General features: G+C 49.3%; 1 protein-coding gene and 1 pseudogene across 4 annotated transcripts; both read right to left on the bottom strand.

Annotated features, from left to right (window-relative positions):
• Positions 1-131,026: 131,026 nt before the first annotated feature.
• On the bottom strand, positions 131,027-536,670 carry hipk2 (homeodomain interacting protein kinase 2). 4 transcript variants are annotated; one of them, XM_072484274.1, is made up of 16 exons: positions 536,014-536,670; positions 468,611-469,697; positions 230,328-230,451; positions 214,374-214,493; positions 212,344-212,361; positions 210,621-210,707; positions 196,888-197,072; positions 195,584-195,746; positions 183,808-184,027; positions 181,789-181,910; positions 178,904-179,046; positions 177,492-177,671; positions 158,409-158,690; positions 156,797-157,044; positions 153,235-153,395; positions 131,027-133,875 (listed from the first exon to the last, which is right to left on the bottom strand). In XM_072484274.1, the coding sequence occupies exons 1-16, from the start codon at positions 536,030-536,032 to the stop codon at positions 133,414-133,416; spliced, it is 3,621 nt and encodes a 1,206-aa protein (XP_072340375.1). In that variant the 5' UTR covers positions 536,033-536,670; the 3' UTR covers positions 131,027-133,413. The 4 variants fall into 4 exon arrangements, with proteins under 4 accessions (XP_072340375.1, XP_072340377.1, XP_072340376.1 ...); XM_072484276.1 differs by having other exon boundaries at positions 210,663-210,707; XM_072484275.1 differs by lacking the exon at positions 212,344-212,361.
• On the bottom strand, positions 345,972-441,044 carry LOC140396599 (ferritin heavy chain, oocyte isoform-like; annotated as a pseudogene).
• Positions 536,671-536,969: the final 299 nt, after the last annotated feature.

Raw genomic sequence — 536,969 nt, 5'->3', positions numbered from 1 at the left:
GAGTGAGGAAGGCATAAGATAGTTCACCTGCCCTTGGGCCTATTAAAACCCTTAAGTGGCCAATAATGGCCACTTATGAGCCTCATTCTGTCCCCGCCACTATTTTACCCATGGTAGAGGAAGGCCCAGGTCAAGCAGGTAGCCCAGTGTCTTTCATTGAGAGGGGGAGGGGGAGGGATCTTCTTCAGGATGATCCACATGTGCCCATTGGAGGCACTTCCCTCACAAAATCGCAACTCCCTTTAATGCTCCCCCACACCCATCCCCAGCCTCTTAAAGCCACCTGTCCCCAAAAAGTCAGGCCTCATCGATACCAAGGATCGGGCTTCATAACCTCTTTTTGGTCGCTTACCTGACACTGCTGGGGTTACAAAGCGGACAGATTGGCCAGCAGCTCTTTAAGGTGGGGCTTGCTAGAGAGAGCAGGGAGAGGGAGAGGTTGGTGGGGGAGATCTTAAGGGTGGACAGGAGATATGTAGAGGCCCCCGAGGAGGGACTACTCAGGGAGCGGCGGAACCTCCAGACGGAGTTCGACCTGTTGACCACAGGGAAAGCAGAGGCACAGTGGAGGAAAGCGCAGGGGGTGACGTATGAGTATGGGGAGAAGGCAAGTCGGGTGCTGGCACACCAGCTTCGTAAGAGGGAGGCAGTGAGGGAGATAGGTGGAATTAAGGATAGCGGGGGGGAATACGGTGCGGAGTGCGGTGAGAATAAATGAGGTATGAAGCACTTGCTGAACAATCCTGAGTGCACTAATAGCCAGAAAAACAAACAATTGAAGAAAATCAGTTGATCTCAGTGGCTCATTTATCCTTGATGTGGAGATGCCAGCATTAGACTTGGGTGAGCACAGTAAGAGGTCTGACAGCACCAGGTTAAAGTCCACGAGGTTTGTTTCGAATCACTAGTTTTCGGAGCACTGCTCCTTCCTCAGGTGAATGAAGAGGTAGGTTCCAGAAACGTGTATATAGACAAAGCCAAAGATGCAACACAATGCTTTGAATGTGAGCATTTGCAGGTAATTACGTCTTTACAGATCCAGAGAGAGGGGTAATCCCAGGTTAAAGAGGTATGAATTGTCTCAAGCCTGGACAGTTGGAAAAGAGTGTGTCCAAGGATGCAACCAATTTTGGACCAAAATCGGTTGCATTCTTGGACACACTCTTTTCCATCCAGGACGGTCACCTCAGCACTTCGCTTTACCGCAAGTCCACGGATAACCTCACGATGCTCCACTTCTCCAGCTTCCACCCTAAACACATAAAAGAAAACATCCCCTAGAGACAAGCCCTCTGTATACACAGGATCTGCTCAGACGAGGAGGAGCGTAACAAACATCTACAGACGCTGAAAGATAGAACATAGAACATTACAGCGCAGTACAGGCCCTTCGGCCCTTGATGTGGCGTCGCCCTGTGAAACCACTCTAAAGCCCATCTACACTATTCCCTTATCATCCATATGTCTATCCAATGACCATTTGAATGTCCTTAGTGTTGGCGAGTCCACTACTGTTACAGGCGGAGCATTCCATGCCCTTACTACTCTCTGAGTAAAGTACCTACCTCTGACATCTGCCCGATATCTATCTCCCCTCAATTTAAAGCTATGTCCCTTCATGCTAGACATCACCATCCAAGGAAAAAGGCTCTCACTGTCCACCCTATCCAATCCTGTTATCATCTTATATGCCTCAATTAAGTCACCTCTTAATCTTCTCTCTAACGAAAACAGCCTCAAGTCCCTCAGCCTTCCCTCATAAGATCTTCCCTCCATACCAGGCAACATCCTGGTAAATCTCCTCTGCACCCTTTCCAATGCTTCCACATCCTATAATGCGGCGACCAGAATTGCACGCAATACTCCAAATGCGGCCGCACCAGAGTTTTGTACAGCTGCAACATGACCTCATGGCTCCGAAACTCAATCCCTCTACCAATAAAAGCGAACACACCGTACACCTTCTTAACAACCCTCTCAACCTGGGTGGCAACTTTCAGGGATCTATGTACATGGACACCGAGATCTCCCTGCTCATCCACACTGCCAATAATCTTACCATTAGCCCAGTTCTCTCTCTGTCTTCCTGTTATTCCTTCCAAAATGAATCACCTCACACTTTTCTGCATTAAACTCCATTTGCCACCTCTCAGCCCAGCGCTGCAGCTTATCTATGTGCCTCTGTAACTTGTAACATCCTTCCGCAATTCCACCGACTTTAGTGTCATCTGCAAATCCCCCATATCCCCCCGCATATCCCCCCTCCCCATATCCCCCTCCCCCATATCCCCCCTCCCCATATCCCCCCTCCCCCATATCCCCCCCTCCCCATATCCTCCATGTCCCCCCTCCCCCATATCCCCCCTCCCACATATCCCCCATATCCCCCTCCCCCATATCCCCCCTCCCCCATATCCCCCCTCCCCCATATCCCCCCTCCCCCATATCCCCCCTCCCCCATATCTCCCCTCCCCCATATCCCCCCTCCCCCATATCCCCCCTCCCCCATATCCCCCATATCCCCAAGTGAATCCAGCCCTAACCTTAACCTCTGCAATGCACGCGCAACCGATGGCGTACATTCATATACCTGCCTAACAGTGTTGCCTTTTACCCCTGCCACCCCCCCCCCCCCCCCCACTGGAGAAGCGCGCACACAACAATAGGGAGCATGTGAGGACTGGAGGAGGCCCCGCTGATGAGAGGCCACTGACCGAACACCAGGAAAGGGCCCTGGAACTGGCTGGCGGACCTGACGACCGGGAGGTTGCTGATGCAGAGGTCGGGGGCATACTAGCAAGTGAGCCACCGACAGCCCGTCCCCATATATCCCCCCTCCCCTATATCCCCCTCCCCCATATCACCTGATCACTGCCTGATGTCGAACCATGCATGCTTCATTGTGTATCGCAGGACCAAACGTCCAGGCACCCATCCCCGCAGATGCAGACCGCCCGCAGGATGCCCCTCGGAGGCCACGGGAGACGGAGAGACACGGACCCTCCAGCATGTGACGCCCGCAGGATGCCCCTCGCACACCACGGGACACGGAGAGACACGGACCCTCCAGCATGCGACGCCCGCAGGATGCCCCTCGCACACCACGGGACACGGAGAGGCACGGACCCTCCAGCATGCGACGCCCGCAGGATGCCCCTCGCACACCACGGGACACGGAAAGACACGGACCCTCCAGCATGCGATGCCCGCAGGATGCCCCTCGCACACCACGGGACACGGAGAGACACGGACCCTCCAGCATGCGACGCCCGCAGGATGCCCCTCGGAGGCCATAGGAGACGGAGAGACCCGGACCCTCCAGCATGCGACGCCCGCAGGATGCCCCTCGCACACCACGGGACACGGAGAGACCTGGAGCAACAGGGAGACGACACCCCCGTCACGTGCGGGAGCGACCACCCAGCGACGAGGGGGGCAGCCACAGGCCCCCGTCACATCCGAGCCAGGACCCCACTACCCAGGACACCACTACCCAGGACACCACTACCCAGGACACCACTACCCAGGACACCACTACCCGGGACACCACTACCCGGGACAGCACTGCCCAGGACACCCCTACCCGGGACAGCACTACCCAGGAAGACGAAATACCGGACAGTGACTCAGAGTGGATGGGCGGAGACGAACCCCCACCCCAAAGTGCCATTGACTCAGAGTGGGACGAAGAGCACGACACAACGCCACTGCTGTCACCAACACCCTCCACCATCGCAGAAACACTCACCTCGGTTGGGCACTTTAGTGATGAGGCGTCTGCTACACTCACTGGTGCGCACAACACAGCCGTCCCGGTACAGCAGGTGGAGGTAGGAGCAGGCGAGGGGCCGGGCGGTCGGAGGGCAGCCCAGCCCAAGCGAACATCTGCCGCCCAGATGGATCCCGGGTTCCTGGAGTTACCACACCCACACATAGATCCGATGCAACCACCGACCCGGAGACGAGGGAAGAGTGTGACGGCCGTCTTGCGGCGGCTGCATTCGCAGGTGGAGGAGTCCACCCGCGTCCAGGAGCTGGGAGTGGTGCCGGCCATGCGTGCCACCCAGGCCGACACCGCACGGGTGGCGTCCGCGGTGGAGGCAATGGGTGCGACGGTGTCAGACATGGGGAACGGTTTGCAAGGCCTGGGGCTTTCCGTGCAGGCGGCGTCTGTGGCCCAGGACATGGCTGCCCTCTCACAGGAGGCCATGAGCCAGCGCCAGATGGCAGAGGCGCTCAACGCCATAGCCCAGTCTCTGCAGGCCATGGCCCAGTCTCAGCAGGCCATGGCCCAGTCTCTGCAGGCCATCGCTGAGGGCATCGGCGCCAGTGGCCATGTGCGAGCCGGCGTCGCACTATCACAGACAGGGTTTGCCAACCCCCTGGGCTCCATGGCTGCAAACCTGCAGAACCCTGTCGATACCAGCACGGGCCTCCAGGACTGGCAGCGCCAGATGTCGGGGGGGCGTCGGATGGCCAGTCCGTTCGCACCCCCCACCCATGTAGAGGCCTGGGGGCCATCGGACACCCCGAGGGAGGAGGAGGTGGTGTGGTCCGTCCCGGCTCCCCCTGTAGGGGAGGTCCCGGTACACCGCGACACCTCGGACTCCCCCCTTCCGTCCCAGGTGCATCGGGTGGGCAATGGGCAGGACAGGCTGGCAGCTCCCCATCCCAGTCGCCCGGGCCGCAGCCTGGCCCATCTAGGCCAGGACGCCCCAGGAAACGGCCGCCAAAGGGATCCAGTGTCAGAGGGCAGGAATCACAGGAGTCCACCTCCAGTTCTGCTGTACCGTCTGGGGAACCACGTAGACGTAGTCAAAGGGCCCGTAAGGCCAAACAATTAGACACTGAGTAAGTTGGCACGGGTGCAGGGCACAGATGAGTTTTAGGGGCTAGGGCACGTGCATGAACTCGTTTGGTTATTAAAGTCAATGTTACACCTACAGAAGCTGCCTTTGTGCTCTGTCCAAAGCGTGCGGGGGTGTCATGTACGTTGAGCGCAAGTGTGTGTGTGAGGGGTGGTCTTACCTCAGCCCCAGGTGAGTCTGCCCCCTTCCCCCTGGGCCGCCATCAACATCCCCCGGGCAGAGGACGGGACCGTGCGCTGCAGTGTCACAGCCGCATGCAGGGATGGTCCGGGTGGATGGTGGTACTGTGGCCATGGGTCAGACATAGTCCAACGATGTGGAGCCAGGAGCTCACCGCAGGGCGGGTTGTCATCATCCTCCATGGCCTGCAATAGACACACGTCCAACCGCAACTGTGTGAGCCCGGCCCATTGTGCCGCAGGTGAATCGGCAATGGGGGGGGGGTGGTGTGCATGCGGGTGGGGTGGGTGGGGTTGGGGAGGGGGTGAGGGTGCTGGGTGGGTGGATGGGTGGGGGGTGTGGGTGGTCGGCTGTTGCCATGGTGTGCGGTCTGTGGCCATACTACCCGATTCCCACGCCCATCTAGTCAGTGAAGCGGGCGGCTATCAGTCTGTCCCGTGCCCGCTGGGCCAGCCGGTAACGGTGGACAGCCATCCGCCTGTGTCTACCCCGTCTGCCCTGACCATTACCCCCATCCCCCTCATCTGGGGAGGACTGCGTCTCTTCCTGCTGCTCCTCCACTCCGCCCTCCTCTGCCTGCAGGACATCGCCCCTCTGCTGGGCTATGTTGAGCAGGACGCAGCACACCTCAATGATGCGGCCGACCCTATCTGACCGATACTGGAGGGCGCCCCCAGAGAGGTCCAGGCACCTGAAACGCATCTTCAGCACGCCAAAGCACCTCTCTATCACTCCCCTTGTCGCTACATGGGCATCATTGTAGCGGTTCTCCGCCTCATTGCGTGGCCTCCGTATAGGCGTCATCAGCCACGATCGCAATGGGTAGCCCCTGTCGCCCAGCAACCAGCCCCTCAGCCGGGGATGGCGTCCCTCGTACATGCCGGGGATGGATGACCGCGACAACACGTATGAGTCATGTACACTGCCTGGGTAACGGGCGCAGACGTGCAGGATCATCATGCGGTGGTCGCAGACCACCTGTATGTTCATCGAATAGATCCCCTTCCTATTGGTGAACACGGCGCTGTTATCTGCAGGTGGCCGCACGCTGACGTGCATCCCATCGATCGCGCCCTGGACCATGGGGAACCCGGCCACGGCAGAGTAGCCCACGGCCTGGGCATCTTGGCTGGCCCGGTCCACGGGGAAGCGGATGTAGCAGTGCGCCATGGCATATAGGGCATCTGTCACTGCCCGGATGCACCGATGCACCGATGTCTGTGATATGCCGGACAGGTCCCCACTCGGTGCCTGGAATGACCCCGTTGCATAAAAGTTCAGGGCCACCGTAACCTTGACGGACACAGGGAGAGGGTGTCCACCCCCAGTGCCACGCGGTGACAGGTGTGCCAGCAGGTGGCAGATGTGTGCCACGGTTTCCCGCCTCATCCGGAGTCTCCTCCTGCATTCCCGGTCCGTGAGGTCCTGGTATGACTGCCGGGGCCGGTACACACGGGGCGCCCTCGGGTGCCTCCGTTGCCGTGGGGCCGCGACGTCCTCCTCCCCCTCCTCGTCCTGTCGGTCAGGTGTCCCTCCAGCCTGGGCGGCTGCCGCCTGTCCCTCTGCGGCAGCCTGCGCCGCCTCTCTGGCACGCTCCTCCTCCTCCTCATCCAGGGCAACATAGACATTAGCGGCTGCCGCCACGGCGGCCAACATCGCTGGATGATCGGAAAACATGACGGCCTGGTGGGGGGGAGGGGAACGACGACATGTCATCATTGCCCATATCCCCTCCTCCCCCCCAGCCAGGTGGCATGGACCGCATGGGTCCAACTGTTGGAGGCTGGCACCTGGCCAGGTGGACCAACTCACTTGCCCTCGCATCCCCCTCCCCGGCACGGACCCCCCCCCCCAACCACCTCCCCGGCACGGACCCCAACCTCCTCCCCGGCATGGACCCCCCATCCCCCTCCCCGGCACGGACCCCCCCCCAACCCGGACCCCAACCTCCTCCCCGGCACGGACCCCCCATCCCCCTCCCCGGCACGGACCCCCCCCCCCAATCTCCACCCCGGCACGGACCCCCCATCCCCCTCCCCGGCACGGACCCCCCCCAACCTCCTCCCCGGCACGGACCCCAACCTCCTCCCCGGCACGCACCCCCCCATCCCCCTCCCCGGCACGGACCCCCCCCAACCTCCACCCCGGCACGGGCCCCCCATCCCCCTGCCCGGCACGGACCCCCCCCACCCAACCTCCTCCCCGGCACGGACCCCAACCTCCACCCCGGCACGGACCCCCCTCCCGCACTCCCCCGGAGCCCAGCCCACTCTAACCCCCCCCCCCCCCGCCGCACACACACAACCCGAGACACACCTCTCCTCACACATTCAGACTGCGGCCACGCCATCGCCTGCCCAGAGCCAACCCCCCAGGCCGTTACTCACCTCCACGCTGGTCGGCGTGAACCTGGAGCACAGGCTCACGCCGATGAAAAGGAGGTTTAATTTACGTCGACGTGAATGGTCATCACGTCGACGGGACTTCGGCCCATCCGGAATGGAGAATATCGGCAGGCCGAAAATCGTCTGCCTTGCGCAGACCCGTGCCATTCTCCGACGGCAGCGGCGACATTAACGCCCCGCCGACTTTTCTCCCTTCGGAGACTTCGGCAACCGCGGGGGCGGGATTCACGGCGGCCAACGGCCATTCTCCGACCCTCTGGGGGGTCGGAGAATGACGCCCCATGTTTCTCTTTACAGCAATATTTCTGAAAATGTATTTCATTGAGGACCAACCTCAACTGCCAAAGAATTTTCAGGTGTTTAGCGTTGATGAATTTAAAGCATGTCTTTCGGACAGGAGTGCACAGGTTAAAACCGTCTAAAGACATTTCAGACTGATATTAAAAAACATATTATTATAACTGAAATAGCATTTTGCTCCAGCAATTGATCGACCATCCTGCTAACTCTAACTCTCATACAATAATAAAATGAGATTTGCCTCTTCTGCGGTTAGGTAAGTCCAGAATTAAAGTGAACAGGAAAACAGTTTATGCAATGAAAAGAAAGTGAAACACAAAATATTAAACTGAATTGGTAAAGCAAGAATATAAAAATATACAGGATCCAAAAAGTAGTCCTGATTTTGAGGCCCTCAGCTGAACCTGAAGAAAGTGAGAGTAGGTGGTAGATTTACACAAAATAGAACAGGGGAAAGGATGAAATAATGTTATACAATCAGTGACCAATACATTAACAGAAATAAAATTCATCTGGATATTATTTAATGAAGAAACAGGTTAATTTTCTCATTAAATAGCAGAGAAAGGTATTTCGTAAAAACGCATTAGAGGAAGTTAGTACAAACACATCAGAGCAATTTCAATTTACAAGTCTCAGGAAAGGCTTAAGAATTACAAATTAAGATATATAGTTGTCTTTGAATAAAAGTTATAGCATAGAATTCCCACAGTACAAAAGGAGGCCATTCTACCCATCAAGTTTGCACTGACCCTCTAAAGAGCACCCTACTCAGGCCCACCCTCTGCAACCCCATAACCCACCTAACCTTTGGATACTGAGGGGCAATTTATCATGGCCAATCCACCTACCTACACATCTTTGAACTGTGGGAGGAAACCGGAGCACTCAGAGGAAACCCATGCAGACATGGGGAGAAAGTGTAAACTCCACACAGACAGTCACCCAAGGACAGAATCAAACTCGGGTCCATGGCGCTGTGAGGCAGCAGTGCCACAAGAGTGTATGAAATATAGATCTTCTGAGCCTACAAAAGCCAAAATTGAAAGAATATATGTTGAGACAGCTCATAAAACATCACTCACATTATCCTGTGGCACATTTATTTAATTTTTTTTCTGTGTCTCAAACATTATGACATTTCTTTCTGTTTTTTGTGAACTATGTAATAATTTAACTGCTTCAAAAATGACAGGATGCAGTCACCAGCAGTCAAATTAATATTAGATTAAAGAAAGATAGTAACTTAAATAAGCCTGAAGGACTGATAACATTTTTTAAACCTATCGTGTTCAGACCAGAGAACAAGTTTAATCTAACTGGGAACAAGTTAACAATTTCCTAGTTTTTGACTCTTCATTAACCAGGATACTTTTGCAGATGTTGACTTGCCATCGTCCTGATGATCTTACTTTCAGTAAAAGTCTTACTTTTTCCCATTTTGAAAGTTTGCTTATTATGGCACCATGCTCATTCCGTCAAGTCTCAAACGTACAGTTGAGTGTATCAGGCATACAACTGGTTTTAACCATCCATCAGGAGATCCAGCTGGACTACATCAAGTGCTAGCAGGCCTCACTCTCCTCTGCCAAGAATACCAGGATCATCCTTGTAAAGTTTCTGGGTTGTGTAGGAATGATGACAAAGGGTTACAACTTAAATAATTTACTGTAAGATCTTCAGCTGCTATTCCACACTATGTGCCACAGACACATCATTTCCTGCGTACAGGTCATGGCAATCTATGCATGAATACACATTCCACAATCCTGAAGAGCAAAGATGAAGTCCAACTCTTTCCACAACCAACCATCTCCTTATACCCGCTTCTTTGCTCCTACCATCATTACTTCCAACAATATGTTTAAGTAGTTCATGAACTTCTCTTTCTCATTGACTGGGATTGAGAGCAGCTTTTCAGTTTTGAGCGATGCTTCCCTTCCTTCCCTTTAACTATTAAGCAAAAACTTATTCTCTGTTTCCACTGCCCTATTTCTGAAGCTATATCTTACTCAAGTTTCTCTCATATCTCCCCGCAATGCTCCCTATAAACTCATCATTCTAATGAGACCCACCTTATAAAAAAAATATTTTATTGAAGCATTTGTAATTTTCACAATTTAACACATTGACATTTCTAAAACAACCACACGGGTCGACGCACAAAACACCCGCTAAAATAACAACAAACAATAGACCATGTACCCCACTTCTCCTGCCCTATCTCGAATAACCCGTATACTAAATTCCATGTCCTTATTTAACATTACCATGCCTCCTATTTTCCTCGCCCCCCCCACCTTTTTCCCTTTCCCCCCTTCCTGCTGACGTTCAGTTTTTGTTAAAGAAATCGATGAACGGCTGCCAACTCCGGGCGAATCCCTGCATTGATCCTCTTAAAGCAAACTTGATTTTCTCCAGACTGAGAAACTCTGCCATATTGCTGACCCACAGCCCTGATTTTGGGGGCTCCGAGTCCCTCCACCTCAGCAAGATCCGTCTCCGGGCCACCAGGGAGGAGAAGGCCAGAATATCGGCCTCCCTTCCCCCTTTTGCCCCAGGATCTTCCGACACCCCAAATATTGCTAATTCTGGACTTGGAGTTACGAGACCCACCTTTTACTCTGTTGACTCCTGTTCCACTGAACAGGTGACTATCCAACTTCTTTTTCTGGCCCCTTCTTATACTAGCTGACATTGTCAACGGATCCTTCTCCTTAGGTCATCATCATTTTCAAAATAGCTGTCAGCATTCCTTTTCAAAAAGATCCTGGAGACCGGAATTCCCCAGTCTTGATCGGTCTAGAATGGACCTATAAAATAATTACCATGACTTTGCATGGTCAGAGGACCTGCTTCCTTTTCCACTGCCCTTGATATTGCCATGGGTAGGGGAGTTGCGGGCTTCAGACCATGCCCGCCCGTAATAAATCAACAATCATTGAATGTGCATTAAAAGCCCACCCCCTTGAAGGTTCTGAACTTTCCCAGTGGACACTGTTTGAATTAGACCAACTGCATGAAGGTAAAGACCCTGGGGTGGATTTTCCATTGCCTGATGCCACGATCTGGATTGACAGTTCCTCACCACATCAAAAGCAACAAAGTGCTCCTGTGAGTAAGTGGAAGTGAAACCACTTAGCTCCTTTTGATATGGTGAGGAATTAATCATATCAAGAGTGTTTATAAACATTGTGGTTAACAGCGGAGCTAGGACATGGGGCGTCATTCTCCGACCCCCCGCCGGGTTGGAGAATGGCCGTTGGCCGCCGTGAATCCCGCCCCCGCCCCCGCCGAAGTCTCCGCTCCCGGAGATTGGGCGGGGGCGGGAATCCGGCTGCGCCGGTTGGCGGGACCCCCCGCTGGATTCTCCAGCCCGGATGGGCCGAAGTCCCGCCCAGGAATTGCCTGTCCCGCCGGCGTAAATCAAACCTGGTATTTACTGGCGGGACCAGGCAGCGTGGGCGGGCTCCGGGGTCCTGCGGGGGGGCGCGGGGCGATCTGACCCCGGGGGGTGCCCCCGCGGTGGCCTGGCCCGCGATCGGGGCCCACCGATCCGCGGGCGGGCCTGTGCCGTGGGGGCACTCTTTCCCTTCCGCCTCCGCCACGGTCTCCACCATGGCGGAGGCGGAAGTGACTCTCCCCACTGCGCATGCGCGGGAAACTGACAGCGGCCGCTGACGCTCCCGCGCATGCGCTGGGAAACTGACAGCGGCCGCTGACGCTCCCGCGCATGCGCCGCATTTCCGCGCCAGCTGGCGGGGCAACAAACGCCATTTCCGCCAGCTGGCGGGGCGGAAATCCCTCCGGCGTCGGCCTAGCCCCTCAATGTTGGGGCTAGGCCGCCAAAGATGCGGAGACTTCCGCACCTTTTTGCCGGCGCGATGCCCGTCTGATTTGCGCCGGCTTTGGCGCCAGTCGGCGGGCATCCCGCCGTTGGGGGAGAATTTCGCCCATGAAGATGCATTCAAACATGAAGAGAAATATAGGTAAACAATCCACCAAGCACCTGTCTATGGATTAACAAAACTGTAACCACAGGCTAGTGTGAAATAGAATGGGAGTTTTGCATTTCAAAGGCTGTCAGGGGAAATGGCAGTCCAATACCGGGATTCTGACAATCCAGTGAGCTCTCCACCATGTGTATATTTGCATGGTGAAGGAGAAAGACTTGCACCTGGTCATGCTCCCATTGATGGCGGAGACCAGTCCCGATTCTTTGCTGGCGGGAGTACTTTGTCTCCAGAAAGGAGAATCCAAGCCCTTTCCTTTTGTAAAAATGGGAGTGGGCAATCAGCCAAGATAACTATAAGGGATTAAAGTCTGACCACCTCACAGGAGAATCTTTGTTTGAGGGAGTGGGCGGAGCTTAAAGAGAGAGAGAGAGAGAGAAATGCATGTACTCTGTTAGTGTTGGAATTGAAGTAAAAGTTTACATATTTTTTTCTTTACTTTTGTTTTAATAACGTTTGTCTGTAAAATAACCAAGCCTATTTCTTATATCATCACTCCTGGAACAAATCGATCTTTCCATACCACATTAAAACTTTAAAAAGTTATGGCATCTGGTCCAGCCTCTTAACCTCTGGTGGGAGCTGACAGGGTGTACATAACACCAGTCCCATCAAGATGCCCAGACAGCAGGATTCCCCACCAATAGATGGCACGCATGTCGCCTTGCGCGCATCGGGCAGCCTGGGAGCATCCTTCATTAACAGGATGGGGTTCCATTCCCTGAATGTTCAACTTGTGTGTGACCACCACCTCAGGATCATGCATGTCTGTGCAAGCTTCCCAGGGAGTGTGCAGGACAGTTACATCCTAGGTCAGTCGGCCAACCCCGGCACCTTCAGGGGACACCCCAGGATGGCCGATTGGATCTTGAGGGATAAGGGGTACCCACTCAAGTCCTGGCTAATGATGCTAGTACAGAGGCCGGAGAGCATTGCGGAGATCCGATAACGAGGCCGATGTGGCAACCCGGGCTTTCATTGAGCAGTGCATCAGACTGCTGAAAATGCGGTTCCGATGCCTTCACTGTTCTGGTAGTGCACTGCAGTACATCTCCCAAGGGTTATCTGCTTTGTGATAGTCTTCTGTGTCCTCCACAATGTTGCTCAGCAGCAGGGTGATGTATTGGAGATGGAGGAGGAAGAACAGGCGGCCCCATCTGAGGAGGAGGACGAAGAAGAGCCTGACCAGGAGGGGCTGGAGGACAACCCCGGGGAGGATCCAAAGGATGGAGGACCGGTGATGGTGAAGGACATGCCGTGAGGACTAGGGAGGCCCTCATCCTCGCCCACTTCTCATAGGACCTGGCTTCATCCGTCATCTCACCCCCTCACCCCGCCTGGTCCGCCCCTCCCTCCCCACACCCGAAAACCATTCCCCCCACTGTCCCACACAATCCCCATCCCAACCCCTTGCAATCCCCCAGGGTCTGTGTAACATCACTCCAGGGTGATGGGCTTGTGTCACCTCTGTTAGCGGGTCAATATACAAGCCAGGAGAGTCATGATAACCTGCTGTGAGCTGAGCTCTGGTGCTCTGCAATCTATGCCATATTCTGACTCCTGTCTGTCTGCTGACAGCAGTCACACCCATGGTATGCCTCGGGGAGGGGGGAAGCAGGGGACAGATCTGGGACCACTGGTCCTAGGGGCTTGGGGATGGGGGAGAGGAATGGAGGAGGGGGTGCAGCCCGGCCCGCAATGCTGAATAACATGACAGAGGCTTCACATGTGTCGGGCGAAATGTGTTTTAATGGTGAATAATCGTTAAGGACCCTAACTGTCCCTAGCTATCGATAGTGCCACCACCCCCCGCCCCCCCCCCCTCCTCCCTACTCCCCTCTCAGTGATCCTCAAACTGCTTAGCCCTATGTGCTCTGTTGCTATATCTAGGTGTGTCCCCAGGATGCACATCGGAGGTGGAGGCAGCCTGCTGCTTTCCGCGCCCTGTGGCTTTTGATGCCCCTGGTCCTCTGGAGGGCCTGGGGCCGGTTGGCCCCGGCCGACTTGCCAGTGGCACATACCTCACTATGCCACCCTGTTCCGTCCGCTGACCCTGAATCGTGGAGTGGGTCTGCACGGTGGCATGGCTGGTGATGTCTGGGGTTTTCTCTGCAGGATTGGTTTAAGAGATGCTCTCCCTCACCAGCAGAGAGCTGCTGGGCGGGGTCCAGGTAAATCAGCTTGCGGGACAGTCATTTCTGGCTTGAAGACTGTGGGGCATCATTACCAGTCCTAATTGGCATTAGATACCGGTGCCGGTCCCACTGGGTCAGATATTGGGCAGCACCAGGCAATTCATGCGCGCTACCATACTTAGAAACTTTTCCGTTAGATCGTGGCCAACATTCTTCATACTCAGGATATTCTAAATTAGTGGGAATTTCAGAAACTATTCCTTATCCTTTGAGTAAAAAGGAAGACACAATCCAAATTATATGTATCATTTGTCATCAATTCATAAGCCTACAGTTGTTAATAACTTCACTATAGATTATCAGTGTTACAGAAATCACTATTGCACAACTGAGTGGTCCATAATGATATTGTCCTTTCGGAAGACTGGGTTTAATCCAGTTTTGGTTAATGGGTGAAATCACTGACTGTAAGTTTCCAAAATCAAGAGCTGTGTCTTTCCAGTTCTTTGACTCTCAGTGCCCAATGATGTGGTACTTGAGCTACTTTAGTCTCTCCGAACCCTTTCTAATTTAAGCAGACAGGTAAGCAGAAGTTTTAATTATTGTTTGCTGCTTTATACTCACATTTACTTTGTTGCTTAAAATTAACAGAAAAAATATCATAATAATAATCTTTATTAGTGTCACAAATAGGCTTACATTAACACTACAATGAAGTTACTATGAAAATCCCCTAGTCCCCAAACTCTGGCGCCTGTTCGGTTACAAAGAGGGAGAATTCAGGGGCGTCATTCTCCGACCCCCCGCCGGGTCGGAGAATGGCCGTTGGCCGCCGTGAATCCCGCCCCCGCCCCCGCCGAAGTCTCCGAAGGGAGAAAAGTCGGCGGGGCGTTAATGGCGCCGCTGCCGCGGAGAATGTCACGGGTCTGCGCAAGGCAGCCGATTTTCGGCCTGCCGATATTCTCCCTTCCGGATGGGCCGAAGTCCCGTCAACGTGATGACCGTTCACGTCGACGTCAATCAAACCTCCTTTTCATCGGCGTGACCCGGTGCTCCAGGCTCACGCCGACCAGCGAGGAGGTGAGTGACGGCCTGGGGGGTTGGCTCTGGGCAGGAAATGGCGTGGCCGCAGACTGATTGCCTGAGGAGAGGTGTGTCTCGGCTTGTGTGTGTGTGCGGCGGGGGGTGGGGGGGTGGTTAGAGTAGGCTGGGCTCCGGGGGAGTGCCGGGAGGGGGTCCGTGCCGGGGTGGAGGTTGGGGGTTGGGGAGGGGGTCCGTGCCGGGGTGGAGGTTGGGGGTTGGGGAGGGGGTCCGTGCCGGGGTGGAGGTTGGGGGGGGGTCCGTGCCGGGGTGGAGGTTGGGGGGGGGTCCGTGCCGGGGTGGAGGTTGGGGAGGGGGTCCGTGCCGGGGTGGAGGTTGGGGAGGGGGTCCGTGCCGGGGTGGAGGTTGGGGGTTGTGGAGGGGGTCCGTGCCGGGGTGGAGGTTGGGGGTTGTGGAGGGGGTCCGTGCCGGGGTGGGTGATGGGAGGGCAAATGAGTTGGTCCACCTGGCCAGGTGCCAGCCTCCAACAGTTGGACCCATGCGGTCCATGCCACCTGGCTGGGGGGAGGAGGGGATATGGGCAATGATGACATGTCGTCGTTCCCCTCCCCCCCACCAGGTCGTCATGTTTTCAGATCATCCAGCGATGTTGGCCGCCGTGGTGGCAGCCGCTCATGTCTATGTTGCCCTGGATGAGGAGGAGGAGGAGGAGCGTGCCAGAGAGGCGGCGCAGGCTGCCGCAGAGGGGCAGGCGGCAGCCGCCCAGGCTGGAGGGACACCTGACCGACAGGACGAGGAGGGGGAGGAGGACGTCGCGGCCCCACGGCAACGGAGGCACCCGAGGGCGCCCCGTGTGTACCGGCCCCGGCAGTCATACCAGGACCTCACGGACCGGGAATGCAGGAGGAGACTCCGGATGAGCCGGGAAACCGTGGCACACATCTGCCACCTGCTGGCACACCTGTCACCGCGTGGCACTGGTGGGGGACACCCTCTCCCCGTGTCCGTCAAGGTTACGGTGGCCCTGAACTTTTATGCAACGGGGTCATTCCAGGCACCGAGTGGGGACCTGTCCGGCATATCGCAGACATCGGTGCATCCGGGCAGTGACAGATGCCCTTTATGCCATGGCGCACCGCTACATCCGCTTCCCCGTGGACCGGGCCAGCCAAGATGCCCGGGCCGTGGGCTTCTCTGCCATTGCCGGGTTCCCCATGGTCCAGGGCGCGATCGATGGGATGCACGTCGCCGTGCGGCCACCTGCAGATAACAGGGCCGTGTTCACTAATAGGAAGGGGACCTATTCGATGAACGTACAGGTGGTCTGCGACCACCGCATGATGATCCTGCACGTCTGCGCCCGTTACCCAGGCAGTGTACACGACTCATTCGTGTTGTCGCGGTCATCCATCCCCGGCATGTACGAGGGACGCCATCCCCGGCTGAGGGGCTGGTTGCTGGGCGACAGGGGCTACCCATTGCGATCGTGGCTGATGACGCCTATACGGAGGCCACGCAATGAGGCGGAGAACCGCTACAATGATGCCCATGTAGCGACAAGGGGAGTGATCGAGAGGTGCTTTGGCGTGCTGAAGATGCGTTTCAGGTGCCTGGACCTCTCTGGGGGCGCCCTCCAGTATCGGTCAGATAGGGTCGGCCGCATCATTGTGGTGTGCTGCGTCCTGCACAACATAGCCCAGCAGAGGGGCGATGTGCCGCAGGCAGAGGAGGGCGGAGTGGAGGAGCAGCAGGAAGAGGCCCAGTCCTCCCCAGATGAGGGGGATGGGGGCAATGGTCAGGGCAGACGGGGTAGACACAGGCGGGTGGCTGTCCACCGTGACCGGCTGGCCCAGCGGGCACGGGACAGACTGATAGACGCCCGCTTCACTGACTAGATGGGCGTGGGAATCGGGTAGTATGGCCACAGACCGCACACCATGACAACAGCCGACCACCCACACCCCCCACCCATCCATCCACCCAGCACCATCACCCCCCTCCCCAACCCCACACACCCCACCCGCATGCACACCACCCCCCCACTCCCAATTGCCGATCCACCGGCGGCACAACGGGCCGGGCTCACCCAGTTGCGGGTGGACGCGTGTCTATCGCAGGCCATGGAGAATGATGACAACCTGCCTCCGATGAGCTCCTGGCTCTACATCGTTGGACTATGTCTGACCCATGGCCACAGTACCACCATCCACCCGGACCATCCCTGCATGCGGCTGTGACACTGCAGCGCACGGTCCCGTCCTCTGCCCGGGGGATGTTGATGGCGGCCCAGGGGGAAGGGGGCAGACTCACCTGGGGCTGAGGTAAGACCACCCCTCACACACACACTTGCGCTCAACGTACATGACACCCCCGCACACTTTGGACAGAGCACAAAGGCAGCTTCGGTAGGTGTAACATTGACTTTAAGAACCAAAGGAGTTCATGCACGTGCCCTAGCGCCTAAAACTCATCTGTGCCCTGCACCCGTGCCAACTTACTCAGTGTCTAATTGTTTGGCCTTACGGGCCCTTTGACTACGTCTACGTGGTTCCCCAGACGGTACAGCAGAACTGGAGGTGGACTCCTGTGATTCCTGCCCTCTGACACTGGATCCCTTTGGCGGCCGTTTCCTGGGGCGTCCTGGCCTAGATGGGCCAGGCTGCGGCCCGGGCGACTGGGATGGCGAGCTGCCAGCCTGTCCTGCCCGTTGCCCACCCGATGCACCTGGGACGGAAGGGGGGGAGTCCGAGGTGTCGCGGTGTACCGGGACCTCCCTTACAGAGGGAGCCGGGACGGACCACACCACCTCCTCCTCCCTCGGGGTGCCCGATGGCCCCCAGGCCTCTACATGGGTGGGGGATGCGAACGGACTGGCCATCCGACGCGCCCCCGACATCTGGCGCTGCCAGTCCTGGAGGCCCGTGCTGGTATCGACAGGGGTCTGCAGGTTTGCAGCCATGGAGCCCAGAGGGTTGTCGAACCCTGTCTGCGACAGTGCGACGCCAGCTCGCACATGGCCACTGGCGCCGATGCCCTCAGCGATGGCCTGCTGAGACTGGGCTATGGCCTGCTGAGACTGGGCCATGGCCTGCTGAGACTGGGCTATGGCGTTGAGCGCCTCTGCCATCTGGCGCTGGCACTGGCTCATGGCCTCCTGTGAGAGGGCAGCCATTTCCTGGGCCACAGACGCCGCCTGCACGGAAGGCCCCAGGCCTCGCAAACCGTTCCCCATGTCTGACACCGTCGCACCCATTGCCTCCACCGCGGACGCCACCCGTGCGGTGTCAGCCTGGGTGGCACGCATGACCGGGACCACTCCCAGCTCCTGGACGCGGGTGGACTCCTCCACCTGCGACCGCAGCCGCCGCAAGCCACCCGTCACCCTATTCGCTCGTCTCCGTGTCGGTGGTTGCATCGGATCTATGTGTGGGTGTGATAACTGCAGGAACCCGGGATCCATCTGGGCGGCAGATGTTCGCTTGGCCTGGGCTGCCCTCCGACCGCCCGGTCCCTCTGCTGCTCCTACCTCCACCTGCTGTACCGGGACGGCTGTGTTGTGCGCACCAGTGAGTGTACCAGACGCCTCATCACTAAAGTGCCCAACCGTGGTGAGTGTTTCTGCGATGGTGGAGGGTGTTGGTGACAGCAGTGGCGTTGTGTCGTGCTCTTCGTCCCACTCTGAGTCCATGGCACTTTGGGGTGGGGGTTCGTCTCCACCCATCCACTCTGAGTCACTGTCCGGTATTTCGTCTTCCCGGGTAGGGGTGTCCTGGGTAGTGCTGTCCCGGGTAGTGCTGTCCCGGGTAGTGCTGTCCCGGGTAGGGGTGTCCTGGGTAGTGGTGTCCCGGGTAGGGGTGTCCTGGATAGTGGTGTCCTGGGTAGTGGTGTCCTGGCTCGGATGTGACGGGGGCCTGTGGCTGCCCCCCTCATCGCTGGGTGGTCGCTCCCGCACGTGACGGGGGTGTCGTCTCCCTGTTGCTCCAGGTCTCTCCGTCTCCCGTGGTCTCCGAGGGGCATCCTGCGGGCGTCGCATGCTGGAGGGTTCGGGTCTCTCCGTCTCCCGTGGTCTCCGAGGGGCATCCTGCGGGCGTCGCATGCTGGAGGGTTCGGGTCTCTCCGTCTCCCGTGGTCTCCGAGGGGCATCCTGCGGGCGGTCTGCATCTGCGGGGATGGGTGCCTGGACGTTTGGTCCTGCGATACACAATGAAACATGCATGGTTAGACATCAGGCAGTGATCAGGTGATACGGGAGAGGGGGATATAGGGGAGGGGGGATATGGGGACGGGCTGTTGGTGGCTCACTTGCTCGTGGGGCCCCGACCTCTGCATCAGCAACCTCCCGGTCCTCAGGTCCGCCAGCCAGTTCCAGGGCCCTTTCCTCGTGTACGGTCAGTGGCCTCTCATCAGCGGGCCCTCCTCCAGTCCTCACATGCTCCCTATTGTTGTGTGCGCGCTTCTCCTGGGGGGGGGGGGGGTGGCAGGGGTAAAAGGCAACAGTGTTAGGCAGGTATATGAATGCACGCCATCGGTTGCGCGTGCATTGCAGAGGTTAAGGTTAGGGCTGGATTCACTTGGGGATATGGGGGATATGGGGGAGGGGGGATATGGGGGATATGGAGGGGGGATATGGGGGATATGGGGGTGGGGGGATATGGGGGAGGGGGGATATGGGGGAGGGGGATATGGGGGAGGGGGGATATGGGGGAGGGGGGAATATGGGGGAGGGGGGAATATGGGGGAGGGGGGATATGGGGGAGGGGGGATATGGGGGAGGGGGGATATGGGGGAGGGGGGATATGGGGGAGGGGGGATATGGGGGAGGGGGGATATGGGGGAGGGGGGGATATGGGGGAGGGGGGATATGGGGGAGGGGGGGATATGGGGGAGGGGGGATATGGGGGAGGGGGGATATGGGGGAGGGGGGATATGGGGGAGGGGGGAATATGGGGGAGGGGGGATATGGGGGATATGGGCGAGGGGGGGATATGGGGAGGGGGGATATGGGGGAGGGGGGATATGGGGGAGGGGGGGATATGGGGGAGGGGGGATATGGGGGAGGGGGGATATGGGGGAGGGAGGGATATGGGGGAGGGGGGATATGGGGGAGGGGGGATATGGGGGAGGGGGGATATGGGGGATATGGGGGAGGGGGGATATGGGGAGGGGGGATATGGGGGAGGGGGGATATGGGGGAGGGGGGAATATGGGGGATATGGGGGAGGGGGGATATGGGGGAGGGGGGATATGGGGGAGGGGGGAATATGGGGGATATGGGGGAGGGGGGATATGGGGGAGGGGGGGATATGGGGGAGGGGGGATATGGGGGAGGGGGGGATATGGGGGAGGGGGGATATGGGGGACGCTCACCCTGCCTGCTCTGACGAGGTCGTTCACCTTCTTGTGGCACTGGGTGCCTGTCCGTGGTGTTAGGGCCACAGCGGTGACGGCCTCTGCCACCTCCCTCCACAGACGCCGGCTGTGGCGTGGGGCAACTCTGCGGCCGTGCCCGGGATACAGGGCGTCCCTCCTCTGCTCCACCGCATCCAGGAGCGCCTCCACATCGCGTGACTCGAACCTCGGGGCTGAGCGACGGCCAGCCATCAAGTCGGGTGTTGCGGTCGGCTGTTCCGGTCGGGTGGGGGGGAGCTGCGCGGCCTTATGAGCCGTCACGCCGTGCAGCGCGTATGACGCTGCACGGCGTGAACCACTGCGCAAGCGCGGATCCCGTTACGTCGCTGCTAGCCCATTTCGGGCCGCAGACTATCGGCCCATTTTTATGACGTGACGCAAGTGGGATTTGCGCCGATCGGCGGAGTTTCCGCCGATAACGGAGAATTTCGCCCCAAATTGCCCAATTCACCTAACAAGCACATCTTTCGGGACTTGTGGGAGGAAACCGGAGCACCCGGAGAAAACCCACGCAGAGAACGTGCAGACTCTGCACAGAGAGTGACCCAAGCCGGGAATCGAACCTGGGACCCTGGCGCTGTGAAGCAACAGTGGTAACCACTGTGCTACCGTGCTGCCCAGGGTGCCAGCCTGGCAGTGCCAAGGTGCCCGGGTGCCAGGGGGAGTACCACCCTGCCCCGTCCCTGACCTGGGGGTCTATAATGGCCTGCAAGACTCCCACCTGAGTGCGATCACGCTTGGTCTACGTTTGTGGAAACCAGTACTAAATGGCGCCATGGGGAGGTCGCGCAGGTGCCGCCATTGACTCCCGTGCACCGGATGCATAAAGTGCCCGGGTATTTAAATTAGCCTAGCTGGTCATTTGAATATGCTGTTCTAAATATGTCCATGACCAGCATGAATGAGGTCCAGATTGTGCCTGGTGGAACAAGTCAGCTGGCTCCCAATCGGCACAGCGTGGAGCCCGATTTGGGGCTCTCGCACAATTCACCTGTTGTTCCCGGATCCCGCCTAGTGCAAAACGTCGCTAAATTGAGCCCACAGACTTAAGTTGCAAATCTTTAGAAGAAAAGCTCAAGAGATGAAATAATGCACAGTGGGAAATTGGACACTGGTATAACAATGGATGTTCCTGGCAGTTTGGGACACAACAAAGATTATTTTTCTCTTTGTTAAGCTGTGCTTTACCTACCTATGCATTTCATGCAGGCTTCAGTGGAGAAGTGGAATGAATACCCAAGGCTAAGATCTCTTATCTTGACAAACAATGAATTCACAAAGCAAAATAAAATACACGGAAGCTTATCTGTGCAAGTTCTTGTTAAAATTCTAATCTAAAAGCTTTACAGAATTTCTGGGAAATGTTTCTCTAAAATGGGAACTCACTTCATAGAAAAACATTCCTTTCCACCCGCAGGAGGTCAGAGAAGAAAAAAATATATATGGGGCTCGATTCTCCGCTGTCGGGATTCTCCGTTACACCAGCAGCGCACCCCCGCCCAGGTTTCCTGAAGGTTTGGGGCTGCTCACAATGGGAAACCCCATTGGCCAGCTGACGGTATGGAGAACTCGCTGCCGGCGGGGGAGTGCCGCACCAGAAAACTGGTGTGGTGGGATGGAGAATCCTGCCCATGGTATATTCTCTTGGTGTGTTCTTATTATGAGGTAAGTACCATATTTTATTATTATTATTATTTTTTTTTAAATTTAATTTAGTTGTTAGCCAGATCTTGGTAGAAAGTTAGAGGGATGGCAGGGAAGGGAGTGCAATGTTCCTCCTGCAGGATGTTTGAGGTGAGGGATGCCGTTAGTGTCCCTGCTGATTTTACCTGCAGGAAGTGCTGCCATCTCCAGCTCCTCCAAGACCGAGTTAGGGAACTGGAGCTGGAGTTGGAAGAACTTTGGATTAGCAGCTTCAGGGAATTAGTTACACCAAAGATTGGAGATAGATGGGTAGCTGTAAGAGGGACTGGGAAAAAGCAGTCAGTGCAGGGATCCCCTGCGGTCGTTCCCCTGAGAAACAAGTATATCGCTTTGGATACTTATGGGCGGGGGGGGGGGGAACTTACCAGGGGTAAACCATGGGGTACGGGCCTCTGGCACGGAGTCTGTCCCTGTTGCTCAGAAGGGAAGGGGGGAGAGGAGCAGAGCATTAGTAATTGGGGACTCGATAGTCAGGGGCACAGATAGGAGATTTTGTGGGAGCGTGAGAGACTCACGTTTGGTATGTTGCCTCCCAGGTGCAAGGGTACGTGATGTCTCGGATCGTGTTTTCCGGGTCCTTAGGGGAGAGGGGGAGCAGCCCCAAGTCGTGGTCCACATTGGCACTAACGACATAGGTAGGAAAGGGGACAAGGATGTCAGGCAGGCTTTCAGGGAGCTAGGATGGAAGCTCAGAACTAGAACAAACAGAGTTGTTATCTCTGGGTTGTTGCCCGTGCCACGTGATAGTGAGATGAGGAATAGGGAGAGAGAGCAATTAAACACGTGGCTGCAGGGATGGTGCAGGCGGAAGGGATTCAGATTTCTGGATAACTGGGGCTCTTTCTGGGGAAGGTGGGACCTCTACAGACAGGATGGTCTACATCTGAACCTGAGGGGCACAAATATCCTGGGGGGGAGATTTGTTAGTGCTCTCTGGGGGGGGGTTTAAACTAATGCAGCAGGGGCATGGGAACCTGGATTGTAGTTTTAGGGTAAGGGAGAATGAGAGTATAGAGGTCAGGAGCACAGATTTGACGTCGCAGGAGGGGGCCAGTGTTCAGGTAGGTGGTTTGAAGTGTGTCTTCAATGCCAGGAGTATACGAAATAAGGTAGGGGAACTGGCAGCATGGGTTGGTACCTGGGACTTCGATGTTGTGGCCATTTCGGAGACACGGATAGAGCAGGGACAGGAATGGATGTTGCAGGTTCCGGGGTTTAGGTGTTTTAGTAAGCTCAGAGAAGGAGGCAAAAGAGGGGGAGGTGTGGCGCTGCTAGTCAAGAGCAGTATTACGGTGGCGGAGAGGATGCTAGATGGGGTCTCATCTTCCGAGGTAGTATGGGCTGAGGTTAGAAACATGAAAGGAGAGGTCACACTGTTGGGAGTCTTCTATAGGCCTCCAAATAGTTCTAGGAATGTAGAGGAAAGGATGGCGAGGATGATCCTGGATAAGAGCGAAAGTAACAGGGTAGTTATTATGGGAGACTTTAACTTTCCAAATATTGACTGGAAAAGACATAGTTCGAGTACATTAGATGGGTCGTTTTTTGTACTTGTGTGCAGGAGGGTTTCCTGACACAATATGTTGACAGGCCAACAAGAGGCGAGGCCACGTTGGATTTGGTTTTGGGTAATGAACCAGGCCAGGTGTTGGATTTGGAGGTAGGAGAGCACTTTGGGGACAGTGACCACAATTCGGTGACGTTTACGTTAATGATGGAAAGGGATAAGTATACACCGCAGGGCAAGAGTTATAGCTGGGGGAAGGGCAATTATGATGCCATTAGACGTGACTTGGGGGGGATAAGGTGGAGAAGTAGGCTGCAAGTGTTGGGCACACTGGATAAGTGGAGCTTGTTCAAGGATCAGCTACTGCGTGTTCTTGATAAGTATGTACCGGTCAGGCAGGGAGGAAGGCGTCGAGCGAGGGAACCGTGGTTTACCAAAGAAATGGAATCTCTTGTTAAGAGGAAGAAGGAGGCCTATGTGAAGATGAGGTGTGAAGTTTCAGTTGGGGCGATGGATAGTTACAAGGTAGCGAGGAAGGATCTAAAGAGAGAGCTAAGACGAGCAAGGAGGGGACATGAGAAGTATTTGGCAGGTAGGATCAAGGAAAACCCAAAAGCTTTCTATAGGTATGTCAGGAATAAGCGAATGACTAGGGAAAGAGTAGGACCAGTCAAGGATAGGGATGGGAAGTTGTGTGTGGAGTCTGAAGAGATAGGCGAGATACTAAATGAATATTTTTCATCAGTATTCACTCAGGAAAAATATAATGTTGTGGAGGAGAATGCTGAGACCCAGGCTAATAGAATAGATGGCATTGAGGTGCGTAAGGAAGAGGTGTTGGCAATTCTGGACAGGCTGAAAATAGATAAGTCCCCGGGTCCTGATGGGATTTATCCTAGGATTCTCTGGGAGGCCAGGGAAGAGATTGCTGGACCTTTGGCTTTGATTTTTATGTCATCATTGGCTACAGGAATAGTGCCAGAGGACTGGAGGATAGCAAATGTGGTCCCTTTGTTCAAAAAGGGGAGCAGAGACAACCCCGGCAACTATAGACCGGTGAGCCTCACGTCTGTAGTGGGTAAAGTCTTGGAGGGGATTATAAGAGACAAGATTTATAATCATCTAGATAGGAATAATATGATCAGGGATAGTCAGCATGGCTTTGTGAAGGGTAGGTCATGCCTCACAAACCTTATCGAGTTCTTTGAGAAGGTGACTGAACAGGTAGACGAGGGTAGAGCAGTTGATGTGGTGTATATGGATTTCAGCAAAGCGTTTGATAAGGTTCCCCACGGTAGGCTATTGCAGAAAATACGGAGGCTGGGGATTGAGGGTGATTTAGAGATGTGGATCAGAAATTGGCTAGCTGAAAGAAGACAGAGGGTGGTGGTTGATGGGAAATGTTCAGAATGGAGTTCAGTTACAAGTGGCGTACCACAAGGATCTGTTCTGGGGCCGTTGCTGTTTGTCATTTTTATCAATGACCTAGAGGAAGGTGCAGAAGGGTGGGTGAGTAAATTTGCAGACGATACTAAAGTCGGTGGTGTTGTCGATAGTGTGGAAGGATGTAGCAGGTTACAGAGGGATATAGATAAGCTGCAGAGCTGGGCTGAGAGGTGGCAAATGGAGTTTAATGTAGAGAAGTGTGAGGTGATTCACTTTGGAAGGAATAACAGGAATGCGGAATATTTGGCTAACGGTAAAGTTCTTGGAAGTGTGGATGAGCAGAGGGATCTAGGTGTCCATGTACATAGATCCCTGAAAGTTGCCACCCAGGTTGATAGGGTTGTGAAGAAGGCCTATGGAGTGTTGGCCTTTATTGGTAGAGGGATTGAGTTCCGGAGTCAGGAGGTCATGTTGCAGATGTACAAAACTCTGGTACGGCCGCATTTGGAGTATTGCGTACAGTTCTGGTCACCGCATTATAGGAAGGACGTGGAGGCTTTGGAGCGGGTGCAGAGGAGATTTACCAGGATGTTGCCTGGTATGGAGGGAAAATCTTATGAGAAAAGGCTGATGGACTTGAGGTTGTTTTCGTTGGAGAGAAGAAGGTTAAGAGGAGACTTAATAGAGGCATACAAAATGATCAGGGGGTTGGATAGGGTGGACAGTGAGAGCCTTCTCCCGCGGATGGAAATGGCTGGCACGAGGGGACATAGCTTTAAACTGAGGGGTAATAGATATAGGACAGAGGTCAGAGGTAGGTTCTTTACACAAAGAGTAGTGAGGCCGTGGAATGCCCTACCTGCTACAGTAGTGAACTCGCCAACATTGAGGGCATTCAAAAGTTTATTGGATAAACATATGGATGATAATGGCATAGTGTAGGTTAGATGGCTTTTGTTTCGGTGCAACATCGTGGGCCGAAGGGCCTGTACTGCGCTGTATCGTTCTATGTTCTATGTTCTCTTGGATGCAGCCTGCTAATATACATTGTAATGATAACGTGGGGCGAGATTCTCCGACCCCCCCCGCCGGGTCGGAGAATTTCCGGTGGCTGGCGTGAATCCCGCCCCCGCCGAATATCCGGTGCCGGAGAAATCGTGCCGCGCCGCTTCGCGGGCCCCCACCCCCCCGCGATTCTCCGGCCCGGATGGGCCGAAGTCCCGCTGCTAGGATGCCTGTCCCGCCGGCGTGGATTAAACCATCTCTCTTACCGGCAGGACAAGGCGGCGCGGGCGGGCTCCGGGGTCCTGGGGGGGGGGCGCGGGGCGATCTGGCCCCGGGGGTGGCCCCCATGGTGGCCTGGCCCGCGACCGGGGCCCACCGATCCGCGGGCGGGCCTGTGCCGTGGGGGCACGCTTTTCCTTCCGCCTTCGCCACGGTCTCCACCATGGCGGAGGTGGAAGAGACTCCCTCCACTGCGCATGCACGGGGTGCCGTGAGCAGCCGCTAACACTCCTGCGCATGCATTGATGCTGCTGTCGAGGCACTGGAGCATGCATTCTGTCGGGCACCCGATGTCAGTCATAATTCCTGCGTGGTTGGCCGGAAAATCCTGCCCAATGTCCTTTGTATGTGACCTGGGACGAGATTCTCCGAACCCCCGCCGGGTCGGAGAATCGCCGGGGGCTGGCGTAAATCCCGCCCCCGCTGGTTGCCGAATTCTCCACCACCGGATATTCGGCGGGGGCCGGAATCGCGCCGCGCCGGTTGGCGGGCCCCCCCCCGCACGATTCTCCGGCCCGGATGGGCCGAAGTCCCGCCGCTAAAATGCCTGTCCCGCCAGCGTAAATTAAACCACCTACCTTACCGGCGGGACAAGGCGGCGCGGGCGGGCTCCGGGGTCCTGGGGGGGGGCGCGTGGTGATCTGGCCCCGGGGGTGCCCCCACGGTGGCCTGGCCCGCGATCGGGGCCCACCGATCCGCGGGCGGGCCTGTGCCGTGGGGGCACTCTTTCCCTTCCGCCTTCGTCACGGTCTCCACCATGGCGGAGGCGGAAGAGACTCCCTCCACTGCGCATGCGTGGGAAGCTGTCAGCGGCCGCACACGCTCCTGCGCATGCGCCGCCCGGAGATGTCATTTCCGCGCCAGCTGGCGGGGCACCAAAGGCCTTTTCCGCCAGCTGGCGGGGCGGAAATTCGTCCGGCGCCCACCTAGCCCCTCAAGGTTTCGGCTCGGCCTTTGGGGCATTCCGCACCTTTGGGGCGGCGCGATGCCCGTCTGATTTGCGCCGTTTTGGGCGCCAGTCGGCGGACATCGCGCCGTTTCCGGAGAATTTCGCCCCTCATTCTAATCTTTATGAAAACAGACTGAAACTCTTTAATCAGACAAGGTAATTTATAAATCATCAATCTTTTTCCTGACAGGAAATAAATGTACAGAATAACATGTCATCAAATCTCACGTTTATTCATCTAAATACAGAGCCCTTCTTAAAAACAATGAAAATAATACCCTAACCATGTTACACAATCTATGTCAGCAAACATGATATTCACCTGAAAAATAAATTGGGCATGGTGCACCAATTCACTTTGAGCCTGTTCTGCACAACTGATGTGGACCAGTTTCATTTTTGTTAGCTGAGTGACTTGGATAGACATTGCTAAGACAGCCACAAAACATTAATAAGTTACTAAAATAAAAGCAAAATACTGCAGATGCTGGAATACTGAAATAAAAATAAAATGCTGGATAAACTCAGGTCAGGCTGAATCTGTGGAGAGAGAAAATAAAGTTAACCTTTTGAGTCCGTATGACTCTTCCTCAGCTAAAGAGAGGGAGAAATGTGATGGGTTTTATACTGTATAAGGGGAGTGGAGCAGGTGGAGCAGAGTAGATCAGTAATTGGTGGGAGCTGGGAGAGAGTGCAACAAAGATGTGTAGATCACGCGACAAAGGAAACATTAACAGCAGTAGAAGATGCTAGTGGTTGCATAAGGGCAAGATATTTTTATGAGGGCCACGAAGAGTCCAGCACGGTGTGGTATAATACTGTTGTATTATATTGTATATACTGCACTGCATATGAGGGTATTATGGTAAGGCCCCTGTACTACAGGTACGGGGGTAGATCCCTGCCTGCTGGCTCCGCCCAGTAGGCGGAGTATAAATGTGTGTGCTCTCTGAACTGCAGCCATTTCGGCAGCAGCTGTAGGAGGCCACACATCTCTGTGTAATAAAGCCTCGATTACTCTCTACTCTCGTCTCGTCGTAATTGATAATGCATCACATGGGTTTGTAGAATCAAACAGAAAGTAACTTTTATTCACAACAATATTTACGCAGGCACTGTAGTTCACTACTGGTTCTCTCTCTAACTGGTACCACACTAGCCAGCTCTATTTATACAGCTGAAAGTTAACGACTGCCACATCCACTTCATCAGCAGAGCTCATATTCCCCAAGAGTCATGAACGTACTCCTGGGCCTGGCAAAGCTTGCCATAAACAGGTCCAGGCAGCGGACAACCGAGGGGGTCGTCCGACCAGACTGTCTGCCTCTCTTCCGCGGCTTAATTCGCGGCCGGATGTCCCTAGAGAGGGAATATGCAGGGTCCACGGGCATACTTGAGGCCTTCCATGCTAGGTGGGCACCGCAGGGGTTGGGTTGCTTTTTGACCCCAGTTTTCACATTTTAATTTCATATTTTTAAGTTTCTGTTCCTCCTTGTTCTTTTTGGGCTGTGCTCCATTGGTTTTTAGGAGCAGCCCCTTTTAATTTATTCCTCAGTTAATTCCTGGGGCGAGATTCTCCGACCCCCTGCCGGGTCGGAGAATCGCCGGGGGCTGGCGTGAATTCCGCCCCCGCCGGTTGCCGAATTCTCCACCACCGGATATTCGGTGGGGGCGGGAATCACAGTGCGCCGGTTGGTGGGCCCCCCCGTGCGTTTCTCCGGCCCGGATGGGCCGAAGTCCCGCCGCTAAAATGCCTGTCCCGCCGGCGTAAATTAAACCACCTACCTTACCGGTGGGTCAAGGCGACGCGGGCGGGGTCCGGGGTCCTGGGGGGGGCGCGGGGCGATCTGGCCCCGGGGGGTGCCCCCACAGTGGCCTGGCCTGCGACCGGGGCCCACCAATCCGCGGGCGGGCCTGTGCCGTGGGGGCACTCTTTCCCTTCCGCCTTCGCCACGGTCTCCACCATGGCGGAGGCGGAAGAGACTCCCTCCACTGCGCATGCGCGGGAATGCTGTCAGCGGTCGCTATCGCTCCCGCGCATGCGCTGCCCGGAGATGTCATTTCCGCACCAGCTGGCGGGGCACCAAAGGCCTTTTCCGCCAGCTGGCGGGGCGGAAATGCGTCCGCCGCCGACCTAGCCCCTCAAGGTTGGGGCTCGGCTCCCAAAGATGCGGAGCCCGTCTGATTTGCGCCGTTTTGGGCGCCAGTCGGCGGACATCGCGCCGTTTCCGGAGAATTTCGCCCCTGTTCTTCTATTTAGTTGATTAGCCCTAAAAATACATCATGAGGTAACGAATTGCCCCCAGCCAATAGGATCCAGACAGGTTATAGCGGATATCAGAATGTGTTAATGGGAGTACCAAAGATCAGTGTTCAGTGAAAGTAAAACTTTTTAAAAAATGTTTTTTATTGGGTTTTTTGCACATGGTATATTTATAGGTGTACACAAAAAGAAACAAAAAAAAAGGATAATAAAAACAAAAACACTATATAGATTTTTAAAAACACATAAATTAAAAAAACAAGGGGTGGGAAAGTAAAGGCTGGGGAAATGTATATACATAGAAGCACTGGAGAGACCATTACATTATACATGTCTTCTTTTTTTTTTAACAAAGGGAGTACATACAACACAGGTAATACAAAATAAAACTAGGTGGGAGGGCGCCTGATGTTGCTTGCTTCTCCCGGGTGGTTTATGCTGTTGTTGTTGTGTACTTGCTTCCGCTACAGCCGTCCGTCATTCTTTCCTCCTGTACTTTCTTACTCTCTGTTGCCCTGCTGTGTTCGTTATGGTCGTTGTCATTTCTCGTGCTCTCCTCCTAGTTTGTGTTCCCTCGCCTTTCCCCCCCTCTGGCTCCCCTCTATTGTTCTTTGGTCCCCGTCCCCTTCCTTCTTCCTTGCCCCCTTCCCTGCCCCCCTTCCCACCCCCCTCCCTCTCTGCAACTCCCCTTTCTTTTCTGTTGTGTTTGGCTACCCCTTCTTACACTGTTCCCCCCCACCCCGCCTCCCACCCCTGCCCCTCCCCCTCCCCTGGGTCTCCCCCCCCCCCCCCCGACTTCTCTTTTCTCGTATTTTGGCTACTTTCCCCTAGCTCTTGGCTACTTGATTATTTATTTGTTTGTTCGTTGGCCAGAAACAGGTCCCGGAACAGTTGGGTGAATGACTCCCATGTTCTGAAGAAGCCATCTTCCGACCCCCGGATGACGAATTTCATTTTCGCCATTTGGAGAAATTCCGATAGGTTGGACAGCCAGTTTGCAGCTTTGGGTGGTGCTGCTGACCGCCAGCCGAGCAGGAGTCAAATGCGGGTGATCAGGAAGGCAAAGGCAAGGGCATCCGCCCTCCTCCCCATTAAGAGATCTGGCTGGTCTGATACACCGAAGACCACCACTTTCGGGCACAGCTCCACCTTCATCCCCACCAATTTGGACATTGCCTCAAAGAAGGCTGTCCAGTACCCCGCAAGTCTGGGGCAAGACCAGAACATGTGGGTGTGGTTGGCCAGACCTCCTTGGCACCATCCACATCTGTCCTCAACCTCCGGGAAGAACCTACTCATTTGGGTTCTTGTTAAGTGGGCTCCATGTACCACCTTTAGTTGAGTTTGGTTGAGTCTTGCGCACGTGGAGGTGGAGTTGACTATATATGGTGCTTCACTCCAGAGTCCCCACCCTATTTTGAGCCCCAGGTCTTCCTCCCATTTCTTCCTCGTCGCGTCCAGTATAGTGTCGGCCCTCTCTACCAGTCGTTCATTCATGTTGCGACAGTTTCCTTTCCCTAAAATGTTTGCGTCCAGTAATTCCTTGAGTAGTGTCTGTCGTGGTGGTTGTGGGTACACACTTCTCTCCTTCCGTAGGAAGTTTTTAAGCTGCAGGTCCCTGAGTTTGTTGACCTTAGCCAGCTGAAATCCTTCCGTCAGTTCGTCCAGTGTTGTGACCCTGCCATCAGTGTACAGGTCCCTGACTGTCAGTGTCCCCCCGTCCTGTCTCCACCTTTTAAAGGTGGCATCGGTGAGCGCTGGTACGAACCTATGGTTGTTGCTGATGGGGACTTTGTCGGACATTTCGGGCAGGCCGAATTGCTGCCGTAATTGGTTGCAGGTCTGGAGGGTGGCTACCACCACTGGTCTGCTGGAGTGTTTTTTGGGTGGGGATGGGAGTGCCTCCTTGTGAGGGCCGGGAGCGAGGGTCCCCCTGTAGGAGTCCTCCTCCGCGCACACCTACTCGGCTTCTGGCTCCTTAATCCATCCCATTACTCGTTCTGCTGTCGCCGCCCAGTGGTAGTAATGTAGGTTTGGGAGAGCTAGCCCTCCTCTGGACGTTGTTTTTTGTAGGATCTTCTTTGGGATCCTAGCTTTCTCTAACCCCCCCCCCCACCATCAATACAAACGCCGTGATTAATTTGTCCAGTGAGTTGAAAAATGCCTTGACGATATAGATCGGGATGGATATAAGCAGGAAGAGTTACCTGGGCAGCATGTTCATTTTGACCGTCTGCACTCTGCCCGCGAGGGAGAGTGGGAGTGTACTCCATCTTTGCAGGTCCTTTTTGACTTCCTCTGTCAGACTGGTCAGATTCCACTTGTGAACCCCCGCCCAGTCGTGTGCGATTTGGATCCCCAGATAGCGGAATTTGTGTTGAGCTTGTTTAAACGGCAGTGCCCTCAGTACTGCCCCTCCCCCTTGCAGGTTCACTGGGAAGATCTTGCTTTTGCTCATATTGAGTTTGAAGCCGGTGAAGGCACCAAACTCTTTCACGAGAGCGATGATTCCTTCCATGCTGCTTTGTGGGTCTGAGATGTAGAGGAGCAAGTCATCTGTACAGAGCGAGACTCTGTGCTCTCTGTCTCCCCTTTGGATCCCCCTCCAGTCTTTTGCTGTTCTGAGTGCGATCGCTAGTGGTTCGATCGCCGGGGCGAACTGCAGTGGGGACAACGGTGTTGTTTGTCCGTATGCTCGCCATGGAACGTTGTGCAGGAGCTTCACCCAGGAGGTGAACCCTGATCTGAGCCCGAACTGCTCCAGTTCCTCTATGACTCTCGAAGGCCTTTTTTGCGTCCAGGGAGACGATCACCTCTGGTGCTTTCTCCCTGGATGGGGTCATTATCACGTTCAGCAGGCGCCTGATGTTCGATGTCAGCTGTCTACCTTTGACAAAGTCCGCCTGGTCCTCTGCAACCACCTCTGGAATTCAGTTAGTGAAAGTAAAACTTAAGTACAAGCGACAGATAGTCTATTGAGGGAGGTATTTTGCGTTGGGCACAATATGTTTTGGATATTTTTTTAAATGGTCAAGATGGAAGAGAAAGGTCACAGTCTAAAGTTGTTGAACTCAATATTGAGTCCTGAGGAGGTAACGTGCCTAATCGGAAGATGAGATACCGCTCCTCCGGTTTGCATTGGCTTCACTGGAGCATTGCAGCAGGCCAAAGACTGCTCACGTGGCAATGAGAGCAAGATGCTGAGTTAAAATGACAAATGACAAGGAGGTTGGGCTGAGTAAAGATGTTCTGCAAAACAGTCACCCAGCCTACATTTAGTCTCCCCAAGTGTAGAGGAAACCCCATTGGGAGCAGCAAATACAGTTTCTTCACCGGAAAGGATTGTTTGCGGCTGTGGTAGCATGGTAGAACTCACAGAGCAGGTTGACTCGCAGAGCAGTGGAGTATGAGTTGCCGATTGACTTGCATAGTGGTGGAGCCCAAGTCCAAACTCACGGAGTGGCAGTTAAGTGCTGGCCAGTTGACGGCTGGGGAATCAAGGAGTAGGGTGGCACGCTTTGTCCTCCTTTGTATGTAGTTAAACTTCAAAAAAACAAATTTGTTAACTTTCACCTGCTGAGTAGTTGTTGAGTACAGCTATTACATGGGCGTTAAACGGAGGAGGGAGGAGATAAAGAAGCAGGTGTTGCATCTGAGATACAGGCCAGGTTTCTTCATTGCGAGTCTGCCCCGCTACCATTGCCAGCGAGAATAAAGAATTTAGTGCAGCGTGAACGCAGAATCCCGCCGGCGTAAATGAACGGAGACATGAAGAAGAAGACTAAACAGGTTTATTTTAATTCAAAAGATAAAACCATTGCCCCTGCTTACAACACAAATGTCCTAGCCCAGGGCTATCGGAATTCTCGGTCTAGGTCTGGGAGCAGCATTTAAAGGTCCTCTGCCTGCCACATGGGAACTCGTACTCTACGAGCCCCACAAGGAGAGAGTAGTCCTCATGAGGATTATCACATTCCTTTCCCCCCCTTCGCCCCCAGTTCAGATCATCAAGCAAGGGAGACCTGGTCAAGTGGGTTTTAACCGAGGTCAGAAAATTGGGGAATATAAAATGAACAAGATCTTTGCAAGTACATGTTCTTCTCTCCATAAATGGGAGTGATTTCAAGATATCTTACCTTAACTTCCTTTGTAATTGTAATCAGATTATTTTAAAAAACCTGCTTTGCTTTTGGATGTCCACTTTTCACTTTATAGCCCAGACAATACACTGAAAACTGCAGCAAGCACACAATACAACTAATTATGTTTCATTTAATATCTGGAATGTCTACTCATGCTCAGATACAGATTTAAAGATTGGGAATTGCTGTTGAAATTGGACAACTGCTGAATCAATCATTCATTGACAGGTTTGCTGAGGAGGAGGAAATGGAGATGAGCCAATTCTGATGGAGAAATTCTTCTCTCTATTGCCCAAATGACTGAAATGAAGGGATCGAATGAGTTGAAGCAATTTTTTAAAACATTTCTCACAATCACTTTTACCACAAACAGAATTTTGAAATGAACAGCTGCTTAATTTCTGAGGGGTTTTGATCCTCGTTAAGGTGATCAAATTTTTGAACTTATTCTTGGTATTTTCAGATGTTTGTTGGAACTCTTCCCTTCATTTCTGAAATGTGCATACGTGTGACACTAATAAAGATTATTATGATTATTATTATCATAAATTATCATAGAATTTACAGTGCAGAAGGAGGCCATTCGGCCCATCGAGTCTGCACCGGCTCTTAGAAAGAGCACCCTACCCAAGGTCAACACCTCCACCCTACCCCCATAACCCCACTCAACACTAAGGGCAATTTTGGACACCAAGGGCATTGATGTGTTTAGTAATGTATATAGTTTAACATACTCAGTTGGGGAAACTCATTAAGATTTAAGATGCATCAGTACAAAGTGCTGCATCTTTAGATTGACAGCACAAAATAAATAGAATTACAGAAGCACGTGGGTTTGATGCAAGAGGTTTATTGAATAGGTCTTCACTGTAGAAGGTTTGGCACTAGACATCCTAAAAGCCCACTAAGTAGTCGATAATGTCACACTTGAATCTTTCTTTTTATAAATCTTTTTATTCTTCTTATTTTCAACATTTTCATCATTAAACAACCAAAGAAAAAACAAACAAAAACAAATACAGTAACAATCCCCCTACACAAACCGCCCCCCCACTCAATATACAGACCAAACATCCACCCATACATTCCAGGTAAAAAAGAAAACACAAATTAACAATTTGTAAACAGTGTAACCAAAGACAACAATACTGCCAACCCCCCTTCCCCCCTCCCTAATGTTCAATGGCAAGCAATTCTCGGAAGTGTATAATAAACAGCCCCCATGAATTGTGAAACCCTTCCTTCATCCCCTTCAGCTGAGACTTCACCTTCCCAAGAGTTAAAGAAATTCAAGTAGGTCCCCCCCACATTGTCAGCTTTGACAAAGGGTCATCTGGACTCGAAAGGGTAGCTCGTTTCTCTCCCTACAGATGCTGCCAGACCTGCTGAGATTTTCCAGCATTTTCTCTTTGGTTTTTTTCAAGTAGGACCCCCCCCCCCCCCCCCCCCCACCTGCCAAGCCTTGTCACAGGATGGAGAAGCTAATCTCCACTCCAACAGGACCCGCCTCCGGGCAATCAGTGAGGTGAAGGTTAACAACCTCTGCTCCTGCCTGCCGCCCGAGGCCCAATCAGGGAACACATTTCTCTGTATATAACAGGGAGTGTCAGATCCTCTGCACTCCCAGTGTAGGCAGCAAGCTGAACGCACCTGGTTGTTTGGCTGTTGGTTTTGTAAATAAAAGGAATTCTGATGAAGGGACTTCTGCCTCCGTGAACTTATTACATTCGCAGACTCTTGTTGGCCTCCACGACCCTCTGCAGCTCCTCACCCATCGAGGTGAGTTAGTCATTGTGTTGTGACAAGGCCTCTTTCACTCCCTTCAGTTTCTCACCCTGCTCCCGCACCTATGCCGATGCCCTCAACACCGCCGCCTTCGCCGGGGCAATCACCTACTCCACTAGCACCTTCAGTACTGCCATCATCACCTTCTTCATCACCTCCATGAACTTTGCGAACTGTTTTTCAAGTTCCACAACCATCACCTCGGTCATCTTTTCTGCCGTGATCAGTGCGGCCCCATCCAGAGACCCAGCCTCCACCATCCTTCCAGTTGCTGAGGCGCCCTTCCAATCGACGGGGAACCTTCATTCGCCCCTTCTTCACAGCAGCTTTCCTTTGGGTTTTGGACATTTTTCTTTCTTATGATTTTCTGCATTTATTTAACCAAAAATTGCCCCTGGGACCGGGCATTAAATTTTTAAAAATCAAGCCTCAAGCCAATGTGCAATCTTCTCCTACATGCCACCACCGGACGTCCACTTGACTTGAATCTTAAAGAGACATTGCACACAACTACACTAACCCACAGACATAATGGGCAAAATTCTCCCCCAACGGCGCGATGTCTGCCGACTGGTGCCAAAGACGGCGCCAATCAGACGGGCATCGCGCCGGCCCAAAGGTGCGGAATGTTGGGGCTAGGCCGACGCCGGAGGGATTTCCGCCCCGCCAGCTGGCGGAAATGGCGTTTGTTGCCCCGCCAGCTGGCGCGGAAATGCGGCGCATGCGCGGGAGCGTCAGCGGCCGCTGACAGTTTCCCGGCGCATGCGCGGGAGCGTCAGTGGCCGCTGAAAGTTTTCCGCGCATGCACAGTGGGGAGAGTCTCTTCCGCCTCCGCCATGGTGGAGGCCGTAGCGGAGGCGGAAGGGAAAGAGTGCCCCCACGGCACAGGCCCGCCCGCGGATCGGTGGGCCCCGGTCGCGGGCCAGGAGGGGAGCACCCACCGTGGGGGCACCCCCCGGGGTCAGATCGCCCCGCGCCCCCCCCCGGGACCCCGGAGCCCGCTCACGCCGCCTGGTCCCGCCGGTAAATACCAGGTTTGATTTACGCCGGCGGGACAGGCAATTTCTGGGCGAGACTCCGGGCCGGAGAATTGAACGGGGGGTCCCGCCAACCGGCGCGGCCCGATTCCCGCCCCCGCCCAATCTCCGGTACCGGAGACTTCGGCGGGGGCGGGATTCACGGCGGCCAACGGCCATTCTCCGACCCGGCGGGGGGTCAGAGAATGACGCCCCAGATCCCTCCCCTTTACTTCTAAGGTCCAACAGAATTAACAATTGGATATTAACAAAGTTATTTACACCTATATCTTAGAATGATATGGTAAGAATACAGTCAATAAGATAGATGAGCAAGTGGCCATCTATTTCTCTCTGGTTGCCTATGCACTCTCGACCTTCGATATATTTTCAAGTTCTCTAGATGTCTCTATCCTGGAAGACAAGGGAAGACTAGTAGTAGAAGGTACTTCTGACACAATCTCTTCTTCTGTAGATAAATGAGAACTTGCATATTCAGATGGAACTGAAACCGTTACCCTTTGAGGTAGCTCTGGCACTGGCACACAAACGGTGTAACGCACCCTGGACTGCGAGAACGTTCAATTTTCCATTGGAATAAATCGCTTTAGTTTCATTGTGGTTGTTGTTCCTTTCTTCCACATAATGAATTTTCTTAGCTGAAATTGATGTGGTACTTCCTTTGAATGAGTTCTATGTCTCCCTTTGAGTGTCCTGTCATAACCCGACACGGAACTTACGGGGTGAGAATGATTATCTTCCCCGTGTCCCTTGTGGAGTATAAACTCCCCCCTTAAGGGGGATATTAGGTCGGCCAATTCGACACCGACCTGTTAAGACCTGGAGCTGTGTATTGTCTTGTAAATAGCCTTGCAAATAAACCTAAGTTTCTTTGATACAACCCAGTGTGGACTCTCGATGACATGTTAAAACCGACGACGAGGAGTAAACTGGTTTGCCGTAGCCTTGTTGGTTGAGCCACCTCCATAACTCGATAGATCCAGGTTGGAACCTATTTCTTTCGCCTTGCCTCTGTTTGGGCAGTGCATATGTTTAACACCCGAGTCGAGGACTGGAATCAATACGTAAAGCAGATGTGCTTTTCTTTTGTCAAATAACATCACGGATAACAATCACCAGACCGTGAATTTGCTAACCACTTGTGGGGCCCATACTTACAGGGTAATTTGGAGTTTTACGAACCCAGTGGTGCCTGACCCCCACACCTTCTACCAGATTGCATTCTCAGGAGTGCTGACTCACTATCATCTGGCCAAACCTTTGATCATCATGTGTGACTCGTCACTTTATGGAATTGGGGCTGCCCTGGCCCATTGGATGACAGATGGTCGGGAGAGGCCGATCGCTTTGGCCTCCCGAACCCTGGTTGCAGCCGAATGTAAATACGTGCAGGAGGGTATGCTGGTGGTCTTTGGGATGAAAAGGTTTCATCAATACATCTATGGCCGTTACTTCTTCATCGTTACCATTATCCCTTGCTCGTTCTTTTCCGCAAAGACAAGGCTGTCGTGTTATGTACTCTGGGATAACATAGGCTGCAACTGGATGCAGCTTTAACCAAAACATACTCCAGACCTTGAAGTTAGTTCAGTCTGATTTATTGAATGAGCAGCACAGTTAGCACAGTTCGCTATGAGTTCGACTCTCTGCTAACCGAAGTGTGGCTACTCTGTCTGACTGAACCAGACTAGCTCTTAGCCACGTGCTGGAGGTGTGATACTGTAAATACACCCTGACTCACTCTGTAGATGTTCATCAGTGGAAAGAGGCGGAGTGTGAGTGCCTCGTGCCTTTTATAATGAGATACCACCCCTGAGTGTCCTGCGTGCTCATCGGTCATGTCCTGTTCTCTGTGTTCATTAGCTGCCTGTCTGTGCCTGTCTGTATGTCATTATCTGCATGTCTGCATATCATGACATCTCCTTTTTTTGAATGTTTTGTTGGCACATGGGAACGTACTTACATGTGGTGGCATATATTAACACTTTTACAAGCGGTGGCATATGTGAACGTATTTACATATTCAAACAACGTTACAAGGTAAAGATGAATCTTTTAACTCCTTCTTAACTAACCTCCACTTGCTAGGGCTGTCCTGCAACTTTGGTAATATTGCTGACTCCATGATCAGAGACCAAATCGTTTTTGGAGTTCACTCTGATCCTCTGCGAGAGTAGCTACTGAAAATCAAGCATATGACCCTGCCATATTCAATCGCAACGATTGAAACATGCACAGTGCATGAGCACGGCAAAAATCGCTATGCCCAGTACAGATCGGCTGAAAATGAGAAACTTGCCTCCCACGAGGCAGAGAGTGTGCAGGCCATCTCCCGATGCAGCTCCTCAGCATTAATAAAAGCGGCCATTTTGCGCACTTTTCCCTGGGCCCCACGCATGCGCGATGCGAACGGGATAACGAAGCGGCCGACATCCACACTGCGCATGTGCGACGACACGCGGACCGTCAGGATGGCGACGTCATGACGTGCTCGAACTGCGGCAACGCCCACTGAAAGAAACACTGCCCTGCAAGGGGCAGGCAATGTTTAAACTGGGGGAAGCCTGGACACTATGCAGCCTTGTGCAGGTCTGCACCACCAGTCAGGGGCCAGTGCTCCCAATTCCGACGACGGCGCATTCAGAGTGTGCAACAACGATTACAGGATTCTGATCCTGGCAGCACAATGGATCCTGAGGAAGGATGCCTGGGCTCCGCCTACTGTGTGGGCATCATTACCAAATGTGAATATGCCACATCCAACTCATCACAAATTCAATCCATCCTCGCTGTGGATTCTGCGGACGAATGGCGTACGGCGATGCAGGTCAACCACTACTCCATCCAGTTTAAGCTGGACACAGGTGCTTCTGCCAACCTCCTCTCACAGGCAGGTTTCCTGCCTGGTGATTGTCGCGCGATGTCCGTTTATTTGTTGTCGCAGAGAGCATGGTCTCGCCAATGTACCACGCTTCGGGACATCCTTTCCTGCAGCGTATGAGGTGGACAACGTTGGCCGAGTCACACGAGTATGTACCGCGTACCTGGTGGGTGGTGCTCTCACGTGTAATGGTGGTATCTATGTTGATGATCTGGCACGTCTTGCAGAGATTGCCATGGCAGGGTTGTGTGGTGTCATGATCGCTGTTCTGAAGGCTAGGTAGTTTGCTGCAAACAATGGTTTGTTTGAGGTTGCGCGGTTGTTTGAAGGCAAGTAGTGGGGGTGTGGGGATGACCTTGGCAAGATGTTCATCTTCATCGATGACATGTTGAAGGCTGCGAAGAAGATGCCATAGTTTCTCCGCTCCGGGAAAGTACTGGACGACGAAGGGTACTCTGTTGGTTGTGTCCCGTGTTTGTCTTCTGAGGAGGTCGGTGCGGTTTATTGCTGTGGCGCATTGGAACTGTCGATCAATGGGTCAATCTTCAGGCTGGCATTGACGACATCCTCGCTCAGTATCCCGATGTGTTCGACGGGATGGGCACGCTGCCATATCGCTAAAAGATTCTGCTATGACTTGATACCAAGCCAGTGGTCCACACACCACGCCGGGTCCCGGCTCCGCTGAGGGAGCACCTGAAGGCACAGCTCAAGGATCTTCAGCAACAGGGCATCATTTCCAAGGTAACCGAACTGACAGACTGGGTCAGCTCGATAGTATGTGTTAGAAAGCCTTTGGGAGACCTGCGCATCAGCATTGATCTCAAGGATCTCAATAAGAATATATTGCGTGAACACTACCCCATCCCGAAGCGGAAGGAACTCACCAATGAGATGGCACACGCACGTTTTTTCACCAAGTTAGATGCGTCACATGGATTTTGGCAAATACAGCTGGATGAGTCCAGCAGAAGGCTCTGGACCTTTAACACACCGTTTGGCAGATACTGCTATAATCGCATGATTTTTGGCATTGTCTCGGCATCGGAGATCTTCCATCGCATCATGGAGCAAATGATGGAGGGCATTGAAGGGGTTCGTGTGTACGTGGACGACATCATCATATGGTCCACGACCCCGGAAGAGCATGTTTCCCGTCACCGGTAGGTATTCCGCCGTGTCGATGCCATTGGTCTGAAGCTGAACAAGTCCAAATGTTGCTTTGGCATGTCGACAGTCAAGTTCATCGGTGACCAGATCTCTCAGCAGGGCGTGCGCCCGGACACAGACAAGGTCAAGGCCATCAAAGCCATGAAGGTCCCTGAAGACAAGAAGGCGGTGTTGCGCTTGCTGGGCATGGTCAATTTTCTGGGCAAGTAAATCCCAAACCTGGCCTCACACACCACGGCCCTACGAAGCCTGGTAAAAAAGTCCACTGCCTTTGAGTGGAAGGCAGCACATCAGGCAGAGTGGTTGGAGCTGAAAGCCAAGCTCACCACTGCACCCGTCTTGGCATTTTTTGACCCAGACAGGGAGACGAAGATCTCGACAGATGTGAGCCAGGATGGCATCGGTGCGGTGCTGCTTCAACGCGATGACACTTCATCCTGGGCGCCGGTAGCCTACGCATCGAGGGCCATGACGCCCACCGAAACAAGATATGTGCAAATAGAGAAGGAATGCCTGGGTCTTCTCACTGGCATTCCCAAGTTTCACGACTATGTCTACGGCCTGCCGGCATTCATTGTCGAGACGGATCATAGGCATCTGGTCCACATTATCCACAAGGACCTGAACAACATGACGCCTCAGTTGCAGCGCATCCTCCTCAAACTCAGAAGGTACGACTTTGACTTAGTGTACATGCCTGGCACGGAGCTCACCATCGCTGATGCATTGTCCCGCACCATCACATTGCACATTGCCTAGTGAACCGCTGGAAATCATCCGGCAGACTGAATCATAGGTGCAGCTGTGTGCTAGCACCCTCCCGGCGTCTGATGAGAAGGTGGTTCGTATCCACGAGGAGATAGCCAAACACCCCCTCTTGCAGCGTGTCATGCACCATTTCACCAATGGCTGGCAGAAAGGGCAGTGCCCTCAATTTTACAATGTAAAGGATGACCTGACGGTGATTGATGGTATCCTCCTCAAGCTGGACCGGATTGTCATTCCACTCAGTCTCCAGAGCTTGGTGCTCCGCCAAATCCATGAGGGACACCTGGACGTCGAGAAGTGCAGACGCAGAGCCAGACAGGCTGTCTACTGGCCCGGTATTAGCCAGGATATCTCGAACATGGTCCTCAACTGTGCGACCTGTCAACGCTTCCAGCCAGCGCCGAGCAAGGAGACGCTCCAGCAGCATGAAATCAAGACCTCCCCGTGGTCCAAGGTTGGCGAATGGTCGTGACTACGTGTGATTATTGACTATTTCTCCAACCACCCACTCCTGGTACTATGTTGTGTTATGTACCCTGGGATAACACAGACTACAACTGGATGCAGCTTTAAACAAAAGATACTCCAACCTTGAAGTTAGCTCAATCTGATTTATTGAACCAATAGCACAGTTAGCATAGTGCTCTATGAATCTGACTCTCTGCTAACCTAAGTGTGGTTACTTTGTCTGACTGAACCAGACTAGATTTTAGCCACATGCTGGAGGTGTGGTACTGTACATACACCCTGACTCACTCTATAGATGTTCATCAGTGGAAAGAGGTGGAGTGTGAGTGCCTTGTGCCTTTTATAGTGAGATACCATCCCTGAGTGTCCTGCCTGCTCATTGGTCATGTCCTATTCTCTGTGTTCATTAGCTGCCTGTCTGTGCCTGTCTGTTAATCATTATCTGCATGTCTGCATATCATGACAAAGGCAATCCCACCCATTGCCTCTGCATGGATCCAACAGTGTGCCCTATTTCTGGCTGCTTATGAGTACTCCTTTGAGCATTGGCTGGATACCCACATTGCACATGCCGACGCATTGAGTCTTTTGCCTTTGCCGGCTGATGCTGCGGCCCCCCACCACCCGGCTGATGCTGCGGTCCCCCCCGACTGATGCTGCCCCCCCCCCACCCCCCCGCAAGATGGACAAAGTGGTCAACGCTTGAATTTCATGGAGTCCCTGCCGGTCACTGCATCGCATGCCTGTGATTGGACTCAGACAGATCCCGTTCTTGCCAAGGTGTGGCATTTTGTGTTATATGGCAGCCTGCATCGACAGCTGCCAGGTGAGTTTGCTTTGAAGTTGTCTGAACTGAGTGTGGAGGACGGCATTATGCTGTGGGACACGTGGTTTGTTGTCCCAGCGAAGAATCATAAGCTGTTCTTGAAGGACCTTCACAACAGACACCCTGGGGTGTTCAAAATGAAGATGTTGGCACAGAGCTATGTCTGATGGTCATCGAGAAGATAGCTCAGCCATGTTCTATTTGTCAGGAGCACCAAAACTCCCTTCGGACTCACGTCTTCACTCCTGGGAGTGTCCGGGTTGCCCTTGGGCTCAAGTGCACGCCGACTTTGCTGATCTATTTCTGGGCTTGATGTTTCTCCTTTTAGTAGACGCCCATTACAAGTGGTTGGAAGTCCACAAAATGACAGTGATTACCTCCCATGTGACCGTTGAGCTGTTGCGTACGCCTTTTCGATGCACTGCGTTGCTGAGGTCTTTGTCACAGACAGTGGTGCTTCTTTCATGAGTGAAGAGTTCTCGGCAATCCTGAAGGCCAACAGGATTCGCCATGTGCGTACTGCCCTGTTCCACCCAGCGTCGAACAGGTTAGCAGAGTGGGCCGTGCCGATGGTTAAAAGGGGACTCCGAAGGCAGGCTTCGGGTTCGATGGATACGAGACTGCTTTGTTTCCTGTTCTCCCATCAGACTACGCTTCACACAATGACTGGAGTAGCCCCGATGACTTTGCACCCGCATGAGCTTGTTCTTTCCCAATATCGGAGCGAAGGTGCGCCATAACCTGGAGCTGCAAGGATATTACCCTGTTCAATATCGACCGCCCTGGCATTTTGCAACTGTGGACATCGTATTTGTTGCAACGTCGCAGATTGCGCTCATTAGCTCTCTGGAACTGTCTTCCGCCAGCTGATGAAACAGCATCTGGATCACCTTTGGTCGCAGGGGCAGCTCCTTTGTAAGAACCTTGGATCGTCCAGACCCGGTACCGGACCAACTGGTACTCGACGCTGACATGTGGGACGCCGCCTCTTAGGATTCCGACATGGAAAGAAGGGCTTCTGAAGTCTTTGATGCGGATTCCACTGTGCTGCTGCCTCCACCTGACCATCCACCTCAACGATCCTGTAGGAAACAACGTTCACCTTTGCTGCCAGATATGGCGCCTCGGGTACACGATGGTCTGCCTGAGCCGGTGGGTTCAGCATCCTCCTTCTCTTCGTCCATGGCCATCGGGGGTTCCTTCTGACTTTGCGGGGGGCGGGAGTGGGGGGAGGGATCACATAACCCGTTTGAACTGTTCTTGATATGTCCTATCTCCGGGGATCCCTGGCTGAACTAAGTTTCTTAGCAAATTAAAAGTTTTGCTTCCGATGGTACTAAAGTATACTGGGAACTTATTCTCGTCCAAAATTTTGTTGGCTTGAATATAATAATGAAATCTTTCTGAATGTGACTTCCAGTTCGCTGAGTCCTCATCAAAAGAGCCCATGGTGCCATATTTCTTGCCATTTTTCACAGTATCAGAATGCACTCCCCCTTTGCTTAACTCAGTCCTCTAGTTCATTCAAGATGGGATTGCCAATTTGTAACAGCTTTAACTTTCATCAGATTTTACTCGCAACAGCTTTAACTCACATCCAAGTTATGATAATCTTTTATTCTCTGTCCTGCTCTCCCTCCATGTCTTACTGAACTGCATATGCCGAGCCCACAGCCTGATTCCTTACCGGTGCTGATGCCAACAACTTCTGACCTTCTGTCAATCCGCTGATTGATTGGTCTGTTGAAGCTGCTCACTCCAACTTTTTTGAAAAATATTTTTTTCTTCTGATCCCACTCTTGTCAGCCAAGGATATCCAGAGGTAGGACATATCAAGAACAGGTAAAAATATTAAAAGATCATTATTCACCAAAGACCTTGATTATTGCAGAGGGGTTTTGCTTTCATCAAAAGAATCAGTTAGAAGGTGAACATATTGTGCAGATCGTTTCAATCCTCAAGCAACTTGCAGAGTTTGTGAGTTTGGCAATTCATTAGATGACATTTAGTGTGTGGTTTGAAAAATTAGTCTATTCAAAGAAGGTTATTGACGGAATATAACCTAAGTTATTTGGTTGAGAGTACTGTTGATCTGTATAACAGCAAGACTCCAGAACCGTCGAGAGAGAGAGAAGACAACTGAAAGGAAATAATAACACTTAAGAAGCCTTACCGCATCCTGAGGTTTATCTACTGTGGGTTTCCTGAAGGTTTATGTGTTGCGGTGAGATTAGCTTTTTGATTTCCAAACTGAAACAGGCTGCAGTGTTTCTCATTGTGAAAAAATTACACTTGGCATGGACCATGATCTGAGCTGACTTTTTTTTCAATGTATTCTTTCATGGGGCGTGGGCATTGCTGACAGGGCCAGCATTTTTACTGCCCATTCCTAATTGCTCTCGAGAAGATGGTGGTGACCTACCTATTTGAATCTCTGAAGTCCATATGGTGTCTATGCACCCTCAGTGCTGTTAGGAAGGAAATTTCTGGGTTTTAACCCAATAACAGTGAAGGAGTGGTGATACATTTCGAAGTCAGGAGACTGTGTGGCTTGGAGGGTGTCATAATATACACACAAGTATATGATGGTGCACAGACAGACAGTGAGTGACACAAAGGATGACCAATAAACATACAGAACACAGCAGCCAATCACCAGACAGGACACGCCCACTATATAACCAGGGGGCACTAGTTTTCCCGCTCTCTCGGGATGCAGTATCTGAGACAGTCAGAGCCTGTGAGAAACAACTAGGCCATCCACCATGTGGTAATAAGATAGTCTGGTCAGGTTAGCCTCAGGTCTCCAGTCAACTCAGCATAGTGTCAACCCACAGTTCAAGCATGTTTAATAGTTGAGAGTTTAATAAAATAGAGTTGCATTTATTCAAGTGTTGGAAGCCTGTATCTCTCTGCTACAGTAAATGCAGTCCTCGCAGACCCAGCTTACCCAACACATCATGGTACCAGTGAGTTATGTTTGAGTTTGACGGACCCACCTTGAGATAGTCTACCTTTGACCTGCGATCAGCCATCCGGTAACATGGACAGCGTCCGCCCTCCCCCGCCACTGCGCATCGCCGGCAACCTCGGTGCGAACTGGAAGATTTTTAAGCAGAAGTATTAGCTGTATCTTGAAGCCATCGACCACGAGGCCGCATCGGATAGTAGAAAGATTGCCCTCTTCCTCTCTACAGCCGGGGACCACGCTATCCACATTTTTAACTCCCTCACCTTTGCTGAAGGTGAGGACAAGACAAAGTTCAAAACAGTCCTGCTGAAGTTCGACAGCCACTGTGACATCGAAGTCAAAGAGAGCTTTGAACGCTATGTGTTCCAGCAGAGGCTTCAGGGTAAGGATGAACCTTTTCAGTCCTTCTTAACCCATCTCCGTATCCTCGCACAATTCTGCAACTACGGCTCCACTTCCGACTCCTTGATCCGCGACCAGATCATTTTCGGGGTCCATTCCGATCCCCTTCGCTAGCAACTCCTCAAAGTTAAGCAGCTCACTCTCACCATCGCCATCAAAACCTGCGTCCTACATGAGCACGCTAATGACCGGCACTCCCATATCAAGGTGGCAGAGACGGCGCGGCAAGGCCCCCACGATGCGGAGCGGGTGCAGGCCGTAAAACAACTCCAAGGCCTGAGTCTGGATGAGGGCAGCCATTTTGCGTGCTTTTCCCGGGCTCCTGCGCATGCGTACAACGACCGAGGGGACGGCGAGGCTGAGGATCGAACTGCGCATGTGCGCACATCTTTCGACCGCACCGCGCATGCACGGTCGCGCACGGAACGTCCTGACGTCGGCGTCATGACGTGCAACAACTGTGGCTCCGCCCACTTAAAGCAGCAAAGTCCTGTGAAATCTCGACACTGTCTCCAGTGTGGCAAGCTTGGCCACTACGTAGCCCTGTGCAGATCTACTCAACTGCCCACCACACAGCGATCCCAGCCGCAGCGCAGGAACGTCTGGTCAGTGCGGCAACCCGTTGCAGACTCCGACTCCGACATGGTTCTAGATCCCGACACCGAGGATCTCACATCCCCATTCCCGGTGGGCATCATCACCAAGCATACAACGCTTTCCAAAACAAAGGCTAATCCACTCCCACTGCTGAGCATTGATCCGGACGATGAGTGGTGTGCCACCCGTACGGTCAACGAATCTTGCATACGCTTCAGGCTGGACACCGGCGCTTCAGCGAACCACTTTTCGAAGTCTGACCTGGATACCATCCACGTCAAGCCGAGCATTCTTCCATCGGCCTGCCAGCTCATCGACTACAATGGCAATGCCATTGATGCCAGTGGCTCATGCCAGCTTGTGGTTTCTCATCGTTCCTCAAGAGCCACCCTGTGTTTTGAAATAGTAGCGTCCAACAAAGCTTCCTTGCCCGGTGCTCAGGCCTGCAAAATCCTGAATCTTGTGCAGCGGGTTCACTCCATGTCGCCCGCTGAGGCATCAGCCTCGCCAGATGCCAACTTTCAAACCCAATTAAATGACATCGTAGCACGATACCACAGCGTCTTTGAGGGTATGGGCACACTCCCCCACACATACAAGATACTTCTGAAATCGAATGTCTCACCCGTGGTTCATGCACCGCGTTGGGTGCCGGCACCCCTTAAGGACTGCCTCAAGCAGCAGCTGCAAGACCTCCAGGACCAGGGCGTCATTTCTAAGGTCACGGAACCCAAGGACTGTGTTAGCTCCATGGTTTGTGTCAAAAAACCGTCAGGAGAACTTCGCATTTGCATCGACCCCAAAGATTTGAATCGTAACATCGTGAGGGAACACTACCCCATCCCTAAGCGAGAAGAGCTCACTAGTGAAATGGCTTACACCAAGTTATTTACGAAACTGGATGCGTCCAAGGGGGTTTTGGCAGATACAGCTGGACACATCCAGTCGAAAGCTCTGCACTTTTAACATCCAATTTGGTAGTTACTGTTACAACCGGATGCCCTTTGGCATCATCTCCGCCTCGGAGGTGTTCCGCCGAATAATGGAGCAAATTGAGGGGGAGCGAGTCTACATCGATGACATCATTGTCTGGTCCACAACTCCTCAGGAACACATCGATCGCCTCAAGCGAATGTTCCAGAGGATCCACGAGCATGGCGTCCGACTCAACAGAGCCAAGTGCTCGTTCGGTCAACCAGAATTCGTCGCCCGCCACAGAGACTGAACTTATAGACTGAATGTTGCATTGCCTTGTGCTTCGTTTACACATCTGTACATATTGTTTCTTCCTAATTTGTTGTATGCACTCCATCTGCACTAGACACCTTCCCATGTAAATACATTCACGTATTTTGTATATAGGTCAGCTCCTACTCATGTAAATACGCTCACATACTTTGTACATCGTCAGGCTCATACACACACACACTATTTATTGACACATACATACATTTTTTTGAAAGGGGGGAGATGTCATAATATACACACAAGTATATGATGGTGCACAGACAGACAGTGAGTGACACAAAGGATGACCAAGGAACATACAGAACACAGCAGCCAATCACCAGACAGGACACGGCCACTATATAACCAGGGGGCACTAGTTTTCCTGCTCTCTTTGGATGCAGCCTCTGAGACAGTCAGACCCGTGAGTAGCAACTAGAACATCCACCATGTGGTAGTAAGATAGTCTGGTTAGGTTAGCCTCAGGTCTCCAGTCAACTCAGCATAGTGTCAACCCACAGTTCAAGCATGTTTAATAGTTGAGAGTTTAATAAAATAGAGTTGCATTTCTTCAAGTGTTGGAAGCCTGTCTCTCTCTCTCAGCTACAGTAAATGCAGTCCTCGCAGATCCGACTTACCCAACACATCAGAGGGGACGTCACTAGCTCCGAAAGCTAGTGATTGAAACAAACCTGTTGGACTTTAACCTGGTGTTGTGAGACTTCTTACTGTGCTCACCCCAGTCCAATGGCGCCAACAGCCTCCATGTACAGGCGCCGGAATGTGGCGACTAGGGGCTTTTCACAGTAACTTCATTTGAAGCCTATTAGTGACAATAAGCGATTTTCATTTCATTTCATTTCATCTCCACATTATGGAGGGGAGGTGGTAGTGTTCCCATACATCTGCTGTGTTTATCCTTTGAGATGGTAGAGGTTGCGAATTTGGAAAATGCTATTGAAGGAGCCTTAGTGAGTTGCTGCAGTGCATCTTCTGAATGGTATACATTTCTGTCGCTGTGTGTTATTGGTGGAGGGAGTGAATGTTAAGATGGTGGCTGGGCTGCCAGTCAAGCTGTCTGCTTTGTCCTGGCTGGTGTCAAGCTACTTGAGATTGGTTTGAGCTGCACTTATCCAGACAAGTGGAGAGTATTTCATCACACACCTGACTTGTGTCTTGTAGATGGAGGGCAGGCTTTGTGGAATCATAAGGTGACATACTCCCCGGAGAATTCTCAGCCACTTCCTAACCAACTAACTGGCAATCTTCATAATTCCAAATATATTCCCCGGGAGTGCGAGTGGTTTCTCTCAACTAGTGTAGAAACCTTGGGCGGATTCGCCGTTTGCTGACACTGAAATGCGAAACGCTTCGGCGGAGAATTGCTTCTGACGCCGAAATCGAGCTAGGCGCTGATTTGACGCCAAATCGGGATGCTTCGGCATCCCGAAAATGGTGTAAATGTGTCACTCGCCACGCGGGCTAAAGGTACACGAGGCATACCATTAACGGGCCTGACACCCAATGCTCCGGGGCCTCCCCAATTCACCGCCTCCAATGGGCCAATTTCCTGATGGCGTGGTTCACTTGTGGTTATAAAAATCGTGAACCTGGCGTCCTGGCTGCTGAGCAAGAGAGAGAAGATAGGGGGCGGAATTCTCCTCCCCCACGCCGGGTGGGAAAATCGCCCGGGCGCCGCGCGAGTCCCGCCACGGTCTTGACGCGATTCTCCCAACCCCCCCAAACCGGCGCGACGCGAATCACGGCTGGCCGCTGGGAGAATCGGCGCATGCCGTTGGTAATGGGCGAGCGGCGATTCTCCGGCCCGGGTGGGCCGCGAGGCCTGCCCAACACGACAAGTTCCCCCCGGCGCCATCCACACCTGGTCGCTGCCAGCGGGGACAGCGCGAGAACGCTGGGGGGGCGGGGGTGGTGGCCTGTGGGGGGTCCGAGGGGGGTTCCTGCACCGGGGGGGGGCTCAGAAGGGGTCTGGCCCGCGATCGGTGCCCACCAATCGGTAGGCCGGCCTCTCTGAAGGAGGACCTCCTTTCCTCCGCTGCCCCGCAAGATCGATCTGCCATCTACTTGCGGGGCGGCCGCGGGGAGGACAGCAACCGCGCATGCGCGGGTGATGTCATTTATGCGGCGCCGGTCGTGTCATTTACGCGGCGCCAAGGCCCGGCGCGCGTAAATGACACGGCGCCACTCCTAGCCCCCCGGGGGCGGGAGAATAGGGGGCTGGGAACGGCCTCCGACGCCGGAGTGAAACACTCCGGTTTTCACTCTGGCATTGGGACTTAGTCTCCCGATGGGAGAATTGCGCCTAGGAAATTTCGTGGAGTGACTGCGGACTGCTGGCCCAGACACCGGTCGTGCTATCTGTGGTGGGGGGGGGGGGCCCTGCCAGGACCGGTCGGGGGGAGGGGGAGGGGTGGGGAAAACAGGCCGAGCAGCCGTGGTGAACCTCCCCCCTCCGGGGTGAACCCCCCCCCAACAGGACTGGAGCCATTACAGCGGCCATCTTGATGACCATCAGCCCCTTGTTCTACACAGTGACACCCACCCTGGCGCCCTACCGCTCACAACAGCGCGCGCCCCACCCTCCACCCCCGAACACCCCACCCAACCGGCTACCACACACTGGGGGACCACCCAGGGCAGCGCCCAGTGAGGGCAATGCCAACCAACGTTATCAATGGCAGCAGGGATGGGCGCCAGAACCGGGGGCACTGATGGGGCTGGGAAGCGGGGGTGAAGGGGGGGGGGCATGCTCGCTGCCACACTTAGAAATCTTTCTGGATAATTGCGCCCTTAATCTTTTCCAACCGGAGAAACTTGTACAGCTTTCCCAGCAAGCTGTAACCCCCGGTGGTGTATCCGACCTCCAATTCAAAAGAATCCATTGCCGGGCAATCAACAAGGTGAATGCTGGCCCCTTCCCCTCCAGCAGCTCCGGCACCACTGAAACCCCAAAGCTCGCTACCATGGGGTCCGGCCTCACCTTGGCCCCCTGCTATCCTCGATAAGGTCCCAAACACCGCCTTCCAGAAGCTCTCCAACTTCTCGCAACCCCAAAACATGTGAAAATGATTCGCTGACCCCCGCCCACACTTCTCACGTCCAACCGTTACCCCTGGGAAGGACCCACTCATCCGAGCCTGGGTCATGTATACCCTGTGCCCCACTTTAAACTGAATCAAACTCATTCTAGCACAAGAGAAAGTTGAGTTCCCATTGCCTCACACCACTTGGCACCCATTGGTTCATAAGATATAGGAGCAGAATTGGGCCATTCGGCCAATCGAGTTGCCCCGCCATTCTATCATTGCTGATAGCATCTGCTACCTACAATGTTACAGGCCAAGAGCTGGATTGCAAAATCAGTCAGAGCATCTCCTGCCTAGAACATGACCTGGGAACGGAAGTAGGCAATTTAGCCTCTCGAGCCTAACACCCTCAATGTGATCATGGCTGATCCCATCCTGGCCTCAACTCCACCGTCCTGCCCGTTCTCCATAATCCTTCAACCCATTACCAATTAAAAATCTGTCTAACTCCCCCTTAAATTTACTCACTGAGCCTGCACCAACCGCACTCTGGGGTAGTGAATTTCACAGATTCACAACTCTTTGGGAGAAGTACTTTTTCCTCAAATGTGTTTTAAATTTGCTCCCTCTTATTCTAAGATTATGACCTCTTGTTTTAGAATGCCCCTCAAGAGGAAACACCAGCTCCACGTCTATTTTATCCATACCTTTTAGCATCTTGTATACCTCAATTAGATCTCCCATCATTCTTCCCATGGAGGAGGACCTTAGTATGGGATAACCTTGTCCAGAGGCTCGGCATCTGGCTGGGACCCAGTCTTGGGATCCAACTGCTGCCTCCCTTGGATGTTCCTGCCTCCAACTGATGTGCATCAGCAACTGTGTGGTGCTCATCAGATTGTGTCCCAGAAGCCTGCCCACTAATGTCGCCCATCGAGGTACGGTATCTCTGTGCTAGTGGAAGGTTGAGGTGACAACTGTGATGCCTCGAGGGTGGTATCCTCCGAGGTGGTTTCTTGGGTGGTAAAATTGGGGGGGAAATGACTCCTGATCGGCCTATCCAAAGAGATCCTGCAAGAGAAAGGCCATATTGACAGTGAGAGGGAAGGATCATTTTGTCTACATGAACAACTCACTTGAAACGGGTCATCTGGGTGAAGGGGCAATGAATCATCACCTCTGTGGCGCAAGCCAACCTTGCTGTTGGTGACTAACTTTGCTCGGTCAACCCTGCAATCGCCAGGGCCTGTACCTCATGGGAGTGAGGACTGGTTTCTGCGGTGATATGTGTATAGGCATATTTATGTATAATTGTACATAGTTGTACCAATGTATATATTTGTTTAGAATAGCACCACTGTACATAGCCACTGCCCAATACATGTAGGGACAGTTATGACCTCCGCCAGCAGGTGGAACCAGACATCCATACAGACATATATAGCGGGGGACAGACGGGAGGCAGGCACTTGGTACTAGGATGGACAAGAGGATGGCGATCGCCCTCCTTAGTTTTACAGTAAAGTAAGCGGAATTGCTTGTACATAGAAATGCACGGTTACCATCAAGAATAAATAATTGTAGCAATCATGGGCGTCATCCTCCGACCCCCCAGCTGGTCGGAGAATGGCCGTTGGCCGCCGTGAATTCCGCGCCCGCCAAAGTCTCCGAAGGGAGAAAAGTCGGCGGGGCGTTAATGGCGCCGCAGACGTCGGAGAATGGCACGGGTGGGCGCAAGGCAGCCGATTTTGGGCCTGCCGATATTCTCCCGTCCGGATGGGCCGAAGTCCCGTCGACGTGATGACTGGTCACGTCGACGTAAATCAAACCTCCTTTTCATCGGCGTCAACCTGTGCTCCAGGTTTACGCCGACCAGCGTGGAAGTGGGTGACGGCCTGGGGGGGTTGGCCGCTGGGCAGGCGATGGTGTGGCCGCAGTCTGAATGTGTGGGAAGAGGAGTGTGTAGGGTTGTGTGTGTGTGTGTGTGCGGCGGGGGGATTGGTTAGAGTGGGCTGGGCTCCGGGGGAGTGCCGGGAGGGGGGGTCATTGCCGGGGAATGGGGATGGGGGGTCCGTGCCGGGGAGGAGGATGGGGTCCGTGCCGGGGAGGGGTTGGGGTCCGTGCCGGGGAGGGGGATGGGGGGTCCGTGCCGGGGAGGGGGATGGGGGGACGGGGTCCGTGCCGGGGAGGAGGATGGGGGGGTCCGTGCCGGGGAGGGGGATGGGGGGACGTGGTCCGTGCCGGGGAGGGGGGATGGGGGGACGGGGTCCGTACCGGGGAGGGGGATGGGGTCCGTGCCGGGGAGGGGGATGGGGGGACAGACCCGTGCCGGGGAGGAGGATGGGGTCCATGCCGGGGAGGAGGATGGGGAGACGGGGTCCGTGCCGGGGAGGAGGATGGGGTTCGTGCCGGGGAGGGGGGATGGGGGGGTCTATGCCGGGGAGGAGGATGGGGTCCGTGCCGGGGAGGAGGATGGGGGGACGGGATCCATGCCGGGGAGGAGGATGGGGTCCGTGCCGGGGAGGGGGATGGGGGTGTCCGTGCCGGGGAGGAGAATGGGGTCCGTGCCGAGGAGGAGGATGGGGTCCGTGCCGGGGAGGGGGGATGGGGGGGTCCGTGCTGGGGAGGAGGAGCATGGTGTCCGTGCCGGGGAGGAGGATGGGGGGGGTCCGTGCCGGGGAGGGGGATGGGAGGACGGGGTCCGTGCCGGGGAGGAGGATGGGGAGGTCCGTGCCGGGGAGGGGGATGGGGGGGGTCCGTGCCGGGGAGGAGGATGGGGTCCGTGCCGGGGAGGGGGGATGGGGGGGGTCCGTGCCAGGGAGGAGGAGGATGGGGTCTGTGCCGGGGAGGGGGATGGGGGGGGACGGGGGCCATGCCGGGGAGGAGGATGGGGGGGTCCGTGTCGGGGAGGGGGATGGAGGGGTCCGTGCCGGGGAGGAGGATGGGGTCCGTGCCAGGGAGGAGGATGGGGGGACGGGGTCCGTGCCGGGGAGGAGGATGGGGTCCGTGCCAGGGAGGGGGGATGGGGGGGGTCCGTGCCGGGGAGGAGGAGGATGGGGTCCGTGCCGGGGAGGGGGATGGGGGGGTCCGTGCTGGGGAGGAGGATGGGGTCCGTGCCGGGGAGGGGGATGGGGTGGTCCGTGCCAGGTAGGGGGGGTGCGAGGGCAAGTGAGTTGGTCCACCTGGCCAGGTGCCATCCTCCAACAGTTGGACCCATGCAGTCCATGCCACCTGGCTGGGGGGACGAGGGGGTATGGGCAATGATGACATGTCGTCGTTCCCCGCCCCCCACCCCCCCCCCCACCCCCCCACCAGGTCGTCATGTTTTCCGATCAGCCAGCGATGTTGGCCGTCGTGGCGGCAGCCGCTAATGTCTATGTTGCCCTGGATGAGGAGGAGGAGGAGCGTGCCAGAGAGGCGGCGCAGGCTTCCGCAGAGGGGCAGGCGGCAGCCGCCCAGGCTGCAGGGACACCTGACCGACAGGACGAGGAGGGGGAGGAGGACGTCACGGCCCCACGGCAACGGAGGCACCCGAGGGCGCCCCGTGTGTACCGGCCCCGGCAGTCATACCAGGACCTCACGGACCGGGAATGCAGGAGGAGGCTCCGGATGAGGCGGGAAACCGTGGCACACATCTGCCACCGCGTGACACTGGCGGGGGACACCCTCTCCCTGTGTCCGTCAAGGTTACGGTGGCCCTGAACTTTTATGCAACGGGTCATTCCAGGCATCGAGTGGGGACCTGTCCGGCATATCGCAGATATCGGTGCATCCGGGCAGTGACAGACGCCCTATATGCCATGGCGCACCGCTACATCCGCTTCCCTGTGGACCGGGCCCGCCAAGATGCCCGGGCCGTGGGCTTCTCTGCCGTGGCCGGGTTCCCCATGGTCCAGGGCGCGATTAATGGGATGCACGTCGCCGTGCGGCCACCTGCAGATAACAGGGCCGTGTTCACCAATAGGAAGGGGACCTATTCGATGAACATACAGGTGGTCTGCGACCACCGCATGATGATCCTGCATGTCTGCGCCCGTTACCCGGGCAGTGTACATGACTCATACGTGTTGTCGCGGTCATCCATCACCGGCATGTACGAGGGACGCCATCCCCGGCTGAGGGGCTGGTTGCTGGGCGACAGGTGCTACCCATTGCGATCGTGGCTGATGATGCCTGTACGGAGGCCACGCAATGAGGCGGAGAACCGCTACAATGATGCCCATGTAGCGACAAGGGGAGTGATAGAGAGGTGCTTTGGCGAGCTGAAGATGCGTTTCAGGTGCCTAGACCTCTCTGGGGGCACCCTCCAGTATCGGTCAGATAGGGTCGGCCGCATCATTGTGGTGTGCTGCGTCCTGCACAACATAGCCCAGCAGAGGGGCGATGTGCCGCAGGCAGAGGAGGGCGGAGTGGAGGAGAAGCAGGAAGAGGCGCAGTCCTCCCCAGATGAGGGGGATGGGGGCAATGGTCAGGGCAGACGGGCTAGACACAGGCGGGTGGCTGTCCACCGTTACCGGCTGGCCCTGTGGGCACGGGACAGGCTGATAGCCGCCCGCTTCACTGACTAGATGGGCGTGGGAATCGGGTAGTATGGCCACAGACCGCACACCATGGCAACAGCCGACCACCCACAGCCCCCACCCATCCACCCACCCAGCACCCTCACCCCCCTCCCCAACCCCACTCACCCCACCTGCATGCACCCCCCCCCCCCCCCATTTCCGATCCACCTGCAGCACAACGGCCGGGCTTACACAGTTGATGGTGGACGCGTGTCTATTGCAGGCCATGGAGGATGATGACAACCCGCCCTGTGATGAGCTCCTGGCTCCACATCGTTGGACTATGTCTAACCCATGGCCACAGTACCACCATCCACCCGGACCATCCCTGCATGCGGCTGTGACACTGCAGCGCACGGTCCCGTCCTCTGCCCGGGGGGATGTTGATGGCGGCCCAGGGGGAAGGGGGCAGACTCACCTGGGGCTGAGGTAAGACCACCCCTCACGCACACACACTTGCGCTCAACGTACATGACACCCCTGCACGCTTTGGACAGAGCACACAGGCAGCTTCTGTAGGTGTAACATTGACTTTAATAACCAAAGGAGTTCATGCACGTGCCCTAGCCCCTAAAACTCATCTGTGCCCTGCACCCGTGCCAACTTACTCAGTGTCTAATTGTTTGGCCTTACGGGCCCTTTGACTACGTCTACGTGGTTCCCCAGACGGTACAGCAGAACTGGAGGTGGACTCCTGTGATTCCTGCCCTCTGACACGGGATCCCTTTGGCGGCCGTTTCCTGGGGCGTCCTGGCCTAGATGGGCCAGGCTGCGGCTTGGGCGACTGGGATGGCGAGCTGCCAGCCTGTTCTGCCCGTTGCCCACCCGATGCACCTGGGACGGAAGGGGGGGAATCCGAGGTGTCGCGGTGTTCCGGGACCTCCCCTACAGGGGGACCCGGGACGGACCACAGCACCTCCTCCTCCTTCGGGGTGCCCGATGGCCCCGAGGCCTCTACATGGGTGTGGGATGTGAACGGACTGGCCATCCGACGCCCCCCCCGACATCTGGCGCTGCCAGTCCTGGAGGCCCGTGCTGGTATCGACAGGGGTCTGCAGGTTTGCAGCCATGGAGCTCAGGGGATTGGCAAACCCTGTCTGTGACTGTGCGACGCCGGCTCACACATGACCAATGGCGCCGATGCCCTCAGCGATGGCCTGCAGAGACTGGGCTATGGCCTGCTGAGACTGGGCTATGGCCTGCTGAGACTGGGCTATGGCCTGCTGAGACTGGGCCATGGCCTGCAGAGACTGGGCTATGGACTGCTGAGACTGGGCCATGGCGTTGAGCGCCTCTGCCATCTGGCGCTGGCACTGGCTCATGGCCTCCTGTGAGAGGGCAGCCATGTCCTGGGCCACAGACGCCGCCTGCACGGAAAGCCCCAGGCCTCGCAAACCGTTCCCCATGTCTGACACCGTCGCACCCATTGCCTCCACCGCGTACGCCACCCGTGCGGTGTCGGCCTGGGTGGCACGCAAGACCGGCACCACTCCCAGCTCCTGGATGCGGGTGGACTCCTCCACCTGCGACTGCAGTCGCCGCAAGCCGGCCGTCACCCTCTTCGCTCGTCTCCGGTTCGGTGGTTGCATCGGATCTGTGGGTGGGTGTGGTAACTCCAGGAACCCGGGATCCATCTGGGCGGCAGATGTTCGCTTGGGCTGGGCTGCCCTCCGACCGCCCGGCCCCTCTGCTGCTCCTAACTCCACCTGCTGTACCGGGACGGCTGTGTTGTGCGCACCAGTGAGTGTACCAGACGCCTCATTACTAAAGTGCCCAACCGAGGTGAGTGTTTCTGTGATGGTGGAGGGTGTTGGTGACAGCAGTGGCGTTGTGTCGTGCTCTTCGTCCCACTCTGAGTCCATGGCACTTTGGGGTGGGGGTTCGTCTCCACCCATCCACTCTGTGTCACTGTCCGGTATTTCGTCTTCCTGGGTAGTGCTGTCCCGGGTAGGGGTGTCCTGGGTAGTGGTGTCCTGGGTAGTGGTGTCCTGGGTAGTGGTGTCCTGGCTCGGCTGTGACGGGGGCCTGTGGCTGCCCCTCTCGCCGCTGGGTGGCACACGCCTTCGTCGTCGCACCCCCACGAGATGGGGGCGTCGTCTCCCTGTTGCTCCAGGTCTCTCCGTCTCCCGTGGTCTCCAAGGGACATTCTGCGGGCGTCGCATGCCGGAGGGTCCGGGTCTCTCCGTCTCCCGTGGTGTGCGAGGGGCATCATGCGGGCGTCGCATGCCGGAGGGTCCGGGTCTCTCCGTCTCCCGTGGTGTGCGAGGGGCATCCTGCGGGCGTCACATGCTGGAGGGTCCGGGTCTCTCCGTCTCGCGTGGTGTGCGAGGGGCATCCTGCGGTCGTCGCATGCCGGAGGGTCCGGGTCTCTCCGTCTCCCGTGGCCTCTGAGGGGCATCCTGCGGGCGGTCTGCATCTGCGGGGATGGGTGCCTCGACATTTGCTCCTGCGATACACAATGAAGCATGCATGGTTAGACACGCAGGCAGTGATCAGGTGATATGGGGGAGGGGGATATAGGGGAGGGGGGATATGGGGACGGGCTGTCGGTGGCTCACTTGCTAGTACGCCCCCGACCTCTGCATCAGCAACCTCAGGTCCGCCAGCCAGTTCCAGGGCCCTTTCCTGGTGTTCGGTCAGTGGCCTCTCATCAGCGGGGCCTCCTCCAGTCCTCACATGCTCCCTATTGTTGTGTGCGTGCTTCTCCTGTGGGGGGTGGTGGCAGGGGTAAAAGGCAACAGTGTTAGACAGGTATATGAATGCACACCATCGGTTGCGCGTGTATTGCAGAGGTTAAGGTTAGGGCTGGATTCACTTGGGGATATGGGGGAGGGTGGATATGGGGGAGGGGGGATATGTGGGATATGGGGGAGGGGGGATATGGGGAGGGGGAATATGGGGGATATGGGGAGGGGGAATATGGGGGAGGGGGGATATGGGGGATATGGTGGAGGGGGGATATGGGGGAGGGGTGATATGGGGGAGGGGGGATATGGGGATGGGGGATATGGGGGATGGGGGCTATGGGGGAGGGGGGATAGGGGAGGGGGGATATGGGGGAGGGGGGATATGGATATCGGGCAGGCTGCTCTGACAAGGTCGTTCACCTTCTTGTGGCACTGGGTGCCTGTCCGTGGTGTCAGGGCCACAGCGGTGACGGCCTCTGCCACCTCCCTCCACAGACGCCGGCTGTGGCGTGGGGCAACTCTGCGGCCGTGCCCGGGATACAGGGCCTCCCTCCTCTGCTCCACTGCGTCCAGGAGCGCCTCCACATCCCGTGACTGGAACCTTGGGGCTGAGTGGCGGCCGGCCATCCGGTCGGGTGTTCCGGTCGGGTGTTCCGGTCGGGTGGGGGGGAGCAGCGCGTCCTTATGAGCCGTCACGCCGTGCGGCGTGTATGACGCTGCATGGCGTGAACCACGTGAGCAAGCGCGGATCCCGTCACGTCGCTGCTCGCCCATTTCAGGCCGGAGACTTCTCGACGTTTTTGGCGGCGTGATGCAGGTCGGATTTGCGCCGTTTTTTGCGCCGATCGGCGGACTTTGCGCCGCTAACGGAGAATTTCGCCCCTGATCTTTGTGTTCTATGTGTACCTTCATGATCAAGGAAGCAACCGAACACAACAGTTTCCACCCCCACTGTGTTGACCATTTCCTCTCCTGCGGGGAACAAAGAGAGGGAATTGTGAGCCGCACACTTGATGGGCCATTGGGGTCTGTAGCAGGTCACATATGTTGGCACTGAACCTGGATATGAAGGGGTTGTGCCAATGGGTTCTGCGGAACAAGCACGAAGATTTGTGTGGGGAGGGTGCAAGGTTTTATTTTCTTTATTCGTCCATGGGATGTGGGTGTCGCTGCCAGGCCGGCATTTGTTGCCCATCCCTGAGAGCATTTAAGAGTCACCACATCGCTATGGGTCTGGAGTCACATGAAGGCCAGACCAGGTAAGGACAACAGATTTCCTCCCCTAAAGGACATTAATGAACCAGATGGAGTTTTACAACAATCAACAATGGTTTCATGGTCGTCATTTGACTTTTAATTCCAGATTGTTATTGAATTCAAAATCCACCATCTGCCCTGGTGAGATTCAAACCCATATCCCCGGAGCATTACCCTGGGCCTCTGGATTACTAGTCCAGTGCCACTATACCACTGCCTCCCTATAGGTGTCAGCCAGTGACCTGTGGGCAGGTTGGGGGTCCGTTTGGGAATTTGAGGGGCGGCAGGCGGAACTGATGCCGGGCGAGGGATGGTAGCTTACCCTTGCAGCTTGGTGGAGGTCCTTCTGTTCATGCTGCCAGCACTGACAGCCACTGCCACTGCCTCATAGGTGGTATTGGTGGCCCTGCTGCTGGTCTTCCGGTCCCCTCGGGGAACAGGGTATCTCGTCTCGCGTCCACAGTCTCCAGAAGCCTGACCAGGTCGGCATTGCCAAAGCAAGGAGCGTGGTCCCATGCTTCCATGTGACTGGGAATGAGTGGTGAGGGAGCTTTTGTGAGGGCCATGAAGAACCCAGCACGTGTTGTTGGATAGAAAGAAATAACATTTATTTACAATAACATATATATAATATATACAACAGCAGCAGTAACTCCCTTGTTGCTCACTCCTGTCTAGCTGGTTCCAAACTGGCCAGCTCTATTTATGCAGGGACTCTGGTAATGATTTCTCCTCCCCCCTCATTGGGGAAGCTCATACTCCCTAAGGATTGTGGGATTGCCATTAGTCCCCAGCCAGTGGTAAGCAGGCAGGTTATAACAGGAGCATTCAAAAGAAGCTCCCCCTTGTTAGCGACCAGCTTCCAAGATGCAAATCTGGCGAATCCGATGCTGAGAAGCTCATGGAATCTGATTTCTGGTACTAAGTGCCGTTAAATATGGGCTGCAATCTTGCCAATGTGGCCATCGAGATGTGCCCCATCAATTGCGTGCAAAATTACACTTTGAAATTCTTTTCTTAAATCGCACCCAGAGCAATGGGATGCACCCGGTTTGCTGAGTGAAGTAAGGATGGAAATATTGGTGGCTTTGGCCAAAATCTTTCAATCTTCGTTGGATATGTGGGTGGTGTCAGAGAACTGGAGATTATGGGGCGAGATTCTCCGACCCCCCGCCGGGTCGGAGAATCGCCGGGGGCTGGCGTGAATCCCTCCGGCACCTGAGATTCGGCGGGGGCGGGAATCGCGCCGCGCTGGTTGGCGGGCCCCCCCGCGCGATTCTCCGGCCTGGCTGGGCCGAAGTCCCGCCGCTAAAATGCCTGTCCCGCCGGCGTAAATTAAACCACCTACCTTACCGGCGAGACAAGGCGGCGCGAGCTGGCTCCGGGGTCCTGGGGGGGGGCGCGGGGCGATCTGGCCCCGGGGGTGCCCCCACGGTGGCCTGGCCCGCGATCGGGGCCCACCGATCCGCGGGCGGGCCTGTGCCGTGGGGGCACTCTTTCCCTTCCGCCTTCGCCACGGTCTCCACCATGGCGGAGGCGGAAGAGACTCCCTCCACTGCGCATGCGTGGGAAGCTGTCAGCAGCCACACACGCTCCTGCGCATGCGCCGCCCGGAGATGTCATTTCCGCGCCAGCTGGCGGGGCACCAAAGGCCTTTTCCGCCAGCTGGCGGGGCGGAAATTCGTCCGCCGCCAACCTAGCCTCTCAAGGTTGGGGCTCGGCCCCCAAAGATGCGGAGCATTCCGCACCTTTGGGACGGCGCAATGCCCGTCTGATTTGCGCCGTTTTGGCGCCAGTCGCCGGACATCGCGCAGTTTCCGGAGAATTTTGCCCATGTTATCCAGTTATTGGAAATAGGGATACGGGATAACCCCAGTAATTACAGACTAGTCAGCCTAATGTTATGGAAGAGAAATGTCTGGAGACCATAACCCAGAAAAAAATTGTCATTTGGATAAAAATGGGTTAATAAGTGACAGCTGATAAGGATTTGTTGGAGGCAAATCTTTTCTGAAAAACCTGATTCAGTTCTTTGATGCGATGACAGAGAGGGTTGATGACATGAAGTTAATATTGTGGATATGGGCTTTCAAAAGGCTTTTGATAAACCTTGCCACACAATAGACATGTTGGCAAATCTGAAGCCCATGGGTTTGGAGGGGCAGAGATCCAAATGCTCTGTGAGTGCCAGACAAGCAGACTTTATTTCCCTAACGACAGTCAGTACAAAGACTGACCTACTAACACAACTTCTACCTGGTGAGAGCTGACATTCATTGGAAGATACTGTTTCAATCAAAGAAGCTCATATTAGCTCTTATCTCAAAATAGCTTTTCCAAATTGATAGACAAGTGTTTCTTTGAGGCATCAAGTAATAGCAAACTTCTCCACTTGTCAAAGCAAATTCAATTACTGAGCCGTGTTTTTGAAAAGAAACTTTGGAAAATCTCCCTTTTATGTGAGCATCTTTGTGAAGTTTGGGAATTGCTCTGTAGCATGTTGTTAGTTTCTCATAAATGTTACATGCACAGTTTGACTGACTGCCAAACCTTCCCCACTGGTTGGTCGCAGTCAGTACTTACCAGCAATTGAGAAATCACTGCCCTGGTAAGTTTGGGTATTTAAGCCAAGCGCAGGCCAACAAAAACAAATGGTTGGCAGCATAGACAGTGACAGCACTTATATTACTCCTCGGGTGCTACTGCCTCCAAATTTTTCAATGATAATGACCTCATTTTATGGTTGACTGCAGTGGTACTATGGTCAACATTCACATATCAGAGGCAGCCATGAAGAAAAGATTGGAGACTGGTAAATATTATTTAATACGGGACAAACAAGGGCAAAAAGCTCCTACAGTCAGCGATTCAGTTGACAAAGCCAGACGATACAGACAAGTGACCTCAGTCTTTGATGCACAGTCTGCATTGAACCAGGGATAGCAGCTGAAGCACCTACAGCAATATTTAATTTGGACTCAAAGTATATGGGTCAGTGAACAGAAAATCACATTGAGTTCCTGCTCCTGGTCATGATATCCTCCCGATGTGTGAATGAAATAGGAATTAAGTTGGTTAGTGGAGGGGTTTGATGCCAGGGCATACGCAGGCACGAATCTCGAGGCGATGATGGGCACGAAGGCCGCTGGAGTTGGACGGGGCACATCGGGTGCTGGCGAAGAAGCCCCAGGCAAATGAGCCGCCAAGGGCGATGGTGGTGAGGTTCCACCGGCTCACGGACAGAGAGTGGGTCCTGAGATGGGCCAAGAAGGAGCGGAGCAGTAAGTGGGACAATGCAGAGATCCGAATATACCCGGACTGGAGCACGGAGGTTGCAAAGCGGAGAGCGGGTTTCAACCGGGCCAAAGCGGCGTTGTACCGGAAAGAAGTGAAATTTGGAATGCTGCAGCCAGCGCGACTGTGGGTCACATACAAGGACCAACACTATTACTTCGAAACGCCTAATACAAGCCGAAAAGTTGGACTCTAACTGAGGGTTTGTGAGGGTGGGGGGGATGTTTTGGGGTTTGATGTGTGATGGTTGTTGTATATAGGGGGTCAATCACGCGGGAAATGTTACATGGGCTGGGGGAGAGAGACAAGGCCGCGACAGGAGCTGCGCCAGAGGGGGCGGAGCGGGCTTTGGAAAGGCGGGAAGAGGAACGAAGGAATGCATATGGATTGGGAGACTCCCACGCGGTGAGGTCAATGGGACGACGGGGGAAGCCGGGGTCAGCAGGCGTCAGCTGACTTACGGGAGTGACATGGGGGGGAGCAAAAAAGCTAGACAGGGGTCTAGCGGGGGGGAGGGGAGGGGGAAGGGGGGGGGGAAGGGTTGCTGCTGCACTGGTCGAAAGGGAATGGGACACAGAAGAGGTGGTCGGGACGGGGGTCCCCCCTCTGGGGGACTGGAGGGTGAGGGAGGCGTGGACACGGGACTGGCCCAGAAAAGGAGATGGCTAAGGAGATGGGGCGTGGGGGGGGGGGGGGGGGGGGGGGCTGGTGAGAGCCCCTCCAATCCGGTTAATAACGTGGAATGTGAGTGGCCTGAATGGGCCGGTGAAGAGGGCTCGAGTGTTCGGGCACTTAAAGGGACTGAAGGCGGACGTGGCCATGCTCCAAGAGACACACCTGAAGGTGGCGGACCAGGTCGGGCTAAGAAAGGGATGGTTAGGGCAGGTATTCCACTCGGGACTGGACGCAAAGACAAAGAATAGAGGGGTGGCAATATTGGTGGGAAAGCGGGTGTCATTTGTAGCGGACAATGTAGGGCGATATGTAATGGTGAGCGGTAGGCTGCAAGGGACGTGGGTGGTGTTGGTAAACGTATACGCCCCGAACTGGGATGATGCAGGATTCATGAAGCGCATGTTGGGGCGCATTCCGGACCTGGAGATAGGAGGCCTGATAATGGGAGGGGACTTCAATACAGTGTTGGATCCAGCACTGGACCGCTCCAAATCAAGGACTGGAAAGAGGCCGGCGGCGGCCAAGGTACTTAGGGGGTGTAGCGCACAAAGACTCACGAGAGACGAATAGAGATGAAGTCGATGAGGCTTTATTAAGCGTGACTTGTTCCCCGCAGTTCAGTAACAGACTGGCCTGCGGGGGAGAACTCCTGGTTCTTATACTCCGCCTTCAGGGCTGAGCTAGAGGTCAACAGCCAACCAGGACCCGGGATCTGTCAGCCAATGACATCACGGCTTCACAGTCCCACATGACCCCTAATGCATACTACCACATTCACCCCCTTGTTAAAAATGAACCCGGCGGGGTGGTGCTTCGCGTGGTGGTAGAGGTTTACAAGGCTGGTCCTGGGAGGAAAAACTTTTGCATGTCATCACAGTATGTACAGGGTTTTTTTTTTGTTTTGAACTATTTACAGTATTCGTAAGAGGGAAAAAGGGAAAAAATTCTCGTTAAAGTCCACAACATTCTAGTGTTACACCGATGCCACAAGTCGGTCGGGCGGTCTGGTCGTCCTTGTCGATCGCCTCAGCCCCGGTGGTGGTGGTGCTTGTTCCAGTGTTGTCGCCTCCGGGAGCTTTACGGTTTCTGCTTCAGCTTCACTTCTGGTCGGACCTGGGAGGAGGACCGATCCTCCCGGGAAGGGGGCTGTCGCGGGGTGCGCCGGTGGCAGGGAGGGGGTGATTGGTATCGGGGGGGTGTGCGTGTTGCCGGCGGGCGCCAGATCTCGCAGGGAGACCGCGTCCTGTCGGCCGTCGGGGTACTCCACGTAGGCGTACTGCGGGTTCGCGTGGAGGAGGTGAACCCTCTCGACCAACGGGTCCGACTTGTGCGCCCGCACATGTTTCCGGAGCAAGATGGGTCCTGGGGCTGCCAGCCAGGTCGGCAGCGACGTTCCAGAGGAGGACTTCCTGGGGAAGACAAGGAGGCCGCTCATGAGGCGTTTGGTTAGTAGTGGTACACAGTAGCGACCGGATGGAGTGGAGGGCGTCCGGGAGGACCTCCTGCCACCGTGAAACTGGGAGATCCTGGACCGTAGGGCCAGTAGGACGGTCTTCCAGACCGTGCCGTTCTCCCTCTCTACTTGCCCGTTCCCCCGGGGGTTGTAGCTGGTCGTCCTGCTCGAGGCTATACCCTTGCTGAGCAGGAACTGGCGCAGCTCGTCACTCATGAAGGAGGACCCCCTGTCGCTATGGACGTATGCGGGGCAACCGAACAGTGTGAATATGGTGTTAAGGGCTTTAATGACTGTGCCGCTGTCATGTCAGGGCAGGGGATGGCGAAGGGGAAACAGGAGTACTCGTCCACCACATTCAGGAAGTACGTGTTGCGGTCGGTGGAGGGGAGGGGCCCTTTGAAATCCAGACTGAGGCGTTCAAAGGGACGGGAGGCCTTGATCAGGTGCGCACTATCCGGCCTGAAAAAATGCGGTTTGCACTCTGCGCAGATGTGACAGTTCCTTGTGACTGTACGGACCTCCTCCACGGAGTAGGGGAGGTTGCGGGACTTTATAAAATGGTAGAACCGAGTGACCCCCGGGTGGCAGAGGTCCTTGTGGAGGGTTTGGAGACGGTTAATTTGTGCGTTGGCACATGTGCCGCGGGATAGGGCATCGGACGGCTCGTTCAGCTTTCCGGGACGGTACAAGATCTCATAGTTGAAGGTGGAGAGTTCGATCCTCCACCTTAAGATCTTGTCATTTTTAATTTTGCCCCGCTGTGCATTATCGAACATGAAAGCTACTAACCGTTGGTCAGTGAGGAGAGTGAATCTCCTGCCGGCCAGATAATGCCTCCAATGTCGCACAGCTTCCACTATGGCTTGGCTTCCTTTTCCACTGAGGAGTGGCGGATTTCTGAGGCGTGGAGGGTTCGGGAGAAAAAGGCCACGGGTCTGCCCGCTTGGTTAAGGGTGGCCGCTAGAGCTACATCGGAGGCATCGCTCTCGACCTGGAAGGGGAGGGACTCGTCGATGGCGCGCATCGTGGCCTTTGCGATATCCGCTTTGATGCGGCTGAAGGCCTGGCAGGCCTCTGTCGACAGAGGGAAGGTCGTGGTCTGTATTAGGGGCGGGCCTTGTCTGCGTACTGGGGGGACCCACTGGGCGTAATATGAAAAGAACCCCAGGCAGCGTTTTAGGGCTTTTGAGCAGTGAGGGAGGGGAAATTCCATGAGGGGGCGCATACGTTCGGGTTCGGGGGCCTATTATCCCATTGCGCACTACATATCCCAAGATGGCTAGCCGGTTTGTGCTAAAAACGCACTTGTCCTCGTTGTATGTGAGGTTCAAGGCTTTAGCGGTCTGGAGGAATTTTTGGAGGTTGGCGTCGTGGTCCTGCTGATCGTGGCCGCAGATGGTTACATTGTCGAGATACGGGAACGTGGCCTGCAACCCGTGTTGATCAACCATTCGGTCCATCTCTCGTTGGAAGACCGAGACCCCGTTTGTGACGCCAAATGGGACCCTTAGGAAGTGGTATAATCGCCTGACTGCCTCGAAGGCTGTGTACTTGTGGTCACTTGGGCGGATGGGGAGCTGATGGTAGGCGGACTTGAGGTCCACGGTGGAGAAGACCTTATATTGGGCAATCCGATTGACCATATCGGATATGCGGGGGAGAGGGTACGCATCTAGCTGTGTGTACCTGTTGATGGTCTGGCTATAGTCTATGACCATCCTTTGCTTCTCCCCTGTCTTTACTACTACCACCTGTGCTCTCCAGGGACTATTGCTGGCCTGGATTATGCTTCCTTCAGTAGCCGCTGGACTACGGACCGAATGAATGTCCGGTCCTGGGCGCTGTACCGTCTGCTCCTAGTGGCGACGGGTTTGCAATCCGGGGTGAGGTTTGTCAACAAGGATGGGGGCTCAACCTTGAGGGTTGCGAGGCCGCAGATAGTGAGTGGGGGTATTGGGCCGCCGAATTTGAAAGTTAGGCTCTGCAGGTTGCACTGGAAGTCTAATCCCAGTAATGTGGGCGCGCAGAGTTGGGGAAGGACGTAGAGCCTGTAGTTTTTAAACTCCCTCCCTTGCACCGTTAGGGTCACTATGCAGAAGCCTTTGATCTGTACGGAGTGGGATCCTGCAGCTAGGGAAATCTTTTGCGCACTGGGACGGATGGTCAAAAAACAGCGTCTTACCGTGTCGGGGTGGATGAAGCTTTCTGTGCTCCCGGAGTCGACCAGGCATGGTGTCTCGTGCCCGTTGATCAGCACCGTTGTTGTCGGCGTCTGGAGCGTCCGGGGCCATGCTTGGTCCAGCGTCATTGAGGCCAGACGTGGTCGTAGTGCTTCAGCGTCTTCTTCGAACCCCGTGGAGCCGTTGATGCTGGGGTCCATTGTTGCCGTCCAAGATGGCGGTGGGGGTGAACAAAATGCCGCCCCCATGCATCGCACATGGCTGGGGGGTCACAAGATGGCGGCGGGGGTGGACAAAATGGCCGCCCCCATGCGTCGCACAGGGCTGAGGGGTCCCAAGGTGGCGGCGCCCCTTCTCCCCTCGTGGTGGCCGGGGACCCAAAATGGCGGCGCCTGCGGGTCGCACATGGGGCGCTGGGGGGGTTGGGGAGCGTTAGAAACGCGCAGGACCCCTTGTTCTCCGGGGACAGCGGTGGCCGGGACCCAAAAGGGCTGCGCCTGCGGGTCGTACATGGGGCGCTGGGGGGGGGGGGGGGGTTGGGCAGCGTTAGAAACGCGAAGGACTCCTTCTTCTCCGGGGACAGCGGCGATCTCCCGGGACCGGCACACAGCCGCGAAATGGCCCTTTTTCCCGCAGCTCTTGCAAATCGCTGCGTGGGCCGCGCAGCGCTGCCGGGGGTGTTTCGCCTGGCCGCAGAAATAGCAGCGGGCTCCCCCGGGACGACTTGGCGTCTGAACCGCGCAAGCCTGTGGGGTGGGGGGGGGGTTTGTCGCGACGGGGGTCCACGGAGCCCAAGGGGCTGCCGCGCGGACGGGGCCGTACGCGCGGGCGTTTCGGGTGGCCACATCTAGTGAGGCTGCAAGGGCCCGTGCCTCTGAGAGTCCTAGCGACTCTTTTTCGAAAGTCTTTGGCGGATTTGGGGAGAGTTCATACCAGCCACAAACGCATCGCGAATTAACATGTCCGTGTGTTCAATCGCGTTTACCGGCGGGCAGCTGCAGGCCCGTCCCAAAATTAGCAGCGTGGCGTAGAATTCGTCTAGCGATTCTCCGGGACTTTGCCGTCTCGTTGCGAGTTGGTAGCGTGCGTAGATCTGGTTCACTGGGCGAACATAGATGCTTTTTAGTGCTGCGAACGCCGTCTGGAAATCCTCTGCGTCTTCTATGAGAGGGAAAATTTCCGGGCTTACCCTCGAGTGCAGGACCTGTAATTTCTTGTCTTCTGTGACCCGGCCGGGGGCCGTTCGGAGGTATGCTTCGAAACAAGTCTGCCAGTGTTTAAAAACTGCTGCTGAGTTCACTGCGTGGGGGCTGATCCTCAGGCATTCCGTCCGGGATGATCCTGAGCTCCATAGTCCTTTAAGCACGCTTAATAAATTGTAGCGCACAAAGACTCACGAGAGAGAATAGAGATGAAGTCGATGAGGCTTTATTAAGCGTGACTTGTTCCCCGCAGTTCAGTAACAGACTGGCCTGCGGGGGAGAACTCCTGGTTCTTATACTCCGCCTTCAGGGCGGAGCTAGAGGTCAACAGCCAACCAGGACCCGGGATCTGTCAGCCAATGACATCACGGATTCACAGTCCCACATGACCCCTAATGCATACTACCACAGGTGGTTTATGGATCAGATGGGGGGAGTGGACCCATGGCGGATGCAAGGCCACAGGCCAGGGAATTTTCTTTCTATCTCCCATGTACACAAAGCTACTCCCAGATAGGGGGCGAAATTCTCCGTTATCAGCGCAAAATCCGCCGATCAGCGCAAAAAACGGCGCAAATCCAACCTGCATCATGCCGCCAAAAACGCCGCGAAGTCTCCGGCCCGAAATGGGCTAGCAGCGACGTGACGGGATCCGCGCTTGCCCACGTGGTTCATGCCGTGCAGCGTCATACACGCCGCACGGCGTGACGGCTCATAAGGACGCGCTGCTCCCCCCCCACCCGACCGGAACACCCAACCGGATGGCCGGCCGCCGCTCAGCCCCGAGGTTTCAGTCACGGGATGTGGAGGCGCTCCTGGATGCAGTGGAGCAGAGGAGGGAGGCCCTGTATCCCGGGCACGGCCGCAGAGATGCCCCACGCCACAACCGGCGTCTGTGGAGGTAGGTGGCAGAGGCCGTCACCGCTGTGGCCCTGACACCACGGACAGGCACCCAGTGCCACAAGAAGGTGAACAACCTCGTCAGAGCAGCCAGGGTGAGCCTCCCCACCCCCCCGCTGCCCGATATCCATATCCCCCTCCCCCATATCCCCCATATCCCCCCCTCCCCCATATCCCCCCTCCCCCATATCCCCCCTCCCCCATATCCCCCCTCCCCCATATCCCCCCTCCCCATAACCCCCATATCCCACCTCCCCCATATCCCCTATCCCCCATATCCCCCTCCCCCATATCCCCCCTCCCCCATATCCCCCCTTCCCCATATCCCCCCTCCCCCATAACCCCCATATCCCCCCTCCCCATATCCCCCCTCCCCCATATCCCCGACCCCCATATCCCCCTCCCCATATCCCCCATATCCCCCTCCCCCATATCCCCCCTCACCCATATCACCCAAGGGCCGACTTGATAGAGGTTTATAAGATGATCAGGGGAATAGATAGAGTAGACAGTCAGAGACTTTTTCCCCGGGTGGAACACACCATTACAAGGGGACATAAATTTAAGGTGAAAGGTGGAAGATATAGGAGGGATATCAGAGGTAGTTTCTTTACCCAGAGAGTAGTGGGGGCATGGAATGCACTGCCTGTGGAAGTAGTTGAGTCGGAAACATTAGGGACCTTCAAGCAGCTATTGGATAGGTACATGGATTACGGTAAAATTATATAGTGTAGATTTATTTGTTCTTAAGGGCAGCACGGTAGCATTGTGGATAGCACAATTGCTTCACAGCTCCATGGTCCCAGGTTCGATTCCGGCTTGGGTCATTGTCTGTGCGGAGTCTGCACGTCCTCCCCGTGTCTGCGTGGGTTTCCTCCGGGTGCTCCGGTTTCCTCCCACAGTCCAAAGATGTGCGGGTTAGGTGAATTGGCCAATGATAACATAGAACATAGAACATAGAACATACAGTGCAGAAGGAGGCCATTCGGCCCATCGAGTCTGCACCGAACCACTTAAGCCCTCACTTCCACCCTATCCCCGTAACCCAATAACCCATCCTAACCTTTTTGGTCACTAAGGGCAATTTATCATGGCCAATCCACCTAACCTGCACATCTTTGGACTGTGGGAGGAAACCGGAGCACCCGGAGGAAACCCACGCACACACGGGGAGGACGTGCAGACTCCGCACAGACAGTGACCCAAGCCGGAATCGAACCTGGGACCCTGGAGCTGTGAAGCAATTGTGCTATCCACAAGGCTACCGTGCTAAATTGCCCTTAATGTCCAAATTGCCCTTGGCGTTGGGTGGAGTTGTTGAGTTTGGGTGTGGTGCTCTTTCCAAGAGCTGGTGCAGACTCGGGGGGCCGAATGGCCTCCTTCTGCACTGTGAATTCAATGATAATCTATGATTAATCTAGGACAAAGGTTCGGCACAACATCGTGGGCCGAAGGGCCTGTTCTGTGCTGTATTTTCTATGAAATATCCCCCTCCTCATATCACCCATATCCCCCCTCCCCCATATCCCCCCTCCCCATATCCCCCCTATCCCCCCTCCCCCTATCCCCCCTCCCCCCTATCCCCCCTATCCCCCCTCCCCCTATCCCCCCTCCCCCCTATCCCCCCATGTCCCCCATGTCCCCCTCCCCCATGTCCCCCTCCCCCATGTCCCCCTCCCCCATGTCCCCCATTTCCCCCCTCCCCCATTTCCCCCCTCCCCCATTTCCCCCCTCCCCCATTTCCCCCCTCCCCCATTTCCCCCTCCCCATATCCCCCATATCCCCCACCCCCATATCCCCTATCCCCCATATCCCCAAGTGAATCCAGCCCTAACCTTAACCTCTGCAATACACGCGCAACCGATGGCGTGCATTCATATACCTGTCTAACACTGTTGCCTTTTACCCCTGCCACCACCCCCCACAGGAGAAGCGCGCACACAACAATAGGGAGCATGTGAGGACTGGAGGAGGCCCCGCTGATGAGAGGCCACTGACCGAACACCAGGAAAGGGCCCTGGAACTGGCTGGCGGAACTGAGGACCGGGAGGTTGCTGATGCAGAGGTCGGGGGCGTACTAGCAAGTGAGCCACCGACAGCCTGTCCCCATATCCCCCCTCCCCTATATCCCCCTCCCCCATATCACCTGATCACTGCCTGCGTGTATAACCATGCATGCTTCATTGTGTATCGCAGGAGCAAACGTCGAGGCACCCATCCCCGCAGATGCAGACCGCCCGCAGGATGCCCCTCGGAGGCCACGGGAGACGGAGAGACCCGGACCCTCCGTCATGCGACACCCGCAGGATGCCCCTCGGAGGCCACGGGAGACGGAGAGACCCGGACCCTCCGGCATGCGACGCCCGCAGGATGCCCCTCGCACACCACGGGAGACGGAGAGACCCGGACCCTCCGGCATGCGACGCCCGCAGGATGTCCCTTGGAGACCACGGGAGACGGAGAGACCTGGAGCAACCGGGAGACGACGCCCCTGTCTCGTGCGGGTGCGACGACGCAGGCGTGTGCCACCCAGCGACGAGAGGGGCAGCCACAGGCCCCCGTCACAGCCGAGCCAGGACACCCCTACCCAGGACACCACTACCCAGGACACCACTACCCAGGACACCCCTACCCGGGACAGCACTACCCATGAAGACGAAATACCGGACAGTGACACAGAGTGGATGGGTGGAGACGAACCCCCACCCCAAAGTGCCATGGACTCAGAGTGGGACGAAGAGCACGACACAACGCCACTGCTGTCACCAACACCCTCCACCATCGCAGAAACACTCACCTCGGTTGGGCACTTTAGTGATGAGGCGTCTGGTACACTCACTGGTGCGCACAACACAGCCGTCCCGGTACAGCAGGTGGAGGTAGGAGCAGCAGAGGGGCCGGGCGGTCGGAGGGCAGCCCAGCCCAAGCGAACATCTGCCGCCCAGATGGATCCCGGGTTCCTGGAGTTACCACACCCACCCATAGATCCGATGCAACCACCGAACCGGAGACGATCGAAGAGGGTGACGGCCGGCTTGCGGCGACTGCAGTCGCAGGTGGAGGAGTCCACCCGCGTCCAGGAGCTGGGAGTGGTGCCGGTCATGCGTGCCACCCAGGCCGACACCGCACGGGTGGCGACCGCGTTGGAGGCAATGGGTGCGACGGTGTCAGACATGGGGAACGGTTTGCGAGGCCTGGGGCTTTCCGTGCAGGCGGTGTCTGTGGCCAGGACATGGCTGCCCTCACAGGAGGCCATGAGCCAGTGCCAGCGCCAGATGGCAGAGGCGCTCAACGCCATGGCCCAGTCTCAGCAGTCCATAGCCCAGTCTCTGCAGGCCATAGCCCACTCTCTGCAGACCATCGCTGAGGGCATCGGCGCCATTGGCCATGTGCGAGCCGGCGCCGCACAGTCACAGGCAGGGTTTGCCAATCCCCTGAGCTCCATGGCTGCAAACCTGCAGACCCCTGTCGATACCAGCACGGGCCTCCAGGACTGGCAGCGCCAGATGTCGGGGGGGCGTCGGATGGCCAGTCCGTTCGCATCCCCCACCCATGTAGAGGCCTCGGGGCCATCGGGCACCCCGAGGGAGGAGGAGGTGCTGTGGTCCGTCCCGGGTCCCCCTGTAGGGGAGGTCCCGGAACACCGCGACACCTCGGACTCCCCCCCCTTACGTCCCAGGTGCATCGGGTGGGCAACGGGCAGGACAGGCTGGCAGCTCGCCATCCCAGTCGCCCGGGCCGGAGCCTGGCCCATCTAGGCCAGGACGCCCCAGGAAACGGCCGCCAAAGGGATCCCGTGTCAGAGGGCAGGAATCACCAGTCGACCTCCAGTTCTGCTGTACCGTCTGGGGATCCATGTAGACATAGTCAAAGGGCCCATAAGGCCAAACAATTAGACACTGAGTAAGTTGGCACGGGTGCAGGGCACAGATGAGTTTTAGGGGCTAGGGCACGTGCATGAACTCCTTTGGTTATTAAAGTCAATGTTACACCTACAGAAGCTGCCTTTGTGCTCTGTCCAAAGCGTGCGGGGGTGTCATGTACGTTGAGCGCAAGTGTGTGTGCGTGAGGGGTGGTCTTACCTCAGCCCCAGGTGAGTCTGCCCCCTTCCCCCTGGGCCGCCATCAACATCCCCCCGGGCAGAGGACGGGACCGTACGCTGCAGTGTCACAGCCGCATGCAGGGATGGTCCGGGTGGATGGTGGTACTGTGGCCGTGGGTCAGACATAGTCCAACGATGTGGAGCCAGGAGCTCATCGCAGGGCGGGTTGTCATCATCCTCCATGGCCTGCAATAGACACGCGTTCACCGGCAACTGTGTGAGCCCGGCCGTTGTGCCGCAGGTGGATCGGCAATGGGGGGGGTGGTGTGCTTGCGGGTGGGGTGGGCGGGGTTGGGGAGGGGGGTGAGGGTGCTGGGTGGGTGGATGGGTGGGGGGTGTGGGTGGTCGGCTGTTGCCATGGTGTGCGGTCTGTGGCCATACTACCCAATTCCCACGCCCATCTAGTCAGTGAAGCGGGTGGCTATCAGCCTGTCCCGTGCCCGCTGGGCCAGCCGGTAACGGTGGACAGCCACCCGCCTGTGTCTAGCCCGTCTGCCCTGACCATTGCCCCCATCCCCCTCATCTGGGAGGACTGCACCTCTTCCCTCTGCTCCTCCACTCCGCCCTCCTCTGCCTGCGGCACATCGCCCCTCTGCTGGGCTACGTTGTGCAGGACGCAGCACACCACAATGATGCGGCCGACCCTATCTGACCGCTACTGGAGGGCGCCCCCAGAGAGGTCCAGGCACCTGAAACGCATCTTCAGCACGCCAAAGCACCTCTCTATCACTCCCCTTGTCGCTACATGGGCATCATTGTAGCGGTTCTCCGCCTCATTGCGTGGCCTCCGTACAGGCGTCATCAGCCACGATCGCAATGGGTAGCCCCTGTCGCCCAGCAACCAGCCCCTCAGCCGGGGATGGCATCCCTCGTACATGCCGGTGATGGATGACCGCGACAACACGTATGAGTCGTGTACACTGCCCGGGTAATGGGCGCAGACGTGCAGGATCATCATGTGGTGGTCGCAGACCACCTGTATGTTCATTGAATAGGTCCCCTTCTGGTGAACACGGCCCTGTTATCTGCAGGTGGCCGCACGGCGACATGCATCCCATCAATCGCGCCCTGGACCATGGGGAACCCGGCCACGGCAGAGAAGCCCACGGCCCGGGCATCATGGCTGGCCCGGTCCACAGGGAAGCGGGTGTAGCGGTGCGCCATGGCATATAGGGCGTCTGTCACTGCCCAGATGCACCGGTGCACCGATGTCTGCGATATGCCGGACAGGTCCCCACTCGGTGCCTGGAATGATCCCGTTGCATAAAAGTTCAGGGCCACCGTAACCTTGACGGTCACGGGGAGATGGTGTCCCCCGCCAGTGCCACACGGTGACAGGTGTGCCAGCAGATGGCAGATGTGTGCCACGGTTTCCCGCCTCATCTGGAGTCTCCTCCTGCATTCCCGGTAAGTGAGGTCCTGGTATGACTGCCGGGGCCGGTACACACGGGACGCCCTCAGGTGCCTCCGATGCTGTGGGGCCGCGACCTCCTCCTCCCCCTCCTCGTCCTGTCGGTCAGGTGTCCCTCCAGCCTGGGTGGCTGCCGCCTGCCCCTCTGCGGCAGCCTGCGCCGCCTCTCTAGCACGCTCCTCCTCCTCCTCCTCATCCAGGGCAACATCGACATTAGCGGCTGCCGCCACGGCGGCCAACATCGCTGGCTGATCAGAAAACATGACGGCCTGGTTGTGGGGGTGGGGGTGGGGGGGGGGGAACGACGACATGTCATCATTGCCCATACCCCCTCCTCCCCCAGCCAAGTGGCATGGACCGCATGGGTCCAACTGTTGGAGGCTGGCACCTGGCCAGGTGCACCAACGCACTTGCCCTTGCACCACCCCTCCCCGGCACGGACCCCTCATCCCCCTCCCTGGCACGGACCCCATCCTCCTCCCCGGCACGGACCCCCCCATCCTCCTCCCCGACACGGACTCCGTCCCCCCATCCCCCTCCCCGGCACGGACCCCGTCCCCTCATCCCCCTCCCCAGGACGGACCCCCCCATCCGCCTCCTCGGCACGGACCCCATCCCCCTCCCCGGCACGGACCCCGTCCCCCCATCCCCGGCACAGACCCCATCCTACTCCCCGGCATGGACCCCGTCCCCCCATCCCCCTCCCCAGCACGGACCCCATCCTCCTCCCCGGCATGGACACCCCCATCCTCCTCCCCGGCACGGACCCCGTCCCCCTCCCCGGCACGGACCCCCCCCATCCTCCTCCCCGGCACGGACCCCGTCCCCCCAAGCCCCTCCCCGGCACGGACCCCCCATCCCCCTCCCCGGCACGGACCCCATCCCTCTCCCCGGCACAGATCCCCCCCATCCCCCTCCCAGGCACGGACCCCCCCATCCCCCTCCCCGGCACGGACCCCATCCCCCTCCCCGGCACGGACCCCGTCCCCCCATCCCCGGCACGGACCCCATCCTCCTCCCCGGCATGGACCCCACCATCCTCCTCCCCGGCACGGACCCCCCCATCCCCCTCCCCGGCACGGACCCCATCCCCCTCCCCGGCACGGACCCCGTCCCCCTATCCCCGGCACGGACCCCATCCTCCTCCCCGGCATGGACACCGTCCCCCCATCCTCCTCCCGGCACGGACCCCCCCATCCTCCTCCCCGGCACGGACCCCCCCATCCTCCTCCCCGGCACGGACCCCCCCATCCTCCTCCCCGGCACGGACCCCGTCCCCCCATCCCCCTCCCCGGCACGGACCCCATCCTCCTCCCCGGCACGGACCCCCCCATCCCCCTCCCCGGCACGGACCCCATCCCCCTCCCCGGCACGGACCCCGTCCCCCCATCCCCCTCCCCGGCACTGACCCCCCCTTCCGGCACTCCCCCGGAGCCCAGCCCACTCTAACCACTCCCCCGCCGCACACACACGCACACAACCCCACACACACCTCTCCCCACACATTCAGACTGTGGCCACGCCATCGCCTGCCCAGCGGCCAACCCCCCAGGCCGTCACCCACCTCCACGCTGGTCGGCGTAAACCTGGAGCACAGGTTGACGCCGATTATAAGGAGGTTTGATTTACGTCGACGTGACCAGTCATCACGTCGACGGGACTTCGGCCCATCCGGACGGGAGAATATCGGCAGGCCCAAAATCGGCTGCCTTGCGCCCACCCGTGCCATTCTCTGACGTCTGCGGCGCCATTAACGCCCCACCGACTTTTCTCCCTTCGGAGACTTTGGCGGGCGGCGGGGGCGGAATTCACGGCGGCCAACGGCCATTCTCCGACCTGCTGGGGGGTCGGAGAATGACGCCCAGAATTCTTTGTTCTGGGTAGGGCGCTCATCCCGAGAGTGGAGGGGACGGAGTATTCGGCTATAGCCGTTTCGGACCATGCCCCGCTCTGGGTGGAACTGGAGCTGGGAGAGGAGAGGGACCAACACCCGTTGTGGCGGCTGGATGTGGGACTGCTGGCGGAGGAGGTGGTGTGTGGGAAGGTGAGGGGGTGTATCATATAGAACATAGAACATAGAAAATACAGCACAGAACAGGACTTTCGGCCCACGATGTTATGCCGAACGTTTGTCCTAGATTAAGAACAAATTAATCTACACCCCATCATTCTACCGTAATCCATGTACCTATCCAATAGCCGCTTGAAGGTCCCTAATGTTTCCGACTCAACTACTTCCACAGGCAGTGCATTCCATGCCCCCACTACTCTCTGGGTAAAGAACCTACCTCTGAAAGGGTGCCAATTTAGCCCCTTCAATTCTTCTATGATACAGAGCCAGGGAATATTTTACATTCACTTGAGAGGGCAGGTGGCATCTCGGTTTAACATCTCATTAGGAATACAGCACCAATGGCAGTGCGGCTCTTCCTCAGTACTGCACTGTAGCATCAGATTCTGTGCTCGAATATTTGAAGTGAGACCAGAACACGCACGCTATTGACTCGGGGACAGTGCGACCCAAAGGTACTTGGAGGCCAACGACAACGGGGAGGTGCGGGTGGGGGTGGTATGGGAGGCGTTGAAGGTGGTGATCAGGGGAGAGCTCATTTCCATTAGGGCTCATAGGGAGAAGACAGAGGGTATGGAAAGGGAGAGGTTAGTGGGGGAGATTTTGAGAGTGGACAGGAGATACGCAGAGGCCCCGGAGGAAAGATTACTTGGGGAAAGACGATGGCTCCAGACGGAGTTTGACCTGTTGACCACAGGGAAGGCGGAGGCACAGTGGAGGAAAGCGCAGGGGGCGACCTACGAGTATGGGGAAAAGGCTAGTCGGATGCTGGCACACCAGCTCCGTAAGAGGATGGCAGCGAGGGAAATAGGGGGAGTCAAAGATGGAAGGGGAGCCACGGTTCGGAGTGCGACGAAAATAAACGAGGTTTTCAAGGCCTTTTATGAAGAGCTGTACAGATCCCAGCCCCCAGCGGGGGAAGAGGGGATGAGACGATTCCTAGATCAGCTGGGATTCCCGAGGGTGGAGGAGCAAGAGGTGGCTGGTTTGGGTGCACCAATTGGGTTGGAGGAGCTGAGCAAGAGTTTGGGGAGCATGCAGGCGGGGAAGGCCCCGGGACCGGACGGATTCCCGGTGGAGTTCTACAGGAAGTACGCAGACCTGTTGGCCCCACTACTGGTGATGACCTTTAATGAGGCAAGAGAGGAGGGGACCCTGCCCCCGACAATGTCGGAAGCGACAATTTCTTTGATCCTAAAGCGGGACAAGGACCCACTGCAATGTGGATCGTACAGGCCGATCTCGCTCCTCAATGTGGATGCAAAGTTGCTGGCAAAAGTGCTGGCCACGAGGATCGAGGACTGTGTCCTGGGGGTAATCCACGAGGACCAGACGGGATTTGTAAAGGGCAGGCAACTAAACACCAATGTGCGGCGGCTCTTAAACGTGATAATGGTGCCATCGGAGGGGGGAGAGGCGGAGATAGTGGCAGCTATGGACGCGGAGAAGGCCTTTGACCGAGTAGAGTGGGAGTACCCTCTGGGAGGTGCTGCGTAGGTTTGGGTTCGGGGTAGGGTTTATCAGTTGGGTTAAGCTCCTTTACAGAGCCCCGATGGCGAGTGTAGTGACGAACCGGCGGAGGTCGGAGTACTTTCGACTGTACCGAGGGATGAGGCAGGGGTGCCCCCTGTCCCCCCTGTTCGCATTGGCGATCGAACCATTGGCCATGTCATTGAGGGAGTCTAATAAATGGAGGGGGGTGGTCCGAGGGGGAGAAGAGCATCGGGTGTCGCTTTATGCGGATGACCTGTTGATGTACGTGGCGGATCTAATGGAAGGGATGGTGGAGGTCATGCTGTGACCGGGGTCTGGAGGGAGGTCCTCGTGCTGGAGCCCTCCTTCATTCGGCTTCTGGCATCATTATCCACCCCTTTACCCTCTCCACAGTTGCAAGCTAGTGGTAATATTGCAGGTTTGAGAGTGTTAGTCCCCATGGCTCTCGTTCTCTGCAGCACCTTTGTGAGGCGAGTGAAAGGGGGGGTGTATGAGTATGGGGAGAAGGCCAGCCATCTCTTGGCTCACCAACTAAGGTGGCAGTAGGCGGCCAGGGAAATTGTTCAGGTTAGGGATTTGGAGGGGAAGCTGGTCACCACCCCGGATAAGATGAATGGAATGTTTAGGGCCATTTATGAGAGATTGTATAGGTTGGAACCATCGGAGCACGAACAGGGAATGGCTGAGTTCCCAGGGGGTTTGGAGTTTCGCTAGGTGGAGGAGAAATTGCGGGAGGATCTGGACGTGCCTCTGGGCTTGGAGGAGATTCAGATAGCATTGAGGCACATGCAAATAAGGAAGGCACCGGGGCCGGATGGGTTCCCGATGGAATTTTATAAGAAGTTTGTGGATCAGTTGGATTCTTTGTTGCTGGGCATGTTTAGGGACTTTTTGGCAAGGGGCACCCCCCCCCCCCCCCCCCCACCCCCGCCCGGAGACACTAAGGCAGGCATCTATCTCTCCACTTCTGAAGGATAAGGACCCCACAGAGTGTGGGCGTTATCGTCCGATATCCCTGTTGAATGCAGAGGCCACGTTATTGACCAAAATGTAGGCATTAAGGCTGGAGCCTTGCTTTCTGGAGGATCTGGGGGAAGACCAGATGGGGTTTGTGAAGGGATGACAGTTGTCGTCCAATGTGAGGTGGTTGTTGAATGTCGTGCTTACCCCTGCAGCCGGGCCAGAATCCTGAGGTAATCGTATTATTGGACGCGGAGAAGGCATTTGACCGGGTGGAGTGCGGGTATCTCTTTGGGTGTTAGAAAAGTTTGGGTTTGGTCCTGGGTTTGTGTCGTGGGTGCAGCCTCATTTGCTCATGTCTGGAGCAACACCATGAGCTTGGGGTCTTTCCAGTTGCATCAGGGTGCAAGACAGGGGTGACCGATGTCTCCCTTGTTGTTTGCGTTGGCAATTGATCCTTTGGCCATTTCTTTGAGGGCCTCGAAATTGTGGAGTTGTATTGTTGGGGGAGGAATGGAACATAGGGTGTCATTATATGCAGATGTTTGCTGTTGTACGTGAGGGATCCGGGTCATCTATTGGGAATATTATGAGTATTTTGCAGAGCTTCGGTGTCTTCTCCGGATACAAGTTAAACATAGGGAAAAGCAAATATTTTGTGATCGGTGCATCGGGTGGAGGGAGGGCACAGGTGGGAGGGGACAGGTGGGAGTGGGGGGGGGCTTGTCAGGTTGGGGGAGTTTCCATTTCAGCTAGCAGGGACTAGTTTTTGATACTTGGGGGTCCAGGTGGCTGGAAATTGGGCTCGGCTCTGGAGGTTGAATTATAAAAGCCTGGTGAGTAGTGTTAAGACGGACCTGCAGAGGTGGGATATTCACCTGTTATTTTGATGTGCCGGGTTCAATCGGTAAGGATGAACACCTTGCCGAGATTTTTGTTTTATTTCAGTGTCTCCCAGTGTTCCTGCCCAAGTCTCGTTTTTGAAGGACCGAGCAGCTTATTTCCAGCTTTATTTGGGCGGGTAAGACCCCAAGGATACAGAGGAGGCTTCTTCTGAGGGGCAGGCAGGGGGTCTAGTGCAGCCAAACCTGCTGTTTTAATATTGGGCGGCCAATGCGGAGAAGGTGTTGGGGTGGTGCAGGGAGGTACAAATAGAGTCTGGTTCATGTAGAGGGTCAAGCTTGGGAGCATTGGTAATGGTGCCACTTCTGTTGGTGCCAGTAAGGTTCTCAACAAACCCAGTGGTGGTGTCCCCGTTAAAGATATGGAGGCAGCTCCGCCAGCATTTTAAATTGCGGGCAGCTTCAAGGCTGGCTTTCATTTGTGCTTACCATTTGTTTGAGCTGGCAATGCTGAATACCATATTTTGGGCATGGAAAGAGAAGGGCTGGAGAGAGTAAACAATTTATTCCTTGGAGGGGGAGGGGGGGCGGTTTGTCAGCCTGGAGAGCAAAAAAGAGAAATTTGGGTTGTCAGGCTCGGAGATATTTAGGTACCTCCAGATATGGAACTTTGTTAAGAGATTGTTCTCGGATTTCATCGTGGTTCTGCCATCATCGTTAATGGAGAGGATTTTCTCCTGTACAGGATTGGAGGAGGGCATTACGTCCGGCATGTATGAACAGATCGTGGGGGAAGAGTTGAGTTCGGTGGACGTAATAAAAGCTAATGGGTGGAGGAATTGGGGCCAATACTGGAGGACGAGGTATGGTAGGCACACTGGCCCAAAATAATAAAGACCAACAGAAACTTGTCAAACATCAAATCAAAATGTGATAAGAGGGATCGATAAAGCAATCCAACACCTGCGGTGCCCACCGGGCATAGAAGGCCTCGTGGTCACTGCATGCTCCCTCTCCAGGGACACCTGGCCGTGAATAAAGCTGTGGAAGAGGGGCAGGCAGTCCGACCCAGTTACCATATATTGAGTAACGTTACGTGCGGTCAATGCACCTGGAGATGGATCCCTGAGGGTGGGTTCCTGATGTCCTGCAGAGTTGTAATCAGCAACTCCATTGGATGTTGCGTCTCCTGCCCCGAGACCACATTGGCTGAGGGCCAGAGAACTTTCTGGAACACACAAAGAGGGATATAAAGATTGTACACCCGGGACCTTCCCCTGCGCAGAGGTAGCAAAGAAGATTGTACAGAAGGAAGCAGACCCAACTTCGCGGAAGAAGGCCCTGAGACAACCGAGACTCAGAATTGGCCCCACAGCTTGATTGAGTTCATCGCCACAGGTAGTCTTAAGAATCTTGGGATTATTATTAGAGATAATTAAGGGGTGACTGTTTTACAAAGTTTAATAATAAGTTTGGTTGAATCATAAACTTGTATTTGTCCTTTGTTCATCTTGCAAAGAAAGACACCTGGGTAAAACGCTTGATTAAGACACTGGTCGAAGTGTCTGAGGCTTTAGACAACAGAAGGGTTCCAACAATGTAGGTTTTAAGGAAGGTCTGAAAGGAAGAGGGTGCAGTAGAGAAAGTCTTATCGTAGGCATTCTGCACCATAGTCCTAGCTGAATTCACATGTAAATGCAGTGGAAAATAGATGTGGTATTTACAAAAAGCCAGGTTCAGAATGGAGAGTTTGGTGCTGCCAAAACTGGGGAAGATCCCAAAGATGACTTTGCAAGCTCTCAATTTGATTACTTATTATACTAATTTGGAAATATGACAATCCCGCAAATGCACATTTAAATAAGCCTTTTATAGCAGTGAGGACGAGATCCAGATTGCGACTTCTCATGAGACTCCATTAAATCTGGTGAGGCATTTCGAACGTCGCAAATTTCACGAGATTCAAAGGCCTCGTCTTAACACTAAGCGGGAGCTACCATGCTAGCTCGTTGGCTAGTTAACAGAAGTGAAGTGGGGGGGGTCAGTCTGTGGAGAGAGAGTGGGGAGGGGGGTAGTTGGCTTTTCTATTCCTTCATGTGGGGCAGGGGGGAACACTGATGTGGGTGGAGTTCGTGTGGCACAGTTGGTTAAGGGGACATCTTGGAGAGGGCCGTAAGGTGAGCGAGGCGTGGACCTGGAGGAGTTAGTTAAAGGGGGCTTTGCCTGATCGGTGAGGGGGAAGGGTGGAGGCGGGAGCCCTCGACCCAGTTGGTTACGTGGAACTTTTGAGGTTTGAATGGCCCGGTTAAAAGGGCTCGTATGTTTGTGCATTTAAGGGGTTGAAGGCGGACGTGATGTTTCTTCAGGAGACGCATCTGAGGGCAGCACGGTAGTGCAGTGATTAGCACTGCTGTCTCATTGCGCTCAGGATCCGGGTTCGATCACGGCCCCGGGTCACTGTCCGTCTGGAGTTTGCACATTCTCCCCATGTGTGTGGCTCTCACCCCCACAACCCAAAGATGGGCAGGGTAGGTGGATTGGCCATGTTAATTTAAAGAAAAAAGAGACACACCTGAAGCTGTGGGACCAGGCAAGGCTGAGGAAGGGTTGGGTGGGGCCAAGTATTCCATTCGGGATTGGATATGAATTGTAAATTACTCTGGACATGGTTTGTGATGATGAGTGGGAAGCTAGAGGGGACACCAGTAGTTCTAGTGACTGTATATGCCCAAATTGGGACGATGTGGATTTTCTGAGGTGGGGTTTTGCAAATATTCCAGACCTGGACACGCACTGGCAGATTATTTAATACGATGCTTGATCCTAGGTTGGACTGTCGTGCCCTAGGTCCCTGAAGGTTTCGACCATGGCAAAGGAGCTGCTGGGGTTTATGAAACATATGTGGTGGTGGGGTCGGACCAGTGGTGGTTTGAGAGGCCGACGACGAAAGAGTTTTCGTATTCCTCGCATGTGTACCGGGTGTACACCTGGATTGATTTCATTGTCTTAGATAAGGCGCTGTTGGCGGGGGTGGTTGGATCGGAATATTTGGCGATTGTGGTTTTTGGCCACGTGCCGCCTTGTGTAGACTTGCGAGAGAAGGGTGAGGTTCAGCGGCTGCAGTGGAGGTTGGACATGGGATTGCTGGTGGATAAGCGGGTTTGCGAAAGAATGAAGGTGGCCATCAGGAATTATGTGGAGCAGAATAAGACGGGCGAGGCTCTCGCCTCCACGTTGTGGGAGGCGCTGAAGGAGGTGGTAGTTTATATTGATTCCGGCACACAGGGAGAAGGTGGAGTGGGCTGTGAGGTTGAGGTTGATGGAGGACATTCTGAGAGTGGATCAGAGATATTTAATGATAATAATTGTAATCTTTATTCGTTTCTCCATCAAGGACGGTCACCTCAGCACTTCGCTTTACCGCAAGCCCACGGATATTCTCAGGATGCTCCACTTCTCCAGCTTCCATCCTAAACACATTAAAAAAGCCATCCCCTCTGGACAAGCCCTCCGTATACACAAGATCTGCTCAGACGAGGAATAGCATAACAGACATCTACAGACGCTGAAAGATATGCTTGTACGAACGGGATATGGTGCTCGACTCATCGATCGACAGTTCCAACGCACCACAGCAAAAAACCGTTCCCACCTCCTCAGAAGACAAACACGGGACACAACCGACAGAGTACCCTTCGCCGTCCGTACTTCCCCGGAGCGGAGAAACTACGACATTTTCTTCGCAGCCTTCAACACGTCATCGATGAAGATGAACATCTTGCCAAGGTCATCCCCACACCCCCACTACTTGCCTTCAAACAACCGCGCAACTTCAAACAAACCATTGTTTGCAGCAAACTACCCAGCCTTCAGAACAGCGACCACGACACCACACAACCCTGCCATGGCAATCTCTGCAAGACGTGCCAGATCATCGACATGGGTACCACCATTACATGTGAGAAAACCACCCACCAGGTACGCGGTACATACTCATGTGACTCGGCCAACGTCGTCTACCTCATATGCTGCAGGAAAGGATGTCCCGAAGCATGGTACATTGGCGAGACCATGCAGACGCTGCGACAACAGATGAACGGACATCGAGTGACAATTGCCAGGCAGGAATGTTCCCTTCCAGCCAGGGAACACTTCAGCAGTCAAGGGCATTCAGCCTTTGATCTCCGGGTAAGCGTTCTCCAAGGCGGCCTTAAGGATGCAGGCCAACGCAAAATCGCCGAGCAGAAACTTATAGCCAAGTTCCGCACATATGAGTACGGCCTCAAGCGGGACCTTGGATTCATGTTGCATTACATTCACCCCCCACCATCTGGCCTGGGCTTGCAAAATCCTACCAACTGTCCTGGCTTAAGACAATTCACACCTCTTTAACCTGGGGTTACCCCTATCTCTGGATCTGTAAAGATTTAATTACCTGCAAATGCTCGCAGTCAAAGCATTGTCTTGCAAGTTTGACTTTGTCTATATATATGATTCTGGAGCATACCTCCTCATTCACCTGAGGAAGGAGCAGTATCTCCGGCAGCACCCCTTCCCGATGAACTCAATGCAGTCTATGCTCGGTTCGAGCAGGTAACCAACAATCCGCTGTTGAGTGCCCCAGCAGCCCATAACTCACCATCTCAGCTTCCAAAGTCAGATTGGCCTTCCTGAAAGTGAACTCTCGGAAGGCGACGGGCCCGGACGGGATCCCTGGTTGTGCACTCAGAGCCTGCGTGGACCAGCTGGCAGAGGTGTTTGCGGACATCTTTAACCTGTCCCTACTCCATTCCAAGATCCTCACTTGCTGCAAGAAGACCACCATCATACCGGTGCCAAAGAAGAACCAGGCAACATGCCTCAATGACTACCGTCCGGTGGCCCTGACTTCAGTCGTAATGAAGTGCTTCGAGAGGTTGATCATGAAGCGCATCATCTCCATACTCCCAGAACGCCTTGATCCACTGCAATTCGCATACCGTCGCAACCGGTCCACAGAAGACGCCATTTCCCTGGCCCTACACTCATCCCGAGAGCATCTCGACAACAAGGACTCCTACATCAGACTCCTATTTATTGACTACAGCTCTGCCTTCAACACCATAATCCCAGCCAAGTTCATATCAAAGCTCCAAAACATAGGACTTGGCTCCCCACTCTGCAACTGGATCCTCGATTTTCTGACCAACAGACCACAATCAGTAAGAATGAACAAAAACACCTCCTCCACAATAGTCCTCAATACCGGAGCCCCGCAAGGCTGCGTACTTAGCCCCCTACTCTACTCCCTGTACACATACGACTGTGTGGCAAAATTTGGTTCCAACTCCATCTACAAGTTTGCTGACGATACAACCATAGTGGGCCGGATCTCGAATAGCGAAGAGTCAGAATACAGGAGGGAGATAGAGAACCTAGTGGAGTGGTGGAGCGACAATAATCTCTCCCTCAATGCCAGCAAAACTAAAGGCTGGTCATTGACTTCAGGAAGCAAAGTACTGTACACACCCCTGTCAGCATCAACGGGGCCAAGGTGGAGATGGTTAGCAAATTCCTAGGGGTGCACATCTCCAAAAATCTGTCCTGGTCCACCCACGCCGACGCTACCACCAAGAAAGCACAACAGCGCCTATACTTCCTCAGGAAACTAAGGAAATTCGCCATGTCCACATCAACACTTACCAATTTTTACAGATGCATCATAGAAAGCATCCTATCTGCCTGCATCAGAGCCTGGTATGGCAACTGCTCGGCCCAGGACCGCAAGAAACTTCAGAGAGTCGTGAACACCGCCCAGTCCATCACACGAGCCTGCCTCCCATCCATTGACCCCCATCTACACCTCCCGCTGCCAGGGGAAATCGGGCAGCATAATCAAAGATCTCTTCCACACGGCTTACTCACTCTTCCAACTTCTTCCATCGGGCATAAGATACAGAAGTCTGAGAACACGCACGAACAGACTCACAAACAGCTTCTTCCCCGCTGTTACCAGACTCCTAAATGACCCTCTTATGGACTGACCTCATTACCACGACTACCTGTATGCTTCATCTGATGCCAGTGCTTTTACATTGTATACCTTGTGTTGCCCTATTATGTATTTTCTTTAATCCCTTTTCTTCCCATGTACTTAATGATCTGTTGAGCTGCTCGCAGAAAAATACTTTTCACTGTACTTCGGTACACGTGACAATAAACAAATCCAATCCAATTCAATCCGCCCACACTGTCTTAGACTTCGATACTGCTCATTCTAAAGAAGGACAAGGATATGGAGCAGTGTGGATCGTACCGTCTGATCTCACTGTTGAATGTAGATGCAAAGTTGTTGGCGAAGGTGCCAGCGACGCAGATAGAGGATTGTTTGCTGAGGGTGATAGGTGAGGACCAGATGGGGTTTGTGAAGGTGTGGAAGTTGTCGGCGAACATATGGAGGTCGCTTAATGTTCTAATGATGCCCTCAGAGGCCGAGAAGTGGATGTGATTGTGGCAATGGATGTGGAGAAGGCGTTCGACCGGGTCGTGTGGGCATATTTGTTTGAAGTTTTGGGGCGATTCGGGTTTGTGGATTGTGTTCGGTTGTTGTATGAGGCACCTAAGGCAAGTGTTCAGGTGAAAAAATCAGTTTGGATTATTTTGGGTTCCATCGGGGGACAAAGCAGGGTGTCTGCTCTCTCTGCTGCTCTTTGCCCTGGCGATTGAGCCTCTGGCAATTGCGCTAAGGGGTTTGAGAAAGTGGAGGGATATTAAGTGGGGGGAGGGGGTCAAGCACCGGGTTTCTTTGTACACGGATGATCTCCTGTTGTATATTTCGGACCCAGTTGGTGGCTTGGATAGGAGATAGGATCTTGAGGATTTTGGGGGAGTTTGGCCGCCTTTTGGGGTGTAATCTTAATATGGGGAAAAGCACATTAAGTATTCCCAATTAATGCACGGGGGCAGATGAGGAGGTTGGGGGAACTGCCATTTCGGTTAGTAGGGGAGAGCTTTCGCTACCTAGGTACGGACATGGGCCCAGCTGCATATGTTGACGCGGATGGTGGAGGGAATGTGGGCAGACTTAAATAATAATAATCTTTAATAGTGCCACAAGTAGGCTTACATTAACAATATAACGACGTTACTGTGAAAATCCCCAAGAGTTGGGATGTCTTGCCCTTGTCATTGGTGGATTAGGTCCAGACAGTAAAGATGACGGTGTTGCTGAGGTTTTTGTTTGTGTTCCAAAACCTCCCAATTTTCATGCCCAAGTCCGTTATTATGAAGGTTAACGGGATGGTCTTGAGGTTTGTGTGGGCAGGGAAGGCTCTGCAGGTTTGGAGGGTGTTTTTGGAGAGTGATCGACAGGGTGGGGCGGGGGGGTTGCCGTTGCCGAGCCTGTCGAACTACTACTGGGCTAATTACTCCTACTAATATTGCAATGCTTAGGAAATGGGTGGTGGAGGAGCGGACAGTTTAGGGACAGATGGAGGTGGCCTCGTGTAAGGGGACCTGTTTGAGGGCACTTTTGTTGGTGGCCCTTTCGCTCTCCCAGTGGTGGTATCAGCACTGAGGGTTTGGAACCAGTGTTGGTCGTGCTTTGGATTGGAAGGCATGTCTCTGTGGGCACCAATTTGCGATAATTATAGGTTTGCTCTGGTGGGGTTGGATGCGAGGTTCTGGGGGTGGCGGCAGGTGGGGGGTAGAATATTTTCGTGATTTATTTGTGGGAGGGAGGTTTGCAGTACTGGAGGAGCTGGAGGGGACTGATCAGTTGCCGAAAGGGAATGTGTTCAGATATTTGCAGATGAGAGACTTCATGAGAGAGGTGCAGTTGTTTCCGATGCTGCCGCCCCCGGTTTTGCAGGATAAGCTTCTGTCTGAGGATGAGATGGGGAGGGCAAGGTTGCGGATATAAATGGGGAGTTGATGAAGAGGGAGAGTGCTCAGGAATTTAGGCATAAGTGGGAGGAGGAGTTGGATGGGGTGTTGCGGGCCAGAGAATGGAGTGAAGTGATCGTGTGGAGGATGAATGCATCCTCACCATGTACAAAAGTAGACCTTATCCAATTTAAGATGGTGCACAGGGCCCACCTGACGGTGTGCAGGATGAGTTGGTTCTTTCCATGGATGGAGGATAGGTGTGGGCGGTGTGCGGGGAGGTTGGTGAATTATGTGCATATATTTGGGTGTGTCGAGATTGAGGGAGTTTTGGATGGGATTTTCGGATGTAATGTCAAAGATTTTGGGGGTAGAGGTAGCTCCAAGTCTGGAGGTAGCGATATTTGGAGTGTCAGAGGACCCGGGAGTACAGGTGGGGAGAGAGGCCGACTTGGTGGCCTTTGCCTCCCTGATAGCCCGGAGACGGATTTCATTCTGCTGGCGGGACTCGGAGCCGCCAGCGAACGCAGAGTTCCTGCATTTGGAAAAGATCAAGTTTGCTGCCATTCGAGGTTCGGAGGAGGGGTTTACCTCGAGGTGGAAGCTGTTCATCGACTTCTTTAAGGACTATTGAGTCGTCAGTGGTGGGGGGTTTGTTTTAATTTTGTTTTGTCTGGGTGGGGGGTGAAAAATTGGAAATGGGGACAGATGCTGGGGTGAGTGGGGAGTGTTTGTTGGGGAGGGGGGGGTGCAGGGAGGGAGGGGTTTGTTTCCTGTTGCCACGGTTGGCTTTTGTACTTCTTGGTTATGTCTATATTGACAATGCCTTCAATAAAATGTTTTTTTAAAGAAATGTAGCAGATTCAGATTTCTGTAAGCATATTAGAGGTCACTGACCTGCTAAATTGGTGGGAAAGATTTTACTAGCTTTTTTGCCATGTTCATAATAATGTCTTGATTTCAGAAAAGGTTGCCTAATGTGGTTGGTGGATAAAAGATCAAATTCTGCCTGTAATCGGAATTTTACTTCATAAAGCTCAGGAGTCAAAGCAGAAGAGTACCAGCGGTCAATTTGGAATATACGGCCAACTAATTCAGATAAACGAATTGAGTGCTGCTTATCGACTTTGTAGTATATGAAATAATCTGACCATGATTATATGCTTTAAATGCTTCCCAAATAGTAGATACATTCGGGGTCATATTGATGTAATATTGATGTCTAAGAACAAATCAATCTGGGAGGAGATAAATTTAATTAATTCTTAATCAGTGAAAAGAACAAGATCAAAATGCCAGCTTTGTTGAGAGGACACATTCTCTGGAAAGCATAGTTTCATCATTAGGGGACATGTTCGGATATAACATTGCTATGATATCTACTGGAGTCTAAAAATGAAAGAGATTTACTATGCAAAAGAAAAAAAAATCTATTCTTCAGTAACAATTGTGAACTGGAGAGAAAAAGGAAAAATATTTTGCAGTAGGGAAAAAAAAGTCAAGGATTTCTAACCTTGTAGACTTGTAAAAATGAATTATTAACAGAAGCTAATCCAGCAAAAGAGTTTTAGAGCAGTCAAGAGAAGCATTTAAAACTCAATCGAAGTCCCCACCCAGAATCAGATGATATTTGTGCAAGTTAGGCATTTAGGAGAAAAAAATTGGTTTAAAAACATCTGAGCATCATCCCAATTAGGTGCCTATAGGTTGGCCAGAATTACTTGTTTACTAATAAACTACCAGATCAAATCACAGAGCGGCCATTAGGGTCTGCTATGATATGTGAAGAGACAAATGGGATATTTTTATGACTCAAAACTGCAGCATCCCGTGATTTAGATTGGAATTTGGAGTGGAAGTCTTGTCCCACCCATCCCATCCCAATTGTAAAATGATCCAAAGTGCACAAGTGAGTCTCCTGAAGAGAACACAACTTATATAGATGAGAAAATGCCACAATGTGATTCGCAGGGTTATTCAGCCCTTTTACATTCCAACAAACAAAATTTGTAGAAACTTTTGACATATCAGGTAAAACATTCTTCGGTGTCATTGCACAAAATATGAAAATGATCAACTGCCCAAATGAGGCAACCAAGTTGAAACAAATGACAAACTCACAACCTCTACTTAAAGAGGAATCAAAGAAAGAAAAAGATAGGAGAGAGAAGAGAAAAGGAACAAAAATAGTAAAAGTTCCCAATATCAGCCTTCCCCCAAACAAAATGCTGCACCCCCCCTTCCTAAAGCTAGATGCGAAAGTGTAAATATGTTGGGTTCCCGAATCGCTGACAGCAAGAATTTTCAACAAAGAGTAGTTGATTCACTAACTTACCAGCTACTTCTGCCCATGCTCCCAGGGATCACTCCCGTGCTCCTAACATGTGACCTCTTTTTTAGCCACGTCATCATGGTTCTCACATGACCACTCAGTCTACATTAAGGATAGCCCAAAATAATTTAGGTCTGTACCTACACTTCATGGACTGCAGCAGTTCAAGAAGGCAGACCGAACCAGTGACGTCCACATCCCATAAAATTAATTTAAAAAAGAATATAACTTAGACTCACTGCTGGGCTCTTGGCATTACCCACGCTTTGTGAAGGAGGCTGCCCAGGCTATCACGCAATGTGGATAACTTCTTCTCTGCACTCCGAGCTCAGGGCCCCTTCTTTTGCGATGGTTGCCCTTGGGGAATCCTGTCGCTGATGATGTTCCTTCTTTTATACAGGTGCTGCTAGAACGGAATCATGATACACAACTGGCCTGAGTTCTATTGACTCATTAAGACTTGGGACACCTTCTGAAGGGCAACTAGGGATGGGCAATAAATGCTGGCCTAACCTGACTTTAACCTGATGTGCTTCTGTTAAAGGTTTTGTTTTTAAGTTGTATGGATGTTAAAAGGAAAGCTTAAAGGATTACTTAGTGTTGTTGACTTTGGGGGTTGTATTTGAATTAATGGTTGCGAAGATGTTCACTGTATGTTTTAAAAAGGTTAACTTGAGTTCATAGAATAAACAATGTTTTGCTTTAACAAATACTTTTCCATTTCTGCTGTACCACAACTGTAGAGTGGGCCGAGTGCTCCCCATACCACAATCTATTAAAAGTTGCGGATCAGGTGAACTCCATGATACACTTTGGGGTTCTCTAAACCCTGGCCCATAACAAATGGTGGCTCGTCTGGGATAAAAGTCTATCTATTGGATTGGCTTAGTGAACTTAAAGACAGTGAGGGGTGAGCATATTGTGGTTGCTTTTCAGGTGTGGTATTCTAGTTTAAGTAGGGAGTGTGTTGTGGACAATGGCTCTTTCAGAGGCTCAGAAGTTTTTGGGGGTGGAGACGGTCACACGCAGTACCTTACGGACAGAGACTAAAAGCAGACTGTTAGATTTGGCAAAAAACATTGCAGTTAACATTACCTGACAAAATGCGAAAAGATGAGGTAATTGTGGCGGTGGCTAAGCATTTAAAGTTGCCTGAGATACAGTTTGACTCATTGGAAATGGCAAAAATTCAGTTACAAATTAAACAAATGGAACATGAGAAAGAATTGAAGCAGCTTGAATACGAAAGAGATAGAGAGGAAAAAGAAAGAGAAAGGGAGATACAGGGCAGGGAAAAAGATAAAGAGAGAGAGTTTGAACTTCAGAAAATGGCCATGAAACATGACAGTCAGTTAAGATTGGCAGGCATAAAGGGAAATGGATGTAAGTGATGAGAATAGTGAGAAAGAGCGTCATAGTCGAAGGCTTGGCGGGGATCTATTTAAATATGTCCAAGCATTGCCAAGGTTGATGAGTAGGAGGTAGAAGCCTTTTTCATTTCATTTGAGAAGGTAGCTAAACAAATGAAATGGCCACAGGACATGTGGGTATTACTGATTCAAACAAAGCTGATAGGTAGGGCTAGTGAAGTGTTTGCATCACTATCAGAGGAGGTATCTGAGACGTATGAGGAGGTAAAAAAATACATCTTAGGAGCATATGAACAAGTGCCTAAAGCCGTCAGACAAAGGTTTCGAAATTTAAGGAAAGAATTTGGTCAAACATACATGGAGTTTGAAAGAATCAAATAGAGTAATTTTGAGAGGTGGATAAGGGCTTTGAAAATAGACCAAACGTATGAAGCTCTCAGAGAAATTATACTTTTGGAGGAGTTTAAAAGTTCAATTCCTGATGTAGTGAGAACTCATGTGGAAGAGCAGAGGGTTAAAACTGCGAGATTAGCAGCAGAAATGGCAGATGATTATGAATTAGTTCATAAATCAAAGTTTGGTTTCCGACATCAGTTTCAGCCTGTGAGGGATAGAAACTGGGGACATGAGAAATACTCAAGCGGTAAATGTAAAGGTGATCTGATGGGAGATAATAAGGAGAGTGTACCTCAGATTTAAAAAGAAATCCAGGAGGGTGGAAAAGAAATGAAAAATTTCAAATGTTTTCGCTGTAATAAACTAGGCCATGTAAAGTCACAGTGTTGGTGGTTGAAGAAAAACACTGGGAAGGCTGATGTGGTAAAACAGGATAAGACAGTGGGGTTTGTTAAAGTGATAAAGGAAAGCCCAAGTGAAGCGAAGGAGGTGCAAAAGATTGTACAGCCTGATCAAGAGGTGATTGATAAGAAGGTGCCAGATCGCTTTAAAGAATTTACTTATGTGTGTAAAGTTTACTCCTGTGTATCAGGAGGAGCAGGTAAAGAAGTTACAATTTTAAGAGATACTGGAGCTAGTCAATCTTTAATGGTAAGAGATGAGGAGTTATGTAGTTTGGGAAGAATGTTGCCAGAAAAGGTGGTAATATGTGGAATTCAGGGTGAGAGGAGTAGTGTTCCATTATATAAGGTAAGGTTGGAAAGTCCAGTGAAGAGTGGTGAAGTGGTAGTAGGAGTAATAGAGAAACTATCTTGTCCAGGAATACAGTTTATCTTGGGTAATGATATAGCTGGATCGCAGGTGGGGGTGATGCTTACTGTGGTTGATAAGCCAGTGGAGAATCAGACAACTGAAGTGTTGAAGGACAAATATCCTGGGATTTCTCTGGATTGTGTAGTAACAAGGTCGCAAAGTCACAGGTTAAGACAAGAGGAGAAATCAAAGAGTGAAGATGAAGTTGAAGTGCAATTGTCAGAAACGCTTTTTTATCAGATGGTTGAAAACGAACAAGAACAGGTGGAGGATGAGGCGGATATTTTTAGTTCAGGAAAATTGGCGGAGTTACAACAGAAAGATGTAGAAATAAAACGGATGGATCAGAAAGCATATACGGAAGAGGAATCTGCGTGTATACCAGAGTGTTATTACCGTAAAAGTGATGTCTTGATGAGAAAATGGAGACCTTTACATGTGCAGGCGGATCAAAAGTGGGCAGAAGTTCATCAATTAGTATTGCCGGTAGGATATAGAAAGGAGGTGTTGCGAGTTGCACATGAGGTACCAGTGGGAGGTCATTTGGGAATGAGGAAAACGCAAGCTAAAATCCAGAAACATTTTTATTGGCCTGGACTACATAAAGATGTCGTTAAATTTTGTCAATCATGTCACACATGTCAAGTGATAGGGAAACCTCAAGCAGTGATAAAACCAGCGTCCTTGATACCCATTCCAGCATTTGAGGAACCTTTTACAAGGGTCCTAATTGATTGCGTAGGGCTGCTTCTTAAAACAAAAAGTGGGAATCAATATCTTTTGACTATAATGGATGTGTCTACTAGGTTTCCAGAGGCCATTCCTGTACGTAATATTACAGCTAAAAAGATTGTGGAGGAGTTACTTAAATTCTTTACTAGATATGGACTACCCACAGAAATACAATCAGATCAAGGGTCAAATTTTACCTCAAGGTTATTCAAAGCCTACTTGTGACAATAAGCAATTTTCATTTTCATTTTTCATTTTCATTTCAAAGAAGTTATGGATAGCTTAGGAGTAAAACAATTCAAATCAACTGCGTACCATCCAGAATCAGAGGGGGCATTAGAAAGGTGGTATCAGACGTTAAAGATAATGTGGAGGGCTTATTGTCAAGTTTATCCAGAGGATTGGGATAAAGGAATTCCATTCGTACTGTTTGCAATTAGGGATGCACCTAATGAGTCTACCAAATTCAGTCCTTTTGAACTAATTTTTGGTCATGAGGTAAGAGGACCACTTAAATTGATTAAGGAAATATTGGTGGAAAAATCTGAGAAATCAGAAATTACATTATTGGATTACGTGTCAAATTTTAGGGAACGATTAAATAGAGCAGGTGAATTGGCTAGACAACATTTAAAAGTTGCACAAAATGTGATGAAACGGATAGCGGACAAGAAATCCAAAGTTCGTAGTTTTGCCATTGGAAATAAAGTTTTCGTGTTGTTACCAGTGGTAGGTGAAGCTTTAAAAGCTAGGTTTTGTGGACCTTATCAGATTGAAAGGAAATTAAGTGAGGTGAATTACGTGGTAAAAACACCAGATAGAAGGAAGACTCACCGAGTGTGTCATGTGAATATGCTTAAAAGGTACTTTGAAAGGGAAGGAGAAAAAAAGGAGGAGGTTTCATTGATTCTAACTCAAAGTGACAAACCAAATCCAGATGACTGTGAATTTGACATACCTCAAATTAAATTGGAAAACCAGGATGTTCTTAAAAATTGGGATAAATTGTTGAGTTACCTTCCAGAAGAAAACAAACTGACCTGAAAGAGTTATTGATATCACATGGGCAGGTTTGTGGAGATAAATTGGGAAGTACTAAAATGGCTATACATGATGTAGATGTTGGAAATGCTGTTCCAATCAAACAACATCCATATAGACTTAACCATTTAAAATTGGCACAGGTTAACAAAGAGATTGACAGTTTGCTTAAAAATGGCATTTTTGAAGTGAGTTGCAGCCAATGGAGCTCACCCATAGTGATGGTACCTAAACCAGATGGTACCCAACGGTTGTGTGTGGATTATAGAAAGGTTAATGCAGTTACAAGAATGGTCTCTTATCCTATCCCACATTTGGTGGATCGCATTGAGAAAGTTGGACAATCAGCTTTTATTTCCAAATTGGATTCGCTTAAAGGTTACTGGCAGGTACCTTTATCTGAAAGGGTGAAGGACATTTCAGCTTTTGTGACTCCAGATGGTATATACCAATTCAAAGTTATGCCATTTGGTATGAAAACCGCCCCAGCCACATTTCAACAGTTAACTAACAAAGTTGTTTCAGGATTACCCAATTGTGCGGTATACATCGCCGATCTGGTAATTTTCAGCCAGACATGGAAAGAACATTTAAAACATCTGATGGAGTTATTTGATCGACTTCAGGGGCGGGTTTGGTGATAAACCTAGCCAAAAGTGAATTTGGAAAAGCCCAAGTCACTTTCCTTGAGGAGTTTCTGATTCCCTTGACACAACGAGAAATAATGAGATTGTGGTAGTAGAGGTATTACGGTACCTAATAATGCTGGAACACCATTGGTAGAAATTGTATGCTTCCTATTGGTCAAGCGGTATGGTAGCTCCACCCTGCTAGGAAACCAAAAAAACACAGACACGCCCAAGCTTTTCTCAAAGTGAAACTAAAAAGCAGAGCCAGAGCTCAGCTCCACCCACAGTCTGACATCCCTGCAGTAACATGAGCAGCCAAACATTTCTTAAAGTGACATTCTCATGACACCTCCCCCCAAGAAAAATAATAAACCATCAACTTCAAGATGGTTTCATTTTTCACCTTCTCACTATCCTTTAAAAAATGCACACAGTAAATATACTTTTTCATTTCAACAAACACCACATGCAAACAGGTATAATAATATAGTCCATTTTTTTTCATTCTTCCTCCAACTGAAATCCTTCCCCCAGCAGCCTTCATTCTGTACCTGAGCTGCTGGGGGAAACATCTAGCTTATTAAAGCCTTCAGTTGGACTACAACCTCGCTTTAGTGGTCAGTGATCGTGCATCAGCGATTTCTTGGCATGAGTGGATTTGATCGAACATTGGTGAAACATTTCTGTAGTGTGGTTGCTCCACTGATGGACTTGATCAAGAAACGTCAAAAATTGCAGTGGACAGCAGATTTTCAACAGGCATTTGACTGCCTGAAAGCTGTGAAAACCAATACTCATGTGTTGGAGAATTACAAGGGATTCTGTGATCAGATTGAACTAAAGTATCTGACTTTAAAGAGAAATGCCAAGGCATAGAGAAATGGACGGATCGTACAGAGACCTTCTTGTTCAAAGAGACTGTCAATTGAGAAGGATTTCAGTTGGAGGAAGAATGAAAAAAAATGGACTATATTATTATACCTGTTTGCATGTGGTGTTTGTTGAAATGAAAAAGTATATTTACTGTGTGCATTTTTTAAAGGATAGTGAGAAGGTGAAAAATGAAACCATCTTGAAGTTGATGGTTTATTATTTTTCTTGGGGGGAGGTGTCATGAGAATGTCACTTTAAGAAATGTTTGGCTGCTCATGTTACTGCAGGGATGTCAGACTGTGGGTGGAGCTGAGCTCTGGCTCTGCTTTTTAGTTTCACTTTGAGAAAAGCTTGGGCGTGTCTGTGTTTTTTTGGTTTCGTTTTCAGTGCTGGAGCTGGAGCCAGACAAAGCAGCTGTACTGCTGTTCTCTCTGCCATGAAAAAACTATCTCTTGATCATTTGGTGAATTCGGAATTATAAATGTTTTCAGTAGTGACTTTAACCTGGTGTGCTTCTGTTAAAGGTTTTGTTTTTAAGTCGTATGGATGTTAAAATGAAAGCTTAAAGGATTACTTAGTTGTACTCTTTGGGGGTTGTATTTGAATTAATGGTTGCTAAGATGTTCACTGTATGTTTTAAAAAGGTTAACTTGGGTTCATAGAATAAACATTGTTTTGCTTTAAAACATACTTTTCCATTTCTGCTGTACCACAACTGTAGTGTGGGCCGTGTGCTCCCCATACCACAATCTATTAAAAGTTGTGGGTCAGGTGAACTCCATAATACACTTTGGGGTTCTCTAATCCCTGGCCCATAACATGTGTAAACATGGTAACTACTGTAAGTGGGTAATCACAAAGTTCCACATGGCGATAATGAGCACCTGTGTTGACTTGAGTTCTCAAAATTGACTTGGACAATATCGATTCCGGCTGGGGCCTTATTTCGTAGTTCCTTTCTTTGGCCTATGTGTTTCTTTTCACTCTGTCAGCCTGTCCCCAGTACCACAGGTCCCAAACTTCACCCAGTGCAAAATAAAACATAAGTATTATTCCCAGCTACAAATAGCAAATAGTTAAAATTGCCATACTGAACTGTTATCACAACTACCTGAGCAGGTCAAAGGCTAGGAATCCTATTGCCCCTCCAAAGCCTGTCCACTATCTACAAGGGACAAGTCAGGAGATTAATGGAATATTCTCCACTTGCCTGGGTACATACGGCTCCAATCACACTCAAGAGGCTCAACACCATCCAGGACAAAGTAGCTCCTTGATTCATATCCCTTCCACAAACATTCAATCCTCCACCGCCAAGGAACAGTGGCAGTCGCCTACAAGACACATTCCAGTAACTCACTAAGGTTCCTTAGGCAGCACCTTCCAAACTCATGACCACTATCATCTTGAAGGACAAGAGCAGCAGATACCTGGGAACGCCACCACCTGGAGGTTTCCGTCCAAATCACTCACCATCCTGACTTGGAAATATATTGCCGTTCCATTGCTGATGCTGGGTCCCTCCCTAACAGCACTGTGGGTGGACCTACACCTCAGGCACTGCAGCGGTTCAAGAAGGCAACTCACCAGCACCTTCTGAAGGGCAACTGGGGATGGGCAATAAATGCTGGCCTAACCAGCGACACCCACATCCCGTAAATTAATTTTAAAACATCATAATCAAAGTCCTTCAACCTTGGCGGTCACTGTTAATATAGTTCTGCCATCAAGCGTCCAACATTAGTAATATGCCGTGAATGGCTGTAGAAGGGAAAACAAAATACTCAAAAAGAGAGAAGCTTCCCACAGCAGAAATCTGATGTAATATCAACAGCCTGTCAAACAGATCAGACCATCATCCAGGAGCTGTGTTTAATGTAATATAGGCTTTTGTTCGTTCTGGATCAAGGAATATTTTCTGAATGCTGGTGCTATTAATGATCCTTAATCTGGCAGGATAGAGCAGGTGACATTTTACTCCTCAACATTGACGTAAGAGACCTTTAACCTCCACAAAGGCAGCTCTTTTCTTGGCAACCACCGCAGTGAAATCTGGAAAAATAAAAATTCTGCAGCCTTTGGGAAACAGGGCACCTTTCTGTCTGGCCAGCTGCTGCAGAATCTCCTGCTTGACATGATAGCAATAGAATTTAATAGTGAAAGGCCTCGGCTCTATCCCAGTCTTGGTTTGTACTGCAGGCTGCAATGCGCTCCGTCTAGCAGCAGCATGTTAGGCAAATCCAGCAGGTCTTTTAGTAGTTGTGCCACAAATTCAGTACGGCGAGATCCCACACTGTTCTCACTCACCCCAAAAATCATCTGGTGCTGGATTCTCTGGTGCCCCGCCGCAAGCGAGAATCGCACAATCACGCTCCTGGTGGCTGTATGGTCATTGATGTACCGTGTTTCCGCGTCAGTCTGTGGCCTCCGGATAGGCATCATCAGCCACGACCGCAGTGGATAATCCAGCCGGGGGGGGGCATCTTGAACATGTCAGTTTGTTCAAGATGCCCCCCCCCCACCCCGGCTGGATTAGTTTTGGTCTGTGTTCAGTTTTGGTCTCCTTACCTGAGAAAGGACATATTGGCACTGGAGGGAGTGCAGAGGAGATTCACTCGGCTGATCCCAGAGTTGAGGGGATTAGATTATGATGAGAGGTTGAGTAGACTGGGACTGTACTCATTGGAGTTTAGAAGGATGCGGGGGGATCTTATTGAAACATATAAAATTATGAAGGGAATAGATAGGATAGATGCGGGCAGGTTGTTTCCACTAGTCGGGGAAAGCAGAACTAGGGGGCATAGCCTCAAAATAAGGGGAAGTAGATTTAGGACCGAGTTTAGGAGGAACTTCTTCACCCAAAGGGTTGTGAATCTCTGGAATTCCTTGCCCAGTGAAGCAGTTGAGGCTCCTTTAAACGTTTTTAAGAAAAAGATAGATACCTTTCTAAAGAATAAAGGGATTCGGGGATATGGTGTACGGGCCGGAGAGTGGAGCTGAGTCCACAAAGATCAGCCATGATCTCATTGAATGGCGGAGCAGGCGCGAGGGGCCAGATGGCCTACTCCTGTTCCTAGTTCTTATGTTCTTATATCAGAAATCGCCAAGTGTGCCAGGATCAAGGCGTCATGCATGCTGCCCGGGTATCGGGCACAGCTGTGCATGATGCGCAGCTGATGGTCACACATCGAGTGGAGCCCCTTTCAGTTTGTGTAGAGCGGCCTGTCATCTGAAGGTGCTCGTGGGGAGACATGCATCCCATCGATCACCACCTGGACCCGGAGCATGTCGGCAATGGTGGCAAACCCCGCTGCCTGGGCATCCTGGTTGGCTCGGTCCACATTGAAATGGATATATTACTGTTTGCTCTGCCCATAGAGACATTGGCCATGGCATTAAGAGCCTCTAGGAACTGGAAAGGGCTGGTTTGGGGTGGTGTGGGGGGGGGGGGGGGGGGAGCACCGGGTCTTGCTCTACGCAGATGACCTGCTCTTGTACATTGCGGACCCATTGGAGGGGATGGGGAAATAATGCAAATCTTGGGGCAATGTGGCAATTTTTCGGGGTATAAATTGAACGTGGGGAAAAGCGAGATGTTTGCGATCCAGGCAAGAGGACAGGAGAAGAGACTGGGACAGCTGCCGTTTAGAATGGAAGGGACGAGGTTTCGGTATCTGGGAATCCAGGTGGCCCAGAAATGGGAGGTACTACACAAGTTAAACCTATCCCGGTTGGTAGAACAAATGGAAGGGGACTTTAAGAGATGGGACATGCTCCCGCTGTCACTGGCGGGGAGGGTACAGACCATGAAAATGACGGTCCTCCCCAGATTTCTGTTTGTCGTTCAGTGCCTCCCCATCTTCACCCCAAAGCCTTTTTCAAGCGGATGAATAAGAATATTTTGGGCTTTGTGTGGGCGAGTAAAACCCCGCGAGTGAAGAAAGTGTTGCTGGAGCACAGTCGGGGGGAGGGTGGGTTGGCACTGCCGAACTTCTGCAATTACTACTGGGCGGCAAATATAGCCATGATTAGGAAGCGGGTAGTGGGGGAGGGGTCGGCATGGGAGCGGATGGAGGCAGCGTCATGTAAAGACACCAGTCTGGGAGCATTGGTTACGGCACCTCTGCCGTTCTCGCCGACCTGATACTCCACAAATCCGGTGGTAGTGGCGGCTCTGAGGATCTGGGGACAATGGAGGAGATATAAGAGAGTGGAGGGAGCATCGATTTGGACCCCGATTTATCATAACCACAGGTTTGTATCGGGTAGGCTAAATGGCGGGTTCCGGAGTTGGCAGAGGGCAGGAAATGGAAGGATGAGGGATCTATTTATAGACGGGAGCTTTCCCAGCTTGAAAGCTTTGGAGGATAAATTTAAATTGACAGCAGGGAATGGTTTTAGGTATTTGCAGGTGCGAAACTTCCTGAGAAAACAGATGCCGGCCTTTCCGCTGCTGCCGCCATGGGGTATACAGGATAGAGTAGTTTCCAGCACCTGGGTGGGAGAGGGGAAGGTATTGGATATTTACCAGGAGCTTTCAGAGGCGGAGGAAACTCCGGTGGAGGAGCTCAAGGGCAAGTGGGAGGACGAGCTAGGAGGAGAGATTGAGGCGGGGCTATGGGCGGATGCCCTAAGCAGAGTTAATACCTCCTCATCATGCGCCAGGCTTAACCTGATACAATTTAAGTTAGTCCACCGGGCACACAGGACAGCGGCTAGGACGAGTAAGTTCTTTGGGGTTGAGGATAGGTGTGCGAGGTGCGCGGGAAGCCCAGCAAATCATGTCCACATGTTTTGGGCAAGCTTAGAGGGTTTTGGCAGGATTTTGATGACACAATGTCCACAGTACTAAAAACACGGGTGGTGCAGAGTCCGGAGGTAGCGATCTTTGGAGTGTCGGAAGATCCGGGAGTTCAGGGGGCGATAAAGGCCGACATCTTGGCCTTTGCCTCCCTGGTAGCTTGGAGACGGATCTTGTTAATGTGGAGGGACTCGAAGCCCCGAGTGTAGAGACCTGGGTTAGTGACATGGCTGGGTTTCTCAGTCTTGAGAAAATAAAGTTTGCCTTAAGAGGGCGATTGTTGTTGTGTGGTTGAGGTGCGTGGAGATTGGGCTGGGAGTGGGGGAAATGTTTATTTTACCATGTTGATGTCATTGTTTATGTTACTGTTATAAACATTTTCAAATACCTTAATAAAATATTATTTTAAAAAAAAGAAATGGATATATTGTGCTGACTGGGCACATGGGGCTCCATGAAATTCCAGAAAGGGCCCCACTCGGCACCTGGTAGGAGCCTGTGGCGTAAAGGTTCAGGGAGACTGTCACCTTGACGGTTATTGGAAGCGGCTGTCCTCCCCCATACCCCCAGGGTGCCAGGTGTGCCATGATCTGGCAGATAAGTCACACAGTCTCCCTAGGTAGCCTGAGTCTTCGACGGCATGCCGGGTCCGGCAGGTCCTCGAATGACAAGCACTGCTGGTGCACGCGAGGCCTCACGCGGTGCCTTCTTGACACCTCCTCCGCCTCAGCCCGTTGGGCAGCTGGCTCTCCATCCTGGCCGGCTGCCTTCTGTCCCTTCGGGGTATTCTCCGCTGCTGCAACTTCCTAATCCTCGAGCAGCTCCAGCTCGTACAGCTGCAAGGCATCCACCAGGGCTGCAGCAACTAGCAAGAAGGCCAACATTGCTAGTTGTATTCCAATATCCATTGTCTGCAGGGAGTGAAAGGCCGGCATGTTAGTGATGCACGATCAATTGCACAAAGACTAAAGTTGGGTACAACTGTGGCTTTATTCCAGTCAGATGTGTGGCCTCCTGCTGCAGCTGGCGAAATGGCAGGGCACTGGAGGTCATGCATATTTATACAGTTCTCCCTGGGCGGAGCCAGCCGGCAGGAGCTACCGGCGAACCTGTAGTGCAGGTCCTACCTTACATCTCCTATTACAGGAGATCACCACATTCACCCCCTGTTAAAAATGAGTCTGGCGGGGGTGACGTGAAACTATATACAACTAGCGCAATTATGTACAGTGGCAGGGAAAGAAAAGTCCATGTTGACGGTCCGGAGTCCGTCAAAGGTTCAGCTGGTCCAGTGCTTTGATGTTTCGTTGGGAGCGGCGTAACGGTGGCGGCGAAGTCGGTGCTGACGGTGGTGGAGGTGGCAGCGATTGCGGTGCTGATGCTGGCCAGTCATCGGGGAACTCCGGGAGCGTGCAGAAGTCCTCTTCGTCCTCTTGTGCAGAAAAGGGGAGGGGGGGTGGTCTGGTGGGGTCAATATAGGCGGCGCGATGGGAGGTGGGGGGGGAGGCGCATTGGTGGGGAGGGTGTGTTGGGGTGGAATCTGACGGTGCCAGGTCCCTGAGTGAAACAGAATCTTTGCGGCCGTCGGGGAACTCAACGTAGGCATATTGAGGGTTGGCATGGAGCAGGTGAACCCTGTCCACCAAGGGGTCCGTCTTGTGGAGTCAGACGTGCCTACGGAGAAGGACCAGTCCTGGAGCAGCGAGCCAAGTCGGGAGCGACACCCTGGATGCGGACTTCCTGGGGAAGGTAAAAACACGTTCATGGGGTGTATTATTAGTGGCGGTGCACAATAGTGACTGGATGGAGTGTAGAGCGTCAGGGAGGACTTTCTGCCAGCGAGAAGCTGGGAGGTTCCTGGACCGTAGGGCCAGCTGGACGGCCCTCCAAACTGTCCCATTCTCCCGTTCTTCATGCCCGTTTCCCCGGGGGTTGTAGCTGGTCATCCTGCTGGAGGTTATACCCCTGCTGAGCAGGAACTGACGCAGCTCATGAATGAGGATACCCTGTCACTGTGGATGTAGGCGGGAAAACCGAACAGGGCTAAGATGGTGCTGAGAGTCTTGATGATGGTGGCAGACGTCATATCGGGGCATGGGATGGCGAAGGGGAACCTGGAGTACTCGTCGACCACACTGAGAATGTACGTGTTACGGTTGGTGGAGGGGAGGGGCCCTTGGAAATCCACGCTGAGGCGTTCAAAGGGGTGGGAAGCCTTCACCAGGCATGCACGGTCCAGCAGGTAGAAGTGCGGCTTGCACTCCGCACAGACCTGGCAGTCCCTGGTGACTGTCCTTACTTCCTCGACGGAGTAGGGCAGATTGCGAGCTTTGACCATATGGTACAATCGAGTGACCCCTGGGTGACAAAGGCTGTCGTGTAGGGCCCGGAGTTGGTCCACTTGTGCGCTGGCACATGTACCTCGGGAGAGACCGTCTGGAGGCTCGTTGAGTTTACCGGGGCGATACAAGATCTCGTAATTATAGGTGGAGAGCTCGATTCTCCACCGCAAGATTTTATCATTTTTGATCTTGCCCCGCTGTGTGTTATTGAACATGAAGTCTACCGACCGTTGGTCCGTAAGGAGAGTGAATCTCTTACCGGCCAGGTAATGCCTCCAATGCCGCACAGCTTCAACGATAGCTTGGGCCTCCTTTTCGACGGATGAGTGTCGAATTTCAGAGGCATGAAGGGTGCGGGGAAAGGAATGCCACGGGTCTGCCTGCCTGGTTTAGAGTGGCGGCAAAGGCGACGTCTGAAGCGTCGCTTTCTACTTGGAAAGGCAGTGACTTGTCCACTGCGCGCATCCTGGCCTTGGCGATGTCTGCTCTGATGCAGGCGAAAGCGTGTTGTGCCTCGGCCGCGAGGGGGAATTGGGTGGACTGGATGAGTGGACGGGCCTTGTCCGCATAGTTTGGGACCCACTCAGCGTAGTAGTAAAAGAACCCCAGGCAGCGTTTGAGGGCCTTGGGGCAGTGGGGGAGGGGAAGTTCCATGAAACGGCGCATGCGGTTGGGGTCGGGCCCGAGAAGTCCGTTTTGGACTATATAGCCGAGAATGGCTAACCGGGTCGTGCTGAACACACACTTCTCTTTGTTGTAGGTCAGGTTGAGAAGAGTGGCAGTGCGGAGGAATTTATCGAGGTTGGCATCGTGGTCCTGCTGGTCATTGCCGCAGATGGTGACATTATCTAAGTACGGAAAGATGGCCCGCAAACCGTACCTGGTCGACCATTAGGTCCATCTCTCTTTGGAAGACCAAGACCCCATTTGTGACACCGAAAGGGACCCTAAGGAAGTGGTAGAGGCGACTGTCTGCCTCGAAGGCAGTGTATGGTGTAGCCACCTAAAATGGCTGATTCCCTATTAATTTGGCCAAAACCCGATTTAAAATGGCTAACCGAAAAGGCTGATGGGAAAAGCAGCCAACAGGACACAAACGGACAGCTGCAGACAGAATAGTGTATTCGGCTCTGGGGAAGTTGGCCCAGATCGATACTCAAGACCATTAGCAGCACATCAACCCAGACATCTGCAGTTTAATCGGCTATCCCCGGGAACAATTGCAACATATTAGCAATTGAATGCCGGCCCAGACCTGTCGGCGCCTGCAGTGGCCGAAACAAAGACAGGTGAACGACCACCCCCCGATCGAGGAATCGCCCCGTTATTGGACATATCGAACCCAGTGATTGGGAACAAGTCCAATCACTTGGGACTCAGGGTCAAGGGCCGCCCCGAGAGGCGGGAAGCCCCTGGGCCCTATAAAGTGAGGGGCCAAGTTCAGATCTCTCTCTCTCTCCCTTCTTCTCCTGCTCGAGACCTTCGCAAGAACATCAACCAGAATCTGTAAGTTTGACTCCAGCGATCGCTACCCGATAAAGACTCCTAGCCATCGACCTGTATCAGCCTTTTGAATCCCGTGGGCCAGATCCGATTCGATAAGCCATTCGTTTCCCTGACCTGGTGGGCCCTTCCTAAAGTTAAGTATTGGCCAGTAGTGGTAGGTTTCTATATAGATAGCAGGATTATTGTGTAAGCATTACTTGCTGTATATAATAAATGACCGTTGATTTCAATCTTACTAAGTGGTGTGCTGACTTATTAATCATAACTCGAGCTTGAACCACGTGAGGGTATCAGAAAGATACCTGGCGACTCGTGAGCAAAGGTGACAGAATTAGAGCTAATAAAACTAAGGCTAAAAAGAGTAACAATGGCCTGTCCGACTTCCGGATGGGGAGCTGGTGGTAGGAGGATTTCAGGTCAATGGTTGAGAAGACCCGGTACTGCGCAATCTGATAGACCATATCCGATATGCATAGGAGTGGGTACGCATCGAGCTGCGTGTACCAATTGATGGTCTGGCTATAGTCCCCGACCATCCTGTGTTACTCCCCAGTTTTAACCACTACCACTTGGGGTCTCCAGGGGCTGTTACTGGCCTCGATAATACCCTCCTTAAGCAGCCGCTGGACTTCGGACCTGATGAAGGTCTTGTCCTGGGTGCTGTACCGCCTGCTCCTAGTGGCAACTGGCTTGCAATCCGCAGTTAGATTGGCAAAACGGGAGGGGATCGACCTTGAGGGTCGCGAGGCCGCAAACGGTAAGGGAGGGTAAGGTCCCGCCGAATTTGAGGGTGAGGCTCTGGAGGTTGCACTGGAAGTCCAGGCCCAACAGGAGTGCAGCGCAGAGATTAGGAAGGACATAGAGGCGGAAGTTACTAAATTCTACGCCCTGGACTGTGAGGGTGACTGTACAAAAGCCTCGGATCGGGACGGAGTGGGATCCGGAGACTAGGGAGATCCTTTGATTGGCAGGGTGGACGGCGACGGAGCAGCGCCTTACCATATCTGGGTGAACGCAGCTTTCAGTGCTCCCGGAGTCCAGCAGGGATGAGGTCGCGTGGCCGTTGATTTTAACCGTCGTCGATGCGGTGGCCAGGTTGTGTGGGCGAGATTGGTCCAGCGTCATCGAAGCGAACTGCGGGTAGCCATCGGATGCTTCGGGTGGCGAGCGTGTGCGGTTCCAATGTCGGGATGTCCGGGGACCCTGTGGGGAACAAGATGGCGGCGCCCATGGTGCACACATTGTGGGGTCGGGACAAAATGGCGGCGCCCATGGTGCGCACATTGCGGGGTCGGGACAAGATGGCGGCGCCCATGGCCGAAGAGGGACAAGATGGCGGCGCCCATTGGTCGCACATCGACCCGGGAGGAGACGATGGCGGCTCCCATTGTGCATCTGGCGTGGGGGAGGGGACGATAGCGGGCGCGATCGCAGCGACTGCGCGGGCCTGGCACACAGCCGCAAAGTGGTCCTTTTTACTGCAGGCTTTACAAACTGCAGTGCGGGCCAGGCAGTGTTGGCGGGGGGGCTTCTGCTGACCGCAGAAGTAGCAGCGGGGACCCCCGGGGTGCGCGGATCAGCGCAGGCGTATTGCGAAGGCAAGGCCCCAGCTGAGGAGGTCGTCGGCGGAGTCCAGGAGGCGTAGGAAGGGGTAGAAGGGTGGGCAGCGCGGCGGGAGAGGTACGATTGTACGTTACGGGATGCGACCGGCATGGAGAGCGCCAAGGTTTTCGTCTGTCAGTTCGAGCGTGGCCCCTTCCAGCAATCGTTCTCGGATGCGGTCCGACGCAATCCCAGTCACGAAGGCATCGCGCATCAGGAGATTCGCGTGTTCGGCGGCCATGACGGCCTGACAGTCACAGTCCCAGACGAGTGGAATTAGGGCCCGCCAGAAGTCTTCGATGGACTCACCAGATAGTTGCGAGCGGGTGGCAAGTACATGCCTGGCGAAGAGCATGTTTACCTTCTGTGCGTAGTGTTCTTTGAGGAGTTCCATTGCTTTTGTGTAATTCGTGGCGTCTTGGATCAACGGGAACACGCTGTAGCTCAGTCTGGAGTACAGGACGTTTATTTTCTGAGCCTCCGTTGACGCGGGGTCCGCCGCGTTGATGTAAGCCTCAAAATAAGCTAGCCAGTGAGTAAAGTCTTTCCTGGCGTCGGGCGAGTGAGGATCCAGCTGCAGGCGATCGGGCTTAATTTGGATATCCATTCTGTGGAAAATCTGACTGTAATAAGTTGATGCACAAAGACTAAAGTTGGGTACAACTGTGGCTTTATTACAGTCAGATGCGTGGCCTCCTGCTGCAGCTGGCGAAATGGCAGGGCACTGGAGGTCATGCATATTTATACAGTTCTCCCTGGGCAGAGCCAGCCGGCAGGAGCTACCGGCGAACCTGTAGTGCAGGTCCTACCTTACATCTCCTATTACACAGTTAGCATGGCACATACCCAACCAGCTCCAGTGGGCTAAATGGTGGCCCCTGTTGACACTGCGGGCACTGGCTTCACATATCCCATCCCCATATCCGCATTCCTGGCCTCTTCGGTGCCCGGCACAGTGAGGCCCCTGGTGCACGTCGCTGATACCTGGTGCTGCCCTTGCCAGCTGTACTCTCCGCGGCGATCATCCTGCGCCCCACAGAGCTACAGTAACCATTGCCATGGGAGGAGGGGCCACCTGGTGCCCCGCCGGCGGGTGAAGGCCAGGTTTGGGAAGGGGGTATGGTGTAGGGTGGGGTGCGGGGGGTGGGGGCACCCATATGATCGGTGTCACTCTGCACACCCAGGTACCAAGGTGGGCGGTCAGTGGAACACGCAGCAAGATGGCTGTCTTGCACGGCTTGGCAATGGAGGTCTATCCCTGGACAATGCCCCAGTCCTATGGGGGGCATCACCCCGACAATTTGGCCAGTGCCCTTTCACCCCCCAGCCCTGGCAGGGCCCTCCCCAACCCCAACCAATATCCAGCCCATCACCCACAGTTGTGCCTCTCCGTATCCTACTTCCTCTCCCTCATTAGCCACGAGGTGGTTTCATGATTTTTAACATGCCTTTGGGAACTCAGCCCATCGGAGGTGGAGAATCGCGGAGTCTCTGAAGAATACCGGGTCAGACCTGCTAATGATATGCAAATGGTCATTACTGAATGTGCGTTCCGGACTGTATTCACGCCGCTGTTGTGGTGACGGAGATTGCAATTTGGCATCAAATCACTGCCTGCTGCAATTTCAGCATCGGAACCTATTCTCCACCCAATCGCGTTTCCCGATTTCGGCATTAGTTGAAGGAGAATCCCGCCCATTGTGTTTAGACTTAGGTAAGCAAGTCAAGGGAGTCAGGGGATCTGAGTGGGATAAAGATGATGTAGTCAATATGAGGAGCCAGGTCTGTAGCAGACAGTTTACTTTTTAGTTTTATTGGGAGCTTTGAGCAAAGCAGCAGTTTTTGCCAAAGGCTGTCAGGTTAAGCAGTAGTGTGACACAGACACAAGGGGCGGCATTCTCAGAAAATGGGACTATGCTCCCACGCCGGCGGGAAAACCGGCACCAACGACTCCGGCATCAACGGCCCCCCCCAAGGTGAGGAATTCTCACGTTTCTAGGGTGTTAGGTTGCCGCTGAAGGGCCGCAGTAAGTTCGTACATGCGCAGAACGGCAGGCGTGATCTTGCACATGTGTGGGGGTTCTCTTCGCCGCGCCGGCCCCCGGGCAATATGGCGGAGCCCTACAGAGGGACGGTGTGGAGGAGGAAAGAAGTGCCCCCACCGAACAAGCCCGATCGCTGGCCAGGCGACCGTGGGGGTTCCCCCGAGGACCGCCCCCGCATACTCACCTGCCAGGTCCTGCTGTGCGTGAGGTGAGTAACTCACGCTGGCGGGACTGGACAAAAATGGACGGCCGCTCGGCCCATCGGGGCCTGGAGAATCGCCGGGGGGCCGCTGTCAATGGCCGCCGACCAGCGTGGCGGGAATCCTGTCCCCACCCGAAAAACGGCGCCGGATCGTAGGGCAGCCGGGGCAGGGTCGGAGAATCCCGGCCAAGAATTCTGCAGGCTGTTTCCTGACAGGATCTCTCTCTCTCTTCAAGCAGTCTTTCCAATAAATCTCTATTCAAGTGTACAGCCGAATCCCTGTGTTTGATAACTATACTTACAAGCGACTTTGACCTCTGATGCGTTTTGCTTGATTGGAGATAGGGAAGGTATCAGTTAGAAGTTAAAGTGTTTCCTTTGATTGTTATGATCTGGAGATGCCGGCGTTGGACTGAGGTGAGCACAGTAAGAAGTTTTACAACACCAGGTTAAGTCCAACTAGCTTTCGGAGCGCTGCTCCTTCCTCATTCACCTGAGGAAGGAGCAGCGCTCCAAAAGCTAGTGAAATCGAAACAAACCTGTTGGACTTTAACCTGGTGTTGTAAAACTTCTTACTTTGATTGTTAAGCATTGTTTAACAGTTAATTTTAAGCTATTGTCTGTGATGTTATTGTGTTTAACCCTGTGATAAGAATAAAATTTGTTCTAATATAAATTATCTCTATTTGAGAGTGGAATCAGTCCTGAAATGAAGTAGCCTTTCCTCACAGTTATACAAATTTTTAAAAAAGAATTGGGGTTCTTACCTGGTATCCTAACAAGTATTGGGGTCTGGTCCAGGATCTTAACAGTACCAAGATGTAGCTGTAGGGTTAGGACGATCAAGAAATAGGAACACAATGATTGCATTTGTGCTCACCAGCTGTACATAATTTCTAACAACGTAAATAGAATTGCAGCCATTCCACATTTCCACTTGTGTATGCCTTCTCTTTATGCTGAGCTGGGCGGTGGTCAATCATAATTCATACCATATACCCTTCCCTCACTTATCACAGCTTTGCGTCATGTGGCTCTGGCCAATGTTGTGTGCAGCCATCTCATAACAGTGAGTGTTGATTCTCAACTCCGACATCAGTGAAGTGTCACCCTCACCATAAAGTGTGCTTGTTCATCTCTTAGGCGTGCTTTGCAGGTCCAAGTGATGTTCATTCCTGGCTGTGTAAGATGGAGACCATGTAGTCCCCTGACTCATCTGCATTGTGGAAAGCTAAATGTGTAGCATCGAAGGAGAGCTGGGGGTGCCCATGAACAGATGGGCAATCTTTCCTTGATCTCCATGAACTCTCCATCAGCTGTAAGTGTTCAATCTATCAGCCTACAATCTGAGATCCTTTACATGCATGTCTGCCTTCGGCCTTGTTGACTTGATGAGTGAAAGTTTGCTCCCTGATATTAGTGCACACCTTTCCGCATCAATGTTCCTGAGCTCTGACCTCACCGACATGTTTGACGTGGTGTTCAAAGTTACAGCATTTACCGTTACTCACTTTGAAATTGTCTGCATCGTCTACATGCATGGACATGTAGCAACGCAATGCTGCCCATAATTTCTGGTATGTGGCCCCTCACCTAAACCTCAATTGAGGTTGTTAAAAAAACAATTAGCGTGAGGGGCCGCATACCAGAAATTTGCAAGCTCTACGGTGCAAATTTCATACGGTGATGTGTTGGGATCACTTGAACCTGATCTCGATGGGCATATGTTAGTTAGATCGGATGACAAAAGCTGAGTGTTGAAATGGGATAGGAGCGAGGATGGAAAGTTGCTGATGCAGCTCTTTATGTTGAACCTTGAGCTCTCCATAGCTTGTCTGTATTTTCAGACTAGCTCGGGTCACGGCTGGCCATCGGGGGAAAATAATTGTGTCGGAGAGGAGGCTGTTCCTTTGTAGCAGGCAGCTGTCTGAAGATGGATCTCCTGAGATACTCCATACCCAATGAAAGATCAGGCGAGCAGCAGCCCCACATCCCTCACTGAGAATGCTGAGGACTCCATACGATTAACAGGCATGAGCACTGAGAGAATACCCTCAGAGGGGTTGGCTCAAATGTCTCCTCACATTTTCACCAAAGTCACCGTAGCTGGAGGTTGCTTTTCTTGAGGACCTTTGTCAGACAGAAGGCCTACAGTCATGAGTGTGCTGAGCATTTTATTCCAGCTCCTGCCTATTGCAGGCTGTCGTAGAAACTGGGGTGCTGGAGGGATACTTGAAGAGGCTGTATTATCTGATTTGTGGCCCTCTTGCAGTTAGTATCATATGCGGCAAGGCAACAAACATGCTCCTGAGAGTTCACAGTCCTTCACAGGGTGAGGACATGGTGACTACAATGTGTAACTACCCATTCTCAGATTGAAGTGGATGGTTGAAATGAGAAAGATAGCAACGTAGGTGGCAATGTGGGCCTAGCATGGAGGCTAGTGACCTGAGAGCATAAGCACTGCATTCATCATCATCCTCCTGGAATCTGGTGGCTATTGGTGCCTCACAAGCACAACTGCCTTATCTGGTCCATGCTATGGCCACTTCCCCTGCAACCTGAGCTGCCTCTCCCTCATCACCCTGAATCTCTCAATGTTTTAATCTTCAAACTCCTCCATCCCGTAATCTGGCAAGCCCTTCCACCTTTGCTCTGTTAGTTGTGCAGGGTGCAGCAAGCTACAATGATCTGTGAGACCCTCTGGGGAGCATACTGTAGTGCGCCACCAGATCTGTCAAGGCATTAGAATCACACCCTCAATATGCCAGTGGTTTGCTCTAACAATGTTTATGTGGCAATATGAGCATCACTGTACCTTTCCTCAGATGGAGTTTGTGGTTGCCTGATGGATGTCAATAACCATGTCCTTTATGGGTTGCCTTTGTCACTGAGGAGCCAACCATGTATGTGGTGTGGTCCCTCATAAGTATCTGGAGTATGCGGTTTCCTCAAGATGTAGGAGTGATGGCAGCTTCCCGGGTATGCCCATACCCGCAAGATGTGTTTCTGGTGGCCACAGACCAGCTGGGAGTGAATGGAGCCCTGTTAATGCATTGCATTGGCTTCTGCCAGGGAGCTCTATTAGCCACGTGAGTGCAGCCCATGGCATCCTAAACCTGTGGGAATTCTGAAACAGCCGCAAATCCCAATGTTCAAGCTGACTGGTTAGAACATAGAACATAGAAAAATACAGCACAGAACAGGCCCTTCGGCCCACGATGTTGTGCCGAACCTTTGTCCTAGATTAATCATAGATTATCATTGAACCTACAGTGCAGAAGGAGGCCACCCCGCCCATCGAGTCGGCACCAGCCCCCGGAAAGAGCACCCCACCCAAAGCCAACATCTCCACCCAACAGTAAGGGCAATTTTGGACACCAAGGGCAATCCACCACGGCCAATCCACCCAACCTGCACATCCCCAGACCGTGGGAGGAAACCGGAGCACCCGGAGGAAACCCACGCAGACACGGGATGCGCAGACTCCACACAGACAGCGACCCAAGCCGGAACCGAACCCGGGACCCCGGAGCTGCGAAGCAACCGTGCCATCCACAATGCCACCGTGCTGCTCTTAAGAACAAATAAATCTACACTATATCATTTTACCGTAATCCATGTACCTATCCAATAGCTGCTTAAAGGTCCTTAATGTTTCCGACTCAACTACTTCCACAGGCAGTGCATTCCATGCCCCCACTACTCTCTGGGTAAAGAACCTACCTCTGACATCCCCCCTCTATCTTCCACCTTAAATTTATGGCTTGATCTTTCGTGAGGATCACGTAATTGTGCACCTGAGAAAAGAAGGCATCCATCACCTACAATTGCAAATGGAAGCTTGAGAGATGCCACTCAGGTAGAAATTAAGAGCTGCAATGACTTTGAGAGCCACTGGCAATGGGTGTCCTCACAGTCCCTGCGGCGTCAACTCCTGGATCATGTGGCAGATGTGACCTCCCAGATCTATGACCATGCGGAGATGTCAATGACATTGATTTTCACTCACCCGGAGAAATGATATGCGTCTTCTGTATATCCTCGATCTTGCGAGCTGCCTATGTTCAGCTGATCTGTGAGCTTCATCCTCTGGGTCCAGGGGGGCTTTGCTGCACTTTGCTCATTAAGGTGATGCACTCCCTTTTGCGGAATCTGCCACCAGTTTTGCACTTTTTCTCCACCTTTCCTCCTGCCTGCCTACGCTGTTGAAGGCTGCATTAAATGCACAATTAATTTCCTCACATTCTCATCTCTCATGGATTATTGAAAAAAAAAACATGAGTGAACATCATTGGCCAAAGATCCTCTTTTTATTGGTGACAAGTGAGCGATTGTGGTTTCAGGAATTTAGTTTCAGTCTAGACACCACAAAATTCCTTGGCTGCGCAATGACAATCTTCAGGAACATAATGTGCACCTCCCTCATCCCTTTCTATTTCCAAGACATAATACTACAAAATTGCTTTGCATGGGAGCTTGGATGTGCTGCAAGGTTCTGCAAACCTGATCCAGTACACTCTACGACTACATTCTTTGGAATATACATGAGGGAAAATGTTCAGATACGGAATGAAATTATCTTAGGAGGGGCTGTGGTTTTCTAGCTCTGACCCTATCAGCTGCAGGGATGCAGCTTCCAATGGCCTCCTGCAGTTTTTCCAGTAGTCCACTTGATTTGGGATTGTATTTTGTAAGGGGGAATTTCTATATTTGGGACAAGGGGTTATTGCAAGGAGATCGATTGGTGACATGGATTTTAATTAATCTTGCATCAAAGCACTTTACGAATTAAACCTCCTAATTGCATCTGTTGTTACTAAAATTCTTCTAACATGTCTCAGCCATGCAGTCCTCTACATTTGGGAATACAGATATGTCAGTTGGGTTCCCCTTAAATCGGCTCAACAGCACAGTGATCCACTCCTCACAGAAGCCCTAGGAGCCCTTTCTGCCAGAGGGTTTCCATAGTTTAATTTTTGACAGCACCATAGGTTCAGGTTGAAAGATGGTGGTGTTGAGGGTCTACTGCTAGAGCAGCTTTGACTCTTCCAGGGTGTCTGAAAATCCCTCCCATGATCCTGGAGAAGCATAATAATGTACAGGTTTCCCTCCCTCCAATAACTCTCAATCCTCCCCCTGTAATCTTTAATCGCATTGTCATTGTGGTGAATGTCCCTGTTTTATTCCCTGAATCATTTGAGTGGATGTGTCAATGCCCCATGAATCGTACGCCTTCCCATCTTGAGGCTAACTGCAGTGACATTTAGACACCCCCCATGAGATCATTGAATGCTCACCCTTACATGACCAGTTCCCAAGTTATAGGCTGTAGCTGCCACCCTTGAACATAGAACATTACAACGCAGTACAGGCCCTTCGGCCCTCGATGTTGCGCCGACCTGTGAAACCACTTTAAAGCCCATCTACACTATTCCCTTATCGTCCATATGTCTATCCAATCACCATTTGAATACCCTTAGTGTTGGCGAGTCCACTACTGTTGCAGGCAGGGCATTCCACACCCTTACTACTCTCTGAGTAAAGAACCTACCTCTGACATCTGTCTTATATCGATCTCCCCTCAATTTAAAGCTATGTCCCCTCGTGCTAGACATCACCATCTGAGGAAAAAGGCTCTCACTGTCCACCCTATCCAATCCTCTGATCATCTTGTATGCCTCAATTAATTCACCTCTTAACCTTCTTCTCTCTAACGAAAACAGCCTCAAGTCCCTCAGCCTTTCCTCATAAGATCTTCCCTCCATACCAGGCAACATTCTGGTAAATCTCCTCTGCACCCTTTCCAGTGCTTCCACATCCTTCCTATAATGCGGCGACCAGAATTGCACGCAATACTCCAAATGCGGCCGCACCAGAGTTTTGTACAGCTGCAACATGACCTCATGGCTCCGAAACTCAATCCCTCTACCAATAAAAGCTAACACACCGTACGCCTTCTTAACAATCCTCTCAACCTGAGTGGCAACTTTCAGGGATCTATCTACATGGACACCGAGATCTCTCTGCTCATCCACACTGCCAAGAATCTTACCATTAGCCCAGTACTCGGTCTTCCTGTTATTCCTTCCAAAATGAATCACCTCACACTTTTCTGCATTAAACTCCATTTGCCACCTCTCAGACCAGCGCTGCAGCTTATCTATGTGCCTCTGTAACTTGTAACATCCTTCCGCACTGTCCACAACTCCACCGACTTTAGTGTCATCTGCAAATTTACTCACCCATCCTTCTACGCCCTCCTCCAGGTCATTTATGAAAATGACAAACAGCAGTAGCCCCAAAACAGATCCTTGTGGTACACCACTAGTAACTGGACTCCAGTCTGAACTCTGACTCTGACTGTGCCACCTGCGACCCAGTACTATGCCCGAAACCCTTCAGACTGACATGCGGGAGATCTTGCTGATAATGGACTGACATACCCTCCCCCCCTCCCCCGTTCTCAGACTGGGACAAGGGCAGTCTTTGTAAACTTAACAATCTAAACTCAAGTGCTTCTAGACTTGGCTCTCGGCCTTTTCTGGCAGATTCAGTTTGCATTGTGGTCCTGAGGATGTTTCCTCCCCCACCCAATCGTATGTTGGAGCGCACGCTCTCCTAGTATTTCCCCGCCACCCCCCAACACCCACCCTAATAGCAAGACCTTTTCCCTCCGGTCACTTCCCTTGCCTCTACCATTTCTTAGGAAAAGTTATGTTTGGCAGAAATTGTGATAGTTCCTGCTCCTCCTGCAATTCTCAGAGGTGGTTGATCGCAACTTACCCAGCAACAGCGGGAATTCAACTCAGGTTGTTAAAAAAGCAATTAGTGGCACTTTCCAAGGACTATGGAATTTTTCCAGCAGCACAAGGAATGCCTGCAGCTTTTGCAGCTCATCAACTAACTAGAACGAAGTGTACAGCTGGAGTTTGGAGAAGCAGGCAAATAATATTCAAATCTACATGTTCAAGGTGCAAGTCACAGACCCTGAGGTAATCCAAAGGCAGAGACCTGCAATTGCATGATCATCTCCTCGAGACAGATGTCATGAACGTTGTCCGTGGTGTTGAAGTGACTGCCGTTTCCTCCATCCGTTTCATGCCTCCGAGCCCGCACCAGGTCGGAGAATCGCCGGGGGGGGGGGGGGGGTAGAAATTCCCGCCATGCCACTCTGCGCCGGGCTGCTGATTGTCTGGCGACCGGAGAATCAGTGCCAATCGCGCACGCACGGTTGCCGTGGCGCCGTACAGGGGCCGCTGAAATAGGTTTACATCTGGTACCACCTGGCGGGAGCTCGGAGTCGCGGTGGCAGTCCTGGTTGGGGGGGGGGGTGAATCTGACTCCGGGGGTGGGGCCTCAGCGGTGGCCAGGCCCATGATCGGGGGCCATCGATCGGCGGGCAATCGCAATCTAGGGGGTACCTACCTTCCTCCGCGCGGGCACGCTTGTGTGGCTCCGCCATCTCGGCGGTGCCCATGCCGAGGTGGGCCGCCACGCGTATGCACGGACCCGCTTGCAGCCACCTTGCACATGCGCGGCCCCGCGATCTGGACAGCAGGGCCTCGCCGGCAGCCAGAGCTGCGGGACGCACGCCGGGGCATTGCTAGCCCCCTGGAAAATGGAAAATCACCCTGGACTTGAGGAAAAAGTCCGGAGTGATTCTCACCCGTTTTCCGGTGGGCGTGGGGACTTAGTCCCCAAAAGGGAGAATCCCGGCCCTGGTCTCTTTCCATCCTCCTCACCTTAGCAGCACTCTCACTGCAGGCACTGTGAAAGTCTTCTATCTGCCCTTGCCATCACTGACTTGCACTAGCACCTCCCTTGCTTAAGATATCACCGGAGCGTGGCGACTCTCTGTGAGCTCTCCCTAACAGATTCCTCTTTTCACTTATCTTACAATCATTCTAATCTTTGATGCTTCACCCGAGGCCGGTGTTATGTAGTTCCATTGTGCACGCTGTGTTGCCCTATTATGTATTTTCCTTTATTTCGTTTTCTTTTCATATATTTAATGATCTGTTGAGCTGCTCGCAGAAAAATACTTTTCACTGTACCTCGGTACACGTGACAATAAACAAATCCAATCCTCAACCTGCCCGACCTCCCTGATTTGACAGTTTTCCCTGGTACGCCCTCTTAATTGAATGCCTCCAGAAGGTTTGAAACGCCAGTGCCACTGTTGGGCCAATCACGGTTTGCAACCTGGAAATATTCCGCCATCCAGAAAAATAACCAGGGTGAGAAAATTCAACCGAATTTGACCAAATCTCACCCTTTTCTCACCATACGTACACATGTACCATTTTCAAGTACTGCTCAGAGCAGTTCAGGCAAGGACAGAACTGTACAGATTTGGAGAAAAGTGCGCCGGAACCTTTGAACCATAGTCAAAGTTGTCATGTAGAAAAGGTGGCAGCAAACCTTCCTATTTCAAGGTCCCGCAAACAAACAATGCCAAAAACAGATGAACCGTTTCAGTTAAGATGATTCAGGGATTAATATTCTCCAGGATACTGGAGAAATTCAGCTGATATTCTTCAAAATAGCTCCGTTGGATCCTTAACATCGTCTGCAAAGAGCAAAGGGGGCCTCTGCCTCAGGTCTTTAGGGGGGGGGAGGCGTGACATAATGGCATTGTCATTGGATTAGTAATCCAGAGACCCAGGGTAACGCTCTGGGGACCCAGGTTCAAATCCCACCACTGCAGATGGTGAAATTTGAATTCAATAAAAATTCATAATTAAAAGTCTAATGATGACCATGAAACCATTGTCGATTGTCGTAAAAACCCATCTGGTTCACTAATGTCTTTTAGGGAGGTAAATCTACCATGCTTACCTTGTCTGGCCTATCTGTGACTCCAGATCCACAGCAATGTGATTGACTCTTAATAGCCCCTTCAAGGGCAATTAGAGATGGGCAATAAATGCTGGTTCAGCCAGCGACACCCGCATCCCATGAATGAATATTTTTAAAAAGATCCACGAGATGGCACCTTCACAGTGCAGCACTCCTTCAGTATTGCACTGGGCATGCCCAGTCTTTGTGCTCAACGTTGCAGAATGGGACTTGAACCCTCAACCTTCTGATCCAACTGAAGTCAATGGACTTTTGAATGGCTTGCCACATTTTCCGCTGTCACGGGGCTGTACAATTTGGTCTATGAAAGAGACTACGGGCAGAATCTTCCCTGTCATGCGGTGGCACTTTTGAAGGTGGGACTAGAAGGAAATGGTAAATGAGTGTGTTGGTTCAGTGGCCCTGTCCCCACCCTTGGTATTCTTTCGAGAGGCAGGACATCACTGCCAATTGCAAACTACAATAACGGGATAATTAGAAATTATTTAAGTGGGTTCAGATGGAGGAAATCTTCACAGCAGCAGATAGTTCTCTTGCTGAGGCTACAGCCAGACAGGTGCCTGGGGACCGGCGAGGCCTGCAGTGTTTATCAACCCCTATCAGGGCAGCAGGGATCAGGTGGAAAAAGCTGCGGCTGAAGGCCATGCTGTGGACAGGTTTCCTGACAGAAGTGACCTGTCAGCTGTGATTACAGCTTATCGTTAAAGAATTGAGATCTCTTCAGAGGAACCTGAAGATGAAGCCATCCTTACTCTTCCTCTCCTACAGGTGCAGCGCCCACCTCGGTCAATGGGGTTGCAGTCCAAAGCTGCAGACCATCTGACTAGGCCCACAGTCTCAGAAATGCAAGCGTATGGACCAATGCCACCAGCTTTCGCATTTCTATTAGAAATCTAGTGCTAGGAAACAGATAGTCAACAGTAACTTTGAAATTTAAAAAAAAAAAATTCAAAAAATTTAAAAAAAAAAAAAATTTAAATTTAAATTTTAATTAATTGACGCAATGTCAGTTAGAGGGGTGCTGTGCTCTGACTGTGAGATGTGGCAGGTCCGGGAGGCTTCCAGCGTCCCGGATGGCTTCATCTGCAGAAAGTGCACCCAACTGGAGCTCCTCACAGACCGCATGGTTCGGTTGGAGCGGCAATTGGATGCACTTAGGAGCATGCAGGTGGCGGAAAACGTCATAGATCGCAGTTATGTAGATGTGGTCACACCCAAGGTGCAGGCAGAGAAATGGGTGACCACCAGAAAGGGCAGGCAGTCAGTGCAGGAATCCCCTGTGGTTGTCCCCCTCTCGAACAGATATACCCCTTTGGATACTGTCGGGGGGGATAGCCTATCAGGGGAAAACAGCAGCAGCCAGAGCAGTGGCACCACGGCTGGCTCTGATGTTCAGAAGGGAGGGTCAAAGCGCAGAAGAGTAATAGTAATAGGGGACTCTATAGTCAGGGGCACAGATAGGCGCTTCTGTGGACGTGAAAGAGACTCCAGGATGGTATGTTGCCTCCCTGGTGCCAGGGTCCAAGATGTCTCCGAACGGGTAGAGGGCATCCTGAATGGGGAGGGCAAACAGGCAGAGGTCGTTGTACATATTGGTACTAACGACATAGGCAGGAAGGGGCATGAGGTCCTGCAGCAGGAGTTCAGGGAGCTAGGCAGAAAGTTAAAAGACAGGACCTCGAGGGTTGTAATCTCGGGATTAATCCCTGTGCCACGTGCCAGTGAGGCTAGAAATAGGAAGATAGAGCAGCTAAACACGTGGCTAAACAGCTGGTGTAGGAGGGAGGGTTTCCATTATCTGGACCACTGGGAGCTCTTCCGGGGCAGGTGTGACCTGTATAAGAAGGACGGGTTGTATCTAAACCGGAGGGGCATAAATATCCTGGCCGCGAAGTTTGCTAGTGTCACACGGGAGGGTTTAAACTAGTATGGCAGGGGGGTGGGCACGGGAGCAATAGGTCAGAAGGTGAGAGCATTGAGGGAGAACTAGGGAATAGGGACAGTGTGGCTCTGAGGCAGAGCAGACAGGGAGAAGTTGCTGAACACAGCGGGTCTGGTGGCCTGAAGTGCGTATGTTTTGATGCAAGAAGTATTACGGGTAAGGCAGATGAACTTAGAGCTTGGATTAGTACTTGGAACTATGATATTGTTGCCATTACAGAGACCTGGTTGAGGGAAGGGCAGGATTGGCAGCTAAACGTTCCAGGATTTAGATGTTTCAGGCGGGATAGAGGGGGATGTAAAAGGGGAGGCGGAGTTGCGCTACTGGTTCGGGAGAATATCACAGCTATACTGCGAGAGGACACCTCAGAGGGCAGTGAGGCTATATGGGTAGAGATCAGGAATAAGAAGGGTGCAGTCACAATGTTGGGGGTTTACTACAGGCCTCCCAACAGCCAGCGGGAGATAGAGGAGCAGATAGGTAGACAGATTTTGGAAAAGAGTAAAAACAACAGGGTTGTGGTGATGGGAGACTTCAACTTCCCCAATATTGACTGGGACTCACTTAGTACCAGGGGCTTAGACGGGACAGAGTTTGTAAGGAGCATCCAGGAGGGCTTCTTAAAACAATATGTAGACAGTCCAACTAGGGAAGGGGCGGTACTGGACCTGGTATTGGGGAATGAGCCCGGCCAGGTGGTCGATGTTTCAGTAGGGGAGCATTTCGGTAACAGTGACCACAATTCAGTAAGTTTTAAAGTACTGGTGGACAAGGATAAGAGTGGTCCTAGGATGAATGTGCTAAATTGGGGGAAGGCTAATTATAACAATATTAGGCGGGAACTGAAGAACATAGATTGGGGGTGGATGTTTGAGGGCAAATCAACATCTGACATGTGGGAGGCTTTCAAGTGGCAGTTGAAAGGAATTCAGGACCGGCATGTTCCTGTGAGGAAGAAGGATAAATACGGCAATTTTTGGGAACCTTGGATGACGAGAGATATTGTAGGCCTCGTCAAAAAGAAAAAGGAGGCATTTATCAGGGCTAAAAGGCTGGGAACAGACGAAGCCTGCGTGGAATATAAGGAAAGTAGGAAGGAACTTAAGCAAGGAGTCAGGAGGGCTAGAAGGGGTCACGAAAAGTCATTGGCAAATAGGGTTAAGGAAAATCCCAAGGCTTTTTACACGTACATAAAAAGCAAAAGGGTAGCCAGGGAAAGGGTTGGCCCACTGAAGGATAGGCAAGGGAATCTATGTGTGGAGCCAGAGGAAATGGGCGAGGTACTAAATGAATACTTTGCATCAGTATTCACCAAAGAGAAGGAATTGGTAGATGTTGAGTCTGGAGAAGGGTGTGTAGATAGCCTGGGTCACATTGAGATCCAAAAAGAAGAGGTGTTGGGTGTCTTAAAAAATATTAAGGTAGATAAGTCTCCAGGGCCTGATGGGATCTACCCCAGAATACTGAAGGAGGCGGGAGAGGAAATTGCTGAGGCCTTGACGGAAATCTTTGGATCCTCGCTGTCTTCGGGGAATGTCCCGGAGGACTGGAGAATAGCCAATGTTGTTCCTCTGTTTAAGAAGGGTAGCAAGGATAATCCCGGGAACTACAGGCCGGTGAGCCTTACTTCAGTGGTAGGGAAATTACTGGAGAGAATTCTTCGAGACAGGATCTACTCCCATTTGGAAGCAAATGGACGTATTAGTGAGAGGCAGCACGGTTTTGTGAAGGGGAGGTCGTGTCTCACTAACTTGATAGAGTTTTTCGAGGAGGTCACTAAGATGATTGATGCAGGTAGGGCAGTGGATGTTGTCTATATGGACTTCAGTAAGGCTATTGACAAGGTCCCTCATGGTAGACTAGTACAGAAGGTGAGGTCACACGGGATCAGGGGTGAGCTGGCAAGGTGGATACAGAACTGGCTAGGCCATAGAAGGCAGAGATTAGCAATGGAAGGATGCTTTTCTAATTGGAGGGCTGTGACCAGTGGTGTTCCACAGGGATCAGTGCTGGGGCCTTTGCTCTTTGTAGTATATATAAATGATTTGGAGGAAAATGTAACTGGTCTGATTAGTAAGTTTGCAGACGACACAAAGGTTGGTGGAATTGCGGATAGCGATGAGGACTGTCGGAAGATACAGCAGGATTTAGATTGTTTGGAGACTTGGGTGGAGAGATGGCAGATGGAGTTTAATCCAGACAAATGTGAGGTAATGCATTTTGGAAGGTCTAATGCAGGTAGGGAATATACGGTGAATGGTAGAACCCTCAAGAGTATTGAAAGTCAAAGAGATCTAGGAGTACAGTTCCACAGGTCACTGAAAGGGGCAACACAGGTGGAGAAGGTAGTCAAGAAGGCATACGGCATGCTTGCCTTCATTGGCCGGGGCATTGAGTATAAGAATTGGCAAGTCATGTTGCAGCTGTATAGAACCTTAGTTAGGCCACACTTGGAGTATAGTGTTCAATTCTGGTCGCCACTCCCAGAAGGATGTGGAGGCTTTAGAGAGGGTGTAGAAGAGATTTACCAGAATGTTGCCTGGTATGGAGGGCATTTGCTATGAGGAGCGGTTGAATAAACTCGGTTTGTTCTCACTGGAACGAAGGAGGTTGAGGGGAGACCTGATAGAGGTATACAAAATTATGAGGGGCATAGACAGTGGATAGTCAGAGGCTTTTCCCCAGGGTAGAGGGGTCAATTACTAGGGGGCATAGGTTTAAGGTGAGAGGGGCAAGGTTTAGAGTAGATGTACGAGGCAAGTTTTTTTACGCAGAGGGTAGTGGGTGCCTGGAACTCGCTACCGGAGGAGGTGGTGGAAGCAGGGACGATAGTGACATTTAAGGTGCATCTTGACAAATACATGAATAGGATGGGAATAGAGGGATACGGACCCAGGAAGTGTAGAAGATTGTAGTTTAGTCGGGCAGCATGGTCAGCACGGGCTTGGAGGGCCGAAGGGCCTGTTCCTGTGCTGTACATTTCTTTGTTCTTTGTTCTTTGAATACTTCCAGCTGCACAAAGGCACAAGGTAGGGATGTCCGCTCTCCCTGCTCTTTTTTCCCTGGCAATCGCCCTGAGAGCGCCGAGAAGCTGGAAGGGAATGCGAAGCGGAAGCAGAGAGCACAGAGTCTCGGTCTATGCAGATGACCTGCTCCTCTACATCTCGGACCCGCAAAACGGCATGAAAGGAATCATGAAGCTCCTGGGAGAGTTTAGAGCCCTCTCGGGCGACAAACCGAACCTTGGCAAAAGAGAAGCATTTCCGGTGAACTAGCGAGAGGGAGGGGCAGGGCTGGAGGGACTATTCAATAACCCCAAAAAATGTCCTACAAAAGGAGAAGAAACATGGAGGACCTGGCCCTCCCAAACCTACAATTCTACCACTGGGCAGACACAATGGAAAGAGTGAGGGGATGGATGAAAGAGCCAGACATGGAATGGGTAAGGATGGAGGAGATCTCCTGTACAGAAATTACCCTCTGGGGCCTTGCCATGGCAGCACGCCCATCCCCACCAACTCAACAAGTCCAGTGCCGGTAGTCACCCTGAGAACTTGGAACCAGATGAGGCAGCACATCGGTCTGACCAAAATTTCCATCATGGCCCTATCTGTGGCAACCATAGCTTCGCACCAGCCATGCTTGATGCCACCTTTAAGAGGTGGAGACAGGACAGGGGGGGACACTGACGGTAGAGACTTTTACACTGAGGGCAGTCTAGTGATCCTGGAGGAACTGAAGGAGAGACTGGAACTACCAAACGGAAACAAACTCCGACGTCTACAGGTCAAACTTTTTCTCCGCAAGATGACGGCAGCTTACCCATGATCCCGAGAAGCACAATGCTAGAGGAGTTACTGGTCGTGGACAGTCTGAGGAAGGGAAACAGTGGGGACCTTTACGGATGACTATGAGAAAGAACGCGCTCCCCACTGGGTGAGACACGGTAAAAATGGGAGGAAGAGCTAGGGATGGAAATAGGGTGGCAACTCTGGAGCGAAGCACTGAGCAGGGCCAACTCCACCTCCTGATGCACAAAGCTAAGCCTCATGCAGCTGAAAGAACTCAAATGAGCAGGTTCTTCCTGTGGTGGACGCCAAATGTGAATGGTGCCGGGGAGGCCTGACCAACCACATCCACATGTTCTGGGCATGCCCCAGATTTGTTGGGATTTGGATAGCCTTCTTTGAGGCAATATCCAAGGTGGTAAGGGTGAGGGTGGAGCTGTGCCCAACAGTGGCAGTCTTCAAGATATCGGACTAGCGAGAACCATTCATGGGGAAGAGGACTGACGCTCTGACCCTTGCTTCCATAATCGCCCGCCGGAGAATCCTGCTCGGCTGGTGATCAGCAGCACCACCCACAGCTACAGATTGGCTGGCAGACCTGTCGGAATTTCTCCACCTGGAAAAGATCAAGTTCACTATCCAAGGGTCAAAGGATGGCTTCCACAAAGGAGGGAGGCCATTCACCAACTTGCTCGAGGACCTGTTCGAGGCCAACAGCTAATAGAGCGAGCGGGAATACACACCGGATCCAACAGGACCACAGGGAAAGGAGAGTGAAGGGAGGGGAATGGGGGGGAGGAGGCCTGAGAAAAAGGAGAGGGAGGCTGGAAAACGGCCGACACAGAGTTCAAGGGGCCTAGAACAGGCACAAGAGACGGAACCCCCAAATAAATGCCAAAACCAGGATGGGGGGGGGGGGGGGGGGGAGAGAGGAGGAGAGAGAAAGAAGTGAGGTCAGTCGACAAAAGAGGGAGGAAGACACTGAACTCTTGTAAATAGCAGATAACTGCCCACAGTACAGTAAGTGAGACAGGAAAGGACCCTGAACCAACAAATGGAGAGGGCGGGACCAAGGAAGGGGAGGGAGGAGGAGCAGTACAGAGGAAAATGAATTGTATATTGTAACCAAAATATATATCTTTACCGAACGTACAGTGTTTAAAATGTAAAACTTCAATAAAAACATTTAAGAACATTTCTGAGTCTACCAAAGAAGAGATATTAAATGTATCAATAGATTTGGGGATAGTGCAAGAAAATGGAGTTGAGGTAGAATATCAGCCTTGATCTAGTCGAATGGCAGAGCAGGCTACGGGGGTTGAATGGTCAGCTCCTGCTCCTATTTCCTGTTATTATGACTTTCAGCTTTGACAAAGTCATCCAGATTGGAAACATTAGCTCCCTTCTCTCACCACAGATCCGTCAGACCTGCTGAGATTGTCCAGTATTTTCTGTTTTTGTTTCAGATTCCAGCATCCGCAGTAATTTGCTTTTATCTTATTATGACTACATTGGTTCTAACTTCCCAGTGTCATATTGGTGCTAATTTTTATTCAGTTACATAAAGAAACAGAAAGAGTGCATCTGTTTAGGGCGCAATTTAACTTAAAAAAAGTCCGTTCTGGTCAGGAATCGAGGGCCGTTCCAGGCGTTATCCTGCTTTCTAACAGCACTCTGTATTTTTCTTGTCCCCCGAGGTGAATAGCCCGCTGAGGCCGCACATTACCGTGTACCCTGCACTGAGAAGTTCAGACAAAGGGGATTGGGGTGCCATCGACCCCCTGATGTGACCCCCCTGGATCCTCCCAACTCATCAGTTTGGGGGGGTCCTTGAACCCCGCCCCCCCTGCACCCCACCACATAATGGCAGGGCACCCCTGGGTCCGATCCCAGAATGGTCAAAATGCCACCAGGGCACCACCAACTTGGCAGTGTCAACTGGCACCCTGGCACAAGGTGCCCGGGTGGAACCAGCAGTGCCAGGGTGACAGCCTGGCCAGAGATCAACTACCCGGAGACCTCAATCTCCTGGGAGAACCCCCCCCCCATGTGCCGTTCTGCTGGGTCCCCATTTGTGGAGACCAGTGCTAAACAGCGCCTCGGCAAGGTCGATAGATGATGGGTGGCCGTTCCATCTGGCGGCAGCATAGCTAAGTGAGCTTTTAGCAATGCGAGTCTGGGTCCTGCCCATTGTGGACGGGATCCAGATCGCAACATCTCGTGAAACCTAGCGAGATCTCGCGAGGCGCAGCGACTGTCAGAAATTTACCCACCGCATCCCGTCCCGATTGTGGCGGGGTGCGCCCGGTAAATCGTGTCCAAAGTCTTTGTCATTACCTCAAGATGGTCGAAAGTTCCCGTAACAGCCTCCCCAAACAGGTGCCAGAATGTGGCGACTCGGGGCTTTTCACAGTAACTTCATTTGAAGCCTACTTGTGACAATAAGCGATTTTCATTTTCATTTTTTTCAAGTGCTTCTGATTTCGGCGGGACTCGGCTGTTAAATCGCGCCCAAAGTTTTTTTCATTACCTCAAGATGGTCCAAAGTGCTTTAATGGCAATGAAGTGCATTGGAACTGTAGTCACTGTTGCAATATAGGAAACACAATAGCCAATTTGTGTAAAGCTGGGGCTGGTTTAGCACAATGGGCTAAATAGCTGGCTTGCAATGCCAGCAGCGCAGATTCAATTCCCGTACCGGCCTCCCCGAACAGGCGCCGGAATGTGGCGACTAGGGGCTTTTCACAGGAACTTCATTGAAGCCTACTTGTGACCATAAGCGATTATTATTATTAAAGGGCACTCAAACCAAAATGAGAAAAATAACCATGTCATCTGCTTTAGGTTAATCTGTTTTTGCAACTCATAAAGGCCGAGCTCCACCAGCTTATTATATAATCACCTAAGTGTGGGTTTGAGCCCTGATCAGGCAGACAGCAGATAGCAGTGAGTGTGGAAGGGGAGGGGGGGGGGGGGGGGGGGGGGGGCGGTTTCCATTGAATGGCAGAACTCATGTAAATAGTGTGTAGTGACAGAAGCTGGCAGGTAGACACACATACAGGCTGGTCCTGCAGTGACTTAAAACAGTTTAATGTAAATCCAATACAGTTTGTGATTACAATTCCACACATATACAATATGCATATGTGTGTGTATATATTCTGATTAGGAGATAAGCAGATTCACCTTGGAGACCGAAAAAATGATCAACAACCAGTGAACTACAAGCTGAACAGTTCACAACAATAGACCCCCTTTTCTCCCTACAGTTAGTAGTAACAGTTAAAATAACTATATACTCTATATTTTTTCATTAAAATCTTCTTTTAATTTACAATGCTTCTAATATTAGTTTCAAGATGAGACCATAAAATTTCCACTCATTCCTCCTACAACTGAAACAGTTAAGAGTGAGCTCACAACATCATTAGAAAAACACAAGCATTTAGTAGCTACGACTGAGTTTCTGGCTGAATTTTGCTTTTTTAAAAAACGCTCTACAATTCAGCAAAATAAACATTCTCGTAACCATACGTAGAATATGGGGCAAAGTTATAAGTTTCTACAATGTACATATATTCCTACAACATCTCAGTCCTCCCTCCCCCCTCCCCCAAAACCGCACCCCCACCTTTAAAAAGACAACAAATTACAAGGCAAAAAAGACAGTTCACAAAGAAAAACATAGTATAGCACGTTGAATCACAAACCTACAGAGAGTTTGATGCAGATTCCCAGGGCTTGACGTTGAACAAGGATGAGATTGAATTCTGAGTTAAAAAACACCCAAAGATATCTTGGAGAAGGAAAGTGAGATTGGCGTAGAGATTGTGTACTGGAGGTGGTTACTGTCCAAACGTTTGTGTAAATGCAATGAATGTGCCCCATACTGACTACTGACCCTTTCTCCTCCTTCTTTCTCATCCAAAGTGAGATTCCTGGAAAGTTAAATCATTGGGGATGTGTGTGTGTGTTGTGTTGGGGGTGGGGTTGGAGGTCTGTGTATGTTGGGGGTGTGGCGGTGGAGGTTGGCAGGAGTTTCTTCCCAGATGCCAAGACCTGAAGACTTTTAATTCCAAGCAGCTGTCAGTTAGGAAATTCAGAATGGGCTGACTCACATTTCACCAGGAACAACCCTAATCAAACTGGTGTACTAACTGGAGGTATGAATTGTTGCGTGTTCACCACATCATCTAGGATAACAAATAAAGGTTTTGTGTCGGGGAGCTTAATCTGTGCAGTGTAGCTTATTTAGAAGCCTTACTTTCATTTGTATCTTTTCATGACTCTATCTACCCTTGACTGATAAGTTGGCAAATTCCAGCCTACGTTTGGTATCTTCTCAGTTGCCTTGGGCATTGCTCCTCAGTCAAACTGTCAGCTGTGTTGTAGCAACATGAGTGAGGCAGAGCAGTGAAACTAAGATAGTATGAGCAGGGAAGGGCAGGCAGGATGGTATAGGCAAGGCAGTATGGCAAAGAGTGGTGTGAGCAGTGTAGGGTGAGGTGAGCAGCTCAGCGTGATATGTGGAGGGCAGTGTGGCATCATAATCGGGCAAGACAGTGTATCAGGGTATGGAGGTTTGGGATGGTCAGTTTGGCACAGCTTTGTGGGCAAAGCAATGCAATAGACAGTGCAGGGCATGGCGGGCAAGCCAGTGGGAAGGAATCCTTCTTTAATGCATATTCCCCTTTAATACATATTAAAATTATGAATTTTTAAAAAACTTTCTCCGAGAAGCATCTTAAATGCAACTATGATATATACCAACTACATTACAAATCATTGTAGCCCCCATTATTCCTTCTCATGAATTATGCACAATGCTATTATCCTGCTTCATTGATATAGCAACCTCAACCTTCTCTAGCCTCATCACCAGACTCCTTCCCACTGCTTCTTAAATCCCCCTCACCTGTCCCTCTTCACATCAGCTAAGTTTCAATTATGTAAGTTACCAATGTCAATTTCCTTCCAATTCATAGCTGGAGTTGGTATGTATTATAGAAAGCAGACAAGTGCCCCGAAGTGAGCTTGAAACATTTGTTAAATTTCTCCAGTGCCTTTCCCCAATTGTTGATTGCATTCACTCAGGAAACAGAACAGTGCAATATCTGTGCTCAGTGGGCTAATTTGAACCTGACCAATCTTAAGTACACTGAGGTTAGGTCTATTGGGTCCCTGTTGCTAACCATTATCCATCCCCTCGGGTGTCCTGTCCACCAGGTTCAGTTCAGATTGGCCACTTGAGCAAGGCATCACGTAAAACTCCATCAAGTATTCAGGAGCTGAAGGAAGAGGAGAATATACAACCGATAAATAAGTTCATGGTGTGAAAGCCTCACTATCATGCACCTGCATCCATCCACTGTGATGCATTTTAGGACAGCCTGTTTTCAAGACATTAAAAAAAACAGCTCAGTGTTAAATCAACCACCGTTTCCTTATTTTAAAATCTTGTTCAGGTTGGAATTAGTCTGTGTAACAGAAAATCCTCCTGTAGATTTAGCATCAGCCCTGAATATGTTCCAGCTCATCTGAAGAACCATAAAACTGCACAGCAATTTTTGCGACCTAGCACCTGAAATTAAAAATCTGAAATGTAATATGTAGAGGTGAAATGCACCCCCCAGAAAAGTTACAGACATGTTTCTGGCAGAAGCTTGATGTCTTTTTTAATCCATTCTACTATATTTGCCAACTTTCACAAAAACATGGGTGCAACTAATGGGGAGGGTGGTGGAATGAGGGGAGGATTTAACCCCCCAAATATTTGCTAGAACTTAATTTCCCCGCTCTTCAAATTCCCCATTTCCCCCAATGCTTTTCTTGGGTTGCCAACCCTGATTGAACATGTTCCTGGGGGTTTCATCAAATGACGTCTTATTTCAACGTTCTCGGCAAACAATCTTTATTCCCCCCATCTCTCAATGCTTTTGTAACTAAAAGATGTTATAAAATGACACAACTTTTAATGCCCCTATGAACTTTAGCCCTGGTAGCTCGCAGCAGCATTTGGGAGATTAATCTTTATTTAGTGGAAATACAGGATAATGCTGGAGGGTTGGCAACCCTTATGCTTCTCACCTCCACCTCACCTAACTCTGTACATGTGATAGCACCTCCAATATGGGCCCATTTCTGTTTAACACAGCAATGTTCCCAAAGTCACAGTTTATGTTGGGCATCAGTGAATTGTCACAGTTTTCTGCTGTCTGCTTGTAATCTGCCTTCTTTTTTAAGAGCCATGCACTCTATTGCCGATATACATTAAAGAGCTTCCAAGACAAAGGCACTTACAGCCAAATTGTTAAGATGCTCAGAGAAGCATCTTTGCTGTGGCATTTTATTTGATCGAGAACTTCATTTTAAACCTCCAAACTGCAACATGCATCAAAGTGCCTAAAGAAAGGAGCTAGCATGGAACAAATTGGACACCAGGTCGACGTCATGCTACCCAGAAACTCCAGCCACGCACAGGTCTCTGAAGAAATAATTGGGCATTCGTAAATAGTACATTCTCTATAAGTCGATGCTAACCCCCTACTTCAGCCCTGCATGCACCCAATGGTTTCCTGATCAGGATTGGAGGGGCGGGGAGGGGTGAGAGTGGGGAGAAGAGAGGCTTCTTGCTGACGCCGAGTTGAAAAATATTTGCATCTCCATATGTTGTTAAAAAGGTACAAGTATAAATGTATTAAGTAGAATAAAACATGATTCCTGTGTGAATTGGGAATTAAACTGTGCAGACGTTTACTGGTAATCAGTAGATTTTGTACCCCTTCCTGGATTTAATGATTAGGGGCATATTTTTTCTCCTTTTTTATATATAAATATATGTATATATATACACAGAACAGATACGGACTCACTTGAATGTTTAAATACATCAAAATAGCAGCAATGCCAGTAACCATTAAACCTTAAAGAAATTTCCACCTAATGAAAATAATAAAATCAAGAATTAAGAGTTAATTACACATGAATCGGAACAAGTTCCAGCTCTCATATCCTAACAGAGTAAAGAAATCTTCATGAAAGAGCCTGGCCAGTCAAGGGGCAGAAAAGCATAAATAATGCAATAAAACGTGGTTTCTTTGGTGACAAGAGCAACTTTGTTTTTGTGTATATGTGTGACTTATTCCTCCCTCCACATACTCACACTCACTCCTTGTCTGGATTGCTGCTGGTTTCTGCCAGGTCAACTACAAGGCCTGGCCTTCGCATTGTAAACGAACACGGGTGTCATTATATAGATATCGAGCCATAGGAACGGGTAATTATATAATTATTTTGGGAGCAGCACTACTCAATGGCACAACTGTATTCAATTTCAGGCAAGAAGGTAATCTCTTTGAAAATGCAATCAACACATCTTTGCCTTTCTACTAGTTACCTTCTTAGCTACCTCATTGCCCAATTCCATTAACCTTTAGCTACAGGTTGCTAATTGGGCCTCCAGATTTAGCTAATATGAAACACAGGTGCATTTTGGAATTTTGGATCAATAAATAAAAGATAATTGTCATTGGACATGTGATGTTGATCCTCATTCATATGACTTACATATGAGAATTCATTATTAGCATTTTCTGGTAAATGGTGACAAAAGCAGAGAGTGAAAGTATTTATTAATCATTGTGTTTTCCTTTTTTAGTTACTGAATGGTGGTAGATGTTTGTTCAGTAAATATATATTCATGAAATGTATTTACTTGCGAGTATGCGTAATTAAAACAGATGCATGTGGCTAAGACTGCGAGCCTCTGGCCAGACCTTGGTTAATCAGCAATTTCTATTGGGACAACTCTGCTCTAAAATAACTCAAACACAGCACAACATGAAATGAACAGACAGAAAAATAAATTAAACGCTTGCCACTGAGAAGTGCAGAGCTGGTCATCAACAGAAAGAAAATGAACAAAACCAACAGCAGCTAGTGAAGACGATTGTTAAAGTACCTCACTAAATGTTCTTATAATAAAAAGGCCAGTTACAAATTTGCACAGTGAGAAAGGAGATTCTGCTAATAATTCTTACTTTCCGCTTTTAATACATTAATTTTCCTAACAGAGAAAACTTTTAAGGAGCAGGAATCTAATCTGTGACATTTCACCAGTTCAAATTCTCAAGGTTCCTTTCTCTCCACAAACAAAATGCTTTTGACCAACAGATGGCAGTCAAATGCACAGTACAGAATTGCCATGGATCAGACCAGTCAGATTCTTAAAACTCCCGCCCTACTTACTTCGTGCCTCAGCTAGTCAGGTCAGTGAGTTGATAAACCACACTTGCCTGGGATGGTCCCAGCCTCGGTCAATGGCTTGCTCTGTGTGCCAGTAAGGAGGAGCTCTAGTAGGCCGCAGTTATCCCAAGTCAAAAAGGTGGGGGACAGATGAAAACTTGCTTCTACCCGGGTCTCTTTTTGGTCACCATTCAACACAACCTGTGATATATCTGCACATGTAGGCAGGATTGGGTTCGGCTGTGATCTCCTCTGGTTCACTCAAGCCTCCAGTAGGGTTCCAGAAGGCACCCATGGATAAGTATCTTCAGGAGAAGGACGAACATACAAACAGGAGGCAGCCATTTAGCCCCACAAGCCTGTTGCACCATTCAATTAGACCAGCGTTTAACTGTATCTCAATGGACTGAGAGGACAGGAGAAAATTGACAGAAAAAGAATGTGCCCTGGCAGGAAACAGTCCAATGTCAAGTCGTCTGAAGGAGCTAAATGGTAATCTTCTCTTTATTTAACTAGAAAAGGTGGGCAATATTAAAATTATATTTTGGTGCAATCAGAGAGAAAGCCTTTTCTTCTGTGAGAAAACAGAAGCAGAATGTTTTGGTGGACTAAAACAGACTTGTTCCAAAAAGTGACATCGGAATGTGTCAACAGCATGTAAGAAAGAGCACTGCACACCATGGGCGGGCTTCTCGTCCCGCCGCACCCGTTTTCTGGTGCGGTGCGCCGCCGGCAGTGGGATGTTCCGTCCTGCTAGTCAGCCAATGGGGTTTCCCATTGTGGAAACCCCCACATCGTCGGGAAATCCGCAGGCGTGAGTGATCTGTTGGCCAGGAGGATCCAGCCCCATGCGTTCAAATGAGTTTGGAATATTGTATTGTATGGCAGCTCTCATTTCCCTTATTTTTCTGCCATTTTTCCCCACCCCTAGTGCACACATTCTGTTAAGGACAGGATCAGTGGCACTGTAATGCCTTCCACGATTGAAATGCATGCCAACAGTGACTGTCTGGAGAAAGTCATTAATTTGATGGCAATTTGGACATTTAGGAGGGGACGGATGCTGATAGTTTAACAGCAAGATTAGATGTTGTTTTCAGCCGTCTGGGTGCTCCTTATATTGACGGATCAATGGGCGGAGCGGGGAGGGGGGATACGTCTATGTTACAATAATTAGACAGAGACTGTTGGTAGATGTGGGGACTTAATGGGTCAAATGGCACAAGACTTTGTGTTCTTCTGCCTACGCTGACTGGCTACCTGGGAGAGGTAATAGTGAGCTGCCAACATCTGCTGAGTTGTAAAGAGAAGGCAAGATCACATGTCTCCCTCTGCAACCCCACATTCCCGTACAGCTATTCCTTTTTCCACCTGCAATCGTCATGCCCAAGAGTTGCAACTGAAAGGACTGCCTCAGCATTAACTACAACTCCATTAGATCTGTTGTAAGTCTAGAGGAACTCTCACCCTTTTCTGTAAGGCACTACAAGGGAATATGTTCGCAATGACAGGAAGCTCTCTGCTGACGAAACCACAGACAGCAAGATCAGCACACACACAGACATTTACACACACACTCATACACTGTGGAGCTCAGAACAGTCACAACTAACATGCCTTAACAACAGAGCAAGGTTGGATCATGGTTGTGCAATCACAAGTAATATCTATTGGTATCGTATCATTTAATGAAGCTTTCCTCATCTCTCTACATTCTAAAAGGGTCCGTGTTAACCTCTACCTTCACAAGGAGGGTTTGATTTAGGAAAGGGAGAGCAGCTCTTTGTTTCCCCCGCAAAATTAAACGGAACGAAAATTGAGAAAATAACAACTATAGTTCATTTACTGAACTCCATCGATAAAAACTTCGACCAAACATCTCAAAGTAACTTCTAGGGTCTCAAGGTCGCAGGTCCTTAAAACATTTCAGAGATTAAATATCTCCCAAGCATCTGTTGCTTGACTCCCCGTTGAAGGTCTTCATCACTGGCCAGAGGTCAGTTGTCAGGCTTTCAAAATTTGGTGATTTTTTCTTTTAATAAACTTCCGTTAAAAAAGATTTGTATTTTTCACCCCACTCTTTCTTCCAGCTCATTTCCCAAGTACCTTCTCAAGTGTGAGATGCATTTTTGCTTGTTTTAATTCAATACAGTGTTTTGTTGATCTCGAGTCTTAAAGGTAGGGGTATTGGTTGACCTTCGTTGGGCTCAGTGGGTATCCGGTGTAGACAGCTGAAGCTGGCGAAGCGTTGATGTATGTCTGGTGGGCAAATTGGGCTTGGTACTGACTTGGGTGGATGGTGGGAGATGGCAGTACCCTTGGTCCAATGCCGACGGGCATTTGGTGGACAATCCCTCCAGGATGGGCGGCATAGGTGTGCCTAGTAGAACCCTGTGATGCCACGAGGTGAGCAACTGTGCCTGTGGGCCCCAGCGCAGGTGTGGCATAGGTGTACAGGTGAGGCTGCCCCGATAGATGGGCCGCTGTCAGGTGAGGATGCACACTAGTGTGTGAAGGACTACGGTGTGGGAATGAATAGGGGGCCTGAGCAATGGTCGGTGTGATGTATGCCTGCTGCCTTCGATGTCCATGGTTGCCACTCCGCTCCTGAATGCTTGTCACATGTGGCTGAGCCTAAAAGACAAACACATTGTTTACTGATGTAGAGAAAAATGACTGCACAATCAGCTCCAGAATAATTACTACTATATTTTCAATCACCACCCTTTTTCCCAATAACAGTGATAGGAGGTAACCCTGAGGAGCACTCAATCTCTTCCCCATGTCAGGAGGATCCCAACTACAATTTATACTCCCAACTGGAATGGACAGCGATCGGCAAAGAGCGGGCAGTGATCAGGAGAGAGCGGACAGAGATCAGGATAGAGTGAACAGAGATAAGGAGAGAATGGGAGAGATCAAGAGAGAGCAAACAGAGATCAGGAGAGAGCGGACAGTGATCAGGAGAGAGTGGGAGTGAGAGAGTGGACAGTGATCAGGAGAGAGTGGACAGAGATCAGGAGAGAGTGGACAGAGATCAGGAGAGAGTGGACAGAGATCAGGAGAGAGTGGACAGAGATCAGGAGAGTGAGACTGATAAATTGTGAGAGGGTCTTTGTTATAGAGTGTTATTATTATGCATCTTCTTATTTAAAACCATTCCTGATGTCATCAGTAAGTGTTGTGACATCATTATTTGTTTTTGTTGTACCTGTGTATATTCGTATTTAATTCTAGTTCTAATTCTATTCAGTAACTGTTGTTTTGATGTTTCACTCACGGCTCTTGTTTTTGAGTCCAGACTGTATTTAAATGTCATTATTTTTATATTTTCAAAGAAGATTAACTTTAAGATTAACGTGTTTTGACTACATTTTTGTGGTTGAGTTACCACATCTTTTTGGCAACGAGATTAAAAGAATCCAAATTTCAACACATTCAACACAAAGTTTTGTTCAGTTTACCAATGGAATACAAGTTAGCAGCACCATGGCTATATTTGGGTCTGTTAGTGAGTTTGTGGAAGAGAACGATGACTGGACTGAATATGTGGAAAAGTTAGAACATTTTTTCTTGGCAAATGGGATCACAGATGAAGCTAGAAAGCATTCAATTCTCCTGAGTGCATGTGTGGGGTGACGACTTATAAGCTAGTGAGAGATTTAGCTACACCACGGAAACCGGGGGACACTTAATTTGGATTAAATTACACTTGTTCAGAATTAACACAATATTAAGCCCTCAGTAATTATACCTCCTTTCAAATTCCATTGTCATTTTTACAGGATGGAACAGTTTGTTGCTGAATTACATCAGCTCCCTTGAACATTGCGACTTGGGGCCATTTGGAAGACATGCTGCGGGACAGATAAGTTTGTGGCATTAACGAGGAAAGCATTCAGCGGCGTTCGCCTGAAGGTACCATACTTGCTTTTAAGAAGGCTCTAGAAATTTCTCAGGGCATATAAATGACTGCCAATAATGCAAAAGGTAATGGCACACAGGCAGGTACACTGCATAAAGTAAAGAAAGAAGCTGTAAGTAAAAAGGTGAAGACAGTGGAGTATTTGAAATGTGGAGAGTCACACTATGCAAATAGTTGTAAGTGTATGGACACTGTTTGTCACCAGTGCACCAAGAAGGCGCATTTAGCGAAGTGCCGGGATGCTAAGAGAAAGTCGAAGGCTGAGAAGGGAACTTCAAATGCAAGGAAGCCTCAGTCGATGGCGCATCACTTGGAAAGCTCAAACCAGGCAGAGAAGCACTATTATGACATGTTTAATTTTTTTTTTCTTATCAATTTACAATGCCCAATTATTTTTTCCAATTAAGGGGCAATTTAGCATGGCCAATCCACTTATCCTGCACATTTTTGGGTTGTGGGGGTGAAACCCAAGCAGGCATGGGGAGAACGTGCAAACTCCACATGGACAGTGACCCGGCCAGGATTCGAACCTGGGTCCTCAGCGCTGTAGGCAGCAATGCTAACCACTGCACCACAGTGCTGCCCCTACGACATGTTTAATATGAGTGAGGGATATGCAGAGTCTATTTGTGCTAGATTGGAGGTTGATTGTCCGAAAATCAAGATAGTGGTGGACACAGAAGCCTCAGCATCAGTAATCAGTGAGGAGAACTTCAAGGTTTGAGGCTCTAAGCAGGAAACAGCTATTACTCAGGTAGGAATCAACCTTCGGATGTACACCAGTGAGAGTATTTTTTATTTTATTTTTATATAAATTCAGACTACCCAATTCATTTTTTCCAATTAAGGAGCAATTTACCATGGCCAATCCACCTACCATATAAAAAATACTCTCACTGGTGTACATCCGAAGGTTGATTCCTACCTGAGTAATAGCTGTTTCCTGCTTAGAGCCTCAAATCTTGAAGTTCTCCTCACTGATTACTGATGCTGAGGCTTCTGTGTCCACCACTATCTTGATTTTCTGACAATCAACCTCCAATCTAGCACAAATAGACTCTGCATGTCCCTCACTCATATTAAATATGTCGTACCCTGCACATCTTTGGGTTGTGGGGGCGAAACCCAAGCAGGCACGGGGAGAACGTGCAAACTCCACACGGACAGTGACCCAGAGCCAGGCTTGAACCTGGGACTTCGGCTCCGTGAGGCAGCAATGCGAACCACTGCGCCACCATGCTGCCAGTGAGAGTATACCATTGCTTGGAGTGGGGGCATTAGAGGTAGACATTACATATAACAGTCAGGAAGCAAGAGCACGGTTCCTGGTAATAAAAGGCATGGGCCTCGGTCACTAGGATGTGACTGGCTGAGGAAAATTCAGTTGAATTGGGATGAGATAAAGCACACAAAAGTGGCAGAGGATGTCATTTAGAAATATCTTGAGGTTTTCAAAGGTGAACTGGGTACATTGCGAAGTCGTATTATTTTTTTTTAAAATAATATTTTATTGAAAATTTTTGGTCAACCAACACAGTACATTGTGCATCCTTTACACAACATTGTAACAATACAGATAATAATGACCTTTTTAAATTTAAACAAAAACAACAACAAATAAATAAATATTAAATAACAAAAAATAAAAACTAGCCCTAATTGGCAACTGCCTTGTCTCAGGCCACCCCCCCCCCCCATCCCTCCCCCCCCCCCATCACCCCCCATCCCTCCCCCTCCCCCCCATCCCTCCCCCTCCCCCCCCCCCCCCCCCCAAGTCCTGGGCCGCTGCTGCTGCCTTCTTTGTTCTCCCCCATCTATCTTTCCGCAAGATATTCGACGAACGGTTGCCACCGCCTAGTAAACCCTTGAGCCGACCCCCTTAGGACGAACTTAATCCGCTCTAACTTTATGAACCCCGCCATATCATTTATCCAGGTCTCCACCCCCGGGGGCTTGGCTTCTTTCCACATTAGCAGTATTCTGCGCCGGGCTACTAGGGACGCAAAGGCCAAAACATCGGCCTCTTTCGCCTCCTGCACTCCCGGCTCTTGTGCAACCCCAAATATAGCCAACCCCCAGCTTGGTTCGACCCGGACTCCTACTACTTTCGAAAGCACCTTTGTCACCCCCATCCAAAACCCCTGTAGTGCCGGGCATGACCAAAACATATGGGTATGATTCGCTGGGCTTCTCGAGCACCTCGCACACCTATCCTCCACCCCAAAAAATTTACTGAGCCGTGTTCCAGTCATATGTGCCCTGTGTAATACCTTAAACTGAATCAGGCTTAGCCTGGCGCACGAGGACGACGAGTTTACCCTGTTTAGGGCATCTGCCCACATCCCCTCCTCAATCTCCTCCCCTAGCTCTTCTTCCCATTTCCCTTTTAGTTCGTCCATCATAGTCTCCCCTTCGTCTCTCATTTCCCTATATATATCCGACACCTTACCGTCCCCCACCCATTTCTTTGAGATGACTCTGTCCTGCACCTCTTGTGTCGGGAGCTGCGGGAATTCCCTCACCTGTTGCCTCGCAAAAGCCCTCAATTGCATGTACCTGAATGCATTCCCTTGGGGCAACCCATATTTCTCGGTCAGCGCTCCGAGACTCGCAAACTTCCCATCCACAAATAGATCTTTCAATTGCGTTATACCTGCTCTTTGCCACATTCCATATCCCCCATCCATTCCCCCCGGGGCAAACCTATGGTTGTTTCTTATCGGGGACCCCCCCAGTGCTCCGGTCTTTCCCCTATGTCGTCTCCACTGTCCCCAAATCTTCAGTGTAGCTACCACCACCGGACTCGTGGTATAGTTCCTTGGTGAGAACGGCAATGGGGCTGTCACCATAGCCTGCAGGCTGGTCCCCCTACAGGACGCCCTCTCTAATCTCTTCCACGCCGCTCCTTCCTCCTCTCCCATCCACTTACTCACCATTGAAATATTAGCGGCCCAATAATACTCACTTAGGCTCGGTAGTGCCAGCCCCCCCCTATCCCTACTACGCTGTAAGAATCCCTTCCTCACTCTCGGAGTCTTCCCGGCCCAAACAAAACCCATGATACTCTTTTCTATCCTTTTGAAAAAAGCCTTCGTGATCACCACCGGGAGACACTGAAACACAAAAAGGAATCTCGGGAGGACCACCATCTTAACCGCCTGCACCCTCCCTGCCATTGACAATGCTACCATATCCCATCTCTTGAAATCTTCCTCCATCTGTTCCACCAACCGCGTCAAATTTAGCCTGTGCAATGTGCCCCAATTCTTAGCTATCTGGATCCCCAGGTAACGAAAGTCTCTTGTTACCTTCCTCAACGGTAGGTCTTCTATTTCTCTACTCTGCTCCCCTGGATGCACCACAAACAGCTCACTCTTCCCCATGTTCAATTTATACCCTGAAAAATCCCCAAACTCCCCAAGTATCCGCATTATTTCTGGCATCCCCTCTGCTGGATCCGCCACATATAGTAGCAGATCATCCGCATATAAAGATACCCGGTGTTCTTCTCCTCTCCTAAGTATTCCCCTCCATCCCTTGGAACCTCTCAGCGCTATCGCCAGGGGCTCAATCGCCAGTGCAAACAGTAATGGGGACAGAGGACACCCCTGCCTTGTCCCTCTATGGAGCCGAAAATATGCCGATCCCCGTCCATTCGTGACCACACTCGCCACTGGGGCCCTATACAACAGCTGCACCCATCTAACATACCCCTCTCCGAACCCAAATCTCCTCAACACCTCCCACAGATAATCCCACTCCACTCTATCAAATGCTTTCTCGGCATCCATCGCCACTACTATCTCCGTTTCACCCTCTGGTGGGGCCATCATCATTACCCCTAACAACCTCCGTATGTTCGTGTTCAGCTGTCTCCCCTTCACAAACCCAGTTTGGTCCTCATGAACCACCCCCGGGACACATTCCTCTATTCTCATTGCCATTACCTTGGCCAAGACCTTGGCATCTACATTGAGGAGGGAGATTGGTCTGTAGGACCCGCATTGTAGCGGATCCTTTTCCTTCTTTAAAAGAAGCGATATCGTTGCTTCTGACATAGTCGGGGGCAGTTGTCCCCTTTCCTTTGCCTCGTTGAAGGTCCTCGTCAGTAGCGGGGCGAGCAAGTCCAAATATTTTCTGTAAAATTCAACTGGGAATCCGTCCGGTCCCGGGGCCTTTCCCGTCTGCATGTTCCTAATTCCTTTCACCACTTCTTCTACCGTGATCTGTGCTCCCAATCCCATCCTATCCTGCTCTTCCACCTTGGGAATTTCCAGCCGATCCAAAAACTCCATCATTCTCTCCCTCCCATCCGGGGGTTGAGCTTCATACAATTTTTTATAAAATGTCTTAAACACTTCATTCACTCTCTCCGCTCCCCGCTCCGTCTCTCCATCTTCGTCTCTCACCCCCCCTATTTCCCTCGCTGCTCCCCTTTTCCTCAATTGGTGTGCCAGCAATCTGCTCGCCTTCTCTCCATATTCATACTGTACACCCTGCGCCTTCCTCCATTGTGCCTCTGCAGTGCCTGTGGTCAGCAAGTCAAATTCCACATGCAGCCTTTGCCTTTCCCTATACAGTCCCTCCTCCGGTGCTTCCGCATACTGTCTGTCCACCCTCAAAAGTTCTTGCAACAACCGCTCCCGTTCCTTACTCTCCTGCTTCCCTTTATGTGTCCTTATTGATATCAGCTCCCCCCTAACCACCGCCTTCAACGCCTCCCAGACCACTCCCACCTGAACCTCCCCATTGTCATTGAGTTCCAAGTACTTTTCAATGCATCCCCTCACCCTTAAGCACACCCCCTCATCCGCCATTAGTCCCATGTCCATTCTCCAGTGTGGACGCCCTCTTGTTTCCTCCCCTATCTCCAAGTCTACCCAGTGTGGGGCATGATCCGAAATGGCTATAGCCGTATATTCCGTTCCCCTCACCCTCGGGATCAATGCCCTACCCAACACAAAAAAGTCTATGCGTGAATAGACTTTATGGACATAGGAGAAAAACGAGAACTCCTTACTCCTAGGTCTACTGAATCTCCACGGGTCCACCCCTCCCATCTGCTCCATAAAATCCTTGAGCACCTTGGCTGCTGCCGGCCTCCTACCAGTCCTGGACTTCGACCTATCCAGCCTTGGTTCCAACACCGTGTTAAAGTCTCCCCCCATTATCAGCTTTCCGGTCTCTAGGTCTGGGATGCGTCCTAGCATTCGCCTCATAAAATTGGCATCGTCCCAATTCGGGGCATACACGTTTACCAACACCACCATCTCTCCCTGTAATTTGCCACTCACCATCACGTATCTGCCCCCGTTATCCGCCACTATAGTCTTTGCCTCGAACATTACCCGCTTCCCCACTAATATAGCCACCCCCCTGTTTTTCGCATCCAGCCCCGAATGGAACACCTGCCCTACCCATCCTTTGCGCAACCTAACCTGATCTATCAGTTTCAGGTGCGTTTCCTGTAACATGACCACATCTGCTTTAAGTTTCTTAAGGTGTGCGAGTACTCGTGCCCTCTTTATCGGCCCGTTAAGCCCCCTCACGTTCCACGTGATCAGCCGAGTTGGGGGGCTTCCCACCCCCCCCCCCTTGCCGGTTAGCCATCATCTTTTTCCAGCTTCTCGCCCAGTTCCCACGCGGCTGTATTTCTCCCAGACGGTGCCCCCCCGCCCATCCTTTCCCGTACCCACTCCCCCCTTTCCCCAGCAGCAGCAACCCAGTAATTCCCCCCTCACCCCCCCCCCCCCCCCCCCCCCCCGCTAGCGTAATTACTCCCCCCATGTTGCTCCCAGAAGTCAGCAAACTCTGGCTGACCTCGGCTTCCCCCCGTGATCACGGCTCGCCCCGTGCGGCGCCCCCTCCTTCCTGCTTCTCTATTCCCGCCATAATTATCATAGCGCGGGAACCAAGCCCGCGCCTCTCCCTCGGCCCCGCCTCCCATGGCCAACGCCCCATCTCCTCTCCCTCCCCACCTCCCCCCATCACCACCTGTGGGAGAAAGAAAAGTTACCATACCGCAGGATTAATCATACAATCCCTCTTCGCCCCCCCCCCCACTCGTCCCACCACTTTGTCCAAACGTTCATTTTCGTAGTCCAATCATTCCAATTTTTCTTCTACAATAAAAGTCCACGCTTCATCCGCCGTCTCAAAGTAGTGGTGCCTCCCTTGATATGTGACCCACAGTCTTGCCGGTTGCAGCATTCCAAACTTTATCTTTTCTCGCCACCTCCGCACTCCAATCTTGATAGACGCGGATCACCGCGTTCTCCCATTTACTACACCGAGTTTTCTTCGCCCATCTAAGGACCATTTCTCTATCCTTAAAACGGAGAAATCTCACCACTATGGCTCTGGGAGCTTCTCCTGTTCTCGATCCTCGCACCATAACTCGGTATGCTCCCTCCACCTCCAACGGAGCCGTCGGGGCCTCCACTCCCATTAACGAGTGCAGCATCGTGCTCACATATGCCCCGACGTCCGCCCCCTCCACACCTTCAGGAAGGCCAAGAATCCTCAAGTTGTTCCTCCTTGCGTTATTTTCCAGTGCCTCCAACCTCTCCACAGATCGTTTCTGGTGTGTCTCCTGTATCTCCGACTTCACCACCAGGCCCTGTATGTCGTTTTCATTCTCTGCTGCTTTCGCCTTCACGACCCGAAGCTCCTGCTCCTGGGTCTTTTGTTCCTCTTTCAGCCCTTCAATCGCCTGTAATATCGGGGCCAACAACTCTTTCTTCATTTCCTTTTTTATCTCCTCCACGCAGCGTTTCAAAAACTCTTGTTGTTCAGGGCCCCATATGAAACTGCCACCTTCCGACGCCATCTTGGTTTCTGCTTGCCTTCCTTGCCGTTGTTCCAAAGGATCCGCTGCAATCCGGCCACTTTCCTCTCCTTTTTCCATCCGTGTCCAGGGGGAACACCCTTCTGGTTTACCGCACGGTGTTTTCAGCCGTTAAAATTGCCGTTGGGGCTCCTATCAAGAGCCCAAAAGTCCGTTTCACAGGGAGCTGCCGAAACGTGCGACTCAGCTGGTCATCGCCGCACCCGGAAGTCAAAGTCGTATAATTAAATTGTTTGCAGATCCTCAGGCTACTCCGGCAGTGCCAGGGTGGCAGTATCATGGTGCCTGGGTGGCAATGCCAAGGTGCCAGCAGGAGTGCCAGGATACCACCTTTCCCAGAACCTGAACACGTGGGGTCTCCAATGGCCTGTGTGGGATCCCCCAGGTGCTGTTACGCCTGGTCCACGTCTGTATGGAGCAGTACTAAACAGCGCCATAACGAGGTCTCCCAGGCACGGGCATTCGTTCCTGGACCTTGGGAGAATTGGGGGGCAGAGATATTTAAATGTCCCGGTTGGCTCATTTAAATATGTTAATCTGAATCTCGTCGAGTCACCGAGTCAGGAGCGATGAGGCCATTAAACCGAGCCCACCATCAGTACCTCTAAGGTCGTTTGTTCACCATATGAACCGACCTCAAGCAGTTGGTGAGCCTTTTCAGTGAGTCAAATTCCTCCCATGGCCTAAGGATACAGTGCTGGACGACAGTGGATCAGAACAGCATGGTGTACAGGGCAGGGAAGAACAGTGCTAACGCTGACGCGTTAAGTCATCGGCCTTTACTGGATTTGCCAACCCAGGTGTTGTGTCCTCCCGAGTTGATTTTCTTACTAGAGAGACTTGAACAAATTATGCAGTGGGCGGACAGAGAACCTATTCTGTCACAAGTTAAAAGATTTCTGATGCAAAGAGGGTTATCTATCTTAGAAGATGGTGAGTTGAAACCTTATGTGAGGCGCAAAGATGAGTTAAGTGTGCAGGATGGTTGATACTGCGGGAGTCGTTCCACTCCCTGGCCATTCGCAGGTAATGGATGAAATTCATGAGGCTCAACCAGGTGCCTCGAATGAAGAGTTTAGCCAGGTGGTATGTTTGTTGGCCTAATATGGACCAGGATTTGGAGAACAAAGTGAAATCCTGCTGTGTACATCAATCTAACCAAAAGATGGCACCACTAGCACCATTACATCCTTGAGAGTGGCCTGATCATTATTGGTCGAGAATGCATGTGGATTTTGAAGGTCCTTTCATGAGTCAAGGTTTTTAGTCATCGCGGTTGCACATTCTAATTGGTTGGAGGTATACATCATGAGCAACAGTGCAGCTCCCAGTACCATAGGTGTAATGACCTCCAATTGGCATTATTGGTTGGCAATTGGAGTATGAGCTCCCTCAATGATAGGGGGCCCATATAAGCACCTATGTAGGCTTTGTGAGGCAGTCTTAAGTTGACTGGGATGCTAACAGCACTGTTTGGAGCTGCTCGTGTACATAAGTTATTGCAAATGAATACTGGTATGGTGACGGAACCCCTGCCTCCTGTGGATTATTACAGTGGCGACGAGGTAAATAAAGAACTTTGCGGAGACCAGCTGCCGCACTCGGAGGGTAAGCCTTGCTCTTTCAAAAATGCCTGTTTTTGGGAAGTTGGATGCATTCGACCCGACTATTGAGGACTGGTCCCAGTATGTTGAGAGAATGTGTTACTTTTTCCAGGCCAATGAGATAACGGAGGATGGAAGGAAACGGGTTATACTGCTGTCGGCGTGCGGACCCTCAACCTTCGCCATTATACGTAGTCTAACTTATCCCGATACGCCGGACACGATACCTTTCCAAGAATTAGCAAAATTGGTGGAAGAGCACTATAACCCAAAACAACCCCTCATTTTGCGTAGGTACAGATTCTACACAACGAAGCAGGAAGCAGAGAGTCAGTCACGAATTTCTTGACCTGCCTGAGAAGGCTGGCGGGAAAATGTGAGTTTGGCCCAACGCTAAATGAAATGCTTCGGGACCGGTTAGTGTGTGGCATAAATGACCCCCAAATACAGAAGCGCCTGTTGGCGGAAACGCAGCTAGACTGCAGGCGGGCGTTACAGCTCGCACTGTCCCTCGAAAAGGCAGCAAGTGGGGCGCAGGAACTACAGGGCACGCCAATAGAGGTAGATACCTGGGAGAGGGACTACCACAATTGGTCCAGCTACCAGATAGCCGCCCTCAGGAAAAGCCTGAGGAACAGAGGGCCAAAGGAAAACCCCAGAACTGCCCCCAAGTCTGCTAGGACTAACTGGAGACAGAGGGAACTACCGGCTGAGGCTCCCCCAACAGAGAAGGACCGTTTCTGGCACCAGACAGAGTGTGGTAACAGCGACAGAAACCCTAGAAGGAGGTGGCAAAAGAGGAATAGCAGGTGGGGACGCAGGGAAGTACACAACCTAGATGCCCCATCCTCCTCCGAAGGGGAACAGTTATATAATATTGCGACGAAGAAAGCAGAACCTATTAAGATTACCCCACGGGTGAATGGTCGGCTGACCATAATGGAAAGAGACACGGGTGCGGCTGTATCAGTAATGGGAGTGGCAGCATTTTAAAAAATCAAAGATGGACTCCAGCCACTAACCCTAACAAAAATATCGACAAAACTTAAAACCGACACGGGGGAACCCCTGGAAGTTCTAGGCACAACTCATGTACCCGTGGAATATGACAAATAATTGCTCAGATTACCATTGACGATAGTAGAGGGCTCCGGACCAAACTTAATAGGATGGAACTGGCTGAAAGACCGAAACTTAGATTGGATGAAAATTTTCCAGAGTGGAAGCGGGCAGTTAAGTGGAGTACTCAAAAAATACCCGGAGGTCTTCCAAGAAGGTTTGGGGGAAATTATAGGCGCCAAAGCAACTTTGCACGTGGACCCAGAAGCCCTTCCGAAATTTTGTAAGGCCAGGCCGTTACCTTTTGCATTAAGGAAGAAAGTAGATGTCGAAATAGAAAGGTTACGGCGCGACGGCATTATCAGACCAGGACAGTTCTCGGAATGGGCAGCGCTGGTGGTACCAATTTTGAAGCCAGACGGCTCGATACGTCTCTGTGGAGATTTCAAACAGACGGTAAACAAATACGCACTGCTGGACAAATACCCGATCCCGAAAATAGACGACCTATATGCCAAATTAGCAGGTGGGCTTTTGTTCATGAAACTGGACATGAGCCATGCCTACCTGCAGTTAAAACTGGACAAGGACTCCCAGAAGTTCGCTACGATCAACACCCTGAAGGGACTTTTTCGTTATACTCGGCTACCTTCGGAGTGTCATCAGCATGCGCTATATTCCAGCGTACGATGGAAAATAGTCTGCAGGGACTACCTCAGGTGGCGATTTATTTGGACGATGTCTTAATCACGGGTAGGACAAACAGGGAACACTTAAGGAACCTGGAGGAAGTGCTCAGGCGTTTCGCAAAGGCAGGCGTACGGCTGAAAAGAGAAAAATATGTTTTTCTGGCCCCACAAGTGACGTACCTGGGATATAAAGTAGACGAGTCGGGCTTACACCCATTGCAAGACCGAATAAGGGCAATAAAAGAAGCCCCAACTCCCACCACGGTCCAGGAGCTACGATCATTTCTAGGATTGGTAACATTATGGCAAATTTATTGAAAATAGGGCGTCCATCCTAGAACCCCTCCACCAGCTACTAAAAAAGGAACAAGAATGGAAATGGTCCGTCCGCCAAAACCGAGCATTTAGGGACATTAAGGAACAGCTGTCATCCGAAAATGTCCTAGAGCATTATGACCCAAGGAAGGAGTTGGTGGTCACGTGTGACGCATCACCTTATGGGGTAGGAGCCATCTTCGCCCATAGAGGAAGGAATGGGGAAGAACGGCTAATAGCCTATGCTTCGAGGACCTTGGCGATAGCTGAGAGAAAGTACGCCCAAATCGAGAAGGAAGGACTGGCGGTGATATTTGCAGTAAAAAAATTTCACCAGTATCTGTATGGGCGGAAATTCACCATAGTGAAGGACCATAAGCCGTTATTAGGGTTATTAAAAGAAGACAAGTCAATACCCCCGATTGCATCAGCTAGAATCCGATGCTGGGCGTTGCTACTGGCGGCGTACAGATACGTTCTGGAGCACAGACAGGGAACGCGAGTAGCAAATGCAGATGCTTTGGCCAGACTTCCCCTCCCAGACACCCCGCCGCTAATACCGAAAGTAGAGGAGACAGTAATGATTCTAAATATTTTGGACACCCGACCAGTGGATGCACAACATATTCGGTTGTGGACGCAAAAAGACCCAGTTTTAGCCAAGATGAAGCATTTACTGCTAACAGGGGAACTGGAGAGACCAGTGGAGCCCCAGATGCACCCATACTGGAGCCGAAGGGACCAAATAACCGTAGAAGACGGTATCCTATTATGGGGAGCCCGGGTAATAGTCCCAGCTCAGGGCCGTCGGGCAATCTTAACCGAGTTACATCACGGACACCCAGGGGTGTCTAAAATGAAGATGCTAGCTCGAAGCTACGTTTGGTGGCCAGAATTGGACACAGACATAGCAGCCTTGGTACGTTGGTGCCAGGAATGCCAACAGGGGCAAAGAGTGCCACCAGCTGCGCCATTGCACCCGTGGGAATGGCCAGGCAGACCGTGGACCCACCTGCATATTGACCACGCCGGCCCTTTCATGGGCTCAATGTTTTGGAGATAGTGGACGCCCACTCCAAATGGTTGGAGGTCCACCGGGTAAACGTGGCAAGCACAGCATCGACAATTGAAAAGCTCAGGGCCTCGTTTGCAACACATGGACTTCCAGAGGTATTGGTGTCGGACAACGGAACGGCATTCACAAGTGGGGAATTTGGAAAATTCCTAAAGGGAAATGGAGTCCGCCACATCAAAACGGCCCCTTACCATCCAACGGCCCGGCAGAGAGAGCGGTCCAGACACTAAAAGCGGGACTCAAGAAGCAGCCGGCAGCGTCAATGGACACAAAGCTCTCCCGCTGGCTGTTTGATTACAGGCCCACACCGCATTCCACAACGGGCATACCACCAGCTGAACTCTTAATGGGAAGGCGGCTGCGAACGAGGCCGAGTCTCCTTTTCCCAAATTTAACGGGGAAAGTGGAGAAACAACAGGAGGTCCAATGCAGGGGGCATGATAATAGTCGGCAGCAGAGACATTTCCAGGTGGGGGCACCGGTTTGGGTCAAGAATTATGGGAATGGACCAACGTGGGGCAAAGGCATGGTAGAGTCCCAAACAGGGCCCATATCATATGAAGTTTCAGTAGGAGATAAGGTGCTGAAGAAACACCTAGACCAAATAAGGGCAGCGGAACCACACCTGGAGACAGTCGAAGCAGGACTGTCTCAAGCTGGGCTAGCTCAGACGGGAAAGATACCCCAGCCCAGAGCAATTTCTCCAGACTCCGTCATCCAGTTGTCAGAGCCGGAGATGGACACGTTCGATGAGGCCGCCGCGACACCTTCCCAGAGGAGGAAGTACAACGTCCAAGGAGGTCGTCAAGGAAAAGACGGGCACCTACAAGGTACACCCCACCCACGTCGGAGAACAGCCCAGCGGACGACACAGAGGTGACAGACCCGGACAGGAGGAGCAGGAAGAAGCTCAGAGGAATGCCAGCTGGCAGGAATTCCTCGGACCTTTGGGGGGGGGGGGGGGGGGGGGGGTGTAATGACCTCCAATTGGCATTATTGGTTGGCCAATTGGAGTATGAACTCCCTCAATGATAGCTCATTGAGGGGGCACATATAAGCACCTTTGTGAGGCAGTCTTAAGTTGACTGGGATGCTAGCAGCACTGTTTGGAGCTGCTCTTGTATATAAGTTATTGCAAATAAATACTGGTGTGGTGACGGAACCCCTGCCTCCTGTGGATTATTACAATAGGGAAGATACACCAAGTGTTTGCAACTCATGGGTTACTGGATTGTCCGGTTTCTGATAACAGTACAACATTTATGAATGAGCTGTTCCAAGCGTTTAAGCAAAGGAATGGAATCTGCCATGTGCGTACCACGCCTTTTTATCCAGCTTCAAATGGTTTGGTCGATTGAGCTGTTCAGATTGAAGGATTGAAAAGTAAAGAGAAAATGCTGGAAAATCTCAGCAGGTCTGGCAGCATCTGTAGGGAGAGAAATGAGCTAACGTTTCGAGTCCAATGACTCTTTGTCAAAGAAGGGATGGCAGGGAAGGGAGTGCAATGTTCCTCCTGCAGGATGTTTGAGGTGAGGGATGCCGTTAGTGTCCCTGCTGATTTTACCTGCAGGAAGTGCTGCCATCTCCAGCTCCTCCAAGACCGAGTTAGGGAATTGGAGCTGGAGTTGGAAGAACTTCGGATCATTCGGGAGGCAGAGGGGGTCATAGATAGCAGCTTCAGGGAATTAGTTACACCAAAGATTGGAGATAGATGGGCAACTGTAAGAGGGACTGGGAAGAAGCAGTCAGTGCAGGGATCCCCTGCGGTCGTTCCCCTGAGAAACATGTATACCGCTTTGGATACTTGTGGGGGGGGGGAAGACTTACCAGGGGTAAGCCATGGGGTACAGGCCTCTGGCACGGAGTCTGTCCCTGTTGCTCAGAAGGGAAGGGGGGAGAGGAGCAGAGCATTAGTAATTGGGGACTCGATAGTCAGGGGCACAGATAGGAGATTTTGTGGGATCGTGAGAGACTCACGTTTGGTATGTTGCCTCCCAGGTGCAAGGGTACGTGATGTCTCGGATCGTGTTTTCCGGGTCCTTAAGGGGGAGGGGGAGCAGCCCCAAGTCGTGGTCCACATTGGCACTAACGACATAGGTAGGAAAGGGGACAAGGATGTCAGGCAGGCTTTCAGGGAGCTAGGATGGAAGCTCAGAACTAGAACAAACAGAGTTGTTATCTCTGGGTTGGTGCCCGTGCCACGTGATAATGAGATGAGGAATAGGGAGAGAGAGCAATTAAACACGTGGCTACAGGGATGGTGCAGGCGGGAGGGATTCAGATTTCTGGATAACTGGGGCTCTTTCTGGGGAAGGTGGGACCTCTACAGACAGGATGGTCTACATCTGAACCTGAGGGGCACAAATATCCTGGGGGGGGGGGGGGCGGGGGAGAGATGTGTTAGTGCTCTTTGGGGGGGGTTTAAACTAATGCAGCAGGGGCATGGGAACCTGGATTGTAGTTTTAGGGTACGAGAGAATGAGAGTATAGAGGTCAGGAGCACAGATTTGACGTCGCAGGAGGGGGCCAGTGTTCAGGTAGGTGGTTTGAAGTGTGTCTACTTCAATGCCAGGAGTATACGAAATAAGGTAGGGGAACTGGCAGCATGGGTTGGTACCTGGGACTTCGATGTTGTGGCCATTTTGGAGACATGGATAGAGCAGGGACAGGAATGGATGTTGCAGGTTCCGGGGTTTAGGTGTTTTTGTAAGCTCAGAGAGGGAGGCAAAAGAGGGGGAGGTGTGGCGCTGCTAGTCAAGAGCAGTATTACGGTGGCGGAGAGGATGCTAGATGGGGACTCATCTTTCGAGGTAGTATGGGCTGAGGTTAGAAACAGGAAAGGAGAGGTCACCCTGTTGGGAGTTTTCTATAGGTCTCCAAATAGTTCTAGGGATGTAGAGGAAAGGATGGCGAGGATGATCCTGGATAAGAGCGAAAGTAACAGGGTAGTTATTATGGGAGACTTTAACTTTCCAAATATTGACTGGAAAATATATAGTTCGAGTACATTAGATGGGTCGTTTTTTGTACAGTGTGTGCAGGAGGGTTTACTGACACAATATGTTGACAGGCCAACAAGAGGCGAGGCCACGTTGGATTTGGTTTTGGGTAATGAACCTGGCCAGGTGTTGGATTTGGAAGTAGGAGAGCACTTTGGGGACAGTGACCACAATTCGGTGACGTTTACGTTAGTGATGGAAAGGGATAAGTATACACCGCAGGGCAAGAGTTATAGCTGGAGGAAGGGCAATTATGATGCCATTAGACGTGACTTGGGGGGGATAGGTTGGAGAAGTAGGCTGCAAGTGTTGGGCACACTGGATAAGTGGAGCTTGTTCAAGGATCAGCTACTGCGTGTTCTTGATAAGTACGTACCGGTCAGGCAGGGAGGAAGGCGTAGAGCGAGGGAACCGTGGTTTACCAAAGAAGTGGAATCTCTTGTTAAGAGGAAGAAGGAGGCCTATGTGAAGATGAGGTGTGAAGTTTCAGTTGGGGCGATGGATAGTTACAAGGTAGCGAGGAAGGATCTAAAGAGAGAGCTAAGACGAGCAAAGAGGGGACATGAGAAGTATTTGGCAGGTAGGATCAAGGAAAACCCAAAAGCTTTCTATAGGTATGTCAGGAATAAGCGAATGACTAGGGTAAGAGTAGGACCAGTCAAGGACAGGGATGGGAAGTTGTGTGTGGAGTCTGAAGAGATAGGCGAGATACTAAATGAATATTTTTCGTCAGTATTCACTCAGGAAAAAGATAATGTTGTGGAGGAGAATGCTGAGACCCAGGCTATTAGAATAGATGGCATTGAGGTACGTAGGGAAGAGGTGTTGGCAATTCTGGACAGGCTGAAAATAGATAAGTCCCCGGGGCCTGATGGGATTTATCCTAGGATTCTCTGGGAGGCCAGGGAAGAGATTGCTGGACCCTTGGCTTTGAATTTTATGTCATCATTGGCTACAGGAATAGTGCCAGAGGACTGGAGGATAGCAAATGTGGTCCCTTTGTTCAAAAAGGGGAGCAGAGTCAACCCCGGCAACTATAGACCGGTGAGCCTCACGTCTGTAGTGGGTAAAGTCTTGGAGGGGATTATAGGAGACAAGATTTATAATCATCTAGATAGGAATAATATGATCAGGGATAGTCAGCATGGCTTTGTGAAGGGTAGGTCATGCCTCACAAACCTTATCGAGTTCTTTGAGAAGGTGACTGAACAGGTAGACGAGGGTAGAGCAGTTGATGTGGTGTATATGGATTTCAGTAAAGTATTTGATAAGGTTCCCCACGGTAGGCTATTGCAGAAAATACGGAGGCTGGGGATTGAGGGTGATTTAGAGATGTGGATCAGAAATTGGCTAGCTGAAAGAAGACAGAGGGTGGTGGTTGATGGGAAATGTTCAGAATGGAGTTCAGTTACAAGTGGCGTACCACAAGGATCTGTTCTGGGGCCGTTGCTGTTTGTCATTTTTATCAATGACCTAGAGGAAGGCGCAGAAGGGTGGGTGAGTAAATTTTCAGACGACACTAAAGTCGGTGGTGTTGTCAACAGTGTGGAAGGATGTAGCAGGTTACAGAGGGACATAGATAAGCTGCAGAGCTGGGCTGAGAGGTGGCAAATGGAGTTTAATGTAGAGAAGTGTGAGGTGATTCACTTTGGAAGGAATAACAGGAATGTGGAATATTTGGCTAATGGTAAAGTTCTTGGAAGTGTGGATGAGCAGAGGGATCTAGGTGTCCATGTACATAGATCCCTGAAAGTTGCCACCCAGGTTGATAGGGTTGTGAAGAAGGCCTATGGAGTGTTGGCCTTTATTGGTAGAGGGATTGAGTTCCGGAGTCAGGAGGTCATGTTGCAGCTGTACAAAACTCTGGTACGGCCGCATTTGGAGTACTGCGTACAGTTCTGGTCACCGCATTATAGGAAGGACGTGGAGGCTTTGGAGCGGGTGCAGAGGAGATTTACCAGGATGTTGCCTGGTATGGAGGGAAAATCTTATGAGGAAAGGCTGATGGACTTGAGGTTGTTTTCGTTGGAGAGAAGAAGGTGAAGAGGAGACTTAATAGAGGCATACAAAATGATAAGGGGGTTAGATAGGGTGGACAGTGAGAGCCTTCTCCCGCGGATGGAAATGGCTGGCACGAGAGGACATAGCTTTAAACTGAGGGGTAATAGATATAGGACAGAGGTCAGAGGTAGGTTCTTTACGCAAAGAGTGGTGAGGCCGAGGAATGCCCTACCTGCAACAGTAGTGAACTCGCCAACATTGAGGGCATTTAAATGTTTATTGGATAAGCATATGGATGATAATGGCATAGTGTAGGTTAGATGGCTTTTGTTTCGGTGCAACATCGTGGGCCGAAGGGCCTGTACTGCGCTGTATCGTTCTATGTTCTATTAAGATTCCAGCATCCGCAGTAATTTGCTTTTATCCGAAGGATTGAAAAGGCTGGTAGGTAATACTTTAGGGACCAAGCTCTCAAGATTCTTACTTCATTATTATATCACATTATAAACACCTACGCAACTCTCACCAGCTGAATTATTGATTGGTAGAAGACCAAAGTCTCACCTGGATCTGCTCCATCCAGATGTCAAAGCAAGAACAGCAGGAGAGACATAATTATCATGCTAAGGAGAGACATTTTAACCCAAATTATTTTGTTTATAACAAGAATCTTGCAGTAATCAGCATTGGCCATCTAATGTTATTCTTAACCAAAGTGGTCCAGCATCTTTGGTGGTTAAATTGAACAATGGAAGAGTTGTTCGTAAGCACCAAGATCATATTCGTCTACACCATGACTCGGACGCAGCAAAAGCTCCAGATAACACAACAGAAGGAAATGTAGCTGTGGAAATTCAACAAGAAATGGTTCCTGTTGTACCAGGGCTTTCAGTGGACCTCAGGAAAGGGTCACAACTGCTCAGATACTCAACCTACTCCCCACAAGTTCAACTGAACTAAGTCAAACATCACCCGAGTTGACAGTCACCAGTGATACTGCAAAGATGACAGCATGGTTGCAAAGCTCCTGAAAGACTGATGTATAATTAAGGCATTAATTTCATTGTATTTTTGTCATTAAAGGGGATCAAAATTGAAGGGGGTAGAAGTGTTTTCGAGTGTTATTATTATGCATCTTCTTATCTAAATCCATTGCTAATGTCATCAGTAAGTAATGTGATGTCATTAGTTGGTGCTGTTACCTGCGTATATTTGTATTTATTGTCATTAGTTCTAATTCTATTCTCTTATTGTTATTTTGATGCTTAGCTAGCTGTTCCTGTTTTTGAGGCTATACTGTATTTTGAACTTCATTATTTTTATGTATTAAAGAGATTAACTTTAACTTTAAGATAAACGATTCTTAACTACTTTTTTGTGGTTAAGTTACCACAGTCTTGCTGAGAAGCGAGCTATCATGGATCAGCAACAAGTGCCCTGGTTGACTTTGAATGTGCAAACAGGTATATGTGTGATTACCTGACTGAGATTGAGGGGTTGTTGTTGAAAGGAATGGGCTGTAGACCTCTGTTGCCGGTAAGATGATATCCCCGAGTAACTTGCTGAAGAATGGGTTGTATTGGATGTCGTTGTGCTGGAGTTTTTGGTCTTGTGGCTCAACAAATGGTGCCCCTGTGTGCCTGAAAAGTAGAAAGAGCATTTAAACAGAAGGAATACCACAGCTGGACTGAGGCTCAATTTTCTGATTGCCATTAATCTGTTCATAACAAATTAATGAATGCTAACGGATGTGGCCTCCTACAGCAGCTGACAAAATGGCTGCGAGCTGAAGGCCACACATATTTATAACCCGGCTCCTGGGCGGAGCTAGCATGCAGGGGCCCAGGTGAACCTGTAGTGCAGGTTCTACCGTACAACCCTTAATATAAGAACACAGTGGTTTACCACACTGGAAAAACCTGTGCTCTAAAGTCTAACTAAATAAATAAGGCTGACCAGGTAAATTCTACAATGAGTCTTGGATTGACTGAGCTTTCATGAAGATTCAATCATTCAACCAAGTTATTAACTATAAAGGAAGAAGTGAAGGCCAACAGCCTAAGATGAACCCTTTTGAGTTTGGTTTATGAGCCTGATTTTTGCATCAAGCTCTTTGTGGCACTATTAATTGAACCTTCCCTGCCACTGCTCACCGACGTTACCCTGTTTATCATGACAAAGATTATGCAAAGGACAATGCTTCAATTAGCTGCTAAGGTCAGGTTGTGTCCTTTTAAGTCAAAAAATCTCTTCCCAGAATCATAGAATAGTTACAGAACACAAGGAGGCCATTCAACCGGTCATATCTGTGCCAGCTCCTTGCAACAGTAATTCACCTCGTGCAACTTCCCTGCCTTCCCCTCCCGCACCCCCCCCTTGGCCTTGCAAATTTTCTCCCCTTTGGCTAATTATCCAAATCTCTTTTGAAAGCCACAGTTGAATCTGCCTCCATCACAGTCTCATGCAGCGCATTCCAGATCCTAACCGTTCGCCGTGTAAAAACGTTCTTCCTCAAGTTGCCATTGCTTCGTTTGCCAATTACCTTAAATCTGTGCACAGTACGAAGTCTCACAACACCAGGTTAAAGTCCAACAGGTTTGTTTCGATGTCACTAGCTTTCGGAGCGCTGCTCCTTCCTCAGGTGAAGGAGCAGCGCTCCGAAAGCTAGTGACATCGAAACAAACCTGTTGGACTTTAACCTGGTGTTGTGAGACTTCGTACTGTGCTCACCCCAGTCCAACGCCGGCATCTCCACATCATGGCTTAAATCTGTGCTCTCTGCTTCTTGATCCTTCCACCAATGGGAGCAGTTTTTCTCTTTCTACTCTGTACAGGGCCGTCATGATTTTGTATACTTCCAGCAAATCTGCTCTCAGCCTTCTCTTCTAAAGAAAAACAGTTCCAGCCTCTTTATTATCTATATAACTGAAGTCCCTCATTCTGGGAACCATTCTCCTGAACCTTTTCTGCACCCTCACTGATGTCTTCACATCTTTTTTAAGGTATGGTGCCCAGAACTGGCATAATACTCCAGTTAAGACTGAACTAGTTTTTTGTACAGATTTAACATAAGATTCTTGCGTTTGCATTCTATGTCATATTTATTAAGCCCACAATCCTGCAAGCTTTTTTAAGTGCTCTCTCAACCTGCCTTAGCACCTTCAATGATTTGCACACAAAAACCACGAGGTCTCTCTGTTCCTGCACCCCCTTTAGAATTGTACACTTTATTTTATCTTGGCTTTCGCCGTTCTTCCAACAAAATGATTCATGTCTCTCTTGGCTCTGAACTGCAAAGGTTACTTGCAGTTGATAAGGGATGTGTCTAGATCAATATGTGTTGCTGAGTTCCCTGAGGCAGAAGAAATATCTACAAAACGACTCTCTTTACCTCTTATCAAGTATTGCTGTAAAGAGAGACAAGTTGCTTAAGCATTTTGTCTTGTACTCATCAGGTCAAATACAAGAGTACCAAATTTCAAACAATCACAACAATTTATACTCTAGGAGAAAAAAGTGTTTGATGATTGACAACTCAACTTTGATTGGCTGCATCTTTGCCATGGAGGGAACAGCAGGGAACTATTGGCTCCCCAAGCTCCCGGGTAATCAAGAAAGACGGAAAAGCCTCTTTGCATTCTCCATGGCCACGCCCCGGCCAATCAGAGCTGACTTATTAAACAAGCAGCATTCTTTTCTCCTGTAGTGCCAATTGTCGTGACATTCTTGCATTTGACCTGATGACTGCAAGATTAAAATCTTCGGCAACAGGCCTCTCTTTCCAGCAATATTCAAATTCCACACTACTAAACGTCTGTTTTTGTCAAATACTTTTCAGAGAGTCGCATTGTGCAGTTGGCCCACTGTGCCAGTTCTGCCTCTTTGAAGAGCTATTAGTCCCATGATCCATTCTTCCCTTATAGTCCTGAAAACATTCCTTTTTTGAGTATTGATCTAACTTTCTCGCCATTTAGAAAATACACTGATTTATCTATTTTGGGTCCAACATAGAACATAAACCATACAGTGCAGAAGGAGGCCATTTTGCCCATCGAGTCTGCACCGACCACTTAAGCCCTCACTTCCACCCTATCCCCGTAACCCAATAACCCCTCCTAACCTTTTTGGACACCAAGGGCAGTTTATATGGCCAAAGCACCTAACCTGCACATCTTTGGACTGTGGGAGGAAACCGGAGCACCTGGAGGAAACCCACGCAGACACGGGTAGAACGTGCAGGCTCCGCACATGCAGGGAATCGAACCTGGGACCCTGGCACTGTGAAGCCACAATGCTATTCACTGTGCTACTGTTGTGCCCTGTCGCATGTCCTTCAAGTTCACAACACTTACTTTAGCCATTAATAAAACTGTAAAAATGGATCAGGGAGGTCAGTAGGGGCAGGGGGAGGGGGGAGGGGGCGCAGGCAGTGTCTAACAATTTCAAATAATGCCCCCCACCTCCAAACAATATAAATGGCAAAGGTCAGTTTTTAATTCCTGGTCTGTGCTTATTTTGCAGATTTCAACAACAGCAAAGTAGATCTAAGCACAAGTTCTTATGTGAGGCAAGGGATAAGTTAGCGAGATGTTTTGCACCCAATTGCTATCTCATTCTCAGAAGTGAACCTGTGTAGACATTACGTTAGAACAGAAGTGACCTTGGTTGAGATGCCTGTTGATACTTCCTTGCTTTGACTTATCATGAAGAGTAAACACTGTGCAATGGAAATCAGAAGAATCAGTGCCCTGAAGCCAGGAAGCGACAAAATGATGAGAGGACTTGGACAAAAATGACTAATGATACAACCAATCCTGTGGACCAAATGTGATACCTAGGATATTCTAAAACTTTATTGCTTACTCGTGAAGTGTCATTTTCATTTCATTTCATTCAGTGTCAGCTCCTGACTGAACTACCCTAGTCATGGCAAAGATTTGGAAGACCTGTCTGTCAAACTAAAGGTTGTGATCTGGCACTGGTGATCTGAGTTAGCCTATGATGGACTAGGACACTCGCGAAGGATACAAGGAGGGCAAACCTGGCACAAGGCGGTCACACCCTGCCACGGTGTCACTCGACTGTGTCTTGAGCGGCGGGACAATGATGGTGCGTGGGTTGCCACAGTGGTGGCCATCTGACCTTCCTTTGGCCGGATTGTTTGCAGTGCTGCTGCTGACGGTGTGCTGCTGCCGCGCAGCATATGGGCTGTTGTTGTTGGAAGAGTCCGAGTCTGGCGAGTCATGAACCGTGACACAGCTAATGACGTTCTTCCTCTGCTTTGACATTCTGCAGGAAGGAAAGGAAACACCTTCAGTAACAGACTGGAAATTGATTCTTTTTAACCACACCACCCTTCAGCTTCACCTTCACCTGCCACCATTTCTCCCCTGAGAGTCCTCCCTCATCCTGAACTGGGCCTTAACTAGCAACAACCAATCTCCAGAAACTTGTCAACATTTGTTACTCTTTCTGGTGTGATCCTTGACTGAGTGGGTGGGCAATTCATCATGTTAGGCACAACAGCACAGCCTGATCTAGTTCTCTCACAACATTGATTTCAAACACACACACATAGACAGACACTCAATCTTCAACAGCGATGGGAACCCTGACTCCCATTTCCTTTGGGACAGGATTCTCCGACCCCCCGCCGGGTCGGAGAATCCCCGGGGGGCGGCGTGAGTCCTGCTCCAACGCTGGCTGCCGTATTCTCCGGCGACGGTTTTTGGGCAGGGGCGGGGTTTACGCCACGCCGGTCGGGGGCCGCTGGTAGCCCCTGGCAATTCTTCAGGCCCCGATGGGCCGAGCGGCCGTCAATTCCTGGCCAGAGCTGCCGGCGTGAAATGGACCTGGTCCCACACGGCGGGACCTGGCTAGTAGGCTGTCTAGTGGAATCCTTGGGAGGTGCGGCGGGGGGGGTCCGGCCCCAGGGGGGCACGGTGGCCTGGCTCGCGATCGGGGCCCACCTATCTGCGGGCGGGCCTGTACCGTAGGGTCACTCCTTCCTTCCGCGCCGGCCTCTGTAGGGCTCCACCATGGCCAGCGCAGAGAAGAACTCCCCTGCGCATGCACAGGAACAGGCCGGCCGGTCTGCGCATTAGCGAAACCACGCCGGCGGTCTGCGCATGCGCCAACTCGCGCCGGCCCTTCGCCGCCGGTTGGCGCGGCGCTAACCCCTTTGCCGCCGGCCTAGCCCCCGGAAGTGGTTCACGCCGTTCTTGGTGCCGGCGTCGGGCCATCCCGCCAATTGCGGGACAGTCCCGCCCATGGTCTCTGCTTCAAATTTGCTCAGTGTTGTTGATGAATTTCCAAAGTGGTCACGATCACAAGCTCCATTCAGAGTGTTTTCAATGAACAACATTGCTCGAGTTTAATGATACTATCATTAATAAATCCGATGAATGATTCAAGAGAAACCTCTTGACTAGATCGGGGTTGCTATGTGGAACTCATTATCACATGCTGAGGTGAATAGCTCAGATGGATTTAAAGTTAAACTATGTAAATATAAGAGTGAATGGAATAAGAGTGAATGGAATAAAAGGTATGTGTTCATGAGGTGAAATGAACAAGATTGGATGAGGCTCTTGTGGAGCATAAATATAGTTTGGTGATGTAGTTCTACATAACAGCACCTCCTGTCTCTTTACCTGTTGGGGACTCGTTTGCGTTCCTCCTCCTCATCCGTGTCGCTGCTGATGGTAATGACGCTGACTGCTGGGCTAGGCGTGTCGGGAATGACGATGGTCTGTCTCTGGTGCTCGTGTGTTGTGCTTGTGGCCTCCCCCCAGCCACACGTCAAGGTGCTGCATGCCGGACTGTCCTGCACCACAGCACACCTCGGCGGGGTGTTCTCCTTTACACGTTTCGAACGCTGTGGGGAATGGGAGTTGAAGCTTCGGGAGGAGGAGACTTCGTAGGTTGAAATATTCCTGTGCAAAAAGAGCAGAAACATGATGGCACAGATACAGAAGACAAGACCAAGATTGCTGAGAATTACTCACTGAGTCATGTTAAACAAAGCAGTTCTTAGCTTGAGGCTCTGAAACCATTTATTTCTGTAATTATGTCTGATTTGAATTTGATTTAGTTTCCTTTTTTTCCCCCCAGTATTCCCATCCTCATCCTGAAGGCATGACTCTGTTGGCAGATAGTACCAAAATATTGCTCAATCTTCATGTTTAAATCCAAATCCAACAAGCTACTCGATAATGAGGATCGTCATAATTGCTACTCGATAATGAGGATCGTCATAATTGACCGTAGACCTGATAATCACTTTACAGCGAGACGACAGTCGGGGTCACTGGACAATGCGCAGGAACAGGAACCATGGCTGATTTTTCTCTGCCCCCTTAATTCAGAAGTGTTGAGGCAAATTCTACCACATTTGTGTTCAGTTAACTCGGCCGACTGGAGAGAAACCTGACAATTCACATTGCTCTGTTTGATCTCCGTAGATTCCCGTTATTTTCTTAGCCCACCAACACGTGTCTCCCTTCCACCACTCCGAAAATCAGCACACCTTGTTGAAATAATTGCTAAGAATGTCACAATTTAAACATGCACTTAGATGTGGCATGAGTTCAATTAGTCTGATTAGTCTGATAACCAATCATCCTGCAGATGATCACAGAGTTTTAACTCTGTGAACTTGAAAATGAATCCAATCATCATCAGTTTATTTAAATATGGCAATCCGACCAGGTGCTCCCTCAGACTATTGTTTTCCAGCTGGGGAAAATCAGGGAATATCGCTGTACATTCGCAATTGCAGCAAAGTGCTCACTTAAAGTTGTGGTTGCGTTCCTGTAAATCACAGCTTTAAGTGAAATGACTTAAAGTGAAACATTAGTTGCCTCAGGGATCATTGTTAAAACTGCAGTTAGGTTCCACAGGCTCTTCCTTATCAGACAAAAAAAAACATTCTACGCTCTAAGTTTAAATATTTGATGTTGCTAAATTCCTATACTGGTAAATGAAATAACTTTTAAAATAAAGTAGACTTAAAAATATATGTGGATCCTGCCTCCCCTTCCCGAATCTCCTCGTTATTGCAGATCCTCCCCCTCGCCAACCCAACGCATTGCGGCCTCCTCTGCTGAACCTCCCACTCCCTGATTCACCTTTTCGCCACTTCGCTCTCCTGGACCTGAAGGTCCAGGTCCAATCCAAAGCTCCAATGTTGTGGAAGTCTGAGTCCTTATGGACAGCATGATTTCACAGTCGTTAGCACTCCTGTCTCACAGCACCAGGTACCAGTGTTCAATTATGGCATTGTGTGACTGTCTGTGTGGAGTTTGTATGTTCTCCCAGTGTCTGCATGAGCTTCCTCCAGGTGCTCGGGTTTCCTCCCACAATCCAAAGATGTGCAGGTTAGGTAAGGTTACGGGGACAGGCCGGGGATTGGGCTGAAGTAGGGTGTTCTTTCAGCGGAGGGTGCAGACTTGAGGGGCCGAATGTACTGTACTGTAGGAATCTTATAATTCTACAAGTGTTGAACTGGGGCTGTTACAATCAATGTTTTTTTAAGTGCTTCTGCCAGCAAGGGCTCAGGAGAAGAACTCCAGGCAGGAGCATTTTTTAAAAAGAGACATGGATTGCAGCAGCCACAGCCCAACACTTCTGCACCACAGAGATTCATACTTCCATAACTTTGGAACTTCAGATCAGAGGAGTGATTCAGCGGGCATGAGTTAAAGTCAGCTGAATGGGACTTATGGTGGCGGCAAGTAGGTGGAGGTCGCACGTTAGGTGGCTCCTGATAGAGTCTCTGGATTTTGGACTTTTATACACTGTTTCGGGTAGTTAGTGAATGAGCTGCTGTGGGAAGTTACAAGGAAGGTGCAAGATGTCGAAGACCCAGAAGAAGGGCACTGGAAAGAAGGGGGGGCAAGCCAAAGTCTGCCATTGAGTGAGTTGGTGAGTCCGGCAGGAAGAAAGATGACGGAGGCTGGGTCACTGGGTGGACGCTCCCCTCAGTGGAAACTCTGACCGAGATGATGGCGGGGGAGTTTGAGAGGCAGTCCACCAAGCACATGGAGGTGTTGCAGAGGGAGATGATGGCTGCGATGGAAGAGTAGTTGGAGGAGGCGATTGCCCCAGTAAAGGTGGCAGTGGTTGTTTAGCACAGGGCTAAATCGCTGGCTTTGAAAGCAGATCAAGGCAGGCCAGCAGCACGGTTCAATTCCCGTACCAGCCTCCCCGAACAGGCGCCGGAATGTGGCGACTAGGGGCTTTTCACAGTAACTTCATTTGAAGTCTACTTGTGACAATAAGCGATTTTCATTCATTTTCATTTCATTCATTCAGTGTTGAAGACGTTGGTCGAGGTGCGGGAGCAAGGAGAGAAGTTGAAGGGGGTGGAGGAGGCTCTATCGCAACACAGCGACCAGTTCACCTCGATGGGTGGGGACCTGCGGAGGGTGGTGGAGGCCAACAAAGAGCTCAGAGCTGAATTGGAGGACCTGGAGAACCGATCAAGGTGGCAGGATCTGTGGATCGTGGGCCTGCCTAAGGGGGTGGAGGGCCCGTGGCCGACTGAGCACTTTGCAAAGATGCTGGTGGAGTTGGTGGGGAGGGGGGAGAACCTTCCTGCTATGAGTTAGACAGGCCGAAGTCGAAAGCAAATGAGCCACCAAGGGTGGTCATAATCTGCTTTCATAAGTTCTACGTGAAGGAGAAACTCTTGAGTTGGATGAAGCAGTGGCGAGAAGTGAAGTGGGAAGGCGCTGGTATACGAATATACCAAGACTTGACGGCAGAGTTGGCGAGAAGGTGGGCGAGTGTAGGTGGCACTGTACAGCAACGGCGTGATGTTTGGAGTGGTCTACCCCGCGAAGTTGAGAATGACGAACAATTCAAGGAATTTCTATTTTGAGATAGTGGAGGCGGCGGAAGCGTTCGTGAAGGACGAAGGACTGGGACTGAAATGAGAGTTGGGACTTGGGTTGTGGAGATGGGGATTGTGCTTCGTCTTTTTCTTGTTTTGCATTTGATGGGGGGGGGGTTGTCTGATTTTTCTGTCTTTTGAATGGGGGAATGTAGTTTACCTTTGTTTATAGATGTTCACATGTTTTGGGGGATGCAGTTTTGCTGTTCTTTGTTATAAGAGAAGTGGGGGATTGTTGGGGTCTGGGGGCCGGGTTACTGAGGAGGGGGTTCGGAGGAGGAGGAGGGCTTAGGCAAGGGGCTCCGCACTAGCAAGCGAAGGTTAGCCAGTGAACGGGAGTGTGGTGGGGGAAGGGGCCACGGTCATTGGAACCTGGTCGAACAGGTTTTGATGGGCCTGGAACGTGTGAAAGGTTGGGGGAGCGAATCGATACTTGGGGACGTGTTTGCAAGAGGAAGTGGATGGCGGGATTCTGGGGAACAACAAAGCACAAAGAAAAAAGAAATGTACAGCACAGGAACAGGCCCTTCGGCCATCCAAGTCCGTGTCGACCATGCTGCCCGTCTAAACTAAAATCTTCTACACTTCCTGGGTCCGTATCCTTCTATTCCCATCCTATTCATGTATTTGTCAAGATGCCCCTTAAATGTCACTATCGTCCCTGCTTCCACCACCTCCTCCGGTAACGAGTTCCAGGCACCCACTACCCTCTGCGTAAAAAACTTGCCTCGTACATCTACTCTAAACCTTGCCCCTCTCACCTTAAACCTATGCCCCCTCTACCCTGGGGAAAAGCCTCTGACTATCCACTCTGTCTATGCCCCTCATAATTTTGTAGACATCTATCAGGTCACCCCTCAACCTCCTTTGTTCCAGTGAGAACAAACCAAGTTTATTGAACCTCTCCTCCATAGCTAATGCCCTCCATACCAGGCAACATTCTGGTAAATCTCTTCTGCACCCTCTCTAAAGCCTCCACATCCTTCTGGTAGTGTGGCGTCCAGAATTGAACACTATACTCCAAGTGTGGCCTAACTAAGGTTCTATACAGCTGCAACATGACTTGCCAATTCTTATACTCAATGCCCTGGCCAATGAAGGCAAGCATGCCGTATGCCTTCTTGACTACCTTCTCCACCTGTGTTGCCCTTTGTTTAGGTGAGGTGTTCAACGGTAACAAAAGGATGGGGTGAGCCAGGCCAGAGGGGCAGGGCACAGGGTTACTATGATGGCGACAGAAGGGTGGGGTCTGAGAGACCCCGGTCAGAATAGTGATGTGGAACATGAGGGGTGGATCGTTGAAGAGATCAAGAGTTTTCGCAAACTTGAAGAGTTTAAAGGCCGATGTGGTGATGCTGTAGGAGACCCATTTGAGGGTGAGGAATCAGGTGAGGTTTAGGAAGGGTTGGGTGAGTCAGGTGTTTCACTTGGAGTTTGACAGTAGGGCTCGGGAGGTAGCGATATTGTGGGCAAGAGGGTGAGGTTTCAAATGGAGAAGGTGGTGGTTGATCGGGGGGCAGGTACTTGGTACAGCAGGTGGAGAGGAAGGCAAATGGCATGCTGGGCTTCATTGCGAGAGAATTAGAGTACAGGAGCAGTGATGTCTTGCTGCAATTATACAGGGCCTAGGTGAAGCCACATCTGGAATATTGTGTGTGCAGTTTTGATCTTATCTGAAGAAGGATGTTCTTGTATAGAGTGCAGCGAAGGTTTACCAAACGGATTCCTGGGATGGCGGGACTGCCGTATGAGGAGAGATTAAATTGGTTCGGATTGTATTCGCTGGAGTTCAGAAGAATGTGGGAGGATCTCATAAATTCTAACAGGAAGCAGACAGGGTCGATGCTGGCAGGATGTTCCCGATGGTGGGGGTATCCAGAACCAAGGGTCACAGTCTGAGGACTGGGTAGACCATTTAGGACAGATGCGGAGAAATTTCTTCACCCAGACAGTGGTGAGCCTGTGGGATTTGTTACCACAGGAAGTAGTTGAGGCCAAAACATTGTGGGTAGGATGCTCAGTTTCTGAGACTAAGTGTTGACGCCAACGCAGAATTTGTGGACTTTCATAACAGAAAAACTGGTGCCACACCTGGACCAATTCCGCTATATTGAGGGGCTAGCACCGGCGCCACGTGGAACTCAATCGATTCCAATGGATACGGCTGCGGGGTTCATTGGTTCCGTCACTGACACTTGGGAGGCTGAGAAGCAACAGCCGCATATACGCATTACAATCTGCAGACACACTCATCCCAGCCAACAAGACGGTACTGGTTGCGCTGGAGTGCGCCCATACAGCTGATGGGTCGGCTGGGGACAGAGGGCACCTCCGGAGGGGCCCTGGAGGGACACATATACGACCCATGGCACTAAGTTCAAAGTGGGCTGTTCGCGGTCTGCACAGCTGCATGGCTGCCTTACCGGCTGCGGCAATAATGCTCCGTGCCCATCCACCTCGACCTCACAGCCCACCTTCTGGAATGCATTGACGCCGCCGTCGAGGTGCTGGAGCATTGTGATTTGACGTGAAGTCGGCACCTGCTGCGATTTCGGCAACGGAACCGATTCTCCACCCAATTACCTTTCCCGATTTTGGCGTCGGCCAACGGAGAATCCCGCCCTGCATGTTTTGAAAAATCGGTTACATATAGCACTTGGGGACGAAGGGGATCAAAGGATATGGGGGAGCGGGAGACAGGATTAGGCTATTCAGTTGGATGATCAGCCATGATCATAATGAATAGCACAGCAGTTTTGAAAACCGAATGGCTTCCTCCTGCTCCTACTTTCTATGTTGCTATGGACCAACTGCCGATTGCGTTCACTGTCTTCAATCTCTCCCGACTATGTTCCAAGGTTCCCACCTGCTTCAAGAAGACCACCATCATAGTGGTGCCAAAGAACCAGGCAATGTGCCTCAACGACTACTGTCCGGTGGTCCAGACATCTATCATTATGAAGTGCTTCGAGAGGTTGGTCATGAGACGCATCAACTCCATACTCCCAGAATGCCTTGATCCATTGCAATTCGCATACTGCCACAATAACAGACGCCATCTCCCTGGCCTTACACTCATCCCTGGAGCATCTCGACAACAGGGACCCCTATGTCAGACTCCTATTTATTAGGCTGCAGCTCTGCCTTCAACACCATAACTCCAGCCAAATGCATATCAAAGCTCCAAAACCTAGGATTTGGTTCCTGCCTCTGCAACTGAATCCTCGACTACCTGACCCATAGACCACAATCAGTAAGGATAAACAGCAACACCTCCTCCACGATAGTCCTCAATACCGGTGCCCCGCAAGGCTGCGTACTTAGCCCCCTATTATACTTCCTATACACACACGACTGCGTGCAAAATTTGGCTCCAACTCCATCTACAAGTTTGCTGATGACGCGACCGTAGTGGGTCGGATCTCGAACAACGATGAGTCAGAATACAGGAGGGAGATAGAGAACCTAGTGGAGTGGTGTAACGACAACAATTTCTCCCTCAATGTCAGCAAAAGGAACTGGTCATTGACTTCAGAAAGCAAAGTATCGTACATGCGCCTGTCAGCATCAGTGGTGCCGAGGTGGAGATGGTTGACAGCTTCAAATTCCTAGGTGTGCACATCACCAACAATCTGTCCTGGTCCACCCATGTCGACGCTACGACAAAGAAAGCACAACAGCGCCTATACTTCCTCAGGAAACAAAGGAAATTTGCATGTCCACATTGACTCACCACTTTTTATAGATACACCATAGAAAGCATCCTATATGGCTGTATCACAGCCTGGTATGGCAACTGCTTGGCCCAAGACCATAAGAAACTACTGTTATGGGCCAGGATTTAGAGAACCCCAAAGTGTATCATGGAGTTTACCTGACCCACAACTTTTAATAGATTGTGGTTGTGGGGAGCACAAGGGCCTACTTTACAGGTTTATGAATCCAGTTAACACTTTATAAACCCACAGTAAACATCTTAACAACTATCAACACCAATAATCCCCACAGATACAATATCCTATAAGTAACCCTTCATAACTTTCCTAACAACATCTATAAGACCAAAAGACCCTTTTTACAGAAAGACAGCAGGTTTAAATTCTCTACAGAAACATAAGACCATAAGACATAGGAGTGGAAGTAAGGCCATTCGGCCCATCGAGTCCACGCCACCATTCAATCATGGCTGATTTCAACTCCATTTACCCGCTCTCTCTCCATAGCCCTTAATTCCTCGAGAAATCAAGAATTTATCAACTTCTGTCTTAGAAGACACTCAACGTCCCGGCCTCCACCGCCCTCTGTGGCAATGAATTCCACAGACCCACCACTCTCTGGCTGAAGAAATTTCTCCTCATCTCTGTTCTAAAGTGACTCCCTTTTATTCTAAGGCTGTGCCCCCGGGTCCTAGTCTCCCCTGTTAATGGAAACAACTTCCCTACATCCACCCTATCTAAGCCATTCATTATCTTGTAAGTTTCTATTAGATCTCCCCTCAACCTCCTAAACTCCAATGAATATAATCCCACGATCCTCAGACGTTCATCGTATGTTAGGCCTACCATTCCTTGTATTACTTTGAAATCCTCAAATCAGCTGACGACAGTCTGTAGCTTGTAGAGAGATCATTATACAGCTGCTTGCTTTGCCTGCAGCTATCCAGCTCTGAAAACGAAACTAAAACACTGTAGCTGCCTGCTCAAAAACAAAAGTAAAGCAGACAGACAGCCCAGCTCCACCCACATTCTGACATCACTGCAGCTATTTGATAAACACTACAGAGAGTTGTGAACACAGCCCAGTCCATCACGTGAATCCACCTCCCATTCATTGACTCTGTCTACACCTCCCGCTGCCTTGGGAAAGTGGGCAACATAAACCCCTCCCACTCGGTTTGTTCTCTCTTCCAACCTCTTCCATCGGGCAGGAGATACAAAAGTCTGAGAACATGCAGACAGGTTCAAAAACAGCTTTTTCCCCGCTGTTACCAGACTCCTGAATAACCCTCTTGTGGACTGAACTGATCTCTTCATACATTTTCTCTACTGAGTAGTACTACGCTGTATACTTCACCCGATGCCGGGGTCTATATATTTACATCTATCGTCCGTCCTATGTTTTTTCATGTACGGAAAAATCTGTGTGGAATGTATACAGAACAATAATTTTCACTGTACCTCAGTACATGTGATAATAAACCAAAAAAAATAAAAAAATATTATAACCCAACATCCCCCCCCAGCCTAAACTAATCAGCTACTGACACCCTCATCCATGTCTTTGTGACTTCTAAAGTTGACTATTCCAATCCACTGGTTGGTCTTTTAGATTCTATCCTCCATAAACTTAAAGTATACCAAAACTCTGCTGCTCACACCAAGTCTCCTACACCCAATACCACTGTGCTCACTGACCTTCATGGCTCACGACTTAGCAATGCTTCAATTTTAAAATTTTTATCCTTGCTTCCAAATCCTTACATGGTTTCACTCCACTGCATTCCCTTTCAGCCACAGAACCTTTTACAATATCTGCGCTCCAATAATTATGATCTCATGAGCATCCCCAATATTAATTGCTCCACCACTGGTCGCCTTGCTTTCAGTTGCCAAGTCCCTCAGCTCTGACATATACTCCCTATACCTCTCTGCCTCGCTATTTCTCTTTCTCTTCTTAAACCTATATTTTTGACCAAACTTTTGGTTATCTGTCAAAATATAAAAGGACATAGGCATAGATAAGTGGCAGATGAAGTTCAATGCTGAGAAGCATGAGGTGATACATTTTGGTAGGAAGAAAATGGGGAGGCAATATAAAATAAGGGGTAAAATTCTTATAGAGATGCAGGAGCAGAGGTACCTCGGTGTAGATCTGCATAGATCATTGAAGGTGGCAGGATAGGTGGAGAGAGCAGTTAATAAAATATATTCTAGACTTTATTAATAGGAGCTGAGAGTACAAGTGCAAGGAGGTTATGCTGAACTTATACAAGACACTGATTAGACCTCAGCTGGAGTATTATGTACAGTTCTGGACACCACACTGCATGAAGAATGTAAAGAGATGCAGAAGAGGTTTACAAGAATGGTTCCAGGATGAGAACCTTCAGTTATGAGGATAGATTCGAGAGGTTAGGATGGCACGGTAGTATTGTTGTTTCACAGCGCCAGGGACCGGGTTTGATTCCTGGCTTGGGTCCCTGTCTGTGCGGAGTCTGCAAGTTCTCCCCATGTCTTTGTGGGTTTCCTCCGGGTGCTCCAGCTTAGAACATAGAACAGTACAGCACAGTACAGGCCCTGCAGCCTACGATGTTGTGCCAGCCATTTATCCTAACCTAAGATCAACCTAACCTACATCCCTTCAATTTACTGTTTTCCACGTGCCTGTCCAAGAGTCACTTAAATGTCCCTAATGACTCTGACTCCACCACCTCAGCTGGCAGTGCATTCCAGGCACTCACCACTCTCTGTGTAAAGAACCTACTTCTGATATCTCCCCTATACCTTCCTCCAATCACCTTAAAATGATGTCCCCTCGCGACAGCCATTTCCGCCTTGGGGAAAAGTCTCTGGCTATCCACGCCTCTCATCACCTAGGACACCTCTATGAAGTCATCTCTCTTCCTTCTTCACTCCAGTGAGAAAAGCCCTAGCTGCCTCAACCTTTCTTCATAAGACATGCCCTCCAGTCCAGCCTCCCACAGTCCAAAGATGTGCGGGTTAGGTGGATTGGTCACGCTAAATTTCCCCGTAGTGTCCAAAAGTTAGTGGGGCTGCTGGGTTACGAGGATAGGGTGGCGGTGTGGGCTTAGGTAGGGTGCTCTTTCAGGTATCGGTGCAGACTCGATAGGCCGAATGTCCTTCTTCTGCACTGTAAATTCTATGATTTTATGTTCTCCTTGGAGAGAAGAAGGCCAAGATAAGGTTTGCTGGAGATATTTAAAATCATGAGGGGGCTGGACGGAATAGATAGGGAGAAACTGTTCCCCTTTGTAAAAATGTCAAGGAGATCGCCCAAATTTAAAGCGATTTGCAAAAGAGGCAAATTTGATATGAGAAAAAATTTTGCACACATTGAATGGTTCGGGTCTGGAATGCATTGCCTGGAAGTGTGGGGGAGGCATTCAACCAAGACATTCAAGAGGGCATTAGATTATTATTTGAATAGGAACAATGCGGGGCAGCACGGTAGCACAAGTGGATAGCACTGTGGCTTCACAGCACCAGGGTCCCAGGTTCGATTCCCCGCTGGGTCACTGTCTGTGCGGAGTTTGCACGTTCTCCCAGTGTCTGCTTGGGTTTCCTCCGGCTGCTCCGGTTTCCTCCCACAGTCCAAAGACGTGCAGGTTAGGTGGATTAGCCATGACAAATTGCCCTTAGTAACCAAAAAGGTTAGGAGGGGTTATTGGGTTACGGGGATAGGGTGGAAGTGAGGGTTTAAGTGGGTTGGTGCAGACTCGATGGGCTGAATGGCCTCGTTCTGCACTGTATGCTCTATGTACAGGGATGTGGAGAAAAGGTAGGGTAATGGCACTAAGCCATGATGCTCTTTTGGAGAGCTGGTGCAAACATGACTGGCCAAATGGCCTCCTACTGCACTGTTACAATTGTGATTTGGCTGACTGTCACATTTTGTTTTATAATGCTCCTGTGGCGTTGTCAGCTGCTGCGGGGGGGTGGGGGGGGGGGGGGGGGGGGGTGGAGTTGGTTGGTAGAGTGGGGTGGGGGGGGTTGCTGTTCTTGCTGTTTTGCATTGTTTTGTTTGATGTACAAAATGTTAAAAACCGAATAAAAATATTTTCAAAGAAAGATAATGCTGCTGTGAAACGCCGCACAATGTTTTACTACATTAAAGGTGCTGTATAAATCTAAGTTGTTATTGTGCTTTCCAGACAGTGTTACGTAAGAATCCAGAGGATGTGTTTATGCTTTATTCAGACATGGTCTGATATGTTTAGCATTCATGGGAGCAACAGGTAAAATTTGGACCTTTGTTTCCAAAGCTCTCCACCACTGGGGTTGTTCTCGTCTCAGATCTGCTGTAGATTAATTGATATAGATCGATTGCGATAATTAGCCAACAACTCCATTATCATTGTACCGTACAACCACCAGAATGGAACGTTTTGATCAAGCAATTTCTACATTGCTAATAAACTAGGCAGATTGAACTTAATTTGTATATAATTTTGTTTGTCACATTCAAAAGGTAAAGTGTAATGCGAGTCAGACGGTTCTGAGTTCAAGCTCCACTCCTGGACAAGGATACCCAATCTAGGCCGAGACAAGGAAGGTGCTACCCTTGTTTCACCACATTAAAACAGTAATTACACTTCAGAAGTACTTTGTCGGCTGTCAAGCATATTCTGAAGTCATGACAGGCACTTTGTATGAATAAAAGCTTTTTCTTCCTTTCTTCGTTAATAGAAATTAACCTGCACCCATTGATTGAAATGGGAGGCTGCATGCCAACTTCTTCTTGTGTACTTTCTCATGAAGGTTTCTGCATTCTGCCAACACTAACTGCGCTTTTCATCAAGTGCATGCTTCTGCAAGGAGCCCAAAAATCATGGGCTGGATTCTCCGATTTTGAGGCTATGGCCCCATGCCGGCGTGGGAACGGTGACGTTTTACGACAGTTCTGCAGCAATGAGTTCCACAGATTTACCACCCTCTGGCTGAAGAAATTCTTTCTCGGTGTGGCTCCGTGGTCCGAGTCCGCGGTGTGGCCGCTGGAGGTCGTGAGCATGCACGGACTCCGAACCGGAAGTGCGGGGGCCCGTATACGCAGCTAAAGCTGTGAGATTTACTCCAGGTCCTTGCTAGCCCCCTGCAGGGCTCAGAATTAGTTCATCTTTTCTACAGGAATCTCAGGAGTAAATCTCCACTGTTTTTACGCTGGCATGGGGACATAGTCCCATTTTCGGAGAACCCAACCCCATGACTGCTGTCAGGATACTTAACTTTAATGATTTGCTCGTTGCCTGTGGTCACACACCATAAGACATAGGAGCAGAATTAGGCCGTTCGAGTATTCTGCGCCATTCAATCATGGCTGATATGTTTCCCATCCCCCTTCTCCCCATAACCCCTGATCCCCTTATTAACCAAGAACCTATCTATCTCTATCTTAAAGACATTCAGTGACTTGGCTTCCACAGCCTTCTGCGGCAATGAGTTCCACAGATTTACCACCCTCTGGCTGAAGAAATTCAACTGGATGCTGAGAAAGTGGAATGACTTTTGATTCTGGTTCACAAGTGGTAGTGATCCAGAGTTTTTAAAAAAAATAATTTTTATTAAAGGTTTTCATAAAATATCAATAACAAAATGAGAAAGAAAAAAGAACCCAACAGGGGTAAGTACAAACACAATCTAAAAAAGCAACCCCCCCAAACCCCTCCCCCCCGTACCTAAATAATAAATTAACATTAACACCCCGACTTAAGACAACAGGTGTATACACCCCCTCAGACCCTTCCAGTGTAAATAACATAAACAAAAATAAAGTAAACCCCCCCCCCCGAGCTGCTGCTGCCATTGACCAATGTCTAGCGTTCTGCCAGAAAGTCTAAGAACGGTTGCCATCGCCTAAAGAACCCTTGTACCGACCCTCTCAAGGCGAATTTCACCCTCTCCAATTTAATGAACCCTGCCATATCGCTGATCCAGGATTCCACACTTGGGGGCCTCGTATCTTTCCATTGAAGGAGAATCCTCCGCCGGGCTACCAGGGACACAAAGGCCAGAATTCCAGCCTCTTTTGCCTCCTGCACTCCCGGCTCCTCTGCCACCCCAAATATTGCGAGCCCCCAGCCCGATTTGACCCTGGATCCTACCACCCTCGACACCGTCCTCGCTACGCCCTTCCAAAATTCCTCCGGCGCTGGGCATGCCCAGAACATATGGGTGTGATTTGCTGGGCTCCCTGAGCACCTAACACACCTGTCCTCACCCCCAAAGAACCTGCTCATCCTTGTCCCTGTCATGTGTGCCCTGTGCAGCACCTTAAACTGTATGAGGCTGAGCCTCGCGCATGAAGAGGAAGAGTTCACCCTCCCTAGGGCATCTGCCCACGTCCCCTCTTCGATCTCCTCTCCCAACTCCTCCTCCCACTTACCTTTCAACTCCACCACTGAGGCCTCCTCCTCCTCCTGCATCACCTGGTAAGTTTCCGAGATCTTCCCCAATCCCACCCACCCCCCCGGGAGCACCCTGTCCTGTACTGTGTGTGGCAGTAGCCGTGGGAATTCCACCACCTGCCGTCTGGCAAACGCCCTTACCTGTAAGTACCTGAAGGTGTTCCCCGGGGGGAGCCCTTACTTCTCCTCCAGCTCACACAAGCTCGCGAACTTCCCGTCCACAAACAGGTCCCCCAACGTTCGTATGCCTGCCCTGTGCCACCCCGAAAACCCTCCACCTGTTCTTCCTGGGGCGAACCGGTGGTTCCCCCGTAATGGGGTCCACGCCGAGGCCCTAACTTACCCCCTATGCCGCTTCCACTGCCCCAAAATTTTGTGGGCCGCCACAACCACCGGGCTCGTGGTATACCTCCTTGGAGGGAGCGGCAGCGGCGCCGTTGCCAGCGCCCCCAGATTCGTACCCACACAGGACGCCGTCTCCAGCCTCTTCCATGCAGCCCCCTCCCCCTCCATCACCCACTTGCGCACCATTGTCGCAATGGCGGCCCAGTAGTACCCACAGAGGTTGGGCAGCGCCAGCCCCCCCCATCTCTACTCCGCTCCAGGAACACCCTTCTCACCCTCGGAGTCCCTCGCGCCCACACAAACCCCATTATACTCCTGTTAACCTGCCTGAAAAAAGCCTTCGGGATAAACACGGGGAGGCACTGGAACAGGAACAAAAACCTTGGGAGCACCGTCATTTTGATTGACTGCACCCTACCCGCCAGGGACAGCGGCAACGCGTCCCACCTCTTGAACTCCTCCTCCATTTGCTCCACCAGCCTTATAAAGTTAAGCCTATGCAGGGCTCCCCAGCTCCTGGCCACCTGGACCCCCAAATATCTGAAACTCCTCTCCGCCCTTTTTAGTGGGAGCTCGCCAATCCCCCTCTCCTGGTCCCCTAGCTGAACTACGAACAGCTCACTCTTCCCCATATTGAGCTTGTACCCCGAAAAGTCCCCGAATTCCCTAAGCATCCTCATTACCTCTGGCATTCCTCCCACCGGGTCCGCCACATACAGCAGCAGGTCGTCCGCATAAAGCGACACCCTGTGCTCCTCCCCACCCCGCACCAACCCCCTCCAGTTCCTCGACTTTCTCAGTGCCATAGCCAGGGGTTCAATCGCCAGTGCGAAGAGCAGGGGGGACAGGGGACACCCCTGTCTCGTCCCTCGGTGCAACCGAAAGTACTTGGACCTCCTCCTATTTGTGGCCACACTCGCCATCGGGACCTCGTACAACAGCCCAACCCACCTGACAAACCCCTCCCCAAACCCGAACCCCTTCAGCACCTCCCACAGGTACCCCCACTCTACCCTATCGAAGGCTTTCTCAGCGTCCATCGCCACCACTATCTCCGTCTACCCCTCCCTCGCCAGCATCATGATAACGTTCAAAATCCTCAATCCTCGTGGCTAAGACCTTCGCCAGCACCTTGGCATCTACATTTAGCAAGGAAATCGGTCTGTAAGACCCACATTGCAGGGGATCCTTGTCCCGCTTCAGGATCAAGGAGATCAGTGCCCGGGACATCGTCAGGGGTAAAGCCCCCCCCTCCCTTGCCTCATTAAAGGTCCTAACTAACAGCGGGACCAACAGGTCCATATAAAATTTTTATAGAACTCGACCGGGAAACCGGCCGGCCCCGGTGCCTTCCCCGCCTGCATGCTTCCTATCCCTTTGATCAGCTCCTCCAGCCCAATCGGGGCCCCAGTCCCGCCACCAGTCCCTCTTCCACCTTTGGAAACCTCAATTGGTCCAGGAAACGGCCCATCCCTCCCTCCTCCCGTGGGGGCTCGGAGCGGTACAATTCCTCGTAAAAGTCCCTGAAGACCCCATTGATGCCAACCCCACTCCGCACCACGCTCCCTACCCGGTCCTTAACTCCCCCGATCTCCCTAGCTGCGTCCCGCTTCCGAAGCTGATGCGCCAGCATCCGGCTTGCCTTTTCCCCATACTCGTAGACCGCCCCCTGGGCCTTCCTCCACTGCACCTCCGCCTTCCTGGTGGTTACCAGGTCGAATTCGGCCTGGAGGCTGCGCCTCTTCCTCAACAATCCTTCCTCAGGTTCTTCCGCATACCTCCTGTCTACCCTCACCATCTCCCCCACCAGCCTCTCCCTCTCCCCCCCGCTCCTTGTGGGCCCTACCACCGCCTTCAGTGCCTCCCATACCATCCCCACTCGGACCTCCCCGTTGTCGTTGGTCTCCAAGCACCTCTCTATACTTCCTCGGACCCGCTCGCTCACCTCCTCGTCCGCCAACAGCCCCACCTCCAAGCGCCACAGCGGGCGCTGGTCCCTCTCCTCCATCTCCAAGTCCACCCAATGCGGGGCGTGGTCCGAAATGGCTATTGCTGAATACTCGGTATCCTCTACTCTCGCTATCAGCGCCCTACTCAAAATGAAAAAGTTGATTTGAGAATAAGCCTTATGGACATGGGAGAAGAATGAAAATTCCCTAGCCCCCGGCCTTGCAAATCTCCAAGGGTCCACCCCTCCCATTTGGTGCATAAATCCCCTCAACACTCTAGCCGCCGCCGGCTTCCTACCCGTCCTAGACCTGCAGCGATCCAGTGCAGGATCCAACACCGTGTTAAAGTCTCACCCCATTATCAGGCCCCCCACTTCCAAGTCTGGGATCCGACCCAACATACGCCACATAAAACCCGCATCATCCCAGTTCGGAGCATACACATTGACCAGTACCACCCTCTCTCCCTGCAACTTACCACTTACCATTATGTACCAACCGCCATTATCTGCCGCAATGCTCGACGCCTCGAATCACACCTTCTTTCCCACCAAGATCGCCACCCCTCTATTTTTGGCATCTAGCCCCGAGTGAAACACCTGACCTACCCACCCTTTCCTCAGTCTTACCTGGTCTGCCACCTTCAGGTGTGTCTCCTGGAGCATAACCACATCCGCCTTGAGCCCCTTCAGGTGCGCGAACACACGGGCCCGCTTAACCGGCCCATTCAGTCCCCTTACATTCCAGGTTATCAGCCGGATTAGGGGGCTACCCGCCCCCCTCCCCCGCCGACTAGCCATGACCCTTCCTCAGCCAGCCACGCGCCCGCACCCCACACCCGGCCCGTTCCCCACAGCGGCATACCCCCGTCTTGACCCACCCCACTCGATCCAGCTCCTCCTTGATCTTAGCAGCAGCAACTCGATTCCCCCCCACCCACCCACCCACCCACCCCCGGCTAGGACCCATCCTAGCTGGTTTACTCCCCCCATTGCACTTCCTCAAGTCAGCTGACTCCTGCTGACCCCGGCCACTCCAGCCTCCCCTTCGACTCCTCCCATTGTGTGGCACACCCTCCTCTCCCGCTCCCCATTCACAGGCTCTCCCCCTCCGTTCTAAGCGCGGGAAACAATCCTCGCTTCCCCTCCCCGGTCCCGGTCCCCCCAGTCTTCGGCGCGGGAAGAAAATCCCGCGCTCTCCACCTACCAGGCCCCGCCACCAACCAAAACAGTGCCCAACCCGCCCCATCCACCCTCCCCAACCCGAAAGAGAAAAACACAGAGAAAAAGAAACCCAAAACAATGCAAAGCACCCCCCCCCCACAACCAAAAATAGGCATAACATATCCACCGCAGTCCCCAATCACCCATCCCGACCCTCAGTCTGTGTCCAGCTTCTCGGCCTGAACAAAGGCCCACGCCTCCTCCGGAGACTCAAAATAATGGTGCTGGTCCTTGTAGGTAACCCACAATCGCGCCGGCTGCAACATGCCAAACTTCACCCCCTTCCTGTGCAGCACCGCCTTCGCTCGATTGTACCCGACCCTCCTCTTCGCCACCTCCGCACTCCAGTCCTGATATATCCAAACCTCCGCATTCTCCCACCTGCTGCTCCTCTCCTTCTTGGCCCACCTGAGCACACACTCCCGATCGACAAACCGATGGAACTGCACCAGCACCGCCCGCGGAGGCTCGTTACCCTTGGGCCTCCTCGCCAACACTCTATGGGCCCCTTCCAGCTCCAGGGGCCCCTGGAAGGACCCCGCTCCCATCAGCGAGTTTAACATGGTGACCACATAGGCCCCCACGTCCGGCCCCTCCAGCCCCTCCAGAAGCCGCAGATTCTTCCGCCTCGACTGATTCTCCATCTCCTCGAACCGCTCCTGCCATTTCTTGTGGAGCGCCTCGTGCGCCTCCACCTTTACCGTCAGGACTAAGATCTCGTCCTCATTGACAGAGATCTTTTGTTGAGCCTCTCGGATCGCCACCCCCTGGGCCGTCTGTGTCTCCAGCAGCTTAATAGAAGCCTTCATCAGCTCTAGCAGGTCCGTTTTAATCTCTCTGAGGCAGCGCTGGATACCCTCCTGTTGCTCCTCCGCACGCTGCCTGGTCTCCGCCCGCCGTCATTTTGTCCTTCTTCGCTCCCTTCTTCTGGTCCACCACCACCTTTTTTGTCACCCCGCTCCTAGTTAAAGCCATATACTGACGGGGAACTATTATTAACTCCTTCCCACACCGGGAGACGTCGAAAAAGTGCCCTTGGAGGCCCTGAAAAGAGCCCAAAAGTCTCGAGAGGGAATCCTTTTGGCAGTGTTCTCTTCACCAATCTGCCCCAAAATGTCCGTGGAAACTCCTGAAAAAGGTCTAAGTGTCCGTTCCAGACGGGAGATGCCGAATGCATGACCTACTCCTCCATGGCCGCCACCGGAAGCCTCGTCCCCGCTTCTTCAGTGGCCCTGGTGAGATCTTTTCACAGTTGTTCCCTCTGCTGTTAGAATTCACTTTTGATAAAGGTCCTCAGGACTGTTTGCAGCTTTAAGCTTGCCCTTCCCCCGCTTGCATGCTGCAAACTGCTGCAAATGCTGTTTATCCTGTTGCAGCCAAATCTTCCACTGCTTCTGCCGGGCCTGGCAGCCAAAAGACACAACACTCCTGGGGGACACCGTCAGGGGAGTGTTGCAGTACTCTTGCCACACTGGGAAATGTCAAACAAATGCCGTGGGGGCCCTGCAAAAGAGCCCAAAAGTCCGTTCCAAGCGGAGCATAGCCACACCCGGAAGTCGTGATCCAGAGTTAACACGCGACACCTGCAAAATGATGTGCAGGGGAGTCAATGGCACTGCGCACCAGCCTGAAGTGCTGTCCTTACCCCGCTCTGTGGTTGCAGTCGTGGCCCCAGCAGGTGACAGATTTCAGTGAGAATGTCCAGAGTGAAATGCAGACATCTCTAACTGTTCCTTGCTGAGGTCCACATAGAATTGAATTGATGGATGTGACCATCGGCTGAGAGCTCTTCTCATGCTGTGCATGGCCGATCGAAAGCACCAGACATTGCAAAATCATAGCACGAGCCATAAGAAATCAAACAGGAGCTTACCTCTCAATAGTTGGTGATCTGTTAAAACAGAAGGAGGAATCCTTGCTGCTGCTTAACAAGGGTTCAGCTATTCAAGGTTACGAGAGGGCATCGACTGGAGGATTGAGCTAATGGTCTCACCAAGGTGGCATCCAGTGAAACTTGTGGCAAAGGTGTACGAGCACACATCAAACTCCATTTTGGTCCCTTCGTGGCACCCAAACAACCAGTCATCGTAAGCTCAATTTTGTGCCCTCACTTTCCAACATTGCCCTCTCCAAAGCTCTCAGAGAGGAATGATAGTAAATTTCAGATAACATATTCTACTCACCTGGCAGAGGATTGCTGTTGTTTGTTTTTCTTTGAGGTGGAGCTTGACGTGGGCTGTTGCCTCATTACGTGAGCGACACCAATATTCAACGGCTGGGCAGGTGGCAGGGTCACGTGACTTGCCAGCAGGGCCGGCTGCTGCATGATGGTATTGTAATGGCTGGTGTGTGGATGAGAGTTCCTGGGCCAACAAAAAGAGGTCAAAGGAGATCATTGTGCTCGATCAGCACATACCAACAACATATGTCAACCTTCTTCCAGAACCTGGTTTTTAGGTTAGAAATAATTTCAAGGAACAGGTTTTGTGTTTTATGTGGGCAGGACTTTCAATGACTTCTTTTATGTACTCAATTTCACAAATTTCAGGGTATTAAATATGCTGAGCAGAGTCACGATTGTCCTTTGGAGGAGTAGGACTGACAGCGGATCCATTTTCCTTCCAATTTTTACTCATGTGCTTAAATTGTGACCTCTGTGGACCATGTTGGCTCCACAATGATACCTCCTGTGATGGGAGGCCGAAGTGCATCAAACAATCCTGCTTGATGCGACTTGCAATCCTCTTTGAGTAGGAAAATGTGGACAGAGTGGCCTGTTCCCCTGCAGGGTCAAGTTAGCGCCATCAGGACATGCTTGGACAGTGGGATTTTGGAATTGAGTCAACCTCTCTAGACATTCTCAGTTATCCGGGGCATCAGGGGCATCAGTGATGATTGACTGGTCTGGGCCAGTGATGGCACCTGAAGGGATAACGCTTAGAATATGACGTTTAGAATATGAAAAAGATGCCGAAACACTCTGCATACCATTTACCCACCCTTTAGCATGTTATCTCCTTGGTGACATAGCATTGGGAGCTGGGATGCTTTCAAATTAGCTGCAAATAATCCTGTAGGTCAAATACCAGCAGCTTGAAGTTTAACAGTGCTCTGTACTAGTAAATGGTGTGGTTTGTGCTGTTTAAACTATATATGCTTAGGTGGAGACTCTTTAAACTACCTGTGCCTCAGGCCTTTGGATTAAGGCAATCGGGCTATGTCCTGCAGAGAGAATGCTGACTCTGTATTGACTAGTTCAATAGTGTGGTTAGGAGTTGGTTGTTCACACCCAACTAAGCAACACAGAAGCTGAGGAACCTACCGCTATAACAATGACATGTATTAGACCACAGTGTCACAAGTCCATTTAGCTTCAGGCACCTGGTATTTGTTGACCTCCAGGATTATTTGCAGCTAAGTCAAAAGCATCCCAGCTCCCAATGCTATGTCACCAAGGAGGTAACGTGCTACGGGTGGGTAAATGGTATGCAGAGTGTGTTGTGTCTTTGCTGAACCAAATGCTTTCTGATTCTGCTGACAGGATGACACAAAATTAAGTAATCTCATTTCAACTGACGAGACTGGTTGAACCTACCTCCAGTCCGCCAGTTGCTGGGTCCCTGCCATTGTCTCTGGAAGAACAGTAGCGTGCTGCATCGAGGTATGGGCTGCCACTCCAGTTAGCTGCTGCCAGGCTGGAGGCAAAAGAATCTGCTGGGTCCCACCAGGCCAAGCCTGCTGCAAGGAAGAGAAACAAAACAAGGAATGCTCATGAGGCTAAGGTGAGTGGGCAATCACAACAACAACTTCACCCCACCCCCGCAACGCTCGTGCTCAGTTTTTTCCAAGTTTTGATTGAATTAAGTGAACATCAACACATTGAAACTGTGACAACTTTGTTGATGAAAAATCTCCGCACAAAATGTTAGTGTTTACCATGGACTCATTTACTGTATGGTTCAAGTATGTCCATTACAACTTGTAACAGAATTAATTTTCATGAACTCCTGATATTTTCAATGCTTCCTCATCAGTCGCACAATTAAGTCCAATCCTGCTTCTCTTCCCTAAGATCTGAATGGAGAAGACTATCCTTGGATGAAAAGTGAAGCAGACACGTCTGCCAGTTTTAGTGAGCACAAACAAGACAAAACACATCAAATTGTTCCATTAGCCAGCACCACCAAAAAACAGATTATCTTCACGAGGAAGCCATTTTGTTCTGCCTGTTTCCTCGAGCTATCCAAACTAATTCTATTGCCATGCTCTCTCCCTGTAGCTCTGTTTGTTCCTCTGCTTCAAAATGTTTCTCTATTTTCTTTCAAGATGCAATGCTGTCGACTTCAATTACTCCTCATGGCAAAACATGCCATGCTCCAAAAACACTGCGGTTAGAGAAATTCTCTTGACCTCTGTCAATTTGCACAAATTGGCGTTTTAAATTGATGATCCCACATCACTGACTATCCTACCAAACAGTCTTTCCATATTCATGCTACCAATTCCATTGTTCATACCTCTTCTTATGGTTCCCTGGTCAAGTGGAGCAGGTTCCTATACACCAAGTCCCCTCACATAACTTGTTTCCCATTCCTGGCATCATCATAATGAATCTATCCTGGACGATCTCCATGGATTTACTGGAGAATGTAAAATAAATCCTTGGAATTTTTCAACAAAGAGCAGGCGAATTCTCCCCAGTGTTCTGGACAATATTTATCCTTCAACTAACTGGAGTCAAATAAAAAATGGAATATCAGATCAGCATCATATTATAGGAGCTTGCTTTGTGCAAATTGATTGGCCCATTCCTAAATTACAGGAGCGACGACCATCCAAAAGCACTTTTATTGAGATAAAGAACCTTGGAGTAGCCTGATGCCAGGCTCTATATAAATGCAAGTTTTTTTTCATTCTCACTCAACATCCAAAGACACTCACTTTCCAACAGAAGTCATTGGATAAAAGCAAAATACTGCAGATGCTGGAGATGTGACACAGAACTAATATGTGCTGGAAAGATGAATTTCTGTAAGCCATTGGGCGGGTGATAGGAGTGGCACCCCTTTCTAGTTTTCCGTCTTCCAAAGGCAGAGGTATTAAATCCAATTGAATCAGCCACTCAACCATTTGTTCATTCGGGATTAGTTGCCTCATTAAAGGCGAAGGGCCAGATTTTGGCTACCGAGGCAGCTAGCTTGAGTTGGGAAACTTTCCGACTCGCTGGTCCCACCTTGGAAAAAGTCAAAATCTGTGATCTTTGCTCGGGGGGGGGGGGGGGGGGGGGGGGGGGGGGGGGTAGTGATAGAGTTGACTACGCTGACCCCAGAAGCAAAGCATAGGCAGTCGCATTGGCGGGCAGATGCTGAGGGCCTGTCCCAGCTCTCTAGGACTTTGACACAGCTGTTTCTGAAATTATTAGGCTCTCTAGTCCTCACCACTCATCTCCACCTATCCCTTATACCTGCCATGCCAACTTAAGCCCTCCAGTCCACTCTCTATGGTCCCTCATAACTTACATGCAAACTCAATGTCAATTCACGTCCCCCACCCATGTCCCATGGCCCCTCATACCCTCCACCTCATACCCTCCATTGCCACTCAGTCATTATCCATCGCGGATAGACCACAGGAGCCACATGGAGATGAAAAACAAATGGTAAAAATACAGATTTTACAGTGATAATGAAAAAAAATCCCATTCTTAAAATCTATTCAAATCTTCTTATAAAAAGAAGCAAACTTCTATTCAGACCCAGCATCAAAAATTGCTAATCCTTTGATAGCCTATTTAAGGTCTCAATCAAACTGTGAGCTCAGAACCTACTGCTGAGATAATTTAAGCTTTTGAAATGTAGCCAAATATTCATAATGGCGTAATAATAGCTCTTGAATAAATGCCAACAAAGAACCTTATTGAAACAACAGGACCAGATGCTACCTTTGTTCCTAACTGACCCCTGCCAATCAAGACTGTCCCATAGAGGTTTTTTTTTTGAACTCTCACCAATAGCTTCAGCATTCTTTTTTTCGTTTAAAGTGTGGGGCATTTAAAAAACTTCAGATCATGACAGTTATATACAAATCTGTTCTTCAAGAGTGTTTATGTCTACCCCATCAATTTGCGACTGCCACACTGCAGGTTAAGGCCCTTGGACCTGCCAGAATTAGATTCGCTGAACTCGGCACGGAGTTCAAATGGCCCTGCTGAGTTTTGAGTTTGCAACCTTCATGAAGCATGCCCTGCCTCCTTTCCCCTACGAACAAAAATTAATCTGTTGGAAGTGGGGCGGGAGAGGGGAAGACTTCTACATCTGGGTACCGCTGCTACTTTAAAAAGTTTGTGGATTCTTCCTGTCAAGCCCTATAAATCATATATGAGATGTTCTGGTTTGCACATCCTATTGTCTATGTCTGTCTGCCATGAGGGGTTTGTTGAAACCTTCTGAAATGCAACACCTTCTTGATCATTCCAACTACCTGTGTCAATAGGCCAGGCTGGATCTGAAGAGGCTGAGCTCCTGGAGCCTGCGTGACAATAGGAAGAGCATTCTCCATTCGGACCGAGTACCCGGCATGCTTGGTCGGGGAAGCCTGCAACCCTATTGGCACCAATGAGAGAGCATTTAAAATGCAAGAAGAAAAACACACCGCGAATGATCTGTCTGAAGCAAGTAAGTTCAGTCAAGATTTGAGGCACACTATCTTCAAAAACTATTATGCCTCCAGGTTCCAATGGCAACAGACACTCTCCAGTGCGTCACCATTTTTCACGCGGAAATGACAAGACTTTTTGGCCTTTGAGGTCATCACAGTTGAGCCGGACCTTGGTCTCACCTGTCATGGGAGTGCCCCTTTGAAAAATGTTTTTGTCTTATCACATGGCTTCAGCGATGTCATTGTGTGGGTGGATCTGGGCTGTGGCTCTGAGTTTTTACTTTCGCTTTGAGTTTGGACTGGTTTGAACTGTACAGGTTGAAAGAAGTGTCTCGCTAGCTTCATTTTAAAAGTTGTTTCCAGACTGCTTGATAACTTAAAAGAGATAATTGCTTTCTGGAAGGAATTCAAACCTGCTGTTTGAAAAGGGGAACAGAGTATCACTAACAAGTCTTATACCAGTAAGAATGCCGTGTGCTGGGCCACGGCTTTTAAAAGGGGTTTCTGGTTTTACTTGGATTTTGTTATTGAATTGGAACAGTTAAGAGGGAATTCATCAAGGGTTATACATAGATTACTGTAGCTATGTGGGGTCTTTATGTTTGTAGTTGATAAAAATTCTTACTGTGTGTGTTTATACAAATGTTAAGTAAAGTGGTAGAATAAAGCTTGTTTATTGATTAAAAATGCCTAAGAACTCTGTTGAATAACACCTGAAAGACAGGCTCTTGGACTCACCGTAACCAAAATCAATAAACAGTTATAGGTCAGGTGAACTCCATAATATACTTTGGTGTTTTCTAAACCCTGGCCCATAACACACCCAACACCCCATGTGCTTTTCAGCAAATGGTCAGGAATGGGAATTCTATCTGTCCCCTCTCTTCCTCCTCAAAATTGAGTGTTGAGGACAAATGTATAAAATTTACAGCACTGAAAAAGGTTATCAACCCCATTACCATGAGTCTGATCCCATATTACTTCATCATCATATCCTGCTATTTTTTTCTCCCTTATATAGATGTGGAGTGGGCTTCCTCTTGTGGGGCATTCTGGAACAAGAGGTCGGATGCTCAGGATAAGGGGTAGCAAATTTAAAATGGAGTTGAGTAGAAACCACTTCTCCCAAAGGGTTATGAATCTGTGGAATTTCCTACCCCAGAGTGCGGTGGAGCTGGGACAGTGAGTAAATTTAAGGAGGAGTTAGACAGATTTTTAACTGGTAATGAGTTCAAGGGAGAACAGGCAAGACGGTGGAGTTAAGGCCAGGATGAGGTCAGCCATGGCGGAGCAGACGCGATGGGCCAAATGGCCTAATTCTGCTCCTATATCTTAGCTTGTAAGCATAACTAAGTTACTCTCTGTTCAGCATTCATGCTATTTGCCTCAGGTATTCCTTGCGGTAGTGAGTTCTGCATGCTAATCACTTTATTGGTTATTAAATTTATCCTGGGTTTCCCAGTGGATTTATTTGTGACTTTCTTATATTTATGGCCCCTACTTTTGAACTCCACCAGGAGTGGAGTTCTACATTTATCTCATCAAAGCCCTCCATTATTTTAAAGATGGTCACTCTTCATCCTTCTCTTCATCTCAAGAAAGGTTCCCCAAAGTCTTTATTGTAACACCTGCCTTCCCCTTTGATGCACAGGCCTGGTATCAATCCTAGTGCTCCCTTGGCCTGCTCAGTTGTTAGCTCAAAGTGTTGGGAGGGAGGGATGATGGTCGGATAAACTACTTTTAGCACAATAGGAAATTGTGTCGTACACACTGAGTTACAAAGATGTGAAAGTGCTTAAAACAACAAGGTAGAGAAATTGAGTCAAACAAAATACAACTCACCTTGAAATCCAGGTGGGCACACAATCAAGGCCTGTTGGAAGGGATCAGGCCGAGCACACAGCTGCGGGGCTCCTGGCTGCAGTGGCATGCTCCGTTGGGCAACAGCTGCCATGGATGCTGCTGAAGGCTGGTAAAGTGCAGATTGGTAGTTAAGTAAGGAGACATCGGGGTTGGCAAGGGAAAGGGTGGCACTTGTGGATGTGGCAGCCAGGCTGTTGGCCTAAAGGGAATGATGGGATTTAACACAAATAATAGGAGAAGGTAAGCATGGCTGTTTGGGAATGAGAGAGTAAAACACAAAGAGATCACAAAGTCTGGGTCGAAACAATTTGATTTCCTGCAACTTGGGACATGATAGGTCCAAAATGTGTACTTTACAAAAAAATGACGAATGGTGAAGAGTATACATAGCATTCACCAGATTACTTCATACATTATTTTTCAAAAAATTATTTGCTTTGAAATCAAATTGTTGGAGCCTTGTATTGGTAGAACAATGAATGCTCAGGAAATTCTCCGTATTATTGTCTGACAAACTTCACGTGACAAAATATTGATGTAGGGCCAAATTACTGTTTAAAATTGTTACTAACTATGGAATATATCTTTTCATATGAACCTAAACAAATATTTATCTCTAAATATAAAACATAAAAGGGCTAAATGTCCAGTAAATAAGTAATTTGCGCAATAATAACACTAACTTTTACAAATTGCTGAGGTCAACTTTTGAGATCATTGTAAATCCTGTTACATGAATCTAAACATTTAACACTGGAGTACATATGGGTGCAGGTTTGTCTCTGTATAATGCAGTGCTACAGCACTGGTGAGTACATGTCTGTCTCTGTATAACATTTGGCTACAGAGCTGGTGGGTACAGATCTGTCATTGTATAAGACTGGGGTACAGTACTGGTGGGGACAGGTCTGTCACTGTGGAACACGGAGGTACAGTACTGGTGGAGAAAGGTCTGTCATTGTGGAACTGGTGGAGACAGGTCTGCCTCTGATGGCTGTATGCCACTGAGAACAAACCCGCAGCCTTCTGGGGGGCTGTTGCGCCGGAGGTAAACAAGGGGAAAAAAATATGTTTGTGCTCTGCGAAGGATGACTATTCTACCTCCAGACTCACTCAAATAAAGCTCTGCCTCAGAAGAGACCCCTGGTGGGGGACTGTGATGAGACAAGAGCTTAAAAATAGGAGCAATTAACAGACTTGTCAACACACACTGACTGCCAGTCCAGCTGTATGACCCAAGTTTATTCTCGGGCTTATACTTAAAGCCACTTCTCTTACAGGGGAAGGATAGTTCCCAAAGGAGACACAAGTCATACTTTCCGAGAGCAACTGAGCTTTCGTTTTGTGAGTTATAACATGATGATTAATGTGCCGAAGAATTTTTTGCCAACACAGATGAAGCAGTGCCTCTTTAAGACTGAAAACCCCAGTGTGAGCTGTTTTAACATATGGAGTTCCTGTTTACCCAACAGTTAAGTGTTTATTCATCAAAGTGAGAGCTAAGTGACTAGTTTCCAATTGGCCTGTGAATGACCTCAGCAATTCATGATCACACATGTTAGCTTTCAGTTCAAACATTGTAGTTTTTGCAAGAAAGGCCACATTTTGGTTGTTGGGATCGTTAAATGTTAATTATCAATTCTGATGAATAACATGAATGGCAGATTAATTTCTTGCCTTTCATTTGGTCTCCTGAAGGTGCTGTCTTGACGAGTTAACATTTATACTGCTTCCAGCTGTCCTCCAGTACCCTAGCCGAATTGATATTCTGGACTCTCCAGTCTTGAGATTATTTTGCAGGCCATTCAACCATGGAAGGAATCCTAGTTCTCATGTCAACACTTCCAAACATAAAAGTGACATTGATCCCCTGTGTTATAACCTGCACGACACCTACGTGGTTGGAGCAATCAGTCTCCTTGTGAGTTCCACCGAATACGAGCTCCCCCGCTAAGGGGACCGAGCCCGAGGACATTCATGATAAAGTCAGCCAGGTATGGAACCAAAAGAGCCGACCCGACTGGGATCTGATGTATATTGCAATTATAATTGCTTTGCAATAAACCTAGTTTTCTTTATCCCAGCCACATTCAGACTTGTTTGTGGCCCACAGAACTGGCGACGAGGATCAATCTGGATTACTATCGATGCTGCATGCTACACCGTCGAATGAACAACCGCCTCCTTTCCATTGCTGGACTAAGGTTGGAGTAATTTTTTTTTGCAAAAATGCCTTTGTCTGGAAGATTGGACCTGTTCGATTCGAGTACCGTGGATTAGACACAGTAGGCAAAACGCATGATTTACTTTTTCTGGGCGAACTCTCTCACAGCTGATGATCAACAGTGATTTTGCAGACTACCTCTGGAGCTCATACTTATGAAGTGATAAAATGCCTTATCTATCCTGCAGCTTCGGAGACGATGGGCGTGATCTAAAGACAACATTTCTAAGTGTCATCTGTAGTGGGCTTTGCTGGGAGTTTCCCGCTGGCTCTGTCAGCAAGATCCCCAGTGCTATCTAAATACACTTAGTCACTTTATTGGGCCCTGGGGTGTTTCTCCCTGGTCAAGCCCACACTTGGAATTTTTTCCTTCACTGGGGAGCTGAACTCACTGTCCACACCAGCTCCTCAGAGATCGGGCCACCATTTAGGTTGCGGGCTCCACACACCCTATACCCATGGGCAATAACACCCCCACACACATGGGCATTACCCCCCATACCTTCAAGTGAGGACATCCAGCAGAGGGCAGCAGAGCAGAGCCACTGATTGGCTGTTGCGGGGATAATTTGCACCAGTGCATTGCGGTCACTGTATCCAGAAGGTGTACCTGAGCAAGACACCTTCCATGTTCAAGTGAAGGCAAGCATCCAACAGAGGACAGCAGGGCGGAGCCACTGATTGGCTGCTGCGGGGAAAATCTGCATCAATGCATTGCGGTCACTGTATCCAGAAGGTGTACCTGAGCAAGACACCCTCCGTGTTCAAGTGAAGGCAAGCATCCAGCAGAGGACAGCAGAGCGGAGCCGCTGATTGGCTGTTGCAGGGAAAATTTGCATCAGTGCATTGTGGTCACTGTATCCAGAAGGTGGTTTGTGGAGGAGCTGTTGTCAAGTTGTTCAATTGTAAGGGGAGTAGATAGGCGGTTCTGTGGTCGAAAACGAGACTCCCGAATGGTATGTTGCCTCCCAGGTGCATGGGTCAGGGATGTCTCAGATCGGCTGCAGAACATTCTGAAAGGGGAGGGTGAACAGCCAGTTGTCGTGGTGCATATAGGCACCAATGATACAGGTAAAAAACGGGATGAGGTGCTACAAGCAGAATTTAGGGAGTTAGGAGCCAAGTTAAAAAGTCGGACCTCAGTAATCTCAGGATTGCTATCAGTGCCACGTGGTAGTCAGAGTAGAAAAGAATAGGCAGGATGAATGCGTGGCTTGAGAGATGGTGCAGGAGGGAGGGGTTCAGATTTTTGGGACATTGGGACCGGTTCTGGAGGTGGTGGGACTACTACAAATTGGACGGTCTACACTTGGGCCGGACTGGAACCAATTTCCTTGGGGGTGCTTTTGCTAACGCTGTTGGGGAGGGTTTAAACTAATGTGGCAGGGGGATGGGAACCAAATGAGGAGGTTAGTGGACAGTAAGGAGTTGTAACTAAAGCCTGTAAGGAACTAGATCATGAAGTCAGCGTGACTAAGGGAAGAGCAGGAAGGGAGCAGATGACGAATGCAAAGGGACTGGTGGTCTGAGGTGCATTTGTTTTAATGCAAGAAGTGTAGTAGGTAAGGCAGATGAACTTCGGGCTTGGATTAGTACCTTGAAGTATGATGTTATTGCTATTACTGAGACTTGGTTGAGGGAAAGGCGTGATTGGCAACTAAATATCCAAGGATATCGATGCTTCAGGCGGGATAGAGAGGGAGGTAAAAGGGATGGAGGAGTTGCATATCTGGTCAGAGAGAATATCACAGCTGTGCTGAAGGAGGGCACTATGGAGGACTCGAGCAGTGAGGCGATATGGGCAGAGCTCAGAAATAGGAAGGGTGCGGTAACAATGTTGGGGCTGTACTACAGACCTCCCAACAGCGAGCGTGAGATAGAGGTACAAATATGTAAACAGATTAAGGAAAGATGTAGGAGCAACAGGGTGGTGGTGATAGGAGATTTTAATTTTCCCAACATTGACTGGGATACACTTAGTGGCAGAGGTCTAGATGGAGCAGAATTTGTAAGGAGCATCTAAGAGGGTTTTCTAGAGCAGTATGTAAATAGTCCAACTCGGGAAGGAGCCATACTGAACCTGGTGTTGGGGAATGATCCCGGCCAGGTGGTTGAAGTTTCAGTCGGGGATTAATTTGAGAATAGAGATCACAATTCTCTAAGTTTTAGAATACTCATGGACAAAGACGAGAGTGGTCCTAAAGGAAGAGTGCTAAATTGGGGGACGGCCAACTATACCAAAATTTGGCAGGATTGGATTGGATTGGATTTGTTTATTGTCCCGTGTACTGAGGTACAGTGAAAAGTATTTTTCTGCGAGCAGATCAACAGATCATGAAGTACATGGGAAGATAAGGGAATAAAAGAAAATACATAATACGGCAACACAACATATACAATGTAACTACATAAGCACTGGCATCAGATGAAGCATACAGGGTGTAGTGTTAATGAGGTCAGTCCATAAGAGGGTCATTTAGGAGTCTGGTGACAGTGAGGAAGAAGCTGTTTTTGAGTCTGTTCGTGCGTGTTCTCAGACTTCTGCATCTCCTGCTCGATGGAAGAAGTTGGAAGAGTGAGTAAGCCAGGTGGGAGCGGGCGTGATTATACGGCCCGCTTTCCCCAGGCAGCGGGAGGTGTAGATGGAGTCAATGGATGGGAGGCAGGTTCCTGTGATGGACTGGGCGGTGTTCACGACTCTCTGAAGTTTCTTGCGGTCCTGGGCCGAGCAGTTGACATACCAGGCTGTGATGCAGCCCGATAGGATGCTTTCTATGGGGCATCTGTAAAAGTTGGTAAGGGTTAATGTGGACATGCCGACTTTCCTTAGTTTCCTGAGGAAGTATAGGCACTGTTGTGCTTTCTTGGTGGTAGAGTCGACGTGGGTGGACCAGAACAGATTTTTGGAGATGTGCACCCGTAGGAATTTGAAACTGCTAACCATCTCCACCTCGGCCCCGTTGATGCTGTACAGTACTTTGCTTCCTGAAGTCAATGACCAGCTCTTTAGTTTTGCTGGCATTGAGGGAGCGATTGTTGTCGCTACACCACTCCACTAGGTTCTCTATCTCCCGCCTGTGTTCTGACTCGCCGTTATTCGAGATCCGGCCCACTACGGTCGTATCGTCAGCAAACTTGTAGATGGTGTTGGAACCAAGTTTTGCCACGTAGTCGTGTGTGTACAGGGAGTAGAGTAGGGGGCTAAGTACGCAGCCTTGCGAGGCCCCGGTGTTGATGACTATTGTGGAGGGGGTTTTGTTGTTCATTCTTACTGATTGTGGTCGGTTGGTCAGAAAATCGAGGATCCAGTTGCAGAGTGGGGAGCCAAGTCCTAAGTTTTGGAGCTTTGATATGAGCTTGGCTGGGATTATGGCGTTGAAGGCGGAGCTGTAGTCAATAAATAGGAGTCTGATGTAGGAGTCATTGTTTTCGAGATGCTCCAGGGATGAGTGTAGGGCCAGGGAAATGGCGCCTGATGTGGACCGGTTGCAGCGGCATGCGAATTGCAGTGGATCAAGGCATTCTGGGAGTATGGAGGTGATGCGCTTCATGATCAACCTCTCGGAGCACTTCATTACGACTGAAGTCAGGGCCACTGGACGGTAGTCATTGAGGCAAGTTGCCTGGTTCTTTGTTACCGGTTTGATGGTGGTCTTCTTGAAGCAGGTGGGGACCTCGGAGTGGAGTAGGGACAGGTTAAAGATGTCCGCGAATGGACATGTGGAATGTGGATTGGGAGCAGTTGTTTGAAGGTAAATCCACATTTGATATGTGGGAGGCTTTTAAAGAGAGGTTGATTAGAGTGCAGGACAGACATGTCCCTGTGAAAATTAGGGATAGAAATGGCAAGATGGATGACAGGTGAAATTGGGAGACTAGCTAAGAGGAAAAAGGAAGCATACATAAGGTCTAGGTGACTGAAGACAGATGAAGCTTTGGAAGAATATCGGGAATGTAGGGCCAATCTGAAACGAGGAATCAAGAGGGCTAAAAGGGGTCATAAAATATCTTTAGCAAACAGGGTTAAGGAAAATCCCAAAGCCATTTATTCATATATAAGGAGCAAGAGGGTAACTAGAGAAAGGGTTGGCCCACTCAAGGACAAAGGGGGAAAGTTAAGCGTGGAGTCAGAGAAAATGGGTGAGATTCTTAACGAGTACTTTGCATCGATATTCACTGAGGAGAGGGACATGACGGATGTTGAGGTTAGGGATAGATGTTTGATTACTCTAGGTCAAGTCGGCATAAGGAAGGAGGATGTGTTGGGTATTCTAAAAGGCATTAAGGTGGACAAGTCCCCAGGTCCGGATGGGATCTATTCCAGGTTACTGAGGGAAGTGAGAGAGGAAATTGCTGGGGCCTTAACAGATATCTTTACAGCATCCTCGAACACGGTGAGGTACCGGAGGACTGGAGAATTGCTAATGTTGTCCCCTTGTTTAAGAAGGGTAGCAGGGATAATCCAGGTAATTATAGACCGGTGAGCCTGACGTCAGTGGTAGGGAAGCTGCTAGAGAAGATACTGAGGGATAGGTTATTCCCATTTGGAAGAAAATGGGCTTATCAGTGATAGGCAACATGGTTTTGTGCAGGGAAGGTCATGTCTTACCAACTTAATAGAATTCTTTGAGGAAGTGACAAAGTTGATTGATGAGGGAAGGGCTGTAGATGTCATATACATGGACTTCAGTAAGGCATTTGATAAGGTTCCCCATGGTAGGCTGATGGAGAAAGTGAAGTCTCATGGGGTCCACGGTGTACTAGCTAGATGGATAAAGAACTGGCTGGGCAACGGGAGACAGAGAGTAGTAGTGGGAGTTTCTCAAAATGGAGAACTGTGACCAGTGGTGTTCCACAGGGATCCGTGCTGGGACCACCATTGTTTGTGATATACATAAATGATCTGGAGGAAGGTATAGGTGGTCTGATTTGCAAGTTTGCAGATGGCACTAAGATTGGTGGAGTAGCAGATAGTGAAGGGGACTGTCAGAGAATACAGCAGAATATAGATAGATTGGAGAGTTAGGCGGAGAAATGGCAGCTGGAGTTCAATCCGGGCAAATGTGAGGTGATGCATTTTGGAAGATCCAATTCAAGAGCAAACTATACGGTAAATGAAAAAGCCCTGGGGAAAATTGATGTACAGAGAGATCTGGGTGTTCAGGTCCATTGTATCCTGAAGGTGGCTGCGCAGGTCGATAGAGTGGTCAAGAAGGCATACGGCATGCTTACCTTCATCGGAAGGGGTATTGAGTACAAGAGTTGGCAGGTCATGTTACAGTTGTACAAGACTTTGGTTCGGCCACATTTGGAAGACTGCGTATAGTTCTGGTCGCCACATTACCAAAAGGATGTGGATGCTTTGGAGAAGGTGCAGAGGAGGTTCACCAGGATGTTGCCTGGTATGGAGGGTGCTAGCTATGAAGTGAGGTTGAGTAGATTAGGATTATTTTCATTAGAAAGACGGAGATTGAGAGGGGACCTCATTGAGGTCTACAAAATTATGAGAGGTATAGACAGGGTGGATAGCAAGAAGCTTTTTCCCCCAGAGTGGGGGACTCAATTACTAGGGGTCACGAGTTCAAGGTGAGAGGGGAAAAGTTTAAGGGAGATATGCGTGGAAAGTTCTTTACGCAGAGGGTGGTGGGTGCCTGGAACGCGTTTCCGGCGGAGTTGGTAGAGGCGGGCACGATAGCTTCATTTAAGATGTATCTAGACAGATACATGAATGGGCAGGGAGCAGAGGGATACAGATCCTTAGAAAATAGGCGACAGTTTTAGATAGAGGATCTGGATCGGCGCAGGCTTGGAGGGCCGAAGGGCCAGTTCCTGTGCTGTAATTTTTCTTTGTTCTTTGACACCACACTATGGGGTCGCTGAGGGCCCCCCTTTTCAGGCCTTCACATGTCCCCTTCAGCCCCTCAAACTTCCGGTGGCACCTTCATACCTGACCTTCACCCCCCCCCTCCCCCCACCCTTCATTACCCCTTCAACCATGCTTTCTTGGGCATGGCCCCCCCTCAGGCCCTGGCCCTTGGCAGTGACACCCTGGCACCCTGGTAGCGCCACCAGGACACCTTAAAAGTGCCAGGTGGCAGTGCCAAGATACCTGCATGCCTGAGAGAGAATCAGTGTGCCACCCTACCGGTCGCTGACCACCCAGGGATCACCCTGGGAGACCCCCCCAGGTGCCATGACGCCTGGTCAGTGTTTGTGTGGACCAGTAATAATCGGCGCTCGCATGATCTCTCACAATTCCGCCCATCGCCTCCACCAGGATACAGCATTGGGCCTTCCTGCTGGCTGCATATGAATACTCATTTGAGCATCGTCCAGGTACCCAGATCACAAACGGCAATGCATTAATCACAGGTTAAAGAGGTGTGAATTGTCTCGAGCCAGGACAGTTCATGTTGCATGAATTCACCCCCCACCATCTGGCCTGGGCTTACAAAATCCTACCAACTGTCCTGGATTGAGACAATTCACACCTCTTTAACCTGGGGTTACTCCTCTCTCCAGTTGCTCCATCTGAACCTGAAAAGACTTAATTACCTGCAAAGACTCATATTCAAAGTATTGTCTTGCATCTTTGACTTTGTCTGTATATATGTTTCTGGAACCTACTTCATTCACCTGGGGAAGGAGCAGTGCTCTGAAAGCTAGTGATTCGAAACAAACCTGTTGGACTTTGACCTGGTGTTATAAGACTTCTTACTGTGCTCACCCCAGTCCAACAGGGCAGCACGGTAGCCTTGTGGATAGCACAATTGCTTCACAGCTCCAGGGTCCCAGGTTCGATTCCAGCTTGGGTCACTGTCTGTGCGGAGTCTGCACATCCTCCCCGTGTGCGCGTGGGTTTCCTCCGGGTGCTCCGGTTTCCTCCCACAGTCCAAAGATGTGCAGGGTAGGTGGATTGGCCATGATAAATTGCCCTTAGTGTCCAAAATTGCCCTTAGTGTTGGGTGGGGTTACTGGGTTATGGGGATAGGGTGGCGGTGTTGACCTTGGGTAGGGTGCACTTTCCAAGAGCCGGTGCAGCCTCGATGGGCCGAATGGCCTCCTTCTGCACTGTAAATTCTATGATAATCTATGAAAAAAAACACCGGCACCTCCACATCATGACTTTTCCAGACTAGTACTAAATCTAACTGAATTGTGATTACTATACCCCATATGGTCACCCCATGTCACTTCACCCACTTATCCATCTTCATTTCCCAAGACTAAATCCAGAATTGTGTCTCCTCTCATTGGGTTTGTCATGTATTGTTTAAAAAAAAATCCTGGGCACATTACATGCATTTTTCACCCTTAATGCCCCTTACATTGTTTGAAATCCGGTTGCTATTGGGATAGTTAAAGGGCGGGATTCTCTGGCCACATGGCAGACGGGGCAGAGAATCCCGCCCGAGGTCAATGGAGTATGCGGCTCGCCCGTGAAGTTGTTGCGGCAGGAGAATCTAGCCCAAAATCTCTGACTGTTATTGACCTCTTATTCCTACGGGCAGAAGTTTGTCTACGTATAGCTTCCCATTCACTATTTGGGGGTTTGTAGTATACTCCTAGTAGTGTGACTGCCCCTTTTTTATTCCTAACCTCAACCCATAAAGCCTCATTTGTTAACCCATTTAATATATCATCCATTTTCAGAACTGTAATTGATTCTTTAACCAATAACGCTACCTCCCTCCCCCCTCCTTTTTTTGGTCACCCACTCTATCCTCCTCAAAATGCTATATCCGGCTATATTGAGCTGCCAATTTTGCCCCTTCTTGACACAGGTTTCCATTACAGCAATGACATCCTGCTGCCATGTGTCTATCTGTGCCCTTAGTTCATCTGCCTTGTGTGTAATACTCCTTGCATTGACGTATAAACAGTTCAACCCCGACAATTTGCTTTGCTGGATGCTTTTTAACCCTTGTTTCTTTTGTCTTTCCACGTTGGTTACTACATCACTAACTGATGTTCTATCTCCTGATTCCTGATCTGAATCTGACCCATCTAAGCCAATCCTTGGGTTCCCAGCCCCCTGCTGTACTAGTTTAAAACCTCCCTAAAATCCAAAGTCATCGATTTATTCCAAATCTGCTACACTTACCATGTGCCGCAACTCAAATTAATTGTGAATTCTGCCCCCAAATGTTATTTTGGAACTCACGCCCAAAAAGGCTAGGCATCATAATAATAATGATAATAATCTTTATAATTGTCACAAGTAGACTTGCATTAACACTGCAATGAAGTTACTGTGAAAAGCCCTTAGTCGCTACACTCCGGTGCCTGTTCGTATACACTGAGGGGGAACTCAATATGTCCAATTCACCTAACAACACGTCTTTCGGGACTTGTGGGAGGAAACCGGAGCACCCGGAGGAAACCCACACAGACACTGGGAGAACGTGCAGACTCCACACAGACAGTGACCCAAGCCAACAATCGAACCTGGGACCCTGGCACTGTGAAGCAACAGTGCAACCACTGTGCTAATGTGCCTCATGGAGGTCAATTGAAATTCCTTTTCCCTCTGCAGATGCTGTCAGACATGCTGAGATTATCCAGTATTTTCTGTTTTTGTTTGAGATTGATGGACCGTTATTAGGTGAGGGTATCAAAGGATACAGAGCAAAGGCAGGTAAATAGAGATGAGATACAGATCAGCCATGATCTAACGCAAGAGAGGAACAGGCTTGAAGGATTGAAAGGCTGAGTTCTGGTCCGGTTAAAATCCTTAGAGCTTTTCACTGGATTCCTATGGTAACTCAGGCTCAGACCGGTGCAACCCATAACAAACAAATGGAGACCCCATTATGTGGAGTGTCTTTTCCTGGAGTTTCCTGATTGCTATGAGCACCTCCTAGAAAGCAAACACCAGCAAGAGGGATGGGCCCAGAGTTGGGAGTCCCTAGTCCCTAAACTGGAGGACTGGAAGAAAGGGTATAGCAGTGGTGAGGCTCTGATTTCTCATAATAGATAGAACTTGACATACAAGTGGCAGTGGGATACCCAGTGTGCTGAGACAAGAGCCCTACTAATGAGGGACAAGCCAGAAAATGGCCTTGATTCCTCTGCCTGACACTACACAAAGACATATTTTTTTTCTGATTCTGTAGACATCGATCCCCCTCACTGGAGAGAAGCCAATGTTGATCAGTATCTCAACTCGGTTTACCTACATTTGTCCCACATTTGAGACTCCCCTATTCAATAAAAATGTATTGATCTCACGGCTGTGCCCGCGGCATCTACCCCATAGTAATCAGATGGCCTCCAAGGCATCCTGTAACTTTGGCAGTTTTAGCCCCATCATGATCATCTTCCCATGTTGAGTTGGTTTAAATCATTCTCTCGATAAATATCTGGTTGTGCTCTGTGCTGAACTGGCTTAAAAATTATTCATTCTAGTTAAATCATTCTCTCTACACATGCCTGTTTGTGATCTGTGCTAAACTGGTTTACATCACTCTTTCTCACATACTTGGTTGAGCACTGTGCTGGGCTGGTTTGAATCACTCGTTTTACATATACCTGGTTGTGCACGGTGCTGAGCTGGTTGCTGAAGGTCATTGTTAGATTGCTCGATGTGCTTGGAGCCACATGCGTGATGAAAGGTGTTTTACTCTGGTTCACCGTGTCATACATATTGACTCTTCGCTTGCAAATCTCCATATTTTGAAAGCAGGTCTTGACACTGAAAGAAAAATGAAGAACAGTTCATTCTTGAGAAGAGGGAATCTATGGTGATTCCACTCATCAGTTGGTCTTTCTGGCTCCAGAAATACCAACTCTTCTACTTCCAGTAACCCTCACCTCAATGAACACAATCTGGGAAAAGAAATAACTGAAGCAAAGGACTGACTGAGAGACATTGAGTCTCAGCTTCGAGTTTTCCTTTAATATTAATTCTGGGATAATAAGGCCACCCTTCTTTGTCTTTGTGAAGGCAGTACTGAGCAGCCTCCTTGAACTACTGCAGTCCATGGGATAAAGGGGTTCCCATAGTGTTGTTAGTTCGGGAGTTCCAGGATTTTGACATAGCGACAATGCAGGAACAGCGATGTATGCCAATTTGGGATAGTGTGTGACCAGCAAGGAACTTGGAGGTGATACTATTTTCATACACCTACTGTCCTTGTCCTTCTATATCATAATGAGCTGGGAGATGTCATTGAAGAAGATCTGATTCAGTGCATTCCATGGATATTACTCTCTGCAGCCACAGTGTGCAGGTGGAGGAGTTGGATGTTTATTCTAGTGGTTGGGCTAGTGATCAAATGGACTACTTTGTCTGGGATGGTGCTGAGCTTCCTAAGTGTTAGCATCAGCTGTACTCATAAAGGCAAGTGGAAACTATTCCATCACACTCCTGACTTGTGCACTTTCTGTTACAAATACTATTTTAATTGAAACCATTTGATTAGATTCTCGCCTTGTTAACTCTCAAGATTCTTCCAGAACAACTGAGCTAAAATGTGCAGAGAAAATACATAACTTGGACGGTATAAAGTTTTAGAAGTTAAAAGCAGTTGTAAAAAGAACTAAAGGTTGCATGAGGAAAATTGTTCATACACATTGATTGGGTAGGATCTGGAATTCGCTGCCTGAGAGAATGGTGGAGGAAGAGTCAATCATAGTTTTCAAAGAGAACTGGATAATCATCTGAAGAGAAAGGATTTGTAGGCATATACAGAAAGGCAGGCAAATTGGACTGCTTGAATTTCTCTGCAGAGAACTGGCAGCACAGACACTGACATCCTCCAAACACTTGACCCTTTGCAAGAGCTCAGATGAGGAAGAATTTAGGGAACCTGCCCTGGAAGGAGGGAACGTACTGTGTGCTATGAGGAAAATCCAGCAGGTGGGTCATCATTACAAAGGGATGACTCAGTGTCTCGATTGGCGTAATTCTCTTGTCTGCATCAATGGTCAACATCTTCTTCAGCAGATCGATGAACTCCCGCCTGTCTGCCTTCTCCGCTAACATCTCACTTCCCTCCAAATCTGTTGTCGTGTTCACCTGCAAGGGAAAAGCTGATGTTAAGTGGGAAGTTGTCTTTTCCATGGTGGAATGATGTTAGCCTGCAGTGGCAACAATCACAGCGATGTTCATGTTCCCTGGAGCAGAGCCACCCACAAGGCTCAGCACAGGTTGGAAATGGAAGGGGCTTCGCAACAACCATGCAGTCAGTAGTAAGCAAAAGAGAGTGAAAGGGAGAGGCTAACTTTCTGCTCAAGGTTTTCTGTCCCAGTTCTCGCCACAGTGCTTAAACGCTTGCTGAAGTACAGTTCCATGGATTGCCCTAGCAGAACAATAGGTTCCCCTTCGTCATTCTTTTGTCTACAGCTAGACAGTAGATGCTGCCATACATCTATAGTTTCCTATCATTTAACTATTACCTTTACAGAGCTATCATATATCTATTTTAACATTGCATCTGTTTTCTATCTACACATCTGTCCATATCTTTAAATTTACTGTATATAGATCTGTACACTTCTATTTGTGTATGTGTACACATAGAACACATAAAACCTGAATTTAAATCCATGTATGTGTAGGAATAACGGTCCACAATTTTCAGTTATAATAATGGCACTAGCTGATATTTATACGTAAATGGTACAAAAACATCAGGCGAGGGTTAAACATGGATATCGGAAACTTACGGTCTGAATTGCACTGATCTATCACTACCTTCACAACAATAGCATTTTGCTATCCACCTCACTATTGGCATGAATTGACTGGTGTGAAGTTACTGTATTTGCGAGCTAGATGTGAACTAGCCTGGTCACAGAAAGTTGTCAATACCATTTTAATGATAAGTGTTCATGACTGCCAATTTACTCCAGCAATTCATTATTACAAGTATGGTGTCTAATTCCTTCAGACATTAATTGTTGTTGGAGATTTCAAAATCGTAAAATTTAAAACGTTACGATTTTAAACTTCCCTTTTGTCTCTTTTTCTCTATCTAATCTTGCTTTTCTTTTTATTTCTCTCACCGTGTACATAATTTAGCATAGAATTCATCCACTCTGTTTTATTTTTCTCAGTCCTTGTATTGTTAATTTCACAGTCCGTTGAGCTGTTTGGTTAAGAATATAGACAGTGGCTTGTCCTTTTCACTCAGGTTATAGGCACTCTGTTGCACTGTTTCCCTAGCAGTGACATTGTCAGATCGCACCATCAGCAACTTGCCATGCAAAAAAATGTAAAATCTTCAACATGCAAGGAAAAGCACTAAGCCACCTACATAAAGTGTTTGCTTCAACACACATCATGAGGAACGTTTCACCAGTCACACTGCAGATACTCAATTTAACACAATGCATTCCAGCGGAGATAATTGAAGTGAAGTATTCCTTGAGTTAGATAAAAACTGAAGCATCTGACCACTGTTGTAACTCTGGGATAACACAGGCTGCAACTGGATGCAGCTTTAACCAAAAGATACTCCAGACCTTGAAGTTAGTTCATTCTGATTTATTGAATCAGTAGCACAGTTCTCTATGAGTTCGACTCTCTGCTAACCTAAGTGAGGTTACTCTGTCAAACTGAACCAGACTAGCTCTTAGCCACGTGCTGGAGGAGTGATACTGTACATACACCCTGCCACACCCTGCCTCACTCTGTAGATGTTCATCAGTGGAAAGAGGCGGAGTGTGAGTGCCTCGTGCCTTTTATAGTGAGATACCACCCCTGAGTGTCCTGCCTACTCATTGGTCATGTCCTGTTCTCTGTGCTCATTAGCTGCCTATCTGTGCCTGTCTGTATATCATTATCTGCATGTCTGCACATCATGACATCTCCCCTTTTTGTTTTATGTTTTGTTGGCACATGGGAATGTACTTACATGTGGTGGCATATATTAACATATTTACAAGCGGTGGCATATGTGAAGACAGCTGTCTAATGTGAGAAAACAGAACATAGCAAACAAAACAAATGTTCATAAGTCCAGTCTCTGGGGCTTGCATCTGATCCTTGTCGACCGCGGAGAGGTGGTAGTGGGGACGACTGCTCCTTGACAGGCGGGATGGAAGCTTGACTGGTGGCCTCGTAGTTCGAGATATCAGGAGGTGGCAAAACAACGGACGGAAACGGAGAAGAAAGCGGTTGCGGGCAGGCAACTTTGCGCAGTGCCCGTCTGTTTCGTCGCACAACAGGACCATCAGCCATACGTACAACATACGAGCTGTCGAACAACGACAGCTGGAGCAGACCAGCCACCATCTGGTATCTTGATCCTGACAGTGTCTGCTGGGGATAACACGGGCAAATCGGTGGCATGAGCATCATAGCCCTGCTTTTGCTGGTTTTGGAGCTGCTGCACCTTCTGCAGCACCGGGAGGTGATCCAGGTTGGGTAAGTGTATGGCTGGAAATGTCGTCCGCAGATCCGTGTTCATCAGGAGTAGAGCCGGCGACATGCCAGTGGACAGTGGGGTTGCCCTGTACGCAAGCAGCGTGAGGTAGATGTCAGAAGCAGAATCCGCAGCCTTGCAGATGAGCTGTTTCACAATGTGCACCCCTTTTTCAACCTTCCCATTGGACTGGGATAGTGTGGGCTGGAAGTGACATGTTTGAAATGGGGGACTTGGCAAACATAGACCACTCGTGGCTGTTGAAGCACAGGCCATTATCACTCATGACAGTGAGTGGGATACCATGCCTGGAGAACGTCTCCTTACAGGCCTTGATGACGGTCTGAGATTGAGATCTGAGAGCTTCACGACTTCAGGGTAATTGGAGTAATAGTCAATAATCAACACGTAGTCATGACCATTCGGACAAGAGAGGTCGATGCCAACCTTGGACCATGGGGGGGTCTCGATTTCATGTCTCCTTGCTCTGCGCTAGCTGGAAGCATTGAAAGATTGCACAGTTGAGGACCATGTTCGAGATGTCTTGGCTAATACTGGGCCAGTAGACAGCCTGCCTGGCTCTGTGTCTGCACTTCTCGACGCCCAGGTGTCCCTCATGGATTTGGCGGAGCACCAAGCTCTGGAGACTGAGTGGAATGACAATCCGGTCCAGATTGAGGAGGATACCAACAACCACCATCAGGTTGTGTTTTTATACTGTAAAATTGAGGGCACTGCTCTTTCTGCCAGCCATTGGCGAGGTGGTGCATGACACACTGCAAGAGGGGGTCTTTGGCTGTCTCCTCGCGGATACGAACCACCTCCTCATCAGACGCCGACACACAGCTGCACCTGTGATTCAATCTGCCGGATGGTTTCCAACGGTTCACTAGGCAATGTGATGGAGTGAGACAATGCATCAGCGATGATGAGCTCCTTGCCAGGCATGTGCACTAAGTCAAAGTCATACCTTCTGTGTTTGAGGAGGATGGCATGTCGTTCAGGTCCTTGTGGATAATGCGGACCAGAGGCCTATGATCCGTCTCGACAGTGAATGTCGGCAGGCCGTAGACATAGTCTTGATACTTGAGAATGCTATTGAGAAGACCCAGCCATTCCTTCTTTTTTCCGCATACCTTGTTTCGGTGGGCGTCATGATCCTTGATGCATAGGCTACCGGTGCCCAGGATGAAGTGTCATCGTGTTGAAGCAGCACCGCACCAATGCCACCCTGGCTCGCATCTGTCGAGATCTTAGTCTCCCTGTCTGGGTCGAAAAATGCCAAGACGGGTGCAGTGGTGAGCTTGGCTCTCAGCTCCAACCACTCTGCCTGATGTGCTGCCTTCCACTCAAAGGCAGTGGACTTTTTCACCAGGTTTCATAGGGCCGTGGCGTGTGAGGCCAGGTTTAGGATGAACTTGCCCAGAAAATTGACCATGCCCAGGAAGCGCAACACCGCCTTCTTGTCTTCAGGGACCTTCATGGCTTCGATGGCCTTGACCTTGTCTGTGTCCGGGCACACGCCCTGCTGAGAGATCTGGTCACCTAGAAACTTTTTTTTTTTTAATTAAATATTTTATTGAAAATTTTTGGTCAACCAACACAGTACATTGTGCATCCTTTACACAATATTATAACAACACAAATAACAATGACCTATTTTATAAACAAAAATAGAATAAATAATAAATAACAAAAATGAAAACTAGCCCTAATTGGCAACTGCCTTGTCACAAGGAACACTCTCCAAAAATATAATTTAACAGTCCAATATATAATTATCTGTAGCAACGACCTATACATACTATACAGTATATATTAACAACCCTGAGAGTCCTTCTGGTTCCTCCTCCCCCCCCCCCCGATCCTGGGCTGCTGCTGCTGCCTTCTTTTTCCCATTCCGTCTATCTTTCTGCGAGGTATTCGACGAACGGTTGCCACCGCCTGGTGAACCCTTGAGCCGACCCCCTCAGGACGAACCTAATCCGCTCTAGCTTTATAAACCCCGCCATGTCATTTATCCAGGTCTCCACCCCCGGGGGCTTGGCTTCTTTCCACATTAGCAATATCCTGCGCCGGGCTACTAGGGACGCAAAGGCCAAAACATCGGCCTCTCTCGCCTCCTGCACTCCCGGCTCTTGTGCAACCCCAAATATAGCCAACCCCCAGCTTGGTTCGACCCGGACTCCTACTACTTTTCAAAGCACCTTTGTCACCCCCATCCAAAACCCCTGTAGTGCCGGGCATGACCAAAACATATGGTTATGATTCGCTGGGCTTCTCGAGCACCTCGCACACCTATCCTCCACCCCAAAAAATGTACTGAGCCGTGCTCCAGTCATATGTGCCCTGTGTAATACCTTAAACTGAATCAGGCTTAGCCTGGCACACGAGGACGACGAGTTTACCCTGCTTAGGGCATCTGCCCACAGCCCCTCCTCGATCTCCTCCCCCAGCTCTTCTTCCCATTTCCCTTTTAGTTCATCTACCATAGTCTCCCCTTCGTCCCTCATTTCCCTATATATATCTGACACCTTACCATCCCCCACCCATGTCTTTGAGATCACTCTGTCCTGCACCTCTTGTGTCGGGAGCTGCGGGAATTCCCTCACCTGTTGCCTCGCAAAAGCCCTCAGTTGCATATACCTGAATGCATTCCCTTGGGGCAACCCATATTTCTCGGTCAGCGCTCCCAGACTCGCAAACTTCCCATCCACAAACAGATCTTTCAGTTGCGTTATTCCTGCTCTTTGCCACATTCCATATCCCCCATCCATTCCCCCCGGGGCAAACCTATGGTTGTTTCTTATCGGGGACCCCCCCCCAAGGCTCCAGTCTTTCCCCTATGCCGTCTCCACTGTCCCCAAATCTTCAGTGTAGCCACCACCACCGGGCTTGTGGTGTAGTTCCTCGGTGAGAACGGCAATGGGGCTGTCACCATAGCCTGTAGGCTAGTCCCCCTACAGGACGCCCTCTCTAATCTCTTCCACGCCGCTCCCTCCTCCTCTCCCATCCACTTACTCACCATTGAAATATTAGCGGCCCAATAATACTCACTTAGGCTCGGTAGTGCCAGCCCCCCCCTATCCCTGCTACGCTGTAAGAATCCCTTCCTCACTCTCGGGGTCTTCCCGGCCCACACAAAACCCATGATGCTCTTTTCAATCCTTTTTAAAAAAGCCTTCGTAATCACCACCGGGAGGCACTGAAACACAAAGAGGAATCTCGGGAGGACCACCATCTTAACCGCCTGCACCCTCCCTGCCATTGACAGGGATACCATATCCCATCTCTTGAAATCCTCCTCCATCTGTTCCACCAACCGCGTTAAATTTAACCTATGCAATGTGCCCCAATTCTTAGCTATCTGGATCCCCAGGTAACGAAAGTCCCTTGTTACCTTCCTCAACGGTAGGTCCTCTATTTCTCTACTCTGCTCCCCTGGATGCACCACAAACAACTCACTTTTCCCCATGTTCAATTTATACCCTGAAAAATCCCCAAACTCCCCAAGTATCCGCATTATTTCTGGCATCCCCTCCGCCGGGTCCGCCACGTATAGTAGCAAATCATCCGCATACAAAGATACCCGGTGCTCTTCTCCTCCCCTAAGTACTCCCCTCCACTTCTTGGAACCCCTCAACGTTATCGCCAGGGGCTCAATCGCCACTGCAAACAATAATGGGGACAGAGGGCATCCCTGCCTTGTCCCTCTATGGAGCCGAAAATATGCAGATCCCCGTCCATTCGTGACAACGCTCGCCACTGGGGCCCTATACAACAGCTGCACCCATCTAACATACCCCTCTCCAAAACCAAATCTCCTCAACACCTCCCACAAATAATCCCACTCCACTCTATCAAATGCTTTCTCAGCATCCATCGCCACTACTATCTCAGTTTCTCCCTCTGGTGGGGCCATCATCATTACCCCTAACAACCTCCGTATATTCGTGTTCAGCTGTCTCCCCTTCACAAACCCAGTTTGGTCCTCGTGGACCACCCCCGGGACACATTCCTCTATTCTCATTGCCATTACCTTGGCCAGGACCTTGGCATCTACATTTAGGAGGGAAATAGGTCTATAGGACCCGCATTGTAGCGGGTCCTTTTCCTTCTTTAAGAGAAGCGATATCGTTGCTTCAGACATAGTCGGGGGCAGTTGTCCCCTTTCCTTTGCCTCATTAATGGTCCTCGTCAGTACCGGGGCGAGCAAGTCCACATGTTTTCTATAGAATTCGACTGGGAATCCATCCGGTCCCGGGGCCTTTCCCGCCTGCATGCTCCTAATTCCTTTCACCACTTCTTCTACCTCGATCTGTGCTCCCAGTCCCACCCTTTCCTGCTCTTCCACCTTGGGAAATTCCAGCCGATCCAAGTAGCCCATCATTCTCTCCCTCCCATCCGGGGGTTGAGCTTCATATAATTTTTTATAAAATGTCTTGAACACTCCATTCACTCTCTCCGCTCCCCGCTCCATCTCTCCTTCCTCATCCCTCACTCCCCCTATTTCCCTCGCTGCTCCCCTTTTCCTCAATTGGTGTGCCAGCAACCTGCTCGCCTTCTCCCCATATTCGTACTGTACACCCTGTGCCTTCCTCCATTGTGCCTCTGCAGTGCCTGTAGTCAGCAAGTCAAATTCTACATGTAGCCTTTGCCTTTCCCTGTACAGTCCCTCCTCCGGTGCTTCCGCATATTGTCTGTCCACCCTCAAAAGTTCTTGCAGCAACCGCTCCCGTTCCTTACTCTCCTGCTTCCCTTTATGTGCCCTTATTGATATCAGCTCCCCTCTAACCACCGCCTTCAACGCCTCCCAGACCACTCCCACCTGGACCTCCCCATTATCATTGAGTTCCAAGTACTTTTCAATGCACCCCCTCACCCTTAGACACACCCCCTCATCTGCCATTAGTCCCATGTCCATTCTCCAGGGTGGGCGCCCTCCTGTTTCCTCCCCTATCTCCAAGTCCACCCAGTGTGGAGCGTGATCCGAAATGGCTATAGCCGTATACTCCGTTCCCCTCACCTTCGGGATCAATGCCCTACCCAGCACAAAAAAGTCTATTCGCGAGTAGACTTTATGGACATAGGAGAAAAACGAGAACTCCTTACTCCTAGGTCTGCTAAATCTCCACGGGTCTACACCTCCCATCTGCTCCATAAAATCTTTAAGTACCTTGGCTGCTGCCTGCCTCCTTCCAGTCCTGGACTTCGACCTATCCAGCCCTGGTTCCAACACCGTATTAAAATCTCCCCCCATTATCAGCTTTCCCATCTCTAGGTCCGGAATGCGTCCTAGCATCCGCCTCATAAAATTGGCATCATCCCAGTTCGGGGCATATACGTTTACCAAAACCACCGTCTCCCCCTGTAGTTTGCCACTCACCATCACGTATCTGCCCCCGTTATCCGCCACTATAGTCTTTGCCTCGAACATTACCCGCTTCCCCACTAATATAGCCACCCCCCTGTTTTTCGCATCTAGCCCCGAATGGAACACCTGCCCCACCCATCCTTTGCGTAGCCTAACCTGGTCTATCAGTTTCAGGTGCGTTTCCTGTAACATAACCACATCTGCCTTAAGTTTCTTAAGGTGTGCGAGTACCCGTGCCCTCTTTATCGGCCCGTTCAGCCCTCTCACGTTCCACGTGATCAGCCGAGTTGGGGGGCTTCCTACCCCCCCCCCCCCCCCCCCTTGTCGATTAGCCATCACCTTTTTCCAGCTCCTCACCCGGTTCCCACGCAGCTGTATCTCCCCCAGGCGGTGCCCCCCCGCCCATCCTCTCCCATACCAGCTCCCCCCTCTCCCCAGCAGCAGCAACCCAGTAATTCCCCCATCCCACCCCCCCCCGCTAGATCCCCCGCTAGCGTAATTACTCCCCCCATGTTGCTCCCAGAAGTCAGCAAACTCTGGCTGACCTCGGCTTCCCCCCGTGACCTCGGCTCGCACCGTGCGACGCCCCCTCCTTCCTGCTTCTCTATTCCCGCCATGATTATCATAGCGCGGGAACCAAGCCCGCGCTTCTCCCTTGGCCTCGCCCCCAATGGCCAACGCCCCATCTCCTCCATCTCCTCTCCTCCCCCCATCACCACCTGTGGGAGAGAGAAAAGTTACCACATCGCAGGATTAGTACATAAAACCCCTCTTTCCCCCCACATTCGCCCCATCACTTTGTTCGAACGTTCTTTTTAATAACCCGCTCATTCCAGTTTTTCTTCCACAATAAAAGTCCACGCTTCATCCGCCGTCTCAAAGTAGTGGTGCCTCCCTCGATATGTGACCCACAGTCTTGCCGGTTGCAGCATTCCAAATTGTATCTTCTTTTTATGAAGCACCGCCTTGGCCCGATTAAAGCTCGCCCTCCTTCTCGCCACCTCCGCACTCCAGTCTTGATAAACGCGGATCACCGCGTTCTCCCATTTACTGCTCCGAGTTTTCTTCGCCCATCTAAGGACCATTTCTCTATCCTTAAAATGGAGGAATCTCACCACTATGGCTCTGGGAATTTCTCTTGCTCTCGGTCCTCGCGCCATCACTCGGTATGCTCCCTCCACCTCCAACGGACCCGCCGGGGCCTCCGCTCCCATTAACGAGTGCAGCATCGTGCTCACATATGCCCCGACGTCCGCTCCCTCCACACCTTCAGGAAGGCCAAGAATCCTCAGGTTGTTCCTCCTTGCGTTGTTTTCCAGTGCCTCCAACCTTTCCACACATCGTTTCTGATGTGCCTCCTGCGTCTCCGTCTTCACCACCAGGCCCTGTATATCGTCCTCATTCTCGGCTGCCTTTGCCTTCACGACCCGAAGCTCCCGCTCCTGGGTCTTTTGTTCCTCCTTTAGCCCTTTGATCGCCTGTAGTATCGGGGCCAACAGCTCTTTCTTCATTTCCTTTTTGATCTCTTCCACACAGCATTTCAAGAACTCTTGTTGTTCAGGGCCCCATGTTAAACTGCCACCTTCCGACGCCATCTTGATTTTTGCTTGCCTTCCTTGCCGCTGTTCTAAAGGATCCACTGCAATCTGGCCACTCTCTCCTCCTTTTTCCATCCGTATCCAGGGGGGGATTCCCTTCTGGTTTACCGCACAGTGTTTTTAGCCGTCAAAATTGCCGTTGGGGCTCCTATCAAGAGCCCAAAAGTCCGTTTCACAGGGAGCTGCCGAAACGTGCGACTCAGCTGGTCATCGCCGCACCCGGAAGTCCGGTCACCGAGAAACTTGAGTGTCGACATGCCAAAGCCCTAAAATTTGGACCTGTTCAGCTCCAGGCCATTGGCATGGACATGGCGTAATACCTGCTGGAGACGAGAAACATGCTTGTCAGGGGTCGTGGACCATATGATGATGTCATCCTCGCACACACAAACCCCTTCAATGCCCTCCATCATCTGCTCCATGATGCGATGGAAGATCTCGGATGCCGAGACAATGCCAAACGGCATGCGATTATAGCAGTATCTGCCAAATGGTGTCCAGCCTTCTGCTGGACTCATCCAGCTGGATTTGCCAAAATCCAGGTGACGCATCTAACTTGGTGAAATAACTTGGGTCTGCCACCTCGCTGGTGAGTTCCTCCCGCTTTGGGATGGGGTAGTGTTCACGCATTATATTCTTATTGAGATCCTTGGGATTAATGCAGATGCGCAGGTCTTCCGAAGGCTTTCTAACGCATACCATCGAGCTGACCAAGTCAGTCGGTTCGGTTACCTTGGAAATGTTGCTGAAGATCCTTGAGCTGTGCCTTCAGGCGCTCCCTCAGCGGAGCCGGGACCCGGCGTGGTGCGTGGGCCACTGGCTTGGCATCAGGTCGTAGCGGAATCTTGTATCGATATGGCCGCATGCCCATCCCGTCGAACACTACCGGATACTGAGCGAGGATGTCGTCAATGCCGGCCTGAAGATCCACATTGGAGGATGTCGTTGTGTAAATCCGCTGCACGAGGTTTAGCTGCTTGCAGGCATGCACGCCAAGTAGGAATGCCCTAACTGGCTGGACAATTTCAAAACGTAACCGTGCGTGGGTGCTCTGGTTGGAGACGAGTAGATGGCAGGATCCCAGTGCCGTGATAGCATTTCTGTTGTAGTCCAGGAGCCTGCAGGAAGGACCTTTGGGGGCTTCTTGATGCGTTTGAAATCTGCCTGTGAGAGGAGTTGGCAGAAGCCCGTGTCCAGCCTAAACTGGATGGAGCAGTGGTTGACCTGCATCACCGCACGCCATTCGTCCGCAAAATCCACATCGAGGATGGATTGAATTTGTGATGAGTTGGATGTGGCATATTCACATTTGGTAATGATGCCCACACAGTAGGCGGAGTCCAGGCATTCTTCCTCTGCATCCATTGTGCTGCCAGGATCAGAATCCTGTAATCGTTGTTGCACACTCTGAACGCGCCGTCGTCGGAATTGGGAGCGCTGGCCCCTGACTGGTGGTGCAGACCTGCACAAGGCTGCATAGTGTCCAGGCTTCCCCCAGTTTAAACATCGCCTGCCTCTTGCAGGGCAGTGTTTCTTCAAGTGGGCTTTGCCGCAGTTCGAGCACGTCATGATGTGGGCGTCCTGACGCTCCGCGTGTCGTCGCACATGCGCAGTGCGGGTGTCGGCTGCTTCGTTATCCCGTTTGCATCGCGCATGCGTAGGGCCCTGGGAAAAGCGTGCAAAATGGCCACTTTCATCAATGCTGAGGCGCTGCATCCGGGAGATGGCCTGCACTCTCTCTGCCTCGTGGGAGGCAAGTTTCTCATTTTCAGCCGATTTGTACTGGGCATAGCGATTTTTGGTGTGCTCATGCACTGTGCATGTTTCAATCGTGACTGGCAGGGTCATATGCTTGATTTTCAGTAGCTGCTCTCTTAGAGGATCAGAGTGAACACCAAAAACGATTTGGTCTCTGATCATGGAGTCAGCAATATCACCAAAGTTGCAGGACAGCGCTAGCAGGCGGAGGTTAGTTGTTTTTTAAAAAAGTATTTTTATTAAGGTTTTGCAGAATTTTTCATAATAAAACAGTAGTAACAATAATAACAAAACAAATTAGAGTGAACATTAACATAGTGCAAAAAGAGAGTATACAATAATAATTAAATAGACATTACCCCACGTGACTCAGTCTTCCCACACCATCCCAATGAAGCACTCACCCCTCCCCTATGGAATGCTGCAGCTGCTGACATTTTAATTTTCCCCGAGAAAGTCGACGAACGGCTACCACCTCGGAGAGAACCCTAGCGTAGACCCTCTTCAGGCAAACTTTATTTTCTCGAGGCTGAGAAGCCCAGCCATGTTGTTAACCCAAGTCTCTACACTCGGGGACTTCGAGTCCCTCCACATTAATAACATCCGTCTCCGAGCTACTGGGGAGGCAAAGGCCAAGATGTCAGCCTCTTTCGCCCCCTGAACTCCCGGGTCTTCTGACACTCCAAAGATCGCTATCTCTGGACTCGGCACCACCCGTGTGTTAAGCACCTTGGACATTGCCCTCGCGAACCCTTGTCAGAACTCTCTAAGCTCCGGGCATGCCCAAAACATGTGGACATGGTTTGCAGGGGTGCCCTTGCACCTCATACAACTGTCTTCTACCCCAAAAAACTTGCTCATTCTCGCCAGGCGGAGGTTAGTTAAGAAGGAGTTGAAAGATTCAGCTTTACCTTGTAGACGCTTTTTGAATATGTAGCGCTCGAAGATTTCATTGGTGTCCACTCCATAGTGACTGTCAAACTTGTCCAGGATGGTCTGAAACTTTGTCTTGTCCTGGCGTTCGGTGAAGTGAAAAGAGTTGAAGAGTTTGATGGGTTGATCACCCGCTGTTGAGAGGAGAAGCGCGATATTCCTTGCATCAGACGCACCCACAAGATCTGAAGCTTCGATGTACAGCAGAAACATTTGCTTGAATGTCCACTGAGGTTGCCAGAGGTCCTGAGCTGGTGAGGTGCCTGAATCTTCTCCATGGTGCTGGGATACATTCACTGGTCGTCACGGAACAGACTGAGGTAAACCACCTAGATTAAGCAGTCTCCAGGTAGCATGTTGTGTTATGTACTCTGGGATAACACAGGCTGCAACTGGATGCAGCTTTAACCAAAATATACTCCAGACCTTGAAGTTAGTTCAATCTGATTTATTGAACCAGTAGCACAGTTCTCTATGAGTTTGACTCTGTGCTAACCTAAGTGTGGTTACTCTGTCTGACTGAACCAGACTAGCTCTTAGCCACATGCATACACCCTGACTCACTCTGTAGATGTTCATCAGTGGAAAGAGGCAGAATGTGAGTGCCTTGTGACTTTTATAGTGAAATACCACCCGAATGTCCTGCCTGCTCATTGGTCATGTCCTGTTCTCTGTGTTCATTAGTTGCCTGTCTGTATATCATTATCTGCATGTCTGCATATCATGACAACCACCTCAGCACAGACTAGGTACAGACATTTTAAGAAGATCCTCCACAAATCCAAATGCCATCAGTCTTTCTGACATGTTTTTTCACTCTTTTAAGAGAAAAAAAATGTGCTGCAGTTGACAATTCTGTTTATGGCTCCCTTACTCTGGGTACTGGTTGCAGATTCTGTCTGTGCCTCGGTCACACTAGAATTTACTTCAGTCCCTTGGGGTTTGAGAGACGATGGGGGAAAAATTGTTCAGTGTTGTTCTGGAAATGTATGTCTGTTTGTGATTGTGCAAGTGCATTTGCATGCATGTTTATGTCTGGCTGCGTTTGTGTATGTGAACATGTTTTACATGTGACAGTGTACATTTATGTTTGTGTGTGCTAGTGTGCAATTTTGTGTTTTTGTCTGACTGCATGTGTGTTTGTGCATGTGTGTCTGAGTGCACGGCTGTGAGCGCACATGCATGAACATGAGCATGTGCCTGTATGAAGCTTTGTGCTTCTTTGTATTAGATTGTGACTGTGTGATTGTGTGTGAGTCTGTATGTTTCTATGTGTAAACGTGTGCACACAAGTGAATCTGTGTTTGTCCCCGTGTGAAAATGTGCGTATGTGTGCGTGTTGTCTGGAAGTTGGGCGAGTACAGTTTAGCTATAATGGTCTGGGTCCTTTGTGTTCAAAAACCCCGCCAGCACTCACCACCAGGGCTCTGATGTGGAAATGATCCCTTGGTGAGGCACCAGAAGGCAGCTGATGCCTGTAAAATTGTAGTCCAACAAGGAGACCAAAGGAAGCAGCACAGGAAAGACAATCATACCTGTGCCATATCATCCAAACAGTTAAAAATGTATTTTCTTGCCTCCTTCGATTTGATCCCCATCTCTGTCTCGTGATCTTCTGGTGCCTATAATTTCAACGAAAGCATTTTTTTTTTACTCCATGGTTACGTGATGCAAAGAGCACTGAAAACAATTTTGTTCCCACAAAGTTTAGTACTTTTCGCTAGAGTTGTGTTTCCGACACGAGACACAGCCTCAAAAGTACAACTGATTACTGACAGCTCTGGGCACGCTGACCTCTCCCCAGCTCCTCCCCGCACTTATAAGGCTGGCCTCACCTCTCCCTTGCTGTTTAAAAGTTGCAGCCTGTCCATTAATCTTGGACTTTCTCAGATGCAAATAAAGTGACAGCCACACGAGGGACTCAAGTTGTTGAATGTCAACTGCAAATTGCCTATTCTTCTATCAACCCCTGCCCCACGTTAATTAAGAACATAAGAACATAAGAACTAGGAGCAGGAGTAGGCTATCTGGCCCCTTGAGCCTGCTCCGCCATTCAATGAGATCATGGCTGATCTTTTGTGGACTCAGCTCCACTTTCCGGCCCGAACACCATTACCCTTAATCCCTTTATTCTTCAAAAAACTATCTATCTTTATCTTAAAACATTTCATGAAGGAGCCTCAACTGCTTCACTGGGCAAGGAATTCCATAGATTCACAACCCTTTGGGTGAAGAAGTTCCTCCTAAATTCAGTCCTAAATCTACTTCCCCTTATTTTGAGGCTATGCCCCCTAGTTCTGCTTTAACCCACCAGTGGAAACAACCTGTCCGCATCTATCCTATCTATTCCCTTCATAATTTTATATGTTTCTATAAGATCCCCCCCCCGCATCCTTCTAAATTCCAACGAGTACAGTCTCAGTCTACTCAACCTCTCCTCGTAATCCAACCCCCTCAACTCTGGGATTAACCTAGTGAATCTCCTCTGCACACCCTCCAGCGCCAGTACGTTCTTTCTCAGGTAAGGAGACCAAAACTGAACACAATACTCCAGGCACTAACACCTTATACAATTGCAGCATAACCTCCCTAGTCTTAAACTCCATGCCTCTAGCAATGAAGGACAAAACTCCATTTGCCTTCTTAATCCCCTGTTGCACCTGTAAACCAACTTTTTGCGACTCATGCACTAGCACACACAGGTCTCTTTGCACAGCAGCATGTTTAAATAATAATCCCTTTTGCTGTTATTCCTACCAAAATGGATAACCTCACTTTTGTCAACATTGTATTCCATCTTCCAGACCCTAGCCCATTCACTTAACCTATCCAAATCCCTCTGCAGACTTCCGGTATCCTCTGCACTTTTTGCTTTACCACTCATCTTAGTGTCGTCTGCAAACTTGGACACATTGCACTTGGTCCCCAACTCCAAATCATCAATGTGATTCTTGCTTGCCTAAGGGTTTGGACACGTTCTCTTTCAAAGCTTCCAAAGAATCGCACAGAAATGCCGACACATGCTGCCGTTCTAGAAGGTTCTTTTAGACACAAGGCCCTGAAGCAGTGAATGTTTGTTTAACGTGCTGGGATGTGCCAGCTGTTAAATAAAATATTATTGGGACAGCTGATTTTTATTTTCATCCTTTCCTGGAATTCTAAAGCAGAATAATGAATTTCCTGGCCTGGGAGGACAAGCATCACGACAAGTGAAAGAGTGAGATTTATGCCATCAAAAAGTTAGGATAGATCACAGACCTGTTTAATCGCACATTGCTGCATTTGAGAGAGAGATTCAGCAAGGTAATTCACATTGTTTAAACCGCAAAAATGAGTAATCAACTTGACAAGAGAAAGAAACAAAGATGGACTTTCATAACCACAGGATGTGTCGGAAAAACTTCACAGCCAATAAAGTACTTTTGAAGTGTAGTCCCTGTTATGATATAAGGAAATGTATCAGCTAATTTACGCACTGTAAATTCCCACATACAGCAATGTGATTATGACCAGAAAAATGTGATGTCGAATGAGAGATAATATCAGCCAGAAGACTGGAAGAGCTCCCCTCATTTCATTAAGTAGAGCAATGGGATCTTTTACATCAGCCTGACAGGGTAAACGGGGCCTCATCTTAACATCTCATCTGAAAGCTTGTCACCTCTGACAGCGCAGTGATCTCTTAAGAGTACCAGCCTAGATCTCTGAAGTTACACTTGAACACCTCACCATTGATTCAGAGATGTGAAGGACAAAGCATCTGCTGTAGCTTCAGCCCCCCGCTGCCTCACAACGCCAGGGACCTGGGTTCAATTATGGCCTTGGCTGCCTGTCTGTGTGTTCTCCCAGTGTCTGCGTGGGTTTCCTCAGGGTGCTCCGGTTTCCTCCCACAATCCCAAGATATGCAGATTAGGTGGATTGGCCATGCTAAATTGCCCGTTAGAGCCCAAAGGTCAGGTGGGGTTACAGGGACAGGATCAGGGAGTGGGCCTATGTAGGGTGCTCTTTCGGAGGGTTGGTGCAAACCCGGTGGGCCCAATGGCCTCCTTCTGCACTGTAAGGATTCTATGAATAAGCAGCCCCAGGTGCCCTCTTCTTAACTAGATCCTTTCTGGAGTTCAACCGTGTTCCAGCATTTAAAACACTGGTACATTGTTTGCTTGGGTATTTGAATCATGACGTATATGTGCACCAATATCAAAATGAAACTTGCGGACATTCTTAGCAGCCTTTCTGAAGTCAGTTACACCAAAACTGCCTGCCCACCAATCTGAAATGGTCAAGGTTACCCAGAGTGAATCATACACAAACTGAACCAAGTGCATGTGTGATAGAATTCATTCTTGTAAAAATTTTGAAGCTATACATCATTCCAATGCGCCCCCCCCCCCCCCCCCCCCCGAGTACCTGTTCCTGACCTACACAGATCTGAAATTCCCAGATTCAGTTCCTGATCTGCATGACCAAGTTTAGTTTTGCCCGGACAACAGTCAGATTGGTACAATAGGCTTTACCCAGGGATTGGAGGGAATGAGGACAGGGTGAGGATAGTGATTGCTTCTGATCATATGTTAGGTTAGGCTTTGAATATAGCCATACCCTGGTCGCCAAATAGCTCAGGCAGCACTTATCATCCAGGGCCACACAAGGGTAACTGGCACTTGACCCACTATAGCCTTGTGGGAATCAATGCTTTAAAGTGCTTTAAAGATGGATAGGCGCTGGAGAGAGATTAGTACATTAGAATGTTGCATGAGAAGGTAGGTTTAATTCTGATGTAGGAAGAGGGATGAGGGAAAAAGAGGAGCAGGGATAAAGGTAGTCACAGGTCTCATTAAGATCCCTGCTGTGCATCTGTTTAGTCAATTCCACTATCCATTTTAGGCTTGAGAGCATCAGTAGTAACAGTGGAATGTATAACACATAAAAAGCAGAATGGTTTCATCCAGTGCCAGGTTATGACTTTAGACCACAACTCATAAGGTGAGTCTATTCTCTCAGCATTTCCACCAGCAACGAGAGAAGAACAATTACATAAAGGGAAGGAGGGACAGAAATCCAGAGCGAGAAACTCATCCCAATGCCATTTGTGCTGCATACCCAGCTGAGGAATGACTGCCCAATGCTGAGAGAGGCCTAAGCAAGGCAGATCAAGCTGCTCCTTTACATCGTGCTAAGAGCGTATGATACAGCGAGATACAGTTGAAGGAAAAGTGAAATAGTGGTCATAAACAGAAACAAAATGCATACACATTGGTCCTCTTCACACACAACAAAGAGAAAATCACCTTAAGCCTCCATAATGGATACGATGAATCTGGATCTCTGTTGAAGAATCGTGTTGTCTTTGTCCCTGCGCTTAACAAATACTCCGCTGGCAACCCTTGTGTTTGCGAAATGTAACGAATCTGAAAGAGAAAAGTCCACAGTGGGATGGACATTAGCCCTTCCTGCATGTCTGGCAGGATTCTTACAAACCTTTCTTGCCTCAATGTTATACCTTGCTCTTGGAGAGGCACGATGCTTGTCGGGACACTGCCCTCTTTGTATCCAAGCCAAATGATTATTCTTCATGTTTCACCCCGAGTGAGGTTTGACACAGCAACTGATCATTGAGGGGATGAATTTGGTTATATTGCTGGGATTATTAGAGGCCTCATACTCTCATACAATCCTGTCCTTACCCAATTTCCATTCAATGTAGCTACCATCAAGGTTTACTGGATAGTAAAAAGGAAATCTATGTCAGTTGTCTTCTCCCTACATCCTCAAAAGTATTTTCAATTGCTCTGATATTAGGTAATATATTTTGTGATGTTCTGAGTAACTTAGAGAAGCTCTTTTTTGATTTGTTAGCTGTTGGTATTCAGGGCGAGATTTTCTGTCCATTCACACCAACGGTATGTCCGGTCCCGCTGCAGTGAATGGGAGTTCCGGCTGAGCGGCAAATTCTCCGTCTTCGCTAGCAGAGGTAATGGGGCAGACTAGGATCAGTGAATCCCGGCCTCTATTTCTCCATTGTGGACTTTAAAATGCAAACAATTCTGCTACACTGGGACTGGAGGCTTTAACTGCCAAACTAATTCATTAAACAATAATAGACCATGCATATAATAAGGAGCACAGGGGAATAGGAACAGGAGTAGGCTATCCAGCCCCTCAGGCCTGCTCTGTCATTTGATTAGATAATTGCTGATTTGTACCTCAACTGCACTTACCTACTGCTACATATTTATAATTGTGTTTACGCTGTGGCAAGATCCTTATAAGGTACAAAGTAGGAAATATTTAAAACTTCAATATTAAAATTACAACTATAATTGCTTGAATTGAGTAGTTGTTCTTTAACCATTTTTTTTACCAACACTGAGGATTGCCTGATTATTCTTATTCACTTTGCAATTTCCAATTGCGTAACCTTGCTTTGAAGGGCCCAGACCAAACTTAATAAAAAGCACAAGGTGATAACTACCTCCTACCTCCTTGGAAACAGGCAATTGTTTAAATAATTATTTTTTAATTCAAAGAGTCATCAACCAGACACACATCTGAACAAATCACAAAGCATGTCCAAAATTGAATCGAGTGGTCTGCCTCGACCTCAAGCAAACTGCCTGGCAACTAACTCATCACATCATTACAACAATCTATTGACTTAGGCAAGAATATGGCTTCTGTGCATTAAATTAATTTTTGTAATCCTTCTTCACCATGAAAGAATGAAGTCATAGTTTGAACAAGTTCCAACTAAGCGGCACATTTACAATGAGGTTACAAGTTAGACAAGGACTTGTGTTTTCTCAGTGAAGCACCAGTGCTTCTCTTACTTCAGCCAGACCGTTGGTGGTAGTGGGTACAGGCACTGAAATAATGGGAACTAATGTCCAATGTGGGTGGTGCACAAGTTAAACCAGATTTTTAAAAAAAGTTTTCATAGCTGGCATCAGAAAGCTTTTTTTCCCAATTATTCTCAGGATGTGGAAGTCGTTAGCAAATTGACGGCATTTATTGGCATCCTTTGTTGATAGTGGGCCTTCTTCTGGAGCTTCTGTGACAACTGAGAGGCTTTCCATGTGTCAGTCACAATTGTGTGAGCCTGGAGTTCCATAAAAACCACACCGTGGTGATTAGTGAACCTGTGGTTTACATTTGACAATCTGACAGTTTATGATCACTTTTACTGACACCCAACTTTTTATTACCAGAAATGTTATAAAACTGAACTTAAACCATTGAAATATGAACTCGCATCATCTGGATTACTTTACCAAACCCCTGGATTAGTTGTCCAGTGAGATACCCTCAATTACGACTCAGGAGAGAAGATTGATAATTCAAAGGCTTTAATTACCAGAGAACCAGACAGCTGCCGAGAAGTGTGGTTACTGCATGCTGCCCACTGAATGTAACCTTATATACAGTTCCCTGGGGGCGGAGCTGGAGGCGGAGTCCCCCAGGGTTCCAAACCTGGTCTGAAAGGGGCCTACCCATTAAAGGTACATGTTTCTTCAGATATCATTCATCGCATCCAGGTTTTTGGTTTACTACTCCCGGCCCCTGGATTACCTATCTAAGATTCTGGATTACTAGTCCAATAACATAATCTTTACACTACTGTAACCAATTAGCCAATGGTGTGTTGGATTGGTTTACCTGATGAAATAGATTGTTTTTGAGAGACAGGAGACTAAATGTAGAGTGTAGAATATACATTTTGATTTCTATTTATAGCATATTTTGTGAACAGTCTCTGAGGCACCCCAATGTTCTTCCCAAGCACCCAGGTCAGATCAATAACAGGATTTGTTAAAAGATGAATCTTATTTAATTAATTGGTTTGAATTTTTCAATCATGTAATGAGAGGGTTGCTGAAGTCAGCAAAGTTGACGTGGTCGATATGTTGCAGATTCTCCGTCGGCGGGATCCTCCACTTCACCGGCAGTGCACCCATGCCCACGGATTTCCCAACGGCGGGAGAGGCCAGATGGGAAACCCCATTGGCCAACTGCGGGAACGGAGAATGCGTCTCCGGTGGAGGCATGCTACACTGGAAAACTGGGCTGGCGGGACTGCGAATCCCACCCATGGGTTTCCAAAAGGTGTTTGGTGAAGTGCCTCAAAACCGGCCTCTCAGGAAAGCTAAAGCCCATGGACTAAATGTGATCGTGGCAGCTTGGATATGAAGTTGACAGGAAACAGAGAATATAGTTATCTTGTGTTCCTATTTCTTATGTTGTTATGATCCTAGTGGTGGTGAATGGTTGCGTTCGGACTGGGGGAAGGTATACGAGGAAGGTTCCCCGGGATTCGGAACAGGACCACAACTTTTCTTGCTATATATTAATGAACTGGTCTTGGGGGTATAGGCGCAATTTCAAAATTTGCAGATTAACACCAAACTTCGAAGCATTTGCAAATGTGAGGAACGTAGCAATAGACTACAAGAGGTATCGACTAGCTAATGGAATGGGTAGAAATGTAATGCTCTGAAATCATTTGGTTGGACAATCAAGGGGAGAAAATAAAGGGTGCAATTTTAAAAGGGATACAAGAACAGAAGAACCTGGGGCACATGTGCAAACCGTGTTGAAGGTGGCAGGACTGGTTGAGAAAATTGTTCAAAAGATATTATAAACACAGGCAGAGTACAAAAGCAAGGGCGTAAAGATGAACCTTTATAAAACATCGATTCAGCTTTGTCAGAAGTATAGTGTCTAAGTCTGTCCACTGCACTTCACAAAGGATGGGAAGCCTTTAAAGTGGGTGCAGAAAAAAATTCCAAGAATGGGTCCAGGGATGGGGGACTTCTGTTACACGGATAGATCGGAAAAGCTGGAGAAGGATATAGTGAGATTTGATAGAAGTATTCAATGCAGGAAGGGGTCCAGACAGAGTAGATTGAGCAAAACTGTTTCATTTGTTGCAAGGGCCAGAGGACACAAATGCAAAGTGAACTAATGGTGACATGAAAAAAAAGTTTTTTTTTTTTTTTTATAAATGTCAGCTGGAATTCTCCAGCCATCGGGATTCTCTTCTCTCGGTGGCAATGCACCCGCGCTCGTGGGTTTCCCGGCAGCCTGGGGTGGCTTCAATGGGAAATCCCATTGGCAAGTGGCGGAAAGAGAGAATCCCACCGCCAGCAAATGGCGCGCCGCTGAGAAACACACCGCTGGGGGACCGGAGTATCCCGCCCATGATGTGTGGTAAAGATCTGCAATGCACTGCCCAAGAGTGTAGTCAAGGTAGATTCAATCGTGGCTTTCCAAAGGGAATTGGTAAGCAGACGAAGATAAAAATAAAAATTGTCATTATGGGCAATGTCGGGAGAGCGGGACTAACTGAGTTGCTCTAGCAAAGAACCAGCATGGACACAATGATCTGAATGACTGCTTTCTGCGATGCAACTTTCTATGATTCCATCTCACCAGACACAAAGTAAAAATATTGTACTGCAGATGCCAGAAATATGAAACAAAAGCATTAATGGTATCTTCCTCTCTCTTTCATTCATTTCCACTTGTGTTGTCAGATCTACTACGTTTCCAACAGATTCTGTGTTTTATTGCAGAGTAAAGTTCGTTATATTCCAAAATGCTTCTCTCCCACCCTCAGCGGCAAGCCTCTTTCTGTAGCAGTATACCTTTTGATATTTCCCTTCACCCCACATCATCCTCTGATCTGCTTGAGTGACACTGCCAACCTAAACTCACAGCATCTCATAGCACAGAAGGAGATCATTTAGCCCATCATTCCTGTGCTGGCTTTTTGAAAGAGCTTTTCAACTAGTCCTCCTCCCCCAGTCTTTCCCCATGTAATAACCCCCACGAGGCCCACGGGAATACCCTGATTTATCTCCATGTGGGATATATGAAATAAAAACTTCCCCACTAGTGGGTGGAGCCCACTCAGTGAACTCATAAGAACTCAGTGTTAAGGGCGGCCTGGATAGAGACCGGCATATTGGTTGTCGCAATGGGACTGTGCTCTATAAATATATTCGCTGCCTTGGGCAGACTTTTTGTAATGGCAAATAATCAACATTCGCATTACCTCTCAGCTTCCTGGGTCTTAATACCCCACAGCATTGCTAATTTTTCCTTTGCAAGTCTCCCCTTAGGTCTATATTTCATTCCAAATTAAAGGAGCATTAGACTCCTGCTGCCATTAAGAACTGGACAAGCTCTTTTATAGTCTTTTGTTCTGGTTTTCATTCATTGTTAAAAAATGTAATAAACATTTTTAAAAAAAGAACTGGACAAGAACCATGTGACACATGGGGTGGAATTTTCCATTCTGGAAACTTAAGTGCAGTGGCAGGCGGGAAAGTCATTTTGATTCCCCCTGGGTAGCAGGTCGGATTAATCCATGTGATCTTTCGCTTTTCAGCTGATTAATTATACATCAACAAGGAGCCCGCCAAATTCCATGGTGGGGCCAGGAGGCGATTTGTCCACCTGCCGGTACATCAGGGGGTTGAAAGTCCAGGCACCTTTTTAAATGGCACATGCACAGACGGATTGTTACATTCCGCTTCTCAATGGCGTTCAAAAGAACTAAACTCTCCACTCCACAGTTCAACGGTGCCCTCCCTGGGGATTCTCCTCCAGTCCATCCAGGAAAAGTGTGAGGTCTTTATTCCTTAGGGTGGGAACAGGAGGTCTGCCCAGCTAACCACACTGGGATGGGAGGAGGTCACCAGGGAGGTCAGCACCCATGACCAACAAAAAACACTCCCCCTGCAATGCAGGAAAAGAATGAGTGATCTGATGTGGTCCGCCAGGGTGAGTGAAACTTCTACTCATTTCAAACTCATACTCTCATAAGACATCGGGTTGTCTAAGGGTTAGAGTCCACAGTAATGTCACACACTACCAGCAGATGGAATGAACAACAACACCTCCTCCACAATAGTCCTCAACACCGGGGCCCCGCAAGGCTGCGTACTTAGCCCCCTACTCTACTCCCTGTACACACACGACTGCGTAGCAAAACTTAGTTCCAACTCCATCTACATGTTTGCTGACAATACGACCATAGTGGGCTGGATCACGAATAATGACGAGTCCGAATACAGGCGGGAGATAGAGAACCTAGTGGAGTGGTGTAGCGACAACAATCTCTCCCTCAAGGCCAGCAAAACTAAAGAGCTGGTCATTGACTTCAGGAAGCAAAGTACTGTATCCAGTTTCAAATTCCTAGGGGTGCACATCTCCAAAAATCTGTCCTGGTCCACCCGCGTCGACGCTACCACCAAGAAAGCACAACAGCTCCTATACTTCCTCAGGAAACTAAGGAAATTCGGCATGTCCACATTAACCCTTACCAACTTTTACAGATGCACCATAGAAAGCATCCTATCGGGCTGCATCACAGCCTGGTATGGCAACTGCTCGGCCCAGGACCGCAAGAAACTTCAGAGAGTCGTGAACACCGCCCAGCCCATCACACGAACCTGCCTCCCATCCATTGACTCCATCTACACCTCCCGCTGCCTGGGGAAAGCGGGCAGCATAACCAAAGATCCCTCCCACCCACTCTTCCAACTTCTTCCATCGGGCAGGAGATACAGAAGTCTGAGAACACGCACGAACAGACTCAAAAACAGCTTCTTCCCCACAGTCACCAGACTTCTAAATGACCCTCTTATGGACTTACCTCATTAACACTACACCCTGTATGCTTCATCCGATGCCAGTGCTTATGTAGTTACATTGTATATCTTATGTTGCCCTATTATGTATTTTCTTTTATTCTTTTCTTCCCATGTACTTAATGATCTGTTGAGCTGCTCGCAGAAAAATACTTTTCACTGTACCTCGGTACACGTGACAATAAACAAATCCAATCCAATCCAAGTCCCTTACTGGGAGGGCTCAGCACACAACAGGCAGACATGCTCCTGAACTGCTTTTTCAGCATAGTCAAAACATCTGTCTTTATGCAGGACAAGATCGGCTACAACAAATGGAGACAGCCAATACCGGAGGGGTCCTCAGAGCTGAGGACACTCTCCTCCCACGATGAGTAGGTGGCAAAACTCACTGGAGCTGCACATTGTCCCTGTGCAGAAGGTGAGATCAGCCTCTCCCAGCAAGCTAGTGAGGGTCCATCCAGAATGCACTGGGCACATGTGAACAATGACTGTAATTAACCTGTAATGTTTGAGCCTGCCTAGTCAAAGACTAGGCAAGCGCCTCAGCCCAGCCCTCAGGCTAGCTCAAATGAGGAATCGTCAAATGAAGGAAGACCTCGCACTGCATTCACCTGAACGTTCTACCACTGCAGATACTCACACCTTGGTGGAATCCAAGCCTAGAGTCGGCTCAGGTTTGCAATCTGGTGATTATCTCACCAACAAGGGTCCACAGCAGTTAGAGGCATGACAGTCGACGTCTCTGATACTCGGAGGACAGCTGGAGACCAGGGGCAGGATTCTTTGTGCCGCCGGGATTCTCTGTCTCACTAACCGGCCAATGGGGTTTCCCATTGTGGGCAGCCCTACCCTGTCGGGAAATCCCCGGGCTGCCGGCGCAACGGAGAATCCCAACAGCTGAGAATCCAGCCCCAGGTTCCTGCTGGGTCTGAGCCCAGTGACGAGGCTCTGGAATCAGCATAGAGAGAAATGTTGGCGATTTAGAGACAGGCAGGGAAATATCAGGCAGAGTTGTCAGGGACTGTCGGCAGACCTGGACAAAGGGTGGAGGAATCTGTCCACGTTATGTCTGAAGTCGCAGCCCCTGCATGCGAGAAATCTTCATGGAAAGGGTGGCAGCCACCTTGGAGCCCCATGTCCAGCAGTTTCTGATAGATTTACTGTTGGATCTGCACACCATCGCCCTAGCCATATTTATGTTCTGTACTGACCTGCACGGGTCTCATGCAGCTGGGGATGATTGTTTCCCCGTGCTCACTGGAACTGTGAGCTCCTCTGCTGTAAGGGGCAGGGTAGCTTACCCAGCACTAGTATAAGCTTGGCCACTGTAGAGCTGATTAGAAAGGAGAGAGGATCTGGTGAGGTGTAACCGGGTCTCGTGTAGGTTATGTTGTTGCTGAATAAAAAGACTTTTAAGAAACTCGACGGACTCCCTACCAGCAGTGGCTAGACGAGAGAAGGTTGGGGTACATAGACCTCCCTCCAGGTTCCCCTTCTCAAGCTATCAGGGAAGAGCTATTCAGCATCAACAAGGAAGAGGAATGACATTCATACACAACCGAGGCTTCCACCTAGGACACTCCCAAGTGTGTCCTGCTGTTCCAAATCCCCTCTGCCAGTAACCCCATCAATTCCAGCACGTTAAGCCAAGGGGAATGCACCTGCCCCAGAACAAGAGGCCCTTTGGATGCCGGGGATATCCAGGCCTCATTCGACCTATCAGTGGATGCCCGCCAAAGTCATCTCAGAAAGCAAGGCATAGAATTCAGCAGGCTGCATCCACCTCTGCTGCACTAGACATAGAATCGTAGAATCATAGAATTTACAGTGCTGAATGAGGCCATTCGGCCCATCTAGTCTGCACCGGCCCTTGGAAAGAGCACCCTATCCAAGCCCACACCTCCACCCTATCCCCGTAACCCAGTCACCCCAGGTAACATTTTTGTCACTAAGGGCAATTTAGCATGGCCAATCCACCTAACCTGCACATCTTTGTACTGTGGGAGGAAACCGGAGCACCCGGAGGAAACCCACGCAGATACGAGGAGACCATGCAGAATCCGCACAGACAGTGACCCAAGCCAGGAATTGAACCTGCAACCTTGCTGCTGTGAAGCAACAGTGCTAACCACTGTGCTATCATGCCGCCCATAGCAGTGGGGTTAAAAAAATTAATAGGCGGGATTTACCGACCAACTCTCCACGTGTTTTTCTGCGGTGGAGGCAGGTTAGATGTGGTGTCCCCGACCATGATTCCCGCCACTGGTGCGAGTGACAAATTCTGCCCAGGATACTTGCAGCCTAGAACTAGAAGCTTTTGTGTTTGACAGAACAAGTCTCACAGAAATTGAAGGCAAGAACATGATTGATCACCAAACTAGATGGACAAAGAAACTGTTATATACATGGGTTATTGTAGTTGTGTGCAATGACTGTTTAAGAACCGAGTCATGTGACATGTGTGACATCATCGGCGACTTTGTGGGCTTTTGACCCGAGTCTAATACCCATTCAATAAACCTCTGCTAATGTTGCATTCAACCCGTGTGCATTAGCAATCTCTTTAATTTATACTATTCGTCCAAAGATACAACAGTTTACAAAAAGAAACTGCCGACGAGTAACGGGATCAGAAAAAATATATTTTCAGATGGAGGAGAAAAGACCGAACCTCAACAGTCAGAGATTTGACAGTCTATGTACAGGATTTGAGATGCTTCAATAGATCAATCAATCAAGCCGATTAACAGAAGGTCAGGAATCATACCTGGCATTGGAACTGGTAGGTTTTATGGGACAAAAATTCAAAGGAAGGGCCCATACCGATTTATACTAGCAATGAAGACTTATTTAAAAACTCTCTGTGAATGTTGCATTCAATCCATGCATATCTGCAATCTACTTCTTTTGTAGGCTAGTCTAGAGATACAACAGAAATTGAGTAAAATGAGCGAGTATTGAGCAATAGTCCAAGAATATTGTGCTTTATTCAGCGACAAAGCTGCACATTATCCTGGAATTGCGGTTTGTGCCTCCAAAATAGAAATTGCTTATTGGAAACTTTCAAGTCAAATGGGTTTCCAGTACTGGAATGGAAAAAAAGGGGAAAAAAAGGAATCTTGGCTTTTCAGCCAAAATTTCAATGCTCATGTTTCTCCTGGCTCCTGCTAACAGTTCCTCAGCTGTGTCCAATACCAGTTATCACAGTGAGGCGCTCTCACGTTTAGTAAGTATATTGCAGTGATATGGCCCGCCAATCAACCACGAAACAAATCAAATGAGTTCTGAAGAGGCATGAAAGGACTTGTGCCATGACAGCTCAGCACGTGCCACAGGTAGAGCACCATTCAGCACTGCAGCAAAGAGAAATTTAAGGCATTGGCCCACTCAGCAACAGGCAACCAGCTTGGAGAAGTGACTATACATTTAGCATCACACCATCTGTAGGAGGGACAACATTCGAGCTTTCTATTAAAAATCCTCATATGATCAAGTAGAATTGGCTCCAGGGCGTTCAAAGAATCTGCTGCTCTGTCAGTCATCTGTTTAAACCTTTGCTGTTTCCAAGTTGTCCCTCAGAAAGGAGATGGACATTATTCCTGTGGATTGTTCGTAGCAGTCATTTGTGGCTTCTGCTTTGGAGACTGGATGCATACCAGCAGAGTTCTTTCCCGCTGGGTGTTTGATATGATCTATTTGCATAGTGGTTTATTCACCGCGATTATCAGAGGTATAAGTCTGGATTTTGCATTGAGCAATTGTGCCAAAACGAACCCTGACTGAAATGCACAGGTCATGGTCACATTGCTGTTCGTGGAAGCTTGCTGTGTGCATATTGGCCAAGTTTCCTACGTTACAACACTTCAGAAGTACTTTATCGGCTGTAAAGCACTTTGGGACATCCTGAATTCTGAAAGATGCTGAAATGCAAGTGTTTCTTGGTTTTTGTAATTTTTTGTCTATTTCCCAGTTCTTGTCACACCTCTCCTAATGTTACTGGAATATAGTTCCTCTGATGCCATTCGTTTACTCCAACATAATTTGCAATGAACTGTAGGCCTGAAGTGCTTCAAGTGTGATATGGGCATACTGGTTACCTTCAGCTGAACATCAAGCATAATAACAAGTAGGTGAAGGCACTGTCACGGACATGGCACTGACATGGCACTGACTAGCAAGTGTCGGGTTCACTCCTGTGTCATCAGAATTCTGGCTCCTTGTATACCCCCCATTTTCATTTGCTTCAGTGCCTTGAATTAGTGAAGAGAAAAAGAGCAATGGTTTCAGCTTCTGATTCCTATCAATAGATCCCTGCTAGAAATGGGAATTTTCAGACACTGGTGTCTTACTCAGCTCCCCCAATTCCCTCGCCCCACCACTGACAGTTGTGCCTTCAGCTGACCAGACCCTAAGTTCAGGAATTTGTCTACTTCTCTCTCCTCCTTTAAGACACTCCCTGACGACCGATTTCTCTGACCAAACCTTTGGCCAACTGTCCTAAACTCTTCTTATGTGGCTGAAGGTCAAATTTGGTCTGATTGTGCTCCTGTGGAATGCTTTGGGGTGTTTTACATTGTCAGTTGAGCTGGTGAACTCAATGCTCTCTGAATTAGATGGGGCAGAAAATCAGCTAGAGTTCCTGCTCTTGACTACCGTCAAAACTTGTGGATGTTGGATGAGGGCAGGATTGTCCTCCAAGGGCGAACAACTTCACCCTGTTCACCATCTGGGCTCATACATGATGAACAGTCTCTTATTCTGATTCCCAGAACGACTGGAACTGCACTTCAGCAAAGGCTTCATCCTGGGGAACCAGTGAGAAGAAGAATTGAGAGAACAAAACTAAACAACAGCTCCCCAGGAACTGAAATGATTAAGGCAGCTGAGTGGGTGAACCATTGCAAGCAAGGACCGACTTCCATCCTTAGCATTCAGAGTTAGCTGTTCACAGTCGGAGTGCAACAATTTACACTGTGGATCCAGGGAGGAGAAAGCCAGTCAGCTTTCTGTTATCTCATCACTATGAGCCCTGCTGTAGGTAGACATCAGATGAGGACGGCTTTGGAATCTGGGGTACACAGGTTCAATTGCCAGTCCTTACTGAGGAAGCTTATCTCAGCCAAGCTGGGGCAGGATAATGCTGTGACAATGGGCTTTTATGATCCTGGGTTAGGCAGAGGAATATAACTAAAAATCAGTTCCAATCGGCAGATTTATCTGTGATGCTCCGTCTCATAAAAAAGCCCACCAACCCTGGGCTTATACAGGCAAAATAGGAGAAGACAGCAACCAGTGTTTCTGGTGACCGGGCAAGAGTCAATGCATCCAAGAAACAAAGGGAGGAGTCTAAAATGTGGAGCACAAAAACACTTGAATAAAATATTGTGCAGGAGTTGTAGACTATCACCTTTCTTTCTTTTTGCTAATACAACAATGCTTTTTCAAATCAAGTCAGAATAATCATCTCCCCTAACTGTCGAGTACAATGAAGCAATTCTGTTTTCTGAGTTACAGTTGCTCCTTTAGGTTTCCAGCTTCCCTGCCATTAAATTCAGCAGCAAGAAAACTTTGTAGAACTTGGTGGGGTTGGGCATTGACTTGCTGATGCTGATGCTCTGAGATACTTCTGACCTCCATGAATAGAGGGGGAGACTCCTCCAGGGTCCCATGAGTAACCGTTGTAAGGGGGGGGGGGGGGGGGGGGGGGGGAAAGTAGCAACAAAATTGAGAGATGCACACGGAGGTCAGATTTATTCACTTCAAAGTTCCTTTCACAGAACTCTGGCATCTATGCTGCAGTTTTCAATCACCAATTCCCTCGGTCTGCAATAATTAATGTGATTTTATTTCCCATTCGGTGCCCGGGGCTTTTACGGATCTTTAGATTACATTACCAATGCAAATACAGATTTGATCCCTTCTCAGGGAGCTGTATGTCCATGAAACTGGTTTCTTTTTGCTGAATAAGGCAAGTTTTTATTTTATCTTTTTCAGTGATGATAAGTTTGCATTTTAAACTGTCAACGAGATACTGTGGCCAGTGAATCAAATCCAACGTATTCACAAACCCAGGAATTTTTAAGACAAGGCCTGCTTGCTAGGTCTAATAAGACTGCCCCTTCTGACAGATTAGCTCATTGGATTGGATTTGGTAATTGTCACGTGTACCGAGATACAGTGAAAAGTAGTATTTTTCTGCGAGCAGCTCAACAGATCATTAAGTACATGGGAAGAAAAGAATAAAAGAAAATACATAATAGGGCAACATAAGATATACAATGTAACTACATAAGCACCGGCATCGGATGAAGCATACAGGGGTGTAGTGTTAATGAGGTAAGTCCATAAGAGGATCATTTAGGAGTCTGGTAACTGCGGGAAGAAGCTGTTTTTGAGTCTGTTTGTGCGTGTTCTCAGACTTCAATACCTCCTGCCCGATGGAAGAAGTTGGAAGGGTGAGTAAGCCGGGTGGGAGGGGTCTTTGATTGTGCTGCCCGCTTTCCCCAGGCAGTGGGAGGTGTAGATGGAGTCAATGGATGGGAGGCAGGTTCGTGTGATGGACTGGGCGGTGTTCACGACTCTCTGAAGTTTCTTGCGGTCCTGGGCCGAGCAGTTGCCATACTAGGCTGTGATGCAGCCAGATAGGATGCTCTCTATGGTGCATCTGTAAAAGCTGGTAAGAGTTAATGTGGACATGCCGAATTTCCTTAGTTTCCTGAGGAAGTATAGGCGCTGTTGTGCTTTCTTGGTGGTAGTGTCGACGTGGGTGGACCAGGACAGAGCTTTGGAGATGTGCACCCATAGGAATTTGAAACTGCTAACCATCTCCACCTCAGTCCTGTTGATGCTGACAGGGGTGTGTACAGTACTTTTCTTCCTGAAGTCAATGACCAGCTCTTTAGTTTTGCTGGCATTGAGGGAGAGATTGTTGTCGCTGCACCACTCCACTAGGTTCTCTATCTCCCTCCTATATTCTGACTCGTCATTATTCGAGATCCGGCCCACTATGGTCGTATCGTCAGCAAACTTGGAGATGGAGCTGGGGCCCTGGAGGAGTCTCCCCCCCCTCTATTCATGGAGGTCAGAAGTATCTCGGAGCATCAGCATCAGCAAGTCAATGCCCAACCCCACCAAGTTCTACAAAGTTTTCTTGCTGCTGAATTTAATGACGGGGGAGCTGGAAACCTAAAGGAGCAACTATAACTCAGAATTGCTTCATTGTACTCGACAGTTAGGGGAGATGATTATTCTGACTTAATTTGAAAAAGCATTGTTGAATTAGCAAAAAGAAAGAAAGAAAGGTGATAGCAGAGCACCACCATCACAGGTAAGTATCCCAAGGCACTCCAATAGAGGAGATGGAAAATGAAGCAGAAAATTGGTGAAGCTGAAGAGTCGATGGAAGCCGATATCCAACAGGTAAAACAAGAAACAACTTTCAACTGCTTGGAAAGGATGCATGTCAGGGTGGCTGAGTTTCATTTCAAGAGCAGTGAGATAGCATCATGGAGGGACAGTAGTGTTGACACTATGGGTGGCTAAGAATCAAATCTGAAGCTGGGCCTTTTTTCACCAGAATCTGTCAAGTGACTTGGTATGAAATGATCAAATTTCCGTTCTGTAACTTCTATGTTAACTGCCAAGTATAATTCTGAGCAACAAATTTCAATTTCAATGGAGTTATGGGGGATGGTCTCCCTCCCCATCCAACCGTCTCCTCACCCAACCCACTGCCTCCCAACCCCACCACCAACTTTATTGCCCTAGTTTCCTGCCTGACCACCATCAACCCACGCACCCAACCAAAAATGCCCCACACAGTCCCATTTTCTAACTGTCTCCCGATTCACTTGAACATCTCCCGCCCACCCTCAGTTCTCTCTGCCCACCCTACAGTCTATCCACTGGATAAAAGCAAATTACTGCTGATGCTGGAATCTGAAACAAAAGAGAAAACGCTGGAAAATCTCAGCAGGTTTGTTAGCTTTGACAAAGAGTCATCGGACCTGAAACGTTAGCTCTTTTCTCTCCCTACAGATGCTGCCAGACCTGCTGAGATTTTCCAGCATTTTCTTTCGCTACTGTCTATCCATCTCTCTACTGACTTCCGACTCGTCCAACACCCCCCCCCCCCCCCCCCCCCCCCACCCCCCACCAGCATCCTAACGTCCGTGGTACCCACCCAACCATTTTGACTTATACTATTGCTTCCACACCGACTGAACACTTTCCCCATCCACCTGACAGTCTCCCAATGCACCTCATCATCTCTAGATTGGGCTGTTGATATCTGGGTGGAAATTATGCAGAGACTCCAGGCTTATGAGGAACTGGTGCATACAATTCCTGTAGAGTGCAAGTCTGGCATTATTACATTTAGATCCTTCACTGGTACTGGAACAGTGGTTAACACTGCTGTCTCACAGTAACAGGGACCGGGTTTAATTCCCGCCTTGGGTGACTGTCTGTGTGGAGTTTACATCTTTTCCCCGTGTCTGCGTGGGTTTCCTCTGAATGCTCTGGTTTCCTACCAGAGTCCAAAGATGTGCAGATTAGTTGGATTGGACGTGTTAAATTGCCCCTTAGCGTCCACAAATGTGCGGGTTAAGTGGGATTTGGGGGATTGGAAGGGTGGGCCTGGGTAGAATGCTCTTTCAGAGAGTTGGTGGGCCGAGTGACCTCCTTTTGCATTGGAGAGATTCTATGAATCTTATGTACACCTTCAATACATATAGTACAATAACTACACATGAAATCCATCGAGTTGAGGCGAATACCATAGGTACGTTTAATGGGAAGCTAAATGAACACATAAGAGAGAAAATAATTGAATGTGTTAATAAGGTGAGAGGACGTTGAGGTTGGAGGCAGCTCACAGGGAGCATAGACACTGGCATATAACAGTTGAGTAGAATAGCCTATTGCTGTACTATACATTGTATGCAAATGTATGGCTTTTGAAGAACATGCACGAACCCCCTATCCTTTTTTTCTTATAAATGTTTTTTTTTACAAATTTAGAGTACCCAATTCATTTTTTCCAATTAAGAGTCAATTTAGCGTGCCCAATCCACCTAGCCTGCACATCTTTGGGTTGTGGGGGAGACCCACGCAAACACAGAGAGAATGTGCAAACTCCACATGGACAGTGACCCAGAGCCGGGATCGAACCTGGGACCTCGGCGCCGTGAGGCAGCAGGGCTAATCCACTGCGCCACCGTGCTGCCCTTATAAATGTTTTTTATTGGGTTTTTGAACAAAGTATGTTTACCGTTATGTACACAGAATAAAATATAATAGAAGAGAAGAGCACACACTAAAAAACAAAACAAAACAAACCTCCTATGCACCAATGAATCAGTCTAGGTTTTGTGCTCAAGTCTTTGGAATAGGACTTGAACCTGTAACCTTCTCAACTCCAGACCCACTGTTCCACAATTTATAAGCATTGGGTACACAAAGCCACAAATAATTGAGACGAGATGCCAAATGTGAATAATGAGGAAGAGGACAAAATCACTCAGCAACTATCTATCAATTAGGCCAGATATGGTATTGGACCCGAGATCCAATCCATTTAAAGCATACCTGATCATATTCCGAAGCTCCTGGATACAACGGCCAACCCAAGAATAGCTCTGCAATGACACAGCCTAGCGACCACATGTCGATAGCCTCGCAAAACAGCAGCCCCAGGATAATTTCTGGCGCTCTGGAGAAAGAGAAAGAAAATGTTAGGAGTTAGTTGCACAAACGTGCTTTCCTTTGCTCTGCCTCCTTTCCAAAATTGTTTCTGGTTTTTCAGGCATTGGCAGCTCTCCAGTGCTTTACACTATTCTTCTGCAAGCTCAGATAATAAGTGGTAACTGGACGGAATGAGCCATAAGATAGTTTCCAGGAATGAGAGCTCCCATTCCCCTCCTTGACGCACGCTCGGACCACTGAGAGCAAGTCTAACATCTTCTCCATCTCATCAACTGTTGAGACCAACCAGCTTAGCACAGAGCAGGAATTAGGTTTCTGGGGCTAGATTTGTGAGTGCTGAATTGAGTCAGAACACAGACTGGCAACAAAAGAAATGGCACCATCATTGTCCATGACTGTGTCACTCTTCTGTCACCACTTTGCTAATTTTCAGGAAGGCGGGAAGACAGCAGGGTTAGGGTGGGAAAGTGGGACTTCCGGTGGCAGCTATGAAGGAGTAAGTCGCACATTTGGTGGCTCCCGCTCTAGTCGGACTTTTGGACCTTTCCCCCATTTTTCTACCGGACTTGAATTGTAAAACGGATGTTAGTGGCAATTGTTTACTGAATTCCCACTTCTGTGCATGGAGAAAAGGACTAGAAGTGTTCCTAAGGGCAGAAACAAAAAGATAGAGAAGGCTTGGGCTGTAGCTGCAACAAAAGACAGTATGGCGGAGGTTCGACCCAGCAGTCTATGTAGCAGCTGATTCAAGTCATTCAGGAAAGCTTTGCTACGCAGAAACGGGACTGCTTGGACCCGATAAAAGAGTCGATTGAGCGGTTGGAACATAGATTGGATGCCCAGGATCGGGCGATCCAGAAGGTGGAGAAGGCGCTGGCTGAGCAGGAGGAACATCAGACTGCGGTGGAGCTGGAGATGCTGAGGGACCAGCAGAAGAAGCTCCTGGAGAAGGTGGAGGACCTAGAGAATAAGTCCCGCCGGCAGAACCTAAGAATCGTCGGGCTCCCGGAGGGGTCCGAAGGAACGGACGCTGGGGCACACATCGCAGACATGTTTGTGACGCTGCTGGGGGATGGGGCATTCTCCCGGACCTTGGAGATGGATAGGGCTCACAGAGCACTCGCGAGGAAGCCGCAAATGGGAGAAACCCCCCCCCCCCCCCGCCGAGGGCAATTGTGGTGAGATTCCATAGGTTCTCGGATAAGGAGTGCATTCTACAGTGGGCCAAGCAGATACGGAGCTGTAAATGGGACAACAGCATCCTGCGGGTTTACCAGGACCTGAGTGTAGAGGTGGCCAGGAGGAGAGCAGGCTTCAACCAGATCAGGTCGATCCTTATTAAGAAAAAGGTGAAGTTTGGACTGTTATAGCCAGCCTGTCTCAGGATCACACCTGAGGATCAGCACTTCTACTTCGAGTCGCCTGAGGACATGTTGGACTTTGCGAAAAAGAAAGGGCTGGTGATGGATTGAGAACTTTTAAATTTGGCTGCAACGTTCATGTTTTTGTTTTTTCTTTTTGTTTCTCTGTTTTTGTAAAATGTTTCTCGTTTTGCGTTTCATGGAAGATGTTTGTGATGCCGTTTGCATTGATTTGGAACCAGCGGTAGAGCTGAGTGAGTTAAGGTTTTCATTTGCACTGTTGGGGGATGGAGATGTGCTTGTTTTGATCTTGGTGTTTTTCTGTTGGGCAATTGTGTGGGGATTGTTTGATGTTGGAGTTTATTTGTATGAGTGGGGGGGATGGTGGGGAGGGAACAATAGGTGGGAGACTATCTGGTGCTGGGGATGGGGGGCACCAAGCTAGCTGGGTGGGCTAGCTCACGGAAGCGCAGTGGGGGGTTTGGTTTAGTAAAGGGGTTGGAGAAAAGGACTAGAAGGGTTTGTTGCTAGGGAGGAGAGGGGGGTGAATGTTCTGCTGACGAGGGAGGGACTTAGGCTGAGGGAAATAGAGGAGGTTGGGGGCAGGGGCTGCCTGGGGATGGACCAGTGGAGGCGCGGAGCACGGGCTGGAGGCGGGCCTAAAAAAGGGGATGGCTGATCGGCGGGGGGGGGGGGGCAATGAGCCCCCCAACTAGGCTGATCACCTGGAATGTTCGAGGGTTAAATGGGCCGGTCAAAAGGTCACGTGTGTTCGGGCATCTTAGGGGATTGAAGGCGGACGTGGTAATGTTGCAGGAGACGCACCTTAGAGTAACGGACCAGGTTAGACTGCGGAAAGGCTGGGTCACTCAGGACTAGCTTCAAAGACTAGAGGGGTCGCGATCCTGATCAATAAGCGGGTAGAATAGTCTCGGATGTGGGAGGTCGGTACATTATGGTCAGTGGGAAGCTAGAGGGGGTGCAGGTGGTATTAGTAAATGTGTATGCGCCAAATTGGGATGATGTGGAGTTTATAAAGAGGATTCTCGGGAAGATACCGGACCTGGACTCGCTCAGGTTGGTCACGGGAGGGGACTTCAACACAATTATGGACCCTGCTTGGACCGGTCAAGCTCGTAAATGGGCAGAGTGTCAGCAATGGCAAAGGGACTAAGTGGGTTCATGGAATTGATTTTGGGGGGGGGGGGGGGGGATCCATGGAGATTTGGGCTGCCGAAGGTGAAAGAGTTCTCCTTCTACTCACACATGCATAAAGTGTATTCCCGGATTTATTCCTGTATTTTGAGCAGAGCCTTGCTGGCTGGGGTGGTGGACACGGGGTACTCGGCGATTACAATCTCAGACCATGCACCGCACTGGGTTGACCTGCAGGTTAGTAAAGACAGTAACCAGCGCCCGCACTGCAGGTTGGATGTGGGACTTTTGGCAGATGAAGGGGTGTGCGAGCGGCTGAGGAAATGTATTCAGAGCTACCTGCAGTTCAGTGACATGGGGGAAATTTCAGCAGCGGTGGTGTGGGAAGCACTGAAGGCGGTGGTCAGAGGGGAGCTGATCTCGATCCGGGCCCATAGGGAGAAGGTGGACAGGACAGAGACGGACCGACTGCGAAAGGAGATATTACAGATTGATAGGAGGTATGCAGAGACCCCAGAGGCAGGGGTTTTAAGGGAACTGCGGAGGTTACAGGTGGAGTTTAGCTTGCTGACCACAGGGAGGGCGGTGGAGCAGCTGAGAAAGGTGAGGGGGGCGATCTATGAACATGAAGGGAAGGCCAGCAGAATGCTTGCACAGCAGCTTAGGAAGAGGGAGGCAGCTCGGGAGATAGGGAAAGCAAAGGACGGGGATGGGAACCTGGTTGATGATTCAGTCGGGGTGAATAAGGGGCCGGAGGGGATGAGGCACTTCTTGGAGGGCTGAATTTCCCAAAGGTGGACGGGGAGCGGGTAGAAGGGCTGGGGGCCCCAATCGGGCTGGAAGAGATAGTGTAGGGTTGAAGGCCATGCAGGCGGGTAAGGCCCGTGTCCGGACGGTACCCAGTGGAGTTTTATAAAATGTTCTCGGGGATATTGTTGCCGGTGTTGTTGAGGATGTTCAATGAGGCAAGGAAAGGAGGGGTGTTGCCCCCGACGATGTCACAGGCAACGATTTCGCCGACTCTTAAGCAGGACAAGAACTCGGAGCTGTGCGGGTCCTACAGGCCGATCTCCCTATTGAATGTAGATGCCAAGTTGCTGGCCAAAATCTTGTCCTCCGGGATCGAGGATTGTGTTCCGGACGTTATTGGGGAGGACCAGATGGGGTTTGTAAAGGGCAGGCAGTTGGTGGCCAATGTAAGAAGGCTGTTAAATGTGATCATGATGCTCCCGGAAGGTAAGGAGGTGGAGGTAGTGATCGCAATGGATGCAGAAAAGGCTTTTGATCGGGTAGAATGGGACTATCTGTGGGAGATACTGGGACTATTTGGATTTGGGCGGGGCTTTATTGACTAGGTCAGGTTACGATATCAGGTTCCTGTGGCAAGTGTACGGACGAATAGGACAACATCGGACTATTTTAGACTGCACCGGGGGACAAGACAGGGAAGCCCCCTCTCCCCACTATTGTTTGCGCTGGCTGTATAGCCGTTGGCAATTGCTCTGTGAGCCTCGAGGGGCTGGAGAAGACTGGTCCGGGGGAGGGGTGGTGGAGCACAGGGTTTTGCTCTATGCGGGTGACTTGCTTCTGTACGTTTCGGACCCAATAGAGGGGATGGAAAAAATCATGAGGATTAGGGGAATTTGGCCGGTTTTCGGGTTATAAGCTTAATATGGGAAAGAGTGAGATGTTTGTCGTCCAGGCGAGGGAACAGGAGAGGCGACTGGGAGAGCTGCCGTTTAGGTTAGTAGAGGGAAGCTTTAGGGACCTAGGCATCCAAGTGGCGTGGGAATGGAACCGGCTGCATAAATTGAATCTGGCCCGGCTGGTGGACTAAATGAAGGACGATGTTCGGAGATGGGACGCGCTTCCGTTGTCTCTGGCTGGGAGGGTGTAAACTGTGAAGATGACGGTCCTCCCGAGATTCCTTATTGTATTTCAGTGTCTCCCCATCTTTATTCCGCAGTCCTTTTTTAAGCGGGTCAACAGAGTGATCACGGGCTTCATCTGGGCAGGCAAGACCCCGCGAGTAAGGAAGGTAATGCTTGAGCAGAGGCGGGCTGGCGCTGCCAAATTTTAGCAACTATTACTGGGTGGCGAATATAGCCATGATCAGGAAGTGGGTGGTGGGGGACGGGTCGGCATGGGTGCGTATGTAGGCAGCTTCATGTAAGGACACCAGTTTGGAGGCACTCCACCAGTCCAGTGGTGGTGGCGGCCCTGAGAATTTGGGGCCAGTGGAGGCGGCATGTGGGAGCATCGGTCTGGGCCCCAATCTGTGATAATCTCCGGTTTGCCCTGGAGTATGGACAAGGGATTCCGGTTATGGCGAAGAGCGGGGATTGAGAGGATGGGGGATATGTTCATAGAGGGGAGCTTTCCGAGTATGAGGGCGTTGGAGGAAAAGTTTGGGTTGGCGAGGGGAAACAAATTCAGGTATCTGCAGGTGCGGGACTTCCTTCGTAAACAGGTCCCCTCCTACCGCTAAGGGGATTCAGGACAGAGTAGTTTCCAGTGGGTGGGTAGGAGAAGGGAGCCTCTCGGACATTTATAAGGAGCTTATGGGGTCGGAGGAGACGCAGACCGAGGAGCTGAAGCGCAAGTGGGAGGAGGAGCTGGGAGGTGAGATAGAGGATGGTCCATGGGCAGACGCGTTGAGTAGAGTCAACATGTCCGCAACATGTGCCAGGCTCAGCCTGATACAATATAAGGTTGTTCACCGGGCTCACATGACAGTGGTCCGGATGAGCAAATTCTTTGGGGTGGAGGATAGGTGCGCAAAATGTGCGGGAGGACCGGTGAACCATGTCCACATGTTTTGGACATGTCCAAAACTTAGGGGATTTTGGCAGCGGTTTGCGGACGTCATGTCCACGGTGTTAAAAACAAGGGTGGGACTGAGTCCAGAGGTGCCGATTTTCGGGGTGTCGGAAGATTTGGGAATCCAGGAGGAGAAAGAGGCAGACGTTCTGGCCTTTGCTTCCCTGGTAGCCCGAAGACGGATACGATTAGCATGGAGGGACTCAAAGCCCCTGAAGTCAGAGACCTGGCTATCGGACATGGCTAGCTTTCTCTGGTTGGCGGGAGGGGGGGGGGGGGGGGGGGGGGGGGGGAGGGGGGGGGGGGGGAGTAGTTTAGATTCGAATCGGGGGTCAATAAGGGTGGGACCTGTACGAGAGGTAAATGGCTTTTGCACTATGTTTATGGTTTCATGTATATTGTTTATTTTGTTGTTTTTACTATACCAAAAATACCTCAATAAAATGTTTATTAAAAAAAAGGGTGGGAAAATGAAGTCACCCACCCACATTGTTAATTAGGTGTACTTCAGTAATTAAGCAGCTCGGTAAGTTTTTGCCTCTAAGGTATTGATATGTTTGCTGGACCAGATGGCTATTGGGAGCTGTGTAACGGTCAACAGCTTCAGTCTGTTGTGACCAGGGTCAGGATCATCCTAGAATCATAGAATTTACAGTCCAGAGGGAGGCCATTCGGCCCATCGAGTCTGCCCTTTGAACGAGCACTCCACTTAAGTCCACACTTCCACCCTATCCCCATAACCCTGGAAAATGTTTTTGAATAAAATGGAAGTTTTAACGAAAATCTATGCTACAACAATGATATTTTAATAAGACTAATATTCCCCTATTCTGGGTTCCAGCTCACCATCCGCCCTGACGGACATAAAGATGCAGGTGCTTTCATTTGTTTTAAACCATGCGCAGGCAGCAGATGTACCAATGGTTACCGAGTCAGGCTACAATGTGGTCTACTTCCCCGGTGTCCCTCTTCCATTCCCACCCCTCGTCACTAATTGGGGCGCCCGCCCCTGACCCCTCACCAATTAAATGCTTGCTCCCAATGCAATCTGAAACTTGACGATCTGGAAACAAAATGTCCCACCTCTGGCCAAAATCCAACCTTCGACACCTTCAGTGATAATGCAGTTCTTTCAATTAGTCATAGGACCGTGCTATTTTTCCCTAACCCCCTCCATTCGCCTTCACACCCAGCTATCACAAACATTTTTCTTGGCAGCAGTGAACTGGGCAGAGAAGAATATAACTCAACAGGCCAATGTGACACAAGTACAGATTTACAGAAAGCAAAAATACCGCTGAACAAATAACCAGATACAGACAGATAATAACATTAATTTTACTTTTCAACGGTGACTACGCTTTAAAAGTATTTCATTGGCTGTAAAGTTCTTTTGAGCCTCTTGAGGTTGTGAAAGGTGCGATATAAATGCACATCTTCCTTCTTTAGACAGGTGGAAAGATAGAGCTGTACCTGTAGGTAAACAGATCAATGTATCTAGTAGAAATGGGCAGGGAGTTAGATTTTTAAATCGCTAAACATAGATCTTTGGTTGAGTGTGAACTGTTCAAATTGGAGTTGTACTTCCATGTGATCCAAGCCAGAAGTTCAAATTACAATCCCAGCAACCTCCAGGCAGCCCGAGATCCTCTGCATAAATCTGGTAATCAAGCAGCATTCCCACACCATGATTGCGTTTTATTTATTGTTATGTGCACACTGATGCGGGGTTGGCTATCAGAATGTTCTCTGATTCTATGAAGGTTGCTTATAATTTCTCCCAGCTCTTCTTTTTCCACACCATTCAGTGATAGGGAGTTGGACTGTGTATTGTTTCCCTGATCTAAGCCAGCACGGACACAAGAGAGGAATTTCAGCTGACCAAATAATTTCCTGCTCACTCTTATGACATAGAATCCGTGATCCGGTCATGACCTTTAGGGTTGCTTAATTCTGTTGTGTTCCTGATAAATCACATGACTACGGGTCACACAGTCAGTCTCCAGTTAAAAGGATCAGGTTTCTGCAACACAGGGCTTTACTTTCAATTTGGCTTCAGCAGCAGTTATTAAATAATGCGGCTCAGGTATTATATAATCTGTTAATAAAATGAAAGTTAAAAGTGGCCCCTGGAGACAGCTGGAGAGGTAGTGAGAAACTGAATGGCAGAGCATTAAATGCCTGAAGCCATTCCTGATTGTCTCTGATCTCAGCCAGGACAGCAGTTAGGCTAGCACAATCAACATTGTTACCCCTGGATTAAACAATGGAAAATCAAGCCGTTCCTCTTGCCTATTGGGTGATGGAGGAAGAATGTAGTTGGTTGGTTGAAGAAGATAGATCAAGGTTGGGCTATCTAATATTTTGTAACAAAAGAAAATGTCGAGCAAGGAAATGATGGTTTGCCAGGAGCAGGGCTTTTACCCTTTTCCTTGTCAAATCCATGGCCTTCAAGTTCCTGGATGATGTGCAGCCATCTGGGATGGCCACTTCCCGATTACAAAATGGACACACTGAGAAAACAAGCAGGTTCAGGGTTTGTCTGCATATTGGAGCCGCAGCTCCCAGACAAGACCAAAACTGCAAACACATTAGCATACTAATGGCCCATCTCCAGGAAGAAAAGAATAACATTTGAGTAACCGATACTAAGGCAGACACCCCGGCGCCAGAGAAGACCAGAACAAAGCAGGCCAACGGCCACCTAGGACACGCCCAGCCATCAGGGCACCCACCCCTTTATTGGAGGAAATCGAGAAACGGCCCAATTAATTGGGGCCAAGTTCAAGGCCCGCCCAAAAGTGCGCGAAGCCCCTTTTGGGTATAAGAAGGATCACCCAAGAAAGAATCATTCTCCTGGCTCTGGCTCTCACCGAGGAGAGACCTGCCCAACAGCTGCACCAGAACAAGTAAGTCCAAGGTCAACGCACGCTACCAGACAGACGATCTTAGCTGTTCCCCTTCACCACTTCGACCACAGCAGCCTCAGAACAACGGCCATTGTTCCTCTGACTGAGTGGGTGCCCGAAGCTAAGTGTAGGCTTTAGCAGCAGTGATAGTTTAGTCTGTAATATTTGTGCATGAATATATTTAACTGTGTGTGTAAATAAATAAGCATTTGACTTTGAACTAACTAACTGGTGTATCGAGTCTCTTACCAGTATTCGGTTCCAACTTTGTGGCGGTATCGAAAGATACCTGACGACTCGAGAGCAAAACATAATTAGAATTAATGGAAGGCGACCATATTGACCGCCATATTCAGAGTCAAATGAAGAGAACAAATATAGCAGATGAATAAGGCTATGTACCTCCCTGGGTCAATTTGCCTCCCCTCGTTCACTGTCTGGATACATGAACACTGGCTAATTGGGTATACTCCATCAAGGGCCAGCACCTTCAGGCTTTAGGGTGGAGAAAAACCTGGTCGGAGAAACTTCTGCAAGCAGTTTCCTAAAGCCCAGATCAGATCTGCCAACATCCTTTGCTGAACAAGTTGGGCGGCAAGTTAATCTTGTTCTGCAAGGCAACAAGCCAAGGTGTAGAATGGTCAGAATGTGAGGTTGGATGAATATCCTACCTTTCAGTGCAGCATTCTTGCTCAGGCATTGTATCATTAAAGACCAAGTCTCTTAAAGTTTAAAGATCTGATCTGTCCTGTGAGGCCTTTGGCCTGGATTTTCATCCTCGAGGCAGGGAATGAGTGTTGGGAAAATTTCTGGTTCTGCCTGCCTTGCTGCAAAGTGTCCGCAAAGGTGTTATCTTCATTTCCAGGGGTGGAGAAGGGTGGTTACAACCGGGCCAGCTGGCCCAGGAAAAGGTTTGGAGGCAGCCACAGGGGCTATAGAGTCTCAGTGCAATGGGACTGCACTTTCAAAATAAGAGCACAAAGGCTCTCCAGCCCCCATGCTCACACCCTTCAGACACTCCCCATGCCCCATCTATTCACCTTATGCCTCCCACCCACCCCCTATGGCTGCTCATGTCCCCATGCCAAGCTATGTCATTTCATGCTTATTCGTTTTATACAGTGCATTGTGGGTCAGTAGACTCTTTCGTGACATAAAGATGCTATAAAAGCTCTTCAAAAAATAATTCATACATAACTTTCTCCTATGTTTGAAAAATAGGTCATTTCGCTACAAGCTAAAATTGTCAATTATCAACATTATAAAATTGACAGCAGAGATCAGAGAGCCTGAGCTGTCAAACAAGCGACATTTCTTTTATGGGGTTCAGATGTTTTGACAAGCATAATAGATGTCTGGGCTCTCAACCAAACCTCATTATGAATAAATCATGACACTTTAGAAACCTTCCCAGATCCATAAAAATTGTCGAGAAGGACGCAATGGGAGCCAGCCAGGTTGGGAATGCTGGATGCGGTAATTTGACAGGAACAGCCCACCCACTTTAAAGGTACTTCTGAAAATCAAACAGCCTGGGAATGGGGTCAGAAATCCCAGACTATGGGTCCATCATTCATTTTCAATGGCTCCCGAGTCATCCGATTTGGAGAGAATTCAAACCTGTGTTTCCAGAAGTGAACAGATCATTTGCACTAATAGCAGATTGAAGGTGTGAGCGCATAGTCTGAAACAGATTGAAGCACTGAAGAGTACCAGAAAAGCGTATGGCTCTAACCTCTCTTCACAGGCTCAGTCACCTCCTCAGCATCTTGTTGCCTGAGTCTCACACAATCATCATCTCACCGTGTCCGAATCCAACATCCCACCTCATGGGCAATTTAATCAGAGCAGGCGGTGGGTTGCTTCATTATTTATTGCAAGAAGAACTGCCCAGAATGAGCCCTGAATTCTGACCACATCTCAGACCTGGGTTCTCTGATTAAAGAACTAACTCTAGATCAATAATGGAAAGACGCTCTAGCTCAACTGCCATTTCACTGCTTAACCTTTTCCTTTGGTACCCAACATGTTGCAATGCAAAGCAGAACTATCCTCCTCACCAAATGCTACACCAAATGTTGAGATTGTTTTTAGTCTCAATGCAAAAGATGTCTGCCATGTATGGATTGCACTGTGAAAGCAGCAAGGCATCTGGGACCAATCTGCATCTGCTTACTGTTTCCCTCAGCAGCACAGGATCACAAAGCCGGTGGTGCTGTAAATACAACGTTGCATCGGCTGCCAACATTTCAAACGTTAAATTTCATCTGTAAAATGTCTCAATAGATTTTGTTCATCCATTTGAGCTTAACCTGCAACAATCAAAATACATTGAGATCACGTGAACTGCCAAATAGAAAATGACTGCATCGAAAAAAATCAGAGTAGTATCTCCAGTCTAAATGGAGCATCAGTGGGCAATGACCCATCAGATCCACCAGTGTCCTGGGTAAACGTTCATCTCATATTGTTGGTTCCAAATCTTCGTTCTCTGTCAACCATGTGAAATGAGGTTGCAACATCTTTAATTGAGATCCCGCAGGCAAAGGTCCATTTAACAAGGCTGTCCCTAATTTGGTACAAAATGTACTCTAAATGTGGGACTTTACAGCACAGAATTGTTCAGTCGATGCCAAAGATTTAAGCGACACACAAACCTCCGGCTACCTTGCTTCATCTCAACATATTCTTCCATTTCTTTCATGTACTCATCTAGCTTCCCCTTATACACATCAGCAGAACCAATTGTTCATATTTGGATTGTGCCAGATATAATTGATGCCTTCAACGTCAAGAGGCTCACTCCACACACAAGCCCTCACATAGTGAATGAACATCTGACCATACACCAAGTCATTATGTACTTGTCTCATTCCCAAGACTGAAATAAGAATACCAATGGCACTGTAATTTGCTCTGAAATCTCTGGTGTCACCCTAGTCTTTCGATGGCTTACATACAACCATTATTACGATCCCAGACCAGACCTAACGGTGACTAGGATACTGGCCGCATCTCCAATATTTTAGTTGATTTTGTAAGACTATGAGGAAAGAATATTTTGCTTTAGGAGTGATTGCCCCAAAAAATAGGGATTTGGTCTTTTAAAACAAAATTTTATTTTTAACACAGTATTAAAATCTTTAACCTCACACCCAAAAATAGCTTACAATTAGCCCTTAAACAATACTACTCAATTCCCAATTATACAACAAGAATGAAAAAAAACCATACAGCCCTCCATCCATTCTATATCCCAATGGAACAGAACAATACTTGCTTTCCAGAGCAGATTTGGCTCCTGTTAGAACCCCTGCAGACTCTGGTTGGATATATTCAAAAAACTGTTTCATATGGAGGAATTCGAAGATGAAAGAAGAAACATGGAGGAGGTTTCTGCAAAACCTGAAAGAGGCAGGTTCAAGTTGCAGTGAGGTCCTTTGTCGGAAGAGGACAGGCAGTCTAAGGAGACCAATATGGTGTTGATGAGCCTTCAAACACGATCTCCTGTAGCTCCCACTCCCAAAATAATTCAACTCCCACAACTCCCATGTAACCACTGTCTGGCTCAAAGTAGGAATCTACACAAACGAACCTGGAGTTACAGAAGCATGTCCATGTAATCTTCCCAATGATGCCTCCTTTGGGAACAATGTGGAATTACTGAGAAGCCGTTCCAGTTCGTAAAAATGCTTAAGGGCAGTGCACAGCAGCTCAACCTCAGAAAATGAAAGCTGTTATATTAATTTACATTTTAAATGGGAATAAAGACACAGTTTTTGTAGGTCTGGTCTAATGAAAGGTCCAATTTGAAATGTTAATTCTCGGTTAAGTGAAAGGATCACCCAGCAGCCATTTTAAAAACTCAGGAACAGAACAGGCCGAGATCTTGTTAATGCAGTCTGATTGACATTTGTGATGGCTTCCTGCAAAGGTTAAATTTGATTTCTTGCTTTCAGTGTGTTCATCAGGCAAGGCAAAGTTAGTTCTTAAGATTGGATAGCATTTTTTGCTTTGAAATCCTGTGTCAAGACCGAGCATCCCACATTAGATACACAACGGAGCTGCCTCTATCCACCCCAGCTAGTTTCCTCAAAGCTGATTGCAAAGTTTTCAATTTCCTGGTTTCTATGAATAAGTTACCACATTAAATTTTATGCTTCTGATAAAAGATGAAATCTTTCTTGACTTTTGCTTTCAGGATGCAATCTAGATCAGGAATACAAAGTGGTGTTGTCTTAACTGTGCTCTTGTTGAATTGCCTGACAATGCTTGACAGCAATAACTGTTTTCGTACAGGTATGCTGCTGTGCTGGAAAGGTCAGGGTCAGGACAATATTCTAACTCGCACCAAGTCCCGATCGTCCAACATCCTGTGCTTGCTGACTGACACTGATGCTCACTTTGGCAACATTTCAATTTAAAATTTCTCATTCTGTTTCGCCTCCATCTCGGTGACCGCCTCTCGCCCCATAACCCACTGTGATTTCTGCACCCTTCCAATTCTAGCCTCTTCTCCATCACCCTCTTGCCAAGTTATGATTACGGCTGTTTATCGACCTAGTGTTCTGTAATTCCCTCTTAAAGTGCTCTTTCTCTCCTTCCTGAGGGCGGTACTGAAAACCAGTCTTTGACTAATATCTCCATAGTGACACGATATCAAATTGTGTTTGATAACACTGCTGTGAAGTGCCTTAGGATGTTTAACTGCATTAAAGGTGTTATATAAATACAAGCTGCTGTTGCATATTGTTAGAGAAGTGGGGTCTCACAGTTATCTGAAGGATAGGATTAGGAAGATATCAGGACAAAGCTGGTGGGGTGGTCGGAAAGTGAAAGTGGTGACTTTGAATTTGACAGAATAGCCATTCTCCAGAATAGCAGTGACTAGGAAAGTCTGGGTTGATTTGATCATCCCGAGAAGATAGAAATAGTATGGCACTGGGAAATAGAGAAATAGCACTGGAGAGGATCAGACTGGCAGCAATGTGCTTTATAAGGCAATGTGGTAATGAGATACATTTGGTGATAACACCTCTAAGAATACTGCTGTTTGCTTCTGCAAGGTCAGTTGTTTCTCTTACTAAGTTCTGTCTTTGAGCATTTCGCATTGTTGATTTATCAGTTTCAAAGTGCTGTTTAAAGACCTGTCCAACAAATAGTGCTTTTTGCAGGGTTCATGTTAAAACCCCATGGACCTACAAGGACCACCCATGGGGCTCGAGGAGTACAAGCTCCCTCGCTGAGGGGCGGAGGCCCAACAGCGGGCTCATTAATTCCCCGAGAGAAAAGCCAGCCCAGGAGGGAGCCGGACTCTCAGGATGGACCCGGATGGGACTTGGACTGTTGCTTAGTTGCTGTATTTCCTAACTGTGAGTAGGAAATAAACTATTTTTGTCTTACCTTTTCAGGACTCCTCATTGACTGCCAGGAAGTCAGTTGACAATTGCAGAGGAAAATACAAACTGCACTGCCCTGATGGCGTTGTGCACTGATCAAATGCAGCTAAGCCATACAAAGCAAGGAGAGGTTTGATCTCTGTTGGGTTAGCGGACTTGGTTCATTGAAGTGCTACAATTAGCCTTATACCTTCGCTGCCCTCTCCTTCCAGGGTTGAGTGTGGATGGGATGAAAATCACCCAGGGTTCACATTCCTGGTGCCCTGGTGCTCCACCTATTATTTATCCTGAACACCACTATTTCTGGGATGGGATCGGTTCGGATCCCGGATCCCCCCCCATATCCATGGTGTGTTTTGCATTGGTGGAGGCGGCCCACCATTGGCCGACGGCAGGATTGTCCGGTCCCGCGGCTGTTAATGGTGTTTCCCGTTGTTTGCACCCTCCACTGCCGGGGAACCCGTGGTCGGGGGGAGGGGTTGCCGTTAGCATGTCTGGAAGATCCCACTGGCGGAACGGCTAAGAAATCTCACGCCATCTTGCTATTTAGACCATCACGTGTGCAAATTGAATGTCATGTTTCCTACAAATGATTAAACTTAAAAAGTATTTCATTGTCTGTCGGACACTTTGATGTGTCGAGATCAGGAAAGCTGATTATGTAAGTACAGGTTTGCCTTTTTGGATAAATTATGGGCGCGATCGAAAGGCCTCGCGGGCCAGACTTGGTGACGCGACGAGGCTGTTGTTTGCGACATCTGGAACGCCTGGCGAGGCCTGGATCTCGCCGTCGCTGGGCATTGACACGTCTAAGTCTGGAATGCGCTCTTTTGAGACAGTGTGCCAGTTTTTGAATCCTATAAATAAAAGGCAGGCGACCCTCTCGTGCAGCCTAAGACAAGTCAGTTCCAGAAAATTCCATTTATGCGATTAAACTAATGAATATGATGTGCCTTTACTAGGCATGACCTAACTGTCAATGTGCCTGGTGATTAAGCAGGCACAATCCTTTGGCTAGCCCCACAGGGTGGGGAGGGCAGCAGACTGAAGTTTTTAAGAGCAGAATGAATTAGGACTCTTCAAGCGCCCCTGACCACTGACTTATAGATAACACTGGAACATCTGACAAGGCCAAGAAGGGCAGGTGAGAAGGTGTAGGCCAAACTCTACTTCAATTACAGTGGCGTCATTCTAGAGCAGTTCACTTGAAATGTTACAGGAGCAGTCGGTTGAATGTTCGAGGTAGAACTACCTTGGACTTTGAGAACCACACACTGGTCTGCGGTTGTCAACATAACAGTTAAGCTTTATTGGATTTGAGTGAGCAAAATAAAATCAGCTGCTCCAGATTGCTGCATCCTGTGACCCCTGTCATGATATGCAAACATGCAGCTAATGAACACATAGAATAGGACACGACCAATGAGCAGTCAGGACACGCAGGGGTGGTATCTCACTATAAAAGGGATGGGGCACTCACACCCCGCCTCTTTCCACAGACCAACATCTACAGAGTGAGACAGGGTGCATCCTCAGCATCACACCCCAGGACGTGGCTCAGAGCAACGATGGTTCAGTTAGACTGAGTTACTACATTCAGATTAGCAGAGAGTCGAACTCATTGAGAACTGTGCTAATAATTCAATAAAACACATTGAACTCACTTCAAAGTCTGGAGCATCTTTTACTCAAAACTGCATCAAGTGGCAGCTGGTGTTATTCCAAATTACATAACACAACATGATACCCGGAGTCTGTTCAATCTAGTTAGTTCAAATCAGCAAGATCCGTGACGACCAGCGAATGTACACCGGCACAATGGAAAAGATTCAGGTTCCTCACAAGCACGGACCTCCGGCAATCTCAGTGCCAACTGGCAGACATTCAAGCAGAAATTTCAGCTTTACGTCGAAGCATCAGACCTCAATGGTGCGTCTGATGCACAGAAGATAGCTCTTCTCCTCACCACAGCGGGTGATCATGCCTTGGAAATATTCAACTCCTTTCACTTCGCCGAAGACCAGGACAAGACAAAGTTTCAGACCATCCTGGACAAGTTTGACAGCCACTGTGAGGTGGACACCAACAAAATCTTCGAGCGCTACATATTCAAGCAGCGATTGCAAGGTAAAGACGAATCCTTCAACTCATATTTAACTAACCTTAGAGTGCTAGCACAATCCTGCAACTTCGGTGATCTCACTGACTCCATGGTCAGAGACCAAATCGTTTTTGGAGTTCACTCTGATCCTCTGAGAGAGCAGTTACTGAAGATCAAGCATATGACCCTGCCAGTCGCGACTGAAACATGCTGAAAATCGCTATTCGCAGTACAAAACGGCAGAAAATGATAAACTAGCCTCCCACGAGGCAGAGAGTGTGCAGGCCATCTCCCGGATGCAGCGCCTCAACATTGACGAAAGCGGCCATTTCAATGAGTTCGACTGTCTGCTAATCTAAATGTAGGAACTCAGTTGGACCAGCCTTGCTCTAAGCCACATGCTGGGGTGTGATGCAGAGGATACACCCTGTCTCACTCTGTAGATGATGGTCTGTGGAAAGAGGTGGGGTGTGAGTGCCTCATCCCTTTTATAGTGAGATACTACCCCTGAGTGCCTGACTGCTCATTGTCATGTCCTATTCTGTGTGTTCATTAGCTGCATGTTTGCATATCATGACATCTCCCCTTTTTAAAAATGTTTTGTTGGCGTATGTAAATGTATTTACATGTGAATGAGTCTGTCTAATGTGACTGACGGAGGACAACAGAACAGAGCAAACAAAACAAATGTTCACAAGTCCAGTCTCTGAGGCTTGCGTCTGATCCTGGTCGACTGCCAGAGAGGTGGCGGAGGGGACGACGGCGCCTTGACAGGCGGGATGGAAGCCTGGCTGGTAGCCTCGTGGTGCGAGGTATCAGGAGGTGGCAATTCAACATATGGAAATGGAGGAGAAAGTGGTTGCGGGCAGGCAACTTTGCGCAGTGCCCTTCGATTCCTTCGCACGATGGCGCCATCAGCCATACTTACAACATAAGAGCGGGGCGCGGCCTGTCGAACAACGACAGCCGGGGCAGACCACCCACCATCCGGTATCCTGATCCTGACAGTGTCTTCCGGGGATAGCACGGCCAGATCGGTAGCATAGGCATCATAGCCCTGCTTTTGACGGTCTCTGAGCTGCTGCATCTTCTGCAGCACCGGGAGGTGATCCAGGTTGGGCAGGTGTATGGCTGGAAGCGTCGTCCGCAGGTTCCTGTCATTCAGGAGTTGAGCCAGCGAAATGCCAGTGGACAATGGAGTCCCCCTGTACGCGAGCAGTGCAAGGTGTATGTCGGAAGCAGAGTTTGTGGCCTTGCAGATGAGCTGTTTCACAATGTGCACCCATTTGTCGACTTTTCCATTGGACTGCGGATAGTGTGGACTGGAGGTGACATGCTGGAAATTGTATGACCTGGCAAACTTGGACCATTCTCGACTGGTAAAGCACGGGCGATTGTCGCTCATGACGGTGATTTGGATGCCATGCCTTGAGAACGTCGCCTTACAGACTTTGACGATGGTCCGAGAGGTGAGGTCTGGGAGCATCAGCACCTCAGGGTAATTTGAGAAATAGTCGATGATCAATACGTAGTCGCGACCATTCGCATGAAAGAGGTCGATGCCAACCTTGGACCACGGCGAGGTCACTATGTCATGCTGTTGGAGCGTCTCCTCGCTCTGCGCTGGCTTGAACCGCTGACAGGTAGCACAGTTCAGGACCATGTTCGTGGTGTCGTGGCTGATGCCAGGCCAGTAGACAGCTTGCCGGGCTCTGCGTCTAAACTTCTTGACGCCCAGGTGTCCCTCATGAATCTGGCACAGCACCAAGCTCTGGAGACTGAGCGGAATGACAATCCTGTCCAGCTTGAGGACGATACCATCAATCACCGTCAGGTCGTCCTTCACATTGTAAAATTGTGGACACTGCCCTTTCTGCCAGCCATTGGTGAAGTTGTGGATGACGCTCCGCAAGAAGGGGTCCTTGGCTGTCTCATCACGGATGAGAACTACCTTCTCATCTGTCACCGGGAGAGGGCTGGCACACAGCTGCACCTGCGATTCGATGTGCTGGATGATCTCCAGCGGCTCACTGGGCAAGGTGACGGAGCGGGACAATGCATCAGCGATGGTGAGCTCCTTGCCAGGTGTGTACACCAAGCTGAAGTCATACCTCCTAAGTTTAAGCAGGATTCTCTGCAACCGAGGCGTCATGTCGTTCAGGTCCTTGTGGATGATGTGGATAAGAGGCCTACGATAAATCTCGACAGTGAACGTCAGCAGGCCGTTGACATAATCATGAAATTTGTGGATGCCGGTGAGAAGACCCAAGCATTCCTTCTCAATCTGTGCATATCTGGTTTCAGTGGGCGTCATCACCATTGATGCGTAGGCTACTGGTGCCCAGGATGATGTGTTCTCGTTGAAGCACCTATGCCATCCTGACTCGCCTCTGTGAATATCTTTGTCTCCGGGTCGAAGAATGCCAGGACTGGTGCAGTGGTGAGCTTGGCTTTCAGCTCCAGCCACTCTGTCTGGTGTGCCGCCTTCCACTCAAAGGCAGTTGACTTTTTTACCAGGTTGCGTAGGGCCGTGGTGTGTGTGGCCATGTTTGGAATGAACTTGTCCAGAAAATTGACCATACCCAAGAAGCGCAGCACCGCCTTTTTGTCCTCAGGACCTTCATCGCCTCATGGCCTTGATTTTGTCTGTGTCCGGGTGCACACCATGCTGTGAGATCTGGTCGCCTAGGAACTTGAGCGTCAATGTGCCAAAACAACATTTGGACCTGTTTTGTAGGCCGTTGGCATATACACGGCGGAATACCTTCTGAGACGGGACACATGTTCTTCAGGGGTCGTGGACCATATGATGATGTCGTTCACGTACACATGAACCCCTTCAATGCCTTCCATTGTCTGCTCCATGATGCAATGGAATATCTCCGATGCCGAGATGATGCCAAATGGCATGCGATTGTAGCAGTATCTGCCAAAAGGCGTGTTGAAGGTGCAGAGCCTTCTGCTGGACTCTTCCAGCTGGATTTGCCTAAATTCCTGTGATGCATCCAATTTGGTGAAGAACCGCGCGTGTGTCACCTCACTCGTGAGTTCCTCCCGCTTTGGAATGGGGTAGTGTTCCCGCATGATATTCTGATTGAGATCCTGGGGATCAATGCAGATGTGCAGGTCCCCCGAAGGCTTCTTTACGCAAACCATTGAGCTGACCCAGTCAGTCGGTGCGGTGACCTTGGATATGATGCCTTTTTGCTGAAGATCCTTGAGCTGTGCCTTCAGGCGCTCTCTCAATGGAGCAGGGACTCATCGTGGGGCGTGGCCCACTGGCTTGGCATCAGGCCGTAGCAGAATCTTGTATCGATACGGCAGCATGTCCATCTCGACGAACACATCTGGATACGGGGCGAGGATGTCGTTGATGCATGCCTGAAGATCCACATGGGAGGATGTTGTGATGTAAACCCTTTGAATGAAATTCAGCTGCTTGCAGGCGGACGCACCTAGTAGGGATGCCGTGTCCCGCTGAACAATTTTCAAAGCGTAACCATGCTTGTGTGTGTCGGTTGGATATGTGTAGATGGCAGGATCCCAGTGCCGTGATGGCATTCCCGTTGTAATCCAGGAGCTTGGAGGCAGCTGGAAGGACCGTGGGGGGCTTCTTAATGCGTCTGAAGTCTGCCTGTGAGAGGAGGTTGACAGAGGCACCAGTGTCCAGCTTGAACTGGATGGGGCAGTGGTTGACCTTCATCACTGCTTGCCATTCGTCCTCGGAATCCACAGCTAGGATTGACTGGACTTGCGATGTGTCTGGTGTGGCATATTCACACATTGTAATAATGCCCACACTGTAGGCGTTGTCCAGGCATTCATCATCTGGATCCGTTGCACTGCTAGGATCAGAATCCTGTAGACGTTGTTGCACACTCCGGATGCGGCTTCGTCGGAATTGGGAGCGCTGGCTCCTGACTGGTGGTGCAGATCTGCAGAGTCTAAACAGCGTCTGTCTCTTGCAGGGCAGTGTTTCTTTAAATGGGCGGTGCCACAGTTCGAACAAGTCATGACGTCGGCGTCCTGACGCCCCGTGCATCGTTGCACATGCGCAGTGCGGTTCTCAGACGTCTGCACCTGCGCAGTGTGGGTTTCGGCCGCTTCGTTATCCCTTTTGCATCGCGCATGCGTCGGGCCCCGGGAAGAGCGCACGAAATGGCCGCTTTCATCAATGTTCAGGCGCTGCATCTGGGAGATGGCCTGCACACTCTCTCCGCCTTGTGGGAGGCTAGTTTTCATTTTCTGCCGTTTTGTACTGGGAATAGCGATTTTCAGCGTGCTCATGCACTGTGCATGTTTCAGTCGCGACTGGCAGGGTCATATGCTTGATCTTCAGTAACTGCTCTCTCAGAGGATCAGAGTGAACACCAAAAATGATTTGGTCTCTGACCATGGAGTCAGTGATATCACCGAAATTGCAGGATTGCGCTAGCCATCTAAAGTTAGTTAAATATGAGTTGAAGGATTCGTCTTTACCTTGCAATCGCTGCTTAAATATGTAGCGCTCGAAGATTTTGTTGGTGTCCACCTCACAGTGGCTGTCAAACTTGTCCAGAATGGTCGGAAACTTTGTCTTGTCCTGGTCTTCGGCGAAGTGAAAGGAGTTGAGTATTTCCGTGATCACCCGCTGTGGTGAGGAAAAGAGCTATCTTCCGGCATCAGACGCACCATTGAGGTCTGATGCTTCAACGTAAAGCTGAAATTTCTGCTTGAATGTCCGCCAGTTGGCACTGAGACTGCCGGAAGTCCTGAGCTGGTGAGGAGCCGGAATCTTTTCCATTGTGCCGGTGTACATTCGCTGGTCGTCCTGGATCTTGCTGAGTTGAACTAACAAGATTGAACAGACTCCTGATATGTTCTGTTATGTAATTTGGAATAACACAAGCTGCCACTTGATGCAGTTTTGAGTAAAAGATGCTCCAGACTTTGAAGTGAGTTCAGTGCGTTTTATTGAACTATTAGCACAGTTCTCAATGAGTTCGACTCTCTGTTAATCTAAATGTAGTAACTCAGTCTAACTGAACAGCCTTGCTCTAAGCCACGTGCTGGGGTGTGATGCTGAGGATACATCCTGTCTCACTCTGTAGATGCTGGTCTGTAGATGTGGTAAGTGCCTCATCCCTTTTATAGTGAGATACCACCCCTGAGTGTCCTGATTGCTCATTGGTCGTGTGCTATTCTATGTGTTCATTAGCTGCATGTTTGCATATCATGACAAGTTCTACGAATCATAATTAATTGATCCAAAGGCCGACGCCAAAAGCAAAACATGTTTGAAGTTCATATGCTAGCACGAGTTTGGTGCTGTCTTTCCGCAGCCCGTCTTAAAGTGTAAATAAACAGGCCCCTGAGGACGTGTGGAAAATCACCACGGACTAATCTGATCAGTTATGTCCTTCAGTTAAAAATATCTTGTGTTGTGGAAACTCAGCAAAATAAATATGCTGGCTTCTGTGCTGAATCCCAAATGACAAGCAAGTTTGTGAAATGAAATCTGGCTGTTGCCACCTGCCATGGAACACTGACAGTGAATCATTCCAGATTGTTGCAATGTTTGTGTAAATGTTTTGTTGAAATCAGGTTGGGTGACGCAAGTTGTTCGTGTCCCCCACCTCTTGCTTGCCTGAGTCCAGGTTTAATTTCCATCTCCTCCCCCGTAAACAAGGGGCATGGTTCACCTGAAATATATCTACGTCCGGTTACAAGCGCGTTTGGCAGGGTGATTTTTGGTGGCTGCAGCGCCAAGAAACATCTCGCTATTCGACGGCACTTTGCCGATTTTCTGGCCTTGGGGAGATTTTCTCCGTCAAGGCTGCACTCGGAGGGATTTCCTGCTGGTGACCTTCAGAGAAGGGCTCCATTTTGTCTGGCTGCCCCAATTTCCCCTTCTTCCCCCTTTCAGGTCCCCCACCCCATTGTTTTCGACCCCCTCTCCCCATTACCAATCTTGGGGAGGCCCCCGGGAATGCCCCCCTCACTCCCCCTGTACCTGGTAAGGTCCCTCTTGGCCCAATCCCTGGCATTGCCAGCCTGCCACCCGAACACCCTGACACTGCCAGCCTGGCACACTTGCAGTGCCCCTGCCAGGGTGCTGGGTTGGCAATACCACCCTGCCCTGTTCCCCGACCACCCGGGTCTCTAATGGCCTGCAATTACACCGGAACCTGAACCTGGCAGGATCTCCTCCTTCTACAACCCAGGGGAATGCAGAGAGCATATGCAGAGACCTCAACCCCTTACCGAGTGGGATTTAAGGAGGTGGGGTGGGAAAGCTATCACTCTTTTTGCTCAATCTTTGAATGACACAGAATCAACCTCCACTGCTCCCTTGCTATTCACCTGGAATGTACCACAGAAGCAGGACACTTGGCCCAACAGACCCTTGCTTGTGAATGCACATGAGCCCCCTCCCTTCATCTAAGCATATTAACATAACATACTAGTCCTTTCTGTCTCATATACTTATCTATTATCCCTTTAAATTCAGAAGCATAGGAAATTTACAACACAGTAAGACACCATTTGGCCCATTTTATCAGCTGAAAAACAACGATCCAGCCTAATCCCACTTTCCAGTTCTGGGTCCATGACCTTGGAAGTTATGGCATTTCAAGGGCAAATCCAAGCATTTTTAAAATGTGAAGAGAGTTCATGGGCGAAATTCTCCGTTATCGGCGGAAACTCCGCCGATCGGCGCAAAAAACGGCGCAAATCCCACTTGCGTCACGTCATAAAAATGGGCCGATAGTCTGCGGCCCGAAATGGGCTAGCAGCGACGTAACGGGATCCGCGCTTGCGCAGTGGTTCACGCCATGCAGCGTCATACGCGCTGCACGGCGTGACGGCTCATAAGGCCGCGCAGCTCCCCCCCACCCGACCGGAACAGCCGGCCGCAACACCCGACTTGATGGCTGGCCGTCGCTCAGCCCCGAGGTTCGAGTCACGCGATGTGGAGGCGCTCCTGGATGCGGTGGACCAGAGGAGGGATGCCCTGTATCTCGGGCACGGCCGCAGAGTTGCCCCACGCCACAGCCGGCGTCTGTGGAGGGAGGTGGCTGAGGCCGTCACCGCTGTGGCCCTAACACCACGGACAGGCACCCAGTGCCACAAGAAGGTGAACGACCTCGTCAGAGCAGGCAGGGTGAGCCTCCCCATATCCCCCCTCCCCCATATCCCCCATATTCCCCCTCCCCCATATCCCCCCTCCCCCCATATCCCCCATATCCCCCCTCCCCCATATCCCCCATATTCCCCCCTCCCCCATATCCCCCCTCCCCATATCCCCCATATTCCTCCCTCCCCCATATCCCCCCTCCCCCATATCCCCCCTCCCCCATATCCCCCCTCCCCCATATCCCCCATATTCCCCCCTCCCCCATATCCCCCCTCCCCCATATCCCCCATATTCCCCCCTCCCCCATATCCCCCATAACCCCCATATCCCCCCTCCCCCATATTCCCCATATCCCCCCTCCCCCATATCCCCCCTCCCCATATCCCCCATATCCCCCCTACCCCATATCCCCCCTCCACCATATCCCCCATATCCCCCCTCCCCCATATCCCCCATATTCCCCCCTCCCCCATATCCCCCCTCCCCATATCCCCCCTCCCCATATCCCCCCTCCCCCATATCCCCCCTCCCCCATATCCCCCATATCCCCCCTCCCCCATATCCCCCCTCCCCCATATCCCCCATATTCCCCCCTCCCCCATATTCCCCCCTCCCCCATATTCCCCCTCCCCCATATCCCCCCTCCCCCATATCCCCCCTCCCCATATCCCCCATATTCCTCCCTCCCCCATATCCCCCCTCCCCATATCCCCCATATCCCCCTCCCCCATATCCCCCATATTCCCCCCTCCCCCATATCCCCCCTCCCCCATATCCCCCATATTCCCCCCTCCCCCATATCCCCCCTCCCCCATATTCCCCATATCCCCCCTCCCCCATATCCCCCCTCCCCCATATCCCCCCTCCCCATATCCCCCCTCCCCCATATCCCCCCTCCTCATATCCCCAAGTGAATCCAGCCCTAACCTTAACCTCTGCAATGCACGCGCAACCGATGGCGTGCATTCATATACCTGCCTAACACTGTTGCCTTTTACCCCTGCCACCACCCCCCCCCCCCCCCCCAGGAGAAGCGCGCACACAACAATAGGGAGCATGTGAGGACTGGAGGAGGGCCCGCTGATGAGAGGCCACTGACCGTACACGAGGAAAGGGCCCAGGAACTGGCTGGCGGACCTGAGGACCGGGAGGTTGCTGATGCAGAGGTCGGGGCCCCACGAGCAAGTGAGCCACCAACAGCCCGTCCCCATATCCCCCCCTCCCCTATATCCCCCTCTCCCGTATCACCTGATCACTGCCTGATGTCTAACCATGCATGCTTCATTGTGTATCGCAGGACCAAACGTCCAGGCACCTATCCCCGCAGATGCAGACCGCCCGCAGGATGCCCCTCGGAGACCACAGGAGATGGAGAGACCCGCACCCTCCAGCATGCGACGCCCGCAGGATGCCCCTCGGAGACCACGGGAGACGGAGAGACCCGCACCCTCCAGCATGCGACGCCCGCAGGATGCCCCTCGGAGACCACGGGAGACGGAGAGACCCGCACCCTCCAGCATGCGACGCCCGCAGGATGCCCCTCGCACACCACGGGAGACGGAGAGACCTGGAGCAACAGGGAGACGACACCCCCGTCACGTGCGGGAGCGACCACCCAGCGATGAGGGGGGCAGCCACAGGCCCCCGTCACACCCGAGCCAGGACACCACTACCCAGGACACCACTATCCAGGACACCCCTACCCGGGACACCACTACCCAGGACACCCCTACCCGGGACAGCACTACCCGGGACAGCACTACCCAGGACACCCCTACCCAGGACACCACTATCCGGGACACCCCTACCCGGGACACCACTACCCAGGACACCCCTACCCGGGACAGCACTACCCGGGACAGCACTACCCAGGACACCCCTACCCGGGAAGACGAAATACCGAACAGTGACTCAGAGTGGATGGGTGGAGACGAACCCCCACCCCAAAGTGCCATGGACTCAGAGTGGGACGAAGAGCACGACACAACGCCACTGCTGTCACCAACACCCTCCACCATCGCAGAAACACTCACCACGGTTGGGCACTTTAGTGATGAGGCGTCTGGTACACTCACTGGTGCGCACAACACAGCCGTCCCGGTACAGCAGGTGGAGGTAGGAGCAGCAGAGGGACCGGGCGGTCGGAGGGCAGCCCAGGCCAAGCGAACATCTGCCGCCCAGATGGATCCCGGGTTCCTGCAGTTACCACACCCACACATAGATCCGATGCAACCACTGACACGGAGACGAGCGAATAGGGTGACGGGTGGCTTGCGGCGGCTGCGGTCACAGGTGGAGGAGTCCACCCGCGTCCAGGAGCTGGGAGTGGTCCCGGTCATGCGTGCCACCCAGGCTGACACCGCACGGGTGGCGTCCGCGGTGGAGGCAATGGGTGCGACGGTGTCAGACATGGGGTACGGTTTGCGAGGCCTGGGGCCTTCCGTGCAGGCGGCGTCTGTGGCCCAGGAAATGGCTGCCCTCTCACAGGAGGCCATGAGCCAGTGCCAGCGCCAGATGGCAGAGGCGCTCAACGCCATAGTCTCAGCAGGCCATAGCCCAGTCTCTGCAGGCCATGGCCCAGTCTCTGCAGGCCATGGCCCAGTCTCAGCAGACCATCGCTGAGGGCATCGGCGCCAGTGGCCATGTGCGAGCTGGCGTCGCACTGTCGCAGACAGGGTTCGACAACCCCCTGGGCTCCATGGCTGCAAACCTGCAGACCCCTGTCGATACCAGCACGGGCCTCCAGGACTGGCAGCGCCAGATGTCGGGGGCGCGTCGGATGGCCAGTCCGTTCGCATCCCCCACCCATGTAGAGGCCTGGGGGCCATCGGGCACCCCGAGGGAGGAGGAGGTGGTGTGGTCCGTCCCGGCTCCCTCTGTAGGGGAGGTCCCGGTACACCGCGACACCTCGGACTCCCCCCCTTCCGTCCCAGGTGCATCGGGTGGGCAACGGGCAGGACAGGCTGGCAGCTCGCCATCCCAGTCGCCCGGGCCGCAGCCTGGCCCATCTAGGCCAGGACGCCCCAGGAAACGGCCGCCAAAGGGATCCAGTGTCAGAGGGCAGGAATCACAGGAGTCCACCTCCAGTTCTGCTGTACCGTCTGGGGAACCACGTAGACGTAGTCAAAGGGCCCGTAAGGCCAAACAATTAGACACTGAGTAAGTTGGCACGGGTGCAGGGCACAGATGAGTTTTAGGCGCTAGGGCACGTGCATGAACTCCTTTGGTTATTAAAGTCAATGTTACACCTACCGAAGCTGCCTTTGTGCTCTGTCCAAAGTGTGCGGGGGGTGTCATGTACGTTGAGCGCAAGTGTGTGTGTGAGGGGTGGTCTTACCTCAGCCCCAGGTGAGTCTGCCCCCTTCCCCCTGGGCCGCCATCAACATCCCCCGGGCAGAGGACGGGACCGTGCGCTGCAGTGTCACAGCCGCATGCAGGGATGGTCCGGGTGGATGGTGGTACTGTGGCCATGGGTCAGACATAGTCCAACGATGTAGAGCCAGGAGCTCATCGGAGGCGGGTTGTCATCATTCTCCATGGCCTGCGATAGACACGCGTCCACCCGCAACTGGGTGAGCCCGGCCCGTTGTGCCGCCGGTGGATCGGCAATTGGGGGTGGGGGGGTGGTGTGCATGCGGGTGGGGTGTGTGGGGTTGGGGAGGGGGGTGAGGGTGCTGGGTGGGTGGATGGGTGGGGGGTGTGGGTGGTCGGCTGTTGTCATGGTGTGCGGTCTGTGGCCATACTACCCGATTCCCACGCCCATCTAGTCAGTGAAGCGGGCGGCTATCAGTCTGTCCCGTGCCCGCTGGGCCAGCCGGTAACGGTGGACAGCCACCCGTCTGTGTCTACCCCGTCTGCCCTGACCATTGCCCCCATCCCCCTCATCTGGGGAGGACTGGGCCTCTTCCTGCTGCTCCTCCACTCCGCCCTCCTCTGCCTGCGGCACATCGCCCCTCTGCTGGGCTATGTTGTGCAGGACGCAGCACACCACAATGATGCGGCCGACCCTATCTGACCGATACTGGAGGGCGCCCCCAGAGAGGTCCAGGCACCTGAAACGCATCTTCAGCACGCCAAAGCACCTCTCGATCACTCCCCTTGTCGCTACATGGGCATCATTGTAGCGGTTCTCCGCCTCATTGCGTGGCCTCCGTATAGGCGTCATCAGCCACGATCGCAATGGGTAGCCCCTGTCGCCCAGCAACCAGCCCCTCAGCCGGGGATGGCGTCCCTCGTACATGCCGGGGATGGATGACCGCGACAACACGAATGAGTCGTGTACACTGCCTGGGTGACGGGCGCAGACGTGCAGGATCATCATGCGGTGGTCGCAGACCACCTGTACGTTCATCGAATAGGTCCCCTTCCTATTGGTGAACACGGCCCTGTTATCTGCAGGTGGCCGCACGGCGACGTGCATCCCATCGATCGCGCCCTGGACCATGGGGAACCCGGCAATGGCAGAGAAGCCCACGGCCCGGGCATCTTGGCTGGCCCGGTCCACGGGGAAGCGGATGTAGCGGTGCGCCATGGCATAAAGGGCATCTGTCACTGCCCGGATGCACCGATGTCTGCGATATGCCGGACAGGTCCCCACTCGGTGCCTGGAATGACCCCGTTGCATAAAAGTTCAGGGCCACCGTAACCTTGACGGACACGGGGAGAGGGTGTCCCCCGCCAGTGCCACGCGGTGACAGGTGTGCCAGCAGGTGGCAGATGTGTGCCACGGTTTCCCGGCTCATCCGGAGTCTCCTCCTGCATTCCCGGTCCGTGAGGTCCTGGTATGACTGCCGGGGCCGGTACACACGGGGCGCCCTCGGGTGCCTCCGTTGCCGTGGGGCCGCGACGTCCTCCTCCCCCTCCTCGTCCTGTCGGTCAGGTGTCCCTCCAGCCTGGGCGGCTGCCGCCTGCCCCTCTGCGGCAGCCTGCGCCGCCTCTCTGGCACGCTCCTCCTCCTCCTCCTCCTCATCCAGGGCAACATAGACATGAGCGGCTGCCACCACGGCGGCCAACATCGCTGGATGGTCTGAAAACATGACGGCCTGGTGGGGGGGAGGGGAACGACGACATGTCATCATTGCCCATATCCCCTCCTCCCCCCAGCCAGGTGGCATGGACCGCATGGGTCCAACTGTTGGAGGCTGGCACCTGGCCAGGTGGACCAACTCATTTGCCCTCCCATCACCCACCCCAGCACGGACCAACCCCCAACCTCCACCCCGGCACGGACCCCCTCCCCAACCTCCTCCCCCAGCACGGACCCCCCCAACCTCCATCCCGGCACGGACCCCCTCCCCAACCTCCACCCCGGCACGGACCCCCTCCCCAACCTCCACCCCAGCACGGACACCCCCCCCCCAACCCCCAACCTCCACCCCGGCACGGACCCCCCCCCCCCCAACCTCCACCCCGGCACGGACCCCCTCCCCAACCTCCACCCCGGCACGCCCCCCCAACCTCCACCCCGGCACGGACCCCCTCCCCAACCTCCACCCCGGCACGGACCCCCTCCCCAACCTCCACCCCAGCACGGACCCCCCCCAACCCCCAACCTCCATCCCGGCACGGACCCCCTCCCCAACCTCCACCCCAGCACGGACCCCCCCCCCCAACCCCCAACCTCCACCCCGGCACGGACCCCCTCCCCAACCTCCACCCCAGCACGGACCCCCCCCCCAACCCCCAACCTCCATCCCGGCACGGACCCCCTCCCCAACCTCCACCCCAGCACGGACCCCCCCCCCCCAACCTCCATCCCGGCACGGACCCCCTCCCCAACCTCCACCCCAGCACGGACCCCCCCCCCAACCCCCAACCTCCATCCCGGCACGGACCCCCTCCCCAACCTCCACCCCAGCACGGACCCCCCCAACCCCCAACCTCCACCCCGGCACGGACCCCCCCCCCCCAACCTCCACCCCGGCACGCACCCCCTCCCGGCACTCCCCCGGAGCCCAACCTACTCTAACCACCCCCCCCCCCCCTCCCCCCCCCCCCCCCCCACGGCCGCACACACACACACACAAGCCGAGACACACCTCTCCTCAGGCAATCAGTCTGCGGCCACGCCATTTCCTGCCCAGAGCCAACCCCCCAGGCCGTCACTCACCTCCTCGCTGGTCGGCGTGAGCCTGGAGCACCGGGTCACGCCGATGAAAAGGAGGTTTGATTCACGTCGACGTGAACGGTCATCACGTCGACGGGACTTCGGCCCATCCGGAAGGGAGAATATCGGCAGGCCGAAAATCGGCTGCCTTGCGCAGACCCGTGACATTCTCCGCGGCAGCGGCGCCATTAACGCCCCGTCGACTTTTCTCCCTTCGGAGACTTCGGCGGGGGCGGGGGCGGGATTCACGGCGGCCAACGGCCATTCTCCGACCCGGCGTGGGGTCGGAGAATGACGCCCCATATCTCTACGACCTTTTCAAATAGTGAGTTCTGGACCCTCAGCCCCCTCTGGTTAAAAGAAAATTCTCCTCAACTCCCCTCTAATCCTTCTGGCAATTACTCTAAATCTGACACCCTGGTTATTGACCTCTGCTCAGAGAAATAGTTTCTTTCTATTCACTTTATCTAGGCCCCTCATCATTTTATATATCTCAATTAAACCCCGTCAGCCTGCTCTGTTCCAAAGAAAACAAACACAGCCTATCCAATATTTCCTTATAGTTAACATTCTCCATTACAGGCAAAATGCTCGTAAATCTTTTTACCCTTACTCGTGCAATTACATTCTTCCTATAATGTGGTGACCAGAACTTTGCACAGCACTCTTAGCCTGGTGTTTTACACAGTGTTAGCACAGTGTTCCTCTACACTTCTCCTACTATTTATATCCAATTTGTTTTGCATTCCTCTTTCTAGTTTATCCTCCCCAAATGCATCACCTATTACTTTTCCAGATTAAATTCCATTTGTCATCTTTCTTCCCACCTGACCAATCGATTGATGTTTTTCTGCAGTCTGCGGCTTTCTTCGTCATTGTCAACCACACGGCCAATTTTCTTCTAAGTTGCAAACTTGTCAATCATCCCCCTATGTTCAATCATTGACATATATCATGAAAAGCACGGGCCTAGGACTGGCTCTCCAATTCCCCCTGGAAACAGCCTTTCAGTCACAAAAACACCCACTGACCATGACCTTTCACCTTTCCTCTACTCAGTCTATTTTGAATCCAACTTGCTGCTTACCCTTGTATCCCATGGGCTTTTACTTTCCTGGCCATGTTGGGCCTTATCAAAAATCTTCTTAAAATCTATGTATACTACATTAAACATGTTACTGTAAGAACAGAAAGATTCACCTGAGGAAGGAGCAATGCTCCGAAAGCTAGTGATTTGAAACAAACCTGTTGGACTTTAACCTGGTGTTGTAAGACTTCTTAACCAACAATCCGCTGTCGAGTGCCCCAGCAGCCCATAATTCACCCATACCCACCATCACAGCTTCCGAAGTCAGATTGGCCTTCCTGAAAGTGAACCCTCGGAAGGCGACGGGCCCGGATGGGATCCCTGGTCGTGCACTCAGAGCCTGCGCGGACCAGCTCGCAGAGGTATTCGCGGACATCTTCAACCTGTCCCTACTCCACTCCGAGGTCCCCACCTGCTTCAAAAAGACCACCATCATACCGGTACCAAAGAAGAACCAGGCAACGTGCCTCAATGACTACCGACCAGTGGCCCTGACTTCAGTCGTAATGAAGTTCTTCGAGCGGTTGATCATGAAGCGCATCACCTCCATACTCCCAGAACGCCTTGACGCAATTCGCATACCGCTGCAACCGGTCCACATCAGACACCATTTCCCTGGCCTTACACTCATCCCGAGAGCATCTCGAAAACAAGGACTCCTACATTAGACTCTAATAACCAACTCAGGGAACAATCATACCTAAGTGGATGTGTCCTGTGCAGGTTATTACAGACTCCTATTTATTGACTACAGCTCCGCCTTCAACACCATAATCCCAGCCAAGCTCATATCAAAGCTCCAAAACCTAGGACTTGGCTCCCCACTCTGCAACTGGATCCTCGATTTTCTAACCAACAGACCACAATCAGTAAGAATGAACAACAACACCTCCTCCACAATAGTCCTCAACACCGGCTCCCCGCAAGGCTGCGTACCTAGCCCCCTACTCTACTCCCTGTACACACGACTGCGTGACAAAACTTGGTTCCAACTCCATCTACAAGTTTGCTGACGATACGACCATAGTGGGCCGTATTTCGAATAACGACGAGTCCGAATACAGGGGGGAGATAGAGAATCTAGTGGAGTGGTGTAGCGACAACAATCTCTCCCTCAATGCCAGCAAAACTAAAGAGCTGGTCATTGACTTCAGGAAGCAAAGTACTGTACACACCCCTGTAAGCATCAACGGGGCCGAGGTGGAGATGGTTAGCAGTTTCAAATTCCTAGGGGTGCACAACTCCAAAAATCTGTCCTGGTCCACCCACGTCGACGCTACCACCAAGAAAGCACAACAGCACCTATACTTCCTCAGGAAACTTAGGAAATTCGGCATGTCCACATTAACCCTTACAAACTTTTACAGATGCACCATAGAAAGCATCCTATCGGGCTGCATCACAGCCTGGTATGGCAACTGCTCGGCCCAGGATGGCAAGAAACTTCAGAGATTCGTGAACACTGCCCACTCCATCACACGAACCTGCCTCCCATCCATTGACTCCATCTACACCTCCCGCTGCCTGGGGAAAGCGGGCAGCATAATCAAAGATCCCTCCCACCCGGCTTACTCACTCTTCCAACTTCTTCCATCGGGCAGGAGATACAGAAGTCTGAGAACACGCACGAACAGACTCAAAAACAGCTTCTTCCCCACTGTCACCAGACTCCTAAATGACCCTCTTATGGACTGACCTCATTAACACTACACCCTGTATGCTTCATCCGATGCCAGTGCTTATGTAGTTACATTGTATATGTTGTGTTGCTCTATTATGTATTTTCTTTTATTCCCTTTTCTTCTCATGTACTTAATGATCTGTTGAACTGCTCGCAGAAAAATAAACAAATCCAATTCAATACTATAAGAACATGAAGTAGGAGCGAGAGTAGGCCATATGCCTTGACAAAACTTAACCGCCATTCAATAAGCTCATGGTTGATCTGGTACTTGCCTCAAAATCAGAACCCTTGACTCCCCTATATTTCAAAAATCTGTCAATTTTTTGTCTCGAATATAATGGAACTGCATATAATGGAACGAATATAATTAGAAAATTCCAAAGATTCAGGATGCTAAGCATATATTTTTTTTATTCGTTCATGGGATGTGGGCATTGCAGGATATGCCAGCAATTATTGCCCGTCCCTAACTGCCCTTGAGCGGACAGTTAAGAGTCAACCACGTTGCTGTGGATCTGGAGTCACATGTAGGCCAGACCAGGTAAGGACGGCAGATTTCCTTCCTAAAGGACATTTGTGAACCAAATGGGTTTTTAATGACAATAAACAATGGTTTCATGGCCATCATTAGACTTTTAATTGCAGATCTTTGTTGAATTCAAATTTCACCATCTGCAGCGTCGGGATTTGAACCTGGGTCCCTTGACCGTTACTCTAGGCCCCTGGTTTGCTAGTCCAGTGACAAGGTCAATATGGCACCACCACCCCCTAATATCCTCATCAATCCTTCTTGTTACCTCCCAAAAATTTCAATCAAGCTCATCAGACACAACCTTTCCTTAACAAATCCATACCGACTACCCTTGAAAATCCGTACCTTTGTAAAGGATCATTAATGCGGGTCTCTTTCCAATAATCTGCCCACCACCAAAGTCAGGCTGACTGGCCAGTAATTATTTGACCTATCCCTTCCTCCCTTTTTAAACAACGGTGCAATGTTAGCTGCCCACCAGTCCTCTGGCACCGTATCTGTCACCAGAGATCATTGGGAAATGATGGTTAGAGCCTCTCCCTTGTTTTAGCCTGGGATATGTTTCTTCAAGTTTGGCGATATATCCACTTTCAAAGATGCTAAAATGCTTAATATTTCCTCTCACTGGGTATATCTCATCTGTAAACAGTGAGGCAAGTTAGAAAGGGGGAGGTTTGGAAATGGGTAGTAGATAGCCAGCTACATTTTCAGTCTGCTTCATGAAAGATACTGTTCATAATAAAAGGTTACTCATGTTGTAAAGTTACAAACCTGATGACTGTAGTTTATTGGACTCAACCAAAGACCTCAGATACTTAAATAAATTTAATTTCACATGTGTTGCGACGCCAGGTCAAGTGGGTCTGGAACTGACTGCACACTAGCCCAGGGTGTTGTAATGAATTTTGGAGTTTGTTCGGGTTACTTGAAATTTGGGGTACAATTTTGTAATAGCATAAGAGGATGGCTTTGGAAGCTGCTAAGTCCTTTCTTTAGGTGGAGGACCTGTCCTTGGTTTGTTTACAAAGGCTTTGAAATGACAAGTTTATTGAATTGGCAAGTGAATTAAAAGTAGAGGTGCCAGTAAAGCTAAGAAGGCAGAGAAATATGGGGCGGGATTCTCCACTCCCGCGCCGAAGTGGCCGCGCCGTCGTGAACGCCGTCGAGGTTCACGACGGCGCGAAACGGCCCCGATCCCAACCGATTCAGGCCCTGACAATGGGCTAGGATCGGGGCCGCGTCATCTACACGCGCCAGGCCTTGTCACCCGCGTAAAGGCGGCGCCGCATAGATGACGCGGCCGGCGCTGCATAACTGGCGTCATCCACGCATGCGCGGTTGCCGTCCTCTCTATGTCCGCCCCGCAAGAAGATGGCAGACGGATCTTGCGGGGCCGCGGAAGGAAGGAGATCCTCCTTCAGAGAGGACGGCCTGACGAGCGGTGGGCACTGATCGCGGGCCACCCCACATTTGAGGTACCCCCCGGTGCAGGATCCCCCCCTCGATTCCCCCGTAGGCCGCCCCCCCCAGCGTTCGCTCGCTGTTCCCGATGGCAGCGACCAGGTGTGGACGGCGCCAGGGGAAACCCGCCGTTTTGGCCTGGCTGCTCGGCCCAGCCAGGCCTGAGAATAGCGGGGGTGCCGGAGAATCGCCATTTTGGGTGTCTCCGCCGATTCTCCGGCCTGCGGCCCGCGGAACTCGACCGGGCCGTTCCTGCCGCTTGGGAGAATCGCGGGACGGTGTTGGACCGGCGTCCCGGGAAACTTTGGCGGCCCAGGCGATTCTCCCAACCGGCGCGGGTGTGGAGAATCTCGCCCATGATGTATTATAGAATTTCCAAGAATTTACAGTGCAGAAGTAGGCCATTCGGCCCATCGCATCTGCACCGGCCCTTGGAAGGAGCACCCTACCCAAACCCACACCTCCACCCTATCCCCGTAACCCCATCTAACCTTTTTTTGGACACTAAGGGCAATTTAGCACGGCCAATCCACCTAACCTGCACATCTTTGGACTGTGGGAGGAAACCGGAGCATCCGAAGGAAACCCACGTAGACACGGGGAGAACGTGCAGACTCCGCACAGACAGTGACCCAGCCGGGAATCCAACCTGGGAGCCTGGAGCTGTGAAGCAACTGTGCTAACCACTATGCTACCATGCTGCACCCCCCCCCCCCACCCCTCCCCATTAATTGGGTGCTTAGGTCTGTCAGAATCATAGGAAAACCCACAAGTAAATAGTCCAGGCTCTTTGGCATCAGAATCACTTCCTGGTGGAGAAACCGATCTGGAGAGAATTTGGTTGCAATTTGAGCATGAGAATTATTTTTTTAAAATGGAAATGCTAGAAAGAGAGTTGGAGATGCGGGAAAAAGATGAGGAAAAAGTACTTGAAATGAGGAAATTAGATTTCAAAGAAAAAGCAAAAGTGGGGAAGTTCCAGCTTAAAGATTTAATTAGAGATCTGCCAAGAGCTAGAGTGCTGCCAAACCCAAGAACAGTATCCAGTGGGGATATGATTAGGTTTATACAGGCCCTACAGAATTATCTTCCCTCGCACTCTCTGAAATTTTGGGTGAAACTATAACCTTAAATCCTGGCATATAATTTGTCAAAAGTAAGTCTACTCTGTCTACTGGTAATGTCTGAACCACTCCGACAACTACAGGACCTGACAAATCACACTCCAAGTGTACTGGGATATAATCTCTTATCCCATTCACTAACACCGTGGGCAGGATTCTCCGCTATCTGGCGGAGCGGGCTGTAGCGGCACCAAGGAGTGGCGTGAACCACTCCGGCGTCGGGCTGCCCGGAAGGTGCGACCTCCGCACCATCAGGGGCTAGGCCGGCGCTGGCAGGGTTGGCCCAGCGCCAACCGGCGCCATAGGGCCTCCGTCGGCTGGTGCGAGTTGGCGCATGTGCGGGAGCGCCAGTGTGTTCTGGCGTCATCCCAGCGCATGCGCAGTGGGGTTCTTCTCCGCGCCGGCCATGGCGGACCATTATACCTGCCGGTGCGGAGGGAAAGAGTGCCCCCATGGCACTGTGGGGGCCCACCCTGGGGCCAGATTCCCCTCCCCCTCCCCCCCCCCCACCCTCCCGAGGACTTCGCAGGCTGCCCACAGAGCCAGGTCCTACCGGTACGGGACAGGCCGGAAACGGGCGGCCACTTGGCCCATCGCGGAGCGGAGAATCGCCGGGGGGGGCAGCTGCCAATGGCCCCCGACCGCCACATCGGCGCCGGGTATTCCGGCAGCCGGCGGCGGGACAGGATTCACGCCACCCCCCACCCCCGCCGATTCTCCGGCCCGGCGGGGGGTCGAGAATCCCGTCCCGTATTTTTCATTGAACTCTCCAGTGGGAGAAACAAATCCCTCTCCAGTAAGAGAGTTTGAGTAACACTGGTGTCCCTTAAAATGGTTATGGGTTTGGCTACATCATTGGATGAAAATAGGGTGATCTTCCCCTTAGCTATTACGCTGCATATCTCCCATCTACCTCATTTGCCACACCTCCTACAGCAGTGTCTCCTAGTTCTAGTTGGAACTACAGTCTGCCCTGTGGTATTCTCCACATTTGTTCCCTTTTCAGAATCGCAGCACGGTAACACAATCGTTAGCACTGTGGTTTCACAGCGCCAGGGTCCCAGGTTCGATTCCCCGCTGGGTCAGTGTCTGTGGGAGTTTGCATGTTCTCCCCGTGTCAGCATGGGTTTCCTCCGGGTGCTCTGGTTTCCTTCCACAGTCCAATGACGTGCAGTTTAGGTGGATTGGCCATGCTAACTTGCCCTTAGTGTCCAAAAAAGGTTTGATGGGGTTATTGGGTTACGGGGATAGGGTGGAAGTGGGTCAGTCCAGACCCGATGGGCCAAATGGCCTGCTTCTGCTCTGTATGTTCTATGTATGTTCTAATCATTTTATGAACCCCAACAAGTCCCATGGGCTTTCTTTGCAACTTCCAACATGCTGAATGAATGTGTCCCACTTTATTGCAGTGATATAACTTAGGCCTTCGAATCTCACCTCCACCTTCAGTAACTGCCTTCCTGATGTCATATGAGAGTACCCTTAAGAAATGGGTGTTTATAAATGGGTGGGTATATAAATATCTGTAGTGAGAGTACCTTTCAGAAATGGGTATTTACGGGCAGCACTGTAGCACAGTGGGTTAGCCCTGCTGCCTCACGGCGCTGAGGTCCCAAGTTCGATCCCGGCTCTGGGTCACTGTCCGTGGTGGAGCTTGCACATTCTCCCGGTGTTTGCGTGGGTTTCACCCCCACAACCCCAAAAAAATGAGCAGGCTAGGTGGATTGGCGACACGAAATTGCTCCTTAATTGGAAAAAGAAAATGAATTGGGTACACTAAATTTATTTTTAAAAATAAAAAAAAAGAAATGGGTGTTTACTACTGCAGTGATGTTAGAGAGTGGGTGGAGCTGGGCTGTCTCTCAGCTTTTTACTTTAGTTTTTGAGTAGGCTGCAGGGTGTGTTTTAGTTTCGTTTTCAGAGCTGGATAGCTGCAGTCACAGCCAGAAGGTGTATGAATCTCTCTCTGTAATCTACAGACTGTAAATCGATCCTGGTGATTCAAAACTAATAACAGTAGTGACTTTAACTTGATGTGCTTCTGGTAGAAGGTGTTTTGCGTCTTATGGATGTTAAAATGAAAGCTTAAAGGATTACTTAGTGTTGTATTCTTTGGGGGTTGTATTTGAATTAATTGTTGCTAAGATGTTCACTGTATGTTTTAAAAATGTTAACTTGAGTTCATAGAATAAACATTGTTTTGTTTTTAAAAATACTTTTCCATTTCTGCTCTACCACACCTGTAGAGTGGGCCGTGTGCTCCCCATACCACAATCTATAAAAAGTTGTGGGTCAGGTGAACTTTGGGGTTCTCTAAACACTGGCCCATAACAAATTGGGGGCTCGTCCAGGATAAAAGTCTATCTATTGGTGAACTTAAAAACAGTGAGGGGTGAGCATATTGTGGTTGCTTTTCAGGTGTGGTATTCTAGTTTAAGTAGGGAGTGTGTTGTGGACAATGGCTCTTTCAGAGGCTCAGAGGTTTTTGGGGGTGGAGACGGTCACACGTAGTACCTTACGGACAGAGACTAAAGCAGACTGTTAGATTTGGCAAAAACATTGCAATTAGCACCACCTGACAAAATGCTAAAAGATGAGGTAATTATGATGATGGCTAAGCATTTAAAGTTGCCTGAGATACAGTTTGACTCATTGGAAATGGCGAAAATTCAGTTACAAATTAAACAAATGGAACATGAGAAAGAATTAAAGCAGCTTGGATACGAAAGAGATAGAGAGGAAAAAGAAAGAGAGAGAGAGAGAGAAGAAAGGAGAAAAGAAATAGCCCTAGCAGAACAAAAAGAAAGGGAAAGAACTTAGAACATAGAACTGTACAGCACAGTACAGGCCCTTCGGCCCACGATGTTGTGCCGAACTAGTCTGAAACTAAGATCAAATCAACCTACTCCCAATCATTCTAGTGCACTCCATATGCCTATCCAATAACCGCTTGAAGTGTCCGACTCCACTACCATAGCTGGGAGTGTGTTCCACGCTCAACCACTCTCTGGGTAAAGAACCTACCTCTGACATCCCTCCTATATCTTCCACCATGAACCTTATTGTTATGCCCCCTTGTAACAGCTACATCCATCCGAGGAAAAAGTCATTGAATGTCCACTCTATCTATCTCTCTCATCATCTTATACATCTCAATTAAGTCACCTCTCAACCTCCTTCGCTCCAATGCGAAAAGCCCTAGCTCCCTCAGCCTTTCCTCATAAGACCTACCCTCCAATCCAGGCAGCATCCTGGTAAATCTCCTTTGCACCCTTTCCAATGCAAAGGGAGATACAGATAATGGAAAAAGATAAAGAGAGAGAGTTTGAACTTCAGAAAATGGCCATGAAACATGGCAGTCAGTTAAAATTGGCAGACGTAAAGGGAAACGTACAGTTGGATGATAGTGATGAGGATAGTGAGAAAGAGCGTCAAAGTCGAAGGCTTGGTGGGGATCTATTTAAATATGTCCAAGCATTGCCAAGGTTTGACGAGAAGGAGGTAGAAGCCTTTTTCATTTCATTTGAGAAGGTGGTTAAACAAATGAAATGGCCACAGGATATTACTGATCAGCGGGTATTACTGATTCAAACAAAGCTGGTATGTAGGGCTAGTGAAGTGTTTGCATCACTATCGGAGGAGGTATCTGGGTCGTATGAGGAGGTGAAAAAATCCATCTTAGGTGCATATGAACTAGTGCCTGAAGCTTACAGACAAAGGTTTAGAAATTTAGGGAAAGAATTTGGTCAAACATACATGGAGTTTGAAAGGCTCAAACAGAGTAATTTTGATAGGTGGTTAAGGGCTTTGAAAATAGATCAAACGTATGAAGCTCTCAAAATTATGCTTTTGGAGGAGTTTAAAAATGCAATTCCTGAGGAAGAGCAGAGGGTTAAAACTGCGAGAGTAGCAGCAGAAATGGCAGATGATTATGAATTAGTTCATAAATCAAAGTTTGGTTTCCGACATCAGTTTCAGCCTGTGAGGGATAAAAACAGGGGATATGGGAAATACTCAAGTGGTAAAGATAAAGGTGATCTGATGGGAGATAATAAGGAGAGTGTACCTCAGATTAAAAAAGAAATCCAGGAGGGTGGAAAAGAAATGAAAAGTTTCAAATGTTTTCACTGTAATAAACTAGGCCATATAAAGTCACAGTGTTGGTGGTTGAAGAAAAGCACTGGGAAGGCTGATGTGGTAAAACAGGATTGTACAGCCTGATCAAGAGGTGATTGATAAGAAGGTGCCAGATCTCTTGAAAGAATTTTACTTGTGTGGGTAAAGTTTACTCATGTGTATCAGGAGGAGTAGGTAAAGAAGTCACAAATTTAAGAGATATGGGAGCTAGTCAATCTTTAATGGTAAGAGATGAGGAGTTATGTAGTTTGGGAAGAATGTTGCCAGAAAAGGTGGTAATATGTGGAATTCAGGGTGAGAGGAGTAGTGTTCAATTATATAAGGTAAGGTTGGAAAGTCCAGTTAAGAGTGGTGAAGTGGTAGTAGGAGTAATAGAGAAAGTATCTTGTCCAGGAATACAGTTTATCTTGGGTAATGATATAGCTGGATCACAGGTGGGAGGGATGCCTACTGTGGTTGATAAGCCAGTGGAAAATCAGACAACTGAAGTGTTGAAGGATAAATATCCTCGGATTTTTCCAGATTGTGTAGTAACTAGGTCGCAAAGTCACATGTTAAGACATGGTAGGCAGCACGGTAGCATAGTGGTTAGCATAATTGCTTCACAGCTCCAGGGTCCCAGGTTCGATTCCCGGCTGGGTTACTGTCTATGCGCAGTCTGCACGTTCTCCCCGTGTGTGCGTGGGTTTCCTCCGGGTGCTCCGGTTTCCTCCCACAGTCCAAAGATGTGCTGGTTAGGTGGATTGGCCATGCTAAATTGCCCCTAGTGTCCAAAATTGCCCTTTGTGTTGGTTGAGTGGGGTTACTGGGTTATGGGGATAGGGTGGTGTGGGCTTGGGTAGGGTGCTCTTTCCAAGAGCTGGTGCAGACTCGATGGTCCGAATGGCCTCCTTCTGCACTGTGAATTCTATGAAGACAAGAGGAGAAATCAAAGAGTGAAGTTGAAGTGCAATTATCAGAAACAATTTTTGATCAGATGGTTGGAAAAGAACGGGTGGAGTATGAGGCAGATATTTTTAGTTCAGGAAAATTGGCGGAGTTATAACAGAAAGATGGAGAAATAAACCGGATGTATCAGAAAGCAGACACGGAAGAGGAATCTGCGTGTATACCAGAGTGTTATTACTGTAAAAGTGATGTCTTGATGAGAAAATGGAGACCTTTACATATGCAGGCGGATGAAAAGTGGGCAGACATTCATCAAGTAGTATTGCCGGTAGGGTATAGAAAGAAGGTGTTGTGAGTTGCATGTGAGGTACCAGTGGGAGGTCATTTAGGAATAAGGGAAACTCAAGCTAAAATCCAGAAATGTTTTTATTGGCCTGGACTACATAAAGATGTAGTTAAATTTTGTCAATCATGTCACACATGTCAAGTGATAGGCAAACCTCAAGCAGTGATAAAACCAGCACCCTTAACACCCATTCCAGAATTTGAGGAACCTTTTACAAGGGTCCTAATTGATTGTTAAGGACCGCTTCCTAAAACAAAAAGTGGGAATCAATATCTTTTGACTATAATGGATGTGTCTACTAGGTTTCCAGAGGCCATTCCACAATGGAATATTATGGAAGGAGTTACAAGATTGTGGAGGAGTTACTTAAATTCATTACTAGATATGGACTGCCCACAGAAATACAATCGGATCAAGGATCAAATTTTACCTCAAGGTTATTCAAAGAAGTTATGGATAGCTTAGGAATAAAACAATTTAAATCAATTGCGGACCATCCAAAATCGCAGGGAGCGTTAGAAAGGTGGCATCAGACATTAAAGACAATGTTGAGGGCTTATTGTCAAGATTTTCCAGAGGATTGGGATAAAGGAATTCCATTCGTACTGTTTGCAAATAGAGATGAACCTAATGAATCAACCAAATTTTGTCCTTTTGAACTAATATTGGTCATGAGGTAAGAGGACCGCTTAAATTGATTAAGGAAAAATTGGTGACTGAGGAATCGGGCGAGATTCTCCGACCCCCCGCCAGGTTGGAGAATCGCCAGGGGCTGGCGTGAATCCCACCCCCGCCGGTTGCCGAATTCTCCGGCACCGGAGATTCGGTGGGGGCGGGAATCGCACCGCGCCGGTTGGCGGGCCCCACCCCGCGATTCTCCGGCCCGGATGGGCCGAAGTCCCCCTGCTAGGATGTCTGTCCCGCCGGCGTGGATTAAACCACCTCTCTTACCGGCGGGACAAGGCGGCGCGGGCGGGCTCCGGGTCCTGGGGGTGGTGCGGGGCGATCTGGCCCTGGGGGGTGCCCCCACGGTGGCCTGGCCCGCGATCGGGGCCCACCGATCCGCAGGCGGGCCTGTGCCGTGGGGGCACTCTTTTCCTTCCGCCTTCACCACGGTCTCCACCATGGCGGAGGCAGAAGAGACTCCCTCCACTGCGCATGCGCGGGAATGCCGTGAGCGGCTGCTAACGCTCCTGCGCATGCGCCGCCCGGAGATGTCATTTCCGTGCCAGCTGGCGGGGCACCAAAGGCCTTTTCCGCCAGCTGGTGGGGTGGAAACTAGTCTGGCGCGGGCCTAGCCCCTCAAGGTTAGGGCTGGGCCCCCCAAGATGCAGAGGATTCCGCACTTTTGGGGCGGCGCGTTTCCCGACTGATTTGCGCCGTTTTTGGTGCCGGTCGGCGGACATCGCGCCGATACCGGAGAATTTCGCCCCAGAAATTACATTATTGGATTACGTGTCAAATTTCAGGGAACGATTAAATAGAGCAAGTGAATTGGCTAGACAACATTTAAAAGTTGCACAAATGTGATGAAACGGGTAGCGGACAAGAAATCCAAAGTTCGTAGTTTTGCCAGTGGAGATAAAGTTTTAGTGTTGTTACCAGTGGTAGGTGAACCTTTAAAAGCAAGGTTTTGTGGACCTCATCAGATTGAAAGGAAATTAAGTGAGGTGAATTATCTGGTAAAAACACCAGATTAGAAGGAAGACTCGCCGAGTGTGTCATGTGAATAAGGTACTTTGAAAGGGAAGGAGAGAAAAAGGAGGTTTTAATGGTTCTAACTCAAAGTGACAAACCAAATCCAGATGACTATGAATTTGACATACCTCAAATTAAATTGGAAAAACGAGGATGTTCTTAAAAATTGGGATAAATTGTTGAGTTACCTTCCAGAGGAAAAATGAACTGACCTGAAAGAGTTATTGATATCACATGGGCAAGTTTGTAGAGATAAATTGGGAAGTACTAAAATGACTATACATGATGTAGATGTGGGAAATGCTGTTCCAATCAAACAACATCCATACAGACTTGACCCTTTAAAATTGGCACAGGTTAACAAAGAGATTGAGAGTATGCTTAAAAATGGCATAATTAGAGTGGGTTCAGCCAATGGAGCTCACCCATAGTGAGGGTACCAAAACCAGACGGTACCCAACGGTTGTGTGTGGACTATAGAAAGATAAATGCAGTTCCAAGAACGGACTCTTATCCTATCCCACGTTTGGAGGATTGCATTGAGAAAGTGGGATAATCGGCTTTTATTTACAAACTGATTTACTTAAAGGTTACTGGCAGGTTCCTTTATCCGAAACGGCGAAGAAGATCTCAGCTTTTGTGACTCCAATTCAAAGTTCTGCCATTTGGCATGAAAAACGCCCCAGCCACATTTCAACGGTTAACTAACAAAGTTGTTTCAGAATTACCCAATTGTGCGGAAGATATCGACGATCTGGTAATTTTCAGCCAGACATGGAAAGAACATTTAAAACATCTGATGGAGTTATTCAATCGACTTCAGAAGAAGGGTCTGGTGATAAACCTAGCCAAAAGTGAATTTGGAAAAGCCCAAATCACTTTCCTTGGCCATACAATCGGACAGGGTCGAATGGTCACACGGGATGTGAAACCAACAGTTATTGAGGTGTTTCCGATACCCTCAAGACGAAGGAAATAATGCGATTTCTTGGCATGAGTGGATTTGATCGAACATTTGTGCAAAAGTTTTGTATCGTGATTGCTCCACTGATGGATTTGCTGAAGAAACGTCAAAAATTTCAGTTGTCAGCAGACTTTCAACAGGCATTTGACAGCCTGAAAGCTGTGATAACCAATGCTCATGTGTTGGAGAATTACAAGGGACTCTGTGATCAGATTGAACTAAAGTATCTGACGTCAAAGAGAAATGCCGAGACATAGAGAAATGGACGGATCGTGCAGAGACCTTGTTGCTCAAAGAGACTGTCAATCAAGAAGGATTTCAGTTGGAGGAAGAAGAACAAAAAAAAATGGACTATATTATTTGCCTGTGGGTTTTTTTTAAACAAAGAGGTATATTTACTGTGTGCATATCTTAACGTGAAAAGGTGAAAAATGAAACCATCTTGAAGTTGATGGTTTCTTTTTTTTTCTTGGGGGTGGTGTCATGTGAAAGTACCCTTAAGAAATGGGTGTTTATAAATGGGTGTGTATATAAATATCTGAGTGAGAGTACCTTTAAGAAATGGTTGTTTACTACTGCAGTGATGTCAGAGAGTGGGTGGAGCTGGGCTGTCTGTCAGCTTTTTACTTTCATTTTTGAGCAGGCTGCAGGGTGTGTTTTAGTTTCGTTTTCAGAGCTGGATAGCTGCAGTCACATCCAGAAGGTGTATGAATCTCTCTCTGTAATCTAAAGACTGTAAATCGATCCGGGTGATTCAAAACTAATAACAGTAGCAACGTTAACCTGATGTGCTTCTGGTAGAAGGTGTTTTAAGTCTTATGGAAGTTAAAAGGAAAGCTTAAAGGATTACTTAGTGTTGTAATCTTTGGGGGTTGTATTTGAAGTAATGGTTGCTAAGATGTTCACTATGTTTTAAAGAGGTTAACTTGAATTCATAGAATAAACATTGTTTTGCTTTAAAAAATACATTTCCATTTCTGCTGTACCACACATTTCTGCTGTAGAGTGGACCATGTGCTCCCCATACCACAATCTATTAAAAGTTGTGAGTCAGGTGAACTCCTTGATACACTTTGGGGTTCTCTAAACCCTGGCCCATAACACTGATCTGAGAAGGAGATTGCAGAGCATTCCCAGCTGTCCATTCCTTATCTTGGCTATCTGCCTTCCTTTCATTCTCCAACTTCCTATCCTTTTCAAAATTATGGGGGTGACTAAACAAAGGTTTAAATTTATGGATCAGCTCATAATCGGCAGCCATTATTGCTGCCTGTCTAGAGATCATCACCCCTTGGCCTTCAGCATTGGTTCTTATCACAGAAGGTAGTGAATTTATAAATTCTTCCCAGAATAATTTCTCTCAGGGCCTCAAGTAGTTTCAACTCCCATTGCGCATACCAACCTATTAAAGCATTGCCTTTCAACTTCATTATAAGTCTGCCCCAGCAGTTTCCTTAAATTCCAAAACTTTTGCCGACATGCCTCTGGAACTTATTCATATGCACCCATAATAGTCTTTTTTACCTTGTCATAATCCTTAGACATCTGCTCTGACAGGAAAACATAAATTTTGCCAGCCCAGCCCAGTCAGTTTACATTGCATGGGGAATGTCCACTTTTCCTTTAGCCACTCCATTTGAGTTGCTATTTTCTCAAATGCCATGAAGAATACCTCACAGGAACAGTTTCCAGATATTTTTCTGTCATGTGTGGTGACCAGGAAGTGGCTGAACAAAGTTCACCATCGGAGATGGAAATCACACCACCACTGGATGTTAGACTAGCTGAGGCTATGCTTGAGAATGCGGATAATTCCGAGCAAGTGTTTGGTAGGACTTTATTAATTGATGCCCAGGAGGTAGACTTAGAGTTATATAGACGGGCACATTCAGCTCTCACAGATCTTGAGGCCGAGGAGGTTCCAGAGTGCTATTACATTCAGAATGGAGTACTGGTGAAGAAGTGGGGACATCCTTATAGCCCTGCGGATGAATAATGGAATTTGTTCATCAGATAGTGGTAGCGCCCAAATATTGTCGGGAAGTACTGCGGGTAGCACATGAGATACCAATGGCAGGACTTCTGCAATACTGCCTGTTTTGCATCATTGACCGTGTCTAATTTGATTCACCCATGTTCTTTATTGGGGTGACTTCCCCCAAGAGCCAGGGCTTTGGATGTGATTTGCATGTAGAAATTATTTAATGGTTGTGAACCCATATCTTTAAGACCCTATAACACTCCCAAGATGTCTGCACTTCTCCAATTCTGGTCTCTTGTGAAACTCTGATATTTATCACTCCACAATTGACAGCCGCACCTCCGGCCGACAAGTCTTTAGATGTCCCCCACCCCCACACCTCGCTTCCTCTATATTCTCTGTCTTCCTTTAAAGGCACTCCTTCGAACTTCTTGGCCAAGCTTGTGGTCACCTTCCTAATACCTCAGCAATTCGGTGCCAGATTTTGTCTGATAAAGCACAACATTGAAGGTGCTTTGGAAATACAGGTTATTGTTGTTCATGAAAAACCCAGAGAAATTATCACCCTTCTTTCTTGCCCAACTATATTACTGTACCTTGGGTCGGATTCTCCGTAGCCCGATGTGGAAATCGAGAACGGCTGTCGGGCGGAGAATGGCTCCCAAGGCCGAAATCGTGGCAGGTGCTGGTTTAACGCTGGTTTGCAATGCTCTGCCGCCTCCAAATCGGTGTCATTGGGATGCGCGCCTTACGCAGGCGCAACCCTGTATGCATGTAATTATCGGGCCCACCCCAATGTTCCGCCTCCAATGGGCCGTGTTCCCAGTGCCACGTGTGGTCTCAGCAGTCGGGAACATGGGGTGAAATTCTCCGGAAACGGCGCGATGTCCGCCGACTGGCGCCCAAAACGGTGCAAATCAGACGGACATCGCGCCGCCCCATAGGTGCGGAATGCTCCGCATCTTTGGGGGCCGAGCCCCAACATTGAGGGGCTAGGTCGGCGCCGGACGAATTTCCGCCCCGTCAGCTGGCGGAAAAGGCCTTTGGTGCCCCGCCAGCTGACGCGGAAATGACATCTCCGGGCGGCGCATGCGCGGGAGCGTTAGCGGCCGCTGACAGTTTCCCACGCATGCGCAGTGGAGGGAGTCTCTTCCGCCTACGCCATAGTGGAGACCGTAGCGGAGGTGGAAGGGAAAGAGTGCCCCCACGGCACAGGCCCGCCCGCGGATCGATGGGCCCCGATCGCGGGCCAGGCCACCATGGGGGCACCCCCCGGGGCCAGATCGCCCCGCGCCCCCCCCAGGACCCCGGAGCCCGCCCACGCCACCTTGTCCCGCCGGTAAGGTAGGTGATTTAATTTACGCCGGCGGGACAGGCATTTTAGCGGCGGGACTTCGGCCCATCTGGGCCGGAGAATCGAGCGGGGGGCCCGCCAACCGGCGCAGCGCGATTCCCGCCCCTGCCGAATCTCAAGTGCCGGAGACTTCGGCAACCGGCGGGGGCGGGATTCATGCTAGCCCCCGGCGATTCTCTGACCCGGTGGGGGGTCGGAGAATTTCGCCCCTGGTGTGCCAGCTGCGGACAGTATCCAGCGCCACCACGCTCAGCTGAGATCCGTGCTGCTGGCTGGGGGGAGCATTTGCCGGACTGGAGGGGAGTGGTGGGGGGTGGCCAGGGTGGTCAGGATGGATGGGCACGCAGTCCAGCACAGCCGGCGCTATTTTTTCTGGCACACGGTAGCATTGTGGATAGCACAATTGCTTCACAGCTCCAGGGTCCCAGGTTCGATTCCGGCTTGTGTCACTGACTGTGCTGAGTCTGCACATCCTCCCCGTGTGTGCGTGGGTTTCCTCCGGGTGCTCCGGTTTCCTCCCACAGTCCAAAGATGTGCAGGTTAGGTGGATTGGCAATGTAAATTGCCCTTACTGTCCAAAATTGCCCTTAGTGTTGGATGGGGTTACTGGGTTATGGGGATAGAGTGGAGGTGTTGACCTTGGGTAGGGTGCTCTTTCCAAGAGCCGGAGCAGACTTGATGGGCCGAATGGCACTGTAAATTCTATGATAATCTATGACCGGTGTGGGGGTTGGGGTGTAGGATTATTCAAGGCTGCAGCTTGTCGCATCTGCAGCCCGGGACCTAGCGATTTTCTGACCATTTTCCAAACGTACCTTCCTTGCCCAGTGAAGCAGTAGAGGCTCCTTCATTAAATGTTTTTAAGATAAAGATAGATAGTTTTTTGAAGAATAAAGGGATTAAGGGTCATGGTGTTCGGGCCGGAAGTGGAGCTGAGTCCACAAAAGATCAGCCATGATCTCATTGAATGGCGGAGCAGGCTCGAGGGGCCAGATGGCCTACTCCTGCTCCTAGCTCTTATGTTCTTATGTACCGTGGGTGTTTCACCCAGTGCTGGTGCTAGCCCCTCACCAGTACAGGAATCGGTGAGGGTTTCACGCTAATTTTCCCATCGTGAAACACCACGGATCCTCCACTGCCGCCGACACATCCTGCCCCTTGTTTCTGACCCACTGTCTCCAAAAGGTGCCAGACTACTTCGGCTAAAACAGCTGAGTGGTGATTTGAGTTGGTTGGAACTGGATACAGCTGGTGAGAAAGTTATGACCAGCTAAAGAGATGTGTAATTCCTGAAACCTCAAACAACCTTAGGAGGAGACAGCATCTTTGGAACTACAGAGGTTGTAATTGTACCCACAAGATAGAAAATTGCATCTCAACCTCATAAATTTGGCCTTTCCTCCAATTTAAGATTTTTAATCTTGGTCTATCTTTAGGTATTTCCATAACTTCACTAAATCTAACTAAATTATGATCACTACTACCAAAATGCTCTACCACGGATACTCCTTCCGCCGATCCAGCATCAATCCTAAAGCTAATTCCAAAACAACCTCTGCTCTTGTCGGGACTTGCTATGTACAGGCTAAAAAGAATGCTCCTGAATTTGATTCAAAAATTCTGTGCCCTCTCTGCCGTTATTCTGATTTGACCCCAGGTAATATTAGGGTCACTGGAATCCCCTATTACTACCCTGTTGTTTCTGTACTTCTCAGCAACTTGCCTACATATTTAGGGGGCCATGGTAGCACAGTTGCTTCACAGCTCCAAGGTCCCATGTTCGATACCCGGCTTGGGTCACTGTCTGGGCGGAGTCTGCACATTCTCCCTATGTCTGCGTGGGTTTCCTTCGGATACTTCGGTTTCCTCCCACAGTCCAAAGGTGTGCAGGTTAGGTGGATTGGCCATGCTATATTGCCCTTAGTGTCCAAAAAAGGTTGGGTAGGGTTACGGGGATAGCGTTTGGGTGTGGGCTTAGGTAGAGTGCTCTTTCCAAGGGCCGGTGCAGACTCGATGAGCCAAATGGCCTCCTTCTGCACTGTAAATTCTATGATTCAATATTCGCTCTAGCATCTATCTCCCTCTGACTGTATGGGAATCAATAGTATTCTCTCAATTGTCTCTTTAAGGTGGAGGTGCTGAACTTGGGTAGGGTGCTCTTTCCAAGAGCCGGTGCAGACTCGATGGGCCGAATGGCCTCCTTCTGCACTGTAACTTTTATGAAATCCTATGATCTATGATCTTTTCTGTTCCTCAGTTTAACTCGCACAGCCTCGTTGGATGATACTTCCAGCATATTACCCCAACACACAGCTGGAATGTTTCTATAAACAAATTATGACCCTTCTCCCCCCAATTTTGATCCCCCTCTCTCATAACCGAAAACATTGCAACCAGGAATGTTGAACTGAGGGCGGCACGGTGGCGTAGTGGTTAGCACTGCTGCCTCACGGCACCAAGGACCCGGGTTCAATCCCGGCCCTGGGTCACTGTCCATGTGGAGTTTACATATTCTCCCCGTGTCTGCGTGGGTCTCACCCCCACAACCCAAAGATGTGTAGGGTAGACAGATTGGCCATGCTAAATTGTCCCTTAATTGGAAAAAAAAATAATTGGGCACTTTAAGTTTTTTTTTTAAATTACAGGAACGTTGAGCTGCTATTCCTGCCCTTCATCATGCCAAGTTTCAGTGAGAGCTATGATATAATTCCAAGTGTCCAACTGTGCCCTCAGCATCTACCTTACTCACTATGCTCCTTGCATTGAAGTGTATACCACTAATCGCTGAAGAACTCAATTTTTCCCATTGCTGTCTGCTTTCATATTCGCTGATTTTCCTAGCCTTCTATTTATAACTTTGCTTCTCTCCATTCTCAATCTAGATACCGGTTCTCTATCCCCTGCCGAGTTACTTTAGACTGTCCCGAACAACATTTGCACTTCTTTCCACCAAGATATTTGTCCTGGCCTTAACACTATATCTATGGTTTCACCTCAATAGCTCAGGTAAACGAGATAAGGGAGGGGGAGGCCATGGAAGGATTTAAACATAAGGATGCTTATGCAGGACCACTGTAGGTCAGTGCGTAGATAGGACTTATTGCGGGTAAAGAGGGTAGAGCATGAGAAGCCAGACAGGAGTGTGTTGGAACAATCAAGTTTAGGGGAGCAAAGATATGGATGAGGGTTTGTTGAGGCAGTGTCAGTTAATGTCACAGAGGTAGAAATAGGCAGTCTTAGTAATACCATGGATATGTGATCAAAAACACCTCTCAGGGTCAACTAGGACATCAAGTTTGTGAACAATCAGGAGGCACGGTGATGCAGTGGTTAGCACTGCTGCCTACGGCGCTGAGGACCCGGGTTCGATCCCGACCCTGGGTCACTGTCCATGTGGAGTTTGCACATTCTCTCCATGTGTGCGTGAGTGTCAACCCACAACCCAAAGATGTGCAGCTTAGGTGGAATGGCCATGCTAAATTGCCCCTTAATTGGAAAAGAAAATTGGCTGCTCTAAATTCATTTTTTTTTAAAAAGCTTGTGAACAATCCTGTTCAGTCTGAGACACCTGCCAGTGAAAAGGATGGATGGCGTTGGTGGCTGGGGAACAGACTCGGTAGCAAGGCTCTAAGACAATGGGCGTGAACGGGCTGCTGGGAGTACCGATTCTGGCCTCTACAGGGGGCCACCATGGCGCTGGAGTGGTTCACCCCGTTCCAGCCTCCCATTCCGGCGCGAACTGTGCGCCGCGCCACCTCGTGCATGCGTGGTGGCCTCCCTCAACGTGCTGGCCCCGACGCAACATGGCGCGGGAGTTCAGGGGCCGGTACGTAAGATAATAGGCCCGGGGAGCGAGAGGCTGGCCCGCCGATCAGTGGGCCCCGATCACGGGCCAGGCCCCATCGGAGGCACCCCCTGGGTCGGAGCCCCCCTCCCCCTCCCAGGCCATCCCCCAACCCTGAGTGTACAGTTCTCGCCGGCTGCAACCAGGTGTGGATGGCGCCGGCGGGACTCTGCCTTTTTAGAGCGGTCGCTCGGCCTATCCGGGCCGGAGAATCGGCTGCCCGGCCGCGTAGAGCCAATGGTGCCGATTCTCCGCTCTGAGGAGAATCGCGTACCGGCGTCGGGGCGGCGTGGCGCGGTTGCGGGGATTCTCAGGCCCGGCGCGGGGCTAGGAGAATCCCGCCAATGACTTTGTTCTTCCCAGCATTTGGAGAAATTTCTGCTCATCCAGGACTGAGTGTTAAACAAGTAGACTGAGAATTTAGGGACAGTGAAGGGATGGAAATAGGTAGTAGCAAGGTAGATCTGAGTGTTGTCAGTGCACACATGAAAACGCACACTGGACAGAATTTATTGCCCTCCCCCATGGCAAGTGTGGCAGCGGGAGACATTTCATCAGGTCAGGATCCCACTACCTACCCGCCATTGCCCCAATTAAATGTGACAGGAAGGTGCATGGATGGCCACACCCTGCTGTCAAGTGAGCCCTTAAAAGAGCAATTAATGCCCACGTAAGGGCCTCAACCCACTACCACTAGTATTCACCACAGTGCAGGTGATTGGTGACATTAACAGCTTGTAAAGCAAACCCTGTGGGGTTCTTGCGATCTCCCAGGAGGGGGCTGGGAAGAGTTCCCTCGTTCATAGACATTCAGTGACTAATCTAGGGACCCATCACTGGGAAGAAGGGTGTGCGCTAAGAGTCATCTCCTGCCTTTGCGGCCAACTACCCTTCTACCCGCTGCCCCCCAGGGCTCCACCATCACTCATGTCCTTTGGTTCTTCTTGGGTGAGTGTAGTGCCAGCAACAGGCAGTCCCTCACCACCAAGTAATGGCGCCACCAAGTAATGAAGAACTGATGGCCTTGCTGTGAATAGGACTTTCTCCCATAGCCTTGATCCCAGGGAAGGCCCGCTGCTGCCCAGTTAAGCTCTGATTCGCACTTAATTTGCAAGGCCTTCGCAGAGTGAGGCAATGCAAGACTTTCACCAGCCAGTGCATGAAACCTCCATAGCCTCCATTAAGTACTGCCTTGTGTTTCAATTTTAACCTCGTCTTCTTATTCATCCATCATTACCGGCGAGTTAGTTCATTTTTTTTAGCAGGATGTATTTCCTTTGCACTCTTAATCATTGTTTTGAATATTTTTTACTGCTGTTCTGTATCTTGGCCTGTCAATTTATTTTCTATTTTCTATTCCCTACTTTCACCCTCACCCACTCAAAATTAGCATTTTTCCAATATATTATTTTGTTCTTTGTCTTACTTATGTCTTTTTCAATCTTTATCTTGAAAGTTATTATGTTGTGATCGTGACTGACTAGCTATCCCCTTGCCCACTTCTCCTGTCTCCTCCAGTTCAGTTCCCGTTACTCGATCCAGCAGTGAAGTTGTAAATCAGGCTGGTGTGCCAGGGATCCGTGTTAAATAACCACAAGGAGACTGGAGCTGGACGGAAAGGTGACATGGCCCAGCCTGACAGTTGCCCCAGAGCGGAGTGTGCAGCTATAGCTGCAGTTTGCAATAACAAAGCTCGAGTCAGTTCCATAAATGCTTCAAATCATGGTCGCTGATCCATGCAAAAAGGCGACTCCTCTTACGATCACCTATATAGTGATCTTGAGTCAAGGGAGTTCTATACTGAAGAGCTCATATCGAGGGAGTTCTATATCGGAGAGCTCGTATCGAGGGAGTTCTATATTGGAGAGCTCATATCGAGGGAGTTCTATATTGGAGAGCTCGTATCGAAGGAGTTCTACGTTGGAGAGCTCGTATCGAGGGAGTTCTATAACGGAGAGCTTGTGTCAAAGGAGTTCTATATTGGAGAGCTCATATCGAGGGAGTTCTATATTGGAGAGCTCGAATCAAGAGAGTTCTGTATTGGAGAGCTAGCATCGAGGGAATTCTATAACGTAGAGCTCATATCGAGGGAGTCCCATATTGGAGAGCCGTATCAAGGGAGTCCCATATTGGAGAGCTCACATCGAGGGAATTCTATATTGGAGAGCACATATTGAGGGAATTCTATATTGGAGAGCTCATATCAATGGAGTTCTATATCGGAGAGCTCGTATCAAGGGTGTCCTGTATTGGAGAGCTCATATCGAGCGAGTTCAATATTGGAGAGCTCGTATCGAGAGAGTTCTGTATTGGAGAGCTCATATCGAGGGAGTTTTATATATGAAAATCGCATCGAGTGAGTGCTACATTGGAGATGTCGCACTAACGGAGTTCTATGTTGGAAAGCTCATACCGAGGGAGTTCTAAATCGGAGAGCTTGTATCGAGGGAGTTCTATGTTGGAAAGCTTTCATCAAGGGAGTTCTATGTTGGAGATTTGTACCGAGGGAGTTCTATATTGGAGAGTTTGTATCAAGGGAGTTCTATATTGGAGAGCCTGTATCGAGGGAGTTCTACGTGGGAACGCTCACATCGAGGGAGTTCTATATTGAAGCTCATAGCGAGGGAGTTTTATGTTGAAGAGCTTGTATCGAGGGGGTTATACATCAGAGAACTTGTACCGAGGGAGTTATATATCAGAGAGCTTGTATCGAGGGAGTTCTATGTGGAAAAGCTCACATCGAGGGAGTTCCATATTGAAGCTCATATCGAGGGAGTTCTACATTGGAGAGGTCGCATCGAGAGTACTATGTTGGAGTGCTCGTATTATGGGAGTTTTGTACATGAAAGCGCGTATCAAGGGAGTTATATGTTCGAAAGCTCGAATCGAGGGAGTTCTATTTTGAAGCTCATATCGAGGGAGTTCTATATTGGAGAGCTCTTATCGAGGGAGTTATATATATGAAAGCTCGCTTCAAGCGCAAGTCCGCATTAAGGGAGTTCTATAATGAAACTCATATCGAGGGATTTCTACATTGGAGAGCTCATATTGAGGGAGTTCTGTTTTGGAGAGCTTGTATCGACGGAGTTCTGTATTGGAGAGCTCGTATTGAGGGTGTTCTTTGTTGGAAGCTCACAACGAGGGAGTTCTATATTGGAGAGCTCATATCAAGGAAGTTTTATGTTGGAGAGGTTATATCGACGGAGTTCAATGATGGAGAGCTCATATCGAAGGAGTTCCATATTGTAAAGCTTGTATCGAGGGAGTTCTATATTGGAGAGGTCACATTGAGGGAGTTTTATCTTGGAAAGCTGAAATCAAGGGACTTCTATATTGGATAGCTTGTATCGAAGGAGTTCTATGTTGGAGAGCTTGTATCGAGGGAGTTTTATGTTGGAGAGCTTGTATCACTGGAGTACTATATATGAAAACTTGCATTGATGTAGTACTATATTGATGAGGTTGCATCAAGAGCACTATGTTGGAGCGCTCCTATCATGGGAGTTCTATATATGAAAACTCGGATTGAGGGAGATCTATACTGGAAAACCCGTATCAAGGAAGTTCTATCATAGAGAGCTCGTATCGAAGGAGTTCTACATTGAAAGCTTGTATGTGGGAGGTCTGGATTGGAGAGGTTGCATCAAGCGAGTTCTATGTTAGAAACCGGCATTGAGGGCATTCTATATTCTAAAGCTTGTATCGAGGGAGTTCTATATTGGAGCATGTCGAGAGAGTTCTATCACGAAGCATATTGAGGGAGTTCTATATCGGAGCATATCGAGGGAGTTCTATATCGGAGCATATCGAGGGAGTTCTATATCGGAGCATATCGAGGGAGTTCTATAACTAAGCATATCGAGGCAGTTCTATATCGGAGCATATCGAGGCAGTTCTATAATGAAGCATATCGAGGCAGTTCTATATCGGAGCATATCGAGGCAGTTCTATAACGAAGCATATCGAGGCAGTTCTATATCAGAGCATATCGAGGCAGTTCTATATCGGAGCATATCGATTGAGTTCTATATCGGAGCATATCGAGGGAGTTCTATAATGAAGCATATCGAGGGAGTTCTATATCGGAGCATATCGAGAGAGTTCTATCACAAAGCATATTGAGGGAGTTCTATATCGGAGCATATCGAGGGAGTTCTATATCGGAGCATATCGAGGGAGTTCTATAATGAAGCATATCGAGGGAGTTCTATATCGGAGCATATCGAGGGAGTTCTATATCGGAGCATATCGAGGGAGTTCTATAATGAAGCATATCGCGGGAGTTCTATATCGGAGCATATCGAGGGAGTTCTATATCGGAGCATATCGATGGAGTTCTATATCGGAGCATATCGAGGGAGTTCTATCACGAAGCATATAGAGGGAGTTCTATATAGGAGCATATCGAGGGAGTTCTATATCGGAGCATATCGAGGGAGTTCTATAACAAAGCATATCGAGGGAGTTCTATATCGGAGCATATCGAGGGAGTTCTATATCGGAGCATATCGAGGCAGTTCTATAACAAAGCATATCGAGGGAGTTCTATATCGAAGCATGTTGAGGGAGTTCTATATCGAAGCATATCGAGGGAGTTCTATATCGGAGCATATCGAGGGAGTTCTATATTGGAGCATATCGAGGGAGTTCCATATCGGAGCATATCGAGGGGGTTCTACAACGAAGCATATCGAGGGAGTTCTATTTCAGAGCATATCGAGGGAGTTCTATATCGGAGCATATCGAGGGAGTTCTATAATGAAGCATATCGAGCAAGTTCTATAATGAAGCATATCGAGGGAGTTCTATATCGGAGCATATCGAGGCAGTTCCATAATGAAGCATATCGAGGGACTTCTATATCGGAGCATATCGAGGGAGTTCTATAACGAAGCATATCGAGGCAGTTCAAGAACGAAGCATATCGAGGCAGTTCTATATCGGAGCATATCGAGGCAGTTCTATATCGGAGCATATCGAGGGAGTTCTATATCGGAGCATATCGAGGGAGTTCTATAATGAAGCATATCGAGCAAGTTCTATAATGAAGCATATCGAGGGAGTTCTATATTGGAGCATATCGAGGGAGTTCTATAATGAAGCATATCGAGGGAGTTCTATAATGAAGCATATTGAGGCAGTTCTATAATGAAGCATATCGAGGGAGTTCTATAACAAAGCATATTGAGGGAGTTCTATATCGGAGCATATCGAGGGAGTTCTATATCGGAGTATATCGAGGGAGTTCTATATCGGAGCATATCGAGGGAGTTCTATATCAGAGCATATCAAGGGAGTTCTATAATGAAGCATATCGAGGGAGTTCTATATCGGAGCATATCGAGGGAGTTCTATATCGGAGCATATCGCGGGAGATCTATAATGAAGCATAGCGAGGGAGTTTTATATCGGAGCATATCGAGAGAGTTCTATCACGAAGCATATTGAAGGAGTTCTATATCGGAGCATATCGAGGGAGTTCTATATCGGAGCATATCAAGGGAGTTCTATATCGGAGCATATCGAGGGAGTTCTATCACGAAGCTTATTGAGGGAGTTCTATATCGGAGCATATCGAGGGAGTTCTATAATGAACCATATCGAGGGAGTTCTATATCGGAGCATATCGAGGGAGTTCTATAATGAAGCATATCGAGGGAGTTCTATATCGGAGCATGTCGACAGAGTTCTATCACGAAGCATATTGAGGGAGTTCTATATCGGAGCATATCGAGGGAGTTCTATATCGGAGCATATCGAGGGAGTTCTATATCGGAGCATATCGAGGGAGTTCTATAACTAAGCATATCGAGGCAGTTCTATATCGGAGCATATCGAGGCAGTTCCATAATGAAGCATATCGAGGCAGTTCTATATCGGAGCATATCGAGGCAGTTCTATAATGAAGCATATCGAGGCAGTTCTATAACGAAGCATATCGAGGCAGTTCTATAACGAAGCATATCGAGGCAGTTCTATATCAGAGCATATCGAGGCAGTTCTATATCGGAGCATATCGAGTGAGTTCTATATCGGAGCATATCGAGGGAGTTCTATAATGAAGCATATCGAGGGAGTTCTATATCAGAGCATATCGAGAGAGTTCTATCACAAAGCATATTGAGGGAATTCTATATCGGAGCATATCGAGGGAGTTCTATAATGAAGCATATCGAGGGAGTTCTATATCGGAGCATATCGAGGGAGTTCTATATCGGAGCATATCGAGGGAGTTCTATAATGAAGCATATCGCTGAGTTCTATATCGGAGCATATCGAGGGAGTTCTATATCGGAGCATATCGAGGGAGTTCTATATCGGAGCATATCGAGGGAGTTCTATCACGAAGCATATAGAGGGAGTTCTATATAGGAGCATATCGTGGGAGTTCTATATCGGAGCATATCGAGGGAGTTCTATAACAAAGCATATCGACGGAGTTCTATATCGGAGCATATCGAGGGAGTTCTATATCGGAGCATTTCGAAGCAGTTCTATAACAAAGCATATCGAGGGAGTTCTATATCGAAGCATGTTGAGGGAGTTCTATATCGAAGCATATCGAGGGAGTTCTGTATCGGAGCATATCGAGAGAGTTCTATATCGGAGCATATCGAGGGAGTTCTATATCGGAGCATATCGAGGGAGTTCTATATCGGAGCATATCGAGGGAGTTCTATATCGGAGCATTTCGAGGCAGTTCTATAACAAAGCATATCGAGGGAGTTCTATATCGGAGCATATCGAGGGAGTTCTATATCGGAGCATATCGAGGGAGTTCTATATCGGAGCATTTCGAGGCAGTTCTATAACAAAGCATATCGAGGGAGTTCTATATCGAAGCATATTGAGGGAGTTCTATATCGAAGCATATCGAGGGAGTTCTGTATCGGAGCATATCGAGAGAGTTCTATATCGGAGCATATCGATGGAGTTTTATCACAAAGCATATAGAGGGAGTTCTATATCGGAGCATATCGAGGGCGTTCTAAATCGGAGCATATCGAGGGCGTTCTATAACGAAGCATATCGAGGGAGTTCTATATCGGAGCATATCGAGGGAGTTCTATATCTGAGCATATCGAGGGAGTTCTATATCTGAGCATATCGAGGGAGTTCTATATCGGAGCATATCGAGGGAGTTCTATATCGGAGCATATCGAGGGAGTTCTATATCGGAACATATCGAGGCAGTTCTATAACAAAGCATATCGAAGGTGTTCTATATCGAAGCATATCGAGGGAGTTCTATATCGAAGCATATCGAGGGAGTTCTATATCGGAGCATATCGAGGGAGTTCTATATCGGAGCATATCGAGGGAGTTCTCTATCTGAGCATATCGAGGGAGTTCTATATCGGAGCATATCGAGGGAGTTCTATATCGGAGCATATTGAGGGAGTTCATTAACGAAGCATTTCGAGGGAGTTCTATAATGAAGCTTATCGAGGGAGTTCTATATCAGAGCATATTGAGGGAGTTCTATATCGAAAAGCGCGTTTTGAAGGAGTACTATATCGGAGAGTATCGAGGGAGTTCTATATTGGAGAGGTCACATTGAGGGTTTTCTATATATGAAAGCTCACATCAAGTAGTTCTATGTTGGAAAGCTCGTATCAAGGGAGTTCTATGTTGGAGAGCTTGTAGCGAGGGAGTTCTACCTTGGAGAGCTCCTATCGAGGGATTTCTATATTGGAGAGCTTGTATCAAGGGAGTTCTATATCGCAGAGCACATTTCAAGGGAGTTCTATATTGGAGAGCTCGTATCGAGGGAGATCTATGTTGGAAAGCTCACATCGATGGAGTTTTATGTTGTAGAGCTCGTGTCGAGGGAGTTCTATACTGGATAGCTCTACCCAAGGGAGTTCTATATTGGAGAGCTCGTACCAAGGGAGTTCTATGTTGGAAAGCTCACATCGAGGGAGTTTTATGTTGGAGAGGTTTTATCGAGCGAGTTCTATGTTGGAAAGCCCGCATTGAGGGAGTTCAATATTGGAGAGCTCGTATCGAGGGAGTTTTATGTTGTAGAGGTTTGACCGAGGGATATCTCTGTTGGAGAGGTGTTATTGAGGGAGTTCCATATCGGAGAGCTTGTATTGAGGGAGTTCTATATCAGAGAGCTTTTATCGAGGGAGTTCTATGTTGGAAAACCCGGTGGCGAGAGATCTATATTGGAAACCCATATTGAGGAAGTTCTATGTTGGAGAGCATGTATCGAAGGAATACTATATTGTAAAACTTGTATCAATGAAGTTCTATATGGGAGAGGTCATGTCGAGAGAGATTTATGTTGGAAAGCTCAAATCGAGGGAGTTCTATATTGGATAGCTTGTATCGAGGGAGTTCTATGTTGGAGAGCTCGTATCGAGGGAGTACTATATATGAAAACTTGCATTGAGGGAGTTCTGTATTGGAGAGGTCATATTGAGGGAGTTCTATGTTGGAGCGCTCGTATCGAGGGAGTTCTATAGATGAAAGCTCGTATCAAGGGAGTTCTATGTTGGAAAACTCGTATCGAGGAATTTCTATATTGGAAAGCTCTTATCAAGGGAGTTCTATATTGAAGCTCATGTCAAAGGAGTTCTATATTGGATAGCTTGTCTCGAGGGAGTTCTATGTTGGAGAGCTTGTATCGCTGGAGTACTATATATGAAAACTTGCATCGAGGGAGTTCTATATTGGAGAGGTCAAAGCGAGAGTTCTATGTTGGAGCGCTCGTATCAAGGGAGTTCTATATATGAAAGCTCGTATCGAGGGAGTTCTATGTTGGAAAGCTCGCATCGAGGGATTTCTATATTGGAGAACTCATATCTAGTGAGTTCTATATTGGAGAGCTAATATCAAGGGAGTTCCATAGTGGAAAGCCCGTATCGAGGGATTTCTATATTGGAGAGCTCGCATCAAGGGAGTTCTATGTTGGAGAGTTTGTATCGCTAGAGTACTATATATGAAAACTTGCATTGAGGGAGTTCCATATTGGAGAGGTCGCATCGAGAGTACTATGTTGGAGCGCTCCTTTCAAGGGAGTTCCGTAGTAGAAAGCTCATATCGAGGGATTTCTATATTGGAGAGCTCATATTGAGGGAGTTCTATGTCGGAGAGCTCATATCAAAGGAGTTCTCTACAGAGAGCTTCTATCGATGGAGTTCTATGTTGGAAAGCTCGCACCGAGTGAGTTCTATATTGAAGCTCATATCAAGGTAGTTCTATATAGAGCTTGTATCGAGGGAGTTCTATGTTGGAAAACGTGGATTGAGGGAGATCTATACTGGAAAACCCATATCGAGGAGGTTCTATGATAGAGAGCTCGTTTTGAAGGAGTTCTATATTGAAAGCTTGTATGTGGGAGTTCTGTATTGGAGAGGTCGCATCAAGCGAGTTCTATATAGGGGAGGCCACATCAAGGGTGTTCTATATATAAAAACTCGTATCGAGGGCATTCGATGTTGGAGATCTCGTATTGAAGGAGTTCGATATCTGAGCATATCGAGGGAGTTCTATATCAGAGCATATCGAGGGAATTCTATATCGGAGCATATCGGGGGAGTTCTATATCGGAGTATATCGAGGGAGTTCTATATCGGAGCATATCGAGGGAATTATATATCGGAGCATATCGAGGGAGTTCTATATCGGAGCATATCGAGGGAATTCTATATCGGAGCATATCGGGGAGTTCTATATCGGAGCATATCGAGGGAGTTCTATATCGGAGCATATCGAGGGAGTTCTATATTGGAGAGGTCAAAGCGAGAGTTCTATGTTGGAGCGCTCGTATCAAGGGAGTTCTATATATGAAAGCTCGTATCGAGTGAGTTCTATGTTGGAAAGCTCGCATCGAGGGATTTCTATATTGGAGAACTCATATCGAGTGAGTTCTATATTGGAGAGTTCATATCAAGGGAGTTCCATAGTGGAAAGCCCGTATCAAGGGATTTCTATATTGGAGAGCTCGCATCAAGGGAGTTCTATGTTGGAGAGCTTGTATCGCTAGAGTACTATATATGAAAACTTGCATTGAGGGAGTTCCATATTGGAGAGGTCGCATCGAGAGTACTATGTTGGAGTGCTCCTTTCAAGGGAGTTCCGTAGTGGAAAGCTCGTATCAAGGGATTTCTATATTGGAGAGCTCATATTGGGGGAGTTCTGTATTGGAGAGCTCGTATCGAGGGAGTCCTATATTGGAGAGCTCATATTGAGGGAGTTCTATGTCGGAGAGCTCATATCAAAGGAGTTCTCTACAGAGAGCTTCTATCGATGGAGTTCTATGTTGGAAAGCTCGCACCAAGTGAGTTCTATATTGAAGCTCATATCAAGGTAGTTCTATATAGAGCTTGTATCGAGGGAGTTCTATGTTGGAAAACGTGGATTGAGGGAGATCTATACTGGAAAACCCATATCGAGGAGGTTCTATGACAGAGAGCTCGTTTTGAAGGAGTTCTATATTGAAAGCTTGTATGTGGGAGTTCTGTATTGGAGAGGTCGCATCAAGCGAGTTCTATATAGGGGAGGTCACATCAAGGGTGTTCTATATATAAAAACTCGTATCGAGGGCATTCGATGTTGGAGATCTCGTATTGAGGGAGTTCGATATCGGAGCATATCGAGGGAGTTCTATATCAGAGCATATCGAGGGAGTTCTATATCAGAGCATATCGAGGGAGTTCTATATCAGAGCATATCGAGGGAATTCTATATCGGAGCATATCGAGGGAGTTCTATACCGGAGCATATCGAGGGAATTCTATATCGGAGCATATCGGGGAGTTCTATATCGGAGCATATCGAGGGAGTTCTATATCGGAGCATATCGAGGGAGTTCTATATCGGAGCATATCGAGGGAGTTCTATATCAGAGCATATCGAGGGAGTTCTCTTTTGAAAAGCGCGTATCAAGGGAGTTCTATATCGGAGAGTATCGAGGGAGTTTTATATTGGAAAGGTCACATTGAGGGTGTTCTATAAGTGAAAACTCATATCGAGGGGGTTTGATGCTGGAGAGCTCGTATCGAGGGAGTTCTATATAACAATAATAATAATCGCTTATTGTCATAAGTAGGCTTCAATGAAGTTACTGTGAAAAGCCCTTAGTCGCCACATTCCGGCGCCTGTTTCGGGAGGCCGGTACAGGAATTGAATCCGCGCTGCTGGCATTGTTCTGCGTTACAAGCCATCTATTTAGCCCACTGTGCTAATCCAGCACCTATATAGGGGCTATAGGGGCTGTTTAGCACAGGGCTAAATTGCTGGCTTTGACAGCAGACCAAGGCAGACCAGCAGCACGGTTCAATTCCCGTAACAGCCTCCCCGAACAGGCGCCGGAATGTGGCGACTAGGGTCTTTTCACAGTGACTTCATTTGAAGCCTACTTGTGAAAATAAGCGATTTTCATTTCATTTCATTTCATATTGTAAAGATTGTATCAAGGGAGTTCTATGTTGGAGAGCTCGTATTGAGGGTGTTCTATATTGGAGAGGTTGCAATGAGGGTGTTTTATTTATATGAAAACCTGTATCGAGGGAGTTCTATATTGTCAAGCTCGCATCGAGGGAGTTCGATGTTGGAGAGCTCATTTTGAGGGTGTTCTATATTGTAAAACTCGTATCGAGGGAGTTCTGTATTGGTAAGCTCACATCAAGGCAGTTCTATATTGGAAATTTTGTATCGAGGGAGTTCTATAGTGTCAAGCTTGCATCAAGAGAGGTCCACATAGGGGATCTCGATTCCAGGGACCTCTATATCGTAAAGCACGTATCGTGGGAGTTCTGTATCAGGGAGCACAGTTCGAGGAAGTTCTTTATTGGACAGATCGATTCCAGGGAGTTCTATATTGCAGAGCGTGTTTCAAGGGAGTTCTATAGCGGGGAGCTCAAATCCAGGGTGTTCTATATTAGAGAGCTCCCATCGCGAGAGTTATAGAGTGAAGAAATTGCCCCTCTGAGCCCTTCTAAATCTCTCCCCTCTCGCCTTAAACCTATGCCCTCTAGTTTTAGACTCCCCTACCTTTGGGAAAAGATGTTGACTATCTACCTTATCTATGCCCCTCATTATTTTATAGACCTCTATAAGATCACCCCTAAGCCTCCTACGCTCCAGGGAAAAAAGTCCCAGTCTATCCAGCCTCTCCTTATAACTCAAACCATCAAGTCCCGGCAACATCCTCGTAAATCTTTTCTGCACTCTTTCTAGTTTAATAATATCCTTTCTATAATAGGGTGACCAGAACTGCACACAGTATTCCAAGTGTGGCCGTACCAATGTCTTGTACAACTTCAACAAGACGTCCCAACTCCTGTATTCAATGTTCTGACCAATGAAACCAAGCATGCCGAATGCCTTCTTCACCACCCTGTCCACCTGCGACTCCACCTTCAAGGAGCTATGAACCTGTACTCCTAGATCTCTTTGTTCTATAACTCTCCCCAACGCCATACCATTAACTGAGTAGGTCCTGGCCCGATTCGATCTGCCAAAATGCATCACCTCACATTTATCTAAATTAAACTCCATCTGCCATTCGTCGGCCCAAAGGCCTAATTGATCAAGATCCCGTTGCAATCCTAGATAACCTTCTTCACTATCCACTGTGCCACCAATCTTGGTGTCATCTGCAAACTTACTAACCATGCCTCCTAAATTCTCATCCAAATCATTAATATAAATCACAAATAACAGTGGACCCAGCACCGATCCCTGAGGCACACCACTGGTCACAGGCCTCCAGTTTGAAAAACAACCCTCTACAACCACCCTCTGCCTTCTGTCGTCCAGCCAATTTTGAATCCAATTGGCAACCTCACCCTGGATCCCGTGAGCTTTAACCTTCTGCAACAACCTACCATGCGGTACCTTGTCAAAGGCTTTGCTAAAGTCCATGTAGACAACGTCTACTGCACTGCCCTCATCTACCTTCTTGGTCACCCCCTCAAAAAACTCAATCAAATTTGTGAGACATGATTTTCCACGCACAAAGCCATGCTGACTGCCCCGAATCAGTCCTTGCCTCTCTAAATGCTTGTAGATCCTGTCTCTCAGAATACCTTCTAGCAACTTACCTACTACAGACGTTAGGCTCACCGGTCTGTAGTTCCCAGGCTTTTCCCTGCTGCCCTTCTTAAACAAGGGCACAACATTCGCCACTCTCCAATCTTCAGGCACCTCACCTGTGGCTGCCGATGATTCAAATATCTCGGTTAGGGGACCCGCAATTTCCTCCCTAGCCTCCCACAACATCCTGGGATACATTTCATCAGGTCCCGGGGATTTATCTACCTTGATGCGCTTTAAGACTTCCAGCACCTCCTCCTCTGTAATATGCACACTTCTCAAGACATCACTATTTATTTCCCTTAGTTTCCTAACATCCATGCCTTTCTCCACCGTGAATACCGATGAGAAATATTCATTCAGGATCTCACCCAACTCTTGTGGCTCTGCACATAGATGTCCTTGTTGATCCTGAAGAGGCCCGACTCTGTCCCGAGTTACTCTTTTCCCCTTTATGTATCTGTAGAATCTCTTTGGATTCTCCCTTGCATTATTTGCCAAAGCAATTTCATGTCCCCTTTTTGCCCTCCTGATTTCCCTCTTAACTCTATTACGACAATCTCTATACTCTTCAAGGGATCTACTTGATCCCAGTTGCTTATGTACGTCATATGCCTCCTTCTTCTTTTTGACCAGAGTCTCAATATCTCGAGTCATCCAGGGTTCCCTACTTCTACCAGCCTTGCCCTTCACTCTAAAGGGAATGTGCTTACCCTGCACCCTGGTTAACACATTTTTAAAAGCCTCCCATTTACCAGCCGTCCCTGTGCCTGCCAATAGTCTCCCCCAATCTACCTCTGCAAGTTCCTGTCTGATACCATCAAAATTGGCCTTGCCCCAATTAAGAATTTTAACTCTTGGGCCAGACCTATCATTCTCCATAGCTATCTTAAAACTAATGGAATTATGGTCACTTGTCCCAAAGTGATCCCTCACTAGCACTTCTGTCACTTGCCCTTCCTTATTTCCCAAGACGAGGTCAAGTTTTGCCCCCTCTCTAGTCGGTCCATCCACATACTGAATGAGAAATTCCTCCTGAATACACTCAACAGATTTCCCTCCATCCAAGTCCCTAATGCTATGACTGTCCCAGTCAATGTTGGGAAAGTTAAAGTCCCCTACTACTACCACCCTATTATTCTTGCAGCTATCTGTAATCTCCTTACATATTTGCTCCTCAATTTCCCGCTGACTATTTGGGGGCATGTAGTACAGTCCTACCAAGGTGATCTCTCCCTTCTTATTTTTCAGTTCCACCCATATAGACTCAGTGGGCGAACCCTCGGATATATCCCCTCTAAGTACTGCCGTGATGTTCTCCCTAATCAAAAACGCCACTCCCCCTCCTCTCTTACCTCCTGTTCTATCCTTTCTATAGCATCTGTACCCCGGAACATTGAGCTGCCAGTCCTGCCCCTCCCTTAGCCATGTTTCAGTCATAGCTATAATATCCCAGTCCCATGTGCCCGTCCATGCCCTGAGTTAATCCGCTTTGCCCGTCAGGCCCCTTGCATTGAAATAAATGCAGTTTAATGTAGACCTTCCTTGCTCTCTGCCCTGCTTTCTCTGGTCATGCTTTACACACTCTCCCTTCCTGCCTTTTGTTTCTGTCCCCACTGACTTCCTACATCGGTTCCCATCCCCCTGGCACATTAGTTTAAACCCTCCCCAACTGCACTAGCAAACACACCCCCGAGAACATTGGTTCCGGTCCCACCCAGATGCAGACCGTCCGATTTGTACAGGTCCCACCTCCCCCAGAATCGGTCCCAATGTCCCAGGAATTTGAAACCCTCCCTCTTGCACCATCTCTCAAGCCACGTTCTATAATATAGAGGTCAATTCGAGGGAATTCTATATTAGAGAGCTCGATTCAAGATAGTTCTACATTGGAGAGCTCGATTCGAGGGAGTTCTATATTGGAAATATCACATCGATGAAGCTGTATATTGGAAAGCTTGTATCGAGGGAGTTCTGTACTGCAGAACTTGTATGTGGGGTGCTCCATATTGAAGAATGTATATCGAAGGAGCTTTGACATAGGGCATCAGGACTTTTAAAAAATAATCTTTACTGTCACATTGACACTACAATGAAGGTACTGTGAAAAGTCCCTATCGCCACATTCCGGTGCCTGTCCGGGTATACAGAGGGAGAATTCAGAATGTGCAAATTACCTAACAACACGTCTTTCGGGACTTGTGGGAGGAAAGCGGAGCACCCGGAGGAAACCCTCGCAGACATAGGGAGAACGTGCAGACTCCACACAGACAGTGACCCAAGCCGGGAATTGAACTTGGGACCCTGGAGCTGTGAAGCAACAGTGCTAACCACTGTGCCACCGCGCTGAAACGTTAGCTCTGTTCTCTCCTTACAGAAGCTGAGATTTTCCAAAATTCTCTCTTTTGGTTTCAGATTCCAGCATTCGCAGTAATTTGCTTTTTTTTATACCGAAGATGTTGTACATTACTAAATCTATGGCAACAATTCCTCAACAAATGGAAAAAACATATGTATGTTAAATGATTTTATGACTTGAAGAGTTTGAGGATTCTGAATACAGCTCACTCTCTATAAACCTCTCAACCCCTTTAATGCGGTAAAATAGATTAACACTAATGCTATGTTTTTTTCTAATAAACATTTTGTTGAGGTATTTCTTTGGCATTGTAACAGCAACAAAATCAATAATGTACATAACAAGGAAAATATTAACATAGTGCAAATGCCACCTCCCTCTCCCACAGGTCCCACCATTACTTCCCCCCCTAATCTATGCTAGCCTAAGCCGCCCCCCCCCCCCCCCCCCCTCCCTTCTGCTGACGATTAATTCTCTGCAAAGAAATTGACGAATGGTTGCCACCTCCGGGCGAACCCTAACAGAGACCTTCTCATGGCGAACTTCATTTTCTCCAGGCAGAGGAAGCTAGCCATGTCAGATAGCCAGGAGGACTCCGATTTCAGGGGCTTCGAGTCCCTCCATGCTAGTAATATCCGCCTCCAGGCTACCAGGGAAGCAAAAGCCAGAACATCTGCCTCTTTCTCCTCCTGGATTCCCAGATCATGCGACACCCCAAAAATCGCCACCTCTGGACTCATTGCCACCCTCGTCTTTAATACCTTGGACATGGCGTCGGCCAACCCCTGCCAAAATCCCCTCAGTTTTGGACATGCCCAGAACATGTGGACATGGTTGGCTGGCCCCCCCCCGAACACCTCGCACACTTGTCCTCCACCCCGAAGAATCTACTCATCCAGGCCACTGTCACGTGAGCCCGGTGAATGGCCTTAAACTGGATCAGGCTGAGCCTGGCACATGTTGCGGTCACATTGATCCTACTCAACGCGTCCACTAATGCTATGTTAATGTCAAAGATACTAGTCATTATTAAATCTAGACTCACAAAGCTGGATGTGGACCTTTTGTACTGTAAGCAGACTATTACACACTGATGTTAAGTCTAGATATGGGCCTACATTAATGCTATATACGGACTAACATTAAGACTGGATATAGATTGATATGTACAGGACTCAAATGGAGCACAGGCTGACGCCAGGGGCATATACAAATGATAGCTTTTGATTTATATTTCCTACGCACTGAAACAAGATTTCAGTTCTTTCCAAGGATGCAGACTGGTAAGGAGACGGCAGGGTGGAAAGAGGGCTGGGGGGTGGAAGGTTTTGAAAGCTCCCTTCACGACCAGCCGTCCATCTATCACTGAAGCGTCATTAGCAGAGGTAAGTGCAAACACAAGGCTGAGAAAGGTCAGATTTCATCTCTGCCTCATTTTTCAACACTATAATTATGCCATTACCTCGCGAGCGTGTTTCAGCAATCCTATCATTTATGGATTTCCCATGAGTCGTACAACAGTACACTCTTATAGACACCCTCATTAAAATCATACAAACTGCTGAAGAGATGCAATTGTTTTTGAAAAATTATTTAACACTTTTACCGTTGGGGACTTTTTAAAAAAAAAACAAGGACCCAGAATTACAAAAGATAAGCCTCCCATTCAGCCACATCTTTCACAGCTTGGACCCTATTGTACTTGCCTGTACGTGCCAGACTCTCACAGCTTGGACCCTATTGTATTGGTCCATTCAAACTAGTCTCTTACAGTTTGAACCCCATTGTAGTGGCCCATTCACACAAGTCCCATGGCTTCGACCCGATCGCACTAGCCCATTAACATTCGTCTCACGCAGCTTTGACCCCGTCACATTTGTCCTTTCACTCGAGTCTTTAACAGCTCAGGCCCGATTGCATAGGAACATGGGAGTGTTCACATCTTGGACCTTATCACAGAGAAATGTCAGGTTGATGAGGAAGTGCATTGTGGTTCTCCGTTAAGGACACGCAGTGGTTCGCCGATGCAAACGCTCGCTGTTTTTCTCTGATGAGGACTCACTTTTTTTTTCAGTCTTTTTTTTAAGGGGCAATTTAGCGTGGCCAATCCACCTACCCTGCACATCTTTGGGTTGTGGGACATAACCCACGCAAACACGGGGAGAATGTGCAAACTCCTCACGGTCAGTGACCCAGAGCCGAGATCGAACCTGGGACCTCGGTGCCGTGAGGCAGCAGGGCTAAGCCACTGCGCCACAGTGCTGCCCCGAGGAAACGCACAGTTGTTCTCTGCTGAGGGGCAGGAGGCACACGGTTGTTCTCCATTGAGGATGCGCACGGTTGTTCTCCGACGAGGATGCGCACTGTTGTTCTCGGACGAGGATGCGCACTGTTATTCTCCGACGAGGATGCGCACTGTTGTTCTCCGACGAGGATGCGCACTGTTGTTCTCCGACGAGGATGCGCACTGTTGTTCTCCGACGAGGATGCGCACTGTTGTTCTCTGACGAGGATGCGCACTGTTGTCCACCGACGAGGATGCTCACTGTTGTTCTCCGACGAGGATGCGCACTGTTGTTCTCCGACGAGGATGCGCACTGTTGTTCTCCGACGAGGATGCGCACTGTTGTTCTCCGACGAGGATGCGCACTGTTGTTCTCTGACGAGGATGCGCACTGTTGTTCTCCGACGAGGATGCTCACTGTTGTTCTCCGACAAGGATGCGCACTGTTGTTCTCCGACGAGGATGCGCACTGTTGTTCTCTGACGAGGATGCGCACTGTTGTCCACCGACGAGGATGCTCACTGTTGTTCTCCGACGAGGATGCGCACTGTTGTTCTCCGACGAGGATGCACACTGTTGTTCTCTGACGAGGATACGCACTGTTGTTCTCTGACGACGATACGCACTGTTGTTCTCTGACGCGGATGCGCACAGTTGTTCTCCGACGAGGATGCGCACAGTTGTTCTCCGACGAGAATACGCACTGTTGTTCTCCGACGAGGATGCGCACTGTTGTTCTCCGACGAGGATGCGCACTGTTGTTCTCCGACGAGGATGCGCACTGTTGTTCTTCGACGAGGATGCGCACTGTTGTTCTCCGACGAGGATGCGCACTGTTATTCTCCGACGAGGATGCGCACTGTTGTTCTCCGACGAGGATACGCACTGTTGTTCTCAGACGAGGATACGCACTGTTGTTCTCCGACGAGGATGCGCACTGTTGTTCTCCGACGAGGATGCGCACTGTTATTCTCCGACGAGGATGCACACTGTTGTTCTCTGACGAGGATGCGCACTGTTGTTCTCGGACGAGGATGCGCACTGTTGTTCTCTGACGAGGATGCGCACTGTTATTCTCCGACGAGGATGCGCACTGTTGTTCTCCGACGAGGATGCGCACTGTTGTTCTCCGACGAGGATGCGCACTGTTGTTCTCTGACGAGGATGCGCACTGTTGTCCACCGACGAGGATGCTCACTGTTGTTCTCCGACGAGGATGCGCACTGTTGTTCTCCGACGAGGATGCACACTGTTGTTCTCTGACAAGGATACGCACTGTTGTTCTCTGACGAGGATACGCACTGTTGTTCTCTGACGCGGATGCGCACAGTTGTTCTCCGACGAGGATGCGCACAGTTGTTCTCCGACGAGGATACGCACTGTTGTTCTCCGACGAGGATGCGCACTGTTGTTCTCCGACGAGGATGCGCACTGTTATTCTCCGACGAGGATGCGCACTGTTGTTCTCCGACGAGGATACGCACTGTTGTTCTCAGACGAGGATACGCACTGTTGTTCTCCGACGAGGATGCGCACTGTTGTTCTCCGACGAGGATGCGCACTGTTATTCTCCGACGAGGATGCACACTGTTGTTCTCTGACGAGGATGCGCACTGTTGTTCTCGGACGAGGATGCGCACTGTTGTTCTCTGACGAGGATGCGCACTGTTATTCTCCGACGAGGATGCGCACTGTTGTTCTCCGACGAGGATGCGCACTGTTGTTCTCCGACGAGGATGCGCACTGTTGTTCTCTGACGAGGATGCGCACTGTTGTTCTCCGACGAGGATGCACACTGTTGTTCTCTGACAAGGATACGCACTGTTGTTCTCTGACGAGGATACGCACTGTTGTTCTCTGACGCGGATGCGCACAGTTGTTCTCCGACGAGGATGCGCACAGTTGTTCTCCGACGAGGATACGCACTGTTGTTCTCCGACGAGGATGCGCACTGTTGTTCTCCGACGAGGATGCGCACTGTTGTTCTCCGACGAGGATGCGCACTGTTGTTCTTCGACGAGGATGCGCACTGTTGTTCTCCGACGAGGATGCGCACTGTTGTTCTCCGACGAGGATACGCACTGTTGTTCTCAGACGAGGATACGCACTGTTGTTCTCCGACGAGGATGCGCACTGTTATTCTCCGACGAGGATGCACACTGTTGTTCTCCGACGAGGATGCGCACTGTTGTTCTCCGACGAGGATGCGCACTGTTGTTCTCCGACGAGGATGCGCACTGTTGTTCTCCGACGAGGATGCGCACTGTTGTTCTTCGACGAGGATGCGCACTGTTGTTCTCCGACGAGGATGCGCACTGTTGTTCTCCGACGAGGATGCGCACTGTTGTTCTCCGACGAGGATACGCACTGTTGTTCTCAGACGAGGATACGCACTGTTGTTCTCCGACGAGGATGCGCACTGTTATTCTCCGACGAGGATGCACACTGTTGTTCTCTGACGAGGATGCGCACTGTTGTTCTCGGACGAGGATGCGCACTGTTGTTCTCTGACGAGGATGCGCACTGTTGTTCTCCGACGAGGATGTGCACTGTTATTCTCCGACGAGGATGCGCACTGTTATTCTCCGACGAGGATGCGCACTGTTGTTCTCCGACGAGGATGCGCACTGTTGTTCTCCAACAAGGATGCGCACTGTTGTTTTCCGATGTGGATGCGCACTGTTATTCTCCATTGAGCATCGCATTGTTATTCTCCGCCGAGGATGCGTACAGTTGTTCTCCATTGAGCATCGCATTGTTGTTCTCTGATGAGGATGTGCATGGTTGTTTTTTGTTGTGGACATGAACTATCTTCATAACTGAAGTTCATCATCCCTGGAACCATTCTTGTGAACCTTTTCTGCAGCCTCTCTAAGGCCTTCACACGATTGAGCAGGATATAGAGAAACAGTTCCAACTGGTGCAGAAAACTCTGGGGTTTCAGTGGACATGACACTCAATACTTCTAGCAAATCCAGAGCAAAAAACAAATGAATATGTATTGAACAACATAACTAAAACATGGGCACTTTGGCCTCATGGTCATTTGACTAACAACTCCAGGGGCGAGATTCTCCGACCCCCCCCGCCGGGTCAGAGAATCGGCGGGGGCTGGCATGAATCCCGCCCCCACCGGTTGCCGAATTCTCCGGCACCGGAGATTCGGCGGGGGCAGGAAACGTGCCGCGCCGGTTGGCGGGCCCCCCCCCGGCGATTCTCCGGCCCGGATGGGCTGAAGTCCAGCTGCTAGAATGCCTGTCCCGCCGGCGTGGATTAAACCATCTCTCTTACCGGCGGGACATGGCGGCGTGGGCGGGCTCCGGGGTCCTTGGGGGGGGGGGGGGGGAGGCGCGGGGCGATCTGGCCCCGGGGGGTGCCCCCACGGTGGCCTGGCCCACGATCGGGGCCCACCGATCCGCGGGCGGGCCTGTGCCGTGGGGGCACTCTTTTCCTTCCGCCTTCGCTACGGTCTCCACCATGGCAGAGGCAGAAGAGACTCCCTCCACTGTGCATGCGCAGGGATGCCGTGAGTGGCCGCTGACTCTCCCGCGCATGCGCCGCCCGGCAATGTCAAAGGCCTTTCCCGCCAGCTGGCGGGGTGGAAATCAGTCCGCCGTGGGCCTAGCCCCTCAAGGTTAGGACTCGGCCGGTCAAGATGCGGAGGATTCCGCACCTTTGGGGCGCCGCGATGCCCGACTGATTTGCGCCGTTTATGGAGAATTTCGTCCATGTTCCGAATTCAAACGCCACTTTGTCATGTTAAGAACTTGATTCAATTAAAAAAGGCTCTTTGAAAGGAAATTGTCAGCATTGACTCAGTGGCACTCTTGGCTTTGAATCAAAACGAAGAACAAAGAAATGTACAGTGAGGGGCAGCACGGTGGCGCAGTGGGTTAGCCCTGCAGCTCACGGCGCCGAGGTCCCAGGTTCAATCCTGGCTCTGGGTCACTGTCCGTGTGGAGTTTGCACATTCTCCCCGTGTTTGTGTGGGTTTCGCCCCCACAACCCAAAGATGTTCCGGGTAGGTGGATTGGCCAGGCTAAATTGCCCCTTAATTGGAAAAAAAATGAATCGGGTACACTAAATTTATATTAAAAAAAAAGAAATGTACAGTACAGCAACAGGCCCTTCAACCCTCCAAGGCTGCACTGACCATACTGCCCGTTTAACCTAAAACCTTCTACACCTTCGGGGTCCGCATCCCTCTATTCCCATCCTATTGATGTCTTTATCAAGACGCCCCTTAAATGTCACTATATTACCTGCTTCCACCACCTCCTCCAGCAGCGAGTTCCAGGCACGTAATACCCACTCTGTGTAAAAACTTCCCTCGCACATCTCCTTTAAACTTTGCCCCGTTCACCTTAAACCTATGTCCCCTAGAATTGACTCTTCGATGTGTGGCGTCTGTTGATGGTGGTGCTTTCTCTGGCGGGGGTGGGGGTGGAGGGGGGGGGGGGGGGAGGGGGGGGGGAGGGGGGAGAGAGTTTGAGGTAACGCTGGATGCGGAGAAGGAGTCTGATCGTGTGAAGTGGGGCTATTGGTTTGCGGTGTTGGAGAGGTTTGGGATTGGGCATTTGTTTGTGGCATTTGTTGTATAAGGATCCGACGGCATGTGCGCGCACAAATGAGGTGAGATCAGGGTGCATTCCGTTGCACAGGGGGATGAGGCTGGGGTGCCCTATGTCCCCCCCCTCTTCTGTTTGCGCCAGCAATAGAACCCTTGGCCATCGGCTGAAGAACTTGGATAAATGGAGGTGGTAGTGGGGGGGAGGGGGGGGCAGGTTTCGGGGATGGGCGAATGAGTGGTGATGGAAATGAAAGAAGTTGAGAATTCAAGTCCAACTACAGAGACGATAACACATAATCCAACACTTATGATGAAGGTCGGAAATTTCTCTCTCTCTCTCTCTATATATATATATATATATATATAGTATTATGTGTCTAATGCAGAAATGTTACTAAAAGATCTTAGATTTAGGGATCCAGATTACATGGGCGTCATTCTCCGACCCCCCGCCGGGTCGGAGAATCGCCGGGGGCTGGCGTGAATCCCGCCCCCGCTGGTTGCCGAAGTCTCTGGCACCGGATATTCGGCGGGGGCGGGAATCACGCCGCGCCGGTTGGCGGGCCCCCCCGCTCGATTCTCCGGCCCGGATGGGCCAAAGTCCCGCCGATAAATTTCCTGCCCCGCCGGCGTGGATTAAACCACCTTTTGAATGGCGGGACAAGGCAGCGTGGGCGGGCTCCGGGGTCCTGGGTGGGGCGCGGGGCAATCTGGCCCCAGGGGGTGCCCCCACGGTGGCCTGGCCCGCGATCGGGGCCCACCGATCCGCGGGCGGGCCTGTGCCGTGGGGGCACTCTTTCCCTTCCGTCTCCGCCACGGTCTCCACCATGGCGGAGGCGGAAGAGACTCCCTCCACTGCGCATGCGTGGGAAACTGTCAGCGGCCACTGACGCTCCCGCGCATGCGCCGCCCGGGGATGTCATTTCTGCGCCAGTTGGCGGGGCAACAAAGGCCGTTTCCGCCAGCTGGCGGGGTGGAAATTGCTCCGCCGCCGGCCTAGCCCCTCAATGTTGGGGCTCGGCCCCCAAAGATGCGGAGCATTCCGCACCTTTGGGGCGGCGCGATGCTCGTCTGATTGGCGCCGTTTTGGGCGCCAGTTGGCGGATATCGCGCCGTTTCGGGAGAATTTCGCCCCTTACTTCATTTTTTGTAAGGACTGTTTAACTGTTTAATTGAAAAGCTGTTTGTTCCCTTGGATGCTAATGGGGTTAATGGTGAATAAATAATAAAGTTAGTTTCAATACAAAAGATCCCTATTTGTCAGTGGAGTAACTCCTTGAGCGAAGTATCCTTTCCTCATAGTTTACGAATTGAAAAATTGTTGTGGTCTCATCTAGTTCCGAATATAAATTGGGTCTGGACGGGATACCATGGGCAGCAGGGTGGCACACAGTGGTTCAATTCTGGCCTTGGGTCACTGTCTGTGTGGTGTTTGCACGTTCTCCCCATTTCTGCGTGGGTTTTCTCCGGGTGCTTTGGTTTCCGGCCACAGTCCAAAGATGTGCATGTTAGGTAGATTGGCCGTGGAAAATTGCCCCCTAGTGTCCAGGGTTTTGTGGGTTAGGTGGGGTTATGGGGTTGCAAGGATAGGGTGAGGATAGGGTGCTCTTTCAGAGCATCGGTGCAGACTCGATGGACTGAATGGCCTCCTTCTACGCTGTGGGGATTCTATGATACCGTAATGCACTGCAGTACAGTTCTGCCACCTCTCAGATTGGCGCTATACAAAGGCTGCATTTGCTCTCTTAGATGGATGTAAAAGATCGCATAGCGCTATTTCGAAGAAGATCAGTGAAAAGTCTGCCCTGACAGACTTTGATGCCTTAACCAACACTTCAAACAAATTATCTGAATGTCATATTGTTTCTATTTGTGGGATCTTGCTGTTCACAAATTGGCTGGTATGTTTCCAATATTGCATAGTGACTACATTTTAAAAGTATTCCATGGGCTGTGAATTGCTTTAACAAAGTTGGGAAAGATGCGATTAAAGTGGGAGTCCTTTCTTTCTTTATGAAAACTGCAGAATCTCCGTAGTCTCAGCTTCTTAATTGATGTTCTTCAGAGTAGGGATCTTGCCACCCTTATCTAGCCTGGCTTCAAAGTGCCTCTGGTAATAAACAACCCTTAATTTCCCTCAAGGCGAACGGAGGTGGGCAATGGCAATTACCTCGCTGGTGTTGCTCATGTTCCAGAAAACAAATTAAAAGAAAACAGCAGAATACAAGTTGAAGACATTTAAGCCTTGGAGACGGTTCAGAGAAGAGTCACAATGTTAATCCCCGGTATCGGAGGTTTTGAGTTATGAGGAAAGGTTGCAGCTCTGAAGAGAAGTAGGTGAGGTTATAGAGGTATGGCAAGACTGTAAATTGAATAGAGAGCGCAAATCTGAAATATGGCTTTAAACCTAATTGGGGGAGTAAGGCTGAAAGGCTAGAGGACGAATTTAAAACTAATTAAAAGAAAATTGAGATTGCTGACAGGAAATCTTTCAGGCACAGAGTTATCCACACATGGAATTAAACAGTCCAATGATGTGCAGGTTAGGTCGATCGGCCATGCTAAAATGCCCCTAATGTCCAAAGCTGTGCAGGTTAGGTGGTGTTATGGGGATAGGGCGAGGGAACAGGCCGAGGTAGTGTTCTCTTTCGGAGGGCTGGTGCAAATTCGATGGGCCAAATGGCCACCTTCTGCACTGTAAGAATTCTATGGAATAGATTTCTGGGTAGTTTAGACCACACAACAAGCCCAGATTCATTAAAGATATAATGAGACTTCAAGGATCTTGCAGTTGTTAGAACTTCAAATTCAACCTATAGCCTCTCATCTCCCAGTTATAGTGATTGACACTTGCTGAGATACCTTCCTGTTTCTGGCAGAAACTTGTACGTCCAATGAGCAATCATTTCTCCACCCAATGAAGGTCAACAGACTATTGGATTCTGTGGAGTATCACAAACAATCCCCGGATATCCTTGATCTAACATCTCTACACACACACAGATTCCTGCCTTCTGGGTTACTTGTTCACTACCAGAAGCAGTTGGCTCAATGATGCCTCTTAATTAATAAATTCCTGATTGTTTGAATTAGGTGACTAGGGAGATTCTAACATTCAATTCTCGGGGGAGGAGAGAGAGAGAGAGAGACTGGTGGTGCTGTGGCCTCATTATAACTCAGATAGAGCAGTTTGCATGCTGAACATGTGAAACAATACAGACTAAGTGATCCGTGTTTACAGGAAGTAAAAAGCATTGACTTTGAAAGTTATTTGACTTTTGAGATAAAAGGGAACGAGTTCTGGGAACGAGATACCAAAGGAAGGCCCTTCAGCGCAAATTGTGTCACCCAGAGTTTCTTTGGATTCAGCACAGATTAGTCATGTGTGACTCAACAATTTCAATAGAATTATTTAATTTCCCGCATAGATCAGCAAATTACAGAAAAAATATTAAAGCTGAACTTTCACCTCTGCCAGCTAGCCAGGAATATCCCAGTTCTGATCGCAAATTAGCTTGATCTATGCTTGGGATAGCAGCATAAATGCAACAATTGGCTTCAGTGTTCATAGGTGAGGGGGAGGAGAATTAACATGTTATTGTAAGGTACTTCAAGAGGAACATTATCACAAACAAAAGGCACCAAGCTACAAAAGCCTATATGAGGTCAGGTGACCAAAAACATGACCGGAGGTGGATTTTAACAAACATCTTTTTTTTTAAAAGGAGAGCGAGGTGGAAGGGTTTGGGAAGAGAGCAGCTGAAGACAGGCCATAAATGTTGGTCTGGCTAAATTCAGGGAGGTGCAAGAGACCAAAATTGGCGGTGTGCTAATATCTCCGAGGACTGCAGGGTTTTGAAGGTATGAGACGATAGAGGAATTTGAAAATAACAACAAGAATTTTTCAAAGAGGCAGTTGCTGCCAATACCTGAAGGCAGGGGTGTGCTCAACATTCCCCATCCTTTGGGCAGCTGGTGTGTGGGCATGGTGTGAGGGAGGGATCTGCTTGACTGGGTATTAGGCAGAGTACGACAAACAGCCTTCAGACACTTCTAAATGTAAAAACGGTAAACTAACCAGAGTAGCCCGCAAAGATATATTGCTGCAAGAGCCCACACTTGGACAAGAGAATGACCATGGGTGCAAAGATGGTGCACTTTTCTGACAGGTAAAATCAGCTTATCCTTTTGTCAAAGGCCTAGAGAATAGGAATCTGTCATGTTATCTATTTTGCTTAATTCTCTATGGTCTCCTGAAGGCACTGCTTAAAACCAATGCAAGTCCAATCCATCCAATTGCAGGTTAGTACACAAAAGTGTGCATCAGCAAGTTATTCGGCTTTCAAAGGCATCACTGTTAAATCCAATTCTGTTCTCACACACACATTTTCCAGCAGGCTTCACTAGGTTGCAGTCAAGAACAGGAAGCCTGGCTCATTTCTCATGGACAATTGCAGCACCACAACTATTGTCCCCAACCAAAATTGGCAAACTTGGTATAGACCAGAGAGGTCTAAACTACCAACTTGTGGGTCCTTACAGTCATAGGTGTTTACATCATGGAAACAGGCCCATCTGCCCAGCTGGTCCATGCCGCCCAGATTCTATCACTAAGCTAGTCCCACTTGCCTGCCTTTGGCCCATATCCCTCTATACCCACCCTGCCCATGTAACTGTCTAACTGCTTTTTAAAGGACAAAAGTGCACCCGCCTCTACCACTGCCTCTGGCAGCTCATTCCAGATGCTCACCACTGTGTGAAGAAATTTCCCCTTTGGTCCCATCCCCTCTAGTTCTATACTCCTCCATCTTTGAGAAAAGATGTCGACTATTTACCTTATCGATGCTCCACATTATTTTATAGACCTCTATCAGCTCACACCTAAGCCTCTTACGCTCCATGGAAAAAGTCCCAGCCTATCCAGCCTCTCCTTATAACTCAGACCATCAAGTCCAGGTAGCATCCTTCTGCACTCCTGGTAAATCTCTTCTGCACTCTTTCTAGTTTAACAATATCCTTCCTATAATAGGGTGACCAGAACTGAACACAGTATTCCATGTGTGGTCTTACCAATGTCTTGTACAACTTCAAAAAGACGTCCCAACTCTTGTATTCAATATTCTGACCAATAAAACCTAGCATGCTGAATGCCTCCTTCACCACTCTGTCCACCTTCGACTCCACTTTCAAGGAGCTATGAACCTGTACTCCTAGATCGCTTTGTTCTGTAACTCTCCCCAACTCCCTACCTTTAACAAACAAAGAACAAACAACAAAGAAATGTACAGCACAGGAACAGGCCCTTCGGCCTACAGAGTAGGTCGTGCCCTGATTTGATCTACCAAAATGCACCACCTCACATTTATCCAAATTATACTCCATCTGCCATTCATTGGCCCACTGGCCCAATTGGTCAAGATCCTGTTTCAATTGTATATAACCTTCTTCACAATCCACTATGCCACCAATCTTGGTGTCATCTGAAAACTTACTAACCATGCCTCCTACATTCTGATCCAAATCATTTATATATATATATCACAAATAACAGTGGACCCAGCACCGATCCCTGAGGCACACCGCTGGTCACAGGCCTCCAGTTTGAAAAACAACCCTCCACAATCGCCCTTTGGATTCGGTCGCCAAGCCAATTTTGTATCCATTGGCTACCCCGCCCTGGATTCTGTGAGATTTAACCTTTTGCAACAACCTACCATGCGGTACCTTGTCAAAGGCCTTGCTAAAATTCATTTAGACAATGTCGACCACACTGTCCTCATCTACCTTCTTGGTTACCCCTTCAAAAAAAACTCAATCAAATACGTGAAACAACACTTTCTTCTTACAAAGTCATGCTGACTTTCTCTAATTAGCCCTTGCCTGTCGAAATGCCTATAGATCCTGTACCTCAGAATACCTTCTAACAATTTACCCACTACAGAAGTAAGGCTAACCGGTCAGTAGTTTCCAGGCTTATCAATACAGCCCTTCTTAAACAAGGGCACAACATTTGCTACCCTCCAATCTTCAGGCACCTCTCCTGTGGCTGTCGATGATTGAAATATCTCTGCTAGGATGGCGGCAATTTCCTCCCTAGCCTCCCACAACATCCTGGGATACATTTCATCAGGTCCCGGTGATTTGTCTATCTTGATACTCTTTAATACCTCCAGCACCTCCTTTTCTGTGACATGTACATTCCTCAAGACACCACTTTTTATTTCCCCAATTTCCCTAACATTCGTGCCTTTCTCAACAATAAATACCGACGAGAAATATTCATTTAGGACCTCTCCCATCCCTTATGGCTCATTAATACAGCAAAGGCATCTCCAGCAGACAATACATTTACTTCAGGCAGGACCAGTCAGGAACAGATCCTGATTTATTGTCAGGCATTCACATTACCAGTCAATATGTTGTAAATCAGGTCACAGAAACAGGCAGAGACACCAAGACCGAGACACTGAAAGACAGGCAGCTAGGCAGAGCATGAAAACAACAAAAACATGAAAACAGGCAGACACAGATATACAGCAAGAGATGGGGAAGATTAACACAGAGGAAAACAAACAGAATCTCAACGAGCGATGGAGGAAAATGTACAAAAAGAGGGACAGAGACACAGAGGAAAATAGTCAGAGAAAAAGATAGAGGGAGTAAAAAAAAAGAAATACAAAGGAGGAAAAGTAACGGCGGTGAGGGAGTGAAAAAGAGCGCAAGGTGCCTAGGGCTTTGGCCTTTGGAATATCTGTCTGATGATGCTTTACAAACAAACGATGGTCCCAGTTTTGATTTCCAGCAAGTGTTGGATTAAATGATGTTGGAACACTCATTGAGGTCAGACCTGGGTGAAGTAGCAGATAGAAATTTGCGTGGCCACTCTTCCCCCCACATAGGACCAGGGGCTTCAGGACACGGGGAGTGTAACTGGGTTGAGGAAAAAGCATGAGGTTGCCATGGATATACAGTCAGCCAGTCATGTTTATCCAGAAGCTCAGACAAAGCAACATCTGCCCCTGCCAACCACCTCGCCTAGCCTCATTTCATTCACGTGTTCAATGCAGAGAAAGGAAACTGCACGTCACCTGGTGGAACACACCGCCCCTCGCAGTCCATCACTTCCTTCCCCCTTCCCTTTCCGTCCTCAGTGTTAATCTCTGGTAATGAACATTAGCATCTTACACAACAGCAAAACCCAAACTCGCTCATAGCATCTCTAGTAGAATTATTGGTCATGCAGCAACTCAGAACTCAACTGGGTTCATTTAGAAGTGGGGCTGGCGTCAGATTTGGTTGGATATAAAGTGAAGAACGTTTAATTGGTCAGTTTCCCTCTTTCGATGTTCTAACTCAGCCCACTTGAGCACAGAAGAACCAGGACTGCAGGTATCAGTAGGATGATTGACAAGCTGAGTCTGACAATCATAGAATTTCCTCAAATTTACAGTGCAGAAGGAGGTCATTAGGCCCATCCAGTCTGCACCGACTCTTGGAAACAGCACCTCACTAAAGCCCACACCTCCAGCCTATCCCCGTAAACCAGTAACCCCACCCCAACATTCTTGTTCCTGAAGGGTTTAGCAACCAAAAAATCATACACAGGGATTTTCTGACCCATTGTGTGGGATCCTGCCGCAGGAGATTCAACAGCCTAGCCAATAGTCCATTAACCTCCGCCAGCGATTGTTATAACTTGCCTACTTATGATTGGCTGGGGACTAATGACTATCCCACAATCCTATGGGAGTATGAACTTCCCCAATGAGGGGGGTGGAGAAACTCCTAGTATAAATAAGCTGGCCAGTTCAGGAACCAGCAGGAAGGAGAAGGTAGCAAGGGAAGTTACTGCTACTGTTATGTATATATTGTTATAGTAAATAAACTTTATTATTTTGTATCCTTAAAACTCGTGCTGGATTCTTCGTGGCCCTTACAAAACTGGCGACGAAGGTAAAAGTGAATAGCTGTCTACACTGCTGAAGCCACCTCCCTGGATTTTTGTTGGATACAGGTTGGAAGTTGTTTTCTATTATATTGCCTCTGTACGGACGTTTGGATGTTTTTGATGCGGCGCTGGAAAGCTGGAACCAGTACACACAACGGATGCGTTACTATTTCCGGGCGAACAATATCACTGAAAACGAACGCCAGGTGGTCATATTGCTCACCGCCTGCGGGCCGCATACGTTTGGGGTGATTAGGAGCCTTACGTACCCAGCTGCGCCGGACACCAAAACGTTTGACGAACTTGTGAATATAGTGGGGCAACACTTTAACCCAACCCCGTCCACGATAGTCCAGCGTTACCGGTTTAATACCGCTGAGAGGACCCCTGGAGAATCCCTTGCCGATTTTTTTATCCAGGCTACGCGGGATTTCGGAATACTGTGACTATGGTGAGACCTTGTCAGAAATGTTACGCGACCGTTTGGTTTGCGGTATTAACAATGCAGCAACCCACAGAAAGTTATTAGCGGAGCCAACATTGACTTTTCAAATGGCAATACAAATAGTCTTGTCCTGAGAGAGCGCAGAGCGAGGAGTACAGGAGCTACAGGGAATGGAAGTGCATGCCTTGGGGCGCAACCCTTTCCGCCCAAAAACGTCCCCCCGCACTCCTGCGGTACCTTGGGCGAGGCAACGACCGGACCGACGCCAGTGGCCATCGGACATTCCTCCCCGAAGGGAGCCTTCTCCAGAGCCAATTGACGAGGAGCCATGTCCGTGTCAGACTTGTAGGCGCCGACCCCGTCGCAGACGGCGGTCCTGGGGACGCCAGAGGCGCCTTCGTTCCGACCGAAACTGGGACCAGCCCAGGGGCCGTAACTGGGACCAGCCCAGAGGCCGTACCTTCCATGTGGATGAACCTGCGGCGACCACTCCTGAGGACGTGGAGACGGAGGATGACTGCCTGCAGCTGCATTGTGTAGCAGCTCCCCGTGCGGCCCCCATTAAGGTGACAGTACGGGTCAATGGCCACCCGCTGGAGATGGAGTTGGATACTGGCGCAGCGGTCTCCGTGATCGCCCAGAGGACATTCGACCGCATCAAGCAGGGTATACAGACCCTTACATTAACTGACTCACAGGCCAGGTTGGCCACCTACACGGGGGAACCACTGGACATTGCAGGAACTACAATGACCCCTGTTGTCTATGGAGGCCAGGAGGGGCGTTTCCCACTTATCGTAGTGCGCGGCCATGGGCCCAGCCTGTTGGGTCGGGACTGGTTGCGACATTTGCGGTTGCAATGGCAGCACATCCTCCAAACAGTTTCTGGAGGGTTGACTGAGGTGCTAGGACGATACCCAGAGGTATTCCAGCCTGGTTTGGGGAAAATAAAAGGGGCCGTAGCCCGTATCCAAGTTGAACCAGGAGCCACGACGCGCTATTTCCGGGCGCGCCCAGTGCCTTACGCTTTGCTTGAGAAGGTAGAAGGGGAGCTCACTCGTTTGGAGAGTTTGGGTATTATCAGGCCCGTCCGTTTTGCTGACTGGGCAGCACCAATTGTACCAGTAATGAAGCCAGATGCCACAGTTCGCTTGTGTGGCGACTATAAACTTACAGTGAATAGTTTCCCGACTCGACCGATACCCAATGCCTCGCATAGAGGATCTCTACGCGAAACTTGCAGGTGGACTCTCATTCACAAAATTAGATATGAGTCACGCCTACCTGCAGCTGGAGCTGGACCCTGCCTCCCGACCATATGTAACAATTAACACACACCGGGGCCTGTATGAATATACACGGTTGCCCTTTGGAGTATCCTCTGCCTGCGCAATTTTTCAACGTGTTATGGAGGGCATTTTGAGAGGTTTACCACGTGTGGCTGTCTACCTAGATGACGTGTTGATTCCAGGGACGTCGGAGCAAGAGCATTTGGAAAATCTGGAGGCTGTCCTTAGACACCTTTCGGAGGCTGGAGTCCGTTTACGTCACACAAAGTGCGTATTTCAGGCAAAAGAAGTAGTCTACCTAGGTTATCGGGTGGACCGCGAGGGTCTGCACCCCGTCGCAGAGAAGGTGCGTGCAATTCAACATGCCCCCACCCCGACTGACACTTCGCATCTTCGTTCTTTTCTCGGTCTCGTAAACTATTACGGGAAGTTCCTCCCCAATCTGGCAACTACGCTGGCCCCCTTGCACCTGCTGCGAAAGAAAAATCACACCTGGGTTTGGGGTCAGCCGCAAGAAACCGCTTTCCGGCGGGTAAAGCAACAATTGTCGTCGTCTGGGTTACTAACCCACTATGATCCGGGAAAGCCTTTGCTCGTCACATGTGATGCATCCCCGTATGGTATTGGGGCTGTCCTGTCCCACAAGATGGAGAACGGGGCCGAGCGACCGATAGCTTTCGCCTCCCGCATATTGACTTTAGCGGAGAAAAAGTACGCGCAGATCGAGAAGGAGGGCCTGGCAGTGGTTTTCGCGGTGAAACGCTTCCACCAGTACGTGTATGGCCGCCATTTCACTATCGTGACTGATCATAAGCCCCTGCTGGGACTCTTCAGAGAGGATAAGCCAATACCGCCCATTGCTTCTGCACGGATCCAGCGCTTGGCTTTGTTGCTTGCTGCATATGAGTATTCTCTAGAGCACAAACCAGGTACGCAGATAGCAAATGCCGACGCACTGAGCCGATTGCCTTTATCGACCGGCCCCATGTCGACCCCCACGACCAGTGAGGTGGTTGCACCCCTAAATTTTATGGACACCTTGCCTGTCACGGCATCACAGATCCGTGAGTGGACCCAGACGGAGCCAGTCTTGTGAAAGGTTCGGCACATAGTCCTGTATGGTGGGCAGCATAGACAGCTCCCAGGCGAGTTGCGGGCATTTTCCTCCAAGCTGTCGGAGTTCAGCGTGGAAGACGGCATCCTCTTGTGGGGACGCGTGTGATTGTCCCAGAAAAAGGCCAGGAGCTGATATTATCAGACTTGCACAATGGGCATCCGGGCGTGACCAAGATGAAAATGTTGGCCCGGAGTTATGTCTGGTGGCCAGGCCTCGACACCGACATTGAGAAGGTGGCCCAAAACTGCTCCATTTGCCAGGAGCATCAGAAGCTTCCGCCGGCCGCGCCCCTACATCACTGGGAATGGCCAGGGCGGCCTTGGGCACGCTTACATGCAGATTTCGCAGGCCCTTTTCAGGGATCCATGTTCCTTCTACTAATTGACGCCCAGTCCAAATGGCTGGAGGTGCATAAGATGCAGGGGACAACATCCTGCGCAACAATTGAAAAGATGCGTTTATCATTTAGTACGCATGGGCTCCCCGAGGTGCTGGTCACGGATAAGGGCACTCCATTCACGAGTGAGGAGTTTGCTAGGTTTACAAAGATGAACAGCATCCGCCATATCCGCACTGCCCCTTACCACCCGGCTTCAAATGGGTTGGCAGAGCGTGCAGTGCAAACATTCAAAAGAGGCCTAAAGAAGCAGTCTTCCGGATCAATGGACACGAGACTGGCTCGCTTTTTGTTTATGTACAGGACCACCCCCCATGCAGTGACTGGGGTAGCTCCCGCAGAACTCCTAATGGGCCGAAGACTTCGCACCCGCCTTAGTATGGTCTTCCCGGACATTGGCGCAAAAGTACGCCGCACACAAGAACGGCAGGGTCAGGGATTGTCTCGGCATCGTCCGATTCGGCAGTTTGCGCCCGGTGACCCAGTATTCATGCGGAATTTTGCTGGTGGTGCCCAATGGGTTCCTGGTGTAATCTTTCGCCAAACGGGCCCTATATCTTACCAAGTGCAAGCCCAGGGTCGTCTCCAGCGAAAACATGTAGACCACGTCCGGTCCAGAAGATCATCCCCTCATAAGATTCCCCGCCCCCGGAGCTCATTTAAACAGCCGCAAAGACCAGAGACAAGGGAAGGTAGTCCTCAAAATCTTCCACTGGTGCCTCACTCGAAGCCTGCGCAGGTCGTTACGGGACCGAATGGAGATTGAGACGCTGACATGACGGAGGCAGCAGACTCTGACTCCGAGGTGGAGACACAGGATGAATCAGAGGGGGAATCCTCGGGTCCACAGGCCGTGGATGTACAACCGCGCTGTTCATCACGGAAGCGCCGGTTTCCGTCTCGTTACACGCCGCCTGATCCAGCGCCGCGTGCAAATGGCGTCCGGCCTGCGGCCAAACGAGTTCGACGCCTTCCTTCGCCAGGGTCTTCGGTGGATTCCTTGGACTTTGGGGGGGAGGGATGTTATAACCTGCTTGCTTATGATTGGCTGGGGACTAATGACTATCCCATAATCCTATGGGTGTATGAACTTCCCCAATGAGGGGGGCGGAGAAACTCCTAGTATAAATAAGCTGGCCAGTTCAGGAACCAGCAGGAAGGAGAAGGTAGCAAGGGAAGTTACTGCTACTGTTATGTATGTATTGTTATAGTAAATAAACGTTATTATTTTGTATCCTTAAAACTCGTGCTGGATTCTTCGTGGCCCTTACAAAAGCGATGAATGATCCAGACAGTGGGCGGGGCCAGAAAATCAACCTCCCCCATAGAATGGTTACAGTAAAGGAGGAGACCAAACTGCCTCTCCTCTCTGCTGGCACTTTGCAAGAGCAACCCTGCTGTCTCTCTAGTGCACTGCAAATATTGTCCAGATAATTATCCAAGACCATTTTGAAAGCCACCACTGGATTTGCCTCCACCACACTCTCAGGAGTGCAAATGCTGAAATTCTGTGGCATTTCTCCTGATCACCTACCATACTCCCCAAGAAACAGGCGGACAACAAATTCCAAGGCTGGTGCAGTAAAAAAGAAATGGAGGGAAACCATCTTTAGATTTGAATTTGGAGGTACTGGACATGACTCTTGTAAAAGATGGAATCTATTAGAATGGAAAACCCCAATGACCTTTTGTTTCTAAGCTGCACCAAAGGTCCTGTCAAGCAAAACAGTTCAGGTGAAGGTGATGACTTGTTTTTTTCCCCCGCAGTGAATGCTGATGAAGGCTTTTTATTTTGCTTTAAAAGGACTCCGCCCACCTAAATCACTTCAGATTATTTCACAAGAGAACCCAAGCAGTGTTTTCTTCGGTCTTGAATGCAATGGGTACTTTTCCAAATGGGAAAAGTACTCTAATGCATGTCATACTTACACAATGCTGATCACACACTGGTCAACTAATCTTTGCAGCACTGAGTCCCATAATCAATCACTTCAGTAAAACACATCTAACTTACAATACAGCATCTAACCATTGAAACTTAAAGAACAGAATTGTTTTGTTGTATGTCAAAGCAATGTCAATGAAAGAAATTCCAAGAGCAGGTGCCTGTTTATCTTTTTTCCCCACATGGGACTAGGATTGCCACCATTTCGAGCCTGACTCCTGAACATAGCAGGAGGTCTGAAATGACCACCCTGGCAATTGTTTAGACATACACCCTTGTCTAATGGCCATAAAACGTCTGCACAGTGGGAATGGGGATGGGAATCTTGTTCTGACATGGACAGAGGCACAGAAATCTGGGCAGCCATCTTTTAAATGAGACGATAAACCGAGGCCCCACCTGTTCCATCAGGTATACATACATTAAAGAAATAAGGGCACTATTATAATGACCAGCATAAGAGTTCTCTGTTATCTTATTTGCGGGGTCTTGCGATATGCACGATGGATGTCACCTTTCCCATAATACAACAGCAACTGCACATCAGAGGTATTTGAAGTGTGGCTGCAAAGCATGATGGGACATCATGAAGTCTTGAAAGGCACTATAAACAGGGGCTGTTTAGCACAGGGCAAAATCGCTGGCTTTGAAAGCAGGCCAGCAGCACGGTTCAATTCCCGTACCAGCCTCCCCGAACTGGCGCCGGAATGTGGCGACTAGGGGCTTTTGAAGCCTACTTGGGACAATAAACAATTTTCATATTCATAAATGCAAGCTCTTTAAAATATTTTTACATTGATTTTTCACTCACACGTGATGTGAAGACCTTGGTTGATACTGGTGTCAGATCTCTGAAACATCCGAAATTGTGACATGTACAGAGGATTACCATGAAATGTAGTTATTTTTGTTATGCAGGCAAATTTTAGTGACCCGAAGAGGGAGGGAAAAGTATCTGACTGAACACAATCACAGGCAAAGAATGAGCCTTTGAGTATAAATTAAGACCCCAGTACTTTCAGGGCGAAGGCAGACTAGAAACAAATAATGAAAAGAGGGTGAAAATTTAACTCTCTACCCCTGCAAAGCCCAGATTCCATCCTATGGATGCAGTCTATTGGGAAGTAAATGGTGCTGGATGTTGAAGCGGTTGATATAAAGCAGACCCTGGTAAGTCATACAGCTGACAGCTATCGTGAGAGACAATTGGGAGGAGTAATTATTCAGGAAGCAAGCCTGAAGCAGACTGTGGAACACACGATTAGTACCAGCGGTGGCCAACCCCAGTATCCACAGCCGCTGGATCGCAGTCAAGCTTCTTTTAAAACTGTTGGTTAAATTACTATAATGCTTTAAATTATATTTTTGTTTTGCCAATTTCCACACCCCTGCCCCTGGCCTGAAGGTGCTAACCCTTACCAGACTTTGGTTCGACAGGCAGTGGATTGGGCTCAATTCTCACACAATTTTCTCCATGTGTGCCTTGACAGTGACAGCTAGTAGGCTGTTCAGACATGGGGGCATTACAACCAGTGCTGTTCTCACCCAACAGGTTTAGAGACACAAACACACATTTGCACACTCATGTGCATGTAAACAAACATACCTATACATGCAAACAAACACCACACACAAACACACACTGAGACAAAATCTAGGCTGATCAGCTAACTTAAAACAGACTGGTAATAAAAACTAGGCATACTCTCCGTAGTAGTGTTTGTGGTGTTGGGTGTTCTGACACACAGATGAGCCAACACAGTTGTATATGGTACAACGCTTCTTTATTTAAACTCACTATTTACAGTTTGGTCTTTGCACTCTGCACGTGGGGGGCTCCCTGCTTGTGGTGTTTCAACAGCTCTTTCTTGTTCCCTTCTCCCCAGACCAACTGACCACCAGGTGTCGTGCTCGTGCTTTTTATGTGGTTGGTGTTCTTGTCTGTGATTGGTTGTGGTGTTGTGTACTCTGATTTGCCTGTTAGTGTGTCCATCATGATGTATGTGTTTGAATATCATGACAGTGTTATTCAAACTTTTTTTCCGGGGACCCATTTTTACCAACTGGCCAACCTTCCGGACCCATGCCGGCCGACCTTCGCGACCCACGCCGGCCGACCTTCGCGACCCACGTCGGCCGACCTTCGCGACCCACGCCGGCCAACCTTCGCGACCCACGCCGGCCGGCCTTCGCGACCCACGCCGGCCGACCTTCGCGACCCACGTCGGCCGACCTTTGCGACCCACGCCAGCCGACCTTTGCGACCCACCATTTTCTCTTACCTTGTTTGCTTCTGACAAAATGGAGTAATCGCAATCGCGCACAAAACACGTGATGGTGACGTTCGGGAGCCGTGACCTGCTCTCTGCCACCCTCAGGCAGGAAGATTACATAGAATTTTTTTAAAAATCTTCTGCCTCTCCGATTGCGCAAATTCGCGGTCTTCAGCTGCAGCAGCCGGCTTTTATATTCAATTTTTATTTATTTTTTTGTAAATTGTAACAATGTTGTTGCACGGCACGTTTAATCAATGACACCAAAGCCCATGTCATCGTCAGACTCTTCAGATTCTTCCTGTTTATCCTCTTCCTTTTTCTCTTCAGCAACAACAGGGGCAATGGTAGAAACAACTGCTGCAGTTGCTGGGGAACTGCTACCAGCAGCAACGTTGCAGATCAGACTATTGACGTCAATATTAGCCAATGCCTTGACAAACAGACTAGGCCAGAAAGGCTCAATGGTCACACCAGCTGTTTTAATCAAGGCATTGAGTTTGCCTTCGGTGACAGTGACCTCATCGTCGTGCAGGATGAGCACGCTGTCGATACAAGCAAGTTCCGAGGTGGAGGACATGGTGGTGGATGTCTGCGGGTGGGTCCGATGGTGCTAGTCGGTGGGGGGAAACTCAGCCCAGCTTTGTTCCCATACCAGCCTCCCTGAACAGGCGCCGGAATGTGGCGACTAGGGGCTTTTCACAGTAACTTCATTTGAAGCCTACTCGTGACAATAAGCGATTTTCATTTCATTTCATTTTCAGAAGAAGCGAGCACTTTCCAATCGGCAGAGCGAGCAGCAGCCGGCTTTTAACAATGCCGGCTGCGAGCGGCCTTTTTACCATGCGTGCCCGCTCATCGGTGCGCATGCGCAAAACTCTGTGCGGACCTATTTTTTTTATATGGTAAAAAGGTCGCTCGCAGCTGGCATAGTTAAAAGCTGGCTGCTGCGGCTGTTGCACAATTGGGAGCATTGCGCAACGGGAGCAGTGCGACGGACGGCTCCGTGGCCCTCCCGACACACGCCCACGACCCACCGCAGGTCGCGCTCCCGAGCTTTGAAGTTTTTGCTCATTGTATCCATAGAATCCCTACAGTGCAGAAGAAGGCCATTTGCCCTATTCCCATAACCCTGTAACCCCACCTAACATGCACATCTAAGGGTCAATTTTAATAGAACCATAGATTCCTGTAATGTAGGAGGACACTATCAGCCCATCGAGTTTGCACTGACCCTCCAAAAGAGCACCCCACCCAGGCTCATTGCCCCACCCCACCCCCATAACCCCATCTCTAACCTGTGCATCCCTGGACAATAAGGGACAATTTCTCATGGCCAATCCAGCTGAGCTGCACATCTTTGGACTGTGGGAGGAAACCGCAGCATCCGGAGGAAATCCACACAGACAGGGGGTGAAATTGCAAACTCCACACAGGCAGTCACCCAAGACCGGAATTGAACCCGGGTCCCTGGCCCTGTGGCACTGTGCCACCATGCCGCCCATGGCCAATTCACTTACCTGCACGTGTGGCATTACTATAAACTGACTGAGCCCAACTGAGGAACATATGTAGTACATCCCTTTACCTCCTGATCTTTTGTTCATTATTAGGGCAGTAAAATGATGGACATCCTCCACTCCCCCCATCGCAATTCTTTCCTAGCTCTGATGTAATTCAGACCAAGCTTCATGTTGCCTCTCTCCCCATCTGCTTTCAATCTTTTTTTAATGTTTTTATTCTCCATTTTCACATTTTCCTTCAAAATTGACACCCACCCACAAACAGTAAACGGTAACAAATACCAAATCAATCCCCTTAACAATACCAGCGATCCCATCCTCCCACCACCCCAAACAACGGCCCACCTGTCAATATATGCATCCCATAAAACAAACCCTCCCACAGTGGAAACAAAAAATAAAAGAGGAAAAGAAAAAGGAGTCCGGGACCGCCCATGGTCACCATTGACCTATAGAGTCCACTCCCCCTCCCCCCCTACACTTAACGCCATCCAACCTCTGAAAGAGTACCGTACATGATACCCAAGATTGTACACCGCCCCCCCGTCTCCAACTCCTCCTGTCCACTGCCTCTTGTAAAACTCCTCCCCCCAACCTCGGTTCCTTTCCCCCCAACTTTCCACCCCAGCTAGACCACTCGGACCCTGTTCTGCCAGGCTCCTATGGCCGTAGCCCCTCCCCCACCTCACTCCCGTTCACTGGCCGGCTTAAACTGGCCAATGTGGAGACCCCCACCCGGGTCCCTTTCCCCCTTGCCCGGCCTTAGGAAAGCCCAGAAATCCCCTTTTAGCACACAAACCCCGCATATCCACCTACACCGCAAAGAGCCCTCATTTCAAGTGAAAGTCCCATCACTTCCCTTGTCCAAATATATACAACATTGGCTCCTTTAGCCCATACACCCGCACACAGTGAAACAAAAAAAAAAGAAAATACAGTCATGAGGTCACATCGGCACATGGCCATTTCTCAATTTCTCAGTTCTGCCACAGTCCTTCTGCCTTCGCAAACTCCTCCGCTGCTTCCGCCGTTCCAAAATAAAAGTCCATGAGCTTGTAAGTCACCCTCAGCTTCGCTGGATATACAATGCCGCACTGCACCTTGCTAATGTACAGTGCCCTCTTCACCCGATTGAAGGCAGCCTGCCTCCTCGCCAGCTCCACCGTAAAGTCCTGGTATACACGTATACCAGCTCCAGCCCACTGCACCACCCGCTTCTGCTTGGCCCAGCTCAGGACCTTCTCCTTCACACTGTACCTAGGGAAGCACAGAGTCACTGCCCTTGGCGGCTCACCCGCCATTGGTACAGGCCTCCACGACCGATGAGCCCGATCCAGTTCATATCGGGAGGGATCCTCCCCCTCCCCCAATAGTTTTGCCAGCATCGCGGCAAAATACTCAATCGGCTTCGGTCCTTCAACTCCTTCGGGCAGCCCCACAATCCTCAAATTCTGTCGCCTGGATCTGTTTTCCACGTCTTCCATTTTTCCTCGCAGATCCTTGTTAATGTCCATCACCTTCCGCATCTCCTTCCCCATCGAGGCAAGTTGATCATCTTGCTGCAATAACGTCTCCTCCACTTCTTTCAGCTCCTCCGGCCAAAGACACTTCCCTTGCTCGCGCACCTCCGCCACTGCGCTCGCCATAGCTGTCATCACCGGGGAAATCGCCTCATCCACCAGTGCACACAAAACCTCTCTCATCTCCTTCCTCATTGCCTCCCTGTATCTTGCAAACTGCCTTTCGAATTCCGCAGCCATCACCTTAGTTATTTCTTCAGCCGTAAGCAATGCGGCCTCCCCTGGTGCACCAGCCTCCATTTTCCTTGGTGACCCCCGCGGTGACCTTTCCACTCCCCGACGGACCTTCAGCTGTTTTCTTTCCGGACGATTTTTTGCTTACCCTCAACATTTTTCTTCACTGTGCCTTCACTGTTTCTTCCTGCTTTTGCTGCCTCCGTGGACCCTGGGACTGGGCTTAAAGCCCCGAAAATGCCATTCCCGAACGGGGGCCCTCCATTGTGCGGCCGCCTCCCGCCCGCCGTCACCGGAAGTCTCCTATCCGCTTTCAATCTTAATGGTGCTCTGCACTGAACCTTGTCCCTTCACTTTAGATTCTCGGTGCCAACAGCCAAAAATAATGCTGAATCACAAATTATCTGGTTATTATCTCAGTGCCGTTTGCGGGAACTTTGCTGTATGACAAGTGGCGGCTGAATTTCCTACATTAGAACAGTGACTACATTTCAAAAAGAGTGTCTGGTGAAGATTTCCGTGCCATCCTAAGGCCATGGAAGGTGCGGTGCAAAGTAAAGTGTTTTCTTATTTTGCTGAACAATCTTCGGAGAAGCACTAAAGCGATGGAAATAAATTGGTTATCTCAAGAAACAGTCAACATGGGAGGAGAACTGTGAGAGCGTTCAACAGCTCTCTGCTTGCGAGTAGTTATTCACTTGAGGACCACGGGTGATAATGGTCACGGGTGATTATGGGCACTGAAAGCAAAAGGCCCGGGGGGGGGGGGGTAAAGAAGCAAAAGAGCATATGCCCCTGAAGAAAAACAAACAGGGTGAGACAAAATGGAGGATCTGGGACATGGGGAGCTAACAGAAGACTCGGCCACAAAGGCTACATGAAGGTGAGGAATTTACAGAACAGATAACATCTCAACATGTGGGAGCGTCAGACTGTGTCTGAATAGTTGAAATTACTCCACAATGCAGAGTACAACCTTGTTTCTTTGAATTGAAAGATATATATGGGTGCTGCCAGGCCCATGAACCAGGCCACTTCCCTGCTTCCCAAATTTGTGCAAGTTTTGCCATTTAATTATAAATAATGAATAAGAAAAATATTGTCTAAAAATAAAGGAAGATGTTTTTAAAATGATTATGTCAGTATTCTCTGGTCTAATGTACTCTATTCTTAATCCAGCTTGGGTTTCTTCCTCCAAAGAGGAGGTAAGAAAAGCGGTGTATCGCTTACCAGCTGCACTGCTGGCTTTTCCCACAATAATTTTAAACACTTTAAGAAAAATAAATGCTGGAGGTTTGGCCCTTGCCAACACACTAGCGGGCTGGGCAGGAAAATGGCAGCAACCGGGAATCGCAAAGTCAGGACACCTTTTTAAAGGGCGCCCTGATCGCTGATATTCAAAAAGGATTGGATTCCCCAGAGCTCCCACCCCGGGCACTGCCATGCTAGCAGTGTGGGGGTAGTGCCAGACGACTCCCCGGGCATGTCCCTTCCCCCCCCCCCCCCCCCCCCCCCAGGGCTATAATTACCTGTGTGCCCCCAGGAATTCCCTTCACCGTGCTCATGTCTGTGAAAAACAGTTGAAAACCTCGCCGATGTTACATCACGTTGCCGAGACGGGAATTCCAAAAAGTGGGGTGGTGGGAGGGAGGGGGGGGGGGGGGGGGGGGGCGCGATATGGCCAGGAAACCGACTAGTTACATTAAAATGTATCAAAACATGTGGCGATGAGGTTCCCACTCTTCCTGGGCGGGAACTTTATTACATCACCGGTGAGGGGCAGGGAAAAATCAGAAAACGGATCTTGCTGGTGGAAATCCCGTTTTCAGAGTCTTGTGGGATTTTGCACCCACGTTGCCATTCGTTTCTGTGGATGCGGATGCAAATTCCCGGCCAAAGACATTTTCTTCTGCTTCGGCGTTGGTCGTGTTGGCATCACAGACAAGCAATGTGCTAATGACCAGATACACTGATTGTTTTTCAATATATTGATTGAGGGACAACATTTGGACAGGACACCAGAGAACTTCCCTGCTCTTCTTTGAATAGTGCCTTTGAATCTTTAACATCCACCTAAACAGGCAGATGGGACCTTGGTTTAATGTTTCATCTGAAAGACGGCACTTCCAACTGTGCAGTACTCCCTCAGTATTACACTGGAATGTCAGCCTTGATGTTTATGCACACAAGCCCTGGAGTGGGAACTTAAGGCCAGAACCCTGTGGTTTAGAGAGGAGAGTACTACCAATTGCCTCAGCTGACTACAGGTAATCACTGAAATCCGCATGGTGGAGTGACTATTAGTCAACATAAATCAGATTTTATAGTTGATGTTCGATGACCTACAAATTGTTATAAAATGCATTTTACATGAAAGGCAAGAGGCCTCTCGGGACACTCAAAATGCCTCACGAGATTGAATGGAATCTCGCGAGATGTCGCAATCTGGATCTCTCCCTTGCTGGTAGGATCCAGATTGACATATTTAAGTGAGCAATTAGGCTCATTTAAAAATATCTAGGCCAGATTTTTCCAGGCCCGGGAGCTAACGGCCTCGCCTGGGACACCTCGCCATGGCACCATTTAGCACTGGTTTCCACAAACGTGGACCAGGTGTAATGGCGCCTGATTTGTTATGTTGTAGGTGTAACATAAGCGGCTTCCTTGTGGTGCACTTGACAAAGGAAGGTTCAGACGTGGAGATAACTTCAACACGTTTATTAAACTATTTACATTTCTATTACTCGGGTTCAACACTAGTGCTAATCCTACTATAGCTACCCAGACTGACTAACCAGTTGCTGCAATCCACGTGGTGGGTGTAATATTGAATCAACCCTGTGTCTGTACTCACTGACTGTCTCCACTGGAAAGAGGCAGATCATGTGTGTGGTGTCCTTTATATATGGGTTGGTGTAATGCCCCCCTGTGGTCGTGTCACCTCCTTGTGTATTGTGAATGTCTATTGGTCGTGTCCTATCTACTTGATCTATTGGTTGAGTGTGTGTGTGTGTGATGTCTCTTGTGCTCCCTCTAGTGTCTAGCTAGCCTACATGTATTTACATTGATGCACATCACCACATCCCTCCTTTTTTATATGTTCATATTTTCTGTACAATTTAAGAAAATTGAACAAAGAACAGGTTGATAAGGTAAGGTATATACAAGTCATGGGAACAGTGATTAAACAATAAGTCCAAATCATTTGTGTAAGTCCAAAAACCATCAATCATCACGGTCAAATGTCTCTCTTGGTTATGAATGCCATCAACGTCCCTGTGCTACAGGAACCAAGAAGTGGTCAAATCACTTCTGATTTGGAGTCCCTTTTTTTCGATGTTTGTGATGATGCTGTCGGATGGCATCTTGTAGCTGATAAGGTGTTGATGTTGAAGAGGTACCATCAACAGTATAATTCGCGGTCATGGATGTGCTATATGTTGAAGTTGGATAAAACTGTACATACTGGATCTGGCCACGTGCTGTGCAGGAAGGGTGATCCTGCTGAGAACCGTTGAAGCTTGTCGAATTGGAAACAGAATTGCTGCTCACATAAATACCTGGTGATGGTGTGAAACTAGAACCTTGCATCTGATAGGAATATGCCGTTTGGCCAGGCTGGGGTGCAGCAAATCCTGGGCTGTAACTAAGGCATCCAGTCTGTAGTGCAGATAGCGCTTGCGGTAGTCCTCCTTCGGTCATGACTCCATTAGTGGGCAATCCATAGTGCTGGCCTGTTGGAGAATATGCAGCATAGACTGCTGGCTGCTGCATGCCTGAATACTGGGTTCATCCAGCATGAGCTGTCATTGGCTGCACTGCTGGTGTGGAAAAAATGTGTGGGTATAGCTGTGATGAATATTGGTGTATTCCTCTTGGACTGTAGCCGCTGCTTGTTATTACTGACCCAGTGTAATTGTTAAGTGATCCATCTCCTGTCGTTGTTGGATCTGCTGTCACCCGAGCGTGCCATCACTGAGGTTGCGGCAATCCCTGTCTGGAGTAAAGTCCGGCTTACGTGAATCAGAGTCGGCATTTGGTTGCTCCCCTTCTGGAGTCTGGTCTGTTTTTACTGAGTCAGTGTTGGTCTGTTGATGCTCCCCATCCGGAGTCTGAGCAGGTTCACTGGAGTCAGCTGAGATTTCTTGAAGCTGCACGTCTGGAGTCGGAACATGCAGGAATGCATTGACTTGTGGAGAGGTTCGAGCGAATGAGGGTGGAAGTATCATGGTGTCACCAGAGTCACCAGTGGTCTCACAGTGATCGTCGAGTGCCTCTGTACACACTAGCTGAGGTCTGTCACTTTGCACATCTTGCATGGGAAGTGAGATGCTGTCGTCATTCGTCTCACATACCGTGGGTAGAGCCTCAGTAGCTGCTTGTTGTTCACTTGGGTTGGTTAATTTGTCAGAGTCTTCATCTGATGGTGCGAACAATGTGGGTGGACTGTCATTGTCTTGCTGTTGTCCTTCATTTGGGCTTGGACTGTCATCGTCGCTTTGTTTTTCACTGTAGCATGACAGGTCGTCCTGCTGTGCACTGGAGCAAGGTAGACTGTCATAGTCTCCTTGCTGTTTACTTGAGCATGGCAGTCTTGCATCGTCTGCCGCTAGTTGATCAGAGGAGGTTGCTAGACCCTCATGGTCTTGTTCCTGCAAGGACTGCGCGTCGGAGTCTTGCGTTGCTTCGATCGTGGATACTGTCCATGAGCTCGCTGCGGAGGCTTGTGACACTGGAGTCACGTCTTGTGTGCGCGAGGACTGCGCTCTGGAGTCTTGCGTTTCTTCTATCGTGGAGTCTGTCCACGAGCTCGCTGTGGAGGCTTGTGACACTGGAGTCACTTCTTGTTCGTGCAAGGACTCCGGTGTGGAGTCTTGCATGTCTACTTTCTTAGAGTCGGGAACCCTGAGCGGTACGTGGACAATGCTCTGTGTGGCAGCAGGCCGCTCTCTGTGGGCTTGTACCGCTCTCTGTCTCTTGGTTTCAGGCTGCAGCATCATCCTGCACTCACGAGTCGGGATGTCGTATCTGCTGGGCTGAAGATCCTCAAATCCGAAGAACGAATCCGCGTCTGCGTCGGATTCAGTACGTGGGTCGCCAATGTGCAACACGTCTAGTTGCGGTTCAGATTTGGTACTGGGGTAGCCACCCAAGGTGAAAGGTTCATCTGAGTCGTTGTCTTCTGGGACCATATCATCACTATTTGCGGCGGAGCTGGCATTGGGCTCGCGAGGTCCAGAGAAAATGTAAAGGTCAGTATCGAAGTATTCAAGGTCGGAATCATCGGTTTGGGCATAGGTGACTGCTTGTTGCAGGGTTCTTTGGAGGTTAATTTCATTTCCTGGTTCAATTTGAGGCATTGTGCTGTCATTCCAGGTGAAGGAAGGTTGTTTTACAGCTTTAAAAGATTTTTTCTTTGATTTGGGACGTTTCCCCTTTAAATGGGTGTGGTCCGTGGCCTGTGATGTCATGACGCGCATGACGTAGTGCATAGGAAGCGATTGTGCATGCGCAGATCGCTGTTTCTTTACTTTGGGCCTTGTTCTCATTTGCGCATGCGCTGCTTCGCGCAACTGCGCAAGTGCAGTACCTTCAGAAAGATGGCCGCCAATCAAAACTGTTCTCTGCTCCAGGATCTCGGCGTCGTGGTGAGTACTGGCGCTTCTCTTACCTTTTCTTGCTGGTTGGCGTGTGTTTTCCTCACAATATTTGCCGAATTTGTCCAGGACTGCCTGGATGTCGCTCCTGTTTTGCCCGTTGGAGAACTTGAATTTTTAAAAAGATTTCTTCTGCTCTGGCACCAGCGATGGTGAGGAGAAGCTCAGTTTTTTCAGCATCGGCCAGGTCTTCTAGTTCGGCTGGCACCAGGCAGATTTCAAACCTTTGCCGGAATGCACGCCAGTTTTCGCGGAGATCGCCGTGGCACTGGAGCTGCTGTGGAACCCGGATCTCGAACATCTTGCCTGGGTATCGTTGCTGGTTGTCACTGTACGCTGAGGTATGGCTATGTGGATTGAAACAGTTCACACCTGGGGCGTCATTCTCCGACCCCCCGCCGGGTTGGAGAATGGCCGTTGGCCGCCGTGAATCCCGCCCCCGCTGAAGTCTCCGGTACCGGAGATTGGGCAGGGGCGGGAATCAGGCCGCGCCGGTTGGCGGGACCCCCCGTTCAATTCTCCGGCCCGCATGGGCCGAAGTCCCGCCCAGAAATTGCCTGTCCCGCCGGCGTAAATCAAACCTGGTATTTACCGGCGGGACCAGGCGGCGTGGGCGGGCTCCGGGGTCCTGGGGGGGGGCGCGGGGCGATCTGACCCCGGGGGGTGCCCCCACGGTGGCCTGGCCCGCGACGGGGCCCAGTGATCCACGGGCGGGCCTGTGCCGTGGGGGCACTCTTTCTCTTCCGCCTCCGCCACGGCCTCCACCATGGCAGAGGTGGAAGAGACTCTCCCCACTGCGCATGCGCGGGAAACTGTCAGCGGCCGCTGACACACCCGCGCATGCTCCGGGAAACTGACAGCGGCCGCGACACTCCCGCGCATGCGCCGCATTTCCGCGCCAGCTGGCGGGACAACAATTACGCACCTTTGGGCCGGCGCGATGCCCGTCTGATTGGCGCCGTCTTTGGCGCCAGTCGGCGGACATCCCGCCGTTGGGGGAGAATTTTGCCCCTGGTATCATGATTTGTTATGTTGTAGGTGTAACATAAGCGGCTTCCTTGTGGTGCACTTGACAAAGGAAGGTTCAGACGTGGAGGTAACTTCAACACGTTTATTAAACTATTTACACTTCTATTACTCGGATTCGACACTACTGCTAATTCTACTATAGCTACCCAGACTGACTAGCCAGTTGCTGCAATCCATGTGGTGGGTGTAATATTGAATCAACCCTGTGTCTGTACTCACTGACTGTCTCCACTGGAAAGAGGCAGATCATGTGTGTGGTGTCCTTTATATATGGGTTGGTGTAATGCCCCCCTGTGGTCGTGTCACCTTCTTGTGTATCGTGAATGTCTATTGGGCGTGTCCTATCTACTTGTTCTATTGGTTGAGTGTATGTGTGTGATGTCTCTTGTGCTCCCTCTAGTATCTAGCTAGCCTACATGTATTTACATTGATGCACATCACCACAGCACCTGGGGTGTGTCCCAGGCCATTAGAGACCCCTAAGCGGTCAGGCTCTAGACAGAGTGATACCCTGGATCGAGGACCCTGTAAGACGTACGTTGGATGCAATGGGAGAGAGCGGGGGTGTCCAGAGGCTGCAGTGGGGATGCTGAGGGTGGTTGAAAGATTGGGGCAGCATTTTGAAATGCAGTAAATGATGCAAGTGCGGCCCCAGTGGAGCGTTCCTTGCTGAGGCCATAAAAAATGGCAAGGTGCCATTAAATAGCGGTGTTGTTTTCAGCGCTGCTGGTGCTGGGAAAACCAGGCTAAACACACCTAAAATGGGACTCTGTTTCTGTCCCATTAAATCTCGTTATATCAATGACTAAGATGAGGGGAATAAAGGCATGATAGCTAAATTTGCAGATGACACAAGAATAGGTAGGAAAGTATGTTATGAAGAGGGCATATGAAGTTTGCAGATGGATATGGATAGGTTTAGTGAATGGTCAACAATCAAGCAGATGGTGGATAATGTGGAAATATGTGAAGTTTGTTCACTTTGGCAGGAAAAGAAAAGCAGAGTATTACTCAAACATAGAATGACTCAGAATTCCAGGGTGCAGAGGGATCTAGGTGTTCTCACGATGAGTCACAAAAGGTCTGTACTCAGACAGCAAGTAATTAAGGAAGCTAATATAATGCTTTCCTTTATTATGAGAGGAATTGAACATAAAAATAAGGCTGTTATACTCAGGTATACAGGGCATTGGTGAGACCACATCTTGAATACTGTGGGCAATTTTGGTCTCCTTAGTTAAGAAAGGATATAAATGCATTGGAGATGGTTCAGAGGAGGTTGACTGGATTGATACCTGGATTGAGCAGGTTGTCTTATGAGGAAAGGGTGGCGAGGCGGGGCTGGTTTCCATTCAGGCGAGGTGATGGGTGACATGATTGAAAAATACAGGATACTGAATGATCTTGACCGGGATGGCTTATAAAGGATGTTTCCTCTTAGACTCAACTGTCCTTTTAGGACAGGTGGAAATAGATTGATTTCTTAAGTAATGGTGGGTAGATGGGTTTGTGGAATTCGAAACATAAACAGATGTCATGACCCTATCTAAAGACAGAACAGTTTTCAGGGGTCAAATGGCCACCTTCTGCTCCTATTTTGTCTGTCATTAAGTTGACCAAAGAGCAGCCATTATGTGAATGGTAAGATCTCATGGGCAGCAATGAGGTGAATAATCAGCAACATTGATTGGGCGCGATTTAATGGAAATGAAACAGAGTCCCGTGTCGAACGCGTTTAGCAGGGTGCCGAGAAAAACACCACTATTAAATGGGAGACTACTTCATTCCGGGGCTTCGGCGAGGAATGTCCTGCCGAGGCCACACTCAGTCTCATTTCCTGCACTAACAACCTCCGCTGGCGGCTTGACCTCTAGACCCCTCCACCAAGGCCTCCGGAATCCCCCCCTTGACCCCTGACCTATAAGGGGGTCATCGAGCCCCCCCCCCCGCATCCCCCCTCCCCCCCGCCCCCACCGCATCCCAACTCCTAGGGACAGAGTACCCTCAGGCCCAATCCCCAATGTGGGCAAAATGCCACCCAGGCACCTTGGCACTGTCAGCCTGGCACCCTGGAAGTGGTAACTGGGCATCGCCAGGGTATCAGGTGGACAGTGCCACGGTGCCCAGGTGGCATCAGGAGTGCCAGGGTACCAACCCGAGCAGAGGCTGGCCACCCAAGGGCCACCAATCGCTTGGGAGACTCCCAGGCGATTTCCCCCAGATTGCACCCCCCCCCCCCCCCAACCGGGAGAAATACTATTTCCTCTGGTGGGGGAGTTCTCATCAAGGATGCATAACTTTAAAATTAAAATTAAAGCCGGATCATTTGGAGTAGTGCCAGGAAGTACTCTTTCACGCAAAAAGTAGCGGAAATCTGGAACACTCTTCCCTATAAAAGCTGTTGAGATTGTGGATCAATTAAAAATTAACCGCCTGTAATTGATAGATTTTTGATTGGTATGGGTTGTAAGCAATGTGGAACCAAAGTGGCAGATACAGATCAGCCACGGTCTAATTAAATGGTGGAGTTAGCTCAAGTGTTTGAGTGCCGACTCCTGTTTCCATCAACCTGGGGGAAAAAAAGAAATGGGGCGTAGGTTTAAAGTTACATGTGAAGGATGGCACCGTTAACAGGGTTCTCTCAGTATTGCACTGCATCGCAAGCCTAACTAATGTGCCCACATTCATGCCCTTCTGATTCAGCTGTAATATCATCAGGCCAGCCAGATAAAATGAACAGGTTTCAAGATTGGATCGATCAACTGAACTCACCTCATAAAATCTATTTTAATGAAGCCCACTATCAAACAGGTTCTGGGCAGTTTTGTAAAATTCGGCATCCGATCCTCTCAAGCCCACTTAGGTTTAAATGAACTCATTATCCTGATGGGGAAGAGAAACCCAATGGTTTCATGACAGTGAAAGAAATCATTAACATTCACAATCAGACAAGACAAATGGGCTTCCATTATTTCACAACACATGCAGCTGGGCTACACAATTACTGCAGCAAATTAGCCTCAGCTAAATGCAAATAGTATTATCAGTTCACATTGGTTAGAGAACACCTTCATCCATCCTCCCCGGCTGAAAAAGATTAACATCACACGAACACTTAATGGCTATGGTAATAATGGATTCTCCCGTCACTTCAACTGATGAGCGTTCAGCAAAACCAAACATGTGTGACATTAGACCAAGCCTCAATTTCCATAACCGATTGCAAATGCTGCAGATGAAGTCAGTGTTGGAGGGATGGATGGAGACATTGGCTCTGTGACTCACTCGCTTATCCTGAAGACACTTGACTCTGTTCTCCTCAAATGTTGAAATCATTTGATGGCAGAGACGTCTCCATTTGGGTCTGTCCAAGATTGTTCCTCCCCGTGTATTGGGATAGAGTTTGCAAGTTCTGAGGTTGGCTTTCAGATTGCCTTTATGTCTATGTTTGGGACACCGTATGGCATGGGTTCCAGTGCTCACTTGGCTGCCTTTAGAATGCGGGAATTCTCCATGCGAACCACATGAGCTGAGCTCTGATAAGGATGTTCTCGATGCCGCGTACACAGCACCTTGCAAGAACCTCGAATTTGGGTAATTTGTCCTGCCACCTGATGTTGTAAATAGATCTCAGGTGGCAGGGGTGGAAATGTACCTGTCAAAAAGTGATATAAGAATCACTGCCTGGGAGCATTCATCTTTGTTCCGAGACAAACGCCATGCTCTTTCCAGCCTGTGCATGATCCCATCAAATACTGGGCTTGCTTTTGCCAGGTGATGGTGGATTTTGTCATCCAGCATCATGTTAGCGGAAAGCATACTCCTAAGTTAGCAATACACCTGTACTGAACAGAGTGGGGTGTTGTTAATAGCGACTTTAGGGTCTTGTAATATGTGGCCAGGGGCAGATTGATCACAGCGACTTAACGTAGAATCTCTAAGTGCAGAAGTATACACCAACCCTCTGGAAGAGCACCTTATTTAGGAGGACTCCCCCACCCCATCCCTGTAACACCAAAACCTCATCTATCCTTTGGACACTAAGGGACAACTCAGAATGGCCACTCTACCTAACCTGCACATCTTTGGACTGTGGGAGGAAGCTGGAGCACCCAGAGGAACTTACCAACATACAAACAACATTAAACGTCAAATAAATAATCTCCAGAGACATCAACGACCACAACTTTCACAGTTACTGAAAAGAGATACAGTTAAAGTGGAGTGTTCAGATGAATGATAGACTGATTGAGAACTACTTATACTGAGGTAAATGTTTTCCATGGAATCCCTACAGTGCAGAAGGGGGTCATTCAGCCCATCGAGTCTGCACCCACTCTCTGAAAGAGCACTCCACCTAGGCCTACTACTCCGCCCTATCCTTGTAACCTCACCTAATCTGCACATCTTTGGACTATGGGAGGAAACCGGAGCAGCCGGAGGAAATCCCCGCAGACACAGGGAGAACGTGCAAACTCCACACAGACAGTCACTCAAAGTCGGAATTGAACCCGGATCCCTGGCGCTGTGAGGTCACCGTGCCACCCTACTTCTACTTATACAGCATCTTATACATAGTAAAACATCCCCAAGTGAACGGGCAGCAGGCAATAGGGGCAGCACCAGTGTGCAGCTCATAATCCACCCGACTATGAAGGGATGATGAGTGGGGAGAGCCTGACTGCCACTTTCAAGGTGAGCGAGCAATTCAGCTACTCTCAGTGTAGGGAGTGTGCAGATCCATCATCAGCGGAGTGCGGGGAGTACACATTCACAGTGGCTGGTCAGCTGGGTTAGTTCTTTAACAACAGCCATTGTGAGCATTGCCGTCAACAGTAAGCAAACAAGGTCACACCAAAGGGACATCCTGGGCTCCACAATATCTTAAGTAACGATTGAACATTAAAGTCATAGAGCATTACGACAACAACATTGTTAAAGGAAGTGTCACTTGCTACAATTTAGTGGCCATCATTCATTACACAATGGTCAGATTTAATCTGACTTTACCGTTATCTTTTTTCCTTGTTCTTGGAAATTATTTATTTGACACCTAATTGTTCTTTGCATGCTTGTGGTCTGTGCAGTGTTTGAGTATTCGACTTTGTACCACTTTAGGGTGAAATTCTCTGTTTATTGGTTGTCACAAGGTTGCAGAGATTATAGATTAATAGCTGATTACAGTGAAATTTCAAAGAGTCAAACTTGGATAACATGAAATTCCCACTCGCAGAATAGCAAAAGAAATAGAACAATGCCCTTGTTTAGCCAAAGTTCCACAGTGGTTGCTCCTGGATAATCAAACTTCAGGCAAAGAGAGAATGCCAAAATCAGGCATCATGTGAACATGCTGATCAATGTCAGCGGAGTAGCTGGACCTCGAATGGACCTGGAATGTGAGCGTTTATTGCAAAAGGACTGGAGTATAAAAGTAGAGAAGCGTTGTTGTATTTGTATAGGGTGTTGGTGAGATCACATCTGGAGTATTGTGTCCAGTTTTGGTCTCCTTATTTGAGGAAGGATGTGGTAGCATTGGAGGCAGTTCAGAGGAGGTTCTTTGATTCCTGGGATGAAAGCGTTGACATGTGAGGAGAGATTAGACAGTTCGGGCTTATACTCGCTGGAGTTTAGAAGGATGAGAAGGGATCTGAGCGAGGTATATAAAATACTAAAAGGGATTTATCAAGTAAATGTAGACCAAATGTTCCCCCACGTGGGGCAATCTAGAAAGATAGGTCACAGATATAGGTTGAGAGGTGGTAGATTAAGAACTGAGACGAGGAGGAATTACTTCTTGCAGAGAGTGGTGAATTTATGGAAATAGCTGCTCCATAGTACAGTGGAATCTGAGTGATTAAATGATTCAAGAAGGAGATAGTTATGTTTCTGAATAAAAAAAACATGTTAAAGTGTTATGGGGAACAGGTGGGGAGGTGGATTTAAGATCAGGAAGAGATCAGCCATGATCTGATTGAATGGCGGAGCAGGCTTGAGAGCCTGAATTGCCTACTTCTGCCCTAATTCCTTTGTTCCTTAGAGCTTAGAACTCTCGGTGAAGCAACTTGCGCAAATGTGGCAAAACTTCCAAGAATGTTTAACACGCTGTCGAATGGAGATAAAGTAAATCTTACAGAGCAAGTGGAAAACTGTGCTGTAAAAGCAAGAGGTGGAAATGATGGAATCGTAGAATCTACAGTGCAGAAGGAGGCCATTCGGCCCATCAAGCCTGCACGGGCTCTTGGAAAGAGCACCCGACTGAAGCCCATGCCTCCACCCTATCCCCGTTATCCAGTAACCACACCTAACCTTTTTGAACACTAAGGGCAATTTATCATGGCCAATCCACCTAACCTGCACATCTTTGGACCGTGGGAGGAAACCGGAGCACCCGGAGGAAACCCACGCAGACACGGGAGAACGTGCAGACAGTGACACAAGCCGGGAATCGAACCTGGGACCCTGGAGCTGTGAAGCAACTATGCTAACCACTTTGCTACCATGCTGCCGGAAGAGTGGGAGATTCTGCCATCAACTCTATCTAACATCCTCAGCGGCTATGGCAGCAATTATAGATGATTGGCTCCAAAATGGTCTTGCCCATGTCTTGGATGCGTATGCAAAAAATCTTTTTTAACATGGATTGCTTTACCGTGTTTTGGCAGCTACGTTTAAAAGGGCCATTCATGATGATGAAAAGTGGAGCACGGAGCGGGTCACTACTATGGTCTGCATCAACATGGATGGCTCCAAAAAGCCGCTTCTCATGAAAGGGAATACCAAGAAACCACGGTGCTTTGCCAAAGGCACTACGCACAGTACGTGGCAAATAAACCCATCTGGATGACCTACAGTAATTTTGAGACATGGATCAGGAAAGTGGACAAAACATATCAACAAAAGAAAAAGAAAGATTGTCGTCATAACCCACAACCGCTATAGGTGGCACAGTGGTGCAGTGGTTAGCACTGCTGCCTCATGCGTCGAGGTCCCAGGTTTGATCCTGGCCTTGGGTCATTGTCCGTGTGGAGTTTGCACATTCTCCCATGTTTGCCTGGGTCTCACCCCCACAACCCAAAAAGATGTGCAGGATAGGTGGATTGGCCACGCTAAAATTGGAAAAACAATTATTGGATACTCTAAATTTATAAAAGAATAAAATAATTACCCGCAATTGCTCCACGCATCCCAACATCAATGGCCTGAAGAGCATCAAGCTGATCACCTCTTGGCACCATAGCCATCATGGGATGATTAGGAAGCTGAAAACTCACTGCTAATGGCAGCTGTTCTCTCAGGTTATGGAGGGTCATCAATAACTAGAACTGTACTAGAAGCCATTTCGATGCTGAAGAGGTAACAGTAGATAGTGAGGGAACCGCAAATTGCTTCCACCACACTGGGTTCAAACACATTATGACAAGAATGAGGAGGAGCAGGGTGATGCCAACCAACCTGATGATGAAGCATTTTCCCCTGGCTTTCAGGAGGGCTGTATGGAGATACTGGGAAAGACAGCAATGGAAACGAACATGGGGGTGGAAGATGTCCTGTGATGCACGACGGAACTAACAAATAATGTCATTGTAGCTAGCCGAGGAGGCCGATGACCCTGAAGCTTCTGATAAATGCCCATCCACTCCCCTGTCAGCTTTCCTGCTCAATGCCGTCAAGGCAGTGGAGATGCTCTGGGATTTCTGTACTGCGGCACCGAGAAACTTATTTGACAGCATTGACCAGTGTGGCAGGCTGTATCGCTCACATCCAAAAACAGCACAGCAAGCAGAAAAATATTATGGAGCTTTTCCAACGCTAAATCCCAGCCTTTCGCAAGGCCAAACCCTGGCCTTTTTCAAGACCAACGCAAACTGTGAACAAATGGACTAAAGATTTTTTTCGCTCTTTTACAGTGTGCACATATGCCAGATGCCTAATCCTGCGGTTTTCATTGTACTGAGCAGGGTTACCATTTTTTAAAAAATAATTTTTGTTAAAGGTTTTCATAAAATATCAATACCAAAATGAGAAAGAAAAAAGAACCCAACAGGGTTAAGTGCAAAACACAATCTAACAAAAGCAACCCCCCAAACCCCTCCCCTCCTGTACATAAATAATAAATTAACATTAACACCCCGACTTAACACAACAGGTGTATACACCCCCTCAGACCCTCCAGTGTAAATAACATAAACAAAAATAAAGTAAACCACCCCCCCCCCCCCCGCCCCCGAGCTGCTGCTGCCATTGACCAATGTCTAGCGTTCTGCCAGAAAGTCTAAGAACGGTTGCCACCGCTTAAAGAACCCTTGTACCGACCCTCTCAAGAATTTCACCCTCTCCAATTTAATGAACCCTGCCATATCGCTGATCCAGGATTCCATGCTTAGGGGCCTCGCATCTTTCCACTGAAGGAGAATCCTTCGCCGGGCTACCAGGGACGCAAAGGCCAGAATTCCGGCCTCTTTCGCCTCCTGCACTCCCGGCTCCTCTGCCACCCCAAATATTGCGAGCCCCCAGCTCGGCCTGACCCTGGATCCTACCACCCTCGACACCGTCCTCGCTACGGCCTTCCAAAATTTCTCCAGCGCTGGCCATGCCCAGAACATATAGGTGTGATTTGCTGGGCTCCCTGAGCACCTAACACACCTGTCCTCACCCCCAAAGAACCGGCTCATCCTTGTCCCGGTCATGTGTGACCTGTGCAGCACCTTAAACTGTATGAGACTGAGCCTCGCGCACAAAGAGGAAGAATTCACCCTCCCTAGGGCATCTGCCCACGTCCCCTCTTCGATCTCCTCTCCCAACTCCTCCTCCCACTTATCTTTCAACTCCACCACCGAGGCCTCTTCCTCCTCCTGCATCACCTGGTAAGTTTCCGAGATCTTCCCCACTCCCACCCACCCCCCCCCCGAGAGCACCCTGTCCTGTACTGTGTGTGGCAGTAGCCGTGGGAATTCCACCACCTGCAATCTGGCAAACGCCCTTACCTGTAAGTACCTGAAGGTGTTCCCCGGGGGGAGCCCGTACTTCTCCTCCAGCTCACCCAAGCTCGTGAACTTGGTCCCCCAACTTTCGCATCTCTGCCCTGTGCCACCCCGAAAACCCTCCACCTGTTCTACAGGGTTATTATTTTAATAACACTTTATCATCAGTGGGGTAAAACTAACCTGTCTCACAACGGTCTAATCCAGGCATTGTCAAACTCGAGGGCGGGACCTGTGGGGGGGTCGCAGGTGGGTGTCAAGGGTCGCAGAGCCGTCCGTCGCGGCGCTCTCGATCACGCAAATCTGCACGCAGCAGCCAGCTGTTAAGAACACTGGCTGCAAGTGGCCTTCAAAATGGCCGCGAACATGTAAAACAAATGCGGCCGCACTGCTCATGCGTGCCAGATCATCGGCGCGCATGCGCAGTGCGGCCGCTTTTTTTTTTAAACAGTCGCAGCTTTTTGTTTTACAAGTTCGAGGGGGAGGTTTATTCATTTTATTCATTTATTTTATTCATTTCATTTTTATTGTTTTTACAAGTTTGGGGGGGTTTATTTTGATAAAATGTTACAGGAAAAAAATGCAGAACTTTGGACAGTTGGAGACTCCATACTTTCCGACACCGGAAGGCTTCATCTTCATCCAACAGGTTCCATTGGAGAAGTGTGTACGAGGGCCAAAGGGACCCAAAACCATTTCCTCCATTTTTGTCAGCAGCAAACAAGGTAAGAGAAAATGGTGGGTCACGAAGGTCGGCCGGGTTGGGTCCCAAAGGTTGGCCGGTTGGTAAAAATGGGTTCCGGGAAAAAGAGTTTGAAGAACACTCGTCTAATCCCAGCTCACGTTCTTTATTAATTGGAGAACAATCCAAAGCTTGGTGAATTCTGCTTCACAATGCAGCAGTTTGAATAGATGTGGAGGCAGAAAATAGATGCGAAAACCTATTATAATGCAGTTATGCCAATTCCAAATCGGTTCTCTGACTGGTATGCGCAAACTACAATAAGTATTTGGCAACATCAGTTTGCTCCTACTGTTCAAACATTCTGTTTTAATTTCTCACCTTTTTATCTCTTAAATGTCTTCCAAGATTTTTGCCTGCACTGATCATTCATTCCACACATCAAATGACCTCGATGTGATGAAGTTCCTGACATTAGTCCAACAGTCACCACACTTATTATCAGCTACAATGAATAGGATTAACCACTCTCGTAGGATGTATTCCAGGGAGTTTCAACACATGACCTCAAGGCACATCACCCACCATTGGTCTCTCTCGTGGCTCATCCTCCCATGCCAATTTAATTTTGCATTTATGGGATTTGTGTGTCACTAACAAGGCCAAAATTTACTGCCCATCACAAATTTCCCTTGAGAAGGTGGTGGCGAGCCATCTTTTGTAACTCCTGCAGTCCACGTGCTGATGCCAGTGTGGAGGGAGTTCCAGGATTTTGACCCAGCAACAGTGAAAGAATGATGATAAGGGTGGTGAGTGGCTATAGAGGGTAATCTGCAGGTGGTGGTGTTTCCATGTGTTTGCAGTCTTTGTCCTTCTACGTGGTAGAGGTCACGGGTTTGGAAGCTGCTGTCGAAGGGGCCTTAGTGAGTCCCTGTAGTGCATCTTGTAGATAGTACACACTGCAGCTGCTGTGTGCCAATAGTGGAGCGAGTGAATGTTTAAGTTGGTGAATGGGGTGCCAAGCAAGCTAGCTGATTTTTCCTGGACAGCGTGGAATTCTTGAGTGTTTTTGGAGGTGCACTAATCCAGGCAAGTGGAGAGTACTCCATCACACTCCTGACTTGTGCCTTATATGTGGTGGACAGGCTGTGGGGAGTCAGGAGGTGAGTTACTCGCTACAGCATTCCCAGTCCCTGATTTACTCTTGGAGCCACAGTATTTATATGGCTGGTGCAGTTAATTTTCTGGTCAATGGTAACACCCAGGAGATTAAAGGTGGGGATTCACTGATAGCAATGCCTTTGAATGTCAAGGAGGTAGGCGTTCCCTTGTTGAAGATTGTCATTACCTGGCACTGGTGTGGCATGAATGTTACCTGCCACTTATCAGCTCAAGCTCGAGGTTTACCCAGGTTTAGCAACATGTGGGTACAAATCTGAGGAGTTGGCTGGTTTAGCACAGTGGGATAAACAGCTGGCTTTAATGCAGAACCAGGCCAGCAGCGCGGGTTCAATTCCCGTACCGGCCTCCCCGAACAGGCGCCGGAATGTGGCGACTAGGTGCTTTTCAAAGTAACTTCATTGAAGCCTATTTGTAACAATAAGCGATTATTATTATTATGAATGAAAATGAAGAATGCACAATCATCAGTGAACATCCCAACCTCTGATGGAGGGAAGGTCACTGATGAAGCAGCTGAAGCTGGTTGGGCCTTGAATGCTCCCCTGAGGAACTCCTACAGCAATGACTGAGATGATTAGCGTCGAACGAGCACAACCATTTTCTTTTGTGTCAGGTATGCCTACAGCCAGTGGAGAGTATCTTCCCCTGAATGCTATTGACTTTATTTTTGCTGGGGTTCCTTTATGCAACACTCAATCAAATGGGGCCTTGATGTCAGGGGGCAGTCATTCCCACCTCACCTCTGGAATTCAGCTCTTTTGCCCCTGTTTGGATCAAGGCTGTAATGGGGTCAGGAGCTGAGTGACCCTGCCGGAACCCAAACTGAGCATCAGTGAGCAAGTTACTGCTGTGTAAATGCAGCTTGATAGTACTGTCAACAACCTCTTCCTTCACTTTGCTGATGATTGAGAGTAGACTGATGGGGTAGACACTGTGGATTGGATTTGTCTTGCATTTTATGAGCAGGACATACCTCTGTAATTTTGCTAATGCGCACTAGAACAGGTTGGCTAAGTAGAGTTCTGGAGTATACGTATTCAGTACGACTGCCCAAATGTTGTCAGGGCCCTTAGCCTTTGTAGTAACGGCCTTCAGCCGTTTCTTGATACTACATGGGGTTAATGAAATTGGCAGGAGGCTGAGACACTGGGGACCTTAGGAGGAGGCTGAGATGGATAATCCACTGGTTGAAGATGGTAACAAATATATCAGACTTCTCTTCTGCACTGACAAAGGAACACAAGAGCTGGAAATAGGCCATTCACCCCATAAAGCCTGCTTGGCCATTCATTTCGATCATGTCTGATCAGGGGCGAAATTCTCCCCAAACGGGCATCGCGCCGCCCCAAAGGTGCGGAATGCTCCGTATCTTTGGGGGCCGAGCCCCAACATTGAGGGGCTAGGCCGACGCCGGAGGGATTTCCGCCCTGCCAGCTGGCGGAAACGGCCTTTGTTGCCCTGCCAGCTGGCGCGGAAATGACATATCGGGGCGGCGCATGCGCGGGAGCGTCAGCGGCCGCTGACAGTTTCCCGCGCATGCGCAGTGGAGGGAGTCTCTTCCGCCTCCGCCATGGTGGAGACCGTGGCGGAGGCGGAAGGGAAAGAGTGCCCCCACGGCACAGGCCCGCCCGCGGATCGGTGGGCCCCGATCGCAGGCCAGGCCATCGTGGGGGCACCCCCCAGGGCCAGATCGCCCCACGCCCCCCCCCCCCCCCCCAGGACCCCGGAGCCAGCTCACGCCGCCTTGTCCCGCCGTTCAAAAGGTGGTTTCAGCCACGCCGGCGGGACAGGCAATTTATCGGCGGGACTTCGGCCCATTCGGGCCGGAGAATCCGGGGGGGGCCCGTCAACCGGTGCAGCCCGATTCCCGCCCCCGCCGAATATCCGGTACCGGAGACTTCGGCAACCAGCGGGGGCGGGATTCACGGCAGCCCCCGGCGATTCTCCAACCCGGCGGGGGGTCGGAGAATGACCCCCCAGTTCTCCCAATGCCACTTTTTTGCCCAATCCCAACCATATCCCTTGGAATCCCTTGACATGAAAAGAAAACAGCTTTTCATTAGCCAATTGGGTGATTATTGACAGTCAGTCAGTCAAACAACCTTTTTGTCCCATCTCGAATATATTGTTCGAATAAATATTCAAAGAAAATGAATAAATAAATGGCTTATACTAACTCTCTGATTTTCTCCTCCACCAATATTTGGAAGCTTGATCTTTAATTCCTGAAAAATCCTCATTTACCAAATCAAACTATGAAGTTCATATAAACCACAGAGTAAATAAACTTAACTCCAGTACTGCCGAGTTGATTTCTCCTCCCCATCAGCAATTTCAGACTTTCTCCCATTTCTTTCTTGCCCTTCTGTTCATCTCCAGCCGGAAAGGAAGGCCGACGATTTACTCTCAGACCTCCATCAATACGCACAGAAGAGAGAGAATTGATCCCATGGCACTCAGTTAAGCACAGACAGGTCTTCAATACTGCAAGGCAGAGCTCCACCTCCCCAAGTCCCGACAGGGAGCCAACCAGCTGGTCTCACTGCCTACTCCCAAGGCCATCCCTAAAGTTTTGGGAAGCATATATTGCCCACATCTCAGGCAGTATCTGTAAACCTCAGCTGCTACCAGCCTTAATCCCACCATTTGCCATTTATTCATGAAACATAAGCAGAATATCATTTGCTTGGCCACAAAATAATTCACTTTTGGAGATAAAAATCAAAAATTATTTAACCTCAATTTCCCTTGTCTTGAACACATTGGACAGCGACCCCGTTGCACCCGGCACAGATCTGGACGCAACGGGTCTATCGCGAGCGAGACCAAATCTGGCTCTGCGCCGAGCCGACTCGCTCTGCCCAGAATGATCTGGATCTCGCCCTCGCCAGGCGGGATACATAGAAACATAAATAGGAATTAGGAGCAGGAGGAGGCCATTCGGCCTTTCAAGCCTGCTCTGCAATTCACTAAGATGATGGCTGATCATCAAGTTCAATACTCTGACCCCACCTTCCCCCCATATCCCTTGATTCCTTTAGCCCCAAGAGCTATTTCCTTCTTGAAATCATACAATGTTTTGGCCTCAACTACTTTCTGTAGCAGTGAATTCCACAGATTCACCACTCTCTGGGTGAAGAAATTTCTCCTCAACTCAGTCCTAACAAGTTTATCCTCAAACCATGAGTGCTAGGCTCCCCCATCATCGGAAACATTCTTTCTGAATCTCCCCTAAATAGAGTAGAATACGTATAATCCCAAAAGTTGCAGAAGGAGGCCATTTGGCCCATTGAGTCTGCACTGAACCTCTGAAATGGCACTCCACCCAAGCCCACTCCCCCACCCTATCCCTATCACCCCTTAACCTAACCTACACATCCCTGGACAGGAAGCGGCAATTTAGCATGGTCAATCCACCTAACCTGCACATCTTTGGACTGTGGGAGGACACCACCCTGTCTAATCCTGTTAGAATTATGTACGTTTCTATGAGATCCCCTCTCACTCTTCTAAACCCCAATAAATATAATCTTAACTGATTTAGTCTCCCCTCATATGACAATCCTGCCATCCTAAGAAACTGTTTGCTAAAGACTAGGTGTTGGACGTCTTGAAAAATATTACGGTAGATAAGTCCCCAGGGCCTGATGGGATCTACCCCAGAATACTGAAGGAGGCTAGAGAGTAAATTTCTGAGGCCTTGACAGAAATCTTTGGCTCCTCACTGTTTTTAGGTGATGTCCCGGAGGACTGGAGAATAGCCAATGTTGTTCCTTTGTTTGAGAACGATAGCAAGGATAATCTAGGGAGCTACAGGCCGGCGAGCCTTACGTCAGTGGTAGGGAAATTACTGGAGAGAATTCTTTGAGACAGGATCTACTCCCATTTGGAAGCAAATGGACGTATTAGCGAGAGGCAGCACTGTTTTGTGAAGGGGAGGTCGTGTCTCACTAACTTGATAGAGTTATTCGAGGAGGTCACAAAGATGATTGATGCAGGTAGGGCGGTGGATGTTGTCTATATGGACTTCAGTAAGGCCTTTGACAAGGTCCCTCATGGCAGACTGGTACAAAAGGTGAAGGCACACGGGATCAGAGGTGAGCTGGCAAGATGGATACAGAACTGGCTAGGTCATAGAAGGCAGAGGGTAGCAATGGAAAGAAGCTTTTCTGATTGGAGGCTGTAACTAGTGGTGTTCCGCAGGGATCAGTGCTGGGTCCTTTGCTGTTCGTAGTATATATAAATGATTTGGAGGAAAATGTAACTGGTCTGATTAGTAAGTTTGCGGACGACACAAAGGTTGGTGGAATTGCGGATAGCGATGAGGACTGTCAGAGGATACAGCAGGATTTAGATTGTTTGGAGACTTGGGTGGAGAAATGGCAGATGGAGTTTAATCCGGACAAATGTGAGGTAATGCATTTTGGAAGGTTTAATACAGGGAGGGAATATACCGTGAATAGTACAACCCTCAAGAGTATTGACAGTCAGAGAGATCTAGGTGTACAGGTCCACAGGTCACTGAAACAGGCAACACAGGTGGAGAAGGTAGTCAAGAAGGCATACGGCATGCTTGCCTTCATTGGCCGGGGCATTGAGTATAAGAATTGGCAAGTCATGTTGCAGCTGTATAGAACCTTAGTTAGGCCACACTTGGAGTATAGTGTTCAATTCTGGTCGCCACACTACCAGAAGGATGTGGAGGCTTTAGAGAGGGTGCAGAAGAGATTTACTATTAGCTATGAGGAGCGGTTGAATAAACTCGGTTTGTTCTCACTGGAACGAAGGAGGTTGAGGGGCGACCTGATAGAGGTCTACAAAATTATGAGGGGCATAGAGAGTGGATAGTCAGAGGCGTTTTCCCAGGGTAAAGGGGTCAAGTACTAGGGGCATAGGTTTAAGATGCGAGGGACAAGGTTTTGGAGGAGATGTACAAGGCAAGTGTTTGACACAGAGGGTAGTGGGTGCCTGGAACTTGCTGCAGGAGGAGGTGGTGGAAGCAGGGACAAAAGTGACGTTTAAGGGACATCTTGACAAATACATGAATAGGATGGGAATAGAGGGATACAGACCCCGGAAGTACAGAAGATTTTAGTTTAGACGGGCAGCATGGTCGGCACGGGCTTGGAGGGCCGAAGGGCCCGTTCCTGTGCTGTACTTTTCTTTGTTCTTTGTTAAACCTTCACTGCACTCCCTCCATAGAAAGAACATCCTTCCTCCGATAAGGACACCAAAACTGCACACAATACTCACCAATACTTTATACAATTGTAATAAAATATCCCTATTCATATATTCAATTCCTCGCGCTATGAAAGCCAACATATCATTTGCCTTTTTTACTGCCTCCTGTAACGGCGACTTTCAGCGACTGATGCACGAGGACACCAAGGTCTCGCTGAGTATCCACCTCACTCAATTTATACCCATTCAAATAATAATCTGCCTTCCTATTTTTGCTACCAGAGTGGATAACGTCCTCACATTTATCCACATTATCCTGCATCTGCCATGCACAGGCCCACTCACTCAGCCTGTCCAAATCCTGCTGAAGTATCTCTGCATCCTCCTCATAGCTCACGCTCCCACCCAACTTTGTACCATCTGCAAATTTGGAGATAATACGTTTAGTTCCCTCGTCCAAATCATGAATATATAATGTAAACAATTAGGGGCCCTGCGGTACTCCACTAGTTACTGCCTGCCAATCGAAAAAAGACCCATTTATCCAACTCTTTGCTTTCTGTCTGCTAACCAGCTTCCTATCCATCTCAAGACACTACCAGCAATCCCATGGGCTTTAACTTTACATAGTAATCTGCTGTGTGAGACCTTGGCGAAAGCCTTCTGGAAGTCTAAATAAACCACATCCACTGGTTCTCTCTGGTCAACTCTAATTTTAATTTTTTAAATAATCTCTATTGTCACAAGTAGGCTTACATTAACACTGCAATGAAGTTACTGTGAAAAGCCCCTAGTCGCCACATTCTGGCGCCTGTTCGAGTATACGGAGGCAGAATTCAGAACGTCCAAATTACCTAACAGCAAGTCTTTTGGGACTTGTGGGAGGAAACCCACGCAGACACAGGGCGAACGTGCAGACTCCGCAAAGGCAATGACCCAATCCGGGAATGGAACCTGGGACCCTGCCGCTGTGAAGCAACAGTGCTAACACTGTGCTATTGTGCCGCCCACTACAAGTTACATCTTCAAAGAATTCAAAGAATTCCAATAGACTTGTCAAACATATTTAAATTACCTTTATGGATCATTTAAATACTCAGGCCCCGGGGTTTACCCGGCTCACGGGACACACCGGCTCCGCCTGGGATACCTCGGCAGGTGCCGTTTAGTACTGGACAACACAAATGTGGCCCATGCATTATACCTGGGGGAATGGGGGTCTCCCAGACCATTGGAGACCGCTGGGTGGTCAGGGAACTCCCTCTGGCATCTGGGCACTTTGACATTGCCAGCCTGACACCCTGACAGTGCCACTCGAGCACCCTGGCAGTGTCATATGGTCACTGCCAGGGTACCAGAATGGCAGTGTCAGAGTGCCCAGATGCCAGAGGGAGTGCCCTGACCACCCAGGGGTTGGGACTACCAGGGTCAGACCTGGGGGGGGGCCTTACCGGCTAGAGACGGTACATGGGGGGGGGGTTCCTGAAGGTCCTTCCAAGATTAGGGGGGGGGTGAGGAGAGTCAAGAAAAGTGTGTTTGGGGGGGGCGGGGAAGTCAAGGCTGCTGGAAAAATGGCGCCCCGATCTGCGAGAAGCCTTTTCTGCTGGTGAGCTTCCTCTAAGTGCAGCCTCAACGGCAGCAAATTCCCAGAGTCCAAAAAAAGGCTAGGTGTCGCTGGATAGCGGGATGTTTTTCAGCGCTGCAGCCACTTAAATAACTTGAGTCCGCTGAATCACGCCCATTGGTTTTTTTAAAAAACAGTTTTGTCCCCCTCTCTGGTCCCTCACAATTGGTTAGATTCTGGAGAACTTTGGGGCACTTGGTGCTCGATTAATGTGATGGTCACAGCCATTGCTGTGTTCCCAGTGTGTGTACACAAACATATCTGCTCAACAGAACAATGTCAAATTTCAACAATAAAGGCATCCCCCCTCCCCGTTCTCCAACTCCCCCTAACAATTTGTCGCGAGCACTTTAAACCAAGTCCAGCAGACATAAAACAAACAATGGGTCAGTCACACCGAGGCACCCTGATGGCTTCTCATCGTTTCCTTGGAGATGTGTGATGGTATGTGAAGATTTGACCCAGATAGCATTCTCGCTGTACTTACTATGGCTCAGACACTGAGCAAGTGCAGTTGGTATGGCCATAGGGGTTGTGCTACAATACAAAGCAACTCTGAAGTGGATTGTCCCTGCTGTCAGATGGCTGCTCGCAGTGGCTATCCTGTGATTCACAGCTCAGACAGAGCAGCAGTATAGAGCAGCAGTCTACACTCTCAGTGCCGCAGTGCTCATGTTCCTAATCTATCAGATTGATTATCAATGACGCATGGCCATGCTTCATTTATCTACAACCATATGTTTAGTATTGTCAAGGGATGGGTAATAATTTCAGCATGTTAACAGGAGCTGTGTTACATACTGACCATATTGATAGATCCTGATGGGATAGTGCACACTGATCATATCGATAGTATCAGTGGGATATTATACACTGATAATATCCCACATATTTTTGGTGCTGGTGGTATATTATAGGCCAACCAGATCGATATATATTGATGGGATATTATATACTGACCATATCGACGGGCACCGATGGAACATCATACACTGCCAATATTGATACATACTGATTATGTAAGGAACCTCTTTCAAATCCTTGCCTGATCCTAGTTTTCCATTTTAAATTCCTGTCTTGCTGGCTGCTGTTAAACTACAGACTTTTGACCCCCTCCCCCCCTGCCCCCCACTGCAAACTGCTGTTTGAACTGGCCCGAGGGGATCTACTCTGTGCAGTGTGGCAGGGTCCCATGATATCATTTTTGATGGAGTTGGCTAACAGCCAATCAATTCTTCTGAAATTGCAGGACATATTCTGTTTACCATTGTGATTCGTAGATCGCTTCAGAAGATTCTGGAAGAAGGCAGCTTCCATTTTGGCTCTCAATTCTGCATAGACATCGAGAGCAGCCAGAAACAGGTTTAAAACACTATCTCTATCCAGTCAGGCTAGTGAAGTTTTAACCTCTGATTAAAAGGATGCAAGCAGTCTGCAACCAGTTCTGTGAAAATCTAGGAAGCAGCTCAGGCTGGTGATTAAAACCTTTTCAGCCGACTGTGAAAGTCTCACTTCTGATCAAAAGGCTGGGAAGCTGAATCTGATTTCTCTCAACTGATGGTCTGTATTTAAAGACCTTTCTCTCTGCAGTCAGGTCAACCTGCAGGGGGATCTAGTTCAACAACTGAAGGAAATGGGGGCTGTTTGAAAACCTATTTAAAATCCTCAGGTAAAGAAGTCTAATGTTATCTCAGTGAGGCTAAGAGCCAGTCTGGTGGAGGTCGTTCAAATGAAAGTGACTCCCCAGAGACAATTCTACAGCCTGCATGTTCTAGTTGGAGACAAACATTAAAAGATCCAATCCAACCAATGATTTCAACACTTCGCATCCTTGGGGATCGCTGACTACAAATATTATCACCTCAGCAGCAAAGATTCATCTCACGCCATTTTTACTTATTTATTTATTAAAACAAAAAAATTTAGAGAACCCAATTCATTTTTCCCAATTAAGGGGCAATGTAGCATGGCCAATCCACCTACCCTGCACATTCTTTTGGGTTGTGGGGACGAAACACACGCAAACACGGGGAGAATGTGCAACTCCACACGGACAGTGACCCAGAGCCGGGATCGAACCTGCGAGCTCGGCACTGTGATGCAGCAATGCTAACCACTGCGTCACCATGCTGCCCTGTCTCACGCCCTGTTAATCCCTCTTATTTTCACTCCTCTCCCTGCCCCCAGCGTGTGTCTGCCTGCGTGTGTCTGGGTGGAGGGTGGGATGGGGTTAGGGGAATAATTAGATTCACAGACCTTTGTTCTATTATTACCATTACATGTTTATCTCTTCTCTTATTATAGGGCAAGGGATATTGTCACAGGACTAGCAAACCAAAATCCCAGGGTAATGCTCTGAGGACCCAGGTTCAAATCCTGCCATTTCAGATGGTGACATTTGAATTCAATAAAAAATCTGGAATTAAAAATCTAATGATGACCATGAAATCATTGTCAATTGTTGTAAAAACCCATCTGGTTCACTAATGTCCTTTAGGGAAGGAAATCTGCTGTCCTTACCTGGTCTGACCTTCATGTGATTCCAGGTCCACAGCAACGTGGTTGACTCGTAACTGCCCCCTCAAGGGTAATTAGGGATGGACAGTAAATGCTGGCCCAGCCTGCAATGCCCATGTCCCATGAACAAATAAAATAAATAAATTAATTAAATAAACAGTTTTTAAAAAACATATACTTACAAATCTGGTTCCTATACGTCATTGGAACAGTCGAGGGTCAAAGATCTCAGGAAAAGATTAGAATTACAGGTTAATTCACTTATGTTGGGACCCCAGGGTCGGTGGGGCTGGAATTGACCGCACCTTCGCCTAGGGTGTCATAACAATGGGATATTATATACTGACTATATCACTGGTACTGATGGGATATCACATACTGACTATATCTGTATCAGGGCAGCACGGTAACACAGTGGTTAGCACAGTTGCTTCACAGCTCCTGGACCCTCCCAGGTTCGATTCCCGGCTTGGGTCACTGTCTGTGTGGAGTTTGCACGTTCTCCCCGTATGTGCGTGGGTTTCCTCCGGATTCTCCCGTTTCCTCCCACAGTCCAAAGATGTGCAGATTAGGTGGATTGGCCAAGCTAAATTGTCCTTAGTGTCCAAAAAGGTCAGGTGGGGTTACTGGGTTATGGGGATAGGGTGGATGCAAGGGTTTAAGTAGGGTGCTCTTTCCAAGGCTTGATGGGCCAAATGGCCTCCTTCTGCACTGTAAATTCTATAATTCTATGATATTGTTGGTACTGATGGGATATTATATACTGATCATATCAATAGGAATTGATCCATATTGACAGGTACTGAAGACAATATTGGATTTCCACACTTTGTGAGCTCTGTAAATATCAATTCTTTGAGAAGCCCCGTCATCCATTACTTTATGCACTTGGCCTTGGGTTTTTCATTTGTCCTTCCTCCTCTCTGGGGAGATTACCTGAATCCATTTGAGTCGGCAGTTCCTTAACCGTAAAAGTAGAAGACATCATAACTGTATTAGGCATGTTCAATGGATCACCTTTTCCTGTCCAGCAATTGTGTTTGAATGATACAATCCAAGATGAGATTTGGTTGATTCTGCTCTGTGCTCAGTTCGCTAGTGTAAACCGTGGGCCCTTTGTTACACTGAATAATCCGAGCATTATGGGATAGAAAGGACAAGAGGGCTGCAGGGGCAATGTAAGCCCTCATCACTCATTAGCATTCCTGCCAATCTAGAGGCCAGAAAATGCTGACCATTATGATTCTGTTTTTGAAGCTAAATATAAATTCACTGAGATCTGCCACAGTCCTGTTAAATTTGTAAAAAGGAGTTGCAGGGGACTTTAACCCCACTTTACAGATTCTAGGCTCTTTCATCAATTGAAGATGATAAACAATGGCCACAGGAACAGTACACATTTCTGTAGTGCGTTATAAAGGAAGAGAAGGCCACCCGTGGTAAGTAAGCAATGGGAAAGAGCAGAGAGGCTGGAATTAGGAAATGAAAATGTGGATGAGGGTGCCCTTGAAAGCAGGGAAGGGAATGGCAAGACGGGAGCGAGAACAAGATTTCAAAGGACAACAACATGGTGGCTGGGCAAGCAGCATGGAGCAAGAATCACAAAGAGCGAGAAACAGCCTGCTTAAAGTAGCAGTTCAAAATCACAGGCTGGGCACCAGCTGGAACATTGTGTTCAAATTTGGCACCAAACTTTAGGAAGGGTGTCAAAGAGGGTGCAGCAATGATTTACTGGTATAGCACCTGGGATGAATGACTTGAGTCAATTGGAGACATCAGAGAAGCTGGAGTTGTTCGGCTTAAATTAGAGAAGGTTAAATTAGAGAAGGTTAAATAGTGGTGTTCAAAATCATGAATAGTTTTGATTGAGTAAATAAGGAGAGACTGTTTCAAGCGGGTCAGTAACCGGAGGACACAGATTTAAAGTCATTGGCAAAAGAAGGAAATAACTTTTTTTATTCAGCAAGATGTTAAGATATTAACTGCATTGCATGCAAGGGGGTGATAGCAGATTAATTATAATAATAATAATCGCTTATTGTCACAGGTAGGCTTCAATTAAGTTACTGTGAAGAGCCCCTAGTCGCCACATTCCAGCGCCTTAATATCTTTCAAGAAGGAAGTTGGATAAATACTTGAAAATAGGAAACTGGCTGGGTTCTGAGGGAAGAACGCGGAGTGAGGCTAATTGGATGCCTCTTTCAAAGAGCCAACACCAGGCACGCTGGAACTTGCCAAGGTTCCTTAGACAGCACCTTCCAAACCCATGACCGCTACTACAAAGAACAAAGAACAAAGAAAAGTACAGCACAGGAACGGGCCCTTCGGCCCTCCAAGCCCGTGCCGACCATGCTGCCCGTCTAAACTAAAATCTTCTGTACTTCCGGGGTCTGTATCCCTCTATTCCCATCCTATTCATGTATTTGTCAAGATGTCCCTTAAACGTCACTATCGTCCCTGCTTCCACCACCTCCTCCGGTAGCGAGTTCCAGGCACCCACTACCCTCTGTGTAAAACACTTGCCTTGTACATCTCCTCCAAAACCTTGTCCCTCGCATCTTAAACCTATGCCCCTAGTACTTGACCCCTTTACCCTGGGAAAACGCCTCTGACTATCCACTGTGTCTATGCCCCTCATAATTTTGTAGACCTCTATCAGGTCGCCCCTCAACCTCCTTCGTTCCAGTGAGAACAAACCGAGTTTATTCAACCGCTCCTCATAGCTAATAGTAAATCTCTTCTGCACCCTCTCTAAAGCCTCCACATCCTTCTGGTAGTGTGGCGACCAGAATTGAACACTATACTCCAAGTGTGGCCTAACTAAGGTTCTATACAGCTGCAATATGACTTGCCAATTCTTATACTCAATGCCCCGGCCAATGAAGGCAAGCATGCCGTATGCCTTCTTGACTACCTTCTCCACCTGTGTTGCCTGTTTCAGTGACCTGTGGACCTGTACACCTAGATCTCTCTGACTGTCAATACACTTGAGGGTTGTACTATTCACGGTATATTCCCTCCCTGTATTAAACCTTCCAAAATGCATTACCTCACATTTGTCCGGATTAAACTCCATCTGCCATTTCTCCACCCAAGTCTCCAAACAATCTAAATCCTGCTGTATCCTCTGACAGTCCTCATTGCTATCCGCAATTCCACCAACCTTTGTGTCGTCCGCAAACTTACTAATCAGACCAGTTACATTTTCCTCCAAATCATTTATGTATACTACGAACAGCAAAGGACCCAGCACTGATCCCTGCGGAACACCACTAGTTACAGCCTCCAATCAGAAAAGCTGCTTTCCATTGCTACCCTCTGCCTTCTATGACCTAGCCAGTTCTGTATCCATCTTGCCAGCTCACCTCTGATCCCGTGTGCCTTCACCTTTTGTACCAGTCTGCCATGAGGGACCTTGTCAAAGGCCTTACTGAAGTCCATATAGACAACATCCACCGCCCTACCTGCATCAATCATCTTTGTGACCTCCTCGAATAACTCTATCAAGTTAGTGAGACACGACCTCCCCTTCACAAAACAGTGCTGCCTCTCGCTAATACGTCCATTTGCTTCCAAATGGGAGTAGATCCTGTCTCAAAGAATTCTCTCCAGTAATTTCCCTACCACTGACGTAAGGCTCACCGGCCTGTAGCTCCCTAGATTATCCTTGCTACCCTTCTTAAACAAAGGAACAACATTGGCTATTCTCCAGTCCTCTGGGACATCACCTAAAAACAGTGAGGAGCCAAAGATTTCTGTCAAGGCCTCAGCAATTTACTCTCTAGCCTCCTTCAGTATTCTGGGGTAGATCCCATCAGGCCCTGGGGACTTATCTACCGTAATATTTTTCAAGACGTCCAACACCTAGTCTTTTTGGATCTCAATGCGACCCAGGCTATCTACACACCCTTCTCCAGACTCAACATCCACCAATTTCTTCTCTTTGGTGAATACTGATGCAAAGGCAATTCCTTCTCTTTGGTGAATAGCTAGAAGGACAAGAGAAGTAGATACCTGGGAACCCCACCACCTGAAGGTTCCATCCAAGTCACTCACCACCCTGACTTGGAAATATATCGCCGTTCCTCCACTGTTGCTGGGTCAAAAGCCTGGAACTCCCTCTCTAACAGTACTGCAGGCGTACCTACACCTCAGGGACTGCAGCGATTCTGAAGGGCAACTAGCAATGGGCAATAAATGCTGGCCTAACCAGCGACGCCCACATCCCGTAAATGAATAAAGAAGTCTGGACTGATTGGCCTCCTGTGTTGATGCTATAATTCAGAGGTGTCATGCTAATGTACAAAATAGATGACTGCTGTGGGAATTCTCAAGTTGCAATGACTACTTTTCTTCACTTTCAAACAGTGTTGCAAATTTCAAACATTGTTCTGCTTTAAGAGAACAATTGCCCGCTGTAATAACATCCCTCTGTGTGCTCCTTTACTCAAGGCATTGACCCAATTAAAGACAACAGTTAAATTGTGGGCAAGGCAATCTCACAAGAGTATGTAAAATGTTTATTCACTAGTGTCTGACCTGCCACAACCATTTCTCTTTTTTTGTACGAAGAATAAAATTGTTTCACTGCAATCATCAACATTATATACAAGTGCATGAAAATATGGTTTTCAAGTTCTTGCAAGAGGAGTTCAATTATATTCTGATCTCGGGTATCCCCGAGTGACTGAGGTCTGCAATCTGTTACTCTTATGGATTATTCATATCCTTCTTCATATTTCCCTGTGGATGCAGAGCAGGCGAACAGGGAAATTGTGGGTCCTTCCCCCATGATTACTGTACAGTGCAAAAGGACTGCCATAAGGAACACTTAAACAAATGAAAACAATCTTCAAAGACACAGAACATTTCTGGCTGCTGAACTTCACCCAATGGTCCATACAGCAGGTACACACGAAGGAAGTGATCATATAAAAAAAAATCATAGTCCGTTCTGGGCGGAAATCGAGGGGCCTTTCCCGGCGTCTGTAGTGGCAGCAACGTCCCCACTATCTATTGCACTCTGTTTTTTGGGGAGACCCAGCGGGGAGCACCACTCTCCCCTCCCCCCCCCCCCGAGGCCACACTCTCGCATTTCCTGCACTGTGAAGCTCGCCGGAACTCCTCAGTTCAGGAGATCAGGATGCCATTTTTAAATGCCGCCTGATCTCTCACCCCACCCCCGACTCGACCACCCAATGCCCCAACTCATTTCTAAGTGGTTCCTCGCCCTGCCCCCCGGTACCCTACCTCACATGGGCAGGGCACCCCCAGGTCTGATTCTTGACACGGGCAAAATGCCAGTCTGGTACCTTGGCACTACCAGCCTGACACCCTAGCAGTGCCTCTGCCAGCCTGGCAGTGCCAGCCTGTGACCATGGCAGTGCCAGTCTGGCACCCAGATGGCTGTCAGTGCAAAGATGCCACCAGTAGTTCCAGGGTGCCACCCTGCCCAGAGGCCAACCACCCGAGGGCCTCTCATCCCCCAGGAGACCCCCCACCCCTCTCCCGGCATCGACCGGCTGTGTCGCATCCCCGATCGGGCGGGGCGCGGCTGGGTAGATCATGGCCCAAATAAATTACCGAGAATTTACCAGTACTCCAGTCCCACTGTATAATTGATCAACAAATTCCACCAATGCAGTGACAAGGAAGTTTAAATAAAGCCAGTTAGCATGTCCACTCCTATCTCTAAAACCTTTTTAAAAATTAATTCATACAATGTGGGCATCACTGGCTATTTCCCTTTCCTAATTGCCCTTCAGCTGAGTGGCTTGCTAAGTCATTTCAGAGAGCATTCACATCGTTGCATATCTGGAGTAACATGTAGGCCAGGACCAGGTAAGGATGGCAGATTTCCATCCCGAAAGGGCATTAATGAACCAAATTGGATTTTATGACAATTGATAGTGGTTTCATTTGACTTTTAATTACAGATTTATAATTAATTCAAATTTCACCATCCACCATGGTGGGATTTGAACCCAGGTCCCCAGAGCATTACCTGAGGTCTCTAGATTATTAGTCCAGTGACAATACCATTACGCCACTGCCTCCCCGGAAAAAGTCTTCAAGAAACCAAACACTCACATGAAACAACCAGGCATGTCATAGAAAATACCTACCAGAAAAGTTAAAATTTATTAAGAACAAAGAAAAGTACAGCACAGGAACAGGCCCTTCAGCCCTCCAAGCCCCTGCCGACCATGCTGCCCATCTAAACTAAAATCTTCTACACTTCCGCAGTCCGTATCCCTCTATTCCCATCCTAATCATGTATTTGTCAAGATGCCCCTTAAACGTCACTATCATCCCTGCTTCCACCACCTCCTCCGGGCACCCACTACCCTCTGTGTAAAACACTTGCCTCGTACATCACCTCTAAACCTTGCCCTTCGCACCTTAAACCTATGCCCCTTAATAATTGACCCCTCTACCCTGGGAAAAAGCCTCTGACTATCCCACTCTGTCTATGGCCCTCATAATTTTGTATCTTTGTGACCTCCTCGAAAAACTCAGAAACTTAGCAGCTTTTTTTTTCTTTAGTCTTTTCTGCCATCAAAGTTCACCATGCAAATAAAAGTAACTGAAAACAGCAACTGATTAATTCATTCCAATCGGCAGAACTTTACCTTCCAACATGAAATTGGTCAAGAGCTGAGGAAAAATTCTTGACAAATACATGAATAGGGATGGGAATAGAAGGATACGGACCCTGGAAGTGCAGAAGATTTTAGTTTAGACGGGCAGCATGGTCGGCGCAGGCCTGGGAGGGCCGAAGGGCCTGTTCCTGTGCTGTACTTTTCTTTGTTCTTTGATCTGATCAGTCAATTCTGACTACCTTCAATTACAGTGGAATGATCTCCACATCAGTGGAATAAGAGTGATTTTTTCCAGAGATATGAGAACAAGCAGATAAATAGATACACAATATAATCAGCCCAAAACACAAAGTATTGGAAGGCTTTTGAACTTTAACAACTGATAAGAATTGTGTGAATTTTGATGGTGGGTGAGTGTGATTCCATTGGCATGTATGTCTACTTTGTTGGCGCATGTCTGTAGTTTGCTGGTGTGTGCATGCGTGTAGTAGGTGCGTGTTCTGTTGGCTCGCAGGTGGGTCTTTTGTTTGTTGCATGGGCGCATTGTGCTGGTGCACGTGTGTGTTTTTTTGCCGAGTGCGTACGTTCTGCTGGCACACATACACATTTTTAAAAAAAAAAATTTAGAGTACCCAATTCATTTTTTCCAATTAAGGGGCAATCCACCTAACCTGCACATCTTTGGGTTGTTGGGGTGAAACCCACGCAAACACAGGGAGATTGTGCAAACTCCACACGGACAGTGATCAATTTATTTAGCAAGATGGATCGAACCTGGGACCTCGGCGCCGTGAGACAGCAATGCTAACCACTGCCCAACTTTGCTGCCCTGGCACACATGCACATTTTGTTGGTGTGCGTGTCTTGTTGGTGCACGCGTGTTTTGTCATCGCCTGTGTGTGCATTCCTTGTTGTGGGTCATGTGCTTCGCTGGTGCAGGTGTGTGTCTGTTATGTTAGTGTCTGTGGGGTTTTTTTTCTGGATGTTGCGCTGGTGTGTCTGTCACGCATCGAATATGCATAACAGTCACTATCAGTTTGAGTGTGCTCCAGCTTCCATGCACTAAACTGGTTTTGCTTCATTGAATAAAGGTTATCCCTTGTCAGCAATCTTGAATAAATCCCAGTGGCTCAGCAACATCAGACCAGGAAACATTTCACCTCTTTGTCTGTACTGGCTTTGCTGTTGGCAGTAGGAATGTTAAAGATAGAACCATAGAATAAAATTTCTACAGTCCAGAAGGAGGCCATTCAGCCCATCGGGTCTGCAATGACCCCCTGAAAGAGCACCCTACCTAGGTCCACTCCCCCACCACCCTATCCCCGTAACACCATTTAACTTGCACATTTTTTAAAAAATAATTTTATTTGTGGCATTTTCAATTATTTACCAAAAAAAAGCACTAATAACCGTCGCTCCAAAACTAAACATCACCTGCCCCTTTTTCTAACTAGAATACCGAACCAGAAATCCCCCACCACCCAACTCCACCTCCCGTGCTGACGTTTACCATTCCCTAAAGAAGTGGATGATTGAACAACCTCCATCTCAAGAAGAACCCCTCCTCTGAACTCCTGATAGCAAACGTTATCTTCTCCAGGTTCAGAAAATCCGCCAGATAACTCATTCACCCCGCCGCTTTAGGCGGCTCCAGGTCCCGCCACCCTAATACTATCTGCCTCCTGGCTATCAGGGAGGTAAAGGCCAACATGTCAGCCTCTTCCGCCGCCTGTACTCCCAGATCCTCCGACACCCCGAATATTGCCACCCATGGGCTCAGAGCCACCTTCACTCCTAGAATCTTCGACATGGTTCTCACCAAGGCCTCTCAGAACTCCTCAAACTTGGGACGTGTCCAGAACATGGAGACATGATTTGCCGGGCCACCTGCACCCCTCCCGCACCTTCCTCCATCCTTGTGAAGAATCGACTCTTCCTTGATGCTGTCAGATGTGACCTATGGACCGCCTTAGCCTGAATGAGACTTAGTCTCACACATGAGGAGGACGAGTTTTCCCTTTGTAAGGTGTCACTCCCCAGTCCAGCTTCTGATGCCCCTCCCAGCTCCTCTTCCCATTTCTGCTTTATTTCCTCCCCCGAGGACCCCCCGCTCTCTATCAGTTCCCTGTCTCAATCTGAGATCTTATCCTCCCCTATCCCGCCCTCGGACAGAATCTTATCTTGTAACACCGGAGGTGGTAGATTCGGAAATGTAGCCAGCTCCTTTCTGACAAAGTGCCTGACTTGAAGGTACCAAAATCCATTTAAACTCCACCTCCAGCTGCCTAGCTCCGCAAACGTCCCCTCCACGAAATATCTCTAAAGCACTCTGTTCCTGCCTGCTCCCATGTTCTGAACGTGGAATGTAAACTCGTCAGAACAAACCTATGATTGCCACATATCGGTGCCCACAGTAACATGCATTCCATCTTAAAATGCTGCCCCTGAGCGATGGGACCCACCACCGGGCTTGTGGAGTACCTGGCCGGCGACAACGGGAGAGGTGCCAATAGCAATGTCCTTAAACACGACCCCTCGCAAGAGGCCTCCTCCATCCGTTTCCACACCGATCCTTCCCCCACCGCCCACCTCCTGACCTTTTCAATGTTCGCCGCCCAGTAGTAATTCAACAAGCTTGGCAGCGTCAACACCCTTTTCACCTGCCCCTCTCCAAATACGTCCATATGAACTCCGAGATCATCTTATTTATCCTACCGAAAAAAGATTTGGGCACAAAATATCAGAAGACTTTGAAAAACAAACAGTAACTTCGACAGCACTGTCCTTTTCACTGTCTGGACCCTTCCAGCCAATGAGAACGGCAGGGCATCCCACCTGCTGACGACCTCCTTCACCTTATCCACCAAGTTCACCAAATTCACCTTGTGCAACTGGGCCCAACTATTCGCCGCCCTTATCCCCAGGTATTGGAAACTTGACCGAACCAGCCAAAATGGAAACTTCTCAAAGTCCTTCCTCTGCACTGGAGCATTAACCATGAACACCTCGCTCTTTCCCACATTGAGCTTGTAGCCCGAGAATGGCCCAAACTCCAACAATATCCCCGTAACCCTGTCAATGCTTTCCACTGGATTCGTAACATGCAGCAGCAGGTCGTCTGCGTATAGGGAGAGCCGGTGCTCCTTCCTCCCCCCCCCCCTTAACAAAATTCTTGCAACCCCCCCAGAAGCCCTATGCGCCATTGCTAAAGGTTCAATCGCCAGAATGAAAAGCAACGGAGATAGCAGACACCCCTGCCTTGTTCCTCAGTGCTGACCGAAATACCTCGAGCTAAAGTTATTCGTGCGAACACTCGTCTTCAGGGCCCTATACAACAACCTAATCCAATCTACGAACGCCTGCCCAAACCCAAATCATCCCAACACCTCAAAGAGGTACTAACACTTTCTCCACATCCATAGACACTATTACCTCAGTTTCTGGGCCCACCCAGCCTCCTCACCACCCTGAGCTCCTCCATCCCCACCCTCCTCTCTCCCCCACGCGCCATCCACCAACACTCCCACACTTTAATGTACATCGAACACTGCTCCCAACGCTGGGAGGGCAGAAAATACAAAAATAACCTTCACTTTAACACAAAAAAACTCGACAAAGTGGATAATATACACAGAGCCAAACATTATATCTCGACGCGCACATGTACAGCTCCCCCTCCTTCCTGAGTGCAGCACCTCCAGTCTGCTTCACGGTAAATCTCCCCAAAATCCAATGTTCTCACAAGTCCCCCAGTCCATGGTCTCTTAAGAACATACTCGCCTGCTCCAGCATATCAAAGTTGTGCTCTTGTTCCCCATACGTGATCCACAAACGAGCAGGTTATATCACCCCGAACCGCACCTTGTTACCAAATAGGGCCTTGATCCTAATGAAGCTATCCTGCCACTTAGCCAACTCCGTTTCCAAGTCCTGGTAGATGCGAACCTCATGTCCCTCCCAAGTACACACTCTCGCCTTCTTCGCCCACCGTAGGATCTTCTCTTTATTCCAAGTAAACCACCTTCTCCCAGTTTCTTCTGGCCCTCCGCCATCATGAGCATTTCTGCTTCCAACGAGGCCAGCCGATCTTCATGACTAGCTATCGACTCCTCCAATTTCTGGAGTGTCGCATTCTGCGCCTCCAGCCTGTGCTCCGCTCTCTCCAGGGCAGCCCCAATCGGATCTGGCACTCTCGTCAAATCCTCCGCGGTCGCCTTTATCTGCTGCTGAAATTCAGCCATCAGAAACTCCATCAGTTGCTCTGATTTTTAAAAAATAAATTTAGAGTACCCAATTCACTTTTCTTTCCAATTAAGGGGCAATTTAGTGTGGCCAATCCACCTAGCCTGCACATCTTTGGGTTGTGGTGGCGAAACCCACGCAAACACGGGGAGAATGTGCAAACTCCACACGGACAGTGACCCAGAGCCAGGATCGAACCTGGGACCTCAGCGCCGCGAGGTAACAGGGCTAGCCCACTGCGCCACCGTGCTGCCCAACAGTTGCTCTAATGACCATTGTGCAGGCAATGATGCCCCAGATCTTGCCGCCATCTTTCTCTCTGCTGTGCCACTCGAGTCCTCTTAGCCTAACTGTGGGCCTTTGCTCATTGCACTACTTGCTTGATCGGGCTGAGGCATTCCATGCTGAAGAAGAATCACTAGTTCTTCCTTATTCTCACATTTTCACCTACAAACACCCCTCAAAACAGGCAGAAAGGCCAACCCCAATCCAACCTCAAGCAGGAGCCCCCTTGTGTGCGACCAGTTACTCCATGGCTGCCACCGGACATCAACCTGCACATCTTTTGACACTAGGGCAATTTAGCATGGTCAATCCACACAACCTGCACATCAGGATTCTGCTGGAAGTGCAAATGTCAGAAAGCTCAAAGTTGGAATTATGTTTCCAAAACCATGAAGGGGGCAGTGGGATTTTCGATATTGGTGAGATGTTGCAGTTTGAGGTGGAGGTGGAGGTGGGGCGTTGTAGCCCAGCCCCCTTGATGTTGCGACACAGTACAAAATAATCACTTTCAGGAGCTGCAAGGTGGGTGAAGCTTCTTTAAGTATTACATTTTCATTTGGGTCGCTGAATCTGCAAGCACAGTTATGTGAATTTTTAATCGAGGTCTTTATCCCTTTCCCTTGTTTTGAGGAAAAGGAGTGGGGGCTGGAGGGCTTGTAAAGAAACAAACTCTTTGAAGGTCTCAAAGCTTGAAGGTTTATTTATGTTAGTGCATTACTCAACTATCTTCCACTGGATTACTGCACCCACAAGACAACTGGGGACAGATTACCCGATTTTAATACCCTATGCAACCAGTCCTAACTCTGGCACTCCCTAGGTGAAGTGCCCAGACTGCATGCAGTACTCTTAATGGGGTTTGGCCATAAAAAGTGCAGCATGGCTGCAGACGTCTGCATTCCATGGCTGCAACCTCTTGTTGTCAGGGGCCGTGACACATTCTGAAACTGGGCTGGACAATGATCAGCTGCCTCCGTCGGCTTTATTGCTCTGTTGATTCTTGGCTCTGTCCTTGTTGATGTGGGCACAGGTGAAAGAAAACTTGCCAGCTGAGAAACAAAAGGCAGTCAGCTCAAAAACAGGCCTGGGTATAAACCTCCAACATGTGAAAACAAGTGACTACATCGGATAAGCAGTGGGGCACGGCCTTAGGCCTCAGGCTGTGGGTATACTAAAGCTTACTGCACTAAAACTTGAGGAAACATGGAAATACAAAGAACATACAGCGCAGAAGAAAGCCATTCGGCCCATCGAGTCTGCACCGACCCTTTAAGCCCTCACTTCCCCCCTATCCCCGGAACCCAATAACCCCTCCTAACCTTTTTGGTCACTAAGGGCAATTTAGCATGGCCAATCGAACTAACCTGCACATCTTTGGACTGTGGGAGGAAACCGGAGCACCCGGAGGAAACCCACGCAGACACGGGGAGAACGTGCAGACTCTGCACAGACATTGACCCAGCGGGGGATCGAACCTGGGACCCTGGAGCTGTGAAGCCACAATATTATCCACTTGTGCGACCTTGCTGCCCCATACATGGAAGTATGAAGAGGACACAAGTGATGACGTTTCAAGATTTATTTCCTGAGGGCCCTAAAGCTATCACTCCTCACCCAACACATTTTGCTTCCACGTTTTGCACAGTCTCCAGTAGCTTCTTGGGAGTATTTTGATTGTTCCCTTTGAAAGCATTTGTTTAGCTTGGCAGAGAGTGGGTCCTCCAATCACCTATAACTCATTGGGGTCAGTGTGCAGAGGGCAGAGGTTCCAGGCTTGTAAACGGGGAATGTTGGCTGCAGTTCCTTCTTTGTTCGCTTGTGTAAACAGAAATAGAACCTGGGCTCTTGACAACTCCATCAGGCACAGAAAGAGCCCAATTCACTGCTGCCGTCTTTATTGACTGCGAGCTGGAGAATTTAAACAAGGAAGTTCTATGCGTCAGGCAAAACAGAAGATATGTCAACATCAACGGGCTACATTTGCATGGCCTCGGCTCATGATTGCAACTGCATTCATAAATTTCGAGCATAAGGCGTTAAAAAAAAACTGAATTTGCTGCTGCGGAGAATGGACCTCTGGTGGCCCCTGATTCATGTCATAGTCACATCCAGCACGACAGCTGAACAGCTCCAAGAGGCTTGAAACCAATCCGCTATCATAGGCCACAAACGGAGTAGCTACAGAAGGCCACAAATGGAAGATATCTGTTGTCGTGCCACTCAGTGACGGTGAAAAGCAAAAGGATACCATTCCGGACTCTAAACATCCTGGGCAGGATTCTCCGATCCTGAGGCTACGTGTTGGCGCCGTCGTAAACGCCGTCGCGTTTTACGACGGCGTCAACAGGCCCCTAGGAGCAGCGAACCTGCGCCCTACAGGGGGCCAGCACGGCACTGGAGCAACTCACGCAGCTCCAGCTGCTGATACCGGCATCAAACGTGTGCCACGGGTCTGTGCATGCGCACTACGGCCGGCACGAACTCGCGCATGCGCATTAGTTGCCTTCTCAGCGCCAGCCCCGACGCAACATGGCGGAGAGCTACAGGGGCCCGGCGCGGAGGAACATAGGCCCCCACCAGGAGAAGCCGGCCCGCTTATCGGTAGGCCCCGATCGCGGGCCAGGCCATGGTGGAGGGCCCCCGCCAACCCCCTGGGGTCGGAACCCCCCCCCAATCAGGCCGCCCCCCGCAGGATGAATGGCGAGGTCCCGCCGGGTAGGACCACACGTGAATGACGCCGGTGGGACTCGGCCTAACTCAGTGGCCACTTGGCCCATCGCACATGGAGAATCGCGCGGGGGAGGCTGTGTAGAGCGGCCCCCGACCGTCCCGCGCCGAGGCTAATGCGGTGACCGGAGAATCGGCGGACCAGCGTCGGAGCGGCGTCGCGGGAAACGCGTCCTCCCCGACCCCCCCCCCCCAGCGATTCTCCAACCCAGCCTGTGGTCGGAGAATTCCGGCCCTGACTCTACAACAACAACTTGTGTTTATATAGCGCCTTATCGATAGCACAGTGGTTAGCACTGTTGCTTCATAGCTCGAGGGTGCCAGGTTCAATTCCCGGCTTGGGTCACTATCTGTGCGGAGTCTGCACGTTCTTCCCGTGTCAGCGTGGGTTTCCTCCGGGTGCTCTGGTTTCCTCCCGATCCCGAAAGACGTGCTGTTAGGTAATTTGGACATTCTGAATTCTCCCTCTGTGTACCCGAACAGGCGCCGGAATGTGGCGACTCGGGGCTTTTCACAGAAACTTAATTGAAGTGTTTTTTTAAAATATTTTTTATTCTCCTTTTTCACATTTTCTCCCACATTTACACCCACCAACAATAAACAATAATCAGCAACAAATATGTCAATCCCCATTACAATAACAACGATCCCATCCTCCCACCAAACCCCAAACATTAGCCCACATGTTCACGTAAACAAATGACAAAAAGGAATCCGGAATCACCCACAGTCACCATTAACACATACCGCCCCCCCTCCCCCAACCTTCCCACCCACACCCCCCAACTAATGGTCGATGTTATCCAGTTCTTGAAAGTGCATAATGAATAATGCCCATGAATTGTAGAACCCCTCCGAGCTTCCCCTCAGTTCAAACTTAACCTTCTCAAGAGTCAAGAATTCAAACAGGTCCCCCCGCCATGCCAGGGCACTGGGTGGAGAGGTTGCTCTCCAACCCATCAGGATCCGCCTTCGGGCGATCAACGAGGCGAAGGCTACAAAATCTGCCTCCGCACCCGTTTCCAACCCTGGCTGGTCCGACACCCCGAATATGGCCACCTGGGGGCCGGGGTCCAGTTTCACTTGCAACACTTTAGAAATTACCCTAAAAACCTCCTTCCAGTAATCCTCTAGCTTTGGACAGGACCAAAACATATGAACGTGATTAGCAGCCCCCCCCTCGCCCTCGTGAGGTGTGCTCTGTATACCACCTTCAGCTGTATCAGCCCCAACCTCACACGTGAGGTGGAGGCCTTCACTCTCCGGTGTACCTCACACCAGAATCCCTCCTCCATATCCTCTCCCAAATCTCCCTCCCACTTTGCTTTGATCCCTTCCAGTGGTGCCTTCTCCTCTTCCAAAATAGTCCCGTAAACCGCTGACACTACCCCCTTCTCCAGTCCCCCTGTCGTCAACACCTCCTCCAGCAGTGTGGGGGCCGGCTACCCCGGAGGCCCTGTATCTCTTTTCTGGCAAAATCCCGAACCTGCATGTATCTGAACATTTCCCCCTGCTCTAGCCCATACTTCGCTTCCAGTGCTGCAAATCAACCCCTAAGAAACAAATCTTTTAGTGTCTTAATCCCCTTCTAACTTAATTGCAGTGTTAATGTAAGCCTACTTGGGACAGAAAGATTGTTAAAAAGCTTCACAGGAATGTAATCAAACATCACAGAGATAGGGAGGAGCAAGGCCATGGGGCACATGGATGAACATTTTCAAACGGAGATATTGCTTAGCCGGGAGCCAATGGAGGTCAGCAAGCACTGGGGTGGGGTGGGGTGGGTGATGGGGGCGTGGCAGGGGGTTGGTGAATGGGACCTGTGCAAGTTAGGGGACAGGCAGATTTAGATGAGTTCAAGCTTATGGAGGGTGGAAGAGAGATAGTGAGGAGAGCTTTGGAATAGGAAAGTCCAACGTCACAATAGCATGGATGAGGGTTTCAGCCTGATAGACTGAGTCTGGGGTACAGAAATACCATTCTCTACCTGCCAGGACAAGGACAGAACATATGAATATAAAATACAGAAGCAAGAATGGAACATGTTCTCTGTTGGCCTGTTCTGACATTCAATATGACCATGGGCGATCTTCTGCCTCAACTCCACTTTCCCACCCACTCCCCATATCCTTCCTTGATTCCTTGGAATATCAAACATTTGTCTATCTCGATCTTAGTTATACTTGTGGAGCATTCACAATCCTCTGCAATAGACAATTCCAAAGGTCCACAACCCTTTGCATGAAAAGGTTTTCCTCATCTCAGCTCTAAATGATTGACTCCTTGTTCTTAGAGTGGGTCACCCTGTTCTAGATTACCCAGCGTGGAGAAAGAACCACGGTGTCTACCCTATTAAGCCCTGGAGCCTGATGACTATTGTTAAAGACATCAGCAAAGTGAAGACACCTGCAAAGCCGATGACTAAAAGAACTAACTCTGTACTAGAAAAAGGATTGTGGGAACAGCAAGGCTATGGGGGTCTGCAGTGAAGAACACGGTGTGCAACCAGGGCATGAGCACAAGGGCTGATTGGACAATCGCTATTGCTATTCCTTGAACAAACAAATGATTGAAGACAGACAGACAGACCCCTGTGTGTCGCACTCCTGAGAGAATTACGACCCCAGAGAGAGTCAGGACTCTTTGAGCATTTGTCACTCAAGGGCCTTGCTTGATTAGTGCTGCCCTGTGAATAAATGACTGGAAGCATGCGATCAGGGTCAGCCAGTGTGTAAAAAGACACAGAGATTTCTGAAGTGATAACCTGCAAGAGTAACCATCAGAGCCCTGGGTCCGGGACTAAGGAGGACATCGGGATCCATCAAGAGGGAGTCTGATCACCTCGCCCCTTAACGGGTGATATTTAGGTCCAAGCCGTGAGTTTTGCTACCTTTTGTAGAATAGTGTTTTGATACTGTGTAACAGCACTTCTGATACTTTTATGGTAGTATTTTGATACTTTTGGGGTAACTTGGTGAGGTACAATAAAGGAGATTGTTGTACGATAATTTGAGAGTTTGAGTGTTTTGTCCGTAATGCTAGTTGACCCAAATTTGAGGTACAACCACCCCCTCAGACTCTTGCATGTTTCAATTTTATTATTTTAATCTCCAGATTTTATCAGCCCAATTCACTCAGCCTTTCATTATTTGACAATCCCCTCCATCCAGGGAGCCTTCTGTGTGCCACCTCTAATGCAAATATATCTTTCTTTAAAAATGGACACCAAAACTTCCACGCAGTTCCCCAGGTGAGGTCTCATCTGTGTCTTGTATAATTCTTACATGACTTCCTTTTCAGGAACCAATTGTGTCGTAGGTCCAAGGAATGCCTGTAGTTACACTTAGTTAATAAAGACTTGCTGTTAACATACTGAAGACTACAAGACACATCCTGTAACCATGGCTATCCTAGGACATATGCAGGTGTGGCGTTTGTTGTGGCTGGGACATTGCCTGTCAAGTATGATCCCGTGAGTGTGACTACGTCAGGCTGTTGCTTGGCTAGTCTGTGAGACAGCTCTCCCAATTTTGTCTCAAGCTCCCAAATATTAGTAAGAAGGGGTTTGGTGTATCATTGCCGTTTCCGTGCCTAGGTCAATGCTGGGTGATTCATTCCTTTTGGACTTGGGGTGTGATTCAACTGAGAGACTTGCCAGGCATTTTGGGGGGCATTTAAGAATCACCAAAATTGTTGTAGGTCTGCACACGCATAAAAGCCAAACCAGAAAACGATGGCAGATGTCCTTCCCAGACAATCAACAATAATTTTATGACGCCCGGTGGCGGCCATGGTGTGAGTGGTCGCACATTTGCTGGCTCCCGCTCCTGGTGGTTTTTTGGGACCTTTTCCCTGGTTAACGGGTGGATGTGAGGGGGCAAAAAGGTGCAGGAGAGTTAGTAGAGGAGATTGAGCCACTGGTGCATGGAGCTGAGAGCTAGAAGCGGCCGCAAAAGAGGGGAACAGACTGCAAAGGTTGGTGAGGTGTCTGTGACACATGTGGAGATGGCGGAGGGTCAGAGAGTGGGTAGTGGGGGAGGGGTCGGTGTGGGAGCGAGTGGAGGTGGCCTCATGTAAGGACACGGGTTTGGAGGTACGGTTAACGGCACCTCTGTCATTCCTGCTGGCCAGGTACTCCACACGCCCGGTAGTACTGGCAGCCCTGAGGGTATGGGGACAGTGGAGACAGCATATGGGGCTGGAGGGGGCGTCGGTATGGGCACCGATATGTGGTAATCACCGGTTTGTTCCGGGGGGCTGAATGGGGGGTTCCGGAGGTGGCAGTGGGCGGGGATCGAGAGATTTGGAGATCTTTTTATTGATGAGGGCTTCCCGAGCTTGGAGGAGCTGGAGGAGGAGTTTGAGTTGCCAGGTGGGAATGGATTCCAGTATTTGCAGGTGAGGAACTTTGTGCTGAGACCTTCCCGCACCTGCCGCAGGAACTACAGGATAAGGTGGTGTCGAGAACAGGAGTAGGAGAGGGGAAGGTTTCAGAGATCTACAGGGAACGGATGGAGTGGGAGAGAGCCCCGACAGGGTAGGTGAAGAGATAGTGGGAAGAAGAACTGGGTGGGGAGTTGGAAGCTGGATTATGGGAGGAGGCCCTGAAGCGAATAAATGCATCCTCGTTGTGTGCCAGGCTCAGCCTGATACAATTTAAGGTTGTCCACAGGGCACACAAGATCGTGGCCTGGATGAGCAGGTTCTTCGAGGGGGTGGAGGGCAGGTGTGGGGGGGGGAGGGGGGTCCTGCGAACCATGTCCAATATGTTTTGGGCATGTCCGAGGTTGAGGGGTTTCTGGCAGGGGTTTGTTGACGTCATGTCAGAAGTTTTGAAGGTGAGGGTGGTGCCGAGTCAAAAGGTGTGTCTTTGGTGTGTCGGCAGACCCGGGAGCCCGAGAGGTGAGAGGGTCCGAAGTCTTGGCCTTTGCCTTCCTGGTGGCCTGGAGACGGATCTTACTAGGTTGGAGGGACTCGGAACCCCTGAAGTCGAGGGTGTCGGTTAGTGGCATGGAGGGGTTTCTCAGACTCGAGAAAATTAAATTTGCCTTGATGGGATCGCTGCAGGGGTTTGCCTGGAGATGGCAGCCGTTCATCGACTTCTTCGAGAAAAATTAAGCTGTCAGCAGGTGAGGGGGAGAGGGAGGTGAAGAGAGGGGGAAAGGAGGCATGGGGGGTGAGTAAGGTCAGGCGAATCAGTGAAAAGGGGGCAGGGGAAAGTAGACCTGTTTGTGTAAGCCATGTTGGCTGGTGTTTGTTAATGGTTTGGTTATATTGTTTAGTTCCTGTTAAATCCTGGGCCGGGATTCTCCTTTCTGGGGACTAAGTCCCCGAGCCGGTGGGAAAATCGGCGGCAATGACTCCGGCGTCAACGGATCCCGAAGGTGAGGAATTCTCACCTGTCTCGGGGGCTAAGTGGACGCCGGAGGAGTTGGCGCCGCGCCATCTGGCACCGAAGGGCCGGCGTGATTTCGCGCATGCGCGGAACCGCTGCCATGTTTTGGCACATGCGCAGGGGGTTCTCTTCTCCGCGCCGGCCATGGCGGAGCCCAACAGGGGCCGGCGCGGAAGGAAGGAGTGCCCCCATGGCACAGGCCCGCCCGCAGATCTGTGGGCCCCGATCGCGGGCCAGACCATCGTGGGGGACCCCCTGAGGACCCCCCCGAGGACCGCCCCAGCCGACTTACCTGCCAGGTCCTGCCGGTACGTGCGTTGAGTGATTCACGCCGGCGGGACTGGCCAAAAACAGACAACCGCTCAGCCCATCGGGGCCCGGAGAATTGCCGGGGGTGCCGCTGCCAACGCCCCCAACCGGCGTGATGTGAACCCTGTCCCCGCCCAAGAAACGGCACCGGGGAATACGGCAGCCAGGGTTGGGGCAGCATTTGCGCTGCCCCCGGGAATTCTCCCACCTGGCGAGGGGGTCAGAAAATCCCGCTGCTGATGTTTCAAATTGTTAAAATTATAAATACCTCAATAAAATATTTTCTTAAAAAAATACAATAATTTCATGATCACCATTATTGAGACTAGCTTTTAATTGAATTCAAATTCACAAACTGCAGACAGTTGGGACTTGAACCTGTGCCCCAGAGCATCTGCTTGGGCCTCTGCATTACCCGCCCAACACATTTGCATTATGTCATCTTAGCTTGACGTATCTGCTAACTTTCTGTTTTCCTCATACGGGTACAGCACCATTTAGAAGTTTCAAGCCTTTTTAAAAAAACATTCAGAGCCTGGACCCCCTGCTTATACAGCAAGAGGTTAATAGACTTTTAGTGGTCAGGTTAAGGAGCTTCTACATTAACCATTCCCTATTTTATAGGACTGTGCATTGCCTCTCCACTGCTGTTTGTGGCAATAACTGGTTTCTCTTATTGACACAATTGCTGATCATCAAAAGCAGAGTCATTGGTCTGGTTTTAACTACAGTTCACCAATGAAAACAATGAGAAGAAGAGTTGATAGCCATTGTTTTCCTGCGCCAAACAGAAAAGCATGTTTGACACCCCTTCACAAACTGAGCGAATTACATTCACAGATTTTCTTGGATTTGTTATTTCTTTCTCCTTCAAGCGGTTCTGTCCACTGTACAGCTCCTCAGGCACCAACTACTCTCCTGTACATCACCTAAGTGGCGAGTGGTCATCTTTCAGATCAAGCAATGAGTTTCGACAAGATGTTCCACTGCAGGACATCAACACACAGATATACATGCACATTTTTCAGTGGGTGTCATTAAGGGGCATTCAGGAGCAAGAGCTTTGACTGCCTCTCCATCTTCCCCCAGTCCCCAATGGAGTTCCATTCATTCAATATCAGCCTTGGTCCATGGGTAGCACTTAGGTGTCTTAGTCAGAAGTTGTGAGTCCTATTACAGATGACTCCACATTCTAGGCTGTGCTCCAGTGCAGTGCTGAAGGAGAGCTGCCTTGTTGGAGATGCCACCTTTCAGACGTGAAGTTTGCCCTCTCGGGTATATTGTGATGAATAGCATGGGATTCTTCCACATATTCTGGCTCATATTTATCCCATCAACCAACATCCCTTAGTGCCTGTTAACAATCTCATTGCGGGATGTTGCTGTATCCATATTGGCTCCTGAGTTTCCTGCAGTACAACAATAAACTATGACATGAAAAAATACTGAATTGACCATAAAGCCTGAACGTGGAGAGGATGTTTCCATAAGCAGGAGAAACTAGAATCCAAGGGCACAGCCTCAGACTGAAGGGACGATCCTTTAAACTGAGATGAGGGGCAATTTCTTCAGCCAGAGGGTAGTGAATCTGTGGAACTCATTGCCGCAGAAGGCTGTGGGGGCCAAATCACTGAGTGTCTTTAAGACAGAGATAGATAGGTTCCTGATTAATAAGTGGAATTGGGGTTATGGGGAGAAGGAGGATGAGAAATGTATCAGCCATAATCAAATGGCGGAGCAAACTCAGTGGGCCAAATGGCCTAATTCCGCTCCTATGTCTTCTGGGCTTATGATTGTAACGGTGCTACAAGATTCAAAGATCTTTTTCTCTTCAGTGACGTTCAGCAGGTTTGACTCCAGAGTAAAGTAATAAGTTCCTGTCATTAAAATCATCTGGGGATGCAACCAAAATTGTTGTTAATTAAAGTTTTAACGTCCATTTCTGCCGATAGGCCCTACAGTGAAATGAAACTGGAGAAACACACAGGTGCATTAAGAATGAGTACATGAAAAGTATGATATAAATGCACGTTCTTTCTCTTCCTAAGCATTGAATGAGGTGAATTTTCAGATTTGTGTGCAGCTAGCCGCAGAGTAAATCCAAAAGTCCATGAGGGGAAAGCTTCCCATTTATTTTGCTGTCAGCCGTATGACAGTTTGCATTGGATTTATCACAAATAATAAAGTGCTATAGCTTCCAAGGGAAAATCAGCAGAACATAAAAAGATTATGACTGTACTGACCGTCCTCCTGGACTAAACAGGAGGAGAGCGGCTAATACAAGAGAAATCCTAGCTATCATCTCTGATTAATGAGCCAGGTATCCAGTTACATTCGCAGCAAAAACTGGTAAGTATGTTCGATGCATTCTTTGTTCCACTGTCTGATTCTTTCCCCATTTGCTTATCCTTCTTCTCGCCCTTCCTTCTCTTCAACGCAGGTTGAGGACCAAGCACAGTATTTAGTATCGAAGGGAGGCTCTTGCTAGCGATAGGCTGAATCCTGTATAGCCCACACATACAATTCTCGGCCAGGTCCTCAAATTCCCTTCTGGAAGGTTTTGATTGCTACCTCATGTCGGCCTCAGATCATGATCACCAAAAAAAACCATAGAAAATAGAAGGAGTAAGCCATTCGGCCCTTTGAGGCTGCTGTGCCATTCATTATGATCAGTGACTGACCATCCAACTGAATAACCTGTTCCCGCTTTCCCTCAAATCCTTTGATCGCTTTCGCCTGAAGAGCTAAATCTAACTCCTTCTTGAAAACACATTTTGACCTCAACTGCTTTGTGTGGTAGAGAATTCCACAGGCTCACCACTCTCCGGGTGAAGAAATTTCTCCTCATCTCAGTCATAAGTGGTTTACTCTGTGTCCTCAGACTGTGACCCCTGGTTCTGGACTACCCCACTATCGGGAAAATCCTTCCTGCATCTACCCTGTCTAGCCCTTATAGAATTTTATAGGTTTCTATGAGATTCTCTCCCTCATTCTTCTAAACTCCAGGGAAAAAAATCTTAATGGACTCAGTCTCTCATCAGTCCCATCATCACAGGAATCAATCTGGTTAAGCTTCACTGCACTCCCTCCATAACAAGAACATTCTTCCTCAGTTAAGGAGAAAACAGCACACAATATTCCAGGTGTGCCCTCACCAAAGTAGCTTTGAATTGAGGACTGTTGCTCCCAGGGGCTGCTTTAGCACAGGGCTAAATCGCTGGCTTTGAAAGCAGACCAAGGCAGGCCAGCAGCATTCCCGTACCAGCCTCCCCGAACAGGTGCCGGAATGTGGCGACTCGGGGCTTTTCACAGTAACTTCATTTGAAGCCTACTTGTGACAATAAGCGATTTTCATTTCATTTTAATTTCCTTGCAAGCCCTAGTATTCACCCTGCAGACAGACCTCTATCTTTGACCTCTCAAATTTAAAACAAAACATTCACCAGCCAAAGCCGCCCTGATCTCCCCATCCATAGGAACAGATAAGGGTGGGACAGTTACTGTCTGCCCGCTCATGTGCACATCTTAAACGCAGAGCCAACCTCCTCTACCTCTCTATCTCTCCTCCATCCTGCCCTGCTTCCCCACCTCTGTTGGTGGTCTTTCTTTCCCTCCACTCCATTCCTAATATTCTCTGTTCCTCTGTGGGATATCTCAGTTGACATCTCACCTCGACTGTTGCAAATTCCCCATTGAATTCCCACCTTGCTGACCTTCTACTGAAAGGCCTACATCTTCCTTTTGTCTAACCTTAGCCTCCTACTACTGTTGTACTGTATGTACTCTTATTGCCCACCCCCCGTCCTTAATTCCGCTTGGGATCATAGGCCATTCAGCCCATCAGGCCTGCTCCTATATTCGATACAAAACTGACTGATCATCCACTTCAATGTCTTTTTCCCCACACTATCCCCATATCCCTTCCTCTGTACTTAACCTGCTATCAGTGTTGAAGGTAACTATTGGGCCTGAAGCTATTACTGGCTCATGCAGATCTTCCACTGATGTCAGGGAGAAGCCCCAACCAAAAGGAATGTGTTCGAGCTATGCAAGAGCAAGAAGAAAGGGTGCACAACTGTTCTGGCGCAATTCATACGGGGTTTCAGCCATGGCTCGACTGGTGGCACTATTGCCTCTCAAGTTGGAAGATTAGTAGCGAGTGCTGCCCAGTATATATATCCCAGCATCAATTTTCTTTGCATTCAAGTCCATTTCTGAACACTTGAACTCAGAACCCAGGCTGACACTCCAGTGCAGTTTCAAAGAGAGCCGTCCGCAGATTGGGGCCACTGGCGTTAAGTATGTCAAGAGGGAGTACTGCAGTAGTGAGGGACTACTGCACTGTCAGAAGCCGCTTCTTTTGTTTGGGATATTAAACTGTGAACCTGCACGCTCTCTCAATTGATCTCTTGGGTCCTGCAGCACTATTCAAAGAAGAGCAGAGGAGATCTCCTGGTGTCCTGAAAATATTTAGCCCTCAACCAATAGCTAAGACAGATTATATTAGCATCATATTGCTGATGGTGGGAGATCAGCTGGCTTGTAATGCAGAACAAGACCAGCAGCGCAGGTTCAATTCCCATACCGGCCTCCCTGAACAGGCACCGGAATGTGGTGACTAGGGGCTTTTCACAGTAACTTCATTGAAGCCTACTTGTGACAATAAGCAATTATTATTATTATCACTGCGTGCAAATTGAGTGCCGTGCTTCCTACATTACAATGGTGACTACATTTCAACTGTACTTCGTTGACTGTGAAGCGCTAGATACTGTCTGATGAACGGAGCAGAGGTCGGACTCTGGGAGCAAAGTTATCTCACAAGCTGAACAGAATGAATACTGTGACACAAACATTGGGCAGCAGTCACTCTTGACATACTTAACACCAGTGGCCCCAATCTGCGGACGGCTCTCTTTGAAACTGACGTGAAGCAATTTCCAGGAAACGATTTTCATAATGAATGGAGATGACATCAGGACATCAAATTCTAATTTTGAACTCCTCTCCCTTTGAAAATTCAGAGGAACTGAGAGCTCAAGAGAATAAAACATCTCCTGGCGTGCTGTAAATGAGCTCCTTTGCAGCTGGCCTGCAACCCAATCACAAAGGAATTTATTATACCATCTTTTCTCTGTCTCCCTTTAACTTAATCTAATCATAATTATGCTAATTGCGTAATGTATAATATGACATGCAGTTAAGGGGGGGGGCAGCACGTCAAAACACTTGAGAAGCATTTCACAAAGTGAACTATTCTTCAAATGAAGTGACCATTAGTCACCTATTTTGGATAGATAATCTACTGGTCAGGGTTCTGGACAAGAGATTTGTGAGTCCCACCATAGGTAGTTATAAAATTGAACTCAATAAACATGATAATGTGTGAGCTAGCACCAAAGTAATGACCATACAGGCTGCTGAATATTCTTTTGTGAGAAACCAACTCATAGTCTTCAGGGAAGGAAAGCTGACAGCCCTCACCCAGCCTCGAGCACATGTAACCCCAGCCCCACACGACATGGATGACTCTTCGCATCCTCTGAACAACTAGGTGTGGGCAATAAATGTTGCCTCGCTGTTGCAAATGTTCCAAGAACAAATGTTTTAATTTAAATGATTCAGTAGGAAAATGAAAATTGCCTATCAATTCTGATCAACCTCCAGACCAACTTAAATTCACCCCAAATGATTTGCTCATTGGAGTTCAATTCAGTTAAGAGTAAACTATGTTGGTGCAGGACTAATAATAATAATAATCATCATCTTTATTGTCACAAGTAGGCTTACGTTAACACTGCAATGAAGTTCCTGTGAAAAGCCCCTAGTCGCCACACTCTGGTGCCTGTTCGGGTACACAGAGGGAGAATTCAGAATGTCCAAATTACCTAACAAGCACGTGGTTTGGGACTTGTGGGAGGAAACCGGAGCACCCGGAGGAAACCCACGCAGACACCGGGAGAATGTGCACACTCCGCACAGACAGTGACCCAAGCCGGGAATCGAACCTGGAACACTGGTGCTGTGAAGCCATAGTGCTAATCACTATGCTTCGTGCTGCCCACTGGCGTAACATATAGGCCAAACCAGATAAGGATGGCAGGTTTCCTTCCCTGAAGGACATGCAAAAGAACTAGTTGAGTCTTTCCGACAATCCAACAGCAACACAGTCACTTTAATTGACATCCATTTTTAAAATAAATAAAATTCAAGTTCTCCAACTGCCGCAACAGAATTTGGCCGGATGATCACTGGATTAATTACCCAGTAACATAGCTACTGTATCGCACCCGTCAAGTTACATTTATGTAAAGAAAGAACAAGTTACTGATGGAAATTTACTGATCCATGACTATTGCCAGTGAAAACCCATAAGCATTCAAGCCATCACGCTAACTTTTGTATCACATGATCCACTGGCTATGAGGGGCTGAGTGAGAAGAGAAAATAATTTTCTTCAGTGAAAAATGCAGGTCCCACTGACAATAACAAGCACCATGTGAGTTAGCACACAAGGGCCTCCTCCTGAACTCTCCCACTTTAATAAAACAGCCAGCTGTGGGCTGTTCCGAGGGCAGGCAGAGCACATTTCATCCTGAAAGCACTTTGAAAGCATTTCCTGAAAGACCCTTTGAAACCCAGCTGAACACAGAGGGCCTCCAGCTATATTGTCCAATCGAATCGAGTGGCTCAATCGGCAGGCACAATGTGCCTCGCATTAACCAACAAAGCAAACAAAAGAAAGGAAAGATATTCCAAGTGGAAATGTCTCCTTAGCTAGGTCAGACAACACTTACTGATCATGTTTTCTGTCCTGTTAGGAAATTCTATGAGAATGGTATGCGGGAGAAAAGAAAAATAGATGAGAGAAAGTACATCGAATGTAACTGCATTACTTTTTTTTTAGTTATTAATTCTCTGGATATAGGCATTGCTGGCAAGATTGACATTTATTGCTTTTTCTACATTACTCGTGACCCACCTTACTGAACTGCTGGGGGCCAAGCAGTGTAGATATATCCACAGTGCTGTCAGGAAGAGAGTTCCAGCGACAGTGAAGGAACGGCGATTTGGTGTGACTTGGAGTGAACCTGTAGTTTATTAACTTGCTGATCATAGAAAATACAGCACAGAACAGGCCCTTCGGCCCACGATGTTGTGCCAACCTTTGTCCTAGATTAAGAACAAATTAATCTACACCCCATCATTCTACCGTAATCCATGTACCTATCCAATAGCCGTTTGAAGATCCCTAATGTTTCCAACTCAACTACTTCCACAGGCAGTGCATTCCATGCCCCCACTACTCTCTGGGTAAAGAACCTACCTCTGAAAGGGTGCCAATTTAGCCCCTTCAATTCTTCTATGATACAAAGCCAGGGAATATTTTACATTCACTTGAGAGGGCAGGTGGCATCTCGGTTTAACATCTCATTGGGAATACAGCACCAATGGCAGTGCGGCACTTCCTCAGTACTGCACTGTAGCATCAGATTTTGTGCTTGAATATTTGAAGTGAGACCAGAACACGCACGCTATTGACTCGGGGACAGTGCAACCCACGGGCCACGGCCAATACCTCTGTGTGAAGACAGGGAGACACAGTAAGTCCCAAAAATCCACCTGGAGTCACGAGGCATTGAGCCAACCACAATTCAAAGCTCTGGATCCAATGTCTCTGGTCTGTCATGAGTCAATGGGACTCCAAATGCCCTCGGCAACTCTTGGCTGCATCAGAGCTGGGGTCGCCATGTCCGTTCACTACCCATTGGCTCCTGCTGCAAAGAAGAAATGTGGACATAGAGTGAGAGCAGAGATGTGCTTCCCAGCAAGCCGCTCAGTAATCAAATAACCTGCCTGCGTTCAAGTGCCCCAACCTGCATGAAGCAAGGCAACTGCAACATCGCCTCAGAAAGAATCAAAGTTTTAAACAAAATGAGGCTTGTGGTTTTTCTGGAAAGAACTTGAAGAATGGCAATGAATCAGTGTGAGGCTGTCACCAAGGTAACATTGTCAGGGGTTGGCTATATCTTGGTGTCAATCTGCACTCTTAAGGATTGGCACTTCATAGTACAATCTGTGTATTGCTGAAAAAGAGACATGCTGTAGAAGGTTTTCTTCTTGCACTCAGCAGGACAGACGTAGAATGAGAATTACACTAACAACAATATACATTCATACAGGGAACTGTCCTCTGCAGACAAAAGGAACATGTCCAGGTATTTAGCCCTTTTTGAATTAAACAAAAGCATGGGGCACAGTTTCCCTGGTACATTCCCCATGGCAACGCCTGCCCAGAGTCAATCTGCAACCAATCAGAATCCTTTCCTCATGCAGTATAAATTGCTTCTCCCTTTCAATTTTGGCATTCTTGTATCTGTCCTGATGAGTGCAAGATGAAAAGCTTCAACAGCATGTCCCTTTTTTCAGCAATACTTGGAGAATCGTGAAAACAATGAATGAAAGTATGAATGACACAACTATCCCTCAACATTGAATGACAAAAGTGCGGTGATCTTATAAATCAACACTTGGACTTCCGGGTGCGGCGATGACCAGCTGAGTCGCACGTTTCGGCAGCTCCCGGTGAAACGGACTTTTGGGCTCTTGATAGGAGCCCCAACGGCAATTTTGACGGCTAAAAACACTGTGCGGTAAACCAGAAGGGAATCCCCCCTGGATACGGATGAAAAAAGGAGGAGAAAGTGGCCGGATTGCAGTGGATCCTTTAGAACAGCGGCAAGGAAGGCAAGCAAAAACCAAGATGGCGTCGGAAGGTGGTAGTTTAACATGGGGCCCTGAACAACAAGAGTTCTTGAAATGCTGTGTGGAAGAGCTCAAAAAGGAAATGAAGAAAGAGCTGTTGGCCCCGATACTACAGGCGATCGAAGGGCTAAAGGAGGAACAAAAGACCCAGGAGCGGGAGCTTCGGGTCGTGAAGGCAAAGGCAGCCGAGAATGAGGATGACATACAGGGCCTGGTGGTGAAGACAGAGACGCATGAGGCACATCAGAAACGATGTGTGGAAAGGTTGGAGGCACTGGAGAACAACGCAAGGAGGAACAACCTGAGGATTCTTGGTCTTCCTGAAGGTGTGGAGGGAGCGGACGTCGGGGCATATGTGAGCACGATGCTGCACTCGTTAATGGGAGCGGAGGCCCCGGCGGGTCCGTTGGAGGTGGAGGGAGCATACCGAGTGATGGCGCGAGGGCCGAGAGCAGGAGAAATTCCCAGAGCCATAGTGGTGAGATTCCTCCGTTTTAAGGATAGAGAAATGGTCCTTAGATGGGCAAAGAAAACTCGGAGCAGTAAATGGGAGAACGCGGTGATCCGCGTTTATCAAGACTGGAGTGCGGAGGTGGCGAGAAGGAGGGCGAGCTTTAATCGGGCCAAGGCGGTGCTTCATAAAAAGAAGATAAAATTTGGAATGCTGCAACCGGCAAGACTGTGGGTCACATATCGAGGGAGGCACCACTACTTTGAGACGGCGGATGAAGCGTGGACTTTTATTGTGGAAGAAAAACTGGAATGAGCGGGTTATTAAAAAGAACGTTTGAACAAAGTGGTGGGGCGAATGTGGGGGGCAAAGAGGGGGGTTAAAAAGGGGGGAAAGAGGAGTTTTATGTACTAATCCTGCGATGTGGTAACTTTTCTCTCTTCCACAGGTGGTGATGGGGGGAGGAGGGGAGGTGGAGGAGATGGGGCGTTGGCCATTGGGGGCGGGGCCAAGGGAGAAGCACGGGCTTGGTTCCCGCGCTATGATAATCATGGCGGGAATAGAGAAGCAGGAAGGAGGGGGCGTCGCACGGTGCGAGCCGAGGTCACGGGGGGAAGCCGAGGTCGGCCAGAGTTTGCTGACTTCTGGGAGCAACATGGGGGGAGTAATTACGTTAGCGGGGGATCTAGCGGGGGGGGTGGGAGGGGGGAATTACTGGGTTGCTGCTGCTGGGGAGAGGGGCGAGCTGGTATGGGAGGGGATGGGCGGGTGGGCACCGCCTGGGGGAGATACAGCTGCGTGGGAACCGGGTGAGGAGCTGGAAAAAGGTGATGGCTAATCGACAAGGGGGGGGGGTAGGAAGCCCCCCAACCCGGCTGATCACGTGGAACGTGAGAGGGCTGAACGGGCCGATAAAGAGGGCACGGGTACTCGCACACCTTAAGAAACTTAAGGCAGATGTGGTTATGTTACAGGAAACGCACCTGAAACTGATAGACCAGGTTAGGCTACGCAAAGGATGGGTGGGGCAGGTGTTCCATTCGGGGCTAGATGCGAAAAACAGGGGGGTGGCTATATTAGTGGGGAAGCGGGTAATGTTCGAGGCAAAGACTATAGTGGCGGATAACGGGGGCAGATACGTGATGGTGAGTGGCAAACTACAGGGGGAGACGGTGGTTTTGGTAAACGTATATGCCCCGAACTGGGATGATGCCAATTTTATGAGGCGGATGCTAGGACGCATTCCGGACCTAGAGATGGGAAAGCTGATAATGGGGGGAGATTTTAATACGGTGTTGGAACCAGGGCTGGATAGGTCGAAGTCCAGGACTGGAAGGAGGCCGGCAGCAGCCAAGGTACTTAAAGATTTTATGGAGCAGATGGGAGGTGTAGACCCGTGGAGATTTAGCAGACCTAGGAGTAAGGAGTTCTCGTTTTTCTCCTATGTCCATAAAGTCTACTCGCGAATAGACTTTTTTGTGCTGAGAAGGGCGTTGATCCCGAAGGTGAGGGGAACGGAGTATACGGCTATAGCCATTTCGGATCACGCTCCACACTGGGTAGACTTGGAGATAGGGGAGGAAACAGGAGGGCGCCCACCCTGGAGAATGGACATGGGACTAATGGCAGATGAGGGGGTGTGTCTAAGGGTGAGGGGGTGCATTGAAAAGTACTTGGAACTCAATGATAATGGGGAGGTCCAGGTGGGAGTGGTCTGGGAGGCGTTGAAGGCGGTGGTTAGAGGGGAGCTGATATCAATAAGGGCACATAAAGGGAAGCAGGAGAGTAAGGAACGGGAGCGGTTGCTGCAAGAACTTTTGAGGATGGACAGACAATATGCGGAAGCACCGGAGGAGGGACTGTACAGGGATAGGCAAAGGCGACATGGAGAATTTGACTTGCTGACTACAGGCACTGCAGAGGCACAATGGAGGAAGGCACAGGGTGTACAGTACGAATATGGGGAGAAGGCGAGCAGGTTGCTGGCACACCAATTGAGGAAAAGGGGAGCAGCGAGCGAAATAGGGGGAGTGAGGGATGAGGAAGGAGAGATGGAGCGGGGAGCGGAGAGAGTGAATGGAGTGTTCAAGACATTTTATAAAAAATTATATGAAGCTCAACCCCCGGATGGGAGGGAGAGAATGATGGGCTTCTTGGATCGGCTGGAATTTCCCAAGGTGGAAGAGCAGGAAAGGGTGGGACTGGGAGCACAGATCGAGGTAGAAGAAGTGGTGAAAGGAATTAGGAGCATGCAGGCGGGAAAGGCCCCGGGACCGGATGGATTCCCAGTCGAATTCTATAGAAAATATGTGGACTTGCTCGCCCCGGTATTGACGAGGACCTTTAATGAGGCAAAGGAAAGGGGACAACTGCCCCCGACTATGTCTGAAGCAACGATATCGCTTCTCTTAAAGAAGGAAAAGGACCCGCTACAATGCGGGTCCTATAGACCTATTTCCCTCCTAAATGTAGATGCCAAGATCCTGGCCAAGGTAATGGCAATGAGAATAGAGGAATGTGTCCCGGGGGTGGTCCACGAGGACCAAACTGGGTTTGTGAAGGGGAGACAGCTGAACACGAATATACGGAGGCTGTTAGGGGTAATGATGATGGCCCCACCAGAGGGGGAAACGGAGATAGTAGTGGCGATGGATGCCGAGAAAGCATTTGATAGAGTGGAGTGGGATTATTTGTGGGAGGTGTTGAGGAGATTTGGTTTTGGAGAGGGGTATGTTAGATGGGTGCAGCTGTTGTATAGGGCCCCGATGGCGAGCGTGGTCACGAATGGACGGGGATCTGCATATTTTCGGCTCCATAGAGGGACAAGGCAGGGATGCCCTCTGTCCCCATTATTGTTTGCACTGGCGATTGAGCCCCTGGCGATAGCGTTGAGGGGTTCCAAGAAGTGGAGGGGAGTACTTAGAGGAGGAGAGGAACACCGGGTATCTTTGTATGCGGACGATTTGCTACTATACGTGGCAGACCCGGCGGAGGGGATGCCAGAAATAATGCGGATACTTGGGGAGTTTGGGGATTTTTCAGGGTATAAATTGAACATGGGGAAAAGTGAGTTGTTTGTGGTGCATCCAGGGGAGCAGAGTAGAGAAATAGAGGCCCTACCGTTGAGGAAGGGAACAGGGGACTTTCGTTACCTGGGGATCCAGATAGCTAAGAATTGGGGCACATTGCATAGGTTAAATTTAACGCGGTTGGTGGAACAAATGGAGGAGGATTTTAAGAGATGGGATATGGTATCCCTGTCATTGGCAGGGAGGGTGCAGGTGGTTAAGATGGTGGTCCTCCCGAGATTCCTCTTTGTGTTTCAGTGCCTCCCGGTGGTGATCACAAAGGCTTTTTTAAAAAGGATTGAAAAGAGCATCATGGGTTTTGTGTGGGCCGGGAAGACTCCGAGAGTGAGGAAGGGATTCTTACAGCGTAGCAGGGATAGGGGGGGGGCTGGCACTACCGAGCCTAAGTGAGTATTATTGGGCCGCTAATATTTCAATGGTGAGTAAGTGGATGGGAGAGGAGGAGGGAGCGGCGTGGAAGAGATTAGAGAGGGCGTCCTGTAGGGGGACTAGCCTGCAGGCTATGGTGACAGCCCCATTGCCGTTCTCACCGAGGAACTACACCACAAGCCCGGTGGTGGTGGCTACACTGAAGATTTGGGGACAGTGGAGACGGCATAGGGGAAAGACTGGAGCCTTGGGGGGGTCCCCGATAAGAAACAACCATAGGTTTGCCCCGGGGGGAATGGATGGGGGATATGGAATGTGGCAAAGAGCAGGAATAACGCAACTGAAAGATCTGTTTGTGGATGGGAAGTTCGCGAGTCTGGGAGCGCTGACCGAGAAATATGGGTTGCCCCAAGGGAATGCATTCAGGTATATGCAACTGAGGGCTTTTGCGAGGCAACAGGTGAGGGAATTCCCGCAGCTCCCGACACAAGAGGTGCAGGACAGAGTGATCTCAAAGACATGGGTGGGGGATGGTAAGGTGTCAGATATATATAGGGAAATGAGGGACGAAGGAGAGACTATGGTAGATGAACTAAAAGGGAAATGGGAAGAAGAGCTGGGGGAGGAGATCGAGGAGGGGCTGTGGGCAGATGCCCTAAGCAGGGTAAACTCGTCGTCCTCGTATGCCAGGCTAAGCCTGATTCAGTTTAAGGTATTACACAGGGCGCATATGACTGGAGCACGGCTCAGTAAATTTTTTGGGGTGGAGGATAGGTGTGCGAGGTGCTCGAGAAGCCCAGCGAATCATACCCATATGTTTTGGTCATGCCCGGCACTACAGGGGTTTTGGATGGGGGTGACAAAGGTGCTTTCAAAAGTAGTGGGGGTCCGGGTCGAACCAAGCTGGGGGTTGGCTATATTTGGGGTTGCACAAGAGCCGGAAGTGCAGGAGGCGAGAGAGGCCGATGTTTTGGCCTTTGCGTCCCTAGTAGCCCGGCGCAGGATATTGTTAATGTGGAAAGAAGCCAAGCCCCCGGGGGTGGAGACCTGGATAAATGACATGGCAGGGTTTATAAAGCTAGAGCGGATTAAGTTTGTTCTATGGGGGTCGGCTCAAGGGTTCACCAGGCGGTGGCAACCGTTCGTCGAATACCTCGCAGAAAGATAGATGGAATGGAAAAAAAAAGGCAGCAGCAGCAGCCCAGGATCGGGGGGGGGGGGGGGGGGGGGGGGGGAGGAGGAACCAGAAGAGCTCTCAGGGTTGTTAATATATACTGTATAATATGTATAGGTCGTTGCGACAGATAATTATATATTGGACTGTTAAATTATATTTTTGGAGAGTGTTACTTGTGATACGGCAGTTGCCAATTAGGGTTAGTTTTCATTTTTGTTATTTATTATTTATTCATTTTTTGTTTATAAAATAGGTTATTGTTATTTGTGTTGTTATAATATTGTGTAAAGGATGCACAATGTACTGTGTTGGTTGACCAAAAATTTTCAATAAAATATTTATAAAAAAATAAATAAATAAATCAACACTTCATTAACTTGACACAACAGTGGACTTCCGGTGGTATTCACGAGTTGAGCGGCCGCGTTGAGGAGAAGGTCCTGCCAGTCCGCGATATCGTGTTTTTTTTCGGGGAGGTTCCCCGCTGTTTTGAAAAAAAAATTAAACTTCTCCGGGGTCGGCCCTGCCTCCCTTGCCCAAGTGTTAAAGCTCCGTTTAACGGAGCCTATCCCGGTGGGTTTGGCAGAGTGGTTGCAGGTGGAGGAGGAGTAGGACAGCCTGAAAGCCGGACCTGAAAAGTTGAAAGGAATAGGGGGGGGGGTGGAGCCAAGCGGGGACTGAGGCGGCAGGCCCGAAGCCAGGGCATGATGTAGGAGAGATGTCCCACATCGGATGGCTCCCTCCTAGAATGTGATAAGAAGACTGAAGCCCAGTCCCAGGGAAATTCTGGAGGAATACAAAAAAGAAGAGAAAGAAGTTATAAAGAAATTTGGTGAAAGTTTTTTTTTGTCCCCCTTTTTATTTGAAGGAAGAATTTTTTTTTTCTGTTTTATTCAAAGAGAAAGAAAGGATCGAAGAAGGAAAGAAGGGTGAGAAAAAAATGAAAAATAATAAGCCGTTAAAGGATGCGAAATGCGTCCTTGAGGAAGGGAGGAAATGTGGGTTCGCCGTTGAATGAGAAAACGAGCAAAGGTGCTGACAAGATGGCGGATGCCGGACCGCATGGTGGGGCTGCACTACTTACGGCGGAGAAGATGACCGAGGTGATGGCAGTGGAAAAGCAGTTTGTGAGGCACATGGAGGCTTTGAGGAAGGAGACGGCGGTCGCATTGAAGTCATTGGTGGAGGAGGCAATCGCCCTGGTGAGGGTAGCTGTGGCAAAGACATCGGCCGAGGTGAGAGAGCAGGGCGAGAAGATGAAGGAAGTGGAGGAGGCTGTGTCGCAGCACAGCGACCAGTTCACCTCGATGGGGGACGAGCTGCGGAGGGTGGTGGAGGTCAACAGAGGACTCCGAGCAAAGCTCGAGGACCTGGAGAACCGCTCGAGGCAGCACAATCTGAGAATTGTGGACTTGCCCAAAGGGACAGAGGGTCCAAGGCCAACAGAGTACTTCGCTAAGAAGTTGGCGGAACTGATGGGGGAGGGTGAGGACCCCTCCCGGTACGAGTTGGACCGAGCTCATCGGTCATTAAGGCCTGAGCCCAAAGTGAATGAGCCTCCAAGAGCAGTAATTATCTGCTTCCATAAGTACTCCATGAAGGAGAAGGTGTTAAGCTGGGCGAAGCAGAAGCGCGAGGTGCAGTGGGATGGTGCTGGAGTTCGGATCTACCAGGACTTGACAATGGAGTTGGCAAAAAGACGAGCGGCGTTCGGGCGAGTGAAGGCGGCACTGTACAAAAGGTGGGTGCGATTTGGTATGGTATACCCGGCGAAGCTGAGGGTGACGTATGATGCCAAAGACTTTTATTTCGAGACGGCGGCGGTGGCTGAGGCGTTGGTGAGGGCAGAAGGCTTGGGACAGACGTGAGGAGCGGAGCTGGAAGAGAGACTGTGGACTGTGATGGGGAGCTGGAAAATGTATAAATGCTATAACTTTCTTTTTACTGACGTGTATTGTAATTTACTTCACTTCACATTGTTACAGAGTTCAAGTTATTGGTTGGGTTGATTGACATTCTGTGTTGCGACGGTTATATCTTAGTTTAGTGAATTGTATGGGTTGGATTGTTGTTTTTGTTTTTTCTTTCTCTGGGACTGGGTGGGAGGAGACGGTATATCTTGGCGGGGGGAGCCACCCGCGCTAGCTAACTAAAGTCAGCTAGTGAACGGAGGTGAGGGGAGAGGAGGCATGCGGACATTGGAGCCTGGGTAGCAGGTTTCGATGGGCCTAGGAGGCGAGTGAGGGGGGGGAAGGGATTGATGCTGGGAGATGTTTCATCGAGAGGAAATGTAGGGGGGTTTTTGGGAGGGGGGGGAAGGGGTTCGATGTTAATAATGGATAGGGGCAGGTCAGGCTCATAGGGCAGGGCCCAGTGGTACGATGATGGTGAATAAGAAGGGTGGGGGGGGTGAGAGACCCCCAGTTAGGATAGTCACGTGGAACGTGAGGGGGTTAGGAGGTCCGGTCAAGAGGTCAAGGGTGCTTGCGCATCTTAAAAGTTTGAAAGCCGATGTAGCAATGCTGCAGGAGACTCACTTGAGGGTGAAGGACCAGGTGAGACTTAAAAAAGGCTGGGTTAGTCAAGTGTTTCACTCTGGATTTGACGGAAGGGCTCGAGGGGTAACGGTAATGGTCAGCAAAAGAGTACGCTTCCAGATGGAGAAGGTGGTGGCAGATCAGGGGGGTAGATATGTGATTGTGACAGGGGTGCTGGAGGGGAGGTTAGTGTATATGGCCCCAATTGGGACTATGTGGGATTTGCAAAGAAGGTGTTTGGGGCCATCCCCGACTTGGACACACACAAACTGATAGTGGGGGGGGACTGGAACTTGGTGCCAAGGTGGGACAGGTCACGGCCGCACTCGCTGGTCCCATCAGCGAAGGCATTGGCTGGGCTAATGGTGGAAATGGGAGGGGTGGACCCTTGGAGGTTCCTGCATCCAAGGGAACGGGAGTATTTGTTTTTCTCTGCAGTCCATAAGGTGTACTCGCGGATCGACTTTTTCATGGTGGGGAAGGCTTTGCTGGCTGAGGTTAAGGGGTCGGAATACTCGGCAATTGCAGTGTCAGACCATGCTCCGCATTGGGTTGATATGGTGCTGGAGAAGGGGGCAGCACAGAGACCGGGGTGGAAACTGGATGTGGGACTTTTGGGGAACCAAGTGTTCTGTGAGAAAATTGAAAAGGTAATTAAGGAATATATAGGTTTCAACTGTACGGGTGAGGTGTCGAAGACAGTTGTCTGGGAGGCTCTAAAAGCAGTGGTGAGGGGGGAGGTGATTTTGTTTAAGGTCAGGGTGGACAAAGTGGAGAGGTTGGAGCGGCAAAGGGTAATAGATGAGATGTTGGAGGTAGATAGGAGTTATGCAGAAGATAGGGACCCAGCGAAGCTGGAAAAGAGGAAGGAACTACAGGCGGGCTTCGACCGACTGTCCACGAGGAAGGCGGTGCGCCAACTGAGACGAGCAAGGGGGTTTACGAACATGGAGATAAGGGTGTATGTTAGCAGGTCAGCTCCTGAGGGAGACAGCGGTAAGGGAAATTGTTCAGGTGCGGGATAGGGCAGGGAAGTTGGTGGTGGCTCCGGATCTGATTAACAAGGTTTTTGAGGAATTTTATGAGAGGTTGTACAGGTCAGAGCCACCTGGGGGAGACCGTGAGATGCAGGAATTTCTAGATGGGTTGGAGTACCTGAGGTTAGGGGAGGGGGACAGGGCTACATTAGAAGGAGCAGTAGTGGAGCAGGAGATAAAGGATGTGATTGGGAGGATGCAGTCGGGGAAGGTGGCAGGGCCGGATGGGTTTCCGGTGGAATATTATAAAAAATTCAAGGATAGGTTGGCACCCCTGATGGTGGGGATGTTTGAGGAGGCGATAGGGAAGGGGGTGTTGACACAAACTTTGGGACAGGTATGCTGTAAAATTCTATGACTCAAACCATTCTAATTGGAACATGCAAAACTTTGAACATGAACTGCTTGTTCATTTTATTACAGCAGAGGGGAAAAACGGATAGCTTTGAAAGTTAAACATCAAATTCTTTATTGGAGGGCCCTGCAGTAGTGTCCTATCTGGAAGTCAAAGACTTAGTCCTGCAGTTCATCTGCCGCCTGTCTGGTTTCCCCCATAGAGCGCTGTCTGTTCTCACACTGGCAACTTGATGGGGTGTGGAGTTGGTGCTGCTGAACAGATATTTTTCCCACAAGAAGGAAATAAAGAGTTGCTAATCTGCTAGCACTTTTCATGACCTCAAAACCAGTGGGTGCGATTCAGCAGACTGGAGTTAAAATCCGCTGAACGATGCATTTAGCGGGGTAATTCGCGACGCTGAGAAAACCCTGCTATTCAACGGCATTTCGCCTTTTTTTGGCCTCAGGCAGATTCCCTCCACCGAGGCCGCACTTAAAGGGATTTCCAAGGTTCCTCGTCGATCAGGGAGCCATTTTGACCACCTTCCCCAATCTTTCCCTTTCAGCCCCCCCTTTCCGTTTTTGGAACTCCCCCTCTTCACCCTTCCCCCCCCCCCTCCCAACCCCCCTTCCCCCCAGGATGCCAGGGTACCAGGCTAGCAGTGGCAAGGTGCTTGGATGCCAGGGGGAGTGTCAGGGTGCCACCCTGCCATGTCCGTCCACCCGGGGGTCTCCAATGGCTGGGAGACCCCCCCTAGCCCTCCTAACCCCAGGTGTCGTTACACCTGGTCCACGTTTCTGTAGACCAGTACGAAATGGCGCCCTGGTGAGCTCTCCCAGGCATGAGAACTGAATCCCAGAAGCCAGGTAATCTGACCAACGCATATTTGGATAACCCAAATGGATCAATTAAATATGCAGATCTAGATCTCGCCCAAAAAAGCGAGAACCCGATCGCGGCACCTTGCGAGATAAATGTTTCAAGCGCCATAAATGGCCTCCCAGGAGAGTCAGCGGCCTCGTCCCGACACCAAGTCGAATGCAACAAAGCCGCTGAACTGCGCTCAGTGTTTCAGTCAATGAGGTACTTCTGAAGTCTAGTCACTATTGTGATATAGCAATTGCACCAACCCATTTGCAGACAGCAAGATCCCCCAAACAGAATGGACAACCCCTTTCACTTCTTCGAAATAGTGCCATTGGACCATTCACATCACTGAGGGTGCAGAAGGATCCGTTGTTTAATTACTCATCTGAATGATAGCACCTCCAAAAATACAGTTCTCAAGTGCCAGCATGCAATATGTGCTCAAATATCAAGGGTGGGACTTGAACCTTCTGACCGAGTGACCCACAGCAAAACACCGAGGAATGGGCTGAACACCTAGACAATCAGCCTGGCCATTCTTGGATACCTTCTGTGCAGCCGAGAGCCCTGGACACGGCCAGGTGAAACTGCCACTTAGGTGGGTTTTTTTTTAGAATTTACAGTGCAGAAGGAGGCTATTCGACCCATCAAGTCTGCACCGGCCCTTGGAAAAAGCACTCTACTTAAGTCCTCATCACCCTATCCCCGTAACCCAGTAACCCCTCCTAACCTTTTTGGACACTAGGGGCAATTTATCATGGCCAATCCACCTAACCTGCACGTCTTTGGACTGTGGGAGGAAACCGGAGCACCCGGAGGAAACCCACACAGACACGGGGAGGACGTACAGACTCCACACAGACAGTAACCCAAGCAGGGAATCGAACCTGGAGCTGTGAAGCAACTTTGCTAACCACTATGCGACCATGTTATATGATAAAACGGTACAAGTTAAAACATAGGTGCCTTCACAGTCTAATGCTCTGCCGATGTTCATGAGCATTCAGAGTGGTCACTTGGGAAACTGGCCAAAGAATGCCAGTGCCTTTAAATGTTAAACCGAGGCCTTGTTTGTCCTTTTAAGGGCAGCACGGTGGCAGTGGTTAGCACTGCCGCCTACAGTGCTGAAGATCCGGGTTCGAATCCCAGCCCTGGGTCACTGTCTGTGTGGAGTTTGTACATTCTCCCCGTGTCTGAGTGGGTTTCGCCCCCACAACCCAAAAGATGTGCAGGCTAGGTGGATTGGCCACGCTAAATTGCCTCTTAATTGGAAAACAAATAATTGGGTACTTGTTTGGCCTTTCAGGTGGGGGTGAAAGATCCTACAGCCTTGTATCAAAAGTGGCCTGACCATTACCCATCTCTCAACTAACATCATTAAAGTAGGCTATTGTCACATTGTGTTTTATAGAACGTTGCTGTGCGCAGATTGACTGCCACATTACATTATAACAGTGACTACCCTTTCAAGAGATGTTACAGTTCTGACTAGAAATGATATGCTTGATGCGTCCAAAATTGAATCTATTTGGCTTGTTGAGGAAAAAAAGAGAGGGAGTTGTTCCACTTATGGACAGTTTTTTAACATCAAGTTATAAACAGTGAGAAAGAGGCAGATGAACAAATTACAAAGGCATATAACAGAATAGAGTGGAGACTTTAATTACCCCAATATAGTTTAAGGCAAAGCTTGTCCACCCTCTACAAGATATACGTTAGGAGTGCGATGGAATACTCTCCACTTTCCTGGATGATTGCAGCTCCAACAACACTCAAGAGGCTTGATACCATACAGGATAAAGCAGTACATTTGATTGGCCCTCCATCCATCACCTTCAGCATTCACTGCCACTGACATACAGTGGCAGCAGTGTGTACCATCTATAAGATGCATTGAGGCAAGTCACCAAGGCTCCTTCGACAGCACCTTCCAAACGTGTCCTCCCTGGCAGCAGAGATCACAAGATGCATGGGAACACCACCACCTGCAAGTTCCCTCCAAGCCGCACAACATCCTGACGGAAATATATCATTATTCCTTCATTGTCGGTGAGTCAAAATCCTGGAACTCCCTCCCTAACAGCACTGTGGGTGTACCTACACCACATGGACTGCAATGGCTCATGAAGGAGGCTCACCACCACCTTCTCGAGGTCCATGTGAGGTGGGCAATAAATGTTAGCCTGGCCACCCACATCCCATGAAAGAATATAAAAAGTACAGGAAGTTCTTTCTGACTCCACAGATGTTACCAGACCTTGGAGTATGTCCAGCATTTTCTCTCTTCATTTCATACGATGTGAGTATTATGATAAAAGAAGAGAAGAATGCGATGCACAAGATTACAATATAGGGGAGACAGATTTAAAATATTTGCATGACCTAAAGGACCTGGTCAGAATAGAGAGCATCCTCGGTCGCTCAAAGAAGCAAATGCAGAAATAGCACAGGCATTGGTGACAACCTTCTAATCAGAATCACAGAATAATACAGCGCAGAAGAGGCAATTGAAATTAAATGAAAATCGCTTATTGTCACAAGTAGGCTTCAATGAAGTTACTGTGAAAAGCCCCTAGTCACCATATTCCGGCGCCTGTTCGGGGAGGCTGTTACGGGAATTGAACCGTGCTGCTGGCCTGCCTTGGTTTGCTTTCAAAGCCAGCGATTTAGCCCTGTGCTAAACATGAAGAATACCTGACCTGCCTACCTAATCCATTTGCCAGCAATTGGCCCATAGCCTTGACTGTTATGATGGGTCAAGTGCTCATCCAGGTACTTCTTAAAGGATGTGAGGCAACCCGCCTCTACCACCCTCCCAGGCAGTGCATTCCAGACCATCACCATCCTCTGAGTAAATAAGGTTTCCCTCAAATCCCCCCTAAACCTCCTGCCCCTCACCTTGAACTTGCGTCCCCTCATAACTGTCCCTTCAACTAAGGGGAACAGCTGCTCCCTATCTTCCCTGTTCATGCCCTTCATAATCTTGTACACCTCGATCAGGTCACCCCTCAGTCTTCTCTCCTCAGGTGAAAACAACCCAAGCCTCCCCAACCTCTCTTCATTACTTAAATGTTCCATCCCAGGCACAATCCTGGTGAATCACTTCTGCACCCCCTCCAGTGCAATCACATCCTTCCTATAATGTGACCAGAATTTGACACAGCATTCCAACATGGCCTCCCTGCTTTTATAACCTATGCCTTGATTGATAAAGACAAGTGACCCATATGCCTTTTTCTCCACTCTATTAACCCACCCTTCTGCCTTCAGAGATCTATGGATAAGCACGCCAAGGTCCCTTTGTTCCTCAGAACTTCCCAGTGTTATGCCATTCATTGAATACTTCCTTGTCACGTTACTCCTTTCAAAGTGTATCACCTCACACTTTCCAGGCTTAAATTCCATCTGCCACTTTACTGCCCATTTTGACCATCCCGTCGAACCCGGATCTTCCCTGTATCCCAAGGCACTCAACTTCACTGTTAACCACCCGGCCAATCCTTGTGTCATCCTCAAACTTATTGATCCTACCCCCCACATAGTCATCTATGTAGTTTTTATAAGTGACGAATAATAGGAGACCCAACACAGATCCACGTGGTATGCCACTGGCTTTCAGACACTAAATACTCACTGGATACAGGGTTAGTGCCAGAGGATTGGAGAGTTGTTACTAATATACCACTTTTCAAGAAAGGGGAGAGATTAACCAGTAAACTATAGACCAAGAAGCCCAAATAATGCTCGTGTTGGGGAAATTACCAGAAACTATTATCACGGACAATGTAAGCTCTCATTTAGAAAGGCACATGGAGACCTGAATAGCACAATTGCTTCACAGCTCCCGAGTCCCAGGTTCGATTCTCGGCTTGGGTCACTGTCTGTGCGGAGTCTACACATCCTCCCCGTGTGTGCGTGGGTTTCCTCCGTGTGCTCCGGTTTCCTCCCACAATCCAAAGATGTGCAGGTCAGGTGGATTGGCCATGATAAATTGCCCTTAGTGTCCAAAATTGCCCTTAGTGTTGGGTGGGGTTACTGGGTTATGGGGATAGGGTGGAGGTGTTGACCTTGAGTAGGGTGCTCTTTCCAAGAGCCGGTGCAGACTCGATGGGCCGAATGGCCTCCTTCTGCACTGTAAATTCTATGATAATTTGTAAAGCATCTGAATAACTTAATTCAATTCTTTGAGACGGTAAGATAGAAGTTTAATAAGGGACATAAGAGTACAATGGCAAAGTTGGGGTATTGAGTCCAGTTTAGGAAAGTTGTGAAGGCATTGGAGAGATTGCAGAAAAATTCACGGGAATGGTTCCGGGGATGAGGAACTTCATTATGAAAACAGATTGGAAAAGCTGGGGCAGTTTTCCTTGGAAAAAAGGCTGAGAGGGGATTTGATAGAGGTATTCAAAATCATGGCAGGGGGGCAGGTTCTGGATAGAGTAGTTAGGGAGAAAAGTAATTGGCAAAAGAAGCTAAAGCAATATGAGAAAAACCTTTTCATGCAGCGAGTAGTTAAAGTCTGGAATGCACTGTCTGAGAGTGTGGTGGAGGCAGATTCAATTAAAGCAATCAAAAGGAAATCGGACTGTTTTCTGAAAAGTAAGAATGCCCGGGGTCACAGGAAGAAGACAGGAGAATAGCACTAAGCGAATTGCCCATATGGAGAGCCGGTGCAGACACAATGCGCCCTTCTCTGATGTCAGAAATTCTGTGATTCTGAAGTTGATGAAGGCAATACATTCAGCAGGTGATGTACACATGGACATTTGGAAGGCATTTGACGAGAATGCCACACAGAAGGCTTCCTAAGATGGAGTGTGCAGAATTAAGGGAAAAGTGATGCTGAAATTAGCTCGACTTCACAAAACAGAGGATGGTGGTGGATGCATGGTTTTGCATCTGGGAGGTGGCTGGCAGTCACATTCTCCCAGAGTCAGTTTTGGGTTCTCACCTCTTTTAACCGTCATCCAGAACCTGGACTTGGGTATAGGGAGCAGCATTATTAAACTTGTGGAGAATACTAAACTTGAAAAAATTATGGATATTGTCACTCATGAGCTTCAAGATGATATAGGATGGTGAGATGGGCAGAAGCCTGGCAGATGGGATTCGATGTGAAGAAGTGGGAGAACTAATATGAAAAGACAGTTTACATAAATAAAATTACACAATTTTGAGAAGTGTGCAAATCCCCAGAAACCTTGGTGCCTATATAGGCAAATTCATAATCATGGTCTGATAAGTTGATCCTTGAGTTTACGAATAAAGGAATAGACTTTAAAGCAAAGTGACCACTTGTTAGGCCTCTGCTGGGGAATTGTGCCAATTGTGAGCACCACACTTCAGCAGGATATAAAGGAAAGGTACAGATGCGATTTACTAAGATGTTACCAGGGATGAGGGACTTCAGTTACGATAAAAGGGTGGAAAAATTAGGACAGTTCGACTTGGAACAGTCACGGTTATGAGGTGATCGAACAAGAATTTTCAAGATAATGAGCATCTTTGATTGAGTAGATAGCGAAAAGCTATCCACTCTGGTAAACAACTGGAAGTCATATATTCAAAATCATTGACAAAAGATCTCAAGGGAAGATGAGGAGAATTCTTTTCCACATAAAAAGTGGTGAGGATGTGGAACACACCCTGAAAAGCCAGTACAATTTGATTCCATTAACACCTTTAAAAAGGACAGACACTTGAGGATGAAAGAGTTACAGAGTCACTGACAAAATACAGATGTGTGGAACTAAGGAAGGCTCTTTCTAAGAGCCGGTACTGGCTTGATGCACTGAATGGCCTCCGTCTGCATTGGAAGCTTCTATGAAAAATATTTTAGTGTTTGCAAAGTGTTATGGGGTGCCCCAAGGGTATTAAGCGAGTTATATAAATTGATATTCTTTCTTTGTGTAGCTCTGAATCATATTTGTAACCATAACTTTTTCTTTCATCTACCTTTCCTGGTGGTACTTGAAGACATCAAAGATCCCATGGTTCTATTTAAAAAGCAGGTCAACACTGCTCTCTATGCTGCTGAAAGGAGATCAAATAGTCATTCCTTTAAAGCTACTTGTAAGATATTGCACATTGCTGTGTACAAAATAATACCAAGAGCTTCTTGTATATAATAGAATCCCTACAGTGGAGAAGGAGTCCATTCGGCACATTGAGTCTTTACTGGCCCTCTGAAAGAGCACCAAGGCCCATTCCCCCGCCCTATCCCCATAACCCCACCTAACCTGCATGTCTTTGGACACCATGGAGCAATTTGCCTCTCTGGCTTACGTGCTCTCTCTCTCTCTCTTTTTCTCTCTCTCTAATCTATCTGCAGTGGGAGCCTGGGCTGGAGTCTGGAGTTGGGAAGCAGAGATAACCAACAGAAGTGTCACGGAGCATTCCTATCATTCACTAACAAGCCATTGCTTCAACAACTCCTTTAATCGGACTCTGCTCATTTTAAATCACAGACAAGAGATAACACGGAACCTTCTTCTCCCTGCTTTTAACCTCAAATTGGAATACTTAGGGGTAGTAGGTGGCACAGCGTTAATGTCACTGGACTAGTCATCCAGAGGCCCAGACTAATGTTCTGGGAACATGGGTTCAAACCCCACCACAGCAGTTGGTGGAATTTACATTCAATTAATAAATCTGGAATGTTAAGCTAGTCCACAGAATCCGTACAGAGCAGAGGGAGGTCATTCGGCCAATCGATGTGCACCGACCCTCTGAAAGTACACCCACTCTAGGCCCACTGCTCTGCCATATCCTCATAACCCCGTGCATTGATCATAGCCAATCCGCTTAGCCTGATCACCTTTGGATTGTGGGAAGACACCGGAGACCCGAAGGAAATCCACGCAGACAACTTGAAAACACCACACAGACAGTCACCCAAGGCCGGAATCGAACCCGGTCCCTGGCGCTGTGAGGCAACAGTGCTAACCACTGTGCCACCACGCCACCCTTCTATTAATTACTAACAGGAAACTCCACTTCAAAATACCTCAGTGAGTGTGAAGCGAATTCATCTCAGAGAAGGGGTTAAATAAACACACAACATTTTGGTTTCTATATTCTATCAACTTTTCCTGAGCTGTTGTTTTGAAGGGCAGACACCGAGCTAGTCCAGGTTGTCATTTGATAAGTGAGCTTTGTTTCAAAACAACATCCCCAAACTTGTGGCTGATTTCCAACAAAGAGGACCACTCCCCACACTCTCTCCACTCCCCTTTGTCCCACACAATAAATGGTGTTGCTTTGCACGTACTGGCTGACTGAATCCGCTGCACAACATCACAAGGCCTGCCTCTAAGGCTGCTGCTGATCACCTGCCTTAGAAACTTGCTTCAAAATGAGATAGGCTTGACAACCCACCAGGATTTCCTGTGGTCTGCAAGAATTAAACGTTATTCTGCTGCAAGCAAACGCATGAGAAAGAAAATCATAGGTTATTAAAAATGAATTGTGTGTTATTTTAATGTTCTTTGATCACAGTATTAGTTATTAGAATATTGCAGAAAATTCTGGGGAAAAGGCTGCGTACCAGTCAAGACTCATCCGACTAAGTCAGATAAAGTCTGCCTTTCAATTGATGTGGGGACAATAAGAATGGGTAGATCAGGCAGGCACGGGTTGGCAGAACATTCGGAACAGAAGATCATGCGATGTACCCTCCAGGACTATGTCCATTGGTGAAGCTGGACTGAATTCTGGTTTATCAGGTACATCTTTCCGATTCTGAAATAAATCACCAAAATATTTAATGCAAGTTTGAGGTTTCTGCGTGGGCAAGAAGAACTGACAAGCAGACATGTCTGATGTTGGATGAAGATAGGATGAGATTTGACTTTGGTGCTCTACAGTCAAATGCCAGTGGAAACAAGGTTAATAGATGAAGAATTTGTCACTTGGGCAAAATGACCAGTGCCACTCAAATATTACTTTCTTGATGAATTTGCTCTCGGAGGTGGGTGGCACTTGAAAGTCCACATTTATTGCTCATCCGTAAGTAGCAGAAACTAGAGCAAGTCAGAGTGGCAGGCTCCTTTCCCTCAAAGACATTTTTCAATCAGCTTCAGCTTTTGTGGTCACCTTCCTGAAAGATAATAGAACTTTTCAACTTGCTTTGGTGGGTTGAGAACTTTCAACCTCGGAGCTGTCACAGCACCAGAACCTCTCGGCTGTCGAATTCTATATCAACGATTTGAATGCGGGGACCAAATGTAATTTTTCCAAGTTTACTGATGACGCAATATTACGTGGGAGTTGTGAGGGGATGCAAAGAGGCTTCAAGGGGATTTAGACAGGTTATGTGACTTGGCAAGAATATGGCAGATGGATTTTTTTTTTTTTTTAATTTAGAGTATCCAATTCTCTTTTTTTTCCTAATTAAGGGGCAATTTAGCGTGGCCAATCCACCTACCTGCACATCTTTGCGTTGTCGGGGCGAAACCCACGCAGATGGGGAGAATGTTCAAACTCCACACGGACAGTGACTTGGGGCCGGGATTGAACCCGGGACCTCGGTGCCGTGAGGCAGCAGTGCTAACCACTGCACCACCAGATGGAATATAACGTGGGGAAAAAAGGTGAAGCTATCCACTTTGGTAGGAAAAACAGAAATGGAGAATATTTATTAAATGGTGAGCGATTGTCAAAAGGGACATGAATGTCACAAGTCACTGGAAGCTAACATACAGGTGCAACAAGCAATTAGAAAGGCAAATGGTACATTGGCCTTTATTGCAACAGGATTTGAGTGAGCACAGGAATAAAGAAGTCTTGCTGCGGTTGAAAAGAGTCATTGTGGACCATGTCAGGAGTAGTGATTGCCGGTTGGGTCTCCTTGCCTAAGGAAGGATGTATTTGCCATAGCAGGAGTCCCGTGGAGGTTCACCAGACTGATCCCTGGGATGGCAAGATTGTCCTTGGAGGAAAGATTGAGGAGGCTGGGCCTGTATTCTCCAGAGTTTAGAAGAGTGAAACATGACCTCATTGAAACTCACTAAATTATTGCAGGGCTCAACAGGGTAGATTAATGATAGATTGTTCCCCTGGATGGAGGGGTCGAGAACCAGGGGACACATTCTCAGATTAAGATGTAGGTCATTTGGGACTGAGATGAGAGGATGGGGGGATTTCAGAGGCTGATGAATCTTTGAAATTCTCTACTGCAGAGGGCTCTGGAGACTCAGGTATTAAGTATGTTTAATACAGATATTGATATATGTCTGGTTATTATTGATATCAAGGGATATGTTCCCGATGGTGGGGAAGTCCAGAACGAGGGGTCATAGTTTGAGGATAAGTGGTAAACCTTTTAGGACTGAGGTGAGGAGAAATTTCTTCACCCAGAGAGTGGTGAATCTGTGGAATTCACTACCACAGAAAATTGTTGAGACCAAAACATTGTGTGATTTCAAAAAGGAATTAGATATAGCTCTTGGGGCTGAAGGGATAAAGGGATATGGGGGGGAATCATGGTATTGAACTTGATGATCGGCCATTATGATAATGAATGGACCGAATGGCCTACTCCTGCTTCTATTTTCCATGTATGTTTCTATCTATTAGGGGCAGTGAAGGAAAATGTTGAGGTAGAAGATCAGCCCTGATATAATTAAATGATGGGGTGGGCTCGAGGGGCCACATGGCCGACTTGTTCTCCTATTTCCTATGTAATGGCACAGAATTTATCATTTTCAACAAAGTAAAAGGGGAGAGTTTTGGGAACGTTAAATTAGGAAACAAACATGTACCTTCAGGACATCCAGAGGTTGGAAAAGGACAAAAGAGAAAATGCGCTAATTTGGTAACACAATGCTTTTTAATTAATTCTTTATCTTTTTGTATGTTCCTAATTTGGTACCTGTTTTCTGTAAGGGAGGAATGTTGGCCTGGAGATGGGGAGAACTTCTTACCATTCAGCTAATGCCATATAACCTTCATCATCCCCCTGAAGCACAGGAAGCAGCAGACTGATCCTTGCCTTGTTCTTCTGGTCTTGCAGACAGCAGTTAAGCCTTGGATTGAACTTCAGGTCATGATAGTGGAGGCTACCATGTTGAATCATTTAAGGCCTAAATGGCGCCAGGGGTTTTGCCTTTTATCGGGTAGCCGGTTGGAAGGGACTGTAGCCTTTTCTAAATGGATGAAATAAAATGGCAATGACTTTTACCCATATTTATCCATGATGGGGCAGCACGGTGACACAGTGGTTAGCATTGCTACCTCACGGCGCCGAGGTCCCAGATTCGATTCCGGCTCTGGGTCACTGTCCGTGTGGCGTTTGCACATTCTTCCCGTGTTTGCATGGGTTTCGCCCCCACAACCTAAAGATGTGCCGGGTAGGTGGATTGGCCACATTAAATTGCCCCATAGTTGGAAAAAATAAATTGGCTACTCTAAATTTATTTAAAAAAAATATTTATCCATGATGTGGGTTCTAAACATGATATGGAAGTATATTTTGTCAAATGAATGTAGTTGGTGATGAAGCAATGGTCAGCCCCATATTGTACAGATCAGAGTTTTGGAAAATGCAAAAGATACTTATATATCAGAGATGATTTGGTTGAGGGGAATACTGGAAGTAACTCAGACTAGCGTCAAGAATGATCTAATTAGGGGTCAGCACGGAGGCACAGTGGGTTAGCCCTGATGCCTCACGGGGCCAAGGTCCCAGGTTCGATCCCGGCTCTGGGTCACTGTCCGTGTGGAGTTTGCACATTCTCCCCGTGCTTGCATGGGTTTTGCCCCACAATCCAAAGATGTGCAGGGTAGGTGGATTGGCCACGCTAAATTGCCCCTTAATTGGAAAAAATGAATTGGGTACTCTAAATTTAGATTTTAAAAAGAATGATCTAATCAGAACATGACTTCGACGAGAAGCAATGCTTATGCGATAGATCCAAGAAATTACACATTTCAAGAATGGAAACAGCTAGGATACCTACCATGGCCCTGCACATAGAGGCCCATGGAAGAGACTGAGGAAGAATAAGGAAGCATCGGATAGACAACGTCAGTCAAGTGTCACAGAAAGGGAATAAGCTGGCAGAAGTGGCCTTGCTGGTTCAGAACTGCCTGCAGTGGAATGAATGAACTGAGCTGCAGTGTCGCTGTTTAGCTGAATTCAGTTGAAGCTGTAGTACTGGTTCTACTGAACTCAACCCGAAATGTGACTTCCAGAGTTAATAAAGGAGTAAATCAAGACCTATACACTGCTTGTGAAGGTAACAGAAGTCCAGTGTGTTAGGTTGTCTCATTTAACAGAATATGGGCTAAAGGGACACTGAGAACGACACCCCCCCCCATTGGAAGATTAGCCCAGCTTATACTTGCCATATATTGTTTTCATTACCAGTATGAACGCTGCGATAACCCCACTGCCATAACTATCTATTACTTTCCCTGCACTCTCCACACTCTCCAGCAAAGGAAAGCACTTTAACCCACAGATCTGCCAGGCTCACACACCCAAGAATCGCCCCATGTTGACATCTATTCACCAATGCACAATCACACAATCACAAGGATGGCAACACACTTTGTATCACAATCCTTGTAACACACTATGTTGAACACTATATAAAACCACTGGGGGACCAATTAGCATTGCACTCCCGCAGTGGCAATCGTAACATTACTGGCAGCCGGTCAGGCCTCAATCTTCATCCTACCCTTAAGCATGTTGAAGAGAATCATCACAAAAGGTTTGACTGAGGAAAATTTGCCCATGCTTGAACTTACCAAATGTCAGTGATTTCCAAGTCAACCATCAGTTTAAAGACCCTAATGCTGTGCTCCTGCCAGGGGCGGCACGGTGGCACAGTGGTTAGCACTGCTGCCTCACAGTTCCAGGGACCCGGGTTCAATTCCGGCCGTGGGTGACTGTGCGGAGTCTGCACATTTTCCCCATGTCTGCATGGGTTTCCTCCGGGTGCTCCGGTTTCCTCCCAGTGCAAAGATGTGCAGGTTAGGTGGAATGGCCATGCTAAATTGCCCCTTAGTGTCAAAAAGGTTAGGTGGGGTTACGGCAATAGGGTGGAGGCGTGGGCTTAAATAGGGTGCTCTTTCCGAGGGCTGGTGCAGACTCGATGGACCGAATGGCCTCCTTCTGCAGTGTAAATTCTATGGTTCTATGAATTTAATGTTGCAATATGCCTTTAAATGGACTGCAGCGTGCCATCGCTTGAACAGCAGTGTGTCATGTTTCAGTTTGGCCTGGAACAGGACACATCCACACATCTCTGATGTCTTCAAGCTTTCTACCCATGTCAAGGTTTACACACACCATGACATGCTTGCACAATCCCTTATGAGTGATTGGCACTTTTATTCATCAATAGATACCCACAAGTAACATTGGTAAGGAGTAATAAGAACAGGGATTAATAAGAACAGTCAGCATGGTTTTGTTAAGGGAAGGTCATATCTGACCAACCTGATTTGAGTTTTTCAAAGAGGCGACCAGGTGTGTAGATGAGGGCAATGCATTTGACGTAGTCAGCTTAAGACTTCAGCAAGGCTTTTGATAAGGTCCCACATGGGAGACTGCTAGCAAAGGTAAGAGCCCATGGGATCCAAGGAAACTTGACAAACTGGATCCAGAATTGGCCGAGTGGCAGGAAGCAGAGGGTGATGGTAGAGCGGTGTTTTGCTGACTGGAAGCCTGTCCAGTAGGGCCTGCAGGGATCAATGTTGGGGCCCTTGCTGCTTGTGGTTTACATAAATGATTTAGACATGAATGTAGGAGGGTTAATGAGTAGGTTTGCTGATGATACAAAAATTTGTGGATTGGTAAATAGTGAGGAAGATCGGCTTCGATTACAGGAGGATATAGATGGGCCAGATGGACTGACCAGTGGCAAATGGAATTCAATGTGGATAAGTGTGAGGTGATGAACTTGGGCAAAGGGAGGACATGATAAATGGCAGGACCCTGGGAAGCACTGAGGATCAGAGGGACCTTGGTGTGCATGTACACTGGTCCATTAAGGTAGCAGGGCAGGTAGATACATACAATGGTTAAGAAGACATATGGTATACTTGTCTTTACTAGCCAAGGCATAGAGTTTAAGAGCAGGGAGGTGATACTGGAACTGTATAAAACAGCTAGAGTATTGTGTGCAGTCCTGGAATCCACATTATGGGGCGCGATTTAATGGAAAAGTTTTGAAGTGTCATTTGTGGCTGGTTTTCATGGGAGTCTCCCACCGGCTATGCCGGCATGTTCCCCACCACCATCTAACGACACTTAGTCAATTTGTTGAGCCCTGGGGAGTTTCTTACCGGTTCAGCCCACACTTAGATCGCGATCTTCCGGCCACGCTGCATCCAAAAGGCAGCATGGTACCGCGCGGCATGGCCGATAGAAGCAGAGAGACCCCGCTCCCAGGTTCTAACCGGCTCACAACGCCCCGCAAGATCTAACTTTAGATCTCGCAAAACGTTGCAATGTGATTCCCACCCATTGTGGGCGAGATCACTTTTAGACAAATCTGCACATTACGGCGAGACAGCTAGTCTCACTTTAATGTGCACATTCCCAAGGTGCCTGAGCCATTGGGATCTATCCTCTTCGCCTCGGACACCGTGGGCGAGCACCGTTCAGAACCGGGACGGGATTCTCCAACCCCCCGCCAGGTCGGAGAATAGCCGGGGGGCGGCGTGAATCCCGCCCCTGCTGGCCGCTGAATTCTCCGGCACCGAAGATTCGGCGGGGTGGGGTAATTATACCGCGCCGGTCTGCGGGCCCCCACCGGCGATTCTCCGGCCCGCGATGGGCCGAAGTCCCGCTGCTGTCATGCCAGTCCCGCGAGACTGGCGGTGCGGGTGGGCTCCGGGGTCCTGGGGGGGGGGGGCACGGGACGATCTGGCCCTGGGGGGTGCCCCCACGGTGGCCTGGCCCGCGATCGGGGCCCAACGATCTGCAGCCGGGCCAGTGTCGTGGGGGGCACTCTTTTCCTTCCGCCTCTACCATTGCCTCCACGATGGCCGATGCGTAAGTGACCCCCCACCCTGCGCATGCGCGGGGATGACGTCAGCAGCCGCCGACACTCCCGCGCATGCGTGGCCTTCCGCCGACCGCCGAGGTCCCTTCGGCCCCGACTGGCGTGGCGCCAAAGGCCTTTCCCGCCAGCCAGCGGCCCGCCAACCACTCCAGCGCAGGGCTAGCCCCTCAAGGTGAGGGCTTGGCCCCTAAAGGTGCGGAGAAATCCCGCCACTCCATCCCGCCGGGATCCCCCCGCCCCGCCAGGTAGGGGAGAATCCCGGCCCTGGTCTCCATAAATGGGGACCAGACGGAACGGCACTCGTGAGGATCCATCAAGGGATCGAAGGCTCCAAGGTGCATCCCCTTTGGGCAGGGTGACACTGCCAGCTGGCAGGTGCACTGCCAGGGTGCCAAGCTGCCATCTTTTTGCACGGTGGCGATTCTGTCGTAGTGTCCTGCTCGTATGTTGGGGAGTTGCGGGTGGGGGGGGGGGGCATGGGGATCGCTTTGGGGGCTCCAGAGATCGGGACACCATTTAAAAATGGCATCCAGATCTCTCGCTGCACTGAGACGATCTGGCGAATGGAGCTCCTCAGTTCACAAAACTGCCGAGGCCGCACATTCCCAATTGAGGCCCCCTAACTAACGTGAGTGTCATTTTATAGTGTTGTGTTTCTCAGCCCTGCAAGCACTGGGAAACATTCACCTTAAGCGCTCGCTATGGGGCTTTGTTCCCATTTCGTTAAATCCCACTCCTACAATTTTTTTCATCACTGGAGAGCTGAACTCAGAGATTGGGGCACCATTTTGAAAGGGTGCCCTGATCTCTCAGTGAACTTGTAGGTCTCCCCACCCTTGGGCAATGTCAGCCCCCACATACATGGGCATTATCCACACTTCCCCCAAGTGAGGACACCCCACTGTGGGGTCTCTGGGGCCCTCCCTCCAGGCCCCACACACCTCCTTACAGGCCTCCTTCCCCCTCCTTTCATGGGCACGGAAAGAAATGCTTGCATGTTTGTGTGTATGTTTTGGTGGGTATCATGGAAGGGGAGGTTTGAGCAGGCTATGATACCCTCCATAGTAGAGCAGCCTTCCAACATTCACTATTCAGGTTGGTACCAGAAGGCTGCTGACGCCTGTTCAATTTTCACTTCATTAAAAGTTGCTGTCCAGATGAGGAGGAGTAAAAACGGCCAAAAGCTTAAGATAGTAATTTTAGACAGAAAATGAAACACTGGAAGTGACTCTGAATGTGCCTGGAATTCAGTTGAATCCACCTGGCCCTGACTATCTGCTTACTCATTTCCTGTCGAGCTTTAAGAGCCTACTAGGAGCTTGCGCTACTTCAGCTGACGGTTGATCTCTGGTACATTTAAGACATTGCATTTAACACTGCATAACAAACCACCAAGGGAACAATCACTATCACACATTCCTACACTACAATACTGACTACGCTTCAAAAGTACTTAATTGGCTGTAAAGTTCTTTGGGAGGTCAGGCGCTACAGAAATGCAAGTCTTTATTGCTCCAGTAAATCACCACGGTGCTGAGTTTTCATTAAGCTGATAAAACCCAACAATGACAGGACTGTCTGACTGATGACTTAAATCCAGGACCCAAATAGCTGCCCTCCAGACAAAACATGCAAACCTGTCCGAGAAACTTTTAAATTCCCTGTTGATGGCTGGTCACTTAGTAGAGGTCATTTCATAGGAAAAATACATTTTCTTTGTGTTACATTTAAGGAAGGCGGTTTCTTCATTGATTCGCCCCAACCCAGCATCAGATGCATTTTGGACACGGCACAGATTTACAAAGCGATTTTCCCTATTTATTATAATGCCTGAAGCCCCAGTCACTTTCCAATGATTATCCTGGATTATTTTCAAAGTAGAAAATATATCCAACATCAAGTAGGAAATACTGTATTCACCTCTAGTCTGAAGCTTCACTCCCCCATCACACTTTGTCACAATTTCTTGTCATTTAGATGTTGCTTCTCCCTTGAACCTCATTACTTTCAAATCAAGACATATCTTACTATACCTAGCGACCCCAATCTTTCTCCAGATCTTCAAACATTGGACCCCCCTTATTTATCACCTTTCTCCTACAACCTTCAAAATTTCAAAGATCGGTTTTGGAGTCACCCGATTTTTCCAAACCCACAACCTCTCTCATCAAAAAGGACAAGGGCAGGTAACACATGGGATCACCACCACCGGGAGGTTCCCCTCCAAGCCATCCACCGTCCTGACTTGGGAATATATCGCAGTTCCTTCACTGTCGCTGGGTGAAAATCCTGGAACTCCCTCCCTAACAGCACTGTGGGTGTACCTACATCTTATGGACCGTATTTAAAACTGCCCTAGAAAGCGACGCACACATCCCATAAATGATTTTTCTTTTAATGCAGCATTGCTGAGACCTTTTTTTGGAGCAACATCATCAAAATATTGTCCAAACCACAGGCAATCTAACAGATCCCAAGTTTGACAAATGACCTGACACTTGACTGAGGAGTAACTTCAATTAGGCCGACTAACCATGCGGCGAACAATAAAGGATGCGTTTTATTTTAAAGAGTAGTCATTGACTGGACTGAATCATTATCCCAGCCAAGGTCACTAGGGGAAATGTTCCACCAGGTTGCATGTTAATGTAATTAGTCAGAAAATTCAAGCGATTATTTTCTCTCTCCTCTTCGGAGGATGTTGAGTCCTAATGCTAGAGAGTTCAGTCCATGCTTCACTTGGAAGCCTGGGCAGTAAGAGTCTACAAGTTACATGAACTCCCCCAGCCATTTTGGAAGCAACACTGCCCACTCACATCTTCTCTCAATGTTCACTCCTGTTCGCCTTATAATGCAGGTCAATGGGTGCCGGCCAGGAAGGAAAAGCCCCGGCAGTTACATTTCCTCCTTCATTGCCCAGTATAACCAAGGTGAACTGTCACGTACCCAGGACAGGATGTTGAGCCCACGCTTGGACCAGGAACGGAGACTGGCACAGGTGAAAATAACCCCTCCAGCCAGTGTGCTGGTTCCCCAGCTCCATTCCACTTCCAGGTCATTTTTTGAGGTGGAGGGATGGGAAGAGGAGGCATAACCAGCCAATGCCCCTGGCGCCCTTGCTGCAAGATCCATTTCTTCAATTTAAAATTGAAAGATCGGAGAGGACGTGCATCCATTTTGAAGCACCCCCTGCCTCATTTACCATCTATTACGACCTGCCTGCTCCATTCAAGTTGGAATTGGCCCTCCAACTTCAAGTGCCCTTGTACAGTGCGACCCCCTTGCAAGCCATAATGAGTGACTGTTTCCTCCCTAGGGGAGTGAGGGAGGCTGAGGTCAGGGTCTGGAAACAACCTTGGCTTCGGTTTCCCACCTCCGGAAGGAAAATCCTGCTCAAGCCTTCCACAGAAACTCAGCACAGACCTTAAAGCAAACTGGAAGCTTCTTGATAACATAGCTTATTTGATAAATCACACAGTGCCTTTGGGGCACTAGGGGGCACACATTTGTCTACATTGAAAGTTCTTGGTCAATTCAGGTTGATGTTGTTGGATTTTTCAATTCATTTTTTTAATCTCCCTTGTCCTTGCTCAACATTAATCTCCTTTGGCTATCCATGAAGCACCTGGACATATTCTTCACGCTAAAGTTGCCAAGTTTAAATGCTTGTGGTTGTTAAAGTTATAGAGAGAGAGAGGCTGGAATGGATGTCGGTATGCACTGACACCACTCCCACTAAATGAACAGGACATCTGTCTAAGTTAGCAGAAATAAAATAATTTACCATTAATGTATTTACCATTGAATGCGCAATTTAAAGCAATAATTTTCAAATAATAAATTATGGTGCAGAAATTCGACCTCTTTGCACGCATTTAACATCCCTGTCAAAGATAAGTTTTTATTAAACATAACCTTTCTGAACAATCGGGGGTGGGGGTGGGGGGGGGGGGGGGAACAGGAGCCTTCCCAGACTGCCAACAGCAGTCCCACCTCCCTCACAGGACATGTCCACAGCCAGGGAGGGGAGGGGCCCAATATTTTGAGACCACAGCTGTAGTACTGTACACAGTTTTGGTCTCCTTATTTGAAAAATGGTATAACTGCATTTGAAGCAGTTCAGAGGAGGTCCACTCAACTCATTCCTGAGATAAAAGGCTCATATTGTGAAGAGAGATTAAACAGGTTGGGCCTATACCCATTGGAGTTTAGATGAATGAGAGATCCCCACCTGGCAGATGTGTTCGCGACATCTTTAACCTCTCTCTACTCCGTTCTGAGGTCCCCACCTGCTTCAAGAAGACCACCATCATACGGTGTCAAAGAAGAGCCAGGCAATGTGTCTCAGTGACGACTGTCCGGTGGCCCTGACATCAATCGTAATGGAAGTGCTTTGAGAGGTTGGTCATGAAGCATACCATACTCCCAGAATGCCTAGATCCACTGCAATTCTCATACCACGCAACCGGTCCACAGCCATCTCCCTGGCCCTACACTCATCCCTAGAGCATCTCGACAACAAGGACTCCTACAGCAAACTCCTATTTATTGACTGCAGCTCCGCCTTCAACACCATGATCCCAGCCAAGCTCATATCATAGCTCCAAAACCTAGAATTTGGCTTCTCACTCTGCAATTTGATCCTCGACTTTCTGACCACAGACCACAATCAGTAAGAATAAACAACAACACCTCTTCCACAATAGTCCTCAATACCGGGGCCCCGCAAGGCTGTGTACTTAACCCCCTACTATATTCCCTGTACACACACACACACAACTGCGTGGCAAAATTTGGTTCCAACTCCATCTACAAGTTTGCTGACTACACGACCATCGTGGGTCGGATCTCGAATAACGACGAGTCAGAATACAGGAGGGAGATAGAGAACCTAGTGGAGTGTTGCAGCGACAACAATCTCTCCCTCAATGCCAGCAAAACTAAAGAGCTGGTCATTGACTTCAGGAAGCAAAGTAATGTACACATCCCTGCCAGCATCAACAGCTTCAAGTTTCTAGGGGTGGACATTACCAAAAATCTGTCCTGGTCCAACCACGTCGAAGCTACCACCGAGAAAGCACAACAGTGCATATACGTCCTCAGGAAACTAAGGAGATTTAAGGGTTTGCGAGCTGACTCAGACCCGCCAGACTGAAACAGATGAGGAATATTGACCTAGCAACAGCGAGGGAACAGCAATGTAGTTCCACGTTAGGAGGGTGTGTGGCTTGGACAGAAATCTGCAGGTGATGATGATCCCATGCATCTGCTGCCCTTGTCCTTTGAGGTGGTAGACGCCATGGGTTTGGAAGGTGCCTTGAGTTGCTGCAGTGCACCTTGTAGATGGTATACATCATCACCTCTATGCATCGGTGAGTGAATGTTTTAGGTGGTCGATGGGGTGTCAGTTAAGCAGACTGTTTGGTCATGGATGGTGTTGAGCATCTTGAGTGCTTATGGAGCTGCACTCATCCAAGGAAGTGGGAATTATTCCATCACACTCCTGACTTGTGCATTGTAGATGGTGGACAGGCTTTGGGGAGTTAAGAGATGAGTTACTCGTGGCAGGATTCCTAGCCTCAGACCTGCTCTTGTAGTCATTGCATGTATATGGCTAGTCCAGTTCAGTTTCTGGTCAATGGTAACTCCAGGATGTAAATTGTGGGGGATTCAGCAATGGTAATACCATTGAATTTCAAGGGGCGATGGTTACGATTATCTCTTGTTGGAGATGGCCATGGCCTGGCACTTGTGTGGTGTGAGTGTAACTTGCCACTTGTCAGCCCAAGTCAGAATGTTGCTGCATTTGGACATTGACTGCTTCAGTATTTGAGGAGTTGCGAATGATACTAAACATAGTGCAGTCATCAGCAAACATCCCACTTCTGACCTTACGATGGAACGATGTTCATTGATGAAACAGCTAAAGATGATTGGGCCGAGGACAATACCCTGAGAAACTCCTGAAGTGATGACCTGGAGCTGAGATTATTGACCTCCAATTATCTCACCGTCTTCTTTTGTGTCAGGTATGACTCCAACCAGTGGAGAGTTTTCCCCCTGATACCCATTGTTCCAGTTTAGCTTGGGCTCCTTGATGCCATACTCTATCAAATGCTGTCGTGATGTCAAGGGCAGTCACTCTCACCTCACCTCTGGTATTCAGCTCTTTTGTCCATGCTTGAACCAAAGCTGTAATGAGGTCAGGAGCTGAGTGACCCTTGTGTAACACAAACTGAGCATCCGTAAGCAGGTAATTGCTGTGCAAATGTCGCTTGCTGGCGCTGTTCATGGCCCCTTCCATCACTTTACTGATGATTGAGAGTAGTGTTGTAGCTGTACTGGAACAGCTTAGCTAAGGGTGAGGCAAGTTCTGGAGCGCAAGTCTTCATTACTTTTGCTGGAATATTGTCAGGGCCCCATAGCCTTTGCAGTATCCAATGCCTTCAGCCATTTCTTGTTATCACGTGGAGTGAATCGTATTGGCTGGAGAGTGGCATCAGTGATGCTGGGGACCTCCAGAGGAGACTGAGATGGATCATCCTCGCGACACTTCTGGCTGAAGATTTCTGTGAATGCTTCAGCCTTGTCTTTTGCACAGATGTGCTGGGCTCCTCCATCATTGAGGATGGGAACATCTGCCGGGGGCACAAGACACACCCAGGAATAGTGATGGTGGTCTCTAGGGCATTATCTCTAAGGTATGATTCCAGGAATATCACTACATCAGGCTGTTGCTTGACTAGTATGTGAGACAGCTCTCCCAATTTTGGCAGAAGCCCCCCGCAGATGTTTGCAAAGAGGACTTTCCAGGGCTGGGATTGCCGTTGGCGTTACTGGTGCCTGGGTCGCTGCTGGGTGGTCCGTCCGGTTTCATTCATTTTTTTTCCATTTGTTACGGTTGATTACAACTGGTTGGCTTGCCAGGCTGTTTCAGAAGGCATGAATCCCGCCCCCGCCGTCCTCCAAATTCTCCCGCCCCCCAAAGAATCGGCCCGGCGTGAGTCGCGCCGCCCGCCTCGGAGAATGGCGGGGTCCGGCGCGACACAATGGGCCCGGGGCTGCCCGAATCCTCCGGCCCGCGGTGGGCCGAAGTCCCACCCGTCTTTTGCCAGTCCCGCTGGCGTAAATTGGAGTAGGTCCTTACCGGCGGGACTTGGCGGCGCGGGCGGCCTCCGGGGTTCTTGGGGGGGATCTGGCCCCGGGAGGTGTCCCCCACGGTGGCCTGGCCCCGCGATCGGGGCCCACTGATCCGAGGGCGGGCCTGTGCTGTGGGGGTACTCTATTGTTCCGCACCGGCAGCTGTAGCAGTCCGCAATTGCCGGTGTGGAAATGAAGCCCTCTGCTCATGTGCGGGGATGACACCAGCACACGCTGGCGCTCCCGCGCATGCGCCAACTCGCGCCGGCCGGCGGAGGCCCTTCGGTGCTGGTTGACGTGGTGCCAAGCCCCTTTCCCCGCGGCCAGCAGGGTGCAAACCACTCCATGGCGGGCCTAGCCCCTGATGATGCGGAGGACGCTGGAGTAGTTCACGCCACTCCGTCCCACCGGAGTTGCCCGCCCCGCCGATTACGGCAGAATCCCGCCCCTGGAGTCACATTTGGGCCACTGGGTTAGGACGGCAGATTTCTTTCCCTAAAGGACATTAGCGAATCAGATGGGTTTTTCCGACATCGTTAGACATCTGCCGTGGTGGGATTCAAAACTGGATCTCCAGAGCACCACCCTGTGTGTCTGGATTACACGTCAAGTGATAATAACACTGTGCCACTGCCTCTCTCTCTCGGTAATGGTAAATTGAAGGGTATGCCGGGCTGTGAGGTTACAGATTATAGTCAAGGACAATTCTAATGCGGATAGCCCACAATGCCTCATAGAACCACTGATTTGTTCAAAGTCTATCCCATCTAACATGATGGTAATGCCACACAAGATGAAGGAGGGCATCCGTGATGGGAAGACAGGACTTTGTCACACAGTCCTTGTGGAGACAGTCACTTGTGTTAACTGGACAGATGCATCTGCGACAGTAGATGGTGGCAAGGATGAGGTCAAGTAGTTTTTTCTCTCTTGTTGTTGGTTCCCTCACCACCCAGTCCAGCTGCTGTGTCCTTTACCAAACCACTCTTGGTGATGGGCATTAAAGTCCCTCAATCAGAGTACATTTTGTGCCCTTTCCATCCTCGATGTTTCTTCCAATTGGTGTTCAACATGGAGGAGTACTGATTCTTCGGCTGAAGGAGGGTAGTGGTTGGTAATCAGCAGGAGGTTTCCTTGCCCACATTTGGCCTGATGCCAGGAGACCTCATGAGATCCAGAGTAAATGTCGAAGACTCCCAGTGTAGATCCTCCGCAGCTGTGTGCTACTGTTCTGGTGGAATTGTCCTGCTAGGCAGACAGAATATGCCCAGGATGGTGGTGGTGTGCCTGGGACATTGTCTGTAAGGTATGATTTCATTCGTATGACTAGGTCAGACTATTGCTCAACCTGTCGGCCAGTTTTAGCACAAGCCCCCAAAATATTAGGAAAAACGACTATGCAGCATCAACAGGGCTGTGTTTGCTGTTGTCAATTCCAGTTCCTAGGTCAATGCTGGGTGAGCTGTCTGGTTTCACTCCTTTTAGACCTCACAGCAGGTTGATACAATGCAGTGGCTTGTTGGGCCATTTCAGGGGACAGTTAAGAGTCAACCACATTGCTGTGGATCTGGAGTCACAGGTAGGCCAGACCAGGTAAGGACGGTAGATTTCCTTCCATAAAGGACATCAGTGAACTCGATGGGTTTTGCAACAACTGATAATGTGTGCATGGTTGCCATTACAGAGACTGGCTTTTAATTCCAGATTTTATTAATAGAATTTGAATTCCACCAGCTGCTGCGGTGGGATGTGAACCTCTGGCTTCAGAGCATTAGGTTGGGCCTCTGGATGACTCGTCCAGTGAGATTACCACTGTGTTGCCACCTCCCTCACAAATCTCCTGATGGAACTGTGGAGGCATGCAGCAAGTATCCACATAACCTACTAAGTTTCTGGCGAGGTAGCCAATCCAAGCAGGGCCTCAGTGATCCTGGGCTATGGAGGGCAGACAGGGGGTGGGGGGGGGGGGGGGGGGGGGAGAAACACACAACATTCAGGTCCTTCAGGTTCCTCATCAACATCCAATGATCTCCTGTGTGAATCATAAGTATACGGTTGCTGGATGAAGCCGGGATTGGGTTTGGTCCACTCTCCTCCCGCCACATCCTAGACAAGGCCCAAGGAATTGACAAGGTGGTGAAGGGTATGAAACACTACACCACCAGCTGCGGTAATCGTGTCAGTAGCAGAGCTGGAGGCAGGGAAGGAGAGTGGGAGGTCGAAGAGAAATAAGTAAAATCACCAATATCCACAGGCTGCACGATGGTGCAGTGGTTAGCGCTGCTGCCTCACAACACTGAGGACCCGGGTTCGATCCCAGCCCTGGGTCACTGTCCGTGTGGAGTTTCCACATTCTCCCCATGTTGGCGTGGGCCTCACCCCCACAACCCAAAGATGAGCCGGGTAGGTGCATTGGTCATGCTAAATTGCCCCTTAATTGGAAAAAAAGAATTGGGTACTCTAAAATATATATTTTTTAAATTAACAATTTCACTTAAGTAGCATTTTAATAATAATCTCTATTAGTGTCACAAGTAGGCTTACATTGACATTGCAATAAAGTTACTGTGAAAATCCACTAGTCGCCACACTCCGGCGCCTGTTCGGGTACACTGAGGGAGAATTCAGAATGTCCAATTCACCGAACAAGCATGTCTTTCGGGACTTGTGGGAGGAAACCGGAGCACCCGGAGGAAACCCACGCAGGCATGAGAAGACAGTGACCCAGCGGGGAATCGAACCTGCGACCCTGGAGCTGTGAAGCAACTGTGCTAACCACTGTGCCATTGTGCCGCCCATTTGATGTACTAAAATGTCTTGAGTACTTCATACAAATTGTATCAACCAAAATTTGACACTGCGCCACTTAAAAGCTTGATCAGAAGTGGAAGCTTTTAAGTAGCATTATGAAGGAGGAGGTAGAGGTACAGATTCAAAGAGGCTTCAAGAGGAAATTTTAGAGTCCAGGTCCTCGGAAAACAGAACCCCCTGTGGAAATCAGAGGGTTAAAATTGAAAAGAGCGCAAAGGTCTCGGTGGGCTGTAGGGCTTGCATCAGGAACGTGCTTGTTCAAACTTGCCTGTGTTTGCAACAAAGCCTCCCTCACTCCACCAGAAGCAACAGGTTAGCCTTTAAATGAAAAAAAGAGAGCCGAGGTAAACTGATGCATTAATGATTTTTGAATGATCAAGTGCGTCGTTTCAGTGCTGTCAGCTGCTTTGGCGTCGCTGCTCTTTTGAACGAGGGAAACAAAGCAGAGAAAGATCAGTTAGCATCTGCCCAGAAGGTGATTACTCAGCAGCCGTCTGCAAGAGTTATTGGCAAAATAACAACTTTATTTTTCGCATGTGGTGAGGCGCACATCGATTTTGATGATACCAGCAGAAAGCAACCTGTTTATCTTCCCAAGATTTGATCGGACGAGATGAAATCCCGCCTTCCAAACATGAAAGGACAAAGAAAGCCCCTCCCGCCGTCCCGTTGGCATGGAACCCCCTTCGGGAGAACTTTGGGCCAATGTTTCAGACGCCTGCCCCTTGCCCTGCTGCCAACATTACAACTTTATCACCTACTGTGCCCTTCATGTAGCAGAGAGAGGACAAAGTGGGTCTTAATGGGCAGAGGGGGGGAAAAAACCAAGAGACTGATGGCTGAACAAGTAATCGTTAAAGAGGAAGGTAAAAGAAAGAAATCTGCATTTCTACCACACCTCTTCTGACCGCAGGAGTTTCCAAAGCGCTTTACAGTCAATGAAATACCTTTAAAGCATTGCCACTGCTGTGACGTAAGACACACGACAGCCAATTTGTGCACAGCAAGATCCCAAGATCAACAATGGGAATTGTCTCTTCTCTCCCATTTAATAATACTGTTCCCAAACCCCCGCAGAGCCGCTCCTCCCCGTTCTATAGTGTCATTTGATAGGTTTGTAAATCAGTCTGCGCTTATTATTATGAAAATCGCAGTCTTTCCCTCCAAGCTTACTTACAGAGATTTATCAGAATCCTTTCATGTACTCAAGTACAATTGTTAAACAGTGTGAAATGCAGTTCTGGGTGAAATAAACCTGATTCCTTGTTCTTAACAGTTTTGAACGCTGTGAAAATCGCAGCAATAAAATACATATCGTTCGTAAAGTGTGGAAACGAATGTCCTTGTGCTTTGGTCTGCGAGAAGTGTTTGTGGCATTTCTCATCTCGATCACATATTATCCCTGATTCGATGGGTATCAGTGGGTATCATGACAAATTTGCGACTCGGTTCGCGCACTATCTGTAGAATTGGCAATGAGGATGACATATTGTGAAATCACAATAATCCAGGTGTAGCACCATCGATCATACACGAGGCGAGACGTAGAGAACTTCAATCGAGGTTTTATTGAGCAGACTTGTTCAGACTTGTTCCCCAGAAGCTCAGTCACAGAATGCAGCTGCGGGGAGTAAACCGGGTTCTTATACCCCGCCTATCTGGGTGGAGCCCAGTAGGCTGCAGATCCAATCGGGACCCAGCATCTGTCCTCCAATAGCTCCTCGGCATTCATAGTGTACCGTATTACCCCTAATACATACCACCACACCAGGGTATTCGGGTTGAATTCAACACCAGTGTAAACCACCCATCAGGCTGTCTGCCATCCTGCCTCCTGTTCTTTCAACCCCTTCCTAAAAATACAGGCTGCTTCAGCAGAATACTCACCGTAAGGTCACAATATCCCACCCACCCTTCTTGACATCAAGGCCTCTACCATGACAAGACTGCCTCAGTAAATCCTCTCCCGGTACCTCTCCTTGGAGACACCTCATTGCCTAGATTTCAAGGAGGTGACTGAGGGGAGCTCTGGGATACCAAACCGATGAGGGGAAGGCAAACCTGGCCTCAGAGGGTTACATTTATGAGGTTACATGCATTGGTTTTCCTTCAAGTTTCAGAGATTGAGGGTTGAGAGGTGATCTGCTCAAGCAGTTTAAAATGTTATTTTACCAAGGACTCGAGGAGTCCACACCGAGCAAAATAAGAAACAAAGTTTTATTTACACAACTGGCATGTACACTACCCGGTATATCCCCAGCGGGTTCCTCTCTGGTTGGTGCCTTACTGACTGGATTAATTGAGATACCTCATGCGTGGGTTTCACCCCCACAACCCAAAGATGTGCATGTTAGGTGGATTGGCCACTCCAAATTGCCCCTTAATTGGAAAAAATGAATTGGGTACTCAAAATTTTTTTTTAAACAAACAAATAAAATAAAAAAATTGAGATGCCTCGCCCTAAGACTGACTAATTCGAAGGGAAATCAGATAGTAGAAGTCTGGAACTCTTACCCCTAAAAGGATGCTGGGGGTCAATCAGGACTGAGATCAATAGATTTTTGTTAGGTAAGAGTATTAAGGGATTATGGATCAACCTTGGGTAAAGGAAGTTGAGGTCAGATCAGCAATTTCAGATTGAATAGTGTGGTAATCACCACTGATGTATATATTAGGTGATTTGTGGTAAGGCCCTGTACTACAGGTACGGGGGTAGTTCCCTGCCTGCTGGCTCCGCCCAGTAGGCGGAGTATAAATATGTGTGCTCGCCATACAGCAGCCATTTTGCCAGCTGCTGTAGGAGGCCACACATCTTAGTGTAATAAAGCCTCAGTTGCATTCATCTCTCATCTTTGTGTAATTGATCGTGCATCAAATAGGGATGCATGGTCTATTCTTATCCCTACATTTACGAAGTTAAACTGTGGCAGCAAACAGCAGAGCACAAGTCCAAATGGTCCAAAGGCCAATTTAAGACATATCTCTTCATAGACATAAAGAGGCAAAAAGCCCTGGAACCATTTAAGAGACTTCAGGCTTCTGTAGAAGTTTTATGCCTGGCTACATTAGAAGAGATCAAATGATCACTCTCATCTGAACTCATCTGACAAATTCAAGAGAAAATTATGGAGAGAGCCACGCCCTGCAATCCGAGGGCAAGTGGAGACTTTCTATCAAATTGAAGGCCTTATCATTGGAGAAAATAATTTTTGGGAAACAAAGAGGTTTAAGAGTAAGGAGGGGAGAAATCAAATAGATTGTTAGACTCTTAAAGGTGTTAATGGGTATGGGGAGAGCGTGGGCATAAGGCAGTAAAATAAAGGGTCATCCATGATCACAGTGAATGACGGAGTAGCCTCAAAGAGGCAAATGGTCTACTCCTGCTCCTATTTTCGATGTTTCAATCAGATTGATATCATTTAGTCCATGTGACCAGGGCAGCTTTTTGATTTACGCTCTCTTAATGTTTTATGGCCTTTTGGGGGATGGTGGTTCAGGACTGAAACCTGAGTCCAGAGACTGGGTTGGCATTCACAGCCATATTGGATGTGGCTGATTGAATTTCCAATCCCCACAGCACTAGAAGCTCAATGCTGACGGTATCATTTCATATGCCTAACTCTTAGGGGAAGCAATGTCAAACCCATGAACTCTACACTGCAGTAATATTAAAGGAAAGGAAAGAAATATAACTGGCAATTACATCGCACCTCAGATATGTCCCAAAACACCCAACAGCTAATTAAATCTTGAAGCACCCTCAATGCTGTAATGTAGAAAACATGGCAGCCACGTTTGCACACAGTTTCCCACAAACAGTCATATCATGACCATATAATCTGTTTTAAAGAAACAGTTAAGGGATAAATATTGTCCAGTACACTGTGAAGAACTTCCCTGCTCTCCTTCAAAATAGTCCACGTTCCCCTCACGACCCTGATTGTAACTATCCTGCCATTCCTACGATTGCTGGGTCAAAGTCCTGCCCAACAACACTGTTGTGGGTGTAATTATACAAATTAACTACAGCGCTTCAAGAACATGGCTCCACCTCCTTTTTAAGGGGAATTAGGGGGTGGGTAACATAGAACCATAGAATTCCTGCAGTGTAGAAGGAGGCTATTTGGCCCCTCGAGTCTGCACCAACCTTCTGAAAGAGCACCTTACCTAGGCCCACTCCCCCACACCATCCCCGTAGCCCAACCTAACCTGCACATCCCTGGACACTAAGGGGCAATTTAGCGTGGTCAATCCACCTAATCTGCACATCTTTGCCTGTGGGAAGAAACTGGAGCACCCAGAGGAAACCAACACAGGCATGGGGTGAAAGTGCAGACTCCACACAAACAGTCACCAAAGGCTGGAATTGAACCCAGGCCCGTAGTGCTGTGAGGCAGCAGTGCTAACCACTGTATCACCCACATAAGTTTTTTTAAAATTTTTTTTAAATTAAAGGTTTGCAAAGTTTTTCATGAAAATAGTAATAATCCTAACACAGCAAAATAGAGTGAGCATTAACATAGTGCAAAAAGAGAATGTACAATAGCAATTGACTAGACGTGACCCCACGCGCCTCAGTCTTCCCACACCCTCCCAACGGAGCACACTCCCCACTCCCCTGCGGGTCGCTGCTGCTGCTGACGTTTTAATTTTCCCTGAGAAGCCATCGGATGGTATTATGCCCCCGTTCAACAGCAGCAGCTCTGTACACTTGGCAAAATTATTTACACACATAAGGAGGCATCTGTTCGTGGTGTTGTCGGCCCTTGCATCTCCCAGACGGAGTTTGCTGCCGTTGTCGTCTCGTTCTGCTTTTGCGCACTACCGCTTCTGTGGCCCTCCCGTCTTCCCCGTTTTCTCTGTTCCCGTGGACGTTAAGTTTGTTAACGTTGGACTTCCGGTTGCGGCGATGCGGAGCTAAGCCGCAAGTTTCGGCAGCTCCCGCGATTACGGACTTTCGGGCTCTCCAGAGGAGCCCCAACGGAAATTTTTTGAAGACGTCCCGTGTGGGAAGGTGAGAGCAAGGTCCCCCTTCACTGTATATGGAACGGACAAGAAGTGGAACGGCTAAAAAAGCGGAGTTGGAGCAGCGAGGGAAGAAAAACAAGATGGCGGCGGCCGGAGATAAAGTGGAATGCGGGCCGGAGCTGCAAGAGTTTATCAAGTGCTGTTTTGAGGAGCTGCGGACAGAGATGCTGGCGCCTATGCTGTCGGCGATCAAAGGATTAGGGATGACCCAGAAGGCCCACGAGGTAAAGATCCAGGAGGTGCAGAAAAAAGTCGATGAGAATGAGGATGAGACCTTGAAATGAAAATGAAATTAAATGAAAATCGCTTATTGTCACAAGTAGGCTTCACTGAAGTTACTGTGAAAAGCCCCTAGTCGCCACATTCCGGTGCCTGTTCGGGGAGGCTGGTACGGGAATTGAACCGTGCTGCTGGCCTGCCTTGGTCTGCTTTCAAAGCCAGCGATTTAACCCTGTGCTAAACAGCCCCTTGGGCCTGTTCTTGGGCCAGGATCTTGGGCCTGGCGGTGAAGTTGGAGAGGCACGAGGCGCTGCACAAAAGGTGGGCGGAAAGATTCGAAGACCTGGAGAACAGGTCGAGGAGAAAGAATCTTCGGAAAGCGGTGATTTCCCCTCTTAGTACGGCCTTTAGTGCTTCCCAGAACGTGGAGGGTGAGACCTCCCCGTTCTGGTTGTCCTCTGTGTACACTGCAATGGCCCGTGATAACCTTTCGTTGAAGGCCTTGTCTGCTAGTAGGGCGACGTCCAACCTCCATGTGGGGCGTTGGGCCCTGCCCGTCTCCAGCTTCGTGTCCATGTAGTGTGGAGCGTGGTCTGATATCACAATTGCAGAGTATTCCATTTTGTCTATCCCCGGAAGCACTGTTTTCCCTACCACAAAGACGTCAATTCTGGTGAATACGTTGTGTACTGGGGAGAAGAAGGAGAATTCCTTCTCCCCCGGGTGGGCGAACCTCCAGGGGTCCACCGCTCCCATCTGCTCCATAAAGTGACCGGGTTCCCTTGCTATGCTTGAGGTTTTCCCCGTTTTGAGGTTTGATTTGCCTATCTTTGGGTCCTGTACACAATTGAAGTCTCCCTCCCCCCGCCATGATTAGTCGATGCGTCGCTATGTCAGAGATTTCTGCCATGGTCTTCTTGATGAAGCTCGTGTCGTCCCAGTTGGGTGTGTACACGTTAACTAGTACTACCGGTGCCCCATCCAGGGCCCCGCTGACCATGATATACCGTCCCCCTGGGTCCGTAACCGTCTTTGCCGCCCTAAACATCGTCCTCTTGCCGATCAATATCGCCACCCCCCCGGCCCTTGTTCCATAGCAGGAATGGTAGGTTTGTCCCACCCAGCCCTTTCTTACCCGCAGTCGGTCCTGCTCTCTCAGGTGTGTCTCTTGGAGGAAGACTATGTCGGCCCTCATATTTCTTAGGTGGGTGAGGACTCTGGATCTCTTCACTGGGCCGTTGAGTCCCCTTACGTTCCAGGTGACTATCCTGGTGGGGGGCTTCTGCCCCCTCGCTCCTGTGGGATTAACCATACTTACCTGGTGGACGCGCCCCTGCCCTCCTGGGTTTCCCTTTGTTAGGGGGCCATCCAGGATGGCCGCTGTCACTGCTTTCTCCATGCAGTCGGGTTCCCTTTATCCCGGGGGCACCCGACATGGCCGCCCACTGTGCGTCCGCCATGCGGGTAGTCCCCTGCACTCTGGGGTCTCCCTTCGCCCAGAGACCGTACTGGGTGGGTGCTTGCAGCAATTCCTTGTTTCGAGCCCTTAGTTGTGGCACTTTGTAGCCCAATTCATTTTCTAGCCCTGTTTGTCCCTCCTTCCCTTTGTCCCCCCCTCCCGGTCTCTCCCCTTTCCCCCCTCTCCCTTGTAACCCTCCTTTGTCCCTCTTTCCCCTGTTCCTGTCCCAGTTTGCTCTCCCATCTCTGTTGAGCGGTCCCCCCCCAGCTCCAGCCTGGCGCCTTCCCCCCTGTTGGGGGTGCGCTGCGGCCCTGCTTTGTTGCATGACCCCGGCGCTAGCTTTCCTGTTAGTACGGTGGCCCTCCTCTCGGGAGTTACTGTCTCGCTTCTCCCCTGCCCGGCCTCTACGGTTTTCTGCCCGCTCTTCCCCTATCCTACCCTGCACTCCTCCTGCTTGCTCTCCCTTCTCCGCTACTCTCGTTCCCTCGTGCTGGGGCCTGGCCTCCGACCTGAAGCGGTCCCTCGGGCAGTGGTCTGTTCTTAGTTCAGGGTGCGCTCACTGTCGCGGGGGCGGGGGGGCCTGGCGTTGCCTCCCCCCTCCCCTTCCCGACGGCATGTTGTTGCCCCCTGCCAGGGGGCCCTCATTTCTACCTTCGCTGGTGGTTTTCCAGCCCGTGTTCCTCGACAAACTTGTTTGCTTCGGCAGGGGCTGTGAAGAAGTATTCTCTTTCTTGGTATGTGACCCAGAGTTTCGCTGGGTACAGCATACCAAAACGCACGTTACTCTTGTGAAGAGCTGCTTTCGCTCTATTAAACTCGGCCCGTCTCCTGGCTAGGTCTGCCCCAATGTCCTCGTGAATTCTAATGGCGTGTCCTTCCCATTTGAAGGTTCTGTTTTTCCTGGCCCAGCGTAGGATTGTTTCCCTATCTTGGTACCGGTGCAGTTTAGCTATAACTCCTCTCGGGTGTTCCCCTGCTTTGGGCTTAGCGACCGGTGTGCTCTGTCCATTTCTGGTGGGCTGGGAAAGGTTTTCTTCCCCACTAAGTTGCCCAGCATCTCGGCCACGTATGCCGTGGGGTTTCTACCCTCGATCCGCTCTGGTAAGCCCACTATCCTGACATTTTGCCTCCTCGAGCGGTTTTCCTGGTCGTCCACTCTGCCCTTCAGGCTCCCCTGTGTTGTGCCCAGTCTCGCCACCTCCCTCTCCAGGACCGTGATCCGGTCGCTCACGTCAGTCGCTGCTTTCTCCAGCTCCTTGATGGTCGCCTCTTGGGCTTCCAGTTTCTTCCCTTGGGCGTCCAATTTCTCCTCTGCTCTGCCCCGGGCCTGCTGCACCTCCGCCAGGGCCTTGGCCATTGCTGCCTGCACTGCGGCCTCTATGTCTGCCCTAGCCTCTGCCTTGTTTACCTGCTGATGTTCCCTCAGCGCATCGGCAAAGGCTGCTTTCCAGTTCCAGCTGTCCCCTGGCCCCGGGGGAGACTGCACCTGTCTGCCCAGCTCTTTTTGATGCGGCGATACTCCCGTTCTGCCTCTTTGCTCGTTGATTGGCTCGTCTGAACTGGCTCGCCCATTGCCCCGTCTGCCTTTTGTGCCCCTTCTCCCTCTGCTTTGGCTCCCTTCTGGCAATTTTTCCCCCTTGTTTTTTCTCCCCCCCCCATCTTATTTATTTATTTATTTTCTACCCCCCCTTCCCTTTTTCTTCTCCCCTCCCTTCTCTCCTTTACCACTTTATTTTTCCCTCTTTTATAAAATTCTTCTCAGGTGAACTTGTTTTGGGTGAGAACAAGAAAAGTGCAAAAATATTTTTTTTTAAAAAAAAGTTTTAAAAGGTTACTTTTCAGAGTTTTATTTTTGCAAAAGTTCTTTTTTTCCTTCCTTTTCCCTCACTCACCCAGATCGAGAGAGAGTGGCTTCTGGTCCGGAGTCCCTCTTTGTTCCTGCCTCGTGGTGTTCACCGCCGGGGGTGGGGGTCGGTCGGTCCCCGCTTCGTTCCCCGCTGCTCGGTCCGGGCTGCCGCACGCCCCACCCTGCGCTCTCCTGCTGGGGGCGGGGGGTGTCGGTCGCTCCTCCGTTCCTTCCTCCCTGCAGGTTCGGCCCCCGCTTCGGTCATGGCCGCCGCTTCGGTCCTGGCCACCGCTTCGGTCATGGCCACTGCTTGTCCTGCCCTGTGCTCTGCTGTCGTGCGTGGGGGAGGGGGGTTGGGGGGGTGCCACCAAATCGCTCCTCTCCCGAGGGCCCAGTTCCCCTGCTCCCGATTTCGCAGGAAACTTGAAAAAATGTTTTTTTTAATTAAAAAATTTAAATTCAGAGGCCCCCTGAAAAAGCCCCGACTTCGTGGAACTGCGGGAGCCTTTTTTACTGCGACTGCTCCGCTCACGAACGCCACCGGAACCACCCACTTATGTTGAGGTTGCCATCAATACCAACATTCCAGGAATGAATTTTTAAAAAATCTCCCTCACTACTGCATTTCAATGCCAGCCTAGATTTTGTGTTCAAATTCCTGAGGTGGGACTCGAACCCATGAAATGTTTATTTTAAAATTTAGAGTACCCAATTTATTTTTTCCAATTAAGGGGCGATTTAGCGTGGCCAATCCACCTAGCCTGCACATCTTTGGGTTGTGGGGATGAAACCCACGCACAGGGAGAATATGCAAACTCCACACAGACAGTGACCCAGTGCCGGGATCGAACCTGGGACCTCGGCGCCGTGAGGCAACAGGGCTAACCCAGTGCGCCACCATGCTGCCCCTATCCATGACATTCTTGGCTCAGGGAGGATAGAGTGATCCCTGAGGTCTCAGTCAACCCTCCCTCCCTGCCTCATCCATAGGTGGCAGCCTTTACTGTTAATGTAAGACAGGATTCAGATTGCTTTAAGCTCTAAGACTCAAGCAGATCATCACTTTCCTCAATAAATCAATTGGTCATTCTTAGTGAAACTGGTTGATTCACTCAGGAAAAGGCCTGCACTGAAAGGCAGGGCGGCAGGCACATCCTCACAGTCAATCTTGATGTAAACAGAAACCTTAGACAAAATAACAGATCTCCCCCTGCAAAATTAAGATACATCAAACATAATAACTAAGTTAATAACAATTCCATGGCTGCAATCGGATCTTGTGACTGGGGGCCATAAAACGGCCTTGCAGCTGACACTTGACGATGGCTCCTGCAGACCTGACTGACATTACACCCTTGCAATCGGCTATCCGATGCCATTTATTTATTGCGCTGTCCTCAGATATCACTCCCTGTCAATCACAATTTTCAGAAGTGCAGATGAACACCAGCCCACTAGATTGGACTTTAATTTCCAGCCAAGGCCTGGGTTCACTGATCTCAGAAATGCTGGCAGTTGGAGTGGTCCAGTGGATCCTATTGCTCTTGCTGAGGGCTGAGGGAAGGAGGAGGAGTGGGCAGGGAGGCGGGGGAAGGGTAGGGGATGAAATAGCAAAGTAGCCAGAGTTTTCATGTCCGCCATGGCTCAGTTGACTCAGACAAGACTTAGTGATAGCCCACTCACCCGAGTCAGAAGGTTGCGAATGCAAGTCCCACTCAAGAAACTTGGGTTCGTAATCTGGCTCACATTCCAGTGTAATACTGAGGGAGTGCTGCACTGTTGGAGGTGCCATCCTTAAGATGAGACATTATACCGAGGCACTCTGTCAAGATCCCACAACATCACCTCAAAGATGTGTAGGAGAGGTCTCCCCAGTGTCCTGGCCAATATTTACCACTCAAGCAATATCACTAAAATACACAATCTGGTTAGTGTCTCATTGTTTTTTTTGTGGTGGAATCTTATTCGACACAACTTGTCTGCTTCTTTTTGTGTATTCAACAGTGGCCACACTTCAAAAGTAATCCATTACTATAAATACCCTGAGGTTGGGATAGGCACTAAAGAAATGCAAATCTTACTCCCTTTCCACTCCTGATCACAGTGCAGAGGTTTATTCAGGAATGCGCACCTGCATGTAGGTGTCAGTCCATTTCCCCGACAAACATCTGGGCCGGAATGCTTTGGCCGTTAGGATTCTCTTTTCCTGCTGGCATCACAACCCCCTCCGCGGGATTCCCGGCAGCATGGGTGTCTTCAATGGGAAATCCCATTGATGAGCGGTGGGAAGAATCACGCCACCAGTGAAGGGTGGGCCGCTTAACACACGCAGTTGGGGGATGGGTCAGTCCCACCCCGATCACACCTACGCTTTCACATTGGAGAGTTCCGCTCCAGTACAACACGACTAGGAGATGATTACAATGAGGAGTGGCAGCAACATCAGACATGTCCAAGGAGCTTTCTGATTCTCTGTCATCTAGACAACAACAGCAACGTTTATTATATATTGTACTTCTAATGTTGGAAAACATTCCAAGGTGCCTCACAGGAGCTGTATAAAGATTTGACAGAGACACACTTAAGGAGATATTAGGAATGATGACTAAAAGTTTGGTCTAAGAGAGTTTCAGTCATGTTATAAAGCAAGGTAGCGACGCATAGTGGTGGCAGGAGGGAATTCCAGAGTTTGGGTCCTAGGCAACTGAAGGCACGGCCACCAATGGTGGAGTAGTTAAAACCTGTGATTCTCAAGAAGGCAGAATAAGAGGAGCACAGATTTAATGAAAGTGTTGGACGAGGACATGGAGCAATTGGAAAACAGTCATAGGAATTTTAAAATCTAGGCGTTGATTTATTGGGAGCAAATGTAGGTTGGCGACTGTGGAGACGATAGGTGAACAGGATTTGGTGCTAATTAGGACCTGGACACCAGAGTTTAGCACGCCTCAGGTTCAGGGGAGGCTAGAATGTGGGAGGTCAAAATGGGCGATATTAGTGATGGTGTGGGTATGACCAGAAGCTTGGGGTCAAATCTGACACCAATGTTACAAACAATCCAGTTCCGTCGCAGGCAGTTACCAGGAAGAGGGATGGAGTTGGTGGCTCTGGAAAAAGAGTTTCCAGAGGGGATGACAATAGCCTCAATCTCAAGTAGAGGAAATTCCTGCTCGTCCGATACTTGAAGATGTTTGACAATATAGAAACAAAGGAGTCGAGAGAGATGATGCTGAGGTCGAGCTGGGGGGAGGAGCCTGTAGGCGTCAACCTGTGGGCGAGAACTGAATCTAGATGATGCCGCAATGAGGCAGCACGTATTTGAGAAATAAAAGGCAGATCCTTGGAGGGAGACCAGAGGGAATAGTGTGGGTGTGATACTCTGGCTACAAATAGATAGATAAAAGATATATAAAAGGAGATAGGAGCTGGGGGTGGGGCGGGGACGGAGGGGGATAGGGAAGAGAACAAAAGGGGATATCCGTGATGGGGTGGAATGCAGGAGAAATTAAATGGCAAAATGTTTCATTGTGCAAGGCCAAAGGGAGTTCTCATGGGACAAGTAAAGAAACAAATGATTTGTGTTGAGGCGGTGAAAATGGCAGGTTAGCTGAACACAAAGTAATGAAAATGAGAGAAAAAAGCCAAACTTGCAAAGAAACGGGAAACAAATCAAAAATCATTGAACTCATTGTTGAGTTCCGAAAGCTGGAAAGAGCTGGGCCGAAAGACAAGGTGCTGTTCCTCGAGCCTGCTTTGAGCTTCACCGGAACACATGAGGACAGTCATTTTCAAACCCAAGGTCGCGACCCGCAGGTGGGTCGCGGGCGGTTGTCGGGAAGGTCGCGGGGGTCATGCATTGCGGCGTTCCCGATCGCGAGGCCATGAATCGGGGCGTTCCCGATCGCAAGGCCATGCGCCGTGGCATTCCTGATCACAGGGCTATGCGTCACAGCGTTCCCAATCACGGGCCATGCTTCGGGTGTTCCCGATCGCGAGGCCATGCGCTGCGGCATTCCTGATCACAGAGCTATGCGTCGCGGCGTTCCAGATCGTGGAAAGAAGTATCAAACCGCACGTCTGGCTCTTAAAAATGTCACCACAACCAGCTTTCAGAATGCCAGTCATTCCACACATGTCCCCTCAGCAGTGCACAGGCCTGGAGCCCGGCGGGGCAGAACGCCTCCTCCTGATGTCAGCATGCTGACCTAGGTGCAGATTTTCATTTTTTTAAATGGCTGGAGTCTTCCTGCCTGGAGCGGCAGCAGAGAGTAGGTCACGCGGGGCACATGTTGTGGGCGCACGAGAGAGATTCCTCCATTTTAAAGCTGGCAGCAGTGCTGGTGTGAGCTCCAGGGCCTCTGGTGAACAATCCATGAAGAAGAAGCTGAAAACAGGAGGAAAGTAGCAGAAAGATGATTACTTGAGGTGTGGGTTTATTAATTGTGACACCGTAAATCAGGATTCAAAGTTCATGTGTGTTATATGCAGGAAAGGGCTGGCAAATGAAAGTTTAAAACTCTGAAAACTTCAAGGACAAAAAAAAAGACATGGTGAGTTTGAGGACAAACATCTTTTTTTTTTTCAATGGATGCAGTGAGATCTGAAATCATTAGTTGAAGTCATTACCAGAAATGTAACACTGAATAACAAAGCAAGTGAGATCATGAGGACCAAGCAGGCTCACCTGTTGCATTAAAGGTAAGTGAAAATGGTGGGTCGAGAAGGTCGCTCGGTGTGGGTCGTGAAGGTCGCTCGGCAGGGGTCCCGAAGGATGGCCGGTTGGTAAAAATGGGTCCCGGGCAAAAAAGTTTGAAAAACACTGCTTTAGAACACCGAGGGATTAAAAGGTCAAAGTGGGAGCAAGGTGGAGCATTAAAATGACTGGCAACTGAGAGCTAGAGGTCACCCCCGGTCACCCAGTCTGCATTCTGGCCTCCAGCGAAGAGGAGATCACATTGTGAACACTGAATACTGTACACTAAATCGAAAGAAATACAGGTAAATCGCTGTTTCATTTGGAAAGAGTATTTTTGGCCTTGAACGATCAGAAGAAAGGAGGTGAAATAGCAGGTGTTGCATCTCCTGTGCTTGCATGGAAAGGCGCTGTAGGAAATTGAGGGGGCGTTGGGGGTGTCACAAAGCGAACGGTCCCTTCGGAATGATTGCGTTCAGAGACAAAAATATTTGTACTGTCCTGAACATTGTATCCCCGAATGACATCCCAAGGATACCTCATTTGTTTGTGCTCAGTACTTGTGAATATTATTACAGTAAACACATGGTGTCATTTGTTCTGTGGGCTATGCCAAGATGGTTAAAAATGGCTCAAACAGAACACAACTGAAACAGAAACAGAGTCATAAAGGAGGCCCATGTTCAGATCCTGGCCTGGCCTGATTCGTCTGGTCTCAGCTTGGTATAACGGGAGCAGAGGTTGGCGATGTGGAATTGATTTCAGTGCTTTCCTGGGTTAGAAAATTCATAAATAAACCTCAGAGGTCGCCCAGGATTCCTGATCCAAACGAAAGAAAGACTCGTAAAGATACTGCTTTCACAATTTATTTTATTTCAAGTGACAAAACTGTTGCCAAAGTTAGTTTGTTAGGTGTAAAGCAAGTACATATTTCTGTTTCAAGTCAAGGTTGCTCAAAATTGCTGAAATACATTTTTAAATACATTTTTAATGGGATGTGGGCATTGATGGCAGGACCAGAATTGTTGCCCAATCCCTAAATGCTGTTGAGGTGGTGATGAGCCACCTTCGTGAACCACTGCAATAGTTATAGGTTATTCATGAAGGCCTGCCTTCTGAACCCTTTACTAAAAGGTCCACGGTAGCATTGTGGATAGCACAATTGCTTCACAGCTCCAGGGTCCCAGGTTCGATTCCGGCTTGGATCACTGTCTGTGTGGAGTCTGCACATCCTCCCCGTGTGTGCGTGGGTTTCCTCCGGGTGCTCCGGTTTCCTCCCACAGTCCAAAGATGTGCAGGTTAGGTGGATTGGCCATGATAAATTGCCCTTCGTGTCCAAAGTTGCCCTTAGTGTTGGGTGGGGTTACTGGGGTTATGGGGATAGGGTGGAGGCGTTGACCTTGGGTAGGGTGCTCTTTCCAAGAGCTGGTGCAGACTCGATGGGCCGAATGGCCTCCTTCTGCACTGTAAATTCTATGAAAACCCTTCAATTCCTTTGCTGCAGCCGGCCTCCTCCCTGTCCTGAATTTTGACCTGTCCAATTCCGGATCGTGACTGTGTTAAAGTCTCCTCCCATGATCAGGTTATGTGACTCTAAGTCTGAGATCTTACCTAACACCCGCCTCATAAATTCCACGTCGTCCCAATTCGGAGCATATATGTTCACAAGTACCACCCGTGCCCCCTCCAGCTTCCCACTCACCATTATGTACCTACCCCCTGCCTCAAATGCCACTCGTTTGCTGATCAAGATCACTACCCCCCTGGTCTTTGAGTCCAGCCCTGAGTGGAATACTTGGCCAACCCAACCCTTTCTCAATCTCCTCTGGTCTGTAACCTTCAGGTGTGCCTCTTGTAGCATTGCCACGTCCGCCTTCAGTTCCCTCAAATGCGCGAACACGCGAGCCCTCTTGACCGGCCCATTCAGTCCTCCCACGTTCCATGTGATCAGCCTGGATGGGGGCTTCCAACCCCAGAATCTAAGGGATTTTAGGAGATTATAACCAATGCACCTGCTATCTGAGCCATCACCTCTTCTTTTAAGATCCCAGGGTGCAGGCCACCCGTTCGTGGGGTCTTGTCAGCCTAATAGTTTTCCGAGCACCCTTTCCCTGAAGCTGTTGATCGTATTAAGTTCATCCCTCCCTAATAATTTCTTAATCTTCAAGAGCCTTTGTGAAGTTTCCCAAGTCTCCTGCCGTGAAGACAACCACAAAATAGCTGTTCAACGCCTGTGTCATTTCTTATTATCAATTCCCCAGACTCATTCTCTCGAGGACCAACCCTAGCTTTGGGTACCCTTTTCCTACTAAAATACCTGTAGAAATGTTTATCATCTGTTTTTATATTACTGACTAGCTTACTCTCATACTCTGCTTTCTGCCTCTTCTTTTTCATCATTTTTTGATGGCTATTGAAATCTCTCCAATCCTCTGACCTACCACTAATCTTTGCAGATTTTTACAGTATTTCTTTCGATTTAATACTATCCTTGTTACAGAATCATAGAATTTAGAGTGTACAATGTGGCCATTCGGCCCATCAAGTCTGCACCATAGAATCCCTACAGTGCAGAAGGAAGCCATTCGGCCCATCGAGTGCACCAACCCTTGGAAAGAGCACCCTACTTAAGCTCACGCCTCCACCCTATCCCCGTAACCCAGTGACCCCGCCATTGCTTTGGGTCTGGAGTCACATGTAGGCCAGACCGGGTAAGGACGGCAGATTTCCTTCCCTGAAGGACATTAGTGAACCAGATGAGTTTTTACGACAATCGACAATAGTTTCATGGTCATCATTAGACATTTTATTCCAGATTTCTTTTATTGAATTCAAATTTCACCATCGGCAGTGGCGCGATTCGAACCCGGGTCCCCACAGCATTACCCTGTGTCCTGGTTTGTTACTCCAGTGACAATACCACTCTGCCATCGCTTCCCCTAAACTCTTTTTTTTAAACCATTTTTGGTTTAATCTCCTGGTGCATTCTTAATATTGTATGTTTCTTCCTGTCACATTCTGGAGCTCATAACCAAATTGCTGTCCTGCTCCATTACTTTGTAGTTTCCCTTTATGTCACTATATATCATCTCACCTTCTACCTTCCCCCATTAATTAGTTTAAAACTTTCTATACCACCCCAGTTATACACAGTCCTAGCAAGGTTTAAGTGCAAACTGTCTCAACGTACAGCTCCTACTTTCCCCACTACTAGTGCCAATTCTCCCAGACTCATTATCATAGAATTATCATCGAATTTACAGTGCAGAAGGAGGCCATTCAGCCCATCGAGTCTTGGAAAGAGCACCCTATCCAAGCCCACACCTCCACCCTAGCCCCATAACCCAGTAACCCCACCCAACACTAAGGGCAATTTTGGACACTAAGGGCAATTTAGCTTGGCCAATCCACCTAACCTGCACATCTTTGGACTGTGGGAGGAAACGGGAGCACCCGGAGGAAACCCACGCACACACGGGGAGAACGTGCAGACTCCACACATACAGTGACCCAAGCCAGGAATCGAACCTAGGACCCTGGAGCTGTGAAGCAATTGTGCTAACCACTATGCTACCGTGTTGTTGAAGCTCAGAGGGAGATTTTGGGGCTTTTTTCTGACATTTGGGCGGCAAGGCAATCAATGGTGGCTCGGTGGGTAAAGCACTCTTACCTCTATTTACCTTCCGGGAGCAGAGAGGAGCGGACCTGCGCGGGACACTGATGCAGGGGAGAGGATAAAGGCAGCACCAGGCTCGGGGTTGAGCAGACAGGAGCGGACCTGCGCGGGACACTGCGCTGCGAGTAGGACAGCTGCTTGTCTGTTTGTTTATTTCAATATTGAAAAAAACCCGGTAAGGTGACACCACAGGAGACTGTGACCTGATTGGCTGAAAGGCAGACTGGGCTAAATTTCAATATTTGCGGAGTTACTAGTTTTAATTTGATTTAAATTACTATTTTTAAGTTGATTTGAATTACTATTTTTAAAATTTGAATTAGATTACTATTTTTAAGTTGATTTGAATTACTATTTTTTTAATTTTTAAATCTCACTTAAATAACTATTTTGGGTTGATTTAAATTACTATTTTTAAGTTGATTTAAATAACTCTTTTAATTTTAATTAAATAACTTTTTAAATTTCAATTAAATAACTATTTAATTTGTTGTCAGATCAAGCAAGATAAATACTCAGGGATAAAGCCAATTGAATAGTATCCAGGAGATTGGATATAATCCGACACAAAAACATCTTTCTAAAGTTTAATTTCAAAAGTTTAATTTAAAGGAATAAATCATGGCAGGACAGCTCCAAGGTGTGGTCTGCTCCTCTTGCTCCATGTGGCAGGCTGGGGCCATTTCCAGTCCCCAGGGTCAGCATGTGTGCAGGAAGTGTCTCCAGTTACCGCTCCTGGAAGCTCGAGTTTCAGAGCTGAAGCGGTGGCTAAAGACACTGTGGAGCATCCGCGAGTCGGAGAGCATCGTGGATAGCACGTATAGAGAGGTAGTCACACCACAGGCTCAGACTCCACAGGCAGGAAGGGAATGGGTGACCACCAGACAGAGCAAGAGAGCGAGGCAGGTAGTGCAGGAATCTCCTGTGGCCATTTCCCTGCAGAACAGATATACCGCTTTGGATACTGTTGAGGGGAATGGCCTCTCAGGGGAAAACAGCAACAGCCAAACTCGTGGCACCACGGTTGGTTCTGCTGCAGAGGAGAGGGGTGATAAGTGTGACAGTGCAATAGTTATAGTGGATTCAATTGTAAGGGGAATAGACAAGAGTTTCTGTGGCCGCAAACGAGACTCCAGGATGGTTTATTGCCTCCCTGGTGCTAGGGTCAAGGATGTCTCGGAGCGGGTACAGGACATTCTGGAGGGGGAGGGTGAACAGCCAGTGGTCGTAGTACACATCGGTACAAACGAAATAGGTTAAAAAAAAGGGATGAGGTCCTAAAAACAGAATACAGGGAGCGAGGAAGGAATTTAAGAAATTGGACCTCGAAGGTAGTGATCTCAGGATTACTACCGGTGCCACGTGCTAGTCAGAGTAGAAATGACAGGATATATAGGATGAATACGTGGCTGAAGGGATAGTGTCAGGGGGAGGGTGTCAGATTCTTGGGGCATTGGGACCGGTTCTGGGGGAGGTGGGACCTGTACAAACTGGACGGGTTACACCTGGACAGGACTGGAACTGATGTCCTAGATGAACTATTTGCTAGAGCGGTTGGGGAGTGTTTAAACTAATGTGGCAGGGGGATGGGAAACGATGCAGGAAGTCGGAAGGCAGTAAAACAGGGACAGAAACAAAAGGCAGTAAGGAGGAAAGTGTAAGACAGAGGAGCCATAGTCAAAAATCAGGGCGACAGTACAAGATACAGTGACTGAGGGGAGCTCAGTGAATTGGCCCAGTAATACTTAAAGGAATAGAACGGGAAGTAAAAACATAAATGGAAAGCAGTGCGGCAGGTTGGTACATGAAGATATGGGTTCAACGACGAAGAAAATTAGGAGAAAGGTTAAGAGCGAAAATAACTTAATGGTCATAGTTAAAGGATAGTCATGAATGGGAGTTAAATATCCACTATTCAGTATCAAACTATTCGGAAGGATAGAGTGGATGGTAAGGGAGGTGGTGAAGCTCTGTTATTTAAGGATGACATCCGGGAAGACTTCCGGGTGCGGCGATGACCAGCTGAGTCGCACGTTTCGGCAGCTCCCTGTGAAACGGACTTTTGGGCTCTTGATAGGAGCCCCAACGGCAATTTTGACGGCTAAAAACACTGTGCGGTAAACCAGAAGGGAATCCCCCCTGGATACGGATGGAAAAAGGAGGAGAGAGTGGCCAGATTGCAGTGGATCCTTTAGAACAGCGGCAAGGAAGGCAAGCAAAAACCAAGATGGCGTCGGAAGGTGGCAGTTTAACATGGGGCCCTGAACAACAAGAGTTCTTGAAATGCTGTGTGGAAGAGATCAAAAAGGAAATGAAGAAAGAGCTGTTGGCCCCGATACTACAGGCGATCGAAGGGCTAAAGGAGGAACAAAAGACCCAGGAGCGGGAGCTTCGGGTCGTGAAGGCAAAGGCAACCGAGAATGAGGACTATATACAGGGCCTGGTGGTGAAGACGGTGACGCAGGAGGCACATCAGAAACGATGTGTGGAAAGGTTGGAGGCACTGGAAAACAACGCAAGGAGGAACAACCTGAGGATTCTTGGTCTTCCTGAAGGTGTGGAGGGAGCGGACGTCGGGGCATATGTGAGCACGATGCTGCACTCGTTAATGGGAGCGGAGGCCCCGGCGGGTCCGTTGGAGGTGGAGGGAGCATACCGAGTGATGGCGCGAGGACCGAGAGCAGGAGAAATTCCCAGAGCCATAGTGGTGAGATTCCTCCGTTTTAAGGATAGAGAAATGGTCCTTAGATGGACGAAGAAAACTCGGAGCAGTAAATGGGAGAACGCGGTGATCCGCGTTTATCAAGACTGGAGTGCGGAGGTGGCGAGAAGGAGGGCGAGCTTTAATCGGGCCAAGGCGGTGCTTCATAAAAAGAAGATAAAATTTGGAATGCTGCAACCAGCAAGACTGTGGGTCACATATCGAGGGAGGCACCACTACTTTGAGACGGCGGATGAAGCGTGGACTTTTATTGTGGAAGAAAAACTGGAATGAGCGGGTTATTAAAAAGAACGTTCGAACAAAGTGGTGGGGCGAATGTGGGGGGCAAAGAGGGGTTTTATGTACTAATCCTGCGATGTGGTAACTTTTCTCTCTCCCACAGGTGGTGATGGGGGGAGGAGGGGAGGTGGAGGAGATGAGGCGTTGGCCATTGGGGGCGGGGCCAAGGGAGAAGCGCGGGCTTGGTTCCCGCGCTATGATAATCATGGCGGGAATAGAGAAGCAGGAAGGAGGGGGCGTCGCACGGTGCGAGCCGAGGTCACGGGGGGAAGCCGAGGTCAGCCAGAGTTTGCTGACTTCTGGGAGCAACATGGGGGGAGTAATTACGCTAGCGGGGGATCTAGCGGGGGGGGGTGGGAGGGGGGAATTACTGGGTTGCTGCTGCTGGGGAGAGGGGGGGGCTAGTATGGGAGAGGATGGGCGGGGGGGCACCGCCTGGGGGAGATACAGCTGCGTGGGAACCGGGTGAGGAGCTGGAAAAAGGTGATGGCTAATCGACAAGGGGGGGGTAGGAAGCCCCCCAACTCGGCTGATCACGTGGAACGTGAGAGGGCTGAACGGGCCGATAAAGAGGGCACGGGTACTCGCACTCCTTAAGAAACTTAAGGCAGATGTGGTTATGTTACAGGAAACGCACCTGAAACTGATAGACCAGGTTAGGCTACGCAAAGGATGGGTGGGGCAGGTGTTCCATTCGGGGCTAGATGCGAAAAACAGGGGGGTGGCTATATTAGTGGGGAAGCGGGTAATGTTCGAGGCAAAGACTATAGTGGCGGATAACGGGGGCAGATACGTGATGGTGAGTGGCAAACTACAGGGGGAGACGGTGGTTTTGGTAAACGTATATGCCCCGAACTGGGATGATGCCAATTTTATGAGGCGGATGCTAGGACGCAGTCCGGACCTAGAGATGGGAAAGCTGATAATGGGGGGAGATTTTAATACGGTGTTGGAACCAGGGCTGGATAGGTCGAAGTCCAGGACTGGAAGGAGGCCGGCAGCAGCCAAGGTACTTAAAGATTTTATGGAGCAGATGGGAGGTGTAGACCCGTGGAGATTTAGCAGACCGAGGAGTAAGGAGTTCTCGTTTTTCTCCTATGTCCAGAAAGTCTACTCGCGAATAGACTTTTTTGTGCTGGGTAGGGCATTGATCCCGAAGGTGAGGGGAACGGAGTATACGGATATAGCCATTTCGGATCACGCTCCACACTGGGTGGACTTGGAGATAGGGGAGGAAACAGGAGGGCGCCCACCCTGGAGAATGGACATGGGACTAATGGCAGATGAGGGGGTGTGTCTAAGGGTGAGGGGGTGCATTGAAAAGTACTTGGAACTCAATGATAATGGGGAGGTCCAGGTGGGAGTGGTCTGGGAGGCGTTGAAGGCGGTGGTTAGAGGGGAGCTGATATCAAATAAGGGCACATAAAGGGAAGCAGGAGAGTAAGGAACGGGAGCGGTTGCTGCAAGAACTTTTGAGGGTGGACAGACAATATGCGGAAGCACCGGAGGAGGGACTGTACAGGGAAAGGCAAAGGCTACATGTAGAATTTGACTTGCTGACTACGGGCACTGCAGAGGCACAATGGAGGAAAGCACAGGGTGTACAGTACGAATATGGGAAGAAGGCAAGCAGGTTGCTGGCACACCAATTGAGGAAAAGGGGAGCAGCGAGGGAAATAGGGGGAGTGAGGGATGAGGAAGGAGAGATGGAGCGGGGAGCGGAGAGAGTGAATGGAGTGTTCAAGACATTTTATAAAAAATTATATGAAGCTCAACCCCCGGATGGGAGGGAGAGAATGATGGGCTTCTTGGATCGGCTGGAATTTCCCAAGGTGGAAGAGCAGGAAAGGGTGGGACTGGGAGCACAGATCGAGGTAGAAGAAGTGGTGAAAGGAATTAGGAGCATGCAGGCGGGAAAGGCCCCGGGACCGGATGGATTCCCAGTCGAATTCTATAGAAAATATGTGGACTTGCTCGCCCCGGTACTGACGAGGACCTTTAATGAGGCAAAGGAAAGGGGACAACTGCCCCCGACTATGTCTGAAGCAACGATATCGCTTCTCTTAAAGAAGGAAAAGGACCCGCTACAATGCGGGTCCTATAGATCTATTTCCCTCCTAAATGTAGATGCCAAGGTCCTGGCCAAGGTAATGGCAATGAGAATAGAGGAATGTGTCCCGGGGTGGTCCACGAGGACCAAACTGGGTTTGTGAAGGGGAGACAGCTGAACACGAATATACGGAGGTTGTTAGGGGTAATGATGATGGCCCCACCAGAGGGAGAAACTGAGATAGTAGTGGCGATGGATGCCGAGAAAGCATTTGATAGAGTGGAGTGGGATTATTTGTGGGAGGTGTTGAGGAGATTTGGTTTTGGAGAGGGGTATGTTAGATGGGTGCAGCTGTTGTATAGGGCCCCAGTGGCGAGCGTGGTCACGAATGGACGGGGATCTGCATATTTTCGGCTCCATAGAGGGACAAGGCAGGGATGCCCTCTGTCCCCATTATTGTTTGCACTGGCGATTGAGCCCCTGGCGATAGCGTTGAGGAGTTCCAAGAAGTGGAGGGGAGTACTTAGGGGAGGAGAAGAGCACCGGGTATCTTTGTATGCGGACGATTTGCTATTATACGTGGCGGACCCGGCGGAGGGGATGCCAGAAATAATGCGGATACTTGGGGAGTTTGGGGATTTTTCAGGGTATAAATTGAACATGGGGAAAAGTGAGTTGTTTGTGGTGCAGAGTAGAGAAATAGAGGACCTACCGTTGAGGAAGGTAACAAGGGACTTTCGTTACCTGGGGATCCAGATAGCGAAGAATTGGGGCACATTGCATCGGTTAAATTTAACGCGGTTGGTGGAACAGATGGAGGAGGATTTCAAGAGATGGGATATGGTATCCCTGTCAATGGCAGGGAGGGTGCAGGCGGTTAAGATGGTGGTCCTCCCGAGATTCCTCTTTGTGTTTCAGTGCCTCCCGGTGGTGATCACGAAGGCTTTTTTTAAAAGGATTGAAAAGAGCATCATGGGTTTTGTGTGGGCCGGGAAGACCCCGAGAGTGAGGAAGGGATTCTTACAGCGTAGCAGGGATAGGGGGGGGCTGGCACTACCGAGCCTAAGTGAGTATTATTGGGCCGCTAATATTTCAATGGTGAGTAAGTAGATGGGAGAGGAGGAGGGAGCGGCGTGGAAGAGATTAGAGAGGGTGTCCTGTAGGGGGACTAGCCTACAGGCTATGGTGACAGCCCCATTGCCGTTCTCACCGAGGAACTACACCACAAGCCTGGTGGTGGTGGCCACACTGAAGATTTGGGGACAGTGGAGACGGCATAGGGGAAAGACTGGAGCCTTGGGGGGGTCCCCGATAAGAAACAACCATAGGTTTGCCCCGGGGGGAATGGATGGGGGATATGGAATGTGGCAAAGAGCAGGAATAACGCAACTGAAAGATCTGTTTGTGGATGGGAAGTTCGCGAGTCTGGGAGCGCTGACCGAGAAATATGGGTTGCCCCAAGGGAATGCATTCAGGTATATGCAACTGAGGGCTTTTGCGAGGCAACAGGTGAGGGAATTCCCGCAGCTCCCGACACAAGAGGTGCAGGACAGAGTGATCTCAAAGACATGGGTGGGGGATGGTAAGGTGTCAGATATATATAGGGAAATGAGGGACGAAGGGGAGACTATGGTAGATGAACTAAAAGGGAAATGGGAAGAAGAGCTGGAGGAGGAGATCGAGGAGGGGCTGTGGGCAGATGCCCTAAGCAGGGTAAACTCGTCGTCCTCGTGTGCCAGGCTAAGCCTGATTCAGTTTAAGGTATTACACAGGGCACATATGACTGGAGCACGGCTCAGTAAATTTTTTGGGGTGGAGGATAGGTGTGCGAGGTGCTCGAGAAGCCCAGCGAATCATACCCATATGTTTTGGTCATGCCCGGCACTACAGGGGTTTTGGATGGGGGTGACAAAGGTGCTTTCAAAAGTAGTAGGAGTCCGGGTCGAACCAAGCTGGGGGTTGGCTATATTTGGGGTTGCACAAGAGCCGGGAGTGCAGGAGGCGAGAGAGGCCGATGTTTTGGCCTTTGCGTCCCTCGTAGCCCGGCGCAGGATATTGCTAATGTGGAAAGAAGCCAAGCCCCCGGGGGTGGAGACCTGGATAAATGACATGGCAGGGTTTATAAAGCTAGAGCGGATTAAGTTCGTCCTAAGGGGGTCGGCTCAAGGGTTCACCAGGCGGTGGCAACCGTTCGTCGAATACCTCGCAGAAAGATAGACGGAATGGGAAAAAGAAGGCAGCAGCAGCAGCCCAGGATCGGGGGGGGGGGGAGGAACCAGAAGGACTCTCAGGGTTGTTAATATATACTGTATAGTATGTATAGGTCGTTGCTACAGATAATTATATATTGGACTGTAAATTATATTTTTGGAGAGTGTTACTTGTGACAAGGCAGTTGCCAATTAGGGCTAGTTTTCATTTTTGTTATTTATTATTTATTCATTTTTTGTTTATAAAATAGGTCATTGTTATTTGTATTGTTATAATATTGTGTAAAGGATGCACAATGTACTGTGTTGGTTGACCAAAAATTTTCAATAAAATATTTAATTTAAAAAAAAGGATGACATCCGGGCAATAGTAAGGGATGACATCGGTGCTATGGAGGATAAGGTTGAATTCATTTGGGTGGAAAGCAGGAATAGTAAGACGAAAAGTCACTGATAGGAGTAGTCTTTAGGCCACCAAATAGTAACATTATGGTGGGGCAGGCAATAAACAAAGAAATAACTGATGCATGTAGAAATGGTGCAGCAGTTATCATGGGGGATTTTAATCTACATGTTGATTGGTTTAACCAGGTCGGTCAAGGCAGCCTTGAGGAGGAGTTTATAGAATGTATCCGCGATAGTTTCCTAGAACAGTATGTAATGGAACCTACGAGGGAACAAGCGGTCCTAGATCTAGTCCTGTGTAATGAGACAGGATTGATTAATGATCTCATAGTTAGGGATCGTGTCGGAAGGAGCGATCACAATCTGGTGGAATTTAAAATACAGATGGTGGGTGAGAAGGTAAAATCAAACACTAGTGTTTTGTGCTTAAACAAATGAGAATACAATGGGATGAGAGAAGAGCTAGCTAAGGTAGACTGGGAGCAAAGACTTTATGGTGAAACAGTTGAGGAACAGTGGAGAACCTTCCAAGCGATTTTTCACAGTGCTCAACAAAGGTTTATACCAACAAAAAGGAAGGACGGTAGAAAGAGGGAAAATCGACCGTGGATGTCTAAGGAAATAAGGGAGAGTATCAAATTGAAGGAAAAAGCATACAAAGTGGCAAACATTAGTGGGAGACTAGAGGACTGGAAATCTTTAGGGGGCAACAGAAAGCTACTAAAAAATCTATAAAGAAGAGTTAAATAGATTATGAGAGTAAACTTGCTCAGGATATAAAAACAGACAGTAAAAGTTTCTACAAATATATAAAACAAAAAAGAGTGGCTAAGGTAAATATTGGTCCTTTAGAGGATGAGAAGGGAGATTTAATAATGGGAGATGAGGAACTGAACAGGTTTTTTGGGTCAGTCTTCACACAAATAATATGCCAGTGTCTGATGGAAATGAGGCTATGACAGGTGAGGACATTGAGATGATTGTTATCACGAAGGAGGTAGTGATGAGCAAGCTAATGGGGTTAAAGGTAGACAAGGCTCCTGGCCCTGATAGAATGCATCCCAGAGTGCTAAAAGAGATGGCTAGGGAAATTGCAAATGCACTAGTGATAATTTACCAAAATTCACTAGACTCTGGGATGGTCCCGGCGGATTGGAAATTAGCAAACTGTTTAAAAAAGGAGGTAGGCAGAAAGCGGGTAATTATAGGCCAGTTAGCTTAACTTCGGTAGTAGGAAAGATGCTGGAATCTATCACCAAGGAAGAAATAGCGAGGCATCTGGATGGAAATCGTCCCATTGGACAGACGCAGCATGGGTTCATAAAGGGCAGGTCGTGCCTAACTGTTTTAGTGAAATTTTTTGAGGACATTACCAGTGCGGTAGATAACGGGAAGCCACTGGATGTGGTATATCTGGATTTCCAGAAAGCTTTTGACAAGGTGCCACACAAATGGTTGCTGCATAAGATAAAGATGCATGGCATTAAGGGTAAAATAGGAGCATGGATAGAGGATTTGTTAATTATTAGAAAGCAAAGAGTGGGGATTAATGGGTGTTTCTCTGGTTGACAATCAGTAGCTAGTGGTGTCCCTCAGGGATCAGCGTTGGGTCCACAATTGTTCACAATTTACATAGATGATTTGGAGTTGGGGACCAAGTGCAATGTGTCCAAGTTTTCAGACGACTAAGATGAGTGGTAAAGCAAAACGTGCAGAGGATACCGGAAGTCTGCAGAGGGATTTGGATAGGTTAAGTGAATGGGCTAGGGTCTGGCAGATGGAATACAATGTTGAGAAATGTGAGGTTACCCATTTTGGTAGGAATAACAGCAAAAGGGATTATTATTTAAATAATAAAATATTAAAACATGATGCTGTGCAGAGAGACCTGAGAGTGCTAGAGCATGAGTCACAAAATGTTGGTTTACAGGTGCAACAGGTGATTAAGAAGGCAAATGGAGTTTTGTCCTTCATTACTAGAGGGATGGAGTTTAAGACTAGGGAGGTTATGCTGCAATTGTATAAGGTGTTAGTGAGGCCACACCTGGAGTATTGTGTTCAGTTTTGGTCTCCTTACCTGAGAAATTACGTACTGGTGCTGGAGGGTGTGCAGGAGATTCACTAGGTTAATCCCAAAGCTGAAAGGGTTGGATTATGAGGAGAGGTTGAGTAGACTGGGACTGTACTCGTTGAAATTTAGAAGGATGCAGGGGGATCTTATAGAAACATATAAAATTATGATGGGAATAATTAGGATAGATGCGGGCAGGTTGTTTCCACTGGCGGGTGAAAGCAGAACTAGGGGGCATAGCCTCAAAATAAGGGAAAGTAGATTTAGGACTGAGTGTAGGAGGAACCTCTTCACCCAAAGGGTTGTGAATCTATGGAATTCCTTGCCCAGTTAAGCAGTTGAGGCTCCTTCATTAAATGTTTTTAAGATAAAGATAGATAGTTTTTTGAAGAATAAAGGGATTAAGTGTTATGGTGTTCGGGCTGGAAAATGGAGCTGAGTCCACAAAAGATCAACCATGCTCTCATTGAATGGCTATGTTCTTATGTTCTCTAAGACTCAAGGTGTTGGGTTCAAGTCCGACATCAGGAGATGGGCACAGAAATCCAAGGCTGACATTCTAGTGCAGTACTAAGAGGGAACTACACTGTTGGAAGTCTTTCATATGAGACATTAAACTGACTCCCTGGGCTGGATTAAGACCATAAGACCATAAGACATAGGAGCGGAAGTAAGGCCATTCGGCCCATCGAGTCCACTCCACCATTCAATCATTGCTGATTTCAACTCCATTTACCCGCTCTCTCTCCATAGCCCTTAATTCCTTGAGAAATCAAGAATTTATCAACTTCTGTCTTAAAGACACTCAACGTCCCGGCCTCCACCGCCTTCTGTGGCAATGAATTCCACAGACCCACCACTCTCGGCTAAAGAAATTTCTCCTCATCTCTGTTCTAAAGTCCCATCCTATTCATATATTTGTCAAGATGCCCCTTTTATTCTAAGGCTGTGCCCCCGGGTCCTAGTCTCCCCTGCTAATGGAAACAACTTCCCTACGTCCACCCTATCTAAGCCATTCAATATCTTGTAAGTTTCTATTAGATCTCCCCTCAACCTCCTAAGCTCCAATGAATATAATCCCAGGATCCTCAGACGTTCATCGTAAGTTAGGCCTACCATTCCTGGGATTCTCCATTTTTGGGACTACGTCCCCATGCTGTCAGGAAAACTGTGGTCTTTTATGCCAGGAAAACTGGCGTCAAAAGGCCGCAGATTCCCCGTTTTGCTGGGGGCTAGCAGGCAGCTGTCGTAGAGCTCGCAGCTCCAGCTGCTGATACGGCCCCCCACATTTCCGGGTCAGAGGCTGCACCTGCGCATGGCGGCGACCTCCAGCAGACTTAGCCCGCGGACCTGGACAGCCGGAATAGTTCCCCATATCGGCCGCTCGCCCGCCCTGGACCATCCGCACACATTGCCCCCAGCCCCGAATGAAGCCCCCCCCCCACCGAAACCGGCGCCAGTCCCGATTTTGTGCACCAAAAAGTATTTTCCGCCCCATCGCCGATTTCGGCGTCGGGCGCGGAGAATCCAGCCCCCCGTCTATCCTCACGGAGAAAGATTCCATTTTGTTCTTTCAAAGAATAGGAAGGGAATCATCTCCAATATTTATTCCTCAATTAACATCACAAGAACAGATTATCTGGCCATTTGTGGGAGCTTACTGTGTGTAAATTAGCTGCCGTGATTCTTCAATTACAACAGTGACTACACTTCAAACGTACTTCATTCTATGTAAAGCTCTTTGGAATATCTTGTGGTTATGAAAGGTGCCATACAAATACAAGACTTTTTTTATTGACCATTATCTACACTTGTTAGCAAAATCATAAAATTTGTCCAGGTCTGCTGTAGAATGGGCATAGGTTCCCTCATAATTGGATGAGTTATGAATTAAGCTAGACATTATGATGGTGAGAAGAGCATTAATTAGGCAACTACAGATGTGTTGCTGAGAATATTTTCCTCAGCAACTCTTCGCAGTTTATACAGGAGTAGTAATAACTGGTTTCCAACAACTCCAATTATCCTCAATTGTATGCCACCAGACAACAGAGGTTTTTCCTTTCAATTTCCTACTGAAGTTACTTTTGTTAGTTACATTCTTGATGTGGAAAGCTGCTCTGGTACACTGCCCTCATGTCCATGTCTGGAGCAAAGCGAGTTATGGAACTGGGTGTTTCAGGCCGAACTTGAACAGAGTTTCAGTGGGCAAATCAGAGAATCCCTACAGTGCAGAAGCATTTATTTATAGTTTGTACATTTGAACAAAGAACAAACAAAGAACAAAGAAATGTACAGCACAGGAACAGGCCCTTCGGCCCTCCAAGCCCGTGCTGACCATGCTGCCCGACTAAACTACAATCTTCTACACTTCCTGGGTCCGTATCCCTCTATTCCCATCCTATTCATATATTTGTCAAGATGCCCCTTAAATGTCCCTATCGTCCCTGCTTCCACTACTTCCTCTGGTAGCGAGTTCCAGGCACCCACTACCCTCTGCGTAAAAAACTTGCCTCGTACATCTACTCTAAACATTGCCCCTCTCACCTTAAACCTATGCCCCCTAGTAATTGACCCCTCTACCCTGGGGAAAAGCCTCTGACTATCCACTCTGTCTATGCCCCTCATAATTTTATATACCTCTATCAGGTCTCCCCTCAACCTCCTTCGTTCCAGTGAGAACAAACCGAGTTTATTCAATCGCTCCTCATAGCTAATGCCCTCCATACCAGGCAACATTCTGGTAAATCTCTTCTGCACCCTCTCTAAAGCCTCCACATCCTTCTGGTAGTGTGGCGACCAGAATTGAACACTATACTCTAAGTGTGGCCTAACTAAGGTTCTATACAGCTGCAACATGACTTGCCAATTCTTATACTCAATGCCCCGGCCAATGAAGGCAAGCATGCCGTATGCCTTCTTGACTACCTTCTCCACCTGTGTTGCCCCTTTCAATGACCTGTGGACCTGTACTCCTAGATCTCTTTGACTTTCAATACTCTTGAGGGTTCTACCATTCACTGTATATTCCCTACCTGCATTAGACCTTCCAAAATGCATTACCTCACATTTGTCCGGATTAAACTCCATCTGCCATCTCTCCGCCCAAGTCTCCAGACAATCTAAATCCTGCTGTATCCTCCGACAGTCCTCATCGCTATCCGCAATTCCACCAACCTTTGTGTCGTCTGCAAACTTACTAATCAGACCAGTTACATTTTCCTCCAAATCACAGAACCCTGATTCAACAGCCTTGTACAACATCACAAACTTGCAGGTCCAAAGGTCTCAGTTATACAAATAATCTTCTTCCCGCACTCAGTTCATAATAATAACAATAATAATAATAAAACCTTTTATTGTCACAAGTATGAAGTTACTGTGAAAAGCCGCCAGGGTGAGCTTGTCAAACAGGTACTCTCCCATGCCATTCTTCGGGGCTCCCAGTCTCTTCAGGTTAGAGATGTGATCTCCGAGCTTCTTGATCATCGTCACTTGTTCATCCAAGTAGTGAGTCTCCAGGAAGTCACAAAGATGAAAGTCAGTGTTCCTGGAGGAAGGTCTGTGCAGATCCAGCAGGCTCCGGTTCACATTCTCCTCCATCTGCAGAGCTCTCTGCATTGCCTCCTACCATTGCTCCACTCAGCCTGCTCTGGTTTCTGGACATCCTCCAGGATGATCCGGCCTCCACGTTTATTCTGGAATTTCATCAGTTTCTCCGGGTGCTCCCATTCCTCATGTGACTGCTCCTTGGAGAACTCAGCAAAGTGACGCAGGGCAACATTATCCCAGTCAAAGTAAAAGGACATGGAGAGGTAAACATAGGAGGACTAGAGCTCCAGATTGATCTGCTTGTTAACAGCGTTCTCTCAGTCCTTGTGATAGTTCTGATACATTTGGGAAGCCATCTTTACTAATACTACTCAAGATTATTTGAAAAGTTCTCAAACTGCCTGTCCCTGTAACCTAACCCTGGACACGAAGGGCCAATCCACCTAACCCGCACATCTTTGGATAGTGGAGGAATCCGGAGCACCCGGCAGAAATCATGCAGATATGGGGAGAACGTGCAAACTCCACACGATCACCCAAGGCTGGAATTCAATCCTTGTCCCTGGCGCTGTGAGGCAGCAGTGCTGACCACTGTGTCACAGTGCTGCAAGTGACTTGACGCTACTATTGATGACTCCTTTCATTGCATTGATGGAAATTAGGAGGAGGCTGATAGGATCAGAACAGCCCAGAATTGGAGATGCAGAGATCTTGGGCGTCATTCTCCGAGCCCCCGCCGGGTCGGAGAATGGCCGTTGGCCGCCGTGAATCCCGCCCCCGCCCCCGCCGAAGTCTCCGGTACCGGAGATTGGGCGGGGGCGGGAATCGGGCCGCGCCGGTTGGCGGGACCCCCCGCTCAATTCTCCGGCCCGTATGGGCCGAAGTCCCGCCCAGAAATTGCATGCCTCGCCGGCGTAAATCAAACCTGGTATTTACCGGCGGGACCAGGCGGCGTGAGCGGGCTCCGGGGTCCTGGGGGGGGGCGCGGGGCGATCTGACCCCGGGGGGTGCCCCCACGGTGGCCTGGCCCGCGATCGGGGCCCACTGATCCGCGGGCGGGCCTGTGCCGTGGGGGCACTCTTTCCCTTCCGCCTCCGCCACGGCCTCCACCATGGCGGAGGCGGAAGAGACTCTCCCCACTGCGCATGCGCCGGGAAACTGTCAGCGGCCGCTGACGCTCCCGCGCATGCGCCGCATTTCCGCGCCAGCTGGCGGGGCAACAGACTCCATTTCCGCCAGCTGGCGGGGCGGAAATCCCTCCGGCGTCGGCCTAGCCCCTCAATGTTGGGGCTAGGCCGCCAAAGATGCGGAGCATTCCGCACCTTTGGGCCGGCGCGATGCCCGTCTAATTGGCGCCGTTTATGGTGCCAGTCGGCGGACATCGCGCCGTTGGGGGAGAATTTCGCCCCTTATTATATAAAGAAGAAAGAGAAGTGGATGTGTTTGTTGGGAAAGGATGAATCTGAAAGGATACAGGAGTAGGAGCAAATGGTTCCAGATTGAAGAGCAAATGCCAACATGAACACTAGAGATCAAATGGCCTCCTGCTCTACTGTAAATATGATGTCATCAAGACGGACAGACACGCATCGGTTTGACTGGGGAATGCCACCCCAGACAATGGGACTCTCCCTGAGAACTGGGCTGGGTTGTCTGACTCAAGTCTGCAGCCAAACCCTGACAACAAGGTATTCCAAAAGATGAGAAGGACCCTGGATGATGATCAGTGCAGACTCTATTGAAATTGTACGTTTTTCCTTTCCTGCACAATAATGAGTGCACAAAGAACAATCAAGCACAGTTTTTTAAAAAAACCTTTCTGTTTGGAGACAGGATTAAGTAGTATTTAACTGAGGGCAGCGATGATACAATACTCACTGTAAAAAAACAAATGCTGCTGTACTGCTTGGGCCTGTGGAATCAGCATTTATTGAAAATTGCCAGACATGGTTAAATAATGAAGGAATATATATGTTGGTTATGTTCCATGGCCTCAGTCATGCTGTCCGTCACCTCATCAAACAGCTTTTAATAAGCAGATTCAGGTCATTCAACTAACTTGGGATGTGAGAAAGACTCACAGTTTCATAATCTCTGGATGCCCCACAATGCGTCACATTCAATGAAGTAATTTTGAAGTGAGGTCACTGTTTGTTTTTGCATTTTTTTAAAAATTGCTCTTGGGCTATAAGCATTTACTGCCCACCCACAATTGTCTTTAAACAGGCGGTGGTGGGCTGCCTACAACAGGCTTGTTCAGCCATTTCTGAGAGCAGTTAAGAGCCAACCACATTGGTATAGATGTGGAGTCACATGTAGGCCAGGCCAAGTAAGGATGGGAGCTTTCTTTCCCAGAAGAACATTAGTGATTCAGATTAGTTTTTGCAACAATCCAGGAGTTTCACAATCATTATTATTGAGAATATTTATTTTATTCTGCATTAATGAATCATATTAATAATCTGCTATGAAGGGATTTGGACACATGTCTCTGGAGCATTAGTCAGGTCCTCTGGATTACCAGTCCAGTGACATTGCCAATACACTACTATTGCCCTAACGTCATTGAAATGTAGGAAGCAGAGCAAGGTTCCACAGCAACAATGTGATATCTGCTATCAGTGGTCTTGAGTGAGGGATAAATATTGTTCACAGAGAGAACTTCATGGCTTGTAAATTGATTTGCTCTTGAAAACTGGCATGGTGTTCTTGATGCCCAATTAATCCACCCCTTTGCTCCAGGAGTGATTCCATTGACCAATAGGTATCGTTTATATTAAATCAAACTTTATTCTTAACCAGGGATTAAATGCATTAACATCTCAGAATATAGCTGAAAACAGCTAAGCAACTCTTTTTTAAAAAAATATGTTTATTAAGAGTTTTTTAACAAAATTTTCAACCATACAAACAACTCCCCCCCCTCCCCCCCCGCCAACAAAAAAGAAAGAAAGCTCGCATAGCAAGACATGAACATGGCAAGTCAATATGATACAGAACTTTGTACATTGGATTCCTCCCGTACATGTCAGTTTTCCGGATCATTCATGTGTTTTCTTGCTCAAATGCCCCCCAGAAGAAAACCCCTTCCCCCTCCCTCCCTCCTCCCCTCCCACCCCCCCACGAAAGATATCCCCCCTCCCCCTCCCCCCCTGGGTTGCTGCTGCTGCTGTCCAACCTTCCTCTAACGCTCCGCGAGATAGTCTAGGAACGGTTGCCACCGCCTGTAGAACCCCTGCGCAGACCCTCTCAAGGCGAACTTTATCCTTTCCAACTTGATAAACCCTGCCATATCATTTATCCAGGCCTCCACGCTGGGGGGCTTCGCCTCTTTCCACATTAACAAGATCCTTCGCCGGGCTACTAGGGACGCAAAGGCCAGAATGCCAGCCTCTTTCGCCTCCTGCACTCCCGGCTCGTCCACTACTCCAAATAGTGCTAGCCCCCAGCTTGGCTTGACCCGGACTTTCACCACCTTAGATACTATTCCCACAACTCCCCTCCAGAACCCCTCCAGTGCCGGGCATGACCAAAACATATGGACATGGTTCGGCGGACTTCCTGAGCACCTCCCACATCTGTCCTCCACCCCAAAGAACCTACTCAGCCTCGCCCCCGTCATATGCGCTCTGTGCACTACCTTAAACTGTATCAGGCTAAGCCTGGCACATGAGGAAGAGGAATTAACCCTACTTAGGGCATCAGCCCACAGCCCCTCCTCAATCTCCTCCCCCAGCTCCTCTTCCCATTTACCTTTCAGCTCCTCTACCAAAACCTCCCCCTCTTCTTTCATCTCCTGGTATATCGCCGACACCTTACCCTCCCCGACCCATACGCCCAAAATCACCCTGTCTTGAATCCCCTGTGCCGGGAGCAGCGGGAATTCCCTCACCTGCCGCCTCACAAACGCCCTCACTTGCATTTACCTGAAAGCGTTTCCCGGGGGAGCTAAGCAATTCTTAACAACAAAAGGAAAGATTTTAACTTCTAAGTTACCAACAAAAGGAAAGGGACTTATAAATACAGTTAGAAAATACAGGGATGCTTGCTGTACACTTGAATTGAGATTTATTGAAATGACTGCATGGAAAGAGAGAGAGAGAGAGAGAGAGAGATCCTGTCAGGAAATAGCCTCAGATCCTTGTATCTGAGTCAGACTATTGTTTGACCTGACAGATTTTGTCCAAAGCTGCTACTCAGCTCAATGCTCCAAGCAAAACTAAACACTAAACTGTCTGCTACATACCTGGCTCCTCCCATTAATTACATAATCTTTAACCCACTCAGATCCCCTGACCTGCTTACCTAGTTCTAAATACAGTCCCAAATTATTTACCCTCCAGGGAATATCCAGCAATCATAACAAAATCCCATGAGGCCTTATGTAAGTAAACAATTACATGATTGGAACGAATGATGATCTCACTTTTACAACATCGTAATTGCACCTTCTGCAACCACAAAGTCTGGAAACCTTAATCTAGGTTCTCTAATCATATTATTGCAACAGATATATATTAATACCTGAACTCAGGCTTTTAAAAACATTACTGCAATGGATATAAAATATAATATATATACTAATTTCTTATAATCTTCACAATACATTTTTCATAACTTCATCTTTTTTAATACTCTTACTTTCAGATACTCAAGAATGGAAATCTGCGCAGGTAGTGAAGATAAGGAGACACTATCTCGCGATTTCACAATCATAGCCACCAGCTTAGATACCAATAATGCGTGTAATTTGACGAACAGGAGAGAGGTGAGAACTGCACATGGTGAGACGCCAGGCACAAGGTCACTGCAACCAGGGTCAGAGGAAATGATAGTGCAGGACTCAGCTCAGCAGAGGGCTAGATCGCACATGTGTTCAGCTGCAGGAGACCCCGAGGATGACTTGGATGGGTCAGGCTACAAAAGAGGACTGATGAGTGTACACCCATTGCTGCATTGGCAGGGCTACTAGGAAGCCTGCATTCAATGTCCTGAAGCATGGGGGGGTTAAACCTGGGACCCTGGAGCTGTGAAGCAATTGTGCTATCCACAATGCTACCCTGCTGCTTTGTACAGAGCCTGGAGCACACCCTTTCCACGATAGAATGGGTACGACTTCTATTAATGCAAGTTATCTCCCTCCTCCTCCGTCTTCTAGCATCCTATTCTGTTCTGCATAACCTCAGATTATTCTCTCAGTCTTTCTCAATGCCAAGAGTAATCCCTTTGAGTCTACCTATGACTGAAAACAACTAGTTTATGAAGAAGCATTTAAGACACCATAAATTACTTCAGCAGCAAAAGACCTGCAGACTACTTAAATGTCCAACAAACATCAAAATGCATAGAACTACATAAAATGCATAAAGCCAAAAGGGTATCCAGCAGCAATCTATACACAGCTGATGATTCCTTTAAAAAGTGATGCTGGGTGTTTGCGGCGGTGGAGGTGTCCTTCTTGTCACTGAACATGCATTTAGCTTTGCGAGGTAAACTGTATGCTGGAGCATGGAGCTCCAAAATGGTCGTGATGGCACCAGATCAACGTGACGCTGTGATCTGCCTGCTCTGCCTTTTCATCACAGATGTTAGTCGTGCGCATGTGCGAACTCCTTTACCAATATGTGGTGCACTTCATGTTTGTAGTGTACCTATGTGCCACAGATGCCATTTTGAAATCTTAGGTAGCATCCAAAGAACATAGAAAACATAGAACATAGAAAATACAGCACAGAACAGGCCCTTCGGCCCACGATATTGTGCCGAACGTTTGTCCTAGATTAAGAACAAATTAATCTACACCCCATCATTCTACCGTAATCCATGTACCTATCCAATAGCCGCTTGAAGGTCCCTAATGTTTCCGACTCAACTACTTCCACAGGCAGTGCATTCCATGCCCCCACTACTCTCTGGGTAAAGAACCTACCTCTGAAAGGGTGCCAATTTAGCCCCTTCAATTCTTCTATGATACAAAGCCAGGGAATATTTTACATTCACTTGAGAGGGCAGGTGGCATCTCGGTTTAACATCTCATTGGGAATACAGCACCAATGGCAGTGCGGCACTTCCTCAGTACTGCACTGTAGCATCAGATTTTGTGCTCGAATATTTGAAGTGAGACCAGAACACGCACGCTATTGACTCGGGGACAGTGCAACCCATGGGCCACGGCCAATACCTCTGTGTGACTGACTTCCTCTATGTGACTGGAGCATCTGTCACTCCTTCCCACACTGTTTTGTTGTATTCAATCCCTATTAAGTGTTTATTTAATGTTCCATTTTCAGTTCTAGTCAATGGCTGTCAGCCCAATCTGTGTTTTTTTTTTAAAACATAAAACTGACGCTGATGGACCTGTTATGTCTTTTCAGGATTTTCTTTTGGTGTTTCATATTCCCAGCAGTTGGAATTGTTTTCTTTTCTTCCTCTGTATTTAGTGCTTTGCTCACTTAATACAAGCCAACACTTCAACCTAGTATGACTCATTTCCAGAGGTGCCAAGATTAAGACGGGGTGTTAAATTGAAGTCTTGTTTTGTCTGCTCCAGTGGTTTGGGTGGAGGTTGAAGGTCCCATGTCATAACTTATACAAAAAAACTGTTCTCCTGGAGTCTTGTCCAACATCCATCTCTCAACTGGCACAGCCCGCATTTGTGGAATCGTGCCATGATGAAACATCAACAGCAGAAGCTGCACTTCGCAATTCAGTTGTCGTTAAGTGTATTGAGCTGCATTGAAGGGCAGATTTAGGCATATCTTTGTTTCATCACCTCTGGAGATCATCACCTTTTTCTTCACAGGGTGGACCCATGACAAGAGAGCTTCAACATAGCCTGCTCCAACAACCTTTCTGCCGCTCGTGGGTCCTGTATAACCACAATTATGAATTGGGTGTTGAGTGAGGAAACTTTGTTTTTGACTCTGGGTCACAGTCACAGACACGGTCACTATTCCCTCTAAGCTGCGCAGCCATGGGGCAACCCAAACTTTCTGTGCGGGCCACATGCAAGTCAGCCTCTTTAAATGCCATGCCTGCCCAAAACAACGTAAAGGACTCCACACTTAAAACAAATCAGCTTCACACTCCAACAAAAATAGAGGGTATGCTGGACACAACTCTCTGTGACTAACAGCCTCTGGATATAAAGGTACCTTCACTTTAGGGTGCCTCAACAGCAGTATCACATTATTAGGGCTACTGATATATTTCCTTTGATCAATACTTTTGCTTTCCTCTTGCTCCTGAAGGGTGATTGTGCCATTCTCCTGTGTTGTTGACTTCCATAAGACGATAAGATGACAAGACCAACCATAAGATGTAGGAGCAGAAGTAGGCCATTCTGCCCATCGAGTCTGCTCTGCCATTCAATGAGATCATGGCTGATCTGATATGATAATCCTTATCACTAGCCCAGTGACAATACCACTGTGCCAGTGCCTCCCCATGAGTGTTGGATAACAATCAATGCTGAAGGCATCTCATCAGGCTTAGGGTTACCAACATTTTATGTGGACGGGGAGGTTTTAGCAACTATCTCCAGTCTCCAACTGCTCTGTCCTCACCCACTCGCCATTGGCCAACATAGTCTTCCTTCACTGCATCACCTTCCCAAGGTCAATTGGAAAGTTAACCAGCTGTTTGATACCAAATTGGTTGACTTTGACCATTATTGCAAGGGGATTGGTGATCAGGAATAAGGAAGTCTTGCTATAATTATACAGGACTTTGATGAGACCACATCTAGAATGTTGTGACTAGTTTTGGTCTCCATATTTGAGGAAGGATATGCTTGCATTGTAGGCGGTACAGTGAAGGTTCACTAAATTGGACCCTAGGATGAGGGGATTAACCTATGATGGGTGGCTGAGTAAATTGGGCCTATATTTTCTGGAGACTATGAAGCGCTTCATAGGGTAGACACAGAGGCTGTTTCCGCTGGAATATAAAGCACAGTAGCAACATGGATACAAAATTGGCTGAGTAATAGGAAACAGAAAGTAATGGTCAATGGATATTTTTCAGGCTGCAGGAAGGTTTGTAGTGGAGTTCCCCAGGGATCAGTATTGGGACCTTTGCTTTTCCTGATATATATTAACGATCCAGATCTTGGTGTGCAGGGAACAATTTCAATGTTTGCGGATGACACAAAAATTGGAAGCATTGTAAACTGTGAAGAGAACAGTGTAAAACGTCAAAAGGACAGACAGGTTGCTGGAGTGGGCAGATGTGGTCAAGGAATCTAAAACACAAGGGACACAGTCTCAGCATAAGGGAAGAATAATTTCAGACTGAGATGAGGAGAAATTAATTCACTCAAAGGGTTGTGAATCCTTGGAATACTCTCCCCAGAGGGTTATGGATGAAACATAGGACCTAGGCACAGGAGTGGGGTTGGAGGAGCTGATCAAAAGCAGCTCTGCCAATCCCAGTAGCAGAAAATGAAAATTACAAACTACGATAAACGCAAACGTCAGGTGGAAAAGAAGCAAAAGTTGCAAAAACCCATGCTGATACAATCTGGCAGTCAAAAGGGGTGCACCTCACCAGTTATGCTGGAGAAAGGGTTGCAATAATAATAATTGCTTATTGTCACAAGTAGGTTTCAATGAAGTTACTGTGAAAAGCCCCTAGTCGCCACATTCCAGCAGCTGTTTGGAGAGGCCGGTACGGGAATTGAACCCGCGCTGCTGGCCTTGTTCTACATTACAAGCCAGCTGTTTAGCCCACTGTGCTAAACCAGTTGAATCCCAGCAAAGATATTCTGATCTTTGAGGGATTTTGTTGCAGAGGTTCATGCCATAAATGAATGAACTGCCTGGTAAATATGTGTGGTCTATATTTGATGCACCTGCTGTTTAATGTATAACTTATACATAGTTCATATTGACCACCATTTTTACCTGTTAAATTGTGTTGATTTTGGTTTGATTGTTAGCTTAAACATTACAAAAACGTTAAATCTTGCCCACTGGTTTCATTGTTGGGGTTGTTCAGTAAATTTGGTCCTTTTGGTTTGTTAGTCCCCACAAGGAATCATCAGAGTCTACATGTAGCTGACAAGACTGGCATTTATTGCCCATCCCTAGTTATTATCATAGATTATCATAGAATTTACAGTGCAGAAGGAGGCCATTCGGCCCGAGTCTGCACCGGCTCTTGGAAAGAGCACCCTACCCAAGGTCCACACCTCCACCCTATCCCCATAACCCAGTAACCCCACCCTACACTAAGGGCAATTTTGGACACTATGGGCAATTTAGCATGGCCAATCCACCTAACCAGCACATCTTTGGACTGTGGGAGGAAACCGGAGCACCCGGAGGAAACCCACGCACACACGGGGAGGATGTGCAGACTCCGCACAGACAGTGACCCAAGCCGGAATCGAACCTGGGACCCTGGAGCTGTGAAGCATTTGTGCTATCCACAATGCTACCGTGCTGCCTTATTCTGGGACAGTTACTTATAAGCCTTCTTCTCGAATTACTTGAAAAACTTTGATACAACTCGACTCACAAAGTTCCTTCAGATGTCCAGAATCAATCATGTTGTTTTGGGTTGAATCCAATTATAGGCCTGACTTGTTGAGGGATCTCGGTTTTCTTTCTCTCATGAGAGAACTGGGCCGGGATTCACCCCTACCCGGCAGGGCGGGGAGTCCCGGCTGGATGGAGTGGCGTGAACCACTCCGGCATCGGGCCACCCCAAAGGTGCGAATTTCTCCACACCTTTAGGAGCCAAGCCCTCACCGTGAGGGGCTAGGCCCACGCCGGAGTGGTTTCCACTCTGCCGGCTGCCGTGGAAGGCCTTTGGCGCCACGCCAGCCAGGGCCGAAAGGACTTCGCTGGCCGGCGGAAGTCCGCGCATGAACGTGAGCGTCAGCGGCTGCTGATGTCATCCTCACACATACGGTGTCTCTTACGCGTCAGCTATGGTGAAGGCTGTGGCTGAGGCGGAGGGAAAAGAGTGCCCCCACGGCACAGGCCCGCCCGCAGATCGGTGGGCCCCAACTGCGGGCCAGGCCACCGTGGGGGCACCCCCTGGGGCCAAATCGGCCCGCGCCCCCCCCCCCCCCCCCCAGGACCCTGGAGCCCGCCCGTGCCGCCTAGTCCCGCCGGTAAGACAGGTGGTTTGATTCTCGCCGGCGGGACAGGCATTCCAGCAGCGGGACTTCGGCCCATCGCGGGCCGGAGAATCGCCGGGTGGGGGGGGGCCCCGCCGACCGGCACGGCGCAATTCCCGCCCCCGCCGAATATCCAGTGCCGGAGAATTCGGCAACCGGCGGGGGATTGGAGAATCCCGCCCCTTGTTTTGTGATCACTTTCACTGAGTGCCAGATTTTGTCAATAATCAAATTCTCAAGTTGCCATGCTGGGATTTGAACTCACATTCTCGAAATTATGGGTCCAAACTTTCGATCACTAATCAATTCACATAACCATGATGCAACCTTGTTGAATGCTGTAGCACTGTCCCAGTAGCCTGCCTCCCCCAGGATTTCACTCGAATTACTACACCCCTTACATCAGCTTCAACAGGGAGAACATTGACAAGGAATTTAACTGCAGAGGGTCTCTTGTCTTCATCCAACACAACTTGCATTTATATAACGCCTTTAGCACCAGCAAGTTACGCTTTAACAGAGCAACATGTTCAAAGAAGTTTTGCAAAAGTGTAATCAGGTAAATATTCACAGCAAGCCAAAAAAAGGAGTAATGAGAAGCGGTGACCAAAAGGGTGGTCAAAGAGGTGGGTTTTAGAGGAGAGAAGGTTGGAGCGAAATAGAATGGTGGAAAGGTTGAAGGAAGGAATTACAGCGCTAAGGGCCTGCCTCGCAGTCCAAGGGTAGGGGGTGATCAGGGATCCAAGTGTGCTAGTCAAGGCCTAGGGCAACCTGAAAATTGGGGCAGCCAATACGATTGCCAGGTTACCCGGCAAGTGGTGGTGTGGGATTCCTCATATCTTCGCTGTAGTAAACACACTGGGCCTCAACTGTCACGCTCCTGGTAACGTCGCTCCTCTGGCAGGGCTCTCTTATAAACTGCTCTGCTCCTACGTCCCTCTTAGTCATTCTACCCTCTGCTGGAGTCAAAAGGTTGCTGCTTCACATCCCACGCCAGAGGTTCCAGCATGAATGCGAGGCTGACACTTCAACACAGGACTGAAGACGTGCTGCACCGCCGAATGTACCAGTTCCCCTCTCAAAAACTCCCGTGGATCGAAGAGAGCAGGGAAGCTCTTCCCCATGTCCTGACAATATTTACACCCCAGCCAAAATCAACAAAACAGATCATCTCGCCAGGGTAGAGGGGTCAATTACTAGGGGGCATAGGTTTAAGGTGTGAGGGGCAAGGTTTAGAGCAGATGTACGAGGCAAGTCTTTTACACAGAGGGTAGTGGGTGCCTGGAACTCACTGCCAGAGGAGGTGGTGGAAGCAGGGACGATAGTGACGTTTAAGGGACATCTTGACAAATACATGAATAGGATGAGAATAGAGGGATACGGACCCCGGATGTGTAGAAGATTTTAGTTTAGACGGGCAGCATGGTCGGTGCAGGCTTGGAGGGCCGAAGGGCCTTTGATTGCACTGATGCTTACGGGGTCTTGCTTTGCTCCAATTGCTGGCTATGTTCCATATCTTACAACTGCAAGTTCGTTATTTTTCAAAATCCTCCTACTTTTCTCCTCATTCTCGGTAGCACCAAGGCTGCGATGTTTGTTCCAGAGCAATTACAGACTAGCGTCCAACACAGGTTGAGAGACTGGATTATTTTTCTTTCATGGGATGTGGGTATCATTGGCAAAGCCCGCATTATGAACGCACCTTCCTTGACCATCAAGTCCTGGGGTGGGACTCAAACCCAGAGCTTCTGGTTCAGAGGCAAGGACGTTACCCACTGCGTCACAAGACCTCCTATAGATTGAATGGCACAATTATAAAAGCATACATGAATCATAGAATTGACAGTGCAGAAGGAGGCCATTCGGCACATCAAGTCTGCACCAGCCCTTGGAAAGACCACCCCACGCCTCCACCCTATCCCTGTAACCCAGTAACCCCACCTAACCTTTTTGAACACTTAAGGGCAATTTAGCCTGGCCAATCCACCTAACCCGCATATCTTTGGACTGTGGGAGGAAACCGGAGCACCCGGAGGAAACTCACGCAGACACGGGGAAAACGTGCAGACTCTGCACAGACAGTGACCCAAGCCGAGAATCGAACCTGGGACCCTGGCGCTGTGAAGCAACGATGCTGACCACTGTGCTACCGTGCTGCCCTGACATGAACAGAATGACCAGAATGTTTTTGAAGGTGACAGGACAAAATATGGGAGCAGTTACCAAAGCATATGGCTTCGTACATAGAGATGTTGGGCCCGAATGGAAGCATGACACAGCCAGTAGAGAGGCCTCCTGCGGGCTTCCTATCAGCTAGTACGCCTTGCGGGATCTAACCAGATCCCGCGAATCGTCGCGATCAGAATCCTGCCCATAAGGCGTGATTACCTAGGTTCTACCGGACGCCGATCAGTGCTGGTCCACACAAACGTGGACCAGGTGGGACAGCACCCAGGGGGGGTCTCCCAGGCAATCGGAGGCCCTTGGGTGATCAGTGATAGGGAAGGGTGACCCCCTGGCCAAGGGTCAGGGCCTGAGAGGGACCGTGCCCATGAAAGTAGGGTGGAGGTCCTGAAGGGTTAGGTCTGCAGGACGGGTATGAACGGACCTCTGGAAGGTTGAAGGGTGGGGCTCTTGGAAGGGGGTGTGGGAAGGCCTGAATATGGGGGGCCCTCAGTGACCCCGTAGCGGGGTGGGGTAGTGGGATATTACCCATGTGTGTGTGGGGGGATGACAATACCTTTCAAAATGGTGGCCCGCTATCTGAGGAGCCAGTCTGGCCAGCAGGTTCAAGTCCCCAGTGATGAAAATAATTCTAAAAGTGGGCTAACCCAGTGAGAAACTCCCAGGGCCCAGAAAAATGATAAAGTGTGGCTAGATAACGGTGAGGAACTGACCAACAAAGCCGGGGAGAAGCTCCCAGCCAAACCTGCCACAAATGACACAGAGGGCAGGCTTTACCAGCTGTTCATGCCGGTGGGAAATTCCATTTCCTCACCGGTGCACGCGTTTCCTGGCAACAAGGGATGCAGTCAACAGGAAAGCCCTCCTTCTCTCTCTTGCTCAGTTCTCCCTCCCTCGCTCTTAGCCCTCACTCCCTCACTCACAGCCCACAGAGGGCTGTGAGCGAGGGAGGGAGGGAGGGCTTGTGGTGTTGGGTGCTCTGGTGCACAGATGAGCCAACACAGTTGTATGTGGTACAACTCTATTTTATTATAACTCTTATAATACAGTTCGTTCTGGATACTCTGCACGTGCTGTCTCCCTAAGTGTGTTTGGCAACAGATGTGTCCTGGTTCTCCTCTGCAGCTAATACTGACCACCGGGGGTCGTGTCTGTGCTTTTATATCTTTCTGTCATTGGTTGTGGTGTTGTGTGTTCTGATTTGTCTGTTGGTGTGTCTATCATGATGTGTGTGTTTGAATATCATGACATCCCCCCTTTTTACAAAGATATGTGCCTACGTGGTTATAAATATAATTGTGTCGTGAGTGCATCGAAGAGTGTGTGTGTGTGTTATGTACAGCGTGTGTATATGACGTAACTATTTACATGGGGCGATGTCGGGTGCGTCACACTAACAAGGTTGTACCATAACAAAACTTGGATGCGAGAGAAAAAAAAAACTTGAACATTGGTCTGGTCAGACGATATCTGGAACAATAAACAACAACAGGTTATAATACAGAAGTGTTTGACTTTTTGAACGTATGAACAGCGTTATAAGTCCAGTCTAATGGGTGACCGCCTCAAGAATGGGCTGGTCCTCAAGCCGGTTCAGCTGTGGAGATTTGGGGTCACACTGGTTCACCTTGGACTGTTGGAGGTGATGCTGTTGCCGAAGTCTCTACTTTACCATTTGTTGTACTTCGTGCAGTGCTTGTTTTTTTCATTCGTGCAAATATAACATTCAACATCTTTGTTAGTGGTGCCTTGGCTGTGGTTTGGTTCTGGTGGCGATGGAAGGGGCATGATCCGTGGCATCTCCACGAAGTCATCCTTGGGAACCAGTGGAGGATCCGGCGTGTGCGTACGGTTCAGTTGCGAGCGTGGAAGGCGGCGCAAAGCTCGCTGATTGCGCCTACGCACCAATCCATCCGCCCTGCATGCCAGGAACAAGGTGGAGTCTTTTTCTTTTTATGTTTGTGGTGGACGGCATCTTGTAGCCGATGGGTCGTCGCCATCAAAGTAGCACCATCACTAATATCATGCAAGGCGATGACTGTGCCAGATGTGGAAGTTGGCCGAGACCGTGTACGCTGGTTCCGGCCACCTGCTGTGCCGGAAGGGCGACTCCGCAGAGAAACGTCGAAGCATGTCGCCTTGGAGAGAGAATTGTTGCTCGCATCAACGTCTGGCGATGGCGCGAATTGGTGTGTCCATCTTGGACCGCCGGTGCTGGTTGCCACTGCCGACCCAGTGGGACTGCCACGCGATCCATTCCCTGTCGCCGTGGCATCCGCCGTCACCCTGAGCGTGCCATCACCGAGGCCGCGACACCGCCCGTCCGGAGCAAGGTCTGGCGTGCGCGAATCAGAGTCGGCGCTTGGCTGCTCCCCATCTGGAGTCCGGTCTGCCTTCCGTCGATGGCCCCCGTCCGGAGTCCCAACAGGTTCACTGGAGGCAGCCGAGATTCCCTGAAGCTGCACTTCTGGAGTCGGAACATGCAGGAATGCACCAACCAGTGGAGAGGGTCGAGCCATCGAGGGTGGAAGCGGTGCGCCGCCACCGCAGTCGTCAGTGGTCCCACCGTGATCGTCGAGTGCCTCGGTACGCACTAGGCGAGGTCCGTCACCTTGCACCTTTTGCATGGGAAGTGGGATGCTGTCGTCACTCGTCTCACATCCCGTGGATAGATCCTCATTAGCAGCTTGCTGTTCACTAGGGTTGGGTAAATTGTCAGAGTTTTCATCTGGTGGTGCACACCATGTCGGTGGACTGTCATTGTCTTGCCGTTGTCCTTCATTTGGGCTTTTCTTCTTTGGAATTTTAAATCTTCCCCCAGACATTGCAGAACCTTGTTCATTACCCCCAAATTCTCCCATAGGTATGGTCTCGAATATAGGATCCAATGTTTCTATCGACATTGTACTATTTTCCAAAGAACATTCCGTTTCACTTTTCTTCTCAGGTGCCTCATATGTATCTTTGTCTAATGTACATGCCTTCATGGTCTCTGGGTCTGATTTTGCTGGGACTGGCATGGTCACAGTCTCTCTTTTACTGTTCTCAATTGCCCACATTATACTCCCCATACATAACTGCTTAATCACTGGGGTTAGTGTGGTACAATGGATAATCGGGTCGACCTTATCTGCATCTTCACCATTAGTGGAAAGCACACTTGGTTCACTTGAAACTGCTGTGGGTTTTAAATTCGTTATCTGGCTACTCGATGTCGGTGTCCTCAGGATTCTTGCTCCAATGTTCTGCTCAATAATCAGTGGAGCGTGTATAGGTTCAATGCAATTAATGTTCCCCTCAAGGTTTGAAGAGTCATTACTGACTAACTGCTGGTCTCCGAAGTTGGGATTTTGCGGTGTTGTGTTGAAGGGAGACATTTGTCCCTGCTGTAGATATGATTCAGGTTGTGTTATTTCCATTACCTGAGGATCAATGTCTTGTCCATTTTTTCGATCCGTACTAAAACACTGGCAATTCTCAGTCTGCTCCTTGCAAGTTAAACATTCAATTAATTTCGTTAGCAAATCCTCAGCATCCTTCTGTGGCCGTGCAGCATTATTAATCTCTGTTCGGCTATAATGATCCTGAAGGTCAGCGCATAAACCTTTTTTCTTCGGGCTTGGACGAGGCGATTCCTTTGGCTTGTCTTCAGTTGGGCTTGAACAGTCTTCAGCGCTGTGCCCTTCATTGTAGCATGAGAGACCGTCATGTTCATGCTGCTGTGTAGTGGAGCATGGTAGGCTGTTATAGCCTTCTTGCTGTTCACGTGAGCATGGCAGACTTGCATCGTCTGCCGTTGGTTGGTCAGGAGAGGTTGCTAGACCCTCATGGTCTTGTTCCTGCAAGGACTGCGCTCTGGAGTCTTGCGTTCCTTCCATCGTGGAGTCCGTCCACGAGCTCTCTGTGGAGGCTTGTGACACTGGAGTCACTTCTTGTTCGTGCAAGGACTGCGCTCTGGAGTCTTGCATTTCTGCAATTGTGGAGTCTGTCCACGAGCTTGCTGTGGAAGCTTGTGACACTGGAGTCACTTCTGGTTCATGCGAGGACTGCACTCTGGAGTCTTGCATGTCTTCTTTCATAGAGTCGGGAATGTTGAGCGGGACGTGGACCACGCTCTGTGTGGCAGCAGGGCACTCTCCGTGTGCTTGCACCGCTCCCTGTCTGTTAATGTCAGGCTGCAGCATCATCCGGTACTGATAAGTTGGAACGTCATATCTGCTGGATTGAAGATCCTCAAATCCGAAAAATGAATCCGCATCTGCGTCGGATTCAATGTGGGGGCCGCCAATGTGCAACACGAAAGGTTCGTCCGAGTCATAGTCATATAGGACCACGGAGCTATCATTGGGCTCGCGAGGTCCGGAAACACTGTAAAGATCGTCATCGAAGTATTCAAGGTCGGAATCATCGGCTTGTGCGTAGGTAACTGCTTGTCGGAGGGTTCTTCGGAGGTCAAATTCATCTCCTGGGTCAATTTGCGGCACTGTGCTGTCATTCCAGGTGAGGGAAGGTTGTTTTACAGCTTTAACAGATTTTTGTTTTTTTGATTTGGGACGTTTCCCTTTTAAATTGGATTTGGGACGTTTCCCTTTTAAATTGGTGCAGTCTGGGGCCTCTGACATCCTGACGCTCGGTATGTAGCACGTAGGAAGCGACTGCGCATGCTCAGATCGCTGTTCCTTTACCGATGGCCGTTTTCTGGACTGCGCATGCGCAGCATCTCGCGCATGCGCAAACGAAACTTCCGGTTCTGCGCACTGCTCACGCAACTGTGCTAGCGTGATACCTTTAGCAAGATGGCCGCCGACCTCGACCCAGCCTTCTCTCAGGCCCGGGATTTCGGCCTCTGGGAATTCGGGCTCCGGGATCCCAGCCACGAGGTGAGTACTGCAGCTTTTCTTACCTTTATGTGCCGATTGGATTGCGTTTTCTTCACAGTACTTGGAGAATTTGCCCAGGACTGCCTGGTAATCGTACCTTTGCTGCCTCCTGAAGAACCTGAACCTTCTGAATATTTCTCTTGCCCTTGCACCGGCGATGGTGAGGAGAAATTCAATTTTTTCCCTATCATCCAGGTCTTGGAGTTCAGCTGCCACCAGGAACAATTCGAACATTTGCCGGAATCGCCGCCAGTTTTCGCGGAGGTCGCCGTGGCACTGGAGCGGCTGCGGAACCGGGAGCTCGTACATCATGCCTGGGCACTGCTGGTTGTCTGTGTACACGGAGGTATGCCGGCAGGTATCGATCCACTCCTGTACAATGTGGTGTTGGGTGCTCTGGTGCACAGATGAGCCAACACAGTTGTATGTGGTACAACTCTATTTTATTATAACTCTTATAATACAGTTCGTTCTGGATACTCTGCACGTGCTGTCTCCCTAAGTGTGTTTGGCAACAGATGTGTCCTGGTTCTCCTCTGCAGCTAATACTGACCACCGGGGGTCGTGTCTGTGCTTTTATATCTTTCTGTCATTGGTTGTGGTGTTGTGTGTTCTGATTTGTCTGTTGGTGTGTCTATCATGATGTGTGTGTTTGAATATCATGACAGGGCTGAGAGCGAGAGTGGAACAGTGGGACCAGTAGATCCAGCTGGTGGACCACCGTAAAACACACTGCAGGTAAATCCAGTCCTTAGACACCTTTTCGTTAGATCGTGCCCATTGAGCGTAGGATAAAGTGTAGGGAGGGGAGAACGGCGAGGAGGAGGGAGCGCACAGAGGGAACAGTGTGCCGAGGAGACAATGCAGGCTGTGGAGAAAGCAGGAAGGAAATAAGTGTAGAGAGGTGAGATTGTGAGGAGCAGACAGTGTGGTATGCGGAGAATACCAGAGGGAAATTGGAAGAGCGACATGATGAGAGAGAGATAGAGAGGGTGGGAGAGCTGAGAGAGAGAGAAGGGAGGGAGGACTGGGAATGAGAGAGGGAGGGAAGTCTCAGAGCAGGAAAGGGATGGAGCACTGAGAGCGAGGGAGGGATTGCTGAAAGCGAGGGAGGGAGGACTGAGAGCGAGGGAATAAGGACTGAGTGCGAGAGAGGGATGGAGCACTGAGAGCGAGGGAGGGATTGCTGAAAGCGGAGGGGGGGGGGAGGACTGAGAGCTAGGGAAGGAGGACTGAGTGCGAGAGAGGGATGGAGCACTGAGAGCGAGGGGGGATTGCTGAAAGCGGGGGGAGGGAGGACTGAGAGCGAGGGAAGGAGGACTGAGTACGAAAGAAGGATGGAGGACTGAGAGCGAGGGAGGGATTGCTGAAAGCGAGGGAGGGTGGACTGAGAGCGAGGGAAGAAGGACTGAGTGCGAGAGAGGGATGGAGTACTGAGAGCGAGGGAGGGATTGCTGAAAGCGAGGGAGGGAGGACTGAGAGCGAGGGAAGAAGGACTGAGTGCGAGAGAGGGATGGAGCACTGAGAGCGAGGGAGGGATTGCTGAAAGTGAGGGAGGGAGGACTGAGAGCGAGGGAAGGAGGACTGAGTGCGAGAGAGGGATGGAGCACTGAGAGCGAGGGAGGGATTGCTGAAAGCGAGGGAGGGAGGACTGAGAGCGAGGGAAGGAGGACTGAGTGCGAGAGAGGGATGGAGCACTGAAAGTGAGGGAGGGATTGCTGAAAGCGAGGGAGGGAGGACTGAGAGCAAGGGAAGGAGGACTGAGTGCGAGAGAGGGATGGAGCACTGAGAGCGAGGGAGGGATTGCTGAAAGCGAGGGAGGGAGGACTGAGAGCAAGGGAAGGAGGACTGAGTGCGAGAGAGGGATGGAGCACTGAGAGCGAGGGAGGGATTGCTGAAAGTGAGGGAGGGAGGACTGAGAGCGAGGGAATAAGGACTGAGTGCGAGAGGGATGGAGGACTGAGAGCGAGGGAGGGATTGCTGAAAGTGGGGGGGAGAGAACTGAGAGCGAGGGAAGGAGGACTGAGTGCGAGAAAAGGATGGAGGACTGAGAGCAAGGGAGGGACTGCTGAAACTGCAAGCAAGGAAGGGAAGGAGGGCTGAGCGAGGGACAGGGGGAGGACTGTGAGCAAGGAAGGGAAAGAGGGCTGAGAGTGCGAGAGGGGAGAGAGAGAGGAGGCTAAGCAAGAGAGAGGGAGGGTAGGAGGACTGAGAGACAGGGAGGGTTGAAAGAGAGAAAGAGCTAAGTGAGAGAGGGGGAGTGTGAGGGCTGAGAGACAGAGAGGGGGGAGAGTTGAGAGAGAGAGATAAGCGAGAGAGGGAGAGGGTGGGAGGGTTGAGAGACAGAGAGAAGGGACGGGTTGAGAGAGAGAGATAGAGGGGGGAGGGTTGAGACAGAGAGAGAGAGGGTTGAGAGAGAGCGGGGTGGGTGAGAGAGAGGGAGGAGGACGGAAGAGAGTGTGGGAGATGGGAGAGGAGAGGATGGAAGACTGGGAGGGGGGATCCTGTGAGGAGTTTGAGAGAGTGGGGGGGATGGGAGAGGAGAGGGTGGAGACTGGGAGGGGCTTGGGGGGGGGGAGATCCTGTGAGGAGTTTGAGAGATGGGGGGTTGGGAGAGGAGAGGGTGGAGACTGGGAGGGGGTTGGGGAGTGGGAGGGGGGAGAGCCTGTTAGGAGTTTGAGAGAGTGGGGGGGTTGGGAGAGAAGAGGGTGGAAGACAGGGAGGGGGTTTGGGGGGGGGGGGGAGATCCTGTGAGGAGTTTGAGAGATTGGGGGGATGGGAGAGAAGAGGGTGGAAAACTGGGAGGGGGTTGGGGAGGGGGAGATCCTGTGAGGAGTTTAAGAGATGGGGGGGTTGGGAGAGAAGAGGGTGGAGACTGGGAGGGGGGAGATCCTGTGAGGAGTTTGAGAGATGGGGGGGGGGATGGGAGAGGAGAGGGTGGAGACTGGGATGGGGTTGGGGGTGGGGGGGAGAAAGAGATCCTGTGAGGAGTTTGAGAGATGGGGGGGATGGGAGAGGAGAGGGTGGAGACTGGGAGGGGGTTGGGGGGGGAGAGATCCTGTGAGGAGTTTGAGAGAGTGGGGGGGGGGGGGGGGGGGGGCGGTGAGATAGAGAGGAAGAGAGAGAAAAATTAAGAAAGGGAGAGTAGAGAGAATGGGAGAGGAAGTGGGAGGGGGCAGAGAGGGATGGGGAAAGGAAAGGAGATAGTGAGTTGTGGGAATAGTAAGAGGAGAAGGGAAGGAGAGGGAAAAGCTCAAAAAACACATCCACAAGCAGAGCTCATGAACAGAATCTGGTAGTGGGCTCTATAAATCCTCATCGTAATGTAAATCTCTGTGGAATGAGTTTGTTTTCATGAGCTGGCACAGCTGTTGACTACAGTCAATAGATTTTCCAGACTGTTCAGTAGAACCAAACAGCCCAATCCAGGCCTGTGAACCCGGGTCTCTTTCTTTCCAGTGCTGTGCTCGCTCCGGAATTTTTCCCTACCTCGACATTCCCAGTCTCTCCAATAATCCTATCTGCTGTGCAAGAAATCCTTACGCTACGTATTTTACACCCCTGCACCTGCCTCCCCCGCCCCCGGTATCTTCACATAGGTTTACATAGAGCTAGCAGAAAAGAAACAGGCCATTCAGCCCAGCCTGTCCCTGCCATTATTTATGCAACACTCCAGCCTCCAATCATCCCTCCTCGCACATCATCAAAACTCTCTATTCCCTTCTCCCTCATACGTTAAATCCAGCTCACATATCTTCCAAGGCTCCACGAAATTCCTGGGCTGCACCATCCCTCAATACCATTAATTCCTGGTTCCTGCCATTCCATTCCTACCTGTCTTACTTCTTCTGATGATAGGTAGGTCTAACCCACAGCACCCCAACCTCCACCATGGGTAGATCAAAGAGGACGGACGCAAGTCCACCCCGCCGGAATAGGAATCGAACCCGGTGTTGCTGGCAATAATCTGACCCACACCGGCCTTCCAGCCAACTGAGCCAACTCCTTTCCACCCCCTCCCCTCCCCAGAGCCCAAGGAGATGGCAACATAGACTTGCAAATGCATGTTGCAGCCCTGGAGCTATGGATAGTGATATTAGAGGCTCCAAATTTCTTTTCAGCTTCATGGCTGAACAGGAATCCCTCCCACTCTTGCTGCCTGCCATCAGTGAGTGGTGGATGGATTTGCAAATTGATGCATAACCTGTTTGGCTGCGTTATAATTGCACTTTCTTTGGACATCAAGGGCGAGATTCTCCGACCCCCCGCCGGGTCGGAGAATCGCCGGGGGCTGGCGTGAATCCCGCCCCCGCCGGTTGCCGAATTCTCCGGCACCAGATATTCGGCGGGGGCGGGAATCGCGCCCCGCCGGTTGTCGGGCCCCCCCTCCCTGCGATTCTCCGGCCCGTTCGGGCCGAAGTCCCGCTGCTAAAATGCCTATCCCACCGGCGTAGATTAAACCACCTACCTTACCGGCGGGACAAGGCGGCGCGGGCGGGCTCTGGGGTCCTGGGGGGGGCGCGGGGCGATCTGGCCCCGGGGGGTGCCCCCCCGGTGGCCTGGCCCGCGATTGGGGCCGACCGATCCGCGGGCGGGCCTGTGCCGTGGGGGCACTCTTTTCCTTCCGCCTTTGCCACGATCTCCACCATGGCGGAGGCGGAAGAGACTCCCTCCACTGCACATGCGCGGGAATGCCGTCAGCGGCCGCTAACGCTCCCGCGTATGCGCCGCCCGGAGATGTCATTTCCGTGCCAGCTGGCAGGGCACCAAAGGCCTTTTCCGCCAGCGGGCGGGGCGGAAATTAGTCCGGCGCGGGCCTAGCCCCATAAGGTTGGGGCTCGGCCCCCAAGATGCGGAGCATTCTGCACCTTTGGGGCGGCGCTATGCCTGACTGATTTGCGCCGTTTTGGGCGCCAGTCGGCGGACATCGCGCCGATACCGGAGAATTTCGCCCCAAGTCCTGAAAGAAAACTTGAACAAGCTACTGGGTGGCACGGTAGCACAGTGGTTAGCACTGTTGCTTCACAGCACCAGGGTCCCAGGTTTGATTCTCAGCTTGGGACACTGTGTGATGTCTGCACGTTCTCCCTGTGTCTGCGTGGGTTTCCTCCGGGTGCTCCGGTTTCCTCCTACAAGTGCCGAAAGACGTGCTGTTCGGTAATCTGGACATTCTGAATTCTCCCTCTGTGTACCCGAACAGGTGCCGGAGTGTGGCGACGTGGGGCTTTTCACAGTAACCTCATTGCAGTGTTAATGTAAGCCTACTTGTGACAATAAAGATTATTATTATTTATTTAAAAAGTTGTGCTGTTAGGTAATTTGGACATTCTGAATTCTCCCTCCGTGTACACAAACAGGCGCCAGAATGTGGCGACTGGAGACTTTTCACAGTAACTTCATTGCAGTTAATGTATGCCTACTTATGACCATAAAGATTATTATTATTATTACTGGCTCTGAGGCAGGGACGCTACCCGCTGCATAACAAGACCTGCTTATACTATTGTGGTAGGCTATATTAGGGGTATCGCGGTACCTAGGTGGGATGTACCTTATGAGTGGTGGAACCTGCCTGCTGGTTCCGCCCAGCAGGCGGAGCATCAGAGTCTGTGTTTCACCCACAGCAGTCATTCTGTACCGGAGCTGCTGGGGTAACTACTTGTTCATTAAAGCCTTCAATTGGACTACAATCTCGCTTCTGTAGTGATTGATCGTGCATCAACTATATCGCAATTCTTGCACTGTGGCGAGGTCAGAATCCTGTAACTCACTCCCTAACAGCACTGTGGGTGTACCTACTTCACATGGACTGCAGCAGTTCAAGAAGGCAGCTCACCACCAACTTCTCAAGGACCATTAGTGATGAGCAATAAATTCTGGCCTAGCCAGCGACATCCACATCCCATGAACGAATTTAGAAACAAAATAACCACAGATGAATTTAAAGGAAAACTATAACTTAAATAGAACAAAAGGTTATTTTCAGTGAATATTTCACTAATTTTCATCATATTCGCTGGCCTTTCTACCGAGGGTAGTAATAAAACAATACACTGGGTTTACCGTATCTATTTTATATTATAAATATCTTGTGTTTAATTAGGTTGAACATTTTGAATGTGAAAAAGATTAAGCTTCTTTTGGGGAATTCTACAGAACGCCAAGTCAGAATAAGAAGGAACACATTGTGATCTATGAAGAGATAAGAGGGGAATGTGAGATGGGAAACATTATATCAATGGACAGCTTCATTTATAAACTGGGGAAACCCAAGTGGTTTTGTTGGTAAATGTAAAGCATGACTATTTTGCAACCCAGAATATCCTCCTCTTGTGGGGAAGAGTGTAACTAGGAGGCCGTCAATATAAGACAGCCACCCAGAAATCCAACAGGGAATTCAGAAGAAACTTCACAACCCAAAGAGTGGTGAGAATGTGGAATTTTCTACCACAGGGAGAGGTTGAAATGATGCATTTAAGGGGGCGCTAGACAAGCTTATGAGGGAGAAGGGATTGGATTGGAAAACAGAATTGGACAAAGTCTGCATGAATTTAAAAAAGGGAGGACGTCATGGTGGCACAGTGGTTAGCACTGCTGCCTAAGGCACTGAGCACCCGGGTCACTGTCTGTGTGGATTTTGCACATTCTCCCTGTGTCTGCGTGGGTTTCACCTCCACAACCCAAAGATGAGCAGGTTAGATGGATTGGCCATGCTAAATTGCCAATTTAGTTGGGGAAAAAGAATTCATGAAATGGAAACCATACTTAACAAATCTACTGGAATTCTTCTCGGATGTAATTAGTAGAGTTGATCGGCGAGAGCCAGTGTATGGGGTTTATTTGGACTTTCAGAATGCATTCAACAAAGTCCCATATCAGAGATGAGTAAAATTAAAGCGCATGGAATCGGGGATAGTGTATCGAGATGGATAGAAAACTGGTTGGCAGAGAGGAAGAAAGAAGTAGGAACAAACAAGTCTTTTTCCAAGTGGCAGGCAGTAGCTAGTGGGACACCACAGTGGTTGGTGCTGGGCCACCAGCTATTCACAATGTATATTAATGATTTAGATGAGGGAAGTAAATGTAATATCTCCAAATTGGCAGATGACACAGAGCTGAGTGGGAGGGTGGATAAATGTAAGGTTATCCACTTTGGTTGCAAAAATAGGAAGGCAGATTATTATCTGAATGGCTATAAATTGAGAGGAGAATGTGCAACGAGACCTGGGTGACTTTTGACACCAGTCGCTGAAGGCAAGCATATAGTTACAGCAGGTGATAAAGAAGGGAAAATGATATGTTGGCCTCCATAGCGCGAGGATTTGAGTACAGGAGCAGGGATATCTTGCTGCAATTATACAGGGCCTTCACCTGGAATATTGTGTCCAATTTTGGTCTTGTCTGAGGAAAGATGTTCTTGCTCTGGAGTGAGTGCAGCGAAGGTTTACCAGGCTGATTCCTGGGATGGTGGGGCTGACATATGTTGAGAGAGTGAGTCGGTTAGGATTATATTTGCTGGAGTTTAGAAGAATGAGGTGGGATCTCATAGAAACATATAAAATTCTAACAGAACTAGACAGGGTAGATGCAGAAAGGATGTTCCCGATGGTGAGGGTGTCTAAAACAGGGGTCACAGTCTGAGGATACGGAGTAGACCATTTAGGACTGAGCTGAGAAGAAATTTCTTCATCCAGAGAGTGGTGAGCCTTTGGAATTCGCTACTACACAAAGCAGTTGAGGCCAAAACATTGAGGTAAAAGCAAATGACTGCAGATGCTGGAATCTGAAACAAAATGGAAAATGCTGGAAAATCTCAGCAGGTCTGGCAGCATCTGGAGGGAGAGAAAAGAGCTAACATTTTGAGTCCGAGGACTCTTTCTCAAAGCTAACAGACAGAGAAAGTGGGAAATATTTATACTGTGGAGTGAGAATGAAAGATGAGTCATAGCCACAGAAACCCAGGGAAACCGGGTGCTAATGGCCACAGAAACCAAGGGGAAAGAGTGCTAATGGCAGTCCACAGAGAGAACAAAAGATGTGAAAGGTCAAACAGCAGAGAAACTAACATCAGAGGATGAACTGTAGATGTGGGGGGAGGGGAAGGGGAAGCAAAGAGGAGAAAGGTTAAGGAAAGGTGGATAAGATTGGGGGGGGGGGTTAAATATATATTAATAAAGAAAGAAATGGTAAAAGACTGTTAAAATGAAATGGGATGAAGACAAATGGGTCAAGGTGGGGTAGAGCTGATCATCTGAAGCTGCTGAATTCGATGTTGAGACCGGAAGGCTGTTGCTTACCCGAAAGATGAGATGTTGTTCCTCCAGTTTGCGTTCAGCTTCACTGGAACATTGCAGCAGGCCAAGAACAGACATGTGGGCATGGGAGCAGGGTCTTTTGTTAAAATGGCAAGCAACGGGAAGGTCAGAGTCCTGAATGCGCACAGACCGAAGATGCTCAGCAAAGCGATCACCCAGTCTGCGTTTGGTCTCTCCGATATAGAAGAGACCACATTGGGAGCAGCGAATGCAGTAGGCCAAATTGGAAGAGATGCAAGTGAAACGCTGCTTAACCTGGAATGAGTGTTTTGGGCCTGCGATGTTAAGCATGGAAGAGGTAAACGGGCAGGTGTTACACCTTCTGCGATTGCATGGGAAGGTGCCATGGGTGGTGGGAGTGGTACAGGGTATGGTGGAGGAGTGGACTAGATTATCTCAGAGGGAACGGTCTCTGCGGAATGCTGACAGAGGGAGTGAAGGGAAGTTGTGTTTGATGGCGGCATCATGCTGGCAAAACATTGAGGGCTGGATTCTCCGATTTGGACACTATCTCCCCACGCCGATGTGGGAACGGGCCAGGAAAACTGGCACAAAATGGCCGCCGATTCCCCGTTTTGCTGGGGGCTATCAGGAAGGCAGTGTAGAGCACCCGGCTCTAGCTGCCGATACGGCCTGGAGAATTGCCGGGTCTCTGGCCATGCATGCACACGGTGGCGGCCGCGCCGTGCTTCATGGCGGATGCCGCCCGCGGACCCGGCCGGCCCACTAAATAGTCCCTCCCTTCGGCCTGCTTGCGCGCCCTGGATTGCCCCACCACACTGTCCCCAGCCCTGAATAATGTCTCCCTACCCGCGGATCAGCCCCCCCCCCCCCCGACTGCGGCGGCGATAGACTGAGTCCGCAGCCGACACGCTGAGTTCCAGATGGGTGAGGCCATGACAGACCCACACTGTCGGGAAGTCGGCCGGTCAGGGGCAGATCATCGGGGGGCATGCCTCAGGCAATGGATTATACTCAGCCATGATCATAATGAATGGCGGAGCAGACTCGAAGGACCGAATGGCCTCCTCCTGTTCCTGTTTTCTATGTTTCTATGTTACGATGATCGATTTGGATGAGAAAAGATGGGAGGAGGCTCGAGCGGAGCATTAACACTGGTATGGACTGGATGGGCCGAATGGCCTGATTTTGTGCCAAATAGCTTGTGTAATCTTATGTTTTGTTGAGAGGATGAGATGAAGTAGGATGGGATGACACTCACATGGAGCATAAAAACCAGTCCAGACCATTGGGGCCAAATGGTTTGGTTCTGTTCTGTAAATTCGTTAGACCTCTTGAGCAAAAATAAACAATCACCCTGCCTCCATATCTGTTTCTGTTTGCACAACATTCCTTCCATTCTTGCACGCCAAGCTTTCACTAGACTATAATTCACTTTTTACAAACTAGAAAAAAGATTTGATTACGAATTCAGTGGCATGATGTTTTTTTAAAAATGGATGGTTTATGCATCATTCCTTTACTTCATCCGAATGAGTCTTTCATATTCCTTCACAATATATATTTGGTCACGTAAATGCTGCTTGGATGCTGAGGCATGTTAATTGAGAGACCCACCACGCTGATAGTAATCCCAGGTGACCGCAGGCATTATGTTGTAGCATCTTGCCATCAGTGGCACGGAATACATTCCACACTTTAAAATGCTACCAATTCTCCTGGGTGGCTAACATATATACACACTGAGCCTGGCTACCTAGCTGGGTGCAATGGGGAATTTGAAATCCACAGAGCTTTGGGATTGATTCATTATTTGCACTGGAAGTTGTTCCATAAGCAGCATGCAAAATAAATCAATTTGATACTTAATGAAACCGTAAAATACTTACTGCAAGATTGAACTTCAGTTCCAACACCACATAAAAGCAGCTATGCTTCAAAGCAGCAACCACCAACTAAAGCTAGAAAGGTAAGCGGGCGGGGGAGGAGTGGGTTGACAGCATGTGAAAGAGCATGTGGATAGGCACAGCACTAAGCCCGCTCTTCACACTTTCTGGTTCTTGGTCTATCCATCGGAAGAAGTTGGAATGTCTCCCATCTGTGTTGGGCCGGCGGGGTTGGGGGGGTTGTTGTTTGTGGAGAGATGGGGAGGCCAGAGGGGAAAATCAGATGGGTGAGTCACACTAGGCAAGCCCTGGCCTTTCCTTGCTACAGGGGCTTTGGCAGTGATTGGGAGAGCCTGAGACCTGCCCAGCCTCTCGGCTGCATAAAGTGCTCACCCAGCCAGAAAAAGAGACGATACAATTACTCAAAACAAAATAAAAGTATAACAAGGGAGCTATATCACAATGTCTCAATTTGACTGCTCTCTGTGACTCCTGAGGTAACACAATATCGCATACCCAGTTTGACATGAAGCGTGAGAAAATTATGAGGTAAATGAAGCCTGCACCTACCTGTAATACCGGGACTGTAAGTAAGTAGAACACACAGCCTTTGACACGTGACTCGCCGAGCCGAAATCTATCACCTTAACTCTGTATGGCTGCCTGACCGGGTCCACTAGCATGATGTTCTCTGGCTTGAGGTCGGCGTGAATTAGGCCGAGGCTCTTGAGCTTCATCAGGGCCGTGGCTACCTGCTGCAGGATAGGCCGGATGTACTTGAGGGGCAGGGGACTGAACTTGTTCTGCTTCAGGAAGTCATACAAGTTCTGCTCCAGCATTTCGAAGACAAGGCAAGTGTGGTTCTTGTGTTGAAAACACTCGTAGGCCCGGACAAAATTGTAGTCATCCGCGCTCTCTGTGCTTAGCCGAGCGAGGATGCTCACCTCAATCTGGCCCTGTCGTGCATAGGAAGGGTGGTTCTTCAGAATCTTAATGGCCACAATCTCATTGGTCCCTCTTTTCCAGCACTTAACCACTTGGCCAAATGTCCCCCGGCCAAGGAACTCCAACACCTCGTACGTGTTGGTCATTGAGCACAGCACCTCGTGCTGCAGGAGCTGGTAGTCGCCCTCGCTGTTCGACCCACTGTTCTTGGAGGTGGCAGTGGAAGTGGCCGCCGTGGCAACTGTGGCGCCACTGGTGGCGTTCTGAAGCATTGGCGGATGCTCCTCGATGATCTGCACGCTGCTGGTATTCTCGAGTTCCTCACTCTTCCGCTTCAGGCCACATTTCTGGTAAGTGTCGAGGAGGCTCACAGTGCTGCGGCGGGTCAGATTCTGCAGGCCTCCCAAGGTCTGGGCAGATACGGCCACAACCCCCGATGTGCTGTTTGCTGTTGTGAAGACAATGTGCCCGGCACTGGCCGGAAAAATCACCGTCTGTTCGTAGGACAGAGTCGGATTGGTAACTTGAAGAGAGGCGGTGATTGTTGACTGTGTGATGGTCGGACTCTTGTTCTGGTTATAGACTTTACTGTGTGAACCATACCCGGTCATATCCCAGTTAGAACCTGGCTCCACTTTCAATTTCTTCACACTGCAGAAGGCACTTGACTGAATTGTGTGAGGGGAAAAGATTTGCACTTGCGAGGCCATACCTACAGAGACAAGAGGACAATGGTTGAAAGCTGTAACATCAGCCATGTACAGAAAGAGAAACTTACATTATTATGGCATCTTTCATCATCTCAGAATGTTATAAAACATTTCACAGTCCATGAAGATCATGGGGGATTGGTAGTAAGGCTTGGGTTGGCATAGAGGGCTTGGGGGCCCATAAGGATGGCTGAGTGGTGGACATGAGGTGACATTATTTAGCATGGATGGGGCATGGGGAAAAGGGGGTATAGGGATGGAGAGCTGCTTTATGCTTTATTGCTTTTGTTTTAAATCTCTAGACAGTGCCGATGCATCTTCCATCCAGATCACCACTTCACCCATTCCAGAGTATCCCACCACGACTCCTACTTTCATCCATTCTCCCGAACCGAAAATCTGACCTGCAGGAGCACGTACCCCCTAGATCGGTTTTGCAGAACCGGGCAGTGTCCCGACTTGGGAGCGAAAATTCTGATCCTCCTCATAACTTATGTTTGAATTATCAGCAAATTTGACGATTCATCCAAATCATTAAAAATTTTTTTTAGAGTACCCAATTGTTTTCTCCAATTAATGGGCAATTTAGTGTGGCCAATCCACCAAGCCTGCACATCTTGGGGTTGTGGGGGTGAAACCCACGCAAACACGGGGAGAATGTGCAAACTCCACACGGACAGTGACCTAGAGCTGGGATCGAACCTGGGACCTCAGCGCCGTGAGGCAGCTGTGCTAACCACTGCACCACCATGCTGCCTGATGCATCCAAATCATGAGTATAGATCATAAATAGTTGAGTTATGGTACTGATCCCTTCGGCATCCCACCAGAGTTAGCCATTCCTCTAACTATGCCATTATACGACCCCCAACACCATGAGATCTTACATTATGCAGTCAACCTTTACGCGCCATCCTATCATTAAAAAAAACAAAAAAGTCACCAAGAACAATTCAGAGAAAGCTAAACAACAATTTGTGTTTATCTAGCACCTTTAATAAGTTAAATGTCCCAAGGTGCTGCACAGGAGCATTATCGACATAATTGTCTGCAGGAGGAGAATTGATGACCTCAGGTAAAGTGTTAGGTTTAAGGAACATCTTAGAGGAGGAGAGAGAGGTAGCAAGAGGTTTCGGGAGCAAATTTCACAGATCGAGGACCTGACAGCCAATGGTGGAATTGTGAAAGGAGCTTGGATGAGTTCAAGTTTCTGAAGGATGGAGGATGCAAGGCCAGTCAGGAAAGCATTGGAATAGCTAAGTCTGGTGGTAACAAAGGCACTGATGAAGGTTTCAGCAGTAGGTGAGCTGGCACAAGGGAGAGGCAGCAGAAATTACAGAGGCCAGTGCTCTTGGTGATGGAGAGGATATGTACTTCAGATAGTTCAGGAAATGGATTCTTCAGGAAATGGATAGTTCAGGAAATGGATTCTTCAGGAAATGGATAGTTCAGGAAATGGATTCTTCAGGAAATGGATAGTTCAGGAAATGGTTCAGGATAGCTAGGAGGCCTAGAATTGGACCAACTGGGCCAGTGTCCATGTCCGTCCAACAGCTCAAAGAGAATGGAGTCCAGGGCCCAGACTAACTCTGGCAGATAGCGTGCAGCCTGAGGACCAATGGTTAGTAGAACAGAGGCCAGTGGGTGGGTGATGGCCAAGCCAGTCGGAGAGTGGTCCAGCAATAGTGAAAGCAGCTGACAGGTGTCAATCTGGGGCTCCTGATGTTTTCACTATTACAGTCTGCTGCATCTTAGGTGTCATCTTTCCTCAGGCAGCACCCAAGTAACTGCTTTGCTGCTTTTTAAAAAACAACAGACCAGTAAATGTTCGTATTTAGAGGGTCACGGATCACAGAAAGTTAATGTGCATATACAGGAAGCACTCTTAAATAAAATGAAAATGAAAATGAAATTAAATGAAAATCGCTTATTGTCACAAGTTGGCTTCAAATGAAGTTACTGTGAAAAGTTCCTAGTCGCCACATTCCGGCGCCTGTTCGGGGAGGCTGGTACGGGAATTGAACCGTGCTGCTGGCCTGCCCTGGCCTGCCTTGGTCTGCTTTCAAAGCCAGCGACAGTGCTCAACCAGCAACAAATGGTATGTTAGCCTTTATTTCAAGAGGGTTGAGTTATAAGAGTAAGGAAGTCTTGCTACAATTATATGGAGTCTTGGTAAGACCACACTTAGCTGAAGTACTGTATAGAGTTTAATGAAAAAGTGCTTCCTCGTTTCACTCCCGGCTCTAATTTTCCGGCTATTCCCCTTGTTTTTGACCAACCCCCCCCCCCCCCCCCCCCCCCCCACGCCCACCCCACCCCCACCACTACCACCACCCTCACCCCCGCATACATGATTAAATACTTTCCGATACCATTAGAGGGACGCAACTGGATTGATACCTGGGTTGTCCTTCAAAGAGAGATTGAGTAGATTGGGCCTATATGTATAGGCTGGCGATTCAGTACAGTAATGAGAAGTGCCATCTCTCAGAGGGGACATAAAACTGAGGCGCTCTCTGTCTCTCAGGTCATTGCTAAAGATCACTATTTTGATGCAGAACGGAAGAGAATTGGATCACAGAATCATTACAGTGCTGAAGGAGACAATCTGGCCCATCGAGTGTACGCTGACCCTCTGAAAGAGCATCCTCTCAACCTTTGGACACAAAGGAGCAATTTAGAATGACCAGTCTACCTAACCTGCACATCTTTGGGCTGTGGGAGGAAACTGGAACACCCAAGGAAACCCACGCAGACACGGGGAGAAAGTGCAAACTCCACACAGTCACCCAAGGCCGGAATTGAACCCAGGTCCCTGGCGCTGTGTGGCAGCAGTGCTAACCACTGTGCCGCCCCATATTCCTGGAGTTCTGGAAATTCCCCAATCAACATCACAATCACACTGCTATGTGTGGGAGCTTGGCACTGTGCAAATTGGCTGCAATGAACAAACTTCAAAAGTACTTCATTGGGTGTCAAGCACTTTGGAAGGGCCTGCAATGCTGAAAGGACAAGTGAAAAAAATAAATGCAAACCTTTCTTTTTTCCACTTGGCCTCAGTGGCAGCATTCGGGATCAATATTGTGGTCAGTCATGATATAGCAATCCCCACCAATGTATATTTGCACAACCATGGGCTGCAACGGGTTAAAATATATACCCATTCCTCAAGGCACTTGGAGCATAAGCTTCAAATCCTGAAGGGTTTTGATGTCGAAAAACAGCGTGATATTTCAGATGAGGCTAATGTTATCTATCTCAGGGATCGCCTTAACAAACAGTTCTGAGACACAGGCTTCAATTTAGAACTTGTTTACGTCTTGCTTCACTCAACGTTCATAATAATTCAATGTACCAGCAGCAGCCCAGCACAAACATTGCAATCACTTTCTCCTCAAGGTGCTGTCTCTTGGTCTGCTATGGTTATCCTCTGCTACCTCACCCAAGGCGGCCCACTGACAGTGACCGTGGGCCTGCTGTTCCACTTCAGAGGGCATAACCTCTCACATTTCCTGTTCCCTCGCTTCCCTGCCACAAAGCACCCCAGGAACTCACAACTGGGGATGGGAGCTCGGCCCTTCTGGTCTCAATGGTTGAGAACAATACCAGGCACCACTGGAAGATGAGTGGTGGTGGGGGCGGTGAGACATTGAGGGTACCCGTCAATAGATAAACTACTTCCTCTGGTCAGGGAAATCAAGGACAGAGGGACAAAGTCTTAAAGGTAGAACTAGAACAATCAAGACGAAAGTCAGGAGGTATTTCTTTCAGACAAGTGTAGTAGGAATCTGGAACTCTTCTGCAAAAGCTGGTGAATAATAGGCTGCGCAACAAAGGCAGGGAAATGGAAGGAGGTACAAATCAGCTTTGGTCTGAATCAATGATAGGGTGGGTTGAGTGGCTGAATGATTTGCTCCTATTCCTCATGCTTCAACCATGTAAAAAACCTCCCTGAGGTTGTGGATGGGTCAGTAAATTGCTCTGCCAAGGGTGAAGCTGAGGGTTGAGCCACTTGATGGGCTTTCATTTTGTTCAGCTACCCTCCAAATGCCTCTGACGAGATTTTTTTATTCTTCCTTCCCGGGTGTTAGTGGCATTTGAAAGGCCAGCATTTATTACCCATCCCTAATTGCCCTCAAGAAGGTGATGGTGAAGCTTGGGTAACAGCATGAGGAATAAGTGTCTTGGTCGTGGCATTTTATAATAATTGTAATAATCTTTATTATTGTCACAGGTAGGCTTACACTAACACGGGCAGCACGGTGGCGCAGTGGGTTAGCCCTGCTGCCTCACAGCGCCGAGGTCCCAGGTTCGATCCCGGCTCTGGGTCACTGTCTGTGTGGAGTTTGCACATTTGCCCCGTGTTTGCGTGGGTTCCGCCCCCACAACCCAAAGATGTGCAGGGTAGGTGGATTGGACACGCTAAAATTGCCCCTTAATTGGAAAAAAATGAATTGGGTACTCTAAATTAATACTGCAATGAAGTTACTGTGAAAAAATATTCCGGCGCATATTCGAGGGAGAATTCAGAATGTCCAATTCATCTAATAGCACATCCTTTGGGACTTGTGGGAGGAAACCGGAGCACCCGGCGGAAACCCACTCAGGCACAGGGAAAACGTGCAGACTCCGCACAGACTGTGGCACAAGCCGGGAATCGAACCTGGGACCCTGGCGCTGTGAGGCAACAGTGCTAACCACTGTGATACTGTGATACATGAACAAGGATACGGGGAGTCCATACCGAGTGAAATAAAGAACAAAGATTTATTTACAATATGGCATTTCCACTGCCTAGTAGATCTTTACCGGGTTTCTCTCTCAAGGTCGGCGCCTTGCTGGCCGACGTTTTATACACTGGCTAATAGAGTTATCCCGCCCCGAGCGGGAGAACTTGTACTCCGCAAGGATCACGGGGAAGACGGTCATCCTTACCCCGTAAGTCCCGTGCGGGACATTACAGGATACTCATCAACATTACCCCTGTCACAACTCTGCCCTCAACAGCACCATGTCAACGACAAACCTGGCGCACACAAACACAAACGCCAGGATTACCTGCCCCCCACAGAGAGTTTCGAATGGCTTCCACAAAGTATTGCCACCACACGTCAAGATTCTTCTGGGGAAGGTGGTTTGACACAGAGATTTGGGGTGGAGGTTGGGAAGGGGGCGAGGGAAGGAGCATGGGACCACCTTATCAATGTCCACCTTCTCAATTATCCCGGACTTATTGGGAGGAGGTTATTCCAATCGAACTATCAATTCACCCTCTTGGAAGTGGATTAAGGAAAGGTCACAAGATGCACAGGGCTGTCATACAAGCACAGGCCACCACCTGACAATAATTAGGTTCATAGCAGAACGGTAGCACAGTGGGTAGCACTGTTGCTTCACAGCTCCAGGGTCCCAGGTTCGATTCCCGGCTTGGATCACTGTTTGTGTGGAGTCTGCACGCTGTCTCCGTGTCTGCGTGGGTTTCCTCCGGGTGCTCCGGTTTCCTTCCACAAGTTCCGAAAGACGAGCTGTCAGGTAATTTAGACATTTTGAATTCTCCCTCTATTATCCCAAACAGGCGCCGGAATGTGGCAACTAGAGGCTTTTCACAGTAACTTCACTGCACTGTAAGCCTACTTGTGACAATAAAGATCATTATTATTAATTCCCTGTCCAGGGCTACAAAATGAAGGTATTCCTTCACTTAGATCCTTGGTTACTAAGAGACAAAGGAAATTTGCAGGAATGTCAAGTCTGAACTTTGGGAACAGGGGAATGTCATTCAGTCCCTCTGCTCTGCTCTTTTCAATCCTGGCTGGTCTTCAACTCAACTCCATTGACATGCCTTAGTTCCCTGTCCCTCTAAACCCTTATCAACAAAAATCTATCCACTATATCCCAGTCTTGGCATCTGTCATGATATGCAGACATGCAGATAATGATATACAGACAGGTACAGACAGGCAGCTAATGAACACAGAGAAAGGACATGACCAATGAGCAGGCAGGACACTCAGGGGTGGTATCTCACTATAAAAGGCACGAGGCACTCACACTCCGCCTCTTTCCACTGATGAACATCTACAGAGTGAGTCAGGGTGTATGTACAGTATCACACCTCCAGCACCTGGCGAAGAGCTAGTCTGGTTCAGTCAGAGTAACCACACTTAGGTTAGCAGAGAGTCGAATTCATAGAGAACTCTGCTACTGGTTCAATAAATCAGAATGAACTAACTTCGAGGTCTGGAGTATCTTTTGGTTAAAGCTGCATCCAGTTGCAGCCTGTGTTATCCCAGAGTACATAACACGACATACTACCAGGAGACTGCTTAATCTAGGTGGTTTTCCTCAGTCCGTTCCGTGACGACCTGCGAATGTATCCCAGCACCATGGAGAAGATTCAGGCTCCTCACCAGCTCAGGACCTCCGGCAATCTCAGTGCCAACTGGCGGGCATTCAAGCAAAAGTTTCTGCTGTACATCGAAGCTTCAGACCTCGTGGGAGCGTCTGATGCAAGGAAGATCGCGCTTCTCCTCTCAACAGCGGGTGATCAAGCCATCGAACTCTTCAACACTTTTCACTTCACTGAAGGCCAAGACAAGACAAAGTTTCAGACCATCCTGGACAAGTTTGACAGTCACTGTGAAGTGGACACCAATGAAATCTTCGAGCGCTACATATTCAAACAGCGTCTACAAGGTAAAGATGAATCTTTCAACACCTTCTTAACTAACCTCCGCCTGCTAGCGCTGTCCTGCAACTTTGGTGATATTGCTGACTCCATGATCAGAGACCAAATCGTTTTTGGAATTCACTCTGATCCTCTGAGAGAGCAGCTACTGAAAATCAAGCATATGACCCTGCCAGTCGCGATTGAAACACGCACAGTGCATGAGCACGCCAAAAATCGCTATGCCCAGTACAAATCGGCTGAAAATGAGAAACTTGCCTCCAACGAGGCAGAGAGTGTGCAGGCCATCTCCCGGATGCAGAGCCCCAGCATTGATGAAAGCGGCCATTTTGCGCACTTTTCCCAGGGCCCCACGCATGTGCGATGCGAACGGGATAACGAAGCGGCCGACATCCGCACTGCGCATGTGCGACGACGCACGGAGCGTCAGGACGCCAACGTCATGACGTGCTCGAACTGCGGCAACGCCCACTTAAAGAAACACTGCCCTGCAAGAGGCAGGCGATGTTTAAACTGGGGGAAGCCTGGACACTATGCAGCCTTGTGCAGGTCTGCACCACCAGTCAGGGGCCAGCGCTCCCAATTCCGACGACGGCGCGTTCAGAGTGTGCAACAACGATTACAGGATTCTGATCCTGGCAGCACAACGGATCCAGAGGAAGAATGCCTGGAGTCCGCCTACTGTGTGGGCATCATTACCAAATATGAATATGCCACATCCAACTCATCACAAATTCAATCCATCCTCGCTGTGGATTCTGCGGACGAATGGCGTGCGGTGATGCAGGTCAACCACTGCTCCATCCAGTTTAAGCTGGACACAGGTGCTTCTGCCAACCTCCTCTCACAGGCAGATTTCAAACGCATCAAGAAGCCCCCCAAGGTCCTTCCAGCAGCCTGCAGACTCCTGGACCACAACGGAAATGCTATCACGGCACTGGGATCCTGCCATCTACTCGTCTCCAGCCGGAGCACCCATGCACGGTTACGTTTTGAAATTGTCAAGCCAGACAGGGCATCCCTACTTGGCGTGCATGTCTGCAAGCAGCTGAACCTCGTGCAGTGGGTTTACACAACGACATCCTCCAGGCCGGCATTGACGATATCCTCGCTCAGTATCCGGATGTGTTCGACGGGATGAGCACGCTGCCATATCGATAAAAGATTCTGCTCCGACCTGATGCCAAGTCAGTGGTCCACGCACCAAGCTGGGTCCCGGCTCCGCTGAGGGAGCGCCTGAAGGCACAGCTCAAGGATCTTCAGCAACAGGGCATCATTTCCAAGGTAACCGAACCGACTGACTGGGTCAGCTCGATGGTATGTGTTAGAAAGCCTTTGGGAGACCTGCGCATCTGCATTGATCCCAAGGATCTCAATAACAATATAATGTGTGAACACTACCCCATCCCGAAGTGGGAGGAACACACCAGTGAGATGGCACACGCACGTTTTTCCACCAAGTTAGATGCATCACCTGGATTTTGGCAAATCCAGCTGGATAAGTCCAGCAGAAGGCTCTGCACCTTCATCACACCGTTTGGCGGTTACTGCTATAATCGCATGTCGTTTGGCATTGTCTCGGCATCGGAGATCTTCCATTGCATCACAGAGCAGATGATGGAGGGCATTGAAGGGGTTTGTGTGTACGTGGACGACATCATCATATGGTCCACGACCCCTGAAGAGCATGTATCCCGTCTCCAGCAGGTATTCGCCATGTCCACGCCAATGGCCTGAAGCTGAACAGGTCCAAATGTTGCTTTGGCATGTCGACATTCAAGGTCCTAGGTGACCAGATCTCTCAGCAGGGCGTGCGCCCGGACACAGACAAGGTCAAGGCCATCCAAGCCATGAAGGTCCCTGAAGACAAGGTTGCGCTTCCTGGGCATGGTCAATTTTTTGGGCAAGTTCATCCCAAACCTGGCCTCACACACCACGGCCCTACGAAACCTGGTGAAAAAGTCCACTGCCTTTGAGTGGAAAGCAGCACATCAGGCAGAGTGGTTGGAGCTGAGAGCCAAGCTCACCACTGCACCCGTCTTGGCATTTTTCGACCCAGACAGGGAGGCGAAGATCTCGACAGATGCGAGCCAGGATGGCATCGGTGCGGTGCTGCTTCAACGCGATGACACTTCATCCTGGGCACCGGTAGCCTACGCATCGAGGGCCATGACGCCCACCGAAACAAGGTATGCGCAAATAGAGAAGGAATGCCTGGGTCTTCTCACTGGAATTCTCAAGTTTCACGACTATGTCTACGGCCTGCCGACATTCACTGTCGAGACAGATCATAGGCCTCTGGTCCGCATTATCCACAAGGACCTGAACGACATGACGCCTCAGTTGCAGCGCATCCTCCTCAAACTCAGAAGGTACGACTTTAACTTAGTGTACACGACTGGCACGGAGCTCACCATCGCTGATGCATTGTCCCGCTCCATCACATTGCCTAGTGAACCGCTGGAAATCATCCGGCAGATTGAATCACAGGTGCAGCTGTGTGCTAGCACCCTCCCGGCGTCTGATGAGAAGGTGGTTCGTATTCGCGAGGAGACAGCCAAAGACCCCCTCTTGCAGCGTGTCATGCACCACCTCGCCAATGGCTGGCAGAAAGGGCAGTGCCCTCAATTTTACAATGTAAAGGACGACCTGATGGTGACTGATGGTATCCTCCTCAAGCTGGACCGGATTGTCATTCCACTCAGTCTCCAGAGCTTGGTGCTCCACCAAATCCATGAGGGACACCTGGGCGTCGGGAAGTGCAGACGCAGTCCAGGCAGGCTGTCTACTGGCCTGGTATTAGCCAGGGCATCTCGAACATGGTCCTCAACTGTGCGACCTGTCAACACTTCCAGCCAGCGCAGAGCAAGGAGACGCTCCAGCAGCATGAAATCGTGGTCTAAGGTTGGCATCGACCTCTCTCGTGCGAATGGTCGTGACTACGTGTTGATTCTTGACTATTTCTCCAATTACCCTGAAGTCGTGAAGCTCTCAGACCTCACATCTCGGACCATCATCAAGGCCTGTAAGGAGACGTTCTCCAGGTATGGTATCCCACTCACTGTCATGAGTGACAATGGCCCGTGCTTCAACAGCCACGAGTGGTCTATGTTTGCCAAGTCATACCATTTCAAACATGTCACTTCCAGCCCACACTATCCGCAGTCCAATGGGAAGGTTGAAAAAGGGGTGCACATTGTGAAACAGCTCATCTGCAAGGCCGCGGATTCTGCTTCTGACATCTACCTCGCGCTGCTTCCTCCCGTACCAGCCTCCCCGAACAGGTGTGGAATGTGGCGACTAGGGGCTTTTCACAGTAACGTCATTTGAAGCCTACTTGTGACAATAAGCGATTTCTTCTTCTTCTTCTTCTTCTTGCGTACAGGGTGACCCCACTGCCCACTGGCATGTCGCCGGCTCAACTCCTGATGAACAGGGACCTGCGGACGACACTTCCAGCCATACACTTGCCCAACCTGGATCACCTCCCGGTGCTGCAGAAGGTACAGCAGCTCCGAAACCAGCAAAAGCAGGGCTCTGATGCTCATGCCACCGATTTGCCCGTGTTATCCCCAGCAGACACTGTCAGGATCAAGATACCGGATGGTGGCTGGTCTGCTCCAGCTGTCGTTGTTCGACAGCTTGTATGTTATACATATGGCTGATGGTTCTGTTGTGCGACGAAACAGACAGGCACTGCGCAAAGTTGCCTGCCCGCAACCGCTTTCTTCTCCGTTTCCGTCCGTTGTTTTGCCACCCCCTGATACCTCGAACTACGAGGCCACCAGTCAGGCTTCCATCCCGCCTGTCAAGGCGCCGTCGTCCCCACCACCACCTCTCCGGCGGTTGACAAGGATCAGATGCAAGCCCCAGAGACTGGACCTATGAACATTTGTTTTGTTTGATATGTTCTGTTTTCTCACATTAGGCAGCTGTCTTCACATGTAAATACGTTCACATATGCCACCGCTTGTAAATATGTTAATATATGCCACCACATGTAAGTATATTCCCATGTGCCAACAAAACATTAAAAAAAGGGGAGATGTCATGATATGCAGACATGCAGATAAAGCTATACAGACAGGCACAGAGAGGCAGCTAACGAACACAGAGAACAGGACATGACCAATGAGCAGGCAGGACACTCAGGGGTGGTATCTCACTATAAAAGGCACAAGGCACTCACACTCCGCCTCTTTCCACTGATGAACATCTACAGAGTGAGTCAGGGGTGTATGTACAGTATCACACCTCCAGCACATGGCTAAGAGCTAGTCTGGTTCAGTCAGACAGAGTAACCACACTTAGGTTAGCAGAGAGTCGAACTCATAGAGAACTGTGCTAACTGTGCTACTGGTTCAATAAATCAGATTGAACAAACTTCAAGGTCTGGAGTATCTTTTGGTTAAAGCTGCATCCAGTTGCAGCCTGTGTTATCCCAGAGTACATAACACGACAGCATCCTTGCATCCACAATCATTTCGGGAGAGTTCCAGATTTCTATTTCTCCTCCAATACAAAACAGTAGGAAAATAAAGGTAAGCAATGCTTAGCAATTAGCAATGCTCACTATTCAAGTTCGGCCGATACCTTTATAGTGCTCTCACTCAGGTGTATATAGACAATCGTACAAACAGTACCAACTAACAAACTTATAGGTGACGATATAAACTCTCATTATCTGAGTTGTTGGTGGTGGTGGTGGGAGGGGGGGGGGACAGAAGGTTAATCAAATAGATTAGAATTTATGGGGGGTGGTGAAGAGAGTTGGGAACATATTTGTACTTCGCATCAGGTACATTACCAGCCAGTGGCACATGGAAACACTGAGGGGTGAATAATCAAAAGGACGGTGAATGGTATTAGGCTGGTGACCAGGAAATGGCACCAGCAATATAGATTAGATTTTGATGCCTGTTACTTTACTCATTCCCACTTTTTCTCTCATACAATGATTGCAATTTATACTCGCTCTGTGACTCTGCACAATGTCACATACAGGTTTAACAAACACACGAGGTATGCGACCCAAAGAGCGGAATGTTTTCCCTCTATCCTGATCAACATTCCTCTCCAAACCACCACCAGGAAGGTTAACTGCTCATTCACTATTTGCATCATTTATGGTAGCTTACAGTGTGGGAGTTGCACACTGCATTTATTGATATAATAGCAGGGACAGCACAGTAACCCAGTGGTTGTGAATCACCTTGGATCATGGCTCTCCGCATCGGCTCTCTTTTTCTTCAATATTTCTATTTCTATGACAGATCACACTAGATAGGAGGGGTAAGAACCCTTAGTTTACAGTTGGGTTCCATATAACTGGAGGTCCTCTTTTTACAAATTTATATACAAAATGACCACACTCAGAAAGTCCATTCAAAGCCCCACCTAAAAATAACTCTACAACCCAATCCATATGGATATATAAAACACAGGAACAGGAGAAGACCATTCAGCCCATCAGCGCAACCTCATTCAATATCATGGCTGGCTGATCTGTAATTCAACTCCATTTACTGAGCCTTGCTCGATTTCCTTCGTCAACAAAAATCAATCATTTAATCTCAGTCTGTCCTCAGAATGAAACTCTTTACACTCTGGTATCATTCTGGTGAATGTGCACTGCACCCCTCCAAGGCTTTCCTAAGGTTGAGTACGTAAAACTGAGTGTAGTATTCCCCCACTCTACAACCAACTCACAATTGATGGGGGTTTGCAATTCCTGATTTGACTCAATAGAACCACAGAATTCCAACAGTGCAGAAGGAGACCATTTGACCTATCGAGTCCGTACGACCCTCTTAAAGAGCACCATACCCAGGCCTCCGCACTATCCCCATAACCACATCTAACCTGTCCAACATTGGACACTAAGGGGCAATTTAACATGACCAATCCACCTAACTTGTACATCTTTGCCTTATGGGAGGAAACCGTAGCACCCGGAGGAAACCCACGCAGACACAGGGAGAAAGTACAAACCCCACACAGTCACCCGAGGCCAGAATTGAGCCCAGGTCCCTGGTTCTGTGAGGCAGCAGTGCTAACCACTGTGCCACCGTGCCACCCACTCCTGCATGTTTCAGAACTCCATTCAACTATCACAGCCTTGGGATAGCAGTACATATGTTGGCCATGGCCCAGTGAGTGGTAGCACTTTTGCGTCTGATTACAGATTATGGCCGGCATTCTCCGGTATCCAGCTGGGTGGACCGTACCGGCGCCAAAGAGTGGCGTGAACCACTCCAGCGTCGGGCCGCCCGGGAGGTGCGGAATCCTCTGCACCTTCGGGAGCTAGGCCGGCGCTGGAGTGGTTGGCGCCTCGCCAACCGACACCGAAGGGCCTCCGCCGGCGCGAGTTAGCGCATGTGCAGGAGCGCCAGCGTGTTCCCAGAACCGCTGCTGTGATTCCTGCGCATGCGCAGGGGGTTTCTTCTCCGCGCCGGCCATGCCAGAGCTTTACACAGGCCGGTGCGGAGGGAAAGAGTGCCCCCACGGCACAGACCGTGGGCCCCGATCGTGGGACAGGCCACCGTGGAGGCCCCTCCGTGGCCGGATCCCCTCCCCCCCGCACTCCCCCGAGGACTCCGAAGGCCGTCCTCAGAACCAGGTCCCGCCGGTACGCACCTGGTCTAATCCATGCTGGCGGAACTGGCCGAAAATGGGCTGTCGCTCGGCCCATCGGGGCCCAGTGGAGGCGTCGGAGAATCCCACCCTATGTGTTCAGCGCCCACTCCCGGAATTTGAGAATATAATCTGGACTGCATCACTGCACTGTTCAAAATTACAGAAGTGTCATGGCGCAGGGGGAGGTCATTTGGCCCATAATCTGCGCCAGCTCTCCAAATGATCAATTCACAAACAGCCACTCCCCATAACCCTGCAATCTTTCTTTTAAAATAACAGTCAAATTCCCTAAATGCCCGAATTGAATCTGCCTCCACCACACTCTCAGGCAGTGCATCCTAGACCTTAACCACTCGCTGTGTGAAAAAGCTTTTCCTCATGTTGCTTTTGCCCCTTTTACCTTCAATCCGTTCGCTCTCATTCTCAATTATTTCGCGAGTGGGAACGTGTTTTTCTCCTCTTGATTTTGAATACCTTTATCAAATCTCCTCTCAGTGTTCTTTTCCCCAAAGAAAAACAGTCCGAATTTCTCTGGTCAACCTTCATGACTGAAGCTCCTCATCGCTGGAACCACTCATGACTTTTTTCTGCACTCTCTCCAATAACTTCATATCCTTCCTGAAGTGTGGCACCCAGAATTGGATGCAATACTCCAGCTGAGGTTGAACGAGCATCCTGTACAAATTCAACATAACCTCCCTGCCCTTGTACACTATGAAATGAAAATCGCTTATTGTCACAAGTAGGCGTCAAATGAAGTTACTGTGAAAAGTCCCTAGTCGCCACATTCCGGCGCCTGTTCGGGGAGGCTGGTACAGGAATTGAACCGTGCTGCTGGCCTGCCTTGGTCTGCTTTCAAAGCCAGCGATTTAGCCCAGTGTGCTAAACCAGCCCCTCTATAAACTATGCCCCTATAAATAAAGTTCCAGGACAACGTATGCTTTATTAACCACGCTGACAACCTGCCCTGCCACCTTCCAATGACTTGTGCACATTCACACCCAGGTCCCTCTGCTCCTACACCCCTTTAGAATGATGCCCTTTATTTTATATTGTGTCTCCAAGTCCTTCCTACTAAAATGAATCTCTTCAAACTTCTCCATATTGAACTGCACCTGTCGCTCATCTGGCCAATCCACCAATTTGTCTAGGTCCTTTTGACGTTCGACATTGTCCTTCTTATGCTTCACATTTTTCCCAAATTTCCTATTACCTGCAAATTTCAAATTTGTTCCCTGTACACCAAGTCCTGTAGGACTGGTCTTTTGCATGAGACCGTAAACGCTAAAAAGGGGGATGTAAAGCATTCAAAGGAGAGCAAAGGAGCTCTGCATCCTGGGAAAAACCTACCCCTCAAACACCATCACTAAAATTGGTCATTTAGTGAAATTCACGAAAATTGGTCATTTATTTCATTGTTGTTTGTGTGATCTCACTGTGTGTAAATTGGCTGCCTTGTTTCCTATGCCATATCTAGTGACTAGACCACAAAAGTACTTCAGCGGCTGAAAGCACTTTAAGAGGTTGTGAGAATTCTCTCTTTCTATCTGAACCTGCTGTTCTCTATTTTAATAGACATCTGGAACAGATTCCGATTGCAAGATTTCGAAGGCAATTCCCTTGCTCTCGGTTTCATTATCAATTCCTGTTGGCAATTTGTACATTCCCTTTCTGGTTTACGCTGTCTGTCTCTTTCTTTTTCTCTCTCTCTAATCTATCTGCAGTGGGAGCCTGGACTGGAGTCTGGAGTTGGGAAGCAGAGATAACGAACAGAAGTGTCACGGAGCATTCCTATCATTCACTAACAAGCCATTGCTTCAACAACTCCTTTACTCGGACTCTGCTCATTTTAAATCACAGACAAGAGATAACGCGGAACCTTCTCCTCCCTGCTTTTAATCTCAAACTGGAATAGATAGTAGGTGGCACAGTGGAAATGTCACTGGACTAGTTATCCAGAGGCCCAGACTAATGCTCTGGGAACATGGGTTCAACATGGGTTCAAATCTCACCACAACAGCTGGTGGAATTTAAATTCAATTAATAAATCTGGAATGTTAAGCTAGTCCATAGAATCCCTACAGTACAGAAGGAGGTCATTTGGCCAATCAAGGTGCATCGGCCCTCTGAAAGAGCATCCCATCTTGGCCTGCTCCCCCGCCCTATCCACCTAACCCCACCTGACCGTTGGACACTAAGGGGCAGTTTATCATGGCCAATCCCCCAAACCTGCACATCTTTGGACTGTGGAGGAAATCGGAGCACCCGGAGGAAACCCATCCAGTAAAGGGGGAGAATGTGCAAACTCCAGATAGTCACCCAAAGCCGGAATCGAAGCCGGTCCCCGGCGCTGTGAGGCAGCAGTGTTAACCACTGTCCCACCGTAGCGTTCCAGCGATGGTGATCATGAAACTATCATTGATTGTTGGATGGACCCATCAGATTCACTCATTTCCACAGCAAAATAAAATGTGCTGCATTTTCCTGGTCTGGCCTGCACGTGGCTCCAGACCCACAGCATTGTGGCTAGCCCTGAGATTTCCTCTGAAATATTTAGGTCAAGGGCAATTAGGGATGGGCAAAAAATGCTGGCTTTGCCAGTGATGCCCACAGCGTATGAAAAGAACGAAGAATAAAAATAAAATACATTTCCAATTGTGCACACAAATAAAACTTTTGGAGCTGAGACATCTCGTCAAATCAGAATGAGACACCTAGCTAAATCACTGACTGAATAGCATCGGGATAGAAACGCCTGCTTTTGCTCAATTTAGCAAAAAAAAGACATACAATTTATTAATTTATTTCCTGTCTTCTTGCTTCTTCTGAACATTGGTGTCAGGACCCCCCACCCCACCACCCCACCCCTCGGCGGCGCCGTGAGGCAGCAGTGCTATCCACTGCGTCACCATGCTGCCCTGGGATATCAGCATTCCTGCAAGGCTAGTATTGACTGTCCAAGCTCTAGTATAAATGGGCAGCTTGACAAGCACAGCAGAGAGCAATTAATGGTTCACCACATTGTCATGGGCTGGAGAAACACATAGGCCAGATGGGGAAGGGCAGCAGATTTCCTTCCCTCAATCATATTAATGAACTAGTTCACACTTTACAACAATCTGACAGCCTTACGGCAACTAATGCCAGATGTGTGACTCCACCATCCTTTCAGTTCTCACACCTGGATTGAAATCCAGCCAAATCGGACTCTCCCCTTTGACTAAAAGGTACAAATACTGTACATGCCATCGCACACATGGATCAATGCACAACATTGCCATTTGCAACAACAACTTGCATTTATATAGCATTGAATACAGTACAGACATCCCAAGGAACCGTAGAGAAGTATAATCAGGCAAAATTTGAATCAGAGGCTAGAACAAAATATTTGGGTAGGTTGCCAAAGGTTCCCTCAAAGAGGTAAGTGTTAGGAGGTGCCTTACACGAGGAACTACAGGTGGAAAGTTCAAGCGTTTAAAGGAGGGAATTATTGAGGCAGTTAAAGCCATGGTCAGCAATGGTGGAGCAATGGAAATCCGGGCTACACAGAGGTCATAATTGAAGGGCTCACAGGTCTCAGAAGTTGTAGAGCTGGAAGAGGTTATAGACTAAGGGAGGGGTAAGCCATGGTGTGCTTTGAACCCAAGACTGAGAGTTTTAATATCAAAACATATCTGGAACGGGAGTCAGTGATGGTCGCTTGCTGCAAGTTAGGGTGTAGGCTGCAAGGTATTTGATGAGCTCGAGACCATCAGTTGAGAACATGGCTCAGAGGGACTGGTGTTTGAATTAAGAAACAACAAACAATATTGGTGGAACAGGGGCTTTGAAGGCGAGCAGAGACGGAGGGGTTTTACTCTACTTTGAATACTCTGCAGTATTCCACCTGCCCGGGAGTGCTTGTTACTGAAACTGGGTGAGGAGGGGGGGCGGTAATGAAAAACAGAGGAAAAATAAATCACCAGAACAAAGCCAAACATTTTAAGCTCTCATACTTTTTCAGTACCTAAGTGCTGATTCAGTTAAAACCACTCACCCAGACTATTCTCACCACAACGGCCCCAGGCCAAGGATTACAATCAGAAAGATTACTGTCACACAAATTAGGTGTGGGCGGGAACAAGTGAGTTTAATTAACCACTACAGTTTATGCAACTAATATTTGACCCCGAGGGCTTTGGTTTACAGACGGATTTCGAGTGTCAGGTTCAGATGTTACCTTCCAACTCAAATTTTCAGAGGAACACACAACACAGGTGGAGGTTTCAGTTCTTTGAAAGAGCTATCTAATTAGGCCCACTCCTCCGCTCTCGCCACAAAGCTCTACAAATGTCTTGATTCTGAAGTATATATCCTATTCTGAATCGGCTTCCACCATCAGGCAGTGCTCGTCGGATCATAACAACTTGCCGAGTGGAATAGGAAAATTATTTTCATCTCCTCTTTGGCTCATTTAACAATTACCAAACACCTGTATCCTCCTCTCCGAGGAAACAGTTTCTCCTGTCACTGTACCCTGGGATGGTGCATGGGCAATTCCAGCCCCACTTGACCCAGTGTTGCAACACAGGTGAAATTAGGTTTTATTTCAAATACACAAGGTCCTTGGTTGAGCCCAAATAAACTACAGTCACCAAGTTTGTAACCTTAAAACACAAGTAACCTCTTATGATGTACAGTATTATAATTAATCGGACAGATAATATAACCAAACATCGACCACCCCTTTCCTGACCACCCCCCATCCTACCTCGTCACACTCTCTCCAGAAACACAGACAAACAACACGGAGGGGAAAGGAAGGTGTAAAGGAAAAGAAACGATAACTAAAAATAAAAGGAAAAGAATCTCTGATGCACTGGGATGATTTCCAGTCAATGTCTTTCTGAAGTTCAGGCTTTCATTTTGATACTTCTTCCTTCTAGGCTTGAGAAAGATTGTCTACTTTCTCTGCAGCCTCAGCATCATTTCAGGTTCACAGCAAAGGATGTGCCAGGCACTCACAATAGTGCAGCTCTTTAACTTCAGTAAGCAGGAGAGAGAGAGAGACTGGACCTTTCACTTCCAAGGTCTAGACATTTCTGCTACGTTCTTTCAGAAAGAATCACGCAAGAACCAATCGCTGACTTGTCAGGCAGAACACTGTTCCTGGCCAATCTACCTGCTGCCAGTTAACCAATCAAAACGAGTCCCTCCAAAGCTTGTTCCTAAGAGCCACTTGGTGCTGAGAAGTCTGGTTTCTTCTCTCCACAATACAGAGTCTGGGAACATCGTGTTTTGGCTAGAAGGCTGTTTCAACGTTGAATATTCTGCTTAAAGGCACATCCCGATTATGGGTCCACAGGCAAAAATAATAAAAATAAGTGTGAAGAAAGGAAATACACAGAAAGGACTCTTACACTTCTTAATGGCTCAATCCACATGCTAAATTGTTAGCCGATGATCAATTGGTAGCAATCTCATCTCTGAATCACAATGTTTTGGGTTGAAGTCCAAGACTTGAGCACAAAATTCAAGGTTGGCACTCCAGTGCAATACTGAAGGAATGCTGCTCTCAGATGAGGAGCAAAATTCTCCATACCACCCCGCCACATTTCTGCCCCGACCCGCCAGCGGGATGCTCCGTTACACCGGCCGGTCAATGGGGTTTCCCATTGTGGGGCAGCCCCACGCCGTCGGGAAACCCCCGGGCGCCGGCAAAACGGAGACTCCCGCCGGCGGAGAATGACGCCCGAGATGTCAAACATCTTCTCTCTGAGGTGGATATACAAGATTCCATGTCACAATTTCAAAGTGAAGAAGGGGAGTTACCCCGAGTGTGGCCAAAACTTATCCCTCAGTCAACACCACAAAAGGAGATGACTGTATGTGAGGACTTGATGTGCACAAACTGGCTGCCACGTATCCTACATTACAACAATGGCAAGACTTTAAAAGTCTATCATTGGATAAAAGTTGATTTGGAATGTCCTGTAGTTGTCAAAGGCTGTGTATGAATGCAATTGTTTATTTCTCATCATCTTGAACACCCTGTCAAATTGCCCCTTCACCTTTTCTGCTTGAAGGGAAAAACAATTGGGTGGTGAATCGTGGAATTCTCTCCCCCAGGGTGGAGGCTCACTCATCTGAGCATACTTAAGATAGAGATTGCTAGATATTTAAGATATTAAGGGATTATGGGGATGGTGGAGGAAAACGGCATTGAAGTAGATCAGCCATGATCGTTTTAGGTGGATTGGCCAATTGTCCCTGAGTGTCTTAAAGGTTAGGTGGGGTTATTGGGTTCAACGGATAGGGTGGGGGTATGGCCTAGGTGGGTGCTCTTTCGGAGGGTCGGTGCATATGCGATAGGCCGAAAGGTCACCTTCTGCACTGTGGTGATTCGATGATTCTGTGGTCTAGCTGAATGGTGAAGCAGGGTTCGAGGGGCCAAATGGCCTACTCCAGCCACTATGTCCTATTCCTGTGAACAATTCCAGCTTCTCTATTCTCCCCACAAAATGAAATTTTTCACCCGATCAAAAAGAAATCATCCTGAAAGTGTCTCCCTGCTGGGTACTTCTCCAATGTCTCACACAAGTGGCTAATTTTCATGCATGAGTCCAGGCAATGGCTATTCGAGTCTTTTTGTTGCTGGAGGGCTTCACAGCGGAGTTTAATCTTGCCTCTATCTGCATCCCTGCGACATCCAGAAGTAGAGACTGAATGAGAATCGGGAGTGACAACTCTGGCTCAGGGGCCTGACGCGTACACCAGTTGACTTGACATCGGCAGGGAGCAGAGCCTGGAACCTTCTGATCAGTATGGCTCAGTTACACAATGTCTTTAACGGTTCAACAGCAGGAGTGAGTTCAAAGCAACTTGCGGCCCATAGGAGTCAATGCCATGTAACCAACCCCAACAGAAATCGGCAGTAGAAAATAACCCCAAGAATGAAAAGGGCAAGAGAGCTGAAAAACTAAATCAATAAAACAAAAGAAAAGTGAAGTCCCTCTGTAGCCACAGTAAGTTACGCGGGGGTCTGAGCAATCTCTCCCTCACTGGTACAAAACGGATTTTCTCTCGTCCTTCACTGAAACCCTCGCGACAGTTCAAACGATCTGACAATTTCAAAAATGGCACTGGTGTTGAATTCTTTCAAAAGCATTGAGAGTTTTTTTCCCCCAATATAGTTGCATCACTCTTTTACTTTCAAGTTGCAATATCGAGTCATTTGAAAGTAAAAATCAACCTTTCCTCGCACTCTCTGAGAGGCAGCCAAACAAAGGATGATTCAAGTATCAATTAAACCAGGCACAAAGTCAGCTCAGCCTAGATTCTCTCATTGCTTAATGTAGGTGGCGGACAGCAGCCATCAATCATAAATGACACAGTGCTAGCTGTTGCCATTGTGGTTCTGTATGTGGTTGAGCGACACAGGGTCACTATGGTAACAGGAGCATTTTGGAAAGATGAAAATGAATTCCACTCCCCCGCGTTCGGACAGTAACATTGAGACAATCCACTGACTGGTCTGGACCAGCCAAACTCACAACTTGATGGGAGGAAACCCTTCAACATCCTCAATGGTTACAAAGTGGCACAATTTTCCATCTCTATAACTTACTTCTCTCTTCCCAAATGAAAAGGGCAAGACTTTCACTCACTGTCACCAACATTTATGGATTTTTAAAAATTTACATATCAAAAAATTCTGAACTTTTTTTTGCCACTTTGGGAGGCAACTGCTGCTTGCAAGACAGAGATCAACAATAAGAGTGTAAATGGATATGGGACAGGGGTTGACATACATATCAGGCACGATCGAATTTAATCTAACAGATTTCAATGATCTTTCCCTTAACAGGTACGGACTCAGTTCTTTAGCTGCCACTCAACTCAATCTCTCTCCCTAAATGTCTGAGATTAAGCTTCACAGATGAAAGCCCCTCACCACCGCCCCCCCCCCACCCCCCGCCCAACACTCAGGTGCAACACCCGTCCACGAACACTTCAGCCCTCCCACCAAGCCCAACTTCACAGATGAAAGCCCCTCCCCCCCGAACACTGGTGCAGCAACTCTGCAGGCTGGGAAATGGAAATGGCTCCTCACCTCCTCAGTTCCCCTCAGCAACCATTGCACCAGCTTCACGTTTTTGAAAAGGAGTACCAAACTATGCCCACGTGGTTTCTCGCTGGGGAGCCGGTTAATTACCGGGAGGCCGTTGCATTCGGCTTCAATCTCATCAAATGAGATTGAAATGAATGCAAATGAGGGTCAATGATATGCTCGCCATATTTGTCTGTGATCCAGAACTCGCCATCAGGAGCGGGCCAGTTAGCAAACTGATTCACGCCTGGCGCGAATCTCGATTTTGGCCTTTCCCGGGATTTTACAGGCACGCCCAGATCTGCAGTGGTTAAAACGCGAGCCTATCATATAGTTCTGTCGTCCCTGGATGTAGAGATTATCCCATAAATGCAGCTTACTTTCTATATTTCATTAACCCTAGGCCGCAGAGATTATTTAAGGATTAACTGGGTTGTTTCAGAGAGAATTCTTGCAGGCTGAACTTTTCCACTGGACAATGCAGAGAGAAAAAAACGATCAAAGTCTTGGCATGGGTTTGAAGGAGATGACATTTAGCTTCCAACCTTCAAAAATTCTTTCTCTCACCCTCAGAGAGAATAAAGAAATTGAAACAGAGCTGTGTTGTCTGACTGATCATCATTGTGAAGGACATAACCTGCAGTGGCATCACCAATTCTGCACGTGCTGTGGAATAGTGCCTCTATGAAATCATGAAATCCAAGATGGATTTCTTCATCTTGGTCTTTCTTTACACTTGGGAAAGACTGCTGACTGAGGTGGTGAATGTCGATTCACAGCAACGGTTCAGAATGTTTTTTTTAATTTAGAGTACCCAGTTCTTTTTCCAATTAAGGGACAATTTAGCAGGACCAATCCACCTACCTACACATCTTTTCTGTGTTGTGGGGGTGAGACCTACGCAGACACGAGGAGAATGTGCAAACTCCACATGGACAGTGACCCAGAGCCGGGATCGAACGCGGGTCCTCAGCGCCATGAAGCAGCAATTCGAACCACTGTGCCACCGTGCCGCCCAATGCATGATTCATTCTGTGCTGCACCCATCAATGTGGACAGAAGGTTGGTGTTAAGTTGGATATCTGCCTCCGCAATGAATTTGGGGGTTGAAATGAAGTTGTCCTGATTTTTGGTCAACCTGAATTGGTCCCCCCTTGCCCCCTCCTCCCAACCCACTGCATCTGATTGTTTCTTGCTTCTCCCAGGAAACTATATGATTGGCTGTGGGAGAGAGCATAGAGAGTAATGATGCTTTACCTTGCGTTTGGGTAGCACCTTTCAAATTCTCTGGAAACGCCAATGCGCTTTTTAGGCAATGAATGTCTTTGAAGTCACTGACGGCTACATGGTCACCAATTTGAACTCGGCATGGTCCAACAAAGAGCAATGTGATAGCGACACAAAGGAAATAAAGTTGCAGGGCATTGGGGATCTATAGTGAAGGAATGGAACTCACTGGGTTGCTCTGCGGAGAGCTGGCATAGATTTGATGTGCCGGAAATGACTCTGTGACTTTGACCCGGTGAAGATCATCTATTTCAGTGGCGATGGTGGAGGGATAATTATTGGTCAGGTCACTGGAGGAGCAAACCTGCTCTACTTTAAATCATACTGGGGATCTGTTCTGCCCACCCAGATGGGCCTTTACTTTCGCATCTCATCGAAAGGTACTCCCTCGAAGTGTCTCTGGGTTCTGTATGAAGATTAGGATGGCATGGTGGCAGAGTGGTTAGCACTGCTGCCTCACCGCACCAGGGATCCGGGGTTCAATTCCAACCTTGGATGACTGTCTGTGTGGAGTTTGCATGTTCTCCCCTTGTCTGTGTGGGTTTCCTCTGGTTTCCTCCCACAGTTCGAAGATGTGCAGGTTAGGTGAATTGGCCATGCTAAATTATTCCTTAGTTCCCAAAAGATGTGCAGGTTAGGTGGAGTTATGGAATCATGGGATATGGCACGGGAGTGGGTCGAGGAGGGTAGGTGCAGACTCGATGGGCCTAATGACTTCCTTCTGCATTGTAGACATTCTTCTATTCTATTATTCTGGAGTGGGATTTGAGCCCACAGCCTTTTGACTCAGAGGCAAAACGTCTATCCCTTGGGCGGCATGTGGCTCAGTGGTTAGCACTGGGACTGCGGCGCTTAGGACCCGGGTTCGAATCCCAGCCCTGGGTCACTGTCCGTGTGGAGTTTTCACATTATCACTATGTCTGTGTGGGTTTCACCCCCACAACCCAAAGATATGCGGGGGAGGTGGATTGGCCACGCTAAATTGCCCCTTAATTGGAAAAAAAATAATTGGGTACTCTAAATTTATTTTTAAAAAGTCTACCCCTGAGCCTCAAATGATACCTTTATTGAAGCTTAATTGTTTGACTTGGGCTGGACTGACCAGCCCCCTTTCAATAGCAGTGGAATGTCAGTTTAATATCCCACAGCACAGTCAGCATCTCCACAAAGCCATGGACGGATTAACGTCACCCAGCGAGAGCGAGAGAGACATCAGAACAGGAGGAGGCCATTCAATTTGTTGAGTCTGATTTGTTCCATAACTCGGTTAGGTCACAGCTGATTTGTGCCTCACCGTTGCTCCATATCCCTTGACAGCAATAGATATTTGCTGTGTAATTGTTTGAGTTTGGGCAGCACGGTAGCATTGTGGATAGCACAATTGCTTCACAGCTCCAGGGTCCCAGGTTCGATTCCGGCTTGGGTCACTGTCTGTGCGGAGTCTGCACATCCTCCCCGTGTGTGCGTGGGTTTCCTCCGGGTGCTCCGGTTTCCTCCCACAGTCCAAAGATGTGCAGGTTAGGTGGATTGGCCATGCTAAATTGCCCTTAGTGTCTAAAATTGCCCTTAGTGTTGGGTGGGGTTACTGGGTTATGGGGATAGGGTGGAGGTGTTGACCTTGGGTAGGGTGCTCTTTCCAAGAGCCGGTGCAGACTCGATGGGCCGAATGGCCTCCTGCACTGTAAATTCTATGATAATCTATGATGCATGTCTATACTTAGATCAGTCTTGAGCATGTCTCAATTTATTGCTCCACAAGAACACATTTGTCCTAATTTTGCACCAGGCCCTGTCTATGGGGTGAATTCTTCGTCTCGCCAGCTGCGTGCTCCTCGGTGTGGCGCCGGCACCAGCAGAGGGATTCTCCATTGCTGCCGCTGGCAAATGGAATTTCCTATTGTAGCCGCCCCACGCCGTTGGGAAACCCACGGGCGGGGATGTGCTGCCGGTGGAACGGGGAACCCCGCCAGCGGAGAATTCATCCCTTTGTTCCCTACATGCAGAAGGAGGCCATTCGGCCCATTGAGTAAGGTTATCAGCTGTGTAATTTTCAATTGTCCCAACGTGACGGTCTTTCAGGCAGAGATCTAACTCAGATTTACACTGCTCTTTGTATGAAAGTAAGTTTGCTTATTCACTCCTGAATGACCTAAGTCTAATTTTAAGATCTGCCCTCTCATCCTCCTCTCCCAGCAGCGGAAATAATTATTTTCTATCTACCTTATCAAATCCTTTCATCTTACAGAGCCCCGGGAACATTTTCTAAAGTGGACAGCGGCAGAAATTATTAAAAAATATATAGAATTCACCTTCGAGTAATGAAATTATCAAGAAGTACAGCTGTACTAAATATCTAATGGAGGCGGCTCTGGCAGCTCCTACTAAAAATCAGAACTTCAGGCTTTAAATATTGTCATTTAAAAAAAATTTGCGACATCCTTAAGTTAGGGTTCAGGTCATTAAATCATGGGCTTTAAATTGTTCCATTTTTTAACCTCCTGATTGGAACTCAAAACTTTCTGAGTTTTGAGTCTAGCAGGTAAACTCTAATTTCCCCCTCTCCCCACTCTCATGAAATGAGCTACTGGCCGGAATTCTCCGGTCGTTGCGATGCACCTTTTACCGCTGGCCGTGCAGCCACGCCTGTGGGGTTCCCGACGGCATCAGGTGGTTGCAAATGGAAATCCCATTGACAAGCGACGGGAAGATAGAATCCCTCCGCCAGCTAACGGAGCGCCGCCGAGAAACTCGCGGCTGGGGAACCGGAGAATCCCGCCAACGTCAGGCACCGGAAGCTTTCCAGTACTTAAGTTGCAACTTTTCCTGTGTAGAACCTTGACAGTGGAGTGTGGAACAGCTATTTAGTTGCAGAGGCCAGATTTTGATCCCAATGGCACAATTTAAAACCGCCTCTTTTTAATTTATAAATCACGACAGCGCGAAACGGGCCCGGGGACGACCGATTCTGGCCCCCATAGGGATCCAGCATGTCGCTGGAGCGGTTCACGCCACTCCAGCCTCCCTTCCCGGCATCAAATGGGCACCGCGCCAACCCGCGCATGCGCGGTGGACTTCTTCAGCGCGCCAGCCCCGACTCAACATGGCGTCGCAGGGGCCGGCCGCGCAGGAAAGTGGGCCCGGGGGGGGGGGGGGAGAGAGGCCGACCCGCCGATCGGTGGGCCCCGATCGCGGGCCAGACACCATCGGAGGCCTCCCCGGGGACGGAGCCCCCCTCCCCGCCGCCCCCCCCCTTTACAGGCCGCCCCCCGCCGTTCGCGCAGACTTCCCACCGGCAACGACCAGGGGTGAGCGGCGCCAGTGGGACTCTGTCGTATCCGCGCGGCCGCTCGGCCATCAGGGCCGGAGAATCGGCGGCCCCGCCGATTCCAGCGGCCTGCGGCCGGCACCGCGCCAAACGCGCTGCCGAAAATGGCACCGATTCTCCGCATCTCGGAGAATCGGGCGCCGGCGTCGGGGCGGCGTGGCGTGGTCTCGACGATTCTCCGGCCCGGCGTGGGGCTCGGAGAATCGCGCCCATTGTCTCACAATGCCCTGTATAACTGAAGCATAACCTCTCTCCTTTGTAATCGCTTTCCCGCACAATAAACAGCAACATTCTATTTGTTTTCCTAATTACTTACTGTACCTGTACAGTAGCCATTTGTGATTCATGCACCAAGACACCCAGATTCCTCTTGCGCCTCAGAGCAATCTCTCACCATTTACATAATAAGCATTTTTTAAATTTTCCCTGCCAAAATGGACAATTTCACATTTCCCCACATTGCGCTCCATTTGCCAGAGTTTTGCCAACACACTAAACCTACCTATGTCAGTTTGTAGCCTCCTTACGTCCTCTTCAAAATATACTTTCCTACCTATCTTTGTGTTGTCAGCAAATTTAGCAGCTACAGTATATAAGGAGGCCATTCAGCCAATTCTGTCTGTACTGAAAAAATTAGTGAAATTTCCATGTAAAATGTGACCCAGCAGTATATATTTATGTGGTGTCCTTGCAAACTAGAACTTGTATCTGGAGATGCTCTCATCATTGCACAGCACAAAAATTCAAGTGATGCTGTAGTCACACATGCAATGTTAACCCAGTCAGTTCTGCATGCTAAAATACCAGAGGTTAAATAAGTATTCCTAGCCTGGCCAGACAACTGCTTATAGACTCCAGCTGAGTTCTACAATTTCCAGGGAACAATCTCTCCCTCTTGCCCATTGTGGATGCAATTAGTAGTGCCAATGGGAAAAAGTACAATTTATCTCCACAGCTTCAACCTTCACTCCTCAAAGCCGCAGGAAATTTGATCCCAGAGGCCACTAGCGGGACAAACCCAGCTCCTTTATTTTACGATAGGTGATCAATGATCAGGCTTCATGAAATTTAGGAGTGATGAAACGGGCAATTGCGATTAATTGGGGCGGCACAGTGGTTAGCACTGCTGCCTCACAGCGCCAGGGGCCCAGGTTCAATTCCGGCCTTGGGTGACTGTGTGTAGTTTGCACATTCTCCCCGTGTCTGCATGGGTTTCCTCTGGGTGCTCTGATTTCCTCCCACAGTCCAGAGATGTGGAGGTTAGGTGGATTGGCCATGCTAAATTACCCCTTAATGTCCAGGGGTGTGCAGTTTAGGCTACGGCATTATGGGGATAGGACGGGGTGGTGGGGGAGTGGACTTAAGTAGAGTGTTCTTTCCGAGGATCGGTGTGGATTCAATGGGCTGAATGGCCACCTTCTGCACTGTAGGGGCTCAATGAAATATGGAGGGTTCCGAGAAAGACAGCGTGCGGCACATCTGTGCTTTGCCAAAGAGACTGGTGGCAAGCTGAAGGCCTCTGCGTAAAGCGAAACTTTCTCAGAGACCTCGTGGCAATTCAAAAGGGCCTTAATTTGCCACTGTGCGGCATAAAGCCCCTGAGTCACAGGCCCTCAGCTGCATGTGAAAGGCTGCAGTCAGACACAGTTTTAAATGTAATCATTGTCACGCTGTAAGCTGCTCGAGCCAGAAGAGATCGCAGTTCTCACGTGCTGAGTGGCAAACAAGACGATATCTGACCACAAAGCATTCACGGGTCCTACAGCTCTCACAAGACAGACTGGCTTTCCATGAAGGAAATGAGTTCTGACAAAGGGGTTTCAATAGGGAATTATTCAAGCTATTTCAAAATCATGCCTCTCATTACAGAACATCCTTGGAAATAAATTTCTGAAAGCTGTCAATACAGGGAACTGCCAGTGTACCGAAACAGGCGCTGAAGTGTGGCGACTAGGGGCTTTTAATAATCTTTATCTTTATTGTCACAAGTAGGCTTACAGTTTACACTGCAATGAAGTTACTGTGAAAAGCCCCTAGTCACCACACTCCGCCGCCTATTCGGGTACACTGAGGAAGAATTCAGAATGTCCAATTCACCTAACAAGCATGTCTTTCGGGACTTGTGGGAGGAAACCGGAGCACCCGGAGGAAATTCACGCAGGCACGGGGAGAACTTCCAGACTCCGCACAGATACTGACTGAAGCCGGGAATCGAACCTGGGACCCTGGCGTTGTGAAGCAACAGTGTTAACCATTGTGCCGCATTTCACAGTACCTTCATTGTAGTGTTAATGTAAGCCTACTTGTGAAGATAATAAAGATTATTATTCTGATTATCTTAAATTGCTTCTTCTTTGTCCGTCCTCACTGTGACATTATCAAGGCTGGTATCGCCACCCTTACCCAGGCACTCTTCATCTCCCTCAGTTAGAAAACTGAAGCTACTTCTCAATGCATTTCCCCTGCCCCTCCCAACCTCAATGGTGCTTTACCCCATTGCTGTTCACTTCCATTTGTGAACGTCCAGGGATTTTAAATCGAGTATGTATCAGTGTACACTAAGTCTACACGTCACAAAAACATTCAAGAAAATGTGATCTGTACCTGGAGTTATGCTGTAATTACACTGGTGAATAACAAATGGAAAGGCTGGGATATTAGGAGCAGTGGAGAGAGACCACCTCAAGAACAAATTCACAAACAAAAAATCATGGAATGACGCCACAGAATAGCAGGAAGGTTACAGCCTGGAGTTAAGAGTGGGCACCTCCGGCGGCAAGGTGGCAACTGGTTAGCACAGCTGCCTACGGCACTGAGGACGGAGTGAGCAGCAGCATTAGGGAGTGAGATAAACAAACAAATGAAATGTCAGCACACAGGAAGTTGCTGATTGGGGAGTACTTGGTGCTTTTTTTAATATAAGTCTTTAGTTCATTTCAGTTTAGTTAGTTTAATAAATAGAGGAAAGATGTGACGGCTTCAGAGATGATGCAAAAAGCATTTCCAAGGATGGCTCCAGGTATAAGGAACCATTGGCTTAGACACATTGGAGAGGCTGAGATTGGTTTCATTAGAGACGAGAACATTGAGAAGACATTTCATAGATATGTTTAAAATCTTGAGGAATCTGAACAGCAGATAGAGAGGAATTGTTCCCTTTGGCAGAAGGCCTGAGAACCATGGGACACTGATTTACCATTGTTAGTAAAACAGTGACATAACGAGAAAGGTTTATCACGCAGCGAGCAGTAAGAATCCGGACTGCACTGCACTGTGGTGGAAGCAATTAGAATTGAATAAGCAGCTGATCATGAAAGAATTTGCAGGGGTACAGGGAAAAGGGCAGGCGAGTGGGACCAGCTGAGCTGATTTTGCAAAGAACTGGAGCAAATGTGATGGTCCAATAACTTCCGTCTGCGCTGTAACCACATCATGATGCTATGATTCCACAAAACTGCAGATCTTCCCTTGCTGAGTACTTTCACATCAGTAAACAATGTCACCATAGTCCCAGATGACCATAGGCTGCTTTCCCCTGATGGAGAGAGCTGACTGGTTGTGATTTAACCTGAGGATCTCCACACCTCAGTCGAGGGGCAAGGTAGAGAAGGTTCATGAATAACATCAGCCGATACCGGAATTGAAGCCACGCTGCTGGCCTTGCTCTGCATCATGAACAGCTGTCCAGCCAACTGAGCTAAACCGGTCAACAATACCTTCCAAGACTTTGCCAATGATTGAAAGTAGATTGCTATGGTGCTAATTAGTCCAATTGGATTTGTCTTGCATTTTGTGGTCAGGATGTCTGGGCAACCATGGGGGCAGGTTGAACTCTGTTGGTCCTGCCTTCTGAACCTTACCCCTCGCCTAAGGTGTGGTGATCCTCAGGTTAAGTCACTACCAGTCAGCTCTCCCCCTCAAAGGGGAAAGCAGCCTATGGTCATCTGGGACTATGGCAACTTTACTTTTTACATACAGATCACTTGTCGAGCAGGACATTATTGTTAAAGTGCTGACCTGGTTCCAATCATTTCACAAACATCTGAACAACACAACTCATCAATTATCTATCGCCACTGCCTTCACATGTCCATAATCTGATCACACTGCCTTCGATTAGCTCAGACATGACATACACAAAACCTCATTGTCTAATGGTTGTCAGAAGTGTGGACTTTTGTTGAGTTGCTACGCTGAGTGTGATCAAGAATAATCTCCTGGCGAAGTAGTTAGCACTGCTGCCTCATGGCGCCGAGGCCCTGGGTCACTGTCCGTGTGGAGTTTGCACATTCTCCCCTTGTCTGCGTGGGTCTCACCCCCACAACCCAAAGATGTGCAGGGTAGGTGGATTGGCCACGCTAAACTGCCCCTCAATTAGAAAATGGAAGAAAAATGTAAATAAATAAAATAAAATAAGAATAATCTCCTTGGGTATTAAAACAACACTGAAGTCTTGGACCATCTTTAAAGAGAGTTCCTCTGAAGCAACATTGTGCATTGCATTAAGAGGACAGACATCTGCCTGTCCAGTTTAATGTTGAAGATATTGTTCAGAAAGGAGCAGGGCCTGAGCTGCAAACATCTCTCAACCAACACCATTAAAAACTGCTTATTCTTCACAATACTGGTATTGTGCCACTTTGTTCACGTAACAACACACCCTGTATTTTAAAAGAATTCATTGTACATGAAGTACTTTGACTGACTTCAGAGGATCAATGGAAGGTGTTATATAAACAGCCAATCTTTCTTTTCATTCCCCCTAGCATTGTGTAACTGGAGTTGATGTATAAATCTGCCTTTATGTAACTCAAAGCCACATAATAACAATAGATTTTACTAATCCAGATTATTTGTTTTCTTAAATTTAGAGTACCCAATTAATTTTTTCCAATTAATTGGCAATTTAGTATGGCCAATCCACCTACCTTGCATATCTTTGGGTTGTGGGAGTGAGACCCATTCAGGCATGGGGAGAATGTGCAAACTACACACGGACAGTGACCCAGGGCTGGGATCGAACCTGGGACGTCGGTGCCATGAGGCAGCAGTGATAACCACTGCGCCACTGTGCCGCCCATAATACAGATTATTTAAATTTAAATGCTGCTTATTGCAGCAATGAAAGCTTGGTTAAGTCGAAAGCAAGTTCAAGGAGCTGATTCCATTAGTGTGAGATCCTTTAACTTAATTCAGATTGTGGAAATGTTGAATTGGAGTTGTAAATCCTGAATTTGTCCGCGTAAATAGCAGGGACAGAATGGGAGGTCAGTTTATATTATGCTGGGAGGTGGTAGCAGATTCATAAGTGTTAAATAGTGAGAGACAATTGCTGTAACTCGCCCCATTCATATACACACAAAGTCTCCTTAAAGCCCGAGTCTATCTACGACTTCAGTATTGCTTCTCGGCCTGGGGAGGTTGTCCTATTTTGGACATTCCTGGTTGGAATGCAGGCAGATAGTTATGGTTAATCAGCAAGCACTTCACCTCCAGATTATCTCTCTCCTTCAATCTCTCTCATCTCACTCACTTCCGTCAATCTGATGGTCAGTTCTTTTCTCTGAACTTTCCTCTCACTCCTTATTAAATTCATATGAGCATCCTGTGCCCTCCATCTCCCCGCTGTTACACACTTCAAAACCTTGATGCCTTTTTCTGGCCCTGCTCAGCTCTTCAATCTCTTCCATCTTCCACCATTTTCAGGCTCCAAAAAGCCAATTGTACTCCTGCTTACTGGTTCACTGCACCCAGCCCACTGTCCTTTTTAACCTTGATGTGGAGATGCCGGCATTGGACTGGGGTGAGCACAGTACGCTGCTCCTTCCTCAGGTGAAGCAGCGCTCCGAAAGCTAGTGACATCGAAACAAACCTGTTGGACTTTAACCTGGTGTTGTAAGACTTCGTACTTTTTAACCTTGACTAGACCTGGCACTGAGATTCTCACCTGGATTTCTCTTTGGAAAACAAATAAATCCTCGGCCAACTCCAGTTATGATATGGTGCGGTCAACCAGGCTTAGTAAGCATTGATGTTGAGTGCAGATCCTTAACTAATGATGCGGTGCCATTAAGGATACCCAGTGAGCCTTGATGTTGTCTGTAGATTAATGACACTGCCCTAGTTTCCTGACACCCGATGCTGCAATCTGGATTCAATGTATGATGTTGCAAACCAAGTGTCCACACTTGTGCCCCTGAACCACAAGGTTCAGGGTTCATAGACCCACTCCAGGGCTTCAGCAAAAAAAAAAATCAAGGCCGACCTTCCAGTGCAGAACGGAGGGAGTGCTGCACTGTCAGAGGTGCTATCTTTCAGATGAGACATTAAACTGTCCAATCTGCCTCCTTGGATGGATGTAAAATATCCCCTGGTATGATTTCAAAGAACAATTATCTCTGTTGTCCTGGCCGATATCTATCCCTCAATGAATATCACAAAAACAGTTTATCATTATCACACTGCTGTCTACGGGAGCTTGTTGTGCACAAATTAGCTGCTGCATTTCCTACATTACAACAGTGACTACACTTAAAAAGAGTACTCCAAGACATCCCATGATCTTGAGGCATGCTATCTACATGCAAGTCTTTCCCTTCTTCTTGCAATCGGCTGGATTTGCATACCCATTAGCAGTGAATATTTAACTAATTCTCACCACCTGAGTAGTGAGTAGAGTGCCATTAAGACATCAAAGAAATGTTAAAATATCTTAAATGAGCTGAAGAGGAGGGATTGAGCATTGGAGCAATCAAACTCAAGTGCTTTGTTGATACCAGTTCACAATGGGTTTCCTCCTGTGATCAGATCTGATCAGACACGTAGCAGGCAGAGCAGAGGAGAAAGGCAAGTCAGACTGGAATATCCTGCCAAGGTGCCACAGTGGCTGTCCTCGTAATCAGCCAAAGTACATACCGATGGGCAAGTCTGTCTACTTGAAATCAGGGATTTGAAATATATAGGGAAATTACCCCTTAAGGTACAATAGCCGTTGATACCTATGTAATAATAATCTTTATTATTGTCACAAGTAGGCTTACATTAACACTGCAATGAAGTTACTGTGAAAAGCCCCTAGTCGCCACATTCTGGCGCCTCTTCGGGTACACTGAAAGAGAATTCAGAATGTCCAATTCACCTAACAAGCACATCATTCGGGACTTGTAGGAGGAAACCGGAGCATCAGAGGAAACCCATGCAGACACGGGGAGAACGTGCAGACTCCGTCCGCACAGATGGTGACCCAAGCCGGAATCGAACCTGGGACTGACGCTGTGAAGCGACAGTGCTAACCACTGTGCTACCATGCCACCCCGTTCAAGACGAACCCAGGACAGACGAGATGAAGGTCACCTCTGCATGTATGGATCCCAGAAGAAGTGATATTGGGTGCTCCCAACCCCGTTCACAGAAGCCATAAGATTACAGCTTAGGGCGACTGGAAAGGAAAGAATAAAAGCAGACATCAGGATGTCCAAAGTAGAACATGTAGCAGCCAATCTGAGCACGTCAAACTTCCACAAATTGGAATAAGGTAGTGACCAGGTAACCTGTTCTAGTGATTAGCTTGAGGGAAACATATAGGTCATGACCCTGGAGAAAACTCCCCTGTTTTTCACTGAAGAGTGCTGTAGAATCTGTCACATCTAGCTGCGAGAATGAGTTTAACTATTTATTCAAGAGACAGCACCTCTGGCAATGCAGCACTCCCTCAGTACTGCTTTGGCAAGGTGTAATAGGCGGTGGGCACGAGGTTTTGGGGCAGAGGTGGGTTTCTGAAGCCTGACCGACGGGCCTCTCAGTCCTGGCCACCAGGCTTCACCAGAACCTTGCAACTTCCCTCTGACTTGCCTCTTGACAAATATTAATTTTCCAGTCAGCAGGTAATAGTTTCTTGGAGCTGCCTCTCTACACATTCACAGCATATAACACATGGATGAGAAATTTGACGGCTGCCTGTAGGTAGGAAACAGGATTGCTGAGATAAGCAGGACTTTAGCACCTTCCTTCGGGCTGTATTTGTAAGATTATGGCATTGAAAAGATTACAAGCAAAGGTAGTTGTGTTTTGAAGTATTAACTAGCGAAGTTAATCTTTAAACCCTCAGCAAATATTTACCGGGTAGAGATCTTGGTTAGCGAGAGGTGAATGTCTGAATCGTGGTACAACTTAAGCAGATGGCCGACTATGTCAAGTACACAATAGATTCTTTTGGCGGATTACAGCAACACCTTATATTCACATAATGCCTTTAATGTAGTAAAGCACCCCGAGGTGCTTCACCATGCGGGTTACCAATTAAAAGTTGAAACCAAGGCACATAAGGAGGTATTAGGGCAGATAATGAAAAGTTTGGGTCAAGGAGCCTCTTAAAGGGAGAAAGGCAGGCAGTGACATGGAGCGGTTTAGGGAAGGAATTGCAAAATGTAGGGCCTTGCTAGCTGGACAATGCAGCTGCCAATGATAGAGCGGCCAGAGTTAAAGGAGCACAGAGATTTTGGGAGGGTTGTGAGGCTGGAGGAAGCCTCACAGACAGAGAAGGCCATGATGGGATTTGAAAACCGGGAAAAAAATGTTTTAATTCAAAGCTTTGCCGGATTGGAAGCCAATGTAGATTAGCCACTGGAGGGGTGATGGACAAATGGTGCTTTGTGCCAACTTAGAATAAAGGCAGCAGAGCTTTGGATGAATTCAGGTTTCTGAAGAGTGCAATGTGGGAGACCGGCCGTGGCAAGCAGATCTGGTTGAAACTCAATTCCTGACCGCACTGAAACCAAGATAATGTGGGAATGGCTCCAAGCAGGCAGTCTCAAACCCTCTTGCGACAGTGGTTCAGGCAATCTCATTAGCTCCTTGGAAACAGGGATAACACTGCTTTCCAAGAGCTAGGACCCGAGGCTCCTTTTGCTGGATACCAGGAAAATGATAGGGAACAGCATGGAATTGCAGCTCAGTCCAGTAGGTGGGATTGGAGGTTCTGAGGCACACCGAATGACTGATCCATTGAGCAATCTCAGGCAAGTGAGAGCTGGGCTCTGGGTGGTCTTTGGATTCTAGCACACGAGAAATTCCTGCAAACCAGATTCTTCTCGAATGCAAAATTCTTTGCTTACCCTCCAGAAGATTGTGTGCTTAATTAAGAGATTGCTGCCGCCTTGTAGCAAAACATTGACTTTACCTTCCCATTTTCACAGCTTGTTAAACACTTGCTAGTCAGTGCCTGACCCACATAGTCAGCCTGCCTCAGATTAACCAGGCACCTTCGGTCGAACCAACAATAGGGTAAGAGGATCATAGAATTAACAGTGCAGAAGGAGGCCATTTGGCCCATCGAGTCTGCACTGGCTCTTGGAAAGAGCACCCTACCCAAGGTCAACACCGCCACCCTATCCCCATAACCCAGTAACCCCACCCAACACTAAGGGCAATTTTGGACACTAAGGGCAATTTATCATGGCCAATCCACCTAACCTGCACATCTTTGGACTGTGGGAGGAAACCGGAGCACCCGGAGGAAACCCACGCACACACGGGGAGGATGTGCAGACTCCGCACAGACAGTGACCCAAGCCGGAATCGAACCTGGGACCTTGGAGCTGGAGCTGTGAAGCAATTGTGCTATCCACAATGCTACCGTGCTGCCCAATTCACCTAACAAGTACGTCTTTCAGGACTTCAGGGTAGGAGTAGGAGAGTTTGCTGGGGGTTTAGGTCGTGGAATTAAAATGTTTCGTCCCAGTGCGGTTACACGGGATGCGTACTTTATTACTGTGTCTATATTCGTAGGAGGTAGCCTTCAGCACTGACGCTTAACCAGGTTCTACTCAGTTTAATGTGATTCCTCAATACTGCAATCAACAGCTGGTGACATGGAATGATACAGCATGGGAGGAGATCATTCTACTCATTGTGTCTCTTTGGGAGCGCTATCTAATTATCTCACTTCCCCTGCTCTTGCCCCACTGCCCTGCAATTTTCTCCCTTTGCAGTTTTATCCAATTTTCTCTTTGAAAATTCTTATTGAATCTGCTTCCACCACCCTTTCAGACAGTGCATCCAGACCATAACAACTTGCTGTGGAACAAAATGTTTTTCATCTCCCTTCTAATTCTTTTACCAATTGTCTTAAATCTATGTCCTCTGGTTACTGACCCTTGTGATATTGGAAATTGTCTCTCCTTATTCATTCCCCTCTGCAAAACCCTTCAAAACAGCTCTCACACGTTGCAAGGATCTTTTTTTCTTCTAACTCCTTTCTCAACTCCCCCGAAGGTTCCGATAATGGCTGGGATCTGACTTCTGGCAGCCGGATGGTACCTCACCCATCCCTTTCATATATTAGCCTATAAGGGAGTCAAATGCAAAGTGGACCTGACCACGAGACCCACACACGGTACGGTAGCACAGTGGTTAGCACTGTTGCTTCACAGCACCAGGGACCTGGGTTCGATTTCCAGCTTGGGTCAGTGTCTGTGCGGAATCTGCATGTTCTCTCTGTGTCTGTGTGGGTTTCCTCCAGGTGCCCCAGTTTCCTCCCACAAGTCCTGAAAGACGTACTTGTTTTGTGAATTGGACATTCTGAATTCTCCCTCTGTATACCCGAACATGCGCCGGAGCGTGGCGACGAGGGACTTTTCACAGTAACTTCATTGCAGTGTTAATGTAAACCTACTTCTGACAATAATTAAGATTATTAAGATGCACCTGTTCCAACAAAAGTTCCTGGGTAACAATCCAGATACAGGCCTCCTGTGTGAAGTCTTCATTCCCTACCACCTGCTTCCTCCACTTGCCAACTGTTTATCCAACACTCAGCTTTGAAGGATACAAACCCTCTTTCCACTTCCTAATGCAGACAAACTCAAACCATCAGTTTCAGTTCCTGATGCCCTTTATTCAACTTCACTTGTTGGCACCTCAAGCTAAGTGTTTGCCTGGAAACCTGGCTTCCACCAGCATGGGTGTCTACAAATCTGTCATGCATCCATCTACTATCTCTTTCCTCTCTACTTCCCAAGCTTTAATCCATTCTGCTATCTCCTTTTGTTCTGTCCAATAGTCCTCCGGTTAACCTCCCTTAAACTGACACACATTGAGAACTCCACTGGCCTCAACTGTTCAAAGACCCACACTTTGATCACCCCGACTTCACCCAGTGTAACTTCGTTCTTTTTTCCGATACTTCTTCAGACTTCCACCACTCACCTCCATGGCCTACATCTGCCCTGTAGCCCTGCTCACATCTTTCTCTGCTCTGACACATGCCCTTATGGGTGACCTTTCAGCCACCCTGTTTGTCCACAACAGTCTCCCTCTCCGCCTCAACTACTCCTCAGTTTCAGCTTTAAGTAAGCTCAACGAGATTTGTCTCTTCAACTTCCCTTCAGGTTCTGTCCTCTAACCCTATAGAACTTGTTCTAACCCCAGTGTCTTATTTTCACTCTCATCGCTTTAAAGCTCCGTGAGATGTTTTTCTAACATGAGGGTTGCAATGTAAATACAAGTTGTGGTATTTATTAACCCACCTAGGGTGTTAATAGCAGTGCTACAATTGGCCCGAGAAACACTAAATGAGGTGGGGAACGACTAGCAATGGAGGTACAACTATCCCATCATTCACAGCAAACTGAAAGCTCCATTTTACACAATGGGGCTGTTAGCAGTACATCACTTGCTTCTTCATGCTTTTCAAATTAATGTCTGGAACTATCAGCTCCCTAACATTGTCTTTCTCTTCAGTCCCTACATAGGAGAACTATCAGCAAAAAGAAAAGACTGTAACGCGGAATACAGTTCAAACGTCCCAACCGGGACTACCCATCACCCCGGTCCCAGTCCGGGCCAGCTTTTATAGCGCAAATTTCCGAGCCCCAGTTGGACGGGCCTCCGCCCACTAACGGGGAAGCTCATATTCCACGCGGAGATCAATTGAAGTGCCCCTGTGGGTTTCATGAGAGTTATCATAAGATTACCAACTTGCTTTGATTTTATTGATAATGTTTGGTCAATGCTCGTATGTGTTGTCCTCTCACATTCCTCCTAAATTGCCATTGTGCACTTTTCTTTCTTCCTATATCCTCGCTATTTGACTATTATATTTCACCACTCGGCTTTCAATTCACTCCTCCGGAAACCTCATTAGCTCCGAACTCCCTGATTTCTTGCAATCTTCAGGGTCTTAAAACTCAGCCCTGGAGATGGCTGATAGCTTGTGTTACGACCGAGATGGGAGGAGTGCACTGTCTATCTTTAGTTCCACTACGCCACTTGTCACAACATAAATTGAAATAGTTTCTCCAGCTAGCTATATGGCTAAGTAGGTGCTTTATCTAAGAATCTTAGAATGACCAGTCAATGCCCAGGCTTCTTCAATAAACAAAATTATCAGTTTAATATAAAACCAGACTTGTCAAGTGGAAAGGCAAAGCTTATTAACATACAGTGCGAAGTCTGAAATTATAATAATTTCTAAATACCCTAACACACACACTCACACTCAATACCTCTTGCTCTACTTTTCAGGCGGACTCCAGGAAGCCTTGCAGTGAGTCGATTTCCGAACCTAGTGTGATTTCGGAGCATCCATACTCTGCTTTGGAATTGGCTCTGGAGCTTCAGGAGCTGGTTGTTCTTTACCCAGGCAATTGGTCTTTTGTCCCCCAAAGCAAAACCAAAGCCAGCTTTTAAACACAGTTTTCCAGGTATGGTTATTTTCAAAAACATAATCTGCCACGTGACCATTTTGTAAACAGTCCACCAGGGTCAGGAGGTTTCAGCTTCTTCAGAACTGCTTAATTACCTTTTCTTGTAAAATGCTGTCTTTTCCAGGAATAGCAAGAACCAGAGTCCTTGCGTCGACCGGCAGCACGGTAGCATTGTGGATAGCACAATTGCTTCACAGCTCCAGGGTCCCAGGTTCGATTCCCTGCTGGGTCACTGTCTATGCGGAGTCTGCACATCCTCCCCGTGTGTGCGTGCGTTTCCTCCGGGTGCTCCGGTTTCATCCCACAGTCCAAAGCTGTGCAGGTTAGGTGGATTGGCCACGCTAAATTGCCCTTAGTGTCCAAAATTGCCCTTAGTGTTGGGTGGGGTTACTGGGTTATGGGGATAGGGTGGAGGTGTTGACCTTGGGTAGGGTGCTCTTTCCAAGAGCCGGTGCAGACTCGATGGCCCGATTGGCCTCCTTCTGCACTGTAAATTCTATGATTCTATGACCCTTCAAGGGACAGTTTCTTAAAGACACAAATTCTCCCAGAATGTTCTTATTCCTTGGAAGATGAGCCATTTTCTGTGATTAAAGCATTTGTGACACTTGCTTCTCATTTAGATTGGCTTCTCTGGGGCTCTTCCCATCTCTAGTGATATCCTTTGCTACAAATCTCAACCACTCGAAAAGTATCCCAACTACCAGCAACCTGCGATTGCAAATTCTCAGGAGTTTTTTTCCCGAAGGAGTGAAACTATCTATTGACAACTCCCTCATGAACCAACCTACCTTAAAAACAAAGGAAGAAGGAGGAAACGCGGGTTCGCCGCCGAAGGAGAAGACGAGCAAAAGTGTTGACAGGATGGCGGAAGCCGAACTGCAAGGCGGGGCCGCACTATTTACGGTGGAGAAGATGACCGAGGTGATGGCGGTGGAGCTGGAAAAACATTTGGTGAGGCACATGGAGGCCTTGAGGAAAGAGATGGCGGTCGTGTTGAGGTCATGGGTGGAGGAGGCAATCGGCCTGATGAGGGTGGAGGTGGCAAAGGCATCAGCCGAGGTGAGAGAGCAGGGCGAGAAGATGAAGGAGGTGGAGGAGGCCGTGACACGACACAGCGACCAGGTCACCTCGATGGGGGACGAGTTGCGGAGGGTGGTGGAGGTTAACAGGGGACTCCGAGCAAAGCTGGAAGACTTGGAAAACCGCTCAAGGCAGCACAATTTGAGAATTGTGGGCTTGCCCGAAGGGACAGAGAGCCCAAGGCCAACGCAATACTTTGCTAAGAAGTTGGCGGAGCTGATGGGGGAGGGTGAGAGCCCCACCCTGTACGAGCTAGACCGAGCTCATCGGTCATTAAGGCCGAAGCCCAAAGTGAACGAGCCGCCAAGGGCAGTAATTATCTGCTTCCATAAGTTTTGCATGAAGGAGAAAGTATTAAGCTGGGCGAAGCAGGACCGTGAGGTGCTGTGGGATGGTACTGCGGTTCGGATCTACCAGGACTTGACGGTGGAGTTGGCAAAAAGACGAGCGGCGTTTGGGCGAGTGAAGGCTGCTTTGTACAAGGGGGTGCGATTTGGTGTGGTGTACCCGGCGAAGTTGAGAGTAACATATAACGCCAAAGACTTTTATTTTGAGACAGCGGAGGCGGCTGAGGCGTTCGTGAGGGCAGAAGGCTTGGGACAGACGTGAAGAGCGGAACTAGAAGAGCGACTGTGGACTGTGTTTGAGCGGCTGGAAAATGTACAAATGTTACAACTTTCTTTTTACTGATTTGTATTGCAATTTACTTCTCTTTGCATTGTTACAGAGTTCAAGTTAATGGCGTTCTGTATTGCGACGGTTAAGTGTTATGTTAGTGAATTGTAGGGGTTCGATTGTTGGGTTTGTTTTGGTGTTTCTTTCTCTGGGACTGGGTGGAAGGGGGCGAGAGGTCTTGGCGGGGGGAGCCACCTGCGCTAGCTAACTAGAGTCAGTTAGTGAACGGGGGTGAGGTGAGAGGAGGACTGCGGACATTGGAGCCTGGATAGCAGGCTTCAATGGGCCTACGAGGCGAGCAAGAGGGGGTGGAGGGATGAATGTTGGGGGATGTTTTTGTAGGGGGGGTTCTTGGGAGGGGGGGAAGGGGTTCGATGTTAACAATGGACAGGGGCGGGTCAGGCTTATGGGGCAGGGCCCGGTGGTATGGTGATGGTGGATAAGAAAGGTGGGGGGGGGTGAGAGACCCCCAGTAAGGATAATCACGTGGAACGTGAGAGGGCTAGGCGGTCCGGTCAAGAGGTCAAGGGTGCTTGCACATCTTAAAAGTTTGAAAGCCGATGTAGCAATGCTGCAGGAGACTCACTTGAGGGTGAAGGACCAGGTGAGACTTAAAAAGGGCTGGGTTAGTCAGGTGTTTCATTCCGGATTTGACGGAAGGGCTTGAGGGGTAGCGGTGCTGGTCAGCAAAAGGGTACGCTTCCAGATGGAGAAGGTGGTGGCAGATCAGGGGGGTAGATATGTGATTGTGACAGGGGCACTGGAGGGGAGATTAGTGGCGCTGTTAAGTGTATACGGTCCCAATTGGGACGATGTGGGATTCGCGAGGAAGGTGTTTGGGGCTATTCCCGACTTGGACATGCATGAGCTGATTGTGGGGGGGACTGGAACTTGGTGCAGGAGCCAAGGTTGGACAGATCACGGCCATGCTCGCTGGTCCCATCAGGGGGGGCGAAGGTGCTGGCTGGGCTAATGGTGGAAATGGGAGGGGTGGACCCTTGGAGGTTCCTGCACCCAATGGAACGGGAGTATTCGTTTTTCTCAGCGGTCCAAAAGGTATACTCGCGGATCGACTTTTTTGTGGTGGGGAAGGCTTTGCTGGCTGGAGTCAAGGGGTCGGAATACTCTGCAATTGCAGTGTCAGATCACGCTCCACATTGGGTGGATATGGTGCTGGAGAAGGGGGCAGCGCAGAGACCGGGGTGGAAACTGGATGTGGGGCTTTTGGGGAACCAAGCATTCTGTGAGAAAATTGAAAAAGTAATTAAGGAATATGTAGGTTTCAATTGTACGGGTGAGGTGTCGAAGGCAGTCATCTGGGAGGCTCTAAAGGCGGTGGTGAGAGGTGAGGTAATTTCGTTTAAGGCCAGGGTGGATAAAGAGGAGAGGTTGGAGCGGCAGAGGGTAATAGATGAGATGTTGGAGGTACATAGGAGGTATGCAGAGGATGGGGACCCGGCGAAGCTGGAAAAGAGGAAGGAACTACAGGTGAGCTTCGACCGACTGTCCACCAGGAAGGCGGTGCGCCAACTGAGACGAGCAAGGGGTGCAGTTTATGAACATGGAGATAAGTATGTTAGCAGGTCAGCTCCGGAGGGAGGCAGTGGCAAGGGAAATTCTTCAGGTGAAGGATAGGGCAGGGAAGTTGGTGGTGGCCCCAGTGCTGATTAACAAGGTTTTTGAGGAGTTTTATGAGAGGTTGTACAGGTCAGAGCCACCCGGGGGAGACTGTGAGATGCAGGAATTTCTAGATGGGTTGGAGTACCCGAGGCTAGGGGAGGGGGACAGGGATACATTAGAAGGAGCAATAGTGGAGCCGGAGATAAAGGATGCGATTGGGAGGATGCAGTCGGGGAAGGTGGCAGGGCCAGATTGGTTTCCGGTGGAATATGATAAAAAATTTAAGGATAGGTTGGCACCCCTGATGGTGCGTATGTTTGAAGAGGCGATAGGGAAGGGGGTGTTGCCGCAAACCTTGGGGCAGGCATCAATTTCCCTGTTACTAAAAAAAGATAAGGACCCGACGGAGTGTGGGTCGTATCGGCCCATATCACTTCTGAATGTGGACGCAAAAGTGTTGGCGAAGGTACTGGCGGGTAGGCTGGAGGAGTGCCTTCCGAAGGTGATAGGGGAGGATCAGACTGGGTTCGTGAAAGGGAGGCAGCTGTTTTCGAACATTAGGAGGGTTTTGAACGTTGTTATGGCAACGGCAGAAAGAAAGGAAACAGAGGTAGTTGTGGCATTGGACGCCGAGAAGGCGTTTGATCGGGTAGAATGGGGGTACCTGATGGCAGTGCTGGAGCGATTTGGGATTGGACCAAGGTTTGTGAACTGGGTAAAGCTATTATATAAGGAACCGAAGGCGAGTGTCCGGACAAATAATATCAGTTCGAGATACTTTTCTCTCCACCGTGGGACGAGACAGGGATGTCCTATGTCCCCCCTGCTGTTTGCACTCACGATTGAGCTGTTGGCGGGTCGGGTACAGGCGGTTAAAATGAATGTGTTGCCGCGATTCCTGTTTATTTTTCAATGCCTACCGATTTTCAGGGAGATTGCGGGAAGGATTACCTCATTCATATGGGGAGGGAAGGTGGCCAGAGTAAGAAAGGTGCTGCTACAGAGGGGAAGGCAGGCAGGGGGTTTGGGTCTCCTGAACCTGTTGTACTACTACTGGGCGGCGAATGTGGAGAAAGTGCGGAGCTGGGTCAGAGGGGTGGATTCTCAGTGGGTCAGAATGGAGGAGAGTTTGTGCAGGGGGTCGGGGCTGAAGGCGCTTGCAACAGCGCCGCTCCCGATAGCTCCGGGGAAATATTCAGGGAGTCCGGTAATAATAGCTTCATTGAGAATCTGGAGGCAGTTTCGCCAACTCTTCGGGTTGGGTTTAGGGTCAAGGGAAATGCCAATTCAGGGGAACCACAGATTTGAGCCAGGGAGGTGGGATGGAAGTTTTCGGAAATGGGAAGAGAAGGGGGTTAAGACGTTAAAAGATTTGTTTCGTCGGGGTCGGTTTGCAGGATTGAGGGAGCTGGAAGCGAAGCATGGGCTAGAGCAGGGAGAAGTGTTTAGGTACATGCAGGTTCGGGATTTCGCCAGGAAGGAGATACAGAGCTTCCCAGAGGAACCGGCCTCCACATTGCTGGAGGAGGTGTTGACGACAAGGGGACTGGAGAAGGGGGCAGTGTCAGTGGTGTACGGAGCTATTCTGGAAGACGATAAGGCACCACTGGAAGGGATCAAAGCAAAGTGGGAGGAAGAGCTGGGAGAGGTTATAGAGGAGGGGGTCTGGTGTGAGGTGCTCCGGAGAGTGAATGCCTCCACCTCATGTATGAGGTTGGGGCTGATACAGCTGAAGGTGGTATATAGAGCGCACCTCACGAGGACGAGGATGAGCTGATTTTTTGAAGGAGTAGAGGATGCGTGTGAGCGTTGCGGGGGGTGCCTGCGAATCACGTTCATATGTTTTGGTCCTGTCCAAAGCTAGGGGAGTACTGGAAGGAGGTGTTTAGGGTAATTTCCAAGGTGGTGCATGTGAAACTGGACCCGGGTCCCCAGGAGGCCATATTCGGGGTGTCGGACCAGCCAGGGTTGGAAATGGGAGCGGAGGCAGATATAGCCTTCGCCTCGTTGATCGCCCGAAGGCGGATCCTGCTGGGATGGAGAGCAGCCTCTCCACCCAGTGCCCTGGCGTGGCGGGGGGACCTGTTGGAATACTTGACCCAGGAGAAGGTTAAGCTCGAACTGAGGGGAAGCTTGGAGGGGTTCTACAAGTCATGGGCACTATTTATTATGCACTTTCAAGAACTGGATAACATCGAACATTAGTTGGGGGTGTGAGTGGGGGGGAGGGGGGGCTGTGTAGATTAAGGGTGACTACGGGTAATCCCTGATTCCTTTTGGTCATTTGTTTATGTAAACATGCGGGCTGATGTTTGGGGGTTGGTGGGCGGATGGGATCGTTGTTATTATGGGGATTGACATATCTTGCTGATTATTGTTTATTGTTGATGGGTGTAAATGTGGGAGAAAATGTGAAAAAGGAGAATAAAAATATATATTTTTTAAAACAAAGGAAGGCAACTGATTTTTTTCTTGATGGGCGGAATTTCTTTTTAAATTTAAAGTACCCAATTCACTTTTTTTCCCAATTAAAGGGAAATTTAGCGTGGCCAATCCACCTACCCTGCACATCTTTGGGTTTGTGGGGGTGAGACCCACGCAGACACGGGGAGAATGTCCAAACTCTACATGGACAGTGACCCAGGGCTGGGATTGAACCCGAGTCCTCTGCGCCGTGAGGCAACAGTGCTAACTACTGCGCCATCGTGCCGCCCGATGCGCGTTAATTTTAGCAACTTGGTTTAAAGCTTCACTGCTGAGCCACACTTGGAGAATCTCTATCCTTATCCACCAGCTCTTCACGGTTCCATTGGTGGTCAGCCTTTATCCCCTATACATCATGCTCATGGAGCTCTTGTGAAAGATCGATTTGATGCATCAAAATACATATCTCCCTGTGTGATTGGTTGTGGACTGTCTTGGGGAGATACAATATTGTCTGTCTTTGGTACATCAACACCAGCTTACATTCATGTAGTATATTTATCATCACAAAAATCCCAAGGCACTTCATAGGAGCATTACCAAATCACATAAGGAGATAGTAGTACAAGTGGCTAAAAGCTTGATGAAAGTAAGTTCTAAGAAGCATTTTAAAAGGAGAGTTCAGTCGGGAGGCAGAGAGGTTTAGGGAGGAAATTCCAGAGCAAAGAGCCTTGGCAGCTGAAGATACGGCAACCAAGGGGCTGGTTTAGCACAGGGCTAAATAGCTGGCTTTTAAAGCAGACCCAGGCAGGCCAGCAGTGCGGTTCAATTCCTGTACCAGCCTCCCGGACAGGCGCCGGAATGTGGTGACTAGGGGCTTTTCACAGTAACTTCATTTGAAGCCGACTTGTGACAATAAGCGATTTTAATTTCATTTCATTTTTCAATGGTGCAGCGATAAACACTGAAGATGCCTAAGAACCCAGGATTGGAGCAGTGCAGAAATCCCGAAGAGCTGCAGGACTGAGTTGCAGGGATTAGGAGTTGTGAGGCCATGGAGGGAATCAGAAAACAAGACTGAGATTTTAAATTATTGAGGTGTTGCTTGAATGGGAGCCAATATGAGTCAGCAAGTGCCCTCAATGTAAGCATGAGCAACCAATTCAAGCTTATACGGTACTGCCTGTTTGAGCTTGGGAAAGTTCTAGAGAGCTGACAAAGAGAAAGCTGGATAGATGGGAGAAAGAGATAAAAACTTGCATTGATAAAGCACCTTAAAGACAACTCAAAATGAACCAGAATTTAGGAGCTGCCAGAGGAAATTTACTTTTATGTTTGACAAAAGAAAATTCCTGGGGTGATGGGCGGCACGGTGGCGCAGTGGTTAGCACTGCTGCCTCATGCCACCAAGGACCCAGGTTCGATCCCAGCCCCAGGTCACTGTCCGTGTGGAGTTTGCAAATTCTCCCCGTGTCTGCATAGGTCTCACCCCCACAACCCAAAGATGTGCAGGGTAGGCGGACTGGCCACACTAAATTGCCCCTTAATTGGAAAAAAATAATTGGGTACTCTAAATTTATTTTTTTTAAAAGGAAAATTCCTGGGGTAGAGTTGCCAATTCCATTTGGAAATATCCTTGGAAGTTTCATCACATGATCGCTCACCTCGAACCATCTGCATAACATTCTCAATATTGGTCGACCAACATGGCCAATGCACCGTCCTCGCACCCCACATATAGTGTTACATGATTGGATGATTGATGACTGTCAATCGCACAAAAATGGATTCTCTGACAAGTGACCCCATTGCAAAAGGTACTTCATTGCCTTTAAGGTGCCTTGGGAGGTCCTGAGGTTTGAAAGGTGCGATACAAATAAAAACTGTTTGGCAACTCTTATTCATCATGAAACTGGTCAAAGAATATGAAAACAACACTCAATTTTATTTGATGTCCCTTATTATTTTTCTCCAAAATTGCTCAGAGGAGCGTCTTGAAGATTAATTATTAATCCCTGGAAAATCCCAGCCCAATCCTGGAGGGCAGGCAACCCAAATCTGGAGTGAGTTCCAATCGACCAAGTACAGTCTGCCTGGCAACAACTGAAATTGGAAGCAAAGTAATATGAAAGTTGGAAATAAAGAAAACCACACTATATTTGCAGCGATAGTCTTGACCATTGGGAAGAAATAGTATTAGTCAGGACAGAACTTTCCATGGACTGCTATGGATAATGGCCTGATTGCTAGTTAGCCGGTCAGGCACACGTACAGTGCTGTCAGCTGGGTGGCATTTTGCACAGAATTGTATAACACACAGAAACTGGTCTATTCTGGTGTTTAGCCTCCTCCTAGGCCTCTTCATCTAACTCCACCAGGTTTGTTTTGGTATCACTAGCTTTTGGAGCGCTGGTTTCAATCCCGGCCCCGGGCCACTGTCCGCGTGGAGTTTGCACATTCTCCCTGTGTCTGCATGGGTCTCACCCCCACAACCCAAAGTTGTGCAGGGCAGGTGGATTGGCCACGCTAAATTGCCCGTTAATTGGAAAACAATAATTGGGTACTCTAAATTTACCCCCAAAAAGCACGGAAAAGGCCCTTTGGTCCATCACATCTGCTCCGGTCAAAACAGCCACCTAACCATTTTAATCCCATTTCCAGCACTTGGACCATAGCCTTGTATGCCCTGGGGTCACAAGTGCCCATCTAAATACTTCTTAAATGTAATGAAGGTTTCTGCCTCCACCACCCTTTCAGGCAGTGAATTCCAAACTCCCATCAACATCTGGGTAAAAAACTTTTTTCTTAAATCCCCTCTAAACCTCCTGCCCCTTACCTTAAATCTATGCTCTCTGTTTCACTGACTCCTCCACCAAGGGGAAAGTTTCTTCCTGCCTACTCTATCTATGCCACTCATAATTTTATACATCTCAATCATATCCCCCCTCAATCTCCTCTGCTCCAAGGAAAACAATCCAAGTCTATCCAACTTCTCTTCATAACTAACACTCTCCGGCCCAGGCGACATCCTGGTAAATCGCCTCTGCACCCTTTCCAGTACTATCACATCCCTCATATAATGTGGATTCTAGAACTATACACAATATTCTAGCTATGGCCTAACTAATGTTTTATACAGTTCCAGCATAACCTCTTAAACTCCATGGGGGCGATTCTCCAATATCGGGCCCAAGAGTTTGCGCCGGCGTGAATGCCGTCGCGTTTCATGATGGTGCGCACCGGGCCCGGTTACGTATGATTCTGGCCCCCACAGGCGGCTAGCATGGCGCTGGAGCGGTTCACGCCGCTCCAGCCTCCTTACGCGGCGCCAAATGAGCCACGCCAACATGCGCATGCGCGGGGGACTTCTTTTGCGCGTCGGCCCCGACCAACATGGGGTCAGTGTTCAGAGGCCGGCTGCGCCAGGAAGTATGCCCGGGGGTGGAGAGGCCGGCCCGCCGATTGGTGGGCCCCGATCGCGGGCCAGACTCCATCGGAGGCCGCCCCCCCCGGTGAAGGAGCCCCCCTCACCCCCCCCACAGGCCGCCACCGACCGTTCCCGCCGAGTTCCCGCCGGCAGCAACCAGGGGTGAACGGCGCCAGCGGGACTCTGTCGTATTGGAGTGGCCGCTCGGAGAATCGGGGGCCCCACCGATTACAGCGGCAGGCGGCCGGTGCTGCACCAAACGCGCCGGCGCAAATGGCGCCGATTCTGCTCACCTCGGAGAATCGTGCGCAGCATCGGGGCGTTGTGGCGCAGTTGCGCCGATTCTCCGGCCCAGGGTGGGGCTCGGAGAATCGCCCCCTATGTCTCGGCTAATCTCGGAAGTATACCATATCAGAGTTGCCAAAAGATTTTTATTTGTATAGCAACTTTCACAACCTCAGGACATCTCAAAGCCAATGAAATACTTTTTGCAACAGGGTCACTGCTGTCAGAAAACAAGTCTTCCCTTTTCAAGGAAAAGAATCAGTCCAGTATCTCTGATAGTTGTAGCCGCTCCTTTGCACAGACTTTCCACCTTGCAGCAAAAAAGTCCAACCCTACAGCTAGAGATGTTTCAAACAGCGAAACAGCGGATACCTCCATCACACGCCATGATTGGTACAATCGGAGCAATCAGTCGCAAACAGCAAGAATGGCAGAGAACTGCGGCCTTCATTTTGTTTTACCGTAGGGGTTTGATGTACCTGTGAACCAGCTGAGTGCCATTTGCAGGCAAGTAATGCGAGGCAGATTGAAGAACAGAAGGACCTGCTGATCATCAGCGTGCACTGCTAGAAGAAGAAACTATTATTTTCCCACAAACCCATGACCTCTACCACCTAGAAAGACAAGGGCAACAGACATACGGAGGATACTACCACCACCAAGTTCCTCCCAGAGCCACACGCCATCCTGACTTGGAACTATATAATTTTTCCTTCACTGTCGCGGTTCAAAATTCTGGAACTTCCTTCCCAAGAGTACAACGGGAGTACCAACGCCACATGGCAGGGGTTCAACAAGCTGACTCACCATAACAATCCCAAAAGCAGCTCGGGATGGGAAGCAAATGCTGGCCATGCCAGCGTAGCCCACATCCCATGAATGATTAAACAAGCCACACAGTCAGTGAGCACAAGGGTGAAGTTCCTGCCGAACCTTGGTCAAGAAAATTTTTGATTTTCCCTCTTGTTAACCCCTCGTATTACCATTTTGAATATGGTAACTATCTATAATAATGATAATCTTTAATGATAATCTTTAATAATTTATTGTCACAAGTCGGCTTCCATTAACACTGCAATGAAGTTACTGTGAAAAGCCCCTAGTTGCCAAATTCCGGCAGCTGTTCGGGTACACAGAGGGAGAATTCAGTGTCCAAATTGCCTAACAGCACGTCTACAGAGCTGAACACCCTCTGTTATTTTGGGGCAGCACGGTAGCACAGTTGGATAGCACTGTGGCTTCACAGCGCCAGAGTCCCAGGTTCGATTCCCCGCTGGGTCACCGTCTGTGCGGAGTCTGCACGTTCTCCCTGTGTCTGCGTGGGTTTCCTCCGGGTGCTCCGGTTTCCTCCCACAGTCCAAAGATGTGCAGGATAGGTGGATTGGCCAGGATAAATTGCCCTTAGTGTCCAAAAAGGTTAGAAGGGGTTATTGGGTTACGGGGATAGGGTGGAAGTGAGGGCTTAAGTGGGTCGCTGCAGACTCGATGGGCCGAATGGCCTCTTTCTGCACTGTATGTTCTATGTTAACCAATCCGAAGAGTCAATGTCCATGCTGTGTTGGCACATCATCCAAGATCAAACAGGAATATGTGGTGACGGGAAGAAAACATCACTTCTCCTTTTCTCGGCTGTTGTTGATGTCCACATACTTTCATACGGAAAATGTTAATTAATTAAGAAGGTCATCATTTATTGCCCATCCCTAGTCGCCCATGAGAAGGTGGCGTTGATTCCTTTTCGTGCAGTGAAGGTGTTGCCATAACATCGGGAGTTCTGAGATTTTGATTAATAGCAATGGGCAGCTGGACAACATTCCCCTTAACTCGAACCTCAGACCTCCTACTGTGTTCCCAAACAGCAGACGAGAGATCAAATCGCAGCTCCTTTCGGGTCGGTACGAGTCAGTGGCTGTTGAGCCAAAGTTAGCCCTGCAGCGAGAAATCTGTTGAACATCGGAATAGGGGCAGGCCAGTCAGCTCCTCGAGCCTATTTCTTCATTCAGTTAGATCGTGACTGATCAGTATCCAACTTCATTTCCCTTCATTATCAAAAAAAATGTTTTTAACATTCTTAATAGACCCATTCCACCACAGGCTTTCGGGGGGGAGGGGGGGAGAAAATGCCAGATTTCCACTACCATTTGTATCAAAAAGTGCTTAAGGCAAACATTTTAGTATCAAGTAAAGTATTGCAAAGTAAGATGTGACACCTGTACGATTTACAAGCTTCTATCTTTGCACTTTCTTATCAGTCAACACAGAGAACAATCAAGGCTCACAGAGGTAGTCCTTCAATTTGCATTAGTCTAAATTGCTGAAGTAAACACCAGCTTGTGTGCTTAAATAAAGGGTGGTACATGACAGAATTCAGGAATTTAAACTTGACTCCAGATACCGAAGGAAGGAGCATTTGACATCAACAAGTTAATCAACTGCAAAATGCTCCTCAGTCGAATCCCTCACACTTCCAGGCACTGCCCAGTACAGATAACTATTGTTCTCCAAGGACATGAAAGTCCATCACAGTACCATAACTAATGTTCCATCTATTGTAACAATGACAATTTGCATTTATGTAGCGCCTTTAACATGATAAAACGTCCAAGTTGCTTCACATATGAAACAAACCTCGGCACAAAACCACATTAGTGGATGGAGTAAATGACCAAAACCTTAGTCGAAAGATAGATTTTCAGTAGCATCCTAAAGAAGGGGACGTAGAAAGAGTCAAAGAGATTCAGGGAGGGAATTTCAGAGATTAGGGTGTAGGCAGTGAAAGGCTCAGCCAGCAATGGCACAGCAGTTAAAACAAGGGATGAACAAGACATCAGGAATGGAGGGCGCAGGGATGTCGGAGGTTGAAATAGGTTACAGAGATAAGAGAGGCAAGGAAATGGAGTGATTTGAAAAAAAAGAATGAGAATTTTTAAATTGAGCATTGTCATGTGGGAGCTAATATCAATGGGCAACCATCACTCCCGTGAACGGGACTTGATGCAAGTTAGGATTCGGGCAGCAAGAATTGTAGATGGTCTCAGGTTTACGAAAGGTAGAAGATGGAGGACTGGCCAGGAGAGTGCCGGAAGAGTCAAATCTAGAGAAATCAAAGGCACGGATAAAGAATTCAGTAGCTATTGAGCTGAAGCAGCAACAGAATTGGGTAATGGTGAGCGGTCTTGATAACGGAACAGATGTTTGGTCGGAAACTTACTTTGGGGTCAGATACAACATTCTAAATGGTCTGGTGCAGCCTCGGGCAGTTACCAGGAGAATATAGGAAAGTAAGAAATTGGAGCAAGCGTAGGCCTTACGGCCCTTCGAGCCTTCTCCACCATTCAATAAAATTATGTCTGATTCTCAACCTCAATTCCTCTTTCCTGCTCAATTCTCATATCTCATTGATTTCCTCAGAATCCAATCTTAGCCTTGAACACATTCAATGACTGAGCATTCTCAGCTCCCTGGGGTAAAGAATTCAGAAGGATCACAGCTCTGGGAGTATACATTTCTCCACATCTCAATCTTAAATGGCTACTCCTGAAACTATGCCCCTCGTTCTGGACTCTGTATCCAGGGGACAGCCATTCAAGCGAGCCCATGACAAAATCTTACATGTTTCAATGAGATCACTTCTTCTAAATTCCAAAGAGTAGAGCCCCATTTTCCTCAGTCTTTCCTCATAGACCTACCCTCACATCCAGAAAATAGCCTCGAAGACCGTTGTCACACCCCCTCTTGAGTGAGTGAAAATAGAAATTCAGGGAATACCCAGCAACCCTGGCAGTATCTGTGAAGAGTAAAACAATATCAACAGGCCAAATTTTCATTCCCACCGACAGGAGGAAGTGTGGATCAGGAGCCCCTCCTCCCCACCCTGCTGTCAGAGGTGAGAGCTGTCAACATCAGTAGTAGAACACAAGTGTACCTCAAGATTGAGGGCCCTCTGGAGGATTTTTCAAAGATTAAAGATAAAGGCCACAGCTACCAGTCCTTCATTGTGGAGGGCGCATTCATCCATTGGGTAGTCTGTGGCTTCAGGTTGGGGGGCCTTATCTTTAATGTTGGAGCGCTGTCCCCTGAGCCCGCAGTCAGGAGGTCACCTCCATTCATCTGCTGGGTTGTGGCCTCCAGCAGATTCCTGAATGCCGACGGGAAAATTCCAGCTTGTATCAGGACAGTGCCCTTAATTAGCGTTTTATTTGGATTAAATGGCTACCCACCACTTGTGTCACCACACATACCCCAACCCCCTGCACCCTGGAAGCAACCTGTTCTAAATTAGCCCAGACACACCTGCAATTCAGCACACTAACAGGTTAGCGGGAAACAGTCAGCAGACCCATTTCCATTCCCGCCTCTGCAGCCAGGTGAAAATTCAGCGAATGTTTCAAGTTGCTGGCCGTCAACAGACAAATGTATCCTACCGTATGGATACAAACCTCCACATTGTAGTCCAGTATGTCTTACAAAACCCTCTACAATTGCGGCAAGACTTCCTCACTCTTGTATTTCAACCTCCTCAAATGCCAACCAACATTTAGGGTAAGGTAATGTCACCATAATCCCAGATGACCATAGGCTGCTTTCCCCCTTGAGGGGGAGAGCTGACAGGTGGTGATTTAACCTGAGGATCATCACACCTCAGGCGAGGGGCAAGGTTAAGAAGGCGGGGTCTTCATGAAGGTTACATACCATATAACACTTAATTGTTTGCTGTATCTGTTAACGTTCTGTGATGCTTGTACGATGGACACCTAAATCTCTGCAAACGCCAACATTTGATTGCTCCTCAAATGAAATAATGTTCTGTTCTATTCTTCCTGGAAAAGTGAGTTACCTCACATTTTGTCACATTAGACTCTATCTGTCATCTTCTGTCTACTCATTTAAACCTACCTATACCCTTTGTTGAAACTTTTTGTTCTCCACACAGCTTATTTTTCCATCTAGCTTTGTATCATCAGCAAACTTGCATACATCACACTTGAGGCACCAGTCAACTAAAAGGGAACAAAGTCCCATACCGAGCACGCTTAGCTGCCTATTTCCCAGCACTTGCAGCCTCCCGCATCAGACAGGGAGCCGAAGCGGGGATCACGTGGCCGAGGTCACACATAGCCTCGTTTTGTGCACTGAAAAACTCCGCTCGCCGGAACTCCTCAGAGCAGCGAGAAATCAGGTCGTCATTTAAAAATGGCGTCCTAATCTCTGAGGCCTCCGGCACGACCCCGACCCCCGCCACGCCCCAGCACACTATGGGAGGGTCCCCGGACCCCCCCCGAACCCCTTCCCCCCCCCCCCCCACCCATGCAGGGCACCACCAGTCTGATAGCCAGCGCACAAAAACTGGCACCCTGGCAGTGCCCCTGTCAGCTGGCAATGCTAGGCTGGTGCCCAGGTGGCACTGCCAGGGTGCCAGGCTGGCACCAGCAGTGTCAGGTACCACCCTGCCCAAAGGGCATGCACCTGGAGGCCTACGATTCCCTGGGAGACCCCTACGAGTCTGGCTAGCGTTTCTGGAGATCAGTGCTGAACAGCGTTCACCCGAGGTTTCCAAGGCGAAGGAGATAGATTCCATGCCTCGGGTAACTCAGGAATCTTCACATTAAAATGAGACTAGCTGTCTCACTCTAATAGGCAGATTTGCTGAAAAGTGGTATCGCAACATCGTGCGAGGTGTTGCGAGCAGGGTAGATCCTGGGGGCGGGGTCTCCCAGCTAAAATCGGTCAACCTGCACTGTGTCAAGCTGCTTTTCGGAAGCAGCATGGCCGTTGGATCATGCCCCTGGTCTCTTCAACTAAGTTCTTAATATTGATAGCAGTAGCCAAGGTCCCAGTACTGATCTTGGAGTACTAGGCAAGTAACAGCCTGCCAACCTGAAAGTGATCTATTTATTCATACTACCTGTTTTCTGTCAACCCAATCCTCAATCCATACTAACATTACCTGCAATGCGATGAGCACTAATATTGTGTAATAATCTCATTAGTGGCAGCGTATCAAATGCCTTTTGAAAATGAAAATATACTTCATCTACTGTTTCTTCTTTATCTACCCTGTCAAGCACAACTTCCCTTTCATAAAACCATGTTGACTCTGCACAGTCAAATTATGATTTTCAAAGTGCCTTTACATTTTGTTTATAATGGTTTCCAGCATTTTCCTGGTAAATGAGGTCAGACTAACTGGCCTATAATTGCATTTTCTCTCTTTATCTTTTCTTGAATGCAATGTTACATTTGCTGACTTCCAATCCACTGGGACTGTTCCAGAATCGAGACAAGTTTGTAAAATCATATCCAGTATCTCTGCAGCTAGCCCTTTTATAATACCAGGATGTGGGACTTGATGCCCAAGGGATTTGATGGCTTTTAGCCTCCTTACTTCCTCCAGTATTTTTTCTTCATGAATATTAAATACTTTTAAGTTCCTCACTCTCTTGATTCCCCACAATTTCTTCCTTTTTTGTGTATTCTACTATGAGGACAGACAAAATATTTGTTTAAATCTCTGCTATTTCTTTCATCCCCATTATTATTTCTCCTTTAATGAACCCACGCTTATTTCTGTTACTCTCGTCTGCTTATAAGAATGGGAAATTAATCAATGGCTAGGGAATAAAGTTTATGGTGGGGACAAAAGAAAATAGCTTTAGTTTTCCTAATATTTATTTGGAGGAATATTTCTACTCATCTAGTCCGAGATATCAGACAAGCAGTCTAACAACTTCCAAACCGTGGAGGGGTCGAGGGGTGTTGCTGAAGTAGAGATCTCTGTCGTCAGTGAACATCTGGAACATTAAGTTGTGTTTTCAGATGAAGTTGTCAACGGTCAACATAACGATGAGAAATAGGAGGGGGCCAAGGGTAGATCTCTGGGAGGCACCACAGGGAATGTGGCCCATTCTCTGGTTACGATTAGATAGATGAGAATGGAACCAGGTGGGAGCCGTCGCACCCAGCTGGATAACAGTGGAGAGGCATTGGAGGAAGATGGCATTGCCAACCATGTAAAAATCTGCATGCTGGTCAGGAGGGTCAAGGAGGGACAGTTTATCTTTGTCACATTCACATAGCGTGCAATTTGTGACTTTGAAAACAGCCATTTTGTACTGTGGCAGGGATAGAAATCTGATTGGAGAGATTCAAACATGGAGTTCCAGGAAAGATGGGAAGAATGTGTTGGCCTTGGAAAGAGTCCAGAGGAGGTTCACAAGAATGATCCCTGGAATGAAGAGCTTGTCATGTGAGCAACGGTTGAGGACTCTGGGTCTGTACTCATTGGAGTTTAGAAGGATGAGGGGGGATCTTATTTGAACTTACAGGATACTGAGAGACCTAAATAGAACGGACGTGGAGAGGATGTTTCCACGAGTAGGAGAAACTAGAACTCGGAGGCGCAAACTCAGACTGAAAGGACAATCCTTTATAACCGAGATGAGGAGGAATTTCTTCAGCCAGAGGGTGGTGAACCCCTCGATCCCTCCACTCTGCTGCTCTCCAATGACCAGACCAGCATTGCAGCAGCTGCAGCCCTCTGCACCCCCCCCCCCCAGCTTCCAACCCCACTGACCCAGAGAGCTGCGACCCCTTACAGACCCCAAGCACTCCTTCCACTCCCCCCCTCTACAGTCACCCCACACTCCTAAAAATCAACTCCCACAGCTAACAATCACTAATACTGCTCTTTTAAATTTACTTGCAGGTCTAGAGATCCTCCGTCCTCTGAAGGAAGATCGCAATCTGGAAAGGACCCTGCGGATCCCAACGCACGGACCCGGCCATCGCCTCATCCACAACTGCGATCCCAGAGACGTCATCCACTTACCGGCCTTCACCCCATCCACGCCGGAGCGTGGTCTGGACATCCACCAACCTGTGAAGACAAACGGCAGCCTGACAGCGACCCGGAACGGTCAACCGCGCAGACCCACCTACCGACGCAGGAACCGCAAACAAGGCAACAAATCCTCCATCCACACACCGACCAGAGTGAATACCCTCATTGGACACAACTATTCCCTTAACACTGCATACTCTCACCATCTCCCAGTCTCAAAAACAAGCAGTCACTCCAGGAAGCGTGGAAAACGTGCAAGCCTGCAGGTGAGAGTGAAACAACGCGGCCCCAAAGCCCCTCTGCCGAACTTACTCCTAGCTAACGTCCAATCTCTACAAATCAAGCTAGATGAACTTAAAGCCAGACTCACTTTTCAAAGAGAACTAAGGGACTGCTGTGTGCTCTGTTTCACGGAGACATGGCTCACTGCTGCTTCACCGGACTGTGCCCTACAGTCAGAGGACTTCTCAATCCATCGAATGGACCGTACAGCGGCCTCAGGCAAGGCTAGGGGAGGTGGGGTCTGCCTCCTAATCAACACCTCCTGGTGCCTAGGTGGAGCAACACTGGTGAGTTTCTGCTTCCCAGACGCTAAAATGCCGCCCCTATTACCTTCCGAGGGAGTTCAGCTCCGTTATCCTGATCGCAGTTTACATCTCACCCCATGCGAACGTGAAAATCGCACTGGCGAAATATTCACCACCTCAAATAGCCTGGAAATGAAACATCCCGAGGCCTTGTTCATTGTAGCTGGGGATTTCAATCAGGCCAAGCTTGGTACCACCAGGTTACCACCAACACATCACCTGTTCCACCAGAGGCCCAAACATCCTGGACCACTGCTACACAAATATCAAACATGCCTACCGCTCTATCGCCCGGCCTCACTTTGGCAAATCTGACCACAAGGCTGTGCTCCTGCTCCCGGCTTATAAGCAAAAACTGAAGAGGGAGAATCCGTCAAAGAAAGTTGTGCATTGTTGGTCTGAGGAATCGGATGATCTCCTATGGAACTGCTTAGAGTCAGTGGACTGGTCAGTATTTAAAAACTCTGCGACCAGCCTGAACAAGTACGCCACTACAGTAACTGACTTCATTAGTAAGTGTGTAGAAGACTGTGTGCCAAAGAAGCAAATTTGTGTGTTTCCCAACCGGAAACTCTGGATGATCAGGGATATCCAGTGTTTGCTGAAGTCTAGGTCTGAGGCGTTCAAGTGAGGTGACCCTGACCTCTACAAGAAAGCCAGATATGATCTAAAGAAATCCATCAAAGATGGATCCGGGCTAGCCACATGGATCCCAGCTGTTTATGGCAAGGTCTGCAAGACATAAAGGGCTACAAGATGAAGGCATGTAAAATCGTTGGCCCCAACGCAGCCCTCGCTGATGAGCTCAACGCATTCTATGCCCGCTTTGAGCAAGAGGTCAGCGAGAGCGAACCCTCTATCCCAGAAGCCGCGGGTGAACTTGTATCTGAGATCACCACTGCAGACATCAGAGCAGCCTTCTCGAAGGTCAACCCACGGAAAGCCACTGGCCCAATGGGGTACCCGGACGAGCACTCAGGTCTTGCGCGTATCAGCTGGCAGGGTTATTCGCAGACATCTTCAACCTCTCTTTACAACAATCTGAGGTCCCTATCTGCTTCAAGAAGACAACCATCATCCCTGTACCAAAGAAAAGTCAAGCAGCCTTAATGACTATCATCCAGTGGCTCTGACATCCATCATCATGACGTGCTTCGAAAGATTAGTCATGGCATGAATCAACTCCAGCCTCACGGATTGCCTTGATCCACTACAGGTCACCTACCGCTGCAGCAGGTCCGCAGCAGACGCCACCTCAATGGCCCTGCACTCTACCCTGGAACACCTAGATAACAAAGGCACCTATGTCAGACTCCTATTTATCGACTACAACTCAGCCTTCAACACCATCATTCCTCTGAAACTCATCTCCAAACTCCGTGGCCTTGGCTTCGGCTCCTCCCTCTGCGACTGGATCCTGAACTTTCTAACCCACAAGCCACAATCAGTAAGGATAGGCAACAACACCTCCTCCACGATCATCCTCAACACCAGTACCCAACAGGGCTGTGCCCTCAGCCCCCTACTATACTCCTTATACACCTATGACCGTGTGGTCAAATTCCCCTCCAACTCGATTTTCAAATTTGCTGATGACACCAGCGCAATGGGTTGGATTTCAAACAATTGTTATGGGTCAGGGTTTAGAGAACCCCAAAGTGTATCATGGAGTTCACCTGACCCACAACTTTTAAGAGATTGTGGTATGGGGAGCACACGGCTTACTCTACAGGTGTGGTACAGCAGAAAATGGACCAGTGTTTTTTAAAACAAAACAATGTTTATTCTATGAACTCAAGTTAACCTTTTTAAAACAAACAGTGAATATCTTAGCAACCAGTAAATCAAATACATCCCCCAAAGAATACAACACTAAGTAATCTGTATGCTGTTCTTTTAACATCCAAAAACTTAACAATCCTCTAAACAGGAGCACATTAGGGTTTACATTCAATACTGAGACCTTTTTACAATTCTGAGTTTGCCAAATGATCCGTAGATGGTCTTTTGAGGGCAGAGATCAACAGCAGTGCAGCTCGCTTTTAACCTCAGATTCAGCTCCCTGAAAAACACAGACACACCCAAGCTCTTTCTCAAACTGAAACTCAAAAAGCAGAAGTAGAGCTCATCTCCACCCACACTCTGACATCACTCCAGTGACATGAGCAGCTCCATTTCTTAAAGGTACATTTCTTAAACACCCATTTCTTAAAGGGTACTCTCACGTGACACATTGACGAGACAGAGTACAGGAATGCGATAGAGAATCTGGTGAACTGGTGCGACCACAATAATCTCTCCCTCAATGTCAACAAAACGAAGGAGATTGTCATCAACTTCAGGAAGCGCAGTGGAGAACATGCCCCTGTCTACATCAATGGGAACGAAGTAGAGGGTCGAGAGCTTCAAGTTTTTAGATGTACAGATCACCAACAGCCTGTCCTAGTCCCCCCATGCCAACACTATAGTTAGGAAAGCCCACCAACGACTCTGCTTTCTCAGAAGACTAAGGAAATTTGGCATGTCAGCTACAACCCTCACCAACTTCTACAGATGCACCATAGAAAGCATTCTTTCTGGTTGTATCACAGCTTGTATGGAGCCTGCACTGCCCAAGACCGCATGAAACTACAAAAGGTCGTGAATGTAGCCCAGTCCATCACGCAAACCAGCCTCCCATCCATTGACTCGATCTATAATTCCCGCTGCCTCAGAAAGGCAGCCAGCATAATTAAGGACCCCACGCACCCCGGACAGACTCTCTTCCACCTTCTTCCATCAGGAAAAAGATACCAAAGTTTGAGGTCACGTACCAACCGACTCAAGAACAGCTTCTTCCCTGCTGCCATCAGACTTTTGAATGGACCTACCTCGTATTAAGTTGATCTTTTCTCTACACCTTGCTATAACTGTAACATTATATTCTGCAGTATCTCCTTCCTTCCCAATGTACGGTCTGCATTGTTTGTACAGCATGCAAGAAACAATACTTTTCACTGTACACTAATACACGTGACAATAATAAATCAAATCAAATCAAATGGTGAATCTGTGGAACACATTGCCACAGAAGGCTGTGGAGACCAAATCACTGAGTGTCTTTAAGAGAGAGGTGGATAGGTTCTTGATTAATAGGAGAATCAGGGGTTATGGGGAGAAGGCAGGAGAAAGGGGATGAGAAACGTGTTGGATTGGACTGGATTTGTTTTAATGTCACTTGTACCGAGGTACAGTGAAAGGTATTGTTCTGCATACAGTTCAGTCAGATCATTACGTACATGAAAAGAAACTACATGGGGCAAACATAAAATACACAATGTAAATACATAGGCAGAGGCATTGGGTGAAGCATACAGGAGTGTAGTACTAGTCAGTAGAGAAGATGTGTGAAGAGATCAGATCAGTCCATAAGAGGGTCGTTCAGGAGTCTGGTAACAGCAGGGAAGAAGTTGTTTTTGAGTTTGTTAGTGCGTGGTCTCAGACTTTTGTATCTCCTCCCCAATCGAAGTAGTTGGAAGAGTGAATTAGCCGGGTGGGAAGGATCTTTGATTATGCTGCCCGCTTTCCCCAGGCTGCGGGGGGCGTAGACAGAGTCAATGGATGGGAGGCGGCTTCACATGATGGACTGGGCTGTGTTCACAACTCTCTGTAGTTTCTTACAATCTTGGGCTGAGCAATTGACATACCAGATGTGATGCAACCAGATAGGATTCTTTCTATGGTGCATCTGTAAAATGTTGGTCAGAGTCAATGTGGACATGCCATATTTCTTTAGTTTCCTGAGAAAGTATAGGCCATGTTGCACTTTCTTGGGCATAGCGTCGACGTGGGTGGACCAGGACAGATTGTTGGTGATGTGCACACCTAGGAATTTAAAGCTGTCAACTATCTCCACCTTGGCCCCGTTGATGCAGACAGGGGTGTTTACGATACTTCGCTTCCTGACGTCAATGACCAGCTATGATTGAATGGCGGAGCAGATTCGATGGGCCGAGCATATGTCTTATGGTCTTATGGAACAACATAATCAAGGATTTTGGAGAGGGAAAGGGCAGGTATAACAAAAGATGAAGGATCCACAAGACCATAAGAAATAGGAACAGGGGTAGGCCATTCAGCCCCTCGAGCCTGTTCCGCCAATAGGATCATGGCTGATCCGACATTCCTCCTTGCATGCTCTTTCCACGTAATCCTCAATTCCCCTACTGATCAAGAATCTATCCCGGCAGCACGTGGCACAGTGGTTAGCACTGGGACTACGCCGCTGAGGACCCGGGTTCGAATCCCGGCCCTGGGTCACTGTCCATGTGGAGTTTGCACATTCTCTCCGTGTCTGCGTGGGTTTCACCCCCACAACAAAAAGATGTGCAGTTAGGTGGATTGGTCAAGCTAAAATTGCCCCTTAATTGGAAAATAAATAATTGGGTACTCTAAATTTTTTTTTTAATAATCTATCCCTCTCAGCTTTGAATATACACAAGAACTCTGCCTTCACAGCTCTCTGAGGCAAGGAGTTCCAAAGACTCATAACCCTCTGAGAAAATAAATTCCTCCTTCATCTCAGTCTTAAATTAGCACCCCTTTATTCTGAGACTATGTCCTCTGGTCCTAGACTCTCCCATGACGGGGAACATCCTCTCAGTATTAAGCCTGTCAAGCCCCTAGAGAATCCTATCAAGGGAAACAAGGTCAGGTATAGCACTGTGAGATGCAGAGTAAAATCCCCTCAGCACCCTTTCAACAACTTGCCCCAATGTAGAACAGCGGTACAGTAACAGCACTCCGATAGCACAGATATCCCGGAAAGGCCGAATGAGCATCCCTGTTTCTCTCCATAGTAGTGAACCCTATGGCACTGAAAGACCCTAGATTTGATGCACAGTCTCTGCCCAGCACTTCAACTGGTGCTCAGAGTTCCAGCTGGCCAATATTTATCACTCAACCAACATAATTAAAAACAGATTATCTGATCATTCTTACATTGCTGCTAATGGAACTGTGCAGATATTGGCTGCTGTATTTCTTAGTGCACAACAATAATTATAATTTAAAAGTACGTAATTGACTGCAAATCGCTTTAGCTATCCTCAGCTTGTGAAAGGCGCTGTACAAATTAAAGTTCCTTCTTCCTTTTGGAGAGGATGGTGACAATTGTACTGAAAGCAATGCCAACCTGAGCAGCCATGGGTTCCATTCTATTCCTGCAATTGGGAACCACACTAGGAGTTGGTTTTATGGCCTGGCATTAGACTTAGAATCATTTCGACATTTGTAAGTCATTGGAACACACAGTGTTTGGTCTCTCTCCTCTTGCCACATTGTAGCCTATCCAAACAAAGTGAAAGTCAGCCCCACCATGTTCACTGAGGCAAAAGACATTGAAATCCCTTCTGCTGGCAGCATTATCCGCCCTGTAAGCCTATAACACTGCCCCCTCGCCGCGCAAGGCCCTTTTGGGTTTCTGTGCATTCAAGTCCCCTGTGTAGTCCCCACGTTTGCCTCCTCTTCACACCCACTCTAGCATCAGTGGCACTGCATGAAGATTTTCCCAATGAAAGGTCATTGACCCAAAATGTTAGTTCTATCCAAAGATGCTGCCAGACCTGCTGAGTATTTCCAACATTTTCTGATTTTGTTTCCGATTTCCAGCATTCATGGTATTTTGCTTTTGTTTTGATCCTACGGCCTTGACTCAGTTGTAGCACTCTCGCCTCAGAGCCAGAAGGTTGTTGATTCAAGCCCCATGCTCGAGAGTTGAACCTCATAACCCAGGTTGACGCTCGGCTGCAATGCTGAGGGATTACTGCGCTATTGAAGGTGTTGTTTTTCAGCAGAGTTGGCCAAATCATTTCAAGTGGATGGAAAAGATCCTAAAGCACTATTCACAGAGAAGGGGAGTTTGGGCCAATATTTATCTCTTGACAAATATCAGCAAATAGGATTTAATAAGGTATTTATTTTTATTGCTGTTTGTGGGACCTTGCTGGGCACAGGTGAGACTACACTTTTAAAGCAGACTTCAATGCATTTCGGAACATTTTAAAGTCAATAAAAGTCATGAGGTATGGCAAAAGTGTTCATATTTATGCGAGGATGTGTCTGCCCCATGAGAGTTAATGTTTACCCAGGATTCAAGTGTGAGTCAATATGTCTACGGGCTTGGTTTCTGCATGTAAATGTTTACAGGGAGGGGATGTGAGGGTGCTGAGGTTTACAAGGGGGGGGCCCTGTTAGAGTGCTCATGTTTACAGGGGGGGGCTGTGAGGGTGCTCAGGTTTACGAGGGGGGGGCCCTGTTAGACTGTTCATGTTTACAGGGGGGGCTGTGAGGGTGCTCAGGTTTATGGGGGGGCTGAGTGGGTGCTCATGTTTATGAGGGGGGGGCCCTGTTAGACTGTTCATGTTTACGGGGGGGGGGGGTGTAGCTGTGAGGGTGCCCAGATTTATGGGGGGCTGTGAGGGTGCTCAGGTTTACGGGGGTGGGGGCTGTGAGGGTGCTCAGGTTTATGAGGGGGGGGCCCTGTTAGACTGTTCATGTTTACGGGGGAGGGGTCTGTGAGGGTGCTCAGGTTTACGAGGGGGGGGGCCTGTTAGACTGTTCATGTTTACAGGGGAGAGGGGCTGTGAGGGTGCTCAGGTTTACTGGGGAGCTTGTTAGAGTGCTCATGTTTACACTGGGGGAGCCTGTGAGGGTGCTCAGGTTTACGAGGGGGGCCCTGTTAGACTGCTCATGTTTATGGGAGGGGGGGGGCTGTGAGGGTGCTCAGGTTTACGAGGGGGGCCCTGTTAGACTGTTCATGTTTATGGGAGGGGGGGGGGGCTGTGAGGGTGCTCAGGGCCAGTTGAGCTCACTTGGCTGGACAGCTGGTTCGTGCTGCAGAGCAAGGCCACAGCGTGGGTTCAATTCCCATACCGGCTGAAGTTATTTGTGAAAGCCCGCCTTGTCAACCTTGCCGCTCGCCTGAGGTCATAGGATCATAGAATCCCTATGGTGCAGAAGGAGGCCATTCGGCCCATCGAGTCTGTACTGAACCCCTGGAAACAGCACCCTACCCAGGCCCAGCTCCCCCCTATCCCCGGAACCTAGTAACCCCATCCAACCTTTTGGACATTAAGGGGCAATTTAGCATGGCCAATCCACCAAACCTGTGCATCTTTGGACAGTGGGAGGAAGCTGGAGCACCCGGAGGAAACCCACGCTGACACGGGGAGGATGTGCAAACTCCACAGACAGTCACCCAAAGCCGGAATTGAACCCAGGTCCCTGGCGCAGTGAGGTTGCAGTGCTAACCACTGTTCCACCCCATGTGGTGATCCTCAGGTAAAATCACCACCAGCTGCTGTGAGGGTGCTCATATTTAAACAGGGGGGAGGCGGTGGTGGTCCCTGTGAGTATGTGTATGTATACAGGGGTCCTGTGAGGCTGTAAACCTTCACAGAGGAGAGTGCCTTTGGGTATGCCAGATTGTCCCAGTAAACAGGTTAATAGTTACAGGGGAGGGTGTTACTACTTACAGGGGGGTCCAGAAAAGAGACTCAATTTTTCAATGTGAATCCTGTGAGCATGTTACCATTTAAAAGTGGTCCCTGTCAGTGTTGTGACATTTCTGGGGGTCCCATAAGCTTGGTAACATTTACTGATGGTCTTGGTGAAATGCTAATATTGCCGTAGAGTCCCAGTGTGCATATTAATATTTACAGAAGTACATTTCTGCGAACATGTTAGTATTTACTAAGAGGGTTCTCCAGGAGCGTGGTAACATCTACAGTGGTGAGGCATCTGTGAACATGTTAAAATTCACAAAATGTCCTTGAGAATGCATCAATATTTGCATTGAGTCCCCACAGAGAAAAGTTTGAAAGACAAGCCAGGGGCCTTGATGACAGCTGGAGTTTGCACGATTGAATGTGACCGAGATTAATCCATTTGTAGGTAAATAAATAGGATCCCCTCCCCCTAGCTTTATATTGGCGTTTTGCTTTAGCTAACTTAAGCTCTTCTTGGGGATAAGCTCCATTTAATTCCAATCACCTGTTTCCACAATCTATCTAAAGGTACAAAAAAACCCACAATGTTTAAAACGAGTTTTATCAATGCAAGGAGGGAGGAATCTGTGTCACAGAGAAGCAAACCAACAATCAGAGGGAAGAAAATGACAGTTGCCATTGCAGGGAACACACAGCAAACTGAATGCAATCGTCAGTCTAATTCGCAAGCACAAGGGTTCGAACTCAGGAAGGTCTTGCTCTTACAAAAAGGAGGCGGTTATCTCCGCAATTATAATAACCGTAGCTCCATCTCAACGTTACCAGTTGTAGACAATAATTGAACGTACGCACAACACTAAATCTGTAAAGGGACTGACTGACAGTTTGCAAATGCACACAGTACCCTGCTGGAAAGGAGAAGGACTTGGGACCAATTTGAGGGCGGAATGGGGAGGCGGGGGGGGGGGACTGCAGTAATAAATCGCAGGAATACATCGCTGGGAGAAAGAAACTCCCCATCTCGAAATAAAGAGCCCAGCAGGCAGAGAGACAGAGATGTCTGAGATTGAGACCAGCATCCACATCAGGGTGCATTCAGCCGACAGGGGGCAGGTGAAGCTTTAGAAGAGGAGACAATTCTTTTAAAGCCCAGATAGTTTATCTACACTGTGGCTGCGTCCTTCTCCTCTCTTCCCCCACTGGAATGAAATTGGTTTTGGTTTTGATTCACACAAACTTGAAAGCAGGGCGGATTTGTGCGTGTGTGTGTGAGACTGTTGCTGAAAGTGACAGCGGGTGAACAATCACAAAAAAAAACACACTGGGCTCTTTGCAATACATTAGCAAACCCAGAATTTCTAACGAGAGTTAGAAAACATGCTCCCACAGCCCCCCTTTAAGACATTCCTTTGTCTGCTGGCGTTTAATCCAAGCCCCGCTATCACCAGGAAATCTTCCAACTATTCACCCGTAAATCAATGGCACTTTCACACGTAAACTTTCCTCACTTGTTATCTGCAAACCCCCCCCCCCCCGCCCGCCCCCACCGCCCGCCAGTGAATCAAGATCTGATCAATTAATCGTTTCTGCATTTCCCTCTCGTTTTCCTCGTCTTTTTTTTTAAATGTGGCGAGAAGTGAATTTGCCCCCGAACACTAATCCACCCTTCCAGCAAAATACAAGGGGGGGGGGGGTTCAGAGCTGACATTTGCACATTGTGTAATTTTTGTTTGGTTTTCTTTTGTTGGTCCAGACCCATTCGATTGGGGGTCCGAGCCAATCGGGTCTGCAGCCTGCCCACACGGGTTAAGACCCCCACCATCACCCCCACAATTAGAAGAAGGCTCCCTGTGAAATGCCCAGTATCAGTGATCACTGGAGCCCATTGAAATCGACCTTCGCTTTCCACACGGCAGCAAGAGCCCAGTCTCCAGCACAGAATCTGGGTGGGTGGGTGGGGGGGGGGGAGCTGACCATCCACCCCCCCCCCTCCATACCCCCTCACAATGAATCCCCCCCCCAACACACACACAAGCCTTTCATCCTCAACCCAGCCAGCTGATTTCCAGTGACAACGAGGAGAGAGAGAACAGAGAGAGAGAGACAGAGACCCCCTTCCCTCCACCCCCACCGCCGACCGTGTTCATTTCAATCTTACCTTGGTACATCGGGGCCATCGGTGCAATGCCGTGTGCTCTGCATGGCAGAATACAAAGCAAGTTGCTCCTCTCCTTGCTAAACACCGTGTAGATCTGCCATATTGCGCTGGGTTAATTGGGACTGGAAGTCCCTGACTGCATCGCCGTTCCGATTCATCCAGGGAGAGAGAGAGAGGGAGATTCGCACACACCGGGGCCGGAAAAAAAACTCTTGCAAAATCGGTCATTGAACGCTCTTCTTTCCAGCAAGGTTCTCTCTCCCTCCCTCCCTCTCACCCCCCCACCACCTCCAAAGTACAAGACACCGGAGACTCTGCAGTTCGAGTCCCACATACGGATCTGCCACTTGGGTGTCTCGGTGGTTTTTTAAAAATTGCGATCTTTTTGTTTCTACCTTCTGGACAACATGTCTTTGGGGGTTTCTGCAAAACTTAGCAGCAGAAAACAGAGCCGGAGAGACATCAACTGCCTATGCAGTCGATCTCTCCCGAAAATAAGCCCTTTGGTGAGCGAGCCGAGCAACTTGTCTTTCCATTCAACCCCCCCTCAGTTAACCTGCTTTGCATTGAATCGCGTCTTCTTCTTAGTGTGGGGAGAGGGAGGGAGAAGGTGCTGGGGTTGTGATCACTGCGGTGGACGGACGGACGGGGTGGGGGGGGGGGGGCAGAATCGATGTCTCCAGGAAAGAAAGTGAAGGGTATTTATTCCTGCACTGTTCTTCTTTCGACTGCTCCAGGCTGAAGCCGAATGTGACGCAAAGATAGATACAACAAATGGAAATGGGGATGAGGCAGGGATGGAGTGATGCCTGCCCGTCCGAATTGGACGCTTTAACTCTTTGCTCCCTGGGATGAGAGAGGGAACAATCCAAACTTCATTTATTTATTCAAGTCTTTACTCCCTCAATATGAAAGCAGGCTCATTCTCTCTTTGTGCTTGTAGGAGTTTGCTCTGC

This window comes from Scyliorhinus torazame, chromosome 19 (genome assembly GCF_047496885.1).
Source record: "Scyliorhinus torazame isolate Kashiwa2021f chromosome 19, sScyTor2.1, whole genome shotgun sequence".
Lineage (NCBI taxonomy): Eukaryota > Metazoa > Chordata > Chondrichthyes > Carcharhiniformes > Scyliorhinidae > Scyliorhinus > Scyliorhinus torazame.
The sequence above is the reverse complement of the archived record's forward strand: the minus strand, read 5'-3'. Positions and strand labels throughout refer to the sequence as shown.

Excerpts from the sequence above, each read along its gene's own strand:
- hipk2 (XM_072484274.1), bottom strand. Across the intron at positions 177,672-178,903 it reads CAGCAACTGGCGGACTGGAG|GAACTCTCATCCACACACCA; the intron begins GTAGGTTCAACC and ends TTGTTGGCCCAG. Across the intron at positions 133,876-153,234 it reads AACCCCTCAATCTCAGTCAG|GCTCAGCCACATGTGACAAG; the intron begins GTAATCACACAT and ends TTTGTCTTTTAG.